Genomic DNA, 576,716 nt, shown 5'->3' with positions numbered 1-576,716 from the left:
GTGGGCAACCAAGTACCACTATCACTGCTTATCCACACACCAATTCTTCTCCCCATCTATGGAGTTCACTGAGATATAATATATGTATTTCCTGTTTAGCTTCAAATTTGACACCTTTCATTGCTCCAGAATACTCCTTTGATTGTCAGCCTTATAAAACACACACTTCAGTACGGTCTCATTTACCACCAAGGTAAATTGCCTATTCTTCCAGGCCCTCTAAACATTCTCAATGCTTTTATCCAATTTTTCAGCTTTACAATACTCCTTGTGATGAGGTGTCCAATTTTGCAGTATTCTCTCCCTTAAGACTGATCTATGTATCATTTTCTGTATTCCTTGGTGTTCTTTTTTTTTTAAACCAAGATTTGCCTTTCTGCTTCAAATGCACATTTGAGTAATTTAAGTCTTGCAGCAGGAAAGAATTTAGAAGCCACATACATTTCAGTTTTTCTGTATATTTGAACTCTCACACTATTTTGACATACTCAGAGGGGAAAAAAATTTATAAATCATTATTTTCCCACTTCCAAAAGACTAAGCTCAGACCTAACTAATTGGAAATTTCCAGATACTATACTTTGTTTTAACCATTTCCCTTACAGACATGTGCTCATCCAGCTTCTCTAGAAGCTGTCAGCGTTTGATCTGCTACCCCAGTGAAAAGTAGCTTTAAAAAAAATATAAACCACAAAGGGATACACTTAAAGAGCCCTTTATTATAATGACTATTACAGCTTAGCATCTGTTTAAAAAAAAAGACACAACAAAAAAAACCCACAACATACACCACAGCTGCAGACTAAGTCTGGGAGGTTTAAACTAGCTTCTTCCTTCTAGCTATTGTTTTGCCATGTCAGGGATTTGCCAGGAGTATCAATAAGAATTTCATTAAGTTATTCCAGTAGTGGCCCTGTATCTTTCAAAGGGTAAGCAGAGAAAATATGACACAAGTAGGACAGAACTTCATTCATCTTAATACTTCAGCCAATTGTGATGGCTACTCACAGGAGAGCAGCACTTTGCTCCAAGCCTAGAAGAGACAGTGCAAAGTGCAAGGCATGGTTAGGTTGAATTATGAGCAATTTAGATAAATGCAAATTATGCAAGGAAAAAGTAGCAATAAAGAAATTAATAAGAAATACCCTATTCTGCCAGGAGTGGTACATACAGCCTAGCGCTCCATCTCCAAAGGTGGGAAAAGAACATGCTACTCAAGGAAAGCACAAGAACCTGGCTCTTTTCTGAGCCTGTTCTCATAATTCTTCAGCATCTCAAACTGTTACAGCAGTAAATTAAAGGCTACATGCCTACCCATTCCCTTTAGCAGCCATTTATGGACCTCCTGCCCAAAAATTAATCTAACCACTTTTTGAACTTGCCTCTACAACCTCATGGCAGACTGCACCAGAATTTAACTGCTCACTGTTTAAAGAACTACTTTTGGCTATTTTCTTTATCATCTTCTTAGTTTCAAAAAGTGTCTCTTGTTCTACTGCTGCAAAATGTGGAATATGTAAAATTTTCTTAAGAAGGAATGTTCCTTGATCTTTATATACTTTCAAGCCTAACCAACAAGAAGGGAGATTTAATCCATGAAACAGAGAGCAGCTAACAAGCTCTAAGTGATGTCCGGGTGTTAGAAAGACAAACTACTTCTTGGTAGAATTGCCTTGTTAAGGTTTAGGGCTCGACATGTTTCAATGATCTCAGACCTAGGGGGAGGTTAACAAAGCTTGGGAAGAAGGATGTACCACTGATAGTGGACACAAAGAATGCAGAATTTATGGGCCACAAGGACATTTGGCAGACCTCCCAAGATAAGGGAAAAACTAATAAAGCCAACTCAGCAACTCCTGAATCAGCTCCGGCTGGGTAAAAGGTAATTCCAGCACAGGGAGATCACAACTACAGACTCATGAACCACTGACCCAAGAAACCCACTGACTCAAAAGAAGAGAAAGACTGAGCATGAAGAATAATTAGCATTAGAAGCAAGGGAATCATTATCCAATAGAAGACAGAATATTAATTAATAAGAGAACTATGTAACTTGTAGCCAATGAACACTAATTCCTTTGTTTGCTAAAATGTATAAATAATAAAATATAAAAATAAAAAATAATATAAAATATAAAAAGTAAAAAGTTTTAATAGTTGGTGTGCTTGATTTTTGGAATACCACTGAGCACCCAGGCTTGTGCAACTCTGAAATAAATAATCAATGCCTCCCCTGAGTAATTATTGGCTTGTTGCACACCAGGTAACAAATCTGATTTTTGTGGACAACACTACCACTGCAAGCTTTGCTGAAAAACTGTATTCATCTTGCCTGCAAGCTTCATGATTCTGTACATTTGAATCACATCCCTCCCTCAAATGGAGGGCTATCATCAGCCTTTTGTCACAAGGAAAGTATCTGAACACAGCCCATACAGTTTGGGATGCTCCTCTGGAGAGATGCCAAGCCTGAAAGCTTTACTACTTCAATTAAATTACAAATACTCAAAGACATTGGCTAAGGACTGACCTAAAGACCACAGAAAAATTGTATCAGTCTATGGTTATCTTCTCATTTATCTTTTGGGTCATATTATCCTAAAGCTCTCAACATTATAATTTAAATAAAAAGTACAAAGAAATCTACACCTCATGAGGAATTTGGCCATAGAAGGCAAAGTGCATATCTGATGCTAAATATCTAGCAGCAGCTCAAATAAAAAATGAGGAGCCCTATACCTGTGTTGGGTTCTAAATATCTACCCAGTCTCAGACACCATGTTTATGGTAATAGGTTTACGAGTCACTGTTGCAGCTCATTTTTGACCAGCAAATTCCATTTCAATTAATTAACTGTAACTTTTGCCTTCAAATTGATACAGTAATATAGGTTTTGATCTTTGTTCCTAAAGAATCATCCTTTTATACACTGGCACTGTTGATACTAGCCTCTTGCTAAAAACATTCCTCTAGTTTTTTTGCCTTGTACACTTTCTTCATTAAAAAAAAATATATAAAATGCTTTTTCCCCAAACACACCCTGAAGACAATCTTTGCCAACAATGCAAGAAACATTTCCACGTTGCTAAGCTGGCTGCAAATTACATACATGCTAAATATGTAATATCCCCTCTTCCTTGCAATATGGTTTTTGTGATTTCCTTGTAGTCTACAACCAACCATCTCAAAAAAATGAGTACTCATTTACAGGATTTTTAAGGATTTTAAGTGTGCTTCACAATCACTTATTCTTTTCACTGACTCTTCCTTCGCTCACTCTCTTCTACTGAGGCCCAACACCACAGCCCGAATCTGTTTTTAATTCCCATGTACTATTTTCAATTTCCACTACAACACACCAATATACAGGGACTCTAAGTAACTGCAGAGAGCTTTTTAAGATTCCTTTCTGAGCTCAACTATAGGTGAACTATTAGCATCAAGGCAGCAGTGCAATACATAGCAGAAAACTTCCACTATTTTATCCCTTTCCATGTTCTCTGGATTAGGCCTTAAAACTGCAGCTTTGAATACTCAAGGTGCACTCACTGTTGCCCAGAGAGGTACAAGAGTTTCTTTAGATTGACGGAACACAGGGAACACATGCTGTTATTCCCAACAGATTAATACTGGAAAAGCTATAAACTGCCTAACTCTGGTGAGATTTATTTCATCTCTGCCCCCATAGTATCTCTGCTTCCTGATGCACACGTTTCTATAGTTGGTTAACAGTGTCATAGTTGGCAGCTTCTAAAGTCACAGCTTGAGTCATGTCTGCTATTTATTCCATTCTATTGTGGTTCTCTGGAACAAGTATTAAATATTAAGCCCATTATCCCAGCAATAACTAAGCATAAAATACAAAGTAAACCTTAAAGACAGCATGCTATCAGACTAACATCTTCAAGAGAAATTTTTCTTTCCTGAGTGTCTGGAACATACTATAAACACACTGGTGCTACCAAAAGTAACAAGTGCTTTCTGGCTAATTTATTCTCAAACCTTATGCAACATATTTCATCTCAGTCTACTTATTCATCTTAAATTTGAAAACAAAGAAATCTGATCTCTCCTAGTTTTACTAGAAGTATTCTGTCTTAGAGGAATTTCATTTGCAAGAGCCGTTCTGGAATAAAGAGGACAGAAGTTAAGCACCTAAGGAAAGAAGATCAAGGAAAATAATTAATGGTATTTGAGAGAGAGTCTACAAGCTCATTTCCTCATAATTTTAGTCCCATTTTTGAGATTTTTTTAAGGCAATTTTTTTTTATTATTCCTGGAATTTGGACACGATTCTTTATCAATTTCACCAGCTGCACAATGTTTCAGATCTTTCAGAAGACAGGAGTATATCCATCCTTTCCCTTCACATGTGCCCCTGTGATATTACTGGTTTCACAATAGTGACATTAATTGAAGCATGGTCTATTTAAGGCAGCATCAAGACTTTAGGTTAAACAATAGTGGGAGTTGAAGTTTTAAAAGGCATAGCTTATGTAGTACTTGCATGTCTCCTATATTAAGTCAAAGTCATTAAGACTTAGAAAAACAATAAAACAAGTATTTCATCTTGCATTGAATACAAGAAAAAACAAAACTAATTTATTGTCTGCTTCTTGATCCTTCAGGCTGTTATTCCATCCAAGGAGACAGTTTATTCTCTGTGGAATCTGAGAAAGTTCTCCTCCATGTTAATGATCTCAACTTGCAGGAAACCTGAATTTTGCATGAACTTCAAACTAAAATCAAAGCCAGTTTTTTCCCTTTCAGATAGAACACACTCTAGTTACATTACTCAGTGTAACAGACACAAGAAGACATTTCACTTCTATTGCAGCCACAATCCTTCCAAAAACTGCCTTTTGCAATTCCATAAGGGCTAATTCTTTCTCTACAAACGAATATTAGACACCTGGTTTTGTCATACTGGAGAAGCTCAAACCTACTTGTCACATAAATACTTTTCTGAAAAATAACCACACAAGAAAATGAGATGGCGCTCATCTTCTCTCCTTATATTTCAGTCATAGTAGGACAGCTTCAAGTATTTCCTTACTGGTTTTTGGGTGTTAGGGTTTTAGGGTTTTTTGCTTTGGAGGAAGGGGAATATAGCCCTACTGAGCAATACCCTCAAATCCACCTCCCAGTTCAGCTTTTTCAGCCAATTAGCCCAGCAGTGGGGAGTGGCTCTGAAGAGCTTCCTCCCAAGGGGTTCCATCTGGCCAACTGTCTTGGGGTGACCTTATGATGTGTATCCCATATCGCTGCCTATGCCCAGAAATTAATTTTTGTGCCTTTCTATGCCTCTAAACTGAGCCTGAGAGGGGGAAGGAAAAAAACTGAGCAAAACTTTCTCAAAGCAGTTTGCAGCTCATTCAAGGTTACAAAAAGATAGCAGGGGTTTTTTTCCCCAGCTGGGGCAGGGGAGCGAAGAAGCACCCGGCTTGCTGCTTTCCAGTCAGTTTTTGGCCAGTTGTTTTCAGTTTCTTGTTCTCCAGAGAGAGACTGAGAGTTGGACTTTGTATTTCCTTCTCTGGAATTCCAGATTTTCTCCCTTTTCTACTGGACTGCTTGATTGCTGTAACATCAGAGCACATCGGGAGGACTTTCCACCGGGCACAGAGGGCCTGGCCCTGGGCCAAGCCCCAGCTCCGAGGAGACCAAAGGGAGGACTCGAACACTTTCCCAGGTTTTTTCCTCTACCGCGAAAGATTTTACCATCTAACATTATTTTCCTTCCCATGTGTTTGTTAAATAAATAGTTTTATCTTCTTCACTTTCCTTCAAGGAAAATTTATTTTTTCCCGAAGCTGGTGGGGGAGGGGTGGTTGTGCCTTCTCTCAGAGGATATATTTCTAAATTTGGCCAAACTGGAACACCAACTCAGCCCAAAGTTCCAAGGAGTAAAAAGCCAAGGTCCTGGTTGAGCTTTGACATGAGCCAATGAGGCAGGCTGCTTGTGATCTGGGGGAACAGGAGCGAGGAAAATTCTTGCTCTGGGTCGGCTTTAGAATGAGAATTTCAAACATGCCTACAGAGACTCAACATGCACAATTTTTAAGTATACTATGCTCTAGTATTGCAATGCATCTTGAAACTCTGCATAACTGTAGTACCTTTATATAGCTCACTGAAAACAGAATTACCCACCTACTTTGAAAGTAGACTTTTTTCCTCTTACTCTTTTCATGAAGTTTGATTATGAATTGTTGGGGTCCCTCCCCTGCCATGGAGCCCTGGGAGAGGGGCCCTGGGGGGGAGGCACGGGGTTTCCCTGCCCCTGGTCAGCTTTGTTCCCCATTGGTTGGTTTGTGTTCCCCTGCACGGGCAGGGACGCTCGGGTCCGGTGACTGAAACGGTTCCTCGGCAGAGCCCCGGCCATGCAGCTGGAGAAATAAACATCTCTCTGAAACAGCTATCAAGAATCTGTCTGTCCATATATATTTCCTTTCCACGGGACTCCTGGTTTGGTATATGCATGTTGCAGTATCCCCACTGTAACATAATGGTGGAGAATTGAGAGCAGAACGATCCCCGATTCCTAAGCGACTGATTTGTGTGAGTAAACCCTGGAAACTTTGGATTCCTCTTCTTGGTTTTGCTTTGCTATTCCATATCTAAACTACGGAAGAACGGTGGGAAGACTCTTGGCTTTCAGAGCCGCATATGGACATTTATCTCAAACTTAAAATGATTCTTGAACAACGATTTGTAAATTTTAGCTTGATTCAAGCTCAAAAAGAACTGAAACACTTTCTGGCATGGTTGTTTAAAGAACTTTTTCTATGTTTCTCGGGATTTAATTCTTACCAAGGGCTTTTGGAAAACCATTTTGACACAGTTAATATTGGAGTCAAAATATATGCCAATGGAAGACTATTTTCGTGAATATTATTTAATTACCGAGACTGTTGAGCAATGTCAGCTGTGTCTTGGCGAAGGGAAGCCTGGCGCAGGGACCGTGCGACCCAGGCCACGTGCACTGAGTGCTCTGCGAGCAGCAGCAAGGCAATTCCCGCATGCGGGCAGAGCCAAGCGAGCCGCAGTGTCGGCAGCAGAGCGAGGCACGGTGGGACCCGGCGGTGCCCGCCCGGCCACGCGCAGCGCGTGGTGGAGCGAGCCCCGTGAACGTCCGACCGAGAGGGGCGGCGCACGGGCGGCGGCTGGCGGCGGTAGAACGGAGCCGTGCCCAGCCGAAACGCACGCTGGAGCAGGGCGCGGGGGGGGTCGTCGCTCGGGGGCCCGGCTGAGACGTGGGTACAGCGCCTGGCATCGGCAGCGAAGCTGCGACCAGAGGAGGCGACGCACGGAGAACTGAGCGGCGCGGCCCGGCCCGGCCCGCGCAGCCCCGAACGCGACCCCGGGAAGAGCGCGCAGGCACCAGCAGCCCCGACAATTCCAACACGCGAGCGACCGAAAGAGAGAGCAAAGACGCAGCGAGACAGAAAACAGCAGCCACTCAGAAAAAGGAAAAGATCATAGAAACTAAGATCTTAGGGATAGTAAAATGGTATAATGTTAAGCAAAATTATGGTTTTATAACAAGGTGTGACAACCAGCAAGACGTATTCGTGCATAGAACTGCTATTAAAAAGAATAACCCTGAAAAATGCATCCCAAGCTTGGGAGATGGAGAGGTGGTGGAATTCAAAATTATACAAGGTAGAAAAGGGTTACAAGCATCGCAGGTCACTGGGCCTGATGGTGTTCCTGTAAAAGGCAGTATATATGCAAAAAATCGTAGTCATGTTAGACAATATCTCCATTGTAAACCCCCCCTACAGTCTCCCTTTCCTAATCCCACCTTTCCCTTTTACCCTATGTCCTATTACCCCCACTGTATTCCTAATCCGTTTTTTCATCCATGGTTTTCCCTCACAAAACCATGCTTTTGCCAATTGTTTCCCCAAAAATCCCTTTCCAATGCCGAGTGGGGGATGAAAAGGGGGAGGGAAGAAGTTAAACCCTCTCCTGCCTCAGTTTCCCCACAAAGCATGCTCAGAGAGTTCTGTCTCCCTTCTCTCAGCCCTAAGATGTTCCACAGAATCTGTTTGGACATTTAAAGACTCAGGAGGGTGGCTTGTTTTGTTTTGAAACTGTTCTTGTTATGTTTATCCAGTTGTTTTCATTCTCCTTTTATTAAAATAAAATGGGTGAGGTGTTGGGGTCCCTCCCCTGCCATGTAGCCCTGGGAGAGGGGCCCTGAGGTGACAGACACGGGGTTTCCCTGCCCCTGGTCAGCCTCATTCCCCATTGGTTGTTTTGTGTTTCCCTGCGCGGGCAAAGGACCCTTGGTCCGGTGACTGTAACAGTTCCTCGGCAGAGCCCCGGCCATGCGGCTGGAGAAATAAACATCTCTCTGAAACAGCTATCAAGAATCTGTCTGTCCATATATATTTCCTTTCCACAGGACTCCTGGTTTGATATATGTATGTTGCAGTATCCCCACTGCAACAATGAATCAAATGAGAAAACTCGTATTTCTCGTACACAGAACTAAAATAAGCACAATCATCACATTAGGAAAGCTTCAGAAGTTAGATTTTTTTTTCAGTTACTAAGGACTACTGTAAATGACATCCAAATGTAGTAATGAAAAGCTATATTGCTATTAGAAAATTGCACTCTATGTAACACATGCATTCATGGTATAGTAAAATTGCATGCAACTGAACACAAGAAGAGATGTTAATTTTACTAATCTTTGATGAAATTACTAATAGGACTGATGTATTTTAGCAACTCTCCTAGAATTGCAAATGAGGAAAATTACAACTGCGGTCAGCCAATTCACCTGTCTCTGCAAAGCAGCAAACTTCTTCCACTTAGTGTTATGAGCAACCTAACAGTATTGCGCCTTAAAACAGAAGGCCATAATAGCCCCACAAAAGCACCAAAGAAGCACTCCAAACCACAGCAGTTTAAGCCCTTACCTCATTAATTCTAACTAAATTTTTTCATGTGTAACAAAGTGTCAACTTCATTATTTTAGAAAATAAATATTCCTGTGCTAAATTTGACAGGAATATTCACAGAACTGGTTATCAGGTACCTAGGTACCTGTTTCAGTTTTTATGTGTATAGCTTAGCAGCTTCTCCACTTCACTAAACCCCAAACAATTGCATTTAACAATTAGTTAACGCAAGATCCCTTTCAATACGGGCCAAACGTAAACATTTCTCAAACAATCCCCCTTGTTAAGCAGAGTTCACTTTGCATAAGCTCGTATTGCTCCAGTGTAATTAAATCTAGCTTGAGTCCCAGACTAAACTGATAGGAGACCCAGGAACTGCTCTCTCTCAGTCTCTTATTGGTCTTACTTGACCACTTATGGCTGTCACCCATCATAATAATAAAAAGTCATATGGAACAAAGCCTTATTGTTTGTAACAGTTTCTCTATTGAAAGTGGAGAAGAATGTTTAGGGAGGTTTTCTGCAGTAGCCAATTTCTTCTAGCCCAGAGTACTGAACACAGGGCTGCCTGTACTCTCTATTCTATTACAAAAAAAACTAATCCCATCGTGTGACCTGCAGCTATTCAGTTTAACAAATCAACAATTACAAATATTTTGGCAAAGTAAGCTTAGGTATTGTTTGCCTCTCAGCCACTTCACAATCAGTTTATGGCTTTATGATAAAAGTCATTAAATCCAATCAGAAAAGCAGAATTTACAGCTCACTTGGCAAGTCAGGCCTATTAATGGATGCTTTCAATTACAGGGCATTTATATGCACAATCATTAAGGCAGCATTGGATACATTTGAAAGCTCAAAAATTTTTGATAATAATCGAAACTTTTGTGCACTGTTCTTTATACAAACAAAACTTAGGCATTCATTTCAGTCTCAAGCAGAGATCAGAGTCGTTATCCAGGACCTACTACAAAGCCAGTTCTCACAGTACTTTTGTGGGAAAGGTAATAGAGGTGGAAACAGGTTTTTTAAAGTTGTGTTTAGTAGCAGAGATTTCTTTGGAGCTCAAATAAACTCAATTATATCAACTGCTGCTCAGCACTTCTGAAAGATCAAGTGGAACAGGAAAACAGAGGACCCAGAAGGGGCTTTCATTTGGAGATTCACTATAATTATTTGATTTTGTTCATGAATCTAGCTTCTGGGTGGAATAAAAGATCAGTTAAGAGACCAATGATTTTAAACTCATTTTTTCAATTGTGGTGCTCTTTTTAATCATCACGCAGAACCTCAGGAAAGTTGACGAATTCTTCTCCAAGATTATATTACACACACCCAGCTTCTTCCATAAAGAAAACTGGATCTTCAAACACTCTCATTCCTTTTGGTGACTGTCAGTGTAGTCTGAGTCTGACCCACACAACTGCAGAACAAAAATCAACTACCAGGTTACTCTATTAAACATCCCAATATGCTCTTAAATATGTGCTTAGACTTGTCTTTGAGTTAAGTTTAAGCCACCTTAAATGAGACCCTCCCCTTTCTCTCTTTAAAGGCATTTGTAACTAATGCTATCTTTCATCATGATAGTGCTAAGCAAATGGGGAAGGGACTTCACAAACCTCCTCTTTACTTACATTCTCATTCTCCTCTAATTCACTAGAGTTTGTAAACATTAAAGTTTCAAAGGTATACCTCAGAACAAACGCACAGTCAATCTATTCACACAATGCAAGCTCCAACACTGCAATGAAGCATAGGAAAGAAGAACAATGTTGCTGTTTAGACTAAGGGAAGCCTTTCACTTTAACAAGAGTGGGTTTTGTTGGTTTGGGGTTTTTTTCCAGTTTGGAGAACAGAGCAAAGACTAATCAGTCTCTCACTAGAGAGTCCAGTCTCCACAGAAATAATGTCACAAATCACTCTGAAAGTTCAGGCCTCTAGGCTAAGAGGAGCACTTAAAACAAACCTGCTGTTATGTGTAGTCTCCTAACAAGCTGTTATTATAAACTTCTTTCTACATATGGAATCTGAATGATTTATAACCATGAACTGTGATAACATGAGCCCTACACGGGTTGCAGCATTCACTAGCACTATTTTCAGAAATAGTTTGATGGTAAACCCAGTAAGCAAAACTTTTTCTTAATGCTATCCACTTGTTTGTAAAGGATTTGAAAAGAGCACAACACCCTCGTTGGGGTTTTTTTAGTCAAAAACTGTGACAGACAAACGAAAATACACGGGACTAGGCTGCAGTATGAATTCCAGCTGTTCAATTCAACAGCTCTCAAAGACTATCACAAGAGCTCTTCACTCACCCACCTTTTAGCCATCTTTTATTTCCCCAGAATGAAGATTTAAAAGACTAGTATCACACTTTTTCTCTTCCCCTCCACAAAAAAATTACAAATAGGGACTCCACAAAATTACAAAAAGGAACTCTGCAGTAACACCAACTGCTTGCATTTATCACAACACAACTTCTCCTATGTGCTTATCTAGGTAGATGACATACTCAACAGATGATGTTTGTTTACATCTTACAATGCATGGATAGCCACAGCATTAAAACTAACACCATGAAGAAAACCACTAATCAATTCGCATGCACATGTCTCATGTAGACTATGTATATTTCACATCCATGGCTCTAGAATACGCCAAAAGAGCACTGGCTGAAGTGAAGCCTTGTAATCCTAAACACTTCTTTGCAACTTGCTTCTAGCTTTCTCCACCACCCTGGCACGAAGTCTTGCACACCTAACCTCTGTAAGAAAAAAGTCCGGGCAAGAGAGGGAGGAGAGAAAAGAAAAGCATATATTCTTTTCCCCCCCTCCCCTCACGCACACACTGAGGGCACAGGCCAGCCCTTCCCACCCTTCAACATCCAGCGTCGAGGGCTATTCCGGCGTGTGAAAGGCGGAGGGGGTGACAGCGACACACCCCGCCTCGGCCCTGCTTCCCTACGCAGACCCTGGGAGCAGCCAGCAGGAGCCGCCTCCCTCCCCCCGCGGCCCTTTCCTTCCGCCAGGAGAGGCAGCCTCCCGAGCCGCCACCACCACCAGGGCCCACCGCGCCTGTTTGCCGCCCTCAGCGCCGGCAGCGCCCCACCACAACAAAGGGGGAAGGTGTGCGCGGGGAAGACGGCGCGGGGAGGAGCCCCTGTCTCCCACCGGGACCAAGCCGGGCCTAGTCAGCCCATACACCGCCGACGGGGCACTCCTTCCCCCAGCGCGGCCGAGCCGCTTATCCAAACCACCCCAAGACCAACCTCCTCCTCAGCAAGCAGCCCAGCCGCCTTGCTCCCTCAGCGTTGCTTTCCCCTGCGCGCCCGCCCTCCCCACACCCATTGGCTCCCGCCCAGACCCGCCCCCAGCAGTGGGCGGGGAGGCGGCGCATTGGTTCGGCCATTCGTCACTTGAGAAACAGTGGGCGAGGATTGGGCAACGCTTGCCAAGGCCCGACCCCAGCCGCCGATTGGCGGATTGAGCCGCCAATCGAGTGCACGCGGCCCGGAAAAAAAATAAGGAAAGAGAAAAAAAAAACCTGGAGGCGAAGAGAGATGGATCCGGCTGGGCGGGGCGGGGCTTATTGATGACTTCTCGTTCCACGCGCCCGCTAGGGGTGGTTGATCAAGAAAGGACAATCGGAGCGGAGGTTTGAGTTACCCGCAGGCGCGCAGCCGCACCGAGGGTGAGCGCGCGCAGCTACTGTAACATTCCGCGCCGCGCGCAGGTGGGACCTGAAAAAAAGTAGTGCGCTGTTTCCCGACAGAAATTACCTCAGGGACCGCGGCGGGCCTGGCACGGTGACACCACCCCCCGCTCCCCTCATCCGGACCTCCTGCCCTCAAGCGGCCGATAAAGCCGTAACTAAATCGAGGTTTAAATGTTCCTTGGATAAGGGAGGGCAAAATCTCTTCCCTCAGTCCGGGTACGGATGGGAACCACGGTGACCCCTCAGGGACACAATACTGCACAGTCCCCGCAGCTATGGTGAGGACAACATGGCCTGCTCCCCAGCCCTCACGAGGCCTCTTTTCCCGGATCGCATCCTGAATCTTTTGGTCGGCAGCAGCCGAATGTGAGCCAGCATATGCCCAGGTGGCCAAGAAAGCTAAGGGCATCTTGACTTATATCAGCAATAGTGTGGCCACCAAGACGAGAGCAGTGATCGTGCCCCTGTACTGTTGAGGCTGCACCTCAAGTCCTGTGTTCAGTTTTGGGCCCTTCACTCCAAGAAAGACATTAAAGTGCTGGAGCGTGTCCAGAGAAGGGCAATGGAGCTTGGGGAAGGGGCTGAAAAAGTCCTATGAGGAACGGCTGAGGGAGATGGGGGTGTTTAATCTGGAGAAGAGGAGGCTGAGGGGACACCTCGCTCTCTATAACTGCCTGAAAGGAGGTTGTAGCCAGGTAGGGGTTGGTCTTTACTCCCATGTAACAAGTGACAGTGTCACTGAAATCGTTGGGATAAATGAGACTCCCTAACACTGTCTTTTTGATGTTAGCAAGTAAGATATTACTTTATTCTTGACCAAGAGGTGTGTGTGGGGCTGACAACGTTCTGGCTTCCACACAGATGCCTATACAAAACTTTTTCACTTATTTATGCATTTTCAGCAAACAAAGAAATTAATATTCATTGGTTCTAAGTTACATAATTCTTTTCATAATTAGTATTCTATCCTCTATTGATTTCTCCCTCTTCATGCTAATCTGGTCCATGTTCTTTAGTCCTTTTGCTATCTTTTTCTCAGGCGGGGAGTCTCCAATTTTCCAGGCCTTAATCTCCTCTATATCTTCTGGTGTTTTGCCAGTGGGCAGAATTGGCACCAAAGATGCAGACACAAACTTAAGGAACAAGTGTAATTTACTATAATGCAAAATTGCAAAGAATTACAAAAGGATAAGCTAAGCAATGCACCTAATCATTACTATAAAACATTGCCTATAGTGATTAAGAAAGATACATCACCAGTTACCCTAATACTTTACTCCTTCATCCAGGTCTGCGCAACAGCTGGGGAAGCTCCTGTCACAGCGAAGGACTGGAGAGCCACTCCCAGCAACTGGGAAATCCTACATGGTGCATCCACCCACAGGCAAGGCTTCCAACTTTGCTGTGAGAAGGCCCAACTTTTATATTGTTGAATAAACAAGCTGACATAACTTCTAGTGTGGGAACATCTGGTTTCATCCTCCTCTTGGGTTCCTCCCAAAGCCTGGCCAGGGCTCAAGGATGAAACAAGGGAGTTGTCTTTGATCATACACCTCCAAACAAGGCCAGATGTCTGATTTCATGGCCTTGTCTGGTTTATAAATATGGAAAGGTAAATACATGTTTCACTAATGATACATATACCATATTGCTAATAATACTTCATTAATGAGTGGATACATATAACATTTGGTTGGAAGGTTCATCCAGAGGTCAACTTTGGCTCAAGGCCTGTTGTTCAGGCTTTAGTACTTCATCTGGTTACTCCAATGTCCTTGAAGTGCCATACATTTAAGATCCCAGATGCCCAGTATTCAAATCCTTTTGGCTTTGTTTATTGAAGCTTGTCGGGGTTAGTTTTAAAAAACTTAATGTTTCAGTGATTTAATGATCAAAGTAACAATAAGAGTCTGAAGAAACTTAACTAGTGCTGGCAAAAAGTGGGCGCTGCTTACAATTAATTAAAACAACTAATTAAAATTAGTTAGGAAACTTCTGTCATTTCCAACAATTTCCCCCTTTGGAAGTGATCTTAATTACTTCTTTTAAGATTACTTCCACTTAAATCATTGAGTATTTAGCAAGACTGAAGACACTAAAATGCAATAATCACTGTTAATAAAACTTATTAGGTAAAACATTTAAATTATCTAGTACCTTAACAATACTAATCAAGATTCTTAACACTAGGTAAACAAACTTAATTTTCAAAAAAATTCCATTATACAGAGTAACCAGCCATCTTTTTGAGATCTTTTTCAGTTTTAGAAAAGAGAGTTTTTGTTGGATCTATACATTCTCTAACATCCCATTTTGCAAATTTGGAATAAAATCCATAAACCAACAATTAATATCAAAACTATGATAATTATGCCAATCAGTTTTCTTGCGATTGCACTTAAATTTGGGATTCATGATGTTATTCAATTAAACACATCTTCCTCTTGATCCCTTTATATGGTCCCTTCCACCTTTCTCAGAGAAGTTCTTCAGTCCAGGTTTTGAGGTACACCCAGTCTCTGGATTGGTATGGATGGGTGGTGATGTCCAGCATCATGGGTGCTGCCAGTACAATGTATCTGTGGAGAGAAGACACCACCTACCCTAGGGATATAACATATTCTGTTAGACACTGGTTCATTATTTTACTTTCCTGCTCAACTGAGATCTCCATGGGGTGTGCAAGTCCCATTTCACCCCTAACATTTTAGCTGGGCTTTGCACTATTTCAGCAGCGAAGTGTGAACCTCTGACTGATGACATTCCCACTGGCACTCCAAACCTCAGGATAATTTCTTTCAATGATACCAGTCAGTTGTATGCTCAAAACTTGAGTCTTCAATGTTTCTACTATAGACTCTATTTCCCCATGAGTTACCTTATGTTGTTCCCCTGCAATTTTCCTCATAAGGTGTTGGGGAATTATCACCTGTTTGCTGGGTGTAATCCACTATCCTTCAGGACTCTGTTCAGCATCTAACAATTTTGCCAATTTTCCATCTTCAGCCTGATAATCAGCAGCCTCCTTGTCCAAATGCCGATATTTCTCAGGTAAGACCAACAGAATGTGCCCACCGGCAGCCTCCTTGGCTGCTTTGTCAGCCAGGCTATTTCCAATATTCACTGGGGTCTCTCTGAATTGATGAGCTTTAGAATGCATTATTGTCACCTTTTGAGGTAGCTATACCCCCTCTAACAATCTCTATATCGTTCATGTTTTGCGGGGGATCCCTGACAGGTTTACAGCCCTCTCGCTTTCCAAATGGCTTCATGGGCATGGACCACTCCAAAACCAAATTTCGAGTCAGTCCATATATTTACAGTTTTATCCTGTGAGAGCTCTAACGCTCTCATCAGTGCAATCAGTTCTACTTTCTGAGCCAATGTTTGGGGGGTTAGAACTTTGGCTTCTATTACCTCATGCTGAGTTACCACCGCATACCCAGCTTTTCAGATTCCATTTTTCACAAAGCTGCTCCTGTTCATGAAGAGTTCCCAATCCACTTCTTCCAAGGGAGTGTCCTGTAGATCATCTTGACTGGAGTATGCCTGTTCAATAGTCTGCAAACAATCATGGAGCAGTTCCCCTTTTTCCTGGGTCAGCTGTTAAGAACACTGCTGGATTCAGAAGGGCAGTTGTTGCTGTGACCCAGCCCACTGCAGGGCTGGGGCAGCGTGATGCCAATCAATCCAAGCCCATCCCCTGGATCAAGTTTCCTGAAGAGGCAGACTCAGAGGGTGGGTCGAGGGGCGGCTCAGAAGCCTAAGCCGCACCCCCCTGGGCAGCGCCCGGGTACAAGCCGCCTCCCCTGGTTTGGGAAAATTCTCGGTTACTCAGTTGTTCATTGGTTCTTTGTTATAACTCCTGCCTCTCGGTTTCCCCCAGTGGTTCTTGTTAAATTGTATCCTCCCCCTGGCTTGTAACTCATTGGTTGTTTTCCCCTTTCACCGTGGTTTTCAAATTCCCTATAAAACTGAGGACAAGCCTCGGGGGGAGGATGCCATCGCATTCCATCCCTTCCGAGCTTGTTCGGGTTGCTAAACTAACAATAAACCTGTTAGGAGTCAGACCAGAACAGCCTCTCTCTTCCTTTGTCTCCGAGCTAACGTGAGCCGATACCATCGTCTCCTGCCGTGTTCCCTCTGCAAAGAAGCCAGCTAGCTAGCTCAGCCAGCAGCACTTTTCCTGATGCCGAAGTTGCTTCAGCGATGCACAGAAGTAACGCAGCTGGACTCTCTCTGACCGGGGACACGCCAGAGCTCGTGCCCCGAGCACCAAACACTGCGTTAGGTTGGCGCACCAAGCGTGGGGCTCACGCAAGTGGATCCCTGCGACGTCGTGGCTGTCAGTGGACAGCGAGAAGAAGCGACTTTGGACTTGCCAACACATCTCGGTGCAGTCCGCTCTGTTTTAGGAGTGGTGCCCTGAGAGAAGGCTGCTAACTCCCACTGATTCTGCACTGAACTGACTTTGGAGAGCAGCCGTGCCTCAGAGAACCCCACCTGTGCTTTTTAGTTTGGGACCGGACGCCTTTTAACTGATTTCTGAAACTTGTGTGAGTATCCCCGGTCCCTGATATTTTGTTTCTTTTTTCGTTTTGCGGGTGGCAGGTGGAAGAAGTGCTGAGAGGGAGATGGGATCAAAACTCTCTCAGCCCCAAAGAGAGGTTTTTCTCCAAGCTGCGAAATTCCTTGAAGTTAATGGGTTTAAATTTTCAAATGGTCTGTTAAAACAGTTCGTTTGCTGGCTTTTCTTTTACCTTCCTCAAATGTCTCCCACAAATTTAAAATCTCCTGCCTTCTGGCAGGCTGTGGGGGATAAGACTACTGATTTAAAGCGAAAAGGGGACTCCTCTGGAGAAAAAAATCTTTCCTCTAGTTCTAGTCCTTCGGGACTTGCATAAAATGGACCAGAAAGTAAAGAAAAGCACAAATCCCCTCACAGTTCTTCCCATATCCCTCCTTCCTCCCCTCCTGCTCCTCATCCCACTTCCCCTTCATTGGAAAAACCGAATGGGGTGATACGCCCAGAGGCACAGAGTTGCTACCTTCTCTCTGATCCCTCTCGGTCTTTTCAGCCACCGTGTCGGGATAGCCCTGGCCAGGCTACCTCGACCTCTTCCCAAACCCCATATCCCTCGCCCTCTTCCCCAGTTGTAATCCCAGAAATCTTTTAAATGCTGTTTGCCATTATCCTCCCCCCCACTCCACATGTCTGAACACAACGGCGCTGACCGCATGGCACAGTCCACCCCTTCCCCCTCTTCTTCTTCCCGCAATCCCTTTCAGCCTCCTACCCTCAACCCTTTCCTATCCCCGCCCCCAGAGGTGATGTCATCGGGTTCCTCCCACACGTTGGGTAAAGCCCCCTGTGTCAGGAATCCCCGCCCACCCTGTGACCACGCCTCCTGGTCCTCCAACCCTGCCCCCTGTGGAGGACTTCCTGGTTCCCACGCCCCCCCCCCCCCTCCGGTCCCCACAGGGTAGAAACCGGAACGGACGCCATCTTGAAATCGGGTCCGGAAGTCCCCTCAGACCCCTCCTATCCCTTTGCTGCTCCTGTAACATATGATCGAACTGGCAATAATCCCACATGGAAACCTTTTGATCCTGCAGGGCTGAAAGAGCTTTACAAAGCCCAGAAAGGATTTGGGAGGGAGAGTCAGTACTTTAAGAACCTTCTTAAGATAACTCTCACCAGTACAGTGATTGTGCCACATGACCTCAAAAGCATTTTCTCCTGCTTGCTTTCCCCATCCGAATTTCAAATGTGGGAAGAAGGTTGGAGAAAGCAACTGAGAGAGGTCCTCCCGATTTTACTGCAGGATCCAAACAATGCGGGGGTTTCTATGGATCACCTCACCGGGGAGGGGTTATTAGCCAAGCCCCAGAACCAGGCTCAAAATACACCAGAGCCGGTCCTGAATGCTGTGAAGCAAGCGGCAGAGCAAGGGTTTTTAATGATGCCCCCTAAATTAGCACCTCAATTGAATTATACAGAGATTCGGCAACTGCAAAATGAGCCATTTATTGATTTTGTGGATGAACTGAGGCTCATAGTGGAAAGACAAGTGGAAGATCCAAAAACAAGAGAGCATATTATAACACAAATTGCAAAGACTAATGCCAATGATGCTTGTAAAAGAGTGATTTTGGGTCTTCCATTCGAACCTCCACTGACCCTAAGTCAAATGATTTGTGCTTGCATGACTTTAGTGCCTATTAATCAGCCAAATTTTAAAAACGGGGGGAAATTTAATAGGAACTGCAGCCGCTGCTGATGCAATAGCATCTCAGGGCGATAGAAATGCTAATCGGGTCTGTCACAGGTGTGGCAAACCAGGGCACTTGGCCCGAAACTGCAGAGCTCCGACTCCAATTAATCAGGGTTCCTGAGCTGTCTCCCCAGGGCAAATGTCATCACCTGCCGCTGATGGGATGCAGCCAAAAAACTGACCAGACCAGGTGGATTGGCAGGGCCACACGGGGGAATGAATCATGAAACTGCCACCAGGAAAATGGTTACCACGACCACTGCAACTCAAATGGACTCGGTGTCACCCTAGAGAATCGTCGTGAGTTGCAAGAATCTAAGAGACTGTATGTGTTAAAAAATGTTGAACATTCACCAGCTGATATTCGTGTTACACCAGAAATTGTTCAAGTGGGGCCACAAGGGTTCTTCACTGTAAACATCCAGTGTGTTAATCCTCCCTATTTTCTTGTTGGTAACCAAGTTGTAGCCCAAGCTATTCTCATGCCCAGTAGTCCGCCACAGGACTACAACCCCTCTGTCTTCTGGGCTGAGGTAGTTGGGAACAACAAACCCATGCTTAATTGCAAACTGTCTTGCCAAGGCTCGGACATCAGCCTGGCAGGAATGACGGACACGGGAGCAGACATGACAGTCATTTCCTCCCACGATTGGCTGTCACACTGGGAGCTGCAGCTGCCAGAAGGTACCATGGTGGGATCTATATCTGCCCAGAGAAGCAGGGCAGTTGTCCAAATCGAGGGTCCAGAGGGGCAGATAGCATCAGTCCATCCTTTTGTAATTGACTCTGGATTTACATTGTGGGGCAGAGATCTCATGTCCCAGTGGGGGGCTCGAGTCGAAATTCCATCTCAACCCCAGAGTTTTCAATAAAGGCCACTGTGGAGTGACCCTTCCAGAAATTAAATTGGATCTCTGACGAACACATCTGGATAGATCAGTGGCCTTTGAAAAAAGACAAATTAAAGGCACTCACTGCAGTTGTGGAGGAGCAATTGAAAAAAGGAAATATCAAACCATCTAATAGTGCTTGGAATTCCCCGGTATTTATAATCAAAAAGCCAGGGAGAGACAAGTGGCGCCTCCTACACAACTTGTGGAAAATAAATGCAGTCATTGAGGACATGGGACCCCTGCAGCCCGGAATGCCTTCACCCTCTGTGCTCCCTAGGCAGTGGAAGGTAGCAGTCATTGATATTAAGGACTGCTTCTTCCAGATCCCACTACACCCAGACGATGCATCCTGGTTTGCCTTCTCGGTACCTCCCATCAAGCGAAAGGCTCCCATGCAGCGCTACCAGTGGTGATTTCTGCCGCAAGGCATGAAAAACTCACCCACCATCTGCCAGTGGTATGTGGCTCGCATTCTGTCCCCCATCAGAAAGTTAGCAGCAAAGGCAATAGTGCCCCACTATATGGACGATGCTTTGGTGTGTGCTCCTAACCAATCCTATTTAGACTGGACATTAGGGAAGGTAATCGAGGCCTTAGAGGCAAATGGATTTGAGATCCAGGCCAAAAAGGTCCAGAAAACCTCTCCATTTAAATACCTTGGACTGAAAATCCATGAACAGACTGTGGTTCCCCAACAAGTCAAAATTAATGATCACCCTAAGACCTTTCAGGAACTTCATCAGCTCTGCGGGTCCATAAATTGGGGGAGGCCGCTCCTAGGGCTGACGACAGAAGATCTCACTCCTCTGTTCAACCTCCTGCGAGGGAAAGATGACCTCACATCACCTAGGCATCTAACAGAGGAGGCGAGACAGTCCATCTGTAAGGTACAGGAAGTGCTGTCGTCCAGCCAGGCACACCGCTGCGCCCCCGGTCTGCCTCTTCAATTTATTGTATTAGGGGAGATGCCATACCTTCACGGGCTGATATTTCAATGGGACGAGGTGCAGTGATCCTCTGTTAATCATTGAGTGGGTTTTCTTCTCGCACCAGCCATCCAAAAGTATCACAACGCCACAGGAGCTCATGGCTCAGCTGGTGATGAAAGCTAGATCCCACCTCCGCACACTTGCAGGGTGTGACTTTACATGCATCTACCTACCATTGGCAACCGATTAACTTGATAACCTCCTTCAAAACAATGAGCACCTCCAATACGCCCTAGACAGCTACACAGGCCAAATTTCTATACACCATCCAAAACACAGACTGTTTACTTCAGTCTTCAAACTGATTCCAAAAGAAATTCAAAGCAGAAAACCATTAAATGCCTTGACAATCTTTTCAGATGGCTCCGGAAGTTCCCGGAAGTCTGTCATCACTTGGAGGGATCCTCGCACTCAGAAGTGGGAGTCTGATGTGCAGGTAGTTGAAGGATCCCCACAAGTGGCAGAACTTGCAGCCGTGGTCAGAGCATTTGAGCGGTTCAGTGAACCATTTAATTTGATAACTGATTCGGCCTATGCTGCAGGCATAGTTTCCAGGGCAGAGAGAGCCTTACTAAAGGAGGTTGCAAACCCAAAAATTCATAACTTGCTTTCGAAACTGATTCAACTGATCTCCCACTGAAAGCAACCATTCTATGTCATGCATGTGAGATCATACACTGACCTGCCAGGATTTATTGCCAAAGGGAACAGGAGAGCAGATGCCCTAGCGATGCCCATCAAGTTAGCGAATCTGCCTAACAGATTCCAGCAAGCCCAACTGAGACATGCAATGTTCCACCAAAATGCTCCAGTTCTCATTCGAATGTTCCACCTCACTTGAGACCAGGCGAAAGCCATTGTGGTGACATGCCCCAACTGCCAAAAACACCAGCTTCCATCATTAGGTCAGGAGGTTAGCACCCAAGGCCTAGGCAGTTGCAAAGTATGGCAAACAGATGTCACCCACTTCCCCCAATTTGGCCGCCAGAAATATATTCATGTTTCTGTGGATACCTTTTCTGGTGCAATCTTTGCCTCAGCTCACCATGGGGAGAGGGCCAAAGATGTCATCAACCACCTAGTACAGGCCTTCGCTGTGTTGGGGACTCCAAATAAAATAAAAACTGACAATGGCCCTGCGTACACCTCTGCAGAGTTGAACAGATTCATGAGTGAGTGGGGTGTGGATCACATCACTGGCATCCCTCACTCACCCACAGGCCAAGCCATCGTAGAGAGGAAACATCAAACACTAAAAAGACTGTTAGAACAACAAAAGGGTGGCAATGAGATCGCTGCCCCCACCATAAGACTTTCCAAAGCGTTGTTCACTTTGAACTTTTTAAACTGTTCCTATGAGGAACCCGATCCTCCCATAATGAGACACTTCACAAACTGCCAAACATAAACTGACTGAGAGACCTGAGGTCCTAATAAAAGACCCTGATACTTTACAAATACATGGCCCGTACCCCCTAGTCACCCGGGGTAGAGGCTATGGGTGTGTTTCCACCCCAGAGGGTCCAAAATGGATCCCTGGGAAGTGGATCAAACCCTTTTTGAGACCACCTACAGATGCCAAGCAAAGGAACGAAGCTGCCACAGCCTGGAAAAGAAGAAAAAACAAGCCACCTGGAAAAAAGACTCCTCCTCCTCCAGGCCTGAAAAACAAACCCTCCACCTCCCAGTCTCCTTAAAATGTGTCTCCCTTCCCAAAATGACCCCTCAGTTTTGTTTTGAAAGAGGGGGAGTCCAAGGGAGCCATTGTTATTTAAGTTAATTGTATTTGTATTAATTTTATCTCTGTTATACTTTTCCTAAAGTTACCACCCTTGACTGCATGATGACCTCCTACCTGCTGCTGTCCCACCTGCTTCTGCAGCTCCTCCTGTGCCACCACCAGTGAGGTGAGGCATGGAACATACCACAGCCACAAAACAACGTGTAGGTATCACTGGCCCGAGCCCTCAAGCAGACGGGGATATGCTTGGGCAAGGGTGGGGTGCAGGACCCAATGTCTTCCTGCCTGTAGTAGTTTGGTCCAAGATACTCATTACTGTTTATCTTCTGTGAGATAAGAATTAGGAGAAATGCAAAGCAGGAACCAAACTTGAAAGAATATAAAGAAGTTTATTAACAGACCTAAAAGAAGGAAAAAAAAAATTATACCACACCTTCAGAACTCTTCTCCCCCCACCTTCCTCCCTTCTCCCACTGACAATGTAAAAAGACAACCCTTAAGATGTTCAGTGTATTTACCACTTCCATAATAACCTTGTTCAGTCCATTTAGGAAGAGGAGTTTCTCTTGCTCATGCTATGAACACATTATCACAATGAGACAGCCGCCCGGGTTGGTTCTCTGCTCGCATGTGAGTCCCTTCCCCCGACTTGCAGCTTTTCCCACAACTGCTTTCGAGGGTCCACTCTTGAAGGTTTTTGGGGTAGAATTTTAAGGTTGAGCCGTTCAGAAACAAAAGTTCTCTTCACCCATCTCTGGGAGCATTTCATCTCTCAGAACAGAGGCCCTTCTCCTTCCCTGGGAGCAAAGGGTCTTCCTCATCTTCATCTTTAGGACTATCTCTGGGAGCATCTCTAGGAACTGAGGTCTTCTCCTTTCCCATTTGGAGCCAAAGTCCTCATCTGGTCCATCTCTCCCTGTCCAAACTTCTCATGAAATTACAGCTGCATCAGCATCTGCCTATCTCAGCGCAGGTGCTTTTGCTTACGAGTTGAACACTCCACTCCTCATATCTTCATGAAATTACAATGGGTGCTCTGACATATCATAGCTTCACAACAGAATTTCAGCTTTAAGCATCTCCTCTCTTCTCTCTTCCCTCAGGTTTTCAGCTCTTCACAGCAGTAAAAGGGTTAATCTGACCTAGGCCTTGCAGCTGGAATGTGGCTTATCGCAGTGGAGAGGGGGGAGAGCCGAGCCGCTCCGGCTGCCCACAGCCCTGCTGTGGGGGGGATTCCGCGGGTGGAACAGGGCCCATCGGCTCCAGGATGGCCGTGGCCCGGCCCGGCCTGGCCCGAGCAGGGCCTGGGCCGGGCCCGCTGGCCCCCGCACAGGGCCTGCAGCCACCTGTCCCAGCACCGGGAATTAGAGAGAGCCTCTGCCTCAGGGTTTCTATTCTTAATTGTGCATCACAGAGGTGGTCACAATTTTAAGAAGCTCAAAGAATTGTCCATATTCAAACTGGCCATCTGATAGGTCCTGTCAGGTCACAGAGGAAGCTGTAAGCACTCCTTAGCAAGGACATCCCTTCCGGGACTATGCTTTGCCAGCCCATGACACTGCCTTTTTGGTATTCCCTTGCACGCTGAGGAGTTTGTTGCCTACACCTATTACCGCAGGCCTGGTTCCTACGGTATATCACTGTGTCCCGCAGCCATAGGGAGGAGGAGGAGGAGAAGATCCAGAAGGCAGGAATTGTGCAGCAAGATTGATTTATTTAATTATTTTACAAACTCTTTTATAGACTTTTTTCTTCATAGTCTAATTGGACAAAGGACCAGCCACCCCTTGGGGGTGATTGGCCAAAATCCTAAAACATCCATTATCAAAATATTTTTCTACTATACCATAAACAAGACTTTCCAAGGTTGCAGGTGGCTTGGTTGTTTACATTCCCTGCTACCTCTTCTGTGAGAGAGAAAAGTCTCTCACTGACTTAGAAAATAACAAGGAAATCCTCACTAACAGCATTTTTGTACCTACATACACCCATGACACCCACATCCTCCAGCCCTACCGCTGAGACCGGTGGATGCAGAAACTTCCAGTAGCCATACAGGAGCCCCAAGAATTCCATCTTCAGGGGTCTGCTGGGGCAGCCTTTTGTTTTAATTCACACTATAGCAAGCCAGAACACCAATTCCCAGTCAGCCCTTTTAACAGAATCTATAAAACCCAGAGTTGGTGTCACAATATGGCTCTGTCGGTTTCCAACTCCATCAGTCACAGCAAGGTGCTGCCGGAAGGTTTATTTTTAATCTGTGGAGACCGGGCGTGGAACAGAATCCCACCATTTCTCACAGGAGGCCCCTGCACTCTAGGGCATTTGACCACTCTCACCCCAGACAGGGCTCAACTTCTCAAGTGGCAAAATTCAGCTAATCAGGCTGGGTCAATTTACAAAATCCCTGATGATTGTGATAATTCGGTCACTAATTGGCCTCATTCTAAAAGAGTTATCATGTCAATTTTCATGCCGTGGGTGGCGGCAGCTAAGGCCCTTGGAGAACTTGAGCAGATTTCTTGCTGGCTAGGGAAAAGCGCCCAAGCTACATCCTCTGTCCTCAGCCAGATTTTAGCTGAGGAAGAAAAAACAAAGCAGGCAACATTACAAAATCGAGCTGCCGTTGATTTCCTTCTCCTCGCCCACGGCACGGCTGCGATGAGTTTGAAGGACTCTGCTGTATAGACTTTTTGTCAAAGAGCAAGTCCATTCATGCCAAAATTAAGGAAATTTGTGCCCAAGTTGACAACCTGTGCGCAGAGTGCAGTGACTGGTTTAAAAACATCTTTTCCACCTTCAGTCTCTTTTCGTCCACCGGGAGCTTCAGCAGCTGGATTCCTTCCATTATCAAGGACATTGTTTGGGTTTTGTTTATAGTGTTGTTAATTTTATTAGCCCTTCCCATTTTTAGGTGTTTGGTTTTGAAATCCCTTAAGCCCCCCTCATTTCAAGGTAATAAAGAAGGGGGAGATGCTGCTGTGACCCAGCCCACTGCAGGGCTGGAGCAGCGTGATGCCAATCAATCCAAGCCCATCCCCTGGATTGTGTTTCCCAAAGATGCAGTCGAGGGGCGGCTCAGAAGCCTAAGCCGCATCCCCCCTGGGCAGCACCCAGGTACAAGCCGCCTCCCCTGGTTCAGGAAAATTCTCAGTTACTCGGTTGTTCATTGGTTCTTTGTTATAACTCCTGCCTCTCGGTTTCCCCCAGTGGTTCTTGTTAAATTGTATCCTCCCCCTGGCTTGTAACTCATTGGTTGTTTTCCCCTTTTGCCGTGGTTTTCAAATTCCCTATAAAACTGAGGACAAGCCTCGGGGGGAGGATGCCATCGCATTCCATCCTTTCCGAGCTTGTTCGGGTTGCGAAACTTCTAACAATAAACCTGTTAGGAGTCAGACCAGAACAGCCTCTCTCTTCCTTTGTCTCCGAGCTAACGTGAGCCGATACCATCGGCTCCTGCCATGTTCCCTCTGCAAAGAAGCCAGCTAGCTAGCTCAGCCAGCAGCACCTTTCTTAATGCCGAAGTTGCTTCTGCAACGCACAGAAGTAACGCAGCTGGACTCTCTATGACTGGGGGCTCACCAGAGCTCGTGCCTCGAGCACAAGTACTGTGTTAGGCAGTTACTTTTAACTCCACATCAATTTTTTCTAACAACATGTCCTGGTGTATTAACATCCTGCTTGGTGATAACCAGTGTCCTTTTTGTTCCAACACCACTGTAACTGTATGAGGCACAAAACCAGTCAATTGCTGTCCCAGGGTTAATTTTCTTGCTTCCTGGATTAGGAGGACTGTTGCAGCTACTGCCCAAAGGCAGGCTGGCCATCCTTTGCTCTTCCAGGATCCCAGTCATGTCAATGCCCCCAGTGCCAAATGGGACCTTTGATGCACAAACAATTCAAAAGGTTTTTCTAAGTCCAGTAGTCCCAATGCAGGAGCAGTCATTAAAGCATGTTTCAATTCCTGAAAGGCTTTCCTGCATTCAGGCTCAGTTCTCTTTTAGAAAGGGGCTCAGGAGTTTGACAGAAAGCCTCTTGTCTTTCCTGGCCCAGACTCATTTGTCCTTCTGAGATAGTAAATCTCCTAAAGTGCAAGTAACCTTCCAGTTCCAAGGTAAAGCCTTTCCACGTAACAGTTAATCTGAGCAGACCCAGGCCTGTGTAGTGCTGTTCCAATCCCTTGGCCGCAGGACAAACTAAGCCAGCTCATGGTATCAGAGGAGTCTGCAGCCAGAAACTTGGTACTGGTGATTAGGCTCCGGAACATCTGCAGTACATTGATGACATCATTGTCTGGGGGAACACCACAACGGAAGTATTTGAGAAAACAGAGAAGATCATCCAGATTCTCCTGGAAGCCGGCTTTGCCATCAAGAGGAGCAAAGTCAAGGGACCTGCCAGAGAGATCCAGTTCCTGGGGGTAAAGTGGCAAGACAGATGGTGTCAGGTTCCCACCAAGGTCATCAATAAGATCACAGCAATGTCTCCACCAACCAGCAAGAAGGAAACACAAGCTTTCCTAGGCACCATAGGTTTTTGGAGAATGCATATTCCTGAGTACAGCCAGATCGTGAACCCTCTCTACCTGATCACCTGTAAGAAGAACGATTTCCACTGGGGCCCTGAACAGCAACAAGCCTTCACCCAGATCAAGCAGGAAATCACTCATGCAGTAGCCCTTGGCCCAGGCAGGACGGGACCAGAGGTGAAGAATGTGCTCTACTCTGCAGCTGGGAGCAATGGTCTGTCCTGGAGCCTTTGGCAGAAGGTGTCTGGTGAGACTCGAGGTCGACCACTGGGATTCTGGAGTCGAAGCTACAGAGGGTCTGAAGCCAACTACACTCCAACAGAGAAGGAAATCTTGGCAGCCTATGAAGGAATCCAAGCCGCCTCAGAGGTAATTGGCACTGAAGCACAACTCCTCCTGGCACCCCGACTACCGGTGCTGGGGTGGATGTTCAAAGCAAAGGTTCCCTCTACCCACCATGCCACCAATGCCACATGGAGCAAATGGATTGCCCTCATCACGCAGCGTGCCCGTACTGGAAACCCGAATCGCCCTGGGATCTTGGAAATAATTACAAACTGGCTGGAAGGTGAAAACTTTGGTCTCGCTGACAAAGAGGAGCAAGAACAGGTAACCCATGCTGCAGAAGCTCCACCATACAACCAACCCTGAACACTGCTGAAAGAGAGAAGTGGCCAAAGCTCTACCTTTACACCGATTTGTGGATGGTAGTCAGTACTCTGTGGGAGTGGCTGGAAAGGTGGAAAAAGGCCAACTGGCAGTATAGGGGAAAACCAATCTGGGCTGCTGAAGAATGGAAAGCCATTGCTATTACTGTAGCCCGCAGCCATAGGGAGGAGAGGAGAGAGATCCAGCAGGCAGGAATTGTTCAGCAAGATTGATTTATTTAATTATTTTAAAAACTCTTTTATAGACTTTTTTCTTCATAGTCTAATTGGACAAAAAATCAGCTACCCCCTGGGGTGATTGGCTAAAATCCTAAAACACGCATTGTCAAAATATTTTTCTACTGTACCATAAACAAGGCTTTGCAAGGACGCAGGTGTTCATAGCTTATAGAACTCTGCTACTATCTTCGTGAGAGAGAAAAGTATCTCACGGGCTTATAAAGAAGCAGGAAAATTTCTTGCTAACAGCATTTTTGTATCCACACATTGCCACTCAGGTAGAGATGCTACCTGTGAAAGTCCAACATGTAGATGCCCATGTCCCCCAGAGTTGGGCTAATGAGGAGCACCAAATCAATGAACAGGTAGATCAGGCTGCGAAAATAGAGGTGTCACAGAAAGATTTTGATTGGCAACACAATGGGGAGTTGTTCCTAGCTCGATGGGCCCATGATGCCTCAGGTCATCAAGGCAGAGATGCCATCTATAGGTGGGCACGAGACCAAGGGGTGGATCTAACCATGGACAGTATCTCCCAAGTTATCCATGATTGTGAGACGAGTGCTGCGATCAAGCAGGCCAAGTGGGTGAAACCCCTGTGGTATGGTGGGCGGTGGTCCAAATACAAGTATGGGGAGGTGTCATAGGTTAGCAAGCATAGTCCCGGAAGGGACGTCCTTGCTAAGGGGTGCTTACAGTTTCCTCTGGGAACTGAAAGAACCTATCAGCTGGCCAGTTTGAATATGGACAATTCTCTAAGCCACTTAAAGTTGTGATCACCTCTGTGATCCACATTTAAGAATAGGCAAACTCCCCCTCCAAGCTCTCTCTCGTTTCCGGCGCTGGGACAGGTGGCTGCAGGCCCCGTGTGGGGGCCAGCGGGCCCGGCCAGGCCCTGCTTGGGCCAGGCCGGGCCGGGCCACGGCCATCCTGAAGCCATGGACCTGTTCCAGCCATGGAACCCCCCCCCCCCCCCCACTGCCTTGCCGTGGGCAGCCGGAGCGGCTCGGCTCTCCCCCCTCTCCACTGCGATAAGAAAAATTCAACATTCCAGCTGCAAAGCTGCAAGACCGAGGTGAGATTAACCCTTTTTATTGCTGTGAAGAGCTGAAAACCTGAAGGAAGAGAGAGAGGAGATGCTTAAAGCTGAAATTCTGTTGTGAAGCTATGATATATCAGAGTATCCTGTTGTAATTTCATGAAGATATGGGGGGTGGAGTGTTCAACTCATGAGCAGAAGCACCTGCGCTGAGATAGGCAGATGCTGACGCAGCTGTAATTTCATGAGAAGTTTGGACAGGGAGAGATGAACCAGATGAGGACTTTTGCTCCAAACGGGAAAGGAGAAAACCTCAGTCCGTAGAGATGAACCAGATGAGGACTTTTGCTCCAAATGGGAAAGGAGAAAACCTCAGTTCCTAGAGATGCTCCCAGAGATAGTCCTAAAGATGAAGATGATGAAGACCCTTTGCTCCCAGGGAAGGAGAAGGGCCTCTGTTTTTGTTTCTGAACGGCTCAACCTTAAAATTGTACCCCAAAAAACTTCAAGAGTGGACCCTCGAAAGCAGTTGCGGGAAAAGCTGCAAGTCGGGGGAAAGGACTCACACGCAGGCAGAGAGACTCCTCTTCCTAAATGGACTGAACAATATTTGGAAGTGGGCGGCTGTCTCGTTGTGATAATGTTTTCATAGCATGAGCAAGAAGAGACTTCTCTTTCTATATGGACTGAACAAGGTTATTATGGAAGTGGTAAACAGACTGAACATCTTAGGGGTTGTCTTTTTACATTGTCAGTGGGAGAAGGGAGGAAGGTGGGGGGAGGAGGAGAGTTCTGAAGGTGGTATAATTTTTTTTTTCCTCTTTTAGGTCTGTTAATAAACTTCTTTATATTCTTTCAAGTTTGGTGCCTGTTTTGCATTTCTCCTAATTCTTATCTCACAGCAGATAAACAGTAATGAGTATTTTGGACCAAACCACTACAGGAGGCCTGGCAGATTGATTACATCACACTGCCTCAAACACGCCAAGGCAAGCGCTACGTGCTGACAATGGTAGAAGCCACCACTGGATGGCTGGAGACCTACCCTGTGCCTCACGCTACTGCCTGGAATACTATCCTGGATCTTTAAAAGCAAGTCCCTTGGAGGCATGGTACCCCCGAGAGAATTGAATCCAACAATGGGACTCATTTCAAGAATGGCCTTATCAACACCTGGGCTAGGGAACATGGCATTGAGTGGGTGTACCACATTCCTTATCATGCACCAGCTGCTGCAAAAGTTGAACAGTGCAATGGATTGTTAAAAAGCGCCCTGAAGGCACTGGGTGGGGGGAACTTCAAAAATTGGGAGATCCATTTAGAGAAGGCTACCTGGTTAGTTAACACCCGAGGCTGAACTGATGCCTTCAAGTGGCTACCTGAAAACAGAGGCTAGACAAGAATAAGAGAATACAAGTAGGTATTTATTTGAAGGGCCTTCAAAGGTACACCTTGGGAGTGTAAAGCCTATGAGGGGCTCCACCCAAGATGGACACTGGGTCACAGGTTCTTCACACATTTATAAGTTTGGTCCATTTGCATATCAGGGTAAATTCTCCAATTATAACTTCAGTTAATGATGTAATTACCCCAAGTTTGCCCCTTCTCTCAAAGACTTTTAGTTTACGCCTTTTGGGGCCTGGGACAATCAAGGTGTCTTTGAAGTGCAAACCTAGAGAGGGTTTGTTATGTCTAACCATCATGAGAGAACAGTAGTTAACAGGCCACAAGAAACTTCAGAGTTACACACTAGGCAGTATAGGATTTGAAAAATATAAATTTAAAACCTAAGGCATCATTCCCCCCCCTTTAGAGGCTTGACAAGGCCTCTAACTTGTTGAGACTCTATTCTAAATATCTACTCTAAGAGCAGTATACATCTAACAACAGTGTATATATAAACAAGAATTATAATTACAACTACTATGAACAGTTCCTTAATCCAGGGCCATTTGGTAACCATGAAGTCAGGGTGTGGAAGATATAATCAGAGCTCAGTGTGTTATCTTTGAATGTTATCTAATGTAAGATCTGAGTTGGTTCTCAAATTGTAGGCAAATTTTGCTGACCTTTCCACTTTGATTTACATGTCAATTGTTTGCTCTGTATCCAAATGAATGTCTTTGGATATACTTTAGACTAGAATCATATACAAATTTTGGTTCCAAACCTGAGTCATGGTTACCAACTGTGTAAATAATAAGCCCAGGGAAATAATCATTTAAATTACATCATCTTCTTTTGTATCAGTCTCTGTTTTCTCAGTTGTTGCAGGGGCAGAAGCTTTCTTAACTCTGGAGTAGTAAATCCAGGGTCCTTTGCCAGAGACTTTGATTGTGGTGAGGGTGGTCAACAAAATCTGGAATGGTCCTCTCCACTTGGCCTGTAAAGGATCACTGTCCCACCACTTAACATAGCCCCAGTCTCCAGGCTGGAAGGGATGTGCAGGTGTGTCCAATCCTATGGGCCTGGATAACACAATGTAATTCTGGCACTTCTGCAAAGTGGAACCTAAAGCTATTAGATATCCCTGTAAATCAAGTTTCCCCCTCATGAATTTCACCTGTAACATGCAGAATTTGATATGGCCTGCCATACAATATTTCATAGGGACTGATTTTATCCCTCCGCCTTGGTTGTATGCAGATCCTCATCAAAGCTATAGGCAAGGCCTGAACCCGTGTCATGGATGTCTCTTGACAAATTTTGCTAATTTGTGTTTTAAGGGTTCCATTCATACTTTCAACTTTACCGCTTGCTTGGGGTCTGTAAGGTGTGTGCAGATCCCAAGCAATTTCAAAAATCCGGCTAACCTCTTGAATCACATTTGCAACAAAATGTGGTCCCCTGTCTGAGGACAAACCCAAAGGAACCCCAAACCTTGGTATTATATGATTGAGCAAAACTTTCACCACCTCCTTGGCTGTGTTAGTGCGACAGGGGTAAGCTTCAGGCCATCCGCTCAAGGTGTCAACCAATACCAATATGTACCTGTATCCCTCTTTGCATGGTAACTCAGCAAAGTCTATTTGCCAGTAACCTCCAGGAAGATCCCCTGCTTTTGTTACTCCTAACACAACTCTTTTCCTCCTATCAGGATTGTTTTTGCAGCAGATTTCACACTTGCTCACTACTGATTGTACAATATCTGTCATTCCCTTTCCTATTACTACCTTTTTCAGATGTTTCAGAAGATTTTCAACCCCGAAATGTGTGCTTTCATGTTCTCTTTGAGCTAGGTCTTGAAGAATTAGAGGTGAGACTACAACCTGATTGGCAGGTGTAACAGCCCATCCATTTTCTGTGATCTCAGCCTTAAGAAACTTAATTAACTTGTGGTCTGCCTGATCATATTTTGGGGTGAACCCTGACAAGTCAATCTCTTTCTGTGGAATTACTGCAAGAATACCTTTTTCTGCAGCCCTTCTTGCTGTTTCATCAGCAAAGTGATTTTCCAATTCTGGAGTGGTTTTCCCTTTCTGGTGACAAAATATGTACTAGTTTAAAAACAAACAAGTGGGAGGCACCAAGTCAGAATAACAACTTAATGGGGGAAATTAAAGAAAAGGAAAAAAACGAAAAGAAAACACTGGTTCAAACTGAGAGTCAAGATACAACCTGACACCCTGTTAGTCAGGGTGGTGGTAGCAGTCTGGTAGAATGGTGGCTGCAGTCCTCTGAAGCAGTGATCCTGTAGAAAAAGGGTCTGCTCTTCCTCAGAAGGTCCAGTGGTGGCTATGTAGCGCCTGTACTCTGGAAATCCAGTGGAAAGGTTGTCTCTGGTGTTCAGAATCTCAGATTATATCCAGGATGGAATGCTTGGTTCCTGCCTCTGGGTGGAGCATCTCACAATGGGGTAATGAGTCATGAGGCCAAGTGTTGATTAGGCTCATTAACAGAAGATAGTCTGGAGGGAGTTATCTATGAGTCATGTGGCAGGACAATGATGGGCAATTAACAGAAAGATAGTCTGGGGGGAGGAGGCAAGGAAACACTGCCCCACCTGATTTCAACAGCTCATGAGGATGGTAATAGAATACACTGCAGCCCAGGACACCCCTACAACACGATAGCTACTTCTGTGGGTCATTTGATGCTAAGAGGACAAGGATTTGTTCAGTGTGTTTGATCTGGTTACCTTGAACATTCAACAATCCTCTGTCCTTCCAGATGGCTCCATGGGCGTGGACAACACTAAATGCATATTTAGAGTCAGTCCATATATTTACCTTCTTTCCTTCACTCAGGTCCAGGGCCCTTGTCAGTGCAATCAGTTCAGCTTTCTGCGATGACACATCTGCTGGCAGGGCCTTCACATCAATCACCTTGTCCTGGGTTGTTACTGCATAACCTGTCATTCGTTTACCATTTTTCATGAACCTCTCCTGTCTGTAAACAGCTCCCACTCTGGATTTTCTAGGGGAACATCCTTCAGGTCTGGTCTGCTGGAATAGACCTCGTTGATTGTCTGCAGTCATGCTCAGGCACATCGTCAGTTAAGGTAGAGGACAGAAACATGGCAGGGTTAACAACAGAAGTTGTTTTCAGGGTAACGTCATCCTGTTCTAACAGCAGTGACTGATATCTAAGCATTCAGTTGCCAGACAGCCAATGTCCTCCTTTCTGTTCCAGTACTGCTGCTACTGCATGTGGCACATACACTACAATGTGTTGTTCAAGGGTGAGTTTCCAGGCCTCTTGAATCAGGATGACAGTAGCTGCCATGGCCTTCAAACACCCAGGCCACCCTTGGCTAACATTGTCTAGCTGTTTGAAAAAGTAGGCCACAGCCCTCCATTGGTTTCCGAGGAGTTGTGCTAATATGCCCAGTGCCACATTAAGTCTTTCATGTGTAAAAAGTTTAAAAGGCTTAGTCAAGTCTGGTAAACCCAGTGCTGGAGCTGACATTAGAGAGTGTTTCAGCTGTTTAAATGCAGCCCTTGTGCTTTCAGTCCAAATTATAAGGCCATTTTCAGCTGCTTTTATTGCTCTATACAGGGGTTTTACTAATAGTCCATAATTTGCTATCCACAAACGACACCAACCTACCATTCCCAGGAAAGCTTGCATCTCTTTCACGGTGTGGGGCTCTGGAAGCCAGAAGATGGCTTCATTTCGTTCTTTGCTGAGCTGTCGGTGTCCATGGAAGATCTCAAGTCCAAAGTCAACTACTGTTTCCTTGGCAATCTGTGCTTTGTCTTTGGAAACTGTATGTACTCTGTCCCAAAAAGTTTAACAAGCTTACAGTGAATTGGATGCAGTCATCTTTGGTCTTAGCTGCAATCAAGATGTCATTAACATATTGAAGAACAACCCCTCCTGCCTCTTGTCTCCTCCAATCTTCCAATTCCTTTGCTAGCTGGTTTCCAAATATTGTCAGGCTATTCTTGAAACCTTGGGGTAGGACTGTCCAAGTAAGCTGACTTTTCCTCCCTGTTTTGGGATTTTCCCACTCAAAAGCAAAGAGCTCCTGGCTGTTTTTAAGCACAGGAATGCAGAAAAAGGCATCTTTCAGGTCCACAACAGTAAACCACCCTAATTCATCTGTCAGTGTGGTCAAAAGTGTGTATGGATTGGCTACCACTGGGTGTATGTCCTCTGTAATTTTGCTAATTGCTCTTAAATCTTGGACTAACTGATAACTTTTACCATCAGCATTCTTCACTGAAAGGATTGGCGTGATATACTTGGACTCACATTGCACTAATCACCCATGATGGAGGAATTTTTCAATTATAGGTGCCAGTCCTTTGCGACTCTCTAATTTTAAAGGATATTGTTTTTGCCTTACCGGTGTAGCTCCTGGTTTGAGTGCAATGCTCACTGATTCTGCCAGTTTGGATCTTCCTGGAACATCACTGGCCCACACAATTGGATTGACAGCATTTTCAACTTCAATGGGGATTTCACCACATTCATCCTGTATAAAAAGTGTGGCAACTTCAACAGATTTAGATTCAGGAATTATAACTCGTACACCCTTTTCTTTTTTGAATTTAATTTCAGCTTCCAATTTCTCCAACAAATCCCTCCCCAGCAATGGTTTAGGGGAGTTAGGCATATAAAGGAATTGATGAGTTACCCAGTGCTTCCCCAGTTTAAATTTCAAAGGCTGGAAGAAAGGCTGTGTTTCAGTTACCCCTGTTGCCCCAATGACATGAACAGTTTCATGACTGAGTTTCCCTTCTAAAGTATTTAACACAGAATATGCTGCGCCGGTGTCTACCAGAAATTCTGTATAATCTTTCCCCAGCTTTGCTATAACTGAAGGCTCTGCTGGGGGAGAAACCTTCGGTCCCCATCATTCTGAGTCTTGTCCCAATGGTAGTTGGGGAAGTGGGGGTTTCTTTTTCAACATTGGACAGTCGACTTTCCAATGTTCTTTTTTCTTGCAATAAGCCCACATATCCTTGTCCATATGGGAAGAAACTTTCTTAGATGACTTTTCCTGACTACCCTTCTTGCTAGGACAGTATTTACCTTTGTCATTTGGGTCTCTGTCCCGATACACTTTCCAAGGCTACTTCTAACAATTTACTTATGTCCTGAACCCCTTCTAACTTTTGCAACTTTTATATCATTTGTAGCCTGACCTACAAACAAATAAACTAGGTGTGTTTTCCCCTCAGTTGAATCAGGATCTAGATTTGTGTATTTGGTAGCAGCTTCTCTTAACCTATTCAAAAAATCAGTAGGAGATTCATCAGAATCTTGCTTCACTTCGTAAAGCTTTGCCCATTAAAGAGCTTTAGGGACACCATGCTTTAACCCATATGCTATGAGATTTTGGTACCGTTCTAATCTTTGCATTTCTGCTGGCACATTTGGGTCCCACCCTGGATCATCTGTTGGAGAAATTTCTGCGACCGTACCTTGGAACATCCCACTAGCTATGCCTAATTCCACAGTCTGTAATAGCTTTGTTTACCATCTGTCTTTCAGTGGGATCAAGCAATGTCTCTATCATAGCTGCCAAATAAATCCAGTCAGGGTTCTGTGTGTTAATGGCTCTTTGTACCAAAGTAGCCACTTTGTGTGGATTTTCTTTATATTTTCCCAGTGTACTCTTCCATTGCTCTAACTCTGTGAGGGAGTATGGAACCTTCACACAGATTGGCCCTTGATTACCAGCAGCCTGTCTTAATGGGGCTTGTAAAACTGGCTCCCTTTTCGATTGGGTATGCTTGGCTATGGGGCTCTTTTCTCTTGTGGCTTTTCTCACTATCTTTCCCCTCCTTTGCCTGCTTACAGCCACTGCTATTTCATCTTCCTCTTTGGAGGAACTGCCTGAGCGAGAACTGTCCGATTCCGTGGAATCGGCTGTATCAGGTCTGCCCCAGCCAGTTCTGGTACCTGCTATTACTGACAGGGACTTAGTCTGTCACAGGAGTTGGACAGTGTCCCTGGGCCTGCATGCTTCGATGACATCATCTCCTGAGCCAGCGGCCCGGCGCGCGGCGTTGTCATGGAGACTCCGACGCCTGGGAGAGGGAGGAATGCCACCCCCCCTGAGGGAGGTTCCCTCCCTGCCCTCCTGGTGGAAAGCTCTGCCTCCTGGCTCCACCTCTAAGGGTGGTGCCGTAGGCTGCACACGCTGGCTGTCCCCTCCCCTCTGTCCCTCCCCCCCAGGAGGGACCGGAGGGGAGGGGGGGAGAGAGAGCCGGGCGGCTTCTGGATGGAAGCCAATGAACACGCAAACGCCACCCACAGCAGTCCCCCTCTTCCTTCAGATGCGGCCCTGCCAGAGTTGGGTCCCCGCTTGGCTGCAGCAGCGGTGGTCGTGGGGGATGGCCTGCAACATCGGCTGGAATTGCAACCCGAGTCGCGGCCGGGAGGGCTCCCGGGTCCGCGGAAGGCGGCGGAGGCGGCCACTCCGCCTCCATCTTCTCTTTTTTCACCGGCAGGAACCCATCTAAAGCTGCCTCTCCTCCCCCCCTCTCCCCCGGGACCCCTGCCGTCTGAGAAGGAGGAGGAAGGGGAGGCTGGACCGGGGCTGCGAGGGGCCCCGTTCTCAAGGCAGGAGCTATTAGATCTATCTCCACGTCCTCCCCCTTTGTCGGGTCCAACATAGACTTCTTATCCTTTTTCTCTTTTTTCTTTAAAAGCAGTATATGCTCGTTCTTTGATCCTTGTAACTGGGCTATAACTAAAAAGATCCTTGCATACACGATTTCTAAGAAGCAATGGTGTTTTTGGAGTCTTGATATTGTGAAAAATGAGGTTCACTCTCCTGTGAGAATTTAAAGAGTTTAATATAAAGACAATAAGAGACACATAAAATAAAGCAAAGGGATAACGGCCAGGTGCCTTGGTGCTCTGCCAAGAGCACACCTGATGCTCGAGGTGAGTCCTTTTTATACCATTTTTACTGTCTGTTCTCTATTCATATTAAAACTTTTCTAGGAACTGTTCTGCATGGCCACTCCTTGGTTCCGCCTTTTTAGAGCATGCGTAGTCTTCTGCCTTGTGGTTTTATTTCTTTTGATTCTTGGGGTTGGGCCCGCTAGGTAAGAGTCGATGGTAGGGTGGATCTCTTAATTCTCCAGACAGTCAGGGCTGATTGCAGCTTTGGGCCTCTTTGCCCCCCGGGCAGAGCGGTGATAAGGGCTCTCGGACTCTCCTGGCCGCCCGTTCTCCGGGCGGAGCAGCCTTTGGGTCCTTTTGTTCCCCGGACAAAGTGTTGATTAGCAGCTTCTCGGGCCTCATCCTCTGCTCCCTTGGAGGTTATCTTACTTGCTCACACTTGCTAACATTCTTGCTAAAACGAGAGAAAACTACATCCACACAGCAAAAAGCATTTCTAACATTATATAATATCTACCTTAATACTTTGCGAGAAGCCAATACTATAATATATGTTTATAACAATCCGCCCTTTTTCTATTTTATAAATCATTTGGCTTGAGCAATATTTCTTTTTTCTTGGTTTCTAATGTCTGTTCGTTCTTTTCACAGATCAATTTGGCTTCTTCGAGAGGGTCTTTTATATCACTTTGTCTTTTTAATACCATAATTTTTTGTGCTGTTCTAGACATAGCCAACTTTGGGTCGGTAGGCATTGCCACAACTTGCATGCCTTGAACTACGCTGGTAATTAGCCGAATAAAGCAGGGGATCAAGCAAGGGAGAAATATTAGACCAGCTGTAGCACATAAGAGGAAGAAACCTAGCTTCTTCCACCATTCTTTCCCCAATATGCCATCCCACCAGTTAGCAGTCATCATTGATTCCCATTTTTGGACCGGTACATGGGCTATTTTTCTGATATTGTTGGCGATATCTAGAACGACATCCCCATTGTCATCAATTTTTAAACAACAATCCGATGTATTGAACTTCCCGCACACACCCCCTTCTTCAGCCAATAAATAGTCTAAAGCCAGCCTATTTTGATATATTGCAGCTCTGGTTTGGCGTTGCTGACTGACTTAATTCCATAGCCCCAGCTGTTTCATTGGTTATGATTTCTACAAGGGCTTGGAGTCTGATGATACGATTCAGCATGTAAATTGGGGTTCGATATCCCCAACTTCCATCTTGTGCCCAGGTAGCTGGCCCATATTCGTTCAGGGGGCCATTCCTCATCTTTCCATTTTTGGAATCCTCCAATTAAATCTCTTTTATTTCTTTTGAAGTCTTCATAGACAGGTATTCCTAATTGATCTCGCTCTGGTTCTGGTAAAAGGAAAAACCCTGGTTGAATGATTCCTAGTGTACAACTCCCTTTCTAATGTGAAGGGAGTCTTGGGTATGCCCTTTTCCCACATATCCAAAATAAGCCATCTGGTGCTTTCCAATAATCACCTTTTTGTTCCCAAATTTTCTGTAATCCAATATTTTTCCCCTTTATGCATACAAATACCTAATTTGGACGAGTCATAACAGTGACTGTTGATATGGGTATGAGTAATAAGAAAGAAGCCCCAGTGCCTTTCCATGTAGAGCTTTCGATAGCATTTGTAACATGGTCTTGCTGGTGTCCTGAAAGGGACCAGGATAAGTGACAAAAGAAGGAATAACAGAGGTCCGGCATGGCTTATACGCCCACCTCCCTTGCCTATGAGGTTGCAACCCATAGGAGGTGTATTGCATCTTCTTCGTGGCGAGTACAGTGGCCAACCCGGTCTTGCCCTCTATTTCCTTGTCACTTCCTTTGTAGCTTTTAGGCAAATTTCTTTTGGCACCTTTTTTAACTGTTTGTATCTTAGGGATTTCCCATTCAACAGGCACTGGTAATTCCCATCTGAAGAGCAAAGTTATTGCTTTTGTTGCTTATGATTTTGTCTGGATAAGGGGGTTGATTTGTGCTTGACACCTTTTACAACTAGGGTGTCGATGATGTGAAATGCCAATTTCCCTCCAGATTAATTACTTATATTTGACCTGGCTGGCATGCCCCATGTTAGAATGATTCAAACAGGGTATATGATGTGGCACTGATGGAAGTTGTGATTCTCCCCCTTCTCAATACAAATCACAGGCTAGAATCAGAACATGAGAGTTCCCTGTTTGATACAGTCCCAACCCTTCCTGTTTGAAGTGAGAATATTCTTCTCCAAGATGTCCCAGAATTTGTCCAGGGGTCACTGATATAAATTTGGCTTTTACTTCTCAGTTAGGTGTGATTCTTTGCATATCCCTTGGATTATTTAGATTGTTCTAGTTCGTTGCCACCTGGCCTCCGTTTAAGAATCAATTTGGTGTCACCTGGTTTGGATATTACAGTCCACTCTTCAGGTTCTTTTACAGGTCCTTTGATTCTGCTGGTGTTGGGGTCCCTCCCCCACTGTGTAGCCCTGGGAGAGGGGCCCTGAGGGGACAGACACGGGGTTTCCCTGCCCCTGCTCAGCCTCGTTCCCATTGGTTGGTTTGTGCTCCCCTGCGCGGGCAGAAGGACCCTTGGTCCCGTGACTGGAACAGTTCCTGGGCAGAGCCCCGGCCATGCGGCTGGAGAAATAAACATCTCTGAAACATCTAGCAAGAATCTGTCTGTCCATGTATATTTCCTTTCCACGGGACTCCTGGTTTGATATATGCATGTTGCAGTATCCCCACTGCAACATAATGGTGGAGAATTGAGAGAAGAACGATCCCCGGTCCCTAAGCGACTGATTTGTGTGAGTAAACCCTGGAAACTTTGGATTCCTCTTCTTGGTTTTGCTTTGCTATTCCATATCTAAACTATGGAGGAACCGTGGGAAGACTCTTGGCTCTCAGAGCCGCATATGGACATTTATCTTAAAATGATTCTTGAACAACGATTTGTAAATTTTAGCTTGATTCAAGCTCAGAAAGAACTGAAACACTTCCTGGCATGGTTGTTTAAGAACTTTTTCTATGTTTCTTGGGATTTAATTCTTACCAAGGGCTTTTGGAAAACCGTTTGGACACAGTTAATACTGGAGTCAAAATATATGCCAATGGAAGAATATTTTCGTGAATATTATTTAATTACCGAGACTGTTGAGCAACGTCAGCTGTGTCCTGGCGAAGGGAAGCCTGGCGCAGGGACCGTGCGGCCCAGGCCACGTGCACCAAGCGCTCTGCGAGCAGCAGTGAGGCAGTTCCCGCGCGCGGGCGGAGCCATGCGAGCCGCAGTGTCGGTGGCGGAGCGAGGCGCGGCGGCACCCGGCGGTGCCCGCCCGGCCCTGCGCAGCGCGTGGTGGAGCAAGCCCCGTGAACGTCCGACCGAGAGGGGCGGCGCGCGGGCGGCGGCTGGCGGCGGTGGCGGTGGAGCGGAGCCGCGCCCAGCCGAGACGCGCACTGGAGGAGGGCGCGGGGGAGTCATCGCTCGGGGGCCCGGCTGAGACGGGGGTGCAGCGCCTGGCAGCAGCAGTGAAACTGCGACCAGAGGAGGCGACGCACGGAGAACTGAGCGGCGTGGCCCGGCCTGGCCCGCGCAGCCCCGAACACGACCCCGGGAAGAGCGCGCAGGCACCAGCAGCCCCGACAATTCCAACACGGGAGCGACCGAAAGAGAGAGCAAAGACGCAGCGAGACAGAAAACAGCAGCCACTCGGAAAAAGGAAAAGATCATAGAAACTAAGATCTTAGGGATAGTAAAATGGTATAATGTTAAGCAAAATTATGGTTTTATAACAAGGTGTGACAACCAGCAAGACGTATTCGTGCATAGAACTGCTATTAAAAAGAATAACCCTGAAAAATGCATCCCAAGCTTGGGAGATGGAGAGGTAGTGGAATTCAAAATTATACGAGGTAGAAAAGGGTTACAAGCATCGCAGGTCACTGGGCCTGATGGTGTTTCTGTGAAAGGCAGTATATATGAAAAAAATCGTAGTCATGTTAGACAATATTTCCATTGTAAGCCCTCCCTACAGTCTCCCTTTCCTAATCCCACCTTTCCCTTTTACCCTATGTCCTATTACCCCCAGTGTATTCCCAATCCGTTTTTTCATCCATGGTTTTCCTCACAAAACCATGCTTTTGCCAATTGTTTCCCCTAAAATCCCTTTCCAATGCCGAGTGGGGGATGAAAAGGGGGAGGGAAGAAATTAAACCCTCTCCTGCCTCAGTTTCCCCACAAAGCATGCTCAGAGAGTCCTGTCTCCCTTCTGTCAGCCCTAAAATGTTCCACAGAATCTTTTTGGACATTTAAAGACTCAGGAGGGTGGCTTGTTTTGTTTTGAAACTGTTCTTGTTAAGTTTATCCAGTTGTTTTCATTCTCTTTTTATTAAAATAAAACGGGTGAGGTGTTGGGGTCCCTCCCCCGCCATGGAGCCCTGGGAGAGGGGCCCTGAGGGGACAGACACGGGGTTTCCCTGCCCCTGCTCAGCCTCGTTCCCATTGGTTGGTTTGTGTTCCCTGCGTGGGCAGAAGGACCCTTGGTCCCGTGACTGGAACAGTTCCTCAGCAGAGCTCCGGCCATGCGGCTGGAGAAATAAACATCTCTGAAACATCTAGCAAGAATCTGTCTGTCCATATATATTTCCTTTCCACGGGACGCCTGGTTTGGTATATGCATGTTGCAGGATCCCCACTGCAACATGCTGGCATGGATCCACCCTCGTTCCTTGGTCCGGATTGCGGCCTCAGTCGTCAGCAGTACCTGAAAAGGACCCTCCCATTGTGGAGTCAAAGATTGTTCTTTCCATGTTTTTACCTGTACCCATTCCCCTGGGTGGATATTATGAATTTTGAACTCCAAAGTTGTGGTTTGAGGGATCATTCCTTTCAGCCTCAAATTTTCAAGTGTTCTGGCAATTGTGGTGACATATTTTTTGACACTTGCTTCTCCCACTTCATAAGTGGCTGTTTCATGTTGAGTGGTAAGGAAGGGTAATCCGAACATCATCTCATAAGGAGATACTCTCAGATCTGACCTGGGCTGCGTTCGGACTCTCAACAGAGCCAAAGGTAAGCATTTGACCCATGACATTTGAGTTTCAATCATTAATTTTGTTAAAGTTTTTTTCAAAGTCTGGTTCATTCTTTCTACTCGGCCTGAACTTTGTGGGTGCCAGGGGGTATGTAATTCCCATTTTATTCCCAAGGCTTGAGTTATTTGTTGTAAGACTTTGGATGAAAAATGTGTTCCTCTATCTGAGTCTATTTTATTAACCATTCCATATCTGGGAATAATTTGTTCCAGAAGGGTTTTGCATACTACGTTAGCTGTAGCTCTGGTAGCAGGAACTGCTTCTACCCAATGAGTTAGATGGTCTACTATTACTAATAGGAACTTCCATCTCTGTACTTGAGGAAGTTCAGGAAATCTGCTTGGATACTTTGGAATGGTCGCAGAGCTAACTCACGGCCTCCTAATGTTGTTTTTCTCATTATTTTCCTATTCACTCTTTGGCAAGTTATACAGTTCCCAGTTATTTGTTTTGCTACCCCAAAGATTCCAATACACCCATAATTTCTCAGAAAATGATTACACAAAGCTTGAGTGCCCCAATGAGTTTTTTGATGCATATCTTCTAATATTCTCCTAGTGAGTGGCTTATTAAGTAACTGTCTCCCATCAGGGAGTTTCCATTTTCCAGATTGATCTTGTTCTCCCCCTATCTTAAATAATTCTTTCTCTTCTTCTTTACTAAATTTGGGGATTTCCAATTCTCCCCTTTCTGGGGTCAGGATTAACATAATTCGTTTAGTCCCATTTTCTGCTGCATCTTTGGCTTCTGGGTCTGCTAGATTATTCCCTCTTATTTCTGGGGTCATCCCTTTTTGGTGTCCTTTGATATGCACTACAGCTATTTCTTCAGGCAATTTTAATGCCTCTAACACTTCTGAAATCAGGCCTTCATGTACCAGTTCCTTCCCCTTTGAATTTAGTAAACCCCTTTCTTCCCAGATCTTTCCAAAGGTATGTATTACCCCAAAGGCATACTTTGAGTCAGTATATATGGTCCCCTTTTTGTGTGCTAAATGCTCCAGTGCTCTCTTTAGAGCGTATAATTCACAAGATTGTGCCGACCAATTTGAAGGTAGTTTTCCTTTTTCGATGGTCTGCATATTTATCCCATCGACTAAGGCATATCCTGACATTCTTTTTCCTTGCAAGCATCTGCATGAACCATCCACATATATTCTTTCCCCTTCTAAGAGGGCTTGTTCTTCTAGATCTTCCCGAACTTTTGTTTGGTATTGAATAATTTCCAAGCAATTATGTGCCAGGTCATCTTTTGGTTCTCCATAGAGGAATTGGGCCAGATTGAGGCTTTTGCTTGTTTCTATAGTTAGATCATTACTGTCAATCAGAATTGCTTCATATTTTAGTATCCTGGAGTCTGTTAACCATTTTTCAGCTTTTTGATTTAGCACATTTCGGACCGCATGGGGTGTGTATACAATCAGTTTACTTCCAAAGGTGAGCTTACGGCTCTCCTTCACCAAAATAGCAGTAGCTGCTATGGCTTGAATGCATACTGGCCAGCCACAGCTTACTGGGTCCAATAGTTTAGATAAATAAGCTATTGGTCTTCTCACCCCTCCCCATTCCTGGACTAATACACCATGAGCTACTCCATTTTCTGCATTCACATATAAATGAAAGGGTTTTTCTAGTGAGGGTAAGCTTAGGGCTGGTACCGAGGCTAGTTTCAACTTCAGTTTTTCTAATTTATCATCATCATTTTTGGTCCATTGTATATTGTCTCCCCCTGTTAATTTTTCATATAAAAATTTTACTGCTTGTGTATATCCCTCAATCCATAGTCTGCAATATCCCAGTAGCCCCAGCAGTCTCCTAACCTCCTTTTTTGAAGAGGGAGGAGGGAGGGATAAAATCCCTGTAATTCTTTCAGGACTTAGTTTTCGGCTACCTTTGCTTATCAGGTGGCCAAGATATTTTACTTCTGATTCTACAAACTGTAATTTCCTTTTTGATGCCCTTAGTCCCTTTTCCCCAAGAAAATTTAGAAGTTTTATAGTAGCTTCTTTAATTTCATCTTCTCCTGATATTAGAAGATCATCTACATATTGGATAATTTGTATTCCTGGGGGAGTGGGGAAGGTTTGTAATATTTCTCCCAAGGCTTGCCCAAATAAATTTGGGGCCTCACAATACTCCTGTGGCAGTTTAGTCCACCTCAATTGGTTCTTTTTCCCTGTGTTTGGATCTTCCCATTCAAAGGCAAAAATATTTCGGCTTTCCTCTGCCAGTGGGCAGGCCCAAAAGGCATCTTTAAGATCCACCACACTAAACCACTGATGTTGAGGTGGAATTTTACTTAAAAGAGTGTAAGGATTAGGAACCATAGGGTAGCAGGCCCATGTTCTTTTGTTTACTTCTCTTAAATCTTGCACTAATCTATAATTTCCATCAGATTTCTTCATTGGGAGAATAGGGGTATTATGAGGGGATTTACAAGGTTCTAGTGTCCCATCCTTTATTAATTCTTCTATTACTGGTTTTAAGCCTTTTCTCCCTTCTAAAGATATAGGGTACTGACGTACACGAATGGGACATTCTTCTTTTTCAATTGTGACCCTTATGGGGTCAATATCTAGTCCACCCCTATTCCCTTCCCCAGCCTAAACCTCTCTGTTAATTTTTCTTTCATCTGCTTGGCTAAGTTTTAACACTTTGGCCGTCATTCTCCCTTCTTCTGGTATGACCCCAATCCCCAGCTGGATTTGTAAATCCCTTCCTAATAAATTGCTGCCAGCCCCAGGAACTAACAAAACATCCCCTATCCCTATTTTTGTTTCCCCTTCAATAACCACATCTTTAATGACAGGGACCTTAAATCCTTCCCCCTTTGCTCCCGATACTTTTACCATATCATTACTTACATTACACCCTTTTGGAATATTCATCACACAAGTCCTTTCTGCCCCAGTGTCAACTATAAATTCTAATACTTCCTCTTGGGGGCCTACTTTTAAAGTTATCAAAGGCTCCAGATGGTATTTATCCTCCAAAAAATAGAGCCCATGACTTCCCTATTTCTCTTCTGTGTGTGTCTCTTGAAATATTTTCAGATCCCTCCTCAGGTGGGGGCATTCCCTTTTATAATGCCCTTCTTCCTTGCAATAAAAACAGGCATCCCTGGGTTGTTCTTGGAAACTTGACTGTGCTGAGGTTTTATTTTTCTCCCTTCCACCATTTCTGAATCTTGAACGTTTAGGAGTGTTACCTGAGGGCTTTTGATTTAGATTTTTTTTGGAAGGTACTCTCTCGCATAGTGGCTATCATGATCTTTGCTTCCACTTTGGCTTTTTCTTCATCCCTCCGGACATATATTTTTTGAGCTTCCCTTACTAGGTCTTGTAATGGCTTCTCATACCAGTCTTCTATTTTTTCCAATTTTTTCCTAATATCTGGCCAGGCATGTGTGACAAAGTTAACTCTTAGCAGGGCTTGCCCTGCTAGGGACTCTGGGTCTATCCCAGAGTATTGTTTCATATTCTTTCGGAGCCTCTCCAGCCACTCAGTCGGGGTTTCTTCCTTCCCTTGCTGCCCCTCAAAGGCCTTTCTGACATTTTGTCCTCGAGGTGCCCCTTCTTTTATTCCCTTGATTATCAAATTACGATAATCATTCATATGTCCCCTCCCAGCTTCATCATTTTGGTTCCAGTTAGGAGGTGTAATGGGCATTTTCTGATCCCCGGGTGGACCTTGTTGGTTTTCTCTTTCCCAAATTTTTATACCAGCAATTCTAATCATTTCTCTTTCTTCTTGGGAGAATATTAGTTTCATTATTGATTGCATTTCTTCCCAAGTGAAAATGTTGGCACCTAGGAACTGGTCCAACTGTTCAGCTGTACCTATGGGGTCTTCTAATAATCCTTTAATTTCTTTTTTGAAATTCCTAACCTCTGTAGAGGTTAGAGGAGCATTCACAAAGCCGGTTCCCCCTCCTCCCATAGGTACTTCTCTTAATGGAAATAAATGAATCTCTCGGCTTCCCTCTGTTTATTTAGCAATGGAGGGATTGTTGGGCTGCCTCTGAGCCTTAATGGCACCTCTTGTATTCTGGTATGGTGCTCCTTCGTTAAGAAGAGGGTTTATTTGGGAAGAAAGCACCAAACTCCCCTGGGGAAGAGGGGCAGATTCAGAGTCCGGCGCTGAAGCCGAATATTCTGCGGTGCAGAGAGTGGGGGTGGGGTGTGGCAGTGAAGCCAAATATTCCGGAGCGCAGGAGGCGGGGACCGGCACTAAAGCCGGGTTTCTCAAGGCAGGAGAGGTGGGGGCTGAAGCCGGGACGTGTGACGTTCCTCTTGATTCAATTGAGGCTGCTGGGATTCCCGAGATTCCCGGGAAGGGTGGGATCCCCGGCATGGGCGGGGGCAGGGCTCCCCCCCCCCCGCTCCATTGGGGCGGGAGAGCTGCCGGGGGAGAGGCCCCCGGAGCCGGCGGAGGGGGGGCTGCCGGGGGAAACCCCGGAGCCGGGGGGAGGGGGGCAGCTCCTGATCCTGGCGGCGGGGGAAGCCCCGGAGCCTGGGGGAGGGGGGGTGCAGCTTCTGGTGCTGGCGGCGGGGGAAGCCCCGGAGCTGGGAGGGGGGGTGCAGCTTCTGGTGCTGGAGGCGGGGGCAATACTTCTAAAGGGTCCCACCCTCTTTTCTCTTCTGTTTGCTTTTCCTCTGGGGTTTCTGATATTTTAAAGACTTTGGTTCCCAGAGGTTTTGTAATTCCTGTCCAGCAAGAAGCATATTCTCCCTCCTCAGGGTGAGATGGCTCTTTTGAATTTACAAATACATTTAGAGCCTGGCAAGTCCATGCCTCATCAGACCCATATTTTGGCCAGTACACATGATCAGATCTGATTTCCTTTTTTACCCACTCTTTCATGCAGAATTGAATAATTTTTACTTTATCTTTTCCTTTTGTGGAAGGATCAGTTTCCCAGTTCGCGAGTTTGACCCCAAGGGGACTGTCTTGGCATATATCCTCTGGCACCCTTGAACTTATTTTACTAGGTAGTTGTCCCATTTTTCCAGGAGTTCTCTATTCCAACTTACTCAAAATACCAATTTTATCCCTCCCCCTTTGAAATACTAATTCATTCCTTTAAAACACCAATCTTCACTGCTGTAAAGTACTACCCACCCTTTCACAGTACAAAAAACAAAAAAAATTTATTACAGCCCACCTCCCTAAAAAAAAAGTTAACTTCTAATTACACAGTCTTTCATTCACACATTCACTCCTTTTTAATATTTCTTCACTCACTCATTCTTACAACAGAATAATAAGGTACCTTATCAAGTCACTTGTTAGTATCCACCCATGGGTATGAAATAATCCTTAGGATTCTGGGTGCTCTTGGATTTCCCTCAACCCAGCACTGTTAGCATCCAACCCCAAATTCTCTTGGGGTACCTTTAGACCCTGGGTGCTCTTGGAGTTTTCCTCAACCCAGCATATGGGGGGGGGGGGGGTAGCTCCCACTTTGCAACCCCTTCCCTGGGACCCCGTCCCAGTCACCCCCGGGAGATTCTTTCACTCCTCTTATCTCTCGCTTCGTCTCCTCGTTGGCCGCTGTTCTCGCGAACAAGACGGAACCGCAGCACTCAGACTGCCACACTCGCTTCGCAGATCTGGGGCAACCAGTCCGCGTCTCATTCACACACACTCATCTCCCGTAACCACCCCCTTTTTGTTTGGACAATACTTACCAGTCCTGTTTCTTTTCCAGTGTCTGTGGGATTTTTGTCGAGAGCGCTCTCTTTCATTTGCTTTATTTTTGTGTCTTTCTTGTCCTCCGGGTGTTGCCCTGCTGCCACCAAACCGCGCCAGAGGATGCTAAGCAAGGGTCCTGCCAATTTGGGCAGGGGGCGCCTTACCCTTTGCTTCTTGAATCCTCTCACGCTTTTCAGAGGCGAGGTGTAGCTCCCGGGCGAGGCCCCAATTGTGAAAAACGAGGTTCACCCTCCTGTTAGAATTTAAAGAGTTTAATATAAAGACAATAAGAGACACATAAAATAAAGCAAAGGGATAACGGCCGGGTGCCTTAGCGCTCTGCCAAGAGCACACCTGATGCTCGAGGTGAGTCCTTTTTATACCATTTTTACTGTCTGTTCTCTATTCATATTAAAACTTTTCCAGGAACTGTTCTGCATAGCCACTCCTTGGGTCCGCCTTTTTAGAGCATGCGTATTCTTCGGCCTTGTGGTTTTATTTCTTTTGATTCTTGGGGTTGGGCCCGCTAGGTAAGAGTCGATGGTAGGGTGGATCTCTTAATTCTCCAGACAGTCAGGGCTGATTGCAGCTTTGGGCCTCTTTGCCCCCCGGGCAGAGCGGTGATAAGGGCTCTCGGACCCTCCTGGCCGCCTGTTCTCCGGGCGGAGCAGCCTTTGGGCACAAAGTGTTGATTAGCAGCTCCTTGGGCCTCATCCTCTGCTCGCTTGGAGGTTATCTTACTTGCTCACACTTGCTAACATTCTTGCTAAAACGAGAGAAAACTACATCCACACAGCAAAAAGCATTTCTAACATTATATAATATCTACCTTAATACTTTGCGAGAAGCCAATACTATAATATATGTTTATAACACCCCTAAATTCTCACAGGAGAGTGGACCTTGTTTTTCACAATTGGGGGCCTTGCCCGGGATCTACACCTCGCCTCTGAAAAGCGTGAGAGGATTCAGAGTAAGGGTAAGGCGCCCCCCGCCCAGTTTGTGGCAGAGTCCCTGCTTAGCATCCTCTGGCGTGGTTTGGTGGCAGCAGGGCGACACCCGGAGGACAAGAAAGACACAAAAATAAAGCAAATGAAAGAGAGCGCTCTCAATAAAAACCCCATGGACACTGGAAAAGAAACCGGACTGGTAAGTATTGTCCAAACAAAAAAGGGGTGGTTACGGGAGATGAGTGTGTGTGAATGAGACGCGGACTGGTTACCCCCAGATCTGCAAAGCGAGTGTGGCAGTCTCTGAGAGCTGCGGTTCCGTTTTGTTCGCGAGAACAGCGGCCAGCGAGGAGATGAAGCAAGAGATAAGAGGAGTGAAAGAATCTCCCGGGGTGACTGGGACGGGGTCCCAGGGAAGGGGTTACAAAGTGGGAGCTACCCCCCCATATGCTGGGTTGAGGAAAAATCCAAGAGCACCCAGGGTCTAAAGGTACCCCAAGGGAATTTGGGGTTGGATGCTAGCAGTGCTGGGTTGAGGGAAATCCAAGAACACCCAGGATCCTAAGGATTATATAATACCCATGGGTGGATACTAACAAGTGACTTGATAAGGTACCTTATTATTCTGTTGTGAGTAAGAATGAGTGAGTGAACAAAAATTTAAGAAAAAATAAGAGTGAATGTGTGAATGAAAGACTGTGTAATTAGAAGTAACTTTGTTTTTGGGGAAGGTGGGCTATAATAAATTTTTTTTTTTTTGTACTGCGAAAGGGTGGGTAGTATTTTACAGCAGTGAAGTTGGTGTTTTAAAGGAATGAGTTGGTATTTCAAAGGGGGGGATAAATTGATATTTTAAAAAGAGTAAGTTGGAATAGAGAACCCCTGGAAAAATGGGACAACAACCTAGTAACTTAAGTTCAAATTATAAAAGGGTAACAGAGGATATACCCCAAGACAGTCCCCTTGGGGTCAAACTCGCGAACTGGGAAACTGATCCTTCCACAAAAGGAAAAGATAAAGTAAAAATGATTCAATTCTGCATGAAAGAGTGGGTAAAAAAGGAAATCAAACCTGATCATGTTTACTGGCCAAAATATGGGTCTGATGAGGCATGGATTTGCCAGGCTCTAAATGTATTTGTGAATTCAAAAGAGCCATCTCACCCTGAGGAGGGAGAATATGCTTCTTGCAGGACAGGAGTTACAGAACCTCTGGGAACCAAAGTCTTTAAAATATCAGAAACCCCAGAGGAGAAGCAAACAGAAGAGAAAAAAGGGTGGGACCCCTTAGAGGTATTGCCTCTGCCAACAGTGCCAGAAGCTGCCCGCCCTCTCCCCGGCTCCGGGGTTTCCTCCACCAGCCACCCCTCCACCCACACTGGGGGCCTTCCCCTGGCAGCCCTCCCGCCCCAATGGAGCTGGGGGGGAGCCCTGCCCCCGTCCATGCCGGGGATCCCACCCTTCCCATATATCTCGGGAATCCTCGCACCCTCAATTGAATCAAGGGAAACGTCACATGTCCCGACTTCAGTCCCCCCTCTCCTGCCTTGAGAAAAGCAGTAAAATTTTTATATGAAAAATTAACAGTAGGAGACAATATACAATGGACCAAAAATGATGATGATAAATTAGAAAAACTGAAGTTGAAACTAGCCTCGGTACCAGCCCTAAGCTTGCCCTCACTAGAAAAGCCCTTTCATTTATATGTGAATGCAGAAAATGGAGTAGCTCATGGTGTTTTAGTCCAGGAATGGGGAGGGGTGAGAAGACCAATAGCTTATTTATCTAAATTATTGGATCCAGTAAGCCATGGCTGGCCAGTATGCATTCGAGCCATAGCAGCTACTGCTATTTTGGTAGAGGAGAGCCGTAAGCTCACCTTTGGAAGTAAACTAATTGTATACACTCCCCATGTGGTCCAAAATGTGCTAAATCAAAAAGCTGAAAAATGGTTAACAGACTCCAGGATATTAAAATATGAAGCAATACTGATTGACAGTAATGATCTAACTATAGAAACAAGCAAAAGCCTCAATCCGGCCCAATTCCTGTATGGGGAACCAAAAGATGACCTGGCACATGATTGCTTGGAAATTATTCAATACCAAACAAAAGTTCGGGAAGATCTAGAAGAACAAGCCCTCTTAGAAGGGGAAAGAATATATGTGGATGGTTCATGCAGATGCTTGCAAGGAAAAAGAATGTCAGGATATGCCTTAGTCGATGGGATAAATATGCAGACCATCGAAAAAGGAAAACTACCTTCAAATTGGTCGGTGCAATCTTGTGAATTATACGCCCTAAAAAGAGCACTGGAGCATTTAGCACACAAAAAGGGGACCATATATACTGACTCAAAGTATGCCTTTGGGGTAATACATACCTTTGGAAAGATCTGGGAAGAAAGGGGTTTACTAAATTCAAAGGGGAAGGAACTGGTACATGAAGGCCTGATTTCAGAAGTTTTGGAGGCATTAAAACTGCCTGAAGAAATAGCTGTAGTGCATATCAAAGGACACCAAAAAGGGATGACTCCAGAAATAAGAGGGAATAATCAGGCAGATCAAGAAGCCAAAGATGCAGCAGAAAATGGGACTAAACAAATTATGTTAATCTTGACCCCAGAGAGGGAAGAATTGGAAATCCCTAAATTTAGTGAAAAAGAAGAAGAAAAGAAATTATCTAAGATAGGGGGAGAACAAGATCAATCTGGAAAATGGAAACTCCCTGATGGGAGACAGTTACTTAATAAGCCACTCACTAGGAGAATATTAGAAGATATGCATCAAAAAACTCATTGGGGTACTCAGGCTTTGTGTGATAATTTTTTAAGAAATTATGGGTGTATTGGAATCTTTGGGGTAGCAAAACAAATAACTGGGAACTGTATAACTTGCCAAAGAGTGAATAGGAAAATAATGAGAAAAACAACATTAGGAGGCCGTGAGTTAGCTCTGCGACCATTCCAAAGTATCCAAGTAGTTTTCACTGAACTTCCTCAAGTACAGAGATGGAAGTTTCTATTAGTAATAGTAGACCATTTAACTCATTGGGTGGAAGCAGTTCCTGCCACTAGAGCTACAGCTAATGTAGTATGCAAAACCCTTCTAGAACAAATTATTCCCAGATATGGAATGGTTAATAAAATAGACTCAGATAGAGGAACACATTTTTCATCCAAAGTCTTACAACAAATAACTCAAGCCTTGGGAATAAAATGGGAATTACATACCCCCTGGCACCCACAAAGTTCAGGCCGAGTAGAAAGAATGAACCAGACTTTAAAAAGAACTTTGACAAAATTAATGATCGAAACTCAAATGTCGTGGGTAAAGTGCTTACCTTTGGCTCTGTTGAGAGTCTGAACACAGCCCACGTCAGATCTGGGAGTATCACCTTATGAGATGATGTTTGGATTACCCTTCCTTACCACTCAACATGAAACAGCCACTTATGAAGTAGGGGAAGTAAGTGTCAGAAAATATGTCACCACAATTGCCAGAACACTTGAAAATTTACGGCTGAAAGGAATGATCCCTCAAACCACAACTTTGGAGTTCAAAATTCATAATATCCATCCAGGGGTATGGGTACTAGTAAAAACATGGAAAGAACAATCTTTGACTCCACAATGGGAGGGTCCTTTTCAGGTACTGCTGACAACCAAGGCCGCAATCCGGACCAGGGAACGAGGGTGGATCCATGCCAGCAGAATCAAAGGACCTGTAAAAGAACCTGAAGAATGGACTGTAATATCCAAACCAGGTGATACAAAATTGATTCTTAAATGGAGGCCAGGTGGCAATGAACTGGAACTATCTAAATAATCCAAGGGATATGCAAAGAATCACACCTAACTGAGAAGTAAAAGCCAAATTTATATCAGTGGTTTCAAGTGCCCCCTGGACAAATTCTGGGACATCTTGGAGAAGAATATTCCCACTTCAAACGGGAAGGGTTGGGACTGTATCAAACAGGGAATTCTCATGTTCTGATTCTAGCCTGTGACTTGTATTAAGAAGGGGGAGAATCGCAACTTCCATCAGTGCCACATCATATACCCTGTTTGAATCATTCTAACATGGGGCATGCCAGCCAGGTCAAATATAAGTGTTTAATTTGTGGGAAAATTGGCATTTCACACCATCGACGCCCTAGTTGTAAGGAGTGTCAAGCACAAAATCAACCCTCTATCCAGGCAGAATCACAAGCAACAAAAGTAATAACTTTGCTCTGCAGATGGGAATTACTAGTGCCTGTTGAATGGGAAATACCTGAGATACAATAAGATACTACAGTTAAAAAAGGTGCCAGAAGAAATTTGCCTCAAAGCTACAAAAGAAGTGACAAGGAAATAGAGGGCAAGACCGGGTTGGCCACTGTACTCGCCACCGAGAAGATCCGATACATCTTCTATGGGTTGCAACCTCATAGGCAAGGGAGGTGGGAGTATAAGCCATGCCGGACCTCAGTTATTCCTTCTTTTGTCACTTATCCTGGTCCCTTTCGGGACACCGGCAAGACCATGTTACAAATGCTATCGAAAGCTTTACATGGAAAGACACCGGGTTTCTTTCTTATTACTCATACCCATATCAACAGTCACTGTTATGACTCATCCAAATTAGGTATTTGCCTGCATAAAGGGGAAAAATATTGGATTACAGAAAATTTAGGAACAAGTGAAAACAGACTAGGAAGTAATTGTCCAAAAGGAGAAAAATGGATTTGCTTCACAGCTGCCACCAGGGGAACAGTCCAAGATTTGGTAAAAGAACAAGTGGTAAGTAAAAATACAAAGCCAGCACAGCAACCTCGCCCTATATTCACCTCACGCCAGGACCTGTATGCAAAGCTTAAACAACAGTTAAAAGAGGAAAAAACCCCATGGTTGGGAAAAAACCTGTTTGTGGAATTGGGGGAGAGGATAGGTAAGGAACTTGACATAATCAACTGTTGGGTCTGTGGAGGAGCTTTAATGACAGAAGAATGGCCATGGAAAGGTAGCAGCATAGGCCCAGTAGAACTCCTTAAATGGAACCGGACAAATATAAGAGGGGGGAACCGACCTGAAGGGTGGATTTTAAGTTCAGCAGTGAACTGGGAAAAATTTTCTTAATGAAGTAGGAAACACTCCCTGTAAAAGGTATAAAGTAAGTAATAAAACTTCAACATGGTGGGTCCCAGAAAAACCAACTTGGTATTGGGCTCAGAAAAAAAGAAAGGACTGTGTATATGATAATGAAATTGGACTCTTTCAATGTAATGACACAAGGAAAAATCCTTATTTTGGAATCCCAGAAATATCCAAATTTTGGGAGAATATAAATCAACAAGAAGGTGATTATTGGAAAGCACCAGATGGCTTATTTTGGATATGTGGGAAAAGGGAATACCAGAGACTCCCTTCACATTGGAAAGGGAGTTGTACACTGGGAATCATTCAACCAGGGTTTTTCCTTTTACCAGAACCAGAGGGAGATCAATTAGGAATACCTGTCTATGAGACTTCAAAAGAAATAAAAGAGATTTAATTGGAGGATTGTTGGGGTTTTAGTTTAGTCTTAGTTTTTTTCCTGTTAAAGGAATTTTCTCCCATATGCATGTTGCTAGGGGACAAATAGCTGTACTTAAGAAAGACAAAAAGGGGAGTGGGGCGGGCCTGGCTACTCCTTTGTCTACACCTGGGTGTGGGGTCAGTTGGCTCTGAGCGTCCGGAGAGAGAAGCTGCAGAGAAAGGAGCTGCTGCTTCTTTCTTGTTGGCCGTTCTTTCTTCCTGCTGGAAACAACGCCGGGACCCCAAAAGCCGCTTTCCCTGCCCTGCTGGAGACCGAGCTGTGGCTGCCCTGGCCCGCTGCTGCTTCGAGCTTTCGCTACGCTGTAGCCCTGCTCGCCCTGCCTGCCTGGGCCTCCGTGGGGTTCTCCCATCTGGATACATCTCGCCTGCCACCCGGGATTTGCGTCCGTCCCTGCCGTTCCAGCCTGCCGTTTCAGCCTGCTGTTCCTGAGAGCCCGGGATCAGCTGCCCAGGGGTTTGTGAAGCCTTTGTTCCATCCTTCCCGGGATCCCAGGGCACCAGAGCCGCGGGTTTCCCGAGCTCGCCCCGGAGCGCCCCCTGCAGCCGCGGGGGAACCATTGCACCTGCCCTGCTCACCGGGAGCCGCCAGCGCCCCTGCCGGCTGCGAGCAGAACTGCACCCAAGGGGAAATAGCCTGACAGCCGAGAAGGCTGGGACTGGGTTTGTGATTGCTGTTACTGCCATAGTTGTTGTTTTGTTTGACTGGTTATATACATATATATATATAGTAAAGAACTGTTATTCCTATTTCCCACATCTTCGCCTAAAGGCTCTTGATTTCAAAATATAATAACTTGGAGGGAAAAGGGGTTATATCTGCCACTTCAAGGGGGGCCTCTGCCTTCCTTAGCAGACACCTGTCTTTCAAAACCGAGACAAGGATTCCAAAAATGGAAACATGAGGAATGGCCCCCTCAACAAATATTAGAAACATATGGGCCAGCTACCTGGGCAAAAGATGGAAGTTGGGGATATCGAACCCCCATTTACATGCTGAATCGTATCATCAGACTCCAAGCTCTTGTAGAAATCATAACCAATGAAACAGCTGGGGCTATGGAATTAAGTCAGTCAGCAACGCCAAACCAGAGCTGCAATATATCAAAATAGGCTGGCTTTAGACTATTTACTGGCTGAAGAAGGGGGTGTATGTGGGAAGTTTAATACATCGGATTGTTGTTTAAAAATCAATGACAATAGGGATGCCGTTCTAGATATTGCCAATAATATCAGAAAAATAGCCCATGTACCGGTCCAAAAATGGGAATCAATGATGACTGCTAACTGGTGGGATGGCATACTGGGGAAAGAATGGTGGAAGAAGCTAGGCTTCTTCCTCTTATGTGCTACAGCTGGTCTAATATTTCTCCCTTGCTTGATCCCCTACTTTATTCGGCTAATCACCAGCGTAGTTCAAGGCATGCAAGTTGTGACAATGCCTACTGACCCAAAGTTGGCTATGTCTGGAACAGCACAAAAAATTATGGTATTAAAAAAACAAAGTGATATAAAAGACCCTCTCGAAGAAGCCAAATTGATCTGTGAAAAGAACGAACAGACATTAAAAGCCAAGAAAAAAGAAATATTGCTCAAGACAAATGATTTATAAAATAGAAAAAGGGGGGATTGTTATAAACATATATTGTAATATTGGCTTCTCGCAAGTATTAAGGTAGATATTATATAATGTTAGAAATGCTTTTGCTGTGTGGATGTAGTTTTCTTTCTTTTTAGCAAGAATATTAGCAAGTGTGAGCAAGTAAGATAACCTCCAAGCGAACAGAGGATGAGGCCCGAGAAGCTGCTAATCAACACTTTGTCCAGAGAACAAAAGGGCCCAAAGGCTACTCTGCCCGGAGAACGGGGGGGCCAGGGGGGCCCAGAGCCGCTATCACCGCTCTGCCCGGGGGGCCAAAGAGGCCCAAAGCTGCAATCAGCCCTGACTGTCTGGAAAATTAAGAGGTCCAGTCGACTATCAACTCTCACCTAGCGAGCCCAAGCCCACGAATCAAAAGAAATAAAACCGCAAGGCAGAAGAATACGCATGCTCTAAAAAGGCGGAACCAAGGAGTGGCCATGCCGAACAGCTTCTGGAAAAGTTTGAATATGCATAAAGAACAGACAGTAAAAATGGTTGTAGTGGTTTGGTCCAAAATACTCATTACTGTTTATCTGCTGTGAGATAAGAATTAGGAGAAATGCAAAACAGGCACCCAACTTGAAAGAATATAAAGAAGTTTATTAACAGACCTAAAAGAAGAAAAAAAATTATACCACCTTCAGAACTCTCCTCCTCCCCCCACCTTCCTCCCTTCTCCCACTGACAATGTTCAAAGACAACCCTTAAGATGTTCAGTCTATTACCACTTCCATAATAACCTTGTTCAGTCCATTTAGAAAGAGAAGTCTCTTCTTGCTCATGCTATGAAAACATTATCACAACGAGACAGCCGCCCACTTCCAAATATTGTTCAGTCCATTTAGGAAGAGGAGTCTCTCTGCCTGCGTATGAGTCCTTTCCCCCGACTTGCAGCTTTTCCCGCAACTGCTTTCGAGGGTCCACTCTTGAAGTTTTTTGGGGTACAATTTTAAGGTTGAGCCGTTCAGAAACAAAAACAGAGGCCCTTCTCCTTCCCTGGGAGCAAAGGGTCTTCATCATCTTCATCTTTAGGACTATCTCTGGGAGCATCTCTAGGGACTGAGGTTTTCTCCTTTCCCATTTGGAGCAAAAGTCCTCATCTGGTTCATCTCTCCCTGTCCAAACTTCTCATGAAATTACAGCTGCGTCAGCATCTGCCTATCTCAGCGCAGGTGCTTCTGCTCACGAGTTGAACACTCCACCCCCCATATCTTCATGAAATTACAACAGGATACTCTGATATATCATAGCTTCACAACAGAATTTCAGCTTTAAGCATCTCCTCTCTCTCTTCCCTCAGGTTTTCAGCTCTTCACAGCAATAAAAGGGTTAATCTCACCTCGGCCTTGCAGCTTTGCAGCTGGAATGTTGAATTTTTCTTATCACAGTGGAGAGGGGGGAGAGCCGAGCCACTCCGGCTGCCCACGGCAAGGCAGTGGGGGGGGGTTCCATGGCTGGAACAGGTCCATGGCTTCAGGATGGCCGTGGCCCGGCCCGGCCTGGCCCAAGCAGGGCCTGGCCAGGCCCACTGGGCCCTGCTCGGGTCCTGCAGCCACCTGTCCCAGTGCCGGAAACGAGAGAGAGCTTGGAGGGGGAGTTTGCCTATTCTTAAATGTGGATCACAGAGGTGGTCACAACTTTAAGTGGCTTAGAGAATTATCCATATTCAAACTGGCCAGTTGATAGGTTCTATCAGTTCCCAGAGGAAACTGTAAGCATCCCTTAGCAAGGACGTCCCTTCCGGGACTATGCTTGCTAACCTATGACAATGGTATAAAAAGGACTAACCTCGAGCATCAGGTGTGCTCTTGGCAGAGCACCAAGGCACCCGGCCATTACCTCTTTGCTTTATTTTATGTGTCTCTTATTGTCTTTATATTAAACCCTCTAAATTCTCACAGGAGAGTGGACCTCGTTTTTCACAGATAGCTGTTGTGAATTTGTACATTCTGTCCTGATCAACCCTGATTCCCTCATACATCACATGTAAAAAGGTGCTTATTAACTAGCTCAAAAATAGTTCCTTAAAAACAAGTATGATGGAGACTTGCACAGTATCTGTTTTCTTCATTGCCTTTCATGTAAGAAACAGATATCAGATGCAAGAAAGACCTGACAGAATGTAGTAAGAGAGTGGAATTGGAGAATATGTAGTCCAATGAAGCCAGTCAGTATCAGTAGTCTGCAAACAAAGCTATTTTAGAGGTATCCCAATTGTTAATGCCTATGCCTTTCCTTCAGATGGAAGATGCAAGTCCAGTACATGAATCTATTTTGACTACCAGACTCTCATTCTTCATGCATAAACACCAGGTCCTAAACAATATTCAGTGCAAATCTCTTATGTTAAAACAGGTAGACATGGATAAAATCAATTAGGAAATTCAAGTGGAACTAGAGAAAAGGAAACCCTATTGAGTGTTCCTATATTTATGTGGTTGTAACACTTAAGAGTTACAAGTATCTTCTCTCCAGAGCTGCTTCTAACACAAGTCATAGCAACACAGAAAAACAATGTTTGACTGCAATCTTGCTCTTAAATTGAGCTGGCTGAAACAGAGAAAAATTTTGAAATTGTACATTATGTCAAATGGTTTACAAAGCCTGTAGTGTTAATGGCAAGCTAGCTTTACCTAGTTGTTGGGAGGAATCTCTACTAGTGATGACACATCCTATAGGAGAATATTCTTTGTACCGTGCCGTAAATCAAGTCCCTCCTGATGGGAGAGAATTTGCTAAAAGTCCTTGCAAGGAGTTTCAAAGATAAACCGAGACTTTTCCTTGAGTTTCAATGCTTCCAGATAGTTGTTTATTAAGTCTTATCAGAGGAACAGAGCCACTAGCGTGACCCAGGTACAGCATAGAGCACAGAAAAGCAGGAGTGAGAGCCTCTTCTGACTCTCTATCAAGATTTACATAGCCTTTTAAAGATATTTTAACCAATAGTTACTAAAAACGTACATTATTTTCACTTTCCTACCAATTATTCAGTAACACGACTAGGAACTGAGGAATTTTCTATCCAATCATTCCAAACTACTTTTCGCTGGACACCACAAAGAAGAGATCAGTGCCTGTGTGGATAAAATATTGCTGCTAGCAAGAATTTTTCTTGCTTCTTTCCAGTCCCGTGAGATACTTTTCTCTCTCACAGAAGATATTTGTAGAGTTCTATAAACTATGAACACCTGCGACCTTGCAAAGCTTTGTTTGTAGTACACTAGGAAAAATATTTTGACAATGGATGTTTTAGGATTTTTAGCCAATCACCCCAAGGGGTGGCTGATCCTTTGACCAGTTAGACTATGAAGAAAAAAGTCTATAAAAGAGTTTGTAAAATAATTAAATAAATCAATATTGCTGCACAATTCCTGCCTGTTGGATCTCTCTTCTCCTCCCTACCACTGCGGGACACCGTGATATTTGCTGAACCCCGACGTGTCCTGCACGCTGCGAGCCAAGCTGCATTTCTCTAGAGGTATGCTGTTGTTCCCCCCTGGAACGGGATGTCCGACGGGACTGAAAAAATGGTCTGGAGAGGTGTTTTCGGTTTAATGAACACCTCCATTTCTGAGAACTCACTCTGTGAGTTTTTGGACTGGGCTGGCCTACATGGCATCTCCCCGAACAGAGACACCGCCCTGGATTTCGGGCTGTGGCAAGAACTCGGCTCTGCACTCTGGCGCAAGTTTCCGTCTGGGGATCCACCAGTGCTAGAATTACTATGCACGTGGCGGGGTTTGTTTAATCTGCTGATAGACTTTAATTGTGGCAGCAGAGCTGGCTCGCCTGTCTCGGTGGCATGTGATGGAGAGATACCTGAAGGAGAACCCACAGACCTGGCTCTAGGGGCGGGTGGTGGCAGATCCGAAAAACCCCTCCTGGCTCCACGGGCGGAGAATGCCCCGGAGCCTGCACCGGGTTGTCCTGCGCTGACACAAGACCCCACGCCCCTCGAGGACCCCACGCCGGCAGAGCAACTAGCGGGGGTGTGTGGGCAGAGGGCTGGCGCGCAGCCCGCCCTGCCTTTCGGCTCAGTGGCGGTCGCCGCTTTTTCGGTGCCACGGTTCAGTGGGCTTGCGTCTTGGACCCCTATGGTGGCTCCTAGCCTGTCTGTGCATGCGCCTGCTACGCCGAGAATGCCCGGATGCAGCTCATCGCCCTCCATAGTGACAGACTGTTCTGTGCAAAAGTAGAACCAAGCAGTCGACCTTTTAATATGGCATCTGCCTTTGTTGACAGAGCTGCCAAACATATCACGGCAGCTGGCGGAGCTGCTCAGCCTGCAAAAGCAGCTGTTGCAGCTGCCGGAGACGCCCCACCACACGGGGATCACTGGGCCCACGCCGCCCGTGAGAGACGCGGCGAACCCGGAAGTGGCGTGGTCGGCTGCTCCCAACCCAGAACCAGCGGCAGCGGCGGCGGTTGCGGTGTCATCAACCAGCACTGCGCCAGCGTCCCAGCTGCCAGCGGAGCCGAGACCGGCGAAAGAAGCACAATCTGCGGCGGCCGTGCCCCGGTTGGCGGTGGCTCCGGGCGCTACTGCAGCACAGGAGACAGCGGCAGCTCCAGGCGCTACCGCAGCACAGGAGATGGCAGTGGCTCCGGGCGTGGCCACAGCATTGCAGACGGCTGCAGCAGCCCCAGCACTGGATCGGTCGAAACCGCCTGAGATTGCATCCCTGACAGCGGCTGCGGTTCAAACCCCTGCACAGCCGACTGCAGCTTCTGCTGTCAGTTCCTCTTCTGGTCGGTCGATTCTTCCCTGCCCACCTCTGTTCGTTCACGGCTCCTCAAAGCTGCCCATAACCGACGATTCATCGTCGGGCAGTGAGGCAGAGGAGGCATTGGCCCTGGGGTGTAAAGCCGCGGTAGCCGGGCGGCGAAAGAAAAGGCTGCTCCAGTCTCGCCCCTGGACCTTCCCGGACTGCACTGTGACAGTGCGTCCAACCCACTACAACCATTTCTGGGAGTCACTTAAGATGCAGCCTCTGGAGGAGGGCGATTGGGATTTATTGGAAACACTGGAGATGCCAAGCAGATTTGAGGATTCTGAGAGAACTCGGGAAGCTGTTACACTGCATCCACAGGCTATGCCAGTAGTTCAGGGTAATAGTGACACCCTGAAAGGGGAGATCCAAGCTTTCCCAGTGTATAAGGCTCTCCCAAATTCAGACCAGCATGATAAGCATGAGGTAATTGTCTGGAAGGTTGCACAGGATCTGCAATCCAAGGTTGCACAACATGGGCTCGGTTCTGCTGAGGTTATGCAAATGATAAGGGTGATAAACACGGATTTGCTTGCTCCATTTGATATCAGGCACTTAGGTCAAATCCTATTTCAACCTATACAATGTGCAGTTTTTGAGAAAACCTGGAGAAAGCTGGCTGACAAGGCCGCATTAGGGAATATGCAGCTCCCTGCTGAGGACCCTAGACGTGCAGTAGGGATGGATGCTCTTATGGGGACTGGTCCCTTCTATGATCCCAATCTCCAGGGCACCTTTCCCCCTAGCGTCTTGCAGCAAGTTCAGCAGGTCGGCATGGCTGCCCTGTTGAAAACCATAGAGATGGTTGCTCCTAGAAAGCGATATACTGAAATAATTCAAGGGAGGTCAGAGTCATATCTCTCTTTTGTGGAAAAAGTCACTGCTTCTCTCAAGAAGCAGGTTGACGATGACAGGTTAAGGCATATGTTGTTAAGGCAGTTAGTGAGAGATAATGCAAACAAGGAGTGCAGAAAAATCATAGATGTCCTACCAGGAGAACCTGAACTCACAGACATGGTCGAGGCCTGCTCTAAGGTGGGATCTGGGAGCCAGAAAAGATCTGCTTTGGCTGGGCTTCTGCAGCCTGTTCACGCATCTTCTGGTTGTGAACCAAAGCAACCAAAACAGGCAAAAAACCAGAAATGGCCTAAGCCGAGCCAAAAAGAGAACACACTGATCCCCCAGTGCAAGAGGTGTGGCAGACCAGGGCATTGCTCAGACTATTGTAGATCCCAGACTCATGCCGATGGTCGGCCTTTGTTGGGAAACTTCCACCGGGGTGCAAGGAGGGGGAATTACTCTTCAATGCAGTCGCTCCCCCAGAGGGTGGCACAGGTACAGGCCCAGGCCTACTCAGCCACCCTAGAGACACCACCCAGGGATCAGATGGTTTTGATGTCCACACCTCAGCAGCAGCTGTCAGACTCTAGCGGTATTTATAAGGTTCCCTTGGATGCATATGGACCCTTAGCCCAGGGATCCAGTGCCATGCTGGTGGGAAAACCTGACGTTGCCCATCAAGGAATCTTAGTGCACTCAGGAGTTATTGACGCTGACTTTACAGGTCAGATTCATGCTATGGTCTCCACTCAAAAACGCCCTGTAACTATTCTTGAAAAGACCTGCCTTGCTAAATTAGTGCCTTTTAAGTCTTGTGTCCCCAGGATAGAACAACAAACTCACGGAGATAGCGGCAGTGGATCTACGGGACTTCCGCAGGCCTTCTGGACTGCAGACATCTCTGACCAAAGGCCACAGATGACATGTACCCTGATCCTGCCGAAGGCCCGTCCGCCCCGGATTCAGCTTTGAGGTTTGATTGATACGGGTGCTGATGTAACTATCATCTCCTTCTCTGCGTGGCCTCCCTCATGGCCTTTAGCCCCGGTGGGATTGGCCATCGTAGGATTAGGAGGAACCACACAGAGCTATTTAAGCGAACAGACTGTGATGGTGAAGGACACAGAGGGACGCACACAGATACAATTAGGCCTTATGTTACTAGCACTTCCCTTAACCTTTGGGGACGGGACATGTTGGCAGCTTGGGGGGTATGGATTGGGACAAATTTTTATCAGGGGTCACTGTGCGTAAGGGCGCACAGTATCCTACACTGCCTTTGCGATGGCTGACTAACACACCGATCTTTGAACTGCAGTGGCCCCTACCAAAGGAGAAGTTAGATGCCCTTCATCAGCTGGTTCAGGAACAGTTACAACAGGGGAACATTGAGCCTTCTACTAGTCCCTGGAATACTCCTGTTTTCGTAATTAAGAAGAAATCAGGGAAATGGAGATTATTGCAGGATCTCCGAAAAGTTAAAGCAGCAATGGAAGATATGGGGGCATTGCAGCCTGGCAATGGTGGGACATCCTGATCATTGATTTAAAGGATTGTTTTTCCACAATTCCTTGGCATCCTAATGACAAACCAAAATTTGCCTTTACTGTGCCTGCCATTAACAATGCTGAACCTGCTAAGAGATACCAATGGAAGGTCCTCCCTCAAGGGATGAGGAACAGCCCAATTATCTATCAGTGTGTCATAGGTTAGCAAGCATAGTCCCGGATGTGATGTCCTTGCTGAGGGGTGCTTACACCTTCCTCTGGGACCTGATAGAACCTATCAGGTGTCCAGTTTGAATATGGACAATTCTCTAAGACACTTAAAGTTGTGACCGCCTCTGTGATCCACAATTAAGAATAGACAAACTCCCCCCCAAGCTCTCTCTCTCATTTCCGGTGCTGGGACAGGTGGCTGCAGGCCCTGTGCGGGGGCCAGCGGGCCCGGCCAGGCCCTGCTCAGGCCAGGCCGGGCCGGGCCACGGCCATCCTGGAGCCAATGGACCTGTTCCTGCCGTGGAACCCCCCCCCCCCCCCCCACTGCCTTGCTGTGGGCAGCCGGAGCGGCTTGGCTCTCCCCCCCTCTCCACTCCGATAAGCCGAATTCCAGCTGCAAGGCTGAGGTGAGATTAACCCTTTTATTGCTGTGAAGAGCTGAAAACCTGAGGGAAGAGAGAGAGGAGATGCTTAAAGCTGAAATTCTGTTGTGAAGCTATGATATATCAGAGTATCCCGTTGTAATTTCATGAAGATATGGGGGGTGGAGTGTTCAGCTTGTAAGCAAAAGCACCTGTGCTGAGATAGGCAGATGCTGACGCAGCTGTAATTTCATGAGAAGTTTGGACAGGGAGAGATGGACCAGATGAGGACTTTTGCTCCAAACGGGAAAGAAGAAAACCTCAGTTCCTAGAGATGCTCCCAGAGATAGTCCTAACGATGAAGATGAGGAAGACCCTTTGCTCCCAGGGAAGGAGAAGGGCCTCTATTTTTTGTTTCTGAACAGCTCAACCTTAAAATTATACCCAAAAACTTCAAGAGTGGACCCTCGAAAGCAGTTGCGGGAAAAGCTGCAAGTCGGGGGAAGGGACTCACATGCGAGCAGAGAGACTCCTCTTCCTAAATGGACTGAACAATATTTGGAAGTGGGCAGCTGTCTCGTTGTGATACTGTTTTCATAGCACGAGCAAGAAGAGACTTCTCTTTCTAAATGGACTGAACAAGGTTATTATGGAAGTGGTAAACAGACTGAACATCTTAGGGGTTGTCTTTTTACATTGTCAGTGGGAGAAGGGAGGAAGGTGGGGGGAGGAGGAGAGTTCTGAAGGTATGGTATAATTTTTTTTCCTCTCTTTTAGGTCTGTTAATAAAATTCTTTATATTCTTTCAAGGTTGGTGCCTGCTTTGTTTTTCTCCTAATTCTTATCTCACAGAAGATAAACAGTAATGAGTATTTTAGACCAAACCACTACACTAAATTGGGGTTTCTGCCCGGTTAAAAACCCAACCCGCTACACAGTGTTATGTCACTCAAGCTTTATCTGGAGTTTGCAAGCAGTTTCCTGATGCATGCTGCTACCATTACATGGATGATATCCTGGTGGCAGCGTCCACTCGGGACGAGCTGCTGAGAATACAGCCTCAGCTGCTCACTGCTCTGCATGCCTATGGATTAGAGGTAGCTCTGGAGAAAGTTCAATAGCATCCTCCTTGGAAATATTTAGGAGTAAAAATTTTGGACCAAACTATCCAATGCCAAGAGGTGCGATTCCCGCATTCGATTAAAACCTTGAATGATGCTCAGAAGCTGTTGGGTGTCATCAATTGGTTACAATCTTTTTTAGGTCTAACCGTGAAGCAACTTTCTCCTCTTTTTAATATATTAAAGGAGGACCCCGATCTGCATTCACCTCGGGAGTTGACTCCATCAGCGCGACGAGCGCTGCAGGAGGTCCAACAGGCTGTTTCCGCTCATCAGGTTTATCGAGTGGATCCCTCCATTGCTATCACTGTTTTCATTACTATTCCTGACCTCCATCCTACAGGTATCATTGGCCAGTGGAATACACAATGACCTGATCCTTTGCATATCCTAGAATGGGTCTTTTTGCCTCACCAGCCAAAAAGGACGGTGACCACAGTGTTTGAATTGGTTGCTTCCCTGATAATCAAATGCCGCCAACGGTGTTTGCAACTGATGGCGGCAGATCCTGCAGTAATTGTCATTCCGATCTTGAGGGAATACTTTGAGTGGAGCCTCGTTCATAGTGCTCCTTTGTAAAGCGCACTGCAAAACTTTTCAGGGCAGATGACTTACCATCTGCCCAGCCATAAATTACTGCAGTTGACAAAATTGACCATACTTTCCTTGTGGCCGAGAAATAGTTGAGTGCCAGTGCAAGGACCCACCGTCTTTACGGATGGTTCTGTGAAAACCGGAAAAGCAATCGTTACCTGGAAGGAAGAATCTGAATGGCAGGTGCTGAAAGGCCACGAGTCAAGCTCTGCTCAGTTAATTGAATTAAGGGCTGTTACCATGTTTTTTCAGCAATTCTCACAGGTACCTTTGAATTTGGTTACTGACTCTGCTTATGTAGCAGATATAACCCAAAACTTAGATTGTTCATTTCTGAAGGAGGAAAACAGTATGGCTCTAATTTCACTGTTGAAAACCTTGTGGTCTGCAATTAAGGCTCGAGTGCATCTGTATCACATTCTGCACATTCGAAGCCACACCAACTTACCAGGTTTTCTAACAGAAGGCAATGCCAGGGCTGACATGCTGGCCAACCCTGCCTGGGTAGGGCCTCAGCCTGACAAAATTGCACAAGCCAAGGCATTGCACGGTTTCTTCCATCAAAGTGCACATACCCTGCAGAAGCAGTTTCATTTAACGCCAACCGAAGCGCGCAGCATTGTCAGTGCTTGTGCTGTCACGGACTTGCTGCGCCTTTGCCACTGGGGGTAAACCCCAGAGGGCTAAAAGCCTTGCAGATTTGGCAAACGGATGTAACACACATCCCCGAATTTGGCTGGTTTAAATATGTGCACTTGTCTATTGACACTTTCTCCTCAGCTATGTGGGCTTCTGTTCACACTGGAGAGAAGGGCCGTGATGTCATTGCCCATTGGAAATTGGCTTTCCCAGTCCTGGGTGTGCTGGCTATTGTGAAGTCCAATAATGGTCCTGCCTACGCCTCGGAGAAGATGCGGCAGTTCTTGCACCTATGGGGTGTAGACCATACCTTTGGTATCCCACATTCTCCTACTGGCCAAGCCATTGTTGAATGTGCTCATCGTACCTTGAAGCGTGTTTTGGAAAAACAAAAAAGAGGAATGCATGGAGAAACCCCACAGAGCCGACTAGCAAAAGCTTTGTGTACAATTAATCACCTTACAGTACCACAAAATGCAAATAATCCTGTTATTCTGAATCATTTTCTCTCATTGCAGTCTTCAGGCAAGACGCAACTGCCCCGGGCAAAAGTCTGGGTATGGAATTTACTTACTAACCTGTGGGAAGGCCAGCATGAGCTTATCGTTTGGGGTCGTGGGTATGCTTGCGTTTCCACAGATACTGGGGTACGGTGGCTACCTTCAAAATGCATTCGCCCTGACCTACGGCACCAGAGGCAGGACGGGCAACCTCCAAATGATGACCAGAATGCCAACCATCCAAATGGCGACCAGAATGTAGATCATCAGCCTAATGACTCTTCTGATGATGACCAGGATGTCAGGCGGATGGCCCTTCCAGAAGCAGAGACTAGGATGGTCCTTCCACAAGCAGAGACTGAACTTTAAATTTCTTGTTATGGAGTCAGATAGTTAAAGCCCTTAAGGCTATATTTAGAATTAATAACTGATGTAAATTTCTATTTCGGATTAATACCTAGTAGAATTGTTATCTTATAAAACAAAAAGGGGGAATTGTGGATAAAATATTGCTGCTAGCAAGAATTTTTCTTGCTTCTTTCCAGTCCCGTGAGATACTTTTCTCTCTCACAGAAGATATTTGTAGAGTTCTATAAACTATGGACACCTGCGACCTTGCAAAGCCTTGTTTATAGTACAGTAGGAAAAATATTTTGACAATGGATGTTTTAGGATTTTTAGCCAATCACCCCAAGGGGCTGATCCTTTGACCAATTTGACTATGAAGAAAAAGTCTATAAAAGAGTTTGTAAAATAATTAAATAAATCAATATTGCTGCACAATTCCTGCCTGTTGGATCTCTCTTCTCCTCCCTACCACTGCGGGACACCGTGATATGCCTGCCCCTCCTCTTCCCCTCACAAGGAAGTTGTAGACTGCAATGAGGTCTCCTCCACAGTTTCCTCTTCTCCAGGCTGAACAGACCAAGTGACCTCAGCTGGTCCACATATGTCTTCCTCTCAAGGCCCTTCACCATGTTTGTTGTCCTCCTTTGGATGATCTCTAATAGTTTAATATCTTTCTTATATTGCAGCAACCAAAACTGGTCACGGTATTCAAGGTCAGGCCACCCCAGTGCAGAGCAGAGTGGGACAATCACTTCCCTTGACCAGCTGGTGATGCTGTGCCTGATGCTCCCCAGGACACGGTTGGCCCTCCTGGCTGCCAGGGCACTGCTGACATATTCAACTTTCCATCGACCAGAACCCCCAGGCCCCTTTCCATGGCACTGCTTTCCAGTGTCTCATTCCCCAGTCTGTCTGTACATCCATGGTTGCCCTGTCCTGGGTGCAGAATCTGGCACTTTCCCTTGTTAAACTTGATATGGTTGGTGATTGCCCAGCCCTCTAGTTTGTCGAAGTCTCTCTGCAGGGCATCCCTGCTTTTGAGGGAGTCGACAGCTCCTCCCAGATTTGTGTCATCTGCAAACTTGCTTAGTATCCTTTCCAGTCCTGTGTCCAAGTCATTTATGAAGATGTTGAAGAGCACAGGCCCTTAAATGGAGCCCTGTGGAACCCCACTAGTGACAGGTCACCAGCTTGATGTCACCCTGTTCACTAGAACCCTTTGTGCCTGACCTGTGAGTCAGTTGCTCACTCATCCCATGATGTGTTTATCCAGCTGTGAGCTGGACATTTTTTCCAGGAAGATACTATGAGAGACAGTATCAAAAGCTTTAGTGAAACCAAACAAGATTACATCAACTGGCTTCCCTTGATCAACTAGGCAGGCCTGTAGTCCCAGCTGCCGGGAGGCTGAGCCTGATGGATTGCTGGAGCCCAGGAGTTCTGGGCTCTAATGCACTGTGCTGAGCAGGCATACAAGCTAAGGCTGCCATCAATATGGTGACCTGCAGGACAGCAGGTTGTCTAAGGAGGGATGAACCGGCTTGAGATGGAACAGGTCAAAGCTCCTGTGGTGGTCATTAGTGGGGCCATCCCTGTGCATAGCCACTGCAGCATAACCTGGACAACACAGAGAGACGAGGGCTCCTTTTGGATAATGTTATGGTTACGAAGCAAGTGGGGTGAAGCTTCACTGTTGGATATTCAATTCCATTACATAATTGTTGTGAGTGTGGTGGGGCTGGGGGCTGGGGGCCAAGGGCAGTTTTCAGCAAGGAACACTAAGGTACTGGAAGTGGGACTTTAAGCGGAACTTTTTGGTTTGCCCCATTCGCAGAAGGGGAGTGGTGTAGTGCCGTTTAAAAACAGGGAGCAGAAATGAAGGGGTCTCTTCTTGGTCTTCCCAGCTCCTGGGAGAGTCACCCCAGGCAAGTTCCCCAGCCGCTGCCCAGGAAGCTGTGTTTTCGCAATGATACACAGGACTCCTTTAACATATGAAACATAGAACTCCTTTAACATAAGTGCTTTAGTATAAAGCATAGTTTAATAAAAGTTGGGTGTTGGCTGCTATGCTCGACTGCAACTGCTTTTGCAAGACAAGAAGCCTAGCCCTGGAAGGGGCTATGATGATAAGTGAATAGGAGATGCTATGCCTAATGCCAACTGCTCTTGAAAAAAAAACCCCAAAAAAACCCAAACTCGAATGGACTAGGATGATAGGGGAATGGAATGTGAGCTAATGGGTTTGGCTAACCGCTTTTCTGCAGAACAAGCGATAAGGAGGAAGACACATGCTAACTGCCATTTTAATGACAAATAGAAGAACTGTCACAAAAAGGTAGAAAAATGTAATAGGAGAATAGGAATATAATCAATACACGATTATAAATGAAGTATAACTAATATAGCAACAAAGTGTGTAATAATAGAATTGTGTGTATTAGCAAAATAGATGTAATAAATGTATTAAGAATAGTGTGCAGTGTTTGTAAACCTAAGATAAGAAAACTCCAAGTCATGTAAGACCCCTTAGGACTATGACTTTAGATAAGTGACAGAACCAAGGGCGGATGACGAACTTGTAAACGCATAATGACAAACTTGCAAACATATAAAAAACCTCTGCAAGATGACCATGGCGTACACGCACATGGAGGTGTTAACCCCTGCATGCTCCCGGCCTGGCCAAAAAAGGTGTGCTTTACTTTACAGTACCTTGCCGTGGAGCAGATTCCTTTGACTCAGCGATCCAGAGCTGTCACCTAAGGTCGCTGCAGCCTGGGAAGCAGTGTTCTTTGGGAATCCCAAACTGTCGGCTCGGAGAGAGACAAGCCACCCCATTGCAGGTCCAGAGCAGCTCTGCGACTGTGCCAACTGCCACAGACGTTGCCACAGACAGGAAGCAGGAAACTGCCTCACCGCAGGTCTGGGTCTGTTCCAGGAAGTGCCAGCATCCCCCAGCCGCCATCTGAACTGCTCCATAAGCCCCCGACATCTTGCCTTTGTTCTGAATCAGGGGGAAGAGGGGGAAGCAGAAGTTAAATGGTTTGCTAAGAAGTTGTCTGTTAAAAGCAATGCATACAGCTTGCTCAACACTTATTGTGCCTATCAAAGCAGAATGAGAAGATAGAAGACTATTGATAAAGGGAAGGAATCTTGATCTTCTTGACTAAAGATCCTGTTTTTGAACCTAAAACTAACTTAAACCAGCCTTAAAGTTTGGACTTGGGCCAGGGACATAAAGAGCATGTGCAGGGAAGCAAGGTGAAAAGTTCAGAATGAGGAAGACCCTTTACTTCATTCCGGAGACCCCTGCCCACAATCACCAGACAACACTGTGCAAGCACAATGCGGATGTAAATTACTTTTGGGCTCATTGTAATATGAGATGAGGGCTAGGCGGGGCTAGGTAATGAATATGTATTGCCGCAGGCCTGGGCCCTAGGGTATATCACCGTGTCCCGCAGCCATAGGGAGGAGGAGGAGAGAAGATCCAGCAGGCAGGAACTGTGCAGCAAGATTGATTTATTTAATTATTTTACAAACTCTTTTATAGACTTTTTTCTTCATAGTCTAATTGGCCAAGGATCAGCCACCCCTTGGGGGTGATTGGCTAAAATCCTAAAACATCCACTGTCAAAATATTTTTCTACTATACCATAAACAAGACTTTTCAAGGTTGCAGGTGGCTTGGTTGTTTACATACTCTGCTACCTCTTCTGTGAGAGAGAAAAGTCTTTCACGGACTTAGAAAATAGCAAGAAAATCCTTGCTAGCAGCATTTTTGTATCTACAATTCCCCCTTTTTGTTTGATAAGAGAACAACTCTACTATTAATCCAAAATAGAAATTTACATCAATTATTAATTCTAAATATGTCCTTAAGGCTTTAACTATCTGACTCCATAACAAGAAATTTAAAGTTCAGTCTCTGCTTGTGGAAGGACCATCCCAGTCTCTGCTTGTAGAAGGACCATCTGCCTGATGGTTGACATCTTGGCCATCATCAGAAGAGTCATTAGGCTGATGATCTACATTCTGGTCGCCATTTGGATGGTTGGCCTTCTGGTCATCATTTGGAGGTTGCCTGTTCTGCGTCTGCTGCTGTAGGTCTGGGCGAACACATTTTGAAGGTATCCACTGTACCCCAGTATCTGTGGAAACACAAGCATACCCACGACCCCAAACGATAAGCTCATGCAGGCCTTCCCACAGGTTAGTAAGTAAATTCCATACCCAGACTTTTGCCCGGGGCAGTTGTGTCTCACCTGAAGACTGCAATGAGAAAAAATGATTCAGAATAACAGGATTATTTGTATTTTGTGGTACTGTAAGGTGATTAATTGTACACAAAGCTTTTGCTAGTCGGCTCTGTGGGGTTTCTCCATGCATTCCCCTTTTCTGTTTGTTCAAAACACGCTTGAAGGGACCATGAGCGCATTCGACAATGGCTTGGCCAGTAGGAGAATGTGGGATACCAAAGGTATGGTCTACACCCCATAGGTGCAAGAACTGCCGCGTCTTCTCGGAGGCGTAGGCAGGACCATTATCGGTTTTCACAATAGCCAGCACGCCCAGGACTGAGAAAGCCAATTTCCAATGGGCAATGACATCACGGCCCTTCTCTCCAGTGTGACCAGAAGCCCACATAGCTGAGGAGAAAGTGTCAATAGACACGTGCACATATTTCAGCCGACCAAATTCAGGGATGTGTGTTACATCCGTTTGCCAAATCTGCAAGGCTTTTAGCCCTCTGGGGTTTACCCCAAGTGGCAAAGGCGCAGCAAGTCCGTGACAGCACAAGCGCTGACAATGCTGCGCGCCTCGGTTGGCGTTAAATGAAACTGCTTCTGCAGGGTATGTGCACTTTGATGGAAGAAACCGTGCAATGCCTTGGCTTGTGCAATTTTGTCAGGCTGAGGCCCTACCCAGGCAGGGTTGGCCAGCATGTCAGCCCTGGCATTGCCTTCTGTTAGAAAACCTGGTAAGTTGGTGTGGCTTCGAATGTGCAGAATGTGATACGGATGCACTCGAGCCTTAATTGCAGACCACAAGGTTTGCAACAGTGAAAACAGAGCTGCATTATTCACCTCCTTCAGAAATGAACAATCTAAGCTTTGGGTTATATCTACTATGTAAGCAGAGTCAGTAACCAAATTCAAAGGTTCCTGTGAGAATCGTTGAAAAGCCATGGTAACAGCCCTTAATCCAACTAACTGAGCAGAGCCTGAGTCATGTTCCTTCAGCACCTGCCATTCAGATTCTTCCTTCCAGGTAACGATTGCTTTCCCGGTTTTCCCAGAACCATCCGTAAAGACGGTGGGTCCTTGCACTGGCACTCAACTATTTCTCGGCCACAAGGAAAGTATGGTCAATTTTGTCAACTGCAGTAATTTATGGCTGGGCAGATGGTAAGTCATCTGCCCTGAAAAGTTTTGCAGTGCGCTTTACAAAGGAGCACTATGAACGAGGCTCCACTCAAAGTATTCCCTCAAGATCGGAATGACAATTACTGCAGGATCTGCCGCCATCAGTTGCAAACACCGTTGACAGCATTTGATTATCAGGGAAGCAACCAATTCAAACACTGTGGTCACCGTCCTTTTTGGCTGGTGAGGCAAAAAGACCCATTCTAGGATATGCAAAGGATCAGGTCATTGTGTATTCCACTGGCCAATGATACCTGTAGGATGGAGGTCAGGAATAGTAATGAAAACAGTGATAGCAATGGAGGGATCCACTCGATAAACCTGATGAGCGGAAACAGCCTGTTGGACCTCCTGCAGCGCTCGTCGCGCTGATGGAGTCAACTCCCGAGGTGAATGCAGATCGGGGTCCTCCTTTAATATATTAAAAAGAGGAGAAAGTTGCTTCACGGTTAGACCTAAAAAAGATTGTAACCAATTGATGACACCCAACAGCTTCTGAGCATCATTCAAGGTTTTAATCGAATGCGGGAATCGCACCTCTTGGCATTGGATAGTTTGGTCCAAAATTTTTACTCCTAAATATTTCCAAGGAGGATGCTATTGAACTTTCTCCAGAGCTACCTCTAATCCATAGGCATGCAGAGCAGTGAGCAGCTGAGGCTGTATTCTCAGCAGCTCGTCCTGGGTGGATGCTGTCACCAGGATATCATCCACGTAATGGTAGCAGCGTGCATCAGGAAACTGCTTGTGGACTCCGGATAAAGCTTGGGCGACATACCACTGACAGATAATTGGGCTGTTCCTCATCCCTTGAGGGAGGACCTTCCATTGGTATCTCTTAGCAGGTTCAGCATTGTTAATGGCAGGCACAGTAAAGGCAAATTTTGGTTTGTCATCAGGATGCAAAGGAATTGTGGAAAAACTATCCTTTAAATCAATGATCAGGATGTCCCACCCCATAGGAATCATGGTGGGAGAGGGCATGCCAGGCTGCAATGCCCCCGTACCTTCCATTACTGCTTTAACTTTCCAGAGGTCCTGCAATAATCTCCATTTCCCTGATTTCTTCTTAATTATGAAAACAGGAGTGTTCCAGGGGCTAGTAGAAGGTTCAAGGTGCCCCTGTTGTAACTGTTCCTGAACCAGCTGATGAAGGGCGTCGAACTTCTCTTTTGGTAGGGGCCACTGCAGTTCAAAGATTGGTGTGTTAGTCAACCACCGCAAAGGCAGTGCAGGATACTGTGCGCCCTTACACACAGTGACCCCTGCTAAAAATTTGTCCCAATCCGTACCCTCCAAGCTGTTAACACGTCCCGTCCCCAAAGGTTAAGGGAAGTGGCAGTAACATAAGGCCTAATTGTAGCTGTGTGACCCTCTGAGTCCTTCACCACCACAGGCTGTTCGCTTATATAGCTCTGTGTGGTTCCTCCTAATCCTGCGATGGCCGATCCCACAGAGGCTAAAGGCCATGAGGGAGGCCACGCAGAGAAGGAGATGATAGTTACATCAGCACCCATATCAATCAAACCTCGAAGCTGAGTCCGAGGTGGGCTGGCGTTTGGCACGATCAGGGTACATGTCATCTGTGGCCTTTGGTCAGAGATGTCTGCAGTCCAGAAGGCCTGCGGAAGTCCCGTAGATCCACTGCCGCTATCTCCGTGAGTTTGTTGTTCTATCCTGGGGACACAAGACTTAAAAGGCACTAATTTAGCAAGGCAGGTCTTTTCAGGAATAGTTACAGGGCGTTTTTATGTGGAGACCATAGCGCAAATCTGAACTTTAAAGTCAGCGTCAATAACTCCTGAGTGCACTAAGATTCCTTGATGGACAACATCAGGTTTTCCCACCAGCATGGCACTGGAACCCTGGGCTAAGGGTCCATATGCATCCAAGGGAACCTTATAAATACCGCTAGAGTCTGACAACTGCAGCTGAGGTGTGGACGTCAAAACCGTCTGATCCCTGGGGTGGTGTCTCTAGGGTGGCTGAGTAAGCCTGTGCCTGTACCTGTGCCACCCTCTGGGGGAGTGTCCAGGGTTGCAGTGTATTCTATTACCATCCTCATGAGCTGTTGAAACCAGGTGGGACAGTGTTTCCTTGCCTCCTCCCCCCGGACTATCTTTCTGTTAATGGCCCATCATTGTCCTGCCGAATGACTCAGAGATAACTCCCTCCAGACTATCTTCTGTTAATGAGCCTCATCAACACTTGGCCTCATGACTCATTATCCCATTGTGAGATGCTCCACCCAGAGGGAGGAGCCAAGCATCCCATCGTGGATATAATCTGGGACTCTGAACACCAGAGACAACCCTTCCCACTGGATTTCCAGAGGACAGGAGCTACACAGCCACCACTGGACTTTCTGAGGAAGAGCAGAACCCTTTACTACAGGATCACTGCTTCAGAGGACTGCAGCCACCATTCTACCAGACTGCTACCACCACCCTGCCTAATAGAGACTCAGGTTGTATCTTGACTCTCAGTTTGAACCAGTGTTTTCTTTTATTTTTCTTCCTTTTCTTTAATTTCCATTAAATTGTTATTCTGACTTGGTGCCTCCCACTGGTTTGTTTTCAAACTAGTACATAATTTGGCGCCCAAGGTGGGGCTTGCTCTGAGAAAAAGTCAGAATTACAATTTTGTATAAACAGAAACCTATTCACCATGGTGCTCAGCTGGTCTGCATGGGTACTGTATCTTGCTCTCTATATTTTTCCTCACATGGGGAACTCCCTGCCTGTTGTATTACTCCTGTTAAAACCAGGGAATGGTATGAGAATTGCTTTATTGGTTGATTATGTCTATAGCATAATAACTTGCAAGGCGATGAATACCATTCGGAATATATACTCAATTTTGTTTGGCTGTCCTAGTCTGGGCTCCTATGTCTGGGACCTCTTCAACAATCACAGCCAGCCCCTGGTGGGAGGAGTAGAGAGTGGTTTCTTCCAGCCTTTCAGGCCAGGCACAGCAGTTTTTGAGAAAATTGAGTTCCCTCTGGATGTTAAGGATGGTATAATCTTCTTGTCAGTTCTCTTCTCTTTTTTCTCTATGGCCTGCATTGTGTACACCATGCTTAGAAACAAAACACTACTTAGTGTGGTGCAACGTCTGCTTGAGGAGGAGGTAAAAAGGAGCAAAGCAACAAATACCATGTCTACACAGAGTGTCACACAGAAAGGAACCAAAAGCAAAGCAACCGCATCCATTTCTACGCAGACCGTCACAGAGGAGAAAGGAGCCAAAAGCAAAGCAACCGCATCCATCTCTACGCAGACTGTCACAGAGGAGAAAGAAACCAAACACAAAGCAACAGTGTCCATCTCTACACAGACTGACACAGAGGAGAAAGGAACCAAAAGCAAAACAACAGCGTCCATGTCTACGCAGACTGACTCAGAGGAGAAAGGAACCAAAAGCACCGTCAGCGTCCCCATGCAAACCATCACTGAACCAGAACAGCCTAAACCGATAGCAGTTGCCCCCGTTCAGAAGAAGAAATCAAAAAGCAAATCAGTCCGCATAGTGACTGACGAGGATGCAGCAGGACCTTTGCACCCAGCAGAAGAGGCAGAGCCAGAGATCATCACTCGGTCGCTATCCCTGGGTGAGCCGCGTGACCTGCGGAGGGAATTCACCCGCCAGACGAACGAGTCTATCCTGACCTGGCTGCTCCGCATTTGGGACGCTGCAGCCAATGACACCATTCTGGACGGAAGTGAGGCCAGGCAACTGGGATCTCTGTCCCGGGATGTGGTCATTGACCAGGGGATCGGGAGAACCCAAGAAACCCTCAGCCTCTGGCGGCGACTGCTGACAAGTGTAAGGGACAGGTACCTTTGTAAAGAAGACCTCCAGGTGCACCAAGGAAAATGGAGCACAATGGAACAAGGTATCCGGTGCCTGAGGGAATTGGCTGTGCTGGAGATAATTTTCTCAGAAGACGAGAGATTTCCTAAGAGCCCGGATGGTGTCCAGTGCACATCACGGATGTGGCTGAGATTAGCACGCCTTGGACCGGAGATATACTCCTGTTACCTGGCAACGCTGCAATGGAGGGAAGGCGAGGACAGGGTGGGCGTCTTGGTGAACAAATTGAGAATTTACGAGGACACCGTCACAGCCCCGTTTTGCACCCATGTCTCATCCGTGGAAACAAGTCTTTTGGCTGAGCAAGTCCGGAGCTTGATTGAAGAAGGCCATCAGAAACTGAAAAAGGAACTTAAGGAAGAGATTTACCAGATCTCGCCAGAACCAAAAAGAGTCTCTGCCATTAGGAGCCGGCGTCCCCCACCCAGGGAGAGAGGATACACCCCACGAGGTAACCTCTGGTTTTTCCTTCAGGAACATGGAAAAGACATGAGTAAGTGGCATGGAAAACCCACCTCCTCCTTAGCAGCCCGGGTACGTGAACTCAAAAGAAGGAAAACTACCACAAGAAGCGCATCTAGAGTCAACATTGCTCTGGTCTCTCGCACACAAAACTCCAGACGGTACCGGAATGATAATATGACCGATCCTCTTGAAGGGACCTCAGGAACGTATTCACCGGAAGGGAGCAACATGCAACATGACCAGGAATAGAGGGGCCCTGCCTCTAGCCAGGTAGAGGAAAGGGACAATCGGGTCTTTTGGACTGTGTGGGTCCGATGGCCTGGCACATCTGACCCACAAAAATACACGGCTTTGGTTGACACCGGCGCTCAATGTACTCTGATGCCATCAAGGTATGTGGGAGCAGAACCCATTTCTATTTCTGGGGTGACAGGAGGATCCCAGCAGCTGACTGTGCTGGAAGCTGAAGTGAGTTTAACTGTGAATGAGTGGCAGAAACACCCCATCGTGACTGGCCCGGAGGCCCCATGCATCCTCGGCATAGACTATCTCAGAAATGGATATTTCAAGGACCCAAAAGGACATCGTTGGGCTTTTAGGATAGCTGCTGTGGAGACAGAAGATATCAGACAACTGAGTACATTGCCTGGCCTCTCAGATGACCCCTCTGCCGTGGGACTGCTAAGAGTTGCAGAACAACAGGTGCCAATCGCCACAGCAACAGTGCACCGTCGGCAATACCGCACGGACAGAGACTCTGTGGTTCCCATCCATGAGTTGATTCGCAAACTGGAGAGCCAAGGGGTGGTCAGCAAGGCCCATTCACCTTTCAAAAGCCCTATATGGCCAGTGCGTAAGTCCAGTGGAGAATGGAGACTGACGGTGGATTACTGTGGCCTGAATGAGGTCACGCCACCATTGAGCGCCACTGTGCCGGACATGTTGGAACTTCAGTACGAGCTGGTGTCCAAAGCAGCGAAGTGGTACTCCGCTATTGACATTGCCAATGCCTTCTTCTCCATTCCTTTGGCAGCAGAATGCAGGCCCCAGTTTGCTTTTACCTAGAAGGGTGTGCAATACACCTGGAACCGACTGCCCCAGGGGTGGAAGCACAGTCCCACCATTTGCCACGGACTGATCCAGACTGCATTGGAAAAGGGTGAGGCTCCAGAACATCTGCAATACATCGATGACATCATTGTGTGGGGAAACACAGCAAAGGAAGTATTTGAGAAAGGAGAGAAAATCATCCAGATTCTCCTGGAAGCTGGCTTTGCCATCAAAAGGAGCAAAGTCAAGGGACTTGCCCGAGAGATCCAGTTCCTGGGAGTAAATTGGCAAGATGGACGATGTCAGATTCCCACCGAGGTCATCAATAAGATCACTGCAATGTCTCCGCTGACCAACAAGAAGGAAATACAAGCTTTCCTAGGCGCCATAGGTTTCTGGAGAATGCACATTCCTGAGTACAGCCAGATCGTGAGTCCTCTCTACCTGGTTACCCGCAAGAAGAATGATTTCCACTGGGGCCCCGAACAGCAGCAAGCCTTCGCCTAGATCAAGCAGGAAATCGCTCATGCGGTAGTCCTTGGCCCAGTCAGGACAGGACCTGAAGTGAAGAATGTGCTCTACTCTGCAGCCGGGAACAATGGTCTGTCCTGGAGCCTTTGGCAGAAGGTGTCTGGAGAGACTCGAGGTCGACCACTGGGATTCTGGAGCCAAAGCTACAGAGGGTCTGAAGCCAACTACACTCCCACAGAGAAAGAAATCTTGGCAGCCTATGAAGGAGTCCAAGCTGCCTCAGAGGTAATCGGCACTGAAGCACAGTTGCTTCTGGCACCCCGACTACCGGTGCTGGGTTGGATGTTCAAGGGAAAGGTTCCTTCCACGCATCACGCCACCGACACCACATGGAGCAAATGGATTGCTCTCATCACACAGCGTGCCCGTATTGGAAACCCGAATCGCCCTGGGATTCTGGAAATTATAACAAACTGGCCTGAAGGTGCGACTTTTGGATTATCTTCTGAAGAAGAGGAAGAGCAAGTGACTCGTGCTGAGGAAGCCCCACCATATAACGAGCTACCGGAGACTGAAAGATGTTATGCCCTCTTCACTGATGGTTCCTGCCGAATTGTAGGCTCTAAACGGAAGTGGAAAGCTGCAGTACGGAGCCCCACACGACGAGTTGCACAAGCTACCGAGGGACAAGGTGGATTGAGTCAGGTTGTAGAGCTTAAAGCCGTCCAGCTGGCTTTGGTTATTGCTGAACGGGAGAAGTGGCCGAGGCTCTATCTCTACACTGACTCGTGGATGGTAGCTAATGCTCTGTGGGGATGGCTGGCTCGCTGGAGAAAAGCCAACTGGCAGCGCAGAGGGAAGCCCATCTGGGCCGCTGAGATTTGGCAGGACATTGCCACCCGAGTAGAGAAGCTGATCGTGAAGGTTCGGCATGTGGATGCGCACGTACCCAAGAGTCGGGCTAATGAAGAGCATCGCAACAACGAGCAGGTGGACCGAGCTGCCAAGGTGAAAGTATCACAGGTGGATCTGGACTGGCAGCACAAGGGAGAATTATTCCTAGCTCGTTGGGCCCATGATGCCTCTGGTCATCAGGGGAGAGATGCAACATACCGATGGGCCCGTGACCGAGGGCTGGACCTTACCATGGACAGCATCTCACAGGTCATCCACAGTTGTGAGACCTGTGCTGCAATCAAACAGGCCAAGCGGGTGAAGCCTCTGTGGTACGGTGGACGATGGTCAAAGTACAGGTATGGTGAAGCCTGGCAAGTTGATTACATCACCCTTCCCCAAACCCGCCAAGGCAAGCGCTACGTGTTGACCATGGTTGAAGCAACCACTGGATGGCTGGAGACCTACCCTGTGCCTCATGCTACAGCCCGGAACACCATCTTGGGCCTGGAAAAGCAAGTCTTGTGGAGACATGGCACCCCTGACAGGATCGACTCGGACAACGGGACTCATTTTAAGAACAGCCTCATCAACACCTGGGCCAGAGAACACGGTATCGAATGGATATATCATATTCCTTATCATGCACCAGCTGCCGGAAAAGTTGAACGCTGCAATGGACTACTTAAAACCACCCTAAAGGCACTTGGTGGGGGGACCTTCAAAAATTGGGAAGTGAACTTAGCAAAGGCCACCTGGATGGTCAATACCCGAGGGTCCATCAATCGAGCTGGTCCCGCCGAGTCTGAACCCTTGCACACAGTGGATGGAGATAGAGTCCCTGTGGTACACGAGAGGTATTTTAGGAAAGACTATTTGGATTAATCCCACCTCAAGCAAAGGCAAACCCATCCGTGGGATTGTCTTTGCTCAAGGACCTGGTTGGTTCTCTGCTCACATGTGAATCCCCTCCCATGACTTGCAGCTTTTCCCGCAACTGCTTTCGAGGGTCCACTCTTGAAATTACTGGGGTCGAATTTTAAGGTTGAGCTGTTCAGAAATAAAAGTTCTCTTCACCCATCTCTGGGAGCATTTCATCTCTAAAAACAGAGGCCCTTCTCCTTCCCTGGGAGCAAAGGGTCTTCCTCATCATTTTTAGAACTATCTCTGGGAGCATCTCTAGGAACTGAGGTTTTCTCCTTTCCCATTTGGAGCAAAAGTCCTCATCGCTTCCATCTCTCCCTGTTCAAACTTTTCATGAAGTTACAGCTGCGTCAGCATCTGCCTATCTCAGCGCAGGTGCTTTTGTTCACAAGTACAAGTTGAACGCTCCACCCCCCATATCTTCATGAGATTACAATGGGTACTCTGATACATCATAGCTTTACAACAGAATTTCAGCTTTAAGCATCTCCTCTTTCTCTTCCCTCAGGTTTTCAGCTCTTCATAGCACTAAAAGGGTTAATCTCACCTAGGCCTTGCAGCTGGAATGAGGCTTATCGCTGTTGGTCACATGACCTCTGTTGGACATCGGTGCAGCTTTAGCTGAATCTTGGCAGCACTGGGGGGAGGGGGGAGCCGGGCCGCTCCAGCTGTGGAGGGGTTCCGCAGGTGGAACAGGGTCCATTGGCTCCAGGATGGCCGTGGCCCACTGGCCCCCACATGGGGCCCGCAGCTACCTGTCCCAGCACCCGAAACAAGACAGAGCCTCTGCCTCAGGGTTTTCTGTTCTTAAGTGTGGATCACAGAGGTGGTCACAACTTTAAGTGGCTTAAAGAATTGTCCATATTCAAACTGGCCAGCTGATAGGTTCTGTCAGGTCACAGAGGAAGCTGTAAGCACCCCTTAGCAAGGACATCACCTCCGGGACTATGCTTGCTAACCCATGACACTCGGGAAACACCTGCTGGGATAGAGGTTACACCCACACTCATGAAAGTGGATCAGAATGGGGGTTCTAGCCTAATGGTACACTGTATATGTCCACCATACTTTATGCCAAAGGGTCAAGTCATTGCACAGGCCATTCCACTGCCCAAATACCTGCCCAAATACCTGCCCACAGATGGTCATATCCCAGCCATCTGTTGGACTGAGGTTCTGGGAAACGATAAACCTGTAGTGGAATGTAAGCTCTGTCATGGATCTCATAAAATCAGTATCATGGGAATTATAGACATAGGTGCTGATGTGTCTGTCATTCCATTTGATAAGTGGCCTGTGCAATGGGAATTGCAATCTCAGGGTATCATACAAGGGATTGGAGGTACCCAAATTGTGAAGCAATCCAAAAACACCATTCAAATAGAAGGTCCTGAAGGACAAATAGTGACACTTTTCCCATATGTCCTAGATACCAAATTCACCCTGTGGGGAGGGGATGCCATGTCTCAGTGGGGAACAAAAATTGATTTCACCCCTAGACATCAAAATTTTCCCTTGCGGCCACTGGAGCTGAGTGCCTTCCACAAAAATTAACTTGGAAAACTGATGAACCAGTGTGGATTGACCAGTGGTCGCTAAAAAGTGCAAACTTAGAGGCAAAACATTAGTAAATGAACAATTGGCTAAAAGGAACATCAAAACCAACTAATAGCCCCTGGAACTTGCCCATGTTTGTAATACAAAAACCGGGAAAGAACAGGTGGCGCCTTCTCCAGGATTTCAGAAACATCAGTGAGGTTACTGAAGACATGGGACCCCTTCAACCAGGTATGCCATCACCTTCAATGCTCCCACAACACTGGAATTTGGCTGTCCTTGATATTAAAGATTGCTTCTTTCATATTCCACTCCACCCTGCAGATGCCCCTCGATTTGCATTTTCCGTGCCCTCTATTAATCGTGAGGCCCTCATGAAACATTACCAATGGCTCGTGCTCCCCCAGGGTATGAAGAATTCACCAAGCGTCTCTCAAGAGTATATTGCTAAGATTCTATCTCCCATCCATGCTAAAGCAGAGAAAGCCATCATCCTACATTACATGGATGATGTGGTGATATGTGCCGCCAATAATTAGTATCTTGAGCGGACACTTAACACGGTGATTGAGGCCCTCGAGGCCAAGGGCTTTGAATTACAACCAGAAAAAATGCAGAGAACAAGCCCTTGGAAATACCTTGGACTCAAAATCACAGAAACTTCTATCACCCCAACACCTATCACCATTAATAATAACCCAAAACATTAGTAGAATTGCAGCAGCTCTGTGGGTCATTGAATTATATAAGACCCTGGTTGGGACTCACCACAGAGGATGTGGCTCCTATTATGAACCTACTGTCAGGGGAAGGCAGTCCAGCACCTCCTAGATCCCTGACAGACGAGGCAAGGCAGTTTCTCAAAAAGATACGAGATAATTTCCACCAGACAAGCACACAGGTACCAGCCCTTCCTACCCTTTAAGCTTGTCATTCTAGGGAAGGTACCACGCTTTCAGGGCCTCATATTTCAGTGGGACAAAGAGCAGAAGGAACCCCTCATCATAATTGAATGGGTATTCCTTCCACTCCAACCTCCTAAAACCATCACACAGCCACAAGAACTAATGGCAAAAATTATCATGAAGGGTAGAGCAAGGCTCCGCACCCTGGCAGGATGTGACTTTGCATGCATCTACTTACCTGTAACAACAGACACATTAGATTACTGTGGGGTATGCCCAGCCCCTGCCCTGGAGGGATCTCTGCTGAGATAAGAGATTTTGCAATCGCCCAGCAGGACTCCTTGGAAAGGCAACCACTTCTTTGGTCACGGCGAGAAAAGACAGACCCACAATCCTTTGGGAGACCCTATGCAGATCCTTTGTAACCCATTGGTCCTCACCCATCCCAGATCCTCTGTAATCCATTGGTCCTTACTGATCCCCTGTATCCCTATAAAAGCAAGCCCTCTGGCCCTGTGGGGCTCAGAGAGAGTTCTCGTCCCTGGCTTTCCCCTTCGCCGGAGGGGACCAACAATAAAGCTACCTTCGGGCGGAACCAGCCACACGAGCCTCTCGTCTCTCTCTCTGGTCTGGCTTGGCCTGGAGGCTGCCCTGCAGAGCTGAGCTGGAATCACGAGCTGATAGTCACTAAAGAGATGACAGTCTCTGCAAGGGCCCTCCTGCCAGCAGCTGAGGGAAGACACCGGGCCTCGGGAAGGCGATTCCTTTCGGGACCATCTCCCCGGACCGGTCACCTCTTCCTGGGTCAGAGCCACTGACCCCCCATCACCAGCTGTAATATATTACCTGCTCCAAAGTAATATAAATTTACAATTTGCATTAGACAGTTAGGCCAAATCTCCAATCATTACCCAAAACATGACATGTTTAATCTGGCATTCTCTTTCATCCCTCGAGAGATTCAAAGTAGAAAACCCCTTGATGCTCTAACCATTTTTACAGATGGTTCGGGGAAATCTAAAAGGTCAGTCCTGACGTGGAAAAATCCAAAGATGCAGAAGTGGGAATCTGACGTCAAGGTAATCCAGGGGTCACCACAAGTAGCTGAACTGGCAGCCGTCGTTAGAGCATTTGAGAGGTTCAAAGAACCCTTTAATTTGGTCACTGATTCAGCACATGTAGCTGGAGTAACTGTGAAAGCAGAACACTGTCTCCTAAAAGAAGTTTCAAACAAAAAAATTTATTATCTGCTCTCAGCTTATTTATCTGGTTTCCCACAGAGAGCATCCCTATTTTGTCATGCATCTGAGGTCACATACAAACCTGACAGGATTTATTGCAGAAGGTTTTCTCAAAAAGTGTAAATTGTATAGGTTGAAATAGAATTTGACCTAAGTGTCTAATATCAAATGGAGCAAGCAAATCTGTATTTATCACCCTTATTATCTGCATAACCTCAGCAGAACCAAGCCCATATTGTGCCACCTTGGATTGCAGGTCCTGGGCAACAGATTTGCTTGCTCCATTTGATATGAGACAGGTCAAATTCTATACTGGGAAAGCTTGGATCTCCCCTTTTGGGGAATCACTACCATCCTGAACTTCTGGCACAGCCTGTGGATGGAGTGTAACAGCTTCCCGATTACCCCCAGAATCCTCAAATCTATTTGGCATTCCAAGTGTTTCCAATAACCTCCAGTCACCCTCCTCCAATGCTCGCATTTTAACTGACTCCCAGAAATGGTTGTAGTGGGTCGGACGCACTGTTACCGTGCAGTCCTGAAAGGTCCAGGAGTCAGACCGGCGCAGCCTTTTCCTTCGCCGCCCAGCTACAGCCGCCTTACGACCTGGGGCCAGAACCTCATCTGCCTCACTTCCCGATGATGAATTTTCAAGCAAAGGCAACTCTGAGACGCTGGGAGCGAACAGAGGTGGACGGAGAGGGGCACTTTGGCTAAGTTCGCTAGAGCCAGAACAGACAGTAGAGACTGCAGTTGGCTGTGCTGCAGTTTGAACAGCAGCCTCTTTTCGGGATGCCATCTCGGCCGCTCCCAACCGAACCGGTACTGGAGCTGCTGCCGCCATCTCTGGGGCTACAGCCGCGCCTGGCGCCGCACTTGTCTCTTCCACCCCACCAGTGCTCATCGCTGCTGCCAAAACCGCTGCTGTTTCTCGCTCCCCGGCCGCGTTCAGCACTGCCGCCCCCGGCCGCCGCTCTGCAGCCACGGCCGCTTCCAAGTTTTCCCGTGACAGCACTGCTTCCGGGTTCGCCGCCGGCCGCGCAGCATCCTGGTTCGCAGCCGAGTCTCCCGCGGGCGGTGCTGGCAGCGCGGGCCCGGTGCACCTCGCGCTGCAGGGTGCCTCTGGCATCTGCGGCAGCTGTTTTTGCAGGCTGAGCAATTCTCTCAGCTGCCGGGATATGCTTGGTAACTCTGTCAGCAAAGGCAGATGCTGTATTAAAAGGTCGATGGCTCGGTTCTGCAGCGGTGCACGACAGTCCAGCGCCAAGGAGGGCAGCGGACCACACCCAGGCAGTCTCGGTGCAGTCATGCCTGGCGCTATCCCGGCTAAGAAGGGACATCCGGGAGGCTTTTGCTCCCCTGGTGCATACACAAACTGGCTAGGAGCCGCTCTGGGGGTCCAAGTTGCTAAACCACTAATTCGCAGCCCTGGATAAGCCGTGGCCGCCACTGAGCTGAGCGGCAAGGCATACTGCGCGCCCTCCCGCTGCCCCGATATCCCTGTCTCTGCCGGAGCGGGGTCCCTGGGGGCCGCGGAGTCCTGCAATTGTGCAGGGTGAGGGGGCGCAGGCTCTGTCTGTGGAGCCAGGAGGGTTTTTCCGGATTCACCATCACTTGCCCCCTCGGACATTCCTCTGTCACTCATCACCGAAATAGGTGAGCCAGCTCGGCTGCTACAGTCAAGGTCTGTCAGCAGAATAAATAACGAACACCAGGTTTGGTATAATTCTAACACTGTTGTGTCCCCAAACGAGAGTTCGTGCCGGACAGCACAGCCAAGTTCCTGCCATAAGGCAAAGTCCAGGGCAGTATCTCTGTCCGTGGAAATCCCTTTTAAGGTAGCCCAATCTAATGATTCCTGAACTGAGTTCTCAGAAATGGATGTGTGCAATATACTAAACACACCTTTCCAGACCATTACCACAGCTTCTGTTTGTGAACTGCTGTTCTCCATTTCTCAGTCACGTCGGACCTCCCGGTCCCAGGGGGGAAGGGGAACAGCCTACACCTGGAAAAATTCGGCTTGACTAGCAGCAGCAGGACATGGAGAGTGCAGATCACGTCGGGCAGCACCAAATATTACCGCAGGCCTGGTCCCTAGGGGTATATCACCGTTTTGATAGTCTCTGTGTCATGATATTACGATATCCCGCAGTGGTAGGGAGGAGAAGAGAGATCCAACAGGCAGGAATTGTGCAGCAAGATTGATTTATTTAATTATTTTACAAACTCTTTTATAGACTTTTTTCTTCATAGTCTAATTGGACAAAGGATCAGCCACCCCTTGGGGGTGATTGGCTAAAAATCCTAAAACATCCATTGTCAAAATATTTTTCTACTATACCATAAACAAGACTTTTCAAGGTTGCAGGTGGCTTGGTTGTTTACATACTCTGCTACCTCTTCTGTGAGAGAGAAAAGTCTTTCACGGACTTAGAAAATAGCAAGAAAATCCTTGCTAGCAGCATTTTTGTATCTACAAATATGTATAGGCGTATTGGGAAACTTAATGAATATGGAGTTTGTAACACGATATATACCAAGCTGAATGCAGCTGTTGGCACGCATGACTTTGGAGGAATTATCCCCCATGCGTCCCAGCGCTGGAATAAACATATCTACTTTACTACTTATTCCAGTAGTGGAGACTTTTCCGCATATCAGTTCCAAGAGTGCCATGTGGCACCTTGTCTTTGTTGGTTAAACCATTCCTTCCTTTGTACAATTTTCTTTTTATTGTTGTATTTATTGCTAGGTTCTTTAGTAAAGTGTGACTCTAATGTTTTTAACATCTTATAGTGTTGTTTTTCTTTGTTTTTCCCTTCAGCTCTTGTAGAAGAGGGGAGGGAGGGGCTCAAGGAGTCTTAACTTTAACCCATCGAGATTTTTTTTAAAACCATTACATTTTTGGTGCCCAATGTGGGGCCTGGGAAAGAAGTTAGAATCACAATTTAATCGAGGCATTTGTGAGTTGGAATATAGAATCCCCTCCCTGACCATCATGTCAATCTATTAATAGAGATGTGGCATCTAGCTATGTATATATTCCCGTATACGCTCCTTATGATATTTGTCAAAGTAGGGAGAGAGATGAGGGTGGCTCTGGTAGCGTACAGTGCAATATTCATTTACGAAACGATAACATCAAAGGCAATGAGTGTGATAAATGAGTGAATGATAAATGTTGTCTTTCACATATATGATTTTAACATTTATAAGTGATAATGTACTATGTAGAAATAGTGATAAGGGAAAATGTAGTTAAGTAGAAACAAGATTAAGGTAAATTGTAACTTCGAAATAGTTGTAATATGTTGGGAAACGTAGTAATAAACATGGTAATAAATGTCTTTTGAGTTGAGAAACTACAGAGCCAGAAACCAGGACATCTTAAAGAAACAAAGATGATAAACCGCATGCATCCCAGGAAGTCTGTTATCTCATCAAAACTCACACCACCCAAGGAAACTGTCACCTACAAATTAGGCTGGAGACTGAGGAGGCACCAGAGAGGGGCTGCCTGTCTTCAATTCTGAAGCTATCCAGAGGACCGAGGTGGCCTCGTGTTGGCGGAAGGGGGCAGGGACTGGAGAGGGGGGAAGGTTGAGTGAAGTGTTGTCTTGGGGTGACTTTATGATGATATATCTCATATTGCTGTTCTATGCCCAGAAATTAATTTTGTGCCTTTCTATGCCTTTAAACTGAGCCTGAGAGAGGAGAGAGAGGGAACCGAGCAAAGCTTTCAAAGCAGTTTGCAGTTTGTTTTCATGTTTCAAGGACAGAGAGATAGAGACAGCTCTGCGTTCAGCTGCGGCAGGAGTGGGAGGAAGCAGCTTGCTTTCCAGCCAGCTTTCGGCTTTCTTTTTCTCCGGAGAGAGACAGAGAGTTGAACTTTTGTTTTCCTGGGACTTTGTTTTTTTTTCCCCTTCTTCTTTTTTGGACTGTTTCAACATCAGAACACATCGGAACTTTTTCCACTGAGGTGGAGGCCCTGGAGGAGGGGGCCCCACCCCGTCCCAGCTCCGAGGAGGAGGAGAGAGGCTACCTGTGGAAGGACTCTGAAATTTTCCCAGGTTGTCTCTTGTTGGTGTGACACAGCCCACTGCGGGGCTGGGGCAGCATGATGCCAATCAATCCAAGCCCATCCCCTGGATCGAGTTTCCTGAAGAGGCAGACTCAGAGGGTGGGTCGAGGGGCGGCTCAGAAGCCTAAGCTGCACCCCCCCGGGCAGTGCCCGGGTACAAGCTGCCTCCCCCGGTTCGGGAAAATTCTCGGTTACTCGGTTGTTCATTGGTTCTCTGTTATAACTCCCACCTCTCGGTTTCCCCCAGTGGTTCTTGTTACATTGTATCCTCCCCCTGGCTTGTAACTCATTGGTTGTTTTCCCCTTTCACCACGGTTTTCAAATTGCCTATAAAACTGAGGACAAGCCTCAGGGGGCGATCCCATCACATTCCCATCGCATTCCCATCGCATCCCATCCCTTCCGAGCTTGTTCGGGTTGCGAAACTTCTAACAATAAACCTGTTAGAAGCCAGACCTGAACAGCCTCTCTCTTCGTCTCCGAGCTAATGTGAGCCGATACCATCTGCTCCTGCCGTGTTCCCTCTGCAAAGAAGCCAGCTAGCTAGCTCAGCCAGCAGCTCTTTTCCTGATGCCGAAGTCGCTTCTGAGACGCACAGAAGAACGCAGCTGGACTGTCTCTGACCTCGGGCACGCCAGAGCTCGTGCCTCGAGCACCAAGAACTGCGTTAGTCTCTCTACAGCAAGAGGTTTCATTATTTAGCATTATTATCCTCTTCCGGTGTGTTTGTTAAGTAAATAGTTTTAATCTCTTTTATTTTTTCCCAAACCTGGTGGAGGGGTGGTTGTAACCTGCCTTCTCTCAGAGGATATATTTCCAAATTTGCCCAAACCAGCACAAGTGTAAATTATTTTCTGGGCTTAATGAATATGTAACAGTTTAAGAAAGTACTTAAGTCCACAGTAAAATGAATGGAGGTGCACCTCTGGCAATATTGCCAAGCGCTCCAGCGCTGTGATATGCCTTTGTTCTACTAATAAATGTTCAATATTATGCTGCTAAAAATTCAGCTCCTGAATTCATTTTTCTCATGAGGATCATTTGGGATGTGTATTCATTGTTTGTCTATCCTGATCTGGGCTGCTACTGCTGGGGGTTTACTAATAATTACACCCAGCCTATGGGGGGAACAGAAAAGGATGATTTTCCCCAGGCTTTCACCTCCTTCTTCCCCTTCAAATCTGCTACAACAACTTTTGAGAATGTTGAATTACCTCTGGATGTTAAGGATAGCATAATTTTGTTGTTAGTTCTGTTATGTCCCCTCTGTACAGTCTACACCTTGTTTAGAGACAGGACAAAGATTTCTAGGGAAGTTGTCCAGAGACCTGCCCCAGGGGTGGATAGTCATGAGTGTCATGGAATGTGGGAAGACATGGGCCAATATTTGGAGGATTTCTCCCCTCCAATGGTTTGGAAGTTCACCCCTGAACAACTACAGGACCCTATTAAAGTGATTAAATATGTGGAGGAAAAATGCTGTGGCAGTTCCAGAGAGGGGCAGCTTACTGCAACATGCTGGGCCCAGGCAGCTGCCTACCGGACACTGCTTGCTATTGATTCAAAGGAATCTACTCCACAGTAAGGTACTGTAAAGTAAAGCACACCTTTATTGGCCTTGCCAGAGGAAGATTGCAGGGGTTTGCACCTTCATATGCATGTCCGCCATGTTCATCTTACAAAGGTAATTTATACATTTACAAGTTTGGCATTCACGCTTTTTGTTCATTTATCTAAAAGTTACAGTCTTAAGGGGTTGGGGTCTTACATAACTTGTGGTTTCTTTATCTTAGGGTTACAAACATGGCACACTATTCTTATACATTCATCACACACCTATTTTTATAATATACACTTAATTTTACTATTACACACTGTTGCTATATTAGTTGTACTTAATTTAAAATTGTGTATTGATTATGTTCCTATTCTCTTATTACATTTGTCTTGGTTTGAAAGACAGGTGTCTGCCAAGGAAGGCAGGAGCCTCCCTTGAAATGAAAAATGCAACCCCCTTCCCTCCAAATTATTATAATTTTGAAATCAAGGGGCTTTCAGGCAAAAGTATGAGGAATAGGAATAACAGTTCTTTACTAATATATATATACATATATGTATAAACAGGCAAACAAACAACAATAACTATGTGTTCCGGTTTGGCCAAATTTAGAAATATATATATACTCTGAGAGAAGGCACAACCACCCCTCCCCCCACCAGGTTCGGGAAAAAAATAAATTTTCCTCGAAGGAAAGTGAAGAAGATAAAACTATTTATTTAACAAGCACACGGGAAAGGAAAATAATGTTAAATGGTAAAATCTTTCGCTGTAGAGGAAAAACCTGAGAAAGTGTTCGAGTCCTCCCTTTGGTCTCCTCGGAGCTGGGGCTTGGGCCGGGGCCAGGCCCTCTGTGCCCGGTGAAAAGTCCTCCCGATGTGCTCTGATGTTACAGCAATCAGGCAGTCCAGTAGAAAAGGGAGAAAATCCGAAATTCCAGAGAAGGAAAAGTTCAGCTCTCAGCCTCTCTCCAGAGAACAAGGAACTGCAAAAAAAAACTGGCCAAAAGCTGACTGGAAAAGCTGCCAGCCGGGTGCTTCCTCGCTCCCCCCTGCCCCAGCTGAGAAAAAAAAACCTGCTATCTTTATGTGACCTTGAACAAGTTTCAAACTGCTTTGAGAAAGTTTTGCTCAGTTTTTTCTTCCCCCTCTCAGGCTCAGTTCAGAGGCATAGAAAGGCCAATAATTAATTTCTGGGCATAGGCAGCGATATGGGATACACATCATAAGGTCACCCCAAGACACTATGGCAGTAACAGCAAACAGAACCACAAACCCAGCGACAGCGTTCTCAGCCACAGGCACTTTCCCCTTTGGTGCAGTTACTGTCACAGCCGGCAGGGGCACTGGTGGCTCTTGGTGAGCAGTGCAGGTGCGATGCTTCCCCCACAGTTGCAGGGGGTGTTCCGTAGCGAGCTCAGGGAGCACGCGGTAATGGTGGCTTGGCCGAGATGGGGAGGGATGGAAGAAAGGCTTCACAAACCCCCTGGGGCAGCCAATCCCAGTGCCCAGCTGGACCCCCGGGAACAGCAGGCTGGAACAGCAGGGACGAGCACAAATCCCGGGTGGCAGATGAGATGTGGCAAACTCTGGAGCTGCAGCAGGAACCCCGGGAGGTCTCAGCAAGCAGGGCATGTGGGGCTACGATGTAGCGAAGGCTTGAATGCAGCGACAGGGGCAGGGTGGCCGCAGCCCAGCTCCCAGCGGGTCAGGGAAAGGTGGGCTTGGGAATCCCGGGGTTTCTCCCTGAGGCACCCCAGCAGATGGTGAACAGGTCCCTCTTTTAGTAAGGTGGGGTGTTAGGGTCCCAGTGTAACAGCCGCTCCAGTGAGCAAGCTCCACTCATGGTAGAAGGAAGGCAGCCGAAAGCAGAAGCCTGCAGCGTTGACAAACTCCCTCCACAACAATGGCAGCCTCTCTCCATCCCAAAGCCGAGAACACCAGCCTGCCCGGGGTGTACCCAACCCCCAGGTGAAAGAGAGTAGCCAGTTGGACCCCTCCCTCTGTGGCCACATCTTTTGTTTTTCTTAAGCACCCAGTAATTTGTTCCCCTGGCAACATATATGGGAAAAATTCTTCAAGAGAAAAAGAAAACAGGAGAACTAAAAACCCCAACAACATTTTTCTACCCTTTGTGGCAGTTCTTCTATTTGTCATTAAAATGGCAGTTTGCATGTGTCTTCCTTCTTGTCACTTAGCCTATAAGGGTGTCCTGTGTTGCAGTGTATTCTATTACCATCCTCATGAGCTGTTGAAACCAGGTGCGGCAGTGTTTCCTTGCCTCCTCCCTCCAGACTATCTTCTGTTAATAGGCCCATCAATGCCTTGCCTCATGACTCATCACCCCATTGTGAGATGTTCCACCCAGAAGGAGGAACCAAGAACTCCATCCTGCATATAATCTGAGATTCCGAACACCACAGACACCCTTTCCACTGGATTCCCAGAGGACAGGAGCTACATAGCCACCACTGGACCTTCTGAGGAAGAGCAGACCCTTTTTCTACAGGATCACCACTTCAACAGAACCACATCCACCACTTCAGGAGGACTGCAGCCACCATTTTATTGGACTGCCACCACCACCCTGACTAACATGGTGTCAGGTTGTATCCTGACTCTGTCAGTTTAAACCAGTGTTTTCTGCCTTTTTTTTTTTTTAAATTTCCCCATTAAATTGTTATTCTGACTTGGTACCTCCCACTGGTTTGTTTTCAAACTAGTACATTTTTGGCACCCAATGTGAGGCAGGGTACTGAGAAAAGTCAGAATTACAATTTTGTATTGTAGAAGCCACCTACTCACTATGATGCTCAACATGCTTACATGGGTCTTGTACCCAGCTCTCTGTATTTTTCCGCACATGGGGAACTACCTGCCGGTTGTAATGCTCCTGTGTAGACCAGGGTATGGTATAAAATTTGATTTATTAGTCTATTATGGCTATTGCATGATAACCTCTGAGGCGATGAACATAATTCGGAATATATACTCAACTTTGTCTGCTTGTCCTATTTTAGGCTGCTACATCTGGGGCCTCAACAATTGACCCCAGCCCCTGGGGGGGAGGAGTAAAGAATGTTTTTTTCCAGCCTTTCAGGCCTGACACAGCAGTTTTTGAAAATATTGAGTTCCCTCTGCATGTCAAAGACGGCATAATCTTGCTGTTAGTTATGCTTTGTGTCCTCTGTACAGCCTGCACTGTGCACACCATGCTTAGAATCAGAGCTATGGCACAGCATCCTCAGGATGAGAGGGGAAATGAAGAGCAAAGCAACAAACACCATGTCTACACAGACTGTCACAGAGGAGAAAGAAACAAAACACAAAGCAACAGCGTCCATGTCTACGCAGACTGACACAGAGGAGAAAGAAACCAAACAGAAAGCAACAGTGTCCATCTCCACACAGACTGTCACAGAGGAGAAAGAAATCAAAAGCAAAGCAACAGCATCCATGTCTATGCAGACTGACTCAGAGGAGAAAAAAACCAAAAGCATCATCAGCGTCTCCACACAAACCGTCACCAAACCAGAACAGCCTAAACCGATAGCAGTTGCCCCCGTTCAGAAAAAGAAATCAAAAAGCAAATCAGTCCGCATAGTGACTGACGAGGATGCAGCAGGACCTTCGCACCCAGCAGAAGAGGCAGAGCCAGAGATCATCACTCGGTCGCTATCCCTGGGTGAGCCGCGTGACCTGCGGAGGGAATTCACACTCCAGACGAACGAGTCTATCCTGACCTGGCTGCTCTGCATCTCGGATGCTGCAGCCAATGACACCATTCTGGACGGAAGTGAGGCCAGGCAACTGGGATCTCTATCCCGGGATGTGGTCATTGACCAGGGGATCGGGAGAACCCAAGAAACTCTCAGCCTCTGGCAGCGACTGCTGACAAGTGTAAGGGACAGGTACCTTTGTAAAGAAGACCTCCAGGTGCACCAAGGAAAATGGAGCACAATGGAACAAGGTATCCGGTGCCTGAGGGAATTGGCTGTGCTGGAGATAATTTTCTCAGAAGACGAGAGATTTCCTAAGAGCCCGGATGGTGTCCAGTGCACATCACGGATGTGGCTGAGATTAGCACGCCTTGGACCGGAGATATACTCCTGTTACCTGGCAACGCTGCAATGGAGGGAAGGCGAGGACAGGGTGGGCGTCTTGGTGAACAAATTGAGAATTTACGAGGACACTGTCACCACCCCGTTTTGCACCCATGTCTCGTCTGTGGAAACAAGGCTGGCTGAGCAAGTCTGGAACTTGATTGAAGAGGGCCATCAGAAACTGAAAAAGGAACTTAAGGAAGAGATTTACCAGATCTCGCCAGAACCAACAAGAGTCTCTGCCATTAGGAGCAGGCGTCCCCCACCCAGGGAGAGAGGATACACCCCACGAGGTAACCTCTGGATTTTTCTTCAGGAACATGGAGAAGACATGAGTAAGTGGCATGGAAAACCCACCTCCTCCTTAGCAGCCCGAGTACGTGAACCAAAAAGAGGGACTGAAACACAGATTTTAAAGGAAACATTAAGATTCTAAGATTTTAGTTAAAGATAAGTTTTGCTAGAATTAGTTAGAGGAAGTAGGTCCACCTGAGACTAATTAAGAGTTAATAAGAGTTAAGTTAGAAACAAGCTTTTAAGTTGCTTTTAAGTTAATTGTCTTTTTATATTTGCTTAGCTGTGTTTATAATGAGAACCAGAAAACATTGATAGATAGACCCAAAGAAATTTAAAACAATTGCTAATTTTTCCCATCTGGATGCTATTCAGAAGTCATAAGGAAGAAACTGGATGTTCCCCAAGAGGCCATTTGTATTGTCAAAACCCAGAAAGGTGGAAAGTTCAAGTGAGGAAGAGCATTATTCCTTCATCTTCAAGACCACTCCTCAATTAATAATGACCGCCAACCCAATTTAGAAACTATACTACACATGCTTAATGACATTAAAGCTAATTTCCATAGGAAGCGGAGAATAGGAGGGGTCATTGTTATAAATATGTATTTGTATTTTGGATATTCATAATTTTTGTGGATAAATAGACTCTGTAACCGTCCATACTTCTACACTGCATATTAGGAAGCTATTCCATGCAGCTGTCTGGCGCCAATAAACATGCACTTTCTAACTTTAAACTGTTAAAAAGTTTTTGTCCGTCTCAGTTGGATATCAATACTAGATCGATATTCATATTTTGGTAAATCATTTTGGTGAGCCAGGCAGGAGCCTGCTCTATCTGGCTGTGGGGCCAGGGGTCCAAGGATCCCACTCGAGCGCCCGCCCAGAATTTTCTGGAGAGAGGGGGCTCCTTGATCCTCTGACACCCCGGGGAGAGATCAGGACCTGCCGGAACCACGGACAAAGAGGTATGTTTATAAATTAAAAGGTACCTTGGGAAAGGCAGCTGGTAAGACGGTAGGACGCTCTGTGCACAGCGAAAGCCTGGATTGGTTTGGTTGTAAGTTTCTGCAGAGTACATTAAGTAATTTAAAACAGAGCTAGTAACAGCATCAAAGATTTGCCTCCCGGAGGCGGGAGCGGAGCTGACTTCGTTTCCCGTGGGGAAAATGGGGTGCAGGGGCACTGCCTTTGGCTTCTCATGAAGGAGAGCCAGGCGCACGGTGTGTGTGGCCAAGGAGTCCGAGCAGCTGCAGGAACTCCGTCTTGGTTTGTTCCCATAGAGGGGAGCGAGGATCACGTGAGTGCACTGCAGAGGAATACGGGCGGTAGCGGCAGAAGTGCCGTCAGCTCCGGTCCGGTTTGTGGCTTAAAAACAGCGCATTGGCTTATAGTTTGGGATGCTAGCTGTGAACGGAGAAAGATTGACTCAATTTTGAGTTGCTGTGCGCATGCGTTAGAGACATGCCGGAGATCTACAGAAGCCTCTCTGTGTCAAAGAGTACAGACCCTCTAGGCTGCACAAGCGCTGTATGGGTACGGTGGCTGGTTTATACTAAAAAGGTGTGCTTGAGCTGTGAATTAGCGGTGCACTGTGTATGTGTGTTTTAGTTTGTGAGAGTTTGTGTTGCATGTGTTTTGAATTGTGTGTGTTTGGAGCAGATTAACCACGAATTTGTGTGAAAAGTTAAAAAAAAAAAAAAGTTCTCGTTTGGCTGGGTTGGTGGAAGGATATTTGCTCTGGAGAGAGCGGAGGGATTTTTTGCGCTTAGATAGTGTGCTGTAAGAAAGGAATTAAAGTGTGCGTGAGTTTTGAGTTGTGTGGACGGTAGCAGTGAGATTTGGACTAAGGTACTAGTGAATAAAAGTGGTAATTGTGTTGAAAGACTCCACTACTAGAATAAATAGTAAAGTAGGTATGTTTATTCCAGCGCTGGGATGCATGGGGGATAGCTCCTCCAAAGTCATGCATGCCGACAGCTGCATTCAGCTTGGTATATATCGGGTTACAAGTTCCATATTCATTGAGTTTCCCAATACGCCTATACATATTCATCGCCTAGCCCCGCCTAGCCTCTCTTCGTATTACAATGAGCCCAAAAGTCATTTACATCCACGTTGCGCTTGCGCAATGTTGTCTGGTGGTGTGGGCAGGGGTCTCCGAGATGACATAAGAGTCTTCCTCAGATGAAGTAAAGGGTCTTCCTCATCCTGAACTTTTCACCTTTCCTCTCTTCACATGCTCTTTATGCCCATGGGCTAAGTCCAAACTTCAAGACTGGTTTGAGTTAGTTTTAGGTTAAAAACAGGATCTTTGGTCAAGATTCCTTCCCCTTATCAATAGTCTTCTATCTTCTCATCCTGCTTTGGTAGGCACAATAAGTGTTGGGCAAGCGGTGTGCATTGCTTCTAACAAACCAATTCTTAGTAAATCATTTAATCTCTGCTTCCCCATCCCCTGATTCAGTCCCCCCTTTTCTAAAGAGTTAGTAAATTTTTTTACTAATACATAAATTATTTTCCTAATGATTTTTTACAGTAAGCATCCCTCAATGCTTTTCCATGTGCGTTTGACAAAGTAGTTAAAACTGATAACCTTTTTAGTACTCTATAGTTCCAAATAAGCAACATGATAGACAGCACAAGGAAGGTACTAACCAAGGTTAATAAGACAATTTGTAGAGGGATTCCTTGTGGAATATAGGATACCCCAGGAGAGCTTGGGCATCCCAGGGCTGTTGCAGAAGTACCCCTGATGGGGCCTCAGGCTGAAGATAGGCTTGCTAGGCACCTGCTAGCCAGCAGCCTTGAACAGCCTCGGGAAAAGGTATACACTGGTCAGCTCCCCTGCTGCTTAGAGGCTTTCTCATGGGAAAGGGGAGTGAACTTTGGAAAAAGTGTAACTTGGTGTAACCAAACAATAAAATGGGAGCACGATGCTCAAATCGTATTGGTGTTCGTATCGTGACTCTGGCTGGATGGGCTGGATTCTCCTGCTCTCGGGACCCCCCCCTGCTACACGTGGCGCCCGAACGGCAGGGACCCGAGTGAGTTTTGCTTCAGGCAGGTTCACTTCAATGCGGTAAGACTCCGAATTTCATCGTATCGGTGCGGCGGAGCCAGGGGAACCAGAGCGGGTGGCCCCAAAGCCTAGTAAAGCCGGGGGCCCAGTCTCAAAGCAGAATAGAAAGCCGGAGGATAAGTCCCAAAGCCAAGTAAAGCCGGGGGCTAAATCTCAAAGCCGAGTGGCCGGAGACCGTATTTTCGCACGGCCGAGCGAATACCCGCAGCCAAGAAGCTATGGACTATGGGGCAGGACCTCGACTCCTAGCTAATATTCTCTCTATGAGAGGCGAGATTGTGAAAGATCAAGATCTGAAAGCCCTCGTTACGTGGGCCCAGGAACATGCATTCTTAAGTTACACTTCGCTTTTGTTTTCAACCGAAGCGTGGGGGGAAGTTGGATATAAATTGTGGCTGTCCGCGATTGAGGGAGGAAAGGAAGCTGAAGAAGCTAAAGCTCTCGGCTTAACCTGGAGGGCAGTAACTAGCACTCTCGCAGAGATGAAAACAGAGAGGACAGCGGCCGCGGCCACCATAGAGGCTTTAGGGAGTGGCGGCTCCGAGTGCAGCAGCTCTGAGAAAGGAACAGACGGGGGTCTTACGGAGCGGCGGCCAGAGACCAGGGCGGAGTCCAGGGTAGCACGGTTCTTCGGGCTGGCCACGAAAAGACCGATTAAAGGCACAGCAGCACCCGTCCGCTCACTGCGGGAGTTGCTGGACTCGGCAGGGCAGGATGTTATTCTTCTGACGTCTGAGAGAGAAATGGCTGCGAACGCGGAAGCAGAGCCACCCGACCCAGGAGGCGGGGCACAGGTGGGCCAAGGAGACACAGGCAGTCCTGGTGCCCGGCCGAAAGTAGCAGAGCAAACGTGCGGTCCTAAAGACCAGCCGAAAGCAGCAGAGCGCAACCCCCCTCTGCCGAACAGCGGAGTAACATCCGGCAGCGAAGCAGCTTCTGCGGTTTCGTCGCCTGCAGAGCCAGAGCCAGCCAGGGCTGCCCGGGGTCAGCCCCAAGAGGAGGAGAACCACCAAGAAATGATGCAAGAAGTAATCAAAAAGCTTGCTGACTTATCTACACGGCAAGATGCGCTAGAGTCCAAAGCTTGTGATGTTACACCATCAGCACCGTGGCGTCCCGTGGCCCCACAGGTCAAGTTAGCACTCAGAGCTCCTACGTTCCCGTCGGGAGAATCAGGCACAGTGCCTACAGCCCGTCCCTTCTCTCGAGGGGAGGTGCAGCCGTCGTTTCCATCAGCCCCGACGGAGAAGACTGACCCATTGCGAAGGAGATGGAATGGAGTTATCCGTGATGCAATCATTGAGGGTGATTGGCAAGCAGTGAATGCCCTCGCTTGCCCTGTACAGATACAAGGGGACACTGCAAAGTGGGAACCCCATGACTGGAAGATCTTGCAGCAAGCCAAGCAAACAGTCACCACGCATGGCTTACGGTCCAAAGCTACACGAAGCATTCTGCAGTTTATCTTTACAGCAGATGTCCTGTGTCCGAATGATTGCATCAGCATGGCACAATTGTTATTAACCCCTTCACAGTTCCTGCTCTGGGAGCGAACGTGGAAGCAGCTAGCACAAGAAGAAGCTAGCAAATATCAAGGTGACACACAAGACCCACTGTATGCACTCCAAGCTGACATGCTAACTGGGAGCGGGGCTTACGGGGCGACAGTAACACAGCTGACCATGCCCGTAGTCATTCATCAGTTGTCACAGACTCTTGCCCACAAAGCCTTGTTGTCAGTACCTGAAAAGAAGTCTCCCTCGTATGCAGCAGTCCGACAGGGGCTGTCAGAACCATATGGTCAGTTCATCGACCGTTTGTCAGCAGCCTTAAAGGATGCAACTGAGCTCTCTGAAGAGCTCCAAGAGCAAATGTTCCGAACACTTGCCTTTGAAAATGCTAATAGGCAAACTAAGACAATTCTTGCTACGCTGCCCCAGGGAGCAGGTGTAGACGAGGTGCTCGTGTGTGCTAGCCGTGCAGAACAGTCATCTCAAACAGCTGCTTTTACTGCAACACTGCAGAACGTCCTGCAACAACAGGGACAAGTCATCGCCGCGGCACTGACCAGAGGGGTGCCCAGCAAGTGGTGCCGTGCGACGCATACAGGACCCCGAAGCGAGAAGGCACAGTCAGCATCAGCTCCTGAGGAAAGTGACACCACTACTTCAACAGCTGGAACTCTGGGACCTCCGTCCCAAGAAGCCTTGGGAGAGGCTGCAGATGTTGAGAGTCTTTCTGAAGAATGGCTAAAAAGCAAAGGTCATGATGACATAGCGGGCTTAGTAAAGATGCAGACTTGGCAAGGATACTAAATCCTTGTGCAAGGAGTTGTATAAACAACAGGATGTGAGTCCAGATAAGTAAGCTGAAAGAAACCATATGGAAGAGAAAAAGATAAGACCACAGTGATCTCATGGAAGAGCTCCCACCAATAAGGAGCTCAGCTTTTGTAATATGTATGAGCTAATTAGTAGTACTATAAGTATGTGTAGATTATTACAATAAACGAGACTTGCTGACCACAATGCCGTGAGGCTTGTCTCCCGCGACTCCACCCAACATCTGGCGCCCGAAACAGGAGAAGTTGCCCTTATGCGATGGGGGAGTTGCGTTGGGTTCGGGTCCTGCAGCTAGAAGGACGGCGAAAGAGGTTGCGTACGGCAAAAACGCAGCACCCAGCCGCGTCGTGCCTATCACCTCCGCGCCCGAGCGACCGCACAGGCGGGCTCGCCGATACGTGCTGCCGAAGCCTGGAGAGCTAGCAACGGTACCGTAAGTATGGAAAGGCAAGCAGCATATGAGCTTTTTAAAGCTTTTTTACTTAAGCGTAACTTTAAAGGAATTAATCTTGAGAAAGACCTCCCCGTTCTTTTAACGCATGCGCGCTCTTATAGTTTTTTCACTGACCCCCACTCCATTCATGAATTAAGTCAGTGGCGCGCGTATGGGGATGAACTTTGAGATCTTGTCTTAGATGACGATAAGCCAGCTAAAAAGATTTCTAAACTATGGAGAGTTGTCCACAATGAACTTTTAATGGTACAGGCAGAGAAAAAAGCGGCAGAAAAAATTAAAATTGCTCAGGATCGGAACCATCATTACGGCGATCACAGTGCCTCTGTTTTCTCTGGCCCACCTAACCCCCCACCTTTGCTGCGGTTCAAGTACCCCCTGAGGCTCTTGCCTCTGAGTCGCCTTCCGCGCCTCCCCTCCCCCTACCTCCTACTCCTCCTACGCCTTCCTTGCTGCAGCCTGCTCTGCCGCGGCCCCCCCCCGCCGCTCGAGCCGGGCGGGGAGCTGCCGCAGCCTGCTCCTCCACCGCCCTTGCCTCACCCGTCTCCGCCGGACTGTTCTCGTTCGCGAAACCCCTTTGTTAGCCCTGAGCCTGTCCCTGGGGCAGAGTCTGACCTCGCGGAGGCCATGGCTGGGGGCCATAGAGAACTCTGGGCTGCGGTTGCTCGTGACGGCTTACAAAAGGGTGATTCTGACATGCTAGCGGCTGCACAAGACAGCGTGGCGTTCCCTGTTCTATTTGTCCCGAATCCACAAGGGGGCGGCAGTATTGCGCAGGTGACTAACCTTGATTGGAAGCTGTTAGCTCAGCTCCGAGCAACGGTGGGGAATTACGGTGTAACCAGTGAACCAGTTAAACAGATGCTTGATTATATTTTTAACGCTTTTACCCTTCTTCCTGCTGACATTAAAGGCATTACTAAGCTTATGTATACCCCGCATCAGCGACTGCTTTTTGAAGCTCGCTGGAGGGAGGAAGCCGCTATTACTGCTGCTGTCCCCAGGCCAGCGGCAGATCCCTTGACAGGTGTTACAGTAGCTGAGCTCATGGGTGAAGGGGATCACATGAGAGTAGAAGCCCAAGCGGCACTAGGACCTGCCAAGCTACAGGAAGCTATGGCAGTTGCTAAGAAAGCAATGGATAAGGTCCGAGCCCCAGGTGGAATCCCAATGTATATGAGCATTAAACAAAACAGAGAGGAGTCTCTAGGCTCTTTTGTTGACAAAGTTATGGAAGCCATTTCAAAAGCTGGGGTTCAAGAGCATATGCATGACCCGTTGCTTAAACAATGCCTTTTACAAAACGGCAATCAGGCCACCCGTGCCCTTATTACTTCCACCCCAGGGGATTGGACTGTCCAGTAACTTTTAGAAAAAGCTGCGACCATGCCCACTGGCTCGCAACTATTCTTAGCACAAGCCTTAGAAAAATTAGGTGAAGGGCTTAAAGAACAGGCTATCAGCTCTCAAAATCAGGTTATGGCAGCCCTTGCTCCTCTCCAAGCGGCAGCAGCACGTCCTCGCCCAGCTCCAGGTGGCCCATGAAGTGTCATCGCTGTGAGACACCCGGTCACATCCGTCAGTCCTTGGAATACTCCTATTTTTGTCATACGCAAGAAGTCTGGTGCGTTTCGCCTTCTACAGGACCTCCGTGCAGTAAATCAACAAATGGAATTTATGGGGGCGCTACAACCTGGTCTCCCCAATCCAGCTATGTTGCCCCAAAACTGACCTCTTTTAATTATAGATCTCAAGGACTGCTTTTTTACTATTCCATTGCATCCAGATGACACCAAGCGCTTCGCCTTTACCTTACCTGCCCTGAATAAAGGAGAACCAGCCAAGCGATTTGAATGGACTGTATTGCCACAAGGAATGAAAAACTCATCTACTTTGTGCCAACTGTCCTCTATGGGTTCCAGCTAAATGGACTAAGCCTGTTGTCACTGATGAGCAACCCACAACAGAGGAAAGCGAGAAGAGTACAGAGGAAGATCTCACAAATCCTGCAGGAAGTTGAGCAACGGTTTCGTGTTACCTTCCTTGTGGAATCTGAACAGGAGATAGGGGATCATCTCCTTCCACATCTGCAGAGACACTTTTTACGCTTTTGCCAATCTGCTTGCTTTGCATGTAATTGTAGTGATCATAAGGCGTGGGTGAGATTGTTTTGCGGAGGTTGTAATTTACAGTGGTGGGTCCACCAGCGACATCTATCAGAAGGGTTTTGGTGTCAGTCTTGCAGTTTTCACTGGCACCGTGAGACGGCTCAAGGAGCATTAGTACAACTCACAGGCAAAAATATCATTGACAGTTTGCAATTAGTTGAAAATCTTGAAGATCTGAGACTAAGAGAATTAGCGTGGTCAGTACAGCATTTAGCAAAAAAGATCTTAGCAGATAGTTACTCTGTAGTTTTGCAATCCTCCTGCCAATTAAATATTGGGGTCCCCATTCAGTGGCAAGTTGAACCAAGAAAGTGGGATCATGTTTGCCGGCGGTTTAAGCATCGTGCTGCTAATCGCAGGCTCAGTAATGGGTCACAACCTTCCCTACCCTCCTAAGGTGTTTGACCCTAGAGATAATATCTGGGTTTCCTTGGCACGCGAATTAAACACCACAACATTCTGTGCCTCTTTAGCCACACCCAGTACTCCATTTTTAACATGCTTAGTTGGAGTACCTTTAACAGAAAATACATGGCGCAACTTTGTAATCGAGACCCAGAAGCAGCTCAAACCTATTTGGCAGTTGAATTCCACAAAAAATATTACTCATGGCCTACTAGACTATGATATCTGGGATGATAAACTCCTGGTGGGCCCTGAGCCACAAGAAATAGAACTAGTTGATTCCCTTAACGCTACAGCCTGTATCTATATTAATAGTTCACGCAATTTATGCCAAGAGGGCAGCCTTCGTGGCTGTCAAATGAATATATCCAATCCCACCTTGATTAATCCTGTTGGCAATGCTTCACAGTGGGACTTAGAATGGTGCAACGTTACCGTGAGAAATCGATCTCTTGCAGCCCCTGGAACGTTTTTCCCTCGAAAGTTACCCAGAGGGTTTTTCCTAATTTGTGGAAATCGTGCCTGGTCAGGTATCCCATCCAAGCCTGTAGGCGGGCCCTGTACCTTTGGCCAGCTGAGTCTTGCACTTCCACAGCACCATCCTAATGCTACACGCCGAATACGATGGAAGAGGTCTTTAGCAGAAACTATAACATCTAAATGGGAGGATGACCTCATGTTATGGAGCAAATTAGAAGTGCTTTTTACCTCCCTTTTTGTTCCTGGTGCAGCTGCGGCACGAGCCCATCGTCACTTAGAAAAACTGACATGTTGGGTAGTTAAACAAGCAAACGGTACCAGCCGAGTGTTGTCTGAACTTGCAGAAGACCTTTCAGTCCAGCACGCCCTGCTTCAGAATAGAGCAGCTATAGATTTTTTACTCTTAGCCCACGGCCATGGCTGTGAAGACTTTGAAGGAATGTGCTGCATGGATCTTGAGGATCATTCTAAGTCCATCCACGCCGAAATTAAGAATTTGATTGAACGCTCCCAAAAAATAAAGAAAGATTCCGGATTTTTCGGATTAGAAGGACTTACAGAGTGGATGGGCTTAGAAGGATGGATGAAAAGTGTGATCAAATCTTTAATGCTATTGCTAATAATTGTTTTGCTTGGTTTGCTTATGCTTAGCGGTATAATGTCATGTATAAAAAAATTTAATTTTGAAGTCAGTCAATATGACTATGATCATGCAAAAAGAAAACGGGGGAAGTGTTGAGAGTCTTTCTGAAGAATGGCTAAAAAGCAAAGGTCATGATGACATAGCAGGATTAGTAAAGATGCAGACTTGGCAAGGATACTAAATCCTTGTGCAAGGAGTTGTATAAACAACAGGATGTGAGTCCAGATAAGTAAGCTGAAAGAAACCATATGGAAGAGAAAAAGATAAGACCACAGTGATCTCATGGAATAGCTCCCACCAATAAGGAGCTCAGCTTTTGTAATATGTATGAGCTAATTAGTAGTACTATAAGTATGTGTAGATTATTACAATAAACGAGACTTGCTGACCACAATGCCGTGAGGCTTGTCTCCCGCGACTCCACCCAACAACCTTAGTCACCATCCATCATGACACACAAGAAATAAGCAGAATCTTGCAAAGAGTAAAACAAGACGCAAGTCATAACTGGTGGGACTCGCTTTTCGGGTGGTCACCTACCGCAACTGGCATTCTAAATATGTTATGTCACCTCATAATTGTTGTAGTGGGGGGGGGGGGGGGGTCCCAAGAGCAGGAGAATCCAGCCAGAGTCACGATACGAACACCGATACGATTTGAGCATCGTGCTTCCATTTTATTGTTCGGTTACACCAAGTTACACTTTTTCCAAAGTTCACGCCCCTTTCCCATGAGAAAGCCTCTAAGCATCAGGGGAGCTGACCAGTGTATACCTTTTCCCAAGGCTGTTCAAGGCTGCTGGCTAGCAGGTGCCTAGCAAGCCTATCTTCAGCCTGAGGCCCCATCAGGGGTACTTCTGCAACAGCCCTGGGATGCCCAAGCTCTCCTGGGGTATACTATATTCCACAAGGAATCCCTCTCCACATCCCCCGTTTTCTTTTTGGGCAACCCAGGTCTGGTCGATGATTTTTCGCAACCCCGCTTTAAGGCAAAAAAAATACATCCAAGTATTATTAAGCTTAATATAACTACAAATAGCAATCGGCAGCCTTCTACTACCAAGGTATGCAGCCATCTGGTGATACCCAGACCCTTAAGCCAATCTCCAATAGGGTCGTCTGTCTCCCAAAGGATGTGTAGGCCCCTCTGGAGGTCAGAGAGGTGCTTGTGAATTGAGACAGAGTGGTCAGAAAGATTCATACAGCACATACTCTGGAACTCTTCGCAGCCGTGGCTGTGAGCTAGTAGTAGAAAATCAATGACTGCTCGATTTTATAATATTGTACGTCTAACGCTAATAACATCTACGCCTAACTCATCAAGCATCTGCGAAGTTATGTTTAACTTATCCCAGCAAGCAAGTTTATGCAAAATAGCGTGAGCCCTGGCTGCTGAAGCACCAGGTAAAAACATAGATGCTAGCCAAATTAACTGCCTTCACTCGATCTAAATGGGCGGACAGTTGATTGAAAATGCCCGCTAATGCTCCTGTCTCAAGACAGTCAAAAAACAATTTTTCACTTTACTTCTGTGTTTGGTGTTATACCCAAAAATTTATGCAACTCTCCTTCTTAGTTTTGCCTTTGGAGAGGGTTCCCCGACACCCACCACAAGTCACTAGCAACCACCTAGGGCAGCTGTTACAACTAAGCATGTTAAAAATGGAGTACTGGGTGTGGCTAAGGAGGCACAGAATGTTGTGGTGTTTAATTCGCGTGCCAAGGAAACCCAGATATTATCTCTAGGGTCAAACACCTTAGGAGGGTAGGGAAGGTTGTGACCCATTACTGAGCCTGCGATTAGCAGCACGATGCTTAAATCGCTGGCAAACATGATCCCACTTTCTTGGTTCAACTTGCCACTGAATGGGGACCCCGATATTTAATTGGCAGGAGGATTGCAAAACTACAGAGTAACTATCTGCTAAGATCCTTTTTGCTAAATGCTGTACTGACCACGCTAATTCTCTTAGTCTCAGATCTTCAAGATTTTCAACTAATTGCAAACTGTCAATGATATTTTTGCCTGTGAGTTGTACTAATGCTCCTTGAGCCGTCTCACAGTGCCAGTGAAAACTGCAAGACTGACACCAAAACCCTTCTGATAGATGTCGCTGGTGGACCCACCACTGTAAATTACAACCTCCGCAAAACAATCTTACCCACGCCTTATGATCACTACAATTACATGCAAAGCAAGCAGATTGGCAAAAGCGTAAAAAATGTCTCTGCAGATGTGGAAGGAGATGATCCTCTACCTCCTGTTCAGATTCCACAAGGAAGGTAACGCGAAACCGTTGCTCAACTTCCTGCAGGATTTGTGAGATCTTCCTCTGTACTCTTCTCGCTTTCCTCTGTTGTGGGTTGCTCATCAGTGACAAAAGGCTTAGTTCATTTAGCCGGAACCCATAGAGGACAGTTGGCACAAAGTAGATGAGTTTTTCATTCCTTGTGGCAATACAGTCCATTCAAATCGCTTGGCTGGTTCTCCTTTATTCAGGGCAGGTAAGGTAAAGGCGAAGCGCTTGGTGTCATCTGGATACAATGGAATAGTAAAAAAGCAGTCCTTGAGATCTATAATTAAAAGAGGCCAGTTTTGGGGCAACATAGCCGGATTGGGGAGACCAGGTTGTAGCGCCCCCATAGATTCCATTTGTTGATTTACTGCACGGAGGTCCTGTAGAAGGCGAAACGCACCAGACTTCTTGCGTATGACAAAAATAGGAGTATTCCAAGGACTGACGGATGTGACCGGGTGTCTCACAGCGATGACACTTCATGGGCCACCTGGAGCTGGGCGGGGACGTGCTGCTGCCGCTTGGAGAGGAGCAAGGGCTGCCATAACCTGATTTTGAGAGCTGATAGCCTGTTCTTTAAGCCCTTCACCTAATTTTTCTAAGGCTTGTGCTAAGAATAGTTGCGAGCCAGTGGGCATGGTCACAGCTTTTTCTAAAAGTTGCTGGACAGTCCAATCCCCTGGGGTGGAAGTAATAAGGGCACGGGTGGCCTGATTGCCATTTTGTAAAAGGCATTGTTTAAGCAACGGGTCATGCATATGCTCTTGAACCCCAGCTTTTGAAATGGCTTCCATAACTTTGTCAACAAAAGAGCCTAGAGACTCCTCTCTGTTTTGTTTAATGCTCATATACATTGGGATCCCACCTGGGGCTCGGACCTTATCCATTGCTTTCTTAGCAACTGCCATAGCTTCCTGTAGCTTGGCAGGTCCTAGTGCCGCTTGAGCTTCTACTCTCATGTGATCCCCTTCACCCATGAGCTCAGCTACTGTAACACCTGTCAAGGGATCTGCCGCTGGCCTGGGGACAGCAGCAGTAACAGCGGCTTCCTCCCTCCAGCGAGCTTCAAAAAGCAGTCGCTGATGCGGGGTATACATAAGCTTAGTAATGCCTTTAATGTCAGCAGGAAGAAGGGTAAAAGCGTTAAAAATATAATCAAGCATCTGTTTAACTGGTTCACTGGTTACACCGTAATTCCCCACCGTTGCTCGGAGCTGCGCTAACAGCTTCCAATCAAGATTAGTCACCTGCGCAACACTGCCGCCCCCTTGTGGATTCGGGACAAATAGAACAGGGAGCCCCATGCTGTCTTGTGCAGCCGCTAGCATGTCAGAATCACCCTTTTGTAAGCCGTCACGAGCAACCGCAGCCCAGAGTTCTCTATGGCCCCCAGCCATGGCCTCCGCGAGGTCAGACTCTGCCCCAGGGACAGGCTCAGGGCTAACAAAGGGGTTTCGCAAACGAGAACAGTCCGGCGCAGACGAGTGAGGCAAGGGCGGGGGAGGAGCAGGCTGCGGCGGCTCCCGGGCCGGCTCAAGCGGCGGGAGGGGGGGCCGCGGCGGAGCAGGCTGCGGCAGCTCCCCGCCCGGCTCGAGCGGCGGGGGGGGCCGCGGCAGAGCAGGCTGCAGCAAAGAAGGCGTAGGAGGAGTAGGAGGTAGGGGGAGGGGAGGCGCGGAAGGCGACTCAGAGGCAAGAGCCTCAGGCGGAATTTGAACCGCAGCAAAGGTGGGGGGATTAGGTGGGCCAGAGAAAACAGAGGCACTGTGATCGCCGTAATGATGGTTCCGATCCTGAGCAATTTTAATTTTTTCTGCCGCTTTTTTCTCTGCCTGTACCATTAAAAGTTCATTGTGGACAACTCTCCATAGTTTAGAAATCTTTTTAGCTGGCTTATCGTCATCTAAGACAAGATCCCAAAGTTTATCCCAATACGCGCGCCACTGACTTAATTCATGAATGGAGTGGGGGTCAGTGAAAAAACTATAAGAGCGCGCATGCGTTAAAAGAGCGGGGAGGTCTTTCTCAAGATCAATTCCTTTAAAGTTACGCTTAAGTAAAAGAGCTTTAAAAAGCTCATATGCTGCTTGCCTTTCCATACTTACGGTACCGTTGCTAGCTCTCCAGGCTTCGGCAGCACGTATCGGCGAGCCCGTCTGTACGGTCGCTCGGGCGCGGAGGTGATAGGCACGACGCGGCTGGGTGCTGCGTTTTTGCCGTACGCAACCTCTTTCGCCGTCCTTCTAGCTGCAGGACCTGAACCCAACGCAACTCCCCCATCGCATAAGGGCAACTTCTCCTGTTTCGGGCGCCAGATGTTGGGTGGAGTTGCGGGAGACAAGCCTCACGGCATTGTGGTCAGCAAGTCTCGTTTATTGTAATAATCTACACATACTTATAGTACTACTAATTAGCTCATACATATTGCAAAAGCTGAGCTCCTTATTGGTGGGAGCTCTTCCATGAGATCACTGTGGTCTTATCTTTTTCTCTTCCATATGGTTTCTTTCAGCTTACTTATCTGGACTCACATCCTGTTGTTTATACAACTCCTTGCACAAGGATTTAGTATCCTTGCCAAGTCTGCATCTTTACTAATCCCGCTATGTCATCATGACCTTTGCTTTTTAGCCATTCTTCAGAAAGACTCTCAACATAAGGTCTTTTTCCCGTTTCTTCAGATTTCTTCTAAAATCTCAGTTAGGTCTTGATGTTTCACTAATTGTTTTACTAATGTTAGGTCCATCCCAATAGGTGTGGGTAGCAATTTATGGTATATGGTGTAGTTAGACCTTATCAATTGATGAGACACAACTGGTGCTAAATACGAAAAGTCACACCCAACAATCTTGGTAAAATTCCAAATACAAAAATTAGAGTGATTCCTGGCAGCTACATTTATATTACTGTAATCTATCATCATAAAAGTGCAGATAGTTCTTAAGCACACACAGCCTTGGCCAATATATACAAGTACAGTTTTTGGTGAAGTGTCTGGGTGGACCTCAAAGTGACAAATGCCTTGTTCTGCATCAAGACATATGTCTTTGGCATCAAGTGTATTACTTTCACAGATAAATCCTTGTTGTTCCTGTGTGATGCAAGATTCTAAAATTACCCTATGCCATTTTTCTCCTACCATCCGGGCCCATACTTTGTGTTCAGAGGGGTAAAAAAAACCTGTCCCTTCATAGTTTAGTCCCAGTGCAACAATAGGATGAATTACATAAACTGTGGCATTACATATAGTAAGCACAAAGGCAGTGGCTGTATTAGTCATTGGGTCATAGGTGAAATTTACCAAGGTCCACCAGGATTGGAGCTTTCTTTCTAATTTAGTAGCATTGTTCCAAACAGCTCCTTGGATTTCGATAGGGAAAACACCTTCATTTCTTTCTCTTATAATTAAGGAAGCTGTTGACTGCATCCATAATTGGGCTTGTATGCAGCTAAGGGCTAATGAGACATTGTCTTGAGCTATGCTAAGTGTGTTTAATATCAGTTCGTGGTCCAGGTCACTGATTTTTGTGAGGTCTGGGAGTATTTTTGAGACTTGCCACTGGCTGTTTCCTAATGCTAATAGGGAGGATTGTAGGGGCTGTTTTAATTTGGTCAGGTCACTGGTTGCCGTGGACAATTTATTCATCAGTATCTCTGAATCAATTCCATTTAGGACTCCCAGTCCTGTTCCCAGCATGCCAGTCAGGTCTCTCCACATTCTGCCTTTGAGGGGTGTTTGCTTCTGCAGCCAGGCTGTCCACCCTTCAAAGGATGCTTGTATTAAAGGGGAGCAGGCTGGTTGGATCTCAGAAATATTAATTTGCATTAGTAGTTCTACACGCTTAAGAGACCACTCTGGATTAAACAGCAGTAATTGCTGGCCTGTGTTCCTCACTACATAAGGGCCAATCTCATAAATCTTTGGCTCAGGTTTAAGTGGTGTGACCTGGGTTTGGATCCGATTGCCGGCATAGGTTGTAGTAGGCCTAGCCATGGTATTTATCTGGAATTTGAATGAGAGCTCATTACTGTCCTGGGCCCAAAGAAAAACTACTTCAATGGTCTGTACTAATGTAAAATTATACCAACAATCCAGTTCACTTGAATGACTACAGATTTCATTATGTTTGTCTGTAGGAGTAGTTGAGACATTGATTTGGGTTGCTTTTTTATGAGTCGTTCTGTTAATCATTCGGCATCCTATTTTGATTTCTTCTCCTACAGTTCCCTGAAGCTGCCAAGTTGTTTTTTTTTTGTTTTTCCCATTCTTGCTTTGTATACACTTGGTTTCCATGCATGACCACAGTCAGCAGGTTTAAATCCTTTAAATCAGAATATTTCCCCATGAGTCCAGTAAACCGCATAAAGGCTTGGGACCATATGTTTTCTCTCCTATGAATAACTTCCCAACTGGTGTAGAGGGATTCCTCGTGGAACAGAGGCATATGATACCCCAGGACAGTCTGGGCAGTCTGGGCACCCCAGGGCTGCTAGGGAAGAACCCCTGAAGGGGCCTCAGGCTGCAGACAGGCTTGAAAGACACCTGGCAGCAGGCAGCCATGAAAATCCTTGGCAAAGTTACACACTGGTTGGCTCCCCCGCTGCTTAGAGGCTGTCCTGTGGGAATAGGGCATGAATCTTTGTAAAGTAGATATAAGTGAGTGTAAGTAAACAATAAACCAGAGCACGATGATCAAATCGTATCAGTGTTCATATTGTGACTCTGGCTGGCTCCCCTGCGCTCGGAACGCCCCCCCTGCAAAAAACTGGAGGCTACAATTATGACTGAAAAAATCCCAGTTTTCTGGGTTATACTTGCATGCCACCATAACATTTTCATTTTGTTCGGGTAAACTTCCATTTCAGTTCATCATCACCAGGGATTACTTTCCAAGGGGCCTCTGGAGCCTTCTTTACCCGAGTATGGTGAATCCGGGCACTCTGTTCTCTGATCTTAATCACGGTGTAAATGGTGAGAAGCACCTGGAATGGTCCTTCCCACTGTGGTTCCAGGGTCTTTTCTGTAAGAGACTTAACATATACATAATCTCCAGGCTGAATGTCATGTACAGGACCGTCCAAGCCTCGACTTCGAGTTCCAACCACATTTTCCAATTTCTCTAAGCTGTTTGTCTAAAGCAATCATATAGGTGGTTAGCGTCTCTTCCCCTATTTGGGTAGATATTCCTCTCTGTACCCCATATGGTCTCCCATAAAGTATTTAAAAGGGGCTTAGCTTTTCGTTAATTCTGGGCTTGGTCCAAATTCGTAACAATGCAAGTGGAAGAGATTGGGGTCAGGGTAAGTTAGCTTCTTGCCCTAATGTCTTGGGGTGACTTTATGATGTGTATCCCATGTTTCTGCCCTATGCCCAGAAATTAACTTTATGCCTTTCTATGCCTCTAAACTGAGCCTGAGAGGGGGAAGGAAAAACTGAGCAAAACTTTTTCAAAGCAGTTTGCAGCTTGTTCAAGGTCACACAGAGATAGCACTTTTTTCCCCAGCTGCGGCAGGGGAGGGGGGAGGCACCTGGCTTGCTGCTTTCCAGTCAGTTTTTGGCCAGTTGTTTCAGTTTATTTTTCTCCGGACAGAGACAGAGAGTTGAACTTTGCTTTTCCTTCCCTGGAATTTTGGATTTTCTCCCTTTTCTACTGGACTGCTTCAACCTCCAAGCACATCAGGAGGACTTTCCACCAGGCACAGAGGGCCTGGCCCTCGGCCAAGCCCCAGCTCTGAGGAGACCAAAGGGAGGACTCTAACACTTTCCTAGGTTTTTTCTCCACAGCGAGAGATTTTATTATTTAGCATTATTTTCCTTTTCCCATGTGTTTTGGTAAATAAATAGTTTTATCTCCTTCACTTTCCTTCGAGGAAAATTTATTTTTCCCGAACCTGGTGGGGGAGGGGTGGTTGTGCCTTCTCTCAGAGTATATATTTCTAAATTTGGCCAAACTGGAACACCTAATCTCACAATTTGCTGTTTAATCAAATGATTCATTTTCTCTACTTGACCACTCGACTGGGGATGGTATGGAGTGTGGAGTTCCCAATCTATGCCTAAATGTCAGCTAGTTTGTTGTACCACTCTTGAAATAAAATGTGGTCCCCTATCTGAGGACATTGTGGCTGGAACTCCGAAGCGCGGTATTATTTCTTGTAGTAACACCTTGGTTACTTCTCGAGCTTTAGTGGTTCTAGTAGGAAACGCTTCCGGCCATCCTGAAAAAGTATCTGTCAGCACTAGTAAATATCGATACCCCCCTTTTCTTGAAAGTTCCGTAAAATCAATTTGCCATTGCTGTCCAGGCCCATGGCCTCTCCCAATTTGGCCCATTTTTTGGTTTGGGGGTATTTTTGGGATTAGTGTGGAGGCAAAGGTTACACTGTCAAGTTACTTGCACAACAGTTTCGTATAAGTTTCTAGCAATAATTTTCCCAATTAAGTAGTTATATAAGGCATTTGTTCCCCAATGTGTTTTCTGGTGTTCCTCTCTAACTACGGCCCATAGCAAATGAGAGGGAATAACCACTTTTCCTTCTGCAGTGATAGCCCATCCCTCTTGGTTAAATGTTCCCCTTTCATCTTTAATCAATTTCTTGTCCTTTTTATTATATGTTGGCTTACCTTCTAGGGAAAGTTGTCCTTCTGGGATCAAGGCTCCAGTTGTTGTTACCCCACCTTTTGCTGCTTCTTTTGCCTCTCTGTCCGCCAGTTCATTTCCTCCTTCCAATTCTGAGCTCACTTTTTGATGTGCCCCTATGTGGGAGTGTGTCTTGTTTGGTTCAGTCCGGGTCTCCCCTTTGGGTTTCGTGTTAATGTACCATCCCAGTTTATACCCTCCTGGTTTCGTGTTCATAACCCTGCTTTCTCTATTTGTCTCCTCCCAGACCCCTGCCAATCGCTCCGGCACCCCTCCCAAGCTTCTAGAAAGTTCTGGCAGGGGCGTCGAGTGATTGGTCTTGGGGGGAGGATCCCTCCCTTCCTTTCCCAAGATAGGTTCCCTTGTGTGTCCCTCATCCCGCAGACCTGTCCTTCTCCTTCCCTGATGTCCTGGGTTGCAGTGTATTCTATTACCATCCCCATCAGCTGTTGAAATCAGGTGGGGCAGTGTTTCCTTGCCTCCTCCCCCCAGACTATCTTTCTGTTAATTGCCCATCATTGTCCTGCCACATGACTCAGAGATAACTCCCTCCGGACTATCTTCTGTTAATGAGCCTAATCAACACTTGGCCTCATGACTCATTACCCCATTGTGAGATGCTCCACCCAGAGGGAGGAACCAAGCATCCCATCGTGGATATAATCTGGGACTCTGACCACCAGAGACAACCCTTCCCACTGGATTTCCAGAGGACAGGAGCTACACAGCCACCATTGGACTTTCTGAGGAAGAGCAGACTCTTTTACTACAGGATCACTGCTTCAGAGGACTGCAGCCACCATTCTACCAGACTGCTACCACCACCCTGCCTAACAGGGTGTCAGGTTGTACCTTGACTCTGTCAGTTTGACAGTGTTTTCTTTTACTTTTTTTTTCCTTTTCTTTAATTTCCCCCATTAAATTGTTATTCTGACTTGGTGCCTCCCAGTGGTTTGTTTTCAAACTAGTACACCTGATTCGATGCCTTTGTCATCCCTCCCCTGTCGCCACCCCCCCATAAAACCCCTGGCAGGCGCGCTCAGGGTGGCTCATTGCTGGACACCCCCGGGGGGCGAGGTCCCCTGTTCGGATACACAATAAACCTTCCGGATTTCATCCACAATTGAGCCTGCCTCCTTCTTCCACCACCTGCCTCTATTGCCGCGGTCCTGTGGAAGGACCCACGAGCCAGACCTCTGGTCTCCCGGATTCTGGAGGCTGGCCCCCGCAGCCTGCTGCATCCAGAGCTAACCGGGCAAAGTGGGAACTGCCCCAAAAAGGATGCAGAGGCAGCTTGGCCCCCAATGTGGGGCCCCCCGCTTCCACCAGACCCCACGGAAGGGACTGATTGGACTTCCAAGTGCGTCCTTGGGACGTCAAGCTACCCCAGTTGTAGCAGGCTCCGTTTTAAGTGAGCTGCGCTTATGGGGAGGAGGACGGTAGCTCAGCCCGCGCCAGCAGAGTCGTCCTCGGTGGAAATCGGGACGCCTGGAGCTCGCCTGGACACCAGCAGGTAAGTATTTCCCCGGGGGGGGAACTTACCATAAAGCCTTTACGGCTTCGCACGGTCCGCGGCTCGAAAGAGCCCAGGGTAGGCTGCGCAGCTCCGGGGCGACTGTGGTCCGGTCGCCTCCGGTTTCTGTTGGGAGCTAGTGTCCGAGGGTTGGTTTTTGAGCTCGAGACGTCGTGCTGTGGATTATGGGCGCAAAATTGTCCACAGCACAAAAGGGGGTATTTTTCCAAGTTGCGGGACTCCTGGGGGGGGGGGAAACGTTTTTCTAAAGGGTGTTTAAAACGGTTTGTGCGGTGGCTGTTCCAGTACTTCCCTCAGTGCTCCCACAGTTCGGTTTTAAGCGATCCCTTTTGGAACGCCGTGGGAGCAAAAATAGCTCAGTCTGAATTGACAAAAGAAAAAGATCTAGATAGATTTTCTTTATTATACCTACAAATTCGGTCTGCTTTAAATCAAAAAAGGGGGAGGGAAGGACAGCCGCCCCCGGTTCCCCAGTTACCCCTAAGCCTTCTCCTAAACCCGTGTCCCCTAAACTGGGCGTCCTGAAGGAAGCAAACCGCGATGCTGCGCAGGGTTGCTACCGACTCCCTGGCTCCCCTCGGGATTCTCAGCCCCCCGCCCAGACAGTCCTGGCCAGACTGCCCAGGGCTTATCTCGTTCCCCGACTTCCCCAGTTGTTAGACCCCGGGTTCGCTTTAGTTATATTGAGAACTTAGAAAATGGATTCCCTGCCCGACGAGGACAAGATGGCGGGTGCCACATGGCAGAAACCCCCTCTTGCCCTCTCCCCGTTTCTTCATCCCAAAACCCCTTTCTCCCAAGTCCCAACCCCTTTCGTCATGACCCCTCCCAGTACCCTAACTCCTCCCACACCCAAGCTGGGTCCACCCCTGTTGCCCCTCCCACCTGTCATCAGTGCACGCCCCCGTGCTCCGCCCCTAGAAGTTGTTGTAGGTCCGTGTCTGGTTGCCACCCGCTTCCTGCTTCCGGTTCCCACGCTTGGCCTTCCGGTTCCCACGGTGAGTGGCCGGAAGGGGAGGGGCCTGAGGACCGGAACCCGGAACTGGACTCCATTCCTTCGGCCGCTCCGGTTTTTTATCAAAGGTCCAGGAGAGGGGGAATGACCCACACCAACTGGGAACCCCTCTCCCACCAAACGATCAAAGAACTCTGCAAGGCACAGAAAGAGTTCGGGAGAGAAAGCGAATATTTTCCTGGCCTTTTAAAGGCAAATCTCTCCGGAGCAGTAATGACGCCTTTTGACCTGCGTCAGCTTTTCTTGTGCTTGCTTTCCTCGGCAGAGTTCCTGCTCTGGAGGGCGGCATGGGAAAAGGAGCTCCGCCGACTCCTTCCTGCGCTTCTGCAGAGCTCTGATACGGCTGTTGATGCTGACAACCAGGCATTAACTATGGACCATTTAAGCGGCGAGGGGGAATGGGCATTGGCGCCGAAGCAGGCCCAGAGTCTGCCCCTAGAGGTGCTGCAGCAGGTCAAGGAACTGGCCGGTAAGGCATTCCTTGGCCTGAGACCGGACGCGCCCATGGAAAGTTACTCACGGGTCCGACAGCAGCCCACAGAGTCGTTCCTCCGGTTTGTAGAGAGACTAACCCGAGCAGTAGAGTTGCAGGTCAGGCAGCCGGCGGCCAGAGAGGAGGTCATAACAGAGATGGCAATGGCAAATGCTAATTCCCAATGCAAGACAGCTATCCTGAGCCTCCCACTGGACCCCCCGCCGACAATCCAAGCCATGTTAGAAGTCTGTGCTGCGAAAGCACCACACCTGCAACCTGCCAGCTCGGACAAGCAACGGTCCCAAGGAGCGGTCTTGGTGGGAACAACAACACACCATCCTGCTGTGGACCAGAAGAGGACCACGGGCTGAAGCAGCGGACAACCTCCATCGAGGAACAGCCAGAAGCGGGCCCAACAGCAGACCCGAAACACCTGCTTCCTTTGTGACCAACCCGGGCACTGGACCAAAGACTGCCCGCTCAAGCGGCAATTTCATCAATTTAAACAGGAGCAAGGGTCTGGGGGATTAGGGAGCCAGTTACAAAAAAACTGAGTGGGGAGCGCGTGCCCGACCCGTGTGATGATATAAAAAGGTCGGGCTGCGAGGGGGAGGGGGAACAGAAAGGGGCCAAAAAAGACTATGCAAAATTACCAGATGTGACTTTTCAGCCTGACTTCACTTCTCCTGCTGATGGTTCTTTCAGGTTGCAGCTGTCGACACTGCTCTTCCTGAAAACCAACAAGTGGCACGCCGCACCAGTAAGTGTCGGTGGTGAGCTGGGGACGTGGGACCCAAGCCCTAGCAGGTATGTCATTGTTGGAGATGTTAAATGCACACCACCAGAGATCGAAGTCGCTCCGGGACTCATGACATCCAGTCCCGAAGGACCCGTTCTCTGGCTGCGCTGTGTCCGTCCACCTCTGTTCCTGCCCAGAGGGCAGATGGTCGCCCAGGCTATCCCTGCAGAAGGGCCACACCCGACAGCATGTACCACACATGTAATAGGAACAGGGAAGCCGAGGGTAGACTGTAAGATCAACAGGGGAGAAGAAGTCCTACATTTTAAGGGACTTCTGGACACAGGGGCAGATGTGACGATCTTTCCCACGCGGGAATGGCTGGCGCATTGGGAATTGCAAAACGTGGCAGGACACGTGCAAGGTGTTGGAGGTATCCAATTGGCAAAACAATCAAAGAGCATCGTGCAAATTAAGGGACCGAGCGGACAATTGGCGAACATACGTCCGTTCGTATTGGATTACAAGGAACCCCTCTTGGGGAGAGATCTCATGCAACAGTGGGGAGTCACAATTGACATACCTGATCCCCCACAAAATTTATGGGTTACAGTCACTGAGGAGCGCCCTACCCAAAAACTGAATTGGAAAACGGACCGCCCAGTGTGGGTAGAGCAGTGGCCGCTCTATAATGAGAAATTAGAGGCGTTCAAGAAGCTCGTGGAAGAGCAGCTTAAGAAGGGGAATATCGTGGAGACCAACAGCCCCTGGAATTTCCCGGTCTTTGTCATCAAAAAACCTAACAAATGGTGGCTCCTCCAGGACCTTCGCCAAATTAATGACGTGATAGAGGACATGGGCTCTCTCCAACCGGGAATGCCATCCCCAACGATGCTTCCCCAAAATTGGAACCTGGCAGGAATCGATATTAAAGATTGTTTTTCCCAAATTCCTCTGCACCCTGACGATGCCCCGTGTTTCGCCTTCTCCGTTCCGGTTATCAACCGGGAAGCCCCGAGGAAGAGATACCATTGGAAAGTGCTGCCGCAGGGCATGAAGAACAGCCCGACCATCTGCCAATGGTATGTCTCTTCCTTGCTTGCCCCAGTTCGCGCAGCCGCAAAAGAGGCCATCATCTTTCATTACATGGATGATGTCCTCGTGTGTGCCCCCGACAATGACATGCTTGCGAATGTGCTTGACCTGACAATCAGTGCATTGGTTGCTGCAGGGTTCGAGCTCCAAGAAGAAAAAATTCAAAGGATGCCACCTTGGAAATACCTGGGCCTGGAAATTACCAAGCGGACCATTGTGCCGCAAAAATTGGCTATTCAAACAAATATCAAGACTTTGGCAGATGTCCACCAACTGTGTGGATCATTAAATTGGGTAAGACCATGGCTGGGTCTGTCCACCGAAGACCTAGCCCCCCTTTTTGATTTATTGAAAGGGGGAGAGGAGCTTAGTTCTCCCCGGAAACTTACCTCAGAGGCGCGGACAGCCCTGGAGAAGGTGTAACACCTGATGTCCACCAGGCAGGCAAGCAGATACAGACCGGACTTGCCTTTTAAGTTTATCATCCTGGGCAATCTGCCACACCTGCACGGGGTTGTCTTCCAATGGGAAGACAAAAAGAAGAGCAAAGAGGACCGGGACCGGAGGGACCCTCTCTTGATAATAGAGTGGATCTTTCTCAGTCATCACAGGTCCAAAAGGATGACACAGCCACAAGAGCTGATGGCTGAACTGATCTGGAAAGCTAGAGTCCGGATCAGGGAACTGTCGGGGTGTGACTTTGATTACATTCACGTACCAATCAGGACACAAACGGGCCAAATTACCAAGGCAATATTGGAGAGCTTGCTTCATGATTGTGAAGCTTTGCAGTTCGCTCTGGAGGGCTACACAGGCCAAATTTCCTTACACAGGCCAGCCCACAAAATTTTTAATTCGGAAATCCAATTTGAATTAAATACAAAGAGTGTTCGGAGCAAGGAACCTTTAAAGGCCTTGACCGTTTTCACTGATGCGTCTGGGGCGTCCCACAAGTCAGTCATGACTTGGAAAGACCCCCAGACTCAGCGGTGGGAGGCTGATATTAAGGAGGTGGAAGGATCACCTCAAGTTGCTGAGTTAGACGCAGTCATCAGGGCTTTTGAAAGATTCCCCGAACCCTTTAATTTGATAACTGACTCTGCATATGTCTCAGGGGTAGTCTCCAGAGCTGAACATGCCATATTGCGAGAGGTCTCCAACACAGCCTTGTATGAGTTGCTCTCAAAATTGGTTAGCCTAGTCTCCCACCGAGAGCAACCATTTTACGTGATGCACGTCAGGTCACACACGGACCTGCCCGGGTTCATCGCGGAAGGCAACAGGAAGGCAGATGCCTTCGCTGCGCCAGCCGTGATGGCCCCGATTCCAAATGTATTTGAGCAGGCCAAAATCAGCCATCAGTTGTTCCATCAGAATGCGCCTGCCCTGGTTCGGCAGTTCAATTTGAAGCACGACCAGGCCAGAGCGATCGTGGCAGCGTGTCCTGAATGTCACCAATTAGCTCTTCCCGCCATTGGCACCGGCGCAAACCCCCGTGGCCTTAATAGTTGTGAGGTGTGGCAGATAGACGTGACACATGTCGCTTCTTTCGGCAGAATGAAGTATGTACATGTGTCAGTAGATACCTTCTCTGGAGCAGTCTTTGCCTCTGCCCACACAGGGGAAAGGGCTAGCGATGTCATAAGGCACCTAGTGCAGGCATTTGCTACCCTGGGCATCCCCAAAGTTATTAAAACCGATAACGGCCCAGCCTACACCTCCAAGGAGTTCAGGAGCTTCCTACAGCAATGGGGAATAGAGCACAAGACAGGCATCCCCTATTCCCCGACAGGTCAAGCGATAGTCGAGAGGGCTCACCAAAATATCAAGAGGATGCTACAAAGGCAAAGGTCCTCAAAGAAATTAGAATCCCCAGCTGTCAAGCTCTCAAGGGCACTGTTCACGCTAAACTTCCTCAACTGTGCCTTTGAGAACCTGAATCCACCGATCGTGCGGCACTTCGGGCGGTCTCAGCAGCTGCAGGTGAAAGAAAGGCCCCCGGTATTGGTTAAGGACCCGGAGACTCGGGAAATACAGGGCCCTCATGAGTTAGTGATGTGGGGGAAGGGATACGCGTGCGTATCCACCCCCGACGGCCCTAAGTGGATCCCATCAAAATGGGTGAAACCGTGTATCTCCCAGCCCGTCAAAGGAAAAAGTCAGGTACCTCCTAAGACCGGGGTAGGCTGACTGACGCTATACCCCTCTGGACCCCAACTCTGCCCCAGTTGTTATCCCCAAATCTAATATTCTTCCTTTTAAGTTTGTACTAGTTTGGAGACATCGGAGATGAGTCCTGCCTCGTCCGTCCGAGCCATCGCCAGAAGCCTGCAGCTTGTCATCATCCTGCGGCTGCTCCCATGGCCTGCGTCGCCGTGGATAGTTCCCCAACCGGCAGCAAACGTGTGGTCAGTCCTGGCGCAAACCATGGGCCAAGACCACATATGTTTATCTACAGCTGCGGCCCAAAACCCTATGGCCACGTGTCTGGTGGGGATCCCTCTTGAGCAAGAGGAGTATGCTTCTCTTTTTGAAAGGCTCAAGCCCACGCAGGCTTCGACTACGTCTGCCCAAAATACCAAATCATCTGAAACGGGTAAGGCCCCTGTCGTCAAGCCGCCTGTCAGCTCGTACCGTCCCCAGGTGCCCTATCAGGGACGGCCCCCATTTGGCTGGCACCGCAGGGGGAAACGCAACATTGACAACCCCCTTGAGAAATGGCTGCCCCAACTCCCGAAGACCAGTAGTGAGCCCCAGGAGCTGGATCTCTTGGGATCGTACCCAGCTCACTACTGTGTCCAATTCCAATTCGGGTTGTCCCCGGATCGGGAGTTCTTTAAGAACATAGCTCCAAGCCACCGAGAGTATAAGGCAGCCAAATGGTGCCTGGCCGTCAGTAAGGTGACCACTGAAAATCCCCATAGGTCACGTCCGAAAGGGTTACCCAGGGGACTGTTTCTCATCTGCGGTGACAGGGCGTGGGCAGGCGTCCCCTCTCGCCTGTTAGGAGGCCCTTGCACCATAGGCCGCTAGACGCTGTTGACGCCCAACCAAACCTTAGTTGATAATTGGGAGAGAAAAAGAAATAGGACTTCCAAATTGGCCATCCAGAAATGCGAGCTCTCTGATTTGGATCAAAATTGCGACTCGGAAGTCATTCATTGGTCGAGACCAAAAGGGGTTGCAATCACCATGCTTTTGCCGTGGGTGGAGGCAGCCAAAGCACTAGGGGAATTGGGCCATTTAGAATGTTGGGTTGTGAAACAAGCAAATCTTACCTCAAGCGCCCTAAGCGACCTCCTAAAAGACGAGGAACTGACCAGGCAGGCCACTCTGCAAAATAGGGCTGCGATCGACTTCCTACTCCTACTCCACGACCACCGGTGTGAGGAGTTCGAAGGGCTGTGCTGCCTTAACTTAACATCAAGGGCGGAGAACATCCACAGAACCATCGACAAGATGCAGGCCATGGTGATGCAAATTCGGAAAGAAACTGGTGACTGGCTCGGCGACATCTTCAGCAAATGGGGACTATCCGGATGGGCAGGATCTATTTTCCGATCTGGACTGATTTTTCTTTTTGTTTTGTTGGTTGCCCTAATTTTGTTTGGACTCCTCAAGAGAATGTTAGTAAAGTTGATTACAAGCTCCCTCTCCCCTACAGATATTGACCGAGCCAAGGTACTCCCGGATGCAGAGACCGTGCAGGAACCGGAGCTCGAACCTACGGCTCCTGAGTTGCAAGAGTTTGAGGTCTTTTATCCGGACTCTGAATATAACCCCCAGCCGAACTTTAAACCATCTTAAAAAACAAAAAAGGGGGAGATGTGGGAGTGTGTCTTGTTTGGTTCAGTCCGGGTCTCCCCTTTGGGTTTCGTGTTACTGTACCATCCCAGTTTATACCCTCCTGGTTTCGTGTTCATAACCCTGCTTTCTCTATTTGTCTCCTCCCAGACCCCTGCCAATCGCTCCGGCACCCCTCCCAAGCTTCTAGAAAGTTCTGGCAGGGGCGTCGAGTGATTGGTCTTGGGGGGAGGATCCCTCCCTTCCTTTCCCAAGATAGGTTCCCTTGTGTGTCCCTCATCCCGCAGACCTGTCCTTCTCCTTCCCTGATTCGATGCCTTTGTCATCCCTCCCCTGTCGCCACCCCCCCATAAAACCCCTGGCAGGCGCGTTCAGGGTTGCTCATTGCTGGACACCCCCGGGGGGCGAGGTCCCCTGTTCGGAGACACAATAAACCTTCCGGATTTCATCCACAATTGAGCCTGCCTCCTTCTTCCACCACCTGCCTCTATTGCCGCGGTCCTGTGGAAGGACCCACGAGCCAGACCTCTGGTCTCCCGGATTCCGGAGGCTGGCCCCTGCAGCCTGCTGCGTCCAGAGCTGACCGGGCAAAGTGGGAACTGCTCCAAAAAGGACGCAGAGGCACCCTTATGTGCATGGTTGCTACCTTCTTAGGTAGCTAGACTGCTTCCAAGAGTTGCATTATTTCTTGTGCATGTTTGATGTTCTTTCCCTGCAAATTTAACAGTCCTTTTTCTTTCCAAATGGCCCCATGTGCATGTACAACCCCAAATGCATACCTTCAGTCTGTATAGATGTTAATTTTCTTTCCTTTTGCTATCTCTAAGGCACGGGTTAGAGCAATTATTTCAGCCTTTTGTGCAGAGGTGTTTGTTGGCAGGGGTCCGGATTCTATCGCCTCCCAGCAGGTGGTAACTGCATACCCAGCATGCCGCTTTCCACCGATGACATAGCTGCTCCCATCAGTAAACTAGGTCTCTGTGTTGTCTAAAGGGGTATCCTTTAGATCCGGGCGGCTGGAGTAGGTGGCTTCAATAGTTTCCAGGCAATCATGGCATACTGGTTCCCCTTGATTTCCACTGAGAAAGGAAGCTGGGTTGACAGTGTTAGTTACCACTATTTCTACATCATCTTGTTCTACCATGATGGCTTGATATTTCAGGAACCTTTGTGGGGAGAGCCAGTGCCTGATTTTCACTTCCAGCACTGCGGACACTGTGTGGGATACCAGCACAGTCATTTTCTGACCCAAGGTGAATTTGCATGCTTCTTGGATGTTTAGCACGACTGCTGCAATGGCTCTGAGGTACTCAGGCCATCCTTTGGCTGCTGCATCTAGCTGCTTAGAGAAATAGGCAACTGCCCATCGGTATGGGCCCAGGTCTTGTGCTAGTATTCCCAGGGCGATACCTTGTTTCTCATGGGAAAATAGAAAGAATGGCTTACTCACGTCTGGAAGTCCTAGAGCTGGAGCTGACATGAGGTCCACTGAGATCTCTGCTTTCCTTTGTAATGAGCTCGTATAGCGGTTTCACGAGCAGCCCGTAATTGTAAATCCACAATCTGCATCATCCTGTCATCCCCAGAAAAGTCTGTAACTCTTTCACTGTCTGGGGTTTCGGGGTTTGGCATATCGCTTCTTTGCGATCTCGCCCTAAAGTTCACTGCCCGGCACTGACTTCATAGCCCAGGTAGATCACTTTCTGTTTTACCACCTGAGCCTTTTTCTTAGATACCCTGTACCCTTGGAGCCCCAGAAAGTTTAAGAGGCTTACCATCCAGGCTATGCAAGCTTCCTCTGTTCGGGTAGCTATTAAAAGGTCATCCATGTTCTGCAATGGCTTCCCTTCTCCTGGTGGGGCTTCCCAGGACTATACATCTTTTGTGAGCTGCTCTCCAAACAGCGTGGAACTGTTCTTAAATCCCTGAGGCAACACCGTCCATGTGAGCTGGGTTTTGCACCCACTCTTAGGGCTTTCCCATTTGAATGCAAAAATGTTCTGGCTGACTTCATGGAGAGGGAGGCAAAAGAAGGCATCCTTTAAATCTAAAACAGTAAACCAAGTTAGCTCTGGTGTTAGACACGTTAACAGAGTGTAAGGATTCGCTACCACAGGGTAGAGGTCCTCAGTTATCTTGTTAACAGCCTGTAAATCCTGTACCACCCAGTAAGACCCATCAGGTTTATGGACAGGCAAGATAGGAGTGTTGAAATCAGACTGACACTCTTTTAACAGTCGTAACTAAGAATTTTTCAATTATTGGGCTAATTCCTTCTCTGTCTTCCCTTTTGAGGGGGTACTGTTTAATTCTAACTGGTTGTTTTCCCTCTTTGAGTTTGATCTGTATTGGGGTTGCATTTTTGGCTCTCCCAGGTACATCTGTGGCCCAGACTCCTGGGAACACTTGACTTGTTATTTCTTCTCTAATTTCTTCTGCATAGTCTTTGGTTGTTAATATTAGGCTCGGTATTTCCACATACTGTTGGTCATTTACCTCCAGAATAATTTCCCCATTCCTAAAAATAATGGTTGCTTGTAATTGTTCCAATAGATCTCTTCCTAAAAGTGCTTTTGGAGAATTGGGTAAATATAAAAACTTGTGAATACCCCATTGTTTCCCAATTTTATATTTCAACGGCTTGCAAAAATAAGCTTTTTCAGATTGACCAGTTGCTCCATGTACCACAATATAGTCATCCCCTACAGGCATTAAAGCTTTATTTAAAACTGAATATGCTGCCCCTGTATCAACCAAAAATCCTATTTCTTTTTCCTTTTCCCCTAGCTTCATTATAACCAGTGAATCTGCTAGGGTAAAATCCCCCAGTCTTCTTCAATCTTCTTTCACATGTGCAGCAAGGTATTATAATCTAAATTTCCATTATATGGCCACTTTGCTCAATTTTCTAATTTATACAGTGGCCACCATTGGGTGCAATATTTTATAAGAGTTCTTTTATTTTCTGTGCCTCCAGCTCCTACTATCTCTTTCCAATGTGCCAAAACACAGCCAAGCGGGCTTGCTCTAGGGATTTCCTTACTCTTTCTGATTCCCATCCTATTCAGAGTTTGAGTTCACTCAAATACTGTGCCACCCCCTTCAGGTCACCTGTATAGTGTATAAGTCACTCTTTATAAATTCTCCTATGCCTTCTGCCAAGCCTGCTTCGCTGCCACTTGAAATCTTCTTCAAAAGTCTTTACTACCTCCTCCCAATCTGTTTCTAGCACACTATTTTAGGAATGTGATGCTCCTTGCCACACAAAAGTATTAAAACAAAATGTTCCTTGCTTTCCCAGCACTCCGGGCACGGATCTCTGCCTGCTAAATAAATAGAATTGTAATGTCTCCGACTTCTACAAAATCCGCACTGAGCTAAAACCCACAGCTGGTGTGGGGCTGGAGTCTTCTTATATCCACACACAAAGCAGGGAGTCCCTTCTATCATTTGTGCAGATAGGACACATGAACGGAAAGAGTCTGGGCTATACTTCTACCATATAACTACTGAGGGATGGGGGCAACGACCTCCCTCCCTGCTTAGCCACTGTTGTTTCTATCTCTGTCTCCTAATTTTATCTCGCTTCCACCCAAACCTTTCTTCGCACTCTCTCACAGTTCTTTCCCAGTTTTCTTCCCAAACCTCCCAAATCTCAGGTACCAAATGCGACTTTCCACACACAATCTTTAAAATCTCAGGCTCAAAATCAACTTCACTAGAGTGCCCCTGATAGCACTGAGAACACAGGCTCTGCCGCCTGGCAGAAGAGCAGTGCCACCTCCTCTTACAAACTTTACACTGTATTAATACCCATGCAACATGCCACCCTCCCGTTGAATAAAAAGTTCTGACACATCCACACAAACAAGCTATTCCACGTACTCTTTCAAACCCTAAATCTTCTGCTGCTGGTTGTTCCCAGTCTAAAGCCACTAATCTTCCTGCAGAGGTTCTGTATATTCCCTCTAAAGGAACTCGTTCGCCTCTCCTCTCTATCCAATATCCTATTGGATTTATAAATTCCCACAAATCCAGTCCAAACCACTGAGGGGGAGGGGTTCTTCTAAACTCTCGCCTAGCCACGATTCCAAAATCAGCAATCAAGCACCACCCCAAACAAATGCTTCACTACTACACACTCAAACAACACGCAGCAGCATACACGTCTCCAATTTACAAACGAATAGGCGAGCCACATACACATAAAAGCAATCCAACAACAACCAATATCCACACAGACATATAAGCAACACAACATCCAAACCAGCTACTAGTAGCAAAAATATTCACAATACTCACTTGTAATAACTTCAGGATCCCACTTATATTTTCCCAACACAGTAACAAGTTCTGGCGGGACCCCCCCCTGGAATCACCTGATCCGCTCCCAGGATCTCTGGCAGCCGCTCTATCGGTTGGCAATTCCCCCTTGCCGGCTCCCGTAGCTGGTTCCTTGCAAGTCCCACCTTAGCCTCACAGGGACTATGCTGTGCGCGGGACATCTCCTCGCAGCTTATCAGCAGCCCTTGCCACGTGTACGACTTACAGGCACCCTAAATGCAAAACATACCATTTTATCCGTAGTCCCAGCAGGTCGTTGTCTATCCGTCGCAGTGAGCGAGCCGAGGGGCGGAGATCCTCCAGGAAAGCCCTGGGGCCCGCCTAGGATGTCCGCTCCTCAGCCGATCCTGCAGTCAGACAGTTTCTCCTGGCTGCTCACCAAAATGATGAGCAGGAAAGACTCCACTACTGGAATAAGTAGTAAAGTAGGTATGTTTATTCCAGGGCTGGGATGCATGGGGGATAGCTCCCCAAAGTCATGTGTACCCACAGCTGCATTCAGCTTGGTATATATCGGGTTACAAGTTCCATATTCATTGAGTTTCCCAATACGCCTATACATATTCATCGCCTAGCCCCGCCTAGCCTGGCTTCGTATTACAATGAGCCCAAAAGTCATTTACATCCACGTTGCGCTTGCGCAGTGTTGTCTGGTGGTCGTGGGCAGGGGTCTCCAAGATGAAATAAGTGTCTTCCTCAGATGAAATAAAGGGTCTTCCTCATCCTGAACTTTTCACCTTTCGTCCCTGCGCATGCTCTTTATGCCCATGGGCTAAGTCCGAACTTGAAGACTGGTTTGAGTTAGTTTTAGGTTAAAAACAGGATCTTTGGTCAAGATTCCTTCCCCTTATCAATAGTCTTCTATCTTCTCATCCTGCTTTGGTAGGCACAATAAGTGTCGGGCAAATGGTGTGCATTGCTTCTAACAAACCAATTCTTAGTAAATCATTTAATCTCTGCTTCCCCATCCCCCTGATTCAGTGTGTTTAAAAGTTGTTAATTTTGTGTTTAAAAGACCGAGCAGAGTTAATTGAAACTACGCCCGGCGTTGCTTTGGCGACTGGCACAGTGATTTGGGTTTGTAGCTCTAAGTCTCACTCTGTAGGTTTTTGTTATATTTTTGATGCCTTTTCTTGGTCTTAAAATCAAGAGGCATACACGGTTAGAAGGGGAAAAGGGATTTTACCTTGGTATTTATTTTTAAGGATCCTTAGGTGTACACGTCCAGGTCATATGCATCGAGATGCACCCCACCGAGTCTTTCCCTGTGTCTCTGTGTCTCTCTTCTTTCGTGTGTGTTGTGTGTCCCCCCCAACATTGGGTATAACATTATAGGCTCTACTAATTAGCATATCTATCAAAGATTCCCCAATGAGAGGTTCAAGTGAGCCCCCCCTCCCCAAGGAACCTTCCCCTGGATGGTTCTATCTTGGTTCTGGAGAGGACCTTGGGGTCTGGGGCACACTCATCCCTAGCTACGAAGCTTCTAAAATGTTTAGTCTCTTAGCTTAACAAACAAGTCCAAGAATGTAGGCAAAAAGCACTAGGAATACAGAAGCTGTAAAAAGGTATAACAGGGGTATAAAAGAAAAGGCAAAAATCTTCATGGCATCATTTCCCCCCTTTTAGAGACTAACAAAACTCTATCTTGTCTAGTCTCTACTCTACTCTACTCTACTTTTCTACCCGCAGAACCGGTTTACACAACCGGCTGCTCCACAGGAAATTACATAGATAATAACTACAATTACAACTATTATGAATATTTCTTTTACCCAGGCCCAGTTTGGTAACCATGAGGTGAGGGTATCAAAAATATGATCAAATTTTAAGGTGTTATTTCTAGAAGCCACTTCATGTAGAATTTGAGTTCCCTTCCAAATTTCATCCAAATCTTTCTTAATTCTTCTATTAAAATGCCAATCAATGGCCAGTGACCCTTCCCATCTAGGGGCGGTAAATGAGTACAGATTCAGCAATCGCTCTTATTAAGAATTTTGGAAACATTTTGGACCACAGTCTTATGCAAATCATGGGGTGAACCCTGAACCATGGTTACCAGTTGGACAAACAGCAAACATGTAAAAAACAGTTTAGACTGCATCTTTCTGATTTGTATCAGTCTCTGTCTTCTTGGTGATTTCGGGAGCAGAAGCTTTCTTCACCCTGGAGTAGTGAATCCATGGTCCCTTGCCAGCAACCTTGACCGCAGTAAAAGTGGTCAGCAAAACTTGGAATGGTCCCTTCCACTTGGCTTGCAAGGGGTCACTGTCCCACCACTTGATGTAGACCCAGTCTCCAGGCTGGAATGGATGAGCAGGTGTGTCCAATCCTATTGGTTTGGATAACACGACGAATCTCTGGAGCTTCTGCAAAGTGGAACTCAGAGACATTAAATACTTTTGCAAATCATTTTTACCTCTCATATGAATTTCCCCTGGGATATGTAGAACCTGGTATGGCCTGCCATATAATATTTCATAGGGACTGATGTTGTCCCTTCTCCTTGGCTGTATGCGGACTCTCAGCAAGGCTATAGGCAGGGCTTGAACCCATGTCATGGATGTCTCTTGACAAATCTTGCAAATCTGAGTTTTGAGGGTCCCATTCATGCGTTCAACTTTGCCACTTGCCTGGGGCCTGTATGGTGTGTGCAGGTCCCAGGTAAGTCCCAAAATCCTGCTAACTTCCCCAACCACTGTTGCGACAAAATGTGGTCCCCTATCTGATGACATTCCCAAAGGAACCCCAAATCTTGGTATTATATGATTAAGCAAAGCTTTTACAACTTCTTTTGCTGTGTTGGTGCGACAGGGGAACGCCTCAGGCCATCCACTGAAGGTGTCAACCAGTACCAGTATATACCTGCATCCCTCTTTGCGTGGCATCTCAGCAAAATCTATTTGCCAATAATCTCCTGGGAAATCTCCTGTTTTTGTCACTCCTAACACAACTCTCTTGCTTGTGTCAGGGTTGTTTTTACAGCAGGTTTCACACTTGCTTGTTACAGATTGTACAATATCAGACATTCCTCTCCCTATCACTACTTTCCTCAAATGTTTTAAAAGATTTTCTGTTCCCCAGTGGGTACTTTCATGCTCTCGTTGGGCTATTTCCCAAAGGATCAGGGGTGGAACTACGACTTGTTCTACCGGGGTGACAGCCCACCCACCTTCTTTGATTTCAGCCTTAAGGAACTTAATTAATTTGTGATCTCTCTGATTGTATTTTGGGGCAAATGATGACAAATCTATCTCATTCTGTGGTACCACTGCAAAAATGCCTTTTTCTGCAATCCCCCTGGCTGTTTTGTCAGCAAAACGATTTCCCAGTTCAGGGGCTGTTTTCCCTTTTTGATGACCCTTGCAATGCACGATAGCCACTTCCGCAGGCTTCCAAATGCTCTGTAAAAGTGAGGGAATTTGTTTAGCATGCTTAACCTCATTACCTTGAGCAGTCAGCAGGCCACGTTCCTTCCAAATAGCTCCGTGGGCATGAACAACACTGAAGGCATATTTGGAATAAGTCCATATGTTCACCTTCTTCCTCTCACTCAGTTCTAGAGCTCTCGTTAGTGCAATGAGTTCAGCTTTCTGTGATGATACATCTGGAGGCAAGGCTTTTGCCTCAATGATTTCATCTGAGGTGGTTACGGCGTAACCGGTCATCCTCCTACCGTTTCTCATGAAGCTGCTCCCATCAGTGTACAGTTCCCAGTCTGGATCTTTCAAAGGAACATCTTTCAGGTCTGGTCTGCTGGAATAAGTTTCCTCTATTGTCTGCAAACAATCATGCTCAGGCACACTGTCAAGTAATGTGGATGATAAAAACATCGCAGGGTTTACCACAGAAGTTGTCTTTAGAGTAACATCATCCTGTTCCAACAACACAGATTGGTATTTGAGCATCCTGCTAGGGGAGAGCCAGTGTCCCCCCTTTTGCTCCAGCACATTTATCACTTCATGGGGTACATACACGACAATGTGCTGCCCAAGGGTGAATTTACGGGCCTCCTGTATCAGAAGGACTGTTGCTGCCACAGCTTTCAAGCATCCTGGCCAACCCTGGGCTACATTGTCTAGTTGTTTTGAGAAATAGGCCACAGCTCTTCGCTGGTCTCCAAGGTGCTGTGCCAGTACCCCCAGAGCAACATTCAGTCGCTCATGTGTAAAGAGTTCAAAAGGTTTAGTCAAGTCCGGCAGCCCCAGAGCTGGGGCTGACATTAAGGAATGTTTCAGCTGTTTAAATGCAGCCCTGGCATTCTCTGTCCACATGATTGTCCCCTTTTCAGCTGCTTTAAGGACCTCATATAAAGGCCTTACCAGTATACCGTAGTTTGATATCCACAGGTGACACCAACCTACCATTCCCAGGAAGGCCTGCATCTCCCTTACGGTATGGGGCTCTGGAAGTCGACAGATGGCTTCCTTCCGTTCTCTGCTGAGTTGTCGATGTCCACGGAAAATTTCCAGGCCCAGGCATACTACTGTTTCCCTGGCAACCTGTGCCTTCTCTTTTGAGACCCGATACCCACTTTGGCCCAAAAAGTTCAACAGACTTACAGTGAGCTTGATGCAGTCATCTCGTGTCTTGGCCGCTATCAAGATGTCATCAACATACTGGAGAACCGCTCCTCCTGGTTCTTGTTTCCTCCAGTCCTCAAGCTCCTTTGCCAGCTGGTTTCTGAATATGGTCGGGCTGTTTTTGAATCCTTGTGGTAAAACTGTCCAGGTGAGCTGGGTCTTCCTCCCTGTCTCTGGATTCTCCCACTCAAAAGCAAAGAGTTCTTGGCTATTCTTATGCACAGGAATGCAGGAAAAGGCATCCTTGAGATCTAAAACAGTGAACCACCCTAATTCATTGGTTAGTGTTGTCAGAAGTGTGTAAGGATTCGCTACCACTGGGTGTATGTCCTCTGTTATCTTGTTGATTTCCCTCAAATCCTGTACCAACCTGTAGCTTTTATCATCAGCTTTCTTTACTGGCAAGATTGGTGTGTTGTACCTGGATTCACATTCTACTAACAACCCAAATTTGAGAAACTTTTCAATCACAGGTACCAATCCCTTACGAGCTTCTAATTTCAGAGGATATTGTCTTTGCCTTACTGGTGTAGCCCCTGCTTTGAGTGTAATACTCACAGGTTCAGCTTTTTTGGATCTCCCAGGAGAATCATTGGCCCACACTATTTGAATGACAGCCTCTTCAACTTCTTTGGGAATTTTTCCATGACATTCCTGTACAAGTATAGCAGCTGCTTCGATAATTTTAGATTCTGGGATTATAACTTTCACTCCCCCTTCCTTTGAAAACTTAATTTCTGCTTCCAATTTTTCCAATAAATCTCTGCCCAATAATGGCATTGGGGAATTTGGCATATACAGGAACTGGTGAGTGACCCAGTGTTTTCCCAATTTAAATTTTAAAGGTTGGAAAAAAGGCCTTGTTTCACTTACCCCTGTAGCTCCAATCACATCCACAGTGTCTTGACTCAGTTTACCTTTTAAAGTATTTAACACAGAATACGTTGTTAACTCAACAACCACCCATTTCTGGTATCGCTTCAGCTTTTCCATCTGTTCTGGGACATTAGGATCCCAGTTAGGGTTCGCTAGGGGATAGATATCATTAACTGACCCTTTGAGACTCCCAGTTGCAATTTGAGTTTCTATAGCAGATATAGCAGCTTTGTTGACCATTTCTCTCTCTGTTTTATCCAATAATTCATCTAGCATAACATTTAGATCACCCCAATCTGGGTTTTGGGATTTTATGGCCATTTCTACACGCATAGCTACTCTCTCTGGGTTGTCCCTGTACTTCCCAATTGAGTTTTTCCACTGCTGTAATTCTCCGAGAGAAAATGGTATTTTTATATAAATCACTCCTTGATTTCCCACAGCCTGTCTCAGAGGTGCTTCTAATGCAAGTTCTTCCTCCCCCCCTTTACCTGTTTTGGACCTTGTGTGTTTAGCGACGGGACTGACTGCTCTCATAGCTTCTCGGGCTATCCTGCCCCTCCTTCTACCACCCTCCCCGTGAGAACCATCTGTATCAAGATCATCCCATTCGCTTTTAATTGAAATTGGTTCATTGGTTTTAAAACTTGTTCCAGGCGAATATTGATCAGGAACTGTCTCCCTCTTTGCTGCAGTGGAGGGGTAGGGAGGCAGGGGCTGCAAGCAGGTTCTCCCGTCCCTAGCTCTGTAAGAGCCGCCTGGGTCGGGGCCATCCCATCTGCCCTCAGCTTTAACACTGCCTGTGCCGCAGGGTGGGGAGAGCGAGGGGCTCCTCCTGTCTCTGGGTCGGAAACTTGCGGTTCTCTGCATTGGGGAATGCCACTGCAATTGCCCGTGTCCATTTCCACCTTCACTTCTGTGTTCAGGGTACTCGGGGAAAGGCGGCCAGCCTGCCCCCTCCCCTCCCCCTTCCCCGTCTCTGCCTCTGGAAAAGTCAGGGGGCAGTGGCCAATCCACCCCTTCCCTGCCTCCACGCCCGCCCTCCGCCCCTGACGAGGCTGGGGGTGGGGGGGCCCCGTGCCGCCCTCCGGCTTGGAGCCGGCCGCCTGCTCCCTCCCCTGCCACCGCTCGGACAGCGGCGGGGACAGCGGAGGCGGAGGCGGCGGCGGCGGCAGCAGTGGGGGAGCCATTGCTCCCCCATCCCCTGCCCCCACCTGTGCGGGCTGCCCCAGCGGTTGAACAGGGTGGGGAGACCCCCCCCCATTGCGCAAAGCTTGTGCTACCATATCTGTATCTGTCATATCAATTTCTCTGTCCGTATTAGTATACGAGTCAGCTTGCTGCAGCTTTTTCTTTCCCTTTCTCTTCCTCAAAGTCATTTTCATATTACTTTTGTCTACCACATATGCTTCTTCCCTGTTCAAATACATAGTAAAAAGTTCTGCATATCTTAGTTCATCAAACCTACGTAATGATCTCAATTCTACCATCAGGTCATTAATGATGTTATTTTCCAAACTCCCATAGCGAGGCCAATTTCCTTGACTTAATTTTAAAGTCGGCCAAGCCTGTGTAGACAGTCTAATCAATTCTCGGGTGTCCAAAGTAGTTTTTCGCCCTGTCAGCCATTTCCAGTGTTTTATTATCAGCTCCAACGGGCTGTTAGGAGGAATTTTTTCATTCACACCACCCATGTTTTCTCACAGACAGGAAAACTCTGCCAGAGGAAAGCTCTTAACTCTGGAATTCAGCCTGCAATCTGGCCTTGGAATTCCGATTTCCCAGGCAGTTTATCTAGGTTACTACACAAACACTTCAAAACAGCACTTTAAAATACTAAAAAGCAACTAGTTTTAGCAAGCAGTAAATGCGCGCGCGCGAAAATCTGATCTTAACAGGATTCGAACCCACAACTCCTGACGTCTGAGCCAACCAACCAACCAACCAACCAACCTCTGAGTCTCTCTTGCGGCTGCGTAGGGTGCAGCCTCTGGGCTCCTGGAGGGCGTCCCCTCCTTTCTACAGTTTGCAGGGGAAAAGTTTAAGCTTTCCCCTTTTGTGGGCTTTTATGCCCCCAACCTTTCCAACCCCCTCGGAGATCTCCTTCCCTAGTGCTAGCACAGTCTCGGTAGTCTCGATCCCCTTTTCACTCACCTCTTTCAGTTCTTCTGCCTTTCCGTGCTGGGTCCTAAAGTCCTGGTCACAGTCTTAGATTGTTGCTCCGGCCCCTCTGTAATTTGCCGGCAAAGAGAGGGGCAAAGCAAGATGTGTTCCAACCCAAGACTGCGAGTTTCAAGGTCTTTAGGGTCCCTTCGTGGTCGCCAGCAACTGATGCCTTTTCTTGGTCTTAAAATCAAGAGGCATACACGGTTAGAAGGGGAAAAGGGATTTTACCTTGGTATTTATTTTTAAGGATCCTTAGGTGTACACGTCCAGGTCATATGCATCGAGATGCACCCCACCGAGTCTTTCCCTGTGTCTCTGTGTCTCTCTTCTTTCGTGTGTGTTGTGCGTCCCCCCCCAACATTGGGTATAACATTATAGGCTTTACTAATTAGCATATCGTTGGGGTTTCAGTTTAGTCTTAGTTTTTTTTCCTGTTAAAGGAATTTTCTCCCATATGCATGTTGCTAGGGGACAAATAGCTGTACTTAAGAAAGACAAAAAGGGGGGTGGGGCGGGCCTGGCTACTCCTTTGTCTACACCTGGGTGTGGGGTCAGTTCGCTCTGAGCGTCCGGAGAGAGGAGCTGCAGAAAAAGGAGCTGCTGCTTGTTTCTTTCGGCCGCTCTTTCTTCCTGCTGGAAACAACGCCGGGACCCCAAAAGCCGCTTCCCCTGCCCTGCTGGAGACCGGGCTGTGGCTGCCCTGGCCCGCTGCTGCTTCGAGCTTTCGCTACGCTGTAGCCCTGCTTGCCCTGCCTGCCTGGGCCTCCGTGGGGTTCTCCCATCTGGATACATCTCGTCTGCCACCCGGGATTTGTGCTCGTCCCTGCCACTCCAGCCTGCCGTTCTAGCCTGCCGCTCTAGCCTGCCGTTCCAGCCTGCCGTTCCAGCCTGCTGTTCCTGAGAGTCCGGTATCGGCTGCCCAGGGGTTTGTGAAGCCTTTGTTCCATCCCTTCCCGGGATCCCAGGGCACTGGTGCTGCGTGCTCCCCGAGCTCGCTCCGGAGCGCCCCCTGCAGCCGCGGGGGAACCATCGCACCTGCCCTGCTCACCGGGAGCCGCCAGCGCCCCTGCCGGCTGCGAGCGGAACTGCACCCGAGGGGAAATAGCCTGACAGCCAAGAAGGCTGGGACTGGGTTTGTGATTGCTGTTACTGCCATAGTTGTTGTTGTTTTGTTTGACTGGTTATATACATATATATATATATATATATATAGTAAAGAACTGTTATTCCTATTTCCCACATCTTTGCCTAAAGGCCCTTGATTTCAAAATATAATAACTTGGAGGGAAAAGGAGTTATATCTGTCACTTCAAGGGGGGCTTCTGCCTTCCTTAGCAGACACCTGTCTTTCAAAACCGAGACAATATCTATCAAAGATTCCCCAATGAGAGGCTCAAGTGAGCCCCCCCTCCCCAAGGAACCTTCCCCTGGATGGTTCTATCTTGGTTTACAGAATATGTTCTGGAGAGGACCTTGGGGTCTGGGGCACACTCATCCCTAGCTACGAAGCTTCTAAAATGTTTAGTCTCTTAGCTTAACAAACAAGTCCAAGAATGTAGGCAAAAAGCACTAGGAATACAGAAGCTGTAAAAAGGTATAACAGGGGTTATAAAAGAAAAGGCAAAAATCTTCATGGCATCATTTTAAAAAGTTTGATTGTAAGTGTTACTTTTAAAATCGGTGGTTTACAAAGTTTTAAAGTTGCTAACGTGCGGTGTAACATCCAGATGAAGGGCTGATAATTTTTTAACCTTAGCGGCGAAGCAGAGCAGCGCAGCGCAGGTCTGGGGCTAGCCCCCGCCTTCGCTCGGCAGAGCAAGCAGGGCGGCAGAGGCAACACCCCCCTCTTCGCTCAGTGGCATGAGCGAGGCGGAGACACAGATTTGAATATCGCGCTTTAGCCGTAACTCGGTAACTTGCCCGATTTTTAGCATACCTTTACAGACCCCCAGCAGAATACCTGCTCGGGGTCATGGAGGGCTTGTTGAAAGTTTAGTAAGTTTGAAATTGTTGGTGTTTGGGGGTGAGTTTTAGCAGAGGAAAATTCGTCAGCCGTAGCTGCGTGAAGCAGGGAAGCCAGAAAAGTTTTAGCATTTTGTATGAGTTTTGAGTTGTGAAAAACGAGGTTCACTCTTTATAAAATTTTAAGAAAAGTTTAATAAAAGGGACAATTCGGAGACAATAGCAAAAAGGATATTAAGGCTGGGTGCTTTGGCAGAGCCAAAGGAATACCTCTACATCCAAAAGATCGTCTTTAAAAGTACATCTCTTATTCCATATTCATCACAATCATGCATGATTCATAAATTCTTTGGAGTTTCGGTGTATCATCCCATCAGCCTTATCTTCCTCCTTGGCTCCATTATGTCTCTGCTCCCTCCATAAATTCTTCTCTCTCTGGTTTCTGGTTTTTCTTCTTCTCTGATAAGATCCTCCAGGAATGTGAAGACTTTCTCTGCCTATCTTTTCTAAATTGACTACATAAACAATAGAAATTCTATATCATGTATTACATTACAGAACCTAGGTAAAGTTTTTCTAACATTAAGGAACATGCAAAAAGCCAACATCACAACACATTCATAACAGAGTGAAGTGTTTAAAGTGTTTGAGTGAGCTGCGGGAGGTTTTTTGTGTGCTGTGTGAGGTGTGTGAGGTTTTTTTTAGATTTGAATAAAAAGGAGGGGTTTTTTTTAGTGGTGGAGTGTGTGTGAGCATGTTAACCAGTTGTTTTGTGGAATAGACCTTTCTGTTGCTAACAAACTGTGGGGGTTTTTTTAGCGGCTACTTTTAAAACTAATAACCTGGTTTTCCCCTACCTTTAGAAATAACAGGCTGTTTCTTTTCTAGCGGCTACTTTTAAAACTAATAACCTGTTTTTTTCCTACCTTTAAAATAACTGGGGTTTTTTTTCTAGCGGGATAAGTCTCTTTTTTTTCCTTTTTCCTTTACTAATAGGTTTTTTTGTAAGCAGTAACTTTATATGCCTAGGAATAGGGGACGTGGAAGGCAAAATCCCATTGTAAGGGAGTTTCCCTGCCCAAGGGATAGCTGTGATTGTAGCCCGCGGGTAGTGTTTCATTGTGTAATCTGTTTAGAACTGTGGGTCAGGCAAGTATTTAAGTGGAAGACACCTAGGAGAGGAGTTTGTGATCTTTGTTATTCGAAAGAGACAAAAGCAACCAGAGCAGCTATATGGATTTTATTAATAACTGGTCAAGAAGAAGAAGGGAGCAATAAGTTATTTGATTTATTAGAGAATGGGATTTCAGGAATTTTAGTAAAACCAATAGAGATTCTTAAAACTGAGTGTGCCCAGTATACTTTTGTACCAGAAGATTTTCCTGAAGTTAAACTTCGGAACTAGGATAAAGTTAACAATCGTTGGGAAAAAATGAATTTTAAAAATGGGGGCAAATGAAAGTAAAGAGGTTCCTAAAAGTAGCCCCTTAGGATGTGTTTTAACACACTGGAGAAAGATGGTGGATCATAGTGGTACTGAGACCAAGAGAGAGCTTATTAAGTTGTGCACACAACGGTGGCCGCTTTATAAACTGGAAGGGGGTGTGAAATGGCCACCTGCTGGTACGCTGGCTTATGAAACATTACTGCAACTAATGCTTTTTCTTAGATGTGAGCAGAAATGGATGGAGATTGTTTATGCTGAATTATTTTTCACCCTTCAAAATCACCCCGAGTGGCAAAAAGAGTGTGGGATTAGACCACCCTCTGATCCCTTAGTATTGGCTTTTGAAAAGGATAACAAAGCTAGTAATGGAAAATCTAAGCGATGTTGCAGTGCATGTTCAATAAACCAAAGATGTACGCATCCTGACAATGTATATCAGGTAGAAGCCCAAGAACAAGAGCTGGCAGGTCTTCTTAAGTCACCCCTTAGAAAGGGAGATGGGGGAAGGGTAACAGATGATACAGAATCAGAGTTACCATCACCCCCAGCCTCGAACCCCGCTTCACTTCCTATTTCATCCCCCTCTAGGGAAGCAATAACAACTAACCTGTACCCACTGTTACCCAGCAGTGACAGCGAGGAGGACGAACCACCCTCTCCACAGGGTCCTATAGCATCAAGAACTCGGAAGCAAACTAGAAGAAATCTTTAAGGGTAGTAGCAAATCATGAAGGCATTCCTATATTGGTTGAAATCACCTTTTCTACAATAGATTTAGAGGCCTGGGAAAATGTGGCCAGAAATTACCGGAGTGACCCGATAGGGGTTGCTAAGAAATTTAAATTTATGGTAAACCAACACAATCCTGATTGGGCTGATATTCAGTTACTGCTTGTTGGGGTTTGGAGAGTTCCCCTTCTGATTTTTTCCCTCTTGAGGAATTTTCCCCATATATGTTGCTGGGGCGACAAATTGCTGGATACTTGCGGAGGACAAAGGACCTAGCCACTGAGGGTGTGGTCCAACAGGCTACTCTCTTTCACCTGGGTGTGTGGGCAGTTGGTGCTCGGCATTCAGACAGAGAGGCTGCTGCCATCTTGTCAGCACTGCAGGTTTTCTGCTCTCTGCTGCCTTCTTTCTACCGGAGAAACCCTGGGATTCCCAAACCCGCCTTTCTCTGCCCCCGCCACTGCGTTCAAGCCTTCGGTAGTCTGTAGCCCCTGCACATCCTGCCTGCCGAGACCTCCCAGGGTTTCCCACCGCAGCTCCAAAGTTTGATCCATCTCGTCTGCCGCCCAGGATTTGTGCTCGTCCCCGCTGTTCCAGCCTGCTGTTCCCGAGGGTCCGGCTGGACACCGGGATCGGCTGCCCTGGGGGTTTGTGAAGCCTTTGTTCCATCCCTTCCCAGGACCCCAAGCCACCATTGCTGCGTGCTCCCCGAGCTCGCTCCGGAGCACCTCCTGCAGCCGGGGGGGAACCATCGCACCTGCACTGCTCACGGGGAGCCGCCAGCGCCCCTGCCGGCTGTGACAGTAACTGTACCAGAGGGGAAAGGGCCTGACAGCTGAGAAGGCTGGCACTGGGTTTGTAGTTCTGTTTGCTGTTACTGCCATAGTTATTGTTGTTTGTTTGCCTTGTTATACATATATATATATATATATATATATATATATATAATGTGGGAGACAGAGGAGTAGAAACTCCTGCAATTAAAGGAGGCTTTGATTTACAACCCTGGAAGAGACTAGGTCTGGCTTAATTGACAGAGATTTGTGGACTTTAAGCAAAAGGATTACAAACTTGTGTTCCTATCATTATAAGTAAAATTGTACACTGGGTGTTTTGGTGAAGGGTTTTAAAATATAATAGTGTGGTTTTATATAGTTTAAGTTAAGAATGTAGATGGTATAAGAGAGACATCTGTGTGTACGTGACATGAGAAGTTATTGGTCAAGACATAGCTGCATTGCAGTGAGAAGTGCCACAGGTGATAGGTCATTAATCTAAAACAAAGTGTCCTTTTAAGTATCTATTGGATTAGAAAGTTATAAATTACGATGTAACCCTAAATCTTGTGACTAGTCGCCATTACTCGGAGGCGTTGTAAAATCTCACGCCTCGACTGATGCGTTTGTTATTTTAAACAATAAATTCGTGTAGTTGCATAGTCCCATCCCTTAAAGTTATTTTCCTTCGACACGTGAAGCGCGGAAACGGACAAGTGGTGCCCGGTGTGCGGCGGATTTACAGCGCAGAGGTCGGAGTAGGATGAAGAGGATTCCCCCGGTCGACGTGAGTTAGCCGAACCCTGAAACGAAGGGTGATCCGGCGAGAGCTGAAGCTGAAAGGAAGCTTAAACGGAGGGTAGCGGGCCGATTTCTCCAAAGCACGCCGGTAGGAGAACTGTCTTCAATGTTGAGTGGAGGCTGGGGCCGGGGAGGTTAAAAGATGGGTGAGAATATTTCAAAAGAACAGAGGGATGTTTATAATAAGTTAGATGCCTTGCTGAAGTTACATTCTGAGCCTCTTCCCATCAAAGAAGTGAAAGATTTATTGCTTTGGGTTTTCCGTAATTGCCCTGACGTTGATTTTGACCTTCTTCTTACTAAATCAGTTTGGGATGATATTGCAACTAGACTTTATGATCTCGCTTCAAGGCGGCGGCTGTGTTAATCCCTGCTTGCCGGGTGGTGATAGAATTGTTGAACGGCTCAGTGATTAATGGCGGCTCTGGAATTTTAACTGTGCCACGGGCTCCCTCGCAGTCGCCCCCTCCGGCCGTTTGTGATATTGCACCCGAAAGGGGGGGTGGTGAAGAAAAGAGGGAGGAGCCCTCGGAAGTGACGTATGGTGCCAGAGGGCGGGAGGCCCCGGAAATTACATCTCAGGAAATGACATCTTCAGAAGTGATGAAAGCAAAGATGGATGTCCCCATGACAGCTCGGAGGGTTGCCGGTAGCACAGCAGATGTGCAAACTCAGGATGAGTGTTTACCATCAGTGGATGAATCTAATTTAAGCCTTCAAGATATGAATAGGCTTTCTTCTGCCGATAAGCAGAGAGAAATAAATCTAAGAGAAAAGCCTGTTTTAACAAATTGGAATGTTATACATCGGGAGGTATCTAAAGAGGATGATCTTGTGCCAGCTCGTAAATCGTTGTTAGCATTGCCAGTGAGATATGAGAGAAGAGGAGCAAACCCGAGATGGAGGAAGCTCGTGACAGTGTTGTAAAAGAGATTAAAAGGGCTGGACTTGAGATTTCTACATCAAAAATACAGGAAACTCCACCGTGGAAATATTTGGGATGGAAAATGACTGAACAGTCAATAAGGCCACAGAAAATACAGCTTCGAATTAAAGTTCATACTTTACAAGATTTGCAGCAGCTTTTGGGAGAGATAAATTGGATTAGAGTTACTTTAGGGATTACTAATGATGAACTTGCTCCAGTTTTTGATTTGTTAAAGGGAGATTGTGACATTACATCCCCAAGAACCCTTACACCTGAAGCTCTAAAGGCACTTGACAGAGTAACAGAGGCTTTTCAGAAAAGACAAGCACATCGTTGTGTAGATTCACAACCATTCTTCCTTGCAGTACTGGGGGAAAAAATGCAATTGTATGGTCTTATATTTCAATGGGATGCTTCTGCCAAGGATCCCTTATTGATAATAGAATGGGTCTTTTTGCCTTACAGATCTCCAAAAACAATCTTCACAACGATGGAAATGTTAGCTCAGATTATAATCAGAGGCAGGTCAAGGTTGTTAACTATGGCAGACAAAGAGTTTGCTATAATTTATTTGCCTCTGAAGAAGCAATATTTTGATTGGGCATTACTAAATTCAGAAGAACTTCAGATAGCATTATTGAATTATCCAGGCACTTGTTCTGTTCATTTCCCTAGTCATAAACTATTTCAGGCAAAATTAAGCTTTAGAGAAAGACCACTGTTAAGTGAAGTGCCTTTGGATGCTGTGACACTTTTTAGTGATGGATCAGGAAAGACACATTGCTCGGTGGTAACGTGGCAAGACCCAGAAACTAAAACATGGAAACAGAATATTCAAATAGTAGAGGGTTCAACCCAGGTAGTAGAACTTGCAGCAGTAGTTAGAGCATTTCAGCTTTTCCCAGAGCCTTTTAATTTGATTACAGATTCTGTTTATGTTGCTAATATAGTTAAGAGAATAAAAGGATCAGTTTTGAAGTATGTTAGTAATAATGCTCTGTATCGTCATCTTAAATGTCTTTATACACTCGTGCAAGATAGAACTAATCAATATTTTGTCTCCCATATTAGGGCTCATTCTTCACTCCCAGGATTCCTGGCGGAGGGCAACTCCAGGGCTGATAAGTTAACAGTTGCCATAGTGAACACCTTGCCAAATATTTTTGAACAAGCAAAGTTGAGTCATGCCTTTTTTCATCAGAATGCACAAGCTCTTATGAGAATGTTTCGTCTTTCCAGAGATCAGGCTAGAGCAATTGTAAATACCTGCCCAGATTGCCAACTGGTGCAGCCTCCTGTTTCCATGGGAGCAGTAAATCCTCGAGGGCTACAGAGTTTGCAATTGTGGCAAACAGATATCACTAAGTATCCGTCCTTTGGAAAATATAAAAATATCCATCTGTCAGTGGATACATTTTCCAATGCAGTTTTTGCTTCTGTACACACAGGAGAGACAGCAAATCGTGTGTCAGCATTTTTTGCAAGCTTTCGCTTCCTTGGGGGTACCTCAAGAAATAAAAACAGATAATGGTCCTGCTTATACAGCCCAGAAGGTAGCCACATTTTTGATGAATTGGGGTGTTCGCCATACTTTTGGCATTCCTTATTCGCCCACGAGTCAGGCAATTGTAGAAAGGACACATCATTCCTTGAAGCGTATTTTAGATCAGCAAAAGGGAGATCTAGCACAAGCAACACCACAGATGCGATTAAGCAAAGCCTTGTATGTTTATAACTTTTTGAATAGTTCTTCTGCAGAGCCCGATCCTCCAATATTTAGGCATTTCTCTAATAGCACACATGCAAAATTGAGAGAAAATCCTTTGGTTCTGATTAGAAATCCAGAAACAGGACAAGTAGAAGGTCCATTCCCATTAATAACCTGGGGAAAAGGATTTGCTTGTGTTTCTACAGGTACGGGACCTAGGTGGCTTCCTGTGAAGAATGTGAAACCATATCACGCGCAGAAAGAAGCTGACAACTCTACAAGTAGAGAAGAGAGTACGCAGACGTGAACTTCGCAGAGACTACAGCCCATACCTGCAATCTTTTGTTTTATTGTTAAAGCTGTAAATTTTAGGTTTTAGATTGATGTAAGAGTGCATAAGCAAATGTGTTGTAAAGATCTTTTGGCAAATAATCCTCATTTTTCTATTTAAAGAAAGGTATAAAATATTTTTGTGCCTCATCATTAGATGAAGTGAAAGTGAAATTGGGAAATACAAAAAAATATTCTTACAAATTAGTTTAGAGATTGAAATTTGAGAAGGAGTCTTTTGTCAAGAGAACTTTCAAGAAACATGAAATTTAATCAAATGTCAAGTTTGTTTTTTGCTTTGTTTGTCTTGTTTGTTTTCGGTGGGACAGCTTTGCTGGTTGATCAACCTAAGACCAATGTTTGGGTGACTTTAGCTAATGCTTCAGGGTTGGATACTCTATGTCTGTCTACCACAACTCCAGAAAATCCATTTTCAACTTGTCTAGTCAATGTTCCAATAGAGAATTGGCCAATCCCAGAGAAAATTGACAGGGCCTTACGAGGTACCTTTGCAGGATCAGAAGTTTGGGAACACTATACTCCAGTAAATACATGGGAATGGTGGACTCCCTATCTTCCTAAAACCTCTGATGAACCTGAAGAATTGGAAATCCTTGGTTCTGTAAAAGTGAAATTCTGTGTTGAGTTCCATTCTACAAACATTAATCAATCACTGATGAGAGATGTTTCTCCATATCACCCTGTCTATAAGAACCACTCCTTTTGGTGTAATAGTACTTTTGTAGTTTCATCTGCACCTAGCTCTATTCCTCTGCAATTACCAAGAGGAATGATTTTTGTATGTGGAGACAGAGCATGGCCAGCTATCCCTTCAAACATTAAGGTCCGTGTACTTTGGGAGAGCTTACATTATTTACTCCTAATATGAAGACAATTGCCAATGTGAGACACAGACAAAAAAGATCTACTCTGCATCAACATGGACCAGATTGCAAAGATGATTTTACCCCATGGGGCTATGGAAAAAGGCTTGTAACATCTCTTCTTATGCCACCAGTTGCCTCAGTAGTTGTGTTAAAGCAGTTGGATCGGTTGGGATGTTGGCTAAGTAAACAATCTAATGCCACATCCCTTGCACTAAGTGGCCTTTTAGCAGATGTCAAAAATGTGAGGCATGCCACTTTGCAAAATAGAGCAGCCATTGATTTTCTTTTACTAGCCCATGGACATGGATGCAAAGACTTTGAGGGGATGTGCTGTATGAATCTGTCTGATCACTCAGAGTCTATTTATAAGAGCATACAACAACTTAAAGAGGGTGTGTCGAAAATAAGAATTGATGATGGAATTTGGCTGGATAATTTGTTTAGTGGATGGGGTTTAGCATCATGGGTAAAGAAATGTCTTACAACAGGCCTATACATTTTGGCAGTCATAGTAATAGTTCTCATAATGGTGCCTTGTCTGTTTCAATGTGTACAGCGAATGATTGATAAATCCATCAAAGGAGTTTTTTTGGTGCAGAAAGGAGGGGGAGATGTGGGAGACAGAGGAGTAGAAACTCCTGCAATTAAAGGAGGCTTTGATTTACAACCCTGGAAGAGACTAGGTCTGGCTTAATTGACAGAGATTTGTGGACTTTAAGCAAAAGGATTACAAACTTGTGTTCCTATCATTATAAGTAAAATTGTACACTGGGTGTTTTGGTGAAGGGTTTTAAAATATAATAGTGTGGTTTTATATAGTTTAAGTTAAGAATGTAGATGGTATAAGAGAGACATCTGTGTGTACGTGACATGAGAAGTTATTGGTCAAGACATAGCTGCATTGCAGTGAGAAGTGCCACAGGTGATAGGTGATTAATCTAAAACAAAGTGTCCTTTTAAGTATCTATTGGATTAGAAAGTTATAAATTACGATGTAACCCTAAATCTTGTGACTAGTCGCCATTACTCGGAGGCGTTGTAAAATCTCACGCCTCGACTGATGCGTTTGTTATTTTAAACAATAAATTCGTGTAATTGCATAGTCCCATCCCTTAAAGTTATTTTCCTTCGACACGTGAAGCGCGGAAACGGACAATATAATAGTAAAGAACTGTTATTCCTATTCCTCATACTTTTGCCTGAAAGCCCCTTAATTTCGAAATTATAATAATTCGGAGGGAAGGGGGGTTGCATTTTCTTTTTAATTTCAAGGGAGACTCCTGCCTTCCTTGGCACACACCTGTCTTTCAAACCAAGACACTGCTTGATGCTTTAACAGAATCAGAAAAGCAATTAGTTTTAAAGACAGCTGTGGATATGGCTGACGATGATTGCAGGACAACACAAGAGGATGTTAAAGAGGTACTTCTTCTTCAGGATCCGAAGTGGGACCCTAATGAGCCAGATGAAGTGGCACAGTTAAAAAGATATTGAGAGTTCATAATAAAAGGGCTGGAAAGGGCAATCCCTAAGGCCATAAACTGGTCAGCCCTGTATGCTATTGAGCAGGGTCCCTCTCAAATGCCTTCTGAATTTCTAGACAACTTGCGAGATGCGATGTGTCGCTATACCACCTTGGATCCTGGACATGAAGAAGGGGTGCAACAATTAGTAAACTTATTTTTAGGATGTCGCGGGTTCGGTTTGTAACCGGGCAGAAACACCAATTTAGTGTAGTGGTTTGGTCCAAAATACTCATTACTGTTTATCTTCTGTGAGATAAGAAGAAACGCAAAGCAGGCACCAAACTTGAAAGAATATAAAGAAGTTTATTAACAGACTTAAAAGAGGGAAAAGGAAAAAAAAAAATTATACCACCTTCAGAACTCTGTGGAAGGTATCTTTTCAGCTTTATACCGGCTAGCGCTTGTATTTCAATGCCTTAGAAAGCCTCGAGCAGCCTTGAGAGGTAGCACGGGCGATCTAGCACTTTAGTAGCTCTAAAATCGGTACCTGAATCAGCTGCAGAGCAAATACCATCAGCAGAAGCAAAGAGGGAGAAATATAGCTCCCTGCTCGCTCAATTCCCTGCAGTTAGAAGCTTTCAAATGAGACAGACAACCAGAGATGTTCACAGGAAAGTAGCTGAGCTGAGAGAGAGGGCGGAGCCTCCCCTCGACCATCTTTTATTAGGAGAAGGAGAAAGGGGAGGACTGGGGGCAGACCCAGGGTGAGCGGCCAATCAGACACTGCTAAAGAGTCTGAGTTACATTTGGCTTTGCCTGCGCTTAGAACAAAGGAGCTCGGAGCACATGGGCAGGAGCACGTGTCTTTGGGAGGGGGAGGGAAAGCTCAGAGCAGGCAGCAACAATTCCCTATTTTTTTTTCTTTAAAGCTGGGTTGTAACTCTTAGTAACTTAAAAGTGCATAGAACAGTAACAAAACAACAGTGCAAAACATAATTGTAATCTATCGTCCCTACAACTCGACAGTACCTAGGATGCCTTTAAACTAGTTCCCCAGTCAAAACTCAGGGGTTTAGTCAGGACATCTATGGTATGGAGTATCAGGACAAAGATTTACAAAACACAGTGCAAAACCTGAGTGCAAAACAGTGCAACTTAAGGGATTAACATCAAAATCTGCAGTAGGGGGTTTACATGAAGGTGCAAAATCAGGATCCTTTTTACGGCGTCTCTTCCAGGAGGCAGTTTTAACCTCCTTAACTTTTGAGGAAGTGACATAAGGTTTTACCCATTTCCCTGGGATCCATCTCAGTCCTTGAGGGGTAGATACACTGGCATACCCACGTCCCCAAGTTAGAAGTTTGTATGGTCCTTGGATTTTTTGAGTCTCTGAGTCCCGGATCAGGACTTCTGGATTTTCCTTCAGTTTCTGTCTCCCGGTGTTCTGGAAATGACGATAGATGGGAGGGTTTGGATCCTCAAAGGTGCCATTCAGGAACTTTATGGTAAACAGTGCTTTGCTGAGTCTGAGGACAGGTGAGTTGAGTTTGGTGGTCCCTGATTGTTGTAGCAGCATTCGCTTGAGGGTTTGATGGGCACGTTCAACAATGCCTTGTCCAGTTGGGGAGTGAAGAATACCTGTAACATGTCGAAATCCCCACTGCTGACAAAAGTTTTTAAACTCCTGAGAGGTGTAGGCAGGTCCATTGTCAGTTTTTATCTCCTCAGGTATACCGAGCACAGCAAAAGCTTGGACAAGATGTTTTTCAACATCCTTAGCCTTTTCACCTGCATGTGCAGAGGCATACATAGCACCAGAGAAGGTATCAATAGAAACATGAACGTATTTTAATCTCCCAAATTCAGGGAAATGTGTGACGTCCATTTGCCACACTTTACCGCTATTAATGCCTCTGGGATTGATCCCCATGCCCAGTGATGGAAGCTGTAGCTTCTGGCAGTTGGGACATGTTGCCACTATTGCTTTTGCCTGTGTCCGTGACAGATGGAACATGCGGATAAGAGCAGGAATATTTTGATGGTACATGGCATGGCTCAATTTTGCTTGTTCAAAAACTTGGGGGAGCTTTGGTAAGTCGGCTGATAGAGCTATGTCTGCTGGCATAGCCAGAGCATCAGCTCTACAATTACCTTCCGCAATAAATCCTGGCAGGTTTGTATGTGACCTCACATGCATGACAAAATAGGGATGCTCTCTGTGGGAAACCAGATAAATTAATTTTGAGAGCAAATCATAAATTTTTTTGTTTGAGATTTCTTTTAGGAGAGCATGCTCAGCTCTAACAGTTACTCAAGCTACATATGCTGAGTCTGTGACCAAATTAAAGGGTTCTTTGAACCTCTCAAATGCTCTAACAACAGCTGCTAGTTCAGCTACTTGTGGTGATCCCTGGATTACCTCGATGTCAGATTCCCACTTTTGCGTCTTTGGATTTTTCCATGTGATCACGGATTTTTTACTCTTTCCTGAAGCATCGGTAAAAACAGTAATCGCATCGAGGGGTTTTCTACTTTGAATCTCTCGAGGGATGAAAGAGAATGGCAGATTAAACATGTCATGATTTGGCCTGAGTAACTATCTAATGCAAATTGTAAATTTATATTATTTTGAAGTAGGTGATCTAATGCGTCAGTTGTTACAGGTAAGTAGATGCATGCAAAGTCACATCCTGCCAGGGTGCGGAGCCTTGCTCTACCCTTCATGATAATTTTTGCCATTAGTTCTTGTGGCTGTGTGATGGTTTTAGGAGGCTGGAGTGGAAGGAATACCCATTCAATTATGATGAGGGGTTCCTTCTGCTCTTTGTCCCACTGAAATATGAGGCAGTGAAAGCGTGGTACCTTCCCTAGAATGACAAGCTTAAAGGGTAGGGAGGGCTGATACCTGTGTGCTTGTCTGGTGGAAATGAGCTCTTGTATCTTTCTGAGAGACTGCCTTGCCTCGTCTGTCAGGGATCTAGAGGATGCTGGACCGCCTTCCCCTTTTACCAGGTTTGCAATAGGAGCTACATCCTCTGTGGTGAGTCCTAAAAGGGACCTTAGATAGGTCAGCGTCCCACAGATCTGTTGCACTTCCTCTAATGTTTTTGGGTTATTATTAATGGTGACAGGTGTTGGGGTGATAGAAGTTTCTGTGATTTTGAGTCCAAGGTATTTCCAAGGGCTTGTTCTCTGCATTTTTTCAGGTTGTAATTCAAAGCCCTTGGCCTCTAGGGCCTCAATCACCATGTTAAGTGTCTGCTCGAGATACTGATTATTGGGAGCACACACCAGCACATCATCCATGTAATGCAGGATGATGGCTTTCTCTGCTTTGGCACGGATGGGAGATAGAATTTTAGCAATATACTCTTGGCAGAGAGTTGGGGAATTTTTCATACCTTGGGGAAGCACAAGCCAATGATAGCGTTCCATGGGAGTTTCACGATTAAGAGATGGTACAGAAAATGCAAATCGGGGGGCATCTGCAGGATGGAGTGGAATATGAAAGAAGAAATCTTTAATGTCAAGAACAGCTGAATGCCAATGTTGTGGGAGCATTGAAGGTGATGGCATACCTGGTTGAAGGGGTCCCATGTCTTCAATAACCTTATTAATTTCCCTAAGATCTTGGAGTAGCCTACATTTGTTCTTTCCCGGTTTTTGTATTACAAACACAGGTGTGTTCCATGGGCTGTTAGTTGGAACTATATTTCCTTTAGCCAATTGTTCAGCTACTAATGTTTTGAGTGCCTCTAAGTTTTCTTTTTTTAGCGACCACTGGTTAACCCACATAGGGTCATCTGTTTTCCAAGTTAATTTCTGTGGGTGGCACTCTGCTTCAGTGGCCTGCAAGGGAAAATTTTGATGTCTAGGGGTGATATCAATTTTTGTTCCCCACTGAGACATGGCATCCCTTCCCCACAGGGTGAATTTGGTGTCTAGGACATACGGACGAAGTGTCGCTATTTGTCCTTCAGGACCTTCAATTTGGATGGTGTGTTTGGATTGCTTTGCAATTTGGGTACCTCCAATCCCTTGTATGATGCCCTGAGATTGCAATTCCCATTGTGTAGGCCACTTATCAAATGGAATGACAGACACATCAGCACCTGTGTCTATCATTCCCATGATACTGATTTTATGTGATTTGTGACGGAGCTTACATTCTATTACAGGTTTATCATTTCCCAAAACCTCAGTCCAACAGATGGCTGGGATATGACCATCTGTGGGCCGGTATTTGGGCAGTGGAATGGCCTGTGCAATGACTTGACCCTTTGGCATAAAGTACGGTGGATATATACATTGTACCATTAGGTTAGAACACCCGTTCTGATCCACTTTCATGAGTGTGGGTGTAACCTCTATCCCAGCAGGTGTTTCCCAAGTGTCCCCAATAACAAAAAGGTATGTAGAGTCTGGCATGTGGTCCACATTCTGGAATGAGATGGGTATTACAGTCTGTTTGTTGTTGTTGAAATGGTGTGCTTTACCACAGGTTACCTTAAACCTGAGTCCAGAAGTCCAAGTTGCTTTGTCTGCAGCCCCTATTTATGTCTGAACGCGGAGCTGTTAGGACGCGTTGAGTCGCTAGTTTCCCTGCTGTTGACCTGGGGAAACAGTCTTTGGAGAGTTTTTATCAGCAGTTATAATCGCTCTGCAATTGCGAGCTACATGTCCCTTTTTCTGACAACGATAGCATATAAAGTTACCATGCGATTGAGTTTCTCCTGTACCTGTAGCATTCTCTACAACTTCCCCAACCATCCCCACTTTTTTCAAACAGGGAACAGCTGTGTTCAGCTGCACCTTCTTTGTACAGACTTCGAGGATGGATTCAACAGTAGGAGGAGGATACAGCGGGAGAGTGAGAATGACTTGTTTGCAAGCATCATTCGTATTAACTTGGAGAAGTTCGAGTAGGAGCGCTTGTTGGAGGTCAGGATTAGGGACCTGGGAAGAGACAGCTTCGCACAAACGGTTATAAAAGTGAATAATATTTTCATTTGGCAATTGCTTGATGGTGGTATAATGAGAGTTAGGAGTTTGAGATGGTAATAATGTTAAGGCCTTTTCAGCAGCACATGTGATTTCAGTAAGAACTGGACGATGGATAAGCATTGCTTGTTTTTGAGGATTTGCCATATTATTGTCACCAGATAAAAGGTCTAATGTGATATAATTGTTTTCAAAATCCAGGTAATTATCTGGAGTTTGCCACAAAATTTTTAATAAATCAGAAAAAATTATTTTCCATTGCTTTTTCCACACCATAAAATCACCAGGTGTGAGAAGAGTTTGCATTAATGTAAGTAAATCATGAGGTACAAGTAAGTGAGTTGCAAAAGTAGCACTTAAAAGGCTCTTAAAATAATTACTCTGCATTCCAAACTCCTTAATTGCCTTGCACAAATCCTTAATATCAGAATAAGGAAGGGGTTTCCAGTTAGGGTTAGCTCCATTGCTAGTACAAGAGAGTGTAGTAGAAGCAGTTGGAGTTACTTCCTGGTAGCCATGGGTTCCCGGATTCAGAGGGGCAGTCACAGGATTGTGGGAAGCTGGGGCGGGACAATGGGAAGCAGGGGCGGGGAGTGAAGGGGCAGGGGCGGGGAGTGGAGGTGGGGACACGGCCAGAGGAGGGGAGGGGTTGAGGGCGGGGTTGTGGGAGGCAGGGGCAGTACTTGAGCCATGGGCGGGCACAGAGGGAGGGGTGAAACACGACGCTGTGGGGGTGGGGTTAGGGGCGGGGTCAGGTTGTGATGCAGGAGTGGGAGGGGATGGGGACAAGAAGGGATTTGTGGGGTGAGGGAGAAAGGGATTTTGGGAGGTGTAGTTTGGAGAGGAAGGAACATTGCGTCTGCCATTACTGGAGACAAACAAATTCAGAGAAAAGGGGTTGGGGGGAGGGGATTTTTCCCGGGCTGCGAGCACATGGCAATGGCTGTCCCTGGAAACAAAGAGATCAGGGGAGAAGGGGTTTTTATGCGCACTTGAAACATGAGGGCTAGAAACTGGGGAAAAGGGGGTGGAGAAGAGGGGTTGGAAAGGTCCTGGGGTGGGCTCCGGATTCCCATCCAAGGCAGGGTGCTGAGGAAACACGGGTGAGCCAGGAGGACGATAGCTCTCCTGTGCTAAAAAGCAGTCTGCTCTAGCTGTGTTTTCCAGCATAGGGGAAGAGGGGTCCGGGACACAGGGGTTGGAAGAGGGTATAAGGGAATTAACAGGGGGGTTTTGCAGTGGCTTTTCATGTACTGCCTTTTTCTCCGGCAGAGTATAACTTAGGAGAGGAAAGAATTTTGAAACTGTTTCGTCTCCTGCACGCCTAAGAGAGGAGAGTTTTCTCCCCACCTTATCCCAAAATTCAGCAGATCTTATGTCCTTGGAGGTCACATTAGGAAAGTACTGAAAAAGCCATTGTACAAAAGATTGAACTAGATTTTTAGGGTATTTATGCCCAGTTAAAGAAAGGTAACTTTGAACTTGGTGGTATATTTCTCTATGGTGTGCAGAAACTTCAGATGCCATTATGAATGCAGCACCAAACCTCAACCCCTTACTCGCCAAAAAGAAGGGGAAAAAAAAGAGAAAGTTTACACCGGCACCAGCTTAAGACAGGAGCCCCTAAACCAGCAGGGAAATACTCACCAGAATTCTGGATTTAACACAGGAAAGCAGGTCCAGAGAAAAAAAACACGCGAGAAGGGTCTTCTGCTTACCAGCCGTTCCCTCGCCACGTGGTGTGGGGGAGGGTACAGGCTGAGGCTCTGGGCTCAGTGTTACACAAAAAGTAACACCTCGCCACACAGAGCTGGCACAGCAGGACGTGCAGAGCTAACTCCAGCAGACACAGCTGCTGGGACACCCTGAAAGTCTCTCAGAACCGGAGTTCAGAGATAGCACATTGGGCGCCAAATGTGGAAGGTATCTTTTCAGCTTTATACCGGCTAGCGCTTGTATTTCAATGCCTTAGAAAGCCTCGAGCAGCCTTGAGAGGTAGCAAGGGCGATCTAGCACTTTAGTAGCTCTAAAATCGGTACCTGAATCAGCTGCAGAGCAAATACCATCAGCAGAAGCAAAGAGGGAGAAATATAGCTCCCTGCTCGCTCAATTCCCTGCAGTTAGAAGCTTTCAAATGAGACAGACAACCAGAGATGTTCACAGGAAAGTAGCTGAGCTGAGAGAGAGGGCGTTTGCCTCCCCTCGACCATCTTTTATTCGGAGAAGGGGGAAGGGGAGGACTGGGGGCGGACCCAGGGTGACCGGCCAATCAGACACTGCTAAAGAGTCTGAGTTACATTTGGCTTTGCCTGCGCTTAGAACAAAGGAGCTCGGAGCACATGGGCAGGAGCAAGTGTCTTTGGGAGGGGGAGGGAAGCTCAGAGCAGGCAGCAACAGAACTCTCCTCCTCCCTTCTCCCACTGACAATGTAAAAAGACAACCCTTAAGATGTTCAGTCTGTTTATCACTTCCATAATAACCTTGTTCAGTTCATTTAGAAAGAGAAGTCTCTTCTTGCTCGTGCTATGAAAAACATTACCACAATGAGACAGACGCCCACTTCCAAATATTGTTCAGTCCATTTAGGAAGAGGTCTCTCTGCTCGCATGTGAGTCCCTTCCCCTGACTTGCAGCTTTTCCCACAACTGCTTTCGAGGGTCCACTCTTGAAGTTTTTTGGGGTACAATTTTAAGGTTGAGCCGTTCAGAAACAAAAAACAGAGGCCCTTCTCCTTCCCTGGGAGCAAAGGGTCTTCATCATCTTCATCTTTAGGACTATCTCTGGGAGCATCTCTAGGGACTGAGGTTTTCTCCTTTCCCGTTTGGAGCAAAAGTCCTCATCTGGTCCATCTCTCCCTGTCCAAACTTCTCATGAAATTACAGCTGCGTCAGCATCTGCCTATCTCAGCGCAGGTGCTTTTGCTTACGAGTTGAACACTCCACCCCCCATATCTTCATGAAATTACAATGGGATACTCTGATATATCATAGCTTCACAACAGAATTTCAGCTTTAAGCATCTCCTCTCTCTCTTCCCTCAGGTTTTCAGCTCTTCACAGCAATAAAAGGGTTAATCTCACATCGGCCTTGCAGCTTTGCAGCTGGAATGTTTAATTTTTCTTATCGCAGTGGAGAGGGGGGAGAGCCGAGCCGCTCCGGCTGCCCACGGCAAGGCAGTGGGGGGGGTTGGGTTCCACGGCTGGAACAGGTCCATCGACTCCAGGATGGCCGTGGCCCATCCCGGCCTGGCCCGAGCAGGGCCTGGCCGGGCCCGCTGGCCCCCGCACAGGGCCTGCAGCCACCTATCCCAGCACCAGAAACGAGAGAGAGCTTGGGGGGGAGTTTGCCTATTCTTAAGTGTGTATCACAGAGGCGGTTACAACTTTGAGTGGCTTAAAGAATTCTCCATATTCAAACTGGCCAGCTGATAGGTTCTGTGATGTCCCAGAGGAAGCTGTAAGCACCCCTTAGCAAGGACATCCCTTCCAGAACTATGCTTGCTAACCTATGACAATCCACAGGAGACATCAGGCGGAACCTCCAGAAGATTCAAGGCCCAAAGAGCCGGAATTTAGAGACTTTGCTTGATGTGGCATGGAGAGTTTATAGCAATCAAGACAAGAGATACAAACAGGGGATGCAAAAATTGATAAGAGTGGTAAAAGAAGAAGAAAAGGGAGGAGGTGGACAAGATCCACCAAGACAAGGACCACCCCAGCTTGGAAAGGACCAGTGCGCCTCATGCAAGAAACCCGGGCATTGGAAAAACCAGTGTCCAGAAAGGAGAAAGAGTGATGAACAAAGGAAATATGACTGGAGAGGGGAGGGGGTGGTTGCTCATGTAAAGGAAGACTGAGGAGGACCAGAGGCCCCTACCCTAGGGGACCTTCTAGTTGTAGTTGAACTAGGGAACAAAGAAAAGAAAGTAGAATTTTTAATAGATACAGGGGCAACATATTCAGTGTTGAATAAAGCCTTAATACCCATATCAAGTGATTATGTTGTAGTAACAGGGGCAACTGGTCAATCTGAAAGGGCATATTTTTGTAAACCACTGAAATATAAATTGGGAAAACAGTGGGGAATTCATCGATTTTTATATATGCCTAATGCTCCATCTGCACTTTTGGGCAGAGATCTGCTAGAGCAGCTGGAAGCGAAAATATTTTAAAATGGAGAAATTCGTTTGGAAGTAAAAGACAAACAATATATAGAGTTGCTGAGCCTAATGCTAATAACCAAAGGAACTGAAACAGCAAATGAAGAAGAAATCACTAAGAAGATAATGGATCAGGTATTCCCTGGGGTACCCCAGGGAGGGCAAAGAATGCCCTGCCAATCCAAATCAGGCTTAAGGAAGGGAAACAGCCCGTAAGGATAAAGCAATATCCCTTGAAAAGGGAGGACAGAGAAGGGATCAGGCCAATTATTGAAAACTTTTTGCAAATTGGATTACTAAAAGAGTGCCAATCTGACTTTAATACTCTATTTTACCCGTAAAGAAGCCTGATGGGTCATACAGGTTAGTACAAGATTTGAGGGCAGTCAGTAACGTGACTGAAGATTTGTACCCAGTGGTTGCTAGCCCTTACACCTTGTTGACCCGTCTAACACCTGAACTAACCTGGTTAACCCTTTTAGATTTGAAGGATGCTTTCTTTTGCCTCCCTCTCCATGAAGCCAGACAGAAAATTTTTGCATTCGAGTGGGAGAATCCCAGAAGTGGACGCAAAACTCAATTCACATGGTGTGTATTACCCCAAGGGTACAGAAACTCCCCTACCATATTTGGAGAATAGCTTGCAAAGGATCTAGAGTCCTGGGAACCCCCACCGGGAGGACAGCTGCTCCAGTATGTGGATGACCTTTTAACAGCCACCCAGACCCAAGAAGCATGTGTGGACTAGACGGTAAGCCTCTGTCTTCATTTGAAAGACAGGTGTCTGCTAAGGAAGGCAGAAGCCTCCCTTGGAATGGCAGATGCAACCCCCCTTCCCTTCGAGTTATTATAATTTTGAAATCAAGGGCTTTTAGGCAAAGATGTGGGAAATAGGAATAACAGTTATTTACAATTATATATATAACCAGTCAAACAAACAACAATAACTATGGCAGTAACAGCAAACAATCACAAACCCAGTCCCAGCCTTCTCGGCTGTTGGGCCCTTTTTTCCCCTCGGGTGCAGTTCCGCTCACAGCCAGCAGGGGCGCTAGCGGCTCCCGGTGAGCAGGGCAGGTGCGATGGTTCCCCCGTGGCTGCAGGGGGCACTCCGAGGCGAGCTCGGGGAGCCCCCGGCACTGGTGCCCTGGGATCCCGGGAGGGATGGAACAAAGGTTTCACAAACCCTGGACAGCTGGCCCCGGTGTCTGGCTGGAGCTTCGGGAACAGCAGGCTGGAACGGCAGGCTGGAGCAGCAGGCTGGAGCAGCAGGCTGGAGCGGCAGGGATGAGCACAAATCCTGGGTGGCAGACGCGATGTATCCAAGCGGGGAACCCCCCCGGAGGTCTAGGCAGGCAGGGCAAGCACGGCTACAACGCAGCGAAGGCTCGAATCAGCAGCGGCGCAGGGCGGCCACAGCCCGGCCTCCAGCGGGGTAGGGAAGGTGGGCCGGGGGTCCTGGGATCTTTCTCCGCAGAAAGAAAAACGGCCGAAAAAGAACCAGCAGCTTCTCCCTCCGAGAACGCCGAGAGCGAACTGACCCCACACCCAGGTGAAACAAAGGAGTAGCCAGGCCCACCCCACCTCCAGTGGGCAGCTCTTTTGTCTTTCCTTAAGTACAGAGCGATTTGTTGTCTTAGTAACAGTATGGGGGAAAATTCCTTTAACAGAAAAAAACTAGAACTCTTAAAACCCCAACAGCCTCTTAAACTTTTTGGGCTTGCAGGGGTATTGGGTGTCCTAAAAGAGGGCCCAGATGGTGAAGCAAACAGTTATTTACCTGAGCTATGAAATAAGTGCTGGACAAAGAACCTTGGGACAAGAGCGCAAAGAAGCAATATGCCAGATCCCGAAACCCCAGACAGCAAAGGGGCTGAGAACTTTTCTAGGTATGACAGGTTGATGCAGGCTGTGAATTAATGATCATGGGTTACTTGCTAAACCTTTATATGCATTGATTACGGAGGAAAGTAAAAGCCTGCAGTGGACAAAGGAAGCAACACGAGCTTTCGACCAACTAAAGAAAGCCCGTATGTCAGCTCCAGCCCTGAGACTTCCAGACGTGAGTAAACCATTCTTTCTGTTTTCTCACGAAAAACAAGGGATTGCCTTGGGAATACTGGCACAAGACTTGGGCCCTTATCGGCGGGGGGTAGCCTACCTTTCCAAATAGCTGGATACAGCAGCCAAGGGATGGCCAGGGTGCCTCAGAGCCATTGCAGCAGTGGCAATAAACATCCAAGAGGCACGCAAGTTTACCCTGGGCCAGAAAATGACTGTGCTAGTGTATCACACAGTATCTGCAGTCCTGGAGGCGAAAGGGGGCCATTGGCTCTCCCCTCAGAGGTTCCTGAAGTACCAGGCCATACTGGTAGAACAAGATGATGTTGAAATTGTGGTAACTAATATTGTGAACCCAGCTTCATTCCTCAGTGGGAATATGGGAGAACAGGTGATCTATGACTGCCTGGAGACCATCGAGGCCACTTACTCCAGTCGCCCAGATCTAAAGGACACTCCTCTCGAGGGCGCTGAGACCTGGTTTACTGATGGAAGCAGTTATGTTATCAGTGGAAAGAGACATGCTGGGTATGCAGTTACCACCTGCCGGGAGGTGATAGAGTCTGGACCATTGCCAACGAACACCTCTGCACAAAAGGCTGAAATAATTGCTCTAACCCGAGCTTTAGAATTGGCAAAAGGAAAGGAAATTAACATTTACACAGACTCAAGGTATGCATTTGGGGTGGTTCATGCACATGGAGCCATTTGGAAGGAGAGAGGACTGTTGAACTCACAAGGGAAGTGTATCAAGCATGCACCAGAAATACTGAAGTTGCTGGATGAAGTTCAGTTACCTGAGAAGGTAGCTATCATGCACATTAAAGCCCACCAAAAAGTGAGTTCTGAATTGGAAGAGGGAAATATGCTGGTGGTCAGAGAGGCAAAAGACGGAGCCAAAGGTGAAATACCCAATGAAAAGGTAGAGGCGACATTAATACCGGATGGAAAGATTTGCCTTGAAGGTAGGCCAGAATACAACAAGAAAGATAAGAAACTTATTAAGAAAGAAAATGCAAGTTATAATCAGGAAGAATGGGCTGTAACTAAAGATAACAAGCTTATAGTACTTTCTTATTTGTTGTGGTCACTGGTGCAGAAAGAACATGAGAAAACACATTGGGGAATGGATGCTTTGTACAATTATTTGAAAGATAGAATTATGTCTAGGAGATTGCAAGGCGCAGTGATACAGGTAACTCATCAGTGTGGTCTCTGCCTCCGAACTAATCCTAAGAATATTCCAAAGCCTAAGGTTGGACAAATTGGGAAAGGCTGTGGACCTGGGCAACAATGGCAAATTGATTTTACAGAGTTACCCATGAAAAGGGGGTATTGATACTTATTAGTGTTAACAGACACCTTTTCAGGATGGCCAGAAGCCTTCCCTACTAGAACAGCTAAAGCACGAGAGGTGACCAAAGCACCGTTGCAAGAAATAATACCACTTTTTGGAGTTCCAGCCACTATGTCCTCAGACAGGGGACCACACTTTATTTCGAAAATTGTGCAACAAATCAGTCACCACCTGGGGATAGATTGGGAGTTACATACCCCATATAACCCTCGGTCTAGTGGCCAGGTAGAAAAGATGAACCATTTGATCAAACAACAAATTATAAGATTGGGGCAAGAAGCAAATTTGCCTTGGCCCCAGGCCCTCCCATTAGCATTAGTGTGAATTCGAACAAAACCCAGAACAAAGGAAAAATTAAGCCCATTTGAAATTCTGTATGGGAGGCCATATGCGGTTCAAGAGGGAACCTCACCCATTCAGGTGGGGGAAGAGACCCTACACAGATATATGGTGGCCCTGAATAAACAATTCAGAGAAATTGAAAAATATGTGGCTGGGGCCCAAAGCAGGGAATTAGATGGGCCAGTACATGATGTACAACCTGGAGATTATGTGTATGTTAAGTCTTTTACAGAAAAAACTCTGGAACCGCAGTGGGAAGGACCGTTCCAGGTGCTCCTCGCCACCTTCACTGTGATCAAAATCAAAGAGCAGAAGGCCTGGATTCATCAGTCCTGGATAAAGAAGGCCCCTGAGGGAATTTGGGAGGTAACACCAGGCGACGGAGAACTGAAGCTGAAGCTGACCTGAAAAAGCGATTGATGAACTCAGTTATGATAGACATAATGTGGAAAGTTGGGACTTTAGTAATCATTCTTACAATTGTAACAGAAGTTGAAGCAGTACCACACCAGTCTAATGTGACTGAAATATACCGATGCCAGGGGAAGGCATATGATCCTCACTCTCTGAAGGTTCTGAACAAAATGCTCAGAGTCACGAATGCAAGCCTGTGGGAAGGAAGAGATGTTTGGGGATGTGAATATGCATTTGTGCAAGATGGGTTTCATGAGGCTTACCATCCACCCATGAAACTTATACGATTTAGCCCTGAATGCTGTGACAAATGCTTGAGCAAGTGTCCGGAGTTTACACTCAAAATAGAGGGGTGTGCAATAAAAGCATATGACATTGATTTTAATATCACCCAAGTATGTACTGAGCCTTATAAAGATCAAGTTAAGGTGACCCCACCAGTATCAAAGAAAGTGAAAACAACGATTCGGAGAAAAGGAAAACAGTCAATGGCCCCCAAAATTAACAAAATTGGACCATATGCAATCAAAAAGACAGGGGTTCAAAGACTGTTGACTATTACCTCATCCCACAGCTGTATGGAGGAGGAGAGATATCCAGCAGGCAGGAATTGTGCAGCAAGATTGATTTTTAAAATTATTTTACAAACTCTTTTATAGACTTTTTCTTCATAGTCTAATCGGACAAAGGATCAGCCACCCCCTGGGTGGATTGGCTAGAAATCCTAAACATCCATTGTCAAAATATTTTTCTACTGTACTATAAACAAGGCTCGGCAAGGTCGCAGGTGTTCATGGTTTATAAACTCTGTGAATATCTTCTGTGAGAGAGAAAAGTATCCCACGGACTTAGAAAGTAGCAAGAAAAAATATTGCTAACAGCATTTTTGTATCCACAGTTGACTAGCCCAGAATAGTCTTTGAAATGAGTAGAAATGGGGATGCAGGTAAATGTATCCACCATCCGGCCAGAATGCACCCCATTTCTCAAAAACCCTTTTATGAATTGGAACACTTGGCTTCAAAACCGTATGTCCCATAATTTTAAAACAAAGAGAGATCTTATCGGATTATTAGGAACAGGATTAGAGGTTTTAAACACAATGGACTCAGAAGTGCTAATGAACAAATTGACCGCAGTAGAGAGTGATTTAATTAAATTGCAGCAACCGTTGCAATCCTCCTTGCTGGCCCTAGGTGATAACCATTGGAAGCTGTCCAAAATATTACCAGATTGGGAGAATACAGAAGAACAAGACCATGAATTAATGGTTAATGCCCTAGGTACAGCTAGTAAAAATGTTTGGCTCTTGGATGTACTCAAGCACAATTGTGGATGCAGTCAGTGGATGCCGCAGTCATTAGAGAAGGTAGGGAAGGAACATTCCCTGCTGAAATTTGCAAAATTGTTTGGGATAACACCTCTGAAATAGAAAGAGAACTTCAATCTTGGTGGATTTTAGTTAATTTCACCTATGACCCCGTAACGAGTGTGGTAACAGCCTTTGTTCTGACTATACATAATGCCTCCATCAGCCTGATACATCCAATAGCCACTTTAGGACTAAATAATGAGGGAACCGTACTATACCCCTCTGAACATAGAATGTGGGCATGAGAAATTAAAGGGCAGTGGCAAACCATTAACGTAGAGCCCTGTTCTATGAGGGAACAGTTAAGGTACATATGTGAAGGGATTTTAGAAGAAGATAAAGATATTTGTTTGGACACAGACCAGAGCATTTGTCACTTTGAGGTGCATTCAATTAACCAAACAACTTGTCTGGTGTATACCGGAGAAGGTTGCGTTTGCCTCAGTGCTGGGGAGGATGAAAGTTTGGTAAGGTATGTAGGCTTGGCAGAAAGGTCTGTGAATGTAGAAGCTGGGGATGAGGTAGAAATGAAAGCAAGTTTTGATATAGAATAAAAGATGTTTTGCTGAAACAGTGATCACTGAGTAACTGAGAAGGCAAAGGTTGGAGATGAGTTGGAAGGAAATTTTTAGGAGCAGGACAAAGGTATGTGATTACAAACAAAGACATGTTTTCCACCAAGTAAATAAGTCTCAAGAAGAACGTAAATAAATAGAAAACATGTCTTTACCAAAAAGAGAGATATGGCAGGCAAACAAGAAATGTTGATGTAGCAAGAAGAAGAAAAGTCTAAGAATTTTCCACTGTAAGCTTAAATTGTAACTTACTTACTCTTGTGATTGGATAATAATGACTATAATATGGTGATGGGAGTAGTTATGATAGGCTATAGGCAAATGTAAAGGTATTGTGTATGGTGCTCATTGGTTGTTGTGTTAAGATACTCTGCAAAGAAAAGTATATAATGCTTTGTAACTTGAACAGAAAGTGGCTTCAGGTATGCCTACAGCTGGAGCTGGCAGCTGTAGGGCTGGCTCTGGATACCCACTCCCTGAAATGCTGTAACTTCGCCTATGCAAGAAACAGCTTTCAAGAGAGCCGCCTGAAGTCCAGACATCCTTCGGGAAACTTTCTCCTATACCTCAGGACGGCATGTCCCACCATAATGATAGACAATCTAATTGTGAATGAGACCCAGTTTAATTTATGTATTTGCAATTTTACGAAAATTGAAGGATGTGATTTTTCTTATCAGGCACCTGTAATATCACACCAGTACATAAAGGCGAGCCTGATTACTGTGCAGGAAGTCTTGCCTGTGCCTATAGGAATGAATCTGACCCTAGTGGCTGAACTGCTAAAGCATCATGAGCTGAGACAAATTTTAGAAGTCAAAGACGCAGGAAAGAAAACTTTGATCACGGTGCATCATGATGTGGATAAAATATTGCTGCTAGCAAGAATTTTTCTTGCTTCTTTCCAGTCCCGTGAGATACTTTTCTCTCTCACGGAAGATATTAGCAGAGTTCTATAAACTATGAACACCTGCGACCTTGCAGAGCTTTGTTTATGGTACAGTAGAAAAACATTTTGACAATGGATGTTTTAGGATTTTAGCCAATCACCCCAAGGGGTGGCTGATCCTTTGACCAATTAGACTATGAAGAAAAAAGTCTATAAAAGAGTTTGTAAAATAATTAAATAAATCAATCTTGCTGCACAATTCCTGCCTGTTGGATCTCTCTTCTCCTCCCTACCACTGTGGGATGTCGTAATATCATGACAGAGACTATCAAAACGGTTTTTAAACTATTTGAAGGACATCTGTCTCATCATTGGTGGGATGTGCTTTTTGGATGGTCACCAACAGCAACTGGTATACTCAATGCCTTGATTCATCCTATTATTGCATTACTCATTTTAATAAGTGTAAGTTTGATTTTATCTGTCGTGATGCTTGTTTGGAATTGGAAGATGTTGCGGAGAATAGTGGCCCTGACATCACTATCCAAAGGGTATGGTTTAGTCTTGAATAAGGAAAAGGCTGACTGTGCAGCTTGGATAAATGAACAGGAATCTGTGTACTGAGTAAAAGAATTTACTCACGGTGAAAGAGGAGTGGGGAATGAAACAGATTTTAAAGGAAACATTAAGATTCTAAGATTTTAGTTAAAGATAAGTTTTGCTAGAATTAGTTAGAGGAAGTAGGTCCACCTGAGACTAATTAAGAGTTAATAAGAGTTAAGTTAGAAACAAGCTTTTAAGTTGCTTTTAAGTTAATTGTCTTTTTATATTTGCTTAGCTGTGTTTATAATGAGAACCAGAAAACATTGATAGATAGACCCAAAGAAATTTAAAACAATTGCTAATTTTTCCCATCTGGATGCTATTCAGAAGTCATAAGGAAGAAACTGGATGTTCCCCAAGAGGCCATTTGTATTGTCAAAACCCAGAAAGGTGGAAAGTTCAAGTGAGGAAGAGCATTATTCCTTCATCTTCAAGACCACTCCTCAATTAATAATGACCGCCAACCCAATTTAGAAACTATACTACACATGCTTAATGACATTAAAGCTAATTTCCATAGGAAGCGGAGAATAGGAGGGGTCATTGTTATAAATATGTATTTGTATTTTGGATATTCATAATTTTTGTGGATAGACTCTGTAACCATCCATACTTCGACACTGCATATTAGGAAGCTATTCCATGCAGCTGTCTGGCGCCAATAAACATGCACTTTCTAACTTTAAACTGTTAAAAAGTTTTTGTCCGTCTCAGTTGGCTATCAATACTAGATCGATATTCATATTTTGGTAAATCAGGACAACTACCACAAGAAGCTCATCTAGAGTCAACACTGCTCCGGTCTCTCACGCACAGAACTCCAGATGGTATAGGGATGATAATATGACTGATTCTCTTGAAGGGACCTCAGGAGCATATTCACCAGAGGGGAGCAACGTGTACCATGACCAGGAATAGAGGGGCCCTGCCTCTAGCCTGGTGGAGGAAAGGCGTTACAGTGGGGATACTGTAACACGCGTACCAAACAAGGAGTCCCATGGAAAAGAAATATATATGGACAGATTCTTGGTAGATGTTTCAGAGATGTTTATTTCTCCAGCAGCATGGCCGGGGCTCTGCCAAGGAACTCTCACAGTCACAGGATCGAGGGTCCTTGCCCGCGCAGGGAAACACAAAAAAACCAATGGGGAACGAGGCTGACCAGGGGCTCGGGAAACCCCGTCTCTCTCCCCGGGCCCCTCTCCCAGGGCTACATGGTAGGGGGGAGGGACCCCGACAGAAAGGGACAATCGGGTCTTTTGGACTGTGTGGATCCGATGGCCTGGCACATCTGACCCACAAAAATACACGGCTTTGGTTGACACTGGCGCTCAATGTACTCTGATGCTATGTCATGGGTTAGCAAAGCATAGTCCCGGAAGTGATGTTCTTGCAAAGGAGTGCTTACAGCTCCTCTATGACCTGACAGAACCTATCAGCTGGCCAGTTTGAATATGGACAATTTTTTAAGCGACTTAAAATTTTGACCGCCTCTGTGATCCACACTTAAGAATAGACAAACCCCAGGACAGAGCTCTCTCTTGTTTCTGGTGCTGGGACAGGTAGCTGCGGGCCCCATACAGGGGCCGGCGGGCCCGGCCCAGGCCCTGCTCGGGCCAGGCCAGGCCAGGACAAAGCCATCCTGGAGCCGATGGGCCCTGTTCCACCTGTGCCCCCCCCCCCCCCCCCCCCCCCAGCCCTGCTATGCACAGACGGAGCAGCCCAGCTCCCCTCTCCAGTGCGGCCAAGATTCAGCTGAAGCTGCCCTGCTGTCCAGCAAAGATCATGTGACCAACAGCAATAAGCGAAATTCCAGCTGCAAAGCCCAGGTGAGATTAACCCTTTTTATTGCTGTGAAGAGCTGAAAACCTGAGGGAAGAGAAAGAGGAGATGCTTAAAGCTGAAATTCTGTTGTAAAGCTATGATGTGTCAGAGTACCCGTTGTAATTCCATGAAGATATGGGGGGTGTAGCATTCAACTTGTACTTGTGAGCAAAAGCACCTGCGCTGAGATAAGCAGATGCTGAAGCAGCTGCAATTTGATGAGAAGTTTGGACAGGGAGAGATGGAAGCGATGAGGACTTTTGCTCCAAATGGAAAAGGAGAAGACCTAAGTTCCTAGAGATGCTCCCAGAGATAGTCCTAGAGATGCTCCCAGGGAAGGAGGAGGGCCTCTATTCTTAGAGATGAAATACTCCCAGAGATGGGTGAACTTTTGTTTCTGAACGGCTCAACCTTAAAATTGTACCCCAGTAATTCAAGAGTGGACCCTCGAAAGCAGTTGTGGGAAAAGCTGCAAGTTGGGGGAAGGGACTCTCACATGCGAGCAGAGAACCAACCCGGGCGGCTGTCTTGTTGTGATAATTTCTCCATAGAATGGGCAAGAGAGACTCCTCTTCCTAAATGAACTGAACAAGGTTATTATGGAAGTGGTAAACAGACTGAACATCTCAAGAGTTGTGTTTTTACATTGTCACTGGGAGAAGGGAGAAAGGTGGGGGGAGGAGAAGACTTCTGAAGGTGTGGTATGATTTTTTTTTTTCTTTTTCCCTCTTTTAGGTCTGTTAATAAACTGCTTTATATTCTTTCAAGTTTGGTGCCTGCTTTGCATTTCTCCTAATTCTTATCTCACAGAAGGTAAATAGTAATGAGTATTTTGGACCAAACCACTACATGCCATCAAGGCATGTGGGAGCAGAAGCCATTTCTATTTCTGGGGTGACAGGAAGATCCCAGCAGCTGACTGTACTGGAAGCTGAAGTGAGTTTAACTGGGAACGAGTGGCAGAAACACCCCATTGTCACTGGCCCAGAGGCCCCATGCATCTTCGGCATAGACTATCTCAGAAATGGATATTTCAAGGACCCAAAAGGACATCGTTGGGCTTTTGGGATAGCTGCTGTAGAGACAGAAGACATCAGACTGTTGCAGTGGGGATCCTGCAACATGCATATATCAAACCAGGAGTCCCGTGGAAAGGAAATATATATGGACAGACAGATTCTTGCTAGATGTTTCAGAGATGTTTATTTCTCCAGCCGCATGGCCGGAGCTCTGCCGAGGAACTGTTCCAGTCACGGGACCAAGGGTCCTTCTGCCCGCGCAGGGAACACAAACCAACCAATGGGAACGAGGCTGAGCAGGGGCAGGGAAACCCCGTGCCTCCCCTCAGGGCCCCTCTCCCAGGGCTACATGGCAGGGGAGGGACCCCAACAATCAGACAACTGAGTACCTTGCCTGGTCTCTCAGACGACCCCTCTGCTGTGGGACTGCTGAGAGCTGAAGAACAAGAAGTACCAATCACCACAGCAACAGTGAACCATCAGCAATACCACACTGACAGAGACTCTGTGGTTCTCATCCATGAGATGATTTGTGAACTGGAGGGCCAAGGGGTGGTCAGAAGGCCCGTTCACCTTTCAACAGCCCTATATGGCCAGTGCATAAGTCCAGTGGAGAATGGAGACTGACGGTGGATTGCTGGATCCTGAATGAGGTCATGCCACCAAGTGCTGCCGTACCAGACATGTTGGAACTTCAGTAAGAGCTGGAGTCCAAGGCAGCAAAGTGGTACACAACTATTGGCATGCCAATGCCTTCTTCTGCATTCCTTTGGCAGCAGAATGCAGGCCCCAGTTTGCTTTCACCTGGAAGGGCGTACGGTACACCTGGAACCGGCTGCCCCAGGGGTGGAAGCACAGTCCCACCATTTGCCACGGACTGATCCAGAAGGCACTGGAAAAGGATGAGGCCCCAGAACATCTGCAGTACATCAATTACATCATTGTGTGGGGGGACATGGCAACAGAAGTATTTGAGAAAGGAGAGAAGATCATCCAGACTCTCCTGGGAGCCAATTTCGCCATCAAGAAGAACAAAATCAAGGGACCTGCCCAAGAGATCCAGTTCCTGGGAGTAAAGTGGCAAGATGGATGACGTCAGATTCCCACCGAGATCATCAATAAGATCACTGCGATGTCTCCACCAACCAAGAAGAAGGAAACACAAGCTGTCCTAGGTGCCATAGGCTTTTGGAGAATGCACATTCCCGAGTACAGCCAGATCGTGAGCCCTCTCTACCTGGTTACCCGCAAGAAGAACAATTTCCACTGGGGCCCTGAACAGCAGCAAGCCTTCGCCTGGATCAAGCAGGAAATCGCTCATGTGGTAGCCCTTGGCCCAGTCAGGACAGGACCTGAGGTGAAGAACGTGCTCTACTCTGCAGCCGGGAACAATGGTCTGTCCTGGAGCCTTTGGCAGAAGGTGCCTGGTGAGACTTGGGGTCGACCACTGGGATTCTGGAGCCGAAGCTACAGAGGGTCTGAAGCCAACTACACTCCCACAGAGAAGGAAATCTTGGCATCTTATGAAGGAGTCCAAGCTGCATCAGAAGTAATTGGCACGGAAGTGCAGCTGCTTCTGGCACCCCGACCACCAGTGCTGTGGTGGGTGTTCAAGGGAAATGTTCCTTCCAGACATCATGCCACTGACACCACATGCAGCAAATGGATCGCCCTCATCACGCAGCACACCCGTATTGGAAACCCGAATCACCCTGGGATTCTGGAAATTATAACAAACTGGCCTGAAGGTGAGACTTTTGGATTTTCTTCTGAAGAAGAGGAAGAGCAAGTGACCCGTGCCAAGGAAGCCTCACCATATAACGAGCTACTGGAGACTGAAAGACAATATGCCCTCTTCACTGATGGTTCCTGCCGAATTGTAGGTGCTAACCGGAAGTGGAAAGCTACAGTATGGAGCCCCACATGACGAGTTGCACAAGCTACCAAGTGTAAGAGACGGTCCGAAGATCCCTCATCTGCCTCACGATCATCCCTCACCTGCCTCGCGATCATCGCCAAGGTCAGAGACTGAACACAGGAGTCCTGGCCTGGCTGAGGTGGGATGTCTGCCAAGTGTTGCCTGCAGGTGTGCCCACTGGGAACTGGTACGCATTCCTGAGGAAAATTAGCGCAGGTCACCGTGGATGGCGCCATTCTTGCTGCCCAGGCAGGAAGGACTGTGCTGAAGCAGAAAGGAATGACCTGTCCTGTACACCTGTCCTGTACCGGTTTCCCAAAGACGGGCCTCATAAAAATGGCTGTAGATTTCCCCACCTCTTGGCCAGTTGCCCCTCACTTCTGAAAAGGACTATAAAAGGACTTTCTAAAATAACCAAGATGAGATCTCCCCATGGAAAGAAGACAAATCTATTGGCAGAAAACCACAAGGACTTCATCCCATCCGTTGGTAGCTATTACTTCCCCTTTTCTTCCTCTCTACTCTTTTATTTTGTTTTCTTTATCTCTCTCACTTTCTCTCCTCTATCGCATTACCGTGTTGTGGGCACTTAATAAAGGTGCACTGTTGGGGAGGATGAAAGTTTGGTAAGAAAGTTTCACAGATATGTAGGCTCGGCAGAAAGATCTCTGTATGTAGAAACTGAGGATGAGATAGAAATGAAAGCAAGTTTTGATATAGAGTAAAAGATGTTTTGTTGAAACACTGACCACTGAATAACTGAGAAGGCAAAGGTTGGACATGAATTGGAAGGAGATTTTTATGAATAGGACAAAGGTATGTGACTACAAACAAAGACATGTTTTTCACCAAGTAAATAAGTCTCAAGAAGAGCATAAGTAAATAGAAAACATGTCTTTACCAAAAAGAGAGATATCGCAGGCAAACAAGAAATGTTGATGTAGCAAGAAGAAAAGAGGTCTGAGAATTTTCCATTGTAAGCTTAAATTGTAACTTACTTACTCTTGCGATTGGATAATAATGACTATAATATGGTGATGGTAGTAGTTATGATAGGCTATAGGCAAATGTAAAGGTATTGTGTATGGTGCTTATTGGTTGTTATGTGTTAAGATACTCTGCAAAGAAAAGTATATAATGTTTTGTAACGTGAACAGCAAGTGGCTTCAGGTATGCCTACAAGCTGGAGCTGACAGCTGTAGGGCTGGCTCTGGATACCCACTCCCTGAAATGCTGAAACTTCGCCTATGCAATAAACAGCTTTCAAGAGAGCCGCCTGAAGTCCAGACATCCTTCATGAAACTTTCTCCTATAGTGCACTGTTCTGATTAAAACTGAAATCCCTTGTGTCCTTTTGCACTCTGAGATCTATAAATGAACCATCATGACCCTTGTTTCTATTAGCAGATCGTGATGTTAAACTGGCGTCACAGACAGGATCTGACAGACAGAAGGGGTTGCAAGATTGTGTGTAGTCTGTAATAGGGGAAGGACGTTTCGCTCCAGCCGCACCTAGCCCGACACCCCAAAAAGGGTGAGCGGTGTCTAGAACGCAAGGGGGGTGACTCGAATTTCCCGCAAACTGCACACACCTAGGTGAAAAGCACCCCATACTCATCCGAGGGCTCTGTCTCCAGATTTTTCACAAAAGATCTCTTAGTGTAAAAGGGGGAACCGTTTTGGTGTGTGTGTGTGAATTTGGACTGCTTGGTGTAGTGAAGAGACAACCATAAGTAACTTATGGAGTACCTCCCAGGCAGATTTTGGTCTCTTCACCCACCCAGGGAAGCGAAGGGAGACACAGTGAAGCTGTGTGTGTCGCAGTGTGTAATTAACTTTTACCTCCCTGTGGTGGTTTTGATCCCTTCATAAAATGACTGAAAACCCTAGTGCAAAAGATAAAACTGCGTTTTATGCTCTGCTAGCAAAACACAATGCCCGGCCCTCTCCAGGAGGGGAAGAATGGGCTCAAAATAACTGGTTTAATTTGGATAATGTGGCTGATAGAGTATGTTCTTTACAACATGAGACAAAATTTAAATTTGGCCAAAATAAAGCCATAATCTGCTCTGTTTTAGGAGCATGCCTTACAGCAGCCATAGATCACCTCTTTAAGCAATGTAGTGAAGAGAAAGCAATCATAGATTCCCCCCTTCAAAACCCAGTGGAAATTTTGCAGAAACAATTAGATGAAGAAAGGAATGAAAATCATTTGCTGTGGGCTGCTTTAAAAGAGGAATATTTTAAGAATTTAAAGAATGTTGACTCACCAAAAGAGACAGAGGAAAAGGAAACTCCTCACATTAACCAAATATACCCCCAGAAAAAACTAGTGCTAGTGAAAAATTGTGGGGAAAACTGCTGCCCTCGTATGAGACCTCTAATTAAAACAGAATATAATTATAGCAATGATGAAGATTTTGAACCACATATCACCACTAAACAAATACCATACACTGCTACTGAATCGGCTAAGTTAAAAAAAGAGTACGGGCGGCTCCCTCATGAATCTGAGATGGAATATATCTTCCGAGTGTCTCTCACTGGAGGAGACCAAATTCTATTAACTGAACAGGACGCCAGTGGATCTTGGGGACATGGAGTTTTCTTGACAACAGGAGACAAACATAACACATGGTCCCTGACTCAGTGGGGGACTCAATCCTTTAGAAAGGGGAGACCCTTTAGCTATAGTTGGTACCCCCGAACAACTTCTAGAAAGCATCCACAAAGCCACCTGTCTGCAAATGATCCATGAAAGGAAATTAACTCCTGGATATGAATCCCCTATGCAATTACCTGTGAAACCTGAATTGATGACCCCTTTAATCCGAGGTCTTCCAGAATCACTCAAACCTACAGCAATTGTCCTTCAAAAAACCATAGCAGCTGTAGGTCCTGTAGAAAGGCTGAATAGATTCCTTGGAAACCCGAGCGACCGAACTGGATCTACCGATCCTGGGTTTACTCCATATTCAACCCCCTCTCAGCCGCCAGGTTCACAATCGAATTCACCTGCCGGTGATCGCAAAGTTTGGACATGGAGTGAGGTTGCAGAAGATCTGATTAATTGCAGTAGAAAATATGGACCTATAAAAACCCCAGAGGAAAAATCAGAAAAAACAAAAGTGTCAGGTACATTAGGGCTCCTCATAGCGAAAAACCAGAGAATGTAAAACAGATCCCTAACCGTCAGCATTGGTGGTTATCAGGTATCAAAAAGGGGGTCCCCAGACATGTAATGGATGGCTTACTCCTTGATCAATTGAGTAAGGTATTGTCTAACTGGCACTGCCGAAAACCCATTCTACCGAATCCATCTGTTCAACCCAGTGCACCCCTCCTCCCTCAGAATCTGGGCAGTGAGCCAAAGCAACCTCTCCCTCAAAGTCCGGGCAATTTGCCAAAACAGCTTCTGCCTCAAAACTAGGGAAACTAGTTTCTCCGTTTCTTATAGGTGGGCCAAGAAATGGAGCATGGGTATACCTGAGAACGATCACTAAAAATAAAACAGGAGATATAATGATCACGGCTATTACAGGCCCTAAATGGGCACCTGGAACTTTTCTGATTGACACTGGGGCACAAATTTCTGCGCTGACAAAGAAAGATGCCCAGAGGTGTGGAATTGTTCCAACAAAGAACCGATATTGTGTTTTAAATGCCTTGGGAACAACAGAATCTATGAATGCGGCCTTAGACCAGTTCATTTTGCCTGGAGAAGAAAACCAACTTTCTATTAATATGGTGATTGGAGATAACCAACTTTCTATTAATATGGTGATTGGAGATATCCCAACCAACTTATTAGGGATGAATGCCCTTGCTGGGAGGCAGTGGGAGGACTCAGAGGGTCTTCTGTGGTCTTTTAGCATGCCACATTTTAACATCAGACTGCTTCAAGCCACACCCTCCCTACCATTCAGCAAAGTAACTAATGTGAAACAATACCCCCTCCCCCTGGGTGCCAAAGAGGGTATCAAACCAGTGATACAGGAGCTGCGAGAACAAGGAGTAATAATTAATACTCATTCTCCTTTCGATTCTCCGGTGTGGCCAGTGCGAAAGCCTAATGGGAAGTGGAGGCTGACAATAGATTTTTGCAGGCTAAATACTAACACAGACTGTCTTACAGCAGCAGTCCCAAATCTAGCAGAATTAATAACATTGATTCAAGAAAAGGCTCATTCAATCATGGCTACTATAGATGTCAAAGACATGGTTTTTATGATACCTTTACAGCCAGAAGATATGGACTGTTTTGCTTTCACATGGGAAGGACAGCAATACACTTTCACTAGGCTTCCCCAAGGGTACAAACATTCCCCCACCCTGGCTCATCACGCTTTAGCCCAAGAGTTAGAAAGAATACCCAAAGCTGACAATGTAGCTGTTTATCAATACATTGATGACATCCTTGTGAGAGGAGATGAAATAGAAGAAGTGAGAGATACCCAACAGAAAATAATCTCCCCCTTAGAAAGCCTTGATTTGCAAATTCCCTCAGAAAAAATCCAAAAACTTTCACATGAAGTGAAATTTTTGGGAATTTGGTGGAAAGGAGGTATGACATGTATCCCACCTGATACCCTAACCTCTTTAGATCAGATTAAAATGCCTGAATCCAAAAAAGATCTTTAACATGCTTTAGGATTATTAGTGTTCTGGAAAAAACACATCCCAGATTTTTCCATAATTGCCAGTCCTCTTTATAACTTGTTGGGAAAAGGTATAAAATGGGAATGGACTGCTTGTGTAGGAGATTAGGGACAGGCGTTCGGAAGATATCGCGTTGTGCGGGACAGGTAAAACCCCTCCCCTCTACAGGTAATACCTGACCAGAAGGAAGTGACGCAGTAAACCCAGGTTATTTAACCCGGTGTAACCCATGAATAAACGCCATTTGCCGTCCACCACATTGGTGCCTGTGAGCTGATGGCCCGAACGACCTGAGGTGGTCATCTTACCGTTCCTGAACCAGGTCGCTACGCCTCCGAGAGGCAACAAGTGGTGCCGAAAGCCCGGGATCCGGAATCGGAATCGGGATCGGGAATTCGCCTGGACGGGTGAACGGTGGCCGGCACGGCTGGACCAGCCCGGTGGGGGGGACGCTCCCGGACCAGGGAGGAGGATGGAAGCTCTCGCGAAGGTCGTATCTCAGATTCATAAGCAATGGGGCATTGATTGCAAGCCAAAAGATTTTACCCTCGCTGTAGCGAGGCTTTTGGAAATTGGGGTCATAGACTGACCGGTGGATATACTCCACCCAGAAGTATGGGACAAATGTTCCAAGGCTCTGGTCGACGAAACAATGTCCTCGGGTTTGGGGAAATACCTTAAATTATGGGGAAAAGTCGTGCAGCCTTTGCGTAAGGCCCTGCAAGAGCAGGAGACCTGGAAAGCCGCACGGAACTGTTTGTTAGCCACACCTTGGCTGGGAGTTGGGGCGGCCATGCAAACTACAGATGAAAGCAGCCCTGCCGAGCGCACAGGCTTGCAGGAGCAGGGACCCTCTCCACGGCCCCCCAGCCCAACCCTACCTACAGAGGGAAAGGAGCGGGCGCAGTCATTCTGGGGCGGGCTGGTGGAGGAGGCACGGGGGGCTGCTGTTAAAGCGGAGTCCGAAACGGCTTGGGCAAGACCCCCACCCTATGCCCCGCAGAATGGCGCCGACCCCGGAGGGGATGGGGGGGGCACACACATGCGGCCGGCAGAAGCGGGGGAGGTGCGCAGGGAGGCACACATGCGGCCAGCGTGAGCGGGGGTGGTGCGCCAGGTCACACAGACGCGGCCAGCGGGATCAAAGAAGGGCCGCCAGATAACGCAGATGCGCGTGAATGGAAAAGGGGGGGGAATCCCGGAGGGGGAACCAGGGCCAACCAGAGCGCTCGCCCAGAAACATGCCCTTATATAGCAAGAGCCTCCCTTAGCAGGAGGCGGGGCGAGCCCAGGGGGAAGGAACGGCCCAATCCTAAGAGAAAGGGGCGGGGTAGGAGCCCGGTGAAAAAGCTCCAGAGCCCGGAAGTATCCAGTCAGTCGACTTCCGGCTCCGAGTCGGACTATAGCTGGAGCGAGTGGCCTGACGAATGGTCCGTAACCGACTCCGACTCCGACCAAGATTATTTAAGAATAGATAAAAGCTATAACCACCGCGCTCCTACTCGGGCCAAGGGGAAATTTGAAAAAGAACGTACTCCGCTTACAGACTGGAGAAAGATAAAAACAGCCTGTGCTGAATGGGCCCCTTCAGCCACGCTAGCTTTCCCGGTCTGGGTAGGAGGGCAAGGCGGAAACCAGAGGACTTACTCACCGATAAATCCTAAAGATATACAAGCAATTGTTAAAGCAATTGCAGACAGAGGGATTAATTCAGCTATGGTTTCCACCCTCATCGACAGCCTTTTTGGAGGGGATGACATGCTCCCATTTGACATTAAACAAACCTGCAGGTTAATTTTTGATGGGGCAGGGATGATTGTTTTCAAACAAGAGTGGGAAGACAATTGCGCAAAGCAACTAGCCCTAGTAACTGGGGCAGACCATCCGCTACACGGCTCCAGCCTACAGCGGCTAATGGGCACGGACCCAACCATGATCACACCCCAGGCGCAGGCCGAGGGCCTACGGGCCCACGAAGTCATGGCAACTACTCATGCCGCTAGAGAAGCTATTCGCTCTGCTTCCAGAGTTATTGCTAGACCATCGCCATGGTCCACAATAAAGCAGAACGAAAGCGAAAGTTTCACACAGTTTGTGGACCGCCTCCAAGCAGCAGTCGATTCCTCTGCTCTGCCCCCAGAAGCAAAGGGCCCTGTGGTGGCAGAATGCTTGCGTCAACAATGCAATTCTGCCACTAAGGACATATTACGGTCATTACCAGCCGGGTCCAGTATTGCAGATATGATTAAGCATGTTGCAAAAGAAGAACATCTGGCCCCAATCCAGGCAGCCGTCCGCACTGCAATAACCAGTGTAATGGCATGCTTTAAGTGTGGCCAGGCAGGCCACGTTGTAATGAATTGTCCCCAATTAGAGCCTCCGTCAACAGCAGTTCCCCCACGCCAGACCCGACCTAGAGGGCCATGCTGGGCATGTGGGAAAAAGGGACATTTTGCCAGAGAATGCAGATCCAAGCTCCAGGGAAACGGGAGGGGGAGGGGGCATCCGGGCCACACACAGCTCCCTCCCACTCGGGACATGAAGCGGCCCAGCTATGCCAATCCTCGATGGGCCATGGAGCTCCCGCACCCACTGCCCCCTCGGGAAATGACCAATTCCACAGCTCAACCGATGGCTCAGTTAAACCTGTCTGCGCTCCAGGCACAGCAGGAACAAACTCCTGGGAGCGAGATCCCTGGGTGGCTTTGGCCATGAAAGTGGGCAGCCACCTGCCGATCGTGTGGGGAGTTTGCTGTCTCCATAACAACCCAGGTGACTGCTATTTGTCTCCCCTTTTTGATTGATACGGGATCAGATGTTACCGTCGTCCCAGAAACATATTGGCCTATACATTGGGAACTGGAGGAGGCCCCCATGGTGGGCGGAGTTGGGGGACTATCTCGGGCCCAAAAAAGCACCCAACTGATAGTGATAACGCTCCGCACTGAAAGAGGACCGGAGAAAACTATCACCCTTTTCCCATATGTTATGCCAAAATGTCCACCCTTGTTGGGGAGGGATGCCCTTGCCCTACTGAAAGTCAGGGTGACAAATTTCTGATTTTTGTGTCCAAGTTTTAATTGTTCCTAGAGTCCTGTATCACCAAGAAGAAGAAATGTACCACCTTTTTGAAGAACCTAGCCGGCTCCACAAGAGAGAAGTAATAACAGGCATAACCATCGCAATGCTGCTCGACCTTGGAGCCACCGGCGCGGCCACAGGTATTTCAGCCCTCGTGACCCAACACCAGGGACTTTCTCAGCTGCAGATGACTATTGATGAGGACTTAAAAAGGATTGAAAAATCCATGTCCTTTCTAGAGAAATCTGTTTCCTCGCTCTCAGAAGTCATCCTGCAGAACAGGCGAGGACTGGACCTCTTGCTCATGCAACAAGGACGCCTGTGTGCCGCCTTGAAAGAGGAATGCTGCTTTTATGCAGACCACACTGGAGTTGCACGGGACTCAATGACTGAACTAAGAGAAAGACTAGCCCAGAGAAAAAGAGAAAGAGAAGCCCAACAAGGATGGTTCGAGTCATGGTTTAACCAGTCTCCATGGCTGACCACCCTTGTTTCCACTCTAATAGGCCCCCTCACTATGTTACTCCTAACGTTGATTTTCGGGCCTTGCATACTAAACAAATTAGTGTCATTTGTTAAAAGCCGGTTAGAAAAGGTTAACATTCTATTTGTTGACCGACAACAATTGCTCTAGAGCGCATTTATTTTATAAATGTTATATCACTTTTTATAACTTATGTCGGTTTTTACTAGTTCTTGAAATTTTATACCATTTATACTTTGCATGTTTTTTAATCAGTCATGGGGGGGGGGAAATGTGGATAATTCAGGATAGAGGGGGGGAAATGTAGGAGATTAGGGACAGGCGTTCGGAAGATATTGCGTTGTGCGGGACAGGTAGAACCCCTCCCCTCTACAGGTAATATGTGACCAGAAGGAAGTAACGTGGTAAACCCAGGTTATTTAACCCTATGTAACCCATGAATAAACGCCATTTGCCATCCACCACATTGGTGCCTGTGAGCTGATGGCCCGAACGACCTTGAGGTGGTCGTCGTACCGTTCCTGAACCAGGTCGCTACGCCTCCGAGAGGCAACATGCTTGTCAAGAAGAATCATTGCAATTGTTGGTTTTTGAAGCAACAGCTCACCAAGCCCTGGGGCCTATTCACCCTACAGATCCTTTCCAGGTGGAATCGGGAGTTGCCTCCTCATGGTTGTCAGTACCACTAGTGCTAAAAACCCCTCTGAATAAATATGCATGGGTAGCTGTTGGGGAAGATGAAACAGGAAAGCCTTATAAATATGATTGCCTGACAAAAGATTTTGGGAATATGACAACTACAGGCGACATCGAAATGAAAGCCACTTTTGAAATACCAAATCTTAGTTACTGAACAACTGGAAAACAATGGTATGGCCGACTGAAGGTAATCCCCTCTTGATTGAACAATACCCTCTGCTTGCAGGCAGGTCCAAGGGTCAGAGCAGACCCTACTAGCTCAGCAGAAGGGGTCCAAAGAGTAGTTTTTAGAAGTTAAGATGTAACACTCTATGGCAATATAAGAACTCTTATAGGCTGTATGTAAATGCTATAGGATTTGTATCTTGTATTAGATTGGTTAGTGACAATTAGAATATTCAGTACAGAAGATGATTTATTGTATTGTAACCAGGACTTCAGACACTCTCACTCTCTCTCTTACACACTCTTACACTCTCTCTTTCTTACTCTTACTCTTACTCTCTCTCTCTCTCCTTACTTACTCGCTTACTCTCTTGCTCTCTTGGGCCTGCTCAGAGCTGCCAGCTGCAGCTCTAAGCAGTGCCCCTATACCCACGCCCTTTGCAATAAACCGCATGTTCCAAGATCTGACTATAGAGATCTCTCGTCACCGTCACCGACCGTCTACGCCCGGTCTAGACTGAACCCCAAAGCTCTTACAGGTAGCCTCTGATGCCCTAGGGAGAGAGCATCGGATACATACACGCTGCATAATTCCATCATTTTAATTCTCTGCCTCTTGGTGGCAGACTCTGTCTTGTTTACTTTTCACAGAAAAACTCCGAGGGACATGAAGACCACATAAACCATGATAAAACTAGTGATATTTTTCTGCATCCTACCACAACACCAGGGCCAAAACCCAGCTGAGTGGCCATGGTCTGAATCTACCATTAGGTACACTGGTGCTCTAGGATCCTACCCCAGAGATTGTCGCCCGAACCTAGCGACTGTAGTACTGCACAACTCTGAGGGATACCGTCCAAGTGAATGGGGATGGGACTGGAAGGATTGGGCTAGAATCCTAAATGGAACAATTGGTGAAAAAATTAAGGAAGGATGCAGAAAAGTAGAAGGAGCTCTTTATGAGAAAGCTTCCACCATTGCAATCGCTGGAAATTTTCTAAAACCAGATGGGAAAAGTGATTTGAACCCCAACATTATGGCCAAACTCTGCCCTACAACAGAGTGGATATGTGACAAACAAACCCCCTTCGTCCTGTGTTGTCGTCAGAAGAATGTCAGGACAAAAATAATGTTTTCCCTCCCTTTATGGTAACGCGAATTGCTGAATTTTTTACCGAACCTATACACAGTTATAGCACTGAACCTCACGGCCATGTTTTATTTTGTGAAATTCAAAATCAAGATTGTTGGCTAAATTTAACTGCTGTACAATTTTCCCATAAAGTCATGTGTGGTAAAAACAATACAAAATACTGGGGGAAACTGGAAGTCAGTGTTGTAATACCTACCACCCAACCACCGGTTATGCTAAGCCCAAGAATTTTTGAAATTGGACCATATATAATCAGGAAAACAGACCAACAACAAATATTGTTCAATCCGGCATGGTCCCTTAAACATGTCAAATTGCTGATGCAAAACAATGTCTCAGAAGTTCAGCCAGCTTGTTCACCTTTTCTGCAAACTTCCTTTCAGGGGTGGACAACCTGGCTGCGGAAGCGAAACCCTTCTAAGAAACGAACGCAAAGAGATATAACTGGTGTTGTGGGAACAGGATTGGGAATTTTAAATAGTATTGATTCAGAAGTACTAATGAATAAATTGGCTGCCACAATTAGAGATCTGACTAAATTACAACAACCACTGCAGTCCTCCTTATTAGCCTTGGGAACCCATCAGTGGTTATTATCAAACATATTACCAAATTGGGAAAAGGTAAATGTGAATGACCACAAATTGATAATTGACGCACTCGGTGCTACACAAAACATTTCTTTGGCTCTCAGCTGCATCCAGGCTCAATTGTGGATGCAGTCAGTTGCTGCCTCAATTATAAGAGAAGGCAAAGAAGGCACTTTTCCTACTGAAATTTGGAAAATAATCTAGGACAGTGCCACTGATTTTGAAAGAGAATTCCAATCCTGGTGGAACTTAGTGAATTTTGTCTACAATCCCATCACAAACACAGCCACAGCCTTTGTACTAACCATATGTAATGCTTCAGTGCATTTGATATTCCCTTTGGGGGGGGGGGGGGGGGGGGGGGGGGGCGTATCCCAGGTGCAGGGGAATCAGCCGGAGACACAACACAAACAATTTGAGCATCATGCTCCAGTTTTATTGTTTACCTTCACCAAGTTATACTTTGCAAAGTTCATGCCCCTTTCCCATGAGAAAGCCTCTAAGCAGCGGGGGAGCTGACCAGTGTATACCTTTTCCCAAGGCTGTTCAGGGCTGCCAGCTAGCAGGTGCCTTGCAAGCCTGTTTTCAGCCTGAGGCCCCATCAGGGGTACTTCTGCAACAACCCTGGGGTGCCCAAGCTCTCCTGGAGCATCATATGCCCCCGTTCCACAAGGAATTCCTCCACAATTCCCTGTCATTGCATTAGGGCTGAACCATGATGGAGCTATTCTCTATCCTTTCAAGCATAGAGAATGGGCCCATCAAATTGGTGAGAAGTGGCAAACTGTTAATTTGGAAACTTGTATTGTCCGAGAACAACAAGGGTTCATCTGTGAAAGTAATGCAATTAGAGCTCAAGATATTTGGACACAGAACAAAATATCTGTCATTTTGAAATTCATCCTAACAAGATTCCTGAAACAGTGCTTGTGTATATAGGCAATGGATGTGCATGCTTAAGAACTGCTTGTGATAAGGTATTTATAGAAAATTTAGTAGTAGATACTAAAAATCATTCAAATTTTTGTGTTTGTAACTTTACTAAAATCACAGGATGTGATTTCTTTTATTTAGCCCCAGTTACTTCTTATCACCTTTTACAGACCAATTACACACTGATCCACCAATTATTGCCTACCCCCATTGGGATGAACCTTACTTTGGTAAAGCAATTGTTGCTTCACCAAGATTTAATTGAAATTTTGGAAAAGATCAAGAAAAATGGACAGAAAACCTTGGTAACCGTTCATCACAATGTGAAAGAAATACATCGTCTTCTAGAAAGAGTAAAGAAAGATGCTGAACATGGGTGGTGGGATACTCTTTTTGGGTGGTCACCTACTGCTACAGGTGTCCTGAACAAATTGTGTCATCCCATCATTGTTCTCTTGATTTTAGTTTTGATTGGTTTTGTTTTATCAGCAATCTTATACATCATGATTTGGAGAATGATGAAACAGTTAACACGATTGACATCTATAATAGATGTCCACAATTTGGTCATTATCCCATCCACTGTAGACACCCCTAAGGTTATTGACACAAGACGAACTACACAAATATTAAAATAAGATGTGATTAGAAATTAGATGTGTATTTTGATTAAAATTACTTATTCCTTCTTTTTCCTCTTTTCTCCTTTTCTTTTCTTTTCTTTTCTTTTCTTTTCTTTTCTTTTCTTTTCTTTTCTTTTCTTTTCTTTTCTTTTCTTTTCTTTTCTTTTCTTTTCTTTTCTTTTCTTTTCTTTTCTTTTCTTTTCTCTGGTTTCCGGGACATGCTACCAACATTGACGAGTCCTGAAGACTTCGCAACAACACTACAAAATCGTGCTGATAGAGCTCTCTTGACGGCAATCGTGAGTCACGGGGTGGTGTAAGAGACGGTCCGAAGATCCCTCATCTGCCTCACGATCATTGCCAAGGACAGAGACTGAACACAGCAGTCCTGGCCTGGCTGAGGTGGGATTGTCTGCCAAGTGTTGCCTACGGGTGTGCCCACTGGGAACTGGTACACATTCCTGAGGAAAATTAGTGCAGGTCACGGTGGATGGCTCCGTTCTTGCTGCACAGGCGGGAAGGACTGCACTGAAGCAGAAAGGAATGACCTGTCCTGTACACCTGTCCTGTATCCGTTTCCCAAGGACAGGCCTCATAAAATTGGCTGTAGATTTCCCCACCTCTTGGCCAGTTGCCCCTCACTTCTGAAAAGGACTATAAAGGGACTTTCTAAAATAACCAAGATGAGATCTCCCCATGGAAAGAGGACTAATCTATTGGCAGAAAACCACGAGGACTTCATCCCATCCATTGGTAGCTATTACTCCCCCTTTTCTTCCTCTCTACTCTTTTACTTTGTTTTCTTTATCTCTCTCTCTCTTTCTCTCCTCTATCGCATTACCGTGTTGTGGGTGCTTAATAAAGGTGCACTGTTCTGATTAAAACTGAAATCCCTTGTGTCCCTTTGCACTCTGAGATCTATAAACAAACCTTCACGACCCTCGCTTGTATTAGCGGATCGTGACACCAAGGGACAAGGTGGATCGAGTCAGGTTGCAGAGCTTAAAGCCGTCCAGCTGGCTTTGGATATTGCTGAACGAGAGAAGTGGCCAAGGCTCTATCTCTACACCGACTCGTGGATGGTAGCTAATGCTCTGTGGGGATGGCTGGCTCGCTGGAGAAAGGCCAACTGGCAGTGCAGAGGGAAACCCATCTGGGCCACTGAGATTTGGCAGGACATCGCCGCCCGAGTAGAGAAGCTGACCGTGAAGGTTCGACACGTGGATGCACACATACCCAAGAGTTGGGCTAATGAAGAACATCGCAACAACGAGCAGGTGGACCAAGCTGCCAAGGTGAAACTATCTCAGGTGGATCTGGACTGGCAGCACAGGGGAGAATTATTCCTAGCTTGTTGGGCCCATGATGCCTCTGGTCATCAGGGGAGAGATGCAACATACTGATGGGCCCGTGACCAAGGGGTGGACCTTACTATGGACAGCATCTCACAAATCACCCACAGTTGTGAGACCTGTGCTGCAATCAAACAGGCCAAGCAGGTGAAGCATCTGTGGTACGGTGGACGATGGTCAAAGTACAGGTATGGGGAAGCCTGGCAAGTTGACTACATCACCCTTCCCCAAACACGCCAAGGCAAGCGCTATGTGTTGACCATGGTGGAAGCAACCACAGGATGGCTGGAGTCCTACCCTGTGCCTCACAGTACTGCCCGTAACACCATCTTGGGCCTGGAAAAGAAAGTCCTGTGAAGATACAGCACCCCTGAGAGGATCGAGTCAGACAACAGGACTCATTTTAAGAACAGCCTCATCAACACCTGGGCCAGAGAACACGGTATCGATTGGATATATCTTATTCCTTATCATGCACCAGCTGCCAGGAAAGTTGAATGCTGCAATGGACTACTTTAAACCACCCTAAAGGCACTTGGTGGGGGAACCTTCAAAAATTGGGAAGTGAATTTAGCAAAGGCCACCTGGATGGTCAATACCCGAGGGTCCATCAATCGAGCTGGTCCTGCCCAGTCTGAACCCTTGCACACAGTGGATGGAAATAGAGTCCCTGTGGTACACGAGAGGTATTTTAGGAAAGACTGTTTGGATTAATCCCACCTCAGGCAACGACAAACCCATTCGTGGGATTGTCTTTGCTCAAGGACCTGGTTACATTTGGTGGGTAATGCAGAAAGATGGGGAAACCCGTTGTGTACCACAAGGAGACCTAATCTTAAGTGAGAACTGTGGGTGGGGTTTCATTGTATATATATATATGTGTGTGTGTGTGTAGAGTTTAAGGAAGGTACTGCTTTGGGATGATGGTAATAGAATAAGGGGTGGATAATGTCCTGGGTTGCAGTGTATTCTATTACCATCCTCATGAGCTGTTGAAACCAGGTGGGGCAGTGTTTCCTTGCCTCCTCCCTCCAGACTATCTTCTGTTAATAGGCCCATCAATGCCTTGCCTCATGACTCATCATCCCATTGTGAGATGCTCCACCCAGAAGGAGGAACCAAGAACTCCATCCTAGATATAATCTGAGATTCCGAACACCACAGACAACCCTTTCCACTGGATTTCCAGAGGACAGGAGCTACATAGCCACCACTGGACCTTCTGAGGAAGAGCAGACCCTTTTTCTACAGGATCACCACTTCAACAGAACCACATCCACCACTTCAGGAGGACTGCAGCCACCATTTTATTGGACTGCTACTGCCACCCTGACTAACAGGGTGTCAGGTTGTATCCTGACTCTGTCAGTTTAAACCAGTGTTTTCTGCCTTTATTTTTTTTTTTTAATTTCCCTATTAAATTGTTATTCTGACTTGGTGCCTCCCACTGGTTTGTTTTCAAACTAGTACAAGGGGATAAGCCCTTGTTTTGCAGACAAGCGGTTAGCCAAACCCATTAGCTCACATTCCTTTCCCTTACCATCTTAGTCCACTTGGGCTTGTTTTTTTTTCAAGATCAGTTAGTGTTAGGCATAGCATCTCCTATTCACTTATCATCATAGCCCCTTCCAGGGCTAGGCTTCTTGTCTTGCAAAAGCAGTTGTGGTCAAGCATAGCAGCCAACACCCAACTTTTATTAATCTATACTTGATACTAAGGTGCTTATGTTAAAGGAAACCTGTGTTTCATTATGGTACAGCACCTTCCAGGGGAAGGAAAGGAAAAAAAATTAACAGGCATCGTGGCCACACAAACTGTAACTGAACTAGGACAGCCCAAGCCGGTAGCATTTGCCCTTGTTCAAAAGAGGAAATCCAAGACCAAATCAGTTTGCATAGTGAATGACAAAGGGGCAGGACCCTCACAACCAGCAGAAGAGACAGAGCCAGAGATAATCACCTGATCTTTATCCCTGGATGAGCTGCATAGACCTGCAGAAAGAGTTCACCTGCCAGACAGATGAGTCCTTATTGACCTGACTGCTCTGAATCTGGGATGCTGCATCCAATGATACAAACCTAGATGGTAGTTGTCTCAGTTTAGGGACAAATTTAGGAGAAAGACACTCTGGAATGAGTGTTTCGTCTTAAGAAAAAGGATTCCAACAATCTCTTTCCACCAATAAGAAATGAATACTAGTGGATGAAAGTGAAAAAAACCCCAACTGTTTATTGACAAACCGAGTGCCCACACAGCATGTGTGGGGTATGCCCAGCCTCTGCCCTGGAGGGAGGCCTGCTGAGATAAGGAGATTGCATAACCTCCCAGCAGAACTCCCCTGGAAAGACAACCACCTTTCAGTTACGGTGAGAAGACAGACCCAGAATCCTCTAGGAGGCCCTATGCAGATCCTTTGTAACCCATTGGCCTTTACCCCCTGACACCCACCCCCTGTATCCCTATAAGATCTAGCCCTCTGCCCCTGTGAGAGCAGAGAGAGCTCGTCCCTGGCCTCCCCTTCATGGGGTGTGGACTAATAAAGCTGCCCCATGTGGAACTGCTATACGGGTCTCTTGTCTCTCTCCTCCTGGTCTGGCCTGGAGATTGCCCGCAGAGCAAGAGCTGAAATCACGAGCCGAGAATCACTAAAGAGCTGATTGATAGCCTCTCTGCAAGGGCACTCCAGCTACGGCTGAGAGAAGACACCGAGCCCCAGGAAGACGGTTCCTCATGGGACCATCTCTCTGGACCAGTCACAGCTTCCTGGGTCAGAGCTACAGACCCCACACCAGCCGCATCAGGCACGGGAAAAAAAGGGTAAATAAATGCGAGATATTGAACTGCCAGACCTTAACCCCCCCCCCCCCCCCTCCCCCCACTGGAACAGAAAACCCAAAATGCCAGGGAAAGGGAAAGAAAACCCCACAACAGTGGACAACATGGTGGGGAGAAAAAAATGGTGCCAGCTCCTGTCTCAAGGAAGAAAAAAACAAGGTTCATGCAGAACCTCAGGCAAACAGCCTTGCCTTCCCCCCGATCCTGGCCGATTCTTCTCCCGTCAATTGTTCTCTCTGATCTTGGACCAAAACCAAACTGTCCAATTCACTTTGAAAAAGATGCCGAAGCATTGCTGCCGCAGCCTCTCCAAGGCCAGGAAAGGGAAAAAACTTCTTGCCTAAGCTAACAAAACCCAAGCTAGCTAAGCAAAAAAAAAAAAAAAAGAATGAACTCTGCATGACACAACAGATGCCTGGGGAGTGAGGCTTTGAAAAAAGCCCGTGGAAGAGCCCCAAGGCTCCCCCCTCCCCCTGGACCCACCTTAAAGCTACAGCAACCATTTTTGGGCACGGAGCAGATGATAAGGGAATAGACTAATCATCATAAAAACACCCCAAGACAGTAGAAAAGCCAGACAACTGGGATCCCTTTCCCAGGATGTGGTTATTGACCAGGAGATGAGAAGAAAGCAAGAAAATCTCAGCCTCTGGAGGCGACTCCTGTCTAGTGTGAGGGAAAGATACCTTTGCAAGGAACACCTCTATGTGCAGCAAGGCCAGTGGAGCACCATAGAACAAGTTATCCAGTGCCTGAGAGAAATAGCTGTGATGGAGATAATTTTTTCAGATGGCAAGCGATTCCCTAGAAGTCCAGACTGCATCCAGTGTACATCACATATGTGGCTGAAATTCATACGGCTCAGGCCAGAGTTATATTCCCACTACTTAGCATCGCTGCAATAGAAGGAGGGAGAAGGCAAAGTGGGTGCTTTGGCTTGAAAACTCTGGATATATGAAGACTGTTGCCCTGTTAAAGGCCCATGTCTCAGCCGTGGAAACAGAACTGACAGAGCATATCTGGAAATTGGAAGAGAAAACTGAAGAGGGCCATCAGAAACTCAGAGAGGAGCTTAGGGAGGGAATGTTCCATTTCTTGCCAGTACAGACCAGAGTCTGCTATTAGGAGCAGGCACCCACTGACAAGGGAGAGAGGGTACACTCCATGAGGTAACCTATGGTTTGACCTGCATGAACATGGATAAGACATGACCTAGCAGCATGGGTACATGAGTTGAACGGTGGAACGACTACCACAGGAAACTCATCAAGGATAAATGCTACTCTCATGGTCAAGCCCCTAGGCAGAATAGAAGGGATGATGCTATGTCTGATCCTCTGGAAGGGACTTCCAGGTCATATCTACAAGGAATGAGCAATGAGTACCATGACCAGAACTAGAGGGGCCCTGCCTCTGACCAGGGAGAGGCAAGGGACAATCAGATCTATTGGACTGTGTGGATCCGATGGCCTTGCACATCAGACTGGCCAGAAGATTGGCAGAGATTTTGAAGCATTGCCTAAGAAGGTGAGTTATGCCCAAGAGGCACCACCATATAACGAGTTACCAGAAAACAAAAGAAGCTATGGTCTATTTATTGATGGATCCTGCCAAGTGATAGGAAACCATCGGAGGTAGAAAGCTGCTGTGTGGAGTCCCACACAACAAGTTGTTGAGACCCCTGAAGAAGGAGGCAAGTCAAGTCAGTTTGCAGAAGTGAAAGCCATCCAACCAGCCCTAGAGATTGCAGAATGAGAAAAGTGGCCTGTACACTCTACAATGACTCCTGGATGGGGGCTAATGCCCTATAGGGGTGGCTGCATTAATGGAAAAAAGACCAATTGGCAACACAAGGGTAAACCCATCTGGACTGCTGCATTGTGGCAGGACATCACTGTACAGGTAGAAAACATGGCTCTAAAGGTATATAGATGCTCACATGCCCAAAAGCTGCACCACTGAAGAACATCCAACCAATGAACAGGTAGATAAGGCAGCCAAAATTGGAATAGCTCAGGTAGACTGTGGCAGGACATGTCTACCCCCTCTCTACCACAAATGGTTGGTGCATATACAAGAGATAACTCGGGCAGGTCACAGGCCCAGCATGGGGTATCTCTGGAGCCAAAAGGGTTCAGGCCCCCAGCTAAGAATCAACATTTTAGTCTGGAAAGCAAATGTGGGAAGAGATGAAAAAAATATTCTTGACCAAAAGACAGTTCTTATGTCTATAAAAGCCCACACAATTATCGCAGAGGCAGAAGTCTCTTACACACTCCTCGGAAAGGTGTGAGAAGATTTCTCCCTGGAGCCTTGGACCAGCTCTAGGTCCCTTTCCCCGGGAATTGAGAGAAAGGAATTCGATGTCTACCCCTTCAAGAATTGGTGGTAAGAAACATTGAATCCTAAGTTATACTATTTCTTAGCTAGCCGTAAATTTAATGGTACCTTTAACTCCACGTGTATAATACTAGTATTCCCTTTTTGTCTTATCCCTGTGTAGTAATAGTCTAAGTCTTATGTCTGTTAGTTTTGTGTCTATTAATAAATAATTCATTTTATAATAGACCAAATCAGCCATTATTAAAGAACTTGCGAATAAGAGTGGATCTTGAGGTGCTGGCCATCTCAATAAAGCCACTGCCTGCTGCCAGAGGCCTGGGCAAAGGCAAGAGCTGATTTAAACCTACATCATCCATTCATAACATAGACTTAGACTGGGAATTGAAGGGTGAGCTATTTATAGCCCAATGGGCCCATGAAACATCAGGACATGTAGGGAGAGATGCAACATACAGATGGGCTTGTGATCGAGCAGTGGACCTGACCATGGAGCCATCACACAGGTCATTCATGAATGTGAAACGTGCTGCAATCGAGCCACTCAGGTAAAATCTCCCTGGAATAGAGGGTAGTGTCTGGCTTTTCAATACAGTGAGGCCTCTGTCGTGGTTTCACACTGGCCCAACTCCAGGCACCCACGAAAGCCGCTCGCTCACCCTCCCCTGCCACAGCTGGACAGAGGAGAGAAAAAAATTACCAAAGGGTTCATGAGTTAAGGACCAGGAGAAAAAACATTCCAAGGGCAAAACAGGCTCAACTTAAAGGTACAAAGTGAATTTATTACTAACAGAGTCAGAGGAGGGTAATGAGAAGTAAAATAAGCCCTTAAAAAAACCTTTTCTTCCCCCAGCCCCTCCCTCCTTCCCACCAACAGTGCAGGGGAAAGGGCGGGGAGGTTTTGGTCAGTTCATCACCCAAGGTTTTCTTCTGCTGCTCAGGGAGAGGAGTCCTTCCTCTCCTGCACCATGGGGTCCCTCCCACAGGAGACAGTTCTCCCCTAACTTCTCCAGCGTGGGTCCATTCTCACAAGCAGCAATCCTCCCAAAACTGCTGCGACATGGGTCACTCTTCCACAGGGTTCAGTCCTCTAAGGACAGGCTGCTCCAGCCTGGAAGCAGGGGCCCCCTCTCTCCACCAGCTCTTCCACTGGACCACAGTCTCCTCTAGGCATCTACCCTCTCTGGCATGGGCACCTCCCCGACACGCTGCGGGTGGATCTCTGCATCCCCCGTTGACCTCCATGGGCTGCAGGGGGACAACCTGCTTCACCATGATCTTCACCATGGCCTGCAGAGGAATCTTGGCTCCAGCACCTGGAGCACCTCCTCCCCCACCTTCTTCACTGACCTTGGTGTTTCCATGTTGTTTCCTATAGGATTTCGTGTGTTTCACTCGTCGGAGGAAATAATTTGAAGAGATGGGTCTAAGCGACTAATCAGGTTTATTGCTTAAAATAACAAACGCATCAGTCGAGGCGAGATTTTACAATACCTCCCAATAATGGCGAATAGTCACAAGATTTAAAGTTACATCGTAATTTATAACTTTCTAATCCAATAGGCACTTAAAACAACACTTTGTTTTGGATTTATGACCTATCACCTGTGGCACTTCTCACTGCAATGCAGCTGTGTCTCGACCAATAACTTCTCATGTCATGTACACACTATTATACCATCTACATTCTTAAACTATATAAAATCACACTATTATATTTAAAACCCTCCACCAGAACACCCAGTGTACATTTTTATTTATAACTATAGGAACAACGGCTTGTGATCCTTTTGCTTAAGATCTATAAATCTGTCAATTAAGCCAGACCTAGTCTCTTCCAGGGTTGTAAATCAAAACCTCCTTTAATTGCAGGAGTTTCTACTCTGTCTCCCACAGTTTCCCTCACATGTTCTCACCTCCTCCTCTTCTCTGGCTAGAGAAAACTGCATGTGCCCCACTTTGTTTTGATTTTCTTCTTAAATATGTTATCACAGAGGCATTACCAACCTCTCTAATTGGCCCAGCCTTGGCCAGCAGCATGTCCCTCTTCAGAGCCATCAGAGATTGGCTCTGCCAGACATAGTGGAAGCTTCTAGCAGCTTATCACAGAAGCCACCTCTGTGGCCCCCCTGCTACCAAGAAACGGGTTGTGCAAAACCAACACATTGGGCTAGGATGGTGTTGGTGCTCAACAATCAATTGCGCTGCTTCTCCTGTCCTGAGCACCCATCTTGACAGATGGACTCCAAGTCATGGCCTGTTTTTGCACATCTGCAGGAGTGGAAGAAGCCCATGGAATGGGAGAATAAAATCTATCTGTGAAAAAATGGGGGATAGTAGTTAATGAAAATATATACATCTGTATGTTTGGTATAGAGATGGTTTAAAGATGTAGATTATGTTGTAAGTGTTGGTAAGAAGGGATTTCAGTAATGAATATTAAATACAATGGAATAGTTAAGATATATAAGTATTAAATTATGTGGGATCTGAGTATGATGCAAGTGGTATGGAATTAGTCATGGAGATTGTATTGGGTCTGGCTGAGCTGGAGTTCATTTTCCCATAGCAGCCCTCACAGTGCTGTGCTTTGCATTGGGAGCTAGAAAGGTGTTGAGAACACAACAGTGTTTTGGCTACTGCTGAGCAGTGCTGGCTCAGCATCAGCACTGTCTCTCCAACATTCCAGCACCCCCACCAATAGCTTGGGGGTGGGAAAAATCTTGAGAAGGGACATAACCAGGACAGCTGACCCAAATTGACCAAAGGGATATTCCATACCATATGATGTTGGCTCAGATATAAAAGCTAAGGAGGAAGATATAAAAGGAGGAGAAAGAGAGGGTATTTGTTATTTACGTTTGTCTTCCAGAGTAACCACTATGTATGTGGAAGCCCTGCTTCCCAAGAAGTGGCCTGACATCACTTGTTGATGGGAAGTAGAGAACAAAATTTTGGGGTTTTTTCTTTGCTTGTGCATGCATGATCTTTCACTCTTGGTTTTGTAAACTGCCTTATCTCAACCTACAAGGTTTTTTCCAATCTTCTTTTCTTCCCCCATCTTGCTGAGGAAGGGAGAGATAGAGCAGCTTGGTGGGAACCTGGCATTCAACCAAGGTCAACCCACCACACAGGGCCAGAAAGATGCCCAAGCAGAGGCTGGAGCTAAGAAAGATGACCATCAAGGGGATAGAGCCAAGAGTCACCTAAAAAGGGGCTGGAACAAGGAGAACCATGTGACCAGCAGTTGAAATAAAGAGCTTCCCAAACAAAGGCTGGAAAAATGAGAGACACTCAAGCAGATACTGGAGAAAGGAGCGATGTCCAAGCAGTGCCAGAGCAAGGAGAAACACTTGATCAGGGCTTGCAGCAAAGAGGCATCTGAGAAGGGGCTGGAGCAAAGAGCTGCCTAAGCAGGCACCAAGAGGAAACTGAGGAGGAGGTTTGACTCTAAAGGGACTGTGTCTGTTGGAGGAATTCCCAACAGAGCAATGGAGTAAGAAACAATGAGCAGCAAAAGAAAAAGAATCACTACACACTCATCCCAATTTCCTTCTCAATCTGTTGCCTCACCAGATGGTGTGAGTGTAATGTGTGGTGAGGGGCTGGAGATCAGAAAGATGGGAGGAGAGGTGCCCTGAGGAAAGCCAAACTTTCACTAAGTGGTTTATTTGCTTGTCTTTATTGTGTGGATGGTCACACTCAAAGAGTTTGGGTCAATGGCTTGATGTCCAAGTGGAGACCAGTGACAAGTGATGTTCTTCAGGGGTCTGTATTGGGACCAGTGCTGTTTGACATCTTTGTTGGCAACATGGACAGTGGGATTGAGTGCACCCTTTCTTGGTTTGAAAGAAAGGTGTCTGCCAAGGAAGGCGGGAACCTCCCTTGGAATGGAAAATATGACCCCCTTCCCTCTGAATTATTATAACTCCAAAATTATGGGGTGTTCAGGCAAAGATATAGGAAAAGGAATAACAGTTCTTTCCTAATATATATATGTATAACAAGGCAAAGAAACAACCACAACAGCAGCAACAACAAACAAAACCAGAAACCCAATAGCAGCCTTCTCTCGGCTGTCAAGCACTTTTCCCTTTGGTGTACTTATGGTCACAGCCAGCAGGGGCTCTGTTGGCTCCTGGCCAAGCAGGGCAGGTGCAATGAGTCCCCTGCAGCTTCAGGGGGCGCTGTGGTGCGAGCTCAGATGCCTCTCTGCACATGGATAATGGCGGGTGCACCAGCGGAAGAGAGAGAAAAGGGGCTTCCTTTACAAACTCACTGTGGGCAGATGGTCTCAGTGCCCCTCTGGATGGCGAAATGGGTGTTATGATCTGGTTTAAACCCAGAAGAGCAAAGAAAATTAAGTCTCTGTGTATAAAACTGAAAGAACTTTGAAGGTTCAAAATATACCCAAAAACCGTGATAAAAACCAAACGAGGTTAGATGTTGGTGCCAAAAAATTTATATGTTTTATTTAATAGTAAAAAAGGCAAAGAAAGAAATAGAAAAAGAAGTGTATGTGGGGGTGGGGGGACAGGGGGAGAGTGACAGGGGTTAGGTGGAAGCATATCACCCTTCCAGGGGTCCCAATGATGTCTCGCTGCTCCCCTCCATCTGGTCTTCTTGATGGTGAGGGTCTGCCACACCACGCCATGCCATGCCAAAGAGTATAGAATCCAGAGGATTAATGCATGTTTTGGGGCAGGTGGAACCTCCCATGTGCCTTCCTTGCAGGGGGCCATGATACACAGGACTTCTTTAAACACAGGACTCCTTTAACATATGAAACATAGAATTCTTTTAACATAGGTGCTTAAGTATAAAGTATAGATTAATAAATTTGGGTGTTGGCTGCTATGCGCTACCGCAACTGCTTTTGCAAGACGAAGCCTAGCCCTGGAAAGGGGCTATGATGATAAGTGAATAGGAGACACTATGCCTAACACTAACGGCTCTTAAAAAAAACAAACCCGAGTGAACTAGGATGGAATGCAAGCTACTGGGTTTGGCTAACTGCTTGTCTGCAGAACAGGCGCCTAGCCCCTATGGGCTAAGTGATAAGGGGGAAGACACATTCTAACTGCCGTTTTAATGACAAATAGAGGAACTATCACAAAAAGGTAGAAAAATGTAATAGGACCTGTGCCGGTTTGGACAAATTTGGGAATATATCCTCTGAGAGAAGGCAGGTTGCAACCAGCCCTCCCCCACCAGGTTCGGGAAAAAATAAATTTTCCGCGAAGGAAAGTGAAAGAGATAAAAACTATTTATTTAACAAACACACAGGAGAAGGATAATAATGCTAAATAATAAAACCTCTCGCTGTGGAGAGAAACCTTCAGAAAATTTCAGAGTCCTTCTGTAGATGTAGCCTCTCTCCCCCTCCTTGGAGCTGGGTCATGGTGGTGGGCCCACCTCCAGGGCCAAGGCCTTGGTGGAAAGTCCTCCCAATGTATTCTGATGTTGAAACGGTCCAGCAGAGAAAAAGGGAAAAATCGGAGTCTGTTGCTGCCTGTTCCGAGCTTCCCTTCCCCCTCCCCAAGACACTTGCCTCTGCCATGTGCTCTGAACCCCTTTGTTCCAAGCACGGGCAAAACCAAATGTAACTCAAACTCTTTAGCAGTGTCTGATTGGCCGGTCACCCCGGGTCCGCCCCCAGTCCTCCCATTTCCCCTTCTCTGAATAAAGAAGGGCATGAGAGGAGGCCCGCCCTCTTTGGCTTTGCAATCCTTCTGCAAACATCTGTGTGTTTCTGTTTGAAAGCTTCTAATTGCGGGAATTAGGCAAGCTGAAGACTATATTTCTCCCTCTTTGCTTCTGCTGGTGGTATCAGCTTTGCAGCTGCTATTTACCGCTTTTAGAGCTACTGAAATGCTAGCTTGCCTGTCCTACCTCTCTAGGCTGCCCGAGGCTTTCTAAGGCATTGAACTACGAGTCTAGCCGGTAAAAGCTGTAAGTATCTCCACAGGAGTCCCAGGAAAACAAAGTTCAACTCTCCAGAGGAAAAGGAGCTGAAAAACTGGCCAAAAGCTGGCTGGAAAACAAAAAAAGCAGGATGTTTCCTCCCGCTCCCACCGATGCAGCAGAACACAGAGAGTAGTCTGTATCTCTGTGTCCTTGAAACATGGAAACAAACTGCAAACTGCTTTGAAAAGTTTGCTCGGTTTTTTTCTCTCCCCCCTCTCAGGCTCAGTTTAAAGGCAAAGAAAGGCACAAAATTACTTTCTGGGCATAGGGCAGCGATAAGGGGTAAACATCATAAAGTCACCCCAAGACAGGAGAATAGGAATATAATCAATACACGATTATAAATGAAGTATAATTAATATAGCAACAAAGTGTGTAATAGTAGAATTGTGTATTAGCAAAATAGATGTAATAAATGTATTAAGAATACTGTGCTGTGTTTGTAACCCTAAGATAAGAAAACTGCAAGTCATGTAAGACCCCTTAGGACTGTGACTTTAGATAAGTGACCGAAACAAGGGCAGATGATGAACTTGCAAACACAAACTTACAAACATATAAAAAACCTCTGTAAGATGACCATGGCAGACATGCACATGGAGGTGTTAACCCCTGGGTCCTCCTGGCCTGGTGTCATAGGTTAGCAAGCATAGTCCCGGAAGGGATGTCCTAGCTAAGGGGTGCTTACAGCTTCCTCTGGGACCTGATAGAACCTATCAGCTGACCAGTTTGAATATGGACAATTCTTTAAGCCACTTAAAATTGTGACCGCCTCTGTGATACACACTTAAGAATAGACAACCCCCCATAGCTCTCTCTCTCTCGTTTCCGGTGCTGGGACAGTTGGCTGCAGGCCCCATGTCGGGGCCAGCAGGCCCGGCCAGGCCCTGCTTGGGCCAGGCCGGGCCGGGCCACGGCCATCCTGGAGTCGATGGACCTGTTCCATCCGTGGAACCCCCTCCGCCACTGCCTGGCCGTGGGCAGCCGGAGCGGCTCGGCATTCCCCCCTCTCCACTGCGATAAGCAACATTCAACATTCCAGCTGCAAAGCTGCAAGGCCGAGGTGAGATTAACCCTTTTAGTGCTGTGAAGAGCTGAAAACCTGAGGGAAGAGAGAGAGGAGATGCTTAAAGCTGAAAGTCTGTTGTGAAGCTATGATATATCAGAGTATCCTGTTGTAATTTCATGAAGATATGGGGGGTGGAGTGTTCAACTCGTAAGCAAAAGCACCTGCGCTGAGATAGGCAGATGCTGACACAGCTGTAATTTCATGAGAAGTTTGGACAGGGAGAGATGGAAGCAATGAGGACTTTTGCTCCAAATGGGAAAGGAGAAACCTCAGTTCCTAGAGATGCTCCCAGAGATAGTCCTAAAGATGAGGATGAGAAAGACCCTTTGCTCCCAGGGAAGGAGAAGGGCCTCTATTTTTTGTTTCTGAATGGCTCAACCTTAAAATTGTACCCCAAAAACTTCAAGAGTGGACCCCTGAAAGCAGTTGCGGGAAAAGCTGCAAGTCAGGGGAAGGGACTCACACGCAGGCAGAGAGACTCCTTTTCCTAAATGGACTGAACAATATTTGGAAGTGGGCGGCTGTCTCGTTGTGATAATGTGTTCATAGCATGAGCAAGAGAGACTCTTCTTTCTAAATGGACTGAACAAGGTTATTATGGAAGTGGTAAACAGACTGAACATCTTAAGGGTTGTCTTTTTACATTGTCAGTGGGAGAAGGAAGGAAGGTGGGGGGAGGAGGAGAGTTCTGAAGGTGTGGTATAATTTTTTTTTCTTCTTTTAGGTCTGTTAATAAACTTCTTTATATTCTTTCAAGTTTGGTGCCTGCTTTGCATTTCTCCTAATTCTTATCTCACACAAGATAAACAATAATGAGTATTTTGGACCAAACCACTGCACTAAATTGGTATTTCTGCCCGGTTACAAACCGAACCAGCTACACCAGGCCAATAAAGGTGTGCTTTACTTTACACTACCTTGCTGTGGAGTAGATTCCTTTGAATCAGCCAGTTTGACACCGTCCCTTGCAAGACTGTGGATTTGTTGCATCACTGATGCCTTTTCTTGGTCTTAAAATCAAGAGTCAAACACGGTGAGAAGGGAAAAAGGGATTCTACCTTGGTATTTATTTTAAGGATCCTTAGGTGCACTACATCCAGGTCAAATGCACCAAAATGCACACCACAATGCCCACCCCACAAAAGATCTGGTATAACATTATAGGTCTTACTAATTAGCATATCTATCAAAGATTCCCCAATGAGACACTCGATTGAGCCCCCCTCCCCAAGGAACCTTCCCCTGGATGGTTCTATCTTAGTTTACAGAATGTGTTCTGGAGAGGACTTTGGGGTCTGGGGCACACTGATCCCCAACTACAAACCTTCTAAAATGTTTAGTCTCCTAGTTGAACAAACAAGTCCAATAATGTAGGCAAAAAGCACTAAGAATACAGAAGTTGTAAAAAGGTATAACAGGGGTATAAAAGAAAAGGCAAAAAATTACCATGGCATCATCACGTCTGGTGCTCTGGTGCAGGGTCTGGGCATCCCTTTGGGGGGGGCCTTTGATGGGCCATGACACCCTCTCTGCTGTGGATAAGCTTTTCCCTGGGTGAAGGGCCCCTCTGAATCAGGGGGAGGAGGGGGAAGCAGAGGTTAAATGATTTGCTAAGAAGACGTTTGTTAAAAACAACGCATACAGCTTGCTCAACACTTATTGTGCCTACCAAAGCAGAATGAGAAGATAGAAGACTATTGATAAAGGGAAGGAATCTTGAACAGAGATCTTGTTTTCGAACCTAAAACTAACTTAAACCAGCCTTGAAGTTTGGACTTGGGCCAGAGACATAAAGAGCATGCGCAGGGAAGCAAAGTGAAAAGTTCAGAATGAGGAAGACCCTTCACTTCATCCCAGAGACCCCTGCCCATGACCACCAGATGACACTGCGCAAACGCAACACAGATGTAAATGTCTTTTGGGCTCATTGTAATACGAGGCGAGACTAGGCGGGGCTAGGTAATGAATATGTATAGGCGTATTGGGAAACTTAATGAATACGGAACTCGCAACCTGATATATACCAAGCTGAATGCAGCTGTCAGCATGCATGACTTTGGAGGAATTATCCCCCATGCGTCCCAGCGCTGGAATAAACATACCTACTTTACTATTTATTCTAGTAGTGAAGTCTTTTCCGCATATCACCTCAGCTGGGCTGGTCTGCACAGTGGAGGACAGGCATTCACTGTGCCTCTGACCAGAGGCTTTTTCAACACACACCCAAAGCCTTTCTCCCCCCACCCTTTGGTGCGAGGGTCTGTGCAAGCCCGGCAGCTGATAGCCCTGGGCCTGTGGTCTCTACCCTGAAGGTCTTAAGGTTGTGCTTTGTGAATGTTCCCAGTCCTGAGTTGTTACTTTATCTTATCTTCATCAGTGAGCGGTGTAGGGCCTCAGGGCATAGTGGCCTTCTCTGCAGTTTCTGTAATACAGTTCTGCTATAAGTCCTTCATGAAAATGTTTAAGTCACAAGCTATAATGTTTCAGTGTCTGACAATGGGCTGTATCAGGAACCTTGGAGCGGAGACTGGAATGGAAGAGGTGGGCACTACCCCGGGTGGCAAACAAAATGCGCCAGAAAACTCGGCAGCCTTAGCAGGAGCTGCGGGGCTTAGAGTGGAGTGAAAAAGCCCAAGAGAATGGCAAAATACAGTGGGGCTGGGCAGCAGCAGCCGGGTTTCTCCATAGCAGCTGCTGCACGCAGCCAGGAGACACGCCCTCCAGGAAGGGGGAGGGGCTCAGGGTGCTGGGTTTTCCCCTGAGGCACCCGAGTAGTTGGTGAGGGTCCTTTCCAGTCAGATCGGGTGTTAATAAGGTCCCAGTTCACTGTGTGAAAAACGAGGTTCACTTTTGTAAAATTTTAAAAAAAGTTTAATAAAAGGGACAACTAGGAGACAATAGCAAAAAGGGTATTACGGCTGGATGCTTTGGCAGAGAGCTAAAGGCAAACCTCTACATCCAAAAGATCGTCTTTAAAAGTACATCTCTTATTGCGTATTCATCACAATCATGCATGATTCATAAATTCTGTGTATCATCCCATCAGCCTTACCTTCCTCCTTGGCTCCATTCCATCTCTGCTCCCTCCATAAATTCTTCTCTCTGGTTTCTGGTTTTCTTCTTCTCTGATAAGATACTCCAGGAATGTGAAGACTTTCTCTGCCTATCTTTTCTAAATTGACTACATAAACAATAGACATTCTATATCATGTATTACATTACAGAACCTAGGTAAAGTTTTTCTATCATTATGTAAGATGCAAAAAGCCAACATCACAATATATTCATAACAATACCTCACTTTTCCTTTTTTTACAGATCATTTGACTTGAGTAGTATCCCTTGTTTTCTAGCCTTTATTATTTGCTCATTTTTTTCACAAATCAATCTTGCTTCTTAAAAGGGGTCTTTGATATCATTTTGCTTCTTCAATACTGTCATAGGTTAGCAAGCATAGTCCCGGAAGGGATGTCCTTGCTAAGCGGTGCTTACAGTTTCCTCTGGGAACTGATAGAACCTATCAGCTGGCCAGTTTGAATATGGACAATTCTCTAAGCCACTTAAAGTTGTGACCGCCTCTGTGATCCACACTTAAGAATAGACAAACTCCCCCCCCAAGCTCTCTCTTGTTCCCAGTGCTGGGACAGGTGGCTGCAGGCCCCGTGTGGGGGCCAGCAGGCCCGGCCAGGCCCTGCTTGGGCCAGGCCGGGCCGGGCCACGGCCATCCTGAAGCCGATGGACCTGTTCCATCCGTGGAACCCCCCCCCACTGCCTTGCCATGGGCAGCCGGAGCGGCTCGGCTCTCCCCCCTCTCCACTGCGATAAGAAAAATTCAACATTCCAGCTGCAAAGCTGCAAGGCCGAGGTGAGATTAACCCTTTTTATTGCTGTGAAGAGCTGAAAATCTGAGGGAAGAGAGAGAGAGGAGATGCTAAAAGCTGAAAGTGTGTTGTGAAGCTATGATATATCAGAGTATCCCGTTGTAATTCCATGAAGATCTGGGGGGTGGAGTGTTCAACTCGTGAGCAAAAGCACCTGCACTGAGATAGGCAGATGCTGACACAGCTGTAATTTCATGAGAAGTTTGGACAGGGAGAGATGGAAGCAATGAGGACTTTTGCTCCAAATGGGAAAGGAGAAAACCTCAGTCCCTAGAGATGCTCCCAGAGATAGTCCTAAAGATGAAGATGAGGAAGACCCTTTGCTCCCAGCGAAGGAGAAGGGCCTCTGTTTTTTGTTTCTGAATGGCTCAACCTTAAAATTGTACCCCAAAAACTTCAAGAGTGGACCCTCGAAAGCAGTTGCGGGAAAAGCTGCAAGTCGGGGGAAGGGACTCACACGCAGGCAGAGAGACTCCTTTTCCTAAATGGACTGAACAATATTTGGAAGTGGGCGGCTGTCTCGTTGTGATAATGTTTTCATAGCATGAGCAAGAAGAGACTTCTCTTTCTAAATGGACTGAACAAGGTTATTATGGAAGTGGTAAACAGACTGAATATCTTAAGGGTTGTCTTTTTACATTCAGTGGGAGAAGGGAGGAAGGTGGGGGGAGGAGGAGAGTTCTGAAGGTGGTATAATTTTTTTTCTTTCCTCTTTTAGGTCTGTTAATAAACTTCTTTATATTCTTTCAAGTTTGGTGCCTGCTTTGCATTTCTCCTAATTCTTCTCTCACTGCAGATAAAGAGTAATGAGTATTTTAGACCAAACCACTACAAATACCATGATCTTTTGTGCCCTTCCAGATGTAGCCAATTTTGGTTCCACAGGCATTGGTACTATTTGCATGCCTTGGACGACGGTAGATATTAATCGAATAAAACAGGTATCTTGGTTTGAAAGACAGGTGTCTGCTAAGGAAGGCAGAAGCCTCCCTTAGAATGGCAGGTGAAACCCCCTTCCCTCCAAGTTATTATAATTTTGAAATCAAGGGGGCTTTTAGGCAAAGATGTGGGAAATAGGAATAACAGTTCTTTACTATTATATATCTATATGTGTATAACCAGTCAAACAAACAACAATAACTATGGCAGTAACAGCAAACAATCACAAACCCAGTCCGAGCCTTCTCGGCTGTCAGGCCCTTTCCCCTTGGGTGCAGTTCCGGTCGCAGCCAGCAGGGGCCTGGCTGCTCCCGGTGAGCAGGGCAGGTGCGATGGTTCCCCCGCAGCTGCAGGGGGAGCTCCGGAGCGAGCTAGGGGAGCACGCGGCACGGGTGGCCTGGGATTCTGGGGAGGGATGGAACAAAGAAGTTTCACAAACCCCTGGGCAGCTGATCCCGGTGTCCGTCCGGACCCTTGGGAACGGCAGGCTGGAATGGCAGGCTGGAGCGGCAGGCACGAGCACAAATCCCGGATGGCAAACGAGGTGTATCCAAACCAAGAACCCCCCGGAGGTCGGGGCAGGCAATGCGAGCAGGGCTACAACGTAGCGAAGGCTCGAAGCAACGGCAAGGCAGGGCGGCCACGGCCCGGCTCCGAGCACAGCAGGGAGGCGGGCTCGGGATCCCGGGGCTTCTCCAGCAGGGAGGAAAAACAGCCGAAGCAGCAGACTCCCTCTCTGTCCGAAGCTGGAGACCGAACTGCCCGCACACCCAGGTGAAGCAAAAGGAGCAGCCAGGTCCTTTGTTTTTCTTAAGCAGCCAGCCATTCGTTCCCCCAGCAACATGTATGGGGGGGGAATTCCTTTAACAGAAAAAAAGCCTAAAAAAACCTGGAGAGCTCCTAAAACCCCAACATTATCCACCCCGAATTTTTCCCATAACAACATGTTACATGAAACTTAACCCTTTTAACCATATAAATACATGCATCACCAGATTATATTCATACATGCATGCTGATACTGATACAAGTACAGAGCCATGGGTAGTTCACCCTAAAACAAGGTCCCCTTGAGGTAAGCATCAGGTCTCTCCATGCTTTTGCATCACCCACCAGGTGCAACCTGGCCCCTGAGCGAAGACAACCCCACGGATGGGTTTGTCTTTGCTCAAGGCAGACTTAACCCAAACAGTTTTTCCAAGCATACCGCTCATGTGCACCACTGGAACCTTATCCCCGTCTGTTGTTTGTCGGGGTTCAGATTGGGCAGGGCCTGCTCGGCTGGTGGAGCCTCGGGTGTTAACTAACCAGGTGGCTCTTGCTAAATGCATCTCCCAGTTTTTTAAAGTCCCCCCACCCAGTGCCTTCAAGGTGGTTTTAAGCAATCCATTACACCGCTCAACCTTCCCAGCTGCTGGTGCATGGTAAGGGATGTGGTACACCCACTCAATGCCATGTTCTCTAGCCCAGGTGTTTATAAGGCCGTTCTTGAAATGAGTCCCATTATCAGACTCCATTCTCTCAGGGGTGCCATGCCTCCAAAGGACTTGCTTTTCAAGGACCAGGATGGTGTTTCAAGCTGTAGCGTGAGGCACAGGGTAGGTCTCCAGCCATCCTGTGGTGGCTTCCACCATTGTGAGCACACAGCGCTTGCCTTGGTGGGTTTGAGGCAGTGTGATGTAATCAACCTGCCAGGCCTCCCCATACTTGTATTTGGACCATTGCCCACCATACCACAGGAGCTTCATCCACTTGGCCTGCTTGATCGCAGCGCATGTCTCACAGTCATGGATCACCTGGGAGATACTGTCCATGGTTAGATCCACCCCTCGATCTCGTGCCCATTTATAGGTGGCATCTCTGCTCTGATGGCCTGAGGCATCATGGGCCCATCGAGCTAGGAACAACTCTCCTTTATGTTGCCAATCCAAGTCTATCTGGGAAACCTCTCTTTTCGCAGCTTGATCTCCCTGTTTGTTGCTACGATGTTCTTCATTACCACGACTCTTGGGGACGTGAGCATCTACATAGATCTTCAGGGATAGCTTCTCTACCCGAGTGGCAATGGCTTTCCACTCCACAGCAGCCCAGATTGGTTTTCCTCTGCGCTGCCAGTTTGCATTATTCCACCTTTCCAGCCAACCCCACAGAGCATTGGCTACCATCCATGAAGCAGTGCAGAGGTAGAGCTTTGGGCACTTCTCTCTTTCAGCTATGTCCAGAGCTAATTGAACAGCTTTGAGTTCAGCAAATTGGCTCGATCCACCTTCTCCTTCGGTAGCCTGTGCAACTTGTCATGTGGGGCTCCATACAGCGGCTTTCCATTTATGGCTAGCGCCTACAATTTGGCCGGAGCCATCAGTGAAGAAGGCGCATTGTCTTTCACTCTCGGGTAGCTCGTTATATGGTGGGGCTTCTTCGGCATGCGTCACCTCCTCCTCTTCTTCTTCAGAAGATAACCCAAAAGTCTCACCTTCCGGCCAGTTCGTAATTATTTCCAAGATCCCAGGGCGACTTGGGTTTCCAATTCGGGCGCGCTGCGTGATGAGGGCGATCCATTTGCTCCAAGTAGCGTTGGTGGCGTGATGTGTGGAAGGAACCTTTCCTTTGAACATCCACCCCAGCACCGGTAGTCGGGGTGCCAGGAGGAGTTGTGCCTCTGTGCCGATTACTTTTGAGGCAGCTTGGACTCCTTCATAAGCTGCCAAGATTTCTTTCTCTGTGGGAGTATAGTTGGCTTCGGACCCTCTGTAGCTTTGGCTCCAGAATCCTAGTGGCTGGCCCCAAGTCTCACCAGGCACCTTCTGCCAAAGGCTCCAGGACAGACCATTGTTCCCGGCTGCAGAGTAGAGCACGTTCTTCACCTCTGGTCCTGTCCTGACTGGGCCAAGGGCTACGGCGTGAGAGATTTCCTGTTTGATCTGGGCGAAGGCTTGCTGCTGTTCAGGGCCCTAGTGGAAATCGTTCTTCTTGCGGGTAACCAGGTAGAGACGGCTCACGATCTGGCTGTGCTCAGGAATGTGCATTCTCCAAAAACCTATGGCGCCTAGGAAAGCTTGTGTTTCCTTCTTGTTGGTCGATGGAGACATTGCTGTGATCTTATTGATGACCTCGGTGGGAATCTGACGTCGTCCATCTTGCCATTTCACTCCCAGGAACTGGATCTCTCGGGCAGGTGCCTTGACTTTGCTCTTCTTGATGGCAAAACCAGCTTCCAGGAGAATTTGGATGATTCTCTCTCCTTTCTCCAACACTTCTGTTGAAGTGTTTCCCCACACAATGATGTCATCAATGTACTGCAGATGTTCTGGGGCCTCACCCTTTTCCAGTGCAGCCTGGATCAGTCCATGGCAGATGGTGGGACTGTGCTTCCACCCCTGGGGCAGTCGGTTCCAGGTGTACTGCATGCCCCTCCAGGTGAAGGCAAACTGAGGCCTGCACTCTGCTGCCAGAGGAATGGAGAAAAATGCATTAGCAATGTCAATAGTGGCGTACCACTTCGCTGCTTTGGACTCCAGCTCCTACTGTGTAAGAGACGGTCCGAAAATCCCTCATCTGCCTCACGATCATCGCCGAAGACAGAGACTGAACACAGCAGTCCTGGCCTGGCTGAGGTGGGATTGTCTGCCAAGTGTTGCCTACGGGTGTGCCCACTGGGAACTGGTACGCATTCCTGAGGAAAATTAGTGCAGGTCACAATGGACTGCGCCGTTCTTGCTGCCCAGGCGGGAAGGACTGCGCCGAAGCGGAAAGGAATGACCTGTCCTGTACATCTCTCCTGTACACCTGTCTTGTACGTCTGTCCTGTACCTGCTTCCCAAAGCAACGGACCCCATAACAATGGCTGTAGATTTCCCAACCTCTTGGCCAGTTGCCCCTCGCTTCTGAAAAGGACTATAAAGGGACCTTCTGAAATAACCAAGTCAGAGATCTCCCCACGGAAAGAAGACGAATCTATTGGCGGAAGACCACGAGGACTTCGTCTCATCCGTTGGTAGCTATTGCCCCTCTTTTTCCCCCTCTCTACTTTGTTTTTCTCTCTCTCTCTCTCTCTCTCTTACTCTCTTCTATTGCATTACTGTGTTGTGGGCACTTAATAAAGGTGCACTGTTTTGATTAAAACTGAAATCTCTTGTGTCCTTTTACACTCTGAGATCGATAAACGAACCATCACGACCCCCGCTTGCATTAGCGGATCGTGACATTAAACTGGCGTCACGGACAGGATCTGACACACAGAAGGGGTTGCAAGGTTGTGTGTAGTCTGTAATAGGGGAAGGACGTTTCACTCCAGCCGCACCTAGCCCGACACCCCGAAAAGGGTGAGCGGTGTCTAGAAAGCAAGGGGGGTGACTCGAATTTCCCGCAGACTGCACACGCCTGGGTGAAAAGCACCCCATAATCAGTTGAGGGCTCTGTCTTCAGATTTCTCGCAAAAGATCTCTTAGTGTAAAAGGGGGAACTGTGTTTTTTGGTGTGCGTGTGAATTTGGACTGCTTGGTGTAGTGAAGAGACAACCGTAAGTAACTGAAGGAGGACCTCCCAAGCAGATTTGGTCTCTTCACCCACCCAGGGAAGCGAAGGGAGACACAGTGAAGCTGTTTGTGTTGCAGTGTGTAATTAACTTTTACCTCCCTGTGGTGGTTTTGATCCCTTTATAAAATGACTGAAAACCCTAGTGCAAAAGTTAAAGCTGCGTTTTATGCTCTGCTAGCAAAACACAATGCCCGGCCCTCTCCGGGAGGGGAAGAATGGGCTCAAAATAACTGGTTTAATTTGGATAATGTAACTGATAGAGTATGTTCTTTACAACATGAGACTAGATTTAAATTTGGCCGAAATAAAACCATAATCTGCTCTGTTTTAGGGGCATGCCTTGCGGCGGCTATAGATCATCGCTTAAAGCGATGTACTGAGGAGAAAGCAATCATAGATTCACTTCAAAACCTAGTGGAGATTTTACAGAAACAATTAGATGAAGAGAAGAATAAAAATCACTTGCTAGAGACTGCTTTAAAAGAGGAATATTTTAAGAATTCAAAGAATACTGACTCACCAAAAGAGACAGAGGAAAAGGAAACTCCTCACATTAACCAAATATACCCCCAGAAAGAACTAATACTAGTAAAAAATTGTGGGGAAAACTGCTGCCCTCGTATAAGACCTCTGATTAAAACAGAATATAATTATATCAATGATGAAGATCTTGAACCGCATATCACCACTAAACAAATACCATACACTGCTGTTGAATTGGCCAGGTTAAAAAAGGAGTATGGGCGGCTCCCCCATGAATCTGAGACGGAATATGTTTTCCGAGTGTCCCTCACTGGAGGAGACCAAATTCAATTAACTGAACAGGAGGCCAGTGGATACTGGGGACATGGAGTTCTCTTGACAACAGGAGACAAACGTGGCACATGGTCCCTGACTCAGCGTGCAGCTTTCTGGGCTGGGGGACTCAATCCTTTAGAAAGGGGAGACCCTTTAGCTATAGTTGGTACCCGCGATCAACTTCTAGAAAGCGTCCACAAAGCCGCCTGTCTGCAAATGATCCATGAAAGGAAATTAACTCCTGGATATGAATCCCCCATGCAATTACCTGTGAAACCTGAACTGATGACCCCTTTAATTCGAGGCCTTCCAGAATCACTCAAACCTACAGCAATTGTCCTTCAAAAAACCATAGCAGCTGTAGGTCCCGTAGAAAGGCTGGATAGATTCCTTGGAAACCCGAGCGACCGAACCGGATCTACCGATCCTGGGTTTACTCCATACTCAACCCCCTCTCAGCCGCCAGGTTCACAATCGAATTCACCTGCCGGTGATCGCAAAGTTTGGACATGGAGTGAGGCTGCAGAAGATCTGATTAATTACGGTAGGAAATATGGACCTATAAAAATCCCAGAGGAAAAATCAGACAAAACAAAAGGTGTCAGGTACATTAGGGCTCCTCATAGTGAAAAACCAGAGAATGTAAAACAGATCCCTAAGCGTCAGCATTGGTGGTTATTAGGCATCAAAAAGGGGGTCCCCAGAGATGTGATGGATGGCTTACCCCTAGATAAATTGAGTAAGGTAGTGTCTAACTGGCACTGCCGAAAACCCATTCTACCGAATCCGTCAATTCAACCCAGTGCACCCCTCCTCCCTCAGAATCTGGGCAGTGAGTCAGAGCAACCTCTCCCTCAAAGTCTGTGCAGTGAGCCAAAACGACCTCTCCCTCAAAACCAGGGAAACTAGACCCTCCGTCTCTTGTCAGTGGGCGAAGAGACGGAGCATGGGTGTACCTGAGAATGCTCACTAAAAATAAAACAGGAGATATAATGATCACAGCTATTACAGGCCCTAAACGGGCACCTGTAACTTTTCTGATTGACACTGGGGCACAAATTTCTGCGCTGACAAAGAAAGATGCCCAAAGGTGTGGAATTGTTCCAACAAAGAACCGATATTGTGTTTTAAATGCCTTGGGAACAACAGAATCTATGAATGTGGCCCTAGTCAAGCTCACTTTGCCAGGAGAGGAAAATCAACTCTCTGTTAATATGGTGATTGGAAATATCCCAACCAACTTATTAGGGATGAATGCCCTCGTTGGGAGACAGTGGGAGGACTCGGAGGGTCTTCTGTGGTCTTTTGGCACACCACGCTTTAACATCAGACTGCTCCAAGCTGCACCCTCCCTACCGTTCAGCAAAGTAACTAATGTGAAACAATACCCCCTTCCCCTGGGTGCCAAAGAGGGCATCAAGCCAGTGATACAGGAGCTGCGAGAACAAGGAGTAATAGTTAATACTCATTCTCCTTTCAATTCTCCGGTGTGGCCAGTGCGAAAGCCTAATGGGAAGTGGAGGCTGACAATAGATTTTCGTAGACTTAATGCTAACACAGACCCTCTTACAGCAGCAGTCCCAAATCTGGCAGAATTAATAACATTAATTCAAGAAAAGGCTCATTCAATCATGGCTACTATAGATGTCAAAGACATGTTTTTTATGATACCTTTACAGCCAGAAGATATGGACCGTTTTGCTTTCACATGGGAAGGACAGCAATACACTTTCACTAGGCTTCCCCAAGGGTACAAACACTCTCCTACCCTGGCTCATCACGCTTTAGCCCAAGAGTTAGAAAAAATACCCAAAGCTGACAGTGTGACTGTTTATCAATACATTGACGATATCCTTGTGGGAGGAGATGAAATAGAAGGAATGAGAGATACCCAACAGAAAATAATCTCCCACCTAGAAAGCCTTGATTTGCAAATTCCCCCAGAAAAAATCCAAAATCCTTCACATGAAGTGAAATTTTTGGGAATTTGGTGGAAAGGAGGTATGACATGTATCCCACCAGATACCCTAACCTCTTTAGATCAGATTAAAATGCCTGAATCCAAAAAAGATCTCCAACATGCTTTAGGATTATTAGTATTCTGGAGAAAACACATCCCAGATTTTTCCATAATTGCCAGACCTCTTTACAACTTGTTGAGAAAAGGGATAAAATGGGAATGGAGTGCTTCTCAAGAAGAAGCATTGCAGCTGTTGATTTTTGAAGCAACAGCTCACCAAGCCCTGGGCCCTATTCACCCTACAGATCCTTTCCAGGTGGAATGGGGGTTTGCCTCCTCAGGGTTGTCAGTACACATATGGCAGCGGGGTCCTGAGGGTCCGACAAGGCCTGTTGGTTTTTACTCCCGTGGCTTTAAAGACGCTGAAAAAAGGTACACTACCTGGGAGAAAGGATTGTTTGTGGTTAGCTTAGCTCTCATAGAAGTGGAGAAGATTGCACGACAACAACCAATTGTTTTGAGAGGCCCTTTTAAAGTTATTAAGGCAGTCTCTACTGGGACTCCCCCACCTGACGGGGTGGCCCAGAGGGCCTCAGTAAGAAAGTGGTACGCTCAGATTGAACATTATTGTAGCTTCTTCTCAGTAACTGAAGGAACTGTAAAAAATCTGGCAATCCAAGAGACTGAAAACTTGGGTAGCAGCCAAGACAAACCTGCCTCAGTCATTAAAGTAGCCCCTCCTTTTTCCCCCGAACAGTCAGCAAATTCTTGGTTTACGGATGCTTCTGCCAAGCGAGAAGGAAAGGTGTGGAAGTACAAGGCTGTAGCCCTCCACACTTCCTCAGGTGAACGGATTATCACAGAGGGGGAAGGCAGCGCCCAAGTTGGTGAGCTGATGGCTGTTTGGAGTGTTTTCCAACGAGAGGCACAGAATACTTCTCCTGTCTGTATTTACACCGATTCCTATGCTGTGTTTAAGGGATGTACTGAGTGGCTTCCTTTTTGGCAGCAAAATGACTGGGAAGTTAACAGAATCCCAGTATGGCAAAAGGAAAAGTGGCAAGAAATTCTAAATATTGCGAGACAAGGGAATTTTGCTGTGGGGTGGGTAGCCTCTCACCAGACAGATGGGAATCCAGCAGGAGAATGGAACAATAAAGCTGATGAAATAGCAAGACTAAGTCCTTTGAAAAAGGACCAGATTACAGAGGACTGGGAGCACTTATTAGAATGGTTGCATGTAAAAAGACAACACACAGGTGCAAAAGATTTGTACAAAGAAGCCCTTGCTCGTGGTTGGCCTGTTACCAGAGAAATGTGTAAAACATGCATATCAGCCTGTGAACAATGCCGCAGACGGCTGGAAAGACACCCTTTGGAAGACGACCCTCTGCATTTAAGAAAAGGTAAAGGCTTATGGGATGCGTGGCAGGTAGATTATATCGGCCCCTTTAAAAAGTCAGGAGGTAAACACTTTGTGCTGGTAGGAGTGGAGATTATATCTGGGTTAGTCCAGGCCGATGCCTTTAAAAGAGCTACAGGAGAGAACACTGTCAAAGCATTGCAGGGATGGTTTGGAACTTTCCCAAAACCACAAGAAATTCAATCTGATAATGGGTCTCACTTTACTGCCAAAGTTGTACAGGACTGGGCAAAAAGTGAAGGGATTAAATGGACTTTTCACACCCCTTACTACCCTCAAGCTAACGGCATTGTAGAAAGGACCAATGGTCTCCTGAAACGACTTCTGAAACCACAGGAGGGAAATTGGGATGTTCGGCTATGGGAAGCTGTGAAAGGTGTGAATGATAGATGGGGGGTAAACGGGTGTCCTAAAATCACTGCCTTTTGCCCAATAGCTCCAAGCACGATTCCTTCACTACAGGGACCAAATGATCCTAAGAATCCTGCACACTACCCTGGACAACCTGTTTTGGTAGACCTTCCTACTGTAGGAGAAGTACCACTAGTGCTAAAAAGCCCTCTGAATAAATATGCATGGGTAGCCTCTGATGCCCTAGGGAGAGAGCATCGGATACACACACGCTGCATAATTCCATCATTCTAATTTTCTGCCTTTGGTGGCAGACTCTGTTTGTGTTTACTTTTCACAGAAGAACTCCGAGGGACATAAAGACCACATAAACCATGATAAAACTGGTGATACTTTTCTGCATCCTACCACAATACCAGGGCCAAAAACCAGCTGAGTGGCCGTGGTCCGAAGCTACCATTAGATACACTAGCACTCTAGGATCCTATCCCAGAAATCGTCGTCCAAACCTAGCCACTGTAGTACTGCACGACTCTGAGGTATACCGTTCAAATGAATGGGGATGGGACTTGAAGGATTGGATTACAACCCTAAATGGAACAATTGGTGAAAGAATTGAGGTAAGATGCAGAAAAGTAGAAGGATCTTTCTCCGAGAAAGCTTCCACCATTACAATTGCCGGGAATCTTCTAAAACCAGATGGGAAAAGTGATTTGCACCCCAACATTACGGCCAAACTCTGCCCTACAACGGAGTGGGCGTGTGACCAACAAACCCTCTTCGTCCTGTGTTGCCGTCAGAAGAATGTCGGTAATTACACCTTAGACCCCAGTACCAACAATGTGCAAATCACGAAGCTTTGCAAAAATGAACCAACTGACTGCGGGTATAATTTTACTCTAACCAAATCAGCCTATGTAACATGCAATTGGCGAAATAACCAGACAGATCAGGCAAGTTTGAAAGGTTTAACTTACAAATTCAAAATAAATGCCGTAGCAAAGACCATACTGAGCGCAGTAATTACGTACCATGGTATAAGTACCTCCCTTATGCTAGATGACAAGAATAACGTTTTTCCTCCATTTATGGTAACCCAAGGTGATGATGTTTCAATACGATGCAGATTAATTGATGGATCTTTTACTAAACCTATACACAGTTATAGCATTGGACCTCACAGCCGTGTTTTGTTTTGTGAAATTCAAAACCAAGATTGCTGGCTAAACTTAACTGCTGTACAATTTTCCCGTAAAGTCATGTGTGGCAAAAACAATACAAAACACTGGGGAGAACTTGATATTGATGTTGTAATACCTACCACCCAACCACCGGTTATGCTAAGCCCAAGAATTTTTGAAATCGGACCGTATATAATCAGGAAAACAGGCCAACAACAAATATTGTTCAATCCGGCATGGTCCCTTAAACAAGTCAAGTTGCTGATGCAAAATAATGTCTCAGAAGTTCAGCCAGCTTGTTCACCTTTTTTGCAAACTTCCTTCGAGGGGTGGACAACCTGGTTGCAAAAGCGGAACCCTTCTAAGAAACGAACGCAAAGAGACATAACCGGTGTTATGGGAACAGGATTGGGAATCTTAAATAGTATTGATTCAGAAGTACTAATGAATAAATTGGCTGCCACAACTACAGATTTGACTAAAATACAACAACCACTACAGTCATCCCTATTAGCCTTGGGAAGCCATCAGTGGTTGTTATCAACCATATTACCAAATTGGGAAAAGGTAAATGTGAATGACCACAAATTGATAATTGACGCACTCGATGCTACACAAAACAACATTTCTTTGGCTCTCAGCTGCATCCAGGCTCAATTATGGATGCAGTCAGTTGCTGCCTCAATTATAAGAGAAGGCGAAGAAGGCACTTTTCCTACTGAAATTCGGAAAATAATCTGGGACAGTGCCGCTGATTTTGAAAGAGAATTCCAATCCTGGTGGAACTTAGTAAATTTTACCTACGATCCCCTCACAAACACAGCCACAGCCTTTGTACTAACCATACGTAATGCTTCAGTGCATTTGATATTCCCTGTCATTGCATTAGGGCTGAACCATGATGGAGCTGTTCTCTATCCTTTCGAGCATAGAGAATGGGCCCGTCAAATTGGTGAGAAGTGGCAAACTGTTACTTTAGAAACTTGTATTGTCCTAGAACAACAAGGGTTCATCTGTGAAAGTAATGCAATTAGAGCTCAAGACATTTGTTTAGATACAGAACAAAATATCTGTCATTTTGAAATTCATCCTAACGAGATTCCTGAAACAGTGCTTGTCTATATAGGTAATGGATGTGCATGCTTAAGAACTGCTTGTGATAAAATATTTGTAGAAAATTTAGTAATAGATACTAAGAATCATTCAAATTTTTGTGTTTGTAACTTTACTAAAATCATAGGATGTGATTTTTCATATTTAGCCCCAGTTACTTCTTATCACCTTTTACAGTCCAATTACACACTGATTCACCAATTATTGCCTACCCCCATTGGAATGAACCTTACTTTGGTAAAGCAATTGTTGCTTCACCAAGATTTAATTGAAATTTTGGAAAAGATCAAGAAAAATGGACAGAAAACCTTGGTAACTGTTCATCACAATGTGAAAGAAATACATCGTGTTCTAGAAAGGGTAAAGAAAGATGCTGAACACAGGTGGTGGGATACTATTTTTGGGTGGTCACCCACTGCTACAGGTGTCCTGAACAAATTGTGTCATCCCATCATTGTTCTCTTGATTTTGATCTTGATTGGTTTTGCTTTATCAGCAGTCTTATACATCATGAATTGGAGAATGATGAAACGGTTAACACAGTTGACATCTATAATAGATGTCCACGTCCCATCCACTGTGGACATCCCCAAGGTTGTTGATACGAGACGAACTACACGAGTATTAAAATAAGATGTGATAAGAAATTAGAGGTATTTTGATTAAAAAATTACATGTGTATTCTGATTTAAAAAATTATTTACTTCTTTCTTTTGTTTCCTTCTTTTTCTTTTCTTTTCTTTTCTTTTCTTTTCTTTTCTTTTCTTTTCTTTTCTTTTTTCTTTTCTTTTCTTTTTTCTTTTCTTTTCTTTTCTTTTCTTTTCTTTTCTTTTCTTTTCTTTTCTTTTCTTTTCTTTTCTTTTCTTTTCTTTTCTTTTCTTTTCCGTCCTTTCTTATGTTCTCTACCCTTTTCCGGGATATGCTACCAACATTGACGAGTCCTGAAGACTTCACAACGACACTACGAAATTGTGCTGATGGAGCTCGCTTGACGACAATCGTGAGTCACGGGGTGGTGTAAGAGACGGTCCGAAAATCCCTCATCTGCCTCACGATCATCGCCGAAGACAGAGACTGAACACAGCAGTCCTGGCCTGGCTGAGGTGGGATTGTCTGCCAAGTGTTGCCTACGGGTGTGCCCACTGGGAACTGGTACGCATTCCTGAGGAAAATTAGTGCAGGTCACAATGGACTGCGCCGTTCTTGCTGCCCAGGCGGGAAGGACTGCGCCGAAGCGGAAAGGAATGACCTGTCCTGTACACCTCTCCGGTACACCTGTCTTGTACGTCTGTCCTGTACCTGTTTCCCAAAGCAACGGACCCCATAACAATGGCTGTAGATTTCCCAACCTCTTGGCCAGTTGCCCCTCGCTTCTGAAAAGGACTATAAAGGGACCTTCTAAATAACCAAGTCCGGAGATCTCCCCACGGAAAGAAGACGAATCTATTGGCGGAAGACCACGAGGACTTCGTCTCATCCGTTGGTAGCTATTGCCCCTCTTTTTCCCCCTCTCTACTTTGTTTCTCTTTCTCTCTCTCTCTCTTACTCTCTTCTATTGCATTACTGTGTTGTGGGCACTTAATAAAGGTGCACTGTTTTGATTAAAACTGAAATCTCTTGTGTCCTTTTACACTCTGAGATCGATAAACGAACCATCACGACCCCCGCTTGCATTAGCGGATCGTGACATACTGGAGCTTCAATATGTCCGGCACAGCAGCGCTCAATGGTGGAGTCACTTCATTCAAGACACGATAGTCCACAGTCAATCTCCATTCCCCATCAGACTTGCGCACAGGCCAGATGGGGCTGTTGAAGGGTGAGTGGGTCTTGCTGACCACCCCTTGGCTCTCCAGCTCGCGGATCATCTTGTGGATGGGGATCACAGCATCTCGAGTTGTCCGATACTGCCGGCGATGCACTGTCGAGGTGGCAATTGGCACTCGTTGCTCTTCCACTTTCAGGAGCCCAACTGCAGAAGGATTCTCTGATAGTCCGGGCAGGGTGTTCAATTGCCTAATGCCCTCTGCCTCCACAGCAGCAATCCCAAATGCCCACCTGAGTCCTTTCGGGTCTTTGTAATAGCCATTCCGGAGGAAGTCTATGCCCAGAATACACGGGGCCTCTGGGCCAGTCACAATTGGATGCTTTTGCCACTCCTTCCCAGTCAGGCTCACCTCAGCTTCCAAAAGGGTCAACTGCTGTGATCCCCCGGTCACCCCAGTGATGGATACAGGTTCTGCCCCCACATGTCCCGATGGCATTAAAGTACACTGTGCCCCAGTATCAACCAACGCATCATATTTTTGTGGCTCTGATGTGCCAGGCCATCAAATCCACACTGTCCAGAAAATCCGGTTCTCCCGTGCCTCTTCCTGGCTAGAAGCAGGGTCCCTCTAGCCCTGGTTATCATTCTTTCCCTGGGCATACATGCTCGAGGTACCTTCAAGAGGATCTGACATATCATCCTCCCTTTTGTAATACCTGGCAGCTCGGTCACGGGAGGCTGAGGCTACTTTCAACTTAGCGGAACCCCCTCGGTTAGTGCCTCCCTCCTTGAGTTCACGCACCCGCGCTGCCAGGACAGAGGTGGGTTTCCCATCGCACCTTCTCATGTCTTCCCCATGCTCACACAGGAAAAACCACAGCTCAGCTCGTGGGGTGTACCCTCTCTCTCTAGCTGGGGGACGACGGGCTCTGACTTGGGGGCCTGTGACCTTCACAGGTGCCACACTGATCTTCCTCATCTCCTCCCTCATCTCCTTCATCTCCTCTTTGAGGTTCTGGACCACAGCAGAGACATGAGCTTTCAGCGGGCCATTGACCATACTGTCATAATTCCTGAACTTGTTGGCAACCGAGCCCACTGTTTCTCGGTTATTGTCAGCATCAATTGTTGCAATGAAGGTGTGTCGTGGTTTGGTCCAAAATACTCATTACTGTTTATCTGCAGTGAGATAAGAATTAGGAGAAATTCAAAGCAGGCACCAACCTTGAAAGAAAATAAAGAAGTTTATTAACAGACCTAAAAGAAGGGAAAAAAATTATACTACCTTCAGAACTCTCCTCCTCCCCCCACCTTCCTCCCTTCTCCCACTGACAATGTAAAAAGACAACCCTTAAGATGTTCAGTCTGTTTACCACTTCCATAATAACCTTGTTCAGTCCATTTAGAAAGAGAAGTCTCTTCTTGCTCGTGCTATGAAAACAGTATCACAACGAGACAGCCGCCCACTTCCAAATATTGCTCAGTCCATTTAGGAAGAGGTCTCTCTGCTCACATGTGAGTCCCTTCCCCCGACTTGCAGCTTTTCCCACAACTGCTTTCGAGGGTCCACTCTTGAAGTTTTTTGGGGTACAATTTTAAGGTTGAGCTGTTCAGAAACAAAAAACAGAGGCCCTTCTCCTTCGCTTGGAGCACAGGGTCTTCCTCATCCTCATCTTTAGGACTATCTCTGGGAGCATCTCTAGGGACTGAGGTTTTCGCCTTTCCCATTTGGAGAAAAAGTCCTCATTGCTTCCATCTCTCCCTGTCCAAACTTCTCATGAAATTACAGCTGCGTCAGCATCTGCCTATCTCAGTGCAGGTGCTTTTGCTTACGAGTTGAACACTCCACCCCCCATATCTTCATGAAATTACAACGGGATACTCTGATATATCATAGCTTCACAACAGAATTTCAGCTTTAAGCATCTCCTCTCTCTCTTCCCTCAGGTTTTCAGCTCTTCACAGCAATAAAAGGGTTAATCTCACCTCGGCCTTGCAGCTTTGCAGCTGGAATGTTGAATTTTTCTTATCACAGTGGAGAGGGGGGAGAGCCGAGCCACTCCGGCTGCCCACGGCAAGGCAGTGGGGGGGGTTCCACGGATGGAACAGGCCCATGGCTTCAGGATGGCTGTGGCCCGGCCTGGCCTGGCCTGAGCAGGGCCTGGGCCAGGCCTGCTGGCCCCCGCACCGGGCCTGCAGCCACCTGTCCCAGCACCGGAAATGAGAGAGAGAGAGCTGTGGTGGTTTGCCTATTCTTAAGTGTGTATCACAGAGGCGGTCACAATTTTAAGTGGCTTAAAGAATTGTCCATATTCAAACTGGCCAGCTGATAGATTCTATCAGGTCCCAGAGGAAGGTGTAAGCATCCCTTAGCAAGGACATCCCTTCCGGGACTATGCTTGCTAACCTATGACAAGTTGGTGTATTGCTGTGGCCCTAGCTTTGCCAGGTTCCACAACATCTGTCCTGTGCACCTGACCTTATCGGGGTCATTATCACGCTGTCCATCCTTCCCAAAGAGTACCTCTAATACTGCCACCTCTCTTAGCTGCTGGATCCCTTCCTCGAGTGTCTTCCACTGCATTCTATGATGGTACTCCTGCATTCTTTCTTTGTGATAGAACCTTTCTCTCACACTCATTAAGAGCCGCTCCCAGAGAGAAAGGGGCCCTGGCTCCCTCACAAATATCTGGTCCACACCTGGGTCCTGGGTCAACGATCCCAGATACCTTGCCTCAGCACTATCCTGTTGCACACCTGTGCCCATAAGGTCCCAAACCCGAAGCAGCCAGGCTGTATAAGGCTCACACCCCCTTCGCACAATGTCTTTTTGCATACCACGGAGGCTGTCGTACGACAGGGACTCAGTGATGATTTCTGGCTCTGGCTCTCCTGCTGGTTGTGAGGGCCCTGGTTCCCTATCATCATTAACTGGTCGTACTGATTTGGTCTTATACTTCCTCCTTTGCACAGGGGCGACTGCTGCTGGCTGTGGTTGTCCTTGTGGTTCAGCTGAAACCTGGACGGTTGTAACATCCGTGGGTTCCACTGCTGCACCATCGGACTCACCCTCTTTGGGGCAGGGAGAGGGTTTTTCACTAGCTGAGGAGGTGTATTCCCTTAGCACTTGGCATATCCCCTGGCACACCTGGCCCACCTCCTGGCATATCCCCTGGCGCAATTCCTGCCTCCCCTTCACCAGTACCCCCACCCAGTTCGGGTAGTCCATTTCTGAGGTGGGCTGTTGGGCGGCATCAGGCTGTGGGGCAGGGTCAGGCTGTGGGGCAGGATCTCTAGTGTCTGGGTGTACTAGTTTGAAAAACAAACCAGTGGGAGGCACCAAGTCAGAATAACAATTTAATGGGGGAAATTAAAGAAAAGGAAAAAAACTAAAAGAAAACACTGGTTCAAATTGATAGAGTCAAGATACAACCTGAGTCCCTGTTAGGCAGGGTGGTGGTAGCAGTCTGGTAGAATGGTGGCTGCAGTCCTCTGAAGTCATGATCCTGTAGAAAAAGGGTCTGCTCCTCAGAAGGTCCAGTGGTGGCTTTGTAGCTCCTCTCCTCTGGAAATCCAGTGGAAAGGCGTTGCCTCTGGTGGTCAGAGTCTCAGATTATATCCACGATGGGATGCTTGGTTCCTCCCTCTGGGTGGAGCATCTCACAATGGGGTAATGAGTCATGAGGCCAAGTGTTGATTAGGCTCATTAACAGAAGATGGTCCGGAGGGAGTTATCTCTGAGTCATGCGGCAAGGCATTGATGGGCCTATTAACAGAAAGATAGTCTGGGGGGAGGAGGCAAGGAAACACTGCCCCACCTGATTTCAACAGCTCATGAAGATGGTAATAGAATACACTGCAACCCTGGACACTGGGGCCATGTCAGGTTCTGGGGAAGGATCAGGCTCTGGGGTAGGATCTCTAGTCTCTGGGGCCAGTGTCTGGGTAGTTATCCAAGCCAATCTCAGCTTATCCCTGAATGCTAAATAGAGTAGGCCTAACAGCAGCAGTTGGTTAGTACTCAGAGGGAATCTAAACCCTTCGAAAATTGGTGGGGTGGGCCCAAAGAACTGGTTGAGGGGTTAGGAGAAAACTTCCCCTGGTGTCATTTCCTCACAGAAGGTACCATTTTTAACATAACCCCAAAAACATGCACTTAGTGTGTGATAGCCCTTTATCCATGTACCCACAATCCGGAGGAAGTTAAAGACCCATGAATTCCTCACCTTCTCGACCCATAGCGCAAACTGGATAACAGCAATGGTAGCCTTAGTCAGAGGACCCATGTTTAGGTAAGGAGCTGCAAAGGGGAAGAATATAGTGGCGACCACCTGCCACCCGAACCAGGGTAAACTAGACCACATAGTGCTGCCTAGCAAGGTTCCTATATCCAGCACACAAAATTAAGTTATCCACGAACTGTTATCCCTTTTTCACCTCTCTCTTAATGCCCTCACGCCCTATGTTGGTCGCCAAGCCTCTGTCTTCGTTTGAAAGACAGGTGTCTGCTAAGGAAGGCAGAAGCCTCCCTTAGAATGGCAGGTGCAACCCCCTTCCCTCCAAGTTATTATAATTTTGAAATCAAGGGGGCTTTTAGGCAAAGATGTGGGAAATAGGAATAACAGTTCTTTACTATTATATATCTATATGTGTATAACCGGTCAAACAAGCAACAATAACTATGGCAGTAACTGCAAACAATCACAAACCCAGTCCGAGCCTTCTCGGCTGTCAGGCCCTTTCCCCTTGGGTACAGTTCTGCTCGCAGCCAGCAGGGGCCTGGCTGCTCCCGGTGAGCAGGGCAGGTGCAAAGGTTCCCCCGCGGCTGCTGGGGGAGCTCCGGAGCGAGCTTGGGGAGCCCGCGGCACGGGTGGCCTGGGATTCTGGGGAGGGATGGAACAAAGAAGCTTCACAAACCCCTGGGCAGCTGATCCCGGTGTCCGTCCGGACCCTCGGGAACGGCAGGCTGGAACGGCAGGCTGGAGCGGCAGGGATGAGCACAAATCCCGGATGGCAGATGAGGTGTATCCAAACGGACAACCCCCCGGAGGTCGGGGCAGGGAATGCGAGCAGGGCTACAACGTAGTGAAGGCTCGAAGCAACGGTGGGGCAGGGCGGCCACGGCCCGGCTCCCAGCATGGCAGGGAAGGTGGGCTTGGGATCCTGGGGCTTCTCCAGCAGGGAGGAAAAACAGCAGAAGAAGCAGACTCCCTCTCTGTCTGAAGCCGGAGACCGAACTGCCCACACACCCAGGTGAAGCAAAAGGAGCAGCCAGGTCTTTTGTTTTTCTAAACAAGCCAGCCATTTGTTTCCCTAGCGACATGTATGGGGGGGGGGGGGGGGGGGGGGGGGGTAAATTCCTTTAACAAAAAAAAAAATACAAAAAAACAGGAGAGCTCCTAAAACCCCAACAACAGGGGACCAAGCAAGGGAGAAATATCAAGCCTGCGGTGGCACATAAAAGGAAGAAACCTAGCTTCTTCCACCATTCTATTCCCAATACATTATCCCACCGGCTAAGTTTTAGTGCGGATTCCCACCTTTAGACTGGTACATGGGCTATTTTTCTGATATTTTTGGCTATATCTAGGACGGCATCCCCATGGTCATCTATCTTCAAACAACAATCTGATGTATTAAATTTTCCACAAACACCTCCTTCTTCAGCCAATAGATAGTCTAAAGCCAACCTATTCTGATACACCGCAGCTCTTGTTTGGCTTTGTTGGCTAGCTAGTAATTCCAATGCCTGACCAGTTTGGTTTGTTATTATTTCTACAACTGCTTGGAGTCTTATAATCCGATTCAGCATGTAAATTGGGGTTCGATATCCCCAACTCCCGTCTTGTGCCCAGGTGGCTGGCCCTTACGTTTCAATTTTGTGCTCAGCGGGCCATTCATCATCTCCCCATTTTTGAGATCCTCCAGTCAATTCTCTTTTATTTCTTTTTAGATCCTCATACATTGGTATTCCTAGTTGATCTCCATCTGGCTCTGGTAAAAGAAAGAATGCTGGGTGTATGATTCCCAGGGTACAACTCCCTTTCCACCGAGAGGGGAGCTTTGCATATGCCCTTTTTCCACATATCCAAAATAGGCCATCTGGTGCCTTCCAGTAATCAAATTTTTGTTGATTTATATTTTCTCAAAATTCTGAAATGTCTGGGATCCCAAAATAAGGGTTTTTGTTTGTATCATTGCATTGAAAGAGTTTGATCTTATTACTGTACTTACAATTCTCTTCCTTTGTTTTTCTCTGAGTTCAATACAGAGCTGGTTTCTTGGGAACCCACCATGTAAAAGTTCTATTACTGACTTTATATGTCTTACATGGAGTATTTCCTACTTTGTTGAGGAAATTGTTCCCGGTACACCAGAGACACTCCTCTCCTATCACTGTTCAACTCAGTACCTACCCTTCTGGTCTGTTTTCTCCCCTTATCTTTGTCCGATTCCACTTAAGGAGTTCTATTGGGCTTAAGCTACTGCCTTTCCATGGCCATTCCTCTGTCATCAGAGGCCCTCCACAGACCCAACAGTTGGTTACATTAAGCTCTTTAGCTATCCTTTCCCCCAATTCCACAAACAGGATTTTTCCAAATTTTGAGATATCTTTTTCATTTTCTAATTGTTGTTTGAGTTTCACATACATGTCTTGAATTGGGGTCGATATAGAGTTAGATTGCTGTGCTAGCTTTGCCTTTTTGTTTACCAGTTGTTCTTTTACTAAGCCTGAGACTTTACTCCCAACACTATATGTGAAACAAATCCATATTTCCCCTTTTGGACATTTACTTCTCAACCTGCTACCACTTGTTCCTAGGTTTTCTGCAATCCAGTACTTTTTCCCATTTTGCATACAGTTTCCTAATTTGGATGGGTTATAACAGTGACTGTTGACATGGGTATGCGCAATGAAAAAGGAACCTGGGTGTTTTTCCATATACAGCTTTTGGCAACACCTATGGCATGGCTTTGTCAGTATCCCCAGAGAGAAGAGACAAAAAAAGGTGTGACAGATAAAGGAATAACAGAGGTCCGATATGGCTTATACCTCCACCTCCCATGCCTATGGGGTTGCTACCCACAGCAGGGGTATATGATCTTCTTGGTGGCAAGTGCAGTGGTCAATTCAGTCTTGCCCTCTATTTCCTCGTCACTTCCTTTTCTCTAATTTCCAGGAAAATTGCTTTTGACACTTCTTAATTGTAGCTTCCCACCGTTCCTCAGGTATCTCCCATTCAACAGGCACTAGTAATTCCCATCCACAAAACAAGGTTACTATTTCAGCTGTTCTTTGCTCTACCTGGATGGGGAATAGATTTGGCGTTCGACACTTTATGCAATGAGAGTGTCGTTTTAGTGAATACCAATAATTTTTACAGTCTAGACATTTACATTTAACCCAGCTAGCATATCCAGTATTGGGATGAATCAGACAGGGTATATAGTATGAGACTGTTGGAAGTGACAATTCCTCCTCCTTTTTAAATAAGTCACAGGCTAAGGCCAGAATATGAGAACTCTCAGACCGAAATAGTCCTGATCCTCCTGTTTGGAGTGGAAGTATTCCTCCCCAAGGAGGGTATTGGAGGTGTCTCAGGACTTGTCCAGGCAACACTTGAAACCACTGATATAAGCTTGGATTTATTTCCCAATCAGGTGTGATTCTTGGTGTATCCCTTGGATCATTTGGGTCTTCCCAGTGCATTACCACCCAGTTCCCGCTTAAGAGTCAACTTGGTATCACCAGGCTTAGATGCTATAGTGCACTCCTTAGGTTCTTCCACGGGTCCTTTGATTCTGCTGGCGTGGATCCACCCTCACTCCTTGGTCCGGATCGCTGCCTCAGTCATCCGCAGTACCTGAAAAGGACCTTCCCATTCTGGAGTTAAAGATTGCTCTTTCCATGTTTTTACTAATACCCACTCTCCTGGATGGATATTATGGATTTTAAAGTCTAAAGGTGTGGTTTGAGGGATTATCCCTTTTAACCGCAAATCTTCAAGGGTCCTTGAAATTGTGTTGACATATCCTTTAACACTCATTTCCCCTACTTCATAGGTAGCAGTTTCATGTTGGGTAGTCAGAAAGGGTAACCTAAACATCATTTTTTAAGGTGACACTCTCAGGTCTCACCTGGGTTGTGTCCAAACCCTCAATAAAGCCAGAGGTATGCATTTTACCCACGACATTTCAGTTTCAATTATTAATTTAGTTAAGGTTCTCTTTAAAGTTTGGTTCATCCTCTCTACCCGTCCTGACCTCTGTGGGTGCCATGGGGTATGTAGTTCCCACTTTATTCCTAAGGCTTGAGTTAGTTGCTGCACAAATTTTGATGTAAAGTGTGTCCCTCTATCTGAGTCTATCCTATTAATCATTCCACACCTGAGAACAATTTCTTCTAAGAGGGTTTTACATACTACATTGGCTGTGCCTCTGACAGTGGGAACAGCTTCCACCCAATGGGTAAGATGGTCTGTAATTAATAACAAGAATTTACACCTCTGTACTTGGGGGAGTTCGGAAAAGTCCACTTGGATACTTTGAAATGGTCATAGAGTTTAGTGTAGGGGGGGTGTTCCGAGCGCAGGGGAGCCGGCCGAAGTCACGATACGAACACCGATACGATTTGAGCATCGTGCTTCCTTTACTGTTTACTTACACTCACTTATATCTACTTTACAAAGATTCACGCCCTATTCCCACAGGAAAGCCTCTAAGCAGCAGGGGAGCCGACCAGTGTATAACTCTTCCCAAGGCTGTTCAAGGCTGCCTGCTGCCAGGTGTCTTTCTGGCCTATCTGCAGCCTGAGGCCCCTTCAGGGGTTCTTCTGCAGCAGCCCTGGGTTGCCCAAACTCTCCTGGGCTATCATATGCCCCTGTTCCACAAGGAATCCCTCTACAGGAGAGCTAACTCACGACCTCCTGAAGTTGTTTTTCTCATCACCTTTTTATTTACTTCTTAGCAAACCATACATCTTTCAGTTATTTGTTTAGCCAACCCATAAATTCCAATGCACCCATAATTCCTTAGAAAGTGATCACACAAAGCCTTGGTACCCCAATGAGTTTTTTGATGCATGTCTTCTAATATTTTTCTGGTGAGTGATTTATTAAGTAACTGTCTTCCATCAGGAAGTTTCCATTTTCCACATTCGTCTGGCTTTCCCCCTATCTTACTTAATTCTTTTTCCTCTGTTTCACTGAATTTTGGAGTCTCCAATTTTTCGTTCTTTGAGGTTGTTGGGGTTTTAGTTTAGTCTTAGTTTTTTCCTGTTAAAGGAATTTTCTCCCATATGCATGTTGCTAGGGGACAAATAGCTGTACTTAAGAAAGACAAAAAAGGGAGTGGGGCGGGCCTGGCTACTCCTTTGTCTACACCTGGGTGTGGGGTCAGTTCGCTCTGAGCGTCCGGAGAGAGAAGCTGCAGAGAAAGGAGCTGCTGCTTCTTTCTTTTTGGCCGTTCTTTCTTCCTGCTGGAAACAACGCCGGGACCCCAAAAGCCGCTTTCCCTGCCCTGCTGGAGGCCGAGCTGTGGCTGCCCTGCCCCGCTGCTGCTTCGAGCTTTCGCTACGCTGTAGCCCTGCTCGCCCTGCCTGCCTGGGCCTCTGTGGGGTTCTCCCATCTGGATACATCTCGTCTGCCACCCGGGATTTGCGTTCGTCCCTGCCGTTCCAGCCTGCCGTTCCAGCAGTCCTGAGAGTTCGTTCCTGAGAGTCCGGGATCGGCTGCCCAGGGGTTTGTGAAGCTCCTTTGTTCCATCCCTCCCGGGATCCCAGGGCACTGGTGCCGCGTGTTCCCCGAGCTCGCCCCGGAGCGCCCCCTGCAGCCGCGGGGGAACCATCGCACCTGCCCTGCTCACCGGGAGCCGCCAGCGCCCCTGCCGGCTGCGAGCGGAACTGCACCCGAGGGGAAAGGGCCTGACAGCCGAGAAGGCTGGGACTGGGTTTGTGATTGCTGTTACTGCCATAGTTGTTGTTGTTTTGTTTGACTGCTTATATACATATATATATAGAGAGAGAGTAAAGAACTGTTATTCCTATTTCCCACATCTTTGCCTAAAGGCCCTTGATTTCAAAATATAATAACTTGGAGGGAAAAGGGGTTATATCTGCCACTTCAAGGGGGGCTTCTGCCTTCCTTAGCAGACACCTGTCTTTCAAAACCGAGACAGAGGTCAAAATTAGCATAACCCTTTTTGTCCTGTTTTCTGCAGCATCCTTAGCTTCTTGATCTGCCAAATTATTTCCTCTTATTTCTGAGGTCATTCCTTTTTGGTGTCCTTTAATATGTACTACAGCTATCTCTTCAGGTAATTTTAATGCCTCTAAAACCCCTAAAATAAGTCCTTCATGTATCAATCCCTTTCCCTTTGAATTAAGTAATCCCCTTTCTTCCCAAATTTTTCCAAAGGTATGTACTACTCCAAAAGCATACCTTGAATCAGTATATATAGTCCCCTTCTTGTGTGCTAAATATTCCAGTGCCTTTTTTAGGGCACATAATTCACAAGTCTGAGCTGACCAGTTTGAGGGTAATTTTCCTTTTTCAATGGTTTGCATAGTCCCCCCATCAACTAAAGCATACCTTGACATTCTTTTTCCTTGTACACATCTGGAAGAACCATCTACATATATTATTTCTCCTTCTGAAAGGGCTTGTTCCTCGAGATCTTCTCGAACTTTGGTTTGGTATTGGATAATTTCTAAGCAGTTATGTGTCAGGTTATCTTTTGGCTTTCCATATAAAAATTGAGCTGGATTCAGACTCTTGCTCACTTCTAGTGTCAAATCATCACTATCTATCTGTTGGAACCCAAAGTGCAGGGAGTGTTTCTCTGCCTGTTCTAAGAGACCCATCCATCCAGGAAAACACTGTTTTTAACCTTCGTCCATGGAGAAAGCTGCCAAGGCTTTGGGATGAATTAGAATCTACAAGGGGGTGAGTTAGGTGGTAGTATAATATATAGTTTATTACAGTGTGAAAAATTTAGAGTTTTTAGGTTTATTAGTATGGTAAGTAGATGAAGGCAAGATGGAGGATCCCTGTGGTTTTTCAGGCCTCTTCCTTCTTCTTCACCTACTCCATTTTCTGCAGTGTTGGTGTTGCTGCCTGTTCTGAGCTTCCCCTCCCCCCTCCCAAAGACATGTGCTCATAGCTCCTTTGTTCCAAGCGCGGGCAAAGCCAAATGTAACTCAGACTCTTCAGCAGTGTCTCATTGGCCGGTCACCCCGGGTCCGCCCCCAGTCCTCCCCTTTCCCCTTCTCCTAATAAAAGATGGTCGAGGGGAGGCAAACGCTCTCTCTCAGCTCAGCTACTTTCCTGTAAACATCTCTGGTCGTCTGTCTCATTTGAAGGCTTCTAACTGCAGGGAATTGAGCGAGCAGGGAGCTATATTTCTCCCTCTTTGCTTCTGCTGATGGTATTTGCTCTGCAGCTGATTCAGGTACCGATTTTAGAGCTACTAAAGTGCTAGATCGCCCGTGCTACCTCTCAAGGCTGCTCGAGGCTTTCTAAGGCATTGAAATACAAGCGCTAGCCGGTATAAAGCTGAAAAGATACCTTCCGCATGTTGGTAGTACAGAATGATTGGTTAGAAAATGCCACAGTACAGGCTACGTGAATGGATAGTTCATTAGGCATTGGTAGAAAAGTAAAAATAATATACGTACTTAGTAACTATTGGGTAATTTACCTTTAAAAGGCCTTGAGTTTTCCTGCATTTTGTCTTTTGGTATTTGCTCTGCTTCATGCTATGTCGGTGGCATGTAAATTACTGATAAGATATAATAAACAACCTGAAGACCGAGGAGATCCAAAAGTCCCGTTCGTCTCTTATTCCTGGCGAGGACTTTCTCCCCCATCTGGGGAGGACATGTGGGGGTTGAGAACTGCCCCATCTATCAGAATTGCTTCATATTTTAGCATCCTAGAGTCTGTTAACCATTTTTCAGCTTACTGGTTTAGCACATTTCGAACTGCATGAGGTGTGCGCACTATTAGCTTGCTCCCAAAAGTAAGCTTACGACTTTCTTCTACCAAGATTGCAGTAGCTGCTATAGCTTGAATGCATATTGGCCAGCCATGGCTTACTGGATCTATCATTTTTGACAAGTAAGCTCTTGGTCTCTTCACTCCTCCCCACTCCTGAACCAGAACTCCATGAGCTACTCCACTTTCCACGTTCACATACAGATGAAAGGGTTTTTCTAATGAGGGTAAGCTTAAAGCTGGTACTGAGGCGAGTTTTAATTTCAATTTCTCCAATTTACCATTATCTTCTTTGGTCCAATTTATATCATCTCCTTCTGTCAACTTTTCCTACAGAAATTTTACAGCTTGTGTATATCCTTCGATCCATAGTCTACAATATCCCAATAATCTAAGTAGCTTTCTAATTTCTCTCTTTGAAGAGGGAGGGGGAAGGGATAGAATCCCTTTGATTCTCTCGGGGTTTAATCTTCGACTTCCCTTGCTTATTAAGTGTCCAAGATATTTTACTTCTGATTCTACAAATTGCAGTTTCCCTTTTGATACTCTTAACCCCTTTTCTCCAAGAAAATTCAGAAGTTTTATCGTTGCTTCTCTGACTTCACTTTCAGCTTCCCCAGATAATAAGAGGTCATCCACATACTGGATGATTTGTATTTCTGGTGGAGTAGGGAAAGTTTGTAATATTGTTTCTAAAGCTTGTCCAAATAGGTTTGGAGATTCTGTTAATCCCTGTGGTAATCTTGTCCATCTTAGTTGCTGCTTTCTCCAGGTATTTGGATCCTCCCATTCAAAGGTGAAAATATCTCAGCTTTCTTCAGCCAGTGGGCAGGTCTAGAAGGCATCTTTTAAATCCACTACACTAAACCACTGATGCTGGGGTGGGACTTTACTTAGGAGAGTATAGAGATTGGGTACTACAAGATAACAAGCCAGAGCCCTCTTATTAACTTCCCATAAGTCTTGCACTAATCTATAAGTCCCATCAGGCTTTTTTACTGGTAGAATAGGGGTGTTATGAGGAGACATACAAGGTTCTAATGTCCCATCCTTTATTAGTCCTTCTATTACTGTTTTCAAGCCTTCTCATCCTTCTAAGGATATAGGGTACTGACGTACACGTATGGGACATTCTTCTTTCTCAATTGTGACCCTTATGGGGTCAATATCCAGTCCTCCTCTATTCCCTTCCCCAGCCCAAACTTCCTTGTTAATTTTCTTTTCATCTTCTTGACCAAGTTTTAAAATTTTAGCCGTCATTTTCCCTTCTTCTGGTATAACTCCTATTCCCAACTCTACCTGTAAATCCCTCCCTAATAAATTGCTACCTGCCCCAGGGACTAATAAAACATCCCCTGTCGGAATTGAAAGAGTCCATGGACTCCGGCGGGGGGAGAAATTGCAGTCCAAAACCACTGTGGTTGATAAAAGCAAACTCCGTTTATTAGCAATCCAAAGGCACCTATATAGTATACCAGCTTGTTAACTCTTAAGTGGCTTAAAACTTATCAAAGCGAATTTCTGCTTCTACTTAATTGGACTTACATTGGCAAGCTTCTACAGTTATGTTATGATTAAAAGAATTCAGAGTTCACCTCCCCTTCTCCGGGTCTTATCTACACAGTTGTAAATCTTCAAAACTCCCTCTTTGTTTCTCAGGCTTGGTTCTCACAGGGATTTTTCTCATGCAGAGTTTTTCTCACACACAGGCCTTTTGCTTGCAGGCCTATTGCTACAGTTCTTTTATTGATCCCATAATTCTATCAATGATCCATGTCCCTGATCCTTTAATAATTCCCAACAATCCCCCATCCAAATTCTAGTTTCCCCTTTGATTACCACATCTTTTATGACAGGAGCTGTAAAACTTTCTCCTTTTGCCCCTGTTACTTTTACTGTATCTTTACTTATACTACAACCTTTTGGAGTATTCACTAGGCAGGTTCTTTCGGCCCCTGTATCAACCACAAATTCTAACTCCTCCTCCTGGGGACTGACTTTTAAAGTTGTCACAGGCTCTAGATGGTATTTGTCCCCCAGAAAATAGAGCCGGTGACATCCCTATTCCTTGTCTGGGCCTATTTCTTGGAAGATTTACAAGTCCTTCCTTAAGTGAGGGCATTCTCTTCTAAAATGCCCTTCTCCACAGAAATAGCAAGCAGTTTTAGAATGCTCCTGGGTTTTTGTTTGTACCAGGGTCTTGTTTTTTTCCCTTTTCCCCTTTTCTAAAGCCCGAATTTCTAGGAGTGGTATCCGGGGACTTCAGATTCCTTTGAAAGTTACTTTCTCTTATAGTGGCTACCATAATTTTTGCTTCTACTTTGGCTTTTTCTTCATCTCTCCTGACATAAACTTTTTGAGTGTCTTTTAATAAATCATTTAATGATCTTTTGTGCCAGTCCTCCAATTTTTCTAGTTTCTTCCCAATATATGGCCAAGCATGAGTGACAAAATTGACTCTTAGTAGAGCCTGCCGAGCTACTGTCTCGGGATCTATCCCAGAAAATTGTTTCATATTTCTCCTAAGTCTCTCTAACCATTCAGATGGAGACTCTTCCTTTCCCTGTTGCCCTTCAAAAGCCCTTTTTAAATTCTGCCCCCAAGGTGCTGCCTCTTTTATTCCTTTGATTCTTAAATTACAATAGTCATTCATATTCCTTTTCCCAGCCTCTTAGTTGTGATTCCAGGCAGGAGGTGTTAATGGCATCTTCTGGTCTCCTGGTAGTCCCTGCTGGTTTTCTCTTTCCCAAATTCTCATATCTGCAGCTCTAATCATTTCTCGTTCCTCTTGAGAAAATAATACTTTCATTATTGCTTGCATCTCTTCCCAAGTGAAAATGTTTGGACCTAGAAATTGATCTAATTGTTCAGCTGTATCCATAGGATCATCCAATGGTCCTTTGATTTCTTTTTTAAAATCTCTAACCTCCGAAGAAGTGAGTGGGACGTTTACAAATCCTGTTCCCCCAGCTCCCATTGGAACTTCCCTTAAAGGGAACAAACGGACCTCCCCATCCCAATTCTTGTGTCCTTTTTCTCTTATGATACTTCTTTCCTGTCTTGGGGGGCGTGTCGGGAGAGGGCTGTTCTGTAACTGAGCTCCCCATGCTTTGGTTTGTTGCTTCCTCCCTAAGAGGAACAGCAGAAGCGGTCGTTGCCAGGGGAACGGTGATGCAGGCGACGGGGTGGGGGTAGGGGGTAGGAGTCCTATCTGAAGCTGATTCCTCCAGGAGTGGGGGGGCGTAAGCGGGGACTGCCACCGGAACCGCCAAGGGGACAAGTTCTTCCGACGGATACCAGAGTTTAGCGTGGACTCTCTGCACGCGTTCCACAGCAGTCCTGGCGGCAGGACTCTGTGCTGCCAGCGGACCCAGCGCGGCCCGCGGGGCGGAAGCCGGGTTCAACGGAGCTGTGGCAGACAACGCAGTGGGGACAGGGGCTGGTGGAACGGCCGCGGACATCGGAACCGGGGCCGGAGTCGGGACTGGGGCTGCCACCGAGGCCGGGGCAGGGGTAAGGGCGGGGGGAACCCCAGAAGCGGCGGGCTGGGCTGCCGCGGAACAGATACCGAAACTAGGGACAGGAGGGGCACCGAAAGCAGCGGGCTGGGCTTCCGCAGAACAGATACCCGGACTAGGGACGGGCAGGACACCGAAAGCGGCGGGCTGGGCTGCCACTGAACCCGCAGGAGCTGGAGGAGGAGGCAGGAACGCCGGGGCTACCGGCGGAGCCGTGGCAGGCAACGCATCTGGGGCAGGGGCTGGTGGAACGGCCGCAGGCATTGGAACCGGGGCCGGAGCCAGGGTAGGGGCGGGGGGAACCCCAAAAGCGGCGGGCTGGGCTGCCACAGGATCCGCGGGGACTGAAGGGGGAGGCGGGAACCGCCGCCGCTGGGACAAGTGGTGGAGCCGCGGGTGGTGCCATAAGAGCCAGGACAGGCAGGACCTCGGGCCCCAGGACCGGCGGTGCAGCTGCAAGTGGCGCAACAGGAGCCTGGGCTTGGGGGGGCAATGCTTCCAGGGGGTCCCAGCCCTTCTCTTTCTTGTTTTCCCTTTTGTCCTTTTCTTGGGTCTCTGATAACTTAAAAATTCTTATCCCCTTAGGCTCTATGTTTCCCACCCAGCATGAAGCATACTTGCCTTCTTCTGTGTTAAAGGGTTCTTTTGAATTTACAAATACTTGTAAAGCCTGACAGATCCAAACTTCAAAAGAGCCATACCTGGGCCAGAAAACATGGTCGGATCTTATTTCCTTCTCGGCCCAATCAAACATACAAAACTGTATCATTTTGACTTTGCTCTTTTTTCTTGTACTTGGGTTAGTATTCCAGTTAGCTAACATAACTCCCAGAGGGCTTTCCTGGGGTATCTCTGCTGGCATGCCTCTATTCCTTTTTTTATTTCCTGATTCTTGCTTACTGGTTTTATGTCCCATTTTCTCAGAATGTTATCTACCCTTCCCAGGCCTTTGTTTCCCACTTTTTTTTTTTTTTAAACAATTTGGACCCCACCCTGTCTTTCCCCCTTCCTCTCCTAGAATACCAAAGTTCCCTCCTCTTAATAAAATATGCCTCCCTCCAGAAAATAAAGTTATATTTCAGAGTTTAACATTTCTATCACATACATTTTCATTCATTCTCACTCACTCCTTTTTATTGTTCCAATATCTCTTTCTCAAGCACTATCAGTCACAACCACACAAGATTAAGGTACCTTTTAATTTCAAATCACTGGCTAATATTCACCCATGGGCCCAATGTTCCAGGTTTCTTGGATTAATCCTCAATTTAGCAGAATTAAGCCCAAATTTCTTGGATCCAATCCTCAATTCAGCAATCTCAAAACCCAAATTTCTTGGATTCAATCCTCAACTTGGCAGAATTAAGCCCGGATTTCTTGGATTTAATCCTCAACTTGGCAGTCTTAAAACCGAAATGTCTTGGATTCAATTCTCAACAAGGCAAGTCTTTAGGGGCCTTCTTACTTTTTGTCTCGTTTCTTCGTGGTTTGTACTAGGAAACTCTTGGCTCCCTTTCTTCAAGGGGTCCAATCCCTCCTCTGAAACCCAGTCCCAGTTAAACCGGGTGTTCTTTCACTCCTTTTATCTTTAGCTTTGCCTCTTTACTGACTGCTTCCCTTACAGGAGAGCAGAACTGCAGCCTCAGAAGCTCCTCACTCGCTTCGCAGGTCTGGGGGTAACCAGCCCGTGTCTCATACACACACTTTCATCCCCCGTATCCGCTCCCCCCCCCAAGAAAAAGAGGAAAGAATAAAATACCTTTCTCTGAGTCTTCGTGCACAAGCTTTTTACGTGCTTAGCTACTGCGGTATCTTAGGGAGCCTTTTTCTTCCTTTTCTTTTTCCTTTATTGTCTCCTGTTTTGTCCTCCGGGTGTTTGACCTGCAAACCCCGCGACCCACGTCGGGAAATACAAAGCGAGGCTGCCAAAAGCGGGTGGGAGCACCCCCCCGCTCTGGGTTCCCCGGGAGATCTCAGAGGCGAGGTCTTTTTCCCCGTCCGGGCCACCAATTGGGAAAAACGAGGTTCACTTTTGTAAAATTTTTTAAAAAGTTTAATAAAAGGGACAATTAGGAGACAATAGCAAAAAGGGTATTACGGCTGGGTGCTTTGGCAGAGAGCTAAAGGCACACCTCTACATCCAAAAGATCGTCTTTAAAAGTACATCTCTTATTGCATATTAATCACAGTCATGCATGATTCATAAATTCTTTGGAGTTTCTGTGTATCATCCCATCAGCCTTATCTTCCTCCTTGGCCCCACTCCATCTCTGCTCCCTCCATAAATTCATCTCTGCTCCCTCCATAAATTCTTCTCTCTGGTTTCTGGTTTTCTTCTTCTCTGATAAGATACTTCAGGAATGTGAAGACTTTCTCTGCCTATCTTTTCTAAATTGACTACATAAACAATAGACATTCTATATCATGTATTACATTACAGAACCTAGGTAAAGTTTTTCTATCATTATGTAACATGCGAAAAGCCAACATCACAATATATTCATAACAACTGGCTGCTCTTACGAGCAGACGCTCGCCCAGGGTAAAGAAGGAGCAGTACTGGGCTGGACTCCACGGCGGCAGTGAATTCTTTCCCACGGTAGCAGCAACTCCGATCCCGAGAGCGAGAGACCGAGCAAGGAGCTGAGTACAGCCCCTCACCCCCACCCAAAATCTCGAGGTATCTCTGCCTTTCCAAGAGAAAGCCCCTCAGCTATGAGAGTGCAGCTGCACCCTTCCCCCCACCTTAGCCACTTCTTTTGTATCTCAAGTACCGGTCATTATCATCTCTTAGGCAACAAATGGGAGAAAATTCCCTGAGAGAAAAAAAGGAAAAATCCTAACCAACAACCCTCAACAAGTTTGCGGATAACACCAAGCTGTGTTGTGCATTTGAAAAACTGGAGGGAAGGGCTGCCACCCAGAGGGACCTTGACAGTCTATAGAGGTGGATCCGTGCAAACCTCATGAAGTTCAATAAGGTCGAGTGCAGGGTCCTGCACCTGGGAAAACCAAGCACAAATACAGGCTGTCAGAGAATGGACTGAGTGCAGCCCAGAAGAAAAGGACTTGGGGGTGTTGGTGGACGAGAAGCTCAACATGAGACAGCAATGTGTGCTTGCAGCCCAGAAAGCCAATCATATGCTGGGCTGCATCAAAGGCAGCATGGCCAGCAGGTCAAGGGAGGTGATTCTGCCCCTCTACTCTGCTGTCACCAGCTCTGGGGTCCTTACCACAGGAAGGACATAGACCTGTTGAAGCCAGTCCAGCCAATGGCCATGAAGATGATCAGAGATGGAAGACCTCTTCTATGAGGAAAGGCTGAGGGAACTGGGATTGTTCGGCCTAGAGAAAAGAAGGCTTCAGGGTGACCTTATTGTGGCCTTTCAGCACCTGAAGGGGGCCTACAAGAAAGATGGTGAGGGTCTGTTTACAAGGGCGTGTCATGATAGGACAAGGGGGTATGGCTTTAAAATGAAAGAGGGTAGGTTTAGATTGGATATTAGGGAGAAATTCCTTCCTGTGAGGGTGAGGCATTGGAACAGGTTGCTCAGAGAAGTTGTGGATGCCCCATCCCTGGAAGTGTTCAAGGCCAGGTGGGACAGGGCTCTGAGTAACCTGGTCTAGTGGAAGGTGTCCCTGTCCATGGCAGGGTGGTTGGTGAATCAGGGGGAGGAGGGGGAAGCAGAGGTTAAATGATTTGCTAAGAAGTTGTCTGTTAAAAGCAATGCATATAGCTTGCTCAACACTTATTGTGCCTACCAAAGCAGAATGAGAAGATACAAGACTAGTGATAAAGGGAAGGAATCTTGATCTTCTTGACCAAAGATCCTGTTTTTGAACCTAAAACTAACTTAAACCAGCCTTGAAGTTTGGACTTGGGCCAGAGACATAAAGAGCATGCGCAGGGAAGCAAAGTGAAAAGTTCAGAATGAGGAAGACCCTTCACTTCATCCCAGAGACCCCTGCCCACGACCACCAGACAACACTGTGCAAGCGCGACGCAGATGTAAATGACTTTTGGGCTCATGGTAATATGAGGCGAGGCTAGGCGGGGCTAGGTAATGAATATGTATAGGTGCATTGGGAAACTTAATGAATATGTGTGCCGGTTTGGCCAAATTTAGAAATATATCCTCTGAGAGAGGGCAGGTTACAAACCACCCCTTCCCCACCAGGTTCGGGAAAAAACTTACCTCAAAGGAAAGTGAAAGAGATAAAAACTATTTATTTAACTAACACACAGAAAAACTGGGAAGGAATTGTGAGAGAAAGTGGTATTGTACTTCCACTAGAAGGAGTGGGTGGTGTCCAAGCTGCCAGAGGAGAGAGCTTGGTATCAGACTAGAAAGAGCAGGAATAAAGAACTTAGCAGAAAATGAAGGTGTAGATAATGTTAGAGTGAGGGGAGAGTGGCAGAGAATAGTGAGAAATTTGAGAGGAACTAGTTAGAAAAGTACAGCAAGTGTATGTAAGACGGGATGAAGAAAAGGCAAAAGAAAAGGCAAAGGTGATGGCAGAAGTTGTAAGAATTGTGGACATTGTGGTTAATAGATTTGGGTGTTTAGTTCCCTTCTCTGCTTGGTGTTTTGTGTGGAGCTGTAAGGCTCCTGTTATGTGGTGCTTGTGTAGAGCTGAAAGGCTCCTGTTATGTGGTGCTTGTGTAGAGCTGAAAGGCTCCTGTTTGGAGGAGACCCATGCCCCTGTGCCTTTTGTGTTTTGTTGTGAAAAGCCAAAATTAGCAGGTTTCAGTCCTGAAGCCAATCCAGAGCTCCTATCTTGTGGGAAACCGCCCCCCGCCCCGCCCCACACACACACCAGTCTGTGGTTTATTGTAAAGAACTAGAATTGGCAGGTTCTAATCCTGAAGCCAATTCTGCAGCTACAGCCTTGTAGAGATAGTGTTGTCCCTATGCAGGCCTAGGTATTTGTCATGCAGCCTCGTCTGTGGGGGCTATAGAGAAACTTTAGGGGAAAATGCCTAATTCACAGACTGCAACTCCTGCAAAACTTTTAAAAGCAGTCTAACTCCCTCCGCTGAAGAATCAATTGGAGGAAACCCCACTGAAAACCTGTAGGAAACAACAAAAGTGGTGCAAATAAGCACTTCATAGAATAAAAACTAAAACTCCATTTGAATAAGTTAATGCAATTAACAATTTGTTTCACTCAGACATATTTTTCATATTTTTTTCCAAAGAAGTTTGTTTCTTTTCTCTTTTCTAAGAATGTCAAACATCCCAGCATAGAAGATAAAGCAGTTTGAGAGCAAAGAAACTGCAAGCAGCAAAATCACACCTAAATGTGATAACCATTGCTTCACTGTCACTTTGTGTTAGCCCCCCCCCCCAAAAAAAAAAAAGTTTTACTTCTTTTTTAATAATTCGTCTAGTGGGCCAAATTTTCACTTTTCTTTTATAGGAATCTACCAACACATGAGATGGAGCTGCATGAAAACCAATGAAATTTAAAGTGTCACCATAATTGTTTGCATTGTCAGTTAGTTAATGTTTGTAATTTGTTTGTGTTTTCATTGCAAGTGACTTGGTGAAGGATAAAATAGACGTTAAAGCGTTCTACATATTCTTGAGTTTAACTTTTGTCTAACTTGTTTTGTCTTTTTACTGAAAAATGTTGTAGCTAAAAGTCTTATAGATGTATAATTTGCCTCAACCAACATTATCCTGAGAGTTCGTATAAGAATTATACATACTTGAAATCCCACAAATATGGACTAACCTTCCCAGTTCTGCCTCAGAAGGCTTCAAAATTATTATAAACTGGCTAAATTTTTTAATTTTCTAATTAGTGAATTAAAGAATCTTGACAAAACACAAGCAAATGCTGCATGAGAAATGATTAGATCTCCCTTCCTAAACCAAGAGGGGTAGCCATAGACTGCAGATAAGACATGAATAAAATACAGAAAAGCCTTCTACCAGCTCTCAAACTAATGTGCTGTTGAATCTCATGCCTTATGTCTTAAGAGGGTATTTTAACTCTGCTTCACACTGTCCTGGGTTGCAGTGTATTCTATTACCATCCTCATGAGCTGTTGAAATCAGATGGGGCAGTGTTTTCCTTGCCTCCTCCCCCCAGACTATCTTGCTGTTAATGGCCCATCATTGTCCTGCCGAATGACTCAGAGATAACTCCCTCCGGACTATCTTCTGTTAATGAGCCTAATCAACGCCTGGCCTCATAACTCATCATCCCATTGTTAGATGCTCCACCCAGAGGGAGGAACCAAGCATTCCATCCTGGATATAATCTGAGATTCTGAACACCACAGACACCCTTTCCACTAGATTTCCAGAGGAGAGGAGCTACAAAGCCACCATTGGACTTTCTGAGGAGGAGCAGACCCTTTTACTACAGGATCATGACTTCAGAGGACTGCAGCCACCATTCTACCAGACTGCTACCACCACCCTGCCTAACAGGGTGTCAGGTTGTATCCTGACTCTGTCAGTTTGAACCAGTGTTTTCTTTTATTTCTTTTCCTTTTCTTTAATTTCCCCATCAAATTATTTTTCTGACTTGGTGCCTCCCACTGGTTTGTTTTCAAACTAGTACACGCACCTATTTATAGTACATTCTGCAATCTCAGTTGCAAGTGCAGAATGTGATGAAGGCAATTTATATTTTACATTTTATGTGTCCGAATTCTAATCTTAATATAACATTTTAAAGGTGGTGATACATGTGAGTATCTTCTGCCCAGTGGGAAATTTCTTAGAGAAAAAGTATGGCAACCTCACAGTCGTGTGATGCATAAGTATAAAAATAGTGAAGCAAAAAAACTGCCTTATAGACAAACATGTTGTTTATAAGAGATTCTAGAATTCAACAGCTGTTTTATTCATTTATAAAACTCATAAATCCTCAAGTCAAAGAGGAGGGAAAATGACCAGTTAGAATTAAAAAATACCCCCTCAAAAAAAAAAAGACAGAGAAGGAATTAGCCCAATAATTGAAAAATTCTTACAGTTAGGACTGTTAAAAGAGTGCCAGTCTGATTTTAACACTCCTATCTTGCCTGTCCGTAAACCTGATGGGTTGAACCAGGTGGTACAGGATTTATGGGCTGTTAGCAAGATAACTGAAGATCTCTATCCCGTGGTGTCACGATCCGCTAATGCAAGCGGGGGTCGTGATGGTTCGTTTATCGATCTCAGAGTGTAAAAGGACACAAGAGATTTCAGTTTTAATCAAAACAGTGCACCTTTATTAAGTGCCCACAACACAGTAATGCAATAGAAGAGAGTAAGAGAGAGAGAGAGAGAGAGACAAAGTAGAGAGGGGGAAAAAGAGGGGCAATAGCTACCAACGGATGAGACGAAGTCCTCGTGGTCTTCCGCCAATAGATTCGTCTTCTTTCCGTGGGGAGATCTCGGACTCAGTTATTTCAGAAGGTCCCTTTATAGTCGTTTTCAGAAGCAAGGGACAACTGGCCAAGAGGTTGGGAAATCTACAGCCATTGTTATGGGGTCCGCTGCTTTGGGAAACAGGTACAGGACAGACGTAGAAGACAGGTGTACAGGAGAGGTGTACAGGACAGGTCATTCCTTTCCGCTTCAGCGCAGTCCTTCCTGCCTGGGCAGCAAGAACGGCACAGTCCATTGTGACCTGCACTAATTTTCCTCAGGAATGCGTACCAGTTCCCAGTGGGCACACCCGTAGGCAACACTTGGCAGACATCCCACCTCAGCCAGGCCAGGACTGCTGTGTTCAGTCTCTGTCTTCGGCGATGATCGTGACGCAGATGAGGGATTTTCGGACCGTCTCTTACACTGCCACAACTACAGATTTGACTAAAATACAACTACAGTCATCCCTATTAGCCTTGGGAAGCCATCAGTGGTTGTTATCAAACATATTACCAAATTGGGAAAAGGTAAATGTGAATGACCACAAATTGATAATTGACGCACTCGATGCTACACAAAACAACATTTCTTTGGCTCTCAGCTGCATCCAGGCTCAATTATGGATGCAGTCAGTTGCTGCCTCAATTATAAGAGAAGGCGAAGAAGGCACTTTTCCTACTGAAATTCGGAAAATAATCTGGGACAGTGCCGCTGATTTTGAAAGAGAATTCCAATCCTGGTGGAACTTAGTAAATTTTACCTACGATCCCCTCACAAACACAGCCACAGCCTTTGTACTAACCATATGTAATCCTTCAGTGCATTTGATATTCCCTGTCATTGCATTAGGGCTGAACCATGATGGAGCTGTTCTCTATCCTTTCGAGCATAGAGAATGGGCCCATCAAATTGGCGAGAAGTGGCAAACTGTTAATTTGGAAACTTGTATTGTCCGAGAACGACAAGGGTTCATCTGTGAAAGTAATGCAATTAGAGCTCAAGACATTTGTTTAGATACAGAACAAAATATCTGTCATTTTGAAATTCATCCTAACGAGATTCCTGAAACAGTGCTTGTCTATATAGGTAATGGATGTGCATGCTTAAGAACTGCTTGTGATAAAGTATTTGTAGAAAATGTAGTAGTAGATACTAAAAATCATTCGAATTTTTGTGTTTGTAACTTTACTAAAATCATAGGATGTGATTTTTCTTATTTAGCCCCAGTTACTTCTTATCACCTTTTAAAGTCCAATTACACACTGATCCACCAATTATTGCCTACCCCCATTGGGATGAACCTTACTTTGGTAAAGCAATTGTTGCTTCACCAAGATTTAATTGAAATTTTGGAAAAGATCAAGAAAAATGGACAGAAAACCTTGGTAACTGTTCATCACAATGTGAAAGAAATACATCGTGTTCTAGAAAGGGTAAAGAGAGATACATAACACAGGTGGTGGGATACTCTTTTTGGGTGGTCACCTACTGCTACAGGTGTCCTGAACAAATTGTGTCATCCCATCATTGTTCTCTTGATTTTGACCTTGATTGGTTTTGCTTTATCAGCAGTCTTATACATCATGAATTGGAGAATGATGAAACGGTTAACACAGTTGACATCTATAATAGATGTCCACGTCCCATCCACTGTGGACATCCCCAAGGTTGTTGACACGAGACGAACTACACGAGTATTAAAATAAGATGTGATAAGAAATTAGAGATATTTTGAGTAAAAAATTACATGTGTATTCTGATTAAAAAATTATTTATTTCTTTCTTTTGTTTCCTTCGTTTTCTTTTCTTTTCTTTTCCTTCCTTTCTTATGTTCTCTACCCTTTTCCAGGATATGCTACCAACATTGACGAGTCCTGAAGACTTCACAACGACACTACGAAATTGTGCTGATGGAGCTCGCTTGACGACAATCGTGAGTCACGGGGTGGTGTAAGAGATGGTCTGAAAATCCCTCATCTGCCTCACGATCATCGCCGAAGACAGAGACTGAACACAGCAGTCCTGGTCTGGCTGAGGTGGGATGTCTGCCAAGTGTTGCCTACGGGTGTGCCCACTGGGAACTGGTACATATTCCTGAGGAAAATTAGTGCAGGTCACAATGGACTGTGCTGTTCTTGCTGCCCAGGCAGGAAGGACTGAGCTGAAGTGGAAAGGAATGACTTGTCCTGTACACCTCTCCGGTACACCTGTCTTGTACATCTGTCCTGTACCTGTTTCCCAAAGCAGCGGACCCCATAACAATGGCTGTAGATTTCCCAACCTCTTGGCCAGTTGCCTCTCGCTTCTGAAAAGGACTATAAAGGGACCTTCTGAAATAACTGAGTCTGAGATCTCCCCACGGAAAGAAGATGAATCTATTGGCGGAAGACCACAAGGACTTCGTCTCATCCATTGGTAGCTATTGCCCCTCTTTTTCCCCCTCTCTACTTTGTCTCCCTCTCTCTCTCTCTCTTACTCTCTTCTATTGCATTACTGTGTTGTGGGCACTTAATAAAGGTGCACTGTTTTGATTAAAACTGAAATCTCTTGTGTCCTTTTACACTCTGAGATCGATAAACGAACCATCACGACCCCCACTTGCATTAGCGGATCGTGACAGGCAGCCAATTTATTCATTAGTACTTCTGAATCAATACTATTTAAGATTCCCAATCCTGTTCCCATAACACCGGTTATGTCTCTTTGCGTTCGTTTGTTAGAAGGGTTCTGCTTTCGCAGCCAGGTTGTCCACCCCTCGAAGGAAGTTTGCAGAAAAGGTGAACAAGCTGGCTGAACTTCTGAGACATTGTTTTGCATCAGCAACTTGACTCGTTTAAGGGACCATGCCAGATTGAACAATATTTGTTGTTGGCCTGTTTTCCTGATTATATATGGTCCGATTTCAAAAATTCTTGGGCTTAGCATAACCGGTGGTTGGGTGGTAGGTATTACAACATCGAGTTCTCCCCAGTGTTTTGTATTGTTTTTACCACACATGACTTTATGGGAAAATTGTACAGCAGTTAAGTTTAGCCAGCAATCTTGGTTTTGAATTTCACAAAACAAAACACGGCTGTGAGGTCCAATGCTATAACTGTGTATAGGTTTAGTAAAAGATCCATCAATTAATCTACATCGTATTGAAACATCATCACCTTGGGTTACCACAAATGGAGGAAAAACGTTATTCTTGTCATCTAGCGTAAGGGAGGTACTTATACCATGGTACGTAATTACTGCACTCAGCATGGGCTTTGCTACGGCATTTATTTTGAATTTATAAGTTAAACCTTTCAAACTTGCCTGATCTGTCTGGTTATTTCGCCAATTGCATGTTACATAGGCTGATTTAGTTAAAGTTATACCCTCAGTCAGTTGGTTCATTTTTGCAAAGCTTCGTGATTTGCACATTGTTGGTACTGGGGTCTAAGGTGTAGTTACCGACATTCTTCTGACGGCAACACAGGACGAAGAGGGTTTGTTGGTCACATGCCCACTCCATCGTAGGGCAGAGTTCGGCCGTAATGTTGGGGTGCAAATCACTTTTCCCATCTGGTTTTAGAAAATTCCCGGCAATTGTAATGGTGGAAGCTTTCTCGGAGAAAGAGCCTTCTACTTTTCTGCATCTTACCTCAATTCTTTCACCAATTGTTCCATTTAGGGTTGTAGTCCAATCCTTCAAGTCCCATCCCCATTCATTTGAATGGTATACCTCAGAGTCGTGCAGTACTACAGTGGCTAGATTTGGGCGACGATCTCTGGGATAGGATCCTAGGGTGCTAGTGTATCTAATGGTAGCTTCAGACCATGGCCACTCAGCTGGGTTTTGGCCCTGGTGTTGTGGTAGGATGCAGAAAAGTATCACCAGTTTTATCATGGTTTATGTGGTCTTTATGTCCCTCGGAGTTCTTCTGTGAAAAGTAAACACAAACAGAGTCTGCCACCAAAGGCAGAAAATTAGAATGATGGAATTATCCAGCGTGTATGTATCTGATGCTCTCTCCCTAGGGCATCAGAGGCTACCCATGCATATTTATTCAGAGGGCTTTTTAGCACTAGTGGTACTTCTCCTACAGTAGGAAGGTCTACCAAAACTGGTTGTCCAGGGTAGTGTGCAGGATTCTTAGGATCATTTGGTCCCTGTAGTGAAGGAATCGTGCTTGGAGCTGTTGGGCAAAAGGCAGTGATTTTAGGACACCCGTTTACCCCCCATCTATCATTCATACCTTTCACAGCTTCCCATAGCCGAACATCCCAATTTCCCTCCTGTGGTTTCAGAAGTCGTTTCAGGAGACCATTGGTCCTTTCTACAATGCCGTTAGCTTGAGGGTAGTAAGGGGTGTGAAAAGTCCATTTAATCCCTTCACTTTTTGCCCAGTCCTGTACAACTTTGGCAGTAAAGTGAGACCCATTATCAGATTGAATTTCTTGTGGTTTTGGGAAAGTTCCAAACCATCCCTGCAATGCTTTGACAGTGTTCTCTCCTGTAGCTCTTTTAAAGGCATCGGCCTGGACTAACCCAGATATAATCTCCACTCCTACCAGCACAAAGTGTTTGCCTCCCGACTTTTTAAAGGGGCCGATATAATCTACCTGCCACGCATCCCATAAGCCTTTACCCTTTTACACATTTCTCTGGTAACAGGCCAACCACGAGCAAGGGCTTCTTTGTACAAATCTTTTGCACCTGTGTGTTGTCTTTTTACATGCAACCATTCTAATAAGTGCTCCCAGTCCTCTGTAATCTGATCCTTTTTCAAAGGACTTAGACTTGCTAAATCATCAGCTTTATTGTTCCACTCTCCTGCTGGATTTCCATCTGTCTGGTGAGAGGCTACCCACCTGTACTAGTTTGAAAACAAACCAGTGGGAGGCACCAAGTCAGAATAACAATTTAATGGAAATTAAAGAAAAGGGAAAAAAAAGTAAAAGAAAACACTGTCAAACTGACAGAGTCAAGGTACAACCTGACACCCTGTTAGGCAGGGTGGTGGTAGCAGTCTGGTAGAATGGTGGCTGCAGTCCTCTGAAGCAGTGATCCTGTTGTAAAAGTCTGCTCTTCCTCAGAAAGTCCAATGGTGGCTGTGTAGCTCCTGTCCTCTGGAAATCCAGTGGAAAGGCGTTGTCTCTGGTGGTCAGAGTCCCAGATTATATCCACGATGGGATGCTTGGTTCCTCCCTCTGGGTGGAGCATCTCACAATGGGGTAATGAGTCATGAGGCCAAGTGTTGACTAGGCTCATTAACAGAAGATAGTCCAGAGGGAGTTATCTCTGAGTCAGGCGGCAGGACAATGATGGGCAATTAACAGAAAGATAGTCTGGGGGGAGGAGGCAAGGAAACACTGCCCCACCTGGTTTCAACAGCTCCTGAGGATGGTAATAGAATACACTGCAACCCAGGACATTATCCACCCCTTATTCTATTACCATCTACATTATCCCAAATCAATACCTTCTTAAACTCTAAACCACACATACATATATATATATACAATGAAACCCTACACACAGTTCTCACCTAAAATTAGGTCTCCTTGTGGTACACAACGGGTTTCCCCATCTTTCTGCATTACCCACCAAGTGCAACCAGGTCCTTGAGCAAAGACAATCCCACGGATGGGTTTGTCTTTGCCTGAGGTGGGATTAATCCAAACAGTCTTTCCTAAAATACCTCTCGTGTACCACAGGGACTCTATTTCCATCCACTGTGTGCAAGGGTTCAGACTGGGCAGGACCAGCTCGATTGATGGACCCTCGGGTATTGACCATCCAGGTGGCCTTTGCTAAGTTCACTTCCCAATTTTTGAAGGTCCCCCCACCAAGTGCCTTTAGGGTGGTTTTAAGTAGTCCATTGCAGCGTTCAACTTTTCCAGCAGCTGGTGCATGATAAGGAATATGATATATCCATTCAATACCGTGTTCTCTGGCCCAGGTGTTGATGAGGCTGTTCTTAAAATGAGTCCCGTTGTCTGACTCGATCCTCTCAGGGGTGCCATGTCTCCACAGGACTTGCTTTTCCAGGCCCAGAATGGTGTTCCGGGCTGTAGCATGAGGCACAGGGTAGGTCTCCAGCCATCCAGTGGTTGCTTCAACCATGGTCAACACGTAGCGCTTGCCTTGGCGGGTTTGGGGAAGGGTGATGTAGTCAACTTGCCAGGCTTCACCATACCTGTACTTTGACCATCGTCCACCATACCACAGAGGCTTCACCCGCTTGGCCTGTTTGATTGCAGCACAGGTCTCACAACTGTGGATGACCTGTGAGATGCTGTCCATGGTAAGGTCCACCCCTCGGTCACGGGCCCATCGGTATGTTGCATCTCTCCCCTGATGACCAGAGGCATCATGGGCCCAACGAGCTAGGAATAATTCTCCCTTGTGCTGCCAGTCCAGATCCACCTGTGATACTTTCACCTTGGCAGCTCGGTCCACCTGCTCGTTGTTGCGATGTTCTTCATTAGCCCGACTCTTGGGTACGTGCGCATCCACATGTCGAACCTTCACGGTCAGCTTCTCTACTCGGGTGGCAATGTCCTGCCAAATCTCAGCGGCCCAGATGGGCTTCCCTCTGCGCTGCCAGTTGGCTTTTCTCCAGCGAGCCAGCCATCCCCACAGAGCATTAGCTACCATCCACGAGTCGGTGTAGACATAGAGCCTCGGCCACTTCTCCCGTTCAGCAATATCCAAAGCCAGCTGGACGGCTTTAAGCTCTGCAACCTGACTCGATCCACCTTGTCCCTCGGTAGCTTGTGCAACTCGTCGTGTGGGGCTCCATACTGCAGCTTTCCACTTCCGGTTAGCGCCTACAATTCGGCAGGAACCATCAGTGAAGAGGGCATAACGTCTTTCAGTCTCCGGTAGCTCGTTATATGGTGGGGCTTCCTCAGCACGAGTCACTTGCTCTTCCTCTTCTTCAGAAGATAATCCAAAAGTCACACCTTCAGGCCAGTTTGTTATAATTTCCAGAATCCCAGGGCGATTCGGGTTTCCAATACGGGCACGCTGTGTGATGAGGGCGATCCATTTGCTCCATGTGGTGTCGGTGGCGTGATGCGTGGAAGGAACCTTTCCCTTGAACATCCAACCCAGCACCGGTAGTCGGGGTGCCAGAAGCAACTGTGCTTCAGTGCCGATTACCTCTGAGGCAGCTTGGACTCCTTCATAGGCTGCCAAGATTTCCTTCTCTGTGGGAGTGTAGTTGGCTTCAGACCCTCTGTAGCTTCGGCTTCAGAATCCCAGTGGTCGGCCATGAGTCTCACCAGGCACCTTCTGCCAGAGGCTCCAGGACAGACCATTGTTCCCGGCTGCAGAGTAGAGCACATTCTTCACCTCAGGTCCTGTTCTGACTGGGCCAAGGGCTACCGCATGAGCGATTTCCTGCTTGATCTGGGCAAAGGCTTGCTGCTGTTCGGGGCCCCAGTGGAAATCGTTCTTCTTGCGGGTAACCAGGTAGAGAGGACTCACGATCTGGCTGTACTCGGGAATGTGCATCCTCCAGAAACCTATGGCGCCTAGGAAAGCTTGTGTTTCCTTCTTGTTGGTCGGTGGAGACATCGCAGTGATCTTATTGATGACCTCGGTGGGAATCTGACGTCGTCCATCTTGCCACTTTACTCCCAGGAACTGGATCTCTCGGGCAGGTCCCTTGACTTTGCTCCTTTTGATGGCAAAGCCTGCTTCCAGGAGAATCTGGATGATTTTCTCTCCTTTCTCAAACACTTCCTTTGCTGTGTTTCCCCACATGATGATATCATCGATGTATTGCAGATGTTCTGGAGCCTCACCCTTTTCCAATGCAGTCTGGATCAGTCCGTGGCAAATGGTGGGACTGTGCTTCCACCCCTGGGGCAGTCGGTTCCAGGTGTATTGCACACCCTTCCATGTAAAAGCAAACTGGGGCCTGCATTCTGCTGCCAAAGGAATGGAGAAGAAGGCATTGGCAATGTCAATAGTGGAGTACCACTTCGCTGCTTTGGACTCCAGCTCTTACTGAAGTTCCAACATGTCCGGCACAGCGGCGCTCAATGGTGGCGTGACCTCATTCAGGCCACGGTAGTCCACCGTCAGTCTCCATTCTCCACTGGACTTACGCACTGGCCATATGGGGCTGTTGAAAGGTGAATGGGCCTTGCTGACCACCCCTTGGCTCTCCAGTTTGCGAATCATCTCATGGATGGGAACCACAGAGTCTCTGTCGGTGCGGTATTGCCGACGGTGCACTGTTGCTGTGGTGATTGGCGCCTGTTGTTCTGCAACTCTTAGCAGTCCCATGGCAGAGGGGTCATCTGAGAGGCCAGGCAATGTACTCAGTTGTCTGATATCTTCTGTCTCCACAGCAGCTATCCCAAAAGCCCAACGATGTCCTTTTGGGTCCTTGAAATATCCATTTCTGAGATAGTCTATGCCGAGGATGCATGGGGCCTCCGGGCCAGTCACGATGGGGTGTTTTTGCCACTCGTTCCCAGTTAAACTCACTTCAGCTTCCAGTACAGTCAGCTGCGGGGATCCTCCTGTCACCCCAGAAATAGAAATGGGTTCTGCTCCCACATACCTTGATGGCATCAGAGTACATTGAGCACCGGTGTCAACCAAAGCCGTGTATCTTTGTGGGTCAGATGTGCCAGGCCATCGGACCCACACAGTCCAAAAGACCCGATTGTCCCTTTCCTCTACCTGGCTAGAGGCAGGGCCCCTCTATTCCTGGTCATGTTGCATGTTGCTCCCTTCCGGTGAATACGTTCCTGAGGTCCCTTCAAGAGGATCGGTCATATTATCATTCCGGTACCGTCTGGAGTTCTGTGTGCGAGAGACCGGAGCAATATTGACTCTAGATGCGCTTCTTGTGGTAGTTGTCCCTCTTTTTAGTTCACATACCCTGGCTGCTAAGGAGGAGGTGGGTTTTCCATGCCACTTGCTCATGTCTTCTCCATGTTCCTGAAGGAAAAACCAGAGATTACCTCATGGGGTGTATCCTCTCTCCCTGGTTGGAGGACGCCTGCTCCTAATGGCAGAGACTCTTGTTGGTTCTGGCGAGATGTGGTAAATCTCTTCCTTAAGTTCGTTTTTCAGTTTCTGATGGCCCTCTTCAATCAAGCTCTGGACTTGCTCAGCTGAAAGACTTGCTTCCACGGATGAGACATGGGTGCGAAACGGGGCTGTGACGGTGTCCTCGTAAATTCTCAGTTTGTTCACCAAGACGCCCACCCTGTCCTCGCCTTCCCTCCGTTGCAGCGTTGCCAGGTAACGGGAGTATATCTCTGGTCCAAGGCGTGCGAACCTCAACCACATCTGTGACGTGCACTGGACACCATCTGGGCTCTTAGGAAATCTCTCGTCTTCTGAGAAAATGATCTCCAGCACAGCCAATTCCCTCAGACACTGGATACCTTGTTCCATTGTGCTCCATTTTCCTTGGTGCACCTGGAGGTCTTCTTTACAAAGGTGCCTGTCCCTTACACTTGTAAGCAGTCGCCGCCAGAGGCTGAGGGTTTCTTGGGTTCTCCCGATCCCCTGGTCAATGACCACATCCCGGGACAGAGATCCCAGTTGCCTGGCCTCACTTCCGTCCAGAATGGTGTCATTGGCTGCAGCGTCCCAGATGCGGAGCAGCCAGGTCAGGATAGACTCGTTCGTCTGGCGGGTGAATTCCCTCCGCAGGTCACGCGGCTCACCCAGGGATAGCGACCGAGTGATGATCTCTGGCTCTGCCTCTTCTGCTGGGTGCAAAGGTCCTGCTGCATCCTCGTCAGTCACTATGGGGACTGATTTGCTTTTTGATTTCTTCTTCTGCACGGGGGCAACTGCTATCGGTTTAGGCTGTTCTGGTTCAGTGATGGTTTGCATGGGGACACAGACAGTGCTTTTGGTTCCTTTCTCCTCTGAGTCAGTCTGCGTAGACATGGACGCTGTTGTTTTACATTTGGTTCCTTTCTCCTCTGTGACAGTCTGTGTAGAGATGGACACTGTTGCTTTTTGTTTGGTTTCTTTCTCCTCTGTGTCAGTCTGCGTCGAGATGGATGCGGTTGCTTTGCTCTTGATTCCTTTCTCCTCTGTGACGGTCTGCGTAGAAATGGATGCGGTTGCTTTGCTTTTGGTTCCTTTCTGTGTAGACATGGTATTTGCTGCTTTGCTCCTTTTTTCCTCCTCCTCAAGCAGATGTTGCACCACACTAAGTAGTTGTCATAGGTTAGCAAGCATAGTCCCGGAAGGGATGTCCTTGCTAAGGGGTGCTTACAGTTTCCTCTGGGAACTGATAGAACCTATCAGCTGGCCAGTTTGAATATGGACAATTCTCGAAGCCACTTAAAGTTGTGACCACCGCTGTGATACACATTTAAGAATAGGCAAACTCCCCCTCCAAGCTCTCTCTCGTTTCCGGTGCTGGGACAGGTGGCTGCGGGCCCCGTGTGGGGGCCAGCGGGCCCGGCCAGGCCCTGCTTGGGCCAGGCCGGGCCGGGCCACGGTCATCCTGGAGTCGATGGACCTGTTCCAGCCGTGGAACCCCCCCCACTGCCTTGCTGTGGGCAGCCGGAGCGGCTCGGCTCTTCCCCCTCTCCACTGCGATAAGAAAGATTCAACATTCCAGCTGCAAAGCTGCAAGGCCGAGGTGAGATTAACCCTTTTAGTGCTGTGAAGAGCTGAAAACCTGAGGGAAGAGAGAGAGAGGAGATGCTTAAAGCTGAAATTCTGTTGTGAAGCTATGGTATATCAGAGTATCCCATTGTAATTTCATGAAGATATGGGGGGTGGAGTGTTCAACTCGTAAGCAAAAGCACCTGCGCTGAGATAGGCAGATGCTGACGCAGCTGTAATTTCATGAGAAGTTTGGACAGGGAGAGATGAACCAGATGAGGACTTTTGCTCCAAACGGGAAAGAAGAAAACCTCAGTCCCTAGAGATGCTCCCAGAGATAGTCCTAAAGATGAAGATGAGGAAGACCCTTTGCTCCCAGGGAAGGAGAAGGGCCTCTGTTTTTGTTTCTGAACGGCTCAACCTTAAAATTGTACCCCAAAAAACTTCAAGAGTGGACCCTCGAAAGCAGTTGTGGGAAAAGCTGCAAGTCGGGGGAAAGGACTCACACGCAGGCAGAGAGACTCCTCTTCCTAAATGGACTGAACAATATTTGGAAGTGGCGGCTGTCTCGTTGTGATAATGTTTTCATAGCATGAGCAAGAAGAGACTTCTCTTTCTAAATGGACTAAACAAGGTTATTATGGAAGTGGTAAACAGACTGAACATCTTAAGGGTTGTCTTTGAACATTGTCAGTGGGAGAAGGGAGGAAGATGGGGGGAGGAGGAGAGTTCTGAAGGTGGTATAATTTTTTTTTTCTTCTTTTAGGTCTGTTAATAAACTTCTTTATATTCTTTCAAGTTTGGTGCCTGCTTTGCATTTCTCCTAATTCTTATCTCACAGCAGATAAACAGTAATGAGTATTTTGGACCAAACCACTACACTAAATTGGTGTTTCCGCCCGGTTACAAACCGAACCCGTGACAGTAGTGTTTTGTTTCTAAGCATGGTGTACACAATGCAGGCCATAGAGAAAAAAGAGAAGAGAACTGACAAGAAGATTATACCATCCTTAACATCCAGAGGGAACTCAATTTTCTCAAAAACTGTTGTGCCTGGCCTGAAAGGCTGGAAGATACCACTCTCTACTCCTCCCACCAGGGGCTGGCTGTGATTGTTGAAGAGGTCCCAGACATAGGAGCCCAGACTAGGACAGCCAAACAAAATTGAGTATATATTCCGAATGGTATTCATTGCCTCGCAGGTTATTATGCTATAGACATAATCAACCAATAAAGCAATTCTCATACCATTCCCTGGTTTTAACAGGAGTAATACTACAGGCAGGTAGTTCCCCATGTGAGGAAAAATATAGAGAGCAAGATACAGTACCCACGTAGACAAGCTGAGCACCATGGTGAATAGGTTTCTGTTTATACAAAATTGTAATTCTGACTTTTTCTCAGAGCAAGCCCCACATTGGGCGCCATATTATGTACTAGTTTGAAAACAAACCAGTGGGAGGCACCAAGTCAGAATAACAATTTAATGGAAATTAAAGAAAAGGAAAAAAACTAAAAGAAAACACTGTCAAACTGAGAGTCAAGATACAACCTGACACCCTGTTAGGCAGGGTGGTGGTAGCAGTCTGGTAGAATGGTGGCTGCAGTCCTCTGAAGCAGTGATCCTGTAGTAAAAGAGTCTGCTCTTCCTCAGAAAGTCCAATGGTGGCTGTGTAGCTCCTGTCCTCTGGAAATCCAGTGGGAAGGGTTGTCTCTGGTGGTCAGAGTCCCAGATTATATCCACGATGGGATGCTTGGTTCCTCCCTCTGGGTGGAGCATCTCACAATGGGGTAATGAGTCATGAGGCCAAGTGTTGATTAGGCTCATTAACAGAAGATAGTCCGGAGGGAGTTATCTCTGAGTCATTCGGCAGGACAATGATGGGCAATTAACAGAAAGATAGTCTGGGGGGAGGAGGCAAGGAAACACTGCCCCACCTGATTTCAACAGCTCATGAGGATGGTAATAGAATACACTACAACCCAGGACACCACCCCACGGCAAAATTCCCTTGACTTGCAATATTTAGAATTTCTTGCCACTTTTCCTTTTGCTATACTGGGATTCTGTTAACTTCCCAGTCATTTTGCTGCCAAAAAGGAAGCCACTCAGTACATCCCTTAAACACAGCATAGGAATCAGTGTAGATACAGACAGGAGAAGTATTCTGTGCCTCTCGTTGGAAAACACTCCAAACAGCCATCAGCTCGCCAACTTGGGCGCTGCCTTCCCCCTCTGTGATAATTCTTTCACCTGAGGAAGTGTGGAGGGCTACAGCCTTGTATTTCCACACCTTTCCTTCTCGCTTGGCAGAAGCATCTGTAAACCAAGAATTTGCTGACTGTTTGGGGGAAAAAGGAGGGGCCACTTTAATGACTGAGGCAGGTTTGTCTTGGCTGCTACCCAAGTTTTCAGTCTCTTGGATTGCCAGATTTTTTACAGCTCCTTCAGTTACTGAGAAGACGCTACAATAATGTTCAATCTGAGCGTACCACTTTCTTACTGAGGCCCTCTGGGCCACCCCGTCAGGTGGGGGGTCCCAGTAGAGACTGCCTTAATAACTTTGAAAGGGCCTCTCAAATCAATTGGTTGTTGTCGTGCAATCTTCTCCACTTCTATGAGAGCTAAGCTAACCACAAACAATCCTTTCTCCCAGGTAGTGTATCTTTTTTTCAGCATCTTTGAAGCCACGGGAGTAAAAACCAACAGGCCTCGTTGGACCCTCAGGACCCCGCTGCCATATGTGTACTGACAACCCTGAGGAGGCAAACCCCCATTCCACCTGGAAAGGATCTGTAGGGTGAATAGGGCCCAGGGCTTGGTGAGCTGTTGCTTCAAAAATCAACAGCTGCAATGCTTCTTCTTGAGAAGCAGTCCATTCCCATTTTATCCCTTTTCTTAACAAGTTGTAAAGAGGTCTGGCAATTATGGAAAAATCTGGGATGTGTTTTCTCCAGAATACTAATAATCCTAAAGCATGTTGGAGATCTTTTTTGGATTCAGGCATTTTAATCTGATCTAAAGAGGTTAGGGTATCTGGTGGGATACATGTCATACCTCCTTTCCACCAAATTCCCAAAAATTTCACTTCATGTGAAGGATTTTGGATTTTTTTCTGGGGGAATTTGCAAATCAAGGCTTTCTAAGTGGGAGATTATTTTCTGTTGGGTATCTCTGACTCCTTCTATTTCATCTCCTCCCACAAGGATATCATCAATGTATTGATAAACAGTCACACTGTCAGCTTTGGGTATTTTTTCTAACTCTTGGGCTAAAGCGTGATGAGCCAGGGTGGGGGAATGTTTGTACCCTTGCGGAAGCCTAGTGAAAGTGTATTTCTGACCTTCCCATGTGAAAGCAAAGCGGTCCATATTTTCTGTCTGTAACGGTATCATAAAAAACATGTCTTTGACATCTATAGTTGCCGTGATTGAATGAGCCTTTTCTTGAATCAATGTTATTAATTCTGCCAGATTTGGGACTGCTGCTGTAAGACAGTCTGTGTTAGCATTAAGCCTACGAAAATCTATTGTCAGCCTCCACTTTCCATTAGGCTTTCGCACTGGCCACACCGGAGAATCGAAAGGAGAATGAGTATTAACTATTACTCCTTGTTCTCGCAGCTCCTGTATCACTGGCTTGATGCCCTCTTTGGCACCCAGGGGGAGGGGGTATTGTTTCACATTAGTTACTTTGCTGAACGGTAGGGAGGGTGCAGCTTGGAGCAGTCTGATGTTAAAACGTGGTGTGCCAAAAGACCACAGAAGACCCTCTGAGTCCTCCCATTGTCTCCCAACGAGGGCATTCATCCCTAATAAGTTGGTTGGGATATTTCCAATCACCATATTAACAGAGTTGATTTTCCTCTCCTGGCAAAGTGAGCTTGACTAGGGCCACATTCATAGATTCTGTCGTTCCCAAGGCATTTAAAACACAATATCGGTTCTTTGTTGGAACAATTCTACACCTCTGGGCATCTTTCTTTGTCAGTGCAGAAATTTGTGCCCCAGTGTCTATCAGAAAAGTTACAGGTGCCTGTTTAGGGCCTGTAATAGCTGTGATCATTATATGTCCTGTTTTATTTTTAGTGAGCATTATCAGGTACACCCATGCTCCGTCTCTTCGCCCACTGACAAGAGACGGAGGGTCTAGTTTCCCTGGTTTTGAGGGAGAGGTTGTTTTGGCTTACTGTTGCAGTGGGGATACTGCAACACGCATATATCAAACCAGGAGTCCCGTGGAAAGGAAATATATATGGACAGACAGATTCTTGATAGCTGTTTCAGAGATGTTTATTTCTCCGGCCGCATGGCTGGAGCTCTGCCGAGGAACTGTTCCAGTCACCGGACCAAGGGTCCTTCTGCCCGCGCAGGGGAACACAAACCAACCAATGGGAACAAGGCTGAGCAGGGGCAGAAGGACCCTTGGTCCGGTGACTGTAACAGTTCCTCGGCAGAGCCCCGGCCATGCGGCCGGAGAAATAAACATCTCTCTGAAACAGCTATCAAGAATCTGTCTGTCCATATATATTTCCTTTCCACGGGACTCCTGGTTTGATATATGCGTGTTGCAGTATCCCCACTGCAACAAATGGTGGTGAATTGAGAGCAGAACAATCCCCGATCCCTAAGCGACTGATTTGTGTGAGTAAACCCTGGAAACTTTGGATTCCTCTTCTTGGTTTTGTTTTGCTATTCCATATCTAAACTATGGAGGAACCGTGGGAAGACTCTTGGCTCTCAGAGCCGCATATGGACATTTATCTTAAACTTAAAATGATTCTTGAGCAATGATTTGTAAATTTTAGCTTGATTCAAGCTCAAAAAGAACTGAAACACTTCCTGGCATGGTTGTTTAAGAACTTTTTCTATGTTTCTTGGGATTTAATTCTTACCAAGGGCTTTTGGAAAACCGTTTGGACACAGTTAATACTGGAGTCAAAATATATGCCGATGGAAGAATATTTTCGTGAATATTATTTAGTTACCGAGACTGTTGAGCAATGTCATCTGTGTCTTGGCGAAGGGAAGCCTGGCTCAGGGACCGTGCGGCCCAGGCCACGTGCACCGAGTGCTCTGCGAGCAGCAGCGAGGCAGTTCCCGTGTGCGGGCGGAGCCAAGCGAGCCGCCGTGTTGGTGGCGGAGCGAGGCGCAGCTCACTGCACAGATCTTGAGGGAGAGGTTGCTTTGACTCACTGCCCAGATTCTGAGGGAGGAGGGGTGCACTGGGTTGAAGTGACGGATTTGGTAGAATGGGTTTTCGGCAGGGCCAGTTAGACACTACCTTACTCAATTTATCAAGGGGTAAGCCATCCATCACATCTTTGGGGACCCCTTTTTTGATACCTAATAACCACCAATGCTGACGGTTAGAGATCTGTTTTACATTCTCTGGTTTTTCACTATGAGGAGCCCTAATGTACCTGACACTTTTGTTTTGTCTGATTTTTCCTCTGGGATTTTTATAGGTCCATATTTTCTACTGCAATTAATCAGATCTTCTGCAACCTCACTCCATGTCCAAACTTTGCCATCACCAGCAGGTGAATTTGATTGTGAACCTGGTGGCTGAGAGGGGGTTGAATGTGGAGTAAACCCAGGATCGGTAGATCCAGTTTGGTCGCTCGGGTTTCCAAGGAATCTATCCAGTCTTTCTATGGGACCTACAGCTGCTATGGTTTTTTGAAGGACAATTGCTGTAGGTTTGAGTGATTCTGGAAGGCCTCGAATTAAAGGGGTCATCAATTCAGGTTTCACAGGTAATTGCATGGGGGATTCATATCCAGGAGTTAATTTCCTTTCATGGATCATTTGCAGACAGGTGGCTTTGTGGACGCTTTCTAGAAGTTGTTCGGGGGTACCAACTACAGCTAAAGGGTCTCCCCTTTCTAAAGGATTGAGTCCCCCGGCCCAGAAAGCTGCACGCTGAGTCAGGGACCATGTGCCATGTTTGTCTCCTGTTGTCAAGAAAACTCCATGTCCCCAGTATCCACTGGCTTCCTGTTCAGTTAATTGAATTTGGTCTCCTCCAGTGAGGGACACTCGGAAAACATATTCCGTCTCAGATTCGTGGGGGAGCCGCCCATACTCCTTTTTTAATCTGGCCGATTCAATAGCAGTGTATGGTATTTGTTTAGTGGTGATATGCGGTTCAAAATCTTCATCATTGATATAATTATATTCTGTTTTCATCAGGGGTCTTATACGAGGGCAGCAGTTTTCCCCACAATTTTTTACTGGTATTAGTTCTTTCTGGGGGTATATTTGGTTAATGTGAGGAGTTTCCTTTTCCTCTGTCTCTTTTGGTGAGTCAGTATTCTTTGAATTCTTAAAATATTCCTCTTTTAAAGCAGCCTCTAGCAAATGATTTTTATTATTCTCTTCATCTAATTGTTTCTGTAAAATCTCCACTGGGTTTTGAAGGGAATCTATGATTGCTTTCTCCTCAGTACATCGCTTTAAGCGATGATCTATAGCCGCCGCAAGGCATGCCCCTAAAACAGAGCAGATTATGGTTTTATTTCGGCCAAATTTAAATCTAGTCTCATGTTGTAAAGAACATACTCTATCAGTCACATTATCCAAATTAAACCAGTTATTTTGAGCCCATTCTTCCCCTCCCGGAGAGGGCCGGGCATTATGTTTTGCTAGCAGAGCATAAAACGCAGCTTTAACTTTTGCACTAGGGTTTTCAGTCATTTTATAAAGGGATCAAAACCACCACAGGGAGGTAAAAGTTAATTACACACTGCGACACACACAGCTTCACTGTGTCTCCCTTCGCTTCCCTGGGTGGGTGAAGAGACCAAATCTGCTTGGGAGGTACTCCTTAAGTTACTTATGGTTGTCTCTTCATTACACCAAGCAGTCCAAATTCACGCACACACCAAAAAACACAGTTCCCCCTTTTACACTAAGAGATCTTTTGCGAAAAATCTGAAGACAGAGCCCTCAACTGAGTATGGGGTGCTTTTCACCCAGGCGTGTGCAGTTTGCGGGAAATTCGAGTCACCCCCCTTGCTTTCTAGACACCGCTCACCCTTTTCGGGGTGTCGGGCTAGGTGCGGCTGGAGTGAAACGTCCTTCCCCTCTTACAGACTACACACAACCTTGCAAACCCTTCTGTCTGTCAGATCCTGTCCGTGACGCCAGTTTAATGTCACGATCCGCTAATGCAAGCGGGGGTCGTGATGGTTCGTTTATCGATCTCAGAGTGTAAAAGGACACAAGAGATTTCAGTTTTAATCAAAACAGTGCACCTTTATTAAGTGCCCACAACACAGTAATGCAATAGAAGAGAGTAAGAGAGAGAGAGAGAGAGAGGGAGACAAAGTAGAGAGGGGGAAAAAGAGGGGCAATAGCTACCAACGGATGAGACGAAGTCCTCGTGGTCTTCCGCCAATAGATTCGTCTTCTTTCCGTGGGGAGATCTCGGACTCGGTTATTTCAGAAGGTCCCTTTATAGTCCTTTTCAGAAGTGAGAGGCAACTGGCCAAGAGGTTGGGAAATCTACAGCCATTGTTATGGGGTCCGCTGCTTTGGGAAACAGGTACAGGACAGACGTACAAGACAGGTGTACTGGAGAGGTGTACAGGACAGGTCGTTCCTTTCCGCTTCAGCGCAGTCCTTCCCGCCTGGGCAGCAAGAACAGCACAGTCCATTGTGACCTGCACTAATTTTCCTCAGGAATGCGTACCAGTTCCCAGTAGGCACACCCGTAGGCAACACTTGGCAGACATCCCACCTCAGCCAGGCCAGGACTGCTGTGTTCAGTCTCTGTCTTCGGCAATGATCGTGAGGCAGATGAGGGATTTTCGGACCGTCTCTTACACGTGGTAGCGAATCCTTAGACTCTGTTAACATGCTTAACACCAGAGCTAACTTGGTTTACTGTTTTAGATTTAAAGGATGCCTTCTTTTGCCTCCCTCTCCATGAAGTCAGCCAGAAAATTTTTGCATTTGAATGGGAAAGCCCTAAGAGTGAGCGCAAAACACAGCTAACATGGACGGTGTCGCCTCAAGGATTTAAGAACAGTCCCACCCTGTTTGGAGAACAACTTGCAAAAGATGTATAGTCCTGGGAAGACCCACCAGGAGAAGGGAAGCTATTGCAGTACGTGGATGACCTTTTAATAGCTTGCGTAGCTTGGATGGTAAGCCTCTTAAACTTTCTGGGGCTCCAAGGGTACAGGGTATCTAAGAAAAAGGCTCAGGTGGTGAAACAGAAAGTGATCTACCTGGGCTATGAAGTCAGTGCTGGGCAACGAACTTTGGGGTAAGATCGCAAAGAAGCAATATGCCAAACCCTGGAACCCCAGACAGTGAAAGAGTTACGGACTTTTCTGGGGATGACAGGATGGTGCAGGTTATGGATCTACAATTACGAGCTGCTTGTGAAACCGCTATACGAGCTCATTACAAAGGAAAGAAGAGATCTCCAGGGGACAAAGGAGGCCACACAGGCCTTCAATCACCTAAAGAATGCCCTCATGTCAGCCCCAGCTCTAGGACTTCCAGACATGAGTAAACCATTCTTTCTATTTTCCCATGAGAAACAAGGGATTGCCTTGGGAATACTAGCAGAGGACCTGGGCCCATACTGATGGGCAGTTGCCTATTTCTCTAAGCAGCTAGATGCAGCAGCCAAAGGATGGCCTGAGTGCCTCAGAGCCATTGCAGCAGTCATGCTAAACATCCAAGAAGCACACAAATTCAACTTGGGTCAGAAAATTACTGTGCTGGTGTCCCACATGGTGTCCGCGGTGCTAGAAGTGAAAGGTGGGCACTGGCTCTCCCCACAAAGGTTCCTGAAATATCAAGCCATCATGGTAGAACAAGATGATGTAGAAATAGTGGTAACTAACATTGTCAACCCAGCTTCCTTTCTCAGTGGAAATCAAGGGGAACCGGTACGCCATGATTGCCTGGAGACTATCGAAGCCACCTACTCCAGCCGCCCAGACCTGTAGGATACCCCTTTAGACGACACAGCGACCAGGTTTACCGATGGGAGCAGTTATGTCATCAGTAGAAAACGACATGCTGAATGTGCAGTTACCACCTGCCAGGAAGTGATAGAATCCGGACCTCTGCCAACAAACACCTCTGCACAAAAGGCTCAAATAATTGCCCTAACCCGTGCCTTAGAGATAGCAAAAGGAAAGAAAATAAACATTTGTACTGACTCAAGGTATGCATTTGGGGTTGTGCATGCACATGGGGCCATTTAGAAAGAAAGAGGACTGTTAAATTCGCATGGAAAGAACATCAAACATGCACAAGAAATAATGCAACTGTTGGAAGCAGTCCAGCTACCTGAGAAGGTAGCAATCATGCACATAAGGGCACATCAAAAAGTGAGCTCAGAACTGGAAGAAGGAAATGAACTGGTGGACAGAGAGGCAAAAGAAGCAGCAAAGGGTGAGGTAACAACAACTGGAGCCTTGATTCCAGATGGACAACTTTCCCTAGAGGGTAAGCCAACATATAACAAAAAGGACAAGAAATTGATTAAAGATGAAGGGGGAACATTTAACCAAGAGGGATGACCTATCACTGCAGAAAGACAATTGGTCATTCCCTCCCATTTGCTATGGTCACTAGTAAAAAAAGAGCACCAAAAAAACCCACATTGGGGAACAAATGCCTTATATAACTACTTAATTGGGAAAATTATCGCTAGAAATTCATACAAAACCGTTGTGCAGGTAACCCTCCAGACTAATCCCAATAATACCCCCAAATGAAAAATGGGCCAAATTAGAAAAGGCCATGGGCCTAGAAAGCAATAGCAAATATATTTTATGGAACTTCCAAGAAAAGGGGGGTATCAATACTTTCTAGTGTTGACAGATACCTTTTCAAGATAGCTGAAAGCTTTAAGCCTTAAGTTGAGAAATTATTCATAAGAGGGAGGATATATAGTCCCAAGCCTTTATGCGGTTTACTGGACTCAAAGGGAAATATTCTGATTGTCATAGGTTAGCGAGCATAGTCCCAGAAGTGATGTCCTTGCCAAGGGGTGCTTACAGCTTCCTCTGGGACTGGATACAACCTATCAGCTGGCCAGTTTGAATATGGACAATTCTTTGAGCCACCTAAAGTTGTGACCGCCTCTGTGATGCACACTTAAGAATAGAAACCCTGAGGCAGACTTTGTCTCTCTCGTTTCCGGTGCTGGGACAGGTGGCTGTGGGCCCCGTGCGGGTGCCAGAGCGCCCGGCCCAGGCCCTGCTCGGGCCAGGCCGGGCCAGGCCACGGCCATCCTGGAGCTGATGGGCCCTGTTCCACCCGCGGAACCCCGCTCCTCCCCCCCCCCCCCCCCCCCCCCCCCCCCCCCCCCAGCCTTGCTGTGGGCAGCCAGACCAGCTCGGCTTCCCCCCCCTCCACTGCGATAAGCCACATTCCAGCTGCAAGGTCTAGGTGAGATTAACCCTTTTAGTGCTGAGAAGAGCTGAAAACCTCAGGGAAGAGAAAGAGGAGATGCTTAAAGCTGAAATTCTGTTGTGAAGCTATGATATTTCAGAGTACCCACTGTAATTTCATGAAGATATGGGGGGTGGAGTGTTCAACTTGTGCTTATTAGCAAAGGCACCTGTGCTGAGATAGGCAGATGCTGACGCAGCTGTAATTTCATGAGAAGTTTGGACAGGGAGAGATGGAAGCGATGAGGACTTTTGCTCCAAATGGGAAAGGAGAAAACCTCAGTTCCTAGAGATGCTCCCAGAGATAGTCATGAAGATGAGGGAGACCCTTTGCTCCCAAGGAAGGAGAAGGGCCTCTGTTCTTAGAGATGAAATGCTCCCCGAGATGGGTGAAGAGAACTTTTGTTTCTGAACAGCTCAACCTTAAAATTGTACCCCAAAAACCTTCAAGAGTGGACCCTCGAAAGCAGTTGCGGGGAAAGCTGCAAGTTGGGGGAAGGGACTCGCATGCGAGCAGAGAGACTCCTCTTCCTAAATGGACTGAACAAAGTTATTTGGAAGTGGGCGGCTGTCTCGTGATAATGTGTTCATAGCATGAGCAAGAGAGACTCCTCTTCCTAAATAGACTGAACAAGGTTATTATGGAAGTGGTAAACAGATTGAACATCTTAAGGGTTGTCTTTTTACATTGTCAGTGGGAGAAGGGAGGAAGGTGGGGGGAGGAGGAGAGTTCTGAAGTTGTGGGGTTTTTTTGGTTTTTTTCTTCTTTTAGGCCTGTTAATAAACTTCTTTATATTCTTTCAAGTTTGGTGCCTGCTTTGAATTTCTCCTAATTCTTATCTCACAGAAGATAAACAGTAATGAGTATTTTGGACCAAACCACTACACTGATTTAAAGGATTTAAACCTGCTGACTGTGGTCATGCACAGAAACCAAGTGTCTACAAAGCAAGAATGAAAAAAAACAAAAAAACTTAGCAACTCAGGGAATTGTAGGAGAAGAAATCAAAATAGGATGCTGAATGATTAATGGAACTACTCCTAAAAAAGCAACCCAAATTAGTTTAAACTACTCCTACAGACAACCATAATGAAATCTGTAATCATTCAAGTGAAGTAGATTGATGGTATAATTTTACATTAATACAGACCATTGAAGTAGTTCGTCTTTGGGCCCAGGACAGTAATGGGCTCTCATTCAAATTCAAGATAAATACCATGGCTAAGCCTATTATGTCCTACACCAGCAGTCGAATCGAACCCAGGTCACACCACTTAAGCCTGAACCAAAAATTTATGAGATTGGCCCTTATGTAGTGAGGAACACAGGCCAACAATTACTGCTGTTTAATCCAGAGTGGTCTCTTAAGCATGTAGAACTACTAATGCAAATTAATATTTCTGAGATCCAACCAGCCTGCTCCCCTTTAATTCAAACATCCCTTGAAGGGTGGACAGCCTGGCTGCAAAAGCAAACACCCCTCAAAGGCAGAATGCGGAGAGACCTGACTGGCATGCTGGGAACAAGACTGGGAGTCATAAATGGAATTGATTCAGAGATACTGATGAATAAATTGTCCGCGGCAACCAGTGACCTGACCAAATTAAAACAGCCCCTACAATCCTCCCTATTAGCATTAGGAAACAGCCAGTGGCAAGTCTCAAAAATACTCCCAGACTTCGCAAAGAGCAGCGACCTGGACCACAGACTGATATTAAACACACTTGGTGTAGCTCTAGACAATGTCTCATTAGCCCTTAGCTGCATACAAGCCCAATTATGGATGCAGTCAACAGCCTCCTTAATTATAAGAGAAGGAAATGAAGGTGTTTCCCCTATTGAAATCTGCGGAGCTGTTTGGAATAATGCTACTAAGTTAGAAAGAAAGCTCCAATCCTGGTGAACCTTGGTAAATGTCACTTATGACCCAATGACTAACATAGCTACTGCTTTCGTGCTTGTTATATGCAATGCCACAGTTTATGTAATTCATCCTATTGTTGCATTGGGACTAAACTATGAAGGAACAGTTTTTTACCCCTCTGAACATAGAGTATGGGCTCGGATGGTAGAAGAAAAATGGCAAACGGTAAATTTAGAATCTTGCATCACACAGGAACAACAAGGATTTATCTGTGAAAGTAACACAATGCCAAAGACATATGTCTTGACATAGAACAAGGTATTTGTCACTTCGAGGTCCACCCAGACACTACACCGAAAACTGTACTTGTATATATTGGCCAAGGTTGTGTGTGCTTAAGAACTATCTGCACTTTTATGATGATAGATCACAGTAATATAAATGTAGCCGCCAGGAATCACTCTTTGTATTTGGAATTTTACCAAGATTGTTGGGTATGACTTTTCGTATTTAGCACCAGTCGTATCTCATCAATTAATAAGGTCTAACTACACCATTTACCATAAATTGCTACCCACACCTATTGGGATGGACCTAACATTAGTAAAGCAATTGGCGAAACATCAGGATCTAATTGAGGTTTTAGAAGAAATCTGAAAGAACGGGAAAAAGACCTTAGTCACCATCCATCATGACACACAAGAAATAAGCAGAATCTTGCAAAGAATAAAACAAGATGCAAGTCATAACTGGTAGGACGCGTTTTTCGGGTGGTCACCTACCACCACTGGCATTCTGAATGCGTTATGTCACCCCATAATTGTTTTATTAATTTTGTTGAGTGCTTCCCTTGTGTTGTCTATTATGTTGCTTGTTTGGAAATATAGAGTGCTAAAAAAGTTATCAATTTTAACTACTTTGTCAAATGCACATGGGAAAGCATTAAGGGATGCTTATCGTAAAAGATTATTAGAAATTGTGTATTAGTAAAAGAATTTACTAACTCTATAGAAAAGGGGGTACTGAATCAGGGGAGGAGGGGGAAGCAGAGGTTAAATGATTTGCTAAGAAGTTGTTTGTTAAAAGCAATGCATATAGCTTGCTCAATACTTATTGTGCCTACCAAAGCAGAATGAGAAGATATAAGACTATTGATAAAGGAAGGAATCTTGACCAAAGATCCTGTTTTCGAACCTAAAACTAACTTAAACCAGCCTTGAAGTTTGGACTTGGGCCAGAGACATAAAGAACATGCACAGGGAAGCAAGGTGAAAAGTTCAGAATGAGGAAGACTCTTGCTTCTGTCAGGAAAATTAATCCGAAAACACCTAAAACACCTATGTCCTAAAAGGAGACAGAGGAGTCCCGTTACTTTATTCGAATAAAGGGATAGGCCATGGGGCATTCCCCAGTGTCTTTGTTTGAGAGACACGTGTCTGCTAAGGAAGACAGAAGCCTCCCTTAGAATGGCAGATGCAACACCCTTTCCCTCCAAGTAATTATAATTTTGAAATCAAGGAGCATTTAGGCAAAGATATGGGAAATAGGAATAACAGTTCTTTACTATTATATGCCTATATGTGTGTAACAAGTCAAACAAACAACAACAACTATGGCAGTAACAGCAATCACAAACCCAGTCCCAGCCTTCTCGGCTGTCAGGCCCTTTCCCCTCGGGTGCAGTTCCGCTCACAGCCGACAGGGGCGCTGGCGGCTCCCGGTGAGCAGGGCAGGTGCGATGGTTCCCCCGCGGCTGCAGGGGGCGCTCCGGAGCGAGCTAGGGGAGCACGCCGCACTGGTGACCTGGGATCCCAGGTAGGGATGGAACAAAGGCTTCACAAACCCCTGGACAGCTGGCCCCGGTGTCCGGCTGGACCTTCGGGAACAGCAGGCTGGAACAGCAGGCTGGAATGGCAGGTTGGAACGGCAGGGATGAGCACAAATCCTGGGTGGCAGACGCGATGTATCCAAACGGGGAACCCCTCGGAGGTCTGGGCAGTCAGGGTGAGCAGGGCTACAATGTAGCAAAGGCTTGAAACAACGGCCGCGGCAGGGTGGCCACGGCCCGGCTCCCAGCGGGGCAGGGAAAGGCGGCCTTGGGATCCAGGGGTTTTTCTCCGGCAGAAGGAAAAGCAGCCGATGAAATAGCCTCTCTCTCTGTCCAAGCGCAGGGGACTGACTGCTCGCACACCCAGGTGAAACAAAAGAGTAGCCAGATGTACCTCACCCCCATAGGCACCTCTTTTGTTTTCTTAAGTACCCAGCAATTTGTCCCCCTAGAAACACATATGGGGAAAATTCCTTTTGAAAAAAAAAACCAGGAGAGCTCCTAAAACCCCAACACCCTGGGATTTCTCAAATTTTTGTAGGGCGTAGCCTCCTTTCTATTCTAATTTCCTGGCCCCATTTCCCTCTCTCTTTCTCCATTGGCTGAGGTACTCGAGAGGTACAGACTTCCTGGAATGCCTAATACCTAATGTTCCCTTCTAATGTATAACCCCCCTTTATTTTTAGTTCTTATTGAATTTTATGATTTTCCCATTGTTTCTTTCATCTCTCAATACCCAATTTCATTTATCAGCAGACCTACAGTTTGTTTGTAGAGACAAAACTCTTTCCATTCATCCATCAGTGGAACCCTTCTCATTGTTTCTTTTATCTCTCTGTGCTAATTTAATCAACCAGCAGGCCCAGAGCTTGTTTGTAAAGACAAGTCTCTCATTCCTTTTGTCAAAAATAGGTTAGAAACTGTTATACTGTTAATAGTAATATTGTTAAATAGTTAATAATTGTTATGTTAATAATGCATGTACTGTTAAAACGTTTGGTTATTATATTATGAGGGGTACTGTGTTACACCTAAGTAAAGTGCACCCCCCCCCCCCCAAGCAACGAGCCAGCCTGGACGAAACTGCTAAGAACCAATCAGCACCTTAACCTTCATGCAAATGAAGGATCCAAGCAGAGACCAATCCAAAGGGACAAAAAAACAGTATAAAAAGGGGGCATCCAGGTCAGTGAGGCATGTTGCTCGACCTTGAACATCGGGAACATCCCTGCTCTGAAGAAGAAGATCCAGCGCCAGATCTGCAGCATCCACGCTCGTCGCTGACAGGGAGCACTCCTGCTCTACTTCCCCGGACCATCGGGGTGCGCTCTACCCGCGGACCCCTATGCTTTAGGCCACATAATAAAAGCTGAAATCACTTTAGAACCGGGAGTGCGTTCCCGTTTTTAACACTTTCACTTCATCCCGGAGACCCCTGCCCACGACCACCAGACGACACTGCGCAAGTGCAATGCAGATGTAAATGACTTTTGGGCTCATTGTAATACGAGGCGAGGCTAAGTGGGGCTAGGTAATGAATATGTATAGGCATGTTGGGAAACTTAGTGAATATGGGGTTTGTAACCCAATATATACCAAGCTGAATGCAGCTGTGGGCACGCATGACTTTGGAGGAATTATCCCCCACGTGTCCCAGCGCTGGAATAAACATACCTACTTTACTACTTATTCCAGTAGTGGAGTCTTTTCCGCATATCAGTAGAATAAACGTCTTTTTGCCTGGAACTGTTGTGGGGTATGTATGTGTCATGTCCGTCTCAACAGCGACAAGACACTGTCACCAAAATTCGGGAAGAAAAGGAAAAACCCTCTAGCACTGTTTGAAATGATAGAGAATCAAGCATTACTTTATTCTGGCCAGGATGTGCCATGAAAAATAATCCATAAACACATTCTTTTTACTAGACTTTCTGCAAATTTATACACTTAAAACTCAAAGCAGTTCCAGTTCATTGGTCCCAAATTACACAATTTTTGGTTTCCTATTGGTTACGTATTTCTTCACCTCCGATGCTAATTTGGTCCTCAGTCCTTGGTTCTCTTATCAGTCTTTTCCAGACCAGGTGTCTCCAACCACTCCAGGGGGTGATGTCTGGGGTTGATGTTTGTTAAATTCAGTTGATGGTTGCTTATCTGCTGGTATCTGTGTGCCTGCTGGCTACTCCCAATCTATCTAGATCTTAAACTCATCAGGCCTCACCTGGTGAAACAGTCTCTTGAAAAGAATCTTCAATTCCCTTTTCCCCTGGGCAAAGGCGAACAAACCTGACTAAAGTTATAAAAGAAAACTTTAAAAAGTTATATCATTTCCAACAACACAAGTGAGAATACGTGAGAGAAACAACTCTGCAGACACCAAGGTCAGTGAAGAAGGAGGGAGAGAAGGTGCTCCAAGCGCTGGATCAGAGATTCCCCTGCAGCCTGTGGTGCAGACCATGGTGAAGCAGGTTGTTCCCCTGCAGCCCATGGATGTCCACAGTGAAGCAGAGATCCACATGCAGTCTGTGGAGGACCCCATGCCAAAGCAGGTGGATATGCCCTGAAGGAAGCTGTGGCCCCATGGGGACTCATGTTGGAGCAGTCTGTTCCTGAAGGACTGCACTCTGTGGAAAGAACCCATGCTGGAGCAGTTCATGAAAATCTGTCTCCTGTGTGACAGACCCCATGTTGGAACAGGGCAAGAGCGTGAGTAAGGAAGAAATAGCAGAGACAACACAAAATAAACTGACCACAACCCCCCTACCCTGTTCCTCTGGGCCACTTGGGGGGAGGAGGTAGAGAAGCCGGGAGTGAAGTCGAGCTCAGGAAGAAGGAGGATGGGAAGAGGGTATTTTAAGATTTGGTTTTATTTTTCATTATACTACTATGACCTTGATTGTATATAAATTAAATTAATATTAATTAGCCCAAGGTCAGTCTGCTTTTGCAATAATCACATCAGGCAGAAAGTCTGATCAAAATGCAGTTCTATTTTACTTGACAGAGGAGTACTTTCCCAGTTTAAAAATTTTGCAGCCTTTATATTGATGGAAATGGTACTAAGTTTAAAAATTTTTATATAACTTTAGTCAGGGGTTTTATTCGCCTTTGCCCCGTGAGGAAGAGGCAGTCAATAGCTAACTCATATAAGTACAGTTAACTATTGGGAGACAGCAAATGTTAGTTCAGACAGCAGATGTTAATTACAACACCTAAGAAACCGAATTCGCCCTAATCTTGTCAAGATAGAGGGGACAAGGATTATCTCAGAGACCGCTGAATCATTCCTCAAAGGACTACGCATGCCCAGGGAGAAAGGTGAAAAGTGCACTGCGAGGAAGACCCCTGAGGAAGAGGAGAGGCCTTCCTCAGTGCGACCACCAGGACACACAGCGCATGCGTGGCCCATATGCTAATGATATTAATGACTTACGAGAAATAATTTGTATAACCACGCCTGTCCCAAGGAATGTGATGAATGTTCATAATTTAACCCTTAATACTGTGTTGTAGGGAGCACCAGTGTGTGTGTTTGGAGGAGCGATCCCCACACACCTGGCGCGCCGAATAAAGCAAATGCCCACTTCTCTGACTCTGTCTCTGAAGTGTCTCCTGGCCCGGTTGCGGCGCAATTCATTTGGCACCCCAAGATGGGACCCTCTCTGCCCGGCTGCCAGATCCACGGGTAAGCAGACCTCCCAGTCGTGACCCTGAATTTTCAGGGGGAGCTCAGCTGTCCTTTGGCTCATGGCAGGGGCAGACAAGGACCATCTGCACCAAATTAAGGTATTTGCTATTCCTTTTAAACACAAAATACCTGCAGGTCCAGGGTTCGAGTCCCTGAGGGTGGGTTGAAAGTCCCGAGGAAGACTGGGTCTCCCAAAATTAGTCCTGGGCAAGAGGAAAAGTACTTTTAAAGGGGTTGGACCCCCAGGGGTTGGACCCCACTGTGAAAGGTACCTTTAAGGGGTTGGACCCCGCTGTCATGTGCTATTGTACTGCTATTTTTTGTTTTGTCTGTTGCTATTCTGCTGCTGTGTGAGTGAGAGTGGATGAGGTGTGCTGTCAAAGTGCAAAGCGAGTGAGGGGCTCTATCTGCAGTTCCGTACCCCGGCAATAGGCTTGGCCAGAGAAAAGTGAAGTGTTTGGCAAAGAGTGAATGAGTATAAATCATATAAACCATTGGTTTGGAATTCAACCTTACTGTCCGAAGGGGGGGCGGATTTTTAGAGGAGAAAGATTTTAGTTACCAAATTGAGAACACCCAGGCCCCAATGCTTTTCTAATATAGCCCCAGCTAATTTCCTATTTGAAATCCCGTGCCTAGCGTGGAAACAGTTGTGAAGTCTGGGTTTTGTGTACATGTATTAGAAAGTGGTATTGTCTATTAGAAAGAGTGGACAGTGTCCAAGTTGCTGGAGGAGAGAGCTTGGTATTAGAGAAGAGTGGCAGAGCGCGGCTTTGTGGAAGGAAGGAGTTGGTTCTCTGTTTTTGGGGGTTTTTTGCTGCGGAAGAGAGAAAAGATGGGGAGAAAGGACAAAAGAGGCAATGGGATCATCAGAAAGTAAGGAAATAACCCGGAAAAGTCTGCTAGGATGTGTGCTGACACATTGGAAAGAGCTGGGGGGAGTCCCTGGAAAGAATATGAAAAAGAGCACCCTAATTAAATATTGTAATCAGTGGTGGCCACTCTACAAATTGGATGATGGTGAAAAATGGCCAGAGAATGGCTCTTTAAGATATAACACTCTATTGCAATTAATGATATTTTTAAGGAGGGAGAATAAATGGGATGAGACCTCCTATGCAGATTTTTTTTTTTTACCTTAAGACGCAAACCAGAGTGGCAGAAACAATGTGGCATTGTACTAGTTTGAAAACAAACTAGTGGGAGACACCAAGTCAGAATAACGATTTAATAGGAAAACAAAAATAAAAGCAGAAAACACTGGTTCAAGCTGACAGAGTCAGGATACAACCTGAGTCCCTGTTAATCAGGGTGGTGGTAGCAGTCTGATAGAATGGTGGCTGCAGTCCTCTGAAGTGGTGATCCTGTAGAAAAAGGGTCTGCTCTTCCTCAGGTCCAGTGGTGGCTGTGTAGCTCCTGTCCTCTGGAAATCCAGTGGAAGGGTTGTGTCTGGTGTTCAGAGTCCCAGATTATATCCAGGATGGAATGCTTGGTTCCTCCCTCTGGGTGGAGCATCTCACAATGGGATGATGAGTCATGAGGCCAAGTGTTGACTAGGCTCATTAACAGAAGATAGTCCGGAGGGAGTTATCTCTGAGTCATGTGGCAGGACAATGATGGGGCATTAACAGAAAGATAGTCTGGGGGGAGGAGGCAAGGAAACACTGCCCCACCTGATTTCAACAGCTCATGAGGATGGTAATAGAATACACTGCAACCCAGGACAGGCATCAATCTGGTACCACAGGACTCTATGGTACTCCTCCTAGAAAAGGAGGCAAAAGGAAAAAACTGCATGAACAGGTGCTGCTCATCATGCAGTATTGGGCAAAGATGTTTAAAGCTCATAGCTCAGAGAGACCAGGATCCCTTGGAAACCCAGGAGCTAATGAGGTGCAGTGGTGGCACCTTAACATCAGGAACAATGTCCCCAGCACCCCAAACATCCTCAGAGGATAGTGGGGATGAAGGAACAAGTGAGACTGGCTCAGGAATATCATCCAGAACTAGGAGCAAGGCCCCTGTAGAAAAGAAGCTCATAGCACCACTTAGACAAGTGGTGGGGCCAGACGGGGGAATAACAAAAGTTAAAACACCATTTACAGCTTTGGATTTAGATACCTGGAGGGAGGCAGCCAGAATGTATAGAGAAGATCCTGAAAAGGTACCAAAGAGGTTTGAATTGGTTGTTAGAAATCAAGATATTGATTGGGAGGATATAGACCTAATGCTATCAGAAATAACTGAGACAGAAAAAGCTGCTGTAGTATCCACAGCAAGAACATATGTGCAGGGACAGATAGCTGCTGGGACATTGCATGGAAATGCAGATAACATTTTTCCTACAGGAGATCCACACTGGGACCCCAATGATCCACAAACATATCTGTTCTTGGTTAGATACAGGAAATTAGTACACTGGGGGCTTCTAAATGCTATACCTAAAACAGTTAACTGGTCATTGTTATTCAGTATTCACCAAGAAACCACTGAATCCCCAGGCGCATTTATAGAAAAATTAAGGGATAATATGAGAAGACACACTACACTAGACCCAGCTTCTGAAATTGGGCAGCAACAGTTAATATCCTTATTGATGGGGCAATCAACACCAGATATACGTAGAAAACTGCAAAAGATAAAGGAACCAGATAACTGAAATTTAGAGAAACTTCTAGCAGTGGCATGGGAAGTTTATAAAAACAGGGCACAGCCCCACACAGTCACAGTGGCCCAGGTCAGGGGATTGGGATTCCCCAGGGGCGGGAGAAGGCCCTCACCTAGAGGACAAAGGCAGCAATGCCCAGGCTCAGATCGATGTTTGTTATGGGGACAGGCTGGGCACTGGAAACGAGATTGTCCTATGAACCGTGCCGCGAGCCCAGCGCCACAATCACCAGCGCCGCGGGACCAGTGACTGTAGCACAGCTGTACCATGAGTGATGGGGACCAGCGGGTCCCTCCCTAGCCGACCCGCTGGTCAAAGTTAAGCTAGGGGAATGGGAGGTGGAGTTTTTGGTGGATACTGGAGCCACATTCTCAGTCCTGAATCAGACTTTGAGTCCGGTAAGTAATGATTATGTCCAGGTTGTTGGGGCTACAGGGAAAACTGAGAAAGCCTATTTTTTTAGAACCTTAAAATTTACATTAGGCAAAAAGATGGGAATACACCAATTTCTATATCTTCCAAACTCGCCTAAACCCCTGCTAGGCAGAGATCTATTAACCTGGTTAGAAGCAAAAATAGAATTCACAGAACAAGGAATGAGACTACAGGTTCCTGAAAAAAAATTAATTTTGGCCTTAAGTTTAGCAAATGTCCCTGAAAAAGGAGGAATACCCATAGATGATGAGGTAACAGATCAAGTGATCCCACTAGTATGGGATGTCAAAATCCTGGGAAGATCAAAATGAGCTTCCCCAGTGGTTATTGAATTATTAGAAGGGGCACAGCCGGTGTCAGTCAAACAATATCCACTAAGGCATGAAGCATGAGTGGGTATAGAACCAATAATTGCCAAATTTATCGATCAAGGGTTGCTGAGAGAGTGTAGGTCCCCCTACAACACCCCAATTCTACCAGTACAAAAGCCAAACGGAAGTTATCGGTTAGTCCAGGACCTGAGGGCAATAAATGCAATAACAAAAACACTGCATCCCGTAGTAGCCAATCATTACACTTTACTTACAAAATTACAAAGTGACTGGGTGTGGTTTTCAGTTTTAGATTTCAAAGATGCTTTCTTTTGTCTGCCATTAGCTAAAAAGAGTCAGGAAATTTTTGCCTTTGAATGGGAAAACCCCAAAACAGGGAGAAAGAGTCAGCTCACATGGACCGTATTGCCCCAAGGATTCAAAAATAGCCCCACGATATTTGGAGGTCAATTATCTCAAGAACTGGAAGCCTGGACACCGCCACTTGGAGAAGGTACATTTCTGCAGTATGTTGATGACCTACTAATAGCAACAAGGACCTGTGAAGACTGCAAGAACCGGACTGTAAGTCTTTTAAATTTTCTGGGACTAAGTGGATATAGAGTCTCTCCTGAAAAGGCTCAGCTAGTCCTGCAGAAAGTTACATATCTGGGGTATGAACTGGCAGGAGGGGAGAGAGCCTTGGGAGATAACAGGAAGGAGGCAATTTGTCAAATGCCCCAGTCAACTACAACCAAAGAACAGAGAACTTTTCTGGGAATGACAGGATGGTGTAGATTATGGATCTACAACTATGGACTAATTGTGAAACCTTTATACCAACTCCTAAAAGAGACTGGGGGAACTCACCTATGCTGGACACCAGGGACTAATAATGCATTTGTAACTCTGAAACGTGAGTTGATGCAAGCTCCAGCATTGGGCATACCAGATGTCACTAAACCTTTTCTGTTGTTCTCACATGAGAGACAAGGACTGGTGCTGGAACTTTTGGCACAGAAGCTGGGACCATACAGAAGGCCAGCGGCTTATTCCTCCAAGCAACTGGATATCGTCAGCCAAGGATGGCCCCCCTGCCTGCGTGCAGTGGCAGCTGTGATCCTGAACATAGAGGAAGCTTGCAAGTTCACAATGGGACAGCAGATGACTGGTTTTGTCTCTCACAGTGTCAGCAGTGCTCACACAGAAAGGAAATCACTGGCTAACCCCATCTCACTTTCTCAAATACCAGGCTGTCCTAGCAGAATCGGAGGATGTGAGTATCCAAGTAACTAACTTTTTAAACCCAGCAGCTTACCTCCAGGGCAAGGCTGCTGAGGAGCCTGTACAGCATGACTGCATTGAAACCATGGAGGCAGTTTACTCCAGTCGCCTGGACCTAAAGGACTCTCCGCTAGAAAATGCAGAAAACTGGTTCACCGATGGGAGCAGTTATGTCAAGAATGGTAAGCGGCTCGCTGGGTATGCAATTACAACCACAGACACTGTCATTGAGGCAAAACCGTTACCTGTGGGGACATCAGCTCAAAAGGCCGAGATAATAGCCCTAACTCGAGCCTTGGTGTTGGCCGAAGGAAAACCTATCAACATCTGGACTGATTCAAGGTATGCTTTTGGGGTGATACACGCTCATGGGGCTATCTGGAAAGAAAGGGGTTTATTAACCTCACAGAAGAAAGAAATCAAGCATGCTACTGAAATCGTACAGTTGCTGGAAGCAGTGGTAAAACCTTCAAAAGTGGCTATAATGCACTGTAAGGGACACTCCCAGGGTAACACTATCCCTGAACTAGGAAATGCTATGGCAGACAAAACAGCAAAGGCAGTGGGTGGCAGGGATCAAATTCAAGCCCTAGCTCTAATCCCTTCTTACATCCTTATGGGTGAAAAACCCCCACCATACGACACTGATGATTTAAATTGGATACAAGAAGGGAAGGGACAAATAGGATCTGATGGGTGGGCTAGAATAAAGGGTGTCATAATCATACCCAGAAAACTGTTAAAATTATTCATCCAAAGCAAACATTCTAAGACACATTGGGGAGTTGATGTTTTATATAACCATTTGAAGGACAAAGTGACAGCATCAAAATTAAAGGAAACAATTGAGGACATAACTTCCACTTGTGAAATCTGTCTTAAAAACAACCCTAATACCACTGTTAGGCTAAACACAGGAACTATCACTAAAGGAGTTTTACCAGGGGATGTGTGGCAAATTGACTTTTCTGAATTACCTAGGAGGGGGGGATACAAGTACCTTCTAGTCCTCACAGACACTTTCTCAGGTTGGCCAGAAGCTTTCCCTTGTAGAACAAATAAAGCTAGAGAAGCTGTTAAAAGCTTTAATACAAGAAATTATTCCACAATTTGGGGTACCCAGAGAAATTAATTCTGACAGGATCACACTTTGTAGCCCAGGTGGTGCAGGGAGTGAGTCATCTACTGGGCATACACTGGCAGTTACATACACCATACAGGCCTCAGGCAAGTGGACAAGTAGAAAAGATGAATCACTTAATAAAGCAACAGTTAGCCAAAATTTGTCAAGAAACTAATTTATATTGGTATCAGGCTCTGCCCATGGCTTTGCTAAGAATTAGGGTAAAACCATGGCTCAAAGAAAAATTAAGTCCCTTTGAAATTCTGTATGGAAGGCCCTATGGAACAAATGTGATTCACAATGACAGTGTGCCTCTGGTAGGGCAAAGCTACCTAATAGATTATGTAAAGCATTTAGGTCAAAAATTACAATCAATACACACTACAGTTGTTAATTGTCAACCACCGCCACCTGATAAAGCCTTTCATAATGTGAAAACAGGGGATTGGGTTTATGTTAAGTCTCTTTCAGGGGATCCACTCCAGGAGAAATGGGAAGGACCTTATCAGACACTGCTGACCACTCATACAGCAATTAAAGTACAAGGAAAACCGACCTGGATCCATTATACCAGGACCAAACCTGGCCCAAAACCAGAGTGGGAGGCAAGAAGAACAGGACCTCTGCGCCTTCAACTACAAAAAATCAACACAACATGATTTGGACCATACTGGTAATGTTGGTAATTGGGGCAGGTGCATGGGACCAGAATACATACCTTCGATTGCTCAAAGGTTTTGTTGAGAATTTTGATCTAACTGATTGCTGGATATGTTCCCAGCTGCCTGGGAATTCTGCTAGAGGCTTTCCTTTGGTTGGGGCAACATTCCCTAATACAACAACAATCTATGCTGCACTTAGTACTAACAGGCTTTCACATTATGTCAACATATCCCTAGATCAACTTCAGTGGAAATTAGAGTTTGAAGATCCAATAATTGGGTCCTCACCAGTATCCTGCATGCAGCGGTGCTGGGAAGAATCTGTACCTAAAAACTCAGGAGGGAATAAGACAGACTCCAAATGCAGGAACTTAACATTTATAGGGAGTTATGCTAACTGCTCAGAATTCTAGACCTACGGGGGGGCTAACATGTGGAATAAGAATCAAACAAGATGAGGACCAAAGCCCAAGGGTTGGCCAGTACCCACAGGGCAGGGTTGGTACTGGATATGTGGTCACAGCGCCTATAAAGTTTTACCCTTGGGATGGCAAGGCTGCTGTGCCATAGGACCAGTATTTCCCCCTATTACTGTTGTTTCTCAACTACAAGGATTACTCCAGACTTTTATACGGAGGACCAAAAGGACATCAAACCCCTTAATAAATAGGCCCACTAGATTTCACAGCTTTGCCAGACGGTTTATACCGGGACTCGGAGTAAGTGAACTAGAGAAAGCAATAGTGAACCTTTCTGCTACTGTAGAAACCATAATGAATGCCAGTGCAGATGCCATAAGAGTGCAGCAAATCGAGATTAAGAGCATCTCACAATTAGCCATACAGAATAGACTTGCATTAGATTTGCTGTATGCCAAGGAAGGAGGAGTATGTACAGTTATAAATACAAGCTGTTGTAGCTATGTTGATTTAGACGAATAGAAACAGATTTGCAGACAATTCTTGAAAAAACATGGACACTACATCAGATCACCTTGAATGACACTTCTTGGGGGTTTAAAGAGGTATGGGACAAACTTACATCATGGTTACCCAACTTATCCTGGCTTAAACAATTGTTTGTAATAGCTATTTGTGTTATTGCATTGTTACTTAGTGTTTGTATTAGCAGTTACTGTTGTATGATATTATGTACTTGTAATTGCGATGCTTATGCTCAATGGCACAAGCACAAACTTAGAAATAAGATAGAGAAGGGTACTTACTTTAAAGACATGCGAGATTTGTAAAGAATTACAAATAACCAAAGAAAAGGGGGGATTGAGGAAGGGGCAGTCAATAGCTAACTCATGTAAGCACAAGTTAACTATTGGGAGACAGCAAATGTTAGTTCAGACACAAGATGTTAATTACAAAACCTAGGAAACCGAATTCGCCCTAATCTTGTCAAGATAGAGGGGACAAGGATTATCTCAGAGACCGCTGAATCATTCCTCAAAGGACTACGCATGCCCAGGGAGAAAGGTGAAAAGTGCACTGCGAGGAAGACCCCTGAGGAAGAGGAGAGGCCTTCCTCAGTGCGACCACCAGGACACACAGCGCATGCGTGGCCCATATGCTAATGATATTAATGACTTACGAGAAATAATTTGTATAACCACGCCTGTCCCAAGGAATGTGATGAATGTTCATAATTTAACCCTTAATACTGTGTTGTAGGGAGCACCAGTGTGTGTGTTTGGAGGAGCGATCCCCACACACCCGGCGCGCCGAATAAAGCAAATACCCACTTCTCTGACTCTGTCTCTGAAGTGTCTCCTGGCCCGGTTTCGGCGCAATTCATCTCCAGAACATATTTTGTAAACTAAGATAGAACCATCCAGGGGGAAGGTTCCTTGGGGAGGGGAGCTCACTTGAGCCTCTCATTGGGGAATCTTTGATAGATATGCTAATTAGTAAGACCTATAATGTTATGCCTGATCTATGGGGGGGGACATGGCGATGTGCATTTCGGCACATTCCACTTGGACGTGGTGCACCTAAGGATCCTTAAAATAAATACAGAGGTAAAATGTCGCAGTGGGGATACTGCAACACGCATATACCAAACCAGGAGTCCCATGGAAAGGAAATATATATGGACAGACAGATTCTTGATATCTGTTTCAGAGATGTTTATTTCTCCAGCCGCATGGCCGGGGCTCTGCTGAGGAACTGTTACAGTCACCGGACCAAGGGTCCTTCTGCCCGCGCAGGGGAACACAAACCAACCAATGGGAACGAGGCTGAGCAGGGGCAGGGAAACCCCGTGTCTGTCCCCTCAGGGCCCCTCTCCCAGGGCTACACGGCGGGGGAGGAGACCCCAACACCTCACCCGTTTTATTTTAATAAAAGGAGAATGAAAACAACTGGATGAACATAACAAGAACAGTTTCAAAACAAAACAAGCCACCCTCCTGAGCCTTTAAATGTCTAAACAGATTCTGTGGAACATCTTAGGGCTGACAGAAGGGAGACAGAACTCTCTGAGCATGCTTTGTGGGGAAACTGAGGCAGGAGAGGGTTTAACTTCTTCCCTCCCCCCTTTTCATCCCCCACTCGGCATTGGAAAGGGATTTTTGGGGAAACAATTGGCAAAAGCATGGTTTTGTGAGGGAAACCATGGATGAAAAAACGGATTGGGAATACACTGGGGGTAATAGGACATAGGGTAAAAGGGAAAGGTGGGATTAGGAAAGGGAGACTGTAGGGGGGACTTACAATGGAGATATTGTCTAACATGACTACGATTTTTTGCATATATACTGCCTTTTACAGGAACACCATCAGGCCCAGTGACCTGCGATGCTTGTAACCCTTTTCTACCTAGTACAATGCAGTGATTTGGTCCAAGATACTCATTACTGTTTATCTTCTGTGAGATAAGAATTAGGAGAAACGCAAAGCAGGCACCAAACTTGAAAGAATATAAAGAAGTTTATTAACAGACCTAAAAGAAGAAAAAAAATTATACCACACCTTCAGAACTCTTCTCCTCCCCCCACCTTCCTCCCTTCTTCGACTGACAATGTAAAAACCCTTAAGATGCTCAGTCTGTTTACCACTTCCATAATAACCTTGTCCAGTCCATTTAGAAAGAGAAGTCTCTTCTTGCTCTTGCTATGAAAACATCACAACGAGACAGCTGCCCACTTTCAAATAACTTTGTTCAGTCCATTTAGGAAGAGGAGTCTCTCTGCTCACATGCGAGTCCCTTCCCCCGACTTGCAGCTTTTCCCTCAACTGCTTTTGAGGGTCCACTCTTGAAGGTTTTTGGGGTACAATTTTGAGGTTGAGCCGTTCAGAAACAAAAGTTCTCTTCACCCATCTCGGGGAGCATTTCATCTCTAAGAACAGAGGCCCTTCTCCTTCCCTGGGAGCAAAGGGTCTCCCTCATCTTCGTCTTTAGGACTATCTCTGGGAGCATCTCTAGGAACTGAGGTTTTCTCCTTTCCCATTTGGAGCAAAAGTCCTCATCGCTTCCATCTCTCCCTGTCCAAACTTCTCATGAAATTACAGCTGCGTCAGCATCTGCCTATCTCAGCGCAGGTGCTTTTGCTTACGAGTTGAACACTCCACCCCCCATATCTTCATGAAATTACAACGGGATACTCTGATATATCATAGCTTCACAACAGAATTTCAGCTTTAAGCATCTCCTCTTTCTCTTCCCTGAGGTTTTCAGCTCTTCACAGCACTAAAAGGGTTAATCTCACCTAGACCTTGCAGCTGGAATGTGGCTTATTGCAGTGGAGAGGGGGGGGAGCTGAGCTGGTCCGGCTGCCCACAGCAAGGCTGTGGGGGGGTTCCGCGGGTGGAACAGGGCCCATCGGCTTCAGGATGGCCGTGGCCCGACCCGGCCCGGCCCGAGCAGGGCCTGGGCCGGGTCCACTGGCGCCCGCATGGGGCCTGCAGCCACCTGTCCCAGCACTGGAAATGAGAGAGAGACTCTGCCTCGGGGTTTACTATTCTTAAGTGTGTATCACAGAGGCGGTCACAATTTTAAGTGGCTCAAAGAATTGTCCATATTCAAACTGGCCAGCTGATAGGTTCTATCCAGTCCCAGAGGAAGCTGTAAGCAACCCTTGGCAAGGACATCACTTCCGGGACTATGCTTTGCTAACCTATGACATACAATTTTGAATTCCACCACCTCTCCATCCCCCAAGCTTGGGATGCATTTTTCAGGGTTATTCTTTTTAATAGCAGTTCTATGCATGAATAAATCTCGCTGGTTGTCACATCTTGTTATAAAACCGTAATTTTGTTTAACATTATATCACTTTCCTATTCCTAAAACCTTAGCTACTATGATCTTTTGCTTTTTCTGAGTGGCTGCTGTTTTCTGTCTTGCTGTGTTCTTGCTTTCTCTTTCGCTCGCTCCCGTGTTGGAACTGCCGGAGCTGCTGGGGCTGCTGGGGCCGCCGGAGATGCTCATGCCTGCGCGCTCTTCCCGGGGTCGCACTCGAGGCCATGCGGGCTGGGCCGGGCCGCGCCGCTCAGTTCTCCGTGTGTTGCCTCCTCTGGTCGCAGCTTCACTGCCGCTGCCAGGCGCTGCAGCCACGTCTTGGTCGGGCCCCCGAGGGATGACTCCCCCGCGCCCTGCTTCAGCACGTGTTTCATCTGGGTGCGGCTCCGCTCCGCCGCCACTGCCGCCAGCCACCGCCCGCACGCTGCTCCTCTCTGTCGGGCTTTCACGGGGCTCGCTCCACCACGCGCTGGGCGGGGCCAGGCGGGCACCGCCGGGTCACACTGCTCCCGCCGCGCCTCACTCCGCCGCCGACACTGTGGCTTGCATGGCTCCGCCCACATGCGGGAACTGCCTCGCTGCTGCTCGCAGAGCACTCGGTGCACGTGGCCTGGGCCGCACGGTCCCTGCGCCAGGCTTCCCTTCGCCAGGACACAGCTGACATTGCTCAACAGTCTCGGTAATTAAATAATATTCATGAAAATATTCTTCCATCGGCATATATTTTGACTCAAAAATTAACTGTGTCCAAACGGTCTTCCAAAAGTCTTTGGTAAGAATTAAGTCCCAAGAAACATAGAAAAAGTTCTTAAGCAACCATGAAAGGAAATGTTTCAGTTCTTTTTGAGCTTGAATTAAGCTAAATTTTACAAATCGTTGTTCAAGAATCATTTTAAGTTTAAGATAAATGTCCATATGCAGCTCTGAGAGCCAAGAGTCTTCCCACGATTCCTCCATAGTTTAGATATGGAATAGCAAAACAAAACCAAGAAGAGGAATCCAAAGTTTCTAGGGTTTACTCACACAAATCAGTCGCTTAGGGATCGGGGATCGTTCTGCCCGCAATTCTCTACCATTTGTTACAGTGCGGATACTGCAACACGCCTATCAAACCAGCAGTCCCGTGGAAAAGAAATAGATATGGACAGATTCTTGATAGCTGTTTCAGAGAGATCTTTATTTCTCCAGCCGCATGGCCGGAGCTCTGCCGAGGAACTCTCTCAGTCACCGGACTGAGGGTCCTTGCCGGCGCAGGGAAACACAAACCAACCAATCGGGAACAAGGCTGACCAGGGGCTAGGAAACCCCGTGCCTCCCCTCAGGGCCCCTCTCCCAGGGCTACATGGTGGGGGGAGGGACCCTGGCACACCCCTATTCCCTTCCCCAGCCCAAACCTCTCTGTTAATCTTTTCCTCATCTTCTTGGCTAAGTTTTAACACTTTGGCCATCATTTTCCCTTCTTCTGGTATGACTCCAATCCCCAGCTGGATCTGTAAATCCCTTCCCAATAAATTGCTGCCAGCCCCAGGAACTAACAAAACATCCCCTATTCCTATTTTTGTTTCTCCTTCAGTGACCACATCTTTAATGACAGGGACCTTAAATCCTTCCCCCTTTGCTCCAGTTATTTTTACCATATCATTACTTACATCACACCCTTTTGGAATATTCATCACACAAGTCCTTTCTGCCCCAGTGTCAACTATAAATTCTAATACCTCCTCTTGGGGGCCTACTTTTAAAGTTATCAAAGGCTCCAGATGGTATTTATCCCCCCAAAAATAGAGCCCATGGCTTCCCTATTTCTCTTCTGTGTGTGTCTCTTGAAATATTTTCAGATCCCTCCTCAGGTGAGGGCATTCCCTTTTATAATGCCCCTCTTCCTTGCAATAGAAACAGGCATCCCTGGGTTGTTCCTGGAATTTTGACCGTGCTGAAGTTTTACTTTTCTCCCTTCCCCCATTTCTGAACCCTGAATGTTTAGGAGTAGTACCTGAGGGCTTTTGATTTGGATTTTTTTGGAAGGTACTCTCTCGCATAGTGGCTATCATGATCTTTGCTTCCACTTTGGCTTTTTCTTCATCCCTCCAGACATATATCTTCTGAGCTTCCCTTACTAGATCTTGTAATGGTTTTTTGTACCAGTCTTCTATTTTTTCTAGTTTTTTCCTAATATCTGGCCAGGCATGAGTGACAAAGTTAACTCTTAGCAGGGCTTGCCCTGCTAGGGACTCCGGGTCTATCCCAGAGTATTGTTTCATATTCTTTCGGAGCCTCTCCAGCCACTCGGGGTTTCCTCCTTCCCTTGCTGCCCCTCAAAGGCTTTTCTGACATTTTTGTCCTCGGGGTGCCCCCTCTTTTATTCCCTTGATTATCAAATTATGATAATCATTCATATGTCCCCTCCCTGCTTCATCATTTTGGTTCCAGTTAGGAGGTGTAATGGGCATTTTCTCATCCCCTTGTGGGCCCTGTTGGTTTTCCCTTTCTTAAATTTTTATTCCAGCAATTCTAATCATCTCTCTTTCCTCTTGGGAGAATATTATTTTCATTATTGATTGCATTTCTTCCCAAGTGAAAATGTTGGGACCTAAGAACTGATCCAACTGTTCAGCTGTACCTATGAGGTCTTCTAATAATCCTTTAATTTCCTTTTTGAAATTCCTAACCTCTGTAGAGGTTAGAGGGGCATTCACAAAACCAGTTCCTCCTCCTCCTATAGGCACTTCTCTTAATGGTAATAAATGAATTTCTCTGCTTCCCTCTGTTTGTTTAGCAATGGAGGGATTGTTGGGCTGCCTTTGAGCCTTAATGGCACCTCTTGTATTCTGGTATGGTGCTCCTTCGTTAAGAAGAGGGTTTATTTGGAAAGAAAGCACCCAACTCCCCTGGGGAGGAGAGGCAGATTCAGTCTGGCAGTGAAGCCGAGTATTCCGGAGTGCAAGGGGTGCAGGCGGGGTCTGGCACTGAAGCCGGGTTTCTTAAGGCAGGAGAGGTGGGGGCTGAAGCCGGGACGTGTGACATTTCCCTTGATTCAATTGAGGGTGCGGGCATTCCCGAGATATATGAGAAGGGTGGGATCCCCGGCATGGGCGGGGGCAGGCCCCCCCCAGCTCCATTGGGGCGGGGGGGCTGCCGGGGGAAAGGCACCCAGTGCGGGGGAAGGGATGGCTGGCGGAGGAAACCCCGGAGACGGAGGGACGGCTGCCCCCGGCACCAGCGGCGGTGGCAATACCTCTAAGGGGTCCCACCCTTTTTTCTCTTCTGTTTGCTTCTCCTCTGGGGTTTCTGATATTTTAAAGACTTTAGTTCCCAGGGGTTCTGTAATTCATGTCCAGCAAGAAGCATATTCTCCCTCCTCAGAGTTAGATGGCTCTTTCGAATTCACAAATACATTTAAAGCCTGGCAAATCCATGACTCGTCAGACCCATATTTTGGCCAGTAAACATGATCAGGTCTGATTTCCTTTTTTACCCACTCCTTCATGCAGAATTGAATCATTTTTACTTTATCTTTTCCTTTTGTAGAAGGATCAGTTTCCCAATTTGCTAGTTTGACTCCTAGGGGGCTGTCTTGGGGTATATCCTCTAGTACCCTTTTATCATTTGCACTGAATTTACTAAGTTGTTGTCCCAGTTTTCCAGGGGTTCTCTATTCCAACTTACTCTTTTCAAAATATCAATTTATCCCCCCCTTTGAAATACCAACTCACTCCTTTAAAACCAACTTCACTGCTGTAAAATACTACCCACCCTTTCACAGTACAAAAAAAAAAAAAAAAGATTTATTATAGCCCACCTCCCCAAAAAACAAAGTTACTTCTAATTACACAGTCTTTCATTCACACATTCACTCTTATTTTTTTTTTTTAATTTATTTTTGTTCACTCACTCATTCTTACAGCAGAATAATAAGGTACCTTTTTCAAGTCACTTGTTAGTATTCACCCATGGGTATTATATAATCCTTAGGATCCTGGGTGTTCTTGGATTTCCCTCAACCCAGCATATGGGGGGGGGTAGCTCCCACTTTGTAACCCCTTCCCTGGGACCCCGTCCCAGTCACCCCGGGAGATTCTTTTACTCTTTTTATCTCTCTCTTCGTCTCCTCGCTGGCCGCTGTTCTCGCGAACGAAACGGAACCGCAGCTCTCAGAGACTGCCCCACACGCTTCACAGATCTGGGGTTAACCAGTCCACGTCTCATTCACACACACTCATCTCCCGTAACCACCCCCTTTTTGTTTGGACAATACTTACCAGTCCTGTTGCTTTTCCAGTGTCCGTGGGGTTTTTATTGAGAGCGCTCTCTTTCATTTGCTTTATTTTTGTGTCTTTCTTGTCCTCCGGGTGTCGCCCTGCTGCCACTGATCCACGCCAGAGGATATGGAGCAGGGACCCTCCGAAAACTGGGTGGGGGGCGCCTTACCCTTGCTCTGAATCCCCTCACGCTTTTCAGAGGCGAGGTGTAGATCCGGGACGAGCCCCCAATTGTGAAAAACGAGGTTCACACTCATGTGAGAATTTAAAAAGTTTAATATAAAGACAATAAGAGACACATAAAATAAAGCAAAGATGTAACGGCCGGGTGCCTTGGCGCTCTGCCAAGAGCACACCTGATGCTCGAGGTGAGTCCTTTTTATACCATTTTCACTGTCTGTTCTCTATGCATATTCAAACTTTTCCAGGAGCTGTTCTGCATGGCCACTCCTTGGTTCCGCCTTTTTAGAGCATGCGTATTCTTCTGCCTTGCAGTTTTATTTCTTTTAATTCTTGGGCCTGGGCTCCCTAAGTGAGAGTTGATAGTTGAGTGGGCCTCTTAATTCCCCAGGCAGTCAGGGTTGATAGCAGTTTTGGGCCTCTTTGCCCCCCAGGCAGAGTGGGGATTAGCTGCTTTGGGCCCCTTTGTTCTCCTGGCAGTGTTGATTAGCCACTCTTGAGCCTCATCCTCTGTTCAATTGGAAGTTATCTTACTCGATCACACTTGCTAAATTCTTGCTAAAAAGAAAGAAAACTACATCCACACAGCAAAAGCATTTCTAACATTATATAATATCTGCCTTAATACTTGCGAGAAGCCAATATTACAATATATGTTTATAACAGGAGGTACAGAGACAACCCAGAAAAACTAGCTATGTGTATAGAAATGGCAATCAAATCCCAAAGCCTAGATTGGGGTGATCTCAATGGTATGCTAGATGAATTATTGGATAACACAGAGAAAGAAATGATCAACAAAGCTTTTATATCTGCTATAGAAACTCAAATTGCAACTGGGAGTCTCAAAGGGTCAGTTAATGATATCTATCCCCTAGCGAACCCTAACTGGGATCCTAATGTCCCAGAACAGATGGAAAAGCTGAAGCAATACCAGAAATGGGTGGTTGTTGAGTTAATAACATATTCTGTGTTAAATACTTTAAAAGGTAAACTGAGTCAAGACACTGTGGATGTGGTCAGAGCTACAGGAGCAAGTGAAACAAAGTCTTTTTTCCAACCTTTAAAATTTAAATTGGGAAAACACTGGGTCACTCACCAGTTCCTGTATATGCCAAATTCTCCAATGCCATTATTGGGCAGAGATCTATTGGAAAAATTGGAAGCAGAAATTAAGTTTTCAAGGAGGGGGGAGTGAAAGTTATAATCCCAGAATCTAAAATTATTGAAGCAGCTGCTATACTTGTACAGGAATGCTATGGAAAAATTCCCAAAGAAGTTGAAGAGGCTGTCATTCAAATAGTGTGGGCCAATGATTCTCCTGGGAGATCCAAAAAAGCTGAACCTGTATCACACTCAAAGTAGGAGCTACACCAGTAAGGCAGAGCCAATACCCTCTGAAATTAGAAGCCCGCTAGGGATTAGTACCTGTGATTGAAAAGTTTCTCAAATTTGGGTTGTTAGTAGAATGTGAATCCAGGCACAACACACCAATCTTGCCAGTAAAGAAAGCTGATGGTAAAAGCTACAGGTTGGTACAGGATTTGAGGAAGATTAACAAGATAACAGAGGACATACACCCAGTGGTAGCGAATCCTTACACACTCTTGACAACACTAACAAATTAATTTGGGTGGTTCACTGTTTTAGATCTCAAGGATGCCTTTTTCTGCATTCCTGTGCACAAGAATAGCCAAGAACTCTTTGCTTTTGAGTGGGAGAATCCAGAAACAGGGAGGAAGACCCAGCTCACCTGGACAGTTTTACCACAAGGATTCAAAAACAGCCTGACCATATTCGGAAACCAGCTGGCAAAGGAGCTTGAGGACTGGAGGAAACAAGAACCAGGAGGAGCCATTCTCCAGTATGTTGATGACATCTTGAAAGCAGCCAAGACACGAGATGACTGCATCCAGCTCACTGTAAGTCTGTTGAACATTTTAGGCCAAAGTGGGTATCGGGTCTCGAAAGAGAAGGCACAGGTTGCCAGAGAAACAGTAGTTTACCTGGGCCTGGAAATTTTCCGTGGACATCGACAACTCAGCAGAGAACGGAAGGAAGCTCTCTGCTGACTTCCAGAGGCCCATACCGTAAGGGAGATGCAGGCCTTCCTGGGAATGGTAGGTTGGTGTCGCCTATGGATATCAAACTATGGATTATTGGTAAGACCTCTGTATGATGTCCTTAAAGCAGCCGAAAAGGGGACAATCATGTGGACAGAGAATGCCAGGGCTGCATTTAAATAACTGAAACATTCCTTGATGTCAGCCCCAGCTCTGGGGCTGCTGGACTTGACTAAACCTTTTGAACTCTTTACACATGAGCGACTGAATGTTGCTCTGGGGGTACTGGCACAGCACCTTGGAGACCAGCAAAGAGCTGTGGCCTATTTCTCAAAACAACTAGACAATGTAGCCCAGGGTTGGCCAGGATGCTTGAAAGCTGTGGCAGCAATGGTCCTTCTAATACAGGAGGCCCGTAAATTCACCCTAGGGCAAGACATTGTCATGTATGAACCCCATGCAGTGATAAATGTACTGGAGCAAAAGGGGGGACACTGGCTCTCCCCTAGCAGAATGCTCAAATACCAATCTGTGTTATTAGAACCGGATGATGTTACTCTAAAGACAACTTCTGCGGTAAACCCTGCAATGTTTTTATCATCCATGTTACTTGACAGTGTGCCTGAGCATGATTGTTTGCAGACAATAGAGGAAACTTATTCCAGCAGACCAGACCTGAAAGATGTTCCTTTGAAGAGCCCAGACTGGGAACTGTACACTGATGTGAGCAGCTTCATGAGAAACAGTAGGAGGATGACCGGTTACGACGTAACCACCTCAGATAAAATCATTGAGGCAAAAGCCTTGCCTCCAGATGTATCATCACAGAAAGCTGAACTCATTGCACTAACGAGAGCTCTAGAACTGAGCAAGGGGAAGAAGGTGAACATATGGACTGATTCCAAATATGCCTTCAGTGTTGTTCATGCCCACGGAGCTATTTGGAAGGAACGTGGCCTGCTGACTGCTCAAGGTAATGAGGTTAAGCATGCTAAACAGATTCTTGCACTTTTACAGAGCATTTGGAAGCCTACGGAAGTAGCTATCATGCATTGCAAGGGTCATCAAAAAGGGAAAATAGCCCCTGAACTGGGAAATAGTTTTGCTGACGAAACAGCCAGGGGGATTGCAGAAAAAGGCATTTTTGCAGTGGTACCACAGAAAGAGAGAGATTTTTCAGAATTTACCCAAAAATAGGATCAGAGGGATCACAATTAAGTTTCTTAAGGCTAAAATCAAATGTGGGTGGGCTGTTACCCCAGTAGGACAAGTTGTAGTTCCACCCCCGCTCCTCCCGGAAATAGCCCAACGAGAGCATGGAAGTACCCACTGGGAAACAGAAAATCTTTTGAAACATCTAAGGAAAGTAGTGATAGGGAGAGGGATGACTGATACTGTACAATCTATAACAAGTAAGTGTAAAACCTGCTGTAAAAACAACCCTGACACAAGCAAGAGAGTTGTGTTAGGAGTGACCAAAACAGAAGATCTCCGGGGAGATTATTGGCAAATAGATTTTGCTGAGATGCCACGCAAAGAGGGATGCAGGTATATACTGGTACTGGTTGACACCTTCAGTGGATGGCCTGAGGCTTTCCCCTGTTGCACCAACATAGCAAAACAAGTAGTGAAAGCTTTGCTCAATCATATAATACCAAGATTTGGGGTTCCTTTGGAAATGTCATCAGATAGGGGACCACATTTTCTTGCAATGGTGGTTGGGGAAGTTAGCAGGATTTTGGGACTTACCTGGGACCTGCACACACCATACAGGCCCCAGGCAAGTGGCAAAGTTGAACGCATCGAACAGGACCCTCAAAACCCAGATTTTCAAGATTTGTCAAGAGACATCCATGACATGGGTTCAAGCCCTGCCTATAGCCTTGCTGAGAGTCCGCATACAGCCAAGGAGAAGGGACAACATCAGTCCCTATGAAATATTATATGGCAAGACATACCAGGTTCCACACATCCCAGGGGAAATTCATATGAGAGGTAAAAAGGATTTGCAAAAGTATTTAATGGCTCTGAGTTCCACTTTGCAGAAGCTCCAGAGATTGATCGTGTTATCCAAACCAATAGGATTGGACACACCTGCTCATCCATTCCAGCCTGGAGACTGGGTCTACATCAAGTGGTGGGACAGCGACCCCTTGCAAGCCAAGTGGAAGGGACCATTCCAAGTTTTGCTGACCACTTTTACTGCGGTCAAGGTTGCTGGCAAGGGACCGTGGATTCACTACTCCAGGGTGAAGAAAGCTTCTGCTCCCGAAACCACCCAGAAGACAGAGACTGATACAAATCAGAAAGATGCAGTTTAAACTGTTTTTTACATGTTTGCTGTTTGCCCAACTGGTAACCATGGTTCAGGGTTCACCCCATGATTTGCATGTCTGTGGTCCAAAATGTGTCCATGGTTCTTAATAAGAGCAATTGCTGGATCTGTACTCAGTTACCACCCCTAGATGGGAAGGGTCACTGGCCATTGATTGGCATTTTAATGGAAGAGAACCGCACTGAAACGTGGGAACCAATTAATAGCACCCTTCTGTCCCCCATACCCCTGAGTGGCCTGGTAGAGCATGCAAACTATAAGGTTCCTTGAGCAATTGTAAACGCCACAGGAAAGGCCATTCTTCCTTCATATTGTCATAAGACCCATTTCAGGGACATAATAGACCCAAGAATTGAGGAAAAGATGAAACTGACAGGGTGGAGACTGGCTCAGCTGTTTGGGACAGGGTTGTATTGGATATGTGGTGATAAGGCCTGAAAAGTTATGCCCGTGAACAAAGACCAGGCTTGTGCCATTGGGGCTGTAGTCCCAAATATAACAATATTTGACCATCTTGAGAAACCAAATGAGAGGAGGAAAAGATCTCTTAATCTCCTCATTCAGTTGTCCCACACTTCCATAGCATAGTCAGAGCCCTTCTACCCTCTTATGGCGTAATTGAACTAGACAGAGCAATTGTAAGCATCTCGGCCATCATCGAACACATTGAGTAGCATACTGCAGATGCAATTTCAGCGTTACAGGAGGAAGCTGACAGTCTGTCCCCTGCAGTTATGCAAAACAGGATAGCTCTCAATTTCATACTTGCTGCACAAGGAGGTGTATGTGCTATTGTCAATACTACCTGTTGTTCTTATGTGGACCAAAGTGAGAGAATTAAGAAAGATTTGGATGAAATTTGGAAGGGAACTCAAATTCTACATGAAATAGCTTCCAGAAATAACACTTTAAAATTTCATCATATTTTTGATACCCTCGCTTCATGGTTACCAAACTGGGCCTGGGTAAAAGAAGCATTTATAATAGCTGTAATTTTAGTTATTATCTGTGTAATTTCCTGTGGAGCAGCCGGTTGTGTAAACCGGTTCTGCGGGTAATATAGAGACTAGACAAGGTAGAGTTTTGTTAGTCTCTAAAAGGGGGGAAATGATGCCATGATGATTCTTTGCCTTTTCTTTTATACCCCTTTTATATACCTTTTTATAGATTTTGTATTCTTAGTGGTTTTTAGCCTACATTCTTAGACTTATTTGTCAAGCTAGGAGACTAAACATCTTAGAAGCTTTGTAGTTAGGGATCAGAATGCCCCAGACCCCAAGGTCCTCCAGAATGCATTTTGTAAACTAAGATAGAACCATCCAGGGGACGGTTCCTTGGGGAGGGGGGCTCATTCGAGCCTCTCATTGGGGAATCTTTGATAGATATGCTAATTAGTAAAACCTATAATGTTATACCAGATCTTTTGTATGGTGTGCATTGCAGTGTGCATCTCGATGCATTCGACCTAGACATAGTGCACCTAAGGATCCTTAAAATAAATACTAAGGTAAAATCCCTTTTTCCCTTCTAATCGTGTTTGACTCTTGATTTTAAGATCAGGAAAAGCATCAGGGGTCTGCTGAAAAAAACCAAGAGACTTGTTCAGTGTCCATCCTCACATGTAGGCCAAGAGCATGTCTCCTCCATTTTATTTCTTTCACATTGTCAAATACCTTGTACATAATCATATTACTGGTGGGAGTCAAGGCCCCTGCAAATTGTACTTCTGCTCTCAGACTTCCAGTGTTAATCAGGGAATAATGATCAGCACATTCAGGTCAAAGGCATACAGAGTATAGCCACAGGAAAAATTCTTCTCTGTCATCCAGTAGGGAATGGTCTGCTGGTTGAATGAGCTGCATGTATTGTCTTACATAGCGTCCACTCTCAAAATCAGGCTGCAGCAGTTTTGCTGGCATTTTTTCACTATCCAAATCGAGGGCCACAAAATTTATATCATAATGTTTAAAGTTGAAATGGTTCTTAGTATAATTGCCACTAAAAGCATTGTTATCTACAAACCCAGTAACAACGAACTTGAGTAGCTCTCTGTAGCGGGTTGGGTTTGTAACTGGGCGGAAACACCAATTTAGTGTAGTGGTTTGGTCTAAAATACTCATTACTGTTTATCTTCTGTGAGATAAGAATTAGGAGAAACGCAAAGCAGGCACCAAACTTGAAAGAATATAAAGAAGTTTATTAACAGACCTAAAAAGAAGGGGAAAAAAAATTATACCACACCTTCAGAACTCTCCTCCTCCCCCCATCTTCCTCCCTTCTCCCACTGACAATGTGAAAAGACAACCCTTAAGATGTTCAGTCTGTTTACCACTTCCATAATAACCTTGTTCAGTCCATTTAGAAAGAGAAGTCTCTTCTTGCTCGTGCTATGAAAACATTATCACAACGAGACAGCCGCCACTTCCAAATATTGTTCAGTCCATTTAGGAAGAGGAGTCTCTCTGCCTGCATGAGTCCCTTCCCCCGACTTGCAGCTTTTCCCGCAACTGCTTTCGAGGGTCCACTCTTGAAGTTTTTTGGGGTACAATTTTAAGGTTGAGCCATTCAGAAACAAAAAATAGAGGCCCTTCTCCTTCCCTGGGAGCAAAGGGTCTTCCTCATCTTCATCTTTAGGACTATCTCTGGGAGCATCTCTAGGGACTGAGCTTTTCTCCTTTCCCATTTGGAGCAAAAGTCCTCATCTGGTTCATCTCTCCCTGTCCAAACTTCTCATGAAATTACAGCTGCGTCAGCATCTGCCTATCTCAGCGTAGGTGCTTTTGCTTACGAGCTGAACACTCCACCCCCCATATCTTCATGAAATTACAATGGGATACTTCGATATATCATAGCTTCACAACAGAATTTCAGCTTTAAACATCTCCTCTCTCTCTTCCCTCAGGTTTTCAGCTCTTCACAGCAATAAAAAGGGTTAATCTCACCTTGGCCTTGCAGCTTTGCAGCTGGAATGTTGAATGTTTCTTATCACAGTGGAGAGGGGGGGAGAGCCAAGCCGCTCCGGCTGCCCACGGCAAGGCAGTGGGGGGGGTTCCACGGCTGGAACAGGTCCATCGACTCCAGGATGACCGTGGCCCATCCCGGCCTGGCCCGAGCAGGGCCTGGCCGGGCTCGCTGGCCCCCACACGGGGCCCGCAGCCACCTGTCCCTGCACTGGAAACGAGAGAGAGCTTGGGGGGGGAGTTTGTCTATTCTTAAGTGTGTATCACAGAGGCGGTCACAACTTTAAGTGGCTTAAAGAATTGTCCATATTCAAACTGGCCAGCTGATAGGTTCTGTGAGGTCCCAGAGGAAACTGTAAGCACCCCTTAGCAAGGACATCCCTTCCGGGACTATGCTTGCTAACCTATGACATTCTCCCAGAAAAATTTTCCTGGTTGCTTACACTACTGTCAGCTGAACTGGTATGCTGAACACTTCTGTGACACTTGGTCCACCAGGAATTGAGCACTGTCTGTAAGTAATGCCTCCGCATGCCCCAAATGCACTACAGGTATCACCCACACTTTTCTCACAGTGAGGCATGGGTAATGATCACTTGCAGGCTTCTGCTGCTGGGGAGCTCATCAAACAAAAGCTGGTTTTGCTATGCAGCAACATGGTGATTACTCAGCAAAAAGCTGTCTTCTGCTTATCCTGAACTTCTAGCACCTGGTAGAACCAATGCAGCCACACAGACAGAGCTCCTGCCAGAGCAAGCAACCATATAGGCTTCAGGCTCTATGGTGTGTGTGGGGACACTCCCAAAGATAAATGGTGACAGCAAGCACACCTGTGAGAGGTGTGCCCAGGTAGATGAACTCCTTTGCCTGGTGGCTGAGCCTCAGGAGGAGGTGGGCAGAATGAGGAGCATCTGAGTCTGAGGAGATTCACCATAGCTGTGCTCTGCTGTCTCTGGTACACATAAGTCAAGTCAGCATGGCCACTAGAGGTAGGTTCAGTATCTGTTCTGTACCAGGTGGAAAGCAGTGGTGCAAGGGATAGGGAGGAGTGGAAGTAGGTTACTGCATGGAGCTGTAAGAGGAACCCCTCCTTACCCTCTCAGCTACCTTTACAGAATAGGTATGAGGCTCTGGGTATGGTAGAAAAAGCGTATGAAATAGAATAGGAGGAAATTACACAAGCATTCTCATCAAGATCAGATCAACTGTTTGCATCAAGACCCATGTTAAGACCAGTGCTGAGAAGAAAGAGCAGTGAGTTATGGTCACATGTAACTCCCCCCTGAGAGGAATGGAGGCACTCATTTGCAGATCAGACCCTCTTTTCAGAGAAATTTGCTGCTTTCCCCTCTCTGGGGCCCAAATCAGGGATATCGCCCTCATGGAAATTGGAAGGAAAAAGAAATTGTATGATCTTTGGAAGCAAAGTCAGGCTTTGCAGGAAGATCAGAGAGCTGTGGTTTGTATATGCAGGAAGAAGACCTAAAAGGTCAAAGCTCAACTAGAGTTGAAACTGGCCAGTGTTGTGTCAGACAACGAGAGGTTTTTTTAAAGTATGTGCGACTGTGATGAAAGATAGTTGGGTCAACTGGGCAAACTGGTCTCCCAAGGTTGCAGGCAGCTTCCAGGTGGATCCTGCACCCCCTGCCCTTCCCCTGGCATGGACACCTGCAGGGTACATCCAGCCTGAAGACAGGGAACACTCACTTTTGAATGGGTGGCTAAAAGCGCTAAGATTGGGTTACATATGGAGATAAAATCCTAAAGTAGCTCCATAGCTGCTTTGTTGCTTTGTAATTGTGTATTCTGCAAGACCAAAGACTGTAAACCTGTACGTTTCTAGCTGAACCTGCTTATATTATATAATGCATTATCAATATTTAGATAATGTATTAGTAATAAATCTAATCATAATCATCCACATAATCAGTGTCCTACTTCTCTCTACTACTCTACTACAGTATGTTAATAGCAAGAGGAGGTCCAAGGAAAACGTTGGACCAATACTTGTTGAAGATGGTCACCTGACAAATAGGGATGAAGAAAAATCAGAGGCATTCAATGCTATTTTTGCTTCAATCTTAATAATATTGATAGACCTTGGACAGCCCAGCCCCCTTAGTGGCCTACTCTGAACTCGTTCTAAGACGTTCACATCTTTCCTGTGTTGCGGACCCCAGAGCTGGACACAGTACTCCAGGTGGAGTCTCACAAGGGCAGAGGGGGAGAATCACCTCCCTCGACCTGCTGGCATCTTTTGATGCAGCCCATGATGCAGTTGGCTTTCTGGGCTGCCAGTGCACATTGCTGAGTCATGCTGAGCTTTTTATCTACAAACAGCTCAAGTCTTTCTCCCCAGGGCTAGTCTCGATACATTCTGTTCCCAGCCTGTATTTGTGCAGGACCTCGCACTTGGCCTTGTTGAACTTCATGAGGTTTGCACAGACCCACCTCTCAAGCCTGTCAAGGTCCCTCTGGATGGTATCCCTTCCCTCCAGTGTGTCAACTGTACCACATAGCTTGGTGTCATCAGTAAACTTGCTGAGGGTGCACTCAAATGCCATCAGCAAATCACGGAGCAGTATGACATGTACCACAATGGCAGCTTCCTGCCATAAACTGGCCTGAGCCCTGTCATAAAATGGTGGCCAAAACAAAATAGTGCCCTGTCATAAAATAGTGACCAGAACAAAATGGCACCCTATTGTGTATATAGGGGAAGGGTCTTCCTGGTCTGATGTACCTCAGAGTAAACCAGAAGTGGGAGGTGCTGTTCCTGCCAGACAATCACAACAGAGTTTATGACTGGAAAGGGGACTTCTGGGGCAAATGGCCCCTGAGGTTTCTGGGAGGAGGTAGGACCTACCAAAATATGGGTGCATGGCATTTGTCACTTTTTGTCTTGTATATCTGTGGTGGGTTAACCTTGGCTGTCTGCCAGGTGCCCACAAAATCACTGTATCATTCCCCTTCTTCAGTGGGACATGGGGGAGAGAAAATACAAAGAAAGCTCATGGGTCAAGATAAAGGCAGTTTAATAAAGAAAAGGAAAGGCTGCCTGTAAAAGCAAAGCAAAACAAACAAACAAAAATATTTATTCTCCACTTCCCACCAGTGGGCAATGTCCAGCCACATCCTGGAAAGTAGAGCCTCAGTATATGTAGCAGTTGCTTCAGAAGACAAGTGTCTTAATAGTAAATGCTTCCCTACCTTCCTTTCTCTTCACTTTTATTGCTGAATACAATGGTCTGTGGATGCCCCATCCCTGGAAGTGTTCAAGGCCAGGTTGAACAGGGCTTGAACCAACCTGGTCAAGTGAAAGGTGTCCCTGCCCATGGCAGGGGCGTTGGAACATGTTGGGGTAACAAGTGTTGGTGTAAGGAAGGAGTTAAACAAAGACCAGCGCCAGCAGCAGCAGCAGCGCATACCTGAGACAGAACTGGACCAACAACTTTCTACTTCAACATAGAACAGTACACTCTTTGCTCTCTACTAGCCATGGCTTTGGAGGGAACAATAGAAGATGTCAAGAGGACAGATTTATTGCAGAACTGTGATTAAGCCTGTAAGCTGTAGCTAAAAATAAGGTCCTTAGGAGTAGAGATATATATACTGACACTTGCAAATAAAATCTTAAGATTGACCTGCATCTCTGTTGGTGTCTCTCATCCCTTCATGTATCACAAATTACGCCCAACATGAGCTGACAACTGCTGCGGTTATCCAGTCCTGTGATAGACCCTGGCCTAACCATCCCGTTGTGCCTGAAAGATCACCAAGGAGCTCCTCTCATCGCGGCTATAGAACAAGGTTAGCCAAGCGAGCAGCCGGGTAGTCATTTCTCTTTAATTATGGGGCAAAGCACAACCAAATCTCAAAGACTCCATAAAGACTCTTTGTTGCGCATTACCAGGGAGCAAGGATTTAAAGTAATCTCAGAAACTTATATCTTTGCTCATTTGGATTCGACAAAACTGCCCCTGGTACCCCTCTGACAGTTTTTATGAGCTCATTCATTGGCAAAAAGTCAGGGAATGCTTACAAACTCGTCAGGTTACTCACCATGACGTTGGCCCCGATGATATTGTGACTTGGCGTGCCATCTATTCTGCCTTGCAACAATTTAAGGAAGTGAACCATGTTCCCTCGGACACACCACTATCCTCTCCTGAGGAGGATGATCCAGAACGCCAAGACCTGTTTGATCCAGGGCCGGTTGATCCTGACCAAGAACCAGATTTATACCCTCCTCTGACCCCAATACGCATTATGGCAGCCACCACTCCTAGTGTGGAAGAAATATTACAGACAGCATGCTGAAAGGCAGCTGCAACCATTTCACCCACTTGTCCTCTTTATGCCACGTCTCACTCTTCTAATGATTATGAGGACGTGTCACCCACTGAATCTGAGCCAGAAAGGTTTATACATAGCTGCTGCAGGCAAGCTTTACAAAATGGAGATATTGAATTTTTTACAAGCTATGCCTGTAATATATTGCAATCAAAATCCACATCATGAACAGTTGTCTTATGAAATGGTTAAAGAACTAAGGAAATCGGTGAAGGAAAACAGCTTGCATTCCTCTTTTACTGTGAATTTAATAGATGCTATTGCTGAATCGCATACCATGTTACCAGTGGACTGGAAATCTCTTTTTAAAACAGTTTTAACGGGGGGGGGGGGGGCAGTACTCTGTGTGGTGGACGAAATTTGTAGATTTGGCTCAAACCCAGGCATTGAATAATGGTAGTTAAAATCCGCCACTTAATATCATGGCACCCCAGCTCTCAGGGACTGGCATGTATGCTACTGCTCGTGCCGAGCTGCAATTACAACCCCAGGCCTGGGACCAAACAACAACTATAGTGTCGCATACTCTAAGAAAAGTACCTGATACAAAAAATCTAGAGCCAGGATTTGCAGCGATTCATCAGGGTGCCCAGGAACCATATATCAACTTTATTGACTGACTGCAACAGGCGGTCAGACAGCAAATTGAAATGCAAGCGGCAGCCAATGCTGTTTTAAAATCCCTTGCTTATGAGAATGCTAATAATGACTGTAAAACAGCCTTAGATCTGATAGTGACCTCACCGATGTTGAGCTTGCTGATTACATCAAAGCATGTGCTAATAGTGGCTCAGAACAATATAAAGCAAAACTAATTGCTACTGCAATCGCCCAGCAATTGCAAGCAGCTAAAGCAACTGTTAAGTGCTTTGCATATGGAGATGAGGGGCATGTTCAGAAACAATGCCCAAAGGGACAGAAGACTAATAAAAAGCCAAATAAACCCTGTCCTCGCTGTAAAAAAAAGGCTTTCATTGGAGTAACCAATGCCACACTAAGTACGACAAGGATGGCAATGCACTCCAAAAGCAGGGAAACTTGAACAGGGGTGTGCAGGCTGGTGCCCCTCAACCCAATGGGGCCCAATTCAGCCAACCCCCAATGCAAACTCAGGTCTGGCAAGGGGCACCGCAGACTCCGCCAGCCTGGACGTGGCCATCAGCTCTACCACAGTCTTAAAAGATGCTTCTGTTCATCTATTACTCACTGCTGGTTTTGGTCCACTACCATTTCAATCTCACGCTTTATTATTGGGTCATTCTTCTACCACTCAAACTGAACTTTTTATTTTACCAGGAATTATTGATGCAGATTATAGAGGGAAAATCAAAATTATGGCTTGGACTCCTAACCCCCCTTGCACTGTGCCTCAAGGGAGCCGCTCATACCGCTGCCAGCAATTCCTTGTCCAGTGCCAATATTGCAGCAGCAACGAAACAATGGGAGCTTTGGAAGTACAGATGTTTCTCAGATCTTTTGGTCCAAAGTAATTAGAACACAACAGCCCTTACTGACCTGCCAAATAGACTCTAAGTCTTTTACAGGACTGGTTGATACTGGAGCCGATGTATCCATCGTAGCGCAGAAGGAGTGGCCTCCTGATTGGTCCTTGGCACCCTCCACAGTGATTGTCGCTGGAGTTGGTGGACAACAGATACCATGGCAATCAGCCAAAGAACTACACATGGTTGGACCAGAAGGCAAGACTGCCACCTTGAGACCGTATGCACTCCTGATCTTGGGCACTTTGTGGGGGCGAGATCTACTGACTCAATGGGGCTTGATCATTTCAACACGTTTTTTATAGGGGCCACAGATGAAATGCTGCTCCTGAAACTTACCTGGCTTAGCGATAAGCTTGTGTGGATCGAGCAGTGGCCCTCTAAGAGGCAAGTGGCTTCACCAAGCCTGAATCCTTGTACAGGAACAACTACAATTGGGTCACATAGTCCCCTCCACCAGCCCATGGAATACATCTATTTTTGTTATTCCTAAGTGTCCTGGGTTGCAGTGTTATTACCATCCTCATGAGCTGTTGAAACCAGGTGGGGCAGTGCTTCCTTGCCTCCTCCCTCAGGACTATCTTCTGTTAATGGGCCCATCAATACCTTGCTTCATGACTCATAGATAACTCCCTCCAGACTATCTTCTGCTTAATGGGCCCATCAACGCCTTGCCTCATGACTCATCATCCCATTGTGAGATGCTCCACCCAGAAGGAGGAACCAAGCACTCCATCCTAGATATAATCTGAGATTCCGAACACCACGGACACCCCCTTTCCACTGAATTCCCAGAGGACAAGAGTTACATAGCCACCACTGGAACTTCCGAGGAAGAGCAGACCCTTCTATGGGATCACCGCTTCAACAGAACCACATCCACAACTTCAGGAGGACTGCAGCCACCATTTTATCGGACTGCTACCGCCACCCTGACTAACAGGGTGTCAGGTTGTATCCTGACTCTGTCAGTTTAAACCAGTGTTTTCTGCCTTTATTTTCTTTTAATTTCCCTATTAAATTGTTATTCTGACTTGGTGCCTCCCACTGGTTTGTTTTCAAACTAGTACACTAAGAAATCAGGAAAGTGGAGACTTTTACAGGATCTCAGGGCAGTCAATGCAGTCATGTCACCTATGAGGTCATTACAACCAGGAATACCTAACCCCATGATGATTCCCGAACATTGGGAATTTGCAATAATTGATTTAAAAGACTGTTTTTTTCACAATTCCTTTACATCCTGACGATGCACCTAAATTTGCCTTTTCTTTACCATCTGTCAACCACGAAACCCCCATGGAATGATACCACTGGGTTGTCTTACCCTAGGGTATGAAAAACAGTCGAAGTATTTGTCATTCACTCAGCAATACAGCCAATACGGCAAAAATATCCGTTTTGCTGTATCACTATATGGACGATATTTTAATTGCCTCCGACAGCACGACACTATTGTGTGATTGCCTAGCAGCTTTAAAAATAACACTCACCAGCAGAGGTCTGTGCATAGCCACAGACAAAATTCAGACAGAACCTCCTTGAAAATACTTGGGCTTTAAACTACTTGAAAAAACAGTCATCCCACAGCCAGTAACTTTGAAAACTAACATATGCCCGTTGAATGATTTGCAAAAGTTACTGGGCACAATTAATTTGATTTGCCCTTTGCTGGGAATTACACCAGAAGAATTATCTCCTTTATTTTCAATGTTAAAAGGGGACCCAGACCTCTCTTCCCCATGGCAATTGACAAAAACTGCCCAAAAGGCTTTAGAGACTGTAAGTAATAGAATCAACAAGTCCTTTGCCACACGTCGAAACCCAGCTTTGCCTTTGCGGTTGTTCCTGATTTTGCAGTCTTTCCAACCCTATGCTCTTATTGGCCAATGTGATGTGCAAGAACATTGTCTCTGGTTATTAGAATGGATTTTCTTGCCACACACCTTTTCAAAAACTATAACCACTCAACTCGAAATGATTATTTGACTGCTGTCGATGGGATGACTGATGTCAGAGCCTGACAGGATATGATCTGGAACAAATTTAGTGGCCCAGCTCAGTCGGTAGAGCATGAGACTCTTAATCTCAGGGTCGTGGGTTCGAGCCCCACAGTTGGGCGCCACTAAATTTGTTCCGGTTTGGCCAAATTTAGAAATATATCCTCTGAGAGAAGGCACAACCACCCGTTCCCCCCACCAGGTTCGGGAAAAGATAGATTTTCCTCGAAGGAAAGTGAAGGAGATAAAACTATTTATTTAACAAACACACGGGAAAGGAAAATAATGCTAAATAATAAAATCTCTCACTGTGGAGAAAAAACCTGGGAAAGTGTTAGAGTCCTCCCTTTGGTCTCCTCGGAGCTGGGGCTTGGGCCAGGGCCAGGCCCTCTGTGCCTGGTGGAAAGTCCTTCCGATGTGCTCTGAGGTTAAAGCAATCAAGCAGTCCAGTAGAAAAGGGAGAAAATCCGAAATTCCAGGGAAGGAAAAATTCAACTCTCAGTCTCTATCCGGAGAACAAAGCAGCTGAACGACTGGCCAAAAAAAAACTATCCTGGGAGCAGCCAGCCGGGTGCTTCCTCCCTCCCCTGCTGCAGCTGGAAACAAATTGCTATCTGTGTGTGACCTTGAACAAGCTGCAAACTGCTTTGAAAAAGTTTTGCTCAGTTTTTTCCTTCCCCCTCTCAGGCTCAGTTTAGAGGCATAGAAAGGCACAGGAATTAATTTCTGGGCATAGGCAGCGATATGGGATACATATCATAAGGTCACCCCAAGACACAGGGATTCACTGTAATTTCAAATTGCTCTTGTGGACTATAATGGACAGTTTATTCACACAATGCCTTGACATACCCTGCTACAATCCTTCAAAAAACTCCCCTTTCAGCAGTGAAAATTACAAAAAAAAACCCCAATTCCTGATGCAAAAATTGTTTTCACTGACAGATCAGGAAAGAAAAACAAAACTGTCACCCTGTAGAAAAATGATAGGGGACTGGAAAAATTCAATAACCTTTCAAACTGGATCTACCCAGCTAGTTGAACTGGCAGCTGTGGTAGAAGCATTTCATCTTTTTTCACAGAAACCTATGAACATTGTTGGTAATTCTCTTTACGTTACAGGAATTGTTGAGAGAATTGAGCACTCATTCCAAAAGGAAGTCTCTAACAAAGATCTTTTTGTGTTATTAACCGCTCTGTACAACTTTTTGTTTCACAGGTCTCATGAATATTACATTCTGCATCTTAGGTCACATACCACTCTGCCTGGACCTATAGCGGAAGGTAATGCAAGGGCGGATGCCCTTGCCATGATAGTCACTATACCACAGAAGTAACGCAACCCGGGGCTTATCACCACAAGCCCCGGCGTGCCCTCGGGCAGAGGGGACGCAGCGTTAGCCTCCACAGCGTCCTCGCTGGAAAGCTCAGTGGAATCAGCGTCAGATGGCTGCGTGCGCTGGCTCCTCCCCAGAGGAAGCACGTCGGGCAGCCGATGATCAGGCTGGCATTAGCCCGGAGGCAAAGAAGGCGGGAGGGGCTTCTGGTGTGAGTTCCAACAGGTTTATTTGCAGGAGGGATCAGGGACCAGCAAAAGCCCCGAGGAGACGCGGGCTAGCCCCCTTTATGGGGGGGTGGAGCAAGGCAGGGAAAGAGAAAACAACCAATGGGGTACAAGCGGAGGGGAGGATACAATTTTTCAGAACAAATGGGGAAAATGGGGAGGCAGGAGTCATGACAGGGAAACCAATTAATAACTAAAAAACTGAGAACTTTCTGGAACAGGGGAAGGTAATTTAGGATTGGGAGCCACCCAGGGGGAGGTAACCTAGACCTCAGTGATCTCTTCTGGTGACTGACATTTGATGGTTTCAGCCCGAGAGCAGACTGACCCACCCCAACATCTCCCCCTTCTTTATTACATTGAAATGAGGGGAAAGGCTTAAGGGATTTCAAAACCAAACACTTAAAAATGGGAAGGGCTAATAAAATTAACAACTCCATAAAGAAACCCCATACAATGTCCTTGATAATTGAAGGAATCCGGCTACTGGAGCTCCCAGTGTACAGGAGGAGCTGCAGCAGCAGGTGGGACAGCAGCATGTAGGATGTCATCACACAGTTATGGGAGATAACTTTAGGGACAGCGTAACATAAATAAAATTAATACAAATACAATTAACTTAAATAACAATGGCTCCCTTGTACTCCCCCTCTTTCAAAACAAAGGGCCACTTAGGGGAGGGAAACACAGAGAAGGTGGGAAAGGGAATGTTTGCAGCCTGAGAGGAGAATTTCTTGTTTATTCAGGAGGTCTTGTTTCTTCTCCTTTTCCAGGATGTTGCTACTGCGTTTTCAGGCTGCTTTGGTTTTGATGTCTTTGTTAAGAAAGGTTTGATCCACTTTCCAGGGATCCATTTAGGTCCTTCTGGGCTTGAAACACACCCGTAGCCTCTACCCTGGGTGACTAGGGGGTACGGGCCACGTATCTGTAAAGTGTCAGGGTCCTTTATTAGGACCTCAGGTCTCTCAGTCAGTTTATGTTTGGCAGAGTTTGTGAAGTGTCTCAGGATGGAAGGATCAGGTTCCTCATAGGAACAGTTTAAAAAGTTCAACGTGAACAACCCTTTGGACAGTCTTATGGTGGGGGCAGCGATCTCATTGCCACCCTTTTGTTGTTCAAGCAGTCTTTTTAGTGTCTGATGTTTCCTCTCCACGATGGCTTGGCCTGTGGGTGAGTGAGGGATGCCAGTGATGTGATCCACACCCCACTCACTCATGAATCTGTTCAACTCTGCAGAGGTGTACGCAGGGCCATTGTCAGTTTTTAATTTATTTGGTGTCCCCAACACAGCAAAGGCCTGTACCAGGTGGTTGATGACATCTTTGGCCCTCTCCCCACGGTGAGCTGAGGCAAAGGTTGCACCAGAAAAAGTATCCACAGAAACGTGAATATATTTCTGGCGGCCAAATTGGGGGAAGTGGGTGACATCTGTTTGCCATACCTCACAACTGCCTAGGCCTCGGGGGTTAACCCCCTGACCTAGTGATGGAAGCTGATGTTTTTGGCAGTTGGGGCATGTTGCCACAATGGCTTTCGCCTGGTCTCTAGTGAGGTGGAACATCCGGACGAGAGCTGGAGGATTTTGATGGAACATTGCATGGCTCAGCTGGGCTTGCTGGAATCTGTTAGGCAGATTCGCTAGCTCGATGGACATAGCTAGGGCATCTGCTCTCCTGTTGCCTTCGGCAATAAATCCTGGCAGGTCAGTGTGTGACCTCACATGCATTACGTAAAAGGCTTGCTTTCGGTGGGAGACAATTTGGATTAGCTTCGAAAGCAAGTTATAGATTTTTGGATTTGCCACCTCTCTGAGCGATGCTCTTTCTGCTCTGGACACCACTCCTGCTACATATGCGGAATCTGTTACCAAATTAAAAGGTTCATTGAACCGCTCAAATGCTCTGACCACTGCGGCAAGCTCCGCAACCTGCGGTGATCCTTCGACCACCTGCACATCAGACTCCCACTTCTGAGTGCAAGGATTCCTCCAAACGATGACAGACTTGTGAGATGCCCCAGAACCATCCATAAAGATTGTCAGGGCATTGAGGGGTTCACGACTCTGAATTTCTTTTGGAATTAATTTAAAGGCCGAATTGAACAATTTGTGTTTCGGGTTGTGAGCCGATATTTGTCCGGAATAACTATCAAAGGCAAATTGCAGATGATTGTTGTTTTGAAGGAGATGGTCCAGTGCATTGGTTGTTAGTGGCAGGTAAACACATGTGAAATCACACCCCGCAAGGGTACGGAGGCGAGACCTAGCCTTTATCACCAACTGAGCCATGAGCTCCTGTGGCATGGTAATACTTTTGGATGGCTGGTGCGAGAGGAAAGCCCACTCAATAATCAGAAGGGGATCCCTCTGCACCTTGTCCCACTGGAAAACCAGCCCATGGAGTTATTGCATTTTCCCCAACACTATGAACTGAAAGGGCAGACCTGGGGCATAACGATGGGCTTGGCGAGATGACAGCGCCTCCTGGACTTTGATGAGGGAGTTTCTTGCCTCTTCTGTCAACTGCCTCGGGGATTTGAGATCCTCGTTCCCACAAAGCAGGTTGAACAGAGGGGCAAGGTCCTCAGTCATCAGTCCCAGGAGCTGCCTCACCCAGTTGATGGACCCGCAGAGTTGATGGAGTTCCTGCAGAGTCCTGGGGTTATCATTGATCTTTAACGGTTGGGGCACCACTGTCTGCTCCTCAATTTTGAGTCCTAGATATTTAAAAGGTGAGGTCTTCCGGACCTTTTCGGGATGGATTTCAAATTCATCAGCCTCTAAAGCCCTGATTACCTCCCCCAGAGTCCAGTCCAGGTACTGCTGTGTGGGTGCACACACCAAAACATCATCCATGTAGTGTAGGATCACAGCTCTAACTGCCTTTTTCCAGACCGGGGACAGAATGCGAGCGACATACCACTGGCAGATGGTGGGCGAGTTTTTCATGCCTTGCGGCAGAACTCGCCATTGGTAGCGCTGCATGGGAGCCTCTCGGTTGAGGGAAGGCACCGAGAAGGCAAACCGGGGTGCATCGTCCGGATGCAGGGGGATATGGAAGAAGCAGTCCTTGATGTCTATGACTGCTAGCTTCCACTGCCTAGGGAGCATAGAGGGTGATGGCATTCCAGGCTGCAGGGGTCCCATGTCCTCAATGACCTCGTTAATTTTCCGCAGGTCGTGAAGGAGTCTCCACTTGTCTGTCCCCGGCTTCCGGATCACAAAGACTGGGGAGTTCCAAGCGCTGTTGGAAGGCTCAATGTTCCCCTTCCCCAGCTGCTCCTCCACGAGTGCAGTGAGTGCTCTCAATTGGTGTGTTTTTAAAGGCCACTGATCCACCCAGACCCTTTTATTAGTGAGCCAATTCAATTTCTGGGTGGGGCGCTCCGCAGTGGCCCCTACTAAAAATCCCGGGGTTGAGATGGGATCTCAACCCGGGCTCCCCACTGGGACATGAGATCCCTGCCCCACAATGTAAACCCAGAGTCAATAACAAATGGATGGACTGTTGCAATCCGCCCCTCTGGACCCTCAATCTGGACAAGCGTCCTGCTTCTCTGGGCAGCCACGGATCCTCCCACACCCGTAACAACACCTTCCGCTGGTTGCAATCCCCAATGTGACGGCCAGTTGTTGGAGGCGATGACCGTCACGTCTGCCCCCTTGTCCATCATCCCTGCTAGGCTGATGTCCAAGCCCTGACATGAAATCTTGCAGCTTAGCATCGGCTTATCTTCCCCTACCACCTCAGCCCAGAAGACAGATGGGTTGTAGTTTTCTGGTGAACTTCTGGGCATGAGGATGGCCTGGGCGAGAACCTGGCCAGCTGCAAGAAAGAAAGGTGGATGAATACATTGGATGTTAATTGTAAAGAGTCCTTGTGATCCTACTTGGACGATCTCTGGTGTTATTGAGATCTCTGGTGGTATATGCGTGGTGTCTCCTATTATAAACAAGCAGCAGTCTTTCAGTCCTTTGCAGCTCACAAGGACCCGTTGAGGTGTGATGGAGTCCATCCTGGTTGCAGTGGCTGCAGTCACAGTTTTTCTGGTTGCGGCTTCTTTATTTATGTCATCACGCGGGGCCGCAGATCCGCGCTGGGTCCTCAGTTTCCCGGCTGTACCTCCATGGGAGTGGGCGATGCTACTTGCCCTGGGGAAACAGCTCGGGAACTTTGATTAATCGGGGCTGGAGCTCTGCAGTTCCGGGCCACATGTCCTGGCTTGCTACATCTGTGACAGGTCCAGGTTCTGTTTGTCATCCTCTTGTCCTGAGGTGCCGTTGCCTCAGCGGCACCCGCAACTCCTACCACATTCCCCCTCATTTTTAAATTTGGTTGGCCAATTGGAACTAAGGTTGTGCAGTGTCAAATCATCTGCTTTAACGTTGGTGGAGGATCAAGTGGAAGGGTCATAATCACTCTCTTACAAGGTTCATTTGCATTAGCTTTTGCTATTTGAGTGATTATGCTTTCTCTAATTCTTGTATCTTCCACTTGCTTCTCCACCACTAATTTTAATTTGTCAATAAAGTCAATAAATGGTTCATTTGGGAGTTGCCGAATTTCAGTAAAATTTAGTAGAGGCGCGGATTTAGGGGGCATCATTAAAAATGCTTGCTCCGCCGCATGTTTAACAGCATTTAAGACCGGCTCTGGGGTGTTTCGGGCCTGGTCTTGTGGCTTGGCAAGCAACACCTCACCGGTAAGGTGGTCCATGGAAACCCCTGCGTTATTAGGGTCTTGCAACAGGATTGGGAGGACCTCTCTTAGCTGCTTTCTCCACCCATCATCCCACAACTCGAATTCGGCTGGAGAAAGCAAGCAGGAAAAAATGCTTTGGAGGTCTGCTGGGACCAACACTGTATTAGTGAGGGTGGCCCGCAGGAGATTCCGGAAATATGGACTCTCTCTCCCAAACTCCTTCTGGGCTTTACAAAGTTCTTTGAGCCCAACAGGGTCAAAGGGTTTCCAGGTGGGGTTGCCGCCAGCTTGGTTATAAGTAACCGGAGCGGCGAAGGGACCGGAGGAGGCTCCCGGTTCCGGGTTCAAGATGGCGTCAGTTCCGGTTTCCACAGCGTGGGAACCGGAAGACGAGGCGTGAGAACCAGAAGGCTCCTCCCGGTAGGCGGGGGCTGAGGACAAAGAGGAGTGGCCACGGGAAGGGCGGGGACTCCCGATGCAGGGGGCGGGACCCGGCACGAAGGAGGAGCTCACAGACGTCACGTTAGGAGGGGGCGGGGCCAGGACAGGGCAAGGAGGAGCGGGGGCAAGAGGATTTTGGGAAGAAGAAGGAAAAAAGGCGGGCTGTGCCATGCGGTCTCCTCCATTTTGGGGGAGTGCAGGAACAGCAGGGAAAGGGGACAAAACGGTGGACGAAGAAAAGCCTTCACCATCATTTTCAGGACAATAAAACTGGGAACCGCTTTTTGGGAGAACAACCGGGGAAGAGGGCATAGGAGAGAGGGTTTGGGTAGAAGCCGAAACAGCCTGGCCAGGGCTACTGCGGCGGGGCGGCTGAGAGGATCGAGGAGAGTCAGGGAGACGGTGGCAGCCCTGTGCCTCTGGGCATTTTACAACTCCCAGTCTTTTCAGTGACGGGGTAGTGGGATGAGGAATGCGAGGGGGGGAAAGAGGGACTTGGGAAGAACTGGGGAGAATTCGGGGCTTTTCTTTAATTTTCCGATTAGCTTTGTGTATATCTCTCAAAGCCCAGACCATATAGAGAAACCTCTCTCCGGAGGAATCTCCCCTTTGGCTTAATTCTAATATTTTGTCCCCCACAAATTGCCAAAACGTGGCTGACTTCAAATTAGCAGGGGACATCTGGGGAAAATAAAAGAACAGCCACTTAACAAACCTTTTCAAAAACCCCTTTGTTAACTTTAACCCACAATTCTTCAGGGACTCCCCAACTTGGACATAAACCTCCCGCTGAGGCTGGGAAAGCTTAGCTCCCATCTTAAACCTCAGACTCAAACTTCACCCACCACCGGCAAAAAGGAGAAATTAAAAATAATTTCCCAGGGGCCGGGAATCACAAGAATACTCACAAGAAGACACAGGCGTCCGGTCCTGGAAACAAAAGGCACGGTGGGGTCCTCCGGTACAGGCTGCTCTCCTGGCAGGAGTTGGCAGCCTCCTCTCGGAGCGCGGCTTTTAAAACAGAGCGTGCTGCCGTGAGAGGCGTCGGCGTCTCCGAATCGCTGACACTCACAGCCTCCTGGCAGCGAGGACGATGCAGGAACGCACGTGTGTGTCGTCCCCGTTCGGTGCGCCAACCTAACGCAACCGGGGGCTTGTCAGCACAAGCCCCGGTGTGCCCTCGGGCAGAGGGGACGCAGCGTTAGCCTCCACAGCGTCCTCGCTGGACGGCTCAGTGGAATCAGCGTGAGATGGGTGCGTGCACTGGCTCCTCCTCAGAGGAAACACGTCATCGGGCAGCCGATGATCAGGCTGGCGTTAGCCCGGAGGCAAAGAAGGCGGGAGGGGCTTCTGGTGTGAGTTCCAACAGGTTTATTTGCAGGAGGGACCAGGGACCAGCAAAAGCCCCGAGGAGACGCGGGCTAGCCCCCTTTATGGGGGGGTGGAGTAAGGCAGGGAAAGGGAAAACAACCAATGGGGTACAAGCAGAGGGGAGGATACAATTTTTCAGAACAAATGGGGAAAACAGGGAGGCAGGAGTCATAACAGGGAACCAATTAATAACTACAAAAGGGAGAACTTTCTGGAACAGGGGAAGGTAATTTAGGATTGGGAGCCACCCAGGGGGAGGTAACCTAGACGGCAGTGATCTCTTCTGGTGACTGACATTTGATAGTTTCAGCCCGAGAGCAGGCTGACCCACCCCAACACCTTGGTGCCGCCATGTTGTTCTCTCTTGCACGTCCTCGCTTCTTCCTCTTCTCTATCTAAAAGAAAAACTGCTGCCCGTAGGTACCATTGCCAACAAGTTCTACTAATTCAAAGATACTTGCAGCATCCTGCAGAACTGAGAGGTTGATTTCGTCTAAGTTCCGCGTCGGGGAATCGCTCATCATGTTGCCGCTGCGGGCCACAGGGCCCTGCTGCCACTGTGTGGGTGGTGGTGGCCGCTGTGGTGCTGGCGCTATTTAACACCTCTCTTCATGCAGGGCACCGAGAAGGAGAAGCCGCCGCCGCTGCCCCTGCCCTTCTGCCCGTGGTGTGGCTAGCTTGGGGTGGCCAGGCAGGCAAGGCTTGCTGCGGGCCACATCAAGATCACAGCGGCCACTTAGGCATATCGCCGCAGGCCCCGCTGGGATGCCCTAGCAGCAGCAGCTCGCCACCCTGGAAAAATCTGCACGTGCACTGTTTTGATTTTCTTCTTAAATATGTCATCACAGAGGCATTAACAACTTCTCTAATTGGGCCAGCAGCATGTCCATCTTCAGAGACATCAGAGATTGGCTCTGCCAGACATGGTGGAAGCTTCCAGTAGCGTCTCACAGAAGCCACCTCTGTGGCCCCCCCCGCTACCAAAAACCAGGCCATGTAAAATCAATACACCTTGTTAAATAAGAGATGCCTCTTTAGCTTAACTTCATGAAAACTCTGTAGATAGTTTATGTAAGATTGTACAAGTCAGACCTGAATAGGATCATCTCTATATACAGTTTGAATAGGTTATTATTCTTAACTTTGCCATGCAAATTTAGTTACTATGCAAATTAGAGCAATGGAAACCTCTTGTGGCACCTTTGCTTTTAATGAAATCTTCCTATTTTCCCAGTATACCATTTTACAAGCAAAGAGCTTTTCTAATATACCCACTATTAAATGCAAAGTTATGCTTATTTTTTTAGACACAATAAAACTAAATAATTCATGAAACTACAGTGATAGAAAAGCAGCTGCATGACATATTTACCAAGCAGTAATATAAGATTTCAAACCCTTATAACCAAAAAGAAATTTGACATCTTCAAAAGTGAGTGCCTAAAAGACTAGAGACGGTGTTGAGAGTGTGCAAAGATTCTATTATGTCCTTAAACCAAGTGTGATGTATCTTTTATTGTTGAAGACAATACATTTTTACCCCACTACAAACCTTGTTCCGCCTACTGCCACTTTTGATAATTGAAGTCTTCTCCAGCAAAACCAAAAGTTCTCCTATACTAAATATGTCTCAGTGTTTTACCACTACTCAGTTACTAATTGTTATTACTAGCTGACAGTAGTTACATAGTTAAATTAATTATTAATTGTATCTCAAGTAGCAAACTTAGCTCAATGGTTCATTGTACAGTTTAGGTCAAATTCTACTTTTTCTTAAATTCTAATAGAATTTGACTTAAAATATTGCATCTCTGTTTTACTTATATAGGTGAAGTGAATCTTGTCTCAAAAAAATGTTCAATGGAGTTAAAATTCAGTATCTTAGTAAAGCTTGGCAAAAGTCTCTCCCCTCCCTACTTCAGTTTTGCCCTTTCCATTTGACAGTGGCTTTTTTGCAAGTTATGGATTGTATTTTTAAAAGGATATACTTTCTGAATGACTAGATATCTCACTTTTTTAAAGCAAAGTTCCTATAAGGCATAGTCTAAGGTCAAGTCAAATTAGTTACTTTCAAGATCCTAAGAGTAATTGTGAAAAAGTAGTGATTATTCTACAGAAACTACTTGCTATCACTTCCCTATCAGCCTCATGCTCAGCGCAGTGAAAGATACCTACCCAAACAGAAGGCACTATGGCGGTCTAGTGCCTTGCAGGTTTACTATCATTGACTAGGAAACAAAAGTAATAATAATTTCCTACCAAACTTTAAGTATTTTTAAAGGCTTTGATTGTATAAAACTCAAATTACCATGCGATTCTATTTTAATTGCTTTATTTGTTTAATATTCCATGTTGCTTATCTATGAGACTTTGATCAAGAGGCAGAGAGGCCTGCCAACCAATATATTTTCTTGAACTTTACCCACTACTGTGCATCAGCAGTATTTTATCTATTTACTTACTGCTGAAGTAAAAGCCAAGATTACTGGACAGCAAAAACTTCTGAGAGAAGAATATAACACACTCCCTGTAAAATCTGCATGCTTGGCTTGTCTAAAAGAAAGTGTACTCAACACCCTTCTTTATATCCCATTATAAATTTGTTTCATTTAACTTATTAACAATTTTGAGTCAAGGCCAGTAAGTTTAAACCATTTGCAAGCAATGGGTTTTTAGAACGAACTGACTTTATATATGTACCAAAAGATTGTTCAGATGAAGTGTCTAATGCAATACCAGAATTAAATCAGAATGTTCACAATTACACTGACACCAAAGACCAACAAAAAGCGCTATTCTGTAACACACAGCAGAATGCTTTATTTCACTGCTTTCACTTTATTTAAATAGTCTTCAGTATCATATGACCCTTCCTCTCTGCCTTCCACTTTATACTCGCAAGTATTGTTTGTTAATCTTAGCCTGAAGTCTGTAAATAGTCCCAGAGCTAACAATTAAAAGGTCAGTCATCTTAAATGCTGGATAATCACCAGTTGCAAACACACTGAAACAAGATGCTTAAATACTTTTAAATTAATTTATTACCTGTGCACAAGGGGTAACTACCAATAAAAACTCAAGAGATATACAGTATTTTTTTACATGGTGGTTAAAAGTAATTAGAATATTAACTGACAATGGCTGAAAGTAATATTTCCAAATACAAATCATAATGCATGTTAGAATCTCAATCGAACAAGATGAAATGCCTTAGAGACAGTTTCAGAGCACAAGGCAATGCTCCTTTAATTTGCACAAAGGTAATTTACAGTTAATCTGTAACGATGTTGCAATGAGACAATGTTACAGTGCAGGTTTCTTTGTGGCTAGATGTGAAGATATAACTAGAACAGCAATTCTAATATATTTTAAATTAACTTGCCCAAGCATTTTTTGTGAGATGTTTACCAAATATGCTGGAAGATTATACACTAAGCCCGGTGTCTTACTACTTTTTTTATCCCTGGCCTTTTTTGGTTACTTATAATTTCACTCTATTGCAATGTGTAAATTTATAGAAATTAGCTGTCTCCATTGTATATGTCATGTTTGTACTTCATACAATTAAAAGCAAAAATGGTAGATTATTCAAAGTGGTATAAATCTTACAGCATTTTTCTAGCAAAAAAATACACGCCAAAATCACCATAAGCATCACTGGTACCCACACGTTATAGCCTTCAATTTTTTCCTTTTTAATTTGTATCCTACATAAATTACTACTGAATGCTAATGGTTTAGTAGTAAATAAATTGGACAGTTGCAAGTCAGACAAAACCTGCTTAATCAACTGTGAAAGCTGATATTGTTTCAAAAAATTAAGAAATAATGAAGAACAAAAGTGATGCACGCAAGAACTGATTGAAAATGCATCAATTCCCTATTTGAAGAAAACTACTGCACTTGACCTTAAAATGCATGACTTGGTTAAAACAAGACAAACCCAAGAGTCAGAATTAAATAAAGCAACTGTTTTAAAGATTTAAGGACTGTTATCAAAAATAAATTACATTTTTTCAAGTTAAAGAAACAGTGCTATGAAAGCTGAGCACCAAGGAGCCTTTCAATAGCTGCACTGATATCTCCTCCTGTTGCCATTAGAGCTTGTAAGTTTGCTTCATGGTTCAAAAAGCCCATTGCACTCAGCTGCTCCAGTTGTTGCTGAAATCTAACTTCTGGATTTTGTAACTGCTGAGAAGAAAAATCTCAAGCTATAAAAGCATAATATATATTTGGCAAATTACAGTATTTAAACATAGCTAGTTTGGAGCCACTTCTCGTGGTTCTAATTTCTGAATGCATCTTTTTCAAATTCCCCAAATTTCATTCACTACTGAATTATTGATCAAACAAGTCAGATTAGCCTCAAATTTTAAGAGTATCTTCACTTATGTGACATTTTTGAACTACAAGAGCAGCTGTTTGTTTAATGAAAAAGGAACAGTTAAATCTCATGTGTCCCAAGAACAGTTTTTTAATGATGTGCATGCAGACATTTTTTTAAATTAATTAATCTAATCTAGTAATGTGGAATAGCAAAATTTTGAGAATTTCACTGTTGGCAACAGTGAATGTGGTAGGCTCTTTCTTTTTCCTTGACATAAAAGTTACTTCTTTAATGCTCCAAATATTTGTTGACTAAATTTACCAAAATTCTAGTTAGAAAAAGTTCAGCATAAGGCAAAGTGACAGCTGTGCTTCCTGAGTTGATCTTGCTGAAATAAATTGCTCATAAAGTAATAGCAAAATTATCAGTAATTTCAGTTGCATGATCTTCACCTCAGAGACATTTGTGAAACAGAACAGTTATATGAAAATAATATGCTTTAGGTATATAAGGTCAGAGTAATACTGAGAAGCCACTTTTTGAAATGAGTGAGACTGTTTACATATCAACACAAGATTTTTGCACCTACTGCTAATTTTCCTTTTGTTCTACTTAGTTTCATCCATTGAGAAATTCCTAGCAGTATTTTAAAACTGCATAGAATTCCAAACTAATAAAATGCAAACATACTGGCTGAAATGTAAATATTCCTCTCACCCCCATCTGCTTCCCCCCTCCCCCAGAAAAACCAAACAGAATACTGAATTGGTAGCATAAGATCTAGCAGGATAAAAATATCTATGAGAACATGGCTTCCTATAGCTATGCTTACCACCACTTTCTCATGGTTACATAAAATTTTTCTGTCAGATCAGCAAGCTGAAGTGCTTTATTCTGTGGCAACAGAGGAGGTAAGAACAGGACTGTCCCTTTTACCAGCAGTCTGCCATTACACTGGATATGCACCACAATGTAATGGTGCTGTTTCACAAAGCTGCCACCTTTGCTTGACTTCTGGAGCTCTCCAGAAAGCCTAAATCTCACTTGGCATGTTAACACAATGTATATTGTGCAATCTGAAACTGCAGGATGTCAGGGAAGCATGCTACAAATGCAGGCCCCAAATAACCTGAGCTACAACCAGCAACACAGATGTAGAGACAATGATGTTCAGTATGCTTAAGTTCTTTTCTTGTCTGAGATCACATTTCACTTGCCGGGGAACCAGTCCTCCCTTTAACACCTTAATCTCCTTCTTTCCAGGCATTTCAGAAACTCAAGGGTATGAAGATAGGTGTACCCACCAATCAACCATTCAGGGGACACTTACTCAAATGTGATGCTTTCCCAGTATTTATTTTCACATCTAGAACATCACTTTTAATCTTCCTCTGCTCTCCTTTGACCAGAAGCATTCTGTTGGTTTACAGTGGGGAAGGGGATGTGTGTGGGGGTGGGTGGGGGGTGGTGGTGCTTTCTATGTGTCTGGATATTTTTAAAAACCCAAACAAAAAAACTACCAACCACATGCACACTAGAATACAGTGATCTACTTTACCTGAGCATTTGTGCCAGCAAGTGCCTGCAACATTTGTTGGACAAACTGCTGGTGACCAGGTTCAGCGGCCCCTGATACTGGAGTTGTATTTTCACTGGGAATTGAACTAGGTACAGTGGACCCTGTAGGAGCTCCAGTGCTTCCCAATCCACCTAAAACAGGATTGAATCTGCACAAATGACAGAGAAATACATCACTAATGTAGAAAATGGCTTAGTTATAATCTTTTCCCATGAGATGTAATTTCTAAGTAAAAAATCTGTCAAATAAAAAATGGATGACAAGTAAAGCATTAAAACAAGACCATAGACCATTGCTTAAAAGTGTGTTGAAGACAAAAGTGTGACAGATTCTAAAACAAATTGAGTGAAACTAAAAAATGCAAGAGGAAGTCTGTAAAAACTGGATAAACCTTAATGTGTTAAAAAGAAAGACAAAAGCTGAAAAAGTCCAAAACACAAGAGAAAAGTTCTTGTATAAATTTGTATGACCAATTCTTACCCTGGTATAAGTCCTGGTGCTTCCATTGCTAGTGTCTGCAAGCCCTGCTGAATCTGTAGCAAAGCCTGCATTGCTCTAGGATTTGACATAGCTGATAATGTGTCAGGATTCTGCATCTAAAAACAGAAGAGAAACTCATAATGAATAATATACAGGTATTCAAAGTTGACCTTTATCACTAGATGTTTTATAGGATCTGATATCCTTTCAGAACTTGCTGATTTTCAACTTTGTATTTAAATGTTTACATTAAATCCATCAGATTGTTCATTTTTGAGAAAATTTTGATAGATGACCAATGAGCTCTTTAGACTTCTTTTAAATAAGGAGAACATAAAGAAAAGTATTTTTCATTACTTCTTCTAGTAGACTTTATCATCTTTCAAAGCCATAGGAGTATATTAATTCAACATTATTCTAAATTAGTCTCCTATATAATAATACTGGTAAAAAACAGGGCTGAATACAGTGAAACCTGACTAAGTAGTTGTCCTGGGTAACTCAAAATGTTATTGTATTTCATATCTATCTGTGCTCAAAATTGTTACTGTCTCTTTAAGACCCAGCACCGAAGCCGGAAACAGAACCGCAAGGGCCAGGAGGTTGCCGGGGTCCCTTTAAAAAGTCACCCAAGCAGACCCTCTTTTGCATTATGGTATTTGCTCAAGGCAGAGGCTCTGCTTCATGGGGGTTTTTTTGTTTCTCTCTTGCCTTTTGCCTTTCCCTGTTGCTCTTGCTGGGAGAGCTGAGGCAGTGCGGGCGGAGGCTCCCCTCCGGAGGGGCTTGCAACAGTAGCAACTTGAGAAGCTACATTTCGCAATCAGAAACTGTTTCAGAGTGAATTTTACACCACCTGTCGGCAGTGTGAAGACTGAGCCGGTCCGGGGTTGAGCCACCGCTCATTGGTGTTCAGGTTTTCCCCTCCCCCATTGGAGCAAGGATCCAAGGCAGCAGCACCAACACCGGCAGAGTCCAGTGGATGGCAGGAGGAAGCAGCGAGCAGCAGCACTGACCTCACACACACCAGCAATTCTCATCTGCCACTAGAACTGCTTCTTAAGCTCCTTTCTTCCCAGGAGGGTTTGTCTGCCATTTCCCTCTTGTCTTTCAGACCACGCGGTCGCCTGCAGAGGGCGCCATCTTGGGGGGAGGGTTTGTCTGCCATTTTCCCTTTGTCTTTTGAGCCACATAGTCAGCTGTGGGGACCGCAATCTTCTGGGGGGGTACTGCCATTTTGTTTCTCTTTGTTCGCGGGGAGTTAATGAGATTTAGAAATTTTGTATCTAGTGATTATTTACTATTATTTTGTGCCTGTTAATAAACTGTTATTTTTTCACTTATATCTACTGAAAGGAATGAGAAGGAGGTGTCTTTACAAACTGTGGGCCTGCTGGTAGATAAAGCCAGATACTGAGAGGTGAAAGAAGCAATGGGAGGAACCATGAATTCCACTAATTGACACAGACTGTTACTCAAGGCCATGCTAAATCCCTGGACTTAGAGAAAAAGAACAGAGACACAAGGAAGAAAAAGAAGGGGAAGTGGTACACATTAGAAGGGGGTCTGTATTAGGCAGTTCAGGAAGTCTGTACCTCTCAAGTACCTCAGCCAATGGGGAAAGAGAGAGGGAAATGCAGCCGTGAAAATTAGGATAAAAAGGAGGCTGCGTCCTCCAACAACTCGAGAGACCCCATGGGAAATGCCCCATGGCCTCTCCCTTTATTTGAATAAAGTTACAGGACTCCTCTGTCTCCTTTTTGGACATAAACCTCTGGTGTTTGTGGATTAATTTTCCTCACACTACTCATATTCGTTTCTCCTTATTAATGGAAAGGGATTGGTTAAAACTTGTCTTAAAGTAAGACAGTAGTTACCTAATACAGAAAGCGCTTTGATCATGATAATTTGTGCATGTGTTCCTATCTGTAGTGCCATCAATATCTACTCTGCAAAACATACTAGCAAACATATTATTCAAGACCCCTCATTTTTCAATGATAAGGACATGCACCTAGTAGATGAAGGGAAGGTGGTAGATGTAGTTTTTCTGGATTTTAGGAAGGCTTTTGATACTGCCCCTCACAGCACCCCTCTGGACAGGTTGTCCAACTGGGGTATGAGCAGGTTCACGGTGCGCTGGGTGAAGAACTGGAAAAACGTTAGGGCTCAAGAGGTTGTAGTGAATGGGGCTACATCTGGCTGGCAATCAGGCACAGTGTTCCTCAGAGCTCAATTCTAAGCCCAGTTCTGTTCAATATATTTATCAATTATCTGGATGCAGGAGTTGAATGCACCATTAGCAAGTGTGCTGGTGATACCAAATTGGGAGGTGCTGGTAACTCTCTTGAGGGACAGGAGGCCTTGCAGAGGGATCTAGGTAGACTGAAGAATTAGACGATCATCGATGGCATGAAATTCATGTTATTTATTTTACTCATAACACTGCCTACATGCAATGAGATCCTGGCAATACACATTTACTTTGAATTGTAAAGAGTGCCTAATGATGGAACTCATACACTGGATTAAATTTTTAATTCCTAATAATTTTGCTTAGTCCTATTTAAAGGACACAGTCCTCGTATACACTGTGACAGTTGACATAAAGCAAATACCAGGGCTGCAACCACAATGGTGTAAGAGGGAAAGTTGGTGGTAAGGTAATCTTTATAGGCAAACATCTTCAGAACCCATTCCACTTCTTTGAATTAGCTTATGACTTGCATCTTTCAAGGCATGCTGTAAAATCTCTTTATCCCAAATAATCAGGGCAGGGTGGAGGAGGCATGAGAAAAGTACTGTTAAAGCTTATCTTAGTAGTAGGAAGAGTAATAATATTTTTTCTTTATTTTGCCAAAGAAGTCATGTAGGAAACAAGTTCTCTCTGGCTGGTGTGCAGTAAGAACAAGTCATTACTTCTAAGCAAAGGCACAAGAGCAAATCAAAGCAGTTGTGCTAGTCACAGACAAAAAAATTCACTAAAAGCCAGATTTAACTTTTGAAAGGGATGGAGAGATAAATCAAGCATTTAATTATCAAGGGATAATGTAACTCAGTGTCTAAAGCTAATAAGAATACACATAACAGAATGTAGTTTTAAGGGAAATCAAGAGAAGGCAGCAGTTTATTGCAAAAATTGCTCACTAAATTTCAGACATTTATTAACAACAATTAGTATCGCATCTTACTTGTTGAAGGAAAGTAGGAAGCTGTTGTCTCATTTGCTCCTGAAGGTGAGAATTTCCAGCAAATAAAGGATTATTCAACATCATCTATGGGCCAAAAATATTTGATATCATGGATCAAGCAGTAGATGAAAAAGTAAATACTAGAATGGATTTTAAGACAACTATTTACCATTTATGAATCAGATAACAAGAGTCCATGATAATTACTCTGAGGTTATCTCCCACTTCTCCTTTGACCAAAACTTGTTCTGAAACAGTGAACCACCACCCCGAGAATTGACTGAAATAACTGGTGATGTGGAATTGGTTTTTTGCTGTTCGTTTTTTTTCTTTGGTTTTTTTGTGTTCTTTTTTATTTTATTTTTGGGTGTGGTTCTTGTTGTGGGGTTTTTTTGGGAGTGGGGAGGTGGTGACATTAAACTTCTGAAGTGAATCCTTGCCAGTTCCTCACCAAAGCAACCTACCTTATATAACAAGAAAAGCCTTTTCTAGTCAACCTCCACTACTGATTTGATGGTTTCCTGTAAATATTGTTTGCAAAAAGCCTGGGATATTTCCAATTAACTGTTTATTATACAAAATAATATTATCTCCATTCAAGATTTGACTTTGGATATTATTGCTGTAAGTAAAATTGAAAAGCACTTCTACAATACCATTCATAAAACAACAGTATCAGCACTTTTATTGCAAGCAAGGATCACAGGTGAGAAATCAAAACCAGAATAACAGCTAAATATGGCACCAAATCCTTCCCCTCCACTTCTGTCCTCCCCAATTAAGGTGGGTATTTATTTACTTGTTGCTGCCTGTTCTGAGCGTCCCCTCCCCCTCCCAAAGACACTTGCTCCTGCCCATGTGCTCCGAGCTCCTTTGTTCTAAGCGCGGGCAAAACCAAATGTAACTCAGACTCTTTAGCAGTGTCTGATTGGCCGCTCACCCCGGGTCCGCCCCCAGTCCTCCCCTTTCCCCTTCTCCTAATAAAAGAGATCATCGAGGGAGGCCCCGCCCTCTCTTGGCTCAGCTATCTTCCTGTGAACACCTCTTGTTGTCTGTCTCATTTGAAAGCTTCTAACTGCAGGAAATTGAGCGAGCAGGGAGCTATATTTCTCCCTCTTTGCTTCTGCTGGTGGTGTTTGCTTTGCAGCTGATACAGGTACCGATTTTAGATCTACTAAAATGTGCTAGATCGCCTGTGCTACCTCTCTAGGCTGCTCGAGGCTTTCTAAGGCATTAAACTACTAGCCTAGCCAGTATAAAGCTGAAAAGATACCTTCCACATTTGGCGCCCAGCGTGCTATCTCTGAACTCCGGTTCTGAGAGACTTTCAGGGTGTCCCGGCAGCTGTGTCTGCTGGAGTTAGCTCTGCACGTCCTGCTGTGCCAGCTCTGTGTAGCGAGGTGTTACTTTTTGTGTAACATCGAGCCCAGAGCCTCAGCCTGTACCCTCCCCCACACCATGTGGCGAGGGAATGGCTGGTAAGCAGAAGACCCTTCTCACATGTTTTTTTTCTCCGGACCTGCTTTCCTGTGGTAAATCCAGAATTCTGGGGAGTATTTCCCTGCTGGTTTAGGGGCTCCTGTCTTAAGCTGGTGCCGGTGCAAACTTTCTCTTTTTTTCCTCCTTTTTGGCGAGTTGGGGTTGAGGTTTGTGGTGCTGCATTCGTAATGGGATCTGATGTTTCTGCACACCATAGAGAAATATACCACCAAGTTCAAAGCTACCTTTCTTTAACTGGGCATAAATACCCTAAAAATCTAGTTCAATCTTTTGTACAATGGCTTTTTCAGTACTTTCCTAATCTGACCTCCGAAGACATAAGATCTGCTGAATTTTGGGATAAGGTGGGGAGAAAACTCTCCTCTCTTAGGTGTGCAAGAGACAAAACAGTTTCAAAATTCTTTCCTCTCCTGTTACTAAGTTACACTTTGCCGGAGAAAAAAGCAGTACATGAAAAGCCTCTGCAAAAACCCCCTGTTAATTCCCTTATACCCTCTTCCAACCCCTGTTTCCCGGACCCCTCTTCCCCTATGCTGGAAAACACAGCTAGAGCAGACTGCTTTTTAGCACAGGAGAGCTATCGTCCTCCTGGCTCACCCGTGTTTCCTCAGCACCCTGCCTTGGATGGGAATCCAGAGCCCGTCCCAGGACCTTTCCAACCCCTCTTCTCCACTCCTTTGTCCCCAGTTTCTAGCCCTCATGTTTCAAGCGCGCGTAAAAACCCCTTCTCCCCTGATCTCTTTGTTCCCAGGGACAGCCATTGCCATGTGCACGCAGCCCGGGAAAAAACCCCTCCCCCCAACCCCTTTTCTCTGAGTTTGTTTGTCTCCAGTAATGGCGGATGCAATGTTTCTTCATCCCCAAACTACACCTCCCACAATCCCTTTCTCCCCCACCCCACAAATCCCTTCTTGTCCCCATCCCCTCCCACTCCCGCATCACAACCTAACCCCGCCCCTAACCTCACCCCCACAGCGTCGTGTTTCACCCCTCCCTCTGTGCCCGCCCATGACTCAAGTACTACCCCTGCCTCCCACAACCCTGCCCCCAACCCCTCCCCTCCTCCAGCCGTGTCCCCGCCTCCACTCCCCGCCCCTGCGCCTTCACTCCCCGCCCCTGCCCCTTCACTCCCCGCCCCTGCTTCCCATCGTCCCACACCAAGTTCCCACAGTCCTGTGACTACCTCTCTAAATCCGGGAACCCATGGCTACCAGGAAGTAACTCCAAATGCTTCTACTACACTCTCTTGTACTAGCAATGGAGCAAACCCTGACTGGAAACCCTTTCCTTATTCTAATATTAAGGATTTGTACAAGGCAATTAAGGAGTTTGGAATGCAGAGTAATTATTTTAAGAGCCTTTTAAGTGCTACTTTTGCAACTCACTTACTTGTACCTCATGATTTACTTACATTGATGCAAACTCTTCTCACACCTGGTGATTTTATGATGTGGAAAAAGCAATGGAAAATAATTTTATCTGATTTATTAAAAATTTTGTGGCAAACTCCAGATAATTACCTGGATTTTGAGAATAATTATATCACATTAGACCTTTTATCTGGTGACAATAATATGGCAAATCCTCAAAAACAAGCAATGCTTATCCCTCGTCCAGTTCTTACTGAAATCACACATGCTGCTGAAAAGGCCTTAACATTATTACCATCTCAAACTCCTAATTCTCATTATACCACCATCAAGCAATTGCCAAATGAAAATATTATTCACTTTTATAACCGTTTGTACGAAGCTGTCTCTTCCCAGGTCCCTAATCCTGACCTCCAACAAGCGCTCCTACTCGAACTTCTCCAAGTTAATACGAATGATGCTTGCAAACAAGTCATCCTCACTCTCCCGCTGTATCCTCCTCCTACTGTTGAATCCATCCTCGAAGTCTGTACAAAGAAGGTGCAGCTGAATACAGCTGTTCCCTTTTTGAAAAAAGTGGGGATGGTTGAGGAGGTTGTAGAGAATGTTACAGGTACAGGAGAAACTCAATCGCGTGGTAACTTTATATGCTATCATTGTCAGAAAAAGGGACATGTAACTCGCAATTGCAGAGCGATTATAACTGCTGATAAAAACTCTCCAAAGACTGTTTCCCCAGGTCAACAGCAGGGAAACTAGCGACTCAACGCGTCCTAACAGCTCCGCGTTCAGACATAAATAGGGGCTGCAGACAAACCAACTTGGACTTCTGGACTCAGGTTTAAGGTAACCTGTGATAAAGCACACCATTTCAACAACAACAAACAGACTGTAATACCCATCTCATTCCAGAATGTGGACCACATGCCAGACTCTACATACCTTTTTGTTATTGGGGACACTTGGGAAACACCTGCTGGGATAGAGGTTACACCCACACTCATGAAAGTGGATCAGAACAGGTGTTCTAACCTAATTGCACAATGTATATATCCACCGTACTTCATGCCAAAGGGTGAGGTCATTGCACAGGCCATTCCACTGCCCAAATACCTGCCCACAGATGGTCATATCCCAGCCATCTGTTGAACTGAGGTTTTGGGAAATGACAAGCCTGTAATAGAATGTAAGCTCCGTCACAAATCACATAAAATCAGTATCATGGGAATGATAGACACAGGTGCTGATGTGTCTGTCATTCCATTTGATAAGTGGCCTACGCAATGGGAATTGCAATCTCAGGGCATCATACATGGGATTGGAGGTACCCAAATTGCGAAGCAATACAAAAACACCATTCAAATTGAAGGTCCTGAAGGACAAATAGCGACACTTCGTCCATATGTCCTAGACACCAAATTCACCCTGTGGGGAAGGGATGCCATGTCTTAGTGGGGAACAAAAATTGATATCACCCCTAGACATCAAAATTTTCCCTTGCGGCCGCTGGAGCAGAGTGCCATCCACAGAAATTAACTTGGAAAACAGATGACCCAGTGTGGGTTAACCAGTGGTCGCTAAAAAAAGAAAACTTAGAGGCACTCAAAACATTAGTAGCTGAACAATTGGCTAAAGGAAATATAGTTCCAACTAACAGCCCATGGAACACACCTGTGTTTGTAATACAAAAACCGGGAAAGAACAAATATAGGCTACTCCAAGATCTTAGAGAAGTTAATAAGGTTATTGAAGACATGGGACCCCTTCAACCAGGTATGCCATCACCTTCAATGCTCCCACAACATTGGCATTTAGCTGTTCTTGACATTAAAGATTGCTTCTTTCATATTCCACTCCACCCTGCAGATGCCCCTTGATTTGCATTTTCTGTACCCTCTCTTAATCGTGAAACTCCCATGGAACGTTATCATTGGCTTGTACTTCCCCAAGGTATGAAAAATTCCCCAACTCTCTGCCAAGAGTATATTGCTAAAATTCTATCTCCCATCTGTGCCAAAGCAGAGAAAGCCATCATCCTGCATTACATGGATGATGTACTGGTGTGTGCTCCCAATAATCAGTATCTCGAGCAGACACTTAACATGGTGATTGAGGCCCTAGAGGCCAAGGGCTTTGAATTACAACCTGAAAAAATGCAGAGAACAAGCCCTTGGAAATACCTCGGACTCAAAATCACAGAAACCTCTATCACCCCAACACCTGTCACCATTAATAATAACCCAAAAACATTAGAGGAAGTGCAACAGATCTGTGGGACACTGAAGTATTTAAGGTCCTGGTTAGGACTCACCACAGAGGATGTAGCTCCTATTGCAAACCTGGTAAAAGGGGAAGGCGGTCCAGCATCCCCTAAATCCCTGACAGAAGAGGCAATGCAGTCTCTCAAAAAGATACAAGAGCTCATTTCCACCAGACAAGCACACAGGTATCAGCCCTCCCTACCCTTTAAGCTTGTCATTCTAGGGAAGGTACCACGCTTTCACAGCCTCATATTTCAGTGGGACAAAGAGCAGAAGGAACCCCTCATCATAATTGAATGGGTATTCCTTCCACTCCAACCTCCTAAAACCATCACACAGCCACAAGAACTAATGGCAAAAATTATCATGAAGGGTAGAGCAAGGCTCCGCACCCTGGCAGGGTGTGACTTTGCATGCATCTACTTACCTGTAACAACTGACACATTAGATCACCTACTCCAAAATAATATAAATTTACAATTTGCATTGGATAGTTACTCAGGCCAAATCTCCAATCATTACCCAAAACATGACATGTTTAATCTACCATTCTCTTTCATCCCTCGAGAGATTCAAAGTAGAAAACCCCTCGATGCGATTACCGTTTTTACCGATGCTTCAGGAAAAAGTAAAACGTCTGTGGTCACATGGAAAAATCCAAAGACGCAAAAGTGGGAATCTGACATCAAGGTAATCCAGGGATCACCACAAGTAGCTGAATGAGCAGCCATTGTTAGAGCATTTGAGAGGTTCAAAGAACCCTTTAATTTGGTCACAGATTCAGCATATGTAGCTGGAGTAACTGTTAGAGCTGAGCATGCTCTCCTAAAAGAAATCTCAAACAAAAAAACTTATGATTTGATCTCAAAATTAATTTATCTGGTTTCCCACAGAGAGCATCCCTATTTTGTCATGCATGTGAGGTCACATACAAACCTGCCAGGATTTATTGCGGAAGGTAATCGTAGATCTGATGCTCTGGCTATGCCAGCAGACATAGCTCTATCAGCCGACTTACCAAAGCTCCCCCAAGTTTTTGAACAAGCAAAATTGAGCCATGCCATGTACCATCAAAATATTCCTGCTCTTATCCGCATGTTCCATCTGTCGCGGACGCAGGCAAAAGCAATAGTGGCAACATGTCCACACTGCCAGAAGCTACAGCTTCCATCACTGGGCATGGGGATCAATCCCAGAGGCATTAATAGCGGTGAAGTGTGGCAGATGGACGTCACACATTTCCCTGAATTTGGGAGATTAAAATACGTTCATGTTTCTATTGATACCTTCTCTGGTGCTATGTATGCCTCCGCACATGCAGGGGAAAAGGCTAAGGATGTTGAAAAACATCTTGTCCAAGCTTTTGCTGTGCTCGGTATACCTGAGGAGATAAAAACTGATAATGGACCTGCCTACACCTCTCAGGAGTTTAAAAACTTCCGTCAGCAGTGGGGATTTCGACATGTTACAGGCATTCCTCACTCCCCAACTGGACGAGGCATTGTTGAACGTGCCCATCAAACCCTCAAGCGAATGCTGCTACAACAGTCAGGGACCACCAAACTCAACTCACCTGTCCTCAGACTCAGCAAAGCACTGTTTACCAGAAACTTCCTGAACGGAATCTTTGAAGATCCGAACCCTCCCATCTATTGTCATTTCCAGAACACCGGGAGACAGAAACTGAAGGAAAATCCAGAAGTCCTGATCCGGGACCCAGAGACTCAAAAAATCCAAGGACCATACAAACTTCTAACTTGGGGACGTGGGTATGCCAGTGTATCTACCCCTCAAGGACTGAGGTGGATCCCAGGGAAATGGGTAAAACCTTATGTCACTTCCTCAAAAGTTAAGGAGGTTAAAACTGCCTCCTGGAAGAGACGCCGTAAAAAGGATCCTGATTTTGCACCCTCATGTAAACCCCCTACTGCAGATTTTGATGTTAATCCCTTAAGTTGCACTGTTTTGCACTCAGGTTTTGCACTGTATTTTGTAAATCTTCGTCCTGATACTCCATACCATAGGTGTCCTGACTAAACCCCTGAGTTTTGACTGGGGAACTAGTTTAAAGGCATCCTAGGTACTGTCGAGTTGTAGGGACAATAGATTCCAATTATGTTTTGCACTGTTGTTTTGTTACTGTTCTATGCACTTTTAAGTTACTAAGAGTTACAACCCAGCTTTAAAGAAAAAAAAATAGGGAATTGTTGCTACCTGTTCTGAGCTTCCCCTCCCTCTCCCAAAGACACTTGCTCCTGCCCATGTGCTCCGAGCTCCTTTGTTCTAAGCGCGGGCAAAACCAAATGTAACTCAAACTCTTTAGCAGTGTCTGATTGGCCGGTCACCCTGGGTCCGCCCCCAGTCCTCCCCTTTCCCCTTCTCCTAATAAAAGAGATGGTCGAGGGAGGCCCCGCCCTCTCTTGGCTCAGCTGTCTTCCTGTGAACATCTCTTGTTGTCTGTATCATTTGAAAGCTTCTAACTGCAGGAAATTGAGCGAGCAGGGAGCTATATTTCTCCCTCTGCTTCTGCTGATGGTATTTGCTTTGCAGCTGATACAGGTACCGATTTTAGAGCTACTAAAGTGCTAGATCGCCTGTGCTACCTCTCTAGGCTGCTCAAGGCTTTCTAAGGCATTAAACTACTAGCCTAGCCGGTATAAAGCTGAAAGATACCTTCCACATTTACTAGCAGATCTATTTGATTTATAATCAAAGTATTTGTTTTGTTTAACTGGTTCTTATGCTAGGCCACAAAATTATAGAGCTTTATGAAACATACACAAACACAAATTGTTACAAGAAAATGCCTATGATGTCCAACTACAAATTGAAGAAACTTAGTGCAACAGACTGCTAAAGGTAACTAGGTAATAATTTCAATAAGTCAGACATTAACATAATTTAAAAACTGGACCCTTTGCAACAAACAGGTTATTGTTGAGAAGTTGGCACAGTTATTCTGCATTGAAAATATAACTGTATCATAAATTCAACTCCTTTTGTCACTTCAGTGCACACAACTCATTGCTACACCAAAAGCATTTACCTGTACTGCAAGATCAGGATTCTGGCTCAATGACTGCATCATGCTTCTCATATAGGGTGCAGACAACATATTTTGCATAAGTTGTGGATTTTCTGTTATCTGTTGGAACAAGCTCTGCATTCCTGGAGTGTTGAACATACCAACTTAAAAAAAAAAAAAGTAAAAGGTCACTTTAGTAAAAATCTTGACTATAATCAAATTAATTAGACTGCGTAGAACTGGGATACAACTGTGTGGTTTTGTTGGTTTGTTTTTTATTAAATGAGCTTTAGCTCCTTAAATACATCTCAACATGGTTCTGCTTACACAGATGCATCTGCCCTAAAAACAAATTAAGCCTGAGGTCATATACAACAAGCAGTCAGGCTAAGCATCGACATTATTAACTGTCTTCCTGTTTGTCTCCAAACAGAAAAATTATCATTCATGTACAGATTCACTACTTTTGTTATTTTAGGGCAGTACACAAGTATTGTTAGCACTCTTGGTTTATTTTTCATGTTTTTCCACAGAGGACTTCGATACTAGTCAATTGTTCTATGGAAATAAACAACAATACAAACTTTTAATTAAAACATCTCTTTCTAATAACAGAATCATTTCACCAAACTCCTGAATATTTGCAAATATATACAACTGCGTTAACAGACACACCTCCTAGTCCAGGTCCCAAATTTGGTATAGTTGAGCTCTGTCCCGTACTAGCAGAGGTGCTATTTCCAACATTATTACTGCCACTGCTCTCACCACTGATGCTGGTACTTGTGGAATTCTGAGAGCTGGACTGAGGAGCCCAGGGATTTGGTAAAGGATCTCTATTTTCTGTATGAGATGGCTGACTGTCCCCTCCTGATGATTCATTGCTTACTAAGGAAGCAAATGGGTTACCTCCAAACTACAGAAGGAGAAACAAACACATATCATCTATTAGTCAACTATTTTTAAGTCTGCTAGAATCATCAAGTTACCTTTCCAAAATTACACATAAAGATAAATGTTGATGGCTCTTAATCAATTATAATCACCATCCTAAAATAAGCCATTGTAAATATTCTGAAAAGATACCAACGTTGAAAGAGATATTACCTCCAACAAGGAAAAAAAAAGTTAATCATACCTCATTTTAAATTCAGCATTTGTTACTACACTAGTACTTTGATCAAACTAAGATTATATCTTGCATAGTGGTTTCCAACTTGGAAAAATTTCAAAGCCTTTTTTCTTCCCACCTTAGGTTCCAAGTTACTGAACACACTCTTAATTTTTCCTGGACCTCAGTAATTTTATAAATTCAAGAATTAAACATAAATTTAGAATATATATAACAAACATTTATTAACATTAAAATAGTTTAGCAAACTCGCATAATAGTCTTTATCCCTTCAAGTTTAAAAGAGCATAGGAACAAACCACACATTGACTTCAAGCTTCAAGAAATTGTTTTGTCAAGTACACATTTGAAAAGTTACATTATTTCTTTCATTTTTGAAAAAAAAACCCTCAAAAAAACCACAAAACCACACAAAACCAAACAAAAAACCCCCCAACAAACAACTAAAACCCACTTACTTTCAGTGGCCCCTATAATCATTTCTCACCTGTTCCTGAGCTGCACTCAATATTGGCTCCTGAATATCTGTGTACATACGTCGCAAGGCATTGTAGCCACCTGGTATACTTTCAAGGTTGCTCAAGGCTCGATCTTGGTTTCGTATCATTTCCTGCATCATTGCAGGGTTTCTAGCAAGTTCTAGTGTCTAATGAAATAGAACATGTAATTTGCATTAATTAAAAAATCCATTCTTAAGTGAAAACAACAGCATTTAACAGTAGCTCAGTTATTAATGTCTAACTCCATTTGAAATTAGGATTAGAGCCAAAACAAGACATCATCTTAGTGGGAGGGGAGTCTATAGAATTTTGTATTTAGACAACTTTATGCCACAACTGTCAGTATGCTAGCTGAATCAGAAAGCATTGACTAAACAGAAGAAAAAATCCTTGAATGTACCATCCTGTTCTTTCTTGTCTCTTTTCAACACATTTCTTCCATTTCTAACATCAATACAGCATGCATCTTATAACGTTGTCTTGGGGTGACTTTATGATGTGTATCCCCTACTGCTGCTCTATGCCCAGAAATTAACTTTGTGCCTTTCTGTGCCTTTAAACTGAGCCTGAGAGGGGGGAGAGGAAAAAAAACCAAGCAAACTTTTCAAAACAGTTGTTCAAGGACACAGATACACACTCCTCTGCTTCTAACAGCAGCAAGAGCAGAGGAAGCACCCTTCTTGCTTTTCAGCCACTTTTCAGCTCCTTTTCACTGGAGGGAGACGAAGAGTTGAACTTTGTTTTCCTGGGACTTCGGGTTTTTTTCCCTTCTTCTCTTCTGGACTGTTTCAACATCAGAACACATCGGGAGAATTTTCCAGCGAGGCCCTGGAGGTGGGCCCACGACCCAGCTCCGAGGAGGAGGAGAGAGACCACATCTACAAGAAGGACTCTGAAATTTTCCCAGGTTTCTCTCCACAGCGAGAGGTTTTATTATTTAGCATTATTATCCTTTTCTTGTGTGTTTGTTAAATAAATAGTTTTTATCTCTTTCACTTTCCTCCGAGGAAAATTTCTTTTTTCCCGAACCTGGTTGTGACCTGCCTTCTATCAGAGGATATTTTCCTCCAAATTTGTCCAAACCGGCACAAACTTGAAAAATAAATATCTAAATTTTCCAAAGCCTCCACTTGTTTCTTGATGCCTTGTCACATAACCTTACATAACATAATTTAGAAGTAATCAAAAGTACTCACAGTTACATAAACTGGAAATAAGCAGTATTTTGGAGAATTATTAATTTATAGTAAACTCACTGTTGACTAGACAACAGGAGATTTCAAATGGCATTCAACTCTAAACTCAATATATGATTATACAGTCTTCAGCATTTTTCAAAACTATGCTTTTTAAAAATTATCTTATTTCAGACATCAGCAGCTAGAAATAAAGCATCCATTTCCTATAGTGACCTTTTACAGATTGTCTAACAAGCCTAAATTCCTCAGTAATATTTCAGCACTCATATAAGCATGTCCAATTCTTGCTCTTTTGTTCCCAGTTACAATATAATCAAAGGTCATGAAAGTTCTTTCTACATACCTGTCTCATTATATCTGGATTATTCAGCATGTGACTGATTTCTGGATTTCTCTGTACCAGTTGCTGCATTTGAGGGTTAGCCATAATTAACTGTCTCATCAGGTCAGGATTTGAAAGCATGCTCTGAACAAATGGATTTTCCATTATCCGAACCATCATTTCTGGGTTGGACATAAGTTGTCGTTGCATCTGACTTTGCAACTCTGAGAAGTTTGATGCATTTAAGCCCAGGCTACTCAGGCCTGTCAAACCTCCAAGGCCACCTTTAAGGTGAAAGGAAAAAAAATTAAACTTTCAGCTTCTAAACTTATCCAGGTTCTTTTTAAGTACAAAGTACATAAACATAACTCATGCTTCAAAATAATGAAACTTGATGGAAATTCTATCTTTGCAAGGCTGTTAAGGAGTCATCCACTAAGAGTTTGCTTCTTTACATAACGAGACATATAGAAATCCAAACTGCATCCAAAATATAACTTGTTACAATTCTAACAGCTTTTCTTCTACTTTACTGTAGCTGAAGTACAAGGGATGTCTGAATTTTGAGGTCTCCAGCTAATTCCCAACACTTTCCAATACATTTGTAATAATCATTTATAGACAGACCATCACCATGAGGAATCTCTTAACATGATGCATACTCTATTCTAAACAAAAAGTAGAACTCTTTGCTGATGCAACAAGAACTAATAATGCTTTAAATTCTCCTTTGCAGAGTTCAGCAAACAAAAGTTTCACATTTTTAGAAGGTACTAGTCAATCTGGAGAACTGTTTACAACTAAAAAAAGCAATTGCCTAACAGTTTTCTGTTGTTTCATTGTTTTGTTTTTTAAAAAGAAAGCAAACAAAGAGCATGAATAACAAAATGCAGCAACTATGAAAAGAGATAATGTTTTCAAAACAATAGCCTTCTGTCTCTATTCCTAAAAGAGAAGATTGATAATGCAATCAGACTCAGAATCTGAGAAATACTGGTTTGTAGGGTAGGAGTAACTTTGTTACTTCTGTTCCAAGTCATGATGCTATGGTTCCAACTTCAATACTCTCTTCAGGCCAATTCAAATGCACTGTTAGGGAGAAGGAGGAGACTGGAAGGAGTTTAATTACCTATAGTGCCAGAATATGAGATTAGTGGCACCTTATTACTGAAGATGAAACAGCACAAGCCCCAAGTTCTGTACATAAAAATTAAGGAAACAACTTACCTCTGATAACTTACTGATCAAAAACTTATTCCAACCAACACCACAGATTTTTGCAATCAGTAATTTTATAATTTTTTTAAGTCCCATTTACATTAGAATAAAGCTCCAGAAATACTTAACTGAAACCAAGATAAGCCACCATGTTATCTAACAAATATTCTTACCCAAGGCAAAAGAATTGATATTTGTTGAAGTTGGTGCTGAGGTATTACTGCTCGATATTGATGTGGTAGTAATACTGCCAGTGGTGTGTGTTTGTTGACCTGGATGGTCTTGTGATCTATAAAAAGCAAGTTTAAAAAATTACAAGTTGAACAAGGTGCGGTAGGTTGACCCCAGCCAGTTAAATCCCCACCCAGTTACAACATTTTCCCCTCACCCCAGGCATGATGGGGGAGAGAATCAGAAGGGCAAAAGTGAGAAAAACTCATGGGTTGAGATAAAAACAGTTTAATAAGCAAAGAAAAAAACCACCCCCAACAAAACCAGAAAAGTGATGCAAAGACAATAACTTACCACCTCCCACCAGCAGACCACTGTCAAGCCAGTCTCCAAGCAACAGCTACTTCAGAAAAGTTTCCCCTTGGTTTTATTGCTTAGCATGGCATTATATGGCATGCAATATCTATGGTCAGCTCGGTTCAACTGTCCCAGATGTGTCCCCTTCCCAACACTAGCCTACTTACTGGCCTTGATGCTGTACAAGCACTGTTCAGCAATAGTTAAAACATCAGTGTTATCAACACTTATAGGTCAAGAATCCAAAACACCTCACTATATAGGCTGCTATGATGAAAGTAAAACTCCATTTGAACCAGATCCAGTACATAAGGTCTGGCATTTAATATAATAATGACATTTAATACAAGAACAGTATCATACTTGAAAATCCTAATTTACATTTTTTATTATTTCTAACCCCCCCCCCCCCCAAACTCTAGATGCCTTCCTGGCCAAACTCAGAAAGTATACAGAGGTGGAAGCAAGGATGGGCAACCTGGGAAGAATACAAAGATATTGTCTGAGTCTCTCTTTCTTTGATACAGTTGTGAAAGATAAAGCCCAAATGGAATTGAATTTGGCAAGGGATTTCAAAGATAACAAGAAGGGCTTCTATAAGTACATAGGTGACAAAAAGAAGACTAGGGAAAACATGCAACTGCTACTTAATGAGACAGGGGACCTGGTTACACAGGACACCAGGAACCAGAAAAGGCCGAGGTACTGTCTGCTGCCTTTGCCTCAGTCTTTATTAGCAAGACTGGCTTTCTAGAATACCAGACCCCTGAGACCAGGGCAAAAGGCTGGAGCAAGGAAGATGTACCCTTGGTTGAAGAGGATCAGATCAGGGAATACTTAAGCAAACTGGACATACATAAGTCCATGGGCCCTGATGGAATTCACCCATGAGTGCTGAGGGAGCTGGCAGATGTCATTGCAAGGCCACTCTTGATATTTGATTGATCATAGTGACTGGGAGAAGTGTCCGAAGACTGGACAAAAGCAAATATCACTCCTATCTTCAAGAAGGGCAAGGAGGAGGACCCAGAAAACTACTGGCCAGCCAGCCTCACCTTGATGCCCAGGAGGGTGATGGAGCAGTTAATCTTGGAAACCAATTCCAGACAGATGAAGGACAAGAAAACCATCAGGAATAGTTAGCATGGATTCACCAAAGGGAAGTCATGCTTGACCAACTTGATAAACTTCTATGATGAAATGACTGGCTTGGTAGATGAGGAGAGAACAGTGGATAATTTCTACGTGGACTTCATGAAGACTTTCAACAGTGTCTCCCATAGCATCCTCATAGAGAAGATGAAGAAATAGGGGCAGGATTAGGAGAATGGAAAACTGGCTGAGTGACCAGATCCAGAGGGTGGTGATCAGTGGATCAAAATCTAGTTGGAGGACAGTGACTAGCAGTGGACCACAGGCATCATTACTGGGCTTGGTCCTGTTTAACATCATTAATGATCTGGGTGATGGGGCAGAGTGAACCCTCAGGAAGCTTGTGGGCGACTCAGAATTGGGAGAAGTAGCTGATATACCAGAGGGTCATGCTGCCATCCAGAGGAAACTCAGTAGGCTGCAGAAATGGGCTGACAGGAACTTCATGATGTTCAACAAGGGGAAGTGGTGTAAAGTCCTGCACCTGGGAAGGAACAACTCCCAGGCACCAGTATAGGATGGGGACCACCCAGCTGTAAAGCAGCTTGGCAGAAAAGGCACTGGGTCTTGGTGGACACCAGGTTGAACATGAGCCAGCAATGTGCCTTTGCTGCAAAGAAGGCAAATGGTATCCTGGACTGCATTAGGAGAAATGTTGTCAGCAGGTCAAGGGAGGTGATCCTTCCCCTCTGCTCAGCACTGGTGAGGCCACACTTGGAGTCCTGTGACTAGTTCTTTAACACAGCGTTTGGTGCTCGAGGCACGAGCTCTGGCGTGCCCCAGGTCAGAGACAGTCCAGCTGCGTTACTTCTGCCCTTCACAGAAGCGACTTCGGGATCAGGAAAAGAGCTACTTGCTGGGCTAGCTAGCTGGCTGGCTTCTCGGCAGAGGAAACACGGCAGGAGCCGACGGGATCGGCTCACGTTAGCTCGGAGACAAAGGAAGAGAGAGGCTGTTCAGGTCTGGCTTCTAACAGGTTTAATGCGATGGGATGATGATGACGTCGGATTGATGGGATGGGATGGCTCCTCGGAGCCTTGTCCTCAGTTTTATAGGGAATTTGAAAACTCCGGTGAAAGGGGAAAACAACCAATGAGTTACAAGCCAGGGGGAGGATACAATGTAACAAGAACCACTGGGGTAAACCGAGAGGCGGGAGTTATAATAGAACCAATGAACGACCGAGTAACTGAGAATTTTCCCGAACCGGGGGAGGCGGCTTGTACCCGGGCTCTGCCCAGGGGGTGCAGCTTAGGCTTCTGAGCCGCCCCCTGAGTCTGACTCTTTGGGGAACTCGATCCAGGGGAGGGGCTGGGATTGATTGGCACGCTGCCCCAGCCCTGCAGTGGGCTGGGTCACCCCAACAGTTCTTGGCTACCCAGTACAAGCAAGACATGGACATACTGAAGGGAGTCCAATGAGGAGCCACAAAGATGATAAAAGGACTGGAACATCTCTCCTATGAGGAAAGGCTAAGAGAGCTGGGAATGTTCAGCCTGGAAAAGAGAAGGCTCAGGGGAGATCTCATCAATGTATATAAGTACCTGAAGGGAAGATGCAAAGATGGAGCCATGCTCTTTTCAGTGGTTCCCAGTGACAGGACTGGAAGCAATGGGTACAAACTAAAACACAGGAGGTTCTGTCTGAACAACAGGAAAGACTTTTTTCTACTGAGGGTGACCAAGCACTGGAACAGGTTGCCTAGGGAGCTCGTGGAGTCTCCCTCCTTGGACATGTTCAAAAGCCATCTGGACATGTTCCAGGGCAACTGGCTCTATGTGGCCCTTCTTGAGCAGAGGTGTTGGACCAGATGATCCCAAGAGTCCCTTTCAACCTCTATCATACTGTGATTCTCAGATATCTATAATCTCATCACTTCTTCAGAACAGTAATTTTTAAGACTAAGAAAATGGATGGGCATCACTCCGTTACCATCTTTTTTTACTATCCTTAAAGGAGAGAAGGCTACCAAAATCTATAATACAGGATCTATTCCATACCATACTGTTAGTAGGTCACCCCACTGAACATCAAATTAACTTAAAGTTTTATTTCATCACAAGACTAGTATCAGAAATTTAATATTCTTTAAGACTGTAAGAGCATGGTAACAATGTAGTTACACAAAGTTAATGCCATCATAAACTACCACAAGCACTAAAGGCTGCTTGCCCAATTCATATGCTCACCACACCTGCCTATTGCAGAAGTATAAGCATGGGTGCTACCACGCAGTGAAACAGATCAAAGACTATTTGGATTTTATTGACTGTTATTCTGCACCAACTGCAACTAAGACACCAATTCAAGTGATTTAATAGTAATGGCTCAGTTTAGAAGATAATATTAACTTTCAAAAAGTGTATGTATGATATCTGGGGACACAACCTTACACATTTTGGGGTTGCTTCTCATGTTTAATAGCAGGAGTATTTGTACTGCTTTTGAATACATTTTAGTCAAACCTAGGTTTGCCCAACAGAAAGCTATCACACTAGGAATTAAGAATATTTATACTACTTTGAGGTAAAAATAAGATTGCTCATCAGTCAGGTTACCTGTTTTGCATTTTGATGACCAGGTGAACAGTAAGTCCATCATGAATCCCATGCTGAATCAAAGTATCTTGATCCTTTAAAATTTTTCCAGCAAATATCAAAACAAGTTGATCAGTGTGGGACTTGAAATGCTTAGAGATTTCTTCCTTGAACTAAACAGAAGTTAATATTATATAGTTACGTAATTGAATAGTGAACTATTTTTTTAATAATTTAAGGAATAACTATTTTGCTCACATTTATTATAATAATCTACTTGCTCAATATGTTTTGCTATATACAATCTAGAAATATGTTATTGAAACAATCCATTGCTGACATGCTGAGAATGCAACAAAATATTATGCTAATTCAGTCCACATTTGTGCAGGCACTGGAAGGAGCAGTATCCTTCCTTCTTGGACATATTACTGCTACCTTTCACATGTCAAACTAGCAATCCTTTCCACACAGTCAAAAATTATTTCTTGGGTGGCTCTGCTCTCTCATCCAACTCATGACAGCTACACAAAATGTGCTTCTGGCCCAGGGCACAGTGAACAGACACATAGTTCAGCTGATTGTTAAATCATACCTTCATCAAAACAACTGAACCTGGAAAAGCAATTGTATTTCTTCTTGCCTTCTTAACCAATAACAACCATGTTATACTTTGACTGACTTCTGACTGAGATTAATTATTTTTCATAAAAGTACTCTCACAGAAAAAGCAAAATATAAAAAGGAAAATATAAGAAAATCAAATAAACCTGTTCAACATGGCTAGTCAATAGACTAAATGTTTCTGAACGGATCTTAGGCAGTTGGAAAGCCCTCCAGAAGTAAACAACATTTAACATTCTTCAAGTAGTATGGTCACCTTGATTTTTAAAAGAATCCTATTCCAAACATCCTAGTGAACTCTCATAGAGGAAGCCCAAACATTAATCTTGCAATGACAATAATTAAATGACAATAATTAAATGACAATAATTATGACAATAATTAAATAATTATATAAGAGGCAGGGCTAAAAATCCCCTGCAAAATTGAAACCCCCACTGTATTAATACTCTGAAGGCAAGTCCCTAATTGAAAATGTTTGTAGCATAGTAAGAGACAAAACAGAACCGAAAATAATGAGTCTGAGATACAACATAGGTAAGAAATCTCTATGCCTGGGTAGCAGGTAGCATTTGTTCAGTTAGCAGTCTGCTCACAGATTTGGTTCCAGTTCTTAGAGAAACATCTTTCAAGTCTACTTTATACTGGTGTCCTGATTCCGGCCAGGACAGAGTTAATTTTTTTCAGTAGTTGTGAGGGGGCAGAGGCTGGAGATGTGTGGGCATAGCTGGGTTGTTATTCTATAGGACCTCAAGTCATTGCAGGGGGTAAGGGACTCTCTGGCTTCAACATGGCAGGAGGGGGAAAGCCGACTGCCCTTTGTTTATTGTTGCCCAGGTTCATGGTGAGCATTTTTGCATGTGAATCACCCTCTCTTTGGTACATTATTGTTATTAATATTGTTGCTGTTCCTGTTTCTTTTCTTACCTCATTACTGTTTCCAGTAAATTGTTCTTATCTCAACCCATGATCTCTGCCTTTCTTGCCTCCCATCAGAGGGGGGGAGGGAGCAGCTCATGGACTTTTTAGTGGGAGTACTAAATTAGGGAGTACCCTTCTTAAACCACAACAGCCTTAACTGGTGCTCAACATGAGGCAAGAAGGGTTGAGATAACAACAGATCTGCCCAGAGCAGGTTGGAAACAAATTTGATCTAAGCACTTGCTTAGGTACGGAGCCACTGGTCACAATATTGTTTGGTCTGTTCATGTGGGTGTGGTACACTGTATACGCTGTATATATTTCCATATGTGCTCCTCGCAATTATATTTTTCAGAGCAAGGAGAGGGATCAGGATTGCTCTGTTGGTGTACCATGGGATATCAGTTTATGACATGATAACATCAAGGGAAATTAGGGTCATTTAGGATGTGTCTTTAGTGCTGCTCTCCTGCCATGGCCTTGGGTGCTACCTTTGGGAGTCCATTAATAATCATACTCAGCCTGTGGGGGAAAGAGAGGAGGATGGTTTTCCCCAGCTTTTCACCCCCTTTTCCTCCTTCAGGCCTGTTACAACAGCTTTTGAGAATTTTGAATTTCCTTTGGATGTTAGGAAAGCCTCTTCTTGCTGCTAAGTCTGCCAGGTCTCCTCATTGCGGTCCACAACATGTTTAGAGTAAGGACAGAGATTTCTGGGGAAGTTATTCAGAGATCTGCCCCAAGGGTAGACAGTCATGAGTTGCATGGAATGTGGGAGTAAATGGGCCAGTTTTTGGAGGACTTTTCTGCTCCAATGGTTTGTGAGTTCACCCCTGAACAACTACAGGACCCTGATAAAGTGACAGAATATCTTGCAAGGACAATGCTGTGGCAACTCCAGAGAGGAACAACTTATTGCAGTGTGCTGGGCCCTGGCTACTATTTATTGGACACTGCTCATCAATAAACAGCACCCTCAGGGGGAGGAGGAAGAAAGCAGAGCAACTGGCACCGTGTCCACTCAAACTGCAGCTGGACCACAGGAACAACCCATGCTGCTAGCAGTCGCCCCTATACAGAAGAAGAAATCCAAGATCAAATCAGTTTGCATAGTGAGGGATGAAGAGGAAGTAGGGCCCTCACAACAGGAGGAAGAGGCAGGGCAAGAGATAATCACCCAATCCCTGTGGATACAATATTGCTGCTAGCAAGAATTTTTCTTGCTTCTTTCCAGTCCTGTGAGATACTTTTCTGTCTCATGGAAGATATTAGCAGAGTTCTATAAACTATGAACACCTGCGACCTTGCAAAGCTTAGTTTATGGTATAGTAGAAAAATATTTTGACAATGGATGTTTTAGGATTTTAGCCAATCACCCCAAGGGGTGGCTGATCCTTTGACCAATTAGACTATGAAGAAAAAATTCTATAAAAGAGTTTTAAAATAATTAAATAAATCAATCTTGCTGCACAATTCCTGCCTGTTGGATCTCTCTTCTCCTCCCTACCACTGCGGGATACCTTAATAGATCCCTATCCCTGTGTGAGATGTGAGATATACGAAAAGATTTCAGCCGCCAGTCAAGGGAGCCCCAGTGACCCAGCTGCTCCGATGTTGGGATTTCACAGCCCATGATATGGAACTAGATGACAGTGAAGCCAAACAACTGGGATCCCTGGCCCGGTATGTGGGCATTGATCAGGTGATTTGTAAGACAGAAACTCTCAGCCTCTGGAGGCGACTCCTGCCAAGAGTGAAGGGAAGGTATTCTCTCAAGGATGATGTAGTAGTGCGCCCAAGCAGAGGGAACGCCATGGAGAAAGGTATTGTCTTGGTTTGAAAGACAGGTGTCTGCTAAGGAAGGCAGAAGCCTTCCTTGGAATGGCAGATGCAACCCCCTTCCCTCCGAGTTATTATAATTTTGAAATCAAGGGGGCTTTTAGGCAAAGATGTGGGAAATAGGAATAACAGTTCTTTACTATTATATATATAACCAGTCAAACAAACAACAATAACTATGGCAGTAACAGCAAACAATCACAAACCCAGTGCCAGCCTTCTCGGCTGTCGGGCCCTTTCCCCTCGGGTGCAGTTCCGGTCGCAGCCAGCAGGGGCGCTGGCGGCTCCCGGTGAGCAGGGCAGGTGCAATGGTTTCCCCGCGGCTGCAGGGGGCGCTCCGGAGCGAGCTCGGGGAGCCCCCGGCACTGGTGCCCTGGAATCTTGGGAAAGGGATGGAACAAAGGCTTCACAAACCCCTGGGCAGCTGGCCCCGGTGTCCAGCCGGACCCTCGGGAACGGCAGGCTGGAACGGAGGGCTGAAACGGCAGACTGGAGCGGCAGGCTGGAGCGGCAGGGACGAGCACAAATCCCGGGTGGCAGACACGATGTATCCAAACGGGGTACCCTCCCCGGAGGTCTAGGCAGGCAGGGCAAGCACGGCTACAACGTAGTGAAGGCTCAAAGCAGCGGCGGGGCAGGGCGGCCATGGCCCAGCTCCGAGCAGGGTAGGGAAGGCGGGCTTGGGATCCCGGTGTTTTCTCCAGCAGAAAGAAAAGCGGACGTAGGAAAAACAGCTTCCTCTCTCTCTGGATGCTGAGACCCAACTGACCCCACACCCAGGTGAAACAAAAGAGTAGCCAGGCGCACCCCACTCCCAGTGGGTAGCTCTTTGTTTTCTTAAGTACCCAGCGATTTGTCTTCTTAGTAACAGTATGGGGGAAAATTCCTTTAACAGAAAAAAAAACTAGAACTCCTAAAAAACCCCAACAGGTATCCAGTGCCTGAGAGAATTAGCTGTGCTGGAGGTACTATATAGAGATTCAAATAACGAGCAGTCCCCGTAGATCCAGATGAGGTCCAGTGCATACAATCCATGTAGCAGAAGTTTGTACGGAGTGTGCCATTGTCCTACACCAACTCATTGGCATTGGTGTCAATGAAAGAAAGAGAACAAACAGTGCTTCAGGTGACTCCCCAACTCTGGCAATATGAAGATCATCTTTTTTCCTCCCTACCAAACTGCGCCTCAGCTGTGGAACAACTGTCCAAGCCTGTGGACAGATTAGAAAGACTCAAGCAAACTAGAGAGGAAATGTTTCATGCCCTGCCAGTACAGACCAGAGTCTCTGCTATTGGGAGCAAGTGCCCCACTGCTTGAGAGAGAGGGTCCACACCACAAACCTGTGCTTTTACCTCCATGGCCACAGAGAGGACATGAGGAAGTGGGATGAAAAAACCACCTCTGCCCTAGGAGCAAGGGTATGTGAGTTGAGAGGAAGAACAAGCACCACAGGAAATTCTTCAAGGATAAATAGCGCTCCAGTTTCCCATGGGAAAGTCCTCAGAGAGTAAAGGAGGGCTGATGTTACTTCTGATCCTCTTGAAGGGACCTCCAGGTCATATTGACAAGAAGTGAGCAACAAGTGCTATGACCAGAACTAGAGGGGCCCTGCCTCCAGCCAGGTGGAGGAAAGTGACAGTAGGATCTATTAGACTGTGTGGATCCGATGGCCTGGCACATCAGACCCACAAGAATCTAAGGCTTTAGTTGACACCAGTGCACAATATACCCTGATGCCATCAAGCTATAGTGGGGCAGAATCGATCTCTATTTCTGGGGTGACAGGGATCCCAACAGCTGACCACTGGAAGCTGAAGTGAGCCTGACTGGGAACAAATGACAAAAACACCCCATTGTGACTGGCCCAGAGGCCCTGGGCGTCTTTGTCATAGATTACCTCAGGAGAAGGTATTTCAAGGATCCAAAAGGGCATTGGTGGGCTTTTGGGACAGCTGCTGTGGAGACAGGGAATTAGACAGCTGAATACCTTAGCTGGTCTCTCAGAGGACCCTTCTGCTGTGGGACTGCTGAGGGTCAAAGAACAACAGGTACTGATCGCTACCATAACTGTGCACTGTCAACAATACTGCACCAACCGGGACTCTGTGACCCCCATCCATGAGATGATTCGTGAACTGGAGAGCCAGGGAATGGTCAGCAAGACTCACTCACCCTTTAATAGCCCCATATGTCCAGTGCATAAATCCAAGGGAGAATGGAGACTGAAAGTGGATTATTGTGGCCTGAACGAAGTCACACCATCACTGAGTGCTGCTGTGCCAGGCATGCTGGAACTTCAGTACAAACTGGAGTCCAAAGCAGCAAAGTGGTGCCACCATCATCATTGCTAGTGCATTTTTTCTTCATTCCTTTAGCAGCAGAGTGCAGGCCACAGTTTGCTTTCACCTGGAGGGGTGTCCAGTACACCTGGAGCCAACTGCCCTAGGGGTGGAAACACAGCCCTGCTATTTGCCATGGACTGATCCAGACTGCACTAGAAAAGGGTGAGGCTCCAGAACACTTACAGTACAATGATGACATCATCATGTGGGGAAACACAGCAGAGGAAGTTTTTGAGAAAGGGGAGAAGATAATCTGGATCCCCCTGAAGGCCAGTTTTGCCATAAAACAATGTAAGGTTAAGGGACCTGCCCAGGAAATTCAGGTTTTAGGAGTAAAATGGCAAGATGAATGTCATCAGATCCCAATGGACATGGCCAACAAAATAGCAGCTATGTTCCCACCAACCAGCAAGAAGGAAACACGGGCTTTCCTAGGCACTGTGGGTTTTTGGAGGATGCATATCCCAGACTACAGTCAGATTGTAAAACCTCTCTATCGTGTGACATGGAAGAATGATTTCAAGTGGTGATGCCATGAAGATTTTTGCCTTTTCTTTTATACCCCTGTTATACCTTTTACAACTTCTGTATTCCTAGTGCTTTTTGCCTACATTCTTGGACTTGTTTGTCAAGCTAAGAGACTAAACATTTTAGAAGCTTCGTAATTAGGGATTAGTGTGCCCCAGACCCCAAGGTCCTCTCCAGAACATATTCTGTAAACCAAGATAGAACCATCCAGGGGAAGGTTCCTTGGGGAGGGGGGGGGGCTCACTTGAGCCTCTCATTGGGGAATCTTTGATAGATATGCTAATTAGTAAAGCCTATAATGTTATACCCAGTGTTAAGGGGGGGACACAGAGATAGACTCGGCGGGGTGCATCTAAAGATCCTTAAGAATAAATACCAAGGTAAAATCCCTTTTCCCCTTCTAACCGCGTATGACTCTTGATTTTAAGACCAAGAAAAGGCATCAGTTGCTGGCGACCACGAAGGGACCCTAAAGACCTTGAAACTCGCAGTCTTGGGTTGGAACACATCTTGCTTTGCCCCTCTCTTTGCCGGCAAATTACAGAGGGGCCGGAGCAACAAGCTAAGACTGTGACCAGGACTTTAGGACCCAGCACGGAAAGGCAGAAGCACGGAAAGAGGTGAGTGAAAAGGGGATCAGTACTACTGAGACTGTGCTTGCACTAGGGAAGGAGATCTCCGAGGGGGTTGGAAAGGTTGGGGCCATAAAAGCCCACGAAAGGGGAAAGCTTAAACTTTTCCCCTGCAAACTGTGGAAAGGAGGGGACGCCCTCCATGGAGTCCACAGGAGCCCAGAGGCTGCACCCTACGCAGCCGCAGGGGTGGCTCAGAGGTTGGTTGGTTGGTTGGTTCAGACATCGGGAGTTGTGGGTTCGAATCCTGTTGAGACCAGATTTTCGTGCGCGCGCATTTACTGCTTGCTAAAACTAGTTGTTTTTTAGTATTTTAAAGTGCTGTTTTGAAGTGTTTGTGTAGTAAGCTAGATAAACTGCCTGGGAAATCGGAATTCCAAGGCCAGATTGCAGGCTGAATTCTGGAGTTAAGAGCTTTCCTCTGGCAGAGTTTTCCTGTCTGAGAAAACATGGGTGGTGTGAATGAAAAAATCCCTCCTAACAGCCCGTTGGAGCTGATAATAAAACACTGGAAATGGCTGACAGGGCGAAAAACTACTTTGAACACCCGAGAATTGATCAGACTGTCCACACGGGTTTGGCCGACTTTAAAATTAAGTCAAGGAAATTGGCCTCGCTATGGGAGTTTGGAAAATAACATCATTAATGACCTGATGGTAGAATTGAGATCATTACGTAGCTTTGATGAACTAAGATATGCAGAGCTTTTTACTATGTATTTGAATAGGGAAGAAGCATATGTGGTAAACAAAAGTAATATGGAAATGACTTTGAGGAAGAGAAAGGGAAAGAAAAAGCCGCAGCAAGCTGATTCGTATGTTAATACGGACAGAGAAACTGATATGACAGATACAGATATGGTAGCACCAGCTTTGTGCAATGGGGGGGGGTCCCCCCCCCGTTCAACCGCCGGGGCAGCCCGCACAGGTGGGGGCGGGGGATGGGGGAGCAGTGGCTCCCCCACCGCCGGCGCCGCCGCCACTACCGCCGCCGCCTCCGCCTCCGCTGTCACCGCCGCTGTCTGAGCGGGGGCAGGGGAGGGAGCAGGCGGCCAGCTCCAAGCCGGAGGAGCGGCGCTGGGCCCCCCCACCCCCAGACTCGTCAGGGGCGGAGGGCGGGCGCGGAGGCAGAGAAAGGGTGGATTGGCCACCGCCCCCTGATTTTTCCAGAGGCGGAGAAAGTGCAGACTGGCCACTGCTCTCTGACCGCCCCAGAGGCAGAGAAGAGGCAGATATGCCACCGCCCCCTGACCGCCCTGGAGGCGGAGGGGGGGTGGATTGGCCACCGCCCCCTAACTAATCCAGAGGCAGAGGAGGTGCAGATTGGCCACTGCCCCCTGACTTTTCCAGAGGCAGAGACGGGGAAGGGGGAGGGGAAGGGGCAGGCTGGCTGCCTTTCCCCGAGTACCCTGAACACGGAAGTGAAGGTAGAAATGGACACGGGCAATTGCGGCGGCATTCCCCAATACAGAGAACCGCAAGTTTCCGAGCCAGAGACAGGAGGAGCCCCTCGCTCTCCCCACCCTGCGGCACAGGCAGTGTTAAAGCTGAGGGCAGATGGGATGGCCCCGACCCAGGCGGCTCTTACAGAGCTAGGGACGGGAGAACCTGCTTGCAGCCCCTGCCTCCCTACCCCTCCACTGCCGCAAAGAGCGAGACAGTTCCTGATCAACATTTGCCTGCAACAAGTTTTAAAACCAATGAACCAATTTCAATTAAAAGCAAATGGGATGATTTTGATACAGATGGTTCTCACGGGGAGGGAGGTAGAACGAGGGGCAGGATAGCCCGAGAAGCTATGAGAGCAGTCAGTCCCGTCGCTAAACACACAAGGTCCAAAGCAGGAAAAGGGGGGGAGGAAGAACTTGCATTAGAAGCACCTCTGAGACAGGCTGTGGGAAATCAAGGAGTCATTTATATAAAGGCACCATTTTCTCTTGGAGAATTACAGCAGTGGAAAAACTCAATTGGGAAGTACAGGGACAACCCAGAGAGAGTAGCTATGCATGTAGAAATGGCCATAAAATCCCAAAACCCAGATTGGGGTGATCTAAATGTTATGCTAGATGAATTATTGGATAAAACAGAGAGAGAAATGGTCAACAAAGCTGCTATATCTGCTATAGAAACTCAAATTGCAACTGGGAGTCTTCAAGGGTCAGTTAATGATATCTATCCCCTAGTGAACCCTAACTGGGATCCTAATGTCCCAGAACAGATGGAAAAGCTGAAGCGATACCAAAAATGGGTGGTTGTTGCGTTAAAATGTGCCATTCCTAAAGCAGTGAATTGGGCTAGGTTATATGAAATTAAACAAAATCCAAATGAGACCCCCACAGAGTTTCTAAATAGGCTTAAAGAGGCTGCACAAAAATACACTACCTTAGACCCTGACTCACCTGAAAAGCAAATCCACCTGGCCTACTTGTTTATAGGTCAATCTGCTAATGACATAAAGAGAAAGCTGCAAAAGATAGATGGGCCACCGGACATAAGTAAATTGTTGACCGTAGCCTGGAAGGTATACCAGAACAGAGACTTAGCAGATAAACATCATAAACCCCATTACAGGAAGAAGTATGATAAGGAAAAGTCATTTGAGACATCAAAAGGGGGTCCCCCTTTTCCCCTATCTGAGGACCAATGCGCAATTTGCAAAAACCGGGGGCACTGGAAAAATGAGTGTCCATCGCGAGCAGAAAAGAAGCCCCCAGTTTCGGAACTAACTGTAAATACAGACTGACGGGGACCGAAGGTAACTACCCCAGCAGAGCCTTCGGTTGTAGCTAAGCTGGGGAATGATGATGTTGAATTTCTGGTTGATACAGGGGCAACATATTCTGTGTTAAATACTTTAAAAGGTAAACTGAGTCAAGACACTGTAGATGTGATTGGAGCTACAGGGGTAAGTGAAACAAGGCCTTTTTTCCAACCTTTAAAATTTAAATTGGGAAAACACTGGGTCACTCACCAGTTCCTGTATATGCCAAATTCCCCAATGCCATTATTGGGCAGAGATCTATTGGAAAAATTGGAAGCAGAAATTAAGTTTTCCAAGGAGGGGGGAGTGAAAGCTATAATCCCAGAATCTAAAATTATCGAAGCAGCTGCTATACTTGTACAGGAATGCTATGGAAAAATTCCCAAAGAAGTTGAAGAGGCTGTCATTCAAATAGTGTGGGCCAATGATTCTCCTGGGAGATCCAAAAAAGCTGAACCTGTGAGTATTACACTCAAAGCAGGGGCTACACCAGTAAGACAAAGACAATATCCTCTGAAATTAGAAGCTCGTAAGGGATTAGTACCTGTGATTGAAAAGTTTCTCAAATTTGGGTTGTTAGTAGAATGTGAATCCAGGTACAACACACCAATCTTGCCAGTAAAGAAAGCTGATGGTAAAAGCTACAGGTTGGTACAGGATTTGAGGGAAATCAACAAGATAACAGAGGACATACACCCAGTGGTAGCAAATCCTTACACACTTTTGACAACACTAACAAATTAATTAGGGTGGTTCACTGTTTTAGATCTCAAGGATGCCTTTTTCTGCATTCCTGTGCATAAGAATAGCCAAGAACTCTTTGCTTTTGAGTGGGAGAATCCTGAAACAGGGAGGAAGACCCAGCTCACCTGGACAGTTTTACCACAAGGATTCAAAAACAGCACGACCATATTCAGAAACCAGCTGGCAAAGGAGCTTGAGGACTGGAGGAAACAAGAACCAGGAGGAGCAGTTCTCCAGTATGTTGATGACATCTTGATAGCAGCCAAGACACGAGATGACTGCATTGAGCTCACTGTAAGTCTGCTGAACTTTTTGGGCCAAAGTGGGTATCGGGTCTCAAAAGAGAAGGCACAGGTTGCCAGGGAAACAGTAGTATACCTGCGCCTGGAAATTTACTGTGGACATCGCCAACTCAGCAGAGAACGGAAGGAAGCCATCTGTCAACTTCCAGAGCCCCATACCGTAAGGGAGATGCAGGCCGTCCTGGGAATGGTAGGTTGGTGTCGCCTGTGGATATCAAACTATGGTATACTGGTGAGACCTTTATATGAGGTCCTTAAAGCAGCTGAAAAGGGGACAATCATGTGGACAGAGAATGCCAGGGCTGCATTTAAACAGCTGAAACATTCCCTGATGTCAGCCCCAGCTCTGGGGCTGCTGGACTTGACTAAACCTTTTGAACTCTTTACACATGAGCGACTGAATGTTGCTCTGGGGGTACTGGCACAGCACCTTGGAGACCAGCGAAGAGCTGTGGCCTATTTCTCAAAACAACTAGACAATGTAGCCCAGGGTTGGCCAGGATGCTTGAAAGCTGTGGCAGCAACAGTCCTTCTGATACAGGAGGCCCGTAAATTCACCCTTGGGCAGCACATTGTCGTGTATGTACCCCATGAAGTGATAAATGTGCTGGAGCAAAAGGGGGGACACTGGCTCTCCCCTAGCAGGATGCTCAAATACCAATCTGTGTTGTTAGAACAGGATGATGTTACTCTAAAGACAACTTCTGTGGTAAACCCTACGATGTTTTTATCATCCACATTACTTGACAGTGTGCCTGAGCATGATTGTTTGCAGACAATAGAGGAAACTTATTCCAGCAGACCTGACCTGAAAGATGTTCCTTTGAAAGATCCAGACTGGGAATTGTACACTGATGGGAGCAGCTTCATGAGAAACAGTAGGAGGATGACCGGTTACGCCGTAACCACCTCAGATAAAATCATTGAGGCAAAAGCCTTGCCTCCAGATGTATCATCACAGAAAGCTGAACTCATTGCACTAACGAGAGCTCTAGAACTGAGTGAGAGGAACAAGGTGAACATATGGACTGATTCCAAATATGCCTTCAGTGTTGTTCATGCCCACGGAGCTATTTGGAAGGAACGTGGCCTGCTGACTGCTCAAGGTAATGAGGTTAAACATGCTAAACAGATTCTTGCACTCTTGCAAGGCATTTGGAAGCCTACGGAAGTGGCTATCATGCATTGCAAGGGTCATCAAAAAGGGAAAACAGCCCCCGAACTGGGAAATCGTTTTGCTGACAAAACAGCCAGGGGGATTGCAGAAAAAGGCATTTTTGCAGTGGTACCACAGAAAGAGATAGATTTGTCATCATTTACCCCAAAATACGATCAGAGGGATCACAAATTAATTAAGTTCCTTAAGGCTGAAATCAAAGAAGGTGGGTGAGCTGTTACCCCAGTAGGACAAGTCGTAGTTCCACCTCTGATCCTTCGGGAAATAGCCCAACGAGAGCATGAAAGTACCCACTGGGGAGCAGAAAATCTTTTAAAACATTTGAGGAAAGTAGTGATAGGGAGAGGAATGACTGATATTGTACAATCTGTAACAAGCAAGTGTGAAACCTGCTGTAAGAACAACCCTGACACAAGCAAGAGAGTTGTGTTAGGAGTGACAAAGACCGGAGATCTCCGGGGAGATTATTGGCAAATAGATTTTGCTGAGATGCCACGCAAAGAGAGATGCAGGTATATACTGGTACTGGTTGACACCTTCAGTGGATGGCCTGAGGCTTTCCCCTGTCGCACCAACACAGCAAAACAAGTAGTGAAAGCTTTGCTTAATCATATAATACCAAGATTTGGGGTTCCTTTGGGAATGTCATCAGATAGGGGACCACATTTTGTTGCAACAGTGGTTGGGGAAGTTAGCAAGATTTTGGGACTTACCTGGGACCTGCACACACCATACAGGCCCCAGGCAAGTGGCAAAGTTGAACGCATGAATGGGACCCTCAAAACACAGATTTGCAAGATTTGTCAAGAGACATCCATGACATGGGTTCAAGCCCTGCCTATAGCCTTGCTGAGAGTCCGCATACAGCCAAGGAGAAGGGACAACATCAGTCCCTATGAAATATTATATGGCAGGCCATACCAGGTTCCACATATCCCAGGGGAAATTCATATGAGAGGTAAAAAGGATTTGCAAAAGTATTTAATGGCTCTGAGTTCCACTTTGCAGAAGCTCCAGAGATTTGTCGTGTTATCCAAACCAACAGGATTGGACACACCTGCTCATCCATTCCAGCCTGGAGACTGGGTCTACATCAAGTGGTGGGACAGTGACCCCTTGCAAGCCAAGTGGAAGGGACCATTCCAAGTTTTGCTGACCACTTTTACTGCGGTCAAGGTTGCTGGCAAGGGACCATGGATTCACTACTCCAGGGTGAAGAAAGCTTCTGCTCCCGAAATCACCAAGAAGACAGAGACTGATACGAATCAGAAAGATGCAGTCTAAACTGTTTTTTACATGTTTGCTGTTTGCCCAGCTGGTAACCATGGTTCAGGGTTCACCCCATGATTTGCATAAGACTGTGGTCCAAAATGTTTCCAAAATTCTTAATAAGAGCGATTGCTGAATCTGTACTCAGTTACCACCCCTAGATGGGAAGGGTCACTGGCCATTGATTGGCATTTTAATAGAAGAATTAAGAAAGATTTGGATGAAATTTGGAAGGGAACTCAAATTCTACATGAAGTAGCTTCTAGAAATAACACCTTAAAATTTGATCATATTTTTGATACCTTCGCCTCGTGGTTACCAAACTGGGCCTGGGTAAAAGAAATATTCATAATAGATGTAATTGTAGTTATTATCTATGTAATTTCCTGTAGAGCAGCCGGTTGTGTAAACCGGTTATGTGGGTAAAAAATAGAGTAGAGACTAGACAAGATAGAGTTTTGTTAGTCTCTAAAAGGGGGGAAATGATGCCATGAAGATTTTTGCCTTTTCTTTTATACCCCTGTTATACCTTTTTACACCTTCTGTATTCCTAGTGCTTTTTGCCTACATTCTTGGACTTGTTTGTCAAGCTAAGAGACTAAACATTTTAGAAGCTTCGTAATTAGGGATTAGTGTGCCCCAGACCCCAAGGTCCTCTCCAGAACATATTCCGTAAACCAAGATAGAACCATCCAGGGGAAGGTTCCTTGGGGAGGGGGGGGGGCTCACTTGAGCCTCTCATTGGGGAATCTTTGATAGATATGCTAATTAGTAAAACCTATAATGTTATACCCAATGTTAGGGGAGGGGGAAGAAGAGAGACACAGAGACACTGAGAAAGACTCGGTGGGGTACATCTCGATGCATATGACCTGGACATGTACACCTAAAGATCCTTAAAAATAAATACCAAGGTAAAATCCCTTTTCCCCTTCTAACCATGTATGCCTCTTGATTTTAAGACCAAGAAAAGGCATCAGTGGGGTCCTGAACAATAGGCTTCTGAACAAATTAAACAGGAGATCGTTCATGCAGTAGCCCTTGGGCCTGTCAGGACAGGACAAGATGTGAAAAATATGCTCTACACCACAGTCAGGGAGAATGGTCCTTCCTGAAGCCTTTGGCAAAAAGTACCCGGGGAGACTCGAGGACAACCCCCGGGGTTGTAGAGTCAGGGATACAAAGGATCCAATGCCTGTTACACCCCAACTGAGAAAGAGATACTGGCACCTTATGAAGGGGTTCGAGCTGCTTCAGAAGTGATTGGCACGGAAGCACAGCTTCTCCTGGCACCCCGACTGCCAGTGCTGGGCTGGATGTTCAAAGGGAAAGTCCCTTCTACATATCATGCCCCTGATGCTATGTGAAGCAAGTGGATTGCTCTGATCATACAGCGAGGTCAAATAGGAAACCCCAGTTGCCCAGGAATCTTGGAAGTCATCATGAACTGGCTTGAAGGCAAAAGTTTTGGACTATCATCATCAGAGGAGGAGGAGAAAGTAATGTGGTGAGGCAGCCCCACCATATAATCAGCTACCAGAAAATGAAGAGTGATATGCTCTCTTCACTGACAATTCCTGCCATATCATAGGGATACATCAAGAAAGGAAAGCTGCCATATGGAGTCCTATGCAGTGAGTTGCAGAAGCTATTGAGGGACAAGGTTGATCAAATCAGGTTGCAGAGCTGAAAGCCATCCAGCTGGCTTTAGATATCACTGAACGAGAGAAATGGCCAGCACTCTACCTCTACACTTACTCATGGATGGTGGCAAATGCTCTTGTGGGGGTGGCTGTACTGACAGAAAAAGACCAATTGGCAGCACAGAGGGAAACCCATCTGGGCTGCTGAATTGTGGCAAGACATCACTGCCCAGGTGTGGATACAAAAATGCTGCTAGCGAGGATTTTCTTGCTATTTTCTAAGTCCGTGAGAGACTTTTCTCTCTCACAGAAGAGGTAGCAGAGTTATGTAAACAACCAAACACCTGCACCCTTAAAAAGTTTTGTTTATAGTACAGTAGAAAAATATTCTGACAATGGATGTTTTAGGATTTTAGCCAATCCACCCAAGGGGTTGCTGATCCTTGTCCAATTAGACTATGAAGTGAGAGTCTATAAAAGAGTTTGTAAAATAATTAAATAAATCAATCTTGCTGCACAATTCCTGCCTGCTGGATCTTCTCTCCTCCTCCTCGCTATGGCTGCGGGACATGGTGATATACCCTAGGGTTGCGGTAATATTTGGTGCTGCCCAACGTGATCTGCACGCTGCAATGTGTCCTGCTGCTGCGAGCCAAGCCAAATTTCTCTAGAGGTATGCTGTTCCCCTTCATCCCCCCCCCCACCCCCGGGACCAGGAGGTCCGACGTGACTGAGAAATGGCGAACAGCGGCTCACAAACCGATGCTGTGGTAATGGTCTGGAAAGGTGTTTTCAGTATATTGCACACCTCCATTTCTGAAAACTCACTTCGGGAATGTCTTGGGGTGACCTTATGATGTGTATCCCATATCGCTGCCTATGCCAAGAAATTAATTCCTGTGCCTTTCTATGCCTCTAAACTGAGCCTGAGAGGGGGAAGGAAAAAAACTGAGCAAAACTTTTTCAAAGCAGTTTGCAGCTTGTTCAAGGTGAAACACAGATAGCAATTTGTTTCCCAGCTGCAGCAGGGGAGGGAGGAAGCACCTGGCTTGCTGCGCCCAGAACAGTTTTTTTTGGCCAGTGGTTCAGCTGCTGCTTTTTCTCCGGAGAGAGACTGAGAGTTGAATTTTTCCTTCTCTGGAATTTCGGATTGTCTCCCTTTTCTACTGGACTGCTTGATTGCTTTAACCTCAGAGCACATCGGGAGGACTTTCCACCGGGCACAGAGGGCCTGGCCCTGCCCCAAGCCCCAGCTCCGAGGAGACCAAAGGGAGGACTCTAACACTTTCCCAGGTTTTTTCCTCCACAACGAAAGATTTTATTATTTAGCATTATTTTCCTTTCCCATGTGTTTGTTAAATAAATAGTTTTATCTCCTTCACTTTCCTTTGAGGAAATTTTTTTTTTTTCCCAAACCTGGTGGGGGAGGGGTGGTTGTGCCTTCTCTCAGAGGATATATTTCTAAATTTGGCCAAACAGGAACAGGGAATAATTAACTTGGGCTACCTTAAAAGGGATTTCCATGAACAGAGATACTGCCCTGGACTTTGCCTTATGGCAGGAACTTGGCTGTGCTGTCCGGCACGAACTTCCGTTTGGGGACCCAGCAGTGTTAGAATTATACCGAACCTGGCGTTCGTTATTTATTCTGCTGACCGACCTTGACTGTGGCAGCACAGCTGGCTCGCCTGTTTCAGTAATGAGTGATGGAGGAATGTCCGAGGGGGACCTCGCTGACCGGGCTTCAGGGGCAAGTGATGGTGGATCCGGAAAAACCCCCCGGCTCCACAGGCAGAGCCTGCACCGCCTCACCCTGCACAATCGCAGGACTCCGCGGCCCCCAGGGACCCCGCGCCGGCAGAGGCAGGGGTGTCGGGGCAGCGGGAGGGCACGCAGTCCGTCTTGCTGCTTGGCTCGGCGGCGGCCATGGCTTATCCAGGGCCGCGAATTAGCGGCTTAGCGAATTGGACTGTGGCGGCTCCTAGCCCGTTTGCACATGTGCCAGCAGAGCCAAAAACGCCCGGATGTCCCTTCTTGGCCGGCGTAGCGCCAGGCGTGACTGCACCGAGACTGCCTGGGTGTGGTCCACTGCCCTCCTTGATGCTGGACTGTTCTGCACCGCTGCAGAACCGAGCCATCAACCTTTTAATACAGTATCTGCCTTTGCTGACAGAGCTACCGAACATATCACGGCAGCTGGAGGACCTGCTCAGCTTGCAAAAGCAGCTGCTGCAGATGCCAGAGGCACCCCACCGTGCGGGGTGCGCCGGGCCCGCATCTCCCATGGGCGGTGCGGCTCCGAACCAGGAAGCGGCGTAGCCAGCGGCAAACCTGGAAGTAGCGCTGCAGCGGAAAAACCTGGAGGCGGCGGCACCGAACGTGGCCGGGGAGCGAGAAACGGCAGCAGTTTTGGCAGCGGCGCCGAGCGCTGGCGCAACCGCTGCACAGGAGCCAGCAGCGTCGGAAAACCCGGAACCCTCAGCGGCGGCGCCGGGCACTGGTGCGATGCAAGAGATGAGCGCGGCGCCGGGCGCGGCTGCGGCGCGGGGGCCAGCGGCGGCGCCGAATGCTGCTACGGAGCAAGAGACGAGCACAGCGCCGGGGGCGGCTGCAGCCCCGGAGACGGCTGCAGCAGCTCCAGTACCAGTTCGGTCGGAACCGGCCGAGATGGCATCCCGAAAAGAGGCTGCTGTTCAAACTGCAGCGCAGCCAGCTGTAGTCCGTGCTGTCTGTTCTGCCCCTAGCCAACCCGGCCAAAGTGCCCCTCTCCGTCCACCTCTGTTGGCTCCCAGCATCTCAGAGTTGCCTTTGCCTGATGATTCCTCGCTGGGAAGTGAGGTAGATGAGGTTCTGGCCCCGGGGCGTAAAGCTGCCGTAGCCAGGCAGCAAAGGAAAAGGCTGCTCCGGTCTCGCCCCTGGACCTTTCAGGACTGAACGGTAACAGTGCGTCCGACCCACTACAATCACTTCTTAGAGTCAGTAAAGATGCGAGCGTTGGAGGAGGGAGATTGGAAATTATTGGAAACACTTGGAATGCCAAGCAGATTTGAGGATTCTGGGGGTAATCGGGAAGCTGTTACACTCCATCCACAGGCTGTGCCAGAAGTTCAGGATGGTAGTGACTCCCCAAAAGGGGAGATCCAAGCTTTCCCAGTGTATAAGGCTCTCCCAAATTCTGGCGAGCATGACAAGCATGAGGTGATTGCTTGGAAGGTTGCACAAGATTTGCAATCCAAGGTGGCACAATATGGGCGAGGTTCTGCTGAGGTTATGCAGATAATAAGGGTGATAAATACAGATTTGCTTGCTCCATTTGATATTAGACACTTAGGTCAAATTCTTTTTAAACCTATACAATTTACAGTTTTTGAGAAAACCTGGAGAAAGCTAGCCGACAAGGCTGCATTAGGGAATATGCAGCTGCCTGCTGCCAATCCTAGATGGACAGCAGGAACAGATGCTCTGATGGGGACTGGTCCCTTCTCTGATCCCAGTCTACAGGGTACTTTGTCCTCCAGCATCCTGCAACAAACTCAACAGGTCTGCATGGCTGCCCTGTTGAAAACCATAGAGTTGTCTGTGCCTAGAAAGCGATATACTGAAATAGTTCAAGGGAAATCAGAGTCATTCCTCTCTTTTGTAGAGAAAGTCACTGCTTCTCTCAAGAAGCAGGTTGAGGATGACGGGTTAAGGCAGATGTTGTTAAGGCAGTTAGTGAGAGATAATGCAAATGAAGAGTGCAGAAAAATAATAGATGCCTTGCCAGGGGATCCTGAGGTAACAGACATGGTCGAAGCCTGCGCTAAGGTGGGATCTGGGAACCAGAAAAGGTCTGCTTTGGCTGCGTTCCTGCAGCCTGTTCACACGTCTTCTGATAGTGAACCAAAGCAACCCAAACAGGCGAAAAAACGGAAGTGGCCTAAGCCGAGCCAAAAAGAGAACACACCGATCCCCCAGTGCAAGAGGTGTGGCAGGCCAGGGCATTGCTCAGACTATTGTAGATCCCAGACTCATGCCGATGATCGGCTTTTGTCGGGAAACTTCCGCCAGGGTGCAAGGAGGGGGAATTGCTCTCCAATGCAGTCGCTCCCCCAGAGAGTGGCACAGGTACAGGCACAGGCCTACTCAGCCACCCTAGAGACAGCACCCAGGGATCAGACGGTTTTGACGTCCACACAGCAGCAGCAGTCGTCTTAGACTCTAGCGGTATTTATAAGGTTCCCTTGGATGCATATGGACCCTTAGCCCAGGGATCCAGTGCAATGCTAGTGGGAAAACCTGACGTTGCTCATCAAGGAATCTTAGTGCACTCAGGAGTTATTGACGCTGACTTTAAAGGTCAGATTTGCACTATGGTCTCCACGCAAAAACCCCCTGTAACTATTCCTGAAAAGACCTGCCTTGCTAAATTAGTGCCTTTTAAGTCTTGTGTCCCCAGGATAGAACAACAAACTCACAAAGATAATGGCAGTGGATCTACGGGACTTCCGCAGGCCTTCTGGACTGCAGACATCTCTGACCAAAGGCCACAGATGACATGTACCCTGGTCCTGCCGAACGCCCGTCCGCCCTGGACTCAGCTTCGAGGTTTGATTGATACGGGTGCTGATGTAACTATCATCTCCTTCTCTGCGTGGCCTCCCTCATGGCCTTTAGCCCCAGTGGGATCAGTCATCGCAGGATTAGGAGGAACCACACAGAGCTATTTAAGCAAACGGCCTGTGGTGGTAAAGGAGTCAGAGGGGCACACAGCTACGATTAGGCCTTATGTTACTACCACTTCCCTTAACCTTTGGGGATGGGACATGTTGGCAGCTTGGGGGGTATGGATTGGGACAAATTTTTAGCAGGGGTCACTGTGCGTAAGGGCGCACAGTATCCTACACTGCATTTGTGGTGGCTGACTAACACACCGATCTGAGTCAGGCTTTCCTTAGTTAGTTGAATTAAGGGCTGTTACCATGGCTTTTCAATGATTCTCACAGGAACCTTTGAATTTGGTTACTGAAGCTGACTAGAAAAAGCTTTGTATACAATCAATCGCCTTACAGTACCACAAAATTCAAATAATCCTGTTATTCTGAATCATTTTCTCTCATTGCAGTCTTCAGGCGAGACACAACTGGCCCGGGCAAAAGTCTGGGTACGGAATTTACTCACTAACCAGTGGGAAGGTCCGCATGAGCTTATCATTTGGGGTCATGGGTATGCTTGCGTTTCCACAGATACTGGGGTACGGTGGCTACCTTCAAAATGTGTTCGCCCTGACCTACAGCACCAGAGGCAGAACAGGCAACCTCCAAATGATGACCAGAAAGCCAACCATCCAAATGGCAACCAGAATGTAGATCATCAGCCTTCTGATGATGACCAAGATGTCAACCATCAGGCAGGTGGTCCTTCCACAAGCAGAGACTGAACTTTAAATTTCTTGTTATGGAGTCAGATAGTTAAAGCCCTAAGGACATATTTAGAATTAATAACTGATGTAAATTTATATTTAGGATTAATAGTAGAGTTGTTATCTTATCAAACAAGAAGGGGGAATTGTGGATACAAAAATGCTGCTAGCAAGAATTTTCTTGCTATTTTCTAAGTCCGTGAGAGACTTTTCTTTCTCAAAGAAGAGGTAGCAGAGTTATGTAAACAACCAAACACCTGCACCCTTAAAAAGTTTTGTTTATAGTACAGTAGGAAAATATTTTGATAATGGATGTTTTAGGATTTTAGCCACTCACCCCCAAGGGGTGGCTGATCCTTGTCCAATTAGACTATGAAGAGGGGAGTCTATAAAAGAGTTTGTAAAATAATTAAATAAATCAATCTTGCTGCACAATTTCTGCCTGCTGGATCTTCTCTCCTCCTCCCTACGGCTGGCAGGACACGGTGATATACCCTAGGGTTGCAGTAATACCCAGGTAGAGAAGTTGGCTGTAAAAGTACATCATGTAGATACACACATACCCAAGAGTGGGGCTACTGAATAACACCACAGCAATGGACAATTAGATCAAGCTGCCAAGATTAAAGTGTCTCATGTGGATCTGGACTGGCAACATAAGGGTGAATTATTTCTGGCTCAGTGGGCCCATGACACTTCAGGTCATCAGGGAAGAAATGCAACTAACAGATGGGGTCCTGATCGAGGGGTGGACTTTACCATGAACACTATGTCCCAGATTATCCATAGCTGTGAAACGCGCTGTTGTCAAGCAGGCCAAGCAGGTAAAGCCTCTGTGTTATGGGGGACGATGGTCAAAATATAAATATGGGGAGGCCTGGCAGATCAATTACATTACACTGCCACAAACCCGCCAAAGCAAGCGCTGAGTGCTGACAATGGTGGAAACAACCACTGAATGGCTGGAGACATACCCTGTGCCTCACACAACTGCCTGGAACACCATCTTGGGCTTTGAAAAGCAAGTCCTGTGGTGACATGGCACCCCTGAAAGAACTGAGTCAGACAACAGGACTCATTTCGAAAATGGCCTCAGATACCTGGGCCAGAGAGCTCAGGATTGAGTGGGCATATCTGTTGGGGTCTCCTCTCCCCGCTGTGTAGCCCTGGGAGAGGGGCCCTGAGGGGACAGACACGGGGTTTCCCTGCCCCTGCTCAGCCTCGTTCCCATTGGTTGGTTTGTGTTTCCCTGCGCGGGCAGAAGAACCCTCGGGTCCCATGACTGTAACAGTTCCTCGGCAGAGCTCCGGCCATGCAGCTGGAGAAATAAACATCTCTGAAACAGCTATCAAGAATCTGTCTGTCCATATATATTTCCTTTCCACAGGACTCCTGGTTTGATATATGCATGTTGCAGTATCCCCACTGCAACATAATGGTGGAGAATTGAGAGAAGAACGATCCCCGATCCCTAAGCGACTGATTTGTGTGAGTAAACCCTGGAAACTTTGGATTCCTCTTCTTGGTTTTGTTTTGCTATTCCATATCTAAACTATGGAGGAACCGTGGGAAGACTCTTGGCTCTCAGAGCCGCATATGGACATTTATCTTAAACTTAAAATGATTCTTGAACAACAATTTGTAAATTTTAGCTTGATTCAAGCTCAAAAAGAACTGAAATACTTCCTGGCATGGTTGTTTAAGAACTTTTTCTATGTTTCTTGGGATTTAATTCTTACCAAGGGCTTTTGGAAAACCGTTTGGACACAGTTAATATTGGAGTCAAAATATATGCCGATGGAAGAATATTTTCGTGAATATTATTTAGTTACCGAGACTGTTGAGCAATGTCAGCTGTGTCCTGGCGAAGGGAAGCCTGGCGCAGGGACCGTGCGACCCAGGCCACGTGCACCGAGTGCTCTGCGAGCAGCAGCGAGGCAGTTCCCGTGTGCGGGCGGAGCCACGCGAGCCGCAGTGTCGGTGGCAGAGCGAGGCGCAGCGGGAGCGGCGGGACCCGGCGGTGCCTGCCCGGCCCCGCCCAGCGCGTGGCGGAGCGAGCCCTGTGAACGCCCGACCCAGAGGGGCGGCGCGCGGGCAGTGGCTGGCAGCGGTGGCGGTGGAGCAGAGCCGTGCCCAGCCGAGACGCGCGCTGGAGCAGGGCGCGGGGGGGGTCGTCGCTTGGGGGCCTGGCAGAGATGCAGCGCCTGGCAGCGGCAACGAAGCTGCGACCAGAGGAGGCGACGCACGGAGAACTGAGCGGCGCGGCCCGGCCCGGCCCGCGCAGCCCCAAACGCGACCCCAGGAAGAGCGCGCAGGCACCAGCAGCCCCGACAATTCCAACACGGGAGCGACCGAAGGAGAGAGCAAAGACGCAGCGAGACAGAAAACAGCAGCCACTCGGAAAAAGGAAAAGATCATAGTAACTAAGATCTTAGGGATAGTAAAATGGTATAATGTTAAGCAAAATTATGGTTTTATAACAAGGTGTGACAACCAGCAAGACATATTCGTGCATAGAAGTGCTATTAAAAAGAATAACCCTGAAAAATGCATCCCAAGCTTGGGAGATGGAGAGGTGGTAGAATTCAAAATTATACAAGGTAGAAAAGGGTTACAAGCATCGCAGGTCACTGGGCCTGATGGTGTTCCTGTAAAAGGCAGTATATATGCAAAAAATCGTAGTCATGTTAGACAATATCTCCATTGTAAGCCCTCCCTACAGTCTCCCTTTCCTAATCCCACCTTCCCCTTTTATCCTATATCCTATTATCCCCAGTGTATTCCCAGTCCGTTTTTTCATCCATGGTTTCCCTCACAAAACCATGCTTTTGCCAATTGTTTCCCCAAAAATGCCTTTCCAATGCCGAGTGGGGGATGAAAAAGGGAAGGGAAGAAGTTAAACCCTCTCCTGCCTCAGTTTCCCCACAAAGCATGCTCAGAGAGTTCTGTCTCCCTTCTGTCAGCCCTAAGATGTTCCAGAGAATCTGTTTGGACATTTAAAGACTCAGGAGGGTAGCTTGTTTTGTTTTGAAACTGTTCTTGTTATGTTTATCCAGTTGTTTTCATTCTCCTTTTATTAAAATAAAACGGGTGAGGTGTTGGGGTCTCCTCTCCCCGCCATGTAGCCCTGGGAGAGGGGCCCTGAGGGGACAGGCACGGGGTTTCCCTGCCCCTGCTCAGCCTCGTTCCCATTGGTTGGTTTGTGTTTCCCTGCGCGGGCAGAAGGCCCCTCGGGTCCCATGACTGTAACAGTTCCTCGGCATAGCCCCGGCCATGCAGCTGGAGAAATAAACATCTCTCTGAAACATCTAGCAAGAATCTGTCTGTCCATATATATTTCCTTTCCACGGGACTCCTGGTTTGATATATGTGTGTTGCAGGATCCCCACTGCAACATATATCATGCACCAGCCTCTGGGAAAATTGAATGGTACAATGGACTGGTAAAAACCACACTGAAAGCAATGGGCAGTGGGACCTTCAAACATTGGGATCTACATTTAACAAAGGTCATCTGGTTAGTTAACACTGGAGGCTCCACCAATTGAGCTGGCCCTGCCCAGTCAAAACCTTCATATACCATAGAAGGGGAAAAAGTCCCTGTGGTGCATATGAGAAATGTGTTAGGGAAGACAGTTTGGATCAGTCCTGCCTCAAGCAAAGGCAAACCCACCTGTGGGATTGTTTTTGCTCAAGGACCTGTGTGCGCTTGGTGGGTAATGCAGAGGGACAGGGAAACACGTTGTATAACTCAAGAGGATTAGATTTTTGGGTGAGAATAGCCTGTAATGTTGAATTGTATAATGAAACATGGATTTAGAGGAAACATAAAGATTTTAGTCATAGGCTTGGGATTTCAGTTGTAGGCTTGGGCCCAGTAAGGGTTAATCAAAATAGTTAGGAGAGCTGGACCTGAAATAGAGTTTTAGATGTTAGTAACTGATTACCAAATAACCGATGATCTGTCATTTGCATGTTTGTTTAGCTGTGCTTAGAATAATGAGCAGAAACATTGGTGTATAGAATAAAGACAATTACCAATTTCCTCCCTTTGTGGGAGCCCATCCAAAAGTCACACAAGAAGAAACTTAGAGGTCACTAAAGCAATTAGAATTGTTAAAACTCAGAAAGGCATAAAGGTCAAAGTGAGGAAGATGAGTTACTTCATCTTTCTTAGGACCACTGACCCAATTCAAGACCACCGACTCAATTCAGATCACACACTACGCATGCTTAATGACATGTAAGCTCAGTTCCATACGAAGCGGAGAATGGGAGGTGTCAACACTATGAATATGCATTTTGTATTTTGGATATTCATAATATGTGGACATAAAAGGTATAATGTTTGCTTGTATCGGGGCCTGCATCTTAGGGAGCTATCCCACGCAGTGCCTGGCGCCAAATAAAACATACACTTTCTAACTTTAAACTGTTAAGAGTTTTTGTCCGTCTCAGTTGGATATCGATATTAGATCGATATTCATATTTTGGTAAATCATTTTGGCGACTCTGGTGGGACCCTGCTCTATCTCGCCGTGGGGCCAGGGGTCCGGGGACCCCCCTCGGGCGCCCGCCCCGCACTTTCGGGGAGAGGGGGCTCCTTGATCCTCTGACACCCTGGGGAAAGACCAGGACCTTCCGGAACCATGGACAAAGAGGTATGTTTTATAAAATTGAAGGGTACCTTAAGGAAGGCAGCTTGTAAGACACAGCGGGACGCCCTGTGCGAAGTGGAAGCCTGGGAAAGTTTGGTTGTAAGTGTCCGTAGAAAAAGGGTCTGTTTCCCAGGGAGGGGAACGGGGCACAGGGGCGCTGCCTTGGTCTTTCATAGAGGAGAGCCGGGCGCACAGCGTGAGTGGCCGTACGGCGTGTGTGTGTGTGTGGTCGCGTGGTTTTAACGGCGGTGAGAACTCCGGCTTGGTTCGTTCCCGTAGAGGGGAGCGAGGACCACGCGGTTGCACACCGGAGGAGTACGGGCGGTAGCGGCGGGAGTGCCGTCGGCTCCGGTCCGGTCAGTGGCTTAAAATCAGCATTGGCTTGTAGTTTGGGATACGAGTGGTGAACAGAGACTAACTTTGAGTGCTGTGCGCATGCGTTAGAGACGCGCCAGAGGTCTACAGGGACCTCTTTGGGTCAAAGAGTACGGACCCCTGGGCTGCGCAAGCGCTGTAGGGGTATGGTGGCTGGGTTATGCCAAAGGGTTATTTGGGACTGTGAATTAGCAGCGCGTTGTGTGTGTGTGTTTAGTTAGTTGGTATTTTGATTTGTGTGTATTTGAAGCGGATTAGCTACGTATTCGTGTGAAAAGGTTGTAAGAGTTTGCGTTTAGTGGAGTTGGCGGAAGGATTTTTGTGTTTGAGAGAGCAGAGGAATTTGATCTTTGTGTATGAGTTGTAAGAAAGGCATTAAGTAGTGTGTGTGAGTTTTGAGTTGTGTGAAGGGTGACGGTGAAATCTGATTAAGACATTAATGAAGAGTGGTAATTGTGTGTTTGAAAGTTGTTAAATTTGTGTTTAAAGGAGCGAGTGGAGCTAGTTTGAAGTTACGCCCGGCGTCACCTTGGCGACCGGCGGAGTGATTGGAGGTTGTAGCCTTGGATTTTTGTTTTGTAAGCCTTTAGTATATCTTGAAAAGTTTGATTGTAAGTGAGTTTAAATTTGGTAATTTGGTGCAGGGTAACATCCAGACGAAGGGCTAATAATTTTAACCTTAGCAGCGAGGCAGAGCGGCGTAGCGCGGAAGCGGCAGGGGCTAAACCCCTCCCCGCTCGGCAGAGTGAGCAAGGCGGCAGCACAAGCTGTAACTCGCCAGCTCGCCAGATTTTAGCGGAGCCTTGCGAAACCCCAGCAGAATATTTGCTCAGGGTTGCAAAAGGCTTGTGGTGGGTTTTATAATTTTAAAATTGTTGGTATAAGTGCTTTGAGTAAATTGTTTTAAGCATTTAAATGTGTGGTGTGAGTTTTATGTGCTGTGTGAATTTTTTTAAGATTTGAATAAAAAGAAGGGGGTTTTTTTGAGTGGTGGAGTGTGTGTGTTGTGAATTTTATTAACAAGCTTTTTGTGAAATTTAAAAATGGGGGCAAACAAAAGCAAAGAGGTTCCTAAGAGTAGCCCCCTGGGATGTGTTTTGACACACTGAAAAAAGATGGTGAATCACAGGGGTGCAGAGACCAAGAGAGAGCTTATTAAGTTATGCACCCAATGGTGGCCGCTTTATAAACTGGAAAGGGATGTGAAGTGGCTGCCTTCTGGTACACTGGATTATGAAACATTACTGCAACTAATGCTTTTCTTAGACATGAGCAAAAATGGCCAGAGATTGTTTATGCTGAATTATTTTTCACTCTTCGAAATCAACCTGAGTGATAAAAAGAGTGTGGGATCAGACCACCCTCTGATCCCTTGGTATTGGCTTTTGAAAAGGATAACAAAGTTAATAATGAAAAACCTAAGCGATGTTGCAGTGCATGTTCAATAAACCAGAGATGTACCCCATGCTGACAGGGTATATCAGGTAGAAGTACAAGAACAAGAACTGGCAGATCTACTTAAGTCACTCCCTAAAAAGGGAGATGGGGGAGGGGTAGCAAATGATACAGAATCACAGTTACCATCATCTCCGCCCCCGAACCCCGCTCCACTTTCTATTTCATCTCCCTCTGGGAAATCTATAACAACTAACCTGTACCCACCTTTACCAAGCAGTGACAGCGAAGAGGATGAACCACCCTCTCCACAGGGTCCTATAACATTAAGGACCCGGGAGCGAACTAAAAGAAATATACAAGCACCTTTAAGGGAAGCAGTAAATTATTAAAGGATTCCTATATTAGTTAAAATCCCCTTTTCTATTATAGATATAGAAGCCTGGGAAAAAGTGGCCAGAAATTACCGGAGTGACCCAATAGGGGCTGCTAAGAAATTTAAATTTATGGTAAAGCAACACAATCCTGATTGGGCTGATGTTCAGTTACTGCTTGATGCTCTAACTGAATCAGAAAAGCAATTCGTTATAAAGACAGCTGTGAATATGGCCGAGGATGATTGCAGGATAACACAGGAGGATGTTAAAAATGTACTTCCTCTTCAGGATCCAGAGTGGGGCCCTAATGAGCCAGATGAAATGGCACAGCTAAAAAGGTAGTGAGGATTCATAATAAAAGGGCTAGAAAGAGCAATCCCTAAAGCCATAAACTGGTCAGCCCTGTGTGCTATTAAGCAGGGTCCCTCTCAAACACCTTTTGAATTTTTAGACAACTTGCGAGATGCGATGCGTCACCATGCCACCTTGGATCCTGGATCGGAAGAAGGAATGCAGGAATTAGTACATTTATTTTTAGGACAATCCACAGGAGACATCTGGCAGAAGCTTCAGAAGATGCAAGGTCTAACAATCCGGAATCTAGAGACTTCGCTTAACGTGGCATGGAGAGTTTGAACAGAGGACGTAAAAATTAATAAGGGTGGTAAAAGAAGAAGAAGGAAGACTGGGCCCTACCCTAGGGGATCCTCTGGTTATAGTTAAACTAGGGAACAAAGAAAAGAAAGTGGAATTTTTAGTGGATACAGGAGCAACATATTCAGTGTTGAATAAAGCATTGATACCCATATCAAGTGATTATGTTGTAGTGACAGGGGCAACTGGTCAATCTGAAAAGGCATACTTTTGTAAACCACTGAAATATAAGTTGGGAAAACAGTGGGGAATTTATCGATTTTTATATATGCCTAACGCTCTGTCATAGGTTAGCAAGCATAGTCCCGGAAGGGATGTCCTTGCTAAGGGGTGCTTACAGCTTCCTCTGGGACCTGATAGAACCTATCAGCTGGCCAGTTTGAATATGGACAATTCTTTAAGCCACTTAAAGTTGTGACCGCCTCTGTGATCCACATTTAAGAATAGACAAACTCCCCCCCAAGCCCTCTCTCGTTTCCGGTGCTGGGACAGGTGGCTGCGGGCCCCGTGTGGGGGCCAGCAAGCCCAGCCAGGCCCTGCTCGGGCCAGGCCGGGCTGGGCCACAGCCATCCTGGAGTCAATGGACCTGTTCCAACCGTGGAACCCCCCCCCCCACTGCCTTGCCATGGGCAGCCGGAGCGGCTTGGCTCTCCTCCCTCTCCACTTAGATAAGAAACATTCCAGCTGCAAGGCCTAGGTGAGATTAACCCTTTTAGTGCTGTGAAGAGCTGAAAACCTGAGGGAAGAGAGAGAGGAGATGCTTAAAGCTGAAATTCTGTTGTGAAGCTATGATATATCAGAGTATCCTGTTGTAATTTCATGAAGATATGGGGGGTGGAGTGTTCAGCTCGTAAGCAAAAGCACCTGCGCTGAGATAGGCAGATGCTGACGCAGCTGTAATTTCATGAGAAGTTTGGACAGGGAGAGATGGAAGCAATGAGGACTTTTGTTCCAAACGGGAAAGGAGAAAACCTCAGTTCCTAGAGATGCTCCCAGAGATAGTCCTAACAATGAAGATGAGGAAGACCCTTTGCTCCCAGCGAAGGAGAAGGGCCTCTGTTTTTTGTTTCTGAACGGCTCAACCTTAAAATTGTACCCCAAAAAACTTCAAGAGTGGACCCTCGAAAGCAGTTGCGGGAAAAGCTGCAAGTCGGGGGAAGGGACTCACATGCGAGCAGAGAGACCTCTTCCTAAATGGACTGAACAATATTTGGTAGTGGGCGGCTGTCTCGTTGTGATAATGTTTTCATAGCACGAGCAAGAAGAGACTTCTCTTTCTAAATGGACTGAACAAGGTTATTATGGAAGTGGTAACAGACTGAACATCTTAAGGGTTGTCTTTTTACATTGTCAGTGGGAGAAGGGAGGAAGGTGGGGGGAGGAGGAGAGTTCTGAAGGTATGGTATAATTTTTTTTTTTTTTCCCCTCTTTTAGGTCTGTTAATAAACTACTTTATATTCTCTCAAGGTTGGTGCCCGCTTTGCTTTTCTCCTAATTCTTATCTCACAGAAGATAAACAGTAATGAGTATTTTGGACCAAACCACTACACGCTCCATCTGCACTTTTGGGCAGAGATCTGCTAGAGCAGCTGGAGGCAAAAATAATATTTAAAAATGGAGAAATCAGTTTGGAAGTAAAAGACCAACAATATATAGAGTTGCTGAGCCTAATGCTAATAACTAAAGAAACTGAAATAGTAAATGAAAAATTAAGATAATGAATTAAGTATTCCCTGGAGTATGGGCCTCTGATACCCCAGGGAGGGCAAAGGCTGCCCTGCCAATTCAAATTAAGCTTAAAGAAGGGAAATGGCCTGTAAGGGCCAAGCAATATCCCTTGAAAAGGGAAGACAGAGAAGGGATCAGGCCAATTATTAAGAGCTTTTTGCAAATTGGATTGCTAAGGGAGTGTCAATCAGATTTTAATACTCCCATTTTACCCATGAAGAAACCTGGTGGGTCATACAGGTTGGTACAAGACTTAAGGGCAGTCAATAAAGTAACTGAGGATTTGTACCCAGTGGTTGCTAACCCTTATACTTTGTTAACTCGTTTAACACCTGAACTAACCTGGTTTACCATTTTAGATTTGAAGGATGCTTTCTTTTGCCTCCCTCTCCATGAAGCCAGCCAGAAAATTTTTGCATTTGAATGGGAGAACCCCAAGAGTGGACGTAAAACTCAACTCACATGGTGTGTATTACCCCAAGGGTACAAGAACTCCCCTACTATATTTGGGGAACAGCTTGCAAAGGACCTTGAATCCTGGGAACCCCCACCGGGAGAAGGGCAACTGCTTCAGTATGTGGATGACCTTCTAGTAGCCACCCAGACCCAAGAGACATGCATGAACTGGACGGTAAGCCTCTTAAACTTTTTGGGCTTGCAAGGGTATCGGGTGTCCCAAAAGAAGGTCCAGATGGTAAAGCAAACAGTTATTTACCTGGGCTATGAAATAAGTGCTGGACAAAGAACCCTGGGACAAGAGCGCAAAGAAGCAATATGCCAGATCCCAAAACCCCAGACAGCAAAAGAGCTGAGAAGTTTTCTAGGTATGACAGAGTGGTGCAGACTGTGGATTAATGATTATGGGTCACTTGCTAAACCTTTATATGCATCGATTACGGAAGGAAACAAGAGCCTGCCGTGGACAAAGGAAGCAACACAGGCTTTCGACCAACTGAAGAAGGCCCTCATGTCAGCTCCAGCCCTGGGACTTCCAGACGTGAGTAAACCATTCTTTTTGTTTTCCCACGAAAAGCGAGGGATTGCCTTGGGAATACTGGCACAAGACTTGGGCACATATCGGTGGGCAGTAGCCTACCTTTCCAAACAGCTGGATGCAGCAGCCAAGGGATGGCCAGGGTGCCTCAGAGCCGTTGCAGCAGTGGCAATAAACATCCAAGAGGCACGCAAGTTTACCCTGGGCCAGAAAATGACTGTGCTAGTGTATCACACAGTATCTGCAGTCCTGGAGGCGAAAGGGGGCCATTGGCTCTCCCCTCAGAGATTCTTGAAGTACCAGGCCATACTGGTAGAACAAGATGATGTCAGAATTGTGATGACTAACATTGTGAACACAGCTTCATTCCTCAGTGGGAATATGGGAGAACAGGTGATCCATGACTGCCTGGAGACCATCGAGGCCACTTACTCCAGTCACCCAGATCTGAAGGACATTCCTCTCGAGGGCGCTGAGGCCTGGTTTACCGATGGAAGCAGTTATGTCATCAGTGGGAAAAGACATGCTGGGTATGCCGTTATCACCAGCCAAGAGGTAATAGAGTCTGGACCATTGCCAATGAACACCTCTGCACAAAAGGCTGAAATAATTGCTCTAACCCGAGCCTTAGAATTGGCAAAAGGGAAGAAGATTAATATTTACACAGACTCAAGGTATGCATTTGGGGTGGTTAATGCACATGGAGCCATCTGGAAAGAGAGGGGACTGTTAAACTCACAAGGGAAGAGTATCAAACACGCACCAGAGATACTAAAGTTGCTGGATGCAGTTCAGTTACCTGAGAAGGTAGCTATTATGCACATTAAAGCACATCAAAAGGTGAGTTCTGAATTGGAAGAAGGAAATATGCTGGTGGACAGAGAGGCAAAAGATGCAGCCAAAGGTGAAGTACCCAATGAAAAGGTAGAGGCAACATTAATACCAGATGGAAAGATTTGCCTTGAAGGTAGGCCAGAATACAACAGGAAAGATAGGAAACTTATAAAAAAGGAAAATGCAAGTTATAATGAGGAAGGATGGGCTGTAACTAAGGATAACAAGCTTATAGTACCTCCTTATTTGTTGTGGTCACTGGTGCAGAAAGAACATGAGAAAACACATTGGGGAATGGATGCTTTGTACAATTATTTGAAAGATAGGATTATGGCTAAGAGATTGCAAGGTGCAGTGATACAGGTAACTCGCCAGTGTGGTCTTTGCCTCTGAACTAATCCTAAGAATATTCCAAAACCTAAAGTTGGACAAATTGGGAAAGGCTGAGGACCTGGGCAACAGTGGCAAATTGATTTCACAGAGTTACCCAGAAAAGGGGGGTATCGACACCTATTGGTACTAACAGATACCTTTTCAGGATGGCCAGAAGCCTTTCCCACTAGAACAGCGAAAGCTCGAGAGGTGACCAAAGCATTATTGCAAGAGATCATACCCCACTTTGGAGTTCCAGTCACCATGTCCTCAGATAGAGGGCCACATTTTATTTCAAAATTTGTACAACAAATCCGTCACCACCTGGGAATAGACTGGAAGTTACATACTCCATATAACCCTCGGTCTAGTGGCCAGGTAGAAAAGATGAACCATTTGATTAAGCAACAAATTATAAGATTGGGACAAGAAGCAAATTTGCCTTGTCTCCCATTAGCATTAGTGCGGATTTGAACAAAACCCAGAACAAAAAAAAAAAAAAAAAAAAGTTAAGTCCATTCAAAATTTTATATGAGAGGCCATATGTAGTTCAAGAGGGAACTTCACCCATTCAGGTGGGAGAAGAAACCCTGCATAGATATATGGTGGCCTTAGATAGACAACTCAGAGAAATTGAAAAGTATGTGGCTGGAGCCCAAAGCAGAGAATTAGATGGGCCAGTACATGATGTACAACTTGGAGATTATGTGTATGTTAAGTCTTTTGCAGAGAAGCAAAAGACTGGAACCGCAGTGGGAAGGACCATTCCAGGTACTCCCCACCACCTTCACTGCAACCAAGATCAAAGAGCAGAAGGCCTGGATTCATCACTCCTGAGTGAAGAAGGTCCCTGAGAGAGTTTGGGAGGTAACACCAAGCGATAATGAACTGAAGTTGAAGCTGACCCGAAAAGGCGATTGATGGATTCAGTTATGATGGACATTATGTGGAAAGTTGGGACTTTACTAATTATTCCTACAATTGTAACAAGAGTTAAAGCAGTACCACACCAGTCTAACGCGACTGAAATATACCGTTGCCAAGGGAAGGCATATGATCCTCACTTTCGGAAGGCTTTGAACAAAATGCTCAGAGTCACAAACGCAAGCCTGTGGGAAGGAAGGGATGTTTGAAGATGTAAATATGTATTTGTGCAAGATAGGTTTCATGAGGCTTACCATCCGCCCATGAAGCTTATCCTGAATGCTGTCACAAATGCTTGAGCAAGTTTAGACTTAAAATAGAGGGGTGTGCAACAAAAGCATATGATTAACAAATTGACCACAGTAAGGAGCGACTTAATTAAATTGCAGCAATCCTCCTTGCTGGTCCTGGGTGATAACCATTGGAAACTATCCAAAATATTACCAGATTGGGAAGATACAGAAGAACAAGACCATGAATTGAACTGTATTATACCCCTCTGAACATAGAATGTGGGCACGAGAAATTAAAAGCCAGTGGCAAACCATTAAGGGAACAGTTAGGGTACATATGTGGAAGGATTTTAGGTAAAGACATTTGTTTGGACACAGACCAAAGCATTTGCCACTTTGAGGTGCATTCAATTAACCAAACAATGCGGCTAGTGTATACCAGAAAAGGTTGCGTCTGCCTCAGGATGGCATGTCCCACCATAACAATAGACATTTGTCTCATCATTGGTGGGATGTGCTTTTCGGATGGTCACCAACAACAACTGGTATACTCAATGCCTTGATTCATCCCATTATTGTGTTGCTCATTCTAATAGGCGCAAGTTGGATTTTATCCGTGGTGATGCTTGTTTGGTATTGGAAGATGCTGTGGAGAATAGCAGCCTTGACATCACTATCCAAAGTGTATGGTTTTGTCTTGAATGAGAAAAAGGCTGACCGTGCGGCTTGGATAAATGAAGAATCTGTGTATTGAGTAAAAGAATTTATGCACTCTTAAAAGAGAAGTGGGGAATGAAACATAGATTTAGAGGAAACATAAAGATTTTAGTCATAGGCTTGGGATTTCAGTTGTAGGCTTGGGCCCAGTAAGGGTTAATCAAAATAGTTAGGAGAGCTGGACCTGAAATAGAGTTTTAGATGTTAGTAACTGATTACCAAATAACTGATGGTCTGTCATTTGCATGTTTGTTTAGCTGTGCTTAGAATAATGAGCAGAAACATTGATAAGTTGGTGTATAGAATAAAGACAATTACCAATTTCCTCCCTTTGTGGGAGCCCATCCAAAAGTCACGCAAGAAGAAACTTAGAGGTCACTAAAGCAATTAGAATTGTTAAAACTCAGAAAGGCATAAAGGTCAAAGTGAGGAAGATGAGTTACTTCATCTTCCTTAGGACCACTGACCCAATTCAAGACCACCGACTCAATTCAGAACACACACTACACATGCTTAATGACATGTAAGCTCAGTTCCATACGAAGCGGAGAATGGGAGGTGTCAACACTATGAATATGCATTTTGTGTTTTGGATATTCATAATATGTGGACATAAAAGGTATAATGTTTGCTTGTATCGGGGCCTGCATCTTAGGGAGCTATCCCACGCAGTGCCTGGTGCCAAATAAAACATGCACTTTCTAACTCTAAACTGTTAGAGAGTTTTTGTCCGTCTCAGTTGGATATCGATATTAGATCGATAGTCATATTTTGGTAAATCAATAATATTGGTTGCTGAATGGCACTGCCACTGTATGTCATAACTCCCATGGACAATGAATTTGGTTTGTTCCAGATACATCACTCATGAGCTCTTGATGCAACAACCAGCCAACAGCACACCAGCCCTCCTGTCCTGGAAGACATCTAGGATGGATAGAACTCAGAGTCATGGACATAGAATCAGCAATAAGAAACCCTATGTTACTGAAGTCTTCTAACATAGGAAAATCTTCCTCAAATTTGAACTGTTGCAAAGCTGACTTACATCAATGGAGCAACATAAAATACACTTTGTGTAGCCCTAAATTTAGGCTAGATAACCCAAAATATTTATCTAAAAGTCTTAGAGGGGGTTTTTTTGCTTTATTCTGAAGTGACTGTAAACAAAACCAAGTCACTAAGTCATAATATTAGTTATAGGAATGCACAGCAAACTAAAAGCTATTAGGTTGTACGAATTTAGACATTTCCTTCCTCCCCCAAATAGGGCAGACGTTGCTGGCTTGCCTATACCAACAGAATAACCCACTTGCTGATCCCATATGTATCTGAACAGATGCTCAATTTGTTTATTTGAGGCTAATCTATTTTCAGGGCTGGCTCTAGAAACATCACATCTATTGTTATTATGCTACATAATGCTTATTATTAACAGCAACTTATTTTGACTATTTAACCAAAACAGCCAATACTAGTCACACTACAGCCTTGCATATTTTTTTGTGCTAACTGTAACTTTGTCTAGAAATCAAAGCAAATGGCGGACCCACAGGGGCAGCAGCAGTCTTACTTCACAGAAAGATTCAACTGCATATCTAATCTGTTAATATCAGCTCAAAGGGATACCAAGACAATACTTAAAGTTTAAGATATCTATAGACAATGAAGACATTTTAAAGCAATATGTTCTATTAATCACTTTTTTTAAAATTAGTTTTTTCAATAAAAATTTATGGGTTTGTTAGCTTGTATAACTATTTCAGTTTTTAAGATGACCATCTACTAGGAAAACCTGATACTCCCATTGGGATTCACATTTGAAATTATGCTGTTAAAATTAGATATATTAGGAATTCACATCTTAAATGAATTTATTTATAATTCATGAAGTCCCCAATATTATTGCAATTAAACTGTTTTTCAGGTCAAATGTGATCCTTAAATTAGAACCAGCATATTATATAAAAAACCAAAATGGAACTACAAAGAATTTTAAAATTAGGTGGCACACTGGCTAGAAGATCACTCAGAGCTTTTTAACTCACGTTTTGCATTTCCCTCCCGAAAACAAATATCTTCTGCCTCATCAGCAACTAAAGATTTAAAGCTCAATTTCAATACATCAATTGCACTCTTACATATGTAATCAATTTTTTTTGTGAGGCTTGCAGTTACCAACTGCACAAAAAAAACCCCTAACATGATGTCAAGCTGCATATACTGAGTTTCAGAGAAATTTTATAGAAAATGAAGTAAGATCTGAATATCCTTCAGGGACCTTCATCTTTTCAAGTATTTTAGCATAGCAATATCTACATCCTTCACAAATAGGGGAGACTGGCTTTATCGATATCTGCCTTATGCTTTGACCACACCTTTCCTACGATTTGTAGCCTCCCAGTCTAAACAAATTAAGTCCTGGTAAATACTCCCATGGAAAGCCTCCAAAAAACTGAAGCGCTGCAGGAAATAGTGTCAATGATTCAGTAGGTGCCACTGTCTCTCTTGAAACAAAGGCACAATGAGATACTAACTTTCATAAAAACTTATAACAAAGACCCTAGCAATTCAGAGTTATCAGACAGTACTACACTGAAGCACGGCAGAAGCTGTGCTTTATTTGTAGCGGAAGTTTTGTACAGTCTAAAGACGTGGCTTTTCTAAAATTAAGAGATCATTGCCATAGCCTACTCGCTGTTTCTAAAGCCAATTTTAGATCAAGATAGTTATTGGCACTATAGCACCGCCACGTAGGTGACTGCATGTTTTCTACAGTTGTACTAGTTAGCCAGCGAGCCTCCTATTGCCAGACTGAGTCAGCTCAACAGGGCAACTCAGAATTACGAAACGAGCTATGTCTATCTCCCGGGCCGGCTCTCAGCATCGCAACAGGGAGGAGCCGTGGAGGAGACGACGCAGAAGGTTTCTTCACCACTCCCAATAGCCTGTTATCAGCGGCCCTCCACAAGGCCAGCCAGCCCCGATAATCGCCCAACAGCACCGAGAACAGGTCCGACAAGCAGAAGCTGCTTTGTCATCGCGAAGGGCCCTCACCCTCCAGTGTGGGAGGCGGAAACCACAGACCAAGGCTCTTGCCCCTGGCTGCGCTCCCCACCTACCGCCCCCAACCCCTCACCTGCTGGATGCTGCTGGTCTCGGGCACAGCGAACTCTTCCTTCTCCTTGGGAGTCTTCACCGTGATTTTGATGATTCGCGGCTGGGCAGCAGCGAAGCCCTGAGCGGAGGACTCAGAGGAGCTGTGGGCGCCCGCGGAGCTCTCCGCACTCTCCGACATTGCAGGTAGGGTCCAACTCGCTCCAACCGTAAGGTTCCAAGCGAGTCTTCCGCGCCACGGTCTCAGTCTCAAAGCGGCGGACAGAAACAACCCAACTGACCCGCGGCGCGCACTGATGACGCCCCGAATCGAGGAAGTTACTAGAAAGGGGGAGCTGTCTCCCCGGGCGTGAGTCCGCTTTCAGTGCGCTTGCGCGCTAGGGGCGGTAGTTTGAAGATTTAAAATCTGAAAAAAAGACAGTGACAAATAGTTCCTTAAATTGCCATATGGAAGTTTTAAATTTATTTTCGATATAGTTAGGTGACTTCAGCACTCTAAAGATCCAAATAAATACATTAAAAATGTTATTATGAGTTTTAGAATATTAAAGTGTTGATGTCCTACATATAATTACACTATTACTTGCATATAGCATAATGCAAAATTATATTGTATGAAGTAACAAAGCCGAATCATGACCTGTATAACTTACATGTTAAAAAGGGGGAGAAAAATTACATACAGCTCATGAACCTATGTAAAGAGAGATCATAAAATTGCCTTTTGCTTGTAAGTTACTTGTTTAGCATCAGCTTAAGGGTAAAACTTAATATCTCAAATAAAAATCTTTTACTACTTTAAAACTATAAGTACTATGGAAGCATTCCATAGCTGGGAATCAGATTTTCCTCAAACTCGGACCAAAAAAAGACACAAAAAAAACCCCATTACCACAGCACCACCACCCCCCTTAACCCATACTTAAATTTAGTATCACCAAATTAGGTCCTTTCCCAAAACATTAGTGATTTTCCTATCCATCAGATAGTAAATTCCACGTTCATATCCCTGTTTTAATATCAAATATAGGAATGGCTTTGAATTCTAGAGTCAAATGTCCTTTCTTCCTTATCCTTTGTTGGCTTGGTCTACTACTGGGATAATTTCATATAAATTATTTAAATTGGTTCAATAAATTTTTACTAAACCAATTAAAAACCCGTGAAAAAGTTTTAAAGTGCAAAATGGCTAAAGCCTATCCCAAATTTTGTCTGTCCTAGGGCTTCAATTTGTTACAATAAAAAATATTTCAGGCATATTTAACCACTAAGCCTTTCCTTGGTCACGCTGTTTCCTCCTCCACACATAATTTGACCCTACAAAGTGTTGAATTCTGATCCAGGAGAGCGCTTTGATACATGCTAGTGATGCATTGTCCTATTAACTAGTAGATTGAGGGCCATTATGAAATAACATTTTGCACTGCAATCAAGTAGTGCTTTCAAGCAGAAATCAAATCAAAGGACAAAGAGATGTTCCTCATCCATGGCTCTTAGTTTATATGCTATCTTATGCTGGCTATATCATTTTACACTGCTGTATGGTATTATTACTTTGAATACAGTTTGTACTGAAATAGCACAAATGCTACCTGCTTTAACTTATTGAAGATTTACAAATTTTCATGTTTACAAGTCAGATGTGAGAATTAATAATCTGTTATTTACTAAGAATACCCAAGGGACAAAGAATACAAATTAATAAAAAGCCCTTGAGTAAGCAAAAATGAAGGTTTAATGGTTTCATAATCTTAATTTTGGTACAGATAAATGAAAAAGGGAGTTTATTTGCCTATATTGAAAGTGTCAAGGTAGAAAATACCCTGAAACATGTCAATGTTTGTGTATTCAAATTGAGATAGTTCAGAATACATCTTATATACAATGCATAGAAAATGAAAATAATCCAGCAAGGCATTTTGAATTCTTACTCTTCCATAGGCTGTTTTTATTTTGAACTTCTTTTCATTTTTAATTTCTTTACTCTTGGTTTTATTTTTTACCCACTTCCTTCCTCCTGTGCTTTTATTTCCTCTTTCTATAATCATTATGATAGATGGGGATGGAGTAATCCTGGTTACACATACAAATTGGGGGAAGAGAGGTGGGAGAGCAGTCCTGCACAAAGAGATCTGGGGGTTTGGGTTGATGGTGAAAAGAGAGAAATCTTGCACAGATCTCCTTCCAGTGAAGTCTCGACTTCAACAGCCAGGTCGGACCACTAATGTGAACTTTACCAGGTGCTATAAATATTTATTAAAAGTCAAATTCTGAGCATTCTTCCATATAATTTAAAATACTTTATATTCCTAATAATTCCAAATAATGTAATTTTCAAATTTGTTTAATTGTTTCTTGTTAATACATATCCGAAAAGAAGAAAATTCTGCCTTCAATCTACTTCAAGTCAAGCATCTTACCATTTTTCATTTCACCTTAATTCCCAGCTCTGAATAGACATCTCCAGTTTGTGATTTTTTTCCAGAGGTAATTGATTTCATCAAATGTTGTCACTTAAATTTGCAAAATAACTGCACAAACCAAAATAAATTGAAAACCTACATGCTACACACAACTGAAAATGAACTCGCAGTGACCAGCGAATATTTTGCATCAAGATCAAAATACTGGCTCAAGCCAAATTGAACCAAATTGAGAATATCAGTAAAAGATTTTGAACCAGTTTAGCTAAATTCAGTTTAAAGTCATACCTTAAGTTAAAATGAGACAATTCTGAGTTTAGACAACGTCCCAGGTGGTATAATTACATTAAAACTTACAACCAAGATCTCCAAAGTTTTGCTATAAACTAGACATAACATTACTTATATTTCTGAACATTAAACCCCGAAGATGATACATTCACCTTTCATGTTTTTCATGCACAGGGGAAGAAAGAAAAAAGTATTGGGCTGTCCTGAGCAGGGCCAGGAGTTGGACTTGATGATCCTGATGGGTCCCTTCCAACTCATCTTATTCTATGATTCTTGTTTAACCCCAAGTAGCAACTAAGTACCATGCGGTCACTCACTCACTTCCACCTCCACCCCAGTGGGATGGAAAGGAGAACCAGAAAAAATCCTAAAACTTATGAATTGAGATAAGAACAGTTTAATAACTGAAACAAAGTAAAATATAATAATAGTAATAAAGGGGAGAGAGTGATAAAACCCAAAAAAACAAGTGATGCACAATATAATTGCTCTCCACCTGCAGACTGATACCCAGCCTCTTCCCAAACTGTGATCAGCCCCTCCTTCCAGGTAACTCCCCCAGTTTATATACTGAGCATGACATTCTATGGAATGGAATATCCCTTTGGCCAGTTCAGATTGGCTGTCTTGGCCATGCTCCCTCCCAGCTTCTTGTGCACCCACCCACTGGCAGAGCCTGAGACACTGAAAAGCTCTTGACTCAGGGTAAGCATCACTTAGCAACAACAAAAACATCAGTATGTTATCAGCATTATTCTCATACTGAATCCAAAACACAGCACTGTACCAGCTACTGAGAAGGAAATAAATTCTATCCCAGCTGGAACCAGGACGCTTCTACTTTCATATGTCCAAAGGGAAAAAAAAAAGAAAAAAACCCCACATGAGATGTGTATTAAGTTTCCCTTCACATGCCTGAGTTGAGGTTAAGACTCTTGTTTTAGTCAATTTAAAAGGTTATGTTGGGGTCTCCCCCCCTGCCATGTAGCCCTGGGAGAGGGGCCCTGGTAGGGGGAGACACGGAGTTTCCCTGCCCCTGGCCAGCCTCATTCCCCATTGGTTGGTTTGTGTTCCCCTGTGTGGCCAAGGACCCTCGGGTCCCGTGACTGTAGAGTTCCTGAGCAGAGCCCCAGCCATGCGGCTGGAGAAATAAACATCTGAAACATCTACCACGAATCTGTCCATATATACTTCTTTTCCACGAGACTCCTGGTTTGATATATGCTTGTTACAGTAATCCCCACAGTAACAAGGTTAAATTGAAAATGCTGCATGCTGAAGTGTAACTGGATAGACAAGAGTTATCTTCTACTGATGTTATGGGGCTCACTTTGGGAATACCCTGCCTTTATTATAGCAAACCACAGGCATAATGCTTTGCTAGAACCAGAGTGCAACATCCTTGTTAGTTCATTAATAATTGCAATAAATTAAATGCTGTTAACTCACTTTGAGTGGAATTTGTCTTTACTCTCTAGAAGGCATTAAATAGCTCCATAAAAGTAGCGTTGCAAAATGTGGAATATGTAAAAACTTTCTTAAAAAAGGATGTTCTTTGATGTTTGATCTTTGTAACTTTCAAGCATAATCAACAAGAAGGGAGATTTAATCCATGAAACAGAGAGAGCAGACAACAAGCTCTAAGTGATGTCCAGGTGTTAGAAAAACAAATTAATGTTTAGGGCTTGACATGCTTCAGTGATCACAGATGTGGGGGGGAAGGTTAACATAGCTTGGGAAAAAAGGATGCCCACTGATAGTGGACACAAAGAATGCAGAATTTATGGGACATCTGGTAGAACTCCCAAGATAAGGAAGAAACTAATAAAGTCAACTCAGCAACTGTGCTGAAATCAGCTCCAACTGGGTAAAAGGTAATTCTCGTAGGGGCAGATCACGACCACCAACCAAAGAAACCCACTGCCTCAAAAGAAGAGAAAGACTGAGCATGTGGACTAATTAGCATGAGAAATGACAATCATTAACGAATAGAAGATACAATACTAATTAATAAGAGAACTATGTAACTTGTAGCCAATGAACACTAATTCCTTTGTTTGCTAAAATGTATAAATAGAAAAAGTTTTGGTAGTTGGGGTGCTTGATTTGTGAAAAACCACTGAACACCCAGGCTTCCGCAACTCTGAAATAAATAATCAATGTCTCTCTTGAGTGTGTAATTATTGGCTTGTTGCACACTGAGTAACAAATCCGATTTTGCTAACAACAGTAGCATTAGACAGGAAAAGAGCCCTGAGCTTCTGAACTATGACTGCTAGTTCTTAGATGGAATCACTCTTTCAAAGTTTAGAGGGAAAAAAGAAAAATAAAAACAACCAAACCAAAACCCCCCAACATTCATCAGTTTGATTATCCTAAGCAGTAGACAGGCAGTTTCCAACTGGACTCTACTATCTAAGCATTAGTCCTACTTATTTTTGTTGTTTTATTCACATTATTATTTCAGTAAATAGGCATCTTTCTCTTCCTTCTCTCCGTTCAGAATTTCTGTCACCTCATCTCATCTTTGGTCTTGTAATTCTGGTAATTTTTTTTTTTAAACTATAATCTTTATTTGCTGAGTCTTGCTACATATTTTGCTACATACATGATTTACAGCTTATTTCAAAGCAACTAGGGCAAATACAGAATACTATTGAAGATTTGTACTGGAAATCGGAAGAGTGGAAAACCTGTATCAGTAAGTTATATACACTCATGATCTAAAATGAATCAAATTATGGGAAAATAGCAAGAGAATTGCTAAATTTTCAGAAGAAAGCATACTGGGAGTGTGTGTGTGTGTTCCTGTACTGCCCCATCTTTCCTCCTCCAACCCCCCCAAAACAGGCTGCAACAACTATAAAATAAGCTTTCTCTTTATGAACATTCAGTTATTACAAATATAAAAGGAACAAGATATGGAAAAATAGCATTCCTCCCCCTCAACAGTCATACACAACTAACTTATAAGAATAAGGGTGACTTAGTGGAGAACAAATCAGCTGATTAAGAATTTCCTCACAATTTATACTGAACTGTTTAGCTAATATACCATGTGGTGAACTGGGAAAGGAGGACTGAGATTAATTGTTGAACAATGAGAATTGTATTCAGCATTGCCCAAATAAGGTGTGTCTCTATTTCTTTAGCGGTTAAAAACAGAATAAGCTTTTTATGAGGAGATGAACACACACTTTTACAATATTACTTCTTTCTCCTTTTAACAGAATTCCTTCTGCTGCTAATCAACAGGCATTATACTGATGCCATGAAGATTTTTGCCTTTTCTTTTATACCCCTGTTATGCCTTTTTACAACTTCTGTATTCTTAGTGCTTTTTCCCTACATTCTTGGACTTGTTTGTTAAGCTAGGAGACGAAACATTTTAGAAGCTTCATAGGTAAGGGTTAGTGTGCCCCAGACCCCAAGGTCCTCTCCAGAACACATTCTGTAAACTAAGATAGAACCATCCAGGGGAAGGTTCCTTGGGGAGGGGGGCTCATTCAAGCCTCGCATTGGATAATTTTTGATAGATATGCTAATTAGTAAAACCTATAATGTTATACCAGATCTTTTAGGGTTGTGCACTGTGGTGTGCATTTTGGTGCATTCGACCTAGACATAGTGCACCTAAAGATCCTTAAAATAAATACCAAGATAAAATCCCTTTTCCCCTTCTAACCGTGTATGACTCTTGATTTTAAGACCAGGAAAAGGCATCAGTTGCTGGCAACCACAAAGGGACCCTAAAGACCTTGAAACTCGCAGTCTTGGGTTGGAACACATCTTGCTTTGCCCCTTTCTCTGCCGGCAAATTAGAGAGGGGCCAGAGTGACGATCCAAGACTGTGACCAGGACTTTAGGACCCAGCACGGAAAGGCAGAAGCACGGAAAGAGGTGAGTGAAAAGGGGACCGATATTGTGCTTGCACTAGGGAAGGAGATCTCCGAGGGGGTTGGAAAGGTTGGGGACAGAGAAGCCCACAAAAGGGGAAAGCTTAAACTTTTCCCCTGCAAACTGTGGAAAGGAGGGGACGTGTAGGTACAAAAATGCTGTTAGTGAGGATTTCCTTGTTATTTTCTAAGTCCGTGAGAGACTTTTCTCTCTCACAGAAGAGGTAGCAGGGAATGTAAACAACCAAGCCACCTGCAACCTTGGAAAGTCTTGTTTATGGTATAGTAGAAAAATATTTTGATAATGGATGTTTTAGGATTTTGGCCAATCACCCCCAAGGGGTGGCTGGTCCTTTGTCCAATTAGACTATTGTTCCGGTTTGGCCAAATTTAGAAATATATATGCCTCTGAGAGAAGGCACAACCACCCCTCCCCCCACCAGGTTCGGGAAAAAAATAAATTTTCCTCGAAGGAAAGTGAAGAAGATAAAACTATTTATTTAACAAACACACGGGAAAGGAAAATAATGTTAAATGGTAAAATCTTTCGCTGTAAAGGAAAAAACCTGGGAAAGTGTTAGAGTCCTCCCTTTGGTCTCCTCGGAGCTGGGGCATGGCCCAGGGCCAGGCCCTCTGTGCCCGGTGGAAAGTCCTCCCGATGTGCTCTGATGTTACAGCAATCAGGCAGTCCAGTAGAAAAGGGAGAAAATCCGAAATTCCAGAGAAGGAAAAGTTCAACTCTCAGCCTCTCTCCGGAGAGCCAGAAACTGGAAAAAAACTGGCCAAAAGCTGACTGGAAAAGCTGCAAGCCGGGTGCTTCCTCGCTCCCCCCCTGCCCCAGCTGGAAAAAAAAAAACCTGCTATCTTTATGTGACCTTGAACAAGTTTCAAACTGCTTTGAGAAAGTTTTGCTCAGTTTTTTCTTCCCCCTCTCAGGCTCAGTTCAGAGGCATAGAAAGGCCAATAATTAATTTCTGGGCATAGGCAGTGATATGGGATACACATCATAAGGTCACCCCAAGACAACTATGAAGAAAAAAGTCTATAAAAGGTTTGTAAAATAATTAAATAAATCGATCTTGCTGCACAATTCCTGCCTGCTGGATCTTCTCCTCCTCCTTCTCCCTATGGCTGCGGGACACAGTGATATACCGTAGGAACCAGGCCTGCGGTAATATTTGGTGCTGCCCGACGTGATTTGCACTCTCTGACGTGTCCTGCTGTTGCGAGCCAAGCCGAATTGCTCTAGAGGTACGCTGTTCCCCTTCCCCCCGGGACCGGGAGGTCCGACAGAACTGAGAAATGGCGAACAGCAGCTCACAAACCGACGCTGTCGTACTGGTCTGGAAAGGCGTGTTTAGCATATTGCGCACCTCCATTCCTGAAAACTCAGTTCGGGAATTATTAGACTGGGCTACTTTAAAAGGGATTTCCATGGACAGAGATACTGCCCTGGACTTTTCCTTGTGGCAAGAGCTCGGATGCACTGTCCGACACGAGCTCCCGACAGGGGAGCCGGCAGCGTCAGAATTATAGAAAACCTGGCGGTCGTTATTTATTCTACTGACAGCCCTTGACTGTGATAGCAGGGCTGGATCGCCTATCTCGGTGATGAGTGATGGAGGAATGTCCGAGGGGGGCCCCGCTGACTGGGCTTCCGGGGCAAGTGATGGTGGATTCGGAATAACCCCCCTGGCTCCACAGGCAGAGCCTGCGCCGGCTCACCCTGCACAGTCTCAGGACTCCGCAGCCCCCAGGAACCCCGCGCCGCCAGAGGCGGGGGGGTCAGAGCAGAGGCAGAGTGCACAGCCTGCCTTGCCGTTCGGCTGGGCGGCAGCCACGGCTTATCCAGGGCCGCAGATCAGCGGCTTAGCAACTTGGACGCCCAGAGCGGCTCCTAGCTCGGTTCCATATGCACCTGGATCTGGCTTCTTAGCGGGCATAGCGCCGGGCGTGCCCCCCCCGGGACTGCCTGGCAATGGTCCGCTGCCCTCCCTGGCGCTGGACTGTTCTGCGCAGTCGCAGAACCGAGCCATGGACCTTTTAATGCAGCATCTGGCCTTTCTGTCAGAGCTACGAAACCTATCCCGAAGGATGGAGGACTTGCTCAGCCTCTTAGAGCGGCGAATGCCCGAGCCCGCGCCGCCCGCGCCCCCCCCCCCCCCCCCCCCCCCCCACCGCCAGAAGCGGAAGACACGGCTCCGAGCCAGCAAACGGCGCGACCGGCGGCGAAACCGGGAACAGCGCTGCCGCGGGAAAACCCGGAAGCGGCAGCGGCTGCGGAGCGGCGGGCAGAGGCGGCGGCGCCGGGCACGTCGGCAGAGCGCCGGCCAGAGACGGCGGCGCCCGGCGCGCCCGGGGAGCGCGAAACAGCAGCGGAAGCGGCGACCGCGCCGAACGCGGCTGCTGTGCGAGAGACGAGCGCGGCGCCGGCTGCGGCGCCGGCCGCGGCGCCGAGCGCAGCTGTAGCCCCAGAGTCGGCTGCAGCTTCAGTACCGACGCGGTCGGAACTGGCTGAGACAGCCTCCCGTAAAGAAACTGCTGTAAAACTGCCGCACAGCCAGCTGCAGTCTGTCCTGTCTGTTCTGGCTCTGGCGAACTTAGCCAAAGTGCCCCACCCCCCCGTACATTTCTGTTTACTCCCAGCACCCCAAAGTTGCCTTTGCCTGATGATTCCTCGTCAGGCAGTGAGGCAGATGAGGTTCTGGCCCCAGGTCGTCAGGCGGCTGTAGCCGCGCGGCGAAGAAAAAGGCTGCGCCGGTCTCGCCCCTGGACTTTTCCGGACTGCACGGTAACTGTACGTCCGACGCATTATAATCGCTTCCTAGAGTCTCTTAAGGTGCAAGCATTGGGGGAGGGTGACTGGAGGTTATTAGAAATCCTTGGAATGCCAAATAGATCTGAGGATTCTGGGGGTAACCGGGGAGCTGTTACACTCCATCCGCAGGCTGTGCCCGACGTTCAGGATGGTACTGGTTCCCCAAAAGAGATCCAAGCTTTCCCAGTGTATAAGGCTCTCCCAGATTCAGGGGAGCATGACAAGCATGAGGTAATTGCTTGGAAAGTTGCCCAGGACCTCCAATCCAAGGTGGCACAATATGGGCTAGGTTCTGCTGAGGTTATGCAAATAATAAGGGTGATAAATACAGATTTGCTTTCTCCATTTGATATCAGACACTTAGGTCAAATTCTATTTCAACCTGTACAATTTACAGTTTTTGAGAAAACCTGGAGAAAGCTGGCTGGCAAGACTGCATTAGCAAATTTGCAGCTCCCTGCTGCTGATCCTAGACAGACAGCAGGAGTGGATGCTTTGATGGGGACTGGTCCCTTCTCTGATCCCAGTCTACAGGGTACCTTGTCCTCTAGCGTCCTGCAGCAAGCCCAACAGGTCGGCATGGCTGCCCTGTTGAAAACCATAGAGTTGTCAGCACCCAGAAAGCGATATACTGAAATAGTTCAAGGCAAATCAGAGTCATTCCTCTCTTTTGTAGAGAAAGTCGCTGCTTCTCTTGAGAAGCAGGTTGAGGATGACGGGTTAAGGCAGATGTTGTTAAGGCAGTTAGTGAGAGACAATGCAAATGAAGAGTGCAAAAAAATAATAGATGCCTTGCCAGGGGATCCTGAGGTAACAGACATGGTCGAAGCCTGCGCTAAGGTGGGATCTGGGAACCAGAAAAGGTCTGCTTTGGCTGCGTTCCTGCAGCCTGTTCACACGTCTTCTGATAGTGAACCAAAGCAACCCAAACAGGCGAAAAAACGGAAGTGGCCTAAGCCGAGCCAAAAAGAGAACACACCGATCCCCCAGTGCAAGAGGTGTGGCAGGCCAGGGCATTGCTCAGACTATTGTAGATCCCAGACTCATGCCGATGATCGGCTTTTGTCGGGAAACTTCCGCCGGGGTGCAAGTAGAGGGAATTGCTCTCCGATGCAGTCGCTCCCCCAGAGAGTGGCACAGGTACAGGCACAGGCCTACTCAGCCACCCTAGAGACAGCACCCAGGGATCAGACGGTTTTGACGTCCACACAGCAGCAGCAGTCGTCTTAGACTCTAGCGGTATTTATAAGGTTCCCTTGGATGCATATGGACCCTTAGCCCAGGGATCCAGTGCGATGCTGGTGGGAAAACCTGACGTTGCTCATCAAGGAATCTTAGTGCACTCAGGAGTTATTGACGCTGACTTTAAAGGCCAGATTTGCGCTATGGTCTCCACGCAAAAACCCCCTGTAACTATTCCTGAAAAGACCTGCCTTGCTAAATTAGTGCCTTTTAAGTCTTGTGTCCCCAGGATAGAACAAACTCACGAAGATAACGGCAGTGGATCTACGGGACTTCCGCAGGCCTTCTGGACTGCAGACATCTCTGACCAAAGGCCACAGGTGACATGTACCCTGATCCTGCTGAACGCCCATCCACCCCGGACTCAGCTTCGAGGTTTGATTGATACGGGTGCTGATGTAACTATCATCTCCTTCTCTGCGTGGCCTCCCTCATGGCCTTTAGCCCCTGTGGGATCAGCCATCGCAGGATTAGGAGGAACCACACAGAGCTATTTAAGCGAACGGCCTGTGGTGGTGAAGGATTCAGAGGGGCACACAGCTACGATTAGGCCTTATGTTGCTACCACTTCCCTTAACCTTTGGGGACGGGATGTGTTGGCAGCTTGAGGCGTACGGATTGGGACAAATTTTTAGCAGGGGTCACTGTGCGTAAGGGCGCACAGTATCCTACACTGCCCTTGAGGTGGTTGATTAACATACCAATCCGAGTCAGACTCTGCTCAGTTAGTTTAATTAAGGGCTGTTACCATGGCTTTTCAATGATTCTCACAGGAACCTTTGAATTTGGTTACTGACTCTGCTTATGTAGCAGATATCACTCAACGCTTAGATTGTTCATTTCTGAAGGAGGTGAACAATGCGGCTCTTTTTTCGCTGTTGCAAACCTTGTGGTCTGCAATTCAGGCTCGAGTGCATCCATATTACATTCTGCACATTCAAAGCCGCACCAATTTACCAGGGTTTCTAACAGAAGGCAATGCCTGGGCTGACATGCTGGCCAACCCTGCGTGGGTAGGGCCTCAGCCTGACAAAATTGCACAAGCCAAGGCATCGCACGGTTTCTTCCATCAAAGTGCACATACCCTGCAGAAGCCGTTTCATTTAACGCCAACCCAAGCACGCAACATTGTCAGCGCTTGTGCTGACTGTCACGGACTCGCTGCGCCTTTGCCAGCTGGGGTAAACCCCAGAGGGCTAAAAGCCTTGCAGATTTGGCAAACGGATGTAACTCACATCCCAGAATTTGGTCGGCTGAAATATGTGCACGTGTCTATTGACACTTTCTCCTCGGCTATGTGGGCTGCTGCTCACACTGGAGAGAAGGGCTGTGATGTCATTGCCCATTGGAAATTGGCTTTCTCAGTCTTGGGCGTGCCAGCTTCTGTGAAAACCGATAATGGTCCTGCCTACGCCTCGGAGAAGACACGGCAGTTTTTACACCTATGGGGTATAGACCATACCTTTGGTATCCCACATTCTCCTACTGGCCAAGCCATTGTCGAATGCACTCATGGTACCTTGAAGCGTGTTTTGGACAGACAGAAAAGGGAGAAACCCCACAGAGCCGACTAGCAAAAGCTTTGTATACAATTAATCACCTTACAGTACCACAAAATTCAAATAATCCTGTTATTCTGAATCATTTTCTCTCATTGCAGTCTGCAGGCGAGACACAACTGGCCCGGGCAAAAGTCCGGGTGTGGAATTTACTCACTAACCAGTGGGGAGGCCCGCATGAGCTTATCGTTTGGGGTCGTGGGTATGCTTGCGTTTTCACAGATACTGGGATACGGTGGCTACCTGCAAAATGCGTTCGCCCTTACCTACGGCACCAGAGGCAGAACAGGACACCTCCAAATGATGACCAGAATGCCAACCATCCAAATGGCGACCAGAATGTAGATCATCAGCCTAATGACTCTTCTGATGATGACCAGGATGTCAACCATCAGGCAGATGGTCCTTCTACAAGCAGAGACTGGGATGGTCCTTCCACAAGCAGAGACTGTATTTTAAATTTCTTGTTATGGAGTCTGATAGTTAAAGCCTTAAGGACATATTTAGAATTAATAACTGATGTAGATTTCTATTTAGGATTAATAGTAGGGTCGTTATCTTATAAAACAAAAAGGGGGAATTGTAGGTACAAAAATGCTCTTAGTGAGGATTTCCTTGTTATTTTCTAAGTCCGTGAGAGACTTTTCTCTCTCACAGAAGAGGTAGCAGGGAATGTAAACAACCAAGCCACCTGCAACCTTGGAAAGTCTTGTTTATGGTATAGTAGAAAATATTTTGATAATGGATGTTTTAGGATTTTGGCCAATCACCCCCAAGGGGTGGCTGGTCCTTTGTCCAATTAGACTATGAAGAAAAAAGTCTATAAAAGGTTTGTAAAATAATTAAATAAATCAATCTTGCTGCACAATTCCTGCCTGCTGGATCTTCTCCTCCTCCTCCTCCCTATGGCTGCGGGACACGGTGATATACCGTAGGAACCAGGCCTGCGGTAATAGGGGACGCCCTCCGTGGAGTCCACAAGAGCACAGAGACTGTAGTCCAAGCAGCCGCAGGAGTGGCTGAGAGGTTGATTGGCTGGTTGGTTGGTTGGTTGGGACGTCGGGAGGCTGTGGGCTCGAATCCTGTTGCGGCTAGATTTTCGCGCGCGCGCATTTACTGCTTGCTAAAATTAGTTGCTTTTTAGTATTTTAAAGTGCTGTATGTGTAGTGAAAAAAAATGAATTCAAGTGCTAAATTTTTTAGCAATATGATATTGAACATTTATTAGTAGAACAAAGGCATATCACAGCGCTGGGGCGCTTGGCAATATTGCCAGAAGTGCACTCCATTCATTTTACTGTGGACTTAAGTACTCTCTTAAACTGTTACATATTCATTAAGCCAAGAAAGTAATTTACACTTCACTCAACTTGCCCCCCCCCCCCCGATTTCTGCTCCTTCCGCCAGCACGACGCCGCCTCGGTCCCCTGGATAACTTCAGAACTGAAGACAGGCACCCTCTCTCCGGTGCCTCCCCAGTCTCCAGCCTAATTTGTAGCTGACAGTTTCCTTGGGAGGTGTGAGTTTTGATGAGAGAACAGTCTTCCTGGGATGCATGCGGTTTATCTTCTTTGTTTCTCTAAGATGTTGTGCTAGTTTGAAAAACAAACTAGTGGGAGACACCAAGTCAGAATAACAATTTAATAGGGAAATAAAAAGAGGGGGAAAGAAAAAAAACAATAAAAGAGGATAACACTGGGTTAAACTGACAGAGTTAGGATACAACCTGGCACCCCGTTAGTCAGGGTGGTGGTGGCAGTCTGGTAGAATGGTGCCTGCAGTCCTCCCGAAGTGGTGATCCTGTAGAAACAAAGGGTCTGCTCCTCCTCAGAAGGTCCAGTGGTGGCTGTGTAGCTCCTGTCCTCTGGAAATCCAGTGGAAAGGCGTTGCCTCTGGTGGTCAGAGTCCCAGATTATATCCACGCTGGGATGCTTGGTTCCTCCCTCTGGGTGGAGCATCTCACAATGGGGTAATGAGTCATGAGGCCAAGTGTTGACTAGGCTCATTAACAGAAGATAGTCCGGAGGGAGTTATCTCTGAGTCAGGCGGCAGGACAATGATGGGCCATTAACAGAAAGATAGTCTGGGGGGAGGAGGCAAGGAAACATTGCCCCACCTGGTTTCAACGGCTCCTGAGGATGGTAATAGAATACACTGCAACCCAGGACAGATGTCTTGGTTCCTGGCTCTGTAGTTTCTCAGCTCAAAAGACGTTTATTACCATGTGTTTATTAATACATTTCTTAACATATTACAACAATTTCGAAGTTACAATTTACCTTAATCTTGTTTCTACTTAACTTCATTTTACCTTAACACTATTTCTACATAATACATCATCACTTATAAGTGTTAAAATCATATATGCGAAAGACAGCATTTATCATTCACTCATTTATCACAATACCCCCTTTTCTTTTTGTCAATTATGTTGGCTTGAACTACAGTCTTTAATTACACTTCACTGTTACGTTCGAAATTTCTACAGATTAACCTGGCTTCTTCAAGGGGGTCTCCAGTGCTGGTTTGTTTCTTCAGTATCATTTTCCTTTTTGTTGTTCCAGAAGTAGCTTGTTCCGAGCCCATAGGCATGGTAATTACCTGCATACCTTGGACGGCACTTGTGATTAGCCGAATGAAGCAGGGAATTAAACAAGGAAGGAATATCAGCCCAGTGGTCACACACAAGAGGAAAAAAAATAGTTTTTTCCACCATGCGGTTCCTAAGAATTTATCCCACCAACCAGCTTCTAGTATTGTTTCCCATTTTTGAACCGGTACATGAGCAATCTTTCGTATGTCAGTAGCAATATCAAGTATAGCTTGACCGTTATCAGTTATTTGCAGGCAACAATCAGAGGAATTAAATTTCCCACACACTCCGCCTTCCTCTGCTAGCAAGTAGTCAAGGGCTAAACAGTTTTGATAAGTCTTTGCAGTGGTTTGAGATAACTGTTCAGTAATTAATTCTAAGGCTGAGGCCGTTTTGTTGCTAATAATTTCCACCACCGCTTGGAGTCTTATTATCCTATTTAGCGTATAAATGGGGGTCCTATATCCCCATGATCCATCTTGAGCCCAGGTGGCTGGGCCAAAATATTCTATTATTCTTTCAGGTGGCCACTCATAATTTTTCCACCTTTGAGTGCCTCCTATATTACCACTCCATTTTCAGATATTTTCTGCTGAGCTTTGCTTTTGTCTTTGTAAATCTTCATAAACTGGAATGCTTAAATTTTTCCCTACTGCCTCTGGCAGTAGAAAAAATCCTGGCTGAATGGTTCCAATTGTACAAACTCCTCTCCAATCTTTGGGAAGTTTAGTATAAGCTTTTCTCCCACAAATCCAAAAGAGCCCATCGGGGGCATCCCATGGTATATTAACACTGTTACTGTGGCTCCAGTGACTGAGTCTGTTTCGAGGAGCTTTCGAGAGTCTGTACTTGCGGCATTCTTAGTTCTTTTTTAATTTTGTCCTGTGCACCCCCACCATCTGAAATGCCCCACATTTCTGCACTGACAAAACAAACATACTGTCCCTTCGGACACAGTGGTTCCGGCTGATGTCCCCTTAAGGATTTTAACTTGGCTACACATAGTGAGTATTTCCCATAATTACAAGTCTCTAGGGATGCTTCGTAATAACATTCGTTATTTACTGTCATGTGCCAGGTTAGATAAGAAGCACGACTGGCCCATTGCAGAAGGGAGTTACACTTGGTGCAGGGATTTGCTGGATTTGCATTGCTTGGGGTTACCCATGCAAGGATGCATGCGACAATTATGATCGCCACGGTTGTAATCAGAGGTCCGGTATTGGCATAAACCCCCTTGTCACATGCTCTCCGAGGTTGCTGCTCTAGGCCGGACTATACCTAAGGCAGATGCAGAGTCCAACCCAGTCTTGCCCTCTTTATGCCGCTTGTCCCACTTCCATGCAAACCATACTGCACATAAGCGTAATTCTTGTTCCCAGTTTTCTTCAGGAATTTCCCAAATTTCAGGTACAAGTAACTCCCACCCACACAAAATTTGTTCTACCACAGTGTCTTGGTTTGAAAGACAGGTGTCTGCCAAGGAAGGCAGGAGTCTCCCTTGAAATGAAAAAAAATGCAACCCCCCTTCCCTCCAATTTATTATAATTTTGAAATTAAGGGGCTTTCAGGCAAAGATATGAGGAATAGGAATAACAGTTCTTTACTATTATATATATATATGTGTATAACAAGGCAAACAGACAACAATAACTATGGCAGTAACAGCAAACAATCACAAACTCAGTCCCAGCCTTCTTGGCTGTCAGGCCCTTTCCCCTTGGGTGCAGTTACTCTCGCAGCTGACAGGGGCGCTGGCGGCTCCCAGTGAGCAGGGCAGGTGCGATGGTTCCCCCGCGGCTGCAGGGGGCGCTCCGGAGTGAGCTCAGGGAGTATGCGGCAATGGCGTCTTGGGATCCTGGGAAGAGATGGAACACAGGCTTCACAAACCCCCTGGGCAGCCGATCCTGGTGTCTGGCTGGACCCTCGGGAACAGCAGGCTGGAACAGCAGGGAGGAGCACAAATCCTGGGTGGCAGATGAGATGTATCGAACTCCGGAGCTGCGGCGGGAACCCCCCGGAGGTCTCAGTAGGCAGGGCGTGGCAGGGCTACAGAGTAGTGAAGGTTCGAAGCAACGGCAGGGGCAGGGCAGCCGCAGCCCGGCTCCCAGCAGGACAGGGAAAAGCGGGCTTGGGAATCCCGGGGTTTCTCCAGTAGAAGGAAGGCAGCCGAAAAAGCAGAAGTCTCCAGTGCTGACGAATTCCTTCCAGCCTCCCTCTCCGTCCAAATGCCGGGAACTAACAGCCCACAAGCCCAGGTGAAAGAGAGTAGCCAGATGGACCCCTCCCCCTGTGTCCAAGACTACTGTTTTTCTTAAGCACCCAGTAATTTGTCCCACTGGCAACATGTATGGGAAAAACTCTTTAAGAGAAAAAGAAAACAGGAGAACTCCTAAAATGCCAACAGATACTGATACAAGTACAGAGCCATAGGTTGTTCACCCTAGAACAAGGTCCCCTTGAGGTATGCATCGGGTCTTTCCATCCTTTTGCATCACCCACCAGGTGCAACCTGGTCCCTGAGCAAAAACAACCCCACGGATGGGTTCGTCTTTGCTCAAGGCAGAATTAACCCAAACAGTTTATCCAAGCATGCCTCTCATGTGTACCACTGGAACCTTATCCCCGTCTGTTTTTTGTAGGGGTTTGGATTGGGCAGGGCCTGCTCGGTTGGAGGAGCCTCGAGTGTTAACTAGCCAGGTGGCTCTTGCTAAATGCATCTCCCAGTTTTTGAAAGTCCCCCCACCCAGTGCCTTCAAGGTGGTTTTAAGCAATCCATTGTACCGTTCCACTTTGCCTGCAGCTGCTGATGCATGGTAAGGGATGTGGTACACCCACTTGTCCTGGGTTGCAGTGTATTCTATTACCATCCTCATGAGCCATTGAAATCAGGTGGGGCAGTGTTTCCTTGCCTCCTCCCCCCAGACTATCTTTCTGTTAATGGCCCATCATTGTCCTGCCGCCTGACTCAGAGATAACTCCCTCCGGACTATCTTCTGTTAATGAGCCTAATCAACACTTGGCCTCATGACTCATTACCCCATTGTGAGATGCTCCACCCAGAGGGAGGAACCAAGCATCCCAGCGTGGATATAATCTGAGACTGAACACCAGAGACAATCCTTCCCACTGGATTTCCAGAGGACAGGAGCTACAGAGCCACCACCGGACCTTCTGAGGAGGAGCAGACCCTTTTTCTACAGGATCGCCACTTCAGGAGGACTGCAGGCACCATTCTACCAGACTGCCACCACCACCCTGACTAACAGGGTGCCAGGTTGTATCCTAACTCTGTCAGTTTAACCCAGTGTTATCCTCTTTTATTGTTTTTTCTTTCCCCTAACCCAGTGTTATCCTCTTTTATTGTTTTTTCTTTCCCCCTCCTTTTATTTCCCTATTAAATTGTTATTCTGACTTGGTGTCCCCCACTAGTTTGTTGTCAAACTAGTACATAACTCAATGCCATGTTCCCTAGCCCAGGCATTTATAAGGCTGTTCTTGAAATGAGTCCCCTTGTCAGACTCAATTCTCTCAGGGGTACCATGCCTCCAAAGGACTTGCTTTTCAAGGCCCGGGATGGTGTTTCAAGCTGTAGTGTGAGGCACAGGGTAGGTCTCCAGCCATCCAGTGGTGGCTTCTACCATTGTGAGCACATAGCGCTTGCCTTGGCGGGTTTGAGGCAGTGTGATGTAATCAATCTGCCAGGCCTCTCCATACTTATATTTGGACTATCGCCCACTGTACCACAGGGGCTTCACCTGCTTGGCCTGATTGATCGCAGCGCATGTCTCACAGTCATGGATCACCTGGGAGATACTGTCCATGGTTAGATCCACCCCTCGATCTCGTGCCCACTTATAGGTGGCATCTCTGCCCTGATGGCCTGAGGCATCATGGGCCCATTGAGCTAGGAACAACTCTCCTTTATGTTGCCAATCCAAGTCTATCTGGGACACCTCTATTTTTGGAGCTTGATCTACCTGTTTGTTGTTACGATGTTCTTCATTAGCCCGACTCCTGGGGACATGAGCATCTACGTGGCAGACTTTCACGGGTAGCTTCTCTACCCATGTGGCAATGTCTTTCCACTCATCAGCATCCCAGATTGGTTTTCCTCTACACTGCCAGTTTGCCTTCTTCCACCTTTCCAGCCAACCCCACAGAGCATTGGCTACCATCCATGAATCAGTGTAGAGGTAGAGCTTTGGTCACTTCTTTCAGCTATGTCCAGAGCTAATTGGACAGCTTTGAGTTCAACAAGCTGGCTCAATCCACCTTCTCCTTCAGTAGCCTGTGCAACTTGTCATGTGGGGCTCCATACAGCGGCTTTCCATTTCTGCCTAGCACCTACAATTCGGCAGGAACCATCAGTGAAGAGGGCGTATTGTCTTTCACTCTCTGGTAGCTCGTTATATGGTGGGGCTTCTTCGGCACATGTCACCTGCTCCTCTTCTTCTTCAGAAGATAACCCAAAAGTCTCACCTTCTGGCCAGTTCGTAATTATTTCCAAGATCCCAGGGCAACTTGGGTTTCCAATTCGGGCGCGCTGCGTGATGAGGGCAATCCATTTGCTCCAAGTAGCGTCGGTGGCGTGATGCGTGGAGGGAACCTTTCCTTTGAACATCCACCCCAGCACCGGTAGTCGGGGTGCCAGGAGGAGTTGTGCCTCTGTGCCGATTACTTCTGATGCAGCTTGGACTCTTTCGTAAGCTGCCATGATTTCCTTCTCTGTGGGAGTATAGTTGGCTTCGGACCCTCTGTAGCTTCGGCTCCAGAATCCCAGTGGTCGGCCCCGAGTCTCAGCAGGCACCTTCTGCCAAAGGCTCCAGGATAGACCCTTGTTCCCGGCTGCAGAGTAGAGCACCTTCTTCACCTCTGGTCCTGTCCTGACTGGGCCAAGGGCTATGGCGTGAGCAATTTCCTGCTTGATCTGGGCGAAGGCTTGCTGCTGTTCAGGGCCCCAGTGGAAATCGTTCTTCTTTCGGGTAACTAGGTAGAGAGGGCTCACAATCGGCCTGTACTCAGGAATGTGCATTTTCCAAAAACCTATGGCACCTAGGAAAGCTTGTGTTTCCTTCTTGTTGGTCGGTGGAGACATTGCAGTGATCTTATTGATGACCTCACTGGGAATGTGACGTTGTCCATCTTGCCATTTTACTCCCAGGAACTGGATCTCTCGGGCAGGTCCCTTGACTTTGCTCTTCTTGATGGTAAAACCAGCTTCCAGGAGAATTTGGATGATTCTCTCTCTTTTCTCAAATACCTCTGTTGCGGTGTTCCCCCACACAATGATGTCATCAATGCACTGCAGATGTTCTGGGGCCTCACCCTCTTCCAGTACAGCCTGGATCAGTCCATGACAGATGGTGGGACTGTGCTTCCACCCCTGGGGCAGTCGATTCCAGGTGTACTGCACGCCCCTCCATATGAAGGCAAACTGAGACCTGCACTGTGCTGCCAGAGGGATGGAAAAAAATGCATTAGCAATGTCAATAGTGGCATACCACTTCACTGCTTTGGATTCCAGCTCATACTGGAGCTCCAGCATGTCTGACACAGCAGCACTCAATGGTGGAGTTACTTCATTCAAGGCACGATAGTCCACAGTCAATCTCCATTCCCCATCAGACTTGCGCACAGGCCAGATGGGGCTGTTGAATGGTGAATGGGTCTTCTCTCCACCCCTTGGCTCTCCAGCTCGTGGATCATCTTGTGGATGGGGATCACAGCATCTCGATTTGTCTGATACTGCCAGCGGTGCTCTGTCAAGGTGGCAATTGGCACTCGTTGCTCTTCCACTTTCAGGAGCCCAACTGCAGAAGGATTCTCAGATAGTCCAGGCAGGGTGTTCAATTGCCTAATGCCCTCTGCCTCCACAGTAGCAATCCCAAATGCCCACCTGAGTCCTTTTGGGTCTTTGTAGTAGCCATTCCGGAGGAAGTCTATGCCCAGAATACACGGGGCCTCTGGGCCGCTCACAACTGGATGCTTTTGCCACTCCTTCCCAGTCAGGCTCACCTCTGCTTCCAAAAGGGTCAACCACTGTGATCCCCCGGTCACTCCAGCAATACAAACAGGTTCTGTCCCCACATGTCCCGATGGCATTAAAGTACACTGTGCCCCAGTATCAACCAACGCATCATATTTTTGTGGCTCTGATGTGCCAGGCCATTGGATCCACACCGTCCAGAAAACCCGGTTCTCCCATGCCTCTTCTTGGCTAGAGGCAGGGCCCCTCTAGCCCTGGTTATCATTCTTTCCCTGGGCATACATGCTAGAGGTCCCTTCAAGGGGATCCGACATATCATCCTCCCTTCTGTAATACCTGGCAGCTCGGTCACAGGAGGCTGAGGCTACTTTTACCTTAGCGGAACCCCCTCGGTTTGTGTCTCCCTCCTTGAGTTCACGCACCCGTGCTGCCAGGACGGAAGTGGGTTTCCCATCCCACCTTCTCATGTCTTCCCCATGGTCGCACAGAAAAAACCACAGCTCAGCTCGTGGGGTGTACCCTCTCTCTCTAGCCTGGCAACATGTAGGGGAAAATTCTTTAAGAGAAAAAGAAAACGGAAGGGGAACTCCTAAAACGCCAACACACAGCATTTTCCTGACCTTTTTGTTCTTTATTATTTCAGCAGTTCAGACAGTGGGGATGCCTCTTTGTTGAAGAGCAATACCACTTATTTTGGCATTTAACACATTTGCACAATACCCATGCTTGATGATTTAAGTGGGGATGTTTTAAACAAGAAAGCCACCTACTTTGGGTCTTTTGGTTGGTAATGATTTCTTTTGGTCCTTTGAGAGTTTGCATTATTCTTATGCTGTATAATTCGGATAATTCTAAGTGTCTTACTGACCGTCAGGCCGATGTTCTTTTACCCGGGCTTGTATAATTTCCCACTCCTTTTCACTTATTTCACACTCAGCAGAGAGTGCTAGTTTCCACCCACAAATTAGGGTTACAACCTGTGCTAGGTGTTGAAGGGCAGGTGGTTGTATCTATGCACTGCGGACATCGAGGTTGCCACTTATAGTGATGACTTTTACTGGTCTTAAAATCAAGAGTCAAAGACAGAAGGGGAAAAGGGATTTTACCTTGGTATTTATTTTAAGGATCCTTAGGTGTACACGTCCAGGTCAAATGCATCGAGATGCACCCCGCTGAGTCTATCTCCTCCCCCCAACATTGGGTAATTTGCCGGCAAAGAGACGGGCAAAGCAAGATGTGTTCCAACCCAAGACTGCGATCATCAAGGTCTTTAGGGTCCCTTAGTGGTCTCCAGCAACTGATGCCTTTTCCTGGTCTTAAAATCAAGAGTCAAACACAGTTAGAAGGGGAAAAGGGATTTTACCTCTGTATTTATTTTAAGGATCCTTAGGTGCACACGTCCAGGTCATATGCATCGAGATGCACCCCGCCAAGTCTATCTCTGTGTCCTCCCCCCAACATTGGGTATAACATTATAGGTTTTACTAATTAGCATATCTATCAAAGATTCCCCAATGAGAGGCTCAAGTGAGCCCCCCTCCCCAAGGAACCTTCCCTGGATGGTTCTATCTTGGTTTACAGAATGTGTTCTGGAGAGGACCTTGGGGTCTGGAGCACACTGATCCCTAGCTACGAAGCTTCTAAAATGTTTAGTCTCTTAGCTTGACAAACAAGTCCAAGAATGTAGGCGAAAAGCACTAGGAATACACAAGTTGTAAAAAGGTATAATAGGGGTGTAAAAGACAAGGCAAAAATCTTCATGGCATCAATAACATTATAGGTTTTAATAATTAGCATATCTATCAAAGATTCCCCAATGAGAGGCTCAAGTGAGCTCCCCTCCCCAAGGAACCCTCCCGTGGATGGTTCTATCTTAGTTTACAAAATGTGTTCTGGAGAGGACCTTGGGGTCTGGGGCACACTGATCCCTAGCTAAGAAGCTTCTAAAATGTTTCGTCTCTTAGCTGAACAAACAAGTCCAAGAATGTAGGCAAAAGCACTAAGAATGCAGAAGTTGTAAAAAGGTATAACAGGTATAAAAGAAAAGGCAAAAATTTTCATGGCATCATTTCTTCCTTTTTAGACACTAACAAAACTCTACCTTGTCTAGTCTCTTCTCTACTCTATTCTCTACCCGCAGAACCAGTTTACTCAACCGGTTACTCCACAGGCTATTACACAGATAATAACTAAAATTACAGCTATTATGAATATTTCTTTTACCCAGGCTCAGTTTGGTAACCATGAGGTGAGGGTATCAAAGATATGATTAAAATTTAAGGTGTTATTTCTAGAAGCTACTTCATGTAGAATTTGAGTTCCCTTCCAAATTTCATCCAAATCTTTCTTAATTCTTCTACTTTGGTCCACATAAGAACAACAAGAGGTATTGACAATAGCACATACACCTCCTTGTGCAGCAAGTATGAAATTGAGAGCTATCCTGTTTTGCATAACTGCACGGGACAGACTGTCAACTTCCTCCTGTAAGGCTGAAATTGCATCTGCAGTATGCTGCTCAATACGTTCAATGACAGCCGAGATGTTTACAATTGCTCTCTCCAGCTCAACCACTCTGTAAGGGGGCACGAGGGCTCTGATTATGCTATGGAAAAGTGTGGGACGTTCAATGAGGGGATTAAGAGATCTTTTTCTCCTCTCATTTGGTTTTTCAAGATGGTCAAATATTGTTATATTTGGGACCACAGCCCCAATGGCACAAGCCTGGTCTTTGTTCACGGGCATAACTTTTCAGGCCTTATCACCACATATCCAATACAACCCTGTCCCAAATGGCTGAGCCAGTCTCCACCCTGTCAATTTCATCTTTGCTGCAATTCTTGGGTCTATTATGTCCCTGAAATGGGTCTGATGACAATATGAAGGAAGAACAGCTTTTCCTGTGGCGTTTACAATTGCTCAAGGAACCTTATAGTTTGCATGCTCTACCAGGCCACTCAGGGGTATGGGGGACAGAAGGGTGCTATTAATTGGTTCCCATGTTTCAGTGCGGTTCTCTTCCATTAAAATGCCAATCAATGGCCAGTGACCCTTCCCATCTAGGGGTGGTAACTGAGTACAGATTCAGCAATTGCTCTTATTAAGAACCATGGACACATTTTGGACCACAGTCTTATGCAAATCATGGGGTGAACCCTGAACCATGGTTACCAGTTGGACAAACAGCAAACATGTAAAAAACAGTTTAGACTGCATCCTTCTGATTTGTATCAGTCTCTGTCTTCTTGGTGGTTTCAGGAGCAGAAGGTTTCTTCACCCTGGAGTAGTGATTCCACAGTCCCTTGACAGCAACCTTGACAGCAGTAAAAGTGGTCAGCAAAACTTGGAATGGTCCCTTCCACTTGGCTTGCAAGGGGTCGCTGTCCCACCGCTTGATGTAGACCCAATCTCCAGGCTGGAATGGATGAGCAGGTGTGTCCAATCCTATTGGTTTGGATAACACGATGAATCTCTGGAGCTTCTGCAAAGTGGAACTCAGAGCCATTAAATATTTCTGCAAATAATTTTTACCTCTCATATGAATTTCCCCTGGGATGTGTGGAACCTGGTATGGCCTGCCATATAATATTTCATAGGGACTTATGCTGTCCCTTTGCCTTGGCTGTATGCGGACTCTCAGCAAGACTTGTTCCGGTTTGGCCAAATTTAGAAATATATCCTCTGAGAGAAGGCACAACCACCCCTCCCCCACCAGGTTCGGGAAAAATAAATTTTCCTCGAAGGAAAGTGAAGGAGATAAAACTATTTATTTAACTAACACACAGGAAAAGGAAAATAATGCTAAATAATAAAATCTCTCACTGTGGAGAAAAAACCTGGGAAAGTGTTAGAGTCCTCCCTTTGGTCTCCTCAGAGCTGGGGCTTGGCCCAAGGCCAGGCTCTCTGTGCCCGGTGGAAAGTCCTCCTGATGTGCTCTGAGGTTGAAGCAGTCCAGTAGAAAAGGGAGAAAATCCGAAATTCCAGGGAAGGAAAAACAAAGTTCAACTCTCAGTCTCTCTCCGGAGAACAAGAAACTGAAAAAAAACTGGCCAAAAGCTGACTGGAAAGCAGCAAGCCGGGTGCTTCCTCGCTTCCCTGCTGCAGCTGAAAAAAAAAGTCGCTATCTCTATGTGACCTTGAACAAGCTGCAAAGTGCTTTGAGAAAGTTTTGCTCAGTTTTTCCTTCCCCCTCTCAGGCTCAGTTTAAAGGCATAGAAAGGCACGAGAATTAATTTCTGGGCATACGGCAGCGATATGGGATACATATCATAAGGTCACCCCAAGACAAGGCTATAGGCAGGGCTTGAACTCATGTCATGGATGTCTCTTGACAAATCTTGCAAATCTGGGTTTTGAGGGTCCTGTTCGATGCGTTCAACTTTGCCACTTGCCTGGGGCCTGTATGGTGTGTGCAGGTCCCAGGTAAGTCCCAAAATCCTGCTAACTTCCCCAACCAGCGTTGCAACAAAATGTGGTCCCCTATCTGATGACATTCCCAAAGGAACCCCAAGTCTTGGTATTATATGACTGAGCAAAGCTTTCACTACTTCCTTTGCTGTGTTGGTGCGACAGGGGAAAGCCTCAGGCCATCCACTGAAGGTGGAATCAGTACCAGTATATACCTGCATCCCTCTTTGCGTGGCATCTCAGCAAAATCTATTTGCCAATAATCTCCCGGGAGATCTCCTGTCTTTGTCACTCCTAACACAACTCTCTTGCTTGTGTCAGGGTTGTTTTTACAGCAGGTTTCACACTTGCTTGTTACAGATTGTACAATATCAGTCATCCCTCTCCCTATCACTACTTTCCTCAGATGTTTTAAAATATTTTCTGTTCCCCAATGGGTACTTTCATGCTCTCGTTGGGCTATTTCCCAAAGGATCAGGGGTGGAACTACGACTTGTCCTACTGGGGTAACAGCCCACCCACCTTCTTTGATTTTAGCCGTAAGAAACTTAATTAATTTGTGATCCCTCTGACCATATTTTGGGGTAAATTCTGAAAAATCTCTCTCTTTCTGTGGTACCACTGCAAAAATGCCTTTTTCTGCAATCCCCCTTTCCGTTTTGTCAGCAAAATGATTTCCCAGTTCAGGGGCTGTTTTCCCTTTTTGATGACCCTTGCAATGCATGATAGCCACTTCCATAGGCTTCCAAATGCCTTGCAAGAGTGCAAGAATCTGTTTAGCATGTTTAACCTCATTACCTTGAGCAGTCAGCAGGCCACGTTCCTTCCAAATAGCTCCGTGGGCATGAACAACACTGAAGGCATATTTGGAATCAGTCCATATGTTCACTTTCCTCCCCTTGCTCAGTTCTAGAGCTCTCGTTAGTGCAATGAGTTCAGCTTTCTGTGATGATACATCTGGAGGCAAGGCTTTTGCCTCAATGATTTTATCTGAGGTGCTTATGGCATAACTGGTCATCCTCCTACCGTTTCTCATGAAGCTGCTCCCATCAGTGTACAATTCCCAGTCTGGATCCTTCAAAGGAACATCTTTCTGGTCTGGTCTGTTGGAATAAGTTGATGTTGGGGTGGGTCAGCCTGCTCTCGGGCTGAAACCATCAAATGTCAGTCACCAGAAGAGATCACTGAGGTCTAGGTTACCTCCCCCCGGGTGGCTCCCAATCCTAAATTACCTCCCCCTGTTCCAGAAAGTTCTCCCTTTTGTAGTTATTAATTGGTTCCCTGTTATGACTCCTGCCTCCCTGTTTTCCCCATTTGTTCTGAAAAATTGTATCCTCCCCTCTGCTTGTACCCCATTGGTTGTTTTCTCTTTCCCTGCCTTGCTCCACCCCCCCATAAAGGGGCGAGCCTGCGTCTCCTCGGGGCTTTTGCTGGTCCCTGGTCCCTCCTGCAAATAAACCTGTTGGAACTCACACCAGAAGCCCCTCCCGCCTTCTTTGCCTCCGGGCAAACGCCAGCCTGATCATTGGCTGCCCGACGTGTTTCCTCTGAGGAGGAGCCAGCGCACGCACCCATCTCACGCTGATTCCACTGAGCTGTCCAGCGAGGACGCTGTGGAGGCTAACGCTGCGTCCCCTCTGCCCGAGGGCACGCCAGGGCTTGTGGTGACAAGCCCCCGGCTGCGTTAAGTTTCCTCTATTGTCTGCAAACAATCATGCTCAGGCACACTGTCAAGTAATGTGGATGATAAAAACATTGCAGGGTTTACCACAGAAGTTGTCTTTAGAGTAACATCAGCCTGTTCTAACAACACACATTGCTATTTGAGCATTCTGCTAGGGGATAGCTAGTGTCCCTCCTTTTGCTCCAGCACATTTTTCACTGCATGGGGTACATACATGACAATGGGCTGCCCAAGGGTGAATTTACGGGCCTCCTGTATCAGAAGGACTGTTGCTGCCACAGCTTTCAGGCATCCTGGCCAACCTTGGGCTACATTGTCTAGTTGTTTTGAGAAATAGGCCACAGCTCTTCGCTGGTCTCCAAGGTGCTGTGCCAGTACCCCCAGAGCAACATTCAGTCACTCATGTGTAAAGAGTTCAAAAGGTTTAGTCAAGTTCAGCAGCCCCAGAGCTGGGGCTGACATCAAGGAATGTTTCAGCTGTTTAAATGCAGCCCTGGTATTCTCTGTCCACATGATTGTCCCCTTTTCAGCTGCTTTAAGGACCTCATATAAAGGCCTTACCAGTATACCATAGTTTGATATCCACAGGCGACACCAACCTACCATCCCCAGGAAGGCCTGCATCTCCCTTACAGTATGGGGTTCTGGAAGTCAACAGATGGCTTCCTTGGACTTGTCGATGTCCACGGAAAATTTCCAGGCCCAGGTATACTACTGTTTCCCTGGCAACCTGTGCCTTCTCCTTTGAGACCCGATACCCACTTTGGCCCAAAAAGTTCAACAGACTTACAGTGAGCTCGATACAGTCATCTCGTGTCTTGGCCGCTATCAAGATGTCATCAACATACTGGAGAATGGCTCCTCCTGGTTCTTGTTTCCTCCAGTCCTCAAGCTCCTTTGCCAGCTGGTTTCCGAATATGGTCGGGCTGTTTTTGAATCCTTGTGGTAAAACTGTCCAGGTGAGCTGGGTCTTTCTCCCTGTTTCTGGGTTCTCCCACTCAAAAGCAAAGAGTTCTTGGCTATTTTTGTGCACAGGAATGCAGAAAAAGGCATCCTTGAGATCTAAAACAGTGAACCACCCTAATTAATTTGTTAGTGTTGTCAAGAGTGTGTAGGGATTCGCCACCACTGGGTGTATGTCCTCTGTTATCTTGTTGATTTCCCTCAAATCTGTTGGGGTTCCTCCCCCCTGCCATAGGGTCCTGGGAGAGGGGACCCTGGGGTAGAGGCACGGGGTTTCCCTACTCCCGGTGAATCCCGTTCCCCATTGGTTGTTTTGTGTTCCCCTGGGCAGGGAGGACCCTAGTTGTCCCCTGACTGCGACAGTTCTTCGGCAGTCCCCGGACAGGCGGCTGAAAAATAAACATCTCTGAAAACTTCTATCAAGAATCAGTCCCTATTCTTTTCCACGGACCTTGCTGTCTTATGCATGTTGCAGTAATCCCCACTGCAACATAAATCCTGTACCAAGCGGTAGCTTTTACCATCAGCTTTCTTTACTGGCAAGATTGGTGTGTTGTACCTGGATTCACATCCCACTAACAACCCCAATTTGAGAAACTTTTCAATCACAGGTACTAATCCCTTGTGAGCTTCTAATTTCAGAGGGTATTGTTTTGTATATTACTGGTGTAGTCCCTGCTTTGAGTGTGATACTCAAAGGTTCAGCTTTTTTGGATCTCCCAGGAGAATCATTGTCCCACACTATTTGAATGACAGCTTCTTCAACTTCTTTGGGAATTTTTCCATAGCATTCCTGTACAAGTATAGAAGCTGCTTCAATAATTTTAGATTCTGGGATTATAGCTTTCACTCCCCCCTCCTTGGAAAACTTAATTTCTGCTTCCAATTTTTCCAATAGATCTCTGCCTAACAATGGCATTGGGGAATTTGGCATATACAGGAACTGGTGAGTGACCCAGTGTTTTCCCAATTTAAATTTTAAAGGTTGGAAAAAAGGCCTTGTTTCACTTACCCCTGTAGCTCCAATCACATCCACAGTGTCTTGACTCAGTTTACCTTTTAAAGTATTTACCACAGAATACGTTGCCCTTGTATCAACCAGAAATTCAACATCATCATTCCCCAGCTTAGCTACAACCGAAGGCTCTGCTGGGGTAGTTACCTTCGGTCCCCGTCAGTCTGTATTTACAGTTAGTTCCGAAACTGGGGGCTTCTTTTCTGTTCGCGATGGACACTCATTTTTCCAGTGCCCCCGGTTTTTGCAAATTGCGCATTGGTCCTCAGATAGGGGAAAAGGGGGACCCCTTTTTGATGTCTCAGATGACTTTTCCTTATCATACTTCTTCCTGTAATGGGGTTTATGATGTTTATCTGCTAAGTCTCTGTTCTGGTATACCTTCCAGGCTACAGTCAACAATTTACTTATGTCCGGTGGCCCATCTATCTTTTGCAGCTTTTTCTTGATGTCATTAGCAGATTGACCTATAAACAGGTAGACCAGGTGGATCTGCTGCTCGGGTGAGTCAGGGTAGTGTATTTTTGTGCAGCCTCCTTAAGCCTATTTAGAAACTCTGTGGGGGTCTCATTTGGATTTTGTTTGATCTCATATAACCTAGCCCAATTGACTACTTTAGGAATGGCACATTTTAACGCAACAACCACCCATTTCTGGTATCGCTTCAGCTTATCCATCTGTTCTGGGACATTGGGATCCCAGCCAGGGTGCACTAGGGGATAAATGTCATTAACTGACCCTTGGAGATTCTCAGCTGCAATTTGAGTTTCTATAGCAGATATAGCAGCTTTGTTGACCATTTCTTTCTCTGTGTTATCCAATCTATTCGAGTTTTTCCACTGCTGTAGTTTTCAGAGGGAGAATAATATCTTTATATAAATCACCCCTTGATTTCTCACAGCCTGTCTCAGAGGTACTTCTTATACAGGTCCTTCCCTCCCCCCTTGTCGCGGGTTTGGTTTGTAACCGGGCGGAAACACCAATTTAGTGTAGTGGTTTGGTCCAAAATACTCATTACTGTTTATCTTCTGTGAGATAAGAATTAGGAGAAATGCAAAGCAGGCACCAAACTTGAAAGAATATAAAGAATTTTATTAACAGACCTAAAAGAGGAAAGAAAAAAAAATTATACCATACCTTCAGAACTCTCATCCTCCCCCCACCTTCCTCCCTTCTCCCACTGACAATGTAAAAAGACAACCCTTAAGATGTTCAGTCTGTTTACCACTTCCGTAATAACCTTGTTCGGTCCATTTAGGAAGAGGAGTCTCTTCTTGCTCGTGCTATGAAAACATTATCACAACGAGACAGCCGCCCACTTCCAAATATCGTTCAGTCCATTTAGGAAGAGGAGTCTCTCTGCCTGCATGAGTCCCTTCCCCCGACTTGCAGCTTTTCCCGCAACTGCTTTCGAGGGTCCACTCTTGAAGTTTTTTGGGGTACAATTTTAAGGTTGAGCCGTTCAGAAACAAAAACAGAGGCCCTTCTCCTTCCCTGGGAGCAAAGGGTCTTCCTCATCTTCATCTTTAGGACTATCTCTGGGAGCATCTCTAGGAACTGAGATTTCTCCTTTCCCATTTGGAGCAAAAGTCCTCATCTGGTCCATCTCTAGGGACTGAAGTTTTCTCCTTTCCCGTTTGGAGCAAAAGTCCTCATCTGGTCCATCTCTAGGGACTGAGGTTTTCTCCTTTCCCGTTTGGAGCAAAAGTCCTCATCTGGTCTCTCTCTCCCTGTCCAAACTTCTCATGAAATTACAGCTGCGTCAGCATCTGCCTATCTCAGCGCAGGTGCTTTTGCTTACGAGTTGAACACTCCACCCCCCATATCTTCATGGAATTACAACAGGATACTCTGATATATCATAGCTTCACAACAGAATTTCAGCTTTAAGCATCTCCTCTCTCTCTTCCCTCAGGTTTTCAGCTCTTCACAGCAATAAAAGCCTTGCAGCTTTGCAGCTGGAATGTTGAATGTTTCTTATCGCAGTGGAGAGGGGGGAGAGCCAAGCCGCTCCGGCTGCCCACAGCAAGGCAGTGGGGGGGGGGTTCCATGGCTGGAACAGGTCCATCGGCTCCAGGATGGCCGTGGCCCGGCCCGGCCTGGCCCAAGCAGGGCTTGGGCCGGGCCCGCTGGCCCCCACACGGGGCCCGCAGCCACCTGTCCCAGCGCCGGAAACGAGAGAGAGCTTGGAGGGGGAGTTTGCCTATTCTTAAATGTGGATCACAGAGGCGGTCACAATTTTAAGTGGCTTAAAGAATTGTCCATATTCAAACTGGCCAGCTGATAGGTTCTATCAGGTCCCAGAGGAAACTGTAAGCACCCCTTAGCAAGGACATCCCTTCCGGGACTATGCTTGCTAACCTATGACACCCCTTTATCTGCTTTTGACCTTGTGTGTTTAGCTATGGGACTGACTGATTTCATGGCTTCTTGGGCTATCTTCCCCTTTTTTCTACCACCCTCCTCGCGGGAACCATCTGTGTCGGAATCATCCCATTCACTTTTAATTGAAATTGCTTCATTGGTTTTAAAGATTGTTCCAGCCAAATGTTGATCAAGAACTGTCTCGCTTTTTGCAGCAGTGGAGGGGTAGGGAGGCAGGGGCTGCAAGCAGCTTCTCCCGTGCCTAGCTCCGCAAGAGCCGCCTGGGTCGGGACCATCCCGTCTGCCCTCAGCTTTAACATTGCCTGCGCCGCAGGGTGGGGAGAGCGAGCGGCTCCTCCTGTCTCTGGTTCGGAAACTTGCAATTCGCTGCACTGGGGAAGGTACTCGGAACCGCCCGTACCCATTTCTGCCTTCACTTCCGTGTTCGGGGAACTCGGGGAAAGGCGGCCAACCCACCCCTTCCCCTGCCGCTTCCCCGTCTCTGCCTTGGAAAAAGTCAGGGGGCGGTGGCCAGTCCACACCTTCTCCACCTCTGGGGCGGTCAGGGGGCGGTGGCATACCCGCATCTCTCCCTCCTCCGTGCCCGCCCTCTGCCCTTGATGAGGCTGGGGAGGGGGAGGCCTTGCGCCGCTCCTCTGACTTGGAGCTGGCCGCTCTCTCCCTTCCTCGCCCCCGCTCGGACGGCAGCGGAGGCGGCGGTGGCTGTGGAGCCACGGCCCCTCCACCCCCCACCCCCACTTGTGCAGGCTGCCCCGGAGGCAGAGGCGGTGGCGGCGGAGCCACTGCTCCCCCACCCCCCGCCCCCACCGGCTGCCCCATTCCTCTGTCCCCCACCTCCACCTGTGCGGGCTGCCCCGGTGGTTGAACGGGGGGGGAGACCCCCCCCATCGTGCAAAACTGGGGCCACCATATCTAGATGTGTCACATCGATTTCTCTGTCTGTATTAGTATGCGAGGTAGCTTGCTGCGGCTTTTTCTTTCCTTTTCTCCTCCTCAAAGTCATTTCCGTATTACATCTGTCTGCTACATATGCTTCTTCCCTGTTCAGATACATAATAAAAAGTTTTGCATATCTTAATTCATCAAACCTACGTAATTATCTCAGTTCTACCATCAGGTCAGTAATGATGTTATTTTCCAAACTCCCATAGCGAGGCAAATTTCCTTGACTTAACTTTAAAGTGGGCAAAACTCGTGTGGACAGTCTGATCAATTCTCAGGTGTCCAAAGTAGTTTTTCACCCTGTCAGCCATCTCCAGTGTTTTATTATTGTGAAAAACGAGGTTCACTCTCCTGTTAGAATTTAAAGAGTTTAATATAAAGACAATAAGAGACACATAAAATAAAGCAAAGGGATAACGGCCGGGTGCCTTGGCGCTCTGCCAAGAGCACACCTGATGCCCGAGGTGAGTCCTTTTTATACCATTTTTACTGTCTGTTCTCTATTCATATTAAAACTTTTCCAGGAATTGATCTGCATGGCCACTCCTTGGGTCCGCCTTTTTAGAGCATGCGTAGTCTTCGGCCTTGTGGTTTTATTTCTTTTGATTCTTGGGGTTGGGCCCACTAGGTAAGAGTCGATGGTAGGGTGGATCTCTTAATTCTCCAGACAGTCAGGGCTGACTGCAGCTTTGGGCCTCTTTGCCCCCCGGGCAGAGGGGTGATAGCGGCTCCGGACTCTCCTGGCCGCCCGTTCTCCGGGCGGAGTAGCCTTTGGGCCCTTTTGTTCTCTGGACAAAGTGTTGATTAGCAGCTTCTCGGGCCTCATCCTGTGTTCGCTTGGAGGTTATCTTACTTGCTCACACTTGCTAACATTCTTGCTAAAAAGAGAGAAAACTACATCCACACAGCAAAAAGCATTTCTAACATTATATAATATCTACTTTAATACTTTGCGAGAAGCCAATACTATAATACATGTTTATAACATTATCAACACTAATGGGCTGTTAGGAGGGATTTTTTCATTTTCATCTGAAAAAACACCACCCATGTTTGCTCACAGACAGGAAAACTCTGCCAGAGGGAAGCTTTTAACTCCAGAATTCAGCCTGCAATCTGGCCTCGGAATTCCGACTTCCCAGGCAGTTTATCTAGCTTACTACACAAACACTTCAAAACAGCACTTTAAAATACTAAAAATACAAATTTCAGCAAACAGTAAAGGCACAACAATCTGATCTCAACAGGATTCGAACCCACAGCCTCCCAATGTCCCAACCAACCAACCTCTCAAGCCTCTGAGCTACTCCTACGGCTGTGTGAAGTGGGGCCTCTGGGCTCTTGTGGATTCCACGGAGGACGTCCCCTCCTTTCCACGGTTTGCAGGGGAAAAGTTTAAGCTTTCCCCTTTTGTGGGCTTCTCTGTCCCCAACCTTTCCAACCCCCTCGGAGATCTCCTTCCCTAGTGCTAGCACAATATTGGTCCCCTTTTAACTCACCTCCCTTTTTGTGCTTCTGCCTTTCCGTGCTGGGTCCTAACGTCCTGGTCACAGTCCTGGATCGTAGCTCCGGCCCCTCTGTAATTTGCCGGCAGAGTGAGGGGCAAAGCAAGATGTGTTCCAACCCAAGACTGCGATTGTCAAGGTCTTTAGGGTCCCTTTGTGGTCGCCAGCAATTGATGCCTTTTCCTGGTCTTAAAATCAAGAGTCAAACACAGTTAGAAGGGGAAAAGGGATTTTACCTCTGTATTTATTTTAAGGATCCTTAGGTGCACTACGTCCAGGTCAAATGCACCGAAATGCACACCGCAATGCACACCCCCAAAAGATCTGGTATAACATTATAGGTTTTACTAATTAGCATATCTATCAAAAATTACCCAATGAGAGGCTCGAGTGAGCCCCCCTCCCCAAGGAGCCTTCCCCTGGATGGTTCTATCTTAGTTTACAAAATGTGTTCTGGAGAGGACCTTGGGGTCTGGGGCACACTAACCCTTACCTACAAAGCTTCTAAAATGTTTAGTCTCCTAGCTTAACAAACAAGTGTAAGAATGTAGGCAAAAAGCACTAAGAATACAGAAGTTGCAAAAAAGGTATAACAGGGGTATAAAAGAAAAGGCAAAAAATCTTCATGGCATCAATAGGAAATACAATACCAATTTTGCTTACAGCATTCACACTTACATTTGACCCAGCCACAGTATGTACTATTAGGATGAATTAAACAAGGTATTCGGAATGGCACTGGTGGGGGCTGTAATAATGCTTTCAGGTCAGGATATAATGTGATTTCTTTTTTATACAAATCACAAGCTAATGCAAACACATTAGGACCCTCTGTCTGATACAGTCCTGATCCTCCGGTTTGGGGTGGAATTGTTCCCCCCCAAGGAGGATAATGCAGGGGTCTTAGGACTTGCTCTGATGGTATCTGAAACCACTGATACAGGTTTAGTTTTATTTCTTCATCATTTACAACCCTTACATTTCTCTGTGGATCATTCGGGTTTTCCCAGTTCATTACCCCCCTGTCCACGCTTAAGAGTTAATTTTGTATCACCCGGCGTAGATATTAGGGTCCACTCCTTAGGTTCTTCAATGGGTCCTTTGATTCTGTTGGTGTGGATCCACCCTTGCTCCTTGGTTCGGATCACTGCCTTGGTTGTCAGCAACACCTGGAACGGACCTTCCCATTGTGGAGCCAGTCTGCTCCTTCCACGTTTTAACTATTACTCATTCCCCAGGGTGAATATTATGGATTTTAAAGTCTAAGGGTGCAGTTTGAGAAATCATTCTTCTCGCTCGCAAATTTTCCAGGGTTTGGGCAATTGTGGTGATATATTTTTTAACACTTGCCTCCCCTTCCTCATAAGAAGTGTTTTTATGTTGAGTGGTCAGAAAGGGCAGCCCAAACATCATTTCATAGGGGGACACCCCCAGATCTGATCTGGGTTGTGTCCTGACCCTTAATAGGGTGAAAGATAAACACCTTATCCAGGACATCTGTGTTTCAATCATTAGTTTGGTTAAGGTGTTTTTTAGAGTTTGATTCATTCGTTCTACCCGACCTGAACTTTGAGGGTGCCACGGGGTATGTAAGTCCCACTCCATTCCCAGAGCCCATGTGGTTTGTTGTAACACCTTTGATGTAAAATGTATTCCTCTACCTGAGTCTATTTTGTTAACCATTCCATACCTGGGAATAATTTGTTCCAGGAGGGTTTTGCATACTACGCTGGCTGTAGCCTTAACAGCTGGGACAGCTTCTACCCAATGAGTTAAATGGTCTATTATTACTAATATAAATTTCCATTTCTGTACTTGGGGAAGTTCAGTAAAGTCTACTTGGATGCTTTGAAATGGACGCAGGGCTAACTCACGCCCTCCTGGTGTGTTTTTTCTCATACCTTTTTTATTTATCTTCTAACATGTTATACTGTTGGAAAAGTCCGGGCACAACGGAGGCGGCGGGGGGAGAAATTGCAGTCCAGCCAATATGGTTGATAAAAGCAAGCTCCGTTTATTAGCAATCCAGAGACACTTATATAGTATCCCAGCTTGTTAACTCTTAAGTGGCTTAAAACTTATCAAAGCGCATTTCTGCTTCTACATAATTAGACTACATTGGCAAGCTTCTACAGTTATGTTATGATTAAAAGAATTCAGAGTTCACCCTCCCTTCTCCGAGTCTTATCTGCACAGCTGCATCTCTTCAAAACTCCCTCTTTGTTTCTCAACCCTGTTTCTCACACAAGGATTTTTCTCATGCAGACAGTTTCTCACACTGACCTTTGCTTGTAGGCCTATTGCTTGTACAGTTATTGATTTGTTCCCTTTATCAATGATCCATGTCCCTGATCCTCTAACCATTTTGCAACATTATACAATTTTTAGTCACTTGTTTGGCTAATCCAAAAATCCCAATACAGCCATAATTCCTAAAAAAATGATCACATAAGGCTTGAGTTCCCTGTAGATACAAATATTGCTGCTAGCAAGAATTTTTCTTGCTTCTTTCCAGTCCCGTGAGATACTTTTCTCTCTCAAGGAAGATATTAGCAGAGTTCTATAAACTATGAACACCTGCAACCTTGAAAAGCTTTGTTTATAGTACAGTAGACAAATATTTTGACAATGGATGTTTTAGGATTTTAGCCAATCACCCCCAAGGGGTGGCTGATCCTTTGTCCAATTAGACTATGAAGGAAAAAGTCTATAAAAGAGTTTGTAAAATAATTAAATAAATCAATCTTGCTGCACAATTCCTGCCTGTTGGATCTCTCTTCTCCTCCCTACCACTGCGGGATACCATGATATTTGGTGAACCCCGACGTGTCTTGGACGCTGCGAGCCAAGCCGTATTTATCTAGAGGTATGCTGTTGTTCTCCCCCCAGACCGGGATGTCCAATGGGACTGAAAAAATGGCAAAGAGCGGCTTAAAAATTGATGCTGTGTTAACAGTCTGAAGAGGTGTTTTCTGTTTAATGAACACCTCCATTTCTGAGAACTCACTCTGTGAGTTATTGGACTGGGCTGGCCTACATGGCATCTCCCCGAACAGAGACACCACCCTGGATTTCGGGCTGTGGCAAGAACTCGGCTCTGCACTCTGGCCCAAGTTTCCGTCTGGGGATCTGCCAGTGCTAGAATTACTACGCCCGTGGCAGGGTTTGTTTAATCTGCTGATAGACTTTAATTGTGGCAGCAGAGCTGGCTCACCTGTCTCGGTGGCGTGTGACAGAGACATACCTGAAGGAGACCCCACAGACCTGGCTCTAGGGGCGTGTTGTGGCAGATCTGAAAAATCCCCCCCGGCTCCACGGGCAGAGAATGCCCCGGAGCCTGCATCGGATCCTCCTGTGCTGCCACAGGACCCCACGTCCCCTGAGGACCCCACGACGGCAGAGGAACTAGCGGGGGTGTGTGGGCAGCGGGGTGGCGCACAGCCCGCCCTGCCTTTCGGCTCAGCGATGGTCGCCGCTTTTTCGGTGCCACGGTTCAGTGGGCTTGCGTCTTGGACCCCTATGGTGGCTCCTAGCCTGTCTGTGCATGCGCCTGCTACGCCGAGAATGCCCGGATGCAGCTCATCGCCCTCCATAGTGACAGACTGTTCTGTGCAAAAGTAGAACCAAGCAGTCGACCTTTTAATATGGCATCTGCCTTTGTTGACAGAGCTGCCAAACATATCACGGCAGCTGGCGGAGCTGCTCAGCCTGCAAAAGCAGCTGTTGCAGCTGCCGGAGACACCCCGCCGTGCGAGGCTCGCCAGGCCCGTGTCGCCCGCGAGAGATGCGGCGAACCCGGAAGTGCCGCGGCCGGCTGCTCCCAACCCGGAACCAGTGGCGGCGGCATTCGTGGTGTCAGCAACCGGCACTGTGCCAGCGTCCCAGCCGCCAGCGGAGCCAAGACCGGTGAAAGAAGCGGCAGTCGCGGAGGCCGTGCCCCAGCCGGCAGTGGCTCTGGGCGCTACCGCAGCACAGAAGATGGTGGCGGCTCCGGGCGCGGCCGCGGAATTGCAGACGGCCGCAGCAGCCCTAGTGCTGGATCGGTCGAAACCGCCTGAGATTGCATCCCTGACAGCGGCTGCGGTTCAAACCCCTGCACAGCCGACTGCAGCTTCTGCTGTCAGTTCCTCTTCTGGTCGGTCGATTCTTCCCTGCCCACCTCTGTTCGTTCACGGCTCCTCAAAGCTGCCCATAACCGACGATTCATCGTCGGGCAGTGAGGCAGAGGAGGCTTTGGCCCCGGGGCGTAAAGCCACTGTAGCTGGGTGGCGAAAGAAAAGGCTGCTCCAGTCTCGCCCCTGGACCTTCCCGGACTGCACTGTGACAGTGCGTTCAACCTACTATAACCGTTTCTGGGAGTCACTTAAGATGCAGCCTCTGGAGGAGGGCGATTGGGATTTATTGGAAACACTGGAGATGCCAAGCAGAGTTGAGGATCCTGAGAGAACTCGGGAAGCTGCTACACTGCATCCTAAGGCTGTGCCAGTAGTTCAGGATGGTAGTGACTCCCCGAAAGGGGAGATCCAAGCTTTCCCAGTGTATAAGGCTCTCCCAAATTCAGGCCAGCATGATAAACATGAGGTAATTGCCTGGAAGGTTGCACAGGATCTGCAATCCAAGGTTGCACAACATGGGCTCGGTTCTGCTGAGGTTATGCAAATGATAAGGGTGATAAACACGGATTTGCTTGCTCCATTTGATATCAGGCACTTAAGTCAAATCCTATTTCAACCTGTACAATGTGCAGTTTTTGAGACTACCAGGAGAAAGCTGGCTGACAAGGCCGCATTAGGGAATATGCAGCTCCCTGCTGAGGACCCTAGATGTGCAGTGGGGATGGATGCTCTTATGGGGACTGGTCCCTTCTCTGATCCCAGTATTCAGGGTACCTTTCCCTCTAGCGTCCTGCAGCAAGCTCAACAAGTCTGCATGGCTGCCCTGTTGAAAACCATAGAGATGGCTGCTCCTAGAAAGCGATATACTGAAATAATCCAAGGGAGGTCAGAGTCATATCTCCCTTTTGTGGAAAAAGTCGCTGCTTCTCTTGAGAAGCAGGTTGACGATGACAGGTTAAGGCAGCTATTGTTAAGGCAGTTAGTGAGAGATAATATGAACGAGGAGTGCAGAAAAATCATAGATGCCTTACCAGGAGAACATGAGCTCACAGACATGGTCGAGGCCTGCTCTAAGGTGGGATCTGGAAACCAGAAAAGGTCTGCTTTGGCTGGGCTTCTGCAGCCTGTTCACACATCTTCTGGTCGTGAACCAAAGCAACCCAAACATGCAAAAAAACGGAAGCGGCCTAAGCCGAGCCAAAAAGAAAACACACTGATCCCCCAGTGCAAGAGGTGTGGCAGGCCAGGGCATTGCTCAGACTATTGTAGATCCCAGACTCATGCCGATGGTCGGCCTTTGTTGGGAAACTTCCACCGGGGTGCAAGGAGGGGGAATTGCTCTCCGATGCAGTCGCTCCCCCAGAGAGTGGCACAGGTACAGGCACAGGCCTACTCAGCCACCCTAGAGACAGCACCCAGGGATCAGACGGCACCCAGGGATCAGACGGTTTTGATGTCCACACCTCAGCCGCAGTCATCTTAGACTCTAGCGGTATTTATAAGGTTCCCTTGGATGCATATGGACCCTTAGCCCAGGGATCCAGTGCAATGCTGGTGGGAAAACCTGATGTTACCCATCAAGGAATCTTAGTGCACTCAGGAGTTATTGATGCTGACTTTAAAGGTCAGATTTGCGTTATGGTCTCCACGCAAAAACCCCCTGTAACTATTCCTGAAAAGACCTGCCTTGCTAAATTAGTGCCTTTTAAGTCTTGTGTCCCCAGGATAGAACAACAAACTCACGGAGATAACGGCAGTGGATCTACGGGACTTCCGCAGGCCTTCTGGACTGCAGACATCTCTGACAAAAGGCCACAGATGACACGTACCCTGATCCTGCCAAATGCCCGTCCGCCCTGGATTCAGCTTCGAGGTTTGATTGATACAGGTGCTGATGTAACTATCATCTCCTCTGCGTGGCCTCCCTCATGGCCTTTAGACCCTGTGGGATCGGCCATCACAGGATTAGGAGGAACCACACAGAGCTATTTAAGCGAACGGCCTGTGATGGTGTGGGACCCAGAGGGACGCACAGCTCCAATTAGGCCTTATGTTGCTACCACTTCCCTTAACCTTTGGGGGCGGGACGTGTTAACAGCTTGGGGGGTATGGATTGGGACAAATTTTTGATAGGGGTCACTATGCGTAAGGGCGCACAGTATCCTACACTGCCTTTGCGGTGGTTGACTGACACACCAATCTTTGAGCCGCAGTGGCCCCTACCAAAAGAAAAGTTGGACACCCTTCATCAGCTGGTTCAGGAACAGTTACAACAGGGGCACATTGAGCCTTCTACTAGTCCCTGGAACACTCCTGTTTTCGTAATTAAGAAGAAATCAGGGAAATGGAGATTATTGCAGGACCTCCGGAAAGTTAATGCAGTAATGGAAGGTATGGGGGCATTGCAGCCTGGCATGCCCTCTCTCACCATGATTCCTATGGGGTGGGACATCCTGATAATTGATTTAGAGGATTGTTTTTTCACAATTCCTTTGCATCCTGATGACAAACCAAAATTTGCCTTTACTGTGCCTGCCATTAACAATGCTGAACCTGCTAAGAGATACCAATGGAAGGTCCTCCCTCAAGGGATGAGGAACAGCCCAATTATCTGTCAGTGGTATGTCGCCCAAGCGTTAGCCGGAGTTCGCAAGCAGTTTTCTGATGCATGCTGCTACCATTACATGGATGATATCCTGGTGGCAGCATCCACCTGGGACGAGCTGCTGAGAATACAGCCTCAGCTGCTCGCTGCTCTGCATGCCTATGGATTAGAGGTAGCTCCGGAGAAAGTTCAACAGCATCCTCCTTGGAAATATTTAGGAGTAAAAATTTTGGACCAAACTATCCAGTGCCAAGAGGTGCGATTCCCAGATTCGATTAAAACCTTGAATGATGCTCAGAAACTGCTGGGTGTCATCAATTGGTTACGATCTTATTTAGGTCTAACCGCAAAGCAATTTTCCCTGCTTTTTAATATATTAAAGGGGGACCCCGATCTGAATTCACCTCGGGAGTTTATTCTGGAAGCACGACAAGCACTGCAGGAGGTCCAACAGGCTATTTCCATTTAGGTTTATCGAGAGGATCCCTCCATTGCTATCACTGTTTTCATTACTATTCCAGACCTCCATCCTACAGGTATCATTGGCCAGTGGAATGCACAATGGCCTGATCCTTTGCATATCCTAGAATGGGTCTTTTTGCCCTATCAGCCGAAAAGGACCACAACCATGGTGTTTGAATTGGTCGCTTCTCTGATAATCAAATGCCGCCAACGGTGTTTGCAACTGATGGCTGCGGATCCTGCAGTAATTGTCATTCTGATCTCAAGGGACTACTTTGAGTGGAGCCTTATCCATAGTGCTCCTTTGCAAAGTGCGCTGCAAAACTTTTCAGGACAGATCACTTACCATCTGCCCAGACATAAATTACTGCAGTTGGCAAAATTGACCATACTTTCCTTGCAGCTGAAAAATAGTCGAGTGCCAATGCAAGGACCCACGGTCTTTATGGATGGTTCTGGGAAAACTGGGAAAGCCATTGTTACCTGGAAGGAGGGATCGGAATGGCAGATGCTGAAAGGCCATGAGTCAAGCTCTGCTCAGTTAGTTGAATTAAGGGCTGTTACCATGGTTTTTCAGCGATTCTCACAGGTACCTTTGAATTTGGTTACTTGTGGAAGGTGTCTTTTCAGCTTTATACCAGCTAGCGCTTGTATTTCAATGCCTTAGAAAGCCTCGAGCAGCCTTGAGAGGTAGCAAGGGCGATCTAGCACTTTAGTAGCTCTAAAACTGGTACCTGGATCAGCTGCAGAGCAAATACCATCAGCAGAAGCAAAGAGGGAGAAATATAGTTCCCTGCTCACTCAATTCCCTGCAGTTAGAAGCTTTCAAATGAGACAGACAACCAGAGATGTTCACAGGAAAGTAGCTGAGCTGAGTGAGAGAGCGTTTGCCTCCCCTCGACCATCTTTATTAGGAGAAGGGGAAAGGGGAGGACTGGGGGCGGACCCGGGGTGACCGGCCAATCAGACACTGCTAAAGAGTCTGAGTTACATTTGGCTTTGCCCGCGCTTGAAACAAAGGAGCTCGGAGCACATGGGCAGGAGCACGTGTCTTTGGGAGGGGGAGGGGAAGCTCAGAACAGGCAGCAACAGTTACTGACTCTGCTTATGTAGCAGATATAACCCAACGCTTAGATTGTTCATTTCTGAAGGAGGTGAACAATGCGGCTCTGTTTTCACTGTTGCAAACCTTGTGGTCTACAATTCAGGCTCGAGTGCATCCGTATTACATTCTGCACATTCGAAGCCACACCAACTTACCAGGTTTTCTAACAGAAGGCAATGCCAGGGCTGACATGCTGGCCAACCCTGCGTGGGTAGGGCCTCAGCCTGACAAAATTGCACAAGCCAAGGCATCGCACGGTTTCTTCCATCAAAGTGCACATACCCTGCAGAAGCAGTTTCATTTAATGCCAACCGAAGCGCATGACATTGTCAGCGCTTGTGCTGACTGTCACAGACTCGCTGCGCCTTTGCCAGTGGGGGTAAACCCCAGAGGGCTAAAAGCCTTGCAGATTTGGCAAACGGATGTAACACACATCCCCAAATTTGGCCGGTTTAAATATGTGCACGTGTCTATTGATACTTTCTCCTCAGCTATATGGGCTTCTGCTCACACTGGAGAGAAGGGCCGTGATATCATTGCCCATTGGAAACTGGCTTTCTCGGTCCTGGGCGTGCCGGCTATTGTGAAGACTGATAATGGTCCTGCCTACGCCTCAGAGAAGACGTGGCAGTTCTTGCACCTATGGGGTGTAGACCATACCTTTGGTATCCCACATTCTCCTACTGGCCAAGCCATTATCAAACACGCTCATGGTACTTTGAAGTGTATTTTGGAAAAACAAAAAGGGGGAATGCATGGAGAAACCTCACAGAGCTGACTAGAAAAAGCTTTGTGTACAATTAATCACTTTACAGTACCACAAAATTCAAATAATCCTGTTATTCTGAATCATTTTCTCTCATTGCAGTCTTCAGGCGAGACACAACTGCCTCGGGCAAAAGTCTGGGTATGGAATTTACTTACTAACAAGTGGGACGGCCCGCATGAGCTTATCGTTTGGGGTCGTGGGTATGCTTGCGTTTCCACAGATACTGAGGTACGGTGGCTACCTTCAAAATGTGTTCGCCTTGACCTACAGCACCAGAGGCAAAACAGGCAACCTCCAAATGATGACCAGAATGCAGACCATCCAAATGGCGACCAGAATGTAAATCATCAGCCTAATGACTCTTCTGATGATGACCAGGATGTCAACTGTCAGGCAGATGGTCCTTCCACAAGCAGAGACTGGGATGGTCCTTCCACAAGCAGAGACTGGGATGGTCCTTCCACCAGCAGAGACTGGGATGTTCCTTCCACAAGCAGAGACTGAACTTTAAATTTCTTTTATGAAGTCTGATAGTTAAAGCCCTTAAGGCTATATTTAGAATTAATAACTCATGCAAATTTCTATTTAGGATTAATACCTAGTAGAATTGTTATAAAACAAAAAGGGGGAATTGTGGATACAAATATTGCTGCTAGTGCCATAGGTTAGCAAGCATAGTCCCGGAAGGGACGTCCTTGCTAAGGGGTGCTTACAGTTTCCTCTGGGAACTGATAGAACCTATCAGCTGGCCAGTTTGAATATGGACAATTCTCTAAGCCACTTAAAGTTGTGATCACCTCTGTTATCCACATTTAAGAATAGGCAAACTCCCCCTCCAAGCTCTCTCTCATTTCCGGTGCTGGGACAGGTGGCTGCAGGGCCCGAGCAGGGCCCAGTGGGCCCGGCCAGGCCCTGCTTGGGCCAGGCCGGGCCGGGCCACGGCCATCCTGAAGCCATGGACCTGTTCCAGCTGTGGAACCCCCCCCACTGCCTTGCCGTGGGCAGCCGGAACGGCTCGGCTCTCCCCCCTCTCCACTGCGATAAGAAACATTCAACATTCCAGCTGCAAAGCTGCAAGGTCGAGGTGAGAGTAACCCTTTTATTGCTGTGAAGAGCTGAAAACCTGAGGGAAGAGAGAGAGGAGATGCTTAAAGCTGAAATTCTGTTGTGAAGCTATGATATATCAGAGTATCCTGTTGTAATTTCATGAAGATATGGGGGGTGGAGTGTTCAACTCGTAAGCAAAAGCACCTGCGCTGAGATAGGCAGATGCTGACGCAGCTGTAATTTCATGAGAAGTTTGGACAGGGAGAGATGAACCAGATGAGGACTTTTGCTCCAAATGCGAAAGGAGAAAACCTCAGTCCCTAGAGATGCTCCCAGAGATAGTCCTAAAGATGAAGATGAGGAAGACCCTGTGCTCCCAGCGAAGGAGAAGGGCCTCTGTTTTTGTTTCTGAACGGCTCAACCTTAAAATTGTACCCCAAAAAACTTCAAGAGTGGACCCTCGAAAGCAGTTGCGGGAAAAGCTGCAAGTCGGGGGAAAGGACTCACACGCAGGCAGAGAGACTCCTCTTCCTAAATGGACTGAACAATATTTGGAAGTGGGCGGCTGTCTCGTTGTGATAATGTTTTCATAGCATGAGCAAGAAGAGACTTCTCTTTCTAAATGGACTGAACAAGGTTATTATGGAAGTGGTAAACAGACTGAACATCTTAAGGGTTGTCTTTGAACATTGTCAGTGGGAGAAGGGAGGAAGGTGGGGGGAGGAGGAGAGTTCTGAAGGTATGGTATAATTTTTTTTTCTTCTTTTAGGTCTGTTAATAAACTTCTTTATATTCTTTCAAGTTTGGTGCCTGCTTTGCATTTCTCCTAATTCTTATCTCCCAGCAGATAAACAGTAATGAGTATTTTGGACCAAACCACTACACTAAATTGGTGTTTCCGCCCGGTTACAAACCGAACCCGCGAAAGCTAGCAAGAATTTTTCTTGCTTCTTTCCAGTCCCGTGAGATACTTTTCTCTCTCAAGGAAGATATTAGCAGAGTTCTATAAACTATGAACACCTGCAACCTTGAAAAGCTTTGTTTATAGTACAGTAGACAAATATTTTGACAATGGATGTTTTAGGATTTTAGCCAATCACCCCCAAGGGGTGGCTGATCCTTTGACCAATTAGACTATGAAGAAAAAAGTCTATAAAGGAGTTTGTAAAATAATTAAATAAATCAATCTTACTGCACAATTCCTGCCTGTTGGATCTCTCTTCTCCTCCCTACCACTGCGGGATACCGTGATAGTTCCCCAATGGGTTTTTGGATGCATATCTTCTAATATTTTTCTGGCTAGGCGCTTATTAAGTAGCTGCCTCCCATCAGGGAGTTTCCATTTCCCAGGCTGGTCTTGCTCGCCCCTTATTTTACGAAGTTCTTTTTCCTCGGCTTTGCTAAATTTTGGGATTTCTGGTTCTTCTTTGCTTGGAGCTAGGATTAACATAACTTTTTTCACTTCCATTTTCTGTGGCATCCCTAGCCTATTGAACTGCTAAATTATTCCCTCTTATCTCTAGGATCCTCCCCTTTTGGTGTCCTTTAATATGTACCAAAGCTATTTCTTTAAGCAATCTTAACGCTTCTAAGATTTCTAAAATAAGTCCTTCATGAATCAGCCCCTTTCCTCTTGAATTTAATAACCCTCTTTCTTCCCCGATTTTCCTAAAAGTGTGTACTACTCCATATGCGTATTTTGAATCTGTAAAGATTGTTCCTACTTTTCCTTCTAATAACTTCGGGGCTCTATTAAGGGTGTACTGTTCACAAGACTGGGCTGACCAGTGACTAGGCAATTTTCCCTTTTCTTTAAATCCCATAGTTCTCCCATCTACCACTGCATACCCAGACATTCGCTGCCCTTGCTGGCACTGGGAAGACCCATCAATAAATAACTTTTCCCCGTCCAGTAGCTGACATTCCATTAGGTCTTCCCGTATCTTAGTTTGGTAATCTATTAGTTCTAAGCAATCATGAATAACTTTCCCCTCTGGTTCCCCATACAAAAACTGAGCAGGATTCACATGGCTACTGGTGGAGATGGTTAAATTTGGAGTTTCCAGAAGCATAGTTTCATACTTTAGCGTCCTCGAATCTGTGAGCCATTTCTCAGCTTTTTGGTTTAATACTGATCGTATGGCATATGGAGTATGTACTGCTAGGGTTCTGCTAAACGTGAGCTTCCGAGCTTCTTCTACTAACAGTGCTACAGCCGATATGGCTTGTACACAGACTGGCCACCCCCTGGCCACAGGATCTAATAATTTAGACAGAAATGCTACAGGCTTCTTGGACCCCCCCCCCCCCCCCATTCCTGTGTGAGTATTCCATAGGCTACCCCTTCATTTGAATCAACAAACAACTGAAAGGGTCTGGTTACATCTGGTAAACTTAAGACTGGAGCTTCTATCAGCTTCCCTTTTACTATTTCTAGTTTCTGGTCGTCTTCCTGTGTCCAACAGATAGTATCCTCACCGATCAACTTTTCATACAAAAATTTTACCACTTTGCTATATTCATCAATCCACTGTCTACAGTACCCCAGTAATCCTAATAGCTTCTAACTTCCTTTTTAGTTTGCGATGGAGGGAGGGATAATATACCCTGCACCCTTTCAGGATCTAACTTTTTACTTCCTCAGCTTAGCCAATGTCCTAAATATTTTACTTCTTGTTCTACAAACTATAGCTTTTTCTTTGAAACCCATAGCCCTTTTTTCCCCAAGAAAATTTAACAGATTAATAATGGTGTTCTGAACTTTTTCCTCGTCTGACCCTGATTTTAATAAATCGTCTACGTATTGTAAGATAAGTACCTCTTCACTTTGTTCAAAAGACATAAGAAGAGCCACTAAAGCTTGCCCGAATAGATTTGGAGATTCTGTAAATGCCTGGGGCAATTGAGACCACCGTAATTGTTGCTTTCTTCTTGTCTCAGGATCTTCCCATTCAAATGCAAAGAAGTCCCTGCTACTTTCTGTTTACGGGAAAGCCCAAAATGCATCTTTTAAATCTATCACACTATACCATGTGTGACAAGGAGGGATACGGTTCAGAAGAGTATAAGAGTTGGAAACTACAGGAAACTGTGCATGTGTCCTTTTGTTAACCTCTCTTAGATCCTGGACAAGCCGGTGAAAAACGAGGTTCACTTTTGTAAAATTTTAAAAAAAGTTTAATAAAAGGGGACAATTAGGAGACAATAGCAAAAAGGGTATTACGGCCGGGTGCTTTGGCAGAGCCAAAGGCACGCCTCTACATCCAAAAGATCATCTTTAAAAGTACATCTCTTATTGCATATTCATCACAATCATGCATGATTCATAAATTCTTTGGAGTTTCTATGTATCATCCCATCAGCCTTATCTTCCTCCTTGGCTCCATTCTGTCTCTGCTCCCTCCATAAATTCTTCCCTCTCTGGTGTCGCGATACGGTCGCGAGACAGTCGGCGATGAAAGAGACGGGGCAGATTGCTTGGATGCAATAAGCCGATTTTATTGATACAGGGTCGGGTTTTTATACCTTTCAGTTATATAAGCAGTTATATAAGCAGCAATCACTATAACAACCATATCTATGTTTCTTAATAACATTGCAAAACTAGAAGCTAGCACTATCACAGGTACATACCAAGCATGCCTTTTATGCTGACTGTTTCATTATAGGCCTTACTGCCTGCCACGGTTTGCGGCCTAGCAGCGTTAGCGCGTCTACTTCTGGCATGAGTTTAGCAGTGCTCTCACTTCTGCTTTCTAGCTGTATCTCCACATCTCCCCCTTTCTTATCCACAAGTAAAATTTTCTTTGTTGACTTATCGATCAGTCTCTGAACACATTGCAAATACATGGCAGACAAATAATTATAAGCAACAGCATGGCTAAAATATAAATTCCTGCTTTAGCTAAATGCTTAAGCCAGCCAGTGAGTCCCCATCCTCCAAGTATGCTTCCAAGCCAGTTGTTATCATTCATAACTCTCAATTTGTTAACACTATTCCGAAGGGCTTGGATGTTAGCATGAATAGACAGGGAGTGATCAGACAGGTTCATGCAGCATAAGCCTTCAAATTCATCACAGCCGTGTCCATGTGCTAAAAGCAAAAAATCAATTGCAGCTCTATTCTGCAGTGTAGCATGTCTTACGCTGTCTACGTCGGTTAATAAGCCTGTTAAAGCAGAGCTAGTAGCATTAGTTTGTTTTGCAAGCCAGCAGCCAAGGTTATTCAAAGTTTTCAGAGCATGAGCCGTTCCAATAGATGGAATGATAGATGCAAACACTCGGGCTCCCAAGTTCCGAGATTGAACATTATCATCACAATCTTGGCTATATGTGTGTGTGCTGCGTTTTGCTCGCACCAGTTTATGCAAAGAAGGCAAGTTCCTTTGAAAAGAGTGAAACATAGTTAGTCGTCCGAAAGTACAGGGACCTCCTATAGCTTTGCCTGGTATTCCCTTCCATGCTCTGTTTCCACATATCAAAAATATATTGTCTAGCAGTCCAATAGCATCACTTCCAGGAGCGACTGGTTGGGGCAATGTATGGTTACACCAGGCAGAAGCATTGGTGTAAATTCCTGTTCCTGAAACATCCAAGCCAAATTTTCTGCTGGGGCGGTTAGTATAGTTTAGATAAAAACATGCAAAAGACTGCATAGACCCAAAGATGTCCAATTCTTGGGGCTGCATAGGGAGAGGGGGAAAATTAAGGACCTTATTTACTCCTAAACCCCTGTCGTTAGAAAAGTACCATCCGGCTGATTCACCAGCCCTTTTTCGCCAACTTTCTTGGCACCACCAGGTTGGCTCAATTCGGCCCATAGCAGTACACTCCCTTCGAACTGTCAAATTGAATAAGGTATCCCATTCACTTTTCACTAAGGGCATAGCCACCAAACAGGTTTGGAAAGGGTCACCAGGGGAGGTCATAGATAGGCACAGCGTAGACTCATTTAAAGATTCAGCAAGTGTAAGCCAAACATTACGTTCTGGGAGGGGTGGCATTGCGGCCACTTCTCCATCATTGAGAAGGAGTCCTGCTAAGAGAGCTAGTCTGAGAAGGCATGTCTGTCTCCCAAAGATACCATTGTGGAGGCCAGCCATAACCATATCCACACACAAATTTTAAAACGAGACAGTTACTATAAGATTGGCATAAAGGATCACAGTGTGGACAATTGCTACAGCGGCGATGCGATATGCAATACCACCGCTTTTGACACTTTCGACACTGACACAAAACCCACACTTGATGAAAGTAATTTTTACAAATAAAACAAGGAATAGGATTGCTCTCAAGTCCGAGTTTCTCCTTAAACCGTTCCCAGTACTGTTCACGGAGAGAGACTTGACCTACAATTATATTTTGTACTTCTATTGGAGTCGGTCATCCCTGGAAATCAAAAAGAGGTGTAAAGTCAATAAGTCCTCTGGAATTAAGTAAAAGCTGGCCGAGCTGATGATCGAAGAAATCAGGAAGAGGCGTAACTCGAGGCAGAGGCTGGGATGGCCGGGATCTCTGCTGATAGTGTGCCAGGGTGATCGAGATCTTCAAAGTCCTCAGGAGAAGCTTTTAAGGATTCTCTGAAGGGCCTCACACTCTTGGCTGGGATCCACCTCGGGCCACTCTCTGTAGAAACACAGGCAAAACCCCTTCCTCATGTGATGAGGGGATAAGGTCCCAGGATCTTACCTGTTTCTGGGTCCTTAACAAGGACTGGGGCCTTCTGTTTGACTTCTAACTGTCGGTTACTGCCGAAGTGCCTTGCAATTGGGGGGTTGGGATCCATCAGGGAGCAATTAAAAAAGTTGAATACATACAATGCTTTCTGCAAGGGTTCAGCTGGGGTAGCATTCCCCATTCTCCCTTTCTGTTGTAATAAAAGATGTTTAAGTGAACTGTGGGCTCGCTCAATAATAGCTTGGCCCGTGGAGGAATGAGGAATCCCCGTTTTGTGTGTAACTCCCCAAAGGGCAAGGAAATTTGCAACTCTCTGCGAAATATACGCTGGACCATTATCAGTTTTAATCTGTGAAGGAATTCCCAAGACTGCAAAGGCACTTGCGAAATGACGGCAAACATCTTTCGCCGATTCTCCTGTATGACAGGATGCAAACAGGGCACCTGAAAAGGTGTCTATAGAAGAGTGTATATATTTAAGTCTGCCAAATTTAGGAAAATGATTAACATCTGTTTGCCAAATTTCGAGGCTCTGGAGTCCTCTAGGGTTAACACCTCCAGCTAAAGAAGGAAAGGAGTGTCTTTGGCAGTCTGGGCACACAGCCACAATGTTAGAGGCTTGGCGAGAAGACAAAGCAAAAGTTCTCGCAAGTGCAGCAGCATTTTGATGAAAAAATGAGTGGCTGATTTTTGCTTGGGAAAAGCGATCAGGCACTACTTGCGCAGGTAGCGTAAGTAAATCCGCTTGGCGGTTCCCTTCTGCAATGAAACCAGGTAAGGTAGTGTGAGATCTAACATGCATTACAAAATATGATTCTTGTCTGTTATCTAAAAGAAAAACAAGCTGTTGTAACCAATAAAACAAATCTGCATTAGGCACATCTTTCAACACAGCAGCTTCAGCTCTTTCCACAAGTCCTGCAACATAAGCAGAATCAGTTATTAGGTTAAAAGGAATAGACCAGCGTTCAAAGGCTCATACAACGGCCTCTAATTCAGCAATTTGAGGAGATCCTGAAACAGTGGCGACATCTGAGTCCCATCGGTTGAGATTTGAATTCCACCACAACATCACAGATTTGTAGCTGCGACCTGAACCATCCGTAAAAACAGTTAATGCTTGCAAGGGAATTTCGCTTCTTTTGGGTTGTGTTAAAAGATTGAATCCTGCTGCTACAAGCTTGTGTTTCGGGGGGTGTGTGGAAAGTTGTCCAGAAAAGTCGGTAAGAGCCATCTGAAATACTTTGGACTGTTGATAAAGCCATTGTAAATAAACAACAGTAACAGGCAGATAAATCAAACAGAAATCAACACCTGCAAGTGTAACAAGTCTCTGTCTAGCTTTTACAATAAGCAGAGCAAACATTTCATGTTGGGTACTGACAGTTTTGGACATGTGATGTGGCAGAAAAATCCATTCAATAATTAATAGAGGGTCTGGCAAGTTAGGGTCCCACTGAAAAATTAAAGCATGGGGTTGCTTAGCTGGATTTAAAATGATTAAGGAAAAAGGCAACTCTGGAGCCCAACGAGCCGCTTGCTAATTTGAGATAGCATCAGCTACCTTTTGCAATGCCTGGCGAGCTTCCAATGTAAGCTGCCGAGGTGATAGTAAATCAGGCTCTCCTTTTAACAGAGCGAACAGAGGGTTCAAGTCTGCGTTTGAGATTCCTAACAGGGGACGAACCCAATTAATTGTCCCCAAAAGTTTCTGAGCATCATGCAAAGTAGAAATGTTTGTTTGAATTTGTAAAGGCTTAGGAGAAATACTCTGGGTCCTAATTCGCCAGCCCAGGTATTTCCAAGGGGGTTGACACTGAATTTTTTCAGGAGCAACACAAAGTCCTGCTTGAGTTACAGCCTTACTGACAAGGGCTAAGGCTTTCTCCATGACTTCTTGTTTTTCTGCAGCAATTAAAATGTCATCCATATAGTGATACAAAAGAGTATCAGGCATATCTAAGCGAATGGGACTGAGGATCTTTGCAACAAACCACTGGCAAATAGTGGGGCTATTTTTAATGCCTTGGGGCAGGACAACCCAGTGATACCTTTGCAAGGGTGCCTGCATATTGGTGCTTGGGACAGAAAAGGCAAATTTCAGTGCATCATCAGGATGCAAGGGAATGTCAAAAAAGCAGTCTTTTAAGTCAATGACTGTCAAGTGCCAATTTCGGAGGATCATGGTAGGAGATGGGAGACCAGGCTGAAGGGCTCCCATGTCTTCCATAGCAGCATTAATTTTGCGGAGATCATGGAGCAAACGCCACTTGCCAGATTGTTTTTTAATAACAAACACAGGTGAATTCCAAGGACTGGTAGAGGGGACTATGTGTCCCTTTTGAAGCTGTTCCTGGACCAATTCAGTGAGTGCACGCAGTTTAGGCAATGGTAGGGACCATTGATCCACCCAAATGGGTGTCTCTGTTTTCCAGGTTAATTTCAGGGTGTTGCGTGCCTCAGTGGTCCCTATTAAAAATCTGATTGAATTCTGAAACCCCATTGTGAGAGTATGTCCCGTCCCCATAACACTATGGGCACAGGTAGAACAAATGGCCTTACAGAGGCTGTGTGGTTTTCTGGTCCTGTCACTTGAATCAAATGGCGACTTTGATAACTGCGACTACTCCCTCCTATTCCGGTGAGGGCCATAGGCACCTCCATAAGGGCCCAGTTAGGGGGCCACTTATCTTGAGAAATGACAGTAACGTCAGCTCCAGTATCTAAAATACCAGTGAGTGTTATTCGTTGTCCCTGCAATGACAGGGTGCACTGACAGGTAGGACGCTTATCAGAAATTGTTTGTGCCCATAGTATTTGTGGGGTCATTACAAAACCAGGCTCTCTCACCTTGGTATTATATTTTTCTACAATGGATGGTGAATCACATGGGAGAGGAATTAGTTTAGCAACACAGGTGCCCTGTGGGATAAAACATGGAGGATTAGAGGTCCAAGCTATGATCTTAAGTTCATCTTTAAAATTTAAGTCTATAACTACAGGGAAAACAGAAAGTCCTAGAAGGCTGTCGGAGGACTTTCCTAAGAGTAGGGCACTCTTTTGTGGTCTTAGTGGTCCAAAAATTCCTGTAGGAAGCAAATGAATAGAAGAATTGTTTAACGTTACTGTGGTTGAGGTGTGTAGGTCCAATCCGGCACTCTCTGCGGTTGCTGGGCGAAGACTTGAGGGACACTGCTGCTGGACATCTGCGAGGCTGGCATCTGAGGAGCAGGCATCTGCAGGGCAAGCATCTGCAGGGGCGGCTGAGGCATCCGTGTCAGAGCGTGGCGCCGCCGTCCCACGCCCTGGTTCCAGTTTCCCTGGTATCCTTGGAGCAGGCGACCTTCGGAATCATACTTAGAGCGACATTGGTTAGGGGAATGTGGGCCTCTACGGCACCGGGCACACATCCTGCTAACCATCGTCACCCCAGGTTTATCTCTTTTTGGAGCAGGACAGTCTCTTTTCAAATGACCGGGTTTGCCGCAGCTGAAACAGACTCCTGAAGTTGCAGGGGGCCCTCTCATGGCTGCAAGGGCTGCAGCCATGGCTGAATATTGGTGTTCTAGGGTGCCAACACGATTGCATGCCTCAATCATTTCCACTAGAGTAGGATTCTGGTTAGGCAGAGACTGAAGGAGTTTTTTACGGTCTGCGTTGGCATTTTCAACAGCAAGCTTCAACAGCAAAATTTCACGAGCTGTTGCGTTATCAATTTGGTGTTCGAGCGCCTGCTTAAGTCGGTCGATAAACTGCATATAGGATTCTTGGGGCCCCTGGACAATGGTCGTAAATGATTTCTGAGGCGTCTTTGCATCAGGGACCTTCAGGAAAGCTTGGCGAGCCGCGTTTCGGACCCTTTCAAGAGCTTCCTGAGGAATGTCTCAGTCTTGGACATTAGGGTCGATATATGGTCCCGTTCCCATAAGCTGTCTAATTGTGAGGGCCGCCAGGGTCTGATTAACGTGACCCACATAGGTTAGAAGCAGATCTTGTAGACTTTTTTCCCACTCCTTTTCCCATAAAGCGTTTTGAGCGGGAGACAGCAGCAGCCGTGCCAGAGTTTTTAAATCATATGGTGTCATAATATGAGCTGCAAGCACAGAATCTAGCAAAGTCACAAAATACGGTGAACTGATGCCGTGCTCTGTGGCTGCCCAGCGAAGCTCTTTGAGAAAGATATCTGTTTCCAATGGGCATTCCGTTTTCTCGGTCCCGTATACAAGACCGGTGCCACAATCTTGTCTGCAAAGTCTAAGTCCCCTTCTTTTAATGCTTGTTGTTTTAAGCGAACCCAGGTCTCGTGAGGGTCAGGGGGAAACAAATCTGGCTCTTTTTCAGGGTCAATGGATCCGGGGTCAAAAGGATCCTCTCCTTCATCCTCGCTGCTGTCAGCTGGACCGTAACCAGCGGCAAATGCTCTTACAGGTCTCGAGGAGCCCTTCTCCTCAGGAACTACAAAAGCTCCCGCCGCTGTTTTTGTTGCAAGGGGGGCTGAAGCTTTTGGTGAAGAAGGCAGAGTCTTTTCAGATTGTAAAGAGTTCTGAGGCTCTGCTTCTGCGGAGGGGGGGGCAAAGGGCATCCCCATTATCTTTAGCAAGAGATTTTTCGTGAGCTTTTAAAGCTTCAAAAATTATTTTCCAGGAGGAAATCATTTGTGCTGCATTTTTATCACCATTAGCTGCAGCATTCCAAAGTTCCACTCCTACTTTATCCCATAAATCTGCCGTAAAAATCGTGGACTGGGTTACTGCTTCTAATTTAGAAGCAGTCGATCGAAGTATAGTTTTTAAATTGTGCGCAAGCAAAGATTTGCCTTGCTTGTCAAGCAGTGTAGACATAAGCGCAAGCACGTCTCTTTCTGGGGTGGTCATCCCCTGACCCTGGCCCATAGTTCCCTGCAGCGACTCACCTCTTTTCCAGAGGATCAATTGCCGGCCGGCGTGGCTCCCGCTTCTCCCCGCAGCTTAACCACAGTTCCGAAGGCTCCCACTCCCCTGCGGCTTAACCTTTGGCGAAGTTACTGAAGTTCTGCAGGGCGTTGCCAACTGTCCCGTAGGAGTAGCCCAGTCCTCACACGGAGGCACCAGTTGTTGCGATACGGTCGCGAGACAGTCGGCGATGAAAGAGATGGGGCAGATTGCTTGGATGCAATAAGCCGATTTTATTGATACAGGGTCGGGTTTTTATACCTTTCAGTTATATAAGCAGTTATATAAGCAGCAATCACTATAACAACCATATCTATGTTTCTTAATAACATTGCAAAACTAGAAGCTAGCACTAACTATCACAGGTACATACCAAGCATACCTTTTATGCTGACTGTTTCATTATAGGCCTTACCGCCTGCCACGGTTTGCGGCCTAGCAGCGTTAGCGCGTCTACTTCTGACATGAGTTTAGCAGTGCTCTCACTTCTGCTTTCTAGCTGTATCTCCACACTCTGGTTTCTGGTTTTTCTTCTTCTCTGATAAGATACTCCAGGAATATGAAGACTTTCTCTGCCTATCTTTTCTAAATTGACTACATAAACAATAGACATTCTATATCATGTATTATATTACAGAACCTAGGTAACATTTTTTTAACATTAAGTAACATGCAAAGAGCCAACATCACAATACATTCATAACAATACCTCACTTTTCCTTTTTTTACAGATCATTTGGCTTGAGCAGTATCCCTTGTTTTCTAGCCTTTATTATTTGCTGATTTTTTTTCCCAAATCAATCTTGCTTCTTCAAAGGGGTCTTTGATATAATTTTGCTTCTTCAACACCATGATCTTTTGTGCCGTTCCAGATGTAGCCAATTTTGGTTCCACAGGCATTGGTACTATTTGCATGCCTTGGACCACGATAGATATTAATCGAATAAAACAGGATCAAGCAAGGGAGAAATATCAAGCCTGCAGTGGCACATAAAAGGAAGAAACCTAGCTTCTTCCACCATTCTATTCCCGATACATTATCCCACCAGCTAAGTTTTAGTGCGGATTCCCACCTTTAGACTGGTACATGGGCTATTTTTCTGATATTTTTGGCTATATCTAGGACGGCATCCCCATGGTCATTTATCTTCAAACAGCAATCTGATGTATTAAATTTTCCACAAACACCTCCTTCTTCAGCCAATAGATAGTCTAAAGCCAACCTATTCTGATACACCGCAGCTCTTGTTTGGCTTTGTTGGCTAGCTAGTAATTCCAATGCCTGGCCAGTTTGGTTTGTTATTATTTCTACAACTGCTTGGAGTCTTATAATCCGACTCAGCATGTAAATTGGGGTTTGATATCCCCAACTCCCATCTTGTGCCCAGGTGGCTGGCCCATATGTTTCAATTATGCCCTCAACGGGCCATTCCTCGTCTCTCTATTTTTGAGATCCTCCAATCAATTCTCTTTTATTTCTTATTAGATCCTTATACACTGGTATTCCTAGTTGATCTCCATCCGGCTCTGGTAAAAGAAAGAATGCTGGGTGTATGATTCCCAGGGTACAACTCCCTTTCCACCGAGAGGGGAGCTTTGCATATGCCCTTTTTCCACATATCCAAAATAGGCCATCTGTTGCCTTCCAGTAATCAAATTTTTGTTGATTTATATTTTCTCAAAATTCTAAAATGTCTAGGATCCCAAAAATAAGGATTTTTGTTTGTATCATTGCATTGAAAGAGTTTGACCTTATTATTGTACTTACAATTCTTTTCCTTTGTTTTTTCCTGAGTCCAATACAGAGCTGGTTTCTCAGGGACCCACCATGTAAAAGTTCCATTACTGACCTTATATCTCTTACAAGGAGTATTTCCTACTTCATTAAGGAAATTGTTCCCGGTACGCCAGAGGCACTCCTCTCCTATCACTGTTGAACTTAGTACCCACCCTTCTGGTCTGTTTTCTCCCCTTATCCTTGTCTGATTCCACTTAAGGAGTTCTATTGGGCTTAAGCTACTGCCTTTCCATGGCCATTCCTCTGTCATCAGAGGCCCTCCACAGACCCAACAGTTGGTTACATTAAGCTCTTTAGCTATCCTTTCCCCTAATTCCACAAACAGGTTTTTTTTCCAAATTTTGAGATATCCTTTTCATTTTCTAATTGTTGTTTGAGTTTCACATACATGTCTTGAATTGGGGTCGATACAGAGTTAGATTGTTGTGTTGGCTTTGCCTTCTTGTTTACCAGTTGTTCTTTTACTAAGCCTGAGACTTTACTCCCAACAATATACGTGAAACAAATCCATCTTTCCCCTTTTGGACATTTACTTCCCAACTTGCTACCACTTGTTCCTAAGTTTTCTACAATCCAGTACTTTGTCCCATTTTGTATACAGTTTCCTAATTTGGATGGGTTATAACAGTGACTGTTGACATGGGTATGCGCAATGAAAAAGAAACCTGGGTGGTTTTCCATATACAGCTTTTGGTAACACCTATGGCATGGCTTTGTCGGTATCCCCAGAGAGAAGAGACAAAAAAAGGAGTGACAGATAAAGGAATAACAGAGGTCCGATATGGCTTATACCTCCACCTCCCATGCCTATGGGGTTGCTACCCACAGCAGGGGTATATGATCTTCTTGGTGGCAAGTACAGCGGTCAATTCAGTCTTGCCCTCTATTTCCTCGTCACTTCCTTTTCACTAATTTCCAGGAAAATTGCTTTTGGCACTTCTTAATTGTAGCTTCCCACCGTTCCTCAGGTATCTCCCATTCAACAGGCACTAGTAATTCCCATCCACAAAACAAGGTTACTATTTCAGCTGTTCTTTGCTCTACCTGGATGGGGAATAGATTTGGCACTCGACATTTCATGCAATGAGGGTATCGTTTTAGTGAACTACAATACCCAGAATTTTTACAGTCTAGACATTTACATTTAACCCAGCTAGCATATCCAGTATTGGGATGAATCAGACAGGGTATATGGTATGAGACTGTTGGAAGTGACAATTCCTCTTCTTTTTTAAATAAGTCACAGGCTAAGGCCAGAATATGAGAACTCTCAGACCGAAATAGTCCTGATCCTCCTGTTTGGAGTGGAAGTATTCCTCCCCAAGGGGGGTATCGGAGGTGTCTCAGGACTTGTCCAGGCAACACTTGAAACCACTGATATAAGCTTGGCTTTATTTCCCAATCAGGTGTGACTCTTGGTGTATCCCTTGGATCATTTGGGCCTTCCCAGTGCATTACCCCCCAGTTCCCGCTTAACTTGGTATCATCAGGCTTAGATGTTATAGTCCACTCCTTAGGTTCTTCCACGGGTCCTTTGATTCTGCTGTGTCTCGGTTTTGAAAGACAGGTGTCTGCTAAGGAAGGCAGAAGCCTCCCTTGAAGTGGCAGATATAACCCCTTTTCCCTCTGAGTTATTATATTTTGAAATCAAGGGCCTTTAGGCAAAGATGTGGGAAATATGAATAACAGTTCTTTACTATATATATATATATATGTATATGTATATAACCAGTCAAACAAAACAACAACAACTGTGGCAGTAACAGCAATCACAAACCCAGTCCCAGCCTTCTCGGCTGTCAGGCCCTTTCCCCTCGGGTGCAGTTCCGCTCGCAGCCGGCAGGGGCGCTGGCGGCTCCCGGTGAGCAGGGCAGATGCGATGGTTTCTCCGCGGCTGCAGGGGGCGCTCCGGAGCGAGCTCGGGGAGCACGCGGCACTGGTGCCCCGGGATCCCGGGGAAGGATGGAACAAAGGCTTCACAAACCCCTGGGCAGCCGATCCTGGGCTCTCGGGAACAGCAGGCTGGGACGGCAGGCTGGAGCGGCAGGCTAGAGCAGCAGGCTGGAGCGGCAGGCACAAACATAAATCCCGGGTGGCAGACGAGATGTATCCAAAAGGGGAACCCCCCGGAGGTCCACGCAGGCAGGGAGAGCACGGCTACAACGCAGCGAAAGCTCGAAGCAGCAGCGGGGCAGGGCGGCCACAGCCCGGCCTCCAGCAGGGCAGGGAAAGCGGCTTTTGGGATCCCGGCGTTGTTTCCAGCAGAAAGAAAAACGGCCGAAAAAAAAGAACCAGCAGCTCCTTTCTTTGCAGCTTCTCTCTCCAGACGCTGAGAGCGAACTGACCCCGCACCCAGGTGTAAACAAAGGAGTAGCCAGGCCCGCCCCACTCCCCTTTTTGTCTTTCTTAAGTACAGCTATTTGTCCCCTAGCAACGTGCATATGGGAGAAAATTCCTTTAACAGGAAAAAAACTAAGACTAAACTAAAACCCCAACATGCTGGCATGGATCCACCCTCGCTCCTTGGTCCAGATTGCTGCCCCAGTCATCAGTAGCACCTGAAAAGGACCTTCCCCTTGTGGAGTTCAGATTCCTTTGAAAGTTACTTTCTCTCATATTGGCTACCATAATTTTTGCTTCTACTTTGGCTTTTTCTTCATCTTTCCTGACATAAACTTTTTGAGCCTCTTTTAATAAATCATTTAATGATCTTTCATGCCAGTCTTCCAATTTTTCTAGTTTCTTCCTAATATCTGGCCAAGCATGAGTGCCAAAATTGACTCTTAGTAAAGCCTGTCCAGCTACTGTCTTGGGATCTATCCCAGAAAATTGTTTCATATTTCTCTTAAGTCTCTCTAACCATTCAGATGGAGACTTCCTTTCCCTTTTCCCTTCAAAAGCCCTTTTTAAATTCTGCCCTCAAGGTGCTGCCTCTTTTATTCCTTTGATTATTAAATTACGGTAATCATTCATATTCCTTCACCCAGCTCCTTCATTGTGATTCCAAGCAGGAGGTGTCAATGGCATCTTCTGGTCTCCTGGTAGTCCCTGCTGGTTTTCTCTTTCCCAAATTCTCATATCTGCAGCTCTAATCATTTCTCGTTCCTCTTGAGAAAATAATATTTTCATTATTGCTTGCATCTCTTCCCAAGTGAAAATGTTTGGGCCTAAAAATTGATCTAATTGTTCAGCTGTATCCATAGGATCATCCAATAGTCCTTTGATCTCTTTTTTAAAATTTCTAACCTCTGAAGAAGTGAGTGGGACGTTTACAAATCCTGTTCCCCCAGCTCCCATTGGAACTTCCCTTAAAGGGAACAAACGGACCTCCCCATCCCAATTTTTGTGTCCTTTTTCTCTTATGATACTTCTTTCCTGTCTTGGGGGGGCGTGTCGGGAGAGGGCTGTTCTGTAACTGAGCTCCCCGTACTTTGGTGCGTTGCTTCCTCCCTAAGAGGAACAGCAGAAGCGGTCGTTGCCAGGGGAACAGTGCAGGCGAGGGAGTGGGGGTAGGAGGTGGGAGTCCTCTCCAAGGCTGATTCCTCCAGGAGTGGGGGAGCGTAGGCGGGGACTGCCACCGGAACCGCCAAGGGGACAAGATTTTCCGGCGGATACCAGAGTTTAGCGTGGACTCTGCACACGGTCCACAGCAGTCCTGGCGGCAGGACTCTGTGCTGCCGGAGGACTCAGCACGGCCCGCGGGGCAGAAGCCGGGTTCAATGGAGCCGTGGCAGAAAACGCAGCGGGGGCAGGGGCTGGTGGAACGGCCGCGGACATCGGAACCGGTGCCAGAGCCGGAACTGGGGCTGCCACCAGGGCCAGGGCAGAGGCAGGGGCAGGGCAGGACACCAAAAGCGGCGGGCTGAGCTGCCACAGAACAGATACCCGGACTAGGGACAGGCGGGACACCGAAAGTGGAGGGCTGGGCTGCCGCTGGACCCGCAGGAGCTGGAGGGGGAGGCGGGAACACCTGGGCTTCCGGCGGAGCCGTGGCACTCAACGCAGTGGGGGCAGGAGCTGATGGAACGGCCACAGACATCGGAATCGGAGCCGGAGCCGGGACCGGGGCCGGAGCCGGGGTAAGGGCGGGGGGGACCCCAAAGGTGGTGGGCTGGGCTCCCACAGGACCCGCAGGGGCTGAAGGGGGCGGCGAGAACACTGTGGCTACTGGCGGAGCCGCCGCCACTAGGACAAGTGGTGGAGCCGTGGGTAGTGCCATAAGAGCCAGGACAGGCGGGACCTCGGGCCCCAGGACCGGCGGTGCAGCTGCGAGTGGCGCAACAGGAGCCTGGGCTTGGGGTGGGCAAGCGGGAATGAAGGGGGCAATGCTTCCAGGGGGTCCCAGCCCTTCTCTTTCTTGTTTTGCCTTTTCTCCTTTTCTTGGGTCTCTGATAACTTAAAAATTCTTATCCTCTTAGTCTCTATGTTTCCCACCCAGCATGAAGCATATTTGCCTTCTTCTGTGTTAAAGGGTTCTTTTGAATTTACAAATACTTGTAAAGCCTGACAGATCTAAACTTCAAAAGAGCCATATCTGGGCCAGAAAACATGGTCGGATCTTATTTCCTTCTCGGCCCAATCAAACATACAAAACTGTATCATTTTGACTTGTCTCTTTTTTCTTGTACTTGGGTTAGTATTCCAGTTAGCTAACATAACTCCCAGAGGGCTTTCCTGGGGTATCTCTGCTGGCACGCCTCCATTCCCTTTTTTATTTCCTGATTCTTGCTTACTTGTTTTATGTCCCATTTTCTCAGAATCTTTTCCACCCTTCCCAGGCCTTTGTTTCCCACTATATATATATATATATATATATACATTTTTTTTTTAATAGAAAAAAACCCCAACAATTCTGACCCCACCCTGTCTTTCCCCTTTTCCTCTCCTGGAATACAAAAGCTCCCCCCTCTTAATACAATATGCCTCCCTCCAGAAAATAAAGTTATATTTCAGAGTTTAACATTTCTATCACATACATTTTCATTGATTCTCACTCACTCTTTTTTTTTATTGTTCCAATTTCTCAACCACTATCAGTCACAACCACACAAGATTAAGGCACCTTTTAATTTCAAATCATTGGCTAATATTCACCCCTGGGCCCAATGTTCCAGGTTTCTTGGATTTATCCTCAATTTGGCAGAATTAAGTCCAGATTTCTTGGAATTTAATCTTCAATCCGGCAGTCTCAAAACCCAAATTTCTTGGAGTAATTTTCAATCTGGCAGAATTAAGCCCGGGTTTCTTGGAATTCAATCCTCAGTCCGGCAGTCTCAAAACACAAATTTCTTGGAATAATCTTAAATTTGGCAGAATTAAGCCCGGATTTCTTGGAATTTAATCCTAAATCCGGCAGTCTCAAAACCCAAATTTCTTGGAGTAATCCCCAATTTAGCAGAATTAAGCCCAGATTTCTTGGAATTTTTAATCCTCAATCCGGCAGTCTCAAAACCTAAATCTCTCGGATCCAATCCTCAACCTGGAAAATCTTATGGGGCTCTTTTACTTTTTGTCTCGTTTCCTCGTGGTTTGTACTAGGAAACACTTGACTCCCCTTCTTCAAGGGATCCAATCCCTCCCCTGAAACCCAGTCCCAGTTAAACCGGGGGTTCTTTCACCTCTTTTATCTTTCGCTTCACCTCTTTACTGACTGCTTCCCTCGCGGGAGAGCAGAAATGCAGCCTCAGAAGCTCCTCACTTGCTTTGCAGGTCTGGGGGTAGCCAGCCTGCGTCTCATACACACACTTTCATCCCCCGTATCCCCCCAAGAAAAAGAGGAAAGAAAAAATACTCACCTTTCTCTGAGTCTTCGTGCACAAGCTTTTTACATGCTTAACTACCGCAGTACCTTAGGGAGCCTTTTCTTTCCTTTCTTTTTGCTTTATTGTCTCCTCTTTCATCCTCCGGGTGTTTGACCTGCAAACCTCCCTGACCACACCAGGAAACAGAAAGCGAGGCCGCCAAAAGCGGGTGGGGGCGCCCCCCCCGCTCTGGGTTCCCCGGGACATCTCAGAGGCGAGGCCTTTTCCCCCGTACGGGCCACCAATTGTGAAAAACGAGGTTCACTCTTTATAAAATTTTAAGAAAAGTTTAATAAAAGGGGACAATTAGGAGACAATGGCTTTTGCAGGGGGCGGTCCTGAGTGCATGAGAGCCGGCCAGAGTAACGACACGAACACCGATACGATTTGAGCATCGTCCTCCCCTGTATTGTTTACTTACACCAACTTATATCTACTTTGCAAAGATTCATGCCCTATTCCCACGAGACAGCCTCTAAGCAGCGGGGGAGCCGACCAGTGTATAACTTTGCCAAAGATTTTCAAGGCTGCCTGCTGCCAGATGTCTTCCAGGCCTGCCTGCAGCCAGGGGCCAGTTCAGGGGTTCTTCCTCAGCAACCCTGGGTTGGCCAGTCTTTCCTGGGGTATCATATGCCCCTGTTCCACAAGGAATCCCTCTACAAATAGCAAAAAGGGTATTACGGCCGGGTGCTTTGGCAGAGCCAAAGGCACACCTCTACATCCAAAAGATCATCTTTAAAAGTACATCTCTTATTGCATATTAATCACAATCATGCATGATTCATAAATTCTTTGGAGTTTCTATGTATCATCCCATCAGCCTTATCTTCCTCCTTGGCTCCATTCCGTCTCTGCTCCCTCCATAACTTTTTCCCTCTCTGGTTTCTGGTTTTTCTTCTTCTCTGATAAGATACTCCAGGAATATGAAGACTTTCTCTGCCTATCTTTTCTAAATTGACTACATAAACAATAGACATTCTATATAATGTATTACATTACAGAACCTAGGTAAAGTTTTTCTAACATTAAGTAACATGCAAAAAGCCAACATCACAATACATTCATAACAAGCCTATATGTTCCATCAGCCTTTTTTACCGGCAATATGGGGGTATTGTGAGGTAACATGCAGGTTTCTAAAGTATCTTCTTGCAGCAATTTGTCAACTACCTTTAACCCCATCCTTCCTTCTTTAGGTATTGCATATTGCCTGACCCTTATGGAGTGTGATGGATTTTCTATACTTATTTCTGTTGGCTTCATGTCTATCTTTCCTCGATTATTTTTGGATGCCCACACTTCAGGTTCAATTTCATTCTCGTCTTCATTAGTTAAAGTTAAAATCTTTGCTCTCATTTCTCCTTCTTCTGGGACTACACCTATACCTAATAATAATTGCAAATCCCGCCCCAACAAATTCCATCTGGCACCTGGGACTAACAATAAGTGTCCAGTTGCGAATCGATTAGGGCCTTCTACATGTACATTTTTGATTAAGGGTACCTTAAACCCTTCCCCTATTGCCACTATCACACTAATAACCTTTTTACTTATACAACATTCCTCAGGAACCTTTAATATACATGTTCTATCAGCTCCAGTATCAACTAAGAATTCCATTTCTTCTTCCTGGGGTCCTATTTTTAATTTTATCAAGGGCTCAGTTTGGTGTTCCATCCCCAGTATAAAAAGCCCCTGACACCCCTATGCCATTTCCCCTTCAAAAGCTTTCACGTCTTTGGCCCGCTTCAGGTAATTCCTCCTTAAGTGCCCAGGAGCACCACAGTAATGACAGCTAAACTTTCCCACGGTCTTTCTGATTTCCCTTATTGTTGTTCCCCCAGGGGTCCCTGACTGCTTTTCCGAGCACTGTCCCGACCCCTTTCCTTTCTGGGTTTCCCCCCTTTTGTTTGTGGATTCTGCCTCCTTCATAGCGGCAATCATGATTCTCACTTTGGCTTTTGCTTTTTCTTCGTCTCTTCGGACATACACTTTTTGAGCCTCTTTTAATAATTCCTCTAAACCCCTGTCTTGCCAATCTTCTAATTTTTCTAACTTCTTTCGAATATCTGGCCAGGAATGAGTAACAAAATTTACTTTAAGTACCACCTGTCCCACTGGACCAGAGGGGTCAACGCCAGAAAATTGCTGCATTGTTTTTCTAAGTCTCTCTAACCATTCCGTGGGTGTTTCATCTTTTCCTTGTCAGCTATCAAATGCCCGAGCTGCATTTTGTCCTCTTGGGGCTGCCTGTTTTATTCCACTTAAGATTAGGTTTTGAAAATCCACCATATTTTGTCTACCATGAGGTCGATTCTGGTCCCATTGGGGACTCTGAAGAGGCATTTTCTGATCAGCAGAGACTCCTTGTTGATTTTCCCTTTCCCATATTCTCATTCCCGCTATTGTAATCATTTGTCGTTCTTCTGGGGTGAATAATATACTCATAATAGACTGCATCTCTCCCCATGTGTATATGCTTGGCCCTAGAAATTGGTCCAACTGTTCTGCCAAACCCAAGGGATCTTCTAACAATGCTTTCATCTCTTTTTTAAAACTTCTTACCTCTGTAGAGTTTAAGGGAACATTTACAAACCCAATTCCTCCCTGTACAATCCCCAGAGGGACCTCTCTTAAAGGAAATAACTTTTCCTCTCCCCTTTCTTCTATTATTCTTGAGTGTGTGACTCGGCGGCATGGCTGGGGGTTTTCTATCTTAAGTGGGGCTTTCTCTCCCTGTGGCAGAGGTCCCTCTTGTAGTGGAGCCTCCCCAGGAGGGGGATTATAAAGTGGAAGATGTTCTAAAGGATCCCAATTACTTCCCCCCAGCTTTGTTTTATCCTCCTCTACTTTTAGAATTGTTGTGGGTTTTACCTCTGATCCCCTCCAACATGCCGCATATTCACATTCTTCCAGATTATAAGGCTTCTTTCCGTTAACATATACATTTAATGCCTGGCACATCCAACCCTCATATGAACCATATTTCGGCCAATGTAGATTATCGGATCTAATTTTTCTTTCTGCCCATACCATCATACAGAAGTTTATCATTTTAACTTTATCTTTTCCCTTAGTAATACTAGATTCATCCCAGTACTTTATCATAACCCCCAGTGGGCTATCGGGTGGTATATCATCCAACACCTTTTTGTTTTTCTTGGGATTTGTCTTACTTGCTTTTTGTCCCATATTGTTTAACTTCTCGCTCGTTACTCTATCTCTTATACACCTTCATTAATCTTGTGTTTACTTTCTTAAACAGTTTTCTCTCCTTCGGATAAGAAGACTGAACTACCAAAAAAACCAACCAAACCAAACCAAACCAAAAAACTTCATTCTACAAGCTGAACCCAAACTAAACAGAACTGAACCACCAGTAACACTGGTCTACCAATAATAATCGAAACAAAAAACTTTATTCTACAAGTTGAACCCAAACCAAACAGAAATGTACCACCAATAACACTAGTCTACCAATAATAAAACCACCAATTAATCTTATACCTCCAGGCCAAAAGAAAAGAACTAAACTCAAAAACCGAACTCCCAATAAATCTGCACAACAAAGCCAAAATCCCTCTGTTTTAGGTAATTTTAATCTGATTTCCCAGTGGACCATCTAGGAAGTAGCTCCCTTACCAAGGAGTCCCCACCCCTATGGCTTTTAACTCCTAGAATTCCTACCAAGGCTTTCAACTCCTAAGAATTCCTGTTTGAGGATTCTACCAAGGTGTTTAACTCCTAAGAATTCCTGTCTGAGGATTTCTACCAAGGTGTTTAACTCCAAAGGAATAATTTCGGGGGATCATTCAGCATGTTTCTTTCGCTTTGCTTGGTCAACGGTCGTGTCTCTCGCGAGAAAACGAAAACATGGTTAAAAGAGCTCCACACTCACTTCAAGGATCTGGACTGTCCAGTCTTCGTCTCATGCACACACCATTCAATCCCCCTTCATGCGCCCCCCCGCACAAGACTTACCAGGGCCCTCCTCTCTTGTTCGGGTCTTCATATGTACAAGAATTATGGGCCATATACCACGGTTCTCCTCAAGGGAGCTGAGCTCAAAAAGAAAGAAAAAGAGAGAAAAAAAAAATTAAAAAAAATTTTGCCTTGTTCCATGATTTAGGACGTGTTTCCAATTACTGCCTGCTAGTGCCCGCTGTCCTCCTGGGCTACAGAATGGTGTTAGAGCCATCCCTCTTTCCCAGCAAGAAAGCAGGTCTTGGCATAGATTATCACAAGGGGTCACCATTGGAAAAAATGAATTCAAGTGCTAAATTTTTAGCAGCATAATATTGAATATTTATTAGTAGAATGAAGGCAAATCACAGTGCTAGGGGCTTGGCAATATTGCCAGAGGCACCCTCCATTCATTTTACTGTGGACTTAAGTACTCTCTTAAACTGTTACATATTCATTAAGCCAAGAAAGTAATTTACACTTCACTCAACTTGCCCCCCTCTCCGGTCCCTGCCCCCTTCCACCAGCACGACGCGACTCGGTCCTCTGGATAGCTTCAGAACTGAAGACAGGCACCCTCTCTCCAGTGCCTCCCCAGTCTCCAGCCTAATTTGTAGCTGACAGTTTCCTTGGGAGGTGTGAGTTTTGATGAGATAACAGTCTTCCTGGGATGCATGCGGTTTATCTTCTTTGTTTCTCTAAGATATCTTGGTTTCTGGCTCTGTAGTTTCTCAGCTCAAAAGACGTTTATTACCATGTGTTTATTAATACATTTCTTAACATATTACAACAATTTCAGTTACAATATACCTTAATCTTGTTTCTACTTCATTTTACCTTAACACTATTTCTACATAATACATCATCACTTATAAGTGTTAAAATCATATATGTGAAAGACAACATTTATCATTCACTCATTTATCACATGTAGTAAGCTAGATAAACTGCCTGGGAAGTCGGAATTCTGAGGCCGGATTGCAGGCTGAATTCCAGAGTTAAAAGCTTCCGTCTGGCAGAGTTTTCCTGTCTGTGAGCAAACATGGGTGGTGTTTTTTCAGATGAAAATGAGAAAATCCCTCCTAACAGCCCGTTAGAGTTGATAATAAAACACTGGAAAAGGCTGGCAGGGTGGACAACTACCTTGGACACCTGAGAATTGATCAGACTGTCCACACGAGTTTGCCCGACTTTAAAGTTAAGTCAGGGAAACTGGCCCCGTTTTGGTAGCTTGGAAAATGATATCATTACTGACCTGATGTTAGGATTGAGATCATTACATAGGTTTTATTATAAACAAAATTGCCCAACCAAAATTTATAAAGAAATGACATTTATTATGCGACCAAAATATCGGTTTCAAAAGCCACGATCGAGAAAAGCAGCACCGAGCCCGGGGTCCCGGGGTCGGAGCTGGGTGAGCATGCATAGATCAGATCTCTATTGCACCAGACCTCCCAAGTTCACGAATGCTGCTTTGGCTGGTCCCTTCTTATACAGTTTTTGGGTAGAGTCCGAATTAATTCTCTTCTTCTTGTATTCATGAAGTTTTCTTGTCCCGGAGTTGGGCTGCACAAAGCCTTTCCTGGATCTGATGAATTGTCCATCCTGGGTGATGAATGGGCTATTTCTGCTGATGGATGGGCCATCTCTGGTTCCTGGAACAGTTATTTTTAGTTCCCGGAATGTCCGATTCCTTATCAGATGCGATGTAGATATCAGAGTGTGGTGATCAAGTCATCATGGTGCAAATGTCCCGGTGATAAGATCCAACCCCACCTAGGTGGAATCCTCACTTATTGTGAGAGAACTTCTTTTAGTGTTGTGAAATTTTTCTCTTAGCCAGGCTGGTGGAGGGATTTTGAAACTCTGTTTCTGCATGGTCTTGTTACATTCCAGTTTTATACATAATAGCACGAATTACATACTTTATTTATAACAATTCCCCCCTTTTTTATATGGAAACATTAATTCGTGCTACTTTTTGTTACTATAAAAAGATAGAAATACTATCATCAAATATTTACTACAAATATAAACGTATGAATATTGAAACAAAAGAATTCTTTTTAGTCATAGCTATTTAGTTTTTCTTGTAACTCTAGCTTTTCCTCCTTTATCTGCTTTTTAAACTTTATCAGAACCTCGGCAGCTTTACTATTTGCTTCTTCTTCTTTTAATTCCATGATTTTAGAGATTTTATTGTTTTTGCCTAATCCTCCAGCAGCTAGTCCCGGGTCCATGGGCATCGCAGCTATTTGCATACCTTGTACTACTGAGTGTATTAATCTAATAAAACATGGTATCATGCAGGGTATGAATATCACCCCAGCTGCTGAACAAAGTATGAAAAATGCTGCTTTCCTCCACCATGTACCATCAAATAATTGTTCTCACCAAGATGCTTGTAAGATGGAATTCCATTTTTGGGCTGGAACATGTGCCACCTTTTTGATTACAGCTGCGAGGTCCCTGATGGTCTCCAATATTCTTTTAAGTCTTCTAAGGATTGGTAAGGGTTAGCTCCAGATTGCTTGTACCAGCAAAAGGTTGACTCGACTATTCCAATCACAATTTGCTTTTCTTTCTTGACTCCAATATCCTGCAGGGGGTTCTGGTTGCCAGATTTTACTTTTATTATTCGAATATATATATATTGCTAGCGTGGATATACACGGGGTGTATCCCACAACCTCAGTATATTCACTTCCTTCCCTGCTGATGCAAATTATTCCTATTACTCGTTGGTTTAGAAGCCAACCTTCAGGCCTCTGTGTAGTCTTTGAGAACTGATTTTTATCTCTTTTTAGAAGTTGTTCTGGAGCTAAGCCTTCACCCTTCCAAGGCCATTTTTCTGCTGATTTCAGCCCCCCCACATATCCAACAGTTGGATAAACCTAACTCAGTAGCGACTTCTTGCATTAAGTCTATGAACAAGTTAGTGTTAGGGGCTGGCCATTCCCAATTATTATACTGCTTTTCTAGTAGGTCGTATTGTTTGCTTAATGCCAATAGTCTCTCTTGTTCTATTCTCTTTTTTCTTATTTCTGATTCTTGTCTCTTGAGCTCTAATGCTACCTGTTTCATAGTGCTTTCTGGGTCCATGCCATCTCTGTTCTTAGAAAAGCAAAAGATGTTAGCATATTGCAAGCATGCCCTGTCATCATTTTCTTCAAGGTGGTCTAATATAACAGGTTCATTGCTCAGGGTCGGTTTACCTTGATATTTTAAATTTTGCCCCACCTAGTAGGTTTTTCCATTTATAATACACATGTTTAATGTAGTGGTATCATAGCACAGATTGTTAACCTGAAAGTAGGCCACAAAAATGGGTTTCATTTTTCCTCCTATCCCAACAGTCTGATTACATTGGTTGCAAGTTGGAATAGGTTTTTGTGTGGCTTCCCTTTTATATCTATTAAGGTGGTGTCTACTTTTAATAGGAGGTGCCCTTGACTGCCTGTGCTTAGAGCTTGCAACTTGGGGGTAGCACAAAATTACCCCATTTGTTTTACATATTTGGAATCGAGTGCCGTTTATATGACAGGTCTTGCCTTTCTTTCTGATTTCACAGACCTCTGGGACTTGATATGTACTCTGTTCCTTTAAGAGGCTTGGCAGACATAGCTTACACCTCTCGGTGAGGTTTTTCCTCCTCAGTGTAGGACCAGCTATCCGGCTGTAGGTTAGCTGTCTGGCATGTGGCTAGGCTCAGAACCATCAGGAATCCCCACAGATGCATTCCTCTGCCTGTGCCTACGCCCACTGGGTTGCTACCAGCGGCAAGGTAAACGATCTTCTCGGCAGCAGGAATATTGTCCTGGGATCCTGTGGCCAGATCGAGCTGCATACCGCCTTTTGTACACACCCCACCTAGAGAGTTTAACTGTGTCAGTCCCGCAGGGTACTTTATTTAAAACCTGTGACACTCGACAGTCAGAATTTGTGCTAAAGAGTCCAATTTTCTCCTTACTTCATTTTTGTATAGGTGATACTACTTTAAAGAATCCAATTATATTATACTCAAATTTGTAGCAAGCTGTAAAACACGGCTAGTCAAGTTTTGTTCTTCTTCTAAACACTTTGTACACAAGTCTGAGTCTATAGCCCCTTTGGCAATGAGTAACCCGAACCTCGTGACAATATTCGCACTCAAAAGAGACAAATGAGTAACATGTACAAGCAATTACGATACAACTTATCTGATCCCTCCCAGTCATTTGCCGGGCCGGCGCAGTTTTTTTTTTTTTTATCTTTAAGTCTCCTGGGGCAGAAGTGATCCTCCACTCAGGTGTCTCTTCTTGAAGTCCTGTTTTCTTCACTCGAGAAGCGTGCGTCCAGCCTCTCTCTGCTGTCTGAATTGCTGCGTCAGTCCATGCTTTTTCAATCTCTGTAGGCAGCCTTTCCCACTGGATTTCCAGAGGACAAGAGCTACATACCTACCACTACACCTTCTGAGGAAGACCAGATCTTTCTATACAGGATCACCGCTTCAACAGAACCATATCCATTCACTTCAGGAGGACTGCAGCCACCACCTTATCGGACTGCTGCTGCTACCCTGACTAACAGGGTCAGGTCATATCTGACTCTGTCAGTTTAAATCAGTTTTTTCCCTGTCTTGTATTATATAAATATATATATATTAGTAACTGTAGAGAAATGGCTGAGTGAACAGGGACATGTATATGTGCACAATCCAAGCTATATTAGTGAACTGTCCTTGACTAGGGAAAAAAGAGAGGAGCAATGCTGATGTGGCAAGCCGACAGGATGTTGGGGAGGGGGATGCTGACCATAGAAAGAGAAAAACTTATGTTAGTTAGTCGCGTGCATATTAATCTGTAACCAATCGCTTGCTATTAAAGGCCGCGTGAACAGTAGCTGTAACCCAATAGTATGGAGCTTGCTTACGCGTGCTTGAGGAATTAGAGTATAACTATGGGTCTGACAATAGAATAAACGGAGTTCCATCATATCTCTATGAGAAGCGTGGTTCATCCCAGCAGATCTCTGGCTATTTCTGGTGCCCGACCAGGGACCGTTCCTCAGAGGAAGATACGCTCGCTGATCACCAAAAGGAGGGTGATGACGATGAGCGACAGAGATACTGCGGGCGGAGAGTGTCGACCGTGAGTCAAAGGACGTCGGTCAGGCCGGTAAGAAGGGTCGCTACCTTCCCTCCGTGATACCCTGCTAGCATGGATTTAGAGTTTGCAGCAGGACAGAAATTACTCCTTAGTATCCTCTCTAAGCGAGGGGAGGAGATCAAGGAAAAGGATATAAATAAGCTCGTTTTATGGGCGTGGGAGCATGGACATTTGCAAGTGCCCCCCCTCCTCTTTGATGCAGCCGAGTGGAGGGAAGTAGGGGATCACCTCTGGGACTGTACTATCCAGGGAAAAGGGAAAGAAATTACAAACTTAGGGCCCACCTGGAGAACTGTTATAAATGCCTTGAAAAATATGCAAGCCGAATCAAAAGTAGCTGCGGCTGCGGTAGAGGCAATTGCAACACCAGCTGGGGTTGTCGCTCCTGCCCGAACTACGCAGCGGGGGGGCTGAGTGGACTGTTTAAAAGCCCGAGCGCGATGAAAGGGCAGAAAGCAGAGAAGCACTTTGAGACTGTCAGTGAGCTCCTGCGGGAGCAGGAGAAAGAGCTCTTGCAATCAGAGCCAAAAGAGGAAGTTACCGCCACCGTGCCTCAGAGCAAACTGAAGGCAAATGCGGAAGTTACAGTCGACCAGTCAATGGGCAGAGCAACGGGCGGTCCTTCTTGTCAGCAGCGCCTCTACCCTGCTTGCCCGCCCCCTCCACCTCCGCTGCCAGCAGAGATCCATCCTGGACCACAGACTGTTTCTCTGCCGGAGCCACAGACTGCTTTTCGGCCAGAGCCACAGACTGTTCCTCTGCCAGATGATGACATACCAATGACAGAGGTGACAAATGAGCTACGTGCTCATCCCCCAGGATCTTGTGTGAACCCACAAGTATTGGAAAGATGGGCTCATCAAGTAGTAGAGGCAATGAATCAAATGAAACAACATTTTGATTGTGCTCTGTCTTCTATGGAAGAAAAGCTCCCTCAGAAGCACGAGCCACAACAGGGTTCCACTGAGTCCCGAAAGGGTGTGGCCCAGACGGCCCTGCAACTACAGGAATGGGCTCAAGTTGAGCCCTCCGCTCCACCTCCTGACTTTGATAACACACCACCTCCACCCTATGCCACGGGTGCTCCCGCTACTTCTCGATTGGGACAGAGGTGGTCTGGAATTATAAAGGATGCTATCCTGGAGGGAGACTGGGAAGCGGCAGGGCAAATTGCATGCCCCATTATATTCCAGAATGGTGAATGACGATATGAGCAGCATTGCTGGAAAATTTTACAACAAGCCAAGAAGTCTGTAACAGATCATGGAATAAAATCTGAGGCTGCCCGCATGGCCTTGGATTGGATTTTTACAGCAGATACCAACTCTCCTATAGACAGCACTAACCTGGCAAGGCTCCTGTTGACACCCTCCCAGTTCCTTCACTGGAAGCGAGAGTGGAAAAGACTAGCACAGATGGAGGCCAATCGTCCGCGACAGCAGAATGAACCTCTATACGGTATTAACCCAGACATGTTGACCGGGTCTGGAGTATATGGACATTTACAAGTGCAGCTTCAATACCCGCTGCCCATACATCATCTGTCAGCGCAGCTTTCCCGCCAAGCCTTCAGTGCAGTACCTGATTCCCGGCCTCAACCCAGCTTCGCCACCATCCGACAAGGCCATTCCGAAGGATACTCGCATTTCATCGATAGGCTTTGGCAAGCTCTGACCAGCCAATCAGACATGACAGAGGATGCAAAGCAGAGTATGTTTAAGTTGTTGGCATTTGAAGGAGCCAATCCAAATACGAAACGTGTCCTCGCCACCCTTCCAAAGGGCGCGGAAGTGAGTGATATGCTCGAGCTAGCCAATAGAGCGGTACAACAGCAACAAGGACAAGTTATGGCCAGTATGGTAGCAGAGGCTGTAAAACCTGCTACAAAGCTCCTGGCTGCTGCAGTTACAAAGATGGGAATTAAATCACAAGGAGAAGAGTCAGGAACTTGCTTTCGCTGTGGCCAAAAGGGACATTTTCATTGCATTTGTAAGGTGGCTGTATGGTGTGACCAATGCCAACAGGATACCCATTCCACAACCGTATGCAAGAGGCCAAAAAACGGGAAATCCAGCGTGAGGCCTTACCGCGCTCCGACACAAGTAGTCGGCCAGGCATCAGCGTCCAAGACCTTCCCTCCCCCGCCACCAGGGGAAGCCTGGGAGTCGATTCGGCAGCAGCAGTGAATATCACCTTAAAGGACAGCACTGTCCACAAAATTCCCACGGGTGTTTTTGGCCCCGTGGTAGAAGTGGACAGTTCATTTGGAGCATTGCTATTAGGGAGATCATCGACAGGACTTACTGGACTAATAGTCTTACCAGGGGTCATTGATGCTGATTACACTGGAGAAATTATGATTGGTGCTTATACATTGCTTCCCCCTCTTACCATTAAAGCGGGACAACGGATTGCTCAGCTCATGTTAATAGACAAGCCCGCAGGAGAAGAAATTCATATTCGTCCTTATCGCAAAGACCGTGGCTTTGGGTCCACCGGGGAAACAGTGGTCAGTCTTGTACAGCAAATGAAAGTTCGGCCCATGGTCACTATTACCATGTTAAATGACACCGAGGCACATCAAATTACTGCAATGATGCATACAGGTGCTGATGTTACAATCATCAGCAGAGACAAGTGGCCTCGATGGTGGCCTCTGTGCCCTGCAATTGATGCAGTACAAGGCGTAGGGGGAGGAACCACCCCCATGCGCAGTCTGCAAGCAATAAAGATGAAGTTGCCAGAAGGGCAAGAAATTACTCTTTGCCCATATGTCATGACCCTTCCAGGGGGCTTGGGAGGTCTCATCGGACGAGACATCCTCAGCCAGATAGGGGCCACATTAAATGTGCCAACACCTTTTTAGGTGTGGCTACTGCAGATCAGCCGCCTACCCCAAGAATTCCATGGAAAACAGATAAATGTGTATGGGTAGAGCAGTGGCCTTTAAATGAAGAGCGGCTCCAGATTGCCAAGCACCTGATACATGAACAATTGCAAGCAGGCCACATAAAGCCCTCCATCAGTGCATGGAATACACCGATCTTTGTAATTCCCAAAAAATCTGGGAAATGGCGCCTTTTGCATGATCTATGAGCAGTAAATGAACAAATGTGGCCTATGGGTGCCCTCCAACCTGGCATGCCATCTCCTACTATGTTGCCTCAAGACTGGGAAATTTTGGTTATTGATCTTAAGGACTGTTTTTTCACTATTCCCTTGCGATCTGAAGATACTGTGCGCTTTGCTTTCACAGTGCCCTCTGTCAACAAAAGCGCCCCAACAGAAAGATGTGAATGGATCGTCCTGCCTCAAGGCATGAAAAACTCTCCCACTATGTGCCAGTTATACGTGCATTGGGCATTGGAACCAGTTCGAGAGCACTTTTCTGCCACCATCATCTACCATTACATGGACGATATTCTGTTTTGTCGGCAACGACCCTTTACTGATGAAGATGTTTCTTGCATCACTCAATTGATACAGAACAGAGATCTTGTAGTGGCACCAGAAAAAGTGCAACGATCAAGCCCCTGGAAGTATTTGGGATGGGTGCTCACCTCTAGCTCCATACGCCCTCAAAAAGTGACTCTTGCCACTGATGTCACCAGCCTACATGATGCTCAGACTTTAATTGGTGACTTACAATGGGTACGCAACATAACAGGGCTCCGGAATGATGAAATAGGTCCACTAATGCCCCTATTACGCGGTACTTCTCCTCAATGCCCTATCCAGCTTAGCGACGACCAGTGCCGCAGTTTGCAGCATCTTGGGAATAAGATAACAGGTGCCTTTGCTGATCGCTGCTTCCCAGATGAACCCACGGGGGTGCTTGTATTTAACCAAGAGGTTTCCCGTTTTGCAATGCTCTGTCAATGGCCAGCCTGGCAAAAAGAAAAGGGGGGAAACGACCCTGTTGATAACACAATCTGTAGTGCCAGGCTGCAGAGACAACAACAACAGACACAAGCACCCGACAAAGCGACAACAAAGCGACCGAAAACTCCAGAGGACAAATTTGCTTTACTGGAATGGGTGTTTACGTCGCACACGCCTCCAATGAGCATTTGGGCCAGAACAGCAGCAATTGCCCACTTGATTTGTAAAGCCAGGACTAGGACTCTTGAAATTGGTGCTATGGAACCTGCATTCATAGCTTTACCTCTGAAAGCAGAGTCGAAAGAATGGATGTTACAACACTGAACCGCTACAAGTGGCATTACTGGCTTACCCTGGAGATGTTATGGATTGGTACCCAAAGGATGCACAACTCCAAATGTTAAGAAAACAACTGTGGCTTGAGACTGCAAAGGTGTCCAAGCGTCCTGTAGAAGGATGTACGGTATTTACTGATGCAGGCGAACAAAGTAGAAAAGCTGCCTGCACGTGGCTAGAGGGGACCACATGGAAGCATCACCTGCTGTATGGAACTGATCAGGACTCGTTACAGACACTTGAATTAGCTGCAGTAGCGTGGGCACTAATACAGTGGAGAATAGAACCACTGAATGTAGTATCCGATTCACTATACATGGTGGGTGTAGTGATGAGAATCGAGGACGCTTTGATTAAACCACCCAGCAACCCACGACTCGGACAGTTGTTCTTTAAAGTGCGGCAAGCGATCCATGATCGGACTGAGCCATGCAGCATACTGCACATCAGAAGCCACCTCTCCGACCGAGGATTAGGCGAAGGCAATGCCCGAGCCGATGCTTTGGTTAGCCCGTTATTGAAGGCACCTCAGGACTCTTTTGCAGCAGCCCATAACAGTCATGCTATGTTCCACCAATCCGCAAAGGCCTTGCAAAGACAGTTCCGCATTACTAACACTGATGCACACGGGATTGTGAGGGCCTGCCCACAGCGTAGCCAGCATGGCTCAAGCTTAGGCCTTGGAGTGAACCCAAGAGGGCTGCAGGCATGTGAACTGTGGCAGATGGATGTCACACATATGCCTGAATTTGGGCGTTTAAAATACGTGCATGTCACTGTAGATACCTTTTCTAAAATGATATGGGCTACTGCACAGGAAGGAGAGAAGGCAATCCATGTGATTCGCCACCTAACTGCATGTTTTGCCATCATGGGTGTACCAGACTCCTTGAAAACTGATAATGGGCCTGCTTATGTGGGGGGTCGAGTGCAGAAGTTTTTACAGCTATGGGGTGTTAAGCATAGTACCGGTATTCCTCATGTGTCTACAGGACAGGCTATTGTAGAACGGGCCCATCGGACAATCAAGGAGTACTTAGCTAAACAGAAGGGTACCGAGCAAACAGATCCTGTAATTAGGTTGCAACAGGTACTGTTCACTCTAAATTTTTTGAGTTTGGCAGGAGATGCCGAACAGCTCCCCATAGTCACACATAACAGCCATATTAAGTTACAAGCCACCCCAGGGGTACAAATTTGTTATAAAGACCCACGGACGGGACAATGGGAGGGGCCAGCTCCATTGTTATTTAATGGTCGAGGTTATAGCTGTGTTTCTACAGATACCGGACCAATATGGGTTCCTAGCAGATGGACCAAGCCTGCTCCCAGTCCTGCTGTCGACAAAAGCAGCTCCAGCGAGTGCGTGACCAACTGAGCCAGGACGTGGCACATACAGCAGATGTTCCCAACCTTTGGTAAGTGAACCTTTGCTTGGTGGCTGACAACCTCACATTTGGACGACCACTCGGAGTCTGGGAACAGTCACCGAGTGTGCATGCTAATCGCCGCAGAAATTGTTTACGCTGTTATAGTAGCTTGTGCTTGCGCTTGTGCTGTGGGGGCTGTGGGGAAGAGCTTACTAGGGGAACTTGGAATGTAGATGAGCGAGGTAGTTTATGCCGAGAATGTTATCAAGTGCCTGAGACAAGAAGTTTTAGGCAGTGTGCGTCTATCGTGCTCGGAATTCCACCACAACAGATTAGAGTTAGCTCATTTAGGGATCCACACGAGTTTTTACTAAGCTTGGAAGTGTGGGCAGGGAAGGAAGCCATCAGACGTCTGCAAGTGAGTAAAAAGACCACTGTAACCCAGGCATGGTGCCCTACATGTGGCTCCTCCTCTCAAGTACTTTCACCCTGAGTAAAGCTGTGATAACTTCAGTGTCAGAAAGAGAAAACGTGTGGGTAACATGGGCTCACCAGGCGAACCAGACAGATTTCTGTCTGGCCATGGGGTCGGCAGCAGATCCATTTCGCATGTCTAATTGGCGTGCCATGGATCTCACTCGAGGACACGTTTCAAAAATGGGTGACAGATATAGGGAAAATCAATGAGGAAGTGGAGCAACAAATGCAAAGCAAAAGAAACCGGGGCGAGTGCTTAGGTTGTTGGTCTAGCTATCGGCACTCCTTGCAGCAAACCCGTATTATTGCCAATTTAACAAAAAATGCAACCTTGCCTCTTCAAGAGCTACAGCTTTATGGGCCCCTTTTTCCCAGTACGCTTGTTAACGTAACGCCATGGACCAACTGTTCCAATGTGGTGCCTCCAATGCAATATGCCAATGGGTCTGGGGTTTTCTTCTTTGGAGATCCTTGGGAGGACTACCAGGCACGACAGGGCATGGCCTCCTTTCCATGGAAACAGAACGTATCAGGACACTCCATCGGAGGCTGGAACATGCCGGCCACGTTGGGAGGAGCTGAGTCTATTGACACAACCAGAGGAAAGGTTTTACCTCCTGGAGTGTTTTTGATATGCGGAGATAGAGCATGGAATGGGATTCCGCATAGTCCGATTGGGGGTCCTTGCTACCTGGGAAAGCTAACTATGTTTGCCCCTTCTATACGAGCATGGAAAAACATTACGGCGTCAGAAAGTTGGAAAAATGGGATGCGAAATAGATACCAGCGTAGTGTTTCCACGTTTGAGAAAGATTGTAATGATAAGGTCAACATTATGAGTTTGAGTGCATTTATACCATTGGCTATTTTTAACCCAGGGGGTGCTGCAGCTCATGGCTATAACAATCTGAAAAAGTTGGCCTGTTGGTCAGAAAAGGAATTTAATAGGACTTCCCATATATTAAATGAGCTTTTAACTGATGTAGATAGCATTAGGCATGCTGTACTACAAAATCGAGCTGCGATTGATTTTTTATTGCTAGCTCACGGCCATGGTTGCAAAGAGTTTGAAGGTATGTGTTGTATGAACCTATCAGACCATTCCCAGAGTATCCATCGACAGCTCTCAGAACTGCAAGATGCTTTTCAAAGGATACAGATCCATACAGACAGCTTCTCTGAGTGGCTGTCCTCGCTTGGTCTGACAGGGTGGTTAGGAAACCTGGTTCAAGAAGGATTACATCTGCTAGCTACACTAGTAATTGTAGCAATAATAATTTGTTGTGGTTTTGGGTGCATACGGAAAGCTTTAGAGAAAGTTGTTCATCGGGCTTGGCTTGTGCAAGAAGAAAAAGGGGGAATTGTAGAGAAATGGCTGAGTGAACAGGGACATGTATACGTGCACAATCCAAGCTATATTAGTGAACTGTCCTTGACGAGGGAAAAAAGAGGAGCAATGCTGATATGGCAAGCAACAGGATGTTGGGGAGGGGGATGCTGACCATAGAAAGAGAAAAACTTATGTTAGTTAGTCGCGTGCATATTAATCTGTAACCAATTGCTTGCTGTTAAAGGCCACGTGAACAGTAGCTGTAACCCAATAGTATGGAGCTTGCTTACGCGTGCTTGAGGAATTAGAGTATAACTATGGGTCTGACAATAGAATAAACGGAGTTCCATCATATCTCTATGAGAAGCGTGGTTCATCCCGGCAGATCTCTGGCTATTAGTAACAAACTGTTATTCCTGTTTCCCATATCTTTGCCTAAAAGCCCCTTGATTTCAAAATTATAATAATTTGGAGGGAAGAGGGGTTGCATCTTCCATTCCAAGGGAGGCTCCTGCCTTCCTTAGGCAGACACCTGTCTTTCAAACCAGGACAGATCCTGGCGCCCAATGTGGGGCCCGAGGGCATTGAGAGAAAAGGGTGAAAAGGAATAACAGTTCCTGGGTAACCTAATTTTGTGTGCTGAATATAGAAACCTCATTAGGCGGCACCATGTGGGCTAGCTTACCCTGGTTTGGGTGTCACATGTTCGTGGCTATATTTCTCCCCTTTGTATCTCCTTATCTAAACATGGGTCCTCTGACTAAGGCTACTGTGGCTGTTATCCAGTTGATGCTATGGATTGATAAGGTGAGAAATTCATGGGTTTTTAATTTCCTCTTGAATGTGGGTACATGGATAAAGGGCTATCACACACTAAGTGTATGTTTTTGGGGTTACATTAACAATGGTACCTTCTGTGAGGAAATAACCCCAAGGGAAGTTTTCTCCCAACCCTTCAAGCAGTTCTTTGGGCCAGCCCCACCAGTCTTCGAAGGGTTTAGATTTCCCCTAGCTACTAGCCAAGTGTTGTTGATAGGTTTACTCTATCTGGTGTTGTTGATAGTTCTACTCTATTTAGCACTCAGGGATAAGGTGAAATTGACTTGTATAACTACCCAGGCACCTGCCCCAGAATCTAGGGATGCTGTCCCAGAACCTGCCATGGCCCCAGAGACTAGAGATCTGGCCCCAGGGACTAGAGATCCTGTCCCACGGCCTGATACTGCCTAACAGTCCACCTCAGAAATGGACCATCCGAGCTGGGTAGGGGTACTGGTGAACAGGATGCAGGAGATGTGCCAGGAGATGGGCCAAGTGCGCCAGGAGATATGCCAGGTGCTGAGGGAATATACCTCCCCAGCTAGTGAAAAACTGTCTCCCTGCCCCAAAGGGGGAGAGTCTGATGGCGCAGCAGTGGAACCCACGCATGTTACAACTGTCCAGGTTTCAGCTGAACAACAAGGGCAATCACAGCCAGCAGCAGTCACCCCTGTGCAAAGGAGGAAGTGTAAGACCAAATCAGTACGACCAGTTAATGATGATGGGGAACCAGGGCCCTCACAATCAGCAGGAGAGTCAGAGCCGGAAATCATCACTGAGTCCCTGTCGCACGACAGTCTCCGTAGTATGCGAAAAGACATTGTGCGAAGGGGGCATGAGCCTTTTACAACCTGGCTGCTTCGGGTTTGGGACCTTATGGGTACAGGTGTGCAGCTGGATAGTGCTGAGGCAAGGTATTTGGGATCCTTGACCCAGGACCCAGGTGTGGACCAGATATTTGTGAGGGAGCCAAGCCCCCTTTCTCTCTGGGAGCGGCTTTTAACGAGTGTAAGAGAGACGTTTGTTCACAAAGAGAGAATGCAGGAGTACCATCATAGAATGCAGTGGAAGACACTCGAGGAAGGGATCCAGCAGCTAAGAGAGGTGGCAGTATTAGAGGTACTCTTTAGGAGGGATGGACAGCATGATAATTGTTACAGTGGGGATACTGCAACACGTATCAAACAACAAGGCCCGTGGAAAAGAAATATATATATGGACCGATACTTGATAGATGTTTCAGAGAGATGTTCATTTCTCCAGCCGCATGGCCAGGGCTCTGCCGAGGAACTGCTCAATCACCGGACCAGAGGCTCCTTTGCCCGCGCAGGGGAACACAGAACAACCAATGGGGAACGAGGTTGACCAGGGGCTAGGGAAACCCCGTGTCTCCCCCCAGGGCTCCTCTCCCAGGACCACATGGCAGGGGGAAGGGACCCTGATATTTCACCCGTTTATTTTTAACAAAAAGAGATTTAAAACTTAACATTGAAAACAACTGGATAAACATAACAAGAACAGTTTCAAAACAAAACAAGCCACCGTCCTGAGTCTTTAAATGTCCAAACAGATTCTCTGGAACATCTTAAGGCTGACAGAAGGGAGACAGGACTCTCCAAGCATGCTTTGTGGGGAAGCTGAGGCAGGAGAGGGTTTCTTCCATTTGTACCTGTTGTAACTCTAAAAAACAATAGTTAATTTCTTCCCTCCCCCTCTTCATCCCCCACTCGGCATTGGAAAGGGATTTTTGGGGAAACAATTGGCAAAGGCATAGTTTTGTGAGGGAATCCATGGGTGAAAAAACAGATTGGGAATACACTGGGGGTAATAGGATATAGGATAAAAGGGGAAGGTGGGATTAGGAAAGGGAGATTGTAGGGGGGCTTATAATGGAGATATTGTCTAACATGACTACGATTTTTAGCATATATACTGCCTTTTACAGAAACACCATCAGGCCCAGTGACCTCTGCTGCTTGTAACCCTTTTCTACCTTGCACAATTTTGAACTCTACTACTTCTCCATCTCCCAAACTTGGGATGTATTTTTCAGGGTTATTCTTTTTAATAGCAGTTCTATGAACGAATATGTCTTGCTGGTTGTCACATCTCTTTATAAAACCGTGATTTTGTTTAACATTATACCATTTTACTATTCTTAAAGCTTAGCTACGATGTTTTTTTCCTTTTTCCGAGTAGCTGCTGTTTTCTGTCTCTCTGTGTTTTTGCTTTCTCTTTCACTTTCGCTCACTCCCGTGTTGGAGCTGCCAGGGCTGCTGGGGCCGTCGGGGCTGCTCGTGCCTGCGGGCTCTTCCTGGGGTCGCATTCGGGGCCACGCGGGCTGGGCCAGGCCGTGCCGCTCAGCTCCCCGTGCGCCGCCACATCTGCTCTCAGCTGCGCTGCTGCTGCCTGGGGCCCAGGTCTTGGCTGGGCCCCGGAGTGACGAACCCCCCGCGCCCTGCTCTGGCGTGTGTTTCAGTTAGGTGTGGCTCCGCTCTGCCGCCACCGCCACCCGCCGCCGCCTGCACTCTGCTCCTCTCACGGGGCTCGCTCCACTGCGTGATGCGCAGGGCTGGGCGGGCTCCCACTGCACCTCGCTCCACTGCCGACACTGCAGCTTGCGTCGCTCCGGCCACGCACGGGAACTGCCTCGCTGCTGCTCGAAGAGTGCTCGGTGCACATGGATGAGGCCACACGGTCTCTGAGGCACGCTTCCCTTCGCCAAGACACAGCTGACATTGCTCAACAGACTTGGTAATTAAATAATAGTCACGAAAATATTCTTCCATCGGCATATATTTTGACTCAGAAATTAACTGTGTCCAAACAGCTTTCCAAAAGTCTTTGGTAAGAATCAAATCCCAAGAAACATAGAAAAAGTTCTTTAACAACCATGAAAGGAAATGTTTCAGTTCCTTTTGAGCTTGAATTAAGCTAAAATTTACAAATCGGTGTTCAAGAATGTTTTCAAGTTTAAGATAAATGTCCATATGTGGCTCTGAGAGCCAAGAGTCTTCCCACGGTTCCTCCATAGTTTAGAGATGGAGCAGCAAAACGAAAACAAGAAGAGAAATCCAGAGATTACTCACAAATCAGTTGCTGTCCTTAGGGATCGGGGATCGCTCTGCTCGCAATTCTCTACCATTTGTTACAGTGCGGATACTGCAACACGTGTATCAGACAACGAGGCCCATGGAAAAGAAATATATATGGACCGATTCTTGATAGATGTTTCAGAGAGATGTTTATTTCTCCAGCCACATGGCCAGGGCTCTGCCAAGGAACCGTTCCATCATGGGACTCGAGGGTCTTTGCCCACGCAGGGGAACACAAAACAACCAATCGGGAACGAGGTTGACTAGGGGCTAGGGAAACCCCGTGTCTCCCCCCCAGGGCCCCTCTCCCAGGACCACATGGTAGGGGGGAAGGGACCCTGACAGATAATGACCCTGACAAGGTCAGGTGCACAGGGCAGATGTTGTGGAACCTGGCAAAGCTAGGGCCACAGCAATACACCTCCTTCATTGAAACAATTGATGCTGAGAACAACCGAGAAACAGTGGGCTCTGTCGCCAACAGGCTCAGGAATTATGACAGTATGGTCAATGGCCCGCTGAAAGACCATGTCTCTGCTGTGGTTAAGGACCTCAAAGAGGAGATGAAGGAGATGAGGAAGGAGATGAGGGAAGAGATGAGGGAGGAGATGAGGAAGGTCAGTGTGGCACCAGTGCAAGTCACAGGCCCCCAAGTCAGAGCCCAACATTCCCCATCCAGGGAGAGAGGGTACACCCCACGAGCTGAGCTGTGGTATTTTCTGTGTGACCATGGGGAAGACATGAGAAGGTGGGATAGAAAACCCACTTCTGTCCTGGCAGCGCGGGTGCGTGAACTCAAAGGGGAAGACACTAGCCGCAGGGATTCTGCTAAAGTGAAAGTAGCCTCAGCCTCCTGTGACCGAGCTGCCAGTTATTACAAGAGGGAGGATGATATGTCGGATCCCCTTGAAGGGACCTCTACTATGTATGCCCAGGGAGGGAATAATAACCAGGGCTAGGGGGACCAGGCCTCTAGCCAAGAAGAGGCACGGGAGAACCGGGTTTTCTGGACGCTGTGGATCCGATGGCCTGACACATCAGAGCCAGAGAAATATGAAGCGTTGCTTGATAGTGGTGCACAGTGTACTCTAATGCCATCGAGACATGGGGGGATGAAACCTATTTCTATTGTTGGGGTGACGGGGGATCACAGCAGTTAACCCTGTTGGAATCCGAGGTGAGACAGATTAGGAAGGAGTGGCAGAGACATCCAATTGTGACTGGCCCTGAGTCCCCATGTATTCTGGGCATAGACTTCCTCCGGAATGGCTATTACAAAGACCCGAAAGGACTCAGGTGGGCGTTTGGGATTGCTGCTGTGGAGGCAGAGGGCATTAGGCAATTGAACACCCTGCCTGGACTATCAGAGAATCCTTCTGCAGTTGGACTCCTTAAGGTGGAAGAGCAACAAGTGCCAATTGCCACCTCGACAGTGCACCGCTGGCAGTATCAGACAAATCGAGATGCTGTGATCCCCATCCACAAGATGATCCGTAAGCTGGAGAGCCAAGGGGTGGTCAGCAAGACCCACTCACCCTTCAACAGCCCCATCTGGCCTGTGCGCAAGTCTGACGGGGAATGGAGATTGATTGTGGACTATCGTGCCTTGAATGAAGTGACTCCACCGCTGAGCGCTGCTGTGCCGGACATGTTGGAGCTCCAGTCCGAGCTGGAGTCCAAAGCAGTGAAGTGGTACGCCACTATTGACATTGCTAATGCATTCTTCTCCATTCCTCTAGCAGCAGAGTGCAGGCCTCAGTTTGCTTTCACCTGGCGGGGTGTGCAGTACACCTGGAACCGACCGCCCCAGGGGTGGAAGCACAGTCCCACCATCTGCCATGGACTGATCCAGACTGCACTGGAAAAGGGTGAGGCTCCAGAACATTTGCAGTACATCGATGACATCATCGTGTGGGGGAGCGCAGCATCGGAGGTATTTGGGAAAGGAGAGAAAATCATCCAAATTCTCCTGGTAGCTGGTTTCGCCATCAAGAAGAGCAAAGTCAAGGGACCTGCTCAAGAGATCCAGTTCCTGGGAGTAAAGTGGCAAGATGGATGACATCAGATTCCCACTGAGGTCATCTATAAGATCACAGCAATGTCTCCACCAACCAACAAGAAGGAAACACAGGCTTTCCTAGGTGCCATAGACTTTTGGGGAATGCAGATTCCCGAGTACAGCCAGATCGTGAGCCCTCTCTACCTGGTTACCTGCAAGAAGAACAATTTCCACTGGCTTTTCTTTTACCTTCCTGAAGTGTCTCCCACAAATTTAAAATCTCCTGCCTTCTGGCAGGCTGTGGGGGATAAGATTACTGATTTAAAGCGAAAGAGAGACTCCTCTGTAGAAAAATTCTTTCCTCTAGTTCTAGTCCTTTGGGACTTGCATAAAATGGAGCAGAAAGAAAAAGAAAAGCACAAATCCCCTCGCAGTTCTTCCCATATACCTCCTTCCTTCCCTCCTGCTCCTCATCCCACTTCCCCTTTGTTGGAAAAACCGAATGGGGTGATATGCTCAGAGGCACAGAGTTGCTACCTTCTCTCTGATCCCTCTCGGTCTTTTCAGCCACCCTGTCCGGATAGCCCTGGCCAAGCTGCCTTGACCTCTTCCCAAACCCCATATCCCTCGCCCTCTTCCCCAGTTGTAAGCCCAGAAAACTGATCTAAATTCTGTTTGCCATTGTCCCCCCCCCCCACTCCACGTGTCTGAACAATGGGGCTGACTGCATGGCACAGTCCACCCCTTCCCCCTCTTCTTCTTCCCACAGTCCCTTTTGCCCTCCTGCCCCCAACCCTTTCCTCTCCCAGCCCCCAGACATGACATCATCGGGTTCCTCCCACACGGGTACCGCCCCCTGCGTCGGGAGTCCCCGCCCACCCTGTGACCACTCCTCCTGGTCCTCCAACCCCGCCCCCTGTGGAGGACTTCCTGGTTCCCACGCCCCCCTCTTCCGGCTCCCATGTGGTAGAAACCGGAAGCGATGCCATCTTGAGATCGCGTCCGGGAGTCCCCTCTGCCCCCTCCTACCCCTTTGCTGCTCCTGTAACATATGATCAAACTGGCAATAATCCCACATGGAAACCTTTTGATTTTGCAGGGCCGAAAGGGCTTTGCAAAGCCCAGAAAGAATTTGGGAGGGAGAGTCAGTATTTTAAGAACCTTCTTAAGATAACTCTCGCCAGTACAGTGATTGTGCCACATGACCTCAAAAGCATTTTCTCCTTCTTGATTTCCCCATCCGAGTTTCAAATGTTGGAAGAAGGTTCGAGAAAGCAACTGGGAGAGGTCCTCCCGATTTTACTGCAGGATCCAAACAATGCAGGAGTTTCTATGGATCACCTTACCGGTGAGGGGTTATTAGCCAAGCCACAGAACCAGGCTCAAAATACACCTGAGCCAGTCCTGAATGCTGTAAAGCAGGCAGCTCAGCAAGCGTTCTTAATGATGCCCCCTAAATTAGCACCTCAATTGAATTCCACTGAGATTCAGCAACTGCAAAATGAGCCATTTATTGATTTTGTGGATAAACTGAGGCTCGTAGTGGAAAGACAAGTGGAAGATCCGAAAACAAGAGAGCATATTATAATGCAAATTGCAAAAGCTAATGCCAATGATGCTTGTAAAAGAGTGATTTTGGGTCTTCCATTTGAACCTCCACCAACCCTAAACTAAATGATTCGTGCTTGCACAACATTGGTGCCAATTCATCAGCCAAATTTAAAAACGGGGGAAAACTTCATAGGAACTGCAGCCACTGCTGATGCTACAGCATCCCAGGAAAATAAAAATGCTAATTGGGTCTCTCACAGGTGTGGCAAACCAGGGCACTTGGCCCGAAACTGCAGAGCTCCAGCTCCAATTAATCAGGGTTCCCGAGCTGTCTCCCCAGGGCAAATGTCATCGCTTGCTGCCATTGGGATGCAGCCAAAAAACTGACCGGACCGCGTGGAGTGGCAGGGCCATGCGGGGGAATGAATCATGAAACTGCCACCAGAAAAATGGTCACCACGGTCACTGCAACTCAAATGGACTCGGTAACACCCCAGAGAATCGTCGTGAGTTGCGAGAATCTGCGAGACTGTATATGTTTGTGTTAAAAGATGTTGTACATTCACCAGCTGACATTTGTGTTACACCAGAAATTGTTCAAGTGGGGCCACAAGGGTTCTTTACTGTCAATATTCAGTGTGTTAATCCTCCCTATTTTCTTGATGCTAACCAAGTTGTAGCCCAAGCTAGTCTCATGCACAGTAGTCTGCCACAGGACTACAACCCCTCTGTCTTCTGGGCTGAGGTAGTTGGGAACAACAAACCCATGCTTAACTGCAAACTGTCTTGCCAAGGCTCGGACATCAGCCTGGCAGGAATGAAGGACACGGGAGCAGACGTGACAGTCATTTCTTCCCACAAGTGGCCGTCACACTGGGAACTGCAGCTGGCAGAAGGTATCGTGATGGGTGTGGGGGGATCAATATCTGCTCAGAGAAGCAAGGCAGTTATCCAAATTGAGGGTCCAGAGGGACAGATAGCATCAGTCTGTCCTTTTGTAATTGACTCTGGATTTCCATTGTGGGGCAGGGATCTCATGTCCCAGTGGGGGACTTGAGTCGAAATTCCATCCCAACCCCAAAATTTTTAATAAAGGCCACTGTGGAGCGCCCCTTCCAGAAATTAAATTGGATCTCTGACAAATACATCTGGACGGATCAGTGGCCTTTGAAAATAACAAATTAAAGGCGCGCACCGCACTCGTGGAGGAGCAATTGAGAAAAGGAAATATCGAACCCTCTAATAGCCCTTGGAATTCTCCGGTATTTGTAATCAAAAAGCCGGGGAAAGACCAGTGGCCCCTCCTACAGGATTTACGGAAAATAAACGCAGTCATTGAGGACATGGGACCCCTGCAGCCCGGAATGCCTTCACCCTCCATGCTCCCCAGGCAGTGGAAGGTAGAAGTCATTGATATTAAAGACTGTTTCTTCCAGATCCCTCTACACCCAGACGATGCACCCCAGTTTGCCTTCTCGGTACCTTCCATCAAGCGAAAGGCATGAAAAACTCACCCACCATCTGCCAGTGGTATGTAGCTCGCATTCTGTCCCCCATCAGAAAGTTAGCAGCAAAGGCAAGAGTGCTCCACTATATGGACGATGTTTTGGTGTGTGCCCCTAACCAGTCCTATTTAGACTGGACATTGGGGAAGGTAATCGAGGCCTTAGAGGCAAATGGATTTGAGATCCAGGCCGAAAAGGTCCAGAAAACCTCTCCATTTAAATACCTTGGACTAAAAATCGATGAACAGACTGTGGTTCCCCAACAAGTCAAAATTAATGATAACCCTAAGACCTTGCAGGAACTCCATCAGCTCTGCGGGTCCATAAATTGGGTGAGGCCTCTCCTAAAGCTGACGACAGAAGATCTCACTCCTCTGTTCAACCTCCTGCGAGGGAAAGATGACCTCACATCACCTAGGCATCTAACAGAGGAGGCGAGACAGTCCATCTGTAAGGTACAGGAAGCGCTGTCGTCCCGGCAGGCACACCACTGCGCCCCAGGTCTGCCTTTTCAATTTATTGTATTAGGCAAAATGCCATACCTTCACAGGCTGATATTTCAATGGGACGAGGTGCAGAGTGATCCCCTGTTAATCATCAAGTGGGTTTTCCTCTTGCACCAGCCATCCAAAAGTATCACAATGCCACAGGAGCTCATGGCTCAGCTGGTGATGAAGGCTAGATCCCCTCCTCCGCACCCTGGCAGGGCATGACTTTACATGCATCTACTTACCATTGGCAACCGATTCACTTGATAACCTCCTTCCAAACAATGAGCACCTCCAATACACCCTATACAGCTACACAGGCCAAATTTCTATACACCATCCAAAACACAGACTGTTTACTTCAGTCTTCAAACTGATTCCAAAAGAAATTCAAAGCGGAAAACCATTAAATGCCTTGACTATCTTTTTAGATGGATCCGGACGTTCCCAAAAGTCTGTCATCACTTGGAGGGATTCTCGCACTCAGAAGTGGGAGTCTGATGTGCAGGTAGTTAAAGGATCCCCACAAGTGGCAGAACTTGCAGCCATTGTCAGAGCATTTGAGCGGTTCAGCAAACCATTTAATTTGATAACTGATTCGGCCTATGTTGCAGGTGTAATTTCCAGGGCAGAGAGAGCCTTACTAAAGGAGGTTGCAAATCCAAAAATTCATAATTTGCTTTCGAAATTGATTCAATTGATCTCCCACCGAAAGCAACCATTCTATGTCATTCATGTGAGATCACACACGGACCTGCCAGGATTTATTGCAGAAGGGAACAGGAGAGCGGATGCCCTAGCTATGCCCATCGAGTTAGCAAATCTGCCTAACAGATTCCAGCAAACCCAGCTGAGCCATGCAGTGTTCCATCAAAATGCTCCAGCTCTCATTCGAATGTTCCACCTCACTAGAGACCAGGCGAAAGCCATTGTGGCGACATGCCCCAACTGCCAGAAACATCAGCTTCCATCACTAGGTCAGGGGGTTAACCCCCGAGGCCTAGGCAGTTGTGAGGTATGGCAAACAGATGTCACCCACTTCCCCCAGTTTGGCCGCCAGAAATATATTCATGTTTCTGTGGATGCCTTTTCTGGCGCAACCTTTGCCTCAGCCCACCGTGGGGAGAGGGCCAAAGATGTCATCAACCACCTAGTCCAGGCCTTCGCTGTGTTGGGGACATCAAATAAAATAAAAACTGACAATAGCCCAGCGTACACCTCTGCAGAGTTAAACAGATTCATGAGTGAGTGGGGTGTGGATCACATCACTGGCATCCCTCACTCGCCCACAGGCCAAGCCATCGTAGAAAGAAAACATCAAACACTAAAAAGACTGCTACAACAACAAAAAGGCGGCAATGAGATCGCTGCCCCCATCATAAGACTTTCCAAAGCGTTGTTCACGTTGAACTTTTTAAACTGTTCCTATGAGGAACCTGATCCTCCCATCATGAGACACTTCACAAACTCTGCCAAACGTAAACTGACTGAGAGACCTGAGGTCCTAATAAAGGACCCTGATACGTTACAAATACATGGCCTGTACCCCCTAGTCACCCGGGGTAGAGGCTACGGGTGTGTTTCCACCCCAGAGGGTCCAAGATGGATCCCTGGGAAGTGGATCAAACCCTTTTTGAGACCACCTGCGGATGCCAAGCAAAGGAAAGAAGCTGCCACAGCCTGGAAAAGAAGAAAAACCAAACCACCTAGAAAAAAGACTCCTCCTCCAGGCCTGAAAAACAAACCTTCCACCTCCCAGTCCCCTTAAAATGTGTCTCCCTTCCCAAAATGACTCCTCAGTTTTGTTTTGAAAGAGGGGGAGTCCAAGGGAGCCATTGTTATTTAAGTTAATTGTATTTGTATTAATTTTATTTGTGTTACACTGTTCCTGAAGTTACCACCCGTGACTGCGTGATGACATCCTACCTGCTGCTGTCCCACCTGCTGCTGCAGCTCCTCCTGTGCACCGGGAGCTCCAGCAGCTGGATTCCTTCCATTATCAAGGACATTGTATGGGGTTTCATTATGGAGTTGTTAATTTTATTAGCCCTTCCCATTTTTAAGTGTTTGGTTTTGAAATCCCTTAAGCCTTCCCCCTCATTTCAATGTAATAAAGAAGGGGGAGATGTTGTGGTGACCCAGCCCACTGCGGGGCTGGGGCAGCGTGATGCCAATCAATCCCAGCCCATCCCCTGGATCGAGTTTCCTGAAGAGGCAGACTCAGAGGGTGGGTCGATGGGTGGCTCAGAAGCCTAAACTGCACCCCCCCTGGGCAGTGCCCGGGGACAAGCTGCCTCCCCCGGTTTGGGAAAATTCTCGGTTACTCAGTTGTTCACTGGTTCTCTGTTATAACTCCCGCCTCTCAGTTTCCTCCAGTGGTTCTTGTTAAATTGTATCCTCCCCCTGGCTTGTAACTCAATGGTTGTTTTCCCCTTTCACCACGGTTTTCAAATTCCCTATAAAACTGAGGACAAGCCTTGGGGAAGGATCCCATTGCATTCCATTCCTTCCAAGCTTGTTCGGGTTGCGAAACTTCTAACAATAAACCTGTTAGGAGCCAGACCAGAACCACCTCTCTCTTCCTTTGTCTCCGAGCTAATGTGAGCCAATACCATCGGTTCCTGCCGTGTTTCCTCTGCATAGAAGCCATCTAGCTAGCTCAGCCAGCAGCTCTTTTCCTGATGCCGAAGTCGCTTCTGCAACGCACAGAAGAACGCAGCTGGGCTACCTCTGACCTGGGGCACCCACGAGCTCATGCCTTGAGCACAAGAACTGCATTAGGAGCCTTTGGCAGAAGGTGCCTGGTGAGACTCGGGGCCGACCCCTGGGATTTTGGAGCCGAAGCTACAGAGGGTCTGAAGCCAACTACACTCCCACAGAGAAAGAAATCTTGGCAGCTTATGAAGAACTTCCAAGCTGCCTCAGAAGTATTCGGCACAGAGGCACAATTCCTCCTGGCACCCTGACTACCGGTGCTGGGGTGGATGTTCAAAGGAAAGGTCCCTTCCACGCATCACGCCACCGATGCTACTTGGAGCAAATGGATTGCCCTCATCAAGCAGCGCGCCCGAATTGGAAACCCAAGTCGCCCAGGAATCTTGGAAATAATTACGAACTGGCCGGAAGGTGAGACTTTTGGGTTATCTTCTGAAGAAGAAGAGGAGCAGGTGACACGTGCCAAAGAAGCCCCACCATATAACGAGCTACCAGAGAGTGAAAGACAATATGCCCTCTTCACTGATGGCTCCTGCTGAATTGTAGGCGCTGTCCGGAAATGGAAAGCCGCTGTATGGAGCCCCACACGACAAGTTGCACAGGCTACTGAAGGAGAAGGTGGATCGAGCCAATTTGCTGAACTCAAAGCTGTCCAATTAGCTCTGGACATAGCTGAAAGAGAGAAGTGGCCAAAGCTCTACCTCTGCACTGCTTCATGGATGGTAGCCAATGCTCTGTGGGGTTGGCTGGAAAGGTGGAATAAGGCAAACTGGCAGCGCAGAGGAAAACCAATCTGGGCTGCTGAGGAGTGGAAAGGCATTGCCACTCCAGTAGAGAAGCTATCCGTGAAGGTCCGTCATGTAGATGCTCACATCCCCAAGAGTCGGGCTAATGAAGAACATCATAACAACAAACAGGTAGATCAGGCTGCGAAAATAGAGGTGTCCCAGATAGACTTAGATTGGAAAAATAAGGGAGAGTTGTTCTTAGCTCGATGGGCCCATGATGCTTCAGGCCATCGAGGCAGAGAGTCCACCTATAAGTGAGCACGAGACCGAGGGGTGGGTCTCACCATGGACAGTATCTCCCAGGTGATCCATGATTGTGCGACATGCGCTGCCATCAAACAGGCCAAGCAGGTGAAGCCCCTGTGGTATGGTGGGCGATGGTCCAAATACAAGTATGGGGGAGGCCTGGCAGACTGACTGCATCACACTGCCTCAAACCCGCCAAGGTAAGCGCTATGTGCTCACAATGGTAGAAGCCACCACTGGATGGCTGGAGACCTATCCTGTGCCTCATGCTACTGCTCGGAACACCATCCTGGGCCTTGAAAAGCAAGTCCTTTGGAGGCATGGCACCCCTGAGAGAATCAAGTCTGACAATGAGACTCATTTCAAGAACAACCTTATAAACACCTGGGCTAGAGAACATGGCATTGAGTGGGTGTACCACATCCCTTACCATGCACCAGCAGCTGGGAAGGTTGAGCGGTGTAATGGACTGCTTAAAACCACCTTAAAGGCACTGGGTGGGGGGACTTTCAAAACCTGGGAGATGCATTTAGCAAGAGCCACCTGGTTAGTTAACACCCGAGGCTCCAGCAACTGAGCAGGCCCTGCCCAATCTGAACCCCTACAAACAACAGACGGGGATAAGGTTCCAGTGGTGCACATGAGAGATATGCTTGGAAAAACTGTTTGGATTAATTCAGCCCCGAGCAAAGACAAACCCATCCGTGGGGTTGTCTTCGCTCAGGGACCCGGTTGCACTTGGTGGGTAATGCAGAAAGATGGAGAGACCCGTTGTGTACCGCCAGGAGACCTAATTTTAAGTGAGAACTGTGTGTAAGTTGTTACTGTGTATATATGTATATATATCTGTAAGAGGGTGTTGATTTGGGTATGATGTAGATGGTGATAGAATATGGGGTGGATTATGTCCTAGGTTACAATGTAAGATGTGCCCACAAGTATGTATTCTATCACCATCTTCATGAGTTGTTAAAGCCAGGTGGGGCCATGAGATGCTCCACTGCTACAGGCGGAGTGCGATGGTGAAATGCCGTGACCTTCCAAAAGCGTCCCCAGCCGGGGGGGGGGGAAAGCCGCTTCAGCACTGGAGCCAAACGAAGGCACAGACACACACCCAAGGTGGTGCAGCTACTCACTCACACATCCACTATGCGGCAATCAGTGGAAAAGAAACGAGAAGGGTCTTTTGTATAGGGTTCCAGCTACGAGGGTTTATTCCATGCATGGAAGGTCCCCGGGCAAACAACAAAAGACAAAATGGGGAGCAGGGGTACAACTTTTTCTCGGGGTTCCTAGGGGCAGGGAGAAACCAGAACCAATGGGCTGAGGGCCAGGAGGCAGGGTAAGGGAGGGACAAGGGTGCAACAACCAATGGAGAAGAGAGAGGGGCAGGCAGGAGAACAGAAACTAATAGGAGAACCAGGAGAAGGGGACTTTCTAGATGGGGACCAGATAAAGTACAAAGGGGTGGAGACCAACAGGCCAATCTAAAACACAGGAACAGTATACATTAATCACACACTGCAAGATTTCCCCGTTCTGTATTTTTTGAAGAAGGGCCTGTCTCAAAGATTTTAAAAGCAACCTTTTAAAGGAATTAAATAAACACATAAAAATCAATATTCCATAAAACGGAATGAGGCAAAAAGTTCAGCCACCCTTTTAACCCCCAATGTCCACAGAGATCTTTGAACCATTTTGGTTCCCTCTTTACTTGCAGCTTTTAGCATGGTCTTGTATTTCTTGAATCATCACATGGATGCTTTTACTATGCAATGACAGGTTGTAGCTCCATGGAGATTCATGGTGCAAGCAGGAACCAGAGGTGGGCAATCATTGTGGTACGTGGGGTTGGGATTGGCTCTTCTAGGGTTTTTTAAAGCAAAATTATTAATGAAATTCAAAAGAAAATTGTTGGTTTCTTTCAGACCCCCCCTCCTTTAAAAGAAATGAAAGGGAAGGGCGAGGGTTAAATGAAGGGGATGGGGAATGTGGTTAAGGGTAGGGTAATAGGAAAAACAAGGGATGGGACACAGATACAGGTAAGTAACAGGGGGTTTATATGTAAAAAAACTGCCTGGTGAAGGACGCTTAGATGTTACTGTCACATCCAGTCGATTTGCGTCGCTTTCATCTCCAGGCGGCACGGGTCTCATCTTTGGGGGCTTCTTTGTCTGATTGTGGTGTGCTGTCATCTTTTTTGGGTTTTTCTGGAGCAGGTGTCATCGACCCAAGGTACGGTTTAATATTTTTCCCTGGGAGCCACTTTGGGCCTGATGGCATAGAAACACAAGCATATCCCATACCCCAAGTGATAAGTGGGAAAGGGCCTAGTATCTGGTGACTTTCGGGGTCTTTGATCACCACTGGCGGGTGATCTTTTAATTTGGCTTGGCTCGAATTTGTAAAATGCCGGAATACGGGGCGGGGGGGGGGGGGGGGGGGGGGTGTCGGCTCTGAGAATGAACTGTTTAAAAAATTGATTGTAAAAAGAGCTTTGCAGAGTCTCTCAACTGGAGAATTTATCTCTGCCCCTCCCCGTTGTTGATCAATGACTCTTTTAATAGTTTGGTAGGCCCGCTCTACGATAGATTGTCCTGTGGGGGAATAGGGGACACCCATGTTGTGCTTTATGCCCCACTGACTAAAGAAATTTTGCAGTCTGCGGGAAATATAAGCAGGGCCATTATCAGTTTTAATTTCAGATGGGACTCCTAGAGTGGCAAAAGCAAGGAGAAAATGCTTTATGATATCTTTTGCTTTTTCTCCTGCATGGGCTGATGCAAAAGCGGCTCCAGAGAATGTATCTGTGGATACAAAAATGCCGTTAGCAAGGAATTTTCCTGCTTCTTCTAAATAGTGGAATATTTTTCTCTCTCACAGAAGATTTTCGCAGAGTTCTGTAAACCATGAACACCTGCAACCTTGGAGATTTTTTTTTATAGTACAGTAGAAAAATATTTTGACAATGGATGTTTTAGGATTTTAGCCAATCACCCCCAAGGGGTGGCTGATCCTTTGTCCAATTAGACTATGAAGGAAAAAGTCTATAAAAGAGTTTGTAAAATAATTAAATAAATCAATCTTGCTGCACAATTCCTGCCTGTTGGATCGTCTTCTCTCCTCCTCCCTACAGTTGCGGGATATGGTAATATTTACTACAGTAATATTTGGTGACCCCGATGTGATCTGCACTCTGCAATGTGTCCTGCATGCTGCGAGCCAAGCCGAATTTCTCTAGAGGTACGCTGTTCCCTTCCTCCCACCCCCTCCCTGGGACCGGGATGTCCCACAGGACTGAGAAAATGGTGAACAGCGGCTTAAAAACCGATGCTGTGGTAATGGTCTGGAAAGGTGTTTTCAGTATAATGCACACCTCCGTTCCTGAAAACTCACTTTGTGTGTTATTAGACTGGGCTGCACTGCATGGCATTTCGCCGGACAGAGACACTGCCCTGGACTTTGGGCTGTGGCAGGAACTAGGCTGTGCCATACGGCATGAGCTCCCATCTGGGGACCCGGCAGTGTTAGAATTATTCTGAACTTGGCGTTCGTTATTTATTCTGCTGACAGACCTTGACTACGGCAGCAGAGTTGTCTTGCCTGTCTTGGTGGCAAGTGAAGGAGAGATATCCGAAGGGGACCCCACTAACCGGGCTCCAGGGGCACGACGAGAGCTGCAGGAGGTCCAACGGGCTGTTTCCGCTCGTCAGGTTTATCGAGTGGATCCCTTCATTGCTGTCACTGTTTTCATTACTATTCCAGACCTCCAACCTACAGGTATCATTGGCCAGTGGAATACACAATGGCCTGATCCTTTGCATATCCTAGAATGGGTCTTTTTGTCCCATCAGCTGAAAAGGACTGTGACCACAGTATTTGAATTGGTCACTTCTCTGAAAATCAAATGCCGTCAACGGTGTTTGCAACTGATGGCTGCGGATCCTGCAGTAATTGTTATTCCGATCTCAAAGGAATACTTTGAGTGGAACCTTATCTGTGGGGTATGCCCAGCCCCTGCCCTGGAGGGATGTCTGCTGAGATAAGAGATTTCGTAATAGGCCAGCAGGACTCCGTGGAAAGGCAACCACTTCTTTGGTCACGGCAAGAAAAGACAGGCCCACAATCCTTTAGGAGACCCTATGCAGATCCTTTGTAACCCATTGGCCTTTACCCATCCCCTGTATCCCTATAAAAGCTAAGGCCTCTGCCCCTGTGGGGGGGGAGCTCTCGTCCCTGGCTTTCCCCTTCGCCAGAGTGGAGTACGGACCAACAATAAAGCTACCTTCCGTGCGGAACCAGCCACACGAGCCTCTCGTCTCTCTCTCTGGTCTGGCTTGGCCTGGAGGCCGCCCTGCAGAGCTGAGCTGGAATCACGAGCTGATAATCACTAAAGAGCTGACAGTCTCTGCACAGGCCCTCCTAGCCAGCAGCTGAGGGAAGACACCGGGCCTCAGGAAGGCGATTCCTTTCGGGACCATCTCTCCAGACCGGTCACCTCTTCCTGGGTCAGAGCCACTGACCCCATCACCAGCTGTAATACTTATCCATAGTGTTCCTTTGCAAAGCACACTGCAAAACTTTTCAGGACAGATCACCTACCATCTGCCCAGACATAAATTACTGCAGTTGGCAAAATTGACCATACTTTCATTGCGGCCAAGAAATAGTCAAGTGCCAGTGCAAGGACCCACTGTCTTTATGGATGGTTCTGGGAAAACTGGGAAAGCCATTGTTACCTGGAAGGAGGGATCGGAATGGCAGATGCTGAAAGGCCATGAGTAAAGCTCTGCTCAGTTAGTTGAATTACGGGCTGTTACCATGGTTTTTGAGCGATTTTCACCTTTGAATTTGTTTACTGACTCTGCTTACGTAGCAGATATAAACCAACGCTTAGATTGTTCATTTCTGAAGGAGGTGAACAATATAGCTCTGTTTTCACTGTTGCAAACCTTGTGGTCTGCAATTCAGGCTCGAGTGCATCCGTATTACATTCTGCACATTCGAAGGCACACCAATTTACCAGGTTTTCTAACAGAACGCAACACCAGGGCTGACATATTGGCAAACCCTGCGTGGGTAGGGCCACAGCCTGACAGAATTGCACAAGGCAAGGTGTTACAGTGCTGATACTGCAACACGATGTATCAGACAACGAGGCCTGTGGAAAAGAAATATATATGAAGCGATTCTTGATAGATGTTTCAGAGACGTTTATTTTCCCAGCCGCATGGCTGAGGATCTGCTGAGGAACTGAGGCAAACACAGGACCCGAGGGTCCTTGCCCGTGCAGGGGAACACAAAACAACCAATGGGGAACGAGGTTGACCAGGGGCTAGGGAAACCCGGTGCTTCCCCCCCAGGGCCCCTCTCCCAGGACCCCCTGGCAGCAGGGAGGGGACCCCGGCATTTCACCCGTTTATTTTTAACAAAAAGAGATTTAAAACTTAACATTGAAAACAACAAGGACAGTTTCAAAACAAAACAAGCCACCCTCCTGAGTCTTTAAATGTCCAAACAGATTCTCTGGAACATCTTAAGGCTGACAGAAGGGACACAGGACTCTCTGGGCATGCTTTGTGGGGAACCTGAGGCAGGCGAGGGTTTAATTTCTTCCCTCCCCCTTTTCATCCCCCTCTTGGCTTCGGAGAGGCATTGTAGGGAAAGGGAATGGTATAGGGAAGCCATGGGGTGAAAAACAGATTAGGAATAAACTGGGGGTAATAGGATATAGGGTAAAAGGGAAAGGTGGGATTAGGAAAGGGAGACTGTAGGGGGGCTTATAATGGAGATATTGTCTAACATGACTACGATTTTTAGCATATATACTGCCTTTTACAGAAACACCATCGGGCCCAGTGACTTCTGCTGCTTGTAACCCTTTTCTACCTTGCACAATTTTGAATTCCACCACCTCTCCATCTCCCAAACTTGGGATGTATTTTTTAGGGTTATTCTTTTTAATAGCAGTTCTATGAACGAATATGTCTTGCTGGTTGTCACATCTCTTTATAAAACCATAATTTTGTTTAACTTTATAGCATGTTAGTATTCCTAAAACCTTGGCAACGGTGATTTTTCTCTTTTTCCAAGTGGCTGCTGTTTTCTGTCTCGCTGCGTTCCTGGTTTCACTTTCACTTTCACTTGCTCCTGCATTGGAGCCGTCGGGGCTGCTCGTGCCTGCGGGCTCTTCCCGTGGTCACATTTGGGCTGGGCCGGGCCGCGCCACTTGGCTCCCTGCGCGCTGTCTCCTCTGCTCTCAGCTGCGATGCCTCTGCCTGGTGCCGCACCCACATCTCGGCTGGGCCCCTGTGCGACGGCCCCCCCCGTGCCCTGCTCCAGCGTGCATCTTGGCTAGGCGCGGCTCCACTCTGCCGCCATCGCCACCAGCCACTGCCCGCGTGCTGCCCCTCTTGGTCGGGCGTTCACGGGGCTCGCTCCACCACGCGCTGCAGCTCGCACCTCTCTGCCCGCACGTGGGAACTGCCTTGCTGCTGATCTGAGAGGGCTTGGTCCATTTGGCCTGAGTCGCACGGTCTATGAGGCACACTTCCCTTCGCCAAGACACAGCTGACATTGCTCAACAGTCTCGGTAATTAAATAATATTCACGAAAATATTCTTCCATCGGCATATATTTTGACTCAGAAATTACCTGAGTCCAAACGGTCTTCCAAAAGTCTTTGGTAAGAATCAGATCCCAAGAAACATAGAAAAAGTTCTTAAACAACCATGCCAGGAAGTGTTTCAGTTCCTTTTGAGATTGAATTAAGCTAAAATTTACAAATCGGTGTTCAAGAATGTTTTCAAGTTTAAGATAAATGTCCATGTGCGGCTCTGAGACCCAAGAGTCTTTCCACGGTTCCTCCATAATTTAGAGAGAATATCCAAACCAAGGCGAGAAGAGAGAGATCTAGAGTGGTTTTTACCCACGAATTTTCTGTCCTTAGGGATCGGTGTCTTGCCCGCAATTCTCTACCATTTGTTACAGTGGGGATACTGCAACACACGTATCAAACAAGGCCCGTGGAAAAGAAATATATATGGACCGATTCTTGATAGATGTTTCAGAGAGATGTTTATTTCTCCAGCCGCATGGCCGGAGGTTGCCGCGGAACTGAGGCAATCACAGGACCCAAGGGTCCTTGCCTGCGCAGGGGAACACAGAACAACCAATGTGGAACAAGGCTGACCAGGGGCTAGGGAAACCCTGTGTCTCCCCGACAGGGCCCCTCTCCCAAGACCACATGGCAGGGGGGAGGGCCCCAACACCAAGGCATCGCATAGTTTCTTCCATCAAAGTGCACATACCCTGCAGAAGCAGTTTCATTTAACGGCAACTGAAGCGCACGACATTGTCAGTGCTTGTGCTGACTGTTACGGACTCGCCGAGCCTTTGCCACTGGGGGTAAACCCCAGAGGGCTAAAAGCCTTGCAGATTTGGCAAACGGATGTAACACACATCCCCAAATTTGGCCGGTTTAAATATGTGCACCTGTCTATTGATACTTTCTCCTCAGCTATGTGGGCTTCTGCTCACACTGAGAGAAGGGCCGTGATGTCATTGCCCATTGGAAATTGGCTTTCTCTGTCCTGGGCATGCCGGCTTCTGTGAAAACCGATAATGGTCCTGCCTACGCCTCAGAGAAGACGCGGCAGTTCTTGCACCTATGGGGTGTAGACCATACCTTTGGTATCCCACATTCTCCTACTGGCCAAGCCATTGTCGAACGCCCTCATGGCACCTTGAAGCGTGTTTTGGAAAAACAAAAAGGGGGAATGCATGGAGAAACCCCACAGAGCTGACTAGAAAAAGATTTGTATACAATTAATCACTTTACAGTACCACAAAATTCAAATAATCCTGTTATTCTGAATCATTTTCTCTCATTGCAGTCTTCAGGCAAGACACAACTGCCTCGGGCAAAAGCCTGGGTAGAGAATTTACTCACTAACCAGTGGGAAGGCCCTCATGAGCTTATCGTTTGGGGTCGTGGGTATGCTTGCGTTTCCACAGATAGTGGGGTATGGTGGCTACCTGAAAAATGTGTTCGCCCTGACCTACGGCACCAGAGGCAGAACAGGCAACCTCCAAATGATGACCAGAATGTAGATCATCAGCCTAATGACTCTTCTGAGGATGACCAGGATGTCAACCATCAGGCAGATGGTCCTTCCACAAGCAGAGACTAGGATGGTCCTTCCACAAGCAGAGACTGAACTTGAAATTTCTTGCTGTGGAATCAGATAGTTAAAGACTTAAGGACATATTTAGAACTAAATAACTGATGTAAATTTCTATTTAAGATTAATAGTAGAATTGTTATCTTAAAAAACAAAAAGGGGGAATTGTGGATACAAAAATGCTGCTAGCAAGGAATTTTCCTGCTTCTTCTAATTCATGGAATACTTTTCTTTCTCACAGAAGATTTTTGCGCATCATAAGGTCACCCTAAGACATTCCACCCCTTATCCCATATTGATGGCTCAATGCCCAAACTAAGATATACTAATTCTACACCCACATTAATACATATATATATATATACACAGCTATGTATGAACAGTGACAATCAGCAAGCAGGGGTATACTGCCATTTCACACTACAGGTGGTTTTCATACAACAATCAGATCTCCCTGTGGTACACAACGTGTTGTGCCATCTTTCTGCATTACCCACCATGTGCATCCAAGTCCCTGAGCAAAGACAACCCCACGGATGGGTTTGTCTGTACTCAAGGCAGAATTTATCCACACAGTCTTTCCTAACAGACCTCTGACATGCACTACTGGGACCTTATCTCCATCTACTGTATGCAGGGATTCAGACTGGGCTGGACCAGCTCTATTGGTGGAACCTTGGGTGTTAACTAACCAGGTGGCCTTTGCCAGATGCTGTTCCCAATTTTTGAAAGTTCCCCCACCCAGTGCCTTCAAAGTGGTTTTCAACAATCCATTGCACCGTTCCACTTTGCCTGCAGCTGGTGCATAGTAAGGGATGTGGTACACCCACTCAATGCCATGTTCTCTAGCCCAGGTGTTAATAAGGCTATTCTTAAAATGACTCCCATTGTCAGATTCAATTCTCTCAGGGGTGCCATGCCTCCAAAGGACTTGCTTTTCAAGGCCCAGGATAGTGTTCCGGGTTGTAGCGTGAGGCACAGGGTAGGTCTCCAGCCATCCAGGGGTGGCTTCTACCATTGTGAGCACATAGCGCTTGCCTTGGCATGTTTGAGGCAGTGTGATGTAATCAATCTGCCAGGCCTCCCCATACTTGTATTTGGACCATCGCCCACCATACCACAGGGGCTTCACGTGCCTGGCCTGCTTGATCGCAGCGCATGTCTCACAATCATGGATCACCTGGGAGATACTGTCCATGGTTAGATCCACCTCTCGATCTCTTGCCCACCTATAGGTGGCATCTCTGCCCTGATGGCCTGAGGCATCATGGGCCCATCGAGCTAGAAACAACTCTCCCTTGTGTTTCCAGTCCAAGTCTACCTGTGACACTTCTATCTTTGCAGCCTGATCTACCTGCTTGTTGTTTTGGTGTTCTTCATTAGCCCTACTCTTGGGGACATGGGCATCTACATGGCGGACTTTCACAACCAGCTTTCTTACTCGGGCAGCGATGTTTTTCCACTCTTCAGCAGCCCAGATTGGTTTTCCCCTATGCTGCCAATTAGCTTTTTCCCACTTTTCTAACCATCCCCACAGAGCATTGGCTACCATCCATGAGACAGTGTAGAGGTAGAGCTGTGGCCACTTCTCTCTTTCAGCAATGTCCAGGGCTAGTTGAACAGCTTTGAGTTCAGCGAGTTGGCTTGATCCACCTTCTCCTTCAGTAGCTTCTGCAACCCGTCATGTGGGACTCCATACGGCGGCTTTCCACTTTCGTTTCATCCCTACGATGCGACAAGAACCGTCGGTGAAAAGAGCGTAGTGTGTGTCTTCTGATGGCAGTTGGATGTACAGTGGAGCTTCTTCAGCGCCTGTCACTTGTTCTTCTTCATCAGTGAAACCAAAGTTTTCACCTTCAGGCCAGTTTGTTATTACTTCCAAAATCCCAGGGCGATTCAGTTTTCCGATATGGGCGAGCTGTGTGATGAGAGCAACCCATTTGCTCCATGTGGCATTGGTGGCGTGGTGGGTAGAGGGAACCTCTGCTTTGAACATCCACCCCCGCACTGGTAGTTGGGGTGCCAGGAGGAGTTGTGCCTCAGTGCCAATTACCTCTGAGATGGCTTGGATTCCTTCATAGGCTGCCAAGATTTCCTTCTCTGTTAGGGTGTAGTTGGCTTCAGACCCTCTGTAGCTTCGGCTCCGAAATCCCAGTGGTCGACCTCGAGTCTCACCAGACACCTTCTGCCAAAGGCTCCAGGATATGCCATGGCTCCCGGTTGCAGAGTCGATCATGTTCTTCACTTCGGGTCCTGTCCTAACTGGGCCAAGGGCTACCGCATGAGTGATTTCCTGCTTGATTTGGGCAAAAGCTTGTTGCTGTTCAGGGCCCCAATGGAAATCGTTCTTCTTGTGGGTAACCAGGTAAAGAGGACTCACAATCTGGCTGTACTCAGGAATGTGCATCCTCCAAAAGCCTATGGCACCTAGGAAAGCTTGTGTTTCCTTCTTGTTGGTTGGTGGAGACATTGCAGTGATCTTATTGATGACCTCAGTGGGAATCTGACGCCGTCCATCTTGTCATTTCACTCCCAGGAAGTGGATCTCTCGGGCAGGTCCCTTGACTTTGCTCTTGATGGCGAAACCAGCTTCCAGGAGAATTTGGATGATTCTCTCTCTTTTCTCAAATACCTCTGTTGCTGTGTTCCCCCAAACTGATGTAATCAATGTACTGCAAATGTTCTGGAGCCTCACCCTTTTCTAGTGCAGTCTGGATCAGTCCATGGCAGATGGTGGGACTGTGCTTCCACCCCTGGGGCAGTCGGTTCCAGGTGTACTGCATGCCCCTCCAGGTGAAGGCAAACTGAGGCCTGCACTCTGCTGCCAGAAGAATGGAGAAAAATGCATTAGCAATGTCAATAGTGGCATACCACTTCACTGCTTTGGACTCCAGCTCTTACTGGAGCTCCAACATGCCCGGCACAGCAGCGCTCAATGGTGGAGTCACTTCATTCAAGGCACGATAGTCCACAGTCAATCTCCATTCTCCTTCTGATTTGCCCACAGTCCAAATGGGACTATTGAAGGGTGAGTGGGTCTTGCTGACCACCCCTTGGCTCTCCAGCTCACGGATCATCTTGTGGATGGGAATCACAGCATCTCGAGTTGTTCGGTACTGTCGGCGATGCGCTGTCGAGGTAGCAATTGGTACTCTTTGTTCTTCCACCTTCAGAAGGCCGACTGCAGACGGCTTCTCTGATAGCCCAGGCAAAGTGTTCAATTGCTTAATGCCCTCTGTCTCCACAGCAGCTATTCCAAAAGCCCACCTGAGTCCCTTTGGGTCTCTGAAATACCTTTTCTGGAGGAAGTCTATGCCCAAAATGCACGGGGCCTCTGGGCCAGTCACAATGAGATGTCTCTTCCACTCATTTCCAGTCAGGCTCACCTCGGCTTCCACCAAGGTCAAATTTTGTGATCCACCTGTTACACCAGAAATAGAAACAGATTCTACCCCCACATGCTGTGATGGAATTATTGTACACTGTGCACCAGTGTCAACCAAGGCATCATATTTTTGTGGTTCTGATGTACCAGGCCAACGAATCCACACAGTCCAAAAACCACGGTTTTCCCTGACCTCTACCTGGCTAGAGGCAGGGCCCCTCTATGCCTGGTTATCCTTCTTTCCCTGGGCCTGCATCTTAGAGGTTCCTTCATGGGAATTGGACATGCCATTGTCTTTTCCATCATTTCCAGCAGTTTGGCTACAGGCAACTGGAGCTACTTCCTTTTTGGTAGATCCTCCTTTCTGAGACTTGCGCTCCTTCAATTCACTCACTCGTGCTGCCAGAGCAGAAGCGGGTTGTCCACCCCACTTCCGTATGTTTTCCCCACTGTCACACAGGAAATCCCACAGCTCACTTCGTGGGATGTACCTTCTCTCTGGGGAACGTCCATGGAGAAGGCACTCTTTAATCTCCTGGAGTCTCTTCCCTATCTTATCTTCCATCCTCTGCACGTATGTTTCCACAGCTGCGATTCTTGCATGTGTTGGGCCATGCACAGAGTCTGCATATGCTCGGAGCTTCACTGCCATATCCTTCACAGTCTCATTTGCACCGTAGTCCAGTTTCGTTATTGCTAAAGCAGAAGCGTATTCTTGTGGCCCAAGTTGTATGAGTTTTCACCACATGTATCGAATAACTCTGGCCCGGTCTGGACTCCTCAATCCTGGGTCATTTGAGAAGACAACCTCTACCACCCCTAGTTCTCTCAGGCGTTGGATCCCTTGTTCTATGGTCTTCCACGGGGTTTGCTGCATGTCGAGATCATCTCCACACATATATCTTTCAGTCACGCCTGTCAAAACTCGTCTCCAGACACTGGTAGAGTCAGCCCCCCTTTTCATCGCTTGGTCGATCACTGGATCATGTGACAGGGATCCCAAATGCCTCGCTTCAGCACCGTCCAGCATCACATCATCACCTGCCGCATCCCAAATACGGACCATCCAACTTATTATGGATTCATCGGACCATCGGGTGTAATCCTTTCTTAGGCTGTGAAGGTCCTTTATGGACATGGACTCAGTAATGGTTTCTGTGCCTGAGTCAGTTGGTGGTTTTGAGGTTCCTTCCCCTGCATCTTTTGAGGTCCCTTCCCCTGCATCATCATCATCTTTCACTGGGCGATTAGTTTTGGTTGTGTGCTTTTTCCTCGTGACAGGAGCCACTGTCAGTGGCTTAGACTCTCCATCTGGTTTGGGCTTGCTGTCTGGTTTATCTGCAGCCTGAGTGACTGGGGTGTCTGCAGGCTTTGCTGATTGATCTTCTTGCCTCTCTACCTTTACTTGCTGCTGCAGTGTGCGATAGGCATATGCCAAAGCCCAACATATTACAAGGAGCTTGTTCTCATTAGAACTGTCATTGTCTTTCTCTTTCAGATATTTTCCCCTCAGCTGGTTTCTGAATTTGTTCAGATGGGAAATCCCAAACTATCGGGTCAGAGAATTTCTTTAGTGTTTGGCCAATATCCTTCTATTCCCCACACCACTCAGGATTTTCCACCTCTGGGTCAGGTGTCTCAGCAGTCACCCTGGAAATCGGAGCTCTTATTCTAGGGAAGCTGTGAATCATATAGAGGAAGATTACCAGATTAAATACCAGGAGGGTGGTCTCTTTAACATCCAGGGGATACTGAACATTCTCAAAAGATAACCTATCAAATTTAAAGGGAAGGGAAACCCCGTCTCCTCTTCCTCTAACAATCTGGGTGCAATTACTAATAAATTCCCAAAACAGGCTACTGAAGCTAGGACTGGGGTTAGGACGGAGAAACCACTTATCATACACACCTCGAACAGCTGCCTGTACCTCTATCAACTTCTTATAAATCATTATCACCAAGCACAGTAAAATAGAAATCCTGATTCGTCTCCCTTCTCTGTAAAATTTACATACCAGGGACAAGATTGGAGCAAGTTGTGGATAGGCAAACAACCCTAGGGACCAAAAAAGCACTAGTACCTCAATGAAGCCTAAGGACCAGAAAGACATGAGTACATCGAGCCAGAGAGACATTATGAACTCAACCAGCATGGTGACTACTTTACCCCAACACAGAATAAGTAAATTCAAACCAAAATGTAATTAACACAGATTTTTTTTCACTTTCCTTCGAGCCACACAGTTGGGCGCCACTAAATTTGTTCCGGTTTGGCCAAATTTAGAAATATATCCTCTGAGAGAAGGCAGGTCACCACCCCTCCCCCACCAGGTTCGGGAAAAAACAAATTTTCCTCGAAGGAAAGTGAAGAAGATAAAACTATTTATTTAACAAACACACGGGAAAGGAAAATAATGTTAAATGGTAAAATCTTTTGCTGTAGAGGAAAAACCTGGGAAAGCGTTAGAGTCCTCCCTTTGGTCTCCTTGGAGCTGGGGCTTGGGCCAGGGCCAGGCCCTCTGTGCCCGGTGGAAAGTCCTCCCGATGTGCTCTGATGTTACAGCAATCAAGCAGTCCAGTAGAAAAGGGAGAAAATCCGAAATTCCAGAGAAGGAAAAGTTCAGCTCTCAGTCTCTCTCCGGAGAACAGGAAACTGAAAAAACTGGCCAAAAGCTGACTGGAAAGCAGCAAGCCGGGTGCTTCCTCGCTCCCCTGCCACAGCTGGGGAAAAAAAAACCTGCTATCTTTATGTGACCTTGAACAAGCTGCAAACTGCTTTGAAAAAGTTTTGCTCAGTTTTTTTTCCTTCCCCCTCTCAGGCTCAGTTTAGAGGCATAGAAAGGCACAGGAATTAATTTCTGGGCATAGGTGGCAATATGGGATACGCATCATAAGGTCACCCCAAGACAAGAACTGTTATTCCTGTTTCCCATGTCTTTGCCTGAAAGTCTCTTGATTTCAAAATTATAATAATTTGGAGGGAAGGGGGGTTGCATCTTCCATTCCAAGGGAGGCTCCTGCCTTCCTTAGGCAGACACCTGTCTTTCAAACCAACAGAATGAATCATGCATGATTGTGATGAATATGCAATAAGAGGTGTACTTTTAAAGACGATCTTTTGGATGTAGAGGTGTGCCTTTGGCTCTCTGCCAAAGCACCCGGCCGTAATACCCTTTTTGCTATTGTCTCCTAATTGTCCCTTTTATTAAACTTTTTTTAAATTTTACAAAAGTGAACCTCGTTTTTCACAGTATAAAACCAGCTCATTCCTTTGAATAAATGGTTCAGATCTTCTGGCGGTCTGGGTCCGTGACTCAATCACCAACAACTAATTTTAGATTTTCCTTTCTCACCATTCAAGTCAGGATGTATATTGCTGTCTAAGGAGGTTCTCGGCCGAGATAATTAATCTTATGACAAACCATTCCTGTCTGATTTTAGCCATATGTGGTAGGGAGATAAGCGTTTGCTGTATCAGGGGGTGAAAGGTCCTGCCACACAGGGGTTAGGTAGAAACATATGACCCTTCCGAGGGTCCCAATGACATCTCATTGCTCCCCTCCATCTGGTCTTCTTGGTGGTGAGAGTCACCTGCCGCCACCAAATAGTATCAAATCCAATGGATTAATATATGTTTGGGCCAGGTGGGAATGCCCACGTGCCACTGGTGCCTTAAGAGGCCTCCCAGAAACAGAGACTGGACAGGAGTAAAAGAATATGTTTGGTTCATTTGCATATCAGGGTTAATTCTCCAATTAAAGCTTCAGTTCAATGATGCAATTTCCCCTCCGCTTGCCCCCCTTAGAAGCTCTTTGGATTATACTTTTTGGGCCTAGGACCGTCTGGGTGACCTTGGAGAGTAGGCCTGGAGAGGCTTTGTTATGTCTACCTAGCACAAGTGAGCAGAAATTAGCAAGCTACAAGAAACCTCAGAGTTACACTCTAAGCAGTACAGAATCAGGAAAATATAAAAGTTAAAACCTAGGCATCATTTCCCCCCTTTAGAGGCTTGACAAGTCCTCTACCTTTTCTAGACTCTATTTTAAATATTCTGATATCGACTAATAATATGTCTAACAGCAGTATGTATCTATAAACAAGAATTATGATTACAATCATTATAACCAATCTGTGATCTAGGGTCAGTTTGGTAACCATGAAACCAGGGCGTGGAAGATACAATCAGCTTTGAATGTTATCCAAGTAAGATCTAAGTTGATTCTCAAATTGTAAACAAATTTTGTTGATCTTTCCATTTCAGTTCACATGTCAATTATTAATTGTGTATCCAAATGAATGTCTTTGGATATACTCTGGACTAGAATCATATGCAAAATTTAGTTCCAAACCTGAGTCAGGGTTACCAACTGCGTAAATAATAAGCACAGGAAAAATCATTTAAACTACATCATCTTCATTTGTATCAGTCTCTGTTTTCTCAGTTATTTCAGGAGCAGAAGCCTTCTTAACTCTGGAGTAGTGAATCCAGGGTCCTTTGTCAGCGACTTTGACTGCGGTGAGGGTGGTCAGCAAAATCTGGAACGGTCTCTCCACTTGGCCTGTAGAGGATCACTGTCCCACCACTTAACATAGACCCAGTCTCCAGGCTGGAACGGATGTGCAGGGGTGTCCAGTCCTATGGGACTGGATGACATGATGTAATTCTGGAGCTTCTGCAAAGTAGAACCTAAAGCCATTAGATATTTCTGCAAATCAAGTTTTCCCCTCATGTGAATTTCACCTGGAACATGTGGAATTTGATATGGCCTGCCATACAATATTTCATAGGGACTGATGTTATCCCTCTGCCTCGGTTGTATACGGATCCTCAGCAAAGCTATAGGCAAGGCCTGAACCCGTGTCATGGATGTCTCTTGAATAATTTTACTAATTTGTGCCTTAAGGGTCCCATTCATGCGTTCCACTTTACCACTTGCTTGGGGTCTGTAAGGTGTATGCAGATCCCAAGCAATTCCCAAAATCCAACTAACTTCTTGAATCACTGTTGCAACAAAATGTGGTCCCCTGTCTGAGGACAAACCCAAAGGAACCCCAAACCTTGGTATTATATGATTAAGCAAAACTTTCACCACCTCCTTGGCTGTGTTAGTGCGACAGGGGTAAGCTTCAGGCCATCCACTGAAGGTGTCAACCAATACCAGTATGTACCTGTATCCTTCTTTGCATGGTAACTCAGCAAAGTCTATTTGCCAGTAATCTCCAGGAAGATCCCCTGCCTTTGTTACTCCTAACACAACTCTTTTTCTCGTATCAGGATTGGTTTTGCAGCAGATTTCACACCTGCTCACTACTGATTGCACAATATCTGCCATTCCCTTTCCTATTACTACCTTCTTTAGATGTTTCAGAAGATTTTCAACCCCGAGATGTGTGCTTTCATGTTCTCTTCGAGCTAGCTCTCGAAGGATTAGAGGTGGGACTACAACCTGATTTGCAGGTGTGACAGCCCATCCATTTTCGGTGATCTCAGCCTTAAGAAACTTAATTAACTTGTGGTCTGCCTGATCATATTTTGGGGTGAAACCTGACAAGTCAATCTTTTTTTGTGGAATTACTGCAAGAATACCTTTTTCTGCAGCCCTTCTTGCTGTTTCATCAGCAAAGTGATTTTCCAATTCTGGAGTGGTTTTCCCAATTCTGGTGACCCTTACAATGCATGATAGCTACTTCTGTGGGTCTTTTGATGCTCTCTAAGAGGGCAAGGATTTGTTTAGCGTGTTTGATCTGGTTACCTTGAGCATTCAACAGTCCTCTCTCCTTCCAGATGGCTCCATGGGCATGGACAACACTAAATGCATATTTAGAGTCAGTCCATATATTTACCTTCTTTCCTTTGCTCAGGTCTAGGGCCCTTGTCAGTGCAATCAGTTCAGCTTTCTGCCATGACACATCTGTCGGCAGGGCCTCCGCCTCGATCACCTTGTCCTGGGTGGTTTACTGCATAACCTGTCATTCGTTTACCATTTCTCATGAAGCTGCTCCTGTCTGTAAACAGCTCCCAATCTGGATTTTCTAGGGGCACGTCCTTCAGGTCTGGTCTGCTGGAATAGACCTCCTCAATTGTCTGCAAACAGTCATGCTCAGGCACATCGTCAGTTAAGGCAGAGGACAGAAACATGGGCAGGGTTAACAACAGAAGTTGTTTTCAGGGTAACATCATCCTGTTCTAACAGCAGTGACTGATATCTAAGCATCTGATTGCTGGACAGCCAATGTCCTCCTTTCTGTTCCAGTACTGCTGCTACTGCATGTGGCACATAAACTACAATGTGTTGTCCAAGGGTGAGTTTCCGGGCTTCTTGAATCAGGATGACAGTAGCCGCCACGGCCTTCAAACACCCAAGCCACCCTTGGCTAACATTGTCTAGATGTTTAGAAAAGTAGGCCACAGCCCTCCGTTGGCTTCCAAGGTACTGTGCTAATATGCCCAGTGCCACATTCAGTCTCTCGTGTAAAAAGTTCAAAAGGCTTAGTCAAGTCTGGTAAGCCCAGTGCTGGAGCTGACATTAGAGAGTGTTTCAGCTGTTTAAATGCAGCCCTTGTGCTTTCAGTCCAAATTATAATGCCATTTTCAGCTGCTTTTAATGCTCCATACAAGGGTTTCACCAGCAACCCATAATTTGCTATCCATAAACAACACCAACCTATCATTCCCAGAAAGGCTTGCATTTCTCTCATGGTGTGGGGCTCTGGAAGTCGGCAGATGGCTTCTTTCCGTTTCTTGCTGAGCTGTCAGTGTCCACGGAAGATCTCAAGTCCCAAGTAAACTCCTGCTTCCTTGGCGATCTGCGCCTTGTCTTTGGAAACTCTGTACCCATTCTGTCCCAAAAAGTTTAACAAGCTTAGAGGGAATTGGATGCAGTCATCTCTGGTTTTAGCTGCAATCAAGATGTCATCAACATACTGAAGGATAACACCTCCTGGCTCTTGTCTCCTCCAATCTTCTAATTCTTTTGCTAGCTGGTTTCCAAATATTGTTGGGCTATTCTTGAAACCCTGGGGTAAGACTGTCCAAGTAAGCTGACTTTTCCTTCCTGTTTCAGGGTTTTCCCACTTGAAAGCAAAAAGCTCCTGGCTGGTTTTATGCACAGGAATGCAGAAAAAGGCATCTTTTAAGTCCACAGCAGTAAACCACCCTAATTCATCTGTCAGTGTGGTCAAAAGTGTATAAGGGTTTGCTACCACTGGGTGTATGTCCTTGTTGGGGTTTTAAGAGGTCTAGTTTTTTTCTGTTAAAGGAATTTCCCCCCATTCCGTTACTAAGACAACAAATCGCTGGATGCTTAAGAGAAAACAAAAGACCTGGCTACTCTTTTGTTTCGCCTGGGCGTGGGGTCAGTTCGCTCTCGGCATTCGGAGAGAGAAGCTGCTGGTTCTTTTCGGCGGCTTTTCTTTCTGCGGAGAAAGATCCCAGGATCCCCGGCCCGCCTTCCCTGCCCCGCTGGAGGCTGGGCTGTGGCCGCCCTGCCCTGCTGTTGCTTCGAGCCTTCGCTACGTTGTAGCCGTGCTTGCCCTGCCTGCCTAGACCTCCGGGGGGTTCCCTGCTTGGATACATCGCGTCTGCCACCTGGGATTTGTGCTCATCCCTGCCGCTCCAGCCTGCCGTTCCAGCCTGCTGTTCCCGAAGGTCCAGCTGGACACCGGGGCCAGCTGTCCGGGGGTTTGTGAAGCCTTTGTTCCATCCCTTCCAGGGACCCCAGACCACCGATGCCGCGTGCTCCCAAAGCTCCCTCTGGAGCGCCCCCTGCAGCCGCGGGGAAACCATCGCATCTGCCCTGCTCACTGGGAGCCGCCAGCGCCCCTGCCGGCTGCGACTAGAACTGCACCTGAGGGGAAAAGGGCCCGACAGCTGAGAAGGCTGGGACTGGGTTTGTGATTGTTTGCTGTTACTGCCATAGTTATTGTTGTTTGTTTGACTGGTTATATATATATATATATAATAGTAAAGATCTGTTATTCCTATTTCCCACATCTTTGCCTGAAAGCCCTTGATTTCAAAATTATAATAACTCGAAGGGAAAGGGGTTACATCTGCCACTTCAAGGGAGGCTTCTGTCTTCCTTAGCAGACACCTGTCTTTCAAAACCAAGACAGTCCTCTGTAATTTTGTTAATTGCCCTCAAATCTTGGACTAACCGATAACTTTTACCGTCAGCTTTCTTCACTGAAAGGATTGGCATGCTATACCTGGACTCACATTGCACTAATAATTCATGGTGGAGGAATTTTTCAATTATATGTGCCAGTCCTTTGCAACTCTCTAATTTTAAAGGATATTGTTTTTGCCTTACTGGTGTAGCTCCTGGTTTGAGTGCAATGCTCACTGGTTCTGCCTATTTGGATCTTCCTGGAACATCACTGGCCCACACAATTGGATTGACAGCATTTTCGACTTCAATGGGAATTTTGCCACATCTGTCCTTTATAAAAAGTGCAGCAACTTTGACAAATTTAGTTTCTGGAATGATAACTCAAACGCCCTTCCCTCTTCTAAATTTAATTTCGGCTTCCAATTTCTCTAACAAATCCCTCCCCAGAAATGGTTTAGGGGAGTTGGGCATATAAAGAAATTGATGAGTTACCTAGTGCTTCCCCAGTTTAAATTTCAAAGGTTGGAAGAAAGGCCTTCTTTCAGTTACCCCTGTTGCCCCAATGACATGAACAGTTTCATGACTCAGTTTCCCTTCTAAAGTATTTAACACAGAATATGCCGCGCAGATGTCTGCCAGAAATTCTATATCATCTTTCCCCAGCTTGGCTATAACCAAAGGCTCTGCTGGGGGAGAAGCCTCCAGTCCCCAGCATTCTGAGTTTTGTTCCAATGGGAGCTGTGGAACTGGGGGTGTCTTCTTCAGCATCAGACAGTCAGCTTTCCAATGCCCTTTCTTCTCGCAATAAGCGCATGTGTCTTTGTCCCTTTGGGGAGAGGCTTTCTTAGATGTCTTTTCCTGACTACCCTTCTTCCTGGGACAGGGTTTACCTTTATCACTGGAGTGTCTATCTCAAAATGCTCTCCAGGCTACTTCTAACATTTTCTTCATGTCTTGAACCCCTTCTAACTTTTGCAACTTTCTCCTTATATCATTTGAAGCCTGACCCATAAATAAATAAGCCAGATGAAGGGCCCCTTCTGTTGTATCAGGATTTATGTGGGTGAATTTGATAGCAGCTTCTCTTAACCTATTCAAAAAATCAGAAGGAGTTTCATTAGGACCTTGCTTCACTTCATAAAGCTTTGCCCAGCTGAGAGCTTGAGGAACACCATGCTTTAATCCATATACTATGAGATCTTGATACCGTTTTAATCTTTGTATATCTGCTGGCACATTTGGGTCCCACCTTGGATCATCTGTTGGAAAATTATCTGCAACCATACCTTATAGTGTCCCATTAGCTATGCCTGAATCCACAGAGGCTACAATAACTCTGTTCACCATCTGCTTTTCAGTGGGGTCAAGCAGTGTGTCTATCATAGCTGCCAAATCACTCCAGTCGGGGTTCTGTGTTTGAATTGCTCTTAGTACCAAAGTAGCCACTTTGTCTGGATTTTCTTTATATTTTCCCACTGTACTCTTCCATTGTTCTAACTCTATGAAGGAGTATGGAACCTTTATATAGACTGGTCCTTGATTACCCACAGCCTGCCCCAGAGGGGCTTGTAAAACTGGCTCCATTTTTGTTCTGGTCCATGTAACAATTTGGCTTCGCTCCCTTATTGCTTTTCTTGCTGTCTTTCCCCTCTTTTGCCTGCTTAAAGCAGCTATCTCATCTTCCTCTTCAGAGGAACTGCCTGTGTGGGAGCTGTCTGATTGTGTGTCAGGTTTGCCCCCTCCTGCTCTAGTACCTAGTATCACTGCGAGAGACCTGCTCCATTGCAGGGACTGGTCAGCATCGGTGGTGTTGGGGTTTTAGGAGTTCTCCTGTTTTTTTTCTGTTAAAAGAATTTCCCCCATACGTGTTGCTAGGGGGACAAATGGCTGGGTACTGAAGAGAAAAACAAAAGACTTAGCCATTGGGGGTGGGGTGCATCTGGCTACTCTTTTGTTTCACCTGGGTGTGTGGACAGTCAGTTCCCGGCGTTTGGATGGAGACAGAGGCTGCTTCTTCGGCTGCTTTTCCTTCTACCGGAGAGACCCCGGGATCCCAAGCCCGCCTTTCCCTGCCCTGCTGGGAACCGGGCCGTGGCCGCCCTGCCCCTGCCGTTGCTTCGAGCCTTTGCTACGTTGTAGCCCTGCTCGCCCTACCTGCCCAGACCTCCGGGGGGTTCCCACCGGAGCTCCACAGTTTGGGTACATCTCGTCTGCCACCTGGGATTTGTGCTCATCCCTGCTGTTCCAGCCTGCTGTTCCTGAGGGTCCGACCGGACACTGGGATCGGCTGCCCAGGGGTTTGTGAAACCTTTGTGCCATCCCTTCCTGGGATCCCAGGCCACCAGTGCCACGTGCTCCCAGAGCTCACTCCGGAGTGCCCCCTGCAGCCGCAGGGGAACCATCACACCTGCCCTGCTCAACGGGAGCCGCCAACACCCCTGCCGGCTGTGACCAGAACTGCACCCAAGGGGAAAGGGTCCGACAGCCGAGAAGGCTGGGACTGGGTTTGTGATTGTTTGCTGTTACTGCCATAGTTATTGTTGTTTGTTTGACTTGTTATACACATACAGATATATAATAGTAAAGAACTGTTATTCCTATTTCCCACATCTTTGCCTAAAAGCCCCTTGATTTCAAAATTATAATAACTCGGAGGGAAGGGGGGTTGCATCTGCCATTCCAAGGGAGGCTTCTGCCTTCCTTTGCAGGCACCTGTCTTTCAAACCAAGACAGATCTTGGCACCCAAAGCGGGGCCTGAGGGCATTAAGAGAAAGGCGTGAAAAAGGAATAACAGTTCCTGGATAACTTAATTTTGTGCGCTGGATATAGGAACCTTGTTAGGCAGCACTATGTGGTCTAGTTTGCCCTGGTTTTGGTGGCACATGGTTGTGGCTATATTCTTCCCCTTTGCAGCTCCTTACCTAAACATGGGTCCTCTGACTAAGGCTACCATTGCTGTTATCCAGTTTGCACTATGGGTTGAGAAGGTGAGGAATTCATGGGCTTTTAACTTCCTCCGGAATGTGGGAACATGGATAAAGGGCTATCACACACTAAGTGCATGTTTTTGGGGTTATGTTAAAAATGGTACCTTCTGTGAGGAAATGACACCAGGGGAAGTTTTCTCCCAACCCCTCAACCAGTTCTTTGGGCCCACCCCACAAATTTTCGAAGAATTTAGATTTCCTCTGGGTACTAACCAACTGGTGCTGATAGGCCTCCTCTATTTAGCATTCAGGGATAAGTTGAGATTGGCTTGGATAACTACCCAGACACAGGCCCCAGAGACTAGAGATCCTACCCCAAAGCCTGATCCAGCCCCAGAGCCTGACACAGCCCCAGACACTAGAGATCCTGCCCCACAGCCTGACCCTGCCCCACAGCCTGATACCACCCAACAGCCCACCTCAGAAATGGACTACCCGAACTGGGTGGGGGTACTGGTGAAGGGGATGCAGGAGATGCGCCAGGAGATATGCCAGGTGCTAAGGGAATACACCTCCTCATCTAGTGAAAAACCCTCTCCCTGCCCCAAAGAGGGTGAGTCCGATGGTGCAGCAGTGGAACCCACGGATGTTACAACCGTCCAGGTTTCAGCTGAACCACAAGGACAACCACAGCCAGCAGCAGTCGCCCCTGTGCAAAGGAGGAAGTATAAGAGCAAATCAGTACAACCAGTTAATGATGATGGGGAACCAGGGCCCTCACAACCAACAGGAGAGTAGGAGCCGGAAATCATCACTGAGTCCCGGTCATAAGGCAGTCTCTGTAATATGAGAAAAGACATTGTGCAACGGGGACATGAGCCTTATACAACCTGGCTGCTTCGGGTTTGGGACCTTAGGGGCACAGATGTGCAACTGGATAGTGGCGAGGCAAGGTATCTGGGATCATTGACCCAGGACCCAGGTGTGGACCAGATATTTGTGAGGGAGCCAGGGCCCCTTTCTCTCTGGGAGAAGCTCTTAATGAGTGTGAGAGAAAGGTTCATTCACAAAGAGAGAATGCAGGAGTACCATCATAGAATGCAGTGGAAGGCACTCGAGGAAGGGATCCAACAGCTAAGAGAGGTGGCAGTATTAGAGGTACTCTTTGGAAGGGATGGACAGCATGATAATGACCCCGATAAGGTCAGGCGCACAGGACAGATGATGTGGAACCTGGCAAAGCTAGGGCCACAGCAATACACCTCCTTCATTGCGACAATTGATACTGACAATAACCGAGAAACAGTGGGCTCTGTTGCCAACAGGCTCAGGAATTATGACAGTATGGTCAATGGCCCGCTGAAAGACCATGGCTCTGCTGTGGTTAAGGACCTCAAAGAGGAGATGAAGGAGATGAGGGAGGAGATGAGGAAGATCAGTGTGGCACCAGTGCGAGTCACAGGCCGCCAAGTCAGAGCCCGTCGTCCCCCTGCTAGAGAGAGAGGGTACACCCCACGAGCTGAGCTGTGGTTTTTCCTGTGTGAGCATGGGGAAGTCATGAGAAGGTGGGATGGGAAACCCACCTCTGTCCTGGCAGCGTGGGTGCATGAACTCAAGGAGGGAGGCACTAGCTGAGGGGGTTCCGCTAAGGTGAAAGTAGCCTCAGCCTCCTGTGACCGAGCTGCCAGGTATTACAGAAAGGGAGGATGATATGTCTGATCCCCTTGAAGGGACCTCTACCATGTACGCCCAGGGAAAGAATGATAACCAGGGCTAAAGGGGCCCTGCCTCAAGCCAGGAGAACCGGGTTTTCTGGATGCTGTGGATCTGATGGCCTGGCACATCAGAGCCAGAGAAATATGATGCATTGGTTGATACTTGGTCACAGTGTACTCTAATCCCATCGAGACATGTGGGGGCAGAACCTGTCTCCATCGCTGGGTGACAGGGGGATCACAGCAGTTGACCCTGTTGGAAGCTGAGGTGAGCCTTACTGGGAAAGAGTGGCAAAAGCATCCGATTGTGACTGGCCCAGAGGCCCCGTGTATTCTGGGCATAGACTTCCTCCAGAATGGCTATTACAAAGACCCAAAATGACTCAGGTGGGCATTTGGGATTGCTGGTGTGGAGGCAGAGGGCATTAGGCAATTGAACACCCTGCCTGGACTATCTGAGAATCCTTCTGCAGTTGGGCTCCTGAAAGTGGAAGAGCAACGAGTGCCAATTGCCACCTCGACAGTGCACCGCCAGCAGTATCGGACAAATCGAGATGCTGTGATCCCCATCCACAAGATGATCTGCGAGCTGGAGAGCCAAGGGTGGTCAGCAAGACCCACTCACCCTTCAACAACCCCATCTGGCCTGTGCGCAAGTCTGACAGGGAATGGAGATCGACTGTGGACTATCGTGTCTTGAATGAAGTGACTCCACCATTGAGCGCTGCTGTGCCAGACATGTTGGAGCTCCAGTACGAGTTGGAGTCCAAAGCAGTGAAGTGGTATGCCACTATTGACATTGCTAATGCATTTTTCTCCATTCCTCTAGCAGCAGAGTGCAGGCCTCAGTTTGCTTTCACCTGGAGGGGCATGCAGTACACCTGGAACCGACTGCCCCAGGGGTGGAAGCACAGTCCCACCATCTGCCATGGACTGATCCAGACTGCACTGGGAAAGGGTGAGGACTCAGAACATCTGCAGTACATTGATGACATCATTGTGTGGGGGAACACAGCAACAGAGGTATTTGAGAAAAGAGAGAATCATCCAAATTCTCCTGGAAGCTGGTTTCGCCATCAAGAAGAGCAAAGTCAAGGCACCTGCCCGAGAGATTCACTTCCTGGGAGTGAAATGGCAAGATGGACGTCATCACATTCTCACTGAGGTCATCAATAAGATCACAGCAATGTCTCCATCGACCAACAAGAAGGAAACACAAGCTTAACTTTCCTAGGTGCCATAGGTTTCTGGAGAATGCACATTCCTGAGTACAGCCAGATCGTGAGCCCTCTCTACCTGGTTACCCAAAGAAGAACGATTTCCACTGGGGCCCACAGCAGCAGCACGCCTTCGCCCAGATCAAGCAGGAAATCGCTCATGCCGTAGCACTTGGCCCAGTCAGGACAGGACCAGAGGTGAAGAACGTGCTCTACTCTGCATCTGGGTACAATGGTCTGTCCTGGAGCCTCTGGCAGAAGGTGTCTGGTGAGACTCGGGGCCGACTACTGGGATTCTGGAGCCGAAGCTACAGAGGGTCTGAAGCCAACTACACTCCCACAGAGAAGGAAATCTTGGCAGCCTATGAAGGAGTCCAAGCCGCCTCAGAAGTAATCGGCACAGAGGCACAACTCCTCCTGGCACCCCGACTACCGGTGCTGGGGTGGATGTTCGAAGGGAAGGTTCCTTCCACGCATCACGCCACCGATGCTACTTGGAACAAATGGATTGCCCTCATCATGCAGTGCGCCCAAATTGGAAACCCAAGTCGCCCTGGTATCTTGGAAATAATTACGAACTGGCCAGAAGGTGAGACTTTTGGGTTATCTTCTGAAGAAGAAGAGGAGCAGGTGACACGTGCCAAAGAAGCCCCACCATATAACAAGTTACCAGAGAGTGAAAGACAAGGACTCAGATGGGCTTTTGGGATAGCTGCTGTAGAGATGGAGGGCATTAGATAGTTGAATACCTTGCCTGGTCTCTCAGAAGACCCTTCTGCAGTAGGACTCCTGAGGGTGGAAGAACAAGTACCAATTGCCACCACTACAGTACATCATTGGCAATACCCCACAAACCGAAACTCTGTGATTCCCATACATAAGATGATTAGTGAACTAGAGAGACAGAGAGTAATCAGTAAAACCCATTCACCCTTTAATAGCCCCATATGACCGGCCCGTGCATAAGTCTGATGGGGAATGGAGACTAACAGTGAACTATCATTGCCTAAATATAGCTACACCATCAATGAGTGCCACCGTGCCAGACATGCTTAAAATTCAGTACGAACTGGAGTCCAAAGCAGCAAAATGGTGCCACTACTGATATTGCTAACAGGTTTTTGTCTCTTCCTCCAGCACCAGAGAGCAGGCCACAGTTTGCTTTCACCTGGAGGAGCATGCAGTACACCTGGAATCAACTGACTCAGGAGCACAGTCCTACCATTTGCCATGGACTGATCCAGACTGCACTGGAAAAGGGTGAAGCTCCAAAGCATTTGCAGTACACAGATGACATCATTGTGTGGGAGAACACAGAAGGGAAGGTCTTTGAGAAAGGAGAGAGAATAATCCAAATTCTCCTGAAAGCAGGTTTTGCCACGAAACAAAATAAAGTCAAGGAGCCTGCCCAGGAAATTCAGTTCCTAGGAGTGAAGTGACAAGATGGACACAAACAAATTCCAACAGAGGTGATTTGTTGCGGTGACTCAGCCCACTGCTGGGCTGGGGCAGTCAAATGTCAATCAATTCAGGGCTCTCCCTTGGGTGGATTTCCCCACCCAGGACAGTGACAATGAGGGTGGGTCGATGGGCTGCACAGAGACCTAAGCCACATTCCCCTGGGCGGCGCCTGGGTCCAAACTGCCTCCCCCTGTTTGGGAAAATTCTCTGTTACTCGGTTGTTCATGGGCTCCTTGATGTAACTCCCGCCTCCTGGTTTCCCCCATTGGTTCTTGTTAAATTGTATCCTCCTCCTGGCTTGTATCCCACTGGTTGCCTTCCCCTTCCCTGTGGTTTTCAAGCCCCATATAAAACTGAGGGCAAAAGCCACTCGGCATGATTATTGCCATTTTCTGGTTGCTGAACTTCTGACAATAAACCTGTTGGAAGCCAGACCAGAAGCCCCTCTCTTTTCCTTTGCCTCCGGGTTAACGCAAGCCCAGACCATCAGGCCCCTGAAGTGCCTCCTCCTTAGAGGAACCAGCACGCGCACCCAGCCAGCGCCTTTCTTCTGCCAAAGCCGGTCCTGTAGGACATCACAGAAGTAACGTTGCATTTTCTTCTGACTGAGGACATTTCAGAACTCATGGAAACGAGCCAGGGACAGCGTTAGTGATTAATAAGATAACTGCTATGTCTCCACCAACCAGCAAGAAACACAGGCTTTCCTAGGCACCATGGGCTTTTGAAGAATGCATATCCCGGAGTAGAGCCAGATTGTAAGTCCTCTCTACCTTGTGACACAAAATAACAATTTCAAGTGGGGCCCTAAACAACAGCAAGCCTTTGAGCAGATCAAGCACGAAATTGCCCACACAGTAGCCCTTGGGCCAGTCAAAACGGTACAGGATGTGAAGAACGTGCTCTACACTGCAGCCAGAGAGAATAGTCCATCCTGGAGCCTCTGACAGAAAGAACCTGGAGAGACTTGAAGACGACCTCTGGGATTTTGGAGTCAGGCATAGAGAGGATCTGAGGCCAGCTACACCCCAACTGAGAAGGAGATTCTTACAGTCTATGAAGGGGTTTGAGCTGCCTCAGAAGTGATTGGCACTGAAGTGTCGCTGTTGGGGCGGCCAAGACACACACAGATAGTGCCCCTTCAAGGGCCAAAAAGCCATTTATTAAACAAAGCAGCCTCTTTTATACACCTTTTGTATGTTATCATTCTTGTTACATATTCATTGGCTGCTAAACTACTACAATAGACTCATTGGCTATTATTAACTACAATATACTACCATTGGCTACCTATAGCATAAACATTCAAGCATTCAGAAAAATAACAGGTGCGGATATGTTGCTGTTTTTCTCCTTCTGTTGTTTAACTTTCTTGCTTCTGTTGATACTACATTTTCATGGGTAAAAACTAATTGTTTTTCTTCTCACAGACTTTATTCACGGTCCTTCTCTAGCCGAAGTAACAGGCCTGAGCCATAATTTTACAAAGGCAACAAGGCCTTCATTTTATAAGGTTTTACTTAAATGCCACACTGAAGCACAGCTTCTTCTGGCACCCTCACTAACAGTGCTGGGCTGGATGTCTAAAGGAAAGGTCCCTGCAACACATCATGCCACCAATGCTACCTGGAGTAAATGGATCACCCTCATTACACAACAAGCTCGAATAGAAAACCCAAATTGCCCAGGGATCTTGGAAGTCATCACGAACAGGCCGGAAGGTAAGAGTTTTGAATTATCATCGAAAGAGGAAGAAGAGCAGGTGATGATGCCTTTTCCTGGTCTTAAAATCAAGAGTCATACACGGTTAGAAGGGGAAAAGGGATTTTACCTTGGTATTTATTTTAAGGATCCTTAGGTGTACACGTCCAGGTCATATGCATCGAGATGCACCCTGCCGAATCTATCTCTGTGTCCCCCCCCCAACACTGGGTATAACATTATAGGTTTTACTAATTAGCATATCTATCAAAGATTCCCCAATGAGAGGCTCAAGTGAGCTCCCCTCCCCAAGGAACCTTCCCCTGGATGGTTCTATCTTGGTTTACAGAATATGTTCTGGAGAGGACCTTGGGGTCTGGGGCACATTGATCCCTAGCTAAGAAGCTTCTAAAATGTTTAGTCTCTTAGCTTGACAAACAAGTCCAAGAATGTAGGCAAAAAGCACTAGGAATACAGAAGCTGTAAAAAGGTATAACAGGGGTATAAAAGAAAAGGCAAAACGCTTCATGGCATCATTTCCCCCCTTTTAGAGACTAACAAAACTCTACCTTGTCTAGTCTCTACTCTACTCTATTTTTACCCGCAGAACCGGTTTACACAACCGGCTGCTCCACAGGAAATTGCGCAGATAATAACAATTACAACTATTATGAATATTTCTTTTACCCAGGCCCAGTTTGGTAACCATGAGGTGAGGGTATCAAAAATATGATCAAATTTTAAAGTGTTATTTCTAGAAGCTACTTCATGTAGAATTTGAGTTCCCTTCCAAATTTCATCCAAATCTTTTTTAATTCTTCCACTTTGGTCCACATAAGAACAACAAGAGGTATTGACAATAGCACATACACCTCCTTGTGCAGCAAGTATGAAATTGAGAGCTATCCTGTTTTGCATAACTGCACGGGACAGACTGTCAACTTCCTCCTGTAAGGCTGAAATTGCATCTGCAGTGTGCTGCTCAATACGTTCAATGACAGCCGAGATGTTTACAATTGCTCTCTCCAGCTCAACTACTCCATAAGCGGGTACAAGGGCTCTGATTATGCTATGGAAAAGTGTGGGACGTTCAATGAGGGGATTAAGAGATCTTTTTCTCCTCTCATTTGGCTTTTCAAGATGGTCAAATATTGTTATATTTGGGACCACAGCCCCAGTAGCACAAGCCTGGTCTTTGTTCACAGGCATAACTTTCCAGGCCTTATCACCACATATCCAATACAACCCTGTCCCAAATGGCTGAGCCAGTCTCCACCCTGTCAATTTCATCTTTGCTGCAATTCTTGGGTCTATTATTTCCCTGAAATGGGTCTGATGACAATATGAAGGAAGAACAGCTTTTCCTGTGGCATTTACAATTGCACAAGGAGCCTTATAGTTTGCACGCTCTACCAGGCCACTCAGGGTAATGGGAGGCAGAAGGGTGCTATTAATTGGTTCCCACGTTTCAGTGCGGTTCTCTTCCATTAAAATGCCAATCAATGGCCAGTGACTCTTCCCATCTAGGGGTGGTAACTGAGTACAGATCCAGCAATTGCTCTTATTAAGAACCATGGACACATTTTGGACCACAGTCTTATGTAAGTCATGGGGTGAACCCTGAACCATGATTACCAGTTGGGCAAACAGCAAACATGTAAAAAACAGTTTAGACTGCATCTTTCTGATTCGTATCAGTCTCTGTCTTCTTGGTGATTTCGGGAGCAGAAGCTTTCTTCACCCTGGAGTAGTGAATCCACGGTCCCTTGCCAGCAACCTTGACCACTGTAAAAGAGGTCAGCAAAACTTGGAATGGTCCCTTCCACTTGGCTTGCAAGGGGTCACTGTCCCACCACTTGATGTAGACCCAATCTCCAGGCTGGAATGGATGAGCAGGTGTGTCCAATCCTATTGGTTTGGATAACACGACGAACCTCTGGAGCTTCTGCAAAGTGGAACTCAGAGCCATTAAATATTTCTGCAAATCCTTTTTACCTCTCATATGAATTTCCCCCGGAATATGTGGAACCTGGTATGGCCTGCCATATAATATTTCACAGGGACTTATGTTGTCCCTTCTCCTTGGCTGTATGTGGACTCTCAGCAAGGCTATAGGCAGGGCTTGAACCCATGTCATGGATGTCTCTTGACAAATCTTGCAAATCTGGGTTTTGAGGGTCCCATTCATGCGTTCAACTTTGCCACTTGCCTGGGGCCTGTATGGTGTGTGCAGGTCCCAGGTAAGTCCCAAAATCTTGCTAACTTCCCCAACCACTGTTGCAACAAAATGTGGTCCCCTATCTGATGACATTCCCAAAGGAACCCCAAATCCTGGTATTACATGATTGAGCAAAGCTTTCACTACTTCTTTTGCTGTGTTGGTGTGACAGGGGAAAGCCTCAGGCCATCCACTGAAGGTGTCAACCAGTACCAGTATATACCTGCATCCCTCTCTGCATGGCATCTCAGCAAAATTTATTTGCCAATAATCTCCTGGGAGATCTCCTGTCTTTGTCACTCCTAACACAACTCTCTTGCTTGTGTCAGGGTTGTTTTTACAGCAGGTTTCACACTTGCTTGTTACAGATTGTACAATATCAGTCATTCCTCTCCCTATCACTACTTTCCTCAAATGTTTTAAAAGATTTTCTGTTTCCCAGTGGGTACTTTCATGCTCTCGTTGGGCTATTTCCCGAAGGATCAGGGGTGGAACTACGACCTGTCCTACCGGGGTAACAGCTCACCCGCCATCTTTGATTTCAGCCTTAAGGAACTTAATTAATTTGTGATCCCTCTGATCATATTTTGGGGTAAATGATGACAAATCTATCTCTTTCTGTGGTACCACTGCAAAAATGCCTTTTTCTGCAATCCCCCTGGCTGTTTCATCAGCAAAACAATTTCCCAGTTCGGGGGCTGTTTTCCCTTTTTGATGACCCTTGCAATGCATGATAGCTACTTCTGTAGGCTTCCAAATGCTCTGTAAAAGTGTAAGAATTTGTTTAGCATGCTTAACTTCATTACCTTGAGCAGTCAGCAGGCCACGTTCCTTCCAAATAGCTCCGTGGGCATGAACAACACTGAAGGCATATTTGGAATCAGTCCATATGTTCACCTTGTTCCTCTCACTCAGTTCTAGAGCTCTCGTTAGTGCAATGAGTTCAGCTTTCTGTGATGATACATCTGGAGGCAAGGCTTTTGCCTCAATGATTTTATCTGAGGTGGTTACGGCGTAACCGGTCATCCTCCTACCGTTTCTCATGAAGCTGCTCCCATCAGTGTACAATTCCCAGTCTGGATCTTTCAAAGGAACATCTTTCAGGTCAGGTCTGCTGGAATAAGTTTCCTCTATTGTCTGCAAACAATCATGCTCAGGCACACTGTCAAGTAACGTGGATGTTAAAAACATCGCAGGGTTTACCACAGAAGTTGTCTTTAGAGTAACATCATCCTGTTCTAACAACACAGATTGGTATTTGAGCATCCTGATAGGGGAGAGCCAGTGTCCCCCCTTTTGCTCCAGCACATTTATCACTGCATGGGGTACATACACGACAATGTGCTGCCCAAGGGTGAATTTACGGGCCTCCTGTATCAGAAGGACTGTTGCTGCCACAGCTTTCAGGCATCCTGGCCAACCCTGGGCTACATTGTCTAGTTGTTTTGAGAAATAAGCCACAGCTCTTCGCTGGTCTCCAAGGTGCTGTGCCAGTACCCCCAGAGCAACATTCAGTTGCTCATGTGTAAAGAGTTCAAAAGGTTTAGTCAAATCTGGCAGCCCCAGAGCTGGGGCTGACATCAAGGAATGTTTCAGCTGTTTAAATGCAGCCCTGGCATTCTCTGTCCACATGATTGTCCCCTTTTCATCTGCTTTAAGGACCTCATATAAAGGTCTCACCAGTATACCGTAGTTTGATATCCACAGGCGACACCAACCTACCGTTCCCAGGAAGGCCTGCATCTCCCTTATGGTATGGGGCTCTGGAAGTTGACAGATGGCTTCCTTCTGTTCTCTGCTGAGTTGGCGATGTCCACGGTAAATTTCCAGGCCTAGGTATACTACTGTTTCCCTGGCAACCTGTGCCTTCTCTTTCGAGACCCGATACCCACTTTGGCCCAAAAAGTTCAACAGACTTACAGTGAGCTTTATGCAGTCATCTCGTGTCTTGGCTGCTATCAAGATGTCATCAACATACTGGAGAACTGCTCCTCCTGGTTCTTGTTTCCTCCAGTCCTCAAGCTCCTTTGCCAGCTGGTTTCCGAATATGGTTGGGCTGTTTTTGAATCCTTGTGGTAAAACTGTCCAGGTGAGCTGGGTCTTCCTCCCTGTTTCTGGATTGTCCCATTCAAAAGCAAAGAATTCTTGGCTATTCTTATGCACAGGAATGCAGAAAAAGGCATCCTTGAGATCTAAAACAGTGAACCACCTTAATTCGTTTGTTAGTGTTGTCAAAAGTGTGTAAGGATTCGCTACCACAGGGTGTATGTCCTCTGTTATCTTGTCGATTTCCCTCAAATCCTGTACCAACCTGCAGCTTTTACCATCAGCTTTCTTTACTGGCAAGATTGATGTGTTGTACCTGGATTCACATTCTACTAACAACCCAAATTTGAGAAACTTTTCAATCGCAGGTACCAATCCCTTATGAGGTTCTGATTTCAGAGGATATTGTCTTTGCCTTACTGGTGTAGCCCCTGCTTTGAGTGTGATACTCACAGGTTTAGCTTTTTTGGATCTCCCAGGAGAATCATTGGCCCACACTATTTGAATGACAGCCTCTTCAAGTTCTTTGGGAATTTTTCCATGGCATTCCTGTACAAGTATAGCAGCTGCTTCAATAATTTTAGATTCTGGGATTATAACTTTCAGTCCCCCTTCCTTTGAAAACTTAATTTCTGCTTCCAATTTTTCCAATAAATCTCTGCCTAACAATGGCATTGGGGAATTTGGCATATATAGGAACTGGTGAGTGACCCAGTGTTTTCCCAATTTAAATTTTAAAGGTTGGAGAAAAGGCCTTGTTTCACTTACCCCTGTAGCTCCAATCACATCCACAGTGTCTTGACTCAGTTTACCTTTTAAAGTATTTAACACAGAATACATTGCCCCTGTATCAACCAGAAATTCAACATCATCATTCCCCAGCTTAGCTACAACCAAAGGCTCTGCTGGGGTAGTTACCTTCGGTCCCCGTCAGTCTGTATTTACAGTTAGTTCCGAAACTGGGGGCTTCTTTTCTGCTCGCGATGGACACTCATTTTTCCAGTGCCCCCGGTTTTTGCAAATTGCGCATTGGTCCTCAGATAGGGGAAAAGAGGGACCCCTTTTTGATGTCTCAGATGACTTTTCCTTATCATACCTCTTCTTGTAGTGGGGTTTATGATGTTTATCTTTGTCTGCTAAGTCTCTGTTCTGGTATACCTTCCAGGCTACAGTCAACAATTTACTTATGTCCGGTGGCCCATCTATCTTTTGCAGCTTTTTCTTTATGTCATTAGCAGATTGACCTATAAACAGGTAAGCCAGGTGGATCTGCTGCTCAGGTGAGTCAGGGTCTAAGGGAGTGTATTTTTGTGCAGCCTCTTTAAGCCTATTTAGAAACTCTGTGGGGGTCTCATTTGGATTTTGTTTGATCTCATATAACCTAGCCCAATTCACTGCTTTAGGAACTGCACATTTTAACCCAACGATCACCCATTTTTGGTATCGCTTCAGCTTTTCCATCTGTTCTGGGACATTAGGATCCCAGTTAGGGTTCACTAGGGGATAGATATCATTAACTGACCCTTGAAGACTCCCAGTTGCAATTTGAGTTTCTATAGCAGATATAGCAGCTTTGTTGACCATTTCTCTCTCTGTTTTATCCAATAATTCATCTAGCATAACATTTAGATCACCCCAATCTGGGTTTTGGGATTTTATGGCCATTTCTACATGCATAGCTACTCTCTCTGGGTTGTCCCTGTACTTCCCAATTGAGTTTTTCCACTGCTGTAATTCTCCGAGAGAAAATGGTGCCGTTATATAAATGAGTCCTTGATTTCCCACAGCCTGTCTCAGAGGTGCTTCTCATACAAGTTCTTCCCCCCGCCCCTTATCTGTTTTGGACCTTGTGTGTTTAGCGATGGGACTGACTGCTCTCATAGCTTCTCGGGCTATCCTGCCCCTCCTTCTACCATCCTCCCCGTGAGAACCATCTGTATCAAAATCATCCCACTCGCTTTTAATTGAAATTGATTCATTGGTTTTAAAACTTGTTCCAGGCGAATGTTGATCAGGAACTGCCTCGCTCTTTGCGGCAGTGGAGGGGTAGGGAGGCAGGGGCTGCAAGCAGGTTCTCCCGTCCCTGGCTCTGTAAGAGCCGCCTGGGTCAGGGCCATCCCATCTGCCCTCAGCTTTAACACTGCCTGTGCCGCAGGGTGGGGAGAGCGAGCGGCTCCTCCTGTCTCTGGGTCGGAAACTTGCGGTTCTCTGCATTGGGGAATGCCGCCGCAATTGCCCGTGTCCATTTCTACCTTCACTTCTGTGTTCAGGGTACTCGGGGAAAGGCGGCCAGCCTGCCCCTTCCCCTCCCCCTTCCCCGTCTCTGCTTCTGGAAATGTCAGAGGGCGGCGGCCAGTCTGCATCTTCTCAGCCTCTGGGGTAGTCAGGGGGCGGCGGCCAATCCACCCCTTCCCTGCCTCTGGAAAAGTCAGGGGGCGGTGGCCAATCCGCATCTCTCCTACCTCCGCGCCGGCCCTCCGCCCTTGACGAGAGTGGGGGTGGGGGGGCCCCGCGCGCCACTCCTCCGGCTTGGAGCCGGCTGCCTGCTCCCTCCCCTGCCCCCGCTCGGACAGCGGCGGGGACAGCAGAGGCGGCGGCGGCGGCAGTGGGGGAGCCACTCCTCCCCCATCCCCCGCCCCCATCTGTGCGGGCTGCCCCGGCGGTGGCGTCAGTGGCGGCGGTGGTGGGGGAGCCACTGCTCCCCCATTCCCCCTCCGTGCGGGCTGCCCCGGCGGTGGAGTCGGTGGCGGCGGCAGCGGCGGTGGCGGCGGTGGTGGGGGAGCCACTTCTCCCCCATCCCCCTCCTCCACTTTTGCGGGCACCCTGCCGGCGGTTGAACGGGGGGGGAGACCCCCCCCCCCCCCCCCCCCCATTGCGCAAAGCTGGTGCTACCATATCTGTATCTGTCATATCAATTTCTCTGTACATATAAGTATACGAGTCAGCTTGCGGCAGCTTTTTCTTTCCCTTTCTTCTCCTCAAAGTTATTTCCATATTACTTTTGTCTACCACATATGCTTCTTCCCTGTTCAAATACATAGTAAAAAGTTCTGCATATCTTAGTTCATCAAACCTACGTAATGATCTCAGTTCTACCATTAGGTCATTAATGATGTTATTTTCCAAACTCCCATAGCGAGGCCAATTTCCTTGACTTAATTTTAAAATCGGCCAAACCTGTGTGGACAGTCTGATCAATTCTCGGATGTCCAAAGTAGTTTTTCGCCCTGTCAGCCATCTGCAGTGTTTTATTATCAGCTCTAATGGGCTGTTAGGAGGGATTTTTTCATTCACACCACCCATGTTTGCTCACAGACAGGAAAACTCTGCCAGAGGGAAGCTCTTAACTCTGGAATTCAGCCTGCAATCTGGCCTTGGAATTCCGATTTCCCAGGCAGTTTATCTAGCTTACTACACAAACACTTCAAAACAGCACTTTAAAATACTAAAAAGCAACTAGTTTTAGCAAGCAGTAAATGCACGTGCGCGCGCGAAAATCTGGTTTCAACAGGATTCGAACCCACAACTCCCCATGTCTGAACTAAACAGCTAACCAACCGACCAACCAACCAACCTCTGAGCCACTCCTGCGGCTGTGTAGGGTGCAGTTTTTGGGCTCTTGTGGACTCCACGGAGGGTGTCCCCTCCTTTCCACAGTTTGCAGGGGAAAAGTTTAAGCTTTCCCCTTTTGTGGGCTTCTGTGCCCCCAACCTTTCCAACCCCCTTGGAGATCTCCTTCCCTAGTGCTAGCACAGTCTCGGTAGTCTCGATCCCCTTTTCACTCACCTGTTTCAGTTCTTCTGCCTTTCCGTGCTGGGTCCTAAAGTCCTGGTCACAGTCTTAGATTGTTGCTCCGGCCCCTCTGTAATTTGCCGGCAAAGAGAGGGGCAAAGCAAGATGTGTTCCAACCCAAGACTGCGAGTTTCAAGGTCTTTAGTGTCCCTTCGTGGTCGCCAGCAACTGATGCCTTTTCTTGGTCTTAAAATCAAGAGTCATACATGGTTAGAAGGGGAAAAGGGATTTTACCTTGGTATTTATTTTAAGGATCCTTAGGTGTACACGTCCAGGTCATATGCATCGAGATGCACCCCGCCGAGTCTATCTCTGTGTCCTCCCCCCAACACTGGGTATAACATTATAGGTTTTACTAATTAGCATATCTATCAAAGATTCCCCAATGAGAGGCTCAAGTGAGCTCCCCTCCCCAAGGAACCTTCCCCTGGATGGTTCTATTTTGGTTTACAGAATATGTTCTGGAGAGGACCTTGGGGTCTGGGGCACACTGATCCCTAGCTAAGAAGCTTCTAAAATGTTTAGTCTCTTAGCTTGACAAACAAGTCCAAGAATGTAGGCAAAAAGCACTAGGAATACAGAAGCTGTAAAAAGGTATAACAGGGGTATAAAAGAAAAGGCAAAAATCTTCATGGCATCTGTGACACATGCTGAGGAGGCCCCACCATATAACCAGCTACCGGAGAGTGAAAGACGGTCCACCCTCTTCACCGAAAATTCCTGCCATATTGTAGTGAAAGGAACGAGAGACTTGTCTTTACAAACAAGCTCTGGGCCTGCTGGTTGATGAAATTAGCGCTGAAAGATAAAAGACACAATGAGAAGGGTTACACTGATTGATGAATAGAAAGAGATTTGTCTCTACAAACAAACTGTAGGTCTGCTGATAAATGAAATTGGATATTGAGAGATGAAGGAAACAGTGGGAAAACCATAAAATTCACTAAGAACTAAAAATAAAGGGGACGTTATGTTGGGGTGACCCAGCCCACTGCTGGGCTGGGGCAGGCAAATGTCAATCAATTCAGGGCTCTCCCTTGGGTGGATTTCCCCACCCAGGACAGTGACAATGAGGGTGGGTCAATGGGCTGCACAGAGACCTAAGCCACATTCCCCTGGGTGGCACCCGGGTCCAAACTGCCTCTCCCTGTTCGGGAAAATTCTCTGTTACTCGGTTGTTCATGAGTTCTTTGTTGTAACTCCCGCCTCCCGGTTTCCCCCATTGGTTCTTGTTAAATTGTATCCTCCCCCTGGCTTGTAACTCATTGGTTGCCTTTCCCTATCCCCACGGTTTTAAAACCCCCTATAAAACTGAAGGCAAAAGCCACCCGGCGCCACTACATTTATTAGCCTGGTTACTTCTGACAATAAACTTGTTGGAAGCCAGAAGCCCCTCTCTTTTCTTTAGCCCCCGGGTTAACGCGAGCCCAGACCATCGGGCCCCTGAAGTGCCTCCTCCTTAGAGGAACCAGCACGCACGCCCAGCCAGCGCCTTTCTGCTGCCGAAGCCAGTCCTGTAAGACGTCACAGAAGTAACGCTGCATTTTCTTCTGACTGAGGACACTTTAGAGCTCATAATAAGGAGCCAAAGACAGCGTTAGTTTGGCGCCCAGATGTGGAGCTCACGCGCATGGGTTCCCATGACGTCCTCTCTGTCGGTGGACAGCGAGAGTAAACGACTTGGAGCTGCCGATGCCTCTCACTGCAGCACCATCTGTTTTAAGATGTGTGTGCCAAGAGAAGGCTGCCAACTCCCGAACTCAGAGAACAGCCTAGCCCCGGAGGACCCCACCTGTTCTTTTTGGTTCCAGGACCGGATGCCTGTAACTGTGAATTTGTGCTGATTTGTGCTCAACTGAAACTTGTGTGAGTATCCCCGGTCCCTGATATTTTTGTTTCTTTTTTCCTTTTGCGGGTGGAGGGTGAAAAAAGTGTTGAGAAAGCCATGGGTTCAAAACTGTCTCAACACCAAAGTCAGGTCTTTGTCCAAGTTGCAAAATCCCTTGAAGTTAGTGGGTTTAAATTTTCAAAGGGTTTGTTAAAACAGTTCGCTCACTGGCTCTTCCTTTAGTTTCCTCAAACCTCTCCTGCAAATTTAAAATCACCTGCTTTCTGGCAGGCTGTAGGAGATAATATTGCTGATTTAAAGTGGAGAGGAGATACCTCTGGAGAAAACTTCTTTCCTCTAGTTCTAGTCCTTTGGGACTTGCACAAAATGAACCAGAAATTAAGAAAAAAGCCCAAAGTTCTCCCCAGTTCTCCCCATATCCCCCCTTCCTCCCCTCCTGCCCCTTTCCCCACATCCCCTTCATTGGAAAAACCGAATGGGGTAACATGCCCAGAGGCACAGGGCTGCTCCCTTCTCCCTGACCCCTCTCGGTCTTCTCAGCCACCCTGTCAAGATAGCCCTGGCCAAGCTGCCTCAACCTCTTCCCAAACCCAGTATCCTATGCCCTCTTCCCCGGTTGTAAGCCCAGAAAACTGTTCTAAATGCCGTTCGCCATTATCCCCCCCCACTCCACGTGTCTACAAAATGGTGGAGACCGCATGGCATAGTCCACCCTTCCCCCCTTCTCTTTCCCACAATCCCTTTCTCCCCCCTCCTACCAACCCTTTCCTATCCCCACCCCCAGACATGACGTCTTCGGGTTCCTCCCACATGTCAGGTACCCCCCCCTGCTTCGGGAATCCCCGCCAATCCTGTGACCACTCCTCCTTGTCCTCCAATCCCGCCCACTGTGGAGGATTTCCTGGTTCCCACGGGGTAGAAACCGGACCCAACGCCGTCTTGAAATCAGGTCCGGGAGCCCCCCCCCCCCCCCCCATCCCTTTGCCACTTCTGTTACCTATGACAGAGCAGGTAATAATCCCACATGGAAACCTTTTGATCCCTCTGGGCTTAAAGAGCTTTGCAAAGCCCAGAAAGAATTTGGGAGGGAGAGTCAGTATTTTAAGAACTTCCTGCGGATAACCGTCAGCACTATAGTGATGGTACCGCACGACCTCAAAAGCATTTTCTCCTGCTTGCTTTCTCCATCCGAATTCCAAATGTGGGAAGAAGGTTGGAGAAAGCAACTGAGAGAGGTCCTCCTGATTTTACTGCAAAATCCAAACAATGCAGGGGTTTCTATGGATCACCTTACCAGTGAGGGGTTATTAGCCAAGCCCCAGAACCAGGCTCGAAATACACCAGAGCCAGTCCTGAATGCTGTAAAGCAAGCGGCAGACCAAGCATTTTTAATGATGCCCCCTAAATTAGCACCTCAATTGAATTATACAGAGATTCAGCAACTGCAAAATGAGCCATTTGTTGATTTTGTAGATAACCTGAGGATCGTGGTGAAAAGACAAGTGGAAGATCAGAAAACAAAAGAGCATATTATAACTCAAATTGCAAAAGCTAATGCTAATGAGGCCTGTAAGAGAGTAATTTTGAATCTTCCATTTGATCCTCCACCGACCCTAAACTAAATGATTCGTGCTTGCACAACATTGGTTCCAATTAACCAGCCAAATTTAAAAATGAGGGGGAGTATTATTGGGACCGAAGCCGCCGCTGATGCAATGGCACCTCAGGACAAAAGAAATGCTAATTGGGTCTCTCACAGGTGTGGCAAACCAGGGCACTTAGCCCGGAATTGCAGAGCCCCGGCTCCAATTAATCAGGGTTCCCGAGTTGTCTCCCCAGGGCAAATGACATCACCTGCTTGCATTGAGATGCAGCCAAAAAACTAAAAAACCAGGGCGGATTTGTAGCCCGGCGTGAAGATAGAAATCAAACAGCTGCAACCAGAAAGACTATCACCGTGGCCACCGCAACCCAAATGGACTCAGTGACACCCCAAAGAGTTGTGAGTTGCGAGAACCTGAAAGACTCTATATTGTTTGTATTGGGAGATGCTGTACATGCACCATCTGACATCTGTGTAACACCTGAAATTGTACAAGTGGGGTCACAAGGGCATTTCAGTATTAACATCCAGTGTATTAACCCGCCCTTCTTCCTTGCTGCTAACCAGGTTGTCGCTCAAGCCATCCTCATGCCTAGCAGTCCTCTGCAGAACTGTAACCCCTCTGTCTTCTGGGCTGAGGTGGTTGGGCAAGACAACCCTATGCTTGGCTGCAAACTGTCCTGCCAAGGCTCGGACATCAGCCTGGCAGGAATGATGGACACGGGAGCAGATGTGACCGTCATTTCCTCCAATGATTGGCCGTCACACTGGGAGTTGCAGCTGGGAGAAGGTATTGTGACAGGTGTGGGGCTGTCGATATCTGCTCATAGAAGCAGGGATATTGTCCACATCGAGGGTCCAGAGGGAGATATAGCATCGGTCTGCCCGTTTGTTATTAACTCTGGGTTCACATTATGGGGCAGAGATCTCATGTCCCAATGGGGGGCCCAGGTCGAAATTCCATCTTGATCCCAGGATTTTTAATAGGGGCAACTGCGGAGCGCCCAACCCAGAAATTAAATTGGAAAACTGACAAATTTGTCTGGGAGAATCAATGGCCTCTGAACAGACACAAATTAAAGACGCTCACCGCACTCGTAGAGGATCAATTGAAAAAGGGGAACATTGAACCCTCCAATAGCCCTTGGAACACCCCGGTATTTGTAATCAAAAAGCCAGGGAAAGACAAGTGGCACCTCCTCCATGACCTGCAAAAAATAAATGCAGTCATTGAGGACATGGGACCCCTGCAGCCCGGAATGCCTTATCCCTCCATGCTCCCTAGGCAGTGGAAGTTAGTGGTCATTGATATCAAGGACTGCTTCTTCCAGATCCCACTACACCCAGACGATGCACCTCGGTTTCCCTTCTCGGTACCTTCTATCAACCAAGAGGCCGCACATCTGGGCGCCAAACTAACGCTGTCCCTGGCTCGTTATTACAAGCTCTAAAGTGTCCTCAGTCAGAAGAAAATGCAGCGTTACTTCTGTGACGTCTTACAGGACTGGCTTCAGCAGCAGAAAGGCGCTGGCTGGGCGCGCGTGCTGGTTCCTCTAAGGAGGAGGCACTTCAGGGGCCCGATGGTCTGGGCTTGCGTTAACCCAGGGGCTAAAGAAAAGAGAGGGGCTTCTGGCTTCCAACAAGTTTATTGTCAGAAGTAACCAGGCTAATAAATGTAGTGGCGCCGGGTGGCTTTTGCCTTCAGTTTTATAGGGGGTTTTAAAACCGCGGGGATAGGGAAAGGCAACCAATGAGTTACAAGCCAGGGGGAGGATACAATTTAACAAGAACCAATGGGGGAAACCGGGAGGCGGGAGTTACAACAAAGAACTCATGAACAACCGAGTAACAGAGAATTTTCCTGAACAGGGAGAGGCAGTTTGGACCCGGATGCCACCCAGGGGAATGTGGCTTAGGTCTCTGTGCAGCCCATTGACCCACCCTCATTGTCACTGTCCTGGGTGGGGAAATCCACCCAAGGGAGAGCCCTGAATTGATTGACATTTGCCTGCCCCAGCCCAGCAGTGGGCTGGATCACCCCAACAGGATTATACATTAGAAGGGAACCTTAGGTATTAGACATTCCGGGAAGTCTATACCTCTCAAGTACCTCAGCCAATGGGGAAAGAGAGAGGGAAATGTGGTTGGGAAATTAGGATAAATAGGAGGTTGCAGCCTCCAAAAATTTGAGAGATCCTAGGGGAATGCCCCATGGCCTCTCCCTTTATTCGGATAAAGTAACGGGACTCCTGTGTCTCCTCTTTGGACATAAACCTCTAGTGTTTGTGGATTAATTCTCCTGACAATCTGGGGGCTCTTGTCCGGGATATTTCCACCGACCGCGGCCGGGGGGCAGCGAGTGGAGCTGAAGGCGCGCCTCACCCTTTTTCGGTGATCAACTCCCCTTGGTGGTGATTGATTGGGTTCCCGAGACTGTCCAGGAGACAGACGAGTGGCGGACCAGGGGGGTCTGTGAAGAGTCCACAAGGAAGGACCACTGAAAATCTCACCGGTGAGTACAATGGGATCTTCGGGGAGCAAACCTGGGAGGGCACCTGTTACAGTGGGGGCACTGCAACACATGTATCAGACAACGAGGCCCGTGGAAAAGAAATATATATGGACCGATTCTTGATAGATTGTCCTGGGTTGCAGTGTATTCTATTACCATCTTCATGAGCTGTTGAAACCAAGTGGGACAGTGTTTTCTTGCCTCCTCCCCCCAGACTATCTTTCTGTTAATGGCCCATCATTGTCCTGCCCAATGACTCAGAGATAACTCCCTCCGGACTATCTTCTGTTAATGAGCCTAATCAACACTTGGCCTCATGACTCATTATCCCATTGTGAGATGCTCCACCCAGAGGGAGGAACCAAGCATTCCATCTTGGATATAATCTGAGATTCTGAACACTGGAGACAACCTTTCCACTGAATTTCCAGAGGGCAGGAGCTGCACCGCCACCACTGGACCTTCCTTTTTCTACGGGATCACCGCTTCAGGAGGACTGCAGCCACCATTCTTTCGGACTGCTACCACCACCCTGATTAACAGGGAGTCAGGTTGTATCTTGACTCTGAAGCAGTGTTTTCTGCCTTTATTTTTGTTGGGTTTTTTTTTCCTTATTTTATTTTCCTATTAAATTGTTATTCTGACTTGGTGTCTCCCACTAGTTTGTTTTCAAACTAGTACATAGATGTTTCAGAGAGATGTTTATTTCTCCAGCCGCATGGCCGGAGCTCTGCCGAGGAACTGCTGCAATCACCGGGACCTGAGGGTCCTTGCCCGCACAGGGGAACACAAAACAACCAATGGGGAACGAGGTTGACCAGGGGCTAGGGAAACCCTGTGTCTGCCCCCCTAGGGCCCCTCTCCCAGGACCACATGGCAGGGGGGAAGGGACCCTGACAGGCACCCATGGAGGGTAGCACAGGTAAAACAAGGCACCAATGGAGGGTAGCAAAGGTAAAGCCAGGAAGGGGCCCTGGCAAAAGGGATGATGATCCCAAAATATCTCCAAAGAATCCCTTGGAAGAATGTCGAGTTGGTTTATGTTGCTGTTGTACAGGGGACGGCGAGAAAAATGACATAAGTTCAGTCCAGGAAGAATAGAACTATTTAATAAATTACAAACTCGTTTATATAACTTGGTTTGCTTGAATGTCATAAGGCCATTGGTCCTTTGACCATCCACCTCCCAGAATGATTGGCTAATCCTTATGACACCCATTTCAAAATATTTTCTCCAGTCAGACTACATAACAAACAACAGGTGCAAGATAAAGTCTTTGTTTACAAAAACCTCTAACGTTTTTCAGCTAGACTGCATTAGAAAGCAAAACTTTCACAGGATGCTGGCAGAAAGCTGGAGAATTTCTCTGCTTCTAGCTTTTCAGCATCCACAGGTTTACACATTCTCCCAGAGGTAATTAAGGGCATAGATGCCCAGAAGGGGCAATAAGGGGAGTTGAGAAGGGGTCTCGACAATCCATGCCCAGGGGAGGCAATAAGGGAAAATTGAGAAGGGATCTTGACAATCCATGCCCAGAGGGGGCAATAAGGGGAGTCGAGAAGGAGTCTTGACAAGAGGAGATGGACAAATAGGGTTAATATGGTTGAGGCAAGGAGCAGCAGGACCAGGCGCAGAGCTGCAGGACTGGGAGCATGGGCTGGGGGCCTGTGGGGGCTGTGGGGCACCCAGGGCTCAGCACTGGACAGTGCCTGACCCTGCCACCTCCGGGCAGGGGCGGCAGTGGCTGCCAGCCCCTATGAGGTTGCGGGATGTCCTGGACGCCTGTGGTGCTGCCGGCCGTGTCCACCGGGAGCACCGGGGGGGTGAGAAGCTGTTTGGACACTGCAGCAGGACAGAGACTGTCTCTGGAAATACGGTGTGTGGTGAGGAGAGTGAGCACAAAGAGGAGGAAGAAGGAATATCTGGGAAATGCACATTGTACGTGGAAGAATTAGAATTTTCTTTTAAGGATTTTGTTTGGTTCACTGGAGAAACGAAAGATTTTGAACTGTGGAGGAATGAGTACCCACAGGCAGTATTGGGGGGGACAAGGGAAAAGGCAGAATAAGTCCCTGGATTAACTGGTTAGAAAGATACAGCAAGTGTATGTAAAAAGGGATGAAGAAAAGGCAAAGGCAAAGGTGATGGCAGAGTTTTACAGCCCGAGGGCTGCAGGGCCCAAGGGGTCCCCAGGGATAGAAAGGACCCGGTCAGCCACAAGGAAGTGGCAGAAGCATTCCCTCCTCAGCAGGGGAGAGTCAACCCAAACAGCGATTGGGAAGGAATTAGTGTGTGTCTGCAGGGCAGAGGGACACTGGAAGTGAGAATGTCCGCAGAAACAACTGGATCCTCAGGAGGAGGAAGTCCAGAGTGTTGCTGCCGGTTCCGAGCTTCCCCTCCCCCTCCCAAAGACACGTGCTCCTGCCCATGTGCTCCGAGCTCCTTTGTTCCAAGCGCGGGCAAAGCCAAATGTAACTCAGACTCTTCAGCAGTGTCTGATTGGCTGCTCACCCCGGGTCCGCCCCCAGTCCTCCCCTTTCCCCTTCTCCTAATAAAAGATGGTCGAGGGGAGGCCCCGCCCTCTCTCTCAGCTCAGCGACTTTCCTGTGAACATCTCTGGTTGTCTGTCTCATTTGAAAGCTTCTAACTGCAGGGAATTGAGCGAGCAGGGAGCTATATTTCTCCCTCTTTGCTTCTGCTGATGGTATTTGCTCTGCAGCTGATTCAGGTACCGATTTTAGAGCTACTAAAGTGCTAGATCGCCCTTGCTACCTCTCAAGGCTGCTCGAGGCTTTCTAAGGCATTGAAATACAAGTGCTAGCCGGTATAAAGCTGAAAAGATACCTTCCACATTTGGCGCCCAACGTGCTATCTCTGAACTCCGGTTCTGAGAGACTTTCAGGGTGTCCCGGCAGCTGTGTCTGCTGGAGTTAGCTCTGCACGTCCTGCTGTGCCACCTCTGTGTAGTGAGCTGTTACTTTTTGTGTAACATCGAGCCCAGAGCCTCAGCCTGTACCCTCCCCCACACCACGTGGCGAGGGAACGGCTGGAAAGCAGAAGACCCTTCTCGCGTGTTTTTTTCTCCGGACCTGCTTTCCTGTGGTAAATCCAGAATTCTGGGGAGTATTTCCCTGCTGGTTTAGGGGCTCCTGTCTTAAGCTGGTGCCGGTGTAAACTTTCTCTTTTTTTTCCTCCTTTTTGGCGAGTAAGGGGTTGAGGTTTGGTGCTGCATTCATAATGGCATCTGAAGTTTCTGCACACCATAGAGAAACATACCACCAAGTTCAAAGTTACCTTTCTTTAACTGGGCATAAATACCCTAAAAATCTAGTTCAATCTTTTGTACAATGGCTTTTTCAGTTCTTTCCTAATCTGACCTCCGAGGACATAAGATCTGCTGAATTTTGGGATAAGGTGGGGAGAAAACTCTCCTCTCTGAGGCGTGCAGGAGATGAAACAGTTTCAAAATTCTTTCCTCTCCTGTTACTAAATTATACTTTGCCGGAGAAAAAGGCAGTACATGAAAAGCCACTGCAAAACCCCCCTGTTAATTCCCTTATACCCTCTTCCAACCCCTGCGTCCCGGACCCCTCTTCCCCTATGCTGGAAAACACAGCTAGAGCAGACTGCTTTTTAGCACAGGAGAGCTATCGTCCTCCTGGCTCACCCGTGTTTCCTCAGCACCCTGCCTTGGACGGGAATCCGGAGCCCATCCCAGGACCTTTCCAAAACCTCTTCTCCACTCCCTTTTCCCCAGTTTCTAGCCCTCATGTTTCAAGCGCGCGTAAAAACCCCTTCTCCCCTGATCTCTTTGTTCCCAGGGACAGCCATTGCCATGTGCACGCAGCCCGGGAAAAAACCGCTCCCCCCCAACCCCTTTTCTCCGAGTTTGTTTGTCTCCAGTAATGGCGGACGCAATGTTCCTTCCTCTCCAAACTACACCTCCCACAATCCCTTTCTCCCTCATCCCACAAATCCCTTCTTATCCCCATCCCCTCCCACTCCTGCGTCACAACCTGACCCTGCCCCTGACCCCGCCCCCACAGCGTCGTGTTTCACCCCTCCCTCTGTGCCTGCCCACGGCTCAAGTACTGCCCCTGCCTCCCACAACCCCGCCCCCAACCCCTCCCCTCCTCCGGCCGTGTCCCCGCCTCCACTCCCCACTCCTGCCCCTCCACTCCCCACCCCTGCTTCCCATTGTCCTGCCCCAGGTTCCCACAATCCTGTGACTGCCCCTCTGAATCTGGGAACCCATGGCTACCAGGAAGTAACTCCAAATGCTTCTACTACACTCTCTTGTACTAGCAATGGAGCTAACCCTGACTGGAAATCCCTTTCTTATTCTGATATTAAGGATTTGTGCAAGGCAATTAAGGAGTTTGGAATGCATAGTAATTATTTTAAGAGCCTTTTAAGTGCTACTTTTGCAACTCACTTACTTGTACCTCATGATTTACTTACACTGATGCAAACTCTTCTCACACCTGGTGATTTTATGGTGTGGAAAAATCAATGGAAAATAATTTTATCTGATTTATTAAAAATTTTGTGGCAAACTCCAGATAATTACCTGGATTTTGAAAACAATTACATCACATTAGACCTTTTATCTGGTGACAATAATATGGCAAATCCTCAAAAACAAGCAATGCTTATCCCTCGTCCCGTTCTTACTGAAATCACACATGTTGCTGAAAAGGCCTTAACATTATTACCATCTCAAACTCCTAATTCTCATTATACCACCATCAAGCAATTGCCAAATGAAAATATTATTCACTTTTATAACCGTTTGTACGAAGCTGTCTCTTCCCAGGTCCCTAATCCTGACCTCCAACAAGCGCTCCTACTCGAACTTCTCCAAGTTAATACGAATGATGCTTGCAAACAAGTCATTCTCACTCTCCCTCTGCATCCTGCTCCTACTGTTGAATCCATCCTCGAAGTCTGTACAAAGAAGGTGCAGCTGAACACAGCTGCTCCCTTTTTGAAAAAAGTGGGGATGGTGGGGGAAGTTGTAGAGAATGTTACGGGTACAGGAGAAACTCAATCGCGTGGTAACTTTATATGCTATCGTTGTCAGAAAAAGGGACGTAGTTCGCAATTGCAGAGCGATTATAACTGCTGATAAAAACTCTCCAAAGACTGTTTCCCCAGGTCAACAGCAGGGAAACTAGCGACTCAACGCGTCCTAACAGCTCCGCGTTCAGACATAAATAGGGCTGCAGACAAAGCAACTTGGACTTCTGGACTCAGGTTTAAGGTAACCTGTGATAAAGCACACCATTTCAACAACAACAAACAGACTCTCATACCCATCTCATTCCAGAATGTGGACCACATGCCAGAATTTACATACCTTTTTGTTATTGGGGACACTTGGGAAACACCTGCTGGGATAGAGGTTACACCCACACTCATGAAAATGGATCAGAACGGGTGTTCTAACCTAATTGTACAATGTATATATCCACCTTACTTTATGCCAAAGGGGCAAGTCATTGCACAGGCCATTCCACTGCCCAAATACCGGCCCACAGATGGTCATATCCCAGCCATCTGTTGGACTGAGGTTTTGGGAAACGACAAACTTGTAATAGAATGTAAGCTCCGTTACAAATCACATAAAATCAGTATAATGGGAATGATAGACACAGGTGCTGATGTGTCTGTCATTCCATTTGATAAGTGGCCTACGCAATGGGAATTGCAATCTCATGGCATCATACAAGGGATTGGAGGTACCCAAATTGCGAAGCAGTCCAAACACACCATCCAAATTGAAGGTCCTGAAGGACAAACAGCGACACTTCGTCCATATGTCCTAGACACCAAATTCACCCTGTGGGGAAGGGATGCCATGTCTCAGTGGGGAACAAAAATTGATATCACCCCTAGACATCAAAATTTTCCCTTGCAGGCCACTGAAGCAGAGTGCCATCCACATAAATTAATTTGGAAAACAGATGACCCAGTGTGGGTTAACCTGTTGTCGCTAAAAAAAGAAAGCTTAGAGGCACTCAAAACATTAGTAGCTGAACAATTGGCTAAAGGAAATATAGTTCCAACTAACAGCCCATGGAACACACCTGTGTTTGTAATACAAAAACCGGGAAAGAACAAATATAGGCTACTCCAAGATCTTAGGGAAATTAATAAGGTTATTGAAGACATGGGACCCCTTCAACCAGGTATGCCATCACCTTCAATGCTCCCACAACATTGGCATTTAGCTGTTCTTGACATTAAAGATTACTTCCTTCATATTCCACTCCACCCTGCAGATGCCCCTTGATTTGCATTTTCTGTACCCTCTCTTAATCGTGAAACTCCCATGGAACGTTATCATTGGCTTGTACTTCCCCAAGGTATGAAAAATTCCCCAACTCTCTGCCAAGAGTATATTGCTAAAATTCTATCGCCCATCCGTGCCAAAGCAGAGAAAGCCATCATCCTGCATTACATGGATGATGTGCTGGTGTGTGCTCCCAATAATCAGTATCTCAAGCAGACACTTAACATGGTGATTGAGGCCCTAGAGGCCAAGGGCTTTGAATTACAACCTGAAAAAATGCAGAGAACAAGCCCTTGGAAATACCTCGGACTCAAAATCACAGAAACCTCTATCACCCCAACACCTGTCACCATTAATAATAACCCAAAAACATTAGAGGAAGTGCAACAGATCTGTGGGACACTGAAGTATTTAAGGTCCTGGTTAGGACTCACCACAGAGGATGTAGCTCCTATTGCAAACCTGGTAAAAGGGGAAGGCTGTCCAGCATCCCCTAGATCCCTGACAGAAGAGGCAAGGCAGTCTCTCAAAAAGGTGCAAGAGCTCATTTCCACCAGACAAGCACACAGGTATCAGCCCTCCCTACCCTTTAACCTTGTCATTCTAGGCAAGGTACCACCTTCTCTGGTGCTATGTATGCCTCTGCACATGCAGGTGAAAAAGCTAAGGATGTTGAAAAACATCTTGTCCAAGCTTTTGCTGTGCTTGGTATACCTGAGGAGATAAAAACTGATAATGGACCTGCCTACACCTCTCAGGAGTTTAAAAACTTCCGTCAGCAGTGGGGATTTCGACATGTTACAGGTATTCCTCACTCCCCAACTGGACAAGGCATTGTTGAACGTGCCCATCAAACCCTCAAGTGAATGCTGCTACAACAATCAGGGACCACCAAACTCAACTCACCTGTCCTCAGACTCAGCAAAGCACTGTTTACCATAAAGTTCCTGAATGGCACCTTTGAGGATCCAAACCCTCCCATCTATCGTCATTTCCAGAACACCAGGAGACAGAAACTGAAGGAAAATCCAGAAGTCCTGATCCGGGACCCAGAGATTCAAAAAATCCAAGGACCATACAAACTTGTAACTTGGGGACATGGGTATGCCAGTGTATCTACCCCTCAAGGACTGAGATGGATCCCAGGGAAGTGGGTAAAACCTTATGTCACTTCCTCAAAAGTTAAGGAGGTTAAAACTGCCTCCTGGAAGAGATGCCGTAAAAAGGATCCTGATTTTGCACCTTCATGTAAACCCCCTACTGCAGATTTTGATGTCAATCCCTTAAGTTAAGTTGCACTGTTTTGCACTCAGGTTTTGCACTGTATTTTGTAAATCTTCGTCCTGATACTCCATACCATAGATGTCCTGACTAAACCCCTGAGTTTCGACTGGGGAACTAGTTTAAAGGCATCCTAGGTACTGTCGAGTTGTAGGGACGATAGATTACAATTATATTTTACACTGTTGTTTTGTTACTGTTCTATGCACTTTTAAGTTACTAAGAGTTACAACCCAGCTTTAAAGAAAAAAAATAGGGAATTGTTGCTGCCGGTTCCGAGCTTCCCCTCCCCCTCCCAAAGACACTTGCCTCTGCCATATGTTCTGAACCACTTTGTTCTAAGCGCAGGCAAAAGCAAATGTAACTCAAACTCTTTAGCAGTGTCTGATTGGCCGGTCACCCCGGGTCCGCCCCCAGTCCTCCCCTTTCCCCTTCTCCTAATAAAAGATGGTCGAGGGGAGGCTACGCCCTCTCTCTCAGCTCAGCGACTTTCCTGTGAACATCTCTGGTTGTCTGTCTCATTTGAAAGCTTCTAACTGCAGGGAATTGAGCGAGCAGGGAGCTATATTTCTCCCTCTTTGCTTCTGCTGATGGTATTTGCTCTGCAGCTGATTCAGGTACCGATTTTAGAGCTACTAAAGTGCTAGATCGCCCTTGCTACCTCTCAAGGCTGCTTGAGGCTTTCTAAGGCATTGAAATACAAGCGCTAGCCGGTATAAAGCTGAAAAGATACCTTCCACACCAGAGGATAATGGAGATAGGTTGTTAGGACTATCAGGGGCTCCCATTATACCAGGGACCCACCACACGGGAGCCTTTGTGTTGGGGTTTTAGTTCTCCTCCTGTTTTTCTTTTTTCTCTTAAAGAAATTTTCCCCATACATGTTGCCAGGGGGACTAATTACTGGGTTCTTAAGGAAAACAAAGGACCTGGCCATTGAGGGAGGGGTGCATCTCTTTCACCTAGGTTTGTGGGCAGTCAGTTCCTGGCGTTTGGACGGAGAGAGAGGCTGTTTCTTCGGCTGCCTTCCTTCTACCGGAGAGACCCCGGGATCCCAAGCCCGCCTTTCCCTGCCCTGCTGGGAGCCGGGCCGTGGCCGCCCTGCCCCCGCCGTTGCTTCGAGCCTTCGTTACGTTGTAGCCCTGCTCGCCCTACCTGCCCAGACCTCCGGGGGGTTCCCACCGCAGCTACGCAGTTTGGATACATCTCGTCTGCCACCTGGGATTTGTGCTCGTCCCTGCCGTTCCAGCCTGCTGTTCCCAAGGGTCTAGCCGGACACCAGGATTGGCTGCCCAGGGCGTTTGTGAAGCTTTTGTTCCATCCCTCCCCGGCCACCAGTGTAGTGGTTTGGTCTAAAATACTCATTACTGTTTATCTTCTGTGAGATAAGAATTAGGAGAAATGCAAAGCAGGCACCAAACTTGAAAGAATATAAAGAAGTTTATTAACAGACCTAAAAGAAGGAAAAAAAATTATACCACCTTCAGAACTCTCCTCCTCCCCCCACCTTCCTCCCTTCTCCCACTGACAATGTAAAAAGACAACCCTTAAGATGTTCAGTCTGTTTACCACTTCCATAATAACCTTGTTCAGTCCATTTAGAAAGAGAAGTCTCTTCTTGCTCGTGCTATGAAAACAGTATCACAACTGCTCCATCCCTCCCCAGGCCACCAGTGCCGCATGCTCCCCGAGCTCACTCCAGAGCGGCCCCTGGAGCCACGGGGGGAACCATCGCACCTGCCCTGCTCACCAGGAGCTGCCAGCGCCCCTGCCGGCTGCAACCAGAACTGCACCCAAGGGGAAAGGGCCTGACAGCCGAGAAGGCTGGCACTGGGTTTGTGGTTCTACTTGCTGTTACTGCCATAGTTTTTGCTGTTTGTTTACCTTGTTATACACATATAGATATATAATAGTAAAGAACTGTTATTCCTATTTCCCATATCTTTGCCCAAGAGCCCCTTGATTTCAAAATTATATTAACTCGGAGGGAAGGGGGGTTGCATCCAGTTGGGATCCCCCCAACTGGGATCCCTGGGGGAAGCCTTTTTGTTTGATACAGAAAGGAGGAGTTGTGGTGGCCAGTGAACATACATTACAAGGGAGAGAGAGTTTTCAGTATGACAAGTCCCTAGTATCACAAGAACCACTTTATGTTGTGGTGACCAGAAAGAATTCTTCCGGGATGCTTGTTCTGTTATGTTAGTCTGTCCCAGTTTGGATTCCCCGGTTGGCTGTAAGCCTCTACCCCTTGTCACTCCCCCAGAGCTTGTCCATTGATCCCTGTTCCCTAGTCCTGCCTTTTCCCCGCCCCCAGACAAAACTGTGAACCTGGGGATCGTGTTCGTATTTGCCTCTGCTACCTTTGACAGTGTAGCAGCAATAAATGCTCCTTCCAGAACACACGCAAATGCCCTTCTCGACTCTTTGCTACTGACTATAATACTGAACCCACCTATGCTTCTGTGGGTGCACTTGGGACCCCACAGAGCTGGGCTGGGACAGTATTAGGGATAGACCTCACATTATGTCTTGGGGTGATTTGATGTTGTATTCCCTATCACTGCACTACGCCCATAAATTGGTATATATACCTTTCTATGCTTTTAAACTGAGCCTGAGTGGAGAGAGAAGAAAAGAAACCCTCAAGGATGCAGACAGAGATAACACACTCTTGTTCTCTGCATTTCTTTTTTTGCTTCAGCGTTCTGCGGCTGGGAGAGCGGGAGCAGAGAAAGCACCCTGCTTGCTTGTTCAACCGTTTTTCGTTTTTTTTTCCCTCCAGAGGGTTGAACTTTGTTTTTCCGGGAATTTCGGATTTTTCCCTTTTTTTCCTGGACTGCTTCAATATCAGAACACATCGGGAGGACTTTCCACTGAGCACAGAGGGCCTGGCCCTGGGCCAAGCCCCAGCTCCAAGGAGGAGGGAGACCAAAGGGAGGACTCTAACATTTTCCCAGGTTTTTCTACACAGCAAGAAATTTTATTATTTAGCATTATTATCCTTTTCCTGTGTGTTTGTTAAATAAATAGTTTTTATATCTCTCACTTTCCTTCGAGGAAAAAGTTTCTTTTTCCTGAACCTGGTGGGGGAGGGGTGGTTGTGACCTGCCTTCTCTCCGAGCATATATTTCTAGATTTGGCCAAACTGGAACAGGTAGGCACAATAAGCATTGAGCAACCTGTATGCATTGTATTTAACAAACAGCTTCTTAGCAAATTACTTAACCTCTGCTTCCCCCTCCTCCCCCTGATTCATTCCCCCCTTTTCTATAGTTAGTAAATTCTTTTACTAATATACAAATTCTTTTTTTAATAAACTTTTACGATAAGCATCCTTTAATGCTTTCCCATGTGCATTTGACAAAGTAGTTGAAAGTGATAACTTCTTTAGCACTTTATAGTTCCAAACAAGCAACATAATAGACAACACAAGGCAAGCGCTCACCAAAATTAATAAAACAATTATAGGGTGACATAACGTATTTAGAATGCCAATTGCAGTAGGTGACCACTCGAAAAGGGAGTCCCACCAGTTATGACTTGCATCTTGTTTTACTCTTTGCAAGATTCTGCTTATTTCTTGTGTGTCATGATGGATGGTGACTAAGGTCTTTTTCCCATTCTTTCGGATTTCTTCTAAAATCTCAATTAGATCTTGATGTTTCGCTAATTGCTTTACTAATGTGTGCCGGTTTGGCCAAATTTAGAAATATCCTCTGAGAGAAGGCAGGTTACAAACCACGCCTCTGCCACCAGGTTCGGGAAAAAAGAAACTTTTTCGTTGAAGGAAAGTGAGAGAGATAAAAAACATTTATTTAACAAACACACAGGAAAAGGCATAACGATGCTAAATAATAAAACCTCTCACTCTGCTGAGAGAAACCTGGGAAAATTTCAGAGTCCTTCTGTAGTTCTCTCTCTCCCTCATTGGAGCTGGGATGGGGTGGTGGGCCCACCTCCAGGGCCAAGGCCTTGTTGGAAATTCCTCTCAATGTATTCTGGTATTGAAACAGCCCAGCAGAGAAAAAAAAAGGGAAAAAACAAAGTCCCAGGAAAACAAAAGTCCAACTCTCCGTCTCTCTCTGGAGAAAGAAAAAGGAGCTGAAAAAACTGGCCAAAATCAAGCCAGGTGCTTTCCCCCCTCTCCCTCTCCTGCCACAGCTGAAAAAAATAAGTCTCTACCTCTGTGTGACCTTGAACAAGCTGCAAACTACTTTGAAGAAGTTTTCCTCAGGTTTTCCTCCCTCCTTTCAGGCTCAGTTTAAAAGCACAGAAAGGCACAAAATTAATTTCTGGGCATGGGGCAGCGACGGGATACACATCATAAGGTCACCCCAAGACATTCCACCTCTTGTCCCATAACGTTGGCTCAATGTCCAAACTAATATATTCTAATTCTACACACACACATCAATACATACATATATATATATACACACAGCTATGTACAAACAGTGACAGTGAAACTCAGCAAGCATTGGAATACAGGCATTACACATTACAGATGGTTTTCACCCAACTATCAGATCTCCCTGTGGTACACAACATGTTGTTCCATCTTTCTGCATTACCCACCATGTGCAACCAGGTCCCTGAGCAAAAACAACCCCACGGATGGGTTTGTCTGTACTCAAGGCAGAATTAATCCAAACAGTCTTTCCTAACAGACCTCTGACATGCACTACTAGAAACTTATCTCTATGTCCTGTATGCAGGGATTCAGATTGGGCTGGACCAGCTCTATTGGTGGAACCTCGGGTGTTAACTAACCAGGTGGTCTTTGCTAGATGCTGTTCCCAATTTTTGAAAGTTCCCCCACCCAGTGCCTTCAAAATGGTTTTCAACAATCCATTGCACCGTTCCACTTTGCCTGCAGCTGGTGCATGGTAAGGGATGTGGTACACCCACTCAATGCCATGTTCTCTAGCCCAGGTGTTAATAAGGCTATTCTTGCAATGAGCCCGGTTGTCAGATTCAATTCTCTCAGGGGTGCCATGCTTCCAAAGCACTTGCTTTTCAAGACCCAAGATGGTGTTCCAGGCAGTAGCATGAGGCACAGGGTAGGTCTCCAGCCATCCAGTAGTGGCTTCTACCATTGTGAGCACATAGCGCTTGCCTTGGCGTGTTTGAGGCAGTGTGATGTAATCAATCTGTCAGGCCTCCCCATACTTGTATTTGGACCACCGCCCACCATACCACAGGGGATTCACTAGTTTTGCTTGCTTGATCGCAGCGCATGTCTCGCAGTCATGGATCACCTGGGAGATACTGTCCATGGTTAGATCCACCCCTCGGTCTCATGCCCACCTATAGGTGGCATCTCTGCCCTGATGGCCTGAGGCATCATGGGCCCATCGAGCTAGGAACAACTCTCCCTTATGTTTCCAATCCAAGTCTACCTGTGACACTTCTATCTTTGCAGCCTGATCTACCTTTTTTGTTATTTTGGTGTTCCTCATTAGCCCTACTCTTGGGGACATGAGCATCTACATAACGGACTTTCACAACTAGCTTTCTTACTCGAGCAGTGTTCCGGTTTGGCCAAATTTAGAAATATATCCTCTGATAGAAGGCAGGTCACAATCACCCCTCCCCCACCAGGTTCAGGAAAAATAAATTTTCCTCGAAGGAAAGTGAAAGAGATAAAAACTATTTATTTAACAAACACACGGGAAAAGGATAATAATGCTAAATAATAAAATCTCTCACTGTGGAGAAAAAACATGGGAAAGTGTTAGAGTCCTCCCTTTGGTCTCCTAGGATCTGGGGCTGGGCCCAGGGCCAGGCCCTCTGTGCTCGGTGGGAAGCCCTCCCGATGTGTTCTGATATTGAAGCAGTCCAGCAGAAAAGGGAGAAAAACTGAAATTCCAGGGAAGGAAAAAAGTTCAAGTCTCAGTCTCTCTCCAGAGAAAAAGAAGCTGAACAAGTGGCCAAAATCTGACTGGAAAGCCGGAAGCCGGGTGCTTCCTCCCTCCCCTGCCACAGCTGAAAAAAAAAGTCACTATCTCTATGTGACCTTGAACAAGCTGCAAACTGCTTGGAAAAAGTTTTGCTCAGTTTTTCCTTCCCCCTCTCAGAGTCAGTTTAAAGGCATAGAAAGGCACAAAATTAATTTCTGTGCATAGGGCAGCGATATGGGATACACATCATAAAGTCACCCCAAGACATTCCACCCCTTATCCCATATCATTGGCTCAATGCCCAAACTAATATATTCTAATTCTACACACACACATCAATACATACATATATATATAGCAAACACATCTATACTTATATATACACAGCGATGTACAAACAGTGACGGTGAAACTCAGCAAGCAGTGGTATACAGGCATTCCACATTACAGGTGGTTTTCACCCAACAATCAGATCTCCCTGCAGTACACAACATGTTGTTCCATCTTTCTGCATTACCCACCGTGTGCAACCAGGTCCCTGAGCAAAAACAACCCCACGGATGGGTTTGTCTGTACTCAAGGCAGAATTAATCCAAACAGTCTTTCCTAACAGACCTCTGACATGCACTAGTAGAACCTTATCTCCATCTCCTGTATGCAGGGGTTCAGATTGGGCTAGACCCGCTCTATTGGTGGAACCTCAGGTGTTAACTAACCAGGTGTCCTTTGCTAGATGCTGCTCCCAATTTTTGAAAGTTCGCCCACCTAGTGCCTTCAAAATGGTTTTCAACAATCCATTGCACCGTTCCACTTTGCCTGCAGCTGGTGCATGGTAAGGGATATGGTACACCCCCTCAATGCCATGTTCTCTAGCCCAGGTGTTAATAAGGCTATTCTTGCAATGAGCCCCGTTGTCAGATTCAATTCTCTCAGGGGTGCCATGCCTCCAAAGGACTTGCTTTTCAAGGCCCAGGATGGTGTTCCGGGAAGTAGCGTGAGGCACAGGGTAGGTCTCCAGCCATCCAGGGGTGGCTTCTACCATTGTGAGCACATAGCGCTTGCCTTGGCGGGTTTGAGGCAGTGTGATGTAATCAATCTGCCAGGCCTCTCCATACTTGTATTTGGACCACCTCCCACCATACCACAGGGGATTCACTAGTTTTGCTTGCTTGATCGCAGTGCATGTCTCACAGTCATGGATCACCTGGGAGATACTGTCCATGGTTAGATCCACCCCTCGGTCTCATGCCCACCTATAGGTGGCATCTCTGTCCTGATGACCTGAGGCATCATGGGCCCATTGAGCTGGGAACAACTCTCCCTTGTGTTTCCAATCTAAGTCTATCTGTGACATTTCTATCTTTGCAGCCTGATCTACCTGTTTGTTATTTTGGTGTTCCTCATTAGCCCTACTCTTGGGGACATGGGCATCTACATGGCGGATTTTCACAACTAGCTTTCTTACTCAGGCAGCAATGTCTTTCCACTCCTCAGCAGCCCAGATTGGTTTTCCCCTATGCTGCCAATTAGCTTTTTCCCACTTTTCCAGCTATCTCCATAGAGCATTGTCTGCCATCCCCATAGAGCATTGGCTGCCATGGCCATAGACCATTGGCTACCATCCATGAATCAGTGTAGAGGTAAAGCTTTGGCCACTTCTCTCTTTCAGCAATGTCCAGGGCTAGTTGAACAGCTTTGAGTTCAGCGAGTCGGCTTGATCCACCTTCTCCTTCAGTAGCTTCTGAAACCCGTCATGTGGGACTCCATACGGCGGCTTTCCACTTTCGTTTCATCCCTACGATGCAACAAGAACCGTCGGTGAAAAGAGCGTAGCGTGTGTCTTCTGATGGCAGTCGGTTGTATGGTGGAGCTTCTTCAGCATGTGTCACTGGTCCTTGTTCCTCTTCATCAGTGAGACCAAAGTTTTCACCTTCAGGCCAATTTGTGATTATTTCCAAAATCCCTGGGCGATTCAGGTTTCCGATACAGGTGCACTGTGTGATGAGAGCAATCCATTTGCTCCATGTGGTGTTGGTGGCATGGTGGGTAGAGGGAACCTTTGCTTTGAATATCCGCCCCCGCACTGGTAGTTGGGGTGCCAGGAGGAACTGTGCTTCAGTACCGATTACCCCTGAGGCGGCTTGGATCCCTTCATAGGCTGCCAAGATTTCCTTCTCTGTTAGGGTGTAATTGGCTTCAGACCCTCTGTAGCTTCGACTCCAAAATCCCAGTGGTCGACCTCGAGTCTCACCAGACACCTTCTGCCAAAGGCTCCAGGACAGGCCATGGCTCACGGCTGCAGAGTAGAGCACATCCTTCACTTCTGGTCCTGTCCTGACTGGGCCAAGGTCTACGGCGTGAGCGATTTCCTGATTGATCTGGGCAAAAGCTTGTTGCTGTTCGGGGCCCCAATGGAAATCGCTCTTCTTGCGGGTAACCAGGTAAAGAGGACTCACAATCGGCCTGTACTCAGGAATATGCATCCTCCAAAAGCCTATGGCACCTAGGAAAGCTTGCGTTTCCTTCTTGTTGTTCGGTGGAGACATTGCTGTGATCTTATTGACGACCTCGGTGGGAATCTGACACCGTCATTCTTGCCATTTCACTCCCAGGAACTGGATCTCTTGAGCAGGTCTCTTGACTTTGCTCTTCTTGATGGCGAAACCAGCTTCCAGGAGAATTTGGATGATTCTCTCTCTTTTCTCAAATACCTCTGTTGCCGTGTTCCCCCACACAATGATGTCATCAATGTACTGCAGATGTTCTGAGTCCTCACCCTTTTCTAGTGCAGTCTGGATCAGTCCATGGCAGATGGTGGGACTGTGCTTCCACCCCTGGGGCAGTCGGTTCCAGGTGTACTGCATGCCCCTCCAGGTGAAGGCAAACTGAGGCCTGCACTCTGCTGCCAGAAGAATGGAGAAAAATGCATTGGCAATGTCAATAGTGGCATACCACTTCACTGCTTTGGACTCCAGCTCTTACTGGAGCTCCAACATGCCCGGCACAGCAGCGCTCAATGGTGGAGTCACTTCATTCAAGGCACGATAGTCCACAGTCAATCTCCATTCTCCTTCTGATTTGCCCACAGTCCAAATGGGACTATTGAAGGGTGAGTGGGTCTTGCTGACCACCCCTTGGCTCTCCAGCTCATGGATCATCTAGTGGATGGGAATCACAGCATCTCGAGTTGCCGGTACTGTCGGCAATGCACTGTCGAGGTAGCAATTGGTACTCTTTTTTCTTCCACCTTCAGAAGGCCTCCTGCAGATGGGTTCTCTGATAGTCCAGGCAAAGTGTTCAATTGCTTAATGCCCTCTGTCTCCATAACAGCTATTCCAAAAGCCCACTTGAGTCCCTTTGGGTCTCTGAAATACCTTTTCTGGGGGAAGTCTATGCCCAAAATGCACGGGGCCTCTGGACCCGTCACAATGAGATGTTTCTTCCACTCATTTCCAGTCACGCTCACCTCAGCTTCCACCAGGGTCAAATCTTGTGATCCACCTGTTACACCAGAAATAGAAACAGATTCTACCCCCACATGTTGGGATGGGATTATTGTGCACTGTGGACCATTGTCAACCAAGGCATCATATTTTTGTGGTTCTGATGTACCAGGCCAATGAATCCACACAGTCCAAAAACCACGGTTTTCCCTAGCCTCTACCTGGCTAGAGGCAGGGCCCCTCTATGCCTGGTTATCCTTCTTTCCCTGGGCCTGTATCTTAGAGGTTCCTTCATGGGAATCGGACATGTCATTGTCTTTTCCATCATTTCCTGCAATTTGGCTACAGGCAACTGGAGCTACTTCCTTTTTGGTAGACCTTCCTTTCTGAGACTTGCACTCCCTCAATTCACGCACTCGTGCTGCCAGAGCAGAAGTAGATTGTCCACCCTACTTCCTCATGTTTTCCCTGCTGTCACACAGGAAATACCACAGCTCTCTTCGTGGGATGTACCTTCTCTCTGGGGAACGTCCACATTTGGCATCAGAATCTCTGATCTGTACTGCCAAGATTTGGAGAAGGCCCTCTTTGATCTCCTTCTTGAGTTCCTGGTGCATCTTCTCTATTTTATCTTCCACTTTCTGCACACGTGTTTCCACAGCTGCGATCCTTGCATGTGTTGGGCCTTGTACGGAATCTGCATATGCTCGGAGCTTCACTGCCATATCCCGCACAGTCTCATTCACACCGTAATCTGGTTTCATTATTGCTAAAGCAGAAGTGTATTCTTGTGGCCCAAGTCGTATGTGTTTTTGCCACATGAATGGATTAACTCCGACCCGGTCTGGACTCCTCAATCCTGGGTCATCTGTCAAGACAATCTCTACCACCCCTAGTTCTCTCAGACATTGGATCCCTTGTTCCATGGTCTTCCACTGGGTTTGCTGCATATAGAGATCATCTCCACACACATATCTATCCCTCGCACCATTCAAGACCCATCTCCAGAGACTGGTAGAGTCATCCCTCCTTATCATTGTTTGGTCGATAACTGGGTCATGTGAAAGGGATCCCAAATGCCTCACTTCAGCACTTTCGAGCATCACATCATCACCTGCAGCATCCCAAATACGGACCATCCAACTTATTATGGATTCATCAGACCTTCAGGTGTAGTCCTTTCTTAGGCTACGAAGGTCCTTTATGGCCATGGACACAGTAATGGTTTCTGTGCCTGAGTCAGTAATGGCTTTGAGGTTCCTTCCCCTGCATTATCCTCATCTTTCACTGGGCGATCAGTTTTGGTTGTGTGCTTTTTTATCGTGACAGGAGCTACTGTCAATGGCTTAGACTCTCCATCTGGTTTGGGGTTGCTGTATGGTTTGGTTTCAGCCTGAGTGACTGGGGTGTCTGCAGGCTTTGCTGATTTATCTTCCTGCCCCTCTCCCTTTATCTGCTGCAGTGTGCGATAGGCATATGCCAAAGCCCAGCATATTGCAAGGAGCTTATTCTCATTAGAATTGTCATTGTATTTCTCTTTCAGATATTTCCTCACGTCAGCTGGTTTCTGAAATTGTTCAGGGGGGAAATTGCAAACCATTTGGTCAGAGAATTTCTTCAGGATTTGGCCCATACCCTCCCATTTCCCACACCACTCAGGATTTTCCACCTCTGGGTCAGGTGTCTCAGCAGTCACCCTGGAAATCGGAGCTCTTATTCTAGACAAGCTGCGAATCATATAGAGGATGATTACCAGATTAAATACCAGGAGGATGATGTCTTTAACATCCAGGGGATACTGAACATTCTCAAACGATAACCTATCAAATTTAAAGAGGAGGGAAACCCCGTCTCCTCCTCTTCTAACAATCCGGGTGCAATTACTAATAAATTCCCAAAACAGGCTACTTAAGCTAGGACTGGGGTTAGGACGGAGAAACCACATATCATACACACTTCGAACAGCTTCCTGTACCTCTGTTAACTTCTTATAAATCATTATCACCGAGCACAGCAAAATAGAAATCCGAATTCGTGTCCCTGCTCTGCAAAAATTCCTTATCAACGTTAAGATCGGACCAAGTTGTGCATAGGCAAATAGGCCAGGGACCAGAACGGGAATAGTACCTTAAGCCTACGGACCAGAAATACATGAATATATCAAGCCAGAGAAACGTTATGAACTCAACCAACATGGTGACTATTTTACCCCAACACAAAATAAGTAAATTCAGACCAAAATGTAATTATCACAGGCTTTTCACTTTCCTGTGAGCCCCGCAGTTGGGCGCCACTAAATTTGTTCCAGTTTGGCCAAATTTAGAAATATATCCTCTGAGAGAAGGCAGGTCACAACCACCCCTCCCCCACCAGGTTCAGGAAAAAAAAAATTTTCCTCGAAGGAAAGAGATAAAGACTATTTATTTAACAAACGCACAGGAAAAGTGATAATGATGCTAAATAATAAAACCTCTCACTCTGCTGAGAGAAACCTGGGAAAATTTCAGAGTCCTTCTGTAGTTCTCTCTCTCCCCCTCATTGGAGCTGGGACGGGGTGGTGGGCCCACCTCCAGGGCCAAGGCCTTGTTGGAAATTCCTCCCAATGTATTCTGATGTTTAAAGAGTCCAGCAGGGAAAAAAAGGGAAAAAACAAAGTCCCAGGAAAACAAAAGTCCAACTCTCCGTCTCTCTCTGGAGAAAGAAAAAGGAGCTGAAAAAACTGGCCAAAATCAAGCCAGGTGCTTTCCCCGCTCTCCCTCTCCTGCCACAGCTGAAAAAAAATGTCTCTATCTCTGTGTGACCTTGAACAAGCTGCAAACTACTTTGAAGAAGTTTTCCTCAGGTTTTCCTCCCTCCTTTCAGGCTCAGTTTAAAAGCACAGAAAGGCACAAAATTAATTTTCTGGGCATGGGGCAGCGATATGGGATACACATCACAAAGTCACCCCAAGACACTACCAAAGCAGGATGAGAAGATAGAAGAGTATTGATAAAGGGAAGGATTCTTGATCAAAGATCCTGTTTTTGAGCCTAAAACGAACTTAAACCAGCCTTGAAGTTTGGACTTGAGCCAGGGACATAAAGAGCATGCACAGGGAAGTAAGGTGAAAAGTTCAGAAGGAGAAAGACCCTTTACTTCATCTCAAGAAGACCTTTGCTTCATCCCAGAGACCCCTGCCCATGACCACCAGACAACACTGTGCAAGCGCAACACGGATGTAAATGACTTTTGGGCTCATTGTAATAAGAAGCGAAGCTAGGCGGGGCTAGGTGATGAATATTTATAAGCGTATTGAGAAGCTTAATGAATATGGAGCTTGTAACTTGATATATACCAAGCTGAATTCAGCTGTCAGCACGCATGACTTTAGAGGAATTATCCCCCATGCGTCCCATCGCTGGAATAAACATACCTACTTTACTACTTATTTCAGTAGTAGTCTTTTCCGCGTATCAAGACCCTTCCTTACTATAAGAGGGACCTTTTCACCATCTGCTCGGGTGCCTCAGGGAGAAACCCCGGGATCCCAAGCCTGCCTTTCCCTGCCCCCCTGGGAGCCGGGCCACAGCTGCCCTGCCCCACCTTTCTTTTGCCACTGCTCTGAGTTTCGCTACACTCTAGACCTGCACCCCTCTGCCTGCCGAGACATCCCAGGGTTTCCACTGCAGCTCTGGAGTTTGATAGATCTCGTCTATCATCCAGGATTTTGCGTTTGTCCCTTCTGTTCCCAAGGGTTCTGCTTGGGGCACCAGGATCGGCTGCCCCAGGGGGTTTGTGAAGCAAGCTTTTCGTCTGCCATTACCACATGCTCCCCGAGCTCACTCCAGAGCGCCCCCTGCAGCCACGGGGGAATCATCGCACCTGCCCTGCTCACTGGGAGCTGCCAGCGCCCCTGCCAACTGTGACCATAACCGCACCAAAGGGGAAAGTGCCTGACAGCCGAGAAGGCTGGCACTGGGTTTCTGGTTCTGTTTGTTGTTACTGCTGTGGTTATTGTTGTTTGTTTGCATTGTTATATATATATATCTATGTAAAGAACTGTTATTCCTATTCCTCATATCTTTGCCTGAAAGCCCCTTAATTTCAAAATTATAATAATTTGGCGGGAAGGGGGTTGCATTTTCCATTCCAAGGGAGGCTCCTGCCTTCCTTAGCAGACACCTGTCTTTCAAACCAAGACACATGTACAGGACAACCAGGTGATAAGGCCCAGTCAGCATGGGTTTAGGAAAGGTAGGTCCTGCTTCTCCTTGTATGACAAGATGCCCCAATAGTGGATAAGGGAAAAGCTGTGGATGTTGTTGTAGCGGGTTCAGTTAGTAAACCGGGCGGAAACACCAATTAAGTGTAGTGGTTTAGTTCTAATATCCATTACTTACTTATTTTCCTTCTGTGGGATAAGAATTAGGACAAAGCAAAGCAGCCATTCTCACAGAAGATATTAGTAGAGTTCTATAAACTATGAACACCTGGGACCTTGCAAGGCTTTGTTTATAGTACAGTAGAAAAATATTTTGACAATGGATGTTTTAGGATTTTAGCCAATCACCCCCAAGGGGTGGCTGATCCTTTGACCAATTAGACTATGAAGAAAAAATTCTCTAAAAGAGTTGTAAAATTATTAAATAAAGGAATCTTGCTGCACAATTCCTGCCTCTTGGATCTCTCTTCTCCTCCCTATCACGTCGGGGTCACCAGATATCAGCCATGGGCCCCCAAGTTACCTGTCCAAAAGCTGGAAGCAATAGTGGTTTCCCGGGCTTTGTTCATTCCTAAATGTGGATCACAGAGGTGTGTCAAGCTTCTTAAGTGGCTTAACAAAGTTGCCAATATTCAAACTAGCCAGTTTATAGGTTCTGTCGGGTCTAGAGGAAGCTGTAAGCACGTCTTTGCAAAAGAATCACTTTGGTGGCTGATGGAGCCCTCCTTAACTAAAACCCCAAACTATGCTAAACCATGACAGTGGTTTACCTAGACTTTAGCAAAGCCTTTGACACTGTCTCCCACAGCATTCTCCTGGAGGAACTGACTGTTCATGGCTTAGATGGGTATATTTTTTGCTGGGTAAAAAGATGGCTGGGTGGCTAAACCCAGAGTGGTGGTTAATGGAGTTACATCCAGTTGGTGGCCAGTCACAAGTGATGTTCCCCAGGACTCAGTATTGGGGACAGTCCAGTCTAATATCTTTATCAGTGATTTGGACAAGGGGATTGAGTGCACCCTCAGTAAGTTTGCAGATGACACCAAGTTGGGCGGGAGTGTTGATCTGCTTGAGGGTAGGAAGGCTCTGCAGAGGGATCTGGACAGTCTGGATCTATGGGCAGAGGACAATTATATGAGGTTAAACAAGGTCAAGTGCCGGGTCCTGCACTTGGGTCACAACAACCCCCTGCAGTGCTACAGGCCTGAGGAGGAGTGGCTGGAAAGCAGCCCAATAGAAAAGGCCCTGGGTATGTTGCTTGACAGGTGGCTGAACATGAGCCAGCGTGTGCCCAGGTGGCGAAGGCGGCCAATGGCATCCTTGCTTGTATCAGAAATAGTGTGGCCAGCAGGACTAGGGAAGTGATTGTCCGTCTGTACTTGGCACGGGTGAGACCACAGCTCAAATCCTGTGTTCAGTTCTAGGTCCCTCACTACAAGAAAGACATTGAGGTGCTGGAATGTGTCGAAAGAAGCACAACAAAGGTGGTAAAGGGTCTAGAGCACAAACATGATGAGGAGCAGCTGAGGGAACTGGGGTCGTTTAGCCTGGAGGGTCAGGGGTGACCTTATTGCTCTCTACAACTACGTGAAAGGAGGTTGCAGCGAGGTGGGGGTCGGTCTCTTCTTCCAAGTAACAAGCAATAGGGCAAGAGGAAATGGCTTCAAGTTGTGTCAAGAGAAGTTTAGATTGGATATTAGGAAAAATTTCTTCACTGAAAGGGTGGTCAAGTATTGTAATAGGCTGCCCAGGGTCACCATCCCTGGAGGTATTTAAAAGACATGTAGATGTGGCACTGTGCTGGTTTTGGCTGGGGTAGATTTAATTTTCTTCCCAGTGGCTGGTATGGGGCTGTGTTTTGGATTTGTGCTGAACACAGTGTTGATGATATAGACGTTTTCGTTATTGCTGAGCAGGGCTTAGACAGAGCCAAGGCATTTTCTTTTCCTCGTACAGCCATGCTGGGGAGGAGGCTGGGGGTGCATGGAAGTTGGGAGGAGACACAGCCAGGACAGCTGACCCCAACTGACCAAAGGGATATTCCAGACCAAATGGCATCATGCTCAGTATATAAAGCTGGGGGAAGGAAGAAGAGGGGGGACATTTGGAGTGATGGCATTTGTCTTCCCAAGTAACCATTGCCTGTGATGGGTCCCTGCTCTCCTGGAGATGACTGAACACCTGCCTGTCCATGGTGATGCCAAATTGATTTTTTTGCCTTTTTTCTTTTGTATATTCTCTGTATTCTTTACACATATATTTGTAGCTCTGTAGCCTATTATTGTATTCGTAGCCGAGCTCCAGTATGTTTCCTTACCCTACCTGATAAGCAGAAAGACAAAACACATTCCAAAGGTTCCAAGCTGGGGGTCCGGGGCTCCTATCCTATCTTGGTTCTTCCTGGCAATCAAGGTTGAGACCAGCTCTTTGAGACATATTTTCATAAACACAGTCCCTATCTAGAGGAGGGGGAATTTGAAAATGAGTTGAACTGGGGGGATTACATCACCAACTATGCTTCTAATTGGGGATTCTTGTCAGATGTGCTAATTTTCAAAACCTATAAAAATTGTATACGCATTATGCTGTGTGTGCATCTTCGGTGTTTTTCACCTGGCGAATTGTGCACCTAAGGATCCTTATAAAGGTAATGTGTTTTATCACCCTAACTATGTCTGGCTCGTGATTTTAGGAACAGCGAAAAGGCATCAGTTTCTGGCGGACTCCGCCAGGACGAGGGACTTCTGGATACAGCTTCTTGGATCTAGAACCACCCTGCCCCCCCCACTCTGCCGGCATTTTAAAGCAGGGGTTTTTGCAGTGGTCCGGGAAACTGCAAAATTGCGGAAGTTCCAAAAAATCCGTCACGGAAGGAAGGCATGATGAAAAGGTGGTATTTTATTGCTAGCATTTGCGGGTTCTGCATTTAGAGATCTCTTGTGGTTCTGGTGGAGCGGGAAGGGGCCAGAGGGACCCACAGCAGGGTGGGAACTTTCAGTCATTTGTTTGATGCCCGATTCCCATACAAAGGAGGTGTGAGGGAGGAGGACGCCCTTGTCTTAACACTGCCTTAAGACTGCCACTGCACAGCTTAGCCTGTGGTGAAGAGGGTAAAGTGCTGGTGATTGAATCGGTGGCAGGTTCAAATCCCAGCAGGGGAAGGTTTTTTGCGCGTGCACTCTTTTGCTTTCTTTATAGTCCATTTTTTGCAATGTCACTGCTTGTTAGAGGTATAGCACATAGTTAGCTCGATTAGGGAGTTGGAAAGCTGAGTTCAGTTCCTGGGTCAGACTGCAGCTGATAGCTCTTTTCTCAGCATTTTTTTTCCTGTTTATAAATAGAAACATGGGATACGTATACTCCAATGAATCCCTGTTAGATTTAATATTAAAACATTGGCATACCCTAATGGGTAAAAGGACATCTCTTATCACGGAAGAACTGGTTTGGCTTTCTACAGAGGTCTGGCTGGTGCAAAAGTTAGAGGGGGGAGGAACCTGGCCTCCCTTCAGCAGTTTAGAAAATGAATTAATAATAGAATTATTATCAGAACTCCATTCACAGAGATGATGGAAAGAATAATATATGTGGAATTATTTACAATATTTTTTGTGAGAAATGAAGCCCACTCCTCTTTTTGGGGTTTTATAAATTTAACAAGGGACAATAGGGGACAAAGGTCATTTAAAGCAAATGGACAGCACTGGGTGCTTAGCTCATAGCCAGAGGCATGCATACTTACACAAACTTCCAGGTTATATGCTTTAACATCATGCATATTAATAAACCAAAATGCATATTCATAGTTTTTTTCTGAGAAATAATTTACAATTTTTTTTTAGAAGGGATTAACATAGTCCCTCCCCTGACCCGCCTTTTAGAGCATGCATATTATGATTGTAGGGATCTTCGGAGGCCTTATCCGATGAAGGCCTGAGTTCTTCCTCGTTCTGAACTTTTCAACTTTGTCTTTGGAGCATGCGCAGTTATGGTGTTCCTAGGTCTTTCTGGGTCCAACCGGTTTGAATTCCATTCTCATTAGCACATCCTGCTGCTTCTCTTATCTAGCTATACTTGTCTATTTTTGAGATTAACGACCTGGCTTTCCATTTATTTAAGCATTAAATGATTAGTTAACCATATACTAGCTATTACATTGTATAGAAAGTTATGATTCAAATTATATAGGTATCTTATAACTCAAGCGATATAATCATCTTGTAACTTTAACCCTAGTTATAATGTTAACTAGTAAATGTCTGCATAGCAAAGTTATTCTTAACTGTCCTGGGTTGCAGTGTATTCTACTACCATCTTCATGAGCTGTTGAAACCAGGTGGGGCAGTGTTTCCTTGCCTCCTCCCCCCGGACTATCTTTCTGTTAATGGCCCATCATTGTCTTGCCGAATGACTCAGAGATAACTCCCTCCAGACTATCTTCTGTTAATAAGCCTAATCAACACTTGGCCTCATGACTCATTATCCCATTGTGAGATGCTCCACCCAGAGGGAGGAACCAAGCATTCCATCTTGGATATAATCTGAGATTCTGAACACCGGAGACAACCTTTCCACTGGATTTCCAGAGGACAGGAGCTACACAGCCACCACTGGACCTTCTGAGGAAGAGCAGACCCTTTTTCTACAGGACCACCACTTCAGAGGACTGCAGCCACCATTCTACCAGACTGCTACCACCACCCTGCCTAACAGGGTGTCAGGTTGTATCTTGACTCTGTCAGTTTCAACCAGTGTTTTCTTTTAGTTTTTTCCTTTTTTTTAATTTCCCCATTAAATTGTTATTCTGGCTTGGTGCCTCCCAGTGGTTTGTTTTCAATCTAGTACACTAACATGCACATATTTCCTAACATATTCTAATACATAATATTTCTTACATTTCACTACCTACGAAAGCCAATGCTATAATAGCTGTTATCACATTTTTAAACAGATCAGAGGCATATGAACCTAAGAAAGACTGTTTTGCGATGGTTTTAAGAGGGAAGAGAAAGGATAAAAAGGAGAAGCCTCTTGCTAGCCCGATCTGGGTTGATAAGTCAGACACGGCTGATGTGGACATGGTGATGCCAGCTTCATGGGGAATGGAGTGCCCCCCTTGCCACCCCCGCTGGTGGGGTTTTGGGGGTGAGGACCGCCACCACCGCGTCTGCCAGCTCCAGAGGCGGCAACGGGGGTGGAGGCAGGGGCAGGCTTGCCACCGCCTCCAGCAGCCCCTGGGCTGTGGACAGAGGAGGCCTGGCCACTGCCCCCGCTTCACCAGGTGGCTGGCACGGGAGATAAGGGGGCACCCCCCGACCAGCACTTGGCTGATGCAACACCCAGTACCAGCGGAACAGCCCCGATTAAAAGCGAGCAGGATGGCTCAGATGCAGATAGTTCCTCGGAAGATGAAACCGAGGACAAAGCTGCTGCAGCCACTGTAGCCAGGAGGAAAAGCAGAAAGACAACCCGACAGGCCATAGAAGCACCTAGTCCAGTAGCAAAGCACACCAGATCTAAAAAGGAAGAATCAGAAAGGGAAGAGTCTGTCATACAAGTCCCTTTAAGGAGGGCTGTTGGGAATCAGAGTGTAATTTACATAAAAACACCATTTTCCCTCGTAGAACAGGAGCTTTGGAAAGCCTCAGTTGGATAGTATAGAGACAATCCAGAGAAGGTGGCTAATCTTGTAGATAGGGCTATTAAGACACAAAACCCAGACTAGGGTGATCTGAATGCAATGCTGGACACATTATTAGATGAAACAGAAAAAGAGATGGTTAATAGGACTGCTATATCTGCTATAGAGACTCTAATTATAGCTGGAAATCTTCAACGGCCAGTGAATGATATTTTCCCTTTAAATGACCCAGGCTGGGACCCTAATGTGGCAGAACAAATGGCAAGGTTAAGATGTTATCAGAATTGGATAGTACTTGGCCTAAAACAGTGAATTGGTCCAAATTATACAAAGTCAGACAAGACAGAAATGAAACTCCTACAGACTTCTTGAATAGGCTTAAAGAGGCTGCATGAAAATACACAAATCTGGACCTTGAGGCACCTGCAGATCAGACCCACCTAGCTTATTTGTTTATAGGCCGGCGTTGGGGTCTCCTCCCCCGCCGTGTAGCCCTGGGAGAGGGGCCCTGAGGGGACAGGCACGGAGTTTCCCTGCCCCTGGTCAGCCTTGTTCCCCATTGGTTGGTTTGTGTCCCCCTGCGCGGGCAAAAGGACCCTTGGTCCGGTGACTGTAACAGTTCCTCTGCAGAGCCCCGGCCATGCGGCTGGAGAAATAAACATCTCTCTGAAACAGCTATCAAGAATCTGTCTGTCCATATATATTTCCTTTCCACGGGACTCCTGGTTTGATATATGCGTGTTACAGTAATCCCCACTGCAACAGGCCAATCTGCAGATGACATAAGGAAAAAGCTGCAAAAGATGAATGAGACGCATGACATAGGTAAATTGTTGGACATAGCTTGGAAAGTATATCAAAACAGGGATTCAACAGATAGGGGTAGATGCCAGCAGAATAGAAGGGGTGATTAGGGAAAGTCATGTTACGCGTCGAAAAGGAGTACTCCTCCTCTCGACAAAGATCGGTGTGCTATTTTCAAGAAAAAGGGACATTGGAAGAATGAGAGTCTGATGCCGGTGAAAAGGACACCCCCAGCTCCTGAATTAGCTGTGAATGGCAACTGATGGGGACCGAAGGTGACACCCCGAGTGGACCCTTTGGTTGTAGCTAAGCTGGGGAAAGATGATGTTGGATTTCTGGTGGATATGGGAGCAACATATTCTGCATTAAATACTTTAAAAGGGAAACTGAGTCAAGATACTTTAAATGTGATTGGTGCCACAGGGGTAAGTGAAACAAGGCCTTTCTTCCAACCTCTAAAATTTAAGTTGGGAAAACACTGGATGACTCACCAATTGCTTTACATGCCAAACTCCCCCAAACCATTATTGGGCAGGGATTTATTGGAGAAATTAGAAGCAGAAATCAAAGTTTGCAAAGAAGGGGGAGTGAAAGTTATAATTCCTGAAACTTAATTTGTCAAAGTGGCTGCCCTCTTCATACAGGAGAATTATGGAGAAATTCCCAAAGAAGTTGAAAATGCTGTCATTCCAATAGTGTGGGCCAGTGATTTTCCTGGGAGATCCTAAAGAGCTGAGCCTGTGAGTATTACACTCAAATTAGGGTCTACACTGGTAAGGCAGAAGCAATACCCTTTGACGTTAGAAGGTCGTAGGGAATTGGCACCTATAATTGAGAAGTTCCTTAAATTTGGGTTATTAGTGGAATGTCACTCTAGATACAACACACCCATCCTGCCAGTAAAGAAGGCTGATGGTAAGAGTTATCAATTAGTGCAGGATTTAAGGGGGATTAACAAAATAACAGAGGATATACACCCAGTTGTAGCCAACCCCTACACTCTTTTGACCACACTGACAGATGAATTAGGATGGTTCATTGTTTTGGATCTCAAGAATGCCTTCTTCTGTATTCCTATGCATAAGAATAGCCAAGAACTCTTTGCTTTTGAGTGGGAAAATGCTGAGACAGGGAGGAAAATCCAGCTCACCTGGACAGTTCTACCTCAGGGATTCAAAAACAGCCGAACAATATTCAGAAACCAGCTAGCAAAGGAGCTGGAGGACTGGAGAAGACAAGAACCAGGAGGGGTTATTCTTCAATATGTTGATTGTGGCGATCTGTTAATCCATTGCTTTTCCTATTTCACATGTTCCCCCTGTTCCCTGCCCTAGCCTTGGCCACTCCCTCGGTTTCTCCCTATTGGTTCCTGTACCCCAACCCTGCCCAGGGACCGCCTCTGGGCCCTGACAAAACCCCCCCCCATGCCCAGACCACGAGGTCTCTCTACCTCCGGAGATCGCTGGGACAAGATGTAAGATTAAAATCCTCTTAACCCATGTGGGGAGACCCTTCTCTACCTCTTTTGTCATCACTGCATTGTAACGCTGCTAGCTGGCCAGAGCAAGATTGTGGGGCCGTCCGAAATGGACTATGGGATGATGACTGAGTTGCATTGCTCAAGCAGCCCCTCTGAGCTCTTAGGAAGCTACAGCCTGCTAAGCTAAATCTAGCATTATAACAGTTGATGATATCTTAATTGCAGCTGAAATGCAAGATGACTGCATCCAGCTCATTGATGATGTTACCCTAAAAACAACATCTGTTGTAAACCCTGTAATGTTTTTGTCTTGTACATTAATTGACAACGTGCCTGAGCATGACTGTTTGCAGACAATAGAAGAGGCCTATTCCAGCAGACCAGACCTGAAGGACGTGCCTCTAGAGAATTCAGATTGGCAACTGTATACCGATGGAAGCAACTTCATGAGAAATGGTAAGAGAATGACAGGCTACGCAGTGACCACCACGGATAAGGTAATCAGGGCGAAGGCCTTTCCATCACATTTATCATCACAGAAAGCTGAACTCATTGCGCTGATGAGAGCTCTAAAACTGCATGAGGGAAAGAATGTGAACATATGGACTGACTCCAAATATGCCTTTAGTGTTGTCTATGTCCATGGAGCCTTCTGGAAGGAGAGAGGGATGCTAACTGCTCAAGGTAATGAAATTAACAGGCTGAACAGATCCTCACACTCCTGCAGAGTATTTGGAAGCCTACAGAGGTAGCTATTATGCATTGCAGAGGTCATCAAAAAGGGAAAACAACTCCTGAACTGGGAAATCGCTTTGCTGACGAAACAGCAAAAGGAGTTGCAGGAAAAGGCATTCTTGCAGTGGTACCACAGAAAGAAATAGATTTCTCAGTTTACCCCAAAATACGATCAGAGAGACCACAAGTTAATTAGGTTTCTTAAGGCTGAGGTTAAAGAAAGTGGGTGGGCTGTCACCCCAGGGGAACAGGTTGTGGTTCCACCCCTGCTCCTTTGAGAAATAGTGCAACGAGAGCATGAAAGTACTCATTGGGGAACAGAAAATCTTTTGAAACATCTGAGGAAGGTAGTAATAGGAAGGGGAATGACTGATACTGTACAATCTATAACAAGCAAGTGTGAAATCTGTTGTAGAAACAGCCCTTACATGAGCAAAAGAGTTGTGTTAGGAATAATGAAAGCAGGAGATCTACGTGGAGATTATTGCAACTAGATTTTGCTGAGTTACCAGACAAAGAGGGATATAGGTATGTATTGGTATTGATTGACACCTTCAGTGGATGGCCTGAGGCTTACCCTTGTCGCACCAACACAGCAAAGGAGGTGGTGAAAGTTTTGCTCAGTCATATAATTCCAAGGTTTGAGGTTCCTTTGGGAATGTCATCAGATAGGGGACCACACTTTGTTGCAACAGTTGTCAGGGAAGTTAGCAAGATTCTGGGAATTACTTGGGAGCTGCACACACCATACAGGCCCCAAGCAAGCGGTAAAGTTGAACATATGAATGGAACGCTTAAAACCCAGATTAGTAAGATCTGTCAAGAAACATCCATGGCATGGATTCAGGCCTTGCCTATAGCCTTACTGAGAATCCTCATACAACCAAGGCGGAGAGACAACATAAGGCCCTATGAAATATTATATGGCAGGCCATATCAGATTCCATATATCCTGGGAGAAATTCATATGAAGGGTAGAAATGATTTGCAGAAGTACTTAATGGCTCTGAGTTCCACTTTGCAGAAGCTCCAAAGATTTGTCGTGTCATCCAGGCCAATAGGATTGGACACACCTGCCCACCCATTCCAGCCTGGAGATTAGGTCTATGTTAAATGGTGGAACAGTGACCCCTTGCAAGCTAAGTAGAGAGGACTGTTCCAAGTTTTGCAGACCACCCTCACTGCAGTCAAGGTTGCTGGCAAGGGACCATGGATCCACTACTCCAGAGTTAAGAAGGCTTCTGCTCCTGAAACCATTGGGAAAACAGAGACTGATGAGACTAATACAAATCAGGATGATGTGGTTTGAAATGTTCTTTTCATGTCCATTATCCACAAAATTGGTAACCATGACTCAGGGCGGCCCCACGATTTGCATGGAACTTTAGTCCAAAATGTATCCAAAGCTCTTAATACGAACAATTGCTGGATTTGTACTCAATTGCCACCTTTAGATGGCAGTAGTAACTGGCCATTAATTGGCATTTTAATGGAAGCTGTCTTGGTTTGAAAGACAGGTGTCTGCTAAGGAAGGCAGGAGCCTCCCTTGGAATGGCAGATGCAACCCCCCCTTCCCTCCGAGTTATTATAATTTTGAAATCAAGGGGCTTTTGGGCAAAGATATGGGAAATAGAAGTAACAGTTCTTTACTATTATATATGTGTATAACAAGTCAAACAAACAAGAATAACTATGGCAGTAACAGCAAACAATCACAAACCCAGTGCCAGCCTTCTCGGCTGTCAGGCCCTTTCCCCTTGGGTGCAGTTCTGGTCGCAGCCGGCAGGGGCGCTGGCGGCTCCCGGTGAGCAGGGCAGGTGCGATGGTTCCCCCACAGCTGCAGGGGGTGCTCCGGAGTGAGCTCGGGGAGCACGCGGCACTGGTGGCCTGGGATCCTGGGAAGGGATGGAACAAAAGCTTCACAAACCCCTGGGCAGTCGATCTTGGTGTCCAGCCGGACCCTCAGGAACAGCAGGCTGGAACCACAGGCTGGAACTGCAGGCTGGAACGGCAGGGACGAGTTTTGCAGGGGGGAGGTCCCGAGTGCTGGAGAGCCGGCCAGATAAACGACGCAGACACTGATATGATTTGAGCATTGTTCTCCGCTTTATTGTTTACCTATACAAGCTTATATCTACTTTGCAAAGATTCACGCCCCAGTCCCTCTAGACGGCCCCTAATCTGCGGGGGAGCTGACCAGTGTATAACTTTGCCAAGGACTTTCAAGGCTGTCTGCAGCCAGGTGTTATCCAGGCTTGCCTGCAGCCAGAGGCCAGTTCAGGGATTTTTCCTCAGCAACCCTGGGTTGTCCAATCTTTCCAGGGGTATCATATGCCCCTGTTTTACAAGGAATCCCTTTACACATCCCCCGTTTTCTTTTTGGGCAACCCAGGCCTGGTTGATAATCTTTCGCAGCCCCGCTTTAATGCCAGAAAAAATGCACCCAATTGCTATTAAGCCTAATATAACTACAAATAGCAATCGGCAGCCTTCTACTACCAAGGTATGCAGCCATCCAGTGATACCCAGACCCTTAAGCCAATCTCCAATAGGGTCGTCTGTCTCCTGAAGGTTGCGCAGGCCCCTCTGGAGGTCAGAGAGGTGCTTGTGAATTGAGACAGAGTGGTCAGAAAGATTCATACAGCGCATACCTTGGAAATCTTCACAGCCGTGGCTGTGGGATAATAGTAGAAAATCAATGGCTGCTCGATTTTGTAATACTGTATGTCTAACACTAGTAACATCTGCGCTTAGCTCATCAAGCATCTGCGAAGTTATGTTTAGCTCATCCCTCACCCAGCAAGCAAGTTTATGTAATGTTGCATGCGCCCTAGCTGCTGAAGCACCAGGTACAAACATACATGCTAGCCAAATTGTACTACAACTCCAAAAGACGGGCTCTTCAGTCCCTTCACATTTGAGCTCATGGACTGAAGGCCATACCCTGGTTTCAGTGCAGTGGGTGATATTTAAGAGTTGATGCAGGTTTGGGTGGAACAGGGTGAATTTCCCTAAGTAGCACAGTCCCCCATGTGGGCTGGCGGGAACCCCATTCCACGCGCAGTCCCCACATATTAACAACGTACCACTGGGAAGGCGTTTCAGGCCTTGGCCCGTGAGGTTGATTCAAGGGTCAATTGCTTCGGACTCATAGTTTCTCAGAAACCAGTGTGCAAGAGGGTCAACAGTGGCCCAAAGGCACCTATTAACATTTAATTGACTGGTAGTGGGCGGCTCGAATGTCATGTAACCATCCCCAGTTTGGTTTGTGGAACCCAGTAGATCTAACTCTTCGGGTGTCCCCATAGTGACATTGATGCTTTTCAAGAATGCACCTTGCCAGCAGGCACGCTGCTGCGCAGGCTTGAGTCCAATCAGCCCTGAACAATTGCCATTGCCTGTGGCGTTCCCTATCAAGGAGCTGTTGTCTAGCATCCCTTGAAAGTCTTGCAGGTTAAAATATGGGACCCCAATTAAGCAGGTGCGAAATGGGTCCCCTGGCGTGGCCAGGCTCAGACACATAGAGTCTTGCCCCTTTAAATTAGCTAGGGTGACCCACATGTTTTGTCTCTTTTGGATTGCCATCAACATTGCGTGGGACCCGGTTAGGATGCTTACGAGAAGCAAACCTCTTAGAATGTTTGTGGGCCCAGCACTGCTTTGTCGCTTCCCAGCGCTCGGGGGCCACCACATGCTGCTGCGGGACACAAATCTGTGTGCTACGCTCTCGCCCTAACACTGCCACACCCTGTACTGCCTTCACTCGGTCTAAATGGGCGGACAGCTGATCAAAGATGTCCACCAATGCCCTTGTCTCAAGACAGTCAAAAACAATTCCCCACTCTACCTCTGTTTCTGGTGCTATACCCAAGAATTTACACGGCTCCCCTTCTTGGTTCCGCCTTCGATCACGGTCCGCACAAGGCGGGCACATATGCCACCCACTTTCTAACGTTAGCTTGTGTGTCCAGAGGGTCCGCCAACAACCACCGCAAGTCACTAGCAACCACCCAGGGCAGCCACTACATTCGCCACAGGGTCTCGCTATTTCCCCCACTACAGAGAGTGGTGGATCTGGCAAGTTCTCAGCCCCCTCACTCAGCCACGTCTGCAGCCTCTCCCAAGGCTTCTCGGGACGGGGGTCCCAGAGTTCCAGATGTTGTAGTAGTGGCGTTACTTTCTTTAGGAGCTGATGCTGACTGCGCCTTCTCGCTTCGGGGTCCTGCATGTGTAGCACGGCACCACTTGCTGGGCACCCACAGCAGTCCCTCTGGGGAGGAAGCACACATATATCCTCGGCCGTTAAATAGCACTGGGCTGGGACCTTCCCACAACCCCATTCAAGGGTTACGGTACAAAACACTGATTCCTGGAAGAGCCTGTTTGATTCCCCTACAAACCGTCTGCTGATGGATTGCCACTGGAGGCTCCTTCCTATCCCCAGCCAGAGAGAGGAAGTTCAATGTAAATAGCACTTTGCTTAGCCATTTACTTGGTTCCATCTCTTCCCCTTTCTGTCGGCCCAGATATTCTTTTAGTGTACGATGGGCTCTCTCTACCACTGCCTGACTGGTGAGCTAGTGTGGGATCCCTGTGATATGTTCTACCCCCCACTGCTGCATAAATCTGGCTAGGCAACCACTGGTGTATGCTGGCCTATTGTCCGTTTTGATCTTTTTGGGTATCCCCATTACTGTGAAGCAAGAGAGCAGATGCCGCTCCACATGCAATGCCTTCTCTCCTGTCTGAGCGGTAGCCCACAGGAAGTGTGAAAAAGTGTCAATTGTTACATGGACATAGCGCTGTCGGCCGAACTCAGGGATGTGAGTGATGTCCATTTGCCAGAGCTCGAGGGCTTTCAAACCCTTGGGGTTAACTCCCACACCCAACCCAGGGCCGTGATGGCTACAGGGGGGACAAGCCTACACTATGCCTTTCGCTTCTATCAGCCGGATCCTAAACTGTCTCTGCAAGGATTTTGCGTTTTGGTGGAACAAATCATGGCTACATCTGGCTTGCTCAAAAAGTTCTCGCGGGCGGGAGATGCACTATGGGGGCACAGGTCACCGCCTCATCTGCACGGGCATTGCCTTCTCCCAGCCCGATGTTCCACTGGTGGCTCTGAACATGCAGGATACAGTAGGGGTGTGTCCGTTGTTACAGGGTATGCCGCAATGTGATAAGCAGTCTGCCCAAATGTTCGTTGTTAGCACGCCGGATTTCTGCATCATGGATCTGTTGGGCTACTCCAACGACATATAGGGAATCGCTGACTACATTCACCGGTTCCTTCGACCACTGTTGTAAGGCCCATATCATGGCGCGCAGTTTGAGTGTTTGCAAGCTGTCGGCCAGTTCTCCTGCTATGACATGAGTCTTCCAGTGGTTGTTCTCTTTCCATGCACAGGCGGCCCGCTTTGTCTTCCTCCCCACATCCGTGAACACCGTGTGTCCTAGTACCGGCCGTTCTACATTCAGCGGGCGGTCCAGCCACTCATAGCGCCCCAGCAACTGTTACAGTGGGGATTACTGTAACACGCATATATCAAACCAGGAGTCCCGTGGAAAGGAAATATATATGGACGGATTCTTGATAGATGTTTCAGTGATGTTTATTTCTCCAGCCGTGTGGCTGGAGCTCTTCCGAGGAACTCTCACCGTCTGGACCGAGGGTCCTTGCCCGCGCAGGGGAACACAAACCAACCAATGGGGAACGAGGCTGACCAGGGCCTAGGAAACCCCGTCTCTGTCCCCCCAGGGCCCCTCCCCCAGGGCTACATGGCAGGGGGGGGAAGACCCCGACATTTCACCCGTTTATTTTTAACAAAAGAGATGCAAAACTTAACATTGAAAACAACAAGGACAGTTTTAAAACAATACAAGCCACCCTCCTGAGTCTTTGAATGTCCAAACAGATTCTGTGGAACATCTTAAGGCTGACAGAAGGGAGACAGGACTCTCTGAGCATGCTTTGTGGGGAAACTGAAGCAGGAGAGGGTTTAATTTCTTCCCTTCCCCTTTTCATCCCCCTCTCGGCATCGGAGAGGAGTTCTAGGGAAAGGGAATTGTATAGGGAAGCCATGGGGTGAAAAACGGATTAGGAATAAACTGGGGATGGGGTAAACTTAGGAAGGGGTTCATACTGGGTATAGGGTAAAAGGGGAAAGTAGGTTGTGGGTAGGGAAGTTGCTGGGATGGATATTGTTTATAATTTTGTGCATAACGGCTGCCTTTGACTGGAATACCTCCAGGCCCAGTAACATTCGCTGCTTGTAAACCCTTCTTTTCTTGTACTATATCATATTGTACAACTTCCCCATCTCCTACACTTTGCAGGTAATTTTTAGGGTTATTCCTTTTAATGGCAGTTCTATGGATGAATAAATCTTCCCCTGTATCATCTCGTGTTATAAATCCATAGTTGTTTTTTACATTGTACTATTTCACAGTTCCTGTGATTTTTGTTGCTATAACTTCTCCTATCACGTGCTTGCGTGTTTGTCATGGCTGCTGGTCCCGCATGGCTGCTGCCTCGCCGACTCCGACGTCTTGGCTGGGCCTCCGCATTGCGGCTGCTCCGTGCCCTCTGAGCAGCGCTGCTTTGGCATGTGTCTGGGCTCTGTGTGGCCCCGTGTTGCCTTTGCTGCCGGCCCCACGCCCTGCGAACAGTTCCGCTCCACCAACTCCACGCTGCTTTGAGCGCGGCCTCGTTTCAGCTCGGCACTGCGCTGTACAGCTTCTCGTGTCGCTATGGAAACTGCCGCTTCTCCCTCCACAGGGCTCTCCGAGCCATATGCTCAGAGCGGGCTTCCACGCTGACCCCCAGTTCCTTGCTGCTCGTGGCCCACGGCACCCGCGGTGCCTGCGGCATCGCTCCCTCACTCGTGGTCACGTGGCCGGGGACCCCGAGACAGGGATGGGGTCCGCGATAAGGAGTGCACTCCCAAGGGGGACGTGCGCATCCAGCACAGGCACCCCTGCCGGCACGACTGCAGTCATGTGCTCCCGGGATGGTGGCTGCGCGGCCTCGGCCACGGGATTATCCTTTGCTTTTGGGGTAATGGGACCATATAAATGCTCCTGCATAGCTTCACTGACCACGAGGGATCCACGCAAGGGTTCAATCACTAATGCATGTTTTGATTGATCCTTCATCTCCAACAAGATCTCGTGCCAAAAACACTCGTGATAAGCCTCAGGAATTTCAGGAGGACTAATATCAAAAAGTAAGTCTCGAGAAATATAGAAGAAATTTTTGAAAAGCCAGTTAAAAAAATGTTCTAGATCTCCCGAAACAAATACTTTCTTGTTTTGTTGTTCAGGGATTCCTTTAACTTCTAGATACATTTTTTTCTGTGGCTCAGAGAGCCACATTTCCCATGAATCTTCCACAGTCCAGAGAAAATATCCAAACCAAGGTGAGAAGAGAGAGATCTAGAGTGGTTTTTACTCATGAATTTTCTGTCCTTAGGGATTGGTGTCTTGCCAGCAATTCCCCACCATTTTGTTACAGTGGGGATTACTGTAACAGGCATATATCAAACCAGGAGTCCCGTGGAAAAGAAATATATATGGACGGATTCTTGGTAGATGTTTCAGAGATGTTTATTTCTCCAGCCGCATGGCTGGGGCTCTGCCGAGGAACTCTCACCGTCTGGACCGAGGGTCCTTGCCCGCGCAGGGGAACACAAACCAACCAATGGGGAACGAGGCTGACCAGGGGCTAGGGAAACCCCATCTCTGTCCCCCCAGGGCCCCTCTCCCGGGGCTACATGGCAAGGGGGGGAGACCCCGACAAGCAACTGTGCCAGCCTTCCCTGTGGGCGCTTGTTATGGACCACGCCGGTGAATCCGAGCAGAGCTTCTTGCAGTGCTTACGCATGGCCCAGCATCCACTCCACGTCCCCTGTCCAGACTGGTATACTGATGTCCTCTGCCTCCCTGCCATCCAACTCCACCACTCCGTCATGACTCTTCCGGATTAAAAGCGCCACCATCTCTACCCTGGACTGCAGTCTGAAGTGTGGCTGAGTCGGCAGGAAGATCCATTTGATAATCCGGATGTCCTCCTCTTTTTTCTTTTGCCATTAGTGGATAACGGCATGTGAACCTGCTGCGCCGATCAGGGTGATGAGGATGGCGAATGGGACTCCTTCTTCTCTGCACGACACCCATGTGTGCCACAGCTTATCTGCAACCTTGGCGAGAGCTGCTGCTTGGTCTGGGGAGCATTCTCGAGGTTCGGCAGCGTTTGTCCCGTTCAGCCATGGCAGGAAGGGGGCAAGGTCTGCGTTTGTGATTCCCGCGACTCCATGGACCCATTGCAGATCTCCTAGCAGCTGTTGCGCATCATGGAGAGTGGAGATTTCTGTGTTTAGCTTGATCTTTTGGGGCCTAATCTGCAAGTCTGATATGAGCCAGCCCAGGTACTTCCATGGTGCAGTCTGCTGGATCTTCTTGGGGGCGATCTCTAATCCAGTCTCATGCCGTTGCTCTCTGACCCATTTAATCTCTTTATCTGGGAACTCTTTAGCAGTAGCTATCAGGATGTCATCCATGTAATGGTAGATGAGTGCTTCTGCGTAGCGTCGTCGAATCGGACATAGCGACCAGTCAACATATAGCTGACACAGCGTGAGGGAATTTTTCATCCCCTGGGGCAGGACAACCCACTCGTAGCGCTTAGTAGGCTCACTGCGATTCTTTGTGGGCACTGTAAAGGCAAAACATTCTGTGTCCTTTGGATGCAGTGGGATTGTGAAAAAGCAGTCTTTTAAGTCAATTACAGTGATTTGCCATCCTTCTGGAATCATTGTAGGAGCCGGTAGCCCAGGTTGCAGGGCCCCCATAGTTTGCATGTGTGCATTCACTTGTCGAAGGTCGTGAAGGAGGCGCCATTTTCCCAACTTCTTTGGGATCACAAAGATGGGGGCGTTCCATGGGCTGACCGAAAGCTTGAGGTGTTCTGCCGCTAGCTGTTCTGCAACAAGCTGTTCTACTATCTTCAGCCTTTCGTCTGTTACAGGCCACTGCTCAACCCAGACAGGGTCATCTGTTAACCAGGTGAGAGCCTGTATGGGTGGCTGATCGGCAGCAGCCGTCAGCATAAATGCTGGTCTGTGGTGAGCATGAGGCTTAGCTGCACAAGGATGTCGCATCCGATCAGGCCTTGCAGGGGCTGAGGCAGCTTCATAACACAGGGACAACACATAATGGTTTGATTGTCCTCAAACTCTAGGGCAATTGGGGTTGCATTTACTTGGGGGATTTGTGTTCCTCCCACCCTTATCAGTGTGGCTGCTGGTTTTCCAGTCCCTAACCAGGTGGCCATACCACCTGGTTGATTATGGTAACGTCGGCCCCTGTGTCGAAAAGCGGCCGTATTTTGATGGCTTCTGCCCCCTTCGCAGGATCACTTGCTGCTGAGGTCTCTGGGCCAGGTTCAATGTCCAAAACACGTCGAACCCAGAGGACCCAAAAGCGTGGTCTCCGCGGACACTGCTGTTGCTGGTTCCCTGTTGGTCATTAGGGGGATGGGGATGATTTGGGCAATGTGACTGCCCTGCGGGATAGTCACAGGCGGTTGCAGCGCGTAGGCCATTATCTTAATTTCGCTGGTGTAGTTGGCGTCGATGACTCCAGGGAGCACCACTACTCCCTGCCATCTGTTTGATGACCACCCCACGAGTAGGCCACCCAGACGAGGGCCGTCTGATGACAGGGGGCCCTTGGCTGTGGTTGGGATCAGGGTGACCTGGTAGTTCATCAACGTGACTTCTATTGAGGTTGCCATGTCAACTCTGAGGCTCCCTCAGGTGGCTGGCTGGTTCTGCTGAAGGAAACCACCGGGGTTACACTCAACTCATGGCTCTTGGGGGCGCTCACTTGTGTCCTGGCGCGTGGCCCCACCACACTGTGCTGGCCATTTCCTGCATGGTGGCATGCTATGGTGGCATGGGTGCTGGAATTGCAGTTGTGGCACCACACCGTTTTCCGGCAAGTGTGCCTCATGTGCCCCTCTTCACCGCACCGGAAACAGGCCACTCTGCCCGTCCGGGGACCAGGAGGTGGGCCAGCGGCCTTCACCCCCTTTTTTCTTTGCACCCGTCCGGTCAGTGCTGTGGCGATGACTTGTCCCTGTTTTTGCAGGACATTCTGCAGCGTTGCGGTAAAAGCAGCTGTTTGAGACGACTGCTCCGCACGGCTAGCACGCACGAGCCTCTCGTCTACTCCTGCTCCCTGGGGCAGCGTAGCAAGAATTGTCTTAGTTTGCCTATTAGCATTTTCAAAGGCAAGGGTCCGGAACATTTGCTCCTGGAGCTCTTCGGAGAGCTCAGTTGCGTCCTTCAAGGCTGCTGACAGACGGTCAATGAACTGACGATATGGCTTTGACAGCCCCTGTCGGACTGCTGCATATGGGGGAGACTTCTTCTTTTCGGGTACTGACAACAAGGCTTTATGGGCAAGAGTCTGTGACAACTGATGAATGATGGTGGGCGTGGTCAGCTGCGTCACCGTCGCTCCATAAGCCCTGGTCCCAGTTAGCATGTCAGATTGGATCGCATACAGTGGGTCTTGTGTATCACCTTGGTGTTTGCTAGCTTCTTCTTGTGCTAGCCGCTTCCATGTTCGCTCCCAGAGCAAGAACTGTGAAGGGGTTAACAACAATTGTGCGATGCTGATGCAATCATTAGGACACAGGACATCTGCTGTAAAGATAAACTGCAGAATGCTCCGTGTAGCTTCGGACCGTAAGCCGTGCATGGTGACCGTTTGCTTTGCTTGCTGCAAGAGCTTCCAATCATGGGGTTCCCACTTTGCAGTGTGCCCTTGTATCAGTACAGGGCAGGCTCGGGCATCTACGGCTTGCCAATCTCCTTCAATAATTGCGTTACGGACAACTCCATTCCATCTCCTTCGCAATGGGTCAGTCCTCCCCGTCGGGTCTGATGGAGAAGATGGCTGTACCTCCCCTCGCGGGAAGGGAGGGGCCATAGGCACTGTGCCCGGTTCTTCCGACGGGAACGGAGGAGTTCTGGTGGCTGTCTTGACTGGTGGGTCCACAGGACACCACGGTGCTGATGGTGTGGTTTCGCAACCCTGGACTCTGGCCTGGCCTCCGGCCGCCGCTCCATGAGACCTCCATCTCTTTCCTTTCCGGGGCTGCCACCCCCCAGGGCTTCCATGGCTGCCGCGGCCACCTTCCTCTCTGCTTTCATTTCTGCAAGGGTATTAGTCACAGCTCTCCAAGTTAATCCGAGAGCTTTAGCTTCTTTACCTTCCTTTCCACCCTCAATCGTGAACAGCCACAGTCTGTTTCCAACTTCCCACCACTCTTTGGTCAAGAACAAAAATGAAGTGCATTTCAAAAACCCTTGTTCCCCGGCCCATGTAATTAGGGCAAAAAGATCTCGATCTTTTACAGTCTCACCTCTCTTAGAGAGGATACTGGCTAGGAGACGAGTGGCAGCCTCGTATTCCATAGCTTCTTACGTTCTCAGCTTTATTGTTTACCTATACAAGCTTATATCTACTTTTTGCAAAGATTCATGCCCTAGTCCCTCTAGACGGCCCCTAATCTGCAGGGGAGCTGACCAGTGTATAACTTTGCCAAGTACTTTCAAGGCTGTCTGCAGCCAGGTGTTATCCAGGCTTGCCTGCAGCCAGGGGCCAGTTCAGGGGTTTTTCCTCAGCAACCCTGGGTTGTCCAATCTTTCCAGGAGTATCATATGCCCCTGTTTTACGAGGAATCCCTCTACAGACGAGCACAAATCCCGGGTGGCAGACAAGATGTATCCAAACTGCAGAGCTGCGGTGGGAACCCCCCGGAGGTCTGGGCAGGCAGGGCGAGCATGGCTACAACGTAGAGAAGGCTTGAAGCAACGGCGGGGGCAGGGCGGCCTCGGCCCGGCTTCCAGCGGGGCAGGGAAGGCAGGCTTGGGATCCCGGGGTTTCTCTGGCAGAAGGAAAAGCAGCCGAAAAAGCAGCCTCCCTCTCCATCCAAACGCCGGGAACTGACTGTCCACACACCCAGGTGAAACAAAAGCATAGCCAGATGCACCCGTCCACCAATGGCTAGGTCTTTTGTTTTTCTGAAGTACCCAGAAATTTGTCCCCCTAGCAACACGTATGGGGAAAATTCCTTTAACAGGAAAAAAACCAGGAGAACTCCTAAAACCCCAACAGAAGAAAACCATACTGAAAGGTGGGAACAAATCTATAATACTCTTCTGCCTCCTATACCCCATAGCGGCCTAATAGACCACGGGAATGATACAGTTCCCTGCGCAATTGTAAATGCCACAGGAAAGGCCATTCTTCCTTTATACTGCCATAAGACCAAATTCATGGAAAGAATAAACCCAAGAACTGTGAGAAACATAGCACTGACATCATGGAGACTAGCTCTATCATACAGTACAGGGTGGTATTGGATATGTGACAATAAGGCCTGGAAAATCCTGCCCATAGATCAAGATCAGGCTTGTGCCCTTGGGGCTGTAATTTGAAACATAACAAATGTCTTGGGGTGACTTTATGATGTGTATCCCATATCGCTGCTTTATGCCCAGAAATTGATTTTGTGCCTTTCTGTTTCTTTAAACTGAGCCTGAGAGGGGGGAGAGGAAAAAAAATCCAAGTTAACTCTTCAAAGCAGTTTGTTCAAGGACACAGAGAAATACAAACTCCTCTGCTTCTGCGGCAGAAAACAGCAAGAGTGGAGAAGAACCCTTTTTTTTCAGCCAGTTTTGCAGCTCCGTTTTATCCGGAAGGAAAAGGAGAGTTGAACTTTGTTTTCCTGGGTCTTTGGTTTTTTCCCTTCTTTTTCCTTGACTGTTTCAACATCAGAACAACTCGGGAGAGTTCTTCACCGAGGCCCGGAGATGGGCCCACCACAACCCAGCTCAAAGGAGGGGGAGAGAGACTACAGAAGGACTCTGAAATTTTCCCAGGTTTCTCTCCATAGCAAGAGGTTTTATTATTTAGCATTATTAACCTTTTCCTGTGTGTTTGTTAAATAAATTGTTTTTGTCATACATGAAATCCCTATTTGTGCTTGGTCTTTGCATATTAAGTGCTTTAATTAATTAATTCTGAGTTAAATATTTTTAAATTGAATGTTAAAATTAACCCATCAGCCCAGGTACAAAAATCAAGTTCCATTATCAGTGTTTTCAATTGTTCAAAGTAGTTTATTAAGAGAGTTGCACCCTTCCCAGTTAAAAATTCCCCAGTTAAAAATCCCCAACTTATGCTCCCTTTTCAAACTTCAAACCACCTGTACACCATAAGAGTTATCTTTCCTGTGTTTACTGTATACTTTTACAAGTGTTTTAAGATGTGTTGGATGTATTTTAATACTTTTTAGGTGTTTTTACTTGCACTTTGGTTCCAAGGCTAACTCTAAAAACCCCAGTTCTAACAGCCAGCAGCTACTTTTAGCCCCATAGCCGTTACCCCGTAGGCAAGCTCCACGGCAACCTGAATTTTAATGAAGGCATTTTAGCACCCTTATCTCAACTAATACCACCCCTCTGACAACGATGAGCCATTGGTGGATGGAGATGATCTGTCAAAGGGAAAGCACCAATCACTTTAAACTGAAGGGGCGGACTGTGGGTGGGCTGTGGGCGGACTGGGGCGGAGCAAAGGCACTATAAAACAATGAGACAGGCTTCAAAAAGTTCAGACAGAGAGAGTGTCCCCTGCAGGCTAGCTGTGGTGGACATCAGTGCTGGGCATTAAAAGCCTTACTCCTATTAAGGAGCCTTTAGTAATTTTTTTTACTTTTAGACCAGCCAAAAGCCAGCCCAGCACTGCAAGTCCTTTTTCTCTACCTGAGGTCCAGTGCTGTCTCAGCCAGAAGATCTCAAATCCCTGCGCTCCTGGGGCATACCATCTATTGAGCCATAGGATCCCAAATTTTTATATTTTTCTAATTTCTGTAATTTTTCAATTTTTCTGTTTTCAATAAATTATTTTAATTTTTTTAAACTAAGAGTTGTCTCATTTCTCACAGTATTTATCTCTTTCACTTTCCTCTGAGGAAAATTTATTTTTTCCCGAACCTGGTGGGGGAGGGCTGGTTGTAACCTGCCTTCTATCAGAGGATATTTTCCTCCAAATTTGTCCAAACCGGCACAAATAATTAGTGGTGCCCGAACGCATGGCTCGACGGACAGTGAAAAAACCTGTACTAATCACATTCTGGTACCATGTTGGATGAGTTCATAATGTCTCTCTGGCTTGATGTACTCATGTCTTTCTGGTCCTTAGGCCTATGTGAGCTACTAGTGCCTTTCTGGTCCCTAGGCCTGTTTGCCTGTCCACAACTTGCTCCGATCTTGTCCCTGATATGAAACTTTTACAGAGCAGGGGCACGAATCTGGATTTCTTTTTTGCTGTGCTCGGTGATAATGATTTATAAGAAGTTAACAGAGAAAATCCTGAGTGGTGTGGGAAATGGGAGGATATGGGCCAAACCCTGAAGGAATTCTCTGACCCAATAGCTTGAAATTTCCCATCTGAACAAATTCAGAAACCAGCTGATGTGGGGAAATATCTGAAAGAGAAATACAATCATAATTCTAATGAGAAAAAGCTCATTGCAATGTGTTGGGCCTTGGCATATGCCTATCGCACACTGCTAGGTACTGCAGGGCAGCAGATAAAGGTAGAGGGGCAGTGTTGGAATTGTAAAAAGAAGAAAGGCCTGGTGTCTCCGGCAGGGGGAGAAAATTGCAGTCCAAAACCAATGTGGTTGATAAGAGCAAACTTCATTTATTAGCAATCCAAAGGCACTTATATAGTATACCAGCTCGTTAACTCTTAAGTCGCTTAAAACTTATCAAAGCGCATTTCTACTTCTACATAATTGGACTTGCATTGGCAAGCTTCTACAGTTATGTTATGATTAAAAGAATTCAGAGTTTACCTCCCCTTCTCTGGGTCTTATCTGAACAGCTGCAAATCTTCAAACTCCCTCTTTGTTCCCAGCCCTGTTTTTTTACACAAGGATTTTCTCATGGAGAGTTTTTCTCACACACAGGCCTTTTGCTTACAGGCCTATTGCTACAGTTCTTTTATTGATCCCATAATTCTATCAATGATCCATGCCCCTGATCCTTTAATAATTGCAACAAATTCCCCCTTTTTCTTTTTGTACAAGCAATACTTGATTGGTCACAGATGTAGTGACTTTGTATATTATCTTTTGCAAGCATTGGAAGGCAAGGTGAACACACTATTATTAATAATATTACTAGTCCTACAGTAATCAAATGCTACACAAATAAAACTAGCTATGATTTTTAAACCTAATAACTTTAACCATCCCTCTAAGTTGAGACCGTCCTCTTTTTTCTGTAATTGTGTAGTTAATTGATGCAACTCACTTATCTGCTTGTGAAGTAGGAAAAAGTGGTTAGAGAGATTTGTATGGCACGTACCTTGGAACTTTTCACAGCCGTGGCTGTGAGCTAATGGTAGAAAATCAATGGCTGCTTAATCTTGTAATATTATATGTCTAACACTAATAACATTCACACTTAACTCATTAAGCATTTGCAAAGTCATGTTAAACTTATCCCTCTCCCAGCGAGCAAGTTTAAGCAAAATAGCGTAAGCCCTGGCTGCTAAAGTACCAGGTAAAAACATAAATGCTAACTAAATTGACTGCTTTCACTTTATCTAAATGGGCAGACAGCTGATTGAAAATGTCTGCTAATGCTCTTGTCTCAAGACAGTCAAAAAACAATTTTTCACTTTACTTCTGTGTTTGGTGTTATACCCAAATTCTCTTATTACAACAATCACAAGGTATTTTAACCCAAGCTCTACAGTTCACAAAACCACAGTTAAAACAGTCTCTTGACATAAGGTGAGCCCTTATTCCAAGTCATGTTTGCAGTCTATATACAGAGGGCACAACAGCCCTTTTCAGCCTTTCCTCCTCACGCTGATGTGCTTCGGGATCCAGGGTCGGCGCTGTTCACTGCAGGCTCTGTCGCAGCATGAGTCCAGTGGCTGGGTACCCACAGAGGTCCTGCTGGGGTAAGCACACACATGTAACCCCTACCTGAATATTGAAGCTCAGCGGGCCCTTGCCAGATCCCTGTAGCTGGGTGCCTATACATCACATAAAAAGGCTTTGTTACTTTCCTTTTTGCTTCTACAATACCGCTGTGAAGATAAGCAGGTGCAGCGTCACTATCTCCAAATAAACACAAGTAATTTAATACATATAAGGCTTTTGTTATTTTTTCCTGCACATCTGAAATGTCCTTGAACTTGGCTAAATATAACTTCAGTGTCTGATTAGCACGCTCTACAATAGCTTGCCCTGTGGGTACATGAGGGATTCCAGTGACCTGCCGCACACTCCACTGCTGACAAAACATTTGCAGCCGCTCGCTAATGTAGGCAGGACCATTGTCTGTCTTGATCTGCTCTGGTACACCCATCACGGCGAAACAGCTGGTCAGGTGTCATATTACATGAAGGGCCTTTTCACCTGTTGTTCCAGTTTGGGCAAATTTAGAAATATATCCTCTGAGAGAAGGCACAACCACCCCTCCCCCACCAGGTTCGGGAAAAAATAAATTTTCCTCGAAGGAAAGTGAAGAAGATAAAACTATTTATTTAACAAACACATGGGAAGGAAAATAATGTTAGATAGTAAAATCTTTCGCGGTAGAGGAAAAAACCTGGGAAAGTGTTCGAGTCCTCCCTTTGGTCTCCTCGGAGCTGGGGCTTGGGCCGGGGCCAGGCCCTCTGTGCCCGGTGGAAAGTCCTCCTGATGTGCTCTGATGTTACAGCAATCAAGCAGTCCAGTAGAAAAGGGGAAAAATCCGGAATTCCAGAGAAGGAAATGCAAAGTCCAACTCTCAGTCTCTCTCCGGAGAACAAGAAGAAAAAAAAAAAAACTGGCCAAAAACTGACTGGAAAAAAACAAGCCGGGTGCTTCCTCCCTCCCCTGCCCCCAGCTAGGGAAAAAAAAACCTGCTATCTTTTTGTAACCTTGAACGAGCTGCAAACTGCTTTGAGAAAGTTTTGCTCAGTTTTTTCCTTCCCCCTTTCAGGCTCAGTTTAGAGGCATTGAAAGGCACAAAAATTAATTTCTGGGCATAGGCAGCGATATGGGATACACATCATAAGGTCACCCCAAGACACCTGTCTATGCTGATGCCCATATAAATTTGCTGCGTCTATGGTGACATGCACATATTTCAGTCTGCCAAACTCAGGAACATGGGTCACATCCATTTGCCATAGTTCATTCGGGCCTAAGTCTCGGGGATTAACCCCAACACCGAGACCCGGGCCATGATGACTGCATGTAGGACATGCCCGTACTATTCCTTTGGCTTCTTCCATGATGATGTCAAATTGTCTATGAAGACCTCTTGCATTCTGATGGAATGTGTTATGGGCTTCCCGTGCCTTTGCAAATTCATTCAATGGCACTGTCACAGAGACTTAACTGATCTGCATAGGCATTCCCTTCGCCCAGGCCCTCTGTCCATAGATGACTCCTGACATGTATTATAGCATAGGCACACGATCTCTGACCAATGGCTGCTTGGAGCTGGCGCAGTAGTTCAAACAGTCGTCTGTTGCTTATGTCTTTGATCCTAGCATCCTCTATCTGTTCCACGATGCCAGCAACATATAACGAGTCTGTTACTACATTGAGCTTAACAGACAACCATCGCTTAAATGCCCAGACCACTGCAGCTAATTCAAGGGTCTGCAAAGAGTCTCCAGGTTCAGCCTCTAGTATCTGATGGCACCATTGTCCTTGAACCTGCCACGTTGCAGCTGCTTGTCGGGACTTCTTTCCAGCGTCAGTGAACACTGTTACTGCTTCTTGTAATGGGTGCTTGCTCCTTTTGGGAATCTGAATCCATGTATGCTGTGTCATCCATTTCAGTACTGGGGCCTTGAGTGGTTGTACCTCAATTTGCTGGGCATTGCTTAGCAAGCTAATTTGCAAGGCTTGAGAATATTGTAGATACCACTCGAGCTCATTTCTTTTCATTGGCAAGTAGATTGTTCCTGGCTCTTGCCCAGTGACTTGTATTATACGGGTGCGGCCTTTCTGTATCAATTCTGCCACATTATCGATTTTCTGTTGCAATGTTGTTTTAGGCTGTAGGCTTGTAAACATCCATTCTAGTACCTTAACTTGCTCCCCCTTTTTCTTTTTGCACTGAGTCAGTGCACCAATAAGTTGACTCTCTCCGTGGAGGACAGTAAAGTCGACTGGAATATCAGCATCCATTCGATCAACTGCTCTGTCTGCAATAACAGTACTGATACGCTGGATAGTATCCACCTGCTCTGGTGTGGGCTGAACAGGCGAGGAGCGATCGGTCCCTTTCAGCAGGGGCCGTAGCACCTCCAGATCCTCATTACTGATGCCAACAACCGGCCGCAGCCACTGCAGGTCACCCAAGAATTTTTGTGCATCTTTCAGGGTTTTGAGATTGGTTTGAATTGTCACCTTCTGTGGCCTGATTTGTGCCTCAGTGATATTCCACCCCAGGTACTTCCAAACAGGTGTACGTTGAACCTTTTCAGGCGCAACAATCAAACCATACCGGTTCAACTGAGTGGTGAGCAGGAGCTCTTGCTGGGGGGTGATTGGGTCTGGCTGAGTGATCAGTATATCGTCCATATAATGATAAATGATGGCTTTCGGCCACTGCACTCTAACCGGTTTCAGTGCAGCATCAACATACATCTGGCACAAGGTGGGACTGTTCTTCATCCCCTGTGGGAGTACTGTCCACTCATATCGAGAAGCAGGCTCTGCCCTGTTTATAGCAGGGAGAGTAAAAGCAAAACGATGCATATCATCAGGATGCAATGGTATAGTAAAAAACCAGTCCTTTAAGTCCACTATTAGTAAATGCCAGTTCTCAGGTACAACTGCAGGATTGGGAAGACCAGGTTGCAGGGTCCCCATAGCTTGCATCTGAGCATTAATAGCACACAAATCATGCAACAGCCGATATTTCCCAGATTTCTTCTTGATTACAAAGATGGGTGTATTCCATGGACTCGTAGATGGTCACAAATGTCCTTGATTTAACTGTTCATGCACTAGTGCATGAGCTTGCTGCAGACTTTCCTCTTAGAGCGGCCACTGCTCGATCCACACTGAGGCATTTGTAATCCAGTGCAAGGCTATCAGGAAAGTCAGTGCAGTGGCCGCTACTGAAAAGGCATGTCAGTGGTTAGCACAAAACCCAGCTGGTCGAGCACGTCTCTCCCTATTAAAGCGTTAACTTTCTCCGGCAGAGGCATCACTGTGACTACAACAGATGCAGCGCATCCATCTAGTATAATTTGAATTCGCTCCCGGCTGCGTTGCACAGAAGCAGTGCCTCCGACACCTTCGACCCCCCCTGCTGCCTGTTGAAGGGGCCAATGCAGAGGCCAGCATGAATTGGCCACAATTGTCAGGTCTGCTCCAGAGTCCAAAAGCACAGACAATGTTATAGAATCACTGCCACGAGTGAACACTGCAGTAGCAACTGGCCGCTGAGCTAGCGGGAGGGTGAGAAGAGCGAGACTCCCAGTTGAACCTAAATTTCCCGTTCCCCGCTCCGGCGTTCCCTCGGCTATAGCTGCAGTCAGGTGAGGCAGAGGAATTAATTAAGCGATCTTGCTATGTGCTGGGATGTGCACAGGTGGAAAGTGAGTTTGAGCCATAATGCAAATTTCTCCTTCATAGTCCTTATCAATTAGGCCGGGCAATATAAAAAGTCCTCTCAGGCTACTAGAAGAGCGGCCTAACAGCAAAGCTCCATGGCACTGTCCATTGATAATCAGGGGCCCTTTAATGCCAGTTGGAATCCTCTGGGGCCGGCTATCGATCAGAGTCACATCTATTGCTGTTGCCAGGTCCAAGCCGAGGCTTCCTCGGGTTGCTGGCCGAAGGCAGCCGGCAGGTTGCAGGGAGCTGCGGACACTGGCATCGCTACTGCTGGGGCCACTGTTGGTGTCGGTGCGCCGCGACCCTTCGCGCTGAGTCTCCCGTTTCCCGGCTTCCTCCGGCAGGCTTCCGTGGAGTGGGTACTGAGATTGCAGTTACGGCACCATACTCGCTGGACCTGACACTGCCGTTTCATGTGTCCTTTGCGGCCGCATCGGTAGCACTTGACTTCATTAGACTTATTATAGCACCCATCTCTTGGTGCTTCTGCCCCTTTCAAGGGGGCAAGGGCTGCAAAGGCTTGAGTCTGGGCTTGCACGAGATCTTTCCCTATCTCTTTAACAGCTTCCACTAACATTGCCTGTGGCCCTACTGGCACTCAGCTCATTCTATCTAGCATCAGCTCTACCGGTGCGTCAGCTGGCAAGGTAACTATTATGGACCGGGTGTACGGATTGCAATTCTCCATGACACACTGTCTTAACAATGGTCCCTTCATAAAATCCTGTACATCTGAATTATGTATAGCATTAGTAACCCTGTCGAGAAAACTCGAAAAGGATTCATCTCTGCCTTGTTTGATTGACAGATAGGAAGGCTGAGGGGATGCTGTTTTTACAAAGGACATTGCCTGCCGGGCAAGTCTCATAGCCTCTAATAATCTTTCTGGTCCCACTTGCACTTGCATTTCCACTCTGGCAAACTGCCCAACACCCATAAGCTGCTCCACCGTAACCCCATGTAAGGGGTCTTGTGCGTCACGGGGGGAATTCACAGAGGCGTCACAAAGGCGTTGCCAGTGTGCCTGCCATAGCATAACCTGTGAAGGGGTCATAATCATTCTCATAATAGTTTTAATATCCTCTGGGCAAAGAATCCCACACCCACATACATAGTTTAGCATCTGCTTGGCTGGCTCACTGTGCAGGCCGGACTCATTGACTGTGCCCCGCAGCTGAGTTAACAACTTCCAATTTACAGGACTATATTCTCCTACTATTTCATCCCCACCTGCTTGATATATTACCGGGAAGGCAACCGGATCTCCGATCGCTTCAGGGAGTTCATAATCTTTATTTTCAAGGGCTGTTTTTATGATATTTCTCCAATCAACCCGACTACATTGTAACTTAGGGGTGTTACATGCTCTGCGAATTTCAGTTCCAGCAGGCTCATGGCGACATCTAGCGGCTTCTTGGCCTAACTGTTTGTTGTCGCTGTCCGATAACTCAGCCTGCTTTCTCACCAGGGGTGCAGTAGATACGGTACCCGGTGTCGGATCTGTAGGGGGTTTTACAGGCACGGGACACCCTATTGGTGGCATGAGAACATAATCGCTCCCGAGTGTCATTATACCTGGTGGAGGGTCTTTGCCATCTAAATGAGCTGTAGCAACTGCTGCTACCTGTTTTTCAACCTTATAGTGTTTTAAGCAATTAATAACTGCTCTCCATGGCTTCATTAACTTCCTAGCTTCTTTATTATCGTCTATAACCAAATTCCACAAACATTCACCATATTCTCTCCATTGCTGTTCATGAAACAGCGATCCTGACTCTTTAAAATACCCTTTTGCCATTCCAAACTCCACTAACCCCACCAATTCCTTATTAAGGTTTATCTCCTTAATTCCCCGCTTTTCTAAAAAGCGTAAAAATAAACCAAGGGCCACCTCTGTTTCCATAACTGCATCTCACCACAATAACTGTGTCTAACCGCAAACTGCGTCTTCCCGCAAACTGCGTCTCACTGCAAACTGCGTCTACCCGCAAAACCTCATCTTACCACGCTGTCCCTGCTGTCAGGGTCGTGCAGCCTTCAGGTTTAGCCCTTGTCAGCCAAGCAGCGGACCCCCCTGTTCGGTCGGTCGAGGCTGGGATCAGGTGCCGGCCTGCAGCTGCTGATCCTACGCCCCCGGTCGCTGCTACCGTGCCGCAGTTGGCTCCCGCCGGGTCGAGAGGAATGAAGTTCCAGTCCGAGTTCGAGTTCCGAGTTCCGAGTTCCGAGTCTGAGTCTGAGTTCCGAGTTCGGGCGCCAAATGTTGGAACTGCAAAAAGAAGAAAGGCCCGGTGGCTCCGGCAGGGGGAGAAAATTGCAGTCCAAAACCAATGTGGTTGATAAGAGCAAACTCTGTTTATTAGCAATCCAAAGGCACTTATATAGTATACCAGCTTGTTAACTCTTAAGTCGCTTAAAACTTATCAAAGCGCATTTCTACTTCTACATAATTGGACTTGCATTGGCAAGCTTCTACAGTCATGTTATGATTAAAAGAATTCAGAGTTTACCTCCCCTTCTCCGGGTCTTATCTGAACAGCTGCAAATCTTCAAACTCCCTCTTTGTTCCCAGCCCTGTTTTTTTCACACAAGAATTTTCTCATGGAGAGTTTTTCTCACACACAGGCCTTTTGCTTACAGGCCTATTGCTACAGTTCTTTTATTGATCCCATAATTCTATCAATGATCCATGCCCCTGATCCTTTAATAATTGCAACAGGGCAGGAAGATAAACCAGCAGACACCCCAGTCATTCAGGCTGCAACCAAACCAGATGGAGAGCCTAAGCCATTGACAATGGCTCCTGTCACGAGGAAAAAGCACATAACCAAAACTGATTGCCCAGTGAAAGATGTGGACAATGCAGGGGAAGGAACCTCAAAAGATGCAGGGGAAGGAACCTCAAAACCACTAACTGACTCAGGTACAGAAATCATTACTGTGTCCATGGCCATAAAGGACCTTTGTAGCCTAAGAAAGGACTACACCTGATGGTCTGATGAATCCATATTAAGTTGGATGGTCCTGTCATAGGTTAGCAAGCATAGTCCCGGAAGGGATGTCCTTGCTAAGGGGTGCTTACAGTTTCCTCTGGGAACTGATAGAACCTATCAGCTGGCCAGTTTGAATATGGACAATTCTTTAAGCCACTTAAAGTTGTGACCACCTCTGTGATCCACATTTAAGAATAGGCAAACTCCCCCTCCAAGCTCTCTCTCGTTTCCGGTGCTGGGACAGGTGGCTGCGGGCCCCGTATGGGGGCCGGCGGGCCCGGCCAGGCCCTGCTCGGGCCAGGCCAGGCCAGGCCACGGCCATCCTGGAGTCGATGGACCTGTTCCAGCCGTGGAACCCCCCCCACTGCCTTGCCATGGGCAGCCGGAGCGGCTCGGCTCTCCCCCCTCTCCACTGCGATAAGAAAAATTCAACATTCCAGCTGCAAAGCTGCAAGGCTGAGGTGAGATTAACCCTTTTATTGCTGTGAAGAGCTGAAAACCTGAGGGAAGAGAGAGAGAGGAGATGCTTAAAGCTGAAATTCTGTTGTGAAGCTATGATATATCAGAGTATCCTGTTGTAATTCCATGAAGATATGGGGGGTGGAGTGTTCAGCTCGTAAGCAAAAGCACCTGCGCTGAGATAGGCAGATGCTGACGCAGCTGTAATTTCATGAGAAGTTTGGACAGGGAGAGATGGACCAGATGAGGACTTTTGCTCCAAATGGGAAAGGAGAAAACCTCAGTCCCTAGAGATGGACCTGATGAGGACTTTTGCTCCAAACGGGAAAGGAGAAAACCTCAGTTCCTAGAGATGCTCCCAGAGATAGTCCTAACAATGAAGATGAGGAAGACCCTTTGCTCCCAGGGAAGGAGAAGGGCCTCTGTTTTTTGTTTCTGAATGGCTCAACCTTAAAATTGTACCCCAAAGAACTTCAAGAGTGGACCCTCGAACGCGGGAAAACCAATTGCTATCTGTGTGTGACCTTGAACAAGCTGCAAGTCGGGGGAAGGGACTCACATGCAGGCAGAGAGACTCCTCTTCCTAAATGGACTGAACAATATTTGGTAGTGGGCGGCTGTCTCGTTGTGATAATGTTTTCATAGCATGAGCAAGAAGAGACTTCTCTTTCTAAATGGATTAAACAAGGTTATTATGGCAGTGGTAAACAGACTGAACATCTTAAGGGTTGTCTTTTCACATTGGCAGTGGGAGAAGGGAGGAAGGTGGGGGGAGGAGGAGAGTTCTGAAGGTGGTATAATTTTTTTTTTCTTTCCTCTTTTAGGTCTGTTAATAAACTTCTTTATATTCTTTCAAGTTTGGTGCCTGCTTTGCATTTCTCCTAATTCTTATCTCACAGAAGATAAACAGTAATGAGTATTTTAGACCAAACCACTACAGGTCCATATTTGGGATGCTGCAGGTGATGATGTAATGCTGGACAGTGCTGAAGCGAGGCATCTGGGATGCTTGTCACGCTATCCAGCTATTGACCAAGCGATAATAAGGAGGGCTCAGTCTGTCAGCCTCTGGAGACAGGTCTTGAATGGCGCAAGGGATAGATATCTGAGCGGAGATGATCTCTATATGCAGCAAATCCAGTGGAAGACCATAGAACAAAGGATCCAATGCCTGAGAGAACTAGGGGTGGTAGAGATTGTCTTCACAGATGACCCAGGATTGAGAAGTCCAGACCGGGTCAGAGTTAATCCATTCATGTGGCAAACACTCATATGACTTAGGCCACAAGAATATGCTTCTGCTTTAGCAATAATGAAACCGGATTACAATGTGAATGAGACTGTGCAGGATGTGGTGATGAAACTCCGAGCATATGCAGATTCCGTACATGGCCCAACACATGCAAGAATCGCAGCTGTGGAAACGTGTGCAGAAAGTGGAAGATAAGATAGAGAAGATGCACCAGGAACTCAAGAAGGAGATCAAAGAGGGCCTTCTCCAAATCTTGGCAGTACAGATCAGAAATTCTGCTACCAAATGCCAGCATTCCCCAGAGAGAGAGAAAAGGTATATCCACCAAAGTGAGCTGTGGTATTTCCTGTGTGACTGTGGGGAGGACATGAGGAGGTGGGAAGGACAATCTACTTCTGCTCTGGCAGCACGAGTGCGTGAATTGAGGGAGCGCAAGTCTCAGAAAGGAAGTATTATCAAAAAGGAAGCAGGTCCAGTTGCCTGTAGCCAAACTGCCGGAAATGATGGAAGAGATGATGACATGTCCTATCACCTTGAAGGAACCTCTAAGATGTATGCCCAGGGAAAGAAGGATAACCAGGCATAGAGGGGCCCTGCCTCTAGCCAGGTAGAGACCAGGGAAAACCGTGTTTTTTGGACTGTGTGGATTCATTGGCCTGGTACATCAGAACCACAAAAATATGATGCCTTGGTTTACACTGGTGCACAGTGCACAGTAATCCCATCCCAACATGTGGGGGTAGAATCTGTTTCTATTGCTGGTGTAACAGGTGGGTCACAAGATTTGACCCTGGTGGAAGCTGAGGTGAGCCTGACCAGAAATGAGTGGAAGAAACATCTCATTGTGACGGGTCCAGAGGCCCCGTGCATTTTGGGCATAGACTTCCTCCGGAACAGGTATTTCAGAGACCCAAAGGGACTCAGGTGGGCTTTTGGAATAGCTGCTGTGGAGACAGAGGGCATTAAGCAATTGAACACTTTGCCTGGGCTATCAGAGAACCCATCTGCAGTTGGCCTTCTGAAGGGGGAAGAACAAAGGGCACCAATTGCCACCTTGACCGTGCATTGTCGACAGTACCAGCCAACTGGAGATGCTGCGATTCCCATCCACAAGATGATCCGTGAGCTGGAGAGCCAAGGGGTGATCAGCAAGACCCACTCACCCTTCAACAGCCCCATCTGGCCTGTGCGCAAATCAGAAGGAGAATGGAGATTGACTGTGGACTATCGTGCCTTGAATGAAGTGACTCCACCATTGAGCGCTGCTGTGCCGGACATGCTGGACCTCCAGTACGAGCTGGAGTCCAAAGCAGTGAAGTGGTACGCCACTATTGACATTGCCAATGCATTTTTCTCCTTTCCTCTGGCAGCAGAGTGCAGGCCTCAGTTTGCCTTCACCTGGAGGGGCATGCAGTACACCTGGAACCGACTGCCCCAGGGGTGGAAGCACAGTCCCACCATCTGCCATGGACTGATCCAGACTGCACTAGAAAAGGGTGAGGCTCCAGAACATCTGCAGTACATTGATGACATCATTGTGTGGGGGAACACCGCAACAGAAGTGTTTGAGAAAGGAGAGAAAATTATCCAAATTCTCCTGGAAGCTGGTTTTACCATCAAGAAGAGCAAAGTCAAGAGACCTGCTCAAGAGATCCAGTTCCTGGGAGTAAAGTGGCAAGAATGACGGTGTCAGATTCCCACCGAGGTCGTCAATAAGATCACAGCAATGTCTCCACCGAACAACAAGAAGGAAACACAAGCTTTCCTAGGTGCCATAGGCTTTTGGAGGATGTATATTCCTGAGTACAGCTAGACTCTGAGCCCTCTCTACCTGGTTATCCGCACAAAGAACAATTTCCATTGGGGCCCTGAACAGCAACAAGCCTTTGCCCAGATCAAGCAGGAGATTGCCCATGCAGTAGACCTTGGCCCAGTCAGGACAGGACCAGAAGTGAAGGATGTGCTCTACTCTGCAGCCGTGAGCCATGGCCTGTCCTGGAGCCTTTGGCAGAAGGTGTCTGGTGAGACTCGAGGTCGACCACTAGGATTTTGGAGTCGAAGCTACAGAGGGTCCAAAGCCAACTACACCCCAACAGAGATGGAAATCTTGGCAACCTGTGAAGGAATCCAAGCTGCCTCAGAGGTAATCGGCACTGAAGCACAACTCCTCCTGGCACCCCGACTTCCGGTGCTGGGGGGGATGTTCAAAGCAAAGGTTCCCTCTACCCACCATGCCACCAATGCCACGTGGAGCAAATGGATTGCTCTCATCACACAGCGCGCCCGTATCGGAAAACTGAATCGCCCTGGGATTTTGGAAATAATCACAAATTGGCCTGAAGGTGAAAACTTTGGTCTCACTGATGAAGAACAAGAACAAGTGACACATGCTGAAGAAGCTCCACCATACAACCAACTGCCATCAGAAGACACACGCTACGCTCTTTTCACCGACGGTTCTTGTTGCATCGTAGGGATGAAACGAAAGTGGAAAGCAGCCGTATGGAGTCCTACATGACGGGTTGCAGATGCCTCAGGCCTTCAAGGCAGGGATGCCACCTCTAGGTGGGCATGAGACCGAGGGGTGGATCTAACCATGGACAGTATCTCCCAGGTTATCCATGATTGTGAGACGTGCTGCGATCAAGCAGGCCAAGCAGGTGAAGCCCCTGTGGTACGGTGGGCAGTGGTCCAAATACAAGTATGGGGAGGCCTGGCAGATTGATTACATCACACTGCCTCAAACCCGCCAAGGCAAGCGCTATGTGCTCACAATGGTAGAAGCCACCACTGGATGGCTGGACACCTACCCTGTGCCTCATGCTACTGTCCATAACACCATCTTGGGTCTTGAAAAGCAAGTGCTTTGGAGGCATGGCACCCCTGAGAGAATTGAATCTGACAATGGGAGTCATTTTAAGAATAGCCTTATTAACACCTGGGCTAGAGAACATGGCATTGAGGGGGTGTACCATATCCCTTATCATGCACCAGCTGCAGGCAAAGTGGAATGGTGCAATGGATTGTTGAAAACCACCTTGAAGGCACTAGGTGGCCGAACTTTCAAGAATTGGGAACAGAATCTAGCAAAGGCCACCTGGTTAGTTAACACCTGAGGTTCCACCAATAGAGCGGGTCTAGCCCAATCTGAACCCCTGCATACAGGAGATGGAGATAAGGTTCTACTAGTGCATGTCAGAGGTCTGTTAGGAAAGACTGTGTGGATTAATTCTGCCCCACATACAGACAAACCCATCTGTGGGGTTGTTTTTGCTCAGGGACCTGGTTGCACATGGTGGGTTATGCAGAAAGATGGAACAACACGCTGTGTGCCACAGGGAGATCTGATTGTTGGGTGAAAACCACCTGTAATGTGGAATGCCTGTATACCACTGCTTGCTGAGTTTCACTGTCACTGTTTGTACATAGCTGTGTATATATATATATGTATGTATTGATGTGTGTGTGTAGAGTTAGAATATATTAGTTTGGGCATTGAGCCAACGATATGGGATAAGGGGTAGAATGTCTTGGGGTGACTTTATGATGTGTATCCCATATCGCTGCTTTATGCCCAGAAATTGATTTTGTGCCTTTCTGTGCCTTTAAACTGAACCTGAGAGGGGGGAGAGGAAAAAAAACCCCAAGTTAACTCTTCAAAGCAGTTTGTTCAAGGACACAGAGGTATACAGACTCCTCTGCTTCTGCGGCAGCAAGCAGCAAGCGTGGAGAAGAACCCTTTTTTTTCAGCCAGTTTTGCAGCTCCTTTTTATCCGGAGGGAGACGGATTGTTGAACTTTGTTTTCCTAGGACTTTGGTTTTTTCCCTTCTTCTTTTTCCTTGACTGTTTCAACATCAGAACAGCTCGGGAGAGTTCTCCACCGATGCCCGGAGATGGGCCCACCACAACCCAGCTCAAAGGAGGGGGAGAGAGACTACAGAAGGACTCTGAAATTTTCCCAGGTTTTCTCTCCACTGCGAGAGGTTTTATTATTTAGCATTATTAACCTTTTCCTGTGTGTTTGTTAAATAAATAGTTTTTATCTCTTTCACTTTCCTCTGAGGAAAATTTATTTTTTCCCGAAGCTGGTGAGGGAGGGCTGGTTGTAACCTGCCTTCGATCAGAGGATATTTTCCTCCAAATTTGTCCAAACCGGCACACAATATTTGATCTTATTGAGGATCCAAATAGGAAGAAGAAAAGGTCTATTAATCCCCTCGTTGAACATCCCACAGTTTTCCATTGTATAATCAGAACTCTCATGCCCTCTTTCAGAAGAGTCGAGCTGGAGAGAGCAGTTGTAAACATCTCAGCCATTATTGAACATATTGAAAGGTAGACTGCAGATGCAATTTTGGCCTTACAGGAAGAAGTCCATGGTCTGTCTCATGTGGTTTTGCAGAACAGAATTGCTCTCAGCTTCCTGCTGGCCACACAAGGAAGTGTATGTGCTATTAACATCACTTGTTCTTATGTGGACCAGAGTAGAAGAATTAAGAAGGATTTTGCTGAAATTCAGAAGCAGACTCAAATTTTACACAAAGTAGCTTTCAGAAATAACACCTTGAATTTTGACTATATCTTTGACACCCCCACCTCATGGTTACCAAACTGGCCTGGATAAAAGATGTGTTCATAGTAGCTATAGTTACAGCTGGCATCTGTATGATAGCCACTGTGATAGCCGGTTATGTAAACCGGTGCTGTGGTTAAATACGGATAGACAAGGTAGAGTCTTGCTAGTCTCTAAAAAAGGGGGGAAATTATGCCGTATTGATTTTTGCCTTTTTCTTTTATATATTCTCTGTATTCTTTACACATCTATTTGTAGCTCTGTAGTCTATTATTGTAGCTTAGTTTCAGTATTTTCCTAGGCAGAAAGACAAAACACATTCCAAGGCCCCTATCCTATTTTGGTTCTCCCCAGGAACCAAGGTTGAGACCAGCTCTTTGAGACATATTTCTATAAACAAAGTTTAGTTCTCATCTGAGAAGGGAGGAGTTAGAAGATATTATGTTGGGGTGACCCAGCCCACTGCAGGGCTGGGGCTCCGTGATGCCAATCAATCCCAGCCCCTCCCGTGGATCGAGCTCCCCGAAGATTCAGACTCAGGGGGCGACTCAAAAGCCTAAGCCGCGCTCCCCCCGGGCAGTGCCCGAGTACAGGCCACCTCCCCCAGTTCGGGAAAATTCTCAGTTACTCGGTCGTTCATTGGTTCTGGTATAACTCCCACCTCTCGGTTTACCCCAGTGGTTCTTGTTACATTGTATCCTTCCCCTGGCTTGTAACTCATTGGTTGTTTTCCCCTTTCACCGAGGTTTTCAAATTCCCTATAAAACTGAGGACAAGGCTCCGAGATCCCATCCCATCAATCCGACCTCATCATCAACCCATCACATTAAACCTGTTAGAAGCCAGACCTGAACAGCCTCTCTCTTCCTTTGTCTCCGAGCTAATGTGAGCCGATCCTGTCGGCTCCTGCCATGCTTCCTCTGCCGAGAAGCCAGCCAGCTAGCTAGCCCAGCAAGTAGCTCTTTTCCTGATCCTGAAGTCGCTTCAGCGACGGGCAGAAGTAACACAGCTGGACTGTCTCTGACCTGGGGCACACCAGAGCTCGTGCCTCGAGCAGCAAACACTGCGTTAGGTTGGCGCCCAATGTGGGGCTCACGCGACTGGATCCCTGCGACGTCGTCGCTGTCAGTGTACAGCAAGAAAAAGCGACTTTGGACTGCCGACGCCTCTCGGTGCAGTTTGCTCTGTTTTAGGAGCAGTGCCCTGAGAGGAGGCTGCTAACTCCCACTGATTCTGCACTGAACTGACTTTGGAGAGCAGCCATGCCAAGGAGAACCCCACCTGTGCCTTTTACTTTGTGACCGGACGAATTTGTGCTGATTTGAAACTTGTGTGAGTATCCTTGGTCCTGTATACTTTGTTTCTTTCTTCGTTTTGCGGGTGGCGGGTGGAAGAAGTGCTGAGAGAGATGGGATCAAAACTCTCTCAGCCCCAAAGAGAGGTTTTTCTCCAAGTTGGGAAATCCCTTCAAGTTAGTGGGTTTAAATTTTCTAAGGGTCTACTAAAACAGTTTGTTCTCTGGCTTTTCTTTTACCTTCCTCAAGTATCTCCCACAAATTTAAAATCTCCTGCCTTCTGGCAGGCTGTGGGGGATAAGATTGCTGATTTAAAGCGAAAGGGAGACTCCTAGGGAGAAATTTTTTCCCCCCTCATTCTAGTCCTTAGGGACTTGCATAAAATGGATCAGAAAGTAAAAGAAAAGCACAAATCCCCTTGCAGTTCTTCCCATATCCCTGCTTCCTCCCCTCCTGCTCCTCATCCCACTTCCCTTTCGTTGGAAAAACTGAATGGAGTAATATGCCAAGAGGCTCAGAGTTGTTGCCTTCTCTCTGACTCTTCTCGGTCTTTTCAGCCACCCAGTCGGGGTAGCCCTGGCCAGGCCACCTCGACCTCTTCCCAAACCCCGTATCCCTCGCCCTCTTCCCCAGTTGTAAGCCCAGAAAACTGTTCTAAATGCTGTTTGCCATTGTCGCCCCCCCACTCCACGTGTCTGAACAATGGCACCGACCGCATGGCACAGCTCACCCCTCCCCCCTCATCTTCTTCCCACAATCCCTTTCGCCCTCCTAACCCCAACCCTTTCCTATCCACGCCCCTGGGCATGATGTCATCGGGCTCCTCCCATGCATCGGGTACCGCCCCCTGCGTCAGGAGTCCCCGCCCACCCTGTGACCATGCCTCCTGGTCCTCCAACCCCGCCTCCTGTGGAAGACTTCCTGGTTCCCACATCTCCTCTTCCTGTTCCCAGGGGGTAGAAACTGGAAGCGACGCCATCTTGAAATCGGGTCCGGGAGTCCCCTCAGCCCCTTCCTATCCCTTTGCTGCTCCTGTAACATATGATCAAATTGGCAATAATCCCACATGGAAATCCTTTGATTCTGCAGGGCTGAAAGAGCTTTGCAAAGCCCAGAAAGAATTTGGGAGGGAGAGTCAGTATTTTAAGAACCTTCTGTAGATAACTCTCACCAGTACAGTGATTGTGCCACGTGACCTCAAAAGCATTTTCTCCTGCTTGCTTTCCCCATCCGAGTTTCAAATGTGGGAAGAAGGTTGGAGAAAGCAACTGGGAGAGGTCCTCCCGATTTTACTGCAGGATCCAAACAACGCCGGGGTTTCTATGGATCACCTTACCAGTGAGGGGTTATTAGCCAAGCCCCAGAACCAGGCTCAAAATACACCAGACCCAGTCCTGAATGCTGTAAAGCAAGCAGCTGAGCAAGAGTTCTTAATGATGCCTCCTAAATTAGCACCTCAATTGAATTATACTGAGATTTGGCAACTGCAAAATGAGCCATTTATTGATTTTGTAGATAAACTGAGGCTCATAGTGGAAAGACAACTGGAAGATCCAAAAACAAGGGATCATATTATAATGCAAATTGCAAAAGCTAATGCCAATGATGCTTGTAAAAGAGTGATTTTGGGTCTTCCATTCGAACCTCCACCGACCTTAAGTCAAATGATCTGTGCTTGCACGACATTGGTGCCAATTAACCAGCTAAATTCAAAAATGGGGGAAAACTTACTAGGAACTGCAGCCGCTGCTGATGCAACAGCATCTCAGGACAAAGGAAATGCTAATTGGGTCTGTCACAGATGTGGCAAACCAGGGCACTTGGCCCGAAACTGCAGAGCTCCAGCTCCAATTAATCAGGGTTCCCGAGCTGTCTCCCCAGGGCAAATGTCATGGCCTGCTGCTGATGGGATGCAGCCAAAAAACTGAAAAGACCCCGTGGAGTGGCAGGGCCACGCGGGGGAATGAATCAAGAAACTGCCACCAGAAAAATGGTCACCACGACCACTGCAACCCAAATGGAATCGGTGACACCCCAGAGAATTGTCATGAATTGCGAGAATCTGAGAGACTGTATTTTGTTTGTGTTAAAAGATGTTGTACATTCACCAGCTGACATTTGTGTTACACCTGAAATTGTTCAAGTGGGGCCACAAGGGTTGTTTACCATCAACATCCAGTGCGTTAACCCTCCCTATTTTCCTGCTGCTAACCACGTTGTGGCCCAAGCTATTCTCATGCCCAGTAGTCCGCCACAGGACTACAACCCCCTCTGTCTTCTGGGCTGAGGTAGTTGGGAACGACAAACCCATGCTTAATTGCAAACTGTCTTGCCAAGGCTCAGACATCAGCCTGGCAGGAATGATGGACACAGGAGCAGACGTGACAGTCATTTCCTCCCACGATTGGCCGTCACACTGGGAGCTGCAGCTGACAGAAGGTATTGTGACGGGTGTGGGGGGATCTATATCTGCCCAGAGAAGCAAGGCAGTTATCCAAATTGAGGGTCCAGAGGGACAGGTAGCATCAGTCCATCCTTTTGTAATTGACTCTGGATTTCCATTGTGGGGCAGGGATCTCATGTCCCAGTGGGGGGCTTGAGTCGAAATTCCATCCCAACCCCAAAATTTTTAATAAAGGCCACTGTGGAGCGCCCCTTCCAGAAATTAAATTGGATCTCTGACGAATACATCTGGACGGATCAGTGGCCTTTGAAAATTACAAATTAAAGGCACGCACCGCACTCGTGGAGGAGCAATTGAGAAAAGGAAATATCGAACCCTCTAATAGCCCTTGGAATTCTCCGGTATTTGTAATCAAAAAGCCGGGGAAAGACCAGTGGCCCCTCCTACAGGATTTACGGAAAATAAATGCAGTCATTGAGGATATGGGACCCCTGCAGCCCGGAATGCCTTCACCCTCCATGCTCCCCAGGCAGTGGAAGTTAGCAGTCATTGATATTAAAGACTGTTTCTTCCAGATCCCTCTGCACCCAGATGATGCTACCAGGTTTGCCTTCTCAGTTCCTTCCATCAACCAAAAGGCTCCCATGCAGTGCTACCAGTGGCGAGTTTTGCCACAAGGCAGGAAAAACTCACCCACCATCTGCCAGTGGTATGTGGCTCACTTTCTGTCCCCCATCAGAAAGTTAGCAGCAAAGGCAATAGTGCTCCACTATTTGGATGATGTTTTGGTGTGTGCCCCTAACCAGTCCTATTTAGACTGGACATTGGGGAAGGTAATCGAGGCCTTAGAGGCAAATGGATTTGAGATCCAGGCCGAAAAGATCCAGAAGACCTCTCCATTTAAATACCTTGGACCGAAAATCCATGAACAGACTGTGGTGCCCCAACAAGTGAAAATTAATGATAACCCTAAGACCTTGCAGGAACTCCACCAGCTCTGCGGGTCCATAAATTGGGTGAGGCCACTCCTAGGGCTGACGACAGAAGATCTCGCTCCTCTGTTCTGATGCCATGAAGATTTTTGCCTTTTCTTTTATACCCCTGTTATACCTTTTTACAACTTCTGTACTCCTAGTGCTTTTTGCCTACATTCTTGGACTTGTTTGTCAAGCTAAGAGACTAAACATTTTAGAAGCTTCTTAGCTAAGGATCAGTGTGCCCCAGACCCCAAGGTCCTCTCCAGAACATATTCTGTAAACCAAGATAGAACCATCCAGGGGAAGGTTCCTTGGGGAGGGGGGCTCACTTGAGCCTCTCATTGGGGAATCTTTGATAGATATGCTAATTAGTAAAACCTATAATGTTATACCCAATGTTGGGGGGGGGAAGATAGACTCGGCGGGGTGCATCTCGATGCATATGACCTGGACGTGTACACCTAAGGATCCTTAAGAATAAATACCAAGGTAAAATCCCTTTTCCCCTTCTAACCGCGTATGACTCTTGATTTTAAGACCAGGAAAAGGCATCAGTTGCTGGCGACCACGAAGGGACCCTAAAGACCTTGAAAATCGCAGTCTTGGGTTGGAACACATCTTGCTTTGCCCCTCTCTTTGCCGGCAAATTACAGAGGGGCCGGAGCAACAAGCTAAGACTGTGACCAGGACTTTAGGACCCAGCACGGAAAGGCAGAAGCACGGAAAGAGGTGAGTGAAAAGGAGATCAGTACTACTGAGACTGTGCTAGCACTAGGGAAGGAGATCTCCAAGGGGGTTGGAAAGGTTGGGGGCACAGAAGCCCACAAAAGGGGAAAGCTTAAACTTTTCCCCTGCAAACTGTGGAAAGGAGGGGACGCCCTCCGTGGAGTCCACAGGAGCCCAGAGGCTGCACCCTACGCAGCCGCAGGAGTGGCTCAGAGGTTGGTTGGTTGGCTGGTTCAGACGTCGGGAGTTGTGGGTTCGAATCCTGTTGAGACCAGATTTTCGTGCGCGTGCATTTACTGCTTGCTAAAACTAGTTGCTTTTTAGTATTTTAAAGTGCTGTTTTGAAGTGTTTGTGTAGTAACCTAGGTAAACTGCCTGGGAAATCGGAATTCCAAGGCCAGATTGCAGGCTGAATTCCAGAGTTAAGAGCTTTCCTCTGGCAGAGTTTTCCTGTCTGTAAGCAAACATGGGTGGTGTGAATGAAAAAATCCCTCCTAACAGCCCATTAGAGCTGATAATAAAACACTGGAAATGGCTGACAGGGTGAAAAACTACTTTGGACACCCGAGAATTGATCAGACTGTCCACACGGGTTTGGCCGACTTTAAAATTAAGTCAAGGAAATTGGCCGCGCTATGGGAGTTTGGAAAATAACATCATTACTGACCTGATGGTAGAATTAAGATCATTACGTAGCTTTGATGAACTAAGATATGCAGAACTTTTTACTATGTATTTGAACAGGGAAGAAGCATATGTGGTAGACAAAAGTAATATGGAAACGACTTTGAGGAGGAGAAAGGTAAAGAAAAAGCCGCAGCAAGCTGACTCGTATGCTAATACGTACAGAGAAATTGATATGACAGATACAGATATGGTAGCACCAGCTTTGCGCAATGGGGGGGTGTCTCCCCCCCGTTCAACCGCCGGGGCAGCCAGCAGGGGGGGGGTGGGGGAGCGGTGGCTCCGCCACCACTGCCGCCTCTGCCTCCGCCGGCAGGGCAGCCCGCACCAGTGGGGGCAAGGGATGGGGGAGCAGTGGCTCCGCCGCCGCCGCCGCCGCCGCCTCTGCTGTCCCCGCCGCTGTCCGAGCGGGGGCAGGGGAGGGAGCAGGCGGCCAGCCCGAAGCCGGAGGAGCGGCGCGGAGCCCCCCCACCCCCAACCTCATCAGGGGCAGAGGGCGGGCACGGAGGTAGGGAAGATGTGGATTGGCCACTGCCCCCTGACTTTTCCAGAGGCAGAAAAGAGGCGGGTATGCCACCGCCCCCTGACCGCCCCAGAGGCAGAGAAGGGGTGGATTGGTCACCGCCCCCTGGCCGGTCCAGAGGCAGAGAAGGTGCAGATTGGCCGCTGCCCCCTGACTTTTCCAGAGGCAGAGACGGGGAAGGGGCAGGGGAAGGGGCAGGCTGGCTGCCTTTCCCCGAGTACCCTGAACACAGAAGTGAAGGTAGAAATGGACACGGGCAATTGCGGCGGCATTCCCCAATACAGAGAACCGCAAGTTTCCGAGCCAGAGACAGGAGGAGCAGCTCGCTCTCCCCACCCTGTGGCACAGGCAGTGTTAAAGCTGAGGGCAGATGGGATGGCCCCGACCCAGGCGGCTCTTACAGAGCTAGGGACGGGAGAACCTGCTTGCAGCCCCTGCCTCCCTACCCCCCCACTGCCACAAAGAGCGAGACAGTTCCTGATCAACATTTGCCTGGAACAAGTTTTAAAACCAATGAACCAATTTCAATTAAAAGCAAATGGGATGATTTTGATACAGATGGTTCTCACGGGGAGGATGGTAGAAGGAGGGGCAGGATAGCCCGAGAAGCTATGGGAGCAGTCAGTCCCGTCGCTAAACACACAAGGTCCAAAACAGATAAACAGGGGGAGGAAGAACTTGTATTAGAAGCACCTCTGAGACAGGCTGTGGGAAATCAAGGAGTCATTTGTATAAAGGCACCATTTTCTCTCGGAGAATTACAGCAGTGGAAAAACTCAATTGGAAGTACAGGGACAACCCAGAGAGAGTAGCAATGCGTGTAGAAATGGCCATAAAATCCCAAAACCCAGATTGGGGCGATCTAAATGTTATGCTAGATGAATTATTGGATAAAACAGAGAGAGAAATGGTCAACAAAGCTGCTATATCTGCTATAGAAACTCAAATTGCAACTGGGAGTCTTCAAGGGTCAGTTAATGATATCTATCCCCTAGTGAACCCTAACTGGGATCCTAATGTCCCAGAACAGATGGAAAAGCTGAAGCGATACCAAAAATGGGTGGTTGTTGCGTTAAAATGTGCCGTTCCTAAAGCAGTGAATTGGGCTAGGTTATATGAAATTAAACAAAATCCAAATGAGACCCCCACAGAGTTTCTAAATAGGCTTAAAGAGGCTGCACAAAAATACACTACCTTAGACCCTGACTCACCTGAGCAGCAGATCCACCTGGCTTACCTGTTTATAGGTCAATCTGCTAATGACATCAAGAAAAAGCTGCAAAAGATAGATGGGCCACCGGACATAAGTAAATTGTTGACTGTAGCCTGGAAGGTATACCAGAACAGAGACTTAGCAGATAAACATCATAAACCCCATTACAGGAAGAAGTATGATAAGGAAAAGTCATCTGAGACATCAAAAAGGGGTCCCCCTTTTCCCCTATCTGAGGACCAATGCGCAATTTGCAAAAACCGGGGGCACTGGAAAAATGAGTGTCCATCGCGAGCAGAAAAGAAGCCCCCAGTTTCGGAACTAACTGTAAATACAGACTGACGGGGACCGAAGGTAATTACCCCAGCAGAGCCTTCGGTTGTAGCTAAGCTGGGGAATGATGATGTTGAATTTCTGGTTGATACAGGGGCAACATATTCTGTGTTAAATACTTTAAAAGGTAAACTGAGTCACGACACTGTGGATGTGATCGGAGCTACAGGGGTAAGTGAAACAAGACCTTTTTTCCAACCTTTAACATTTAAATTGGGAAAACACTGGGTCACTCACCAGTTCCTGTATATGCCAAATTCTCCAATGCCATTGTTAGGCAGAGATTTATTGGAAAAATTGGAAGCAGAAATTAAGTTTTCAAAGGAAGGGAGAGTGAAAGTTATAATCCCAGAATCTAAAATTATCGAAGCAGGTGCTATACTTGTACAGGAATGCCATGGAAAAATTCCCAAAGAACTTGAAGAGGCTGTCATTCAAATAGTGTGGGCCAATGATTCTCCTGGGAGATCCAAAAAAGCTGAACCTGTGAGTATCACACTCAAAGCAGGGGCTACACCAGTAAGGCAAAGACAATATCCTCTGAAATTAGAAGCTCGTAAGGGATTGGTACCTGTGATTGAGAATTTTCTCAAATTTGGGTTGTTAGTAGAATGTGAATCCAGGTACAACACACCAATCTTGCCAGTAAAGAAAGCTGATGGTAAAAGCTACAGGTTGGTACAGGATTTGAGGGAAATCAACAAGATAACAGAGGACATACACCCTGTGGTAGCAAATCCTTACACACTTTTGACAACACTAACAAACGAATTAGGGTGGTTCACTGTTTTAGATCTCAAGGATGCCTTTTTCTGCATTCCTGTGCACAAAATTAGCCAAGAACTCTTTGCTTTTGAGTGGGAGAATCCAGAAACAGGGAGGAAGACCCAGCTCACCGGGACAGTTTTACCACAAGGATTCAAAAACAGCCTGACCATATTCAGAAACCAGCTGGCAAAGGAGCTTGAGGACTGGAGGAAACAAGAACCAGGAGGAGCAGTTCTCCAGTATGTTGATGACATCTTGATAGCAGCCAAGACACGAGATGACTGCATAGAGTTCACTGTAAGTCTGTTGAACTTTTTGGGCCAAAGTGGGTATCAGGTCTCGAAAGAGAAGGCACAGGTTGCCAGGGAAACAGTAGTATACCTGGGCCTGGAAATTTTCCGTGGACATCGACAACTCAGCAGACAGCGGAAGGAAGCCATCTGTCGACTTCCAGAGCCCCATACCGTAAGGGAGATGCAGGCCTTCCTGGGAATGGTATGTTGGTGTCGCCTGTGGATATCAAACTACGGTATACTGGTGAGACCTTTATATGAGGTCCTTAAAGCAGCTGAAAAGGGGACAATTATGTGGACAGAGAATGCCAGAGCTGCATTTAAACAGCTGAAACATTCCTTGATGTCAGCCCCAGCTCTGAGGCTGCCGGACTTGACTAAACCTTTTGAACTCCTTACACATGAGCGACTGAATGTTGCTCTGGGGGTACTGGCACAGCACCTTGGAGACCAGCGAAGAGCTGTGGCCTATTTTTCAAAACAACTAGACAATGTAGCCCAGGGTTGGCCAGGATGCTTGAAAGCTGTGGCAGCAACGGTCCTTCTGATACAGGAGGCCCATAAATTCACCCTTGGGCAGCACATTGTCGTGTATGTACCCCATGCAGTGATAAATGTGCTGGAGCAAAAGGGGGGACACTGGCTATCCCCTAGCAGGATGCTCAAATACCAATCTGTGTTGTTGGAACAGGATGATGTTACTCTAAAGACAACTGCTGTGGTCAACCCTGCGATGTTTTTATCATCCACGTTACTTGACAGTGTGCCTGAGCATGATTGTTTGCAGACAATAGAGGAAACTTATTCCAGCAGACCAGACCTGAAAGATGTTCCTTTGAAAGATCCAGACTGGGAACTGTACACTGATGTGAGCAGCTTCATGAGAAATGGTAGGAGGATGACCGGTTACGCCGTAACCACCTCAGATAAAATCATTGAGGCAAAAGCCTTGCCTCCAGACGTATCATCACAGAAAGCTGAACTCATTGCACTAACGAGAGCTCTAGAACTGAGTGAGAGGAAGAAGGTGAACATATGGACTTATTCCAAATATGCCTTCAGTGTTGTTCATGCCCACGGAGCTCTTTGGAAGGAACATGGCCTGCTGACTGCTCAAGGTAATGAGGTTAAGCATGCTAAACAGATTCTTGCACTTATACAGAGCATTTGGAAGCCTATGGAAGTAGCTATCATGCATTGCAAGGGTCATCAAAAAGGGACAACAGCCCCAGAACTGGGAAATTGTTTTGCTGACAAAACAGCCAGGGGGATTGCAGAAAAAGGCATTTTTGCAGTGGTACCACAGAAAGAGATAGATTTGTCAACATTTACCCCAAAATACAATCAGAGGGATCACAAATTAATTAAGTTCCTTAAGGCTGAAATCAAAGAAGTTTGGTGGGCTGTTACCCCGGTAGGACAGGTCGTAGTTCCACCCCTGATCCTTCGAGAAATAGCCCAACGAGAGCATGAAAGTACCCATTGCGGAACAGAAAATATTTTAAAACATTTGAGGAAAGTAGTAATAGGGAGAGGAATGACTGATATTGTACAATCTGTAACAAGCAAGTGTGAAACCTGCTGTAAAAACAACCCTAACACAAGCAAGAGAGTTGTGTTAGGAGTGACAAAGACAGGAGATCTCCCGGGAGATTATTGGCAAATAGATTTTGCTGAGATGCCACGCAAAGAGGGATGCAGGTATATACTGGTACTGGTTGACACCTTCAGTGGATGGCCTGAGGCTTTCCCCTGCCGCATCAACACAGCAAAAGAAGTAATGAAAGCTTTGCTCAATCATATAATACCAAGATTTGGGGTTCCTTTGGGAATGTCATGAGATTGGGGACCACATTTTGTTGCAACAGTGGTTGGGGAAGTTAGCAGGATTTTGGGACTTACCTGGGACCTGTACACACCATACAGGCCCCAGGCAAGTGGCAAAGTTGAACGCATGAATGGGACCCTCAAAACCCAGATTTGCAAGATTTGTCAAGAGACATCCATGACATGGGTTCAAGCCCTGCCTATAGCCTTGCTGAGAGTCCGCATACAGCCAAGGCGAAGGGACAACATCAGTCCCTATGAAATATTATATGGCAGGCCATACCAGGTTCCACATATTCCGGGGGAAATTCATATGAGAGGTAAAAATGATTTGCAGAAATATTTAATGGCTCTGAGTTCCACTTTGCAGAAGCTCCAGAGATTTGTCGTGTTATCCAAACCACTAGGATTGGACACACCTGCTCATCCATTCCAGCCTGGAGACTGGGTCTACATCAAGTGGTGGGACAGCAACCCCTTGCAAGCCAAGTGGAAGGGACCATTCCAAGTTTTGCTGACCTCTTTTACTGCGGTCAAGGTTGCTGGCAAGGGACCGTGGATTCACTACTCCAGGGTGAAGAAAGCTTCTGCTCCCAAAATCACCAAGAAGACAGAGACTGATACAAATCAAAAAGATGCCGTCTAAACTGTTTTTTACATGTTTGCTATTTGCCCAACTGGTAACCATGATTCAGGGTTCACCCCATGATTTGCATAAGACTGTGGTCCAAAATGTGTCCAAAATTCTTAATAAGAGCGATTGCTGAATCTGTACTCAGTTACCACCCCTAGATGGGAAGGGTCACTGGCCATTGAATGGCATTTTAATAGAAAAATTTAGAAAGATTTGGATGAAATTTGGAAGGGAACTCAAATTCTACATGAAGTGGCTTCTAGAAATAACACTTTAAAATGTGATCATATTTTTGATACCCTCACCTCATGGTTACCAAACTGGGCCTGGGTAAAAGAAATATTCATAATAGCTGTAATTGTAGTTATTATCTGTGTTATTTCCTGTGGAGCAGCCAGTTGTGTAAACCGGTTATGTGGGTAAAAAATAGAGTAGAGTAGAGACTAGACAAGATAGAGTTTTGTTAGTCTCTAAAAGGGGGGAAATGATGCCATGAAGCTTTTTGCCTTTTCTTTTATACCCCTGTTATACCTTTTTACAACTTCTGTATTCCTAGTGCTTTTTGCCTACATTCTTGGACTTGTTTGTCAAGCTAAGAGACTAAACATTTTAGAAGCTTCTTAGCTAAGGATCAGTGTGCCCCAGACCCCAAGGTCCTCTCCAGAACATATTCTGTAAACCAAGATAGAACCATCCAGGGGAAGGTTCCTTGGGGAGGGGGTCTCACTTGAGCCTCTCATTGGGGAATCTTTGATAGATATGCTAATTAGTAAAACCTATAATGTTATACCCAATGTTGGGGTGTTGGGGTCTCCTCTCCCCGCTGTGTAGCCCTGGGAGAGGGGCCCTGAGGGGACAGACACGGGGTTTCCCTGCCCCTGCTCAGCCTCGTTCCCATTGGTTGGTATGTGTTCCCCTGCACGGGCAGAAGGACCCTTGGTCCCGTGACTGGAACAGTTCCTCGGCAGAGCCCCGGCCATGCGGCTGGAGAAATAAACATCTCTGAAACAGCTATCAAGAATCTGTCTGTCTGTATATATTTCCTTTCCACGGGACTCCTGGTTTGATATATGTATGTTGCAGTATCCCCACTGCGACAAATGGTGGTGAATTGAGAGCAGAACGATCCCCGATCCCTAAGCGACTGATTTGTGTGAGTAAACCCTGGAAACTTTGGATTCCTCTTCTTGGTTTTGCTTTGCTATTCCATATCTAAACTATGGAGGAACCGTGGGAAGACTCTTGGCTCTCAGAGCCGCATATGGACATTTATCTTAAACTTAAAATGATTCTTGAACAACGATTTGTAAATTTTAGCTTGATTCAAGCTCAAAAAGAACTGAAACACTTCTTGGCATGGTTGTTTAAGAACTTTTCTATGTTTCTTGGGATTTAATTCTTACCAAGGGCTTTTGGAAAACCGTTTGGACACAGTTAATATTGGAGTCAAAATATATGCCGATGGAAGAATATTTTCGTGAATATTATTTAATTACCGAGACTGTTGAGCAATGTCAGCTGTGTCTTGGTGAAGGGAAGCCTGGCGCAGGGACCGTGCGGCCCAGGCCACGTGCACCGAGCACTCTGCGAGCAGCAGCGAGGCAGTTCCCGCGCGCGGGCGGAGCCAAGCGAGCCGCAGTGTCGGCAGCAGAGCGAGGCGCGGCGGGACCCGGCAGTGCCCACCCGGCCCCGCGCAGCGCGTGGTGGAGCGAGCCCCGTGAACCCCCGACCGAGAGGGGCGGTGCGCGGGCGGCGGCTGGCAGGGGTGGCGGTAGAACGGAGCCGCGCCCAGCCGAGACACGCACTGGAGCAGGGCGCAGGGGGGTCGTCGCTTGGGGGCCTGGCAGAGATGCAGTGCCTGGCAGCGGCAGCGAAGCTGCGACCAGAGGAGGCGAAGCACGGAGAACTGAGCGGCGCGGCCCAGCCCGGCCCGGCCCGCACAGCCCCGAACGCGACCCCAGGAAGAGCGTGCAGGCACCAGCAGCCCCGACAATTCCAACACGGGAGCGACCGAAAAGAGAGCAAAGACGCAGCGAGACAGAAAACAGCAGCCACTCGGAAAAAGGAAAAAATCATAGTAGCTAAGATCTTAGGGATAGTAAAATGGTATAATGTTAAGCAAAATTATGGTTTTATAACAAGGTGTGACAACCAGCAAGACATATTCGTGCATAGAACTGCTATTAAAAAGAACAACCCTGAAAAATGCATCCCAAGCTTGGGAGATGGAGAGGTGGTAGAATTCAAAATTATATAAGGTAGAAAAGGGTTACAAGCATCGCAGGTCACTGGGCCTGATGGTGTTCCTGTGAAAGGCAGTATATATGCAAAAAATTGTATTCATGTTAGACAATATCTCCATTGTAAGCCCCCCCTACAGTCTCCCTTTCCTAATCCCACCTTTCCCTTTTACCCTATGTCCTATTACCCCCAGTGTATTCCCAATCTGTTTTTTCATCCATGGTTTCCCTCACAAAACCATGCTTTTGCCAATTGTTTCCCCAAAAATCCCTTTCCAATGCCGAGTGGGGGATGAAAAGGGGGAGGGAAGAAGTTAAACCCTCTCCTGCCTCAGTTTCCCCACAAAGCATGCTCAGAGAGTTCTGTCTCCCTTCTGTCAGCCCTAAGATGTTCCACAGAATCTGGACATTTAAAGACTCAGGAGGGTGGCTTGTTTTGTTTTGAAACTGTTCTTGTTATGTTTATCCAGTTGTTTTCATTCTCCTTTTATTAAAATAAAACGGGTGAGGTGTTGGGGTCTCCTCTCCCCGCTGTGTAGCCCTGGGAGAGGGGCCCTGAGGGGACAGACACGGGGTTAGGGGGTTAACCCCCGAGGCCTAGGCAGTTGTGAGGTATGGCAAACAGATGTCACCCACTTCCCCCAGTTTGGCCGCCAGAAATATATTCATGTTTCTGTGGATACCTTTTCTGGTGCAACCTTTGCCTCAGCCCACCGTGGGGAGAGGGCCAAAGATGTCATCAACCACCTAGTACAGGCCTTCGCTGTGTTGGGGACACCAAAGAAAATAAAAACTGACAATGGCCCTGTGTACACCTCTGCAGAGTTGAACAGATTCATGAGTGAGTGGGGTGTGGATCACATCACTGGCATCCCTCACTCGCCCACAGGCCAAGCCATCGTAGAGAGGAAACATCAAACACTAAAAAGACTGCTTGAACAACAAAGGGTGGCAATGAGGTCTCTGCCCCCATCATAAGACTTTCCAAAGCATTGTTCACTTTGAACTTTTTAAACTGTTCCTGTGAGGAACTTGATCCTCCCATCCTGAGACACTTCACAAACTCTGCCAAACATAAACTGACTGAGAGACCTGAGGTCCTAATAAAGGACCCTGACACTTTACAAATACGTGACCTGTACCCCCTAGTCACCCAAGGTAGAGGCTACGGGTGTGTTTCCACCCCAGAGGGTCCAAGATGGATCCCTGGGAAGTGGATCAAACCCTTTTTGAGACCACCTGCGGATGCCAGGCAAAGGAAAGAAGCTGCCACAGCCTGGAAAAGAAAAACCAAGCCATCTTGAAAAAAGACTCCTCCTCCAGGCCTGAAAAACAATCCCTCTACCTCCCAGTCTCCTTAAAATGTGTCTCCCTTCACAAAATTGACCCCTCATTTTGTTTTGAAAGAGGGGGAGTCGAAGGGAGCCATTGTTTTTTAAGTTAATTGTATTTGTATTAATTTTATTTATGTTACACTGTTCCTAAAGTTACCACCCTTTACAGTGTGATGACATCCTACCTGCTGCTGTCCCACCTGCTGCTGCAGCTCCTCTTGTGCACCGGGAGCTCCAGCAGCTGGATTCCTTCCATTATCAAGGACATTGTATGGGGTTTCTTTATGGAGTTGTTAATTTTATTAGCCATTCCCATTGTTAACTGTTTGGTTTTGAAATCCCTTAAGCCTTCCCCCTCATTTCAAAGTAATAAAGAAGGGGGAGATGTTGGGGTGACCCAGCCCACTGTGGGGCTGGGGCTTTGTGATGCCAATCAATCCCAGCCCCTCCCCTGGATCGAGTTCCCTGAAGAGACAGCCTCAGGGGGTGGCTCAGAAGCCTAAGCTGCACTCCCCCTGGGCGGTGCCCGGCTACAAGCCGTCTCCCCCAGTTCGGGAAAATTCTCAGTTACTCGGTCGTTCATTGGTTCTGTTATAACTCCCACCTCTCGGTTTACCCCAGTGGTTCTTGTTACATTGTATCCTTCCCCTGGCTTGTAACTCATTGGTTGTTTCCCCCTTTCACCGAGGTTTTCAAATTCCCTATAAAACTGAGGACAAGGCTCCGAGATCCCATCCCATCAATCCGACCTCATCATCAACCCATCACATTAAACCTGTTAGAAGCCAGACCTGAACAGCCTCTCTCTTCCTTTGTCTCCGAGCTAATGTGAGCCGATCCCGTCGGCTCCTGCCATGTTTCCTCTGCCGAGAAGCCAGCTAGCTAGCCCAGCAAGTAGCTCTTTTCCTGATCCTGAAGTCGCTTCTGCAACGGGCAGAAGTAACGCAGCTGGACTGTCTCTGACCTGGGGCACGCCAGAGCTCGTGCCTCGAGCACCAAACGCTGCGTTAATACTAGAACTGGGGGATGACTTCACTGAGTATGTTTCTATATGGGGATTCTTGTCAGATATGCTAATTTGCAAAATCTATAAAAATTGTTTACACGTTATATGGAGTGTGCATCTTTGGCATTTTCCACCTGACGAATTGTGCACCTAAGGATCCTTATATAAAGGTAACCCCTTTTTATCACCCTAACTGTGTCTGGCTCATAATTCTAGGACCCGCAAAAAAGGCATCAATGGAACTTGTGTGTTTTGCCCTGTTTTCACAGAGGGGAGGGGGGCTGACTCCCTTTGAAAAGGAGGAACGAACATGTGTGAGACTTCTTTTGTTTCTCTCTGGGATCTGGGGGGGTTGCCTGGCACAGGTCTCCAAGAAGCTGAATTTCACAATCCAAAACTGTTTCAGAGTGAATTTCACAATACTTTTCACAGCACCAAGCCAGGACCAATGGAGCCAGGGACACAGGTTTCAGTGCTTGGCAGGACCTTTTCTTCCCCCTGCAAGGTATCAGTGACTCGGAACTGCAGCACTGACACCCACTGGGTCCAGCCAGGCTGAAAGGAAGCAGGGAAACTGATCCTGCATGTCCAGAGCTGCCCCACACAAAACCAGCACTCCCCATCTGCCATCGGAATTGCTTTGTAAGCTCCTACCTTCCCAGTTTTTTGTTCCAGGGAGAAGGTTGAGCTAAGTGAAGTTTCTCCACCATATTGTCTTTGTCTTCTGGTCCATGTGGTCTCCTACAGAGGCCACCATCTTGGGAGATGGGTTTCTCTGCCATATTTTCTTTGTCTTCTGGTCCACGTGGTCTTTTAAGGTGGCTGCCCTCTGGGGAGAGTGTTGCTGCCTGTTCTGAGCTTCCCCTCCCCCTCTCAAAGACACTTGCCTCTGCCATGTGTTCTGAACTACTTTGTTCTAAGCGTGGGCAAAACCAAATGTAACTCAAACTCTTTAGCAGTGTCTGATTGGCCGGTCACCCCGGGTCTGCCCCCAGTCGTCCCCTTTCCCCTTCTCCAAATAAAAGAGAAGATCAAGGGAGGCCCCGCCCTCTTTTGGCTCTGCTACCCTTTCTGCAAACATCTCTTGTCGTCTGTTTCTTTTGAAAGCTTCTAATTGCGGAAAATTGAGCGAGCAGAGAGCTATATTTCTCCCTCTTTGCTTCTGCTGATGGTATTTGCTTTGCAGCTGATACAGGTACCAATTTTAGAGCTACTAAAATGCTAGATTGCCCGTGCTACCTCTCTGGGTTGCTCGAGGCTTTCTAAGGCATTGAACTACAAGCGCTAGCTGGCAAAAAGCTGAAAAGATACCTCCTCATTTGGCACGCAGCGTGCTATCTCTGAACCCCAGTTCAGAGAGACTTTTAGGGTGTCCCAGCAGCTGCGTGTCTGCTGGAGTTAGCTCTGCACCTCCTGCTGTGCCAGCTCTGTGCAGCGAGTTGTTACTTTTTGCGTAACAGCGAGCCCAGAGTCTCATCCTTTACCCTCCCCCACACCACGTGGCAAGGGAATGGCTTATATGTGGAAGACACTTTTCACTTGTTTTTTTTTCCTCCGGACCTGCTTTTCTGTGATAAATCCAGAATTCTGGTGAGTATTTCCCTGCTGGTTTAGGGGCTCCTGTCTTAAGCTGGTGCTGGTGCAAACTTTCTCTTTTTTTTTTTTTTCCTCCTTTTTGCAATTAGGGGCTGAGGTTTGTGGTGCTGCACTCATAATGGGATCTGAAGTTTCTGCACACCATAGAGAAATATACCACCAAGTTCAAAGCTACCTTTCTTGTACTGGGCATAAATACCCTAAAAATCTAGTTCCATCTTTTGTATGATGGCTTTTTCAGTACTTTCCTAATCTGACCTCCGAGGACATGAGATCTTCTGAATTTTGGGATAAGGTGGGGAGAAAACTCTCCTCTCTTAGGCTTGCAGGAGACGAAACAGTTTCAAAATTCTTTCCTCTCCTGTTACTAAGTTATACTTTGCCGGAGAAAAAAGCAGTACATGAAAAGCCTCTGCAAAAACCCCCTGTTAATTCCCTTATACCCTCTTCCAACCCCTGTGTCCCTGACCCCTCTTCTCCTACGCTGGAAAACACAGCTAGAGCAGACTGCTTTTTAGCACAGGAGAGCTATCGTCCTCCTGGCTCACCCGTGTTTCCTCAGCACCCTGCCTTGGACGGGAATCCGGAGCCCATCCCAGGACCTTTCCAAAACCTCTTCTCCACTCCTTTTTCCCCAGTTTCTAGCCCTCATGTTTCAAGCGCGCAAAAAATCCCCTTCTCCCCTGATCTCTTTGTTCCCAGGGACAGCCATTGCCATGTGCTCGTAGCCCGGGAAAAATCCCCTCCCCCCAACCCCTTTTCTCCGAGTTTGTTTGTCTCCAATAATGGCGGACGCAATGTTTCTTCATCCCCAAACTACATCTCCCACAATCCCGTTGTCCCCCACCCCACAAATCCCTTCTTCTCCCCATCCCCTCCCACTCCCGCGTTGGAACCTGACCCCGCCCCTAACCCCGCCCCCACAGCGTCATGTTTCACCCCTCCCTCTGCTCCTGCCCATGACTGAAGTACCGCCCCTGCCTCCCACAACCCCGTCCCCAACCCCTCCCCTCCTCCCACTGAGTCCCCGCCTCCACTCCCCGCCCCTGCTTCCCATTGTCCCTCCCCAGGTTCCCACAATCCTTTGACTACCTCTCTAAATCCAGGAACCCATGGCTACCAGGAAGTAACTCCTGCTGCTACTACTACACTCTCTCGTACTAGCAATGGAGCTAACCCTGACTGGACGCCCTTTCCTTATTCTAATATTAAGGATTTGTGCAAGGCAGTTAAGGAGTTTGGGATAGTATAGTAATTATTTTAAGAGCCTTTTAAGTGCTACTTTTGCAAATCACTTACTTGTACCTCATGATTTACTTACATTAATGCAAACTCTTCTCACACCTGGTGATTTTGTGTTGTGGAAAAAGCAATGGAAAATAATTTTATCTGATTTATTGCAAATTTTGTTGCAAACTCCAGATAATTACCTGGACTTTGACAACAATTATATCACATTAGACCTTTTATCTGGTGACAATAATATGGCAAATCCTCAAAAACAAGCAATGCTTATCCCTCGTCCAGTTCTTACTGAAATCACACGCTGCTGAAAAGGCCTTAACATTACTCCCATCTCAAACTCCTAATTCTCATTATACCAACATCAAACAATTGCCAAATGAAAATATTATTCACTTTTATAACCGTTTGCGTGCAGCTATCTTTTCCCAGGTCCCTAATCCTGACCTCCAACAAGCGCTCCTACTCGAACTTCTCCAAGTGAATACGAATGATGCTTGCAAACAAGTCATCCTCACTCTCCCTTTGCATCCCCCTCCGACTGTTGAATACATCCTCAAAGTCTGTACAAAGAAGGTTGTTCCGGTTTGGCCAAATTTAGAAATATATCCTCTGAGAGAAGGCACAACCACCCCTCCCCCACCAGGTTCGGGAAAAAATAAATTTTCTTCGAAGGAAAGTAAAGGAGATAAAACTATTTATTTACCAAACACACAGGAAAAGGAAAATTATGCTAAATAATGAAATCTCTCACTGTGGAGAAAAACCTGGGAAAAAGTGTTAGAGTCCTCCCTTTGGTCTCCTCAGAGCTGGGACTTGGCCCAGGGCCAGGCCCTCTGTGCCTGGTGGAAAGTCCTCCTGATGTGCTCTGAGGTTGAAAGCAGTCCAGTAGAAAAGGGAGAAAATTCAAAACTCCAGAGAAGGGAAAGCAAAGTTCAACTTTGAGTCTCTCACCGGAGAAAAGGAAACTGAAAACAACTGGCCAAAAGCTGACTGGAAAGCAGCAAGCCGGGTGCTTCCTCGCTCCCCCGCCGCAGCTGGCGAAAGAAAAAAAAAAAAAAAACAAAAAAAACCCGCTTGCTATCTCTGTGTGACCTTGAACAAGCTGCAAACTGCTTTGAAAAAGTTTTGTTCAGTTTTTTCCTTCCCCCTCTCAGGCTCAGTTTAGAGGCATAGAAAGGCACAGGAATTAATTTCTGGGCATAGGCAGCGATATGGGATACACATCATAAGGTCACCCCAAGACATTGGTGCAGCTGAACACAGCTGTTTCCTTTTTGAAAAAAGTGGGGATGGTTGGGGAAGTTGTGGAGAATGCTATGGGTACAGGGGAAACTCAATCGCGAGGTAACTTTATATGCTATCGTTGTCAGAAAAAGGGATGTAGCTCGCAATTGCAGAACGATTATAATTGCTGATAAAAACTCTCCAAAGACTGTTTCCCCAGGTCAACAGCAGGGAAACTAGCGACTCAACGTGTCCTAACAGTTCCACGTTCAGACATAAATAGGGCTGCAGACAAAGAAACTCAGACTTCTGGACTCAGGTTTAAGGTAAACTTTGATGAAACCCACCAGTTAAACAACAATAAAGAGACTCTCATACCCATCTCATTCCAGAATGTGGACCACATGCCAGGCTTTACATACCTTTTTGTTATTGGGGACACTCGGGAAACACCTGCTGGGATAGAGGTTACACCCACACTCATGAAAGTGGATCAGAATGGGCGTTCAAACCTAATGGTACAATGTATATATCCACCGTACTTTATGCCAAAGGGTCAAGTCATTGCACAGGCCATTCCACTGCCCAAATACCGGCCCACAGATGGTCATATCCCAGCCACCTGTTGGACTGAGGTTTTGGGAAATGATAAACCTGTAATAGAATGTAAGCTCCGTCACAAATCACATAAAATCAGTATAATGGGAATGATAGACACAGGTGCTGATGTGTCTGTCATTCCATTTGATAAGTGGCCTGCGCAATGGGAATTGCAATCTCAGGGCATCATACAAGGGATTGGAGGTACCCAAATTGCGAAGCAATCCAAAAACACCATTCAAATTGAAGGTCCTGAAGGACAAATAGCGACACTTCGTCCATATGTCCTAGACACCAAATTCACCCTGTGGGGAAGGGATGCCATGTCTCAGTGGGGAACAAAAATTGATATCACCCCTAGACATCAAT

General features: G+C 46.4%; 1 protein-coding gene, 3 long non-coding RNA genes and 1 other non-coding gene across 5 annotated transcripts; 1 reads left to right on the top strand and 4 right to left on the bottom strand.

The window, feature by feature from the left end:
* Positions 1–131,405: 131,405 nt before the first annotated feature.
* On the bottom strand, positions 131,406–531,936 carry LOC116437354. The gene is made up of 3 exons (XR_004237262.1): positions 531,900–531,936; positions 514,080–514,084; positions 131,406–131,516 (listed from the first exon to the last, which is right to left on the bottom strand). It is a non-coding gene; the product is annotated as an uncharacterized LOC116437354 (long non-coding RNA).
* On the bottom strand, positions 164,254–179,810 carry LOC116437356. The gene is made up of 3 exons (XR_004237264.1): positions 179,796–179,810; positions 179,759–179,761; positions 164,254–164,395 (listed from the first exon to the last, which is right to left on the bottom strand). It is a non-coding gene; the product is annotated as an uncharacterized LOC116437356 (long non-coding RNA).
* Positions 275,222–294,445, bottom strand: LOC116437355. The gene is made up of 3 exons (XR_004237263.1): positions 293,639–294,445; positions 277,110–277,116; positions 275,222–275,233 (listed from the first exon to the last, which is right to left on the bottom strand). It is a non-coding gene; the product is annotated as an uncharacterized LOC116437355 (long non-coding RNA).
* On the top strand, positions 291,288–291,357 carry TRNAK-CUU. Its single transcript has one exon. It is a non-coding gene; the product is annotated as a tRNA-Lys (tRNA).
* LOC116437352 (ubiquilin-1-like) lies at positions 302,876–362,368 on the bottom strand. Its single transcript, XM_032095022.1, has 11 exons — positions 362,210–362,368; positions 325,651–325,802; positions 321,586–321,701; positions 320,216–320,478; positions 318,661–318,819; positions 317,717–317,957; positions 317,063–317,205; positions 308,886–308,969; positions 305,698–305,813; positions 305,197–305,365; positions 302,876–303,499 (listed from the first exon to the last, which is right to left on the bottom strand). Exons 1-11 carry the CDS (start codon positions 362,366–362,368, stop codon positions 303,347–303,349), a joined length of 1,755 nt encoding a protein of 584 aa, XP_031950913.1. The 3' UTR covers positions 302,876–303,346.
* Positions 531,937–576,716: the final 44,780 nt, after the last annotated feature.

This window comes from Corvus moneduloides, chromosome W (genome assembly GCF_009650955.1).
Source record: "Corvus moneduloides isolate bCorMon1 chromosome W, bCorMon1.pri, whole genome shotgun sequence".
Lineage (NCBI taxonomy): Eukaryota > Metazoa > Chordata > Aves > Passeriformes > Corvidae > Corvus > Corvus moneduloides.
The sequence above is the reverse complement of the archived record's forward strand: the minus strand, read 5'-3'. Positions and strand labels throughout refer to the sequence as shown.

Bases quoted from the DNA above. Each gene is read 5' to 3' on its own strand.
- LOC116437352 (XM_032095022.1), bottom strand. From the start codon at position 362,368: ATGTCGGAGAGTGCGGAGAGCTCCGCGGGCGCCCACAGCTCCTCTGAG. The intron at 320,479-321,585 runs GTAAGAATATTT...TTCACCTTAAAG, and splicing joins TATCAATTCTTTTGCCTTGG to GTGGCCTTGGAGGTTTGACA. The intron at 308,970-317,062 runs GTAAATGCTTTT...TTTGGCCCATAG, and splicing joins ATCCTGATCTTGCAGTACAG to ATGATGTTGAATAATCCTTT.